At 35.0% G+C, this 434,004-nt stretch overlaps 4 protein-coding genes and 1 long non-coding RNA gene across 14 annotated transcripts; 3 read left to right on the top strand and 2 right to left on the bottom strand.

The window, feature by feature from the left end:
- The first annotated feature begins 11,672 nt into the window (after positions 1–11,672).
- LOC143250795 (Fanconi anemia core complex-associated protein 24-like) lies at positions 11,673–47,213 on the top strand. 2 transcript variants are annotated; one of them, XM_076501798.1, is made up of 5 exons: positions 11,673–11,928; positions 25,924–26,063; positions 33,223–33,375; positions 35,487–35,631; positions 42,952–47,213. In XM_076501798.1, the coding sequence occupies exons 1-5, from the start codon at positions 11,760–11,762 to the stop codon at positions 43,053–43,055; spliced, it is 711 nt and encodes a 236-aa protein (XP_076357913.1). In that variant the 5' UTR covers positions 11,673–11,759; the 3' UTR covers positions 43,056–47,213. The 2 variants fall into 2 exon arrangements, with proteins under 2 accessions (XP_076357913.1, XP_076357914.1); XM_076501799.1 differs by having other exon boundaries at positions 35,487–35,661.
- Positions 47,214–49,056: 1,843 nt separating this feature from the next.
- LOC143250793 (puratrophin-1-like) lies at positions 49,057–257,413 on the bottom strand. Of its 9 annotated transcripts, XM_076501791.1 has the most exons (29): positions 257,264–257,411; positions 250,063–250,166; positions 234,439–235,365; positions 201,273–201,470; positions 154,588–154,644; positions 110,654–111,524; positions 105,221–105,370; positions 97,792–97,909; positions 94,009–94,108; positions 93,759–93,854; positions 93,208–93,324; positions 92,668–92,915; positions 88,946–89,084; positions 69,424–69,546; positions 61,187–61,414; positions 59,587–59,784; positions 58,331–59,088; positions 57,189–57,362; positions 56,406–56,481; positions 55,889–56,062; positions 55,149–55,238; positions 54,453–54,596; positions 54,092–54,169; positions 53,333–53,512; positions 52,949–53,126; positions 52,575–52,691; positions 51,825–52,043; positions 51,282–51,448; positions 49,057–50,890 (listed from the first exon to the last, which is right to left on the bottom strand). In XM_076501791.1, the coding sequence occupies exons 3-29, from the start codon at positions 235,300–235,302 to the stop codon at positions 50,849–50,851; spliced, it is 5,904 nt and encodes a 1,967-aa protein (XP_076357906.1). In that variant the 5' UTR covers positions 235,303–235,365; positions 250,063–250,166; positions 257,264–257,411; the 3' UTR covers positions 49,057–50,848. The 9 variants fall into 9 exon arrangements, with proteins under 9 accessions (XP_076357906.1, XP_076357904.1, XP_076357903.1 ...); XM_076501789.1 differs by lacking the exon at positions 250,063–250,166 and having other exon boundaries at positions 49,057–50,894; positions 257,264–257,413; XM_076501788.1 differs by lacking the exon at positions 250,063–250,166 and having other exon boundaries at positions 257,264–257,413.
- LOC143250796 (uncharacterized) lies at positions 118,552–298,100 on the top strand. The gene is made up of 3 exons (XR_013028362.1): positions 118,552–118,883; positions 140,312–140,408; positions 297,418–298,100. It is a non-coding gene; the product is annotated as an uncharacterized LOC143250796 (long non-coding RNA).
- Positions 298,101–325,122: 27,022 nt separating this feature from the next.
- LOC143250316 (uncharacterized) lies at positions 325,123–326,190 on the top strand. Its single transcript, XM_076500769.1, has one exon. The coding sequence runs from the start codon at positions 325,123–325,125 to the stop codon at positions 326,188–326,190; it is 1,068 nt and encodes a 355-aa protein (XP_076356884.1).
- Positions 326,191–357,831: 31,641 nt separating this feature from the next.
- Positions 357,832–404,591, bottom strand: LOC143250254 (uncharacterized). The gene is made up of 4 exons (XM_076500725.1): positions 403,567–404,591; positions 382,650–382,744; positions 362,232–362,424; positions 357,832–359,236 (listed from the first exon to the last, which is right to left on the bottom strand). Exons 1-4 carry the CDS (start codon positions 404,366–404,368, stop codon positions 358,953–358,955), a joined length of 1,374 nt encoding a protein of 457 aa, XP_076356840.1. The 5' UTR covers positions 404,369–404,591; the 3' UTR covers positions 357,832–358,952.
- Positions 404,592–434,004: the final 29,413 nt, after the last annotated feature.

Genomic DNA, 434,004 nt, shown 5'->3' with positions numbered 1-434,004 from the left:
TCACATTCTCATTTTGCAGAACTTCACTTGCTTTCTGATACTTTTACAAAATCTCATTCCACATGATCAACATTAGAACAAATTCTAGCTCTTGCATCTTATTTGCAATATTGTCTGTTTCTCTTCCAGTTTCTCTTTTGTGACTGGTCTTCAACTAAACATTCTAAAGCTTCCAAAACCTTAAAGAAGTACTTCAAAATTGCTGTTGTTGCCATAACATGTGCCTCTCATCTGGTGTCAGAGAGGAATTTTAACACACTTTCATTTCCAAAACCAGCTTTAAAATTTTTCCACTGGCTTGTTGAGGCTGATAAAAATGTATAGAGCAAATGCATTGTAGAGAAAAATTAACTACCACTTGACAGCAGTCAACAGCACTGGCCTACCAGATTTAGTGAATGGGCTGCACATGGCACATAGGATGACAAACTTCTTTTCTTGTAAAATGTCTTGCTGCATCCCCTTATAATGCCCAGACATGTTAGCAGCACTATTGTAAGACTGGCTCATACATTTTGAAAAATTAAGTTTGCAAACTTCATGTAAGTACAGCAATACCTGGTTTGTCATTTCCTCACTGGTATGGCTTTTCAGTTCCAGAAAGGTTAAAAAGCATTCATTAGGCTGCCCATTTTTTAAGTATCAAAGTACAACACTTAAGAGATCTATATGTGATATACCTGGTGTCGAATCAACTGACAAACTAGAATAACCAGAAGAATTTACTTCATCAATAATTAATGCGTGCACCTTCTGAGCAATTGGTTTAATGAGTTCTTCACAGGTGGTTTTGGACAAGTAAGAAGGATTTCCTTTTCCAGAATTTCCATATTTTGGAATCTGCCCTGTTAAAAATGGATCAAGCAGCACTAAAAAATTCCCATTCTGCAGTGAACCAAATTTTTCATCTGTTTCTCAAAAAGCCAGGCCATGTTCAACTAACATGCAAATAACAGCTATTACATCCTCCAAAACATGTTCCCAGTAATTGTGCTCTTCTTTAATTTGTTTTTCCAACTCTTATTGCAAGCCTAAGCCTTGTCTGCAAGTTAAGTATGTTAGCATAGAGTCTCGGTGAGTAATATTCTTTCATGATTGTCAATTACAATAGTATTTTGCCAGTCACTGAACCCTTCTCTTTCAACAAAATGCAAGGAAATTGTAGGGGCAAAAAGTTTACAAACAAAGGTAATTAAAAACTCTGTTGATGGTGAATACAATAACCACTCTCTCTTCTATTGCTCATCAATGGCTTTTACCCCAAAGAAAAGTTTTGTGAACAGTATCTCATTGTCTTGCTACAATTGAGTCTGACAAGATTTAACAACTGGCCATTATAGTGTTGACAGTCAGTGGGTCCACAAGCAATCCAATAAGCCACATCATTAGCTGACAAATTGAGCCACAACCCTGGATCTTTTGTTTTAGTTTCTTCATCTTTTGTAGACTGAAGCATTTTACTATAGTCCAGTAGAATTTCATTTTCAGCAGTTATTTCAACTTCAGACTGTCTTGTAGAGCAACTTGCATTAACATTAATACTACAGATATCAGAAGAATTTACAGGCAAAGTGAGATCAGTTGTGAGACTTGTGACATTTGAGCCAGCCTGTGAAACCTCAAGTAGTACTTGTAGGTGTGGAGCTTGGTTCAACTTCAATCTTGTCAGAGTCAGATGCAGTACATGTGACTTCTGATGGTGGAGATGGGTTTTGATCTGGAAGATCATGTTGCGTAATTTGAGTGAAACAAATTAGTTTTTCAGTCTTGATCACTAAATCTAAAGCCTTTTGTTGGTTCTTTTTTGCCAGTTTTCTCTTTTGTGCACCACTTAATTAAACATGTTTCATCTTACAGTCTGAAAAATAAAGAAACAAAAAATGAAAACAAAATAATATAGATCATGTATAGTTATAATGATTAGAAAAATACTGAAATTCATAAAGAAAAACATTGGCAAGACAGTCAAACATACTAAACTCTAGGTCTACGTTTAGACATAGATTATCAGAAAGTTATCCTTGGACCTAGGTCCCTCAGCACATAAAAATATGAATTAATGAATACCTTTACTGATATGCTGCATTCTGATTGGTTGAAAATAATTCAAGACCAGTCTCAAATTTATTCGAGACTAGCTTCAATCTATTTTAGGAGAATTAGTTTTCAGTCATTGCAAAAGTTTCATTAAGGCTGTTGCTATGGTAGCTGTATACAAGAAGCAATGTCAATGGTCATATGCAAATCCATTGTGAGCCAAAAGGTATTCCAGAACAATCTGTGATCAACAAAACATACTGTTGTAGCCTATATACACGGTGATCATTTTGTACTGGTACACATACATAACATATAATCAATTGTAAACTGTACTGCACATTGAACTACTAAATACTGGGTTAGGCCTAGACTAGAGTACTTTAATCCTAATCAAATATCTGAAGAATGAGTTGTAACCTCAACTTTTGAGTTCAGTTTTGACCTGGGGTCTTTAGATGATCCAATAAACCATATATCAAAAAATAGGCATATGTCTGAAACTTTGCTTGGATGCGAAGGGAAATTCAAAACGACAGCCTTAAATTGGGAATAGTCCATTTCATTATTCCAGGCTACAGTAGCGTTTTCAGTGTACTTGTACTAAACTAGTTACAATATTTAGGCCTTACGTTATTGCCACTCAGTTCTCAGAAAACACTAACGTTAGGCCTAATGCTAATACATTGCAACTGAGGCCACAAACAAGCCCAGTACTCGTTACCAACCTAGCTCACATGGAACTTGTTCAATTCGTGTACTTTTTCAGACAATCCTAAATTGATTTGTCGGTTCTTTACAGTATCTATGTGTGACCACTGTGCCACAGAACTGTACTACTACTACTAATATAGTATATACACAACAACGTTAAGTATCATGTTATCGTACGTGTAGAAGTCTTATGCAATTTGACCTAAATGGTCAAATTATCGCCTTCAGACTGCTCCGATCAGTCACTTGTTTTCCCAGCTTTTCAGAAATGTAATAGAACACATACTGCTCTGAATTTATAGTCGCAAAATAGTTGAATTACACCTAAAAGTTTGTCGTCGTTGTCTCTCACGTTTCTGTCTCGGATTGTTCCTTCGTCTCATAAAAATATAACCAGATGGTTGGGTCGAGCCATTATGACGTCAAGATAGGATCAAGGAAGAAGTAAGGAAAATGTAATTGTGATTTCCATTTTTGCGTCAAAAAATGGCATATTTGACAACATTTTGTTGGCTATTTATCCTTTAAGTAAAAACAACTTCAAGTACGGCAGGTGTTTAGGCATAAGATTAATATTTCTCACGAAACATTAATCCCCTGAGGTGCTCGAATACTAAACAGTCCTCCTTCAACCCCGCACTTGGTAGGAATTGAGAAAATGACTAAGTGAATAGATAATAAGGATAAACAGATTGATGAGTGTGATTTTATTCGCGTAAATGCTAGTCTTGAAGGCGTGGCAGGCGACAAAGCGAACCCTCAAGTGAAAAGGAAACGAGAAGAGACGACGAGAAACAAGCCGAATAAAATATGAACAATACACAAACGGGCCAATTTAGGGCCGGGCATGGATCGATGGATCAAAGTGCCCTAGCAGGGATCTATAGATCCAATGTCTAAGATTTAGTGTGGGGGAAATGGAAGTACCACGAGAAAACCCACTTTCACTAGACGGAACCGAATGAAGCCTGACTAGTGCCCTTGAGATGAGCTAGCCCTGAAAGGTGAATTGTACCTGAAACGAGAAACAAAATAGGTTAGTAAAATCAAGAGTTACGATGTGTTGGACTGATTGAGGATAAAGTTATATAGAAATAAAGGCCTGGCATGGCCTAGCGCGTTAAGGCGTGCGCTTCGTAATCTGAGGGTCGCGGGTTCGCGCCAAACATGCTCGCCCTCCCAGCAGTGGGGGCGTTATAATGTAACGGTCAATCCCACTATTCGTTGGTAAAAGAGTAGCCCAAGAGTTGGCGGTGGGTGGTGATGACTAGCTGCCTTCCCTCTAGTCTTACACTGCTAAATTAGGGACGGCTAGCACAGATAGCCCTCGAGTAGCTTTGTGCGAAATTCCAAAACAAACAAACAAATATAGAAATAAATATTTACACCAGGATTTGGGAGTGGCTGCTATGTTTCTGAAGTCGGAAGTGAGTTGCGATGAGTAGATTTTTTATAGTATTTTCTGCTAGTTTAATGAATCGTTTAGAGATTGGCAGATTTTTTGTGTGTTCTTGAACATATTCGCTGTATGAGTAACACTTAAGCACATGAAATCGCGGTCTCACCAGCTTCTCGGGTAAGTTTTTTTTGTTGTTGTTGTTTTTAATTTCGCGCAAAGCTACACGAGGGATATCTGCGCTGGCCCTCCCTAATTTAGCAGTGTAAGATAAGAGGGAAGGCAGCTAGTCATCACCACTCACCGCCAACTCTTGGGCTACTCTTTTACCAACGAATAGTGGGATTGATTATAACTTTGTAACGCCTCCATGGCTGAAAGGGCGAGCATGTTTGGTGCGACAGCGAGTCAACGCTTTAACCCACCTGGCCATGCCGGGCCTTCTTGGGTAAGATACACATCCGTTAAATAATGTTAATAACATCGTGACATAAGTCATTTTCATGTATCTCTAGTCTCAGGATAGTTTATGTGTACTTATCGAACATTTCATTTCAGATTTGGGCACTGGGCAAGTATAATATTTTGAAAGGTGTCCAGTGAAAGTGGTTTCTCCACATCAAATTTTCGTTGATAAAAGAGTAGCCGAAGAGTTGGCGGTGTGTGGTGTTGACTAGCTGCCTTTCCTCTAGTCTTGCACTACTAAATTAGGGACGGTTAGCGCAAATAGCCATCGTTCAGCTTTGCGCGAAATTCAAACAATAAACAAACTGTAAATATAGAACAAGATAAACGCATCAAAAACTCAACTCGTGATATTCAAAGTTAACGAAACACCAAAAATCACAACCACAGATTTACATGAATGGAACAGTTCTCCAGACTGCTACATCCGCAAAATTTCTAGGACTAACTTATGATTCTAAAATTACATGGACAAACCATTTAAATAATATGAAAACTAAAGTTTGGCGAAGAACAAACTATGCTGGGAATCTAACTGGCAAAAAGAGTGGAGCAACGCCTGACAAAATCCTAAAAATATACAAAACATATGTAAGACCGGTAATAGACTATGCAGTCTATGCATGGATTAATGTAAGCAAAGAACAATTGAAAACCAAATTACAGATATTACAAAATACACAACTTACGACTGCATATAGAGTACCTAAAACCATCTCTTTTAAAGTGTATGCATAAATCTTCAAACATACACAGCAGATAGACTCCTACATAGTACAATAAAATATTTTGATAAAAATTGGAGGGAAAATGAACTACTATGCGATCTTGATGAAGATATTCCTAAATACCTCTCCCCGATTAACTTATACATTAAATCAGCAACAAATAATAATTAAACAATTAAAAAATAGAAAATAAGAAACAAAAATAATAATAATTAAGTAATAAAATAAAAACAAGCCACCTATGAACTAGACATTAGTGAGGAACTGTTGGTGAAAGATACATGGACATTACTCAGAAAGGGGCCAGAGTAACCCGCATTTGCTCAAGCCCCCATGTAATATTTATCAATGTACGAAACAGTTCACATAAACAAAGAAAAGCGAAGGAGGAAGAGGTCAAGTGAACCTGACCCTCCTTGATATGTATATAAGTACCCAAACAATAAGAGATCTTTAATATTTTAATATTTAACTCCTGATGTCTATTTTATTGCATTTCAATAAAAGTCAAGTTCTTAATTTATTTATTTCATTCGTATATAAAAACCTAAACATTAAAATGCAAGGTATTGTTTCAAAACATCAAACAAGATGTGACACCACCTCCATCGATGTTTGACGTCACCACTGTATGGGTGAAAAAATACACGTGTTCACGATCCTCCAGGGCCCGGCATGGCCAAGCGTGTTAAGGCGTGCGACCCTCAGATTACGAATAATTATGAATTATTTACCAACGAATAGCCCAAGAGTTGGCGGTGGGTGGTGATGACTGCCTTCCCTCTAGTCTTACACTGCTAAATTAGGGACGGCTAGCACAGATAGCCCTCGAGTAGCTTTGTGCGAAATTCAAAAACAAACAAACGATCCTCCACGCTTTGCCAGTGCCGTCGTCGACACAACAAGCTCACGCTGTAATCAAGACAAGTTTTCATTCATTTCTCCAAATTCATGGCTTTTCGTGGATGCTGGTAGTAGTGTTCTACCCAAGTCACTTATAATTCATTAAGTTCTGTTACCTTGCGTGATGCAAAGCATCAGTCATCAGTTTAACTATCAGTATGTATCATAACTTCTGCGCAGCTCTTAATATCTTTCATTCCACAATAGGCATATACCATAATTTCGTATGTGAAGATAAAAAGGAGCAACTATTTCTATGCACCCTGGGTGTTAAAGAAGCCCCGAAGTCGAAATAGATAAATCTGATAACCAAAAGTGTAACGAATGTTAATATATACGTTTGGTATGTTCTAATACATTATTTTAAAACAAATGGACTGTGTGCTGTTCGTGTATTGTTTAAATTTATCGTCTACAGACACCTACTGTGAAGAACGGCTCATACATACATAGAAACATGACAGCATCTCTCATGCTAGAAGCAGCCTTAGGTTTGCTCTTACTGTCTAGCTCAACTTATCTGTAATCAGATGCCAAATCTGATACATTGAACCAATGGGTCCAGACAATCTGTTCATGTTAATATGAGTTACCATGTTAAAACATCTAAAAACAGTGCGAACATGGGCATATCTTCTTTGTTCCTAACAACCATACTAGAGACAACCAAACTGTCTGAAAACCATTTAGTGTCTTCATTTGACATCTACTGAACTTAAATCCTGGCTACGTCACTTGTACTACAGGAACAGCTATGATCACTTACTTGGACGTCCACCACCTGTATCCATGCAATGCTGTGTGACTGATATTTGACTTAGTTGACCATCTGATCTTACATATTTATTTGTTTTTATTCACAGTCGTCCCTGAATTGTTGCTGCTGCTGTGTCAAGTTTATATTGTCTATACAAGCCTCACTTACCAATCTTGGACGAATTGTTACCTCAAATTTACTTCTGTACACATAGTTATTGACACAAACCTAGCATTACCTTTAACATCCGTTACTTCAAATTGTACCAATGACAGTCCCAGTATTCAGCTGAATAAATGATTGCCAGTAAAACAGGCCTGTAATTTTAAATTTCATAAAAGTTGTTTTGGCTATAATAACGGATTTTTCCATAATTACAGAATTCGAAGATAATATGTATATATATTTTCTATCACGGAAGGAGTATTTACAAATCAGGAAAATAACTTATACCAAACGTATGATAAATGTAACAAATATGTCATGTCCTTTACACTGCTAAATTAGGGACGGCTAGCACAGATAGACATCGTGTAGCTTCGCGCAAAATTCAAAAAACAAACAAACCTTTACACAATCTATTGTTGCAATTCTGAAGAATAAATAATATTGAAAAGAACAACATAATGTCAAAGTGCACGCGCAAACAAATACTATTTAGAAATCACGCATCATCTGGCCTATTGATGTTTCGTATACTAGTGGTGTGCTTCTCGTGGGTTCTCAAACGATTGATAAGACTCTCACGTCGCGATTGGTAGAGAGAGATTCACAACCAGAGGCTATAAACACTTTAAGCATAACAAAATGTGACCTAATTTTAATGAAAATAATTCACTTATGAAAAAGTTCATATGATATTTTGTGAAAAATCTGTACGTGATGGAAAAAAATGGATATTTTTCGATTCCGCATCCAGAAATTACTGTAGGAGAAACTGTAAAATTTTCAATGTAACAAAACTGTCACATTCTGTACAATTGCAGAACAAAACTACGATTTCTTCTTTCCAATTTACAAATAATGGCCTAAGTTAGATATGTTTGATTTCTGGACAAGAAATAACCTCTTTCATGTGGGAGTTCTATAACCATATTAATTGGCACACTTTACTTTGTCTGTATTAAACTGTAAAACACAATTTGTGTAGTTAGGGTTACTGTGACATCATCTTTCACGTATGCTCATGCAATCCACTCTTTCAATGGTCAATATGGTGGGCACTATCAAATAAATATACTACAAAACGTAAGTTAAACAGTCGCAAAGTTAAAATTAACCAATAAGCTGTGCAATAAATCTATTACGAGATGTCAATACCAGAAATTAGGTCATCAACAGCTACCTTAATGTCTAGATGATCTGCATTTACCAAAGAATACGTTTGTGTCGACTGGCTCAGGTGATAGTTTTGGTCAGAGCATCTGATGTACTACAATATCCATCAGTATTCTGACTATTCTTGCACTGGCCAGGAATTATGCTGTCGCCTTTTTGCTTGAACAGATATATATACATACCAAGACTCGCCTAGTCCTGAAAGAACTGCAGCAACCACCACACTTAGTGCAATCCATTTTTGTTCTTCTACATGTTGTCCAGACTTAACTTGGGCCCTTTAGAACTGTAGCAACTATATTCATTGACTACTTATGACTCTCCTACACATGCACCATTTACCAAGCTGTTCATCGGGGTAGGAGAGGTTCACATGAAAATAGCTTAACATTCCAAAGCAGACACTTTTTTCCTTTTCTAAGATGATGAGTTGGAAGTGGCATAGGTTGTTGCATATAAACTATGGGATGACTTGAATAGACCTCTTCATTCATTAAATGCCAGTGTAGTTATATTAAAACGCCAGGAGGTGCAGGTGGATGAATGACCCTCAGCTGGTTTTGAGTCTGACATGACTTAAGTGTGTGGGTATGAGTGCCACTGCAGCAGTTGACACAAAGGTTTCTTCTTTTGAAAGTTGTTCAAAGTTACTACTTCATTATGCATCGTGATAGAAATTGCCCCTGTAATGGAAAGAAAACCTCATAAACCCATTTTGCAAAGTTGTGTTTTCATAAACTTGTAACAAGGATGTACTCATGATCTACTGAGGCTATGGTAGGGTAAGGCTTACCATGCAAATGACAGAAATAATTTGCATAAGTGGTCAGTCTTTTCATGATAAACCTCCTATGAGCTTTAAATTTGGATCAATGGATTGCTCTAATATCCACTAGGTTGAATTTCTGGAGCAAATCAGCAATAATTGTCTCATAGTTCCAGAGGTGTTTGTCACTCAGTGGTCAATGGAGTCTTGGATCAGACAATCCTGATTTGAACTAAGCCTTCTTCAAGATATTCGAAAATCCATCCATTCTGGAAAGTTGCTTTCTTTTATGGTTCAGAAAGTAGTTCAAACCCATCTTTTCTAGGGTGGTAGAATGACAAGTTGTGCTTGTTAATTTGTCCAGTGGCTCTAATTGACACCAGGCTCCTCCATGATTCATGGCTATCTCAGCACTATATCTCCTGGCCTCAGGAAAACTCACCACAACCCTATGATCTAATCACTTCATCAATTACTGAGATATCCATAGTTGATGGACGTCATCCACAAATGGCACTTCCATTTTTTCTCTCTCTGATGTTCTAGAGTGGCAATGACTCTAGCTGGGGTTGAGCTACTCTAGCTGACATAATTATGAAAATCCTAAACAGACCATCTCACCCAAATTCAGACTCACCAGATGCTACACCATCCCAGTGATCCTCATTTGCCCATTTTATTAAAAAAATACGTTATTGTTCAGGAGAAGAGCATGGACAGCCATTGTAGATGCATCAAATGTTGTTGGCTCTTCTTTCCCAGTCATTGGCTGTAGTTAGATATAAATCATGGAACTTTACACCAAAATTAAAAAAGTCTTGTATATAAGATATAAATTTATCCAGATTAGGTAACCTTCTCAGACATCTATCTTCCCTCAGTGGCCGAGATTTTATTTAACTTCGTCTAGTTGTAGAAATAGTCTTTCCTTAATTATGAAGCGTTTTAAACTTACATAGCTGTAGAAGTAAAGGCAATGCACATTTAAGCAGGTGTAACAAACTTCTCATTACGAGTAATATCTCCATAGAACAATATCCAGGCTTTGGTTCCCCTACCTCAGCCCCCAATTATTTTTACATGATTTAAAAAAACACGGCAATTTTGTTTATTCAAATAAAATGTCGTTTCAGCAAAGACAGCTCGTGACCCATTTGGCGATTCTCGACCCAACATTTGAACAAAGGATCAAAGACAAACAGAACAAAATGTAATTAATAGCATTCTGGATGATGTCTTATGCAAAAACTTCCCAGAAGCAAAATAAACTAAAATTCTTGGAAAAATCAGCCTTGAAAATGGAAAAGTAGAAAATGCATGGTATGCTAATATACCACACACACCATAAGGTTATAAAGATTTATCTACAATGGTGTACTTAGTCAGCTCGGTAAATTGTGTAGTCTGTAATGTTTGTATGTGTTCTATTTTTGTACAGATTTGTTTGGATTATTTGAATAAGGCCCGGCAAGACCAGGTTGTTAAGGCACTCGGCTTGTAAACCGAGGGTTACTAGTTCAAATTCCCGTCACACCAACCATACTATCCTTTTCAGTCGTGAGGGCGTTATTATGTGACGGTCAATCCCAAGAGGCCCAAGAGGTGGGTGGTGATGACTAGCTGCCTTCCCTCTAGTCTTACACTGCTAAATTAGCAACGGCTAGCGCAGATGGCCACCGTGTAGTTTTGCGCGAAATTCAAAACAAACAAGCAAAAAATGATTTGAATAAAGTAATGTCAGGGTAGTGCAAATGACAATAATGAATTTCTTTATTTCTTCAGTAACATTTGTCATAGTACAGGCTATGCCCATTTCTAACCCTCTCTTCACGACTAAAGATTTTAGTACAAATTCTGAGACTAATTGTACACTTTCCTATTCAAAAACTTACTTGTAAAATGTTATTGCTATTTGCTTGGCAATAAACATATTAAAAACTTCCTGTTTCTCTCTCTAACTGGGCCTGGCATGGCCTAGCGCGTTAAGGCGTGCGCTTCGTAATCTGAAGGGTCGCGGTTTCGCGCCCGAGTCGCGCCAAACATGCTCGCTCTCCCAGCCGTGGGGGCGTTATAATGTGACAGTCAATCCCACTATTCATTGGTAAAAGAGTAGCCCAAGAGTTGGCGGTGGGTGGTGATGACTAGCTGCCTTCCCTCTAGTCTTACATTGCTAAATTAGGGACGGCTAGCACAGATAGCCCTCGAGTAGCTTTGTGCGAAATTCCAAAACAAACAAACAAACTCTTTCTAACTGACTGACTGATAACCGGCATTGATAACTTATTAATATACTGAATATTTCACTGATAAACAATTCACTAACTGGAATTTATATCTGTTTCCCACCTACTTCACTAAATTTCTAGATTTCTGATTTTCATGAAATTTCTAGATGATCACATTATGCTTCCTCCAGCAAAAAACATTTAAATTAAAATAATAGTAGGTTGTGCAGTTCATTGAATAGCGGTAATAAGCCATGTACATAAACGTATTAATAAACTACTAGAAACTACGATTCAGGCAAAATATACATGTAAAAACGGCTCGTTCGGGTTGAGAATTTTTTTTTTTGTGGCAGAGTGCGTAAGAGAAGCAGAAAAATCAGTGTTTGCATTGAATTGTGGTGCGAATGGTCAACATGTGTCCAAGAAAATGGCTGTAAATTCAAATCCATGCAGTAAAACTGATGCTTGTTCGTTTCGAAAGAATGATAGTTCACAAATGACACAAACGCCAGTGAAGAAAGACATCATAGTTCCTTATGGCCATATAATAATTAGTTACAAGTGGAAAGGAACAGAATTGGCTAAGGCTCTTGAAAGTACGTACAATTACAATAAATTGCTTAAGTCGTTGTAACTTGGGAAGTTAGCCTTATGTTATTAATAGTTACACTTAGTATTATTAATTAGTGATTAAAATAGTTCTACTGTTACTAATAGTAAACAGCTTTACAAGTATGACCTCTGCATAAAGGAAAGGAGAAGCTAAAATTTTACAAAAATAAAACATATCAAAACTTATATATTCCAAATATACAGTTGGTAACATTTAAGTGGACAGAATTTTGTGCCAACTAGTTATAGTTCTACAGAGTTACAATAAAGTTACTTCTAAAAGGGTTCTTAATGTTATCTACCATATGAATCTTGTGTTTCAAAACGGGTGTAAATATCATTCATTTCTATATACATCTATGTTTTAGTAGAATTTTTGTCTATTGACAGTTGTCAGTAGCTTCTTTCATAATTATCAAAAAATATCAGAATTTTGAGATGAACTAATATTTTAATATTTACACATCTTGCAGTCTAAGTTTCAAACTTTCATAAATTTACAATGGGTTTGTCAAACTATTTACCAACTATCTTGTCATGTTACTAAACTACAAATTGTGTTTATAAATAGAATGAAATATTTTAACATTTATTACACATAAGATGTTGCAAATGAATGTGACTTAACCATGGATCATTATACAGTCTTTCAAGGCAACTCTTGATAAAAGTAAACATTTAAACATATCCTTTACCTTTATCTTTCAGAAAATCATCAATTCCTTTTCTAAACTTCTTGCCTATATTATTGCTGGTGAAAACACATTTCACAATTTAATCACCCTGTTAGAAAGTTAAGATTATATAATTGGAGTCTAGTTTGTTCTTTCCAAATTTTAAAAATTTGTTCTTGCATTCTGTTATCTTCAGAAATTTGAACTAGTCCTGTATCGTTATCCTTGGAATAAACTTGTACACTTTCTTAATATCACCTTTTGTCATTCTTTCCTCAAGAGAAAATATATTTAGGGATTCTAACCTATCCTGGTAAGATGATTATTACATCTTCAGAATCATTGTAGTACCCTTCTTTTGAACCCTTTCCAATAATTCATCACCCTTTTTTAGGGCCTTGCATGGCCAAGTGGTTGAGGTATTTGACTTGTAATCCGAGAGTCACGGGTTCAAATCCTCATTGCACCAAACATGCTTGCCCTTTCAGCCATGGGGTGGAATGATGTTATAGTCAATCCCACTATTTGTTGGTTAAATAGTAGCCCAAGAGTTGACAGTGGATGGTGATGATTAGCTGCCTTCCCTCTAGTCTTATCACTGCTAAATTAGGGACAGCTAGTGCAGATAGCCCTCGTGTGAATTTGGGCAAGATTCAAAAACAAAACCAAAATAAACAAACCAAAACTATTTTTTAGAATAAGTAGGCTGAAACTTTACACAGTATTGCAGGTAAAGTTAATCTAATGACTTGTAATCAATTTGTCAATAAATACACTCTAAAAGTTCTATAATGCTTTACTGTTAGGAACAGAGTACGTAATGCTTTGATGATTTAAATCTTTAATCACCACAGTATGCTACAATTCTTTTTTTAAGCATGTACTTATGCAGGGGATGACTTCTATGATGTAAGAACATTTAAGTTTATATAGTTATAGCACAGCTGCTTAGGTTTTGACATTTTCTGCATAATCTACATCCTTGTGATGAAGCATTATAATTTTTTGGCTTGAAACACTCATATGGCCACACACCCCCATAGCATTAGCATGTTTCATGGTGATTGTGTTGATCTTTGATCTCACAAATTGAACCCCCCTTCAAATGTTTAAAGTTTAGGGAATTGATAGTGTTAATATTTTTTTTCATACTTAATGCAAGAGCACAAATATACATTTTTGCATTCATCTTCATCTTAGATGGTTTTATTTTTATAAACAGGATAGATAACTTTTTGATGGGAAGCCTTCAGATGTGGTGGCAGCAGTAAATTTAAAGGATACGTTGACTGCTGATTTGCCACATAGGGTATGTTCTGCCTGCAGAAGTTGAATGCATATGTGCTATATATATTTAAAGCAGCCATAGTAAAAGGGCTAAGGAAAGGGTTGATAAATATTTGAATGATGTGGGCTGATTTAGTAAGTGGGACATCCTGTATAAACAAACAGGTCCCTTATTTTTTAATTGTTGTGTTATATTAAACATGTAATCTAAATCATAATAACAAAAAAAAAATAACCTTGCACTTACTGCAATTATGTCATTTTCTGGATATTTGTCCATCTGACTAATTGGTCTAAGTAAGACATCAATATTATCAATACAGTCAGAGATACCAAAGATTTTAATATCATCAACAAGTTGTACTAACAATGCTCATCTTAGTGTCAATAATTTTAATAAAATCAAATGCCTAAGCACTTTTAAGTACTCCACTAGTAACAAAAGTCCAGGTTGACTGGACTTCATTAAAAACAACCTGTTTTTTCCACACTCAGGATGATTGGCTCATGGATGAAGTTGTCATCAGCAGTAATGTAGACAGCTTTTATCCAATGACCTATCCAACTGTCATTTGGGGAGAAGGGGGGAAGGTATCTATCAGAATAAGTCAAAACTTATAGAACTGGATTAGAAGAAGAGCTCAACTATGGGATTAATATTAGTACAACCAACATGTTTGTTTACAACACAGAAATTGGAAATACATGTCTTTAACATTTAATAAACTATTCACTTTCTTCTGTTGTTTACAAACATTTAGTTATTCAGGACTTAGATGCTTCAACATTCACAGTATCATACAGTATTCCAACTATGAGTGAATGAAATAATAACTATAAAGCTGATCTGTGATTAAACTTTGTATCTTGAGTGACCAAGAATTAAAATTTTCAAATAAGAACTTCATCCCTCTCTGATGTCTTCCCCTGATTTTTTTTTTTTTTCATAGATATAACATTTATATTGCATGAAACCTAGGTACAAACTTACTGAGTAGTAAATTTAATCTAGTATTTCAATAATTTTTTTGGTCATGAAATTTTGGAAACTTTCTTCTGATATGGTACTTACCTACTTTTGCAAGTTTAGGTATTTTCATTCACTGTTGCTCTCCACATGTGAACTTTTTTATACCTCAAGCCTTCCGCTCCCCTTTTGTTGGAATTAGTATACTACAACATATCACTCTTACAAACATCATGCATCATCTATTAACCAACAGTAATATAGCATACTGATGTGACACATACCTTTCTCTACACTCATTTACCAAACTTTCATTTTTTGTTTAGTAGCATTTGAGTTTGGATATGCTTATTTATTTATTTATTGCTGCATGTTTGATGTTGATTTCCTCACAGAGTAGTTCATTTCAAACTTCATTTCATTTGCTCAACCATACTTTATTTGTATTTGTCAGTTACTTCATGTTGTTTTATTTCTGCACTTGAGTTTTGTGAAATTTTTCTATGCAATGTATTCTGAAGTTTACCCTACTACATTGGGGGTTAAAACAATGACTAGAACTTTATATGCAAAAACGGCTCGTTTGGGTTGAGAAAATATTTTACATAGAAGAGCGAAGAACGTTTCGACCTTCTATGTAAAATATTTTCTCAACCCAAACGAGTCGTTTTTATATATAAAGTTCTCAACAAGTGCGTTTCTCGACATCACTGAATGACTAGAACTTTTCACATGCCTCAGGTGCAGGCAATCAAATGATGGATTTGTCTGCTGTGATGCATCGAAGAGTTGAATATTACAGCTTTCAACTTTTCTCTCACTCTTTGCCATGACTCCTACAAAAACAGTTGAGCCATTGATGGCTGGTGAAGACTATTTTTTATCGCCTTTCAAGTTGGTTGCTCATTCTGTTTCCAACCAGGGTTTCTCTGAAACCTAATACAGTCTTGAAATTTCTGTCTCAGATTTGTGTCATTTTATTCCTGTCATTTATTTATTTTTCACCTTTCCTTTCTTTTTACATGTAATATTTTCCCACCTTCCTTCTTTCCCTGGATATTTGGGCTATTGCTGTTCTTTTAACCTCACATTTCAATGAGGAGATTAAGTTGTCACACACCCATCCAAAGACTTCTGATCAGTTTGTCTCTTCTTACCATTGGGTAGACAACATGTTTTTGATCAGCAGTTGTTTGTTTTTGGTTATTTTTACCTCTTCAGGAGATGATTCTTGAATTTACTCTTAGTCTTACACATGACCTTTGCTGATATCTTTCTTCCTCAGCTCTCTGAGGATCCCCATAAATATCCTTATGGATTTTTGCCAATACGCTTCACTTTCTTTTCTCCACTTTAGCCCTCACATTGCCCTCCATTCTGGCCTTACATATGTAGTTTCTTTGTTGTTAGGACCTTCTAGTTAGAAACTCAGTTTTGACATGCATCATTTTACTCTCCCTATATCTCAGGGCCTTAGATCTTTCTCCTTTTCTGAGGTTTCATGTATTTGCTGCAGCCCCTGAAGATATTAATCTGTGAGTGAAGTCAGTCCAATGGCAGTTTACTGTTCCAGCTTTTTTTACACTTTTATCTCTGCTAGATCCTCATATGCCACCTATTCCTTGTTTCTTCAGTTCCATGTACTTCTTTTTGTTGATTTCCTTGATGGAGAACCACCTGTCACAACAGGTATTGGTGACTACCATGAGGTTTTGGGTCCTATGGGAGCTTGACTGTTGGTATTTCTTTCTCACTGGCTTCACTTCATCAATGATCAGTGGTTGCTGACAGTTCTTTCAAAAGGTTTTTTCTCCAGTTCCTTCCTCTCTTTCATTTCTCATTTCCATTTATCCTTATTGAGATCCAGTGACATGTCTGCATCTGTCATAGGCAGTTCAGGATTTATGTTGCATCAAGCTATCATACGAGTTCACCATCCCTCCAGAGTTTTTCTTCCAACTTTTTTGTTGTCTCCACAACAACTGAGGATTAAAGGCTGATTACTGATTTCTCATCTCAACTATCTTTTGCACTCTCCGAGTTCACCGTGGAATCTTCTTTACCTAGAGTTGAGCATTCTCATGTAGTAGTAGGTGTCAGTGTTGGATGTCTTCATTGCTTACCTCCATATCCCATTAGCAGTTTGATCTTCTCTTCAGTTTGTTCATCTTGGAGTGCTTTATCTATTTTGGGCACTCCATTTGTTCTTGCTGCAGCTACATAGGTGTTTTATTGCATTGTTTGAGTTTTTTTCTCTTCACATTTGGGCTCTGAGGTTACAATGCCATTATTACATGGATGTATGCCTCTTTTTACCACATTTTAACAGAAGTTGACCACTTGTATTTACCACCACCTTTCTGTAGCAGCTCTAGGAGTTGGTTATTTCATTAGAGAAGTCCTTACTTTTACCCACCAAATCCTTTTGCATTTGGGTCTTCTTTGACCTGAACATCAGTTACATTTTGCCTTCTCCTTTATATCCACACTTTATGGACCTTTTAGTTCATCATGCCCTTTCAGTTTGTCTCTTACTGCTGAGGCTGCATTTTTGCTATCATTTACTTTTCTCCTTTCCTAAGAAACAATCTGCAGTAGAGGCTGTATTAAGCTCATATGTTTGTGGATATGGCACATCCTCTTATGTACCTGAATACACATCTGCTCATAGATGCTTCCCTTCTGGGTTGAAGGGCTTAGATCAAGCACTGCGAAGCCTCAGGCCACTGGTCTGCAGATGACACTGTGTTTTGATTTTCCATACCTTTTCATTATTCATTGTGCATTACATGATGGCAGTTCCTTCAAGCTGCTACACAGCAGTGCCTCTGATCAACTATGAAGGAAGCACCTGGCCCAGATATTTTTGTTTGTAGACTTTGGATCTTCTCTATTGGGCTCAGGCACATGACATTTGTCTTATTGCATGTTGTTTTGGGTGTTTTCAATCTAATTGCAGATCCTTTTTTATGTTTAAGCCAAATCTCTCCGACAGAGTGATCATTTGATCAACTCACTTTCAGGGAACTTTGACTTTGAGGAAGATCTACCCCAATTTATCATGAAACACAATACACAGTTGACTCTCTTTTGGATTACTTGCACTTCATCTACAGGCTCTGGCTGTTGATGTCTTCAGTCAGGATTGGTCTTGCACACTTTTATGTGTACCCTTCCATCTGATTGCTGCATTGTGTGATTTCTTTGGTACTGTCCATTCCTTTGTGAGTTCTACTGATTGAATATCATTTACCAGTACAACCTTGGTTTCTGAGACTCCAGTGTTTACTCTTTTTCCCACTTGTCACTCTTCTTCTGTTTCCTTCTCTTCTGTGTCAATGTCCCCATCCTGTATCTTCATACTTTGTTTTTCTGTGGTCCTTGGTGAGAAGATCTGGCTTCACACATAGAGCTGCCTCTGTGTTAGCTCCTTCCATTTGTTTAATTTCCATGGAAGGATACCAGTGCAGTTGAAAGGCCTTACATTATTGGTCAGCTGGAAGGTAATTTCTTGCCAACAAGTCTTCTGTTACTCCAGTGGCAGAATTTCTCACATGGCTTTTCGAACTGTGGATCATCTGTCTCATTGCTTTCTGGTTTTTAGATGGCTTTTTCACACACTTTCTGTTTTTCAAATTACAGTGGAGTTTTTACTTCCTCCATTTCCACTTTGCTTGGACATTTCTTGTGACTTCAGAAGTCTCTTAGGTGTCCTCCCCTTCCAGATTGGATTATTACTGTATTCCTCTGTGCTCTGATTTTACCTTCATTTAAACCACTTTTTTGTGCTTCTTGTTTCATTTGCCCATTTAGACATATTTCCTTCTTTTCTTGATCTCTGGATGTTGCTGGTTTGATTTGTTTGCTGTTAATGTTTTGTATACCTATTATCACCTTACCTGTTTTTTCCTTTCTCTTCAGATTCATGATGGCTTGAAAGGGCTGTTCCTCCTTTTCTCCAATCTTCTACCAACTGTCTCCCATCTCTACCCTCATCCAGATCTTGTTAGACTGTGTACTGTCAGGGATCTCAGGTGTGATACTGCATGTACTGGTACCCTTTGAGGTACATGCAACCATCTTTTTATTCCTTAGCAATCTTCCTCCCTTCATGATCTTTCCCATTCTTCCCTATAAATTGAGTCAGCTTTATGTTCTATTTGGTTTACTTCTCTCTCCCTTCTTTATCCTGTACCTTTCTTCATGTTTACTCCCATACATTCCATTTTTTCCCATTTTTACTCACTTTTCATCTTCATTATCCAGCATTGAAAATTCTCCCCACTGGTGTGTGGATCATGCTCAGTACATTTATGTCTCACTATCTTCATCTCATTGCACTTTCATCCATGCCAGGGTTTTGTCTTCCACCTGTGGCTATACTCCAGACTTCAACGTGACATTAACAGATAAATTTTATTCATTTTTTCTCCTTTTCAGGGGCCTTTCTTTCTACTCTTTTATCACATAGATGACACTCTGGTAAGTGATGCCTGACCAGATATTTTTTAACATCAAATATGCACAGTATGCATTATAGATTCATGCTCTTTTTCACATGGCTTTCTATGCTTACCATAGGGATGGGTGTTCCATAAGATTGCTAGAAGGTTATCCACCTTGCAATAATTGCTTCATAAACATGCCCATTCCAGACTGTACCATCCATAAAATACTTGGTAAAGTAGAAGGGGATAGCTGCCCATCCTTGCCATGCCTTGAGTGATTAACTCAGTATGATGTTCCTTTCAAAATAGGTCTTTAGTGGTGATGTTCCTCTGGGCTCTCCAATGCATTCTCACCCTTCTTCTCAGAGTGGAATATGGTAACCCTTATCACTTTATAATTTCAAGATTCTGGGGTGATTGATTATGGAAGCACATTACTGAATGGGTTTGACTAAAACGTTGGCTATAACTATTCAGTTGAAAGTAGAGCAATGATGTTCTGATGGCATAGCTGCAGTGTGGCCTTCACATGATTTCATCTGTCTCCTTGCTGGTGGATATGACTTCCTAAAGCTATTTTACACAATAATAGGAGTTTATCTTTCATCTTATTGGATGACATTTGCTCCTTATACTATTTACTTATTATTCAACAGTATCCACAATCAGAGTTGATGTGTTACCTTATAAGATAATGTGGCCTCCTTATACCATTTACAATACCATGGAGTTGATCCCTCACCTTACTGGTTAATGTGGTCTTCTTATACTGTTTACATATTTAACAAAATCCACAACCACTAGAGTTTGTCCATCATTTTTCAAGATGCTGTGGCCTTCTTATACCACTTACTTTACCATGAAGTTGATCTGTCACTGTACTGGTTGACATTGGCCTTGTGATGCACATTCCATACCATTTGAGGTACATCCCTCACAAGTTCCCTTGGTGTGGATTCCTGTATGTGATGAGGGGATCTCCCAGGGAAGGTTCTTGTTCTTTCAGATTACCTTCTCTGGGATCTATACATCCACCCACGTGTTTGTTGTGCATTGTGACCCTTGAAGGGGAGGATAGGATCCTGGTGGTTGAGGGTACCAACCCTAACACACCACTTTGGCCTTGAATTCCTGTAGATGGGCAGCCTTGGAGTGGTCCCCTTATGGTGAGTCAGCTTGTCCACTTGGATCAGGGACAACCAAGTACCAGTGTCAGATGTTCTCAGCAGATGTTGTGAACACTGTATTTGATGCTGATATTTGGGTATAGTGCTCACAAAACTCTGGTATTATTGCAATGTCCTTTGACATTGTAGTGTGTCCCCTTGTAAGGCTTCATGGTGGGTGGGATCAGTGGGCACCAAAATATTGTTTTTTTATTATGGATCCTCCAAATAAAAATATAAATAAAATAGTGAAAAACAGTCCATAGGTAAATGACCACATTTTGAAGATTCTGAGCAGCAATCTTCAACATTTGTAACACCTGTACCTCATTTTCTTATACTATATTCTCTTTAAGACAAACCTTTAGGGCAAATTCCTACCATTTTCATTCAGAAGGGACTAGAGAGACTTGCTGACTCTCCAAAGTCAGTAAAGAAGCTTTGCTCTTGTGACATATTGGTGGGAACATCTACATCTCAACACAGGAAACTTCACTTGCATTCAAAGACAATTGGGGATATACCTTTTGAGGTAATGCCTCATGCTACCTTGAATTTGTCATGAGGAGCCATTGTTGAGAAGGATTTGAAGTTCATCTCCAAGTCAGAGATTCTCACTGGTTTCTCCACCCAAGAAGTTTCTGCAGTGAGGTATATCTCTACTCGCAAAGATGGAATTATGATGCCAACCAGTGTCCTCATTCTGACATTTACATCACTATGGCCATACATTCCAAATCCTCTCAGATGTTTCCAGTGTCAGCAGTTCAGTCACTCGAAGACATCATGTTGTGGTTCCTTGACATGTACTTGTTGTAGTGGCAAGGACCACAATGCCTGGAAGTGTGAAACAGACCCTCATTGCATCAGTTGCAATGACTCTCACCCATACTACTTTCGTTCTTGCCCTAAATGTTTGGAAGAAAAAGAGGTGGAGCATTTGAAAATAATTCAAAATATTACTTACCCTGAGTTTTGAAAGTTTCTGTCCACCACTTCATCTTAGACGTATGCTGCTGCACTTCATTCCACTACTACAGTGGGAGTGCAGATGAATCTCTCTGTGCCTCCAAAAGAATCGTTCTCAAACCAAATGAAAAATCTTTTGACCTCCATGCTTAAAGAAGTTGATGAATCAATGTCAACATCAATCTCTGCCCCTAACATACAATCAGCAGATTCCAAGATCCACTTCCTTTGGTTCTGGGTGAGAGCATTTCTTTGAGTACATCTTCATTTCCCACCCCAAGATGAAAAACAATCATTTGTTCACGTCCTCAGTTGCTGGAATCCTCTTCCAACAACAAAGACCTGCCCAATCAATCTAGGGTAGGATCTATGGAGGTCAACAGACCTCCCTCGAATAAAGACAATAAAGAAAAAAATGTGGTCATAAACAGAAGGGCTTTTCACTTTATTTGCCTACACATAAATAAAAATGGCCACCTTGATACAATGGAACTGTCAAAGTTTATCTTCAAATCTGGATGACATCAAAGTACTGATTGCTTCCTACCATCCTGTGTCTTTTTCTTACAGCAGGAACCATTTCTGAAACTTGCCAATACAGTCACCTTTCTGCAGTTTTCTTTGTACAGAAATGACAGACTGTGTGATGGATGAGTGCATGGAGGGGTTGCACGGTTGTTTGATCAGTGTGTGCCCACCCTGTCTGCCACTTAACACACCCTTGGAGGCCATAGCCATCTCTGTTTCCTTGGGTCATACCATCACTCTTTGTTCTCTCTACCTGTTGCCTAGAGAGACCTATGATCAATCAGACCTTGATGCTCTCATTGAACAGTTGCTGTCTCCCTTTTTGATCCTGGATGGCTTTAATGGATATCATCCCCTCTGGAGAAGTGCTGATATTGATGGGAGGGGTCACTCTGTAGAGTGTATGCTCTCTGATCACAACCTTTCTCTTTTCATTATTGGTTCTTCTACTTATTTTCATGCCTAGTCAGTTCTTTACTCCTATTGATCTCTCAATTTGCTCTTCTTCGTTATTCTCCCACTTTTCACTGAGGGTGGACAGTTATCCACGAGGCAGTGATCATTTTCTTATAACATAGAAAAAGGCTGGCTATGGTCATGCCACCTGACCCATGTGCCCTGGTGGAAACTGGATGAAGCAAACTGACCCCCTTTCACTGTTTTGGCAGAAGTTGATCCTGCCATCGTCTGTAAGCCACCAATAGACGACTGTGTAGCAACAGTGACTGACTGTATTATACAAGCTGCTGCTCAAGATATTCCAAAACCATGACATGTTTTCCATGATATCCTCATCCATGGTGGAATTCTGCCTGCTACATTGCAGGGATACTCAAAAATGAGCCTTGGATACTTTTTGTAGGAACCCCACACTCTTGCACTGCATCGTTTTCCAGCAGGCCTGTGCACATGCTCATTGGTTAAGATGTCAAAGCCAGAAGGACTCTTGGATTAAGTTCAAAACCAGCATATCTTCTACCACCTGTTACAAAATCATATGGAAAAAGATTTGAAAGGTCAATGAACAATATAATTCTGTCCCCCACTTTATCTTGCTTTCTGATGGCCAGGAAATAGCTTATACCCAGAGCATCACTGATACTCTAGGTGAAAGCTTTTTTCTAGTATCTAGCACTTCTGCTTTATCCTCTACCTTCTTAACCATCAAGACTCAGGCAGAGCAATCACCTCTTTCCTTTCAAGCTGATTGTCTGTATGACTATAATCGTCTCTCTACACTGGTGGAACTCAAACTGACCATCAGTCTGACAGTACATCAATTGAACCTAATGATGTACACTATGAAATGCTGCACCATCTATCTCCTTTGTTTTTAACTGGATCTGGTAGGGGAATGTTTTTCCTGTCCTACTTTCCTCTAAGCCTGGGAATGATCCCAGTGTTCTTTCAAACTACTGTCCAATTGCTTTTATGAGCTGTCTCTGTAAGACCTTAGAGAGGATGATTAATGCTCATCTTGTTTGGTTCCTTGAATCAGACGACCTCTTCTCACCCACCCAATGTGGATTCCGATGACAGCGCTCCACCATGGACCATCTGATTTGACTTGAAATGTCAATCAGAGAAGCCTTTCAAACAACAATGTCTTGTATCAGTATCCTTTGACATTGAGAAGGCTTATGATACAACATGGAGGTATGGAATTTTGTGAGATCTCCATTTATATGGGTAACATGGCCATTTGCCCATTTTTATTAAACATTTTTTAATGGACAGGAGATTTCACATTTGTGTGGGTTTAACACTTTCCTGTTCTTTTCTACAGGAACTTGGAGTCATAAGGAACATGTTTTGAATGTTGCACTTTTCAGTATAAAGATTAATGCCATTAGTGAACAACTCCCTCTTACTGTTGCAAATGGGCTCTGTGTCGATGACTTTCACATCTCTTGTCAGTTGTCGAACATGAGGTATATTGAGCAGCAGCTACAGACTGCCCTCAATTGTTTACTGAAGTGAACCATGGCAAATGGCTTTAACTTCTCTCTCTCTAAAACTGTTTGCATGCATTTTTGCCATTAACGAGATATTTACCCTAATCCTGAACTCCATATAGGTGAAGTTTTTGAGGCTACAAGTCTTTTAAAACTTTTATTACTTTCTGAAAATGATAATAACATCAAATAATTTGAAACCAAGACTGGAAAGGCCAACTTCAGGTGACTAACAGTGGTTTTTGAACTTACCTGTTTGTCTTCCTGGCTAGTTATGATAATTAAACTTATGCTACAGAAAGTCCTTTACAACTTATATTACTGTAATTTTTCTCTTACTGCTGTAGACTAGATGTAAAATTTAGATTTAATGCTTTTATGTTTTTAATTCAAAAATTAAATGTTGCATTGTTTTATCTTAATTTCCTTTTATGAATTTTAATAATTTTACTTTAATTTTAACTTTTTACCAGATTTATGGTGCAGATAGCCTAGTTGCTTTAAGCCATAAATTACCAAACCAACCAACCCTTACAAGTGTTTTTTTTCACCCCTTTTGATTGGGAGCCCCCATCCTATCTTTGCATGTGATGTCAGTTCCCAGCATTGAGGTGTTGGAGTTGATTGAACCAATCAATATAAGTTTTTACACAAGTTGAATTCATCCTTAATCCCTGATTACTGGATTGGAGGTGAAGGTGGTACAGTTTTCATCCTATCCTCACAGGATGTTTGTACCTCACAAGGATGTTGGTTTTGGATGTAGTTGACTTGCCAAGTACGTTCCAACAGGCCAAAGCCACTCTACATGTCATGATTTTTTTCCTTGTGTTTTATAAATTATGCATATGGATGAAGATTATACCTGGCTCAGAAGTGGTGCATTTCCACTTCTCTGAGTTTGGATCTCTTTTTTTTTTTCTCTCGTGGTCAGGAGTTCGTACAGACACTTTTGGAAATGCTGCTGTTATTTCCCTTGCAGCAGCCCAACTCCTCCTCATTGTGGGATTGCAACCAATTGTATAAGCTCTTTATTTTTACACTATTATTGGTCAAAACTTTAAAAAAGTGTGTAGAGAACTTTTGCTTAAAGTCAGGTTTGTTTCAAACCCCTCTCCTCTGTTTCAGCAAGCTGGTTTGCTTACCAGGTGGATAGGGTGCTTGACTTGCAATCTGTGAGTTGTGGGTTCGAATTCCCAGCACCAAATGTGCTTGTCCTTTCAGCCATGGGAGTGTTATAAAGTGATGGTGAATCCCACTATTTATTGTTGAAAGAGTAGTCCAAGAATTGTAGGTGATGACTAACTGCCTTTCCTCTAGTGTTTCCCTGCTAAATTAGGGATGGCTTGTGCAGATACTCCTTGTGTAGCTTTGTGCAAAATTCAAAACAAACAAACAGTCCCAAGGAATACTAAGGGTTCTGTATGAGTTTTCCAACAATAAAATGAACCCTCAAAACATAATTTTTTTTTTTTTAATTTCTTGTTTAATGTGACTACAATTTATTTTGGGATTTCTTATTGCAAAATGTCTTTAATTTTTTAGTACTTCCTGCATTTTTTTATAAAATGTTTTTGGTTGTATATGTAATACTAATTTTTGACATCATACAGTATGTTTGGAAATTTTTTTTGTCAGTATAACATTTCTATTTAATCATCTTTATTTCATCAATAATTTTATTTAATGTTCATAGTTTTATTTTACTTATGTTGATTAATATTGATTTGATTTTGTCATAATTGTGATTTTTTCCTTCATATTCTGTTTTATCTTTATAACTTAATCCTCATAAACCGTCTATTTTCTGCTAATCAGTGAAGGAAAACGTGTCTTTTAAAAAAATTTGGAAAAATACAGAAGAGCATGAGAAATTAATATTTAAGTCTTCAAGAGTAAAACTCTTGAGTTAAAAACTGAACAACAGTTAATTTAAGGTACTAGAAAACAAATAGTTTAACATTTCTTGTTTTATCTGTTTCAAGAGGGTGTGAAAGTAATAGTTTCAGAGCAGTTGGGAGTTGTAGACTTTCATCCATCTAGTAATGTAGCAGTGGTCTATGTCTCTGAAGTAGATATTATAGTGGGAACATCTTTCAAAAGGAAACTTGTGAAGATGAGGCAGGTAGGTGTGACACATCTTAAAGGGACTTAAGAAACTATCTTTTTTTCATAATCTGTGATGATGAGAAAACCCACATGTAGAGAAAATTATATATTTAAAAAGGAATGTATAGTCCAGTATGGGTGATTTTTTGGTGAATTCCTGTTTTAAATTGTGTATCTAAGGTTGGATGTACCTAGGTGCTGTTGCAAAGTGGAGTCTTTTGTTAAGTAGATGTATCTCGCCTGTGTTTAATTGTTGGTCAGATCTGTTAATTATGAGGTTAGTCAACATTTTTTCTGTTGTTTACATCTTAGTTTTTTTAGTTTTTTGTTGTAGCAGATCTTTTTGTCCCTGTTGTTTCTAGTGTTGATTTGGTTTATGTTTCGTTGTATAAGTCCATAAATCACTGGTTTAATGCAGCATGCCGGTTGATAGTCTAGGTTCATTTTTTGTTTCTGTAAGTCATGTAGTTCTTTGTATTTCATGTTCAACATGTTTATAAATAGTTTTTTCTGTAAAATTTAGATAATGTTTGTGCATTGATTAAATTTTTTTGATAGTTTTTACCTTTACAAAGTTAGAGGTTAGTTGTTCCTTTCTACATTGTTGAATGAAATAGATGTCATTTCTTCTGTTGATAATTTTTGGTTGAACCAAACTATTTAAAAAGAACTCAACTTTGCAATAGCACCTAGGTACATCCCAGCCTAAGAAGTTAAAGCATGTTTAGAAGACCTAGCCAGGAGACCTAGACTTGTGATAGTTTCCACAGAAAACAAAAAACAACAGAAAACAACTAACAGAAAGAAGACAACTTTGATAGTTCTATTGACATCCAACAGCCAAACTTCCCAGAAAAATTAAAAATTAATATTTTCTAGAAACACCTAAAAACATCTTAAACGATTCTTTGAAAGAATTTTCTCACAAAATCATCAACATAATTTTACAAAACAGAAAACTAGAAAACAACCTTACAAAAAGAGACATTAATTCCATTAAAAACCTAAAACAAGAGAAAAGCATTAAAATTCTAAAAGCAGATAAAGGAAATGCTATAGTCATAATGAACACGAATGAATACATCCAAAATATGAAAAACATTCTATTGGATACAAACCAGTTTAAACCAATACACACAAGTCCAACAAAGACACATGAAATGCAACTAAACAAAATACTACTAAAAATGAAAAAAACCAACACAATTTCACAAACACTTTATTCCTACTTATGACAAAACCGACTCATGCACACCACAAATATACGGCATCCCCAAACCTCATAAACCAGATTGTCCATTATGACCAATAATGTCCACATATGAATTGTTTAATTAGTCTTGGTAAATACATAGCATGGGCATTCTCCAAATATGTAACATCAGCTTCTCATTCATCAGAGACACCTTTAATTTCAAATCTAACCTTAATCAACTTAAGCATAAAGTCTTAATGGCCAGTTTTTCAATTCTATATCCCTCTTTATAGAAGTCCCAACCATTGAAGCCTTCAAGATAGTCATAGAACTCTATATCCAAGACCCTAACTCATCAATAGACATTTCCAGCAACCAATTAGCAACCCTCATAGAATTCACTATGATGAAGACAAACTTCATGTTCAACAACCACAACTATATACAAACAAATGGCATGGCCTTAGCATGGGCAATCCAGTATCACCAGTTCTAGGCAATATTTTTTATGATGCAAGTTGAAACACAAGCAATTAACACAGCATTACATCCACCACTATATTGGTACAGATATGTAGATGACACGATTGCAGGATTCACATCTACAGAACACACTTAATCTTTTTGATCACATTAACTCTATACATCCCAACATTAACTTCACATGTGAACAGGAAGAAAGCAATCAAATATCATTTCTTAACCTCAAAATTACAAGACCCGATACTCAATTTGAAACAGGAATCCATTGAAAAATCATCCATACTGGACTATAAATTCCTTGGGACTCAGCTCATGAAACAAAACAAAAACTCAACATACTAAGAAACCAAATAAACACAGCCATAAAACTATGCTCACCAGATAAAATTAACAATGAATTAGACAAAATAAAACAATACTTCATCAACATCAATAAGTTTCCCCCACAAACCATAGAAAACATTATATGCACACACCTAGACAGAAAGCAAAATCAACCAACTAAAGTAAATATATCTCACGAATCAAAAAATCACGAAACCATATACTGCTGTATACCATATATTCCTGACATCAGCAAACAAATAACCAACATTTGGCAAAAATTAGTAACAAAATATGGCATTCAAGTTAATACAAAATTTATTCAAAAACCAGGCACAAAACTGAGGTCTATACTATGTAAAAACTACACTGACAAACACCACACCAACATTATTTACAAAATACAATGTGATAACTGCCACGACTTCTATATTGGAGAAACAAGTAGAAAAATGGAAACCAGATTCAAAGAACATAAAAAGTCACCTTCACAAGAAAGTCAAAATGTTGTTGTGCTTTCTCTACCCATACCAGCCATTTTTAAATATATCTTGTTTTTTCACATTCCACATATCGTCTCAGGACAAGAATAAAGTTAATGTGTTTTTGGAGGCTCACATTTATACATGTATCAGGAAAATATATGTAACATAGCAGCTTGTCAAAGATAATAGTTTTGTTTAAGATTTTTTAGTGTTTTTCAATCAAGAAGTATTGAAATACTCAGATAAGACTTTCTTGGAGTGTTGTGGCAGTGATGGTTCTTTTTATTATTCTAGAATGATTTGTGGTTTGGTCATTTAAAGTGTCAAATGAAACTTAGAAATTTGGACTTGGTGCATAAAAGGACAGAGAAGACCTTATTTTTTTGTAAAATTGTTAGAGTTTAGACAGACTTCTGTGAGTTTGAATGATAAAAAAATCCAAACACGAAAGCTTGGGAATAATACTTGGTGATGGAAAAGCTGTGCAACATTATACTTTTGAGTTGTTACCTTATAAGATTCAATTTTTCTTCACCACCCCATAGCTTTAAATTTTGTTGGTGAAGTGCTTTATTTAAGGTCAATAAATTTAAATAAATTAGTATGATTTCACTGAGTCTGATAGTGAACTGAATGAGGTTTTACATGTTCCATGTTTTTGTGTTGTAGATCAATTCAAGGAATCCTGGTTCTCTCATCCACTACTGTTTGGCCTGGTTATCTTCATGTAACACGTTTCACCTTAAAAACTATTCCCCAAGTTCAGGTTTTCTTCAAATTGTACATGTGCTTCACTTTACTAAATTATTGTCTTGGTGATAAAACTTGTACAACTTTTAACATGATTATCTAAGATCTTGAAGTGTACTTTTTTAACCAAGTTTTGAAGAAATGGTGCCAAATTACTCTTTTTTTCTCTATTTATGTATATAACACTGGCCAGCCTTTAGCACTACTTTGTGAACACTACACAGTTCATGCAATCAGTATACAATGCAAGGTGATCTACACACTAAAGCAATCATCAGTTTAGGATAGAGTTATTTTTTGTTTACATTGTGTCTTGGTCATTTTGAAGAAGTGTTACGTGTCATCCCATTATTGATTGCAATTTTCATGCCCCTTTGTGGATTTTAGTAAAATTATAATTAAAAAAAAACAACTGAGGATTGATATTGGTGGATATATATTCTTGTAATATTATTGTCAACACTGCAACTAATCTGACCTCCTGTACTCCTCCTTGTTGCCTCACATCTCTATGTGGTAAGGGGGGAGACTTTTGGATGGAGCTGTCCATATTTGGTTTGGAGTGATTACTCCTATGGCTTCTGAAGTTGTTGTTTTTTACTGATCCTGGGGAGAATTCAGATTCTGTTTTCTGGTATTTTAATGTTGGCTTTTCACACCTTCGATTTGGATTGTACTCCTTTTCTTCTATTAATCATTTGGATTTGTGAGATTGTGGGGCTTTTCCATGTTTCCTTTGAGTCTACTCCTTCCTTGGTGGAAGGGGGAACTATTTAGTTGCTCTTTCTTTCTGATTTTTTGGCTGCCTACATATTAATAAGTTAGTTAGTATGTTTATAGGACTTTTTTGTCTCTTCTCAAGTCATAATGTCTTTTTTTTTTCTAAATCTTTGACAACTAGAGAAGGGGATGTGTCCACCTCTGCAATTCTTTTGCCATTTATTTCTCAGCTGTATAATCAATTTTAATCTGATAATTTGTTTTGGCCTGTCATGCCTGGAAGTAACACACATTATCTCCTTTTGTGGAGATTGTTTTAGCTGTTTTTATTGGGATCCTTCAGTTTCCTTTGCTTTTTTCTCCATTTCCTTGTAGGTGAATTTCCAAATATCCATTTTACATGTTTTGGTCTGTACAAGTGAGGTATCTTCTGAGTTGCATCTCAGCAGATTCACCACATTTGATTTTAGCTGACTATTTCATTTGTTTACTGGAAGACATTTTATAGGTTGATATTCAGACTTCTCCCAAATCCTTTTTCTTATTTTTTTTCATGCTCAGGCAGCTTCTTCCTCTGAGTATTTCCCTACCCTATGGCTGTGTTTAACTGGATTATGAGGAGGAGAGGGCAATTTTGTCAGAATCTTGCTTTTATTTACCAGGGCCACTTACATCTTGTTTACAGTGGATCCCACTTTGTGGTGAATGTTGTCCAGCCAAGTGATTTTCTCAATCAAATTCCACACTGACAACCAGATTGATTATTTTTACTACTAGTTGCAACAGACTGTAGAAATGAGATGTTCCATGGGGCCATTTAGGCACTTACTAGATGGTATTATTATATATCTTGGACAGTCACTTATGGACTGTCATGAGTAAAGTTAAAGGGGATTTTGTCTATCCTTGCCAATCATTGGAGTGAATAAATTGGAATTGGTTTGCTTTTAAAAATTTAGGAAACTTGTTTTACCTATTGTACTGTTCCTTAGGACTCCTCAGTGCAAATTACCCTGCAGATTCTATTAGTGGTGCTAGGGGTCCTTACCATACACAGCTTTTAGTCAGTGGGATGGTAGATAGCAACTTTTCCTCTAGAGTGTTAGAATGTGTTCATCCAACCTTGGAGAAGAGGACAAAGTTGAGGGCTCTCCTGTTTAGACCCCTGATATTTTTTCCAGATTTTAGTTAAAGTGGTACCAGCCTCCATGGGATTCTTCTCATAATTTTGGTTCATATTTGACACTGTGCTATCTAGTTGGGGTGCACATGGCTTTTCTCTTTGATTGGTGTTGATTTTGTATTTTTTTATGGAAGGTAGTCCACTATCTTTTCATAATCCTGAGCATGAAATGGTCCCATCCTAGGTCTTTGATTGAACACAGGTCCCATGACTTCTCCATAATTTCAGATGCAAGTGGAATGCTCCTTGCCCACTTGGTTGAGGAGTGAGGATGAAAGTTCATACTTCCAGACCAGATGAGTTCTGTTTCCTTGGTTGAGTATAACATATACCATCTCGTCATTCCGAGCCTGGGATTATGCCTTTTAGATTTCTTTGGGTGGAGGAGAAAGTTTGTCCACTTTGGTGTTGCTTACTTTCTTGTCATAATCCCATGTGCAAAATGCATCACACTATGGCTACGGGTTTGGATCCAAATCAAATTTATGTATATATTTGTAACATTGCAGTCCAATAGCCTTAGCAACCAATGTGGGATATAGAAACAAAGACTCTTTAATTCGAACCCCAAGTTATGGAACCTCGGCTATCTGGTTGGGACTTGCTCATGATGATTACTCCTGTACTGTTTTACCCTTGATACAGGAACTGAGTTCCATGTAAAGAAAATACCTATTTTGAATGTAGTGTGCTTTCCCTGCTTTTGTACCTCTTTTATCTTGGTACACCACTGTTCTCTGATGACAGTGTCTTTGTGGATCGTGCCCACACCAAACTCTCCACCTTCTCAGTGTGGGATTCTAGTTATATTGTCAGCAGATGGTAAACATGTTTTGGAATTTTAACACTTTCTGAAACTGCATATGTATTTCCAATAATAATTTGGGTTTGACAGTTTGGAGGCAAAGGTCTGCTCAAATTAGTTTCAAGTCTTTATTAAACTGAAGATGATCTAGAAAGGTTGGAACAGTGTTGTATTCTTTAATCTAATTAAAGTTTTTAATACCCATACCAGCCATCTTTAGAATACAGTTTTATTTGTTACCCAGTTATATTTAGGTGTTTCTTTATTTGACTTCATTCAAGATATTCTTCTAACTTGTGTTTCTTATAATTTAACCTCGGGCAATCAATTTTTTTAGTAATTAGCATAATAATTTTGAAATTTTGTGGTTAAGACAGCTTATTTTCAGTTTCACATTGAAGACATGTTTCATATCAAAACAGACTTGGACAATTAGTAGTATTTAATAATGATTTAATCATCATACTCATTAATCAAGTATTATCACACAAGACTTCAGTTGTTTGGATAACTGAAAATAGTAACTACTGTAAACACTAATGTAGATTAGCTGATTATTTTACTTATTTTACATATTCTACTGAGTGGAATCTATTGTGCTGAATTAAGGATCCATCTGTAACCAAGTTTGCTGTAGGAACTTAATACACTTTGCATATATATGATGCCCTACATGAGGATGTTATACTGACCATGTGAAATCAAGCAGTCATTTGGGTCAAAGTAGCTGGTATAATAATCTCTAGAAGTTAAGTACTGTAGTAAGATAGAGTTAACTCTCATCACTAATAGACATTAAAAAAAATCAAAATTTTGGGATTAAAAATTTCATATGAATGCCCTCATGAAAATACAAAACAGAAAATGACTTTTATATTTATTACTAATTTTTTGTTGTTATTGTTCTATACATGCTTAAAATAAAATGTGATGTTAAAAACTATTCATGTATTACTCTTTTCTGGTATATTTATTAATAATACCAAATAATTTTGTTCTCGTACTATGCTGTTTTGAGCTAAAACATTTTAATTTTTGTATATATAATTTTGCTTTTCTACTTTCCTATTTTTTCAAGGTGCTGATCTGTTTTGTTATTTGTTATCATTGTGTTTAATTTCATGTTAAATAAGCATCCACAAGGTTTTTTTTGTATTCCAAGTTATTTGATTTTTTCATTTTCTTAAAATGTGTGTTTCATTAGTTTTTCATGTTTGTTTTTTTCTGCAGGCTGACTGCATGCGAGGTGTTGTGATCCTAGAAAAAACACAGTACACCACTCAGCAGTTTTATTCTCTACAAAAATTCACTGTGCTAGAATTAGGGCTAAGTCTCATACCAGTTGCAAACTTATCTGAAGCTGGACAACTTTTGATACAGATGGTGAGGGACAAGGGCTGACTCTTAGAAAAATACACATTTCACGGTTCCATGTTGTACTACTGAAGATCTGGAACCTTTTAGTCATAAATAAGAATACGTTTTATATAATGCTGGATTCTTTGCAGTAGGTGACTGTGATTTGTTGCTGATAAATTTCAAGAACAAATCAAATATATATATAAATGTTTTTTACACTGTTGATTATCATGGTTATATTCAGAGTTTAAATAATTCTTTTTTTCACCAAAGTATACACAGGCTGGATCAGTTAATTTAGAACACACTTTCACATGACAAATTATTCTTCTCTACTATGTTATTAGAATACAATCTGTGATAACTTCACTTTAAAAATCACCACTTTACACTATTTACAAACATTTCACAAACATGCAGTCTGATCTGTTTGATTATATTCTTCACTAACTTAACTTCCTCTAATCTGAACTATATTTTGACATGTATTTATAAATAACTGACTGAGATGTAGAACTCTCCAAACACTAAAAAAATATTATGATGTTATAATACTCAAGAAATTCTTGGAAGGTTCTAGTGACATGATGCAATAATACAACAGTTACCAATTTATGATAGTTGAATGACACAATGTACAGTTTGCACAGTTATCTAAACAAATCTGGAATAAACTATTGATTTTAAAAATATCTTAAATTTAACACTTGTATTATACAAAAGACAGTCATATATTTAACAAGATATTTTAATTTATTGATGAAAACTTCAAAGTATTTATATGAAATGATTGTTATTATGCATTATTTAATGTAATGTTGATCATTACATTTTAATATGCATATTGTACAATTCTGTCATTCTTTATATCTATCAGTACTATTTCTTGTTTTTAAACCTGCTTTAGTAGGAGAAATCTGGAGTGGAAAAAGAACCCTTTCGGTATACTTATAACTAAGATTCTTGGAACAAACTGCATAAAAATGTTTTCTGCTTATTGTGTGTAGGAAATTTCAAAGTTATATATGTATTGAGTACGTAATTCTTTTTTTGAGCATACTTCAATGTTATTATATTTTTATTTTGATAAACAGGTATGTGGCACTGTGTTAGAGTAGAAAATGTGATGAAACATGATTATGATTCAATCCATTGTCTGCCCAAAAGAAGTTAATCTTTTTCAAGATTTAGGGTTTTGTTTCATAGGAAATAGATTATATAATCATGTTTGATGGTTGTTCATAATGTTAGAAAAACACATAGATTCAATACGTCTTGATAGAAGTGATTAAAAACTTATAACCCAGTCACTTTTGAAAGGAGAACCTCTCTTCTTCAGGAGCAAATTATATGATGTTTGGTTAGGCATAATCAGCTGGTTGTCACTTATTGGTAGCAATGTTGTGACTAATTAAATAGTCCTATATGGATAGTTTTTTATTAATATTTTTAAAAAGTTTCCTAAATTAGGAGCATTCTCTTAATTAGATTGGCTTTCTGCTTGGTGGGATTCAGACTCCACTGCAATGATAGTGGGATTTTTATTGGTCTAGTTTCTCTACTGTATTGACATCCCACTCACTAGTGAGATGCAGGGGTGTGTAACAGAGAAGTGTGCTTAATTTAACAACATATATAATCTATACAAGTGAGTGAAGAAGGAACTTCCACTAGAAAGTTTCACTGGGGGAGAAGTTCCCCAGCGTGTTTCATTTCTAATTAAGAAGATATTAAAGATTGTTTCTTTGTTTGTGTGTTGTAACTTGTTGACTGTATATCAAAACGTAAACCAAACAGTTGGTTGAGGTGAAAAACAACTGCTTTATGGTAGAATCAGTGAAGTTCTCACACCACTAATGTATCATGTATTTGAGATGTAACACTGTAGTATGATGAAACTTACCTTCTTAAGTTACACACCCAGCTAAAAGTTTGCTATATCCACATATAAGTGTTTCTTTGGTTTAAAGATTTGTAAGTGCCATGTTTCGTTTAAATTGTTGTGTCTAATATCTTTTCAAGTGACTACATCATTTGGAGATCTATGGTTATGAGTTCCTTAAATAAAATAAATTAGTATCAGTACTATAAAATATCAACTATCTTAACTCATTTCATTCCTACTCCAACTTAAGGTTCATGCAGAGAACAAAGAGAGCTGTAATCCATTTCGACTCAAGAAACAAATTCCCCCTATGGAAGTCCTGTTGGTGAAGACTTTAACTTGTATACCATCCTTAGGAGATGTTAAAGCTCAAGCCCTAGTACAGAAATTCCATTGTAAGTAAGCAGTAGAATGTCACATGATGAGTAAGTGTTAAGTCCATTTCTCTTTTTCCACTTTAAATTTTTGAGTTAAATTCATATGATTCTGTTTCAGATCATCATATATTACTGGCTTCTCTGCAAGATAGACGTCAGTTAATTGCCTGAAAAAAAGCCTCTAGTAGTATGTAGATTTGTGGCATAAGATAGAAAAGAAGATTAGTCCATTGTTCTCTTCAAGTATACCTAGTGTTTTGCAAGTGTTTATTGACTTCTATGTATTAGTTTGTTAAACAGTTAGATTCGTTTATGTTTCACATGTATACTTAAATTAGTTGTGTATTATTTGTGTTTACAAATGCATATTTGAAAATTTTATGATGGCATACATTTAACTTGATGTAGTGTGACTTCTGGAAGTGTTTAAGCAAGATGGCATCATTCACGTGTGCAAATGTCAGTGAAAGAATTTGTGGATAACCTTTACCCTGTAATGAATATATAACACTGTAGGGTCACATTGACAAAAACAGGTTAGCATACCTGCATCAAGAATAAAAGACAGAGTTGGAAATGAAAATTAAAAATAAACTATAAGTGAAAAGATAGAAATATGAAATTTTGTATATGAGAAAAATATTAAAATATTTGGGAATGTGTAAAAGGTATGTAAATATTTTAATTTCTTAAATTTAATCATTTCACTCCACTGATGTTGATGATAATATCTAGAGTTAATGATATAATACAGAAAATGGAAAATAAAGTAATATGAACATTTACATTAAAAACATTTGATATTTATTTAGGAGGTTCTAGAGATTATATAAATGAAATTTGAAAACTATAAGATAATAAATAGCATTTTTATTGTCACAGTGAAAATCATACTGTGTGAACTATTCAGAGTGAGTGCAAATAACTACATCAAATAACAAATATTTTATTATAAACAGTAGAAAAGTTAAATGTTTTATTTTTCTAAAACTACATAATAATTTTAGAATCATTCAAAACACATTTAAATCTATTTTATCAACTTGTACCATTTTTATAGAGAACTTTTATGAGAGTGTTATAAAGAACTTTCATAAGAGTTACATACCTACTTACAATGTAAGCAAGTTGTAGTGAATGGGTTAACTTGTACTTGGGTTATATCTCTTTTAATCTCCAAAGTATCAGCTGGACAGTATTGGCAGGTTTGCATTTTCCTTGGTTGGATGTCTAAATTTACGTATCTTGTATTGTTATTTCCTGGAAATTTGCTAAAGAATGATTTCGATTCTAAAGCTAAGATCATTTTGAGAACATATGATATCTGAAAAGCATTCAAGTAGTTCAACTTTTAAAATATTTACTTCCTCAGATATCTTGTGAAAAGCCTGTATTTTGACATGCTGAACCTTTATTTTTCAGAGTTAAAGAAATCTGTCCACAGGATATACAGACATCTTTGTGTTGCAGATATTCAAATAATATTTATTTGTAGTTTGGAAGTGTGTATTTTATATTTTAATTCCATGTATCACTTTTCCCTGCATGTTGTTTGAAGTTATTTTAAGTTATTTTTTAGCCATCTTTAAACAAGACTTGGCTGTTTTGTCATCCCGTCCATGTAAGAAAAGGAATTACAAAAAAGTGTTTTAGGTGTAGTGGTATAAAAACAACTTCAGAAAAACAGTTGGAAAAATATCTTCAGTTGCAGAAACTGAAGGGGACAACAGTTTAGCGTAATTGCTGGCAGTTTGCCATGCTTTATTAGAAAATTTCTACATGTAGGTCGTAACTACAAAATGTATAGTGAATGAAAGTGCAGTGCACAATATTCAAATAGAATGTATGTGTCTACAAACTTGCAAATAGATATATGCCCTGTTATCTATTTGTGTTATTTGTTTGTTGAAAATATGAAATATGGCAAAAATAGATGAAAAGTATTTTTTATGTAATTCGACCTTTATTTTAAAATGTTTTAACTTTGATTTTAAAGCTCAGAAAGCTATTTGCACTTTGCCCATCTCAGTGATTGAAACTAGAAATTTGGTATTATAAGCTCTAAAACATACTGCAGAGTTTATATAGAATAAAACATTAAAACAAATTTTACGAATCAGCATTAATGATTATTAGACTAGCAGGTTAGTGTGAGATGTAGCACATAAATCAGTACTATTGTTTATTGAACTAGTTAGTTAGAGTGAGACCTAGTATATGAATCAGTAGCATTGTTTGTTTCAATACAATACTTTGTATGTGCTGACATAATTTCTTGTTTAGTGCTGCCCTCTGTTATATGTAAAAATTTTTTCTCTTGTCCTTGAAACTTTCTTCTATTTCATATTCAGTATGGTTCTACTGTATCTTCATAGGCAACTAAGTATGTGGAAATCCTTTACCAACAGGAGAGTAACACTCTCCCAGTGCAGCTGGCTCCCTCTACATGGGTTAACCCAATTTTTGCTCCTTGATTTGGCACAGAAGTGTAAATAGATGATAAATTTTTGCTTGTGTTTTTACTTTAATTTTAGTTTAATATATTTTGCACTGTTTATTGAACAACTTTGTTGCTTTTTGCTTTATTTCTACAGTCGTGTACAACTAAATGTAGTTTATTCCTTTTGATCTTCGCTACAGTTGAACATGAATTTGATTTTCATATCACTATTACTATGTCTATAGTGACAAATATTACAGCAGTTTAACCTGCTGTGTCTCAGGCTACAGACCCTACATTTTTGGCTGAAGAATTTGTAGTTTTTAATGGTAGTTGGAGTCTATCATGCAGTTGACTGCTTTCTTTCAAGCCCAGAAATGACAATTATTTGTCTGCTGAATGTGGGTAAGATTAAGATGACTTAGTTAATTTTTTTTTCACCATATTCCTTGGCTCTGCAATCCTGAATTTCTTCTTGTGAATGTTTCCAGTTCATCTTCAAACTTCGTGGATATGGTGTCCTTACAAGTGTGTTCTATCAAACTTCCTGGATATGGTGTCACAAGTGTGTTCTATCAAACTTCCTGGATATGGTGTCTTTACAAGTGTGTTCTATTTTTTATATATATTCTTGGTTTCACATTATTCTTCTTTTTCCTTCCCACATTTAGCTCTTCCCCTAAGTATGTACTTAGTTTTCCTTTTTCCAGATATCGGTCCATGCTGACCATTTTCTGGACATATTTGTATTTCGGGAGGTGGTGCGCATTAAGCTTTGTCCTCTTTTGGTTTCTTGTCATTTTTTTTCCATTAATGTGGTCTGATTCTATTATTTTCTTTGAGGTTTTTCCAATGTGCAATGGCCCTGACTCAGCTGACCCTTACTACTCTCCTTAGTTACCTTTCTCCAGTCACCTTGTATATGATGTTATCCACTGCTATGCAGCAGAACATGGTATAACTCTGAATGCCTTATATTTTTCAACTTTGACATGCTTATTTATCCTCTTCACTTACAACTTGACCATCGTGTTATTGGGATCCTGGGTTAGAATGCATTATTACCTCATTTGTGCCTGATCATTTCCTACTTACATGCCCAGATGAGTTGTAGTTCCTGACTGTGGAAATGTGTGTATGTGAAATTGAAGTTGAGAATATATAAATATCCCATCAACAATGTATTAATTGTTGTACACCACACAATAAATGGAAAACGTGTACAGTACTATTACACACTAAGTTTGCATGATTTATTTTGAGGCAGCCACATTCTCAGTAGTTCAACTAGTTGTAAATTGGCTTTAAAAACATCTAAATGGTTGCTAAACCTCTCCTCTGTCATTTGACAGTGATCAATGAATGAATATTAAAACCACAAACAGGGTATCAGTTGAAGGAATTAGAATATGTTCTACAATAGTCTGTGATAAAAGTGGTATGAACGATGGCATTCTGATATGTATTATAAATGTTAAATAAGATTATGAAATATTAATGTATGATCAATTATTAATAATCTCAACTGAGAACTACAACTCTAGCTTAGGTGTGATACAGTCAAAAATCTGTATTGAATTGAAATGAACTAGTTAACAAAACTGAATACATTCTATAATTTTGACATAATCTAAGGTTATTCTTGAATAATTATGCAAAAACTTTACTGGAGAACAGACAACAGTCTTGAAAATAGTTCACTTTTGGTTTAAGAATTAATATGATTACTGTTAAAATGACATTCTATAATTGAAATACATCCATTTCACGACAGATGTAATATAGAAAACAAAGCATGAAAAACGTTAATTATATTGAAGGTTAAATAAGACTAACAAAATGTATCATTGAATTTCTAAGAGAAATAATGGAAGATTTGCTACCACAGTTGTATAATAACTGTGTATTATTTTGATAGATAATTTGTTTAATGTTGCAGTCATATCAATGAACATAGTTGAAGGTTTGATTGACATACATGTGATATCCAAAACAAAAAGTTTTATAGTTTTGGTAGTAGATTATTTCAACATAACTATGGGAACTTTGATGTAGAGGAATACAGATTATTTTGTATTTACATTACAACTGTTTCTTTGGGAATTCTATACTTCACACATAAATTCCTTAAGTTGGTGGCTTGTGTGGTCAGCTTGTGACTGACAAACCTGGGTTTAAAATGAATTATTTTGTAATTTGTGTGAAGTAGAACCAGATGTTTAAACTTATGGGCCACCTTTAATACTGCCAGAGGATGATGGCTCATTGTGCTGGCAGGGCATAAACCTTGACTCGTAATGTTTGTTTATTAATACCATAGTATATTAACACTTATTATTAGTAATTTTCATTCATAATTCATAGAAAAATGTTTGGCCCCTCTTTGTATATTGATTTTATATTGAGAAGAGTAATATATTGGTAGAGATCATGTACATGGGCATTAATTTTGTCCATTTTCTAGTTTAGAGAGTCAGTTGTACAGGTCTGTTGTCTTAGAAGTAAATCAGTGTCTGTTGACATCATTATGATAGAGAAGCAAATACAGAGGTCAGTACAATGATTCAAGATATGTACTAGTAAGGTTTGTATGTACATCATTAAAATGGTCATAAGCCATCATTATTTTCATGTTGTTTTAGATTGTTAGTTCCAACATGAAGAATTAAGTATCTTACAGATTGTTAGAGTAAAGTTACAATGTAAGGTGGCTCCACTAATTAATTAAAATATGTTGTTTATAAATGTAAAAAAGGTGTTTGTAGAAGAATTGAATTTCCAGAAATGGCAGTGCAAAGTGAAAGAAGAGGTAGCTTACTTTTAGTAAACTAGGGTCTGCAGTTAGTGGGTTGGATTAAGAAGTTGGCACACAGGATCACGTATAAAATTTGTAGTGGTTTTCAAATGAAACTTAAAACCTGAACACTTCCAAATAGTTTACTGTTCTTCTTCAAGAGAATAAAAGGTTCCCTTTTACCATTTATCCCTCAAAATGTATTCCCTACTCCTTTTTCCACTGTGGTCATCATAGGTTAGATATTTTGCCATCATACATCACATATGCTTTACCAACACCCTTATGTTTTCCTGTATGTAGATCACATTTCTCTGCCAAGGACATTGATGGGTCATGAAGGCAATGTCTCTTTTAAACCACTCTCCCTACATTCCATTTCCCATTTGTTTTGCCATTCAGATCCAGATAGACTTTGTTCTATACAAATTTGCAAATGTTATATTTGCCTGCATGGCTTCCAGTGCTTTTATCTTCCAAGTTTCATCTTATCAGGTAAAGCACTTAACCTTTTTCCCTAGTTTTTCATCTCTGTTATCTTTTGATAGGCATCATCCAGTCTGACATGTGGATCACACTGACCAGATTCATCTCCCATTAACAGTATCATGTGGCTATGTCTTTCTCATGTACATATTATACACTGTCTGTTGCCACACTCCAGATGTTGGTGCAAATGTGAATGTGTAAATATATTGTATTTCTATATTTCTCTTACAGGGTTACAACATTTTCTATATTGGATTCCTCTCTGTGGCAAGTGGTGCCTGCCCAGCCCTTAAAGGTTATATATGCTCATTTGTTCTTTCTGGTGGTTTTTTTTCATCATAAGTATGTCTGTTCATGATCTGTACACTTATGAACTAGCATGAATAAAATAAAAGGGGATTGCCACCCATCCCTGCCATTCTTTTAATTGAATAAATCAGGATCAGCATGTTTTTGAAAATAGGGTTTTGCAGTCACCCACTGCACTTTCTCTGGTGCTGTATTCCTATGGATTTTCAAAATATTTTTTATCTCCCCTTCCTTCAGTTGAGTATGGGAGCCCTTACCACTTATCAGTCCCTATCCACTGGGATGGAATACTATGGTTTTGAATTAGGTTGAACCTCCACTTTGAATTCCACCTTCTTACCATCATTCAGATACTAGTTCCTGGAATGATAGGTGTTGGTCATATTGATATGCACATGTTAAGGCTTGCATTCTTAGAATGGATTTGCTCCTTTCCTTCTGGTTCCTGGCTCCAAGGTGGATGGTAGAGGATCTCCTTCCTACCATGGGCCAAGTGATGTTTATTGAATAAGTTGATCAGTATGAGACTTGAAATATGAATCAGTAGTTGTGTTTACTTGACTAGTTGGTCAATGTGAGCCCTAGAATGTGGATTAGAAAATGTGAGTGAAGATGAGCCATTAAAAAAAGAAATTAATAAATACTGCCACCAGGAGCAAAATTATAGCCATAATTTGCACAATTAATCAAATTAGAATTGTTAAAACTGACTGAAAGTATATGGATGCTGGCTACAAGCACTATCTGTATGGCTTCACAAAAGAAGACAGGTCTCAGTTTAAGTAATTACTGGTCAAGGGTCAAATCAAGACCACACTTTACTAGGTCAGTCACAACCCACACTAAAAGAAGTGATCCAGCATAAAGTTATGCATTCTGTAGAACATGTGTGTCTGTTTTCAGCATTATTTCTCTACTGGATGCTATAGCTGTGATTAAAGGAGGACATATTTAACATTCAGTGTAGAAATATGCAACACACATTAACTTGTTTCATTGGCTTACCTTGTCTTCCATGTATTCATGACCATGTAAAACCCCATTTTCACCTACAATCAACTTACCATTTAACATCTATGATACTGCAAAATGGCCATCTTAGAGTGTGCAATATTTGTTGTAAAGAAAATTAATGTCAAGCAATAGGTCAGATTCAGCTCACCAAGCATCTGCATCATCACACATCAAACATACATATTTTTTCACCTGTTGAATGTGAAAGTTCATGACTATCTCATGTATGAAGTTTGTAGTTTTATTTACTGACCATTATCTTGTTTTAATAACTTTTCCTGTATAATTTCAGCTCTTCAGAATGTTGGTCAAGCTAGTGAGCAGGAACTAGAGATTATAGTTGGAAAAGTTAGTGCTCAGAAGGTTTATCACTTCTTTCATCAGACTTTGACTTAATCTATGACAGCTTATTGAAGAAATTCTTTGAGCATGAGTTTGTGTATATTTCTGTATTTAAAATATGCAATGAAATGACAAGACTAAGCACTTTCAAGATAATTATCTGATTGGATTAAAATTGAGGCAAACATGGGCTTCAGATTGTTTTATTTGTAAACTTTTTCAAAAGTTTTAAATTTTTCGAGTTTATATCTTTTCAAATTTCAAGAGAGCTATGAAAAGTTTTACTTCCTCAGAATGATGATGTACTAACAGTGCTATGATTGGAGTGTAATAATAATATTGATCTATAGCTCTTGTGTCAAGTGCTGTAATGATAAGTGATTGAGCGTAAAGTTATTATAACATTTAAATATTACTATGCAACAAAAGGGAAGAAAATATGCCAGAAACTACATAGATTTTGGTATTTATAAGGTTAATGTTATCAGGATGAGCTACAGTTTATATTTAGTAAACCACATAGTTTTTTGAATACTTACTTGGTTTAAAATTATGATCGAAACATCAAGAGAAATTTTTTTGTTCCAACACCCAGAATTCTAATAATGGAATAAAAATATTTACAAGGAAAGATAGTTAAGGTAGTTAATAATTTTTATGTCAAATGATTTTTTATAAATTAAAATTATTTTTCATGCTTTCTTATCCGTATAGGGAAAGTAGAGACAACCTTGAAATTTTGAGTGTTAAACTAAATAAAATTTTATTTCTGAAGTGCTTATTACCAAAGTTTTATTTTCTTGTATTATACATATATGCTGAGAAGAAATCATTGAAAAATTTGTATATACTGCATTTTCTATTTTCACATATAAAAAATGCACTCATAAATATTTCATTAGAAATAAGTGTTATTTATATAACCAAGTTAAAAAGGCTTATTTATATGTTATTCACTATATTTTCTATGAAATACATTTTTGATATAATATTCATCAGCACAAGGCTATTTTTTTAAATACCAGTTAGTAGATAAATGATTTGGTATTGTTTTTTGGCAGCCTTATGGAACAAAATTTCATTCAATATTCTTTACACATATTGAGAATATGAAAAGGTCAAAGGTTTTATTTATAAGCCAGCTCTGAATAGTATTCTAATTTTTAGAATACTTTTATGTATTTGATGTGTAAATCAGTTACTGCATCAATATATTTTTTTAGAAGACAGGATGTATTTTATAGGTTCATGGTTAAATCTTACTGAGTTAAAACTTTATACATGTGAGATTGTCTATAGTTAGTATTGTGCTTTTTGTGGAAATACTAGTATCAGTGAGTGACTTATTGACATCATATCTTTAAATATCACTTGATTTTGTGAACAGGTTTTAAGTATGAATGATAAATGTTTGGGTATATTTGCCTTTGGTAGTAAGAACTCTTTAAAACTTCACATGTTGGCTACAAATATGTAAAACAAAATTATAAATTAAAATGATCTGTAGATAGTATCCATAAAAAAAATGGATGTCATTAGTTTAAAATGCCTGTACAAAACACTGGTACACCACTGATTTCCTGGCAACTGATGGTCCAGTACCTCTTTTAATTCAGACAAAATTATGAGAGTGCATTTGAAATTCTTGTGACTGCCAGACTAGTTCACTGGGTGGCCACAGATGGCATTGCATGTGGCATGCACTCCTTGGGGACTGGCTACTTACTGACTTTATAGGATTTAATGTATCAAAGTAGTTGTTTGAGTATGCAAAAAGATTTATGGGACTTGCTGCCAAGGGTGTAGCAACTCAGCTTAATGAAGAAAGTCTGGCCTAGTGGTTGAATGTTGACAAAGAAACACCTGTTGTTCATCACTATACTGACTCTGAATCATGATGAAAAACAATGAAACTGATGAAGACGACAGTGGCGGAGATAAAACAGATGTAGCTGAAAGACTTACTATGGACAAGTTGACTGAGTTCATGGATGAATTAATCAGCAGGCTAGAGCAGTATACCTTCAATATAGAACAAGAGCTAATGACTCTTCATTTGCTGTAAGAAGAATTACACAGGGAAAGATCAATGCACATAAAACAACTTCGCTTGACGAAATGTTTAAAAACATAGCCAAGAAGAATGTGTGTCAGAGTAGTAGGACAACATCCGATAATTTTGTGGCTTCAAGTACCCTGGATGTTCCTCCTGCAACATCACAAATTCATGATGAAACAGACAGTAATCCTGAAAGCCCTCAACTTCTAGACCTTTGTGTGATTAGCTCTACAATTCCAGTAAAATTTTAAGGTTTGCCACTTTGGAAGTGGTACTACTGCAACATTCTTTGTAAGTACAGTAATTAATAAATCTTTCACTTAGACTGTACTAATAAACTAATTTATACCTGTACTAAAATGTTTTATTAATCATTTACTTCACATTAAATATTTGTTTTAAGTTTCTAGCAGTCCATGGCACTTTACTGGGGGGTATAATTAGTGGGTCAGAGGTGTATTATTTTAATTATTGTTACTTGACCTCTGTTGGTCCAGCAAAATGGATAATCTGGCAAGCCAGTGGAAACAAAAATGGTGTGCCTGAAGCTATTTTAAAGATATTTCAAGAATTAAAAATAAAGTCAGTATGCATAAACAAATTTGTTGACTTGATAGAATTTTGAAATATTTTAACACTTTGTTAAGCATGTGCTAATGCAGTTCTTGGGTTTTTGTGCTGCTTGTAGGCTGAAAATATTAATTTTTAGTGATTTTGTTAATTTAAACTTGTGTTTTGAGACAAAGCAAATGTGAATTTTAATCAAAGTTGCTTGCTTTTAGGGCAGAATGTGGCTTTGTGGTTAGTTTACTGGTTATGGATCCAGCATTTGTGCTCTGTGGCTTGAAAACATGTTGTAAGAACAACAGATAAGTCCCACCAGTTCGTTAGAGTAACCCACAAGTTGGCAGTTAGTTGTACTGACTTGCTGTCTTCCCTCTGATTTATCAGTGCTAGATTAGTGACAGCTATTGCAGACAGTCATTAAGTAACAAGCTGAAAATAATAATTTGTAATGGTTTTTTTGTATGTTCACCTACATTTATAACACTAAAAAAATTTCATTGAGGAACCTGTTAGCGATATAATGGTTTCTCACAAGTTGCTAGTAAATGATTTTATTTCTTGTAACAGGTTAAGGAACTCCTTAGCATGTGTGATGAAGAATCAAGACTCACAATAGTGTGTCATGCAAACTGTTGGTCTAACATTTTAATTACAACTTCACCTTAGAGTCAAAATGGACCATTTTTAGTGTTTTGTCTCTCAAATTAAAGATAGATGGGCCCAGTATGGCCGGGTGGGTTAAGGCATTCAACTCGTAATCCAGGGGTCTCGTGTTCGAATCCCTGTTGCACCAAACATGCTCACCCTTTCAGCCATGGGGGCATTATAATGTGACGGTCAATCCCACTATTTGTTCATGGGTTGATATTAAGGGTTTAGTGCTTATGTAATAGTAGATATAGTGCATGTTTTCTACTCCATTATTTAGTTCTAAAATTTAAATATTTCAAAGCATATATAGTTTTGACACAAAATTTGTATCAAGGAAATAGTTTAGTTACTGGTTGAATTGGGTTATTCACCAAAAGACATCATTTATGTCTTATGACATCCAGCCATTCAACAATACTCTGAATATCTAATTTCTTGAAAGAAGTGGTGATGGTCTATAAAATCTACTCGCAGTGCTATCATCATTTCTCTTCATAATCTTATGATGATTTACCAAAATTTTTTCTCACCAAAAAATAACCATTTGTTTTTATATTGAACTGATAATGTAATCCAAAATGCTTTGATGAACATTTTATTTTTACATTCGTGTATCTTTATATTTAAATTGTTGTTAATTTGCAAATGAAGATATGATAAATTATTTGCATATTTTGTTAATGCTGTTTGTTTTAGAGCTATCTGCTGGCTCCATCACAGGCTATTAAACTTCAGAGTTTAGCATTGTGTCTGTAAATGTACCACTGGCCTCGTCCCACCCGGTGACTTTCGTAATAAAAGGAAATAACTGAAAATATTTTACATTAACATATATAACATTAAAGGATGTTTTAGTCTATCTAAGCTATCCTATCCCATAAATAAAGAAAAAGAACACCCCAAAGCCAACCTTTATCATTCAAATATTTATGAAGTTTACACTTTAACTCACTACACCTAGACTTTAGGCAACTTGTTTCACATGCCAACCATCCTATTAGAAAAATAAAACTGTCTTCGATGAAGATGACTTGGTTTCTTCCCTACCAAAATTTATATTTGTTTTCAAGTCTTACTATTATGTATGAAAAAATAATAATGCATCAACACTACTGCTTCCCTTAATCAGATGCCCTTTTAATTCCTTTTTTCAGAAGAAAATGGAGATTTTTAACTTATTCTCGTAGCCCTTCTCTGAATGCTTTACAACAATTCAGCGTATTTCCATGTATACAATACTCCAAATGTAACCTAACCTATAAAATTATAACCTCATTAGACTTTTATTCAGTATTTCTATCAATAGAACTTAAAAGTGCTATTTGCTGTACCACTAGCAACAAACTGCTTGGATGGTTTAGCAACAGCTCAGCCATCACAATCCCTTTTCTGTAATGACACCGTTAAGGTCATTCCTATCCCTACAAAACTTTTAGTTCAAATTATGTTAACCAACTCACTAAATGATCTAAATCCTCAAGACCTTTTAATATCTGAAAATTTAGAGGAAAGAATGGCCATTATATTACTTGTGTCACTGATGTAAATAAAAACAACCCAGGTTCTAACATTGGGCCCTTATCCCACCCCATCTTGCCATTAATTCAGTTTGACTGAACTCCATTTCTACTTTCTTCCCTCCAATCAGTTTTCTATCAATTAAGTCACTATTTTTTACTACTATTATTTGACTACTTCTCAAATGTTTTCTGAAAATAAGAGTTAATAAATCAGATGGAATTTGGAATAAAAACCGAAGTATGATTGCACAACTCTAACATGTTCGTTATGAATTAATATAATATGGTTTAACTCTTGTACCAAATTATTTACTTGTTTGTAAATACCTTTAACAAATCATTATCATGGATGATATGTTCTTCTGAAAGTTCCAATGAAATTACATTTTCTAAAGCTGTAAAATGTGTTAAGTGTCAATAATACTTGTGAACATTTCAGGAAGGTTGGTAACTTGAAATTCTCTTCACAAAAAAAGAGCAACATCCAAAAAACAAACTCTAAAGCTTGGGAAAGACCTCTTTTCAGAATAGAAATTTTAACAAACATTTAACGAATCACTTTTCATAATGAGGAAACCACTTTACAAAATATTTTATAGACAGCTTGAGTTGGAAATGAAACTATTACAAAGTTATAACATTTTGACAGATTTATATTTTCATCTGATGATGTATAAACTTATTTTGGTAATAGTTTCTTTACTGCCCATTGAAGCTGGCTCCAAACTTTACAAAACCACTATTTTTCACAAATGATAATTTGTAAGCAAAGTATAAAAGAATGAAGATTTCTATCAAAGTTGCTTTTCCACCTCAATCCAGTAAGAGCTTTTGTATATCCAAATAACAATGTATATATAGTTTTGTTTTCCATGAAATGAAATCTGAAATAATAAAATAACTGACACTAGGACACACACCCTACTGTGGGTGGTTATGTGCCCTGATGCTGTTGAGTTAATCCCAGTGTAATTTGGGTCTTACCTCTGCTGGTACCTCAGGTCAGTATGTAATATGCTTCTTATCTTATGGTGTATGTCCCAATGTCAGATGTTTGTTTTGGGGACTGCCTTTGTATTTATTTATCATTGTATTTCTCGTTTTCTATTAAATTAGATATAATTATATTAAATCTAAGGTTTGGCTATGTTGTGAAGACTGTGTGGTCCTGAAACATTCACTAAAGCTCTGTGTACTTCAGTGTGTAATTTCAAGACTGTAGAAACTCTGTAGGAAACAAAAAAAAACAAAACAAATATCCTTGAAGAGATAATTTTTATTGTAGATTACAGAAGTAGAAAAGTGATTTCATTATAATTAATTATATATTCACAAATATTCACAGATGGACAACAAACTCAATCCATTTTGTTTATATGAACTGATACATGGCACCAATTACTTCTCAAAGCAGTTGCTACCATCTATAACATATTTCTGATTAGAATAGAAATGCATTCTGTACAAAGGTATATACAAAATAAAAAAGTGACTATTTTCATTACTTGACTTTGTTCTTTGTTTTCTTTTACATTCAATTAACCAATGGTGTGCTTTGTCATGGCTGTTGAAATTCACTTAAAATTATTTTATTTCAGTAACTCATTACAGACTTGCCTCATCAAATGTAGTGTATCTTTAATAGTTAAATAAAATAATTTTCTAGATTTATATATACTTTCTTAGAAGAAAATAATGGGACAAAAAGCCATGTACTCCTCAATTCACCACTTTTGGGATACAATCTTCAAGAAATAGTACAAGTTAATTTTGAAAACAGGAGTTTTGTAATGTTTTTCAGTCAGTGTGGAGTTTAGCACCATCAGAAAATTACAAAATCTGTAATTAATAAAGCAATATACTAAATGTGTTTCCAGCTGCTCGTAATAGTTTAATGCAATAAATATTCCATTTAAATTATCCTCCAATTATTTCATTAGAATTAAATATTACATTACAGGTTTATTGATCATGTTAGTGTCAATAACAGTAGCAATTATTAGTAACTAAACTAAATAACAGCTATCATGCCTATCGTTATTTTTGATTTGATTCACATTCAGTGGTTATAAGGTTGGTTAGTTGGAGATGTGTAGCAGAAAATCAATCTATAGTTTCTGCTGTACAACTAAAAATCTTCAAACAACCTTTTAACTAATAAAACCAAATATTTCATAATTTATAAGTGTTACTCAAGATTACAAAAGTTGGTTACTTGAAATGAATTACTAATGCTTCAATATTACCCAGCAGCACATAAATACTATGTACATGTTAAAACATTTCATTTATAATAATAACAACATTTTTTAGAAAAAATGCTTAACCTAAAATAAACTTGATAAACTAGTAAGTTATAAAACAGTTTTATAATATACACAATGCATTTTCTAATATAACTTAAGTGTTAATAAAAATGTAATCCTTTTCTTTCTGTTACTTAATTCTTACACTAGTGTGAAAATAAATGCTAATCCATTTATAAGATAAGAAACAAAATTAGTTATGTCAATTATAAACACTAACTCATTACTAGTTTTACATAAAGGATAAAACTATGTACAGTTTTAATACAGCAGAGTTAACTCATTGTACTATCACACTGTAAATGTTATAAAATGTGGTGAATAACATTTGAGATTACAGGAATGTTTTCTGAAGTTTATGTTTTGAAATAATTAATATGCTTTTCTCAAGTTTATCCTAATATCTGATTGATATAGTGAAGTGAGCAAGTACTTTTAAGTATTCATTTTGAACCAAAATAAGAAAGAAAATACAGCACAAACCATGACGAGCTGATACATGGGCAATCAACAATCTGCTTTAAACAAAGTCAATTTTCACCTCCTAGATCCATACATGATGATCCAAGGGCACTGGAAGTATCTCATCTTATTGATTAGACTGATACGTTGCAACAGCCAGGAATCAGTGTTTAATGATCCAGTATCATATAATGGATTTCCAAATCCTTTTTCTATTTAACTAGAAACTTTCATGCTTCCAGTATAATTTGGCACAGTGGCAACTATCCTTGTAAATTAGTCTCAGATTGTGGTCCACAGGTACTTATTACACCAGTGTGATCTCTGACTGATGAAAAGGAATAATGTTCAGTACACTGTTCATTTACTGAACAATCTAAGGTGAATTAAAACTCTTAAGACACATACGAAAAAAAACATTTGCTATTTTTCTTATACAACTTTTTGTACTTCATGTTTCTGTGCAAATTCTAAAGTATCACATTACACTTAGGATGGCTATGATACATTCTTTTATATGTATTACATGTACATTAAAATATATATGAAGCATAAAAAAATAAACCAAACGTGTACAACATCAACTAAAATATACTTGTTAAAAAATAAACTTCTGTCTACAAACTGTTCTTTCTAAATATGCTCCTTAAACCTTGAATTACAGCTTTGAACACCATCATTTACAAGCATATTTTCAAAAAAAGGGACAACTTACTTCTAGCATCTGCTCTTCAGCAGTGGGGCACTCTGAAATGGGAAGATTGGTAATTACAGAGTCATTGGACAATAAACTGTCACTACGCTCAGCCTTTTTATAGTGAGGTCTCTCAGACTCCCACGATGAGTCACCTGCTGTACTCAAGTCTATTGAAATACCACTCTCTAAAAGAAACAAATTATAGTTATATTCAAAGTCATTAAACTCACTCCTATTTTATCAATTTATTTTAGTTTTCTTTACTTCGTATGACACCTTTACACAGAACACTTGTTTCAGTTAAGGAATGGAACTTGGTAATAAATCCATAGTTTAATTCTTTCTTCAAACTGTTTGAAAATGAAATTATAAATATTCTGAAGGAAATAAACTTGTAGTGTATTTTATAACAACAAATATTAACACATGCCCAAGGGTTAAGAATGATTTCTGTGAAAATATATTCCCAGAGTTAGAAATGATGCTAATGCTACAATTTTAGGATTTAAAAATCAAAGGATTTCCTAATATGCAAACAAAATGAATTTCAACTGTACCAACCTGTAGAGCACTGTGACTGCTGGGTAATAGAACGACAGCCGTGTGAGAATCGTGCATCTCCTTGTTCAAATCCTAGGTTGACAGAACCAGTATGTGGGAATGAAGTGTAACTACTTCCAGAAGATGATGAACTGCTAACCGAAATTGTGGAGTTTGGTCGCTTGTTGTTCCTTAACTGGTCATGTGATGAAACAGCAAATGAATTCTTGAACCGAAGAACTGAAAGACACTCATTATTAATACATTAAAAAATATTTCCAAAAGACTGTGGTTTCCAATATACAGTTAAGATATGCAAGGCAATGAATATTTAAGAAAAATTCTGAAATCCTCTTGTTTACTCAATGAACAGTTTGAAACTGTTTTACAGAGACATGATCTGCTATTAACAGCACTTAAATTATTACTTTACCACAATAACTTGTAAATGATGGCTATTTTAACAGCAGCTTTACTGAAATGTTACTAGCTTCAAAATGTTACCAATTGTAGTATTTATTTGTAAGTATACAAGCTGCCAGAAACAAACGTTTAAAATTTAAAATATATTTTTAAGTGCTAAACAAATTTCCTTTGAGATTAGTATCTATATTTAGAAGTTTCATCAAAAAGTGATAAGTAATTGATTAGATTTCCAAGTTAACATAAGTGTTATATGCTAAGCACAGAAATCTTGTCAGTTACTTCAGTGATGACAAAATAAATAAAATAAATTAATATTCACAAAAAAGTATTTTGGGATTAGCCTACCTCGGCTTAGCTGCTGAAAATTTATAGCTCTATCACTGATCTGATCCTCATTGGGTTTTATGTCTAAACATGGCTTGCTGCCAATCCCCATAGATGACATCTCTGCTAGGCGCATTTCTAAGAAGCACAAAATAAATGTTATCGTTTAAATTGATTGCTACAGGACAGTACATCATCAACATAAGAAAAATTATAACTTTATTATAAAATAAGCCAATGCATAAAGACAACCCAAATATTTAACTTTTACAATGCTTGGACTAAATGCTGTTTCTAAGTTTCATTACAACAAACAACCAATATTTATAATAATAATAAATATATATGATACAATGATTTACTGAAACCTAAAAACAACTTTAAGAGAAGCTCACCTCTATTCCTAAGCGCCTGCTTCCACAAAAGTTTAGATATCTCTAAAACCCATGCTTGTTTGACTTCAGGATTTGGAGCTTGAAGAACATATGTGTCACTTTGCTTCCTCTTTCGGAACCAGATCTCAAATTTATTTGGACTATCACCAACTTGTTCTGTCATACCAATGTCTGTCATCTGTTGCATCATTAAAAACTGGGTTTAATTTAAAAACCAAACTTTTCCTCATGACAAACAAGCTATAAGTATTATTAATAGTTCAACAGTAGCAGTGGTCCTTAAGCAGAATGTCTTACAATATTTACATAGAGTTGTCTTACACAAAGTTCGTCTAAACCCAAAATTTCCAATTATAAAAAATTGACATATAATGGAAGGTTTACCTTGAAACTATGTTTGTATTGGTATATCTCCTGATTTTTACGTTCTGGGTCACGCCGAGCTTTGCTAAACAGAACAAGGTCCTCAAAAAGAAATACATGTCTTAGAGATTTTCGCGACCTTCCCTGCCATACCAAGAATTCATCTTGTCGTAGAAGTCGACCTTGTTCTTTTAAGTTGACCTAAATATTGAAAAACAAGATTAACTTATCTCATGGCCCGTCATACAGAATAAACTATTTAACATCAAAATATTTCACAAGACAGTTTGTTTCAGAAATCTACATTAGACTATATAATGTATTCAAAATAGGGAATTGAATCTTAGGTTTTAGCATTTTAAGTTTATAAACATATTGCCCTTCCACCAGAGAATACATAAGATAACATGTCAAAATGACTGCTGTTGGATACAGCAATCACATTCAAGTACATGGAAGGTGAATGACTTTCTCTTAATGTTTGGATTGTACTGAGCCATAAGGAACCAACACATCTAACAGATCTGAGCAAACCCTTGGTTTAAAAGATTTCCTTGGTAAACATTAAGAAACTGACATATCTAACAGATCGTAGCAAACCTTTAATTTAAAAAACTTCTTTTGTAATATGTTTAAGCCAACCACATCATTTAATTTTAAAGGGGGTGATTTGGTCTAGAAAAATTAACACTTGACTGGTTATTTCTATCACTTTCATCTGGTTGTTTTCCTTACTATGAACTTGCATTATAGACACAAAGGTTCTCTGAATCAACTTACATCACACTCCCTGAGAGCATCCATTGCTAACAGATCATTCCCATGTCGTAGCTGAAACTTCACCATTTCTTCTGCTGCCTGTGTTCAGAAAAAATAAAATAATATTATTCAAGCATTTTTTTTGTCTACTGTGCATGAAGTTTTTCTAAGTCATCTAGTTTGAATGATATAAACTAGGTATTTGTACCACAGTTTCAGGTGCATTATTATACACAAAGATAACTATCAGCCTCAGTGAATTACCAAGAAGGAAATTTTTCTTTATGATTAAATAAATGTTAAAAGGTTAATAATTCTCTATTAACCAAGAATGGACGTGCACAAACAAAAAGCTCTCTTAAACCACAGTGATTACCCATACCTTTAGATCTTCATGCTCAGGTTCACATTCTGGACATTCCTTAAGCAGTTGCTTCAACAGAAGAGCATATTTTCCCATCCTCTGTACTGGCTTCAGCAAGTAGCTTGCTAGATCCATTTTATCACCCAACTCCAGCTGTTTTTTCTATGGAAAAAAATAGCAGTTTGTATAAAAACGTCACAGTTACACAGATTGGCAGATCTTCTGTAAATAAAATAAAATAGTTCCATCACCATAAACAAGGAACAAACTTTAGCAAGATTAGGTATCAAATTTAACTAAGGCAGTGAAAAAAAAACATTTTAAAAATTGATTGACTGATTTAGTGTTTTGTGGCACAAAGCAGCTGGGCTATCTGCACCAAACGTCCGACAACTTAAAAAATTATTTTTCAGTCAATACATTTTTTTTTAAACTCTTACCAGGTAATAATGTTCACAACAACATCTATCTTATCTCTTTCTTTTGAATTTCATATAACATTAAAAAATATTATATTGGTTGTAAGATGATAAACTATAATTATTTTCAATATCTTGTAAAAAAGTCTAAAGTTCTGCACTAATGTTCATACATGTTTCATACTTTTATATTTCAGTTGTTTAAAGAAAATTTTATCTACAAATATGTCATTTCAGAAATGAGAATTTTATCTCAAACTTTCTTGAGGTAAAAACCATTTCAAGAATATCTTACCTTAAAAAATGTGTTTCCATATTCAGCCATCAGGGCTTCTGATTTTGGTTTATTCTTGTTGTACAATGCATAAAGATAAAACTGAGATTCCTGAAAAATTTTAAAATAATGGAAAATGTAACATTTCATCATAAGATTACTAGAGAAGTTTCTTGAGTAAAGAAATCAACAATACTTTTTTTTAAACAATGGTTACTTATGTGCACTTGAGAAACATTAGCCTACTTGACATACATCATGGAAATAATAATCTTGTTTGAAGAAAAGTTTCCATTGGTTTTCCTTGTGTAAATAGAATATGCATTTTAAAACTATGTTCCTTGTACTACAAGAGTATTCTCCCTGTCGGTATGTAATTACAAGTTTAATTTCAAAAACAATACAAACAATGATATAAGCATTTGTGAGCTTCCAAAGTAACAAACTTGAACAACTAGTCATTTTAGATAAATCTTTAAAACAACTTCTCTTTAAAAATGTTGATCTTAAGAGAACTTCATGAAATAACTTCTTTTATAACTATATTTCTGCAATTGGATATGGGGGAAATATTTTAGAAGGCAAAAAAGTCCATAAGCATGAATACAAAATGTTCTAAAAAATGGCACAGACTACAGATGTTGCTTGTCATATCAAAAAAATAATAGATTGCTATCCAATTTCTGCATGACATTCTGAAAAATACTACTAATATTGTATGAGATCTTGTACTTTCTACATCTTAAAAACTAGATACTCACATAAACAAGGAAACACTGGCCAACAAGGAATGGAAGATTCTCACAGTTCTTAAGCTCACTTAGAAAGTACTGGTTGTGAAACTCATGAATCTTCTCAATGTTCCCAAAAATTACATTTCGCTGACCTCGTAAGACTTGTGGAATGTCTTCTCGTAGCAGTTCAGGTATATAATTCTGGTTAACACAAAATTTTACTGCTCATGATAGTTTTAAAAAAAGGTAACAAATACATCTATGCTTGTATTAATAATGAGAAAAGTCGAGTAAACCATTGCATGTTTTTATAATGAAAAATGTAATATATTATTGTGTAAGACGTAATATGAACATATGACAAAATTATTTCTAAAATACAAACACAAATATAATTCTAAAAATTAGTTTTGATATTCAACATTATTATTCAGAGTACAAGTTAAAATGACATAACATGTGTTTCATTTGTGAACTATTCAATGAAGTTTGTTTTTTTTATTTTTACCAGAAATTTAGTAAAATAATGTACTGTTTTACATACCTCAATTATATACTCCAAAGATTTGACATAGTCCTGCTCTGTTTGAATCATTTCTCCCATGATATGCAATAAAGTCCTGCAAAATAATGTTTCTATTGGAATTGAATGTCAACTTATTATTTACTGGAATTTAATTATACTTGCATATATATCTTATGAAAAACAAACAGACAGACTTGGGGATAATAAAAAGTAAAAACTAATGATGAAGCTGATAGAAAATAAGTCTTTTATATCAGTAGGTGTGAAAAAATATTTTGCCAAATTTAACACAATACTCAAGTTTTCCTCTGGTAGCTTTTGATTACCTAAAGTTTATTTTCTTATATGCTAAATTTTAGGCTAAGTTGAAAACAACACAAAGGCACCTTACCTTAAATGATTATAAGCAATCTTGTGGTTAACAGTAGATAATGCAAAGTGTAGTAGGTCAGTGTAGTTGAAAAAAAAATCAGACATTAGCCTGTTAAGTTATTCCAGCAGTTTCTACGCTGGAGACTTGTGATATGTTTTATGACATTTAATTAATCAAAACTGATTACAAGAACAATGAGAAACAAAGGTTTGAAAAGGGCTTGGTTGATTTTTCTTAATAAGATGCTAAAGTAAATAGATTCAAAACATATATTCTTATTAAATAAAAGGATTACCTGGTAATAATAAACTTGTAAAAACAAGTTAAAGCATCTTGTGCTGAAGTCCCATGTACAAATGAGAAATTAAAAGAAGTGACAACATGAAAAAAGAAAAAAAGGATGGTATGATGCTACAAAAATAACTTACGTTTTTCGTTTTACTTCTTGATCAAGTTCTTTCTGTTCTGGCAGGTTAACACTAACAGTTTTTGTTAAATGGCTGTTAACTGGAACAGGCGAGCTCCCTGAATCTGATAAAGATTGGGTCAAAGCACACTTGGGGAAGTAATTTGAACCACTGGATTCCTCAGTTGCTAATACACTGAAAAATTAACTAACATTAAAACTGTATTTAAGTGCATTCAGTGTAAATTTTAAAAAATCCAACAAATCAAGCCAAAGTTATTGTTTTATCATTACTGTAAATGTTAAAGCTAATCTACAGCATAGTGTCAAGAAATCAAACACACAGTTATTAAAATAAAGTAATATGTCCAAATGTAAAGTTTGACAGTTCCTTTTATTTAACTGATGTGGTGTTCAGTGGAGAATAGATGACACAACTAGATAAATTAGGAATGACCTTATAGCAGTAACAAACATCTGTTTTTTATCATTCTGTGTTTCACTACATAATTTCTACAGATATGTAAAGAATTGTAAAATACAAAACAATTTAATGATTAGAGCTCTTTTGCTTCAGAACACAATGTATGAATTAAGAGTAAGATGACGGAAATGCACAATTATCTCATAGATATAGTTGATTGTCATGGTGAGTAAAGTTCAGTTCCTGAATGCCTAATAGTTAACAGAATCTTTAAATAAAATGCATATGTATAGATTAATGTACAAAATGAATACAAGATCTGTGGTAGGAAACAGATTTAGAAACACGTTTGGTATGTTTAGGTGTTTTTACTTTCCCTCATCATGGTATTATGACTTTTTCTTTTGTTATTCTAAAGATACATGCAGCAGTAGTATGTATATTAGTCAGGTTATTACATTATAAAAATACAGTGCATACTTGCTGATTCTTATGTGACTTTACTTGCTAGCCATTACAAGAAAGTATTTTAAATAAAGAACATTATTATACAGATGAGTGCCAAACAACTCTTCTAGCAGGTTAAGTTGATAGTAGGTTAGCAGCTGTTGCTTATAAACGGTAACCAAATTTTATGAAATCAATAGTAATCCTCCACTAATACAAGAAATTTAAACTAGAAAATTATTATTGTAAGTGGCTTATTAAAGAAAATTTTTATAAATACAATATTATGTTACCTAGGGTCACTCTCCTCAGACTGAACATTTTCTGCTTCTATTTGATCAAAAGTTAGTTTCTCATTCTGTTCCCGAACTTCAGATGTAGCTTTCTGAAGAGCTTCTTCACACAGTTGCCATGTCTGACACCGTTTCATTAGCTTCTTCAGAGGACGATGATGAGATAGTCCCTCCTTTGAAGAAATTTGAATGGAAGCAGCTCCAGCAACTATACTGCCAATTATTCTGTCTTTCAGACCAACAAGGCTACTCCCACTTGAGCTTTTAACCATACCATAGGAATTAGTTTCTTTCTGGGCACTGTTACTTCTAGCTTCGAGTTTGCTGAGAGAAATTGATGCTATTGGTCCCTGTGTAGTAAGGTCTTCTGTAATAAATCCTTGACTAACAATTTGGTCTTCTTTATCATCAATGGAGTGGCTTTGATAACCATCCTTTAATCCTGACATTGGGTGATAGCTGCTTGGAAATGAGGTGTAAGAACCAATATGGCAACCATGATTCTGAGGAGATGAAGTAGCTATAGATCTCCTCCTGTAAAAATCTGATGATGAGGATGAAAGTGCACCAGGTGTGCTCATGTACTGAGGAATCCAGTTATGGTGTTGTTGGAAATTAGTAGAAATGGTTGAATCCAAATCCCATAGGTCTGGCTGGTGTTGAAGTACCTCTGTTTCTTGGTGCTGCCTAGCCTTCAACAGAATAGTCTGTCTGGTCCGAATTAATTCCATTGCTTCTTGACAACGAGTATGGGCAACCTGTACAACATAGTTTGTACAAGATCAAAAACCTCTGAGACGTGATGACATGATTTTAAAATACAACCCAGAAATATGTCATATTTAAACATTGAATTATTTTAAGTATTCATGAGTGTACTATGTAGTCAAAAGAAAATGTAGAGTGGTTTCTAAATGATCAAAAGAGAATGTACTTGTGAATTAGGATGACACAAAGGTTGTTTCACACAACTAAAAGAAACAACTGGTACCATAAAAGAATGATAATAAAAAAAACTTAATAATTCAAATGGAACAGCTCAAGTACTATCCAGCACCAGCAATGTTTTTAGTTCCAAACTAAATCTTTGAAAGCTTGTAATTAGTGTTATGTGTGAAATATCAGTTTACAGCTCTGTACCTCAAGTTTAGAATGTTGTCATCCTCTTTCATAAGATTTTGGTTATTAACCAAAGCTGGTAAACAAAAATGTCAGATTCACAATAAAAGATAAAAACATTTGTGATAAATATCCACCTTGCACTGATCAAGTATATTTGTTTCTCCTAATTTGGTTGCCAGTTGTTCCATTTCCTGAAATATTTCATCTGGAATTGGAGGATGATTGTCAAGATAGTCTTGAAGGGACTTTAACATCTTCATTAGATTAGATGTGGGTTCTTCAACTTCCATCTTTGACAAAAACTTCATAGCTTCTAAAGCCCATTCATATGACTGCAGGAAAAAGGAATATACAAATAAAGCTAAGTCTCTAATATTCATAGATATACCAACCACAAACAAAACTTTTAAGTTACTTTCAAAATTTAACATTAAAAACAATGCTTTCATTACAAATGTTCTAAGTTACCTAAATTATTTAGCACCTAAAAACTGAAAGACAACGAAATGTTTATGAACAATAACAGAACAAAAATATACAGATAGTTTTGTTCAGTTTGTTTTTGATACTCACACAAAGTCATTCTTGAGTTTAAAGTCATAAACTAGAGAAACTGACCACTACTTCTAAAATGTACTCATGCCCCAAGGTGCAGAGTATGAGTTTGTGGTAATGATATGCACAAAAGACACTCTTGGGTTTACAGTTCAGTAGATTTATACAAGGACTTGCAATTTACCTTTATAAAATGAGAACCTTGTGAAAGAACAAACATGAACTCAAACCTTTTCTTATATTAGCCATTCAGACAGAAGCTCTTTGGTGCAGCAAACTAAAGCCTATTTCCCAGCTAACTGTTTAGAAATCAATGTGGATACTTTGGGAAACTGAAATTTAAACCTATTCATTTACTAATCAGTTAAGCCTTACACCACTTTGTGTTTTCTGGTAAACTAAAACCTAAACTTATATCCTTGCTAGTCCCTTAGGCTATATTCATGATCATGGGGTTTTCTGGTAGTACTTAGAATTTGTTTGTTTGTTTTGGAATTTCGCACAAAGCTACTCGAGGGCTATCTGTGCTAGCCATCCGTAATTTAGCAGTGTAAGACTAGAGGGAAGGCAGCTAGTCATCACCACCCACCGCCAACTCTTGGGCTACTCTTTTACCAACTAAAAGTGGGATTGACCGTCACATTATAACGCCCCCACGACTGGGAGGGCGAGCATGTTTGGCGCGACTCAGGCGCGAACCCGCGACCCTCGGATTACGAGTCGCACGCCTTACGCGCTTGGCCATGCCAGGCCTCTAGTACTTATAAACAGTGTCTGCTCGGATTACCATAAATTGCTTAAAAGCCATACTTTAAGTTTAATGTTATCATCCTATTCTGTGTGTGTGTAGAGAGAGAGCAGCATACTACTTGAACACTTAGTTTCATTTTAATTTTGTACACAATTTTTATTATAAGCTACTTTGGCATGTTGCATCTGCCACAATAATTAAAAATGTAACAAAGAATTTTTTATCAGTAGTGAGATTTTTGTGAAGAATGATATTTTTAAACAACAATGGATTGGAACACTCACCAAAAATTTATGTAACTAATGTACCTTTAATGAAAACTACAAATGAAAAAAGTTAAGTAAACCTTTATAACAAACACATGCTGTGCAATATAAGAGTTAGGTATGTTTCAGATCATAATATTTTATGATATGTATTGTACATACTCTATCTAGATGACAGTAACACTTGGCAGCATCTTCTAAACGTTCTCGAGTATCTTCCAGGTGCTCTGTAAATGTGTTCATGTGATTTTTCAAAGACACAGTAAGTCGTTCCACATCTCCCTGTCCACTGTCGTCACTTAGAACTGGAGAATTAGTTGAGATGTTGGAAACTTTCTGATTGAGTGTGGTGGCGTCTTCCAGCAGGTCGTTTCCCTTCTCTAGTTGTTGCTGTTAGACAGAAGTTGAAGCTTGTTTTAAATAGTTATCAGATCAAGCAACAGCTAAAGGCAGGTAACTTTCTTCTGTTTAAATATACTGTGTAATTAACTAAAATTTTAGGTGTTTGCAATTTCAGATTCAAGGCTTAAAACCTGAAACTGAGTTTTTGACGGAAACATGAAATCAAACAAAATATCAAAAGTAACCAACTCACTTGATTTTTGCAACAATCTTAATGAATCATAAAATTTAAATCACTAACTCTGGATGAAAATAATATTATAAGGTTTCACCACATTAAATATGTTTGAGCCAGACAAATAAAACCTTCCTGCACACTGTTATGGATCAACCTTTAAAAACTCAGATTTTACCACATCCAACAAAACAAACAAAAACTGCTGGTACTCACAGCAGACTCAAAGCACACACTCCTTACTTCCTAGATGCAGCATCACCACCACTAACACATTATCAACCCACAATGACATAGTCAACAAGAAAGTCAATATATGAAAAGTGAGAATCAACATCAAGTTACTTAAGAACTTCAGTTCCAGGCATGAGAGGATCAGATGCATATCCTCAACAATGAATCAAATAATTTACTCAGACTTGGAGAATCTAAAGTTATTCTTACTAACTTGCTGAATATAGTTGTCAAATTACATACACTACTTCTAATAATACCCTTGAACAAGTACAAAATATTGTATTTAAACTAGACCTAATACTCTCCAGTTTTATTCCTGGAAAGAATTTCCTCCAATAGCTGAACACCTGTTACGCTGAAATTGACAACGGAAAATAAGTAAGCAAATACGTCGTTCAAATTTCGCCGGACTATGAATCGGCCTCTATACTGCAACACAGTTTCTAGGTACTATGCGGATCCATATGCTTTGAAATTAATAACACTAAAATCAAAACCTGTTAAAACAAATTTCAAGAAAAAAGTATATGATATTCTACATTGCACATATATGAATAAAATCTATTTTTCATATAATTGCTTAATAATGTTGCTTTAGTTTGTTTATTTTGACCATAAAGTAACACGAGCACCAGATGTTCAGCAGTAGTAAACGGAGCTGAAAGGGGTGGGGATAAAGTTTTGCATTGTGGGTACGAAACCTATCCTCTAACCGAGTTTTGGTTCAGCTTCAAGACACTCACAACAGCAGATCTGTTACAGGTGTACAGACTGCCGCTGGGTTTTGACTTCTCAACTAAATCTGTGAAAAGAAACAATAGCACGTTTTGAACCATGCTGAGCACGTGCCCGATAAGCACCTAAACAAAGCCGAGCACATCTGGCGGACTGTTACTGGTTGTGTCTTGGATATTAGTGCAGTGGGGTATGTCTCCGCATCTCTCTCACGTATTATAGCGCGGAGATTTTCAAAGCGTGCGTGCGTGTGTGTAATTTGCCCTTACTGACACTATATAAGCGCAACTTTACGTAGTAACACGTGCTCTTAACATCAATTAATTCTTATAAGGCAAGTGGATATTTCGTTACGGTTTCATCAAGAGATTTAATCTAAGTGAAGGTTTTTCATTTCTGCAAGCATCGTATATTTTATACGATTTTATTCAGAGGTTTATATATATTTATATATAAATATATTTCGTGCTATTTTATTTTCATTACTACAATTGCTGGCTACCTCACTGAGTTGTGCACGATATTACTGAACTAGTAATGTTAATACAAACTGATCAACACAAAAGAAACGACTATTCTGTGTCAACACTCAGTTCATTTAATTACTTATGAACGTGACTGTTTAAATGGTTACAGAACCTACTGAAATAAATAAATAATTCACCTGTAAGTAATGAATATTTTTTATATTTTTAACGGTTTAGTTTTAGTACAAAGACACATTTGGCTATCTGTCATGTTCACCACAGAAAACTGAGCCCCAGAATTTAACGTTGTAAGTCCGTAATGTTACCGCTGTCCCTTATTTTATCGGGAAGGAAAGTGCGCTATAATCACTTTAGGCCATTTGAAAAAACACGCACACACAGCACAATGTCCTTCTCTTCCGTTAAAATTAGTAAAAATGGTTGAAAACTTTCTATCACTCGGCAACTGGAAAACAACTATAAAAACGACTGATATCTTAGTAGTGAAAATGTACTTTGTTTGCAGGCTAGTAGAGCAGAGAGAAGTGATGAAATGTGGTCAGATACTGTTGTTACGTTTTGATCTTTGAAAAACATTATTTTGATCCTACTTTCTTGATTTGTATGTACCCTGTGAATTAACTTTCACCTAAATAGTTTCATTAATTGACTTTCTTGTTGAGTGCTACAAATCACGGACAATAGATTAACCATTGGGGAACGAATATCACGCTCCACTGGTTCACAGTTCCCGTCTAAAGCCAAAAGTTTGGTCGACCTGGTTACAGCGCGTCATCAGAAACTTCTGAAACAGGTGTCACAGCGTCTGGTACTCTTTTTTTCTCGTACACAAAGTGCTACCATGTGGATTTAACAATGAATAACTGTTTCAATAATCTAGAATCAAAAACAGGAGGGGGGGAAGAATGCTATCGTTTAAGTCATGTACATTTTTGTTTCATTGTTCGCGAGGGTAAAACACTTTCGGACCTTCCCCGCACTCTTGGTGAATAAAAGAACACCAACTACCGTTACTTTATACAGCACCTATTTATACGCAGAAATCTGTATTCAGATGCAAGTAATTCATCTATAACCAAAAGAACAGAGTTTGCACTAAAACATCTAGTAAGTGAAATACCATGTGAGATACAAGGAACATAGATCACATAAAACGTTATGTTATTAATTGTAGAAGTTATGGCTTCTAAACTTTTAACTTCTTTCTTAAAAATTTCCAACCGCAGTTTCGCGTTTCTGACACGTTTTTTTTTTTGTCCTCTTTGAACGTATCTCTGCAGAATGAAAAGAAACAGCATTCAGTTATATTAATCAATCGAATAAATACTAAACAACATTAAACATACTAGTAATAAAAACACTTTCAGTGGCGAACAACAACAAAATAAGCCTGACACTAAATTCACTTCAAGTCCAACCTTTATGATTAACGTTACCTTGAGTCGCGCTACGTAGAGAGCTTAAAATTACCGCCATTGTCTTCAGAATGAGTAACTGTTTCCTTGACTACCTACGGTTTGGTTAAACTTATCCGGTTTTGTTTTTATGAATCTGCATTTCAAGTGGTGTCTGTTTCTTTTTGCAACTATGTATCATATATATAAATTGTTTTTAACGTAAGCACGAAGCTGCACAAAGGACTATTTGTGTTCTGCCTACAGGGGGGTATAAATAATCTTAAATTAATTTATATACTAAACAATCTAATTATCTTGTTTACTGTCCTGCACCTAGATCTTCATTCCATCTAATGGAATTCTTGTGTTCGAACAACTTCAGTGACATAGACGAAAATAAGATTTTTAAGCTCATGTGCCTGAGCAAGTTTGAGAGGCTCTCAGACTCTCTACAGTGTAAAGTCTACACCAACCCACACTTTTCGTATTTTTAGAACATATATTAATTACCAATCAAAGCAAACTACGTTTTTAAAGACAAATTAACGATTAATTTTAGCAGAACTAATTACATATATAAAGATTATTAATAATCACTTAAAAGCTGATTTATTGGGTAATCTCGGTTGTTCTTCGTAAATATTCGAAATTGAGCCATTTATAGCTTATAAGTAGTGAAACTGAAAAGATACGGAGTTTGCAGTGGTTTATATCTCTGATGAAAATCATCAGCAATGACAGGAGAGGAAACATCTAAAGTTCGTAACTGAAAGAAATGTGGTTCTAAATGACGTCACAAGAACTTAGTCACGACTTTCTGCCACTGTAATTCTGCCACGTTCGGCTTCAGTTTACAAAGTTTTAACATGTTTTGTTCATAGTACAATCCTTGTGCATATTAATGATAGACCATTCAAACTCTTACCGTATTTTGTAATTTCGAATCATCTGGTAAAGTACCTTCTTCACACAACGAAAGACAACGCATTATTTCGAACTTTCTTGTGCTGTTGGACCACGCATACTGTTTCTACGAACTGTATAACTGAACTCCCGTGATCATTGAGACGCGCTTGGGACGGTGGAAAATGCCCGGCCCACTCTGCGGCGGTTTTACAGCTCGGGGGTATTTGAAGCCTTGTTGTCATGACAACCCACGCTTAAATTTCATAAAGTGAGCATACGCACTTAAAAATCCATTTTCTTCGGAAATATAATATCAACTGGTTCAACACTTGACATCTACAGTTTAGTTTGAATTAAACTGGTTCAAGAACATTTACACAATAATGTAGAAAAAACAAAACGCATCAGTTTAAAAAAATTCATCTAACCCCAGAGGTTGCGTTTCACTCACATGAGATTTCAATAAAGAAATGTCGAGGAGCCCAAACTAACCACGTGCGTTATAATAAAACCAGCAGAGTGTGAATTGTTTCTGGACTGAACTTTTATTTTCAACTGAGCTGGTTGGTGTTCGGACATTGAAGTTGTTTTATCCGTCTTTGGCAATGCATTTTTCTTAATTATTAGTTGAGAACTGTCAGAAGCACGTCACATGTAATACTGTTTGAACTTTATGTTAAAAGTAATTAGTATTATATGAAATAGCCAACTTCGTGACTAATCGGAGTACGTTTTGTCTTAAGTTTTAAAAAATAATAAAAATTGAAATATTAATTTATAATTAATACCAAGCTGACGCCTGTTTTCAGCAATAGGGTATTATCAGCAGATGCGCACATTTGTTTTCCAACATACGCAGCATGACACCTACTCGCATAGATTAGTTTTTAAGTTTTGAATACTAGTTATTTATATTGTTCACACCTTTACCTCCATTTAAATACATAGAAAAAAACTTACTCAAACTTAGAGAATGAATATGTAACCATTAATTAGAGGGTATACACACTTTATAATTTTTGCAATAAACTTTATTATCTAACTTTTTTATTTCTCTATAGAATAACAGTACGTTTAATTGTACATAAATATATATATATATATATAACCCCTTGTCTTTAGATTTTCGAAAATAAAAGCAATATCACCCAAAATGTCTCAATAAAACTATAAAAATACAACAAAAATATTTATTGTTATTACTTTTATAGGTATAAATATTTTATGCAAGTATTCGAAGTGACCTCAGATTATATGTTTTTAACATCTCAAAATCCAGGTTTATCAAACTAAGCACTTTTGGAAGCGTAAATGATTACGAATTATGATTCTACATTTGTTAGTAGTGTTTCATTCATGTCTTCACAAAACATATTGAATCGTACATCACTGAGTGAAAATAGATGCTTTTGTTTCTCAAATTATTTTATTTAACAAAAGCTACCTGTCTATCATGTAACAACGTCTCCACCTTAACACGTGGGTCAATTAAGTCTCTACAAACCGTTTTACGATTTGGAAGAATTTTAAAGCTTGAAATTTGTCAAAATTTTAGTTGGAAATAAAATGCCTGTAACGTTTCTCGTTATAAAATGGATTAGTATTCTTTATGGTAATTTTGATATCAGTAAAAATTAAGTGGAATTGTTGTATTTGTGTCGTTGAGAAATTCACAACACCTGTCAGCTGACATTAAGGTAAATAAACATTAATGAAGCTTTACGAATTAACCTGAGAGGATATTTTATTCTGAAGCAGGGAAGTAAGTGTTTAACATCTGAAGTATAGTGAACGGGTAGTAAGTTAATGTAATGTTATAGTAGTTGAAAGACACTAAGACAACTTACACAACATACCATACATCTTAATAAAAGTTGATGATATCGAACAAGGAATCATGGTATTAAGGAAAGGCCTCTTTGGTACTGGATATGGTAAATAAAGTAGCTTACATGTGATAAAATATGATTCTCTACTTTCACTTAATACCTACACAACACCAAGCTATACCTAGTATTGCGGTAGTGTAGGGGCAGACCCTATACAGCTAGTTAAAGCATTGTGGTTTTGATAGGTCTTACACGCATACTGACAGCAAGCGAAGGTAGCAAACAGTTTTGTGCATACTGGTTGATTTAGTAAATACTGTAGCGAATAGGAACGTGTAATATTTTTAGCAGTGTGAACGTCACTAACGTGACCAGAAGTATAGCTTTGTGAATCTCAAGCTTCATTTTTAAACCGACTGTTACCGTTTTCAATAAATATTTAGTAAATACAAAGCCAAGATGGACGTAAACAGTAAATGTATAACAAATTAAATGTTGCACTTTAGTTTAGAGGTTGTCAACCAAACACTGTTGAAGGAATTCACAATTATTCATTTTCAAAATTCGTCCTCAGGTTCGACATAACACAGCGTGATGTAACTACAGAATGCTTATATATCGGTAGTAATAAAAAAAAAAACCACTGACGTTGTCATCCATTAAAACAAACAAATTCACACTGGCTATTAAAACCTGCTTTTGTGGAGATTACACTAGTAATCGCCACTTGTCTAACCCTCTTGACACTTACGTTCTACAACAATACTCTAGGGGTAAGATGTTACGTGTTCCCCGAAATAACAGTTAACCCCCGTAACAAACAATACTGGGTAGGTTAAACGACAAATTGTTCCATTAAACCGGTGATCAAGGTTGCATTAGGTGTTTAAATACGTCACAGGTACACACTTAGCAAATTATACAATTTAGATACCTACACAATGGTTCTCCTTGTCCACTACACAAAACTGTAACTTTCAACATCGCTACTGGCACGAAACTGTTCACCTATTACCTTTATGTTTTTGTCGGCTCACCCTGTACATAGACAGAAGACGTATAATACTCTAGGTTTACATGTTGATATCGTTATGGGCGTGATGTGCGAATTAAAAACAGCACTCAATGTGGGAGCACAGCTTGCTACTTGACTTGTAACCAGTTTTACAAGTAATAAAGAAACCTTGGCCATCATATATTGACACAATTCATTCACACCAAACTGCTAGACGACCACCAGTTCAGCCCACAGTTACAATCATTGTCTCATGATGTGTTCAATGATATACAAAACAGACGCAATCTTAATTCTAGACGCTAAAGAATATTAGTGCTATGTCTTACTTCTGATTTTATAACGGATTTGAAACTAAAATAATCGATTCCGTTTTTTTTCTTTATTTTAATTTGGTTACAGAAATATACTTGATGTTTCCCACAGACACCACTTTCAGAATACCCCTTCCTTCTCCCCATGGTTCACAAGCACGAGTACTTACAATGTTAAATTCAGATTTTAATACCTGCGGTGGACATAGCACTTACAGCCTATCGTACAACCTTTGTGCTTAATAAAAACCACTACAGCAACAAACAGATATAGGACAGAGCAGACGTGTGGGTTCCAACAACAAAACGCTAACAGATTGTAATTATATACCTTTTACATTTAGCTTTACGTGTTTGTTTTTTTATCACAGCGACCTAAAGCTCTGTCACTACTTCGACAAAACGGCTACTCTCATAATTCTACTAAAAAAATGAAGGAGAAACAACGTATTACATATAATTTCTATATTACTGAAATGTATTTTAAAATCTACTGCTTTAATGAAGTAAAACGGACCTGAAACATTCAAACGTATAGTTTAACACAACATCTGCGTTTCGCAAAAACAAAAAAGGAATACACGCACATATTATGTCTAGACTTCTCTAAAAATAAGTAAAATGGTATTTATATTCATATTTCTGAAGTGTGCATTAATTTATTACGTGTAACAGAGTTTGGCTTTGGAAACGTGATGCAATAATAATTTTTTTAAGTTTAAAAGTTAAGTTTTGGAGTTTCTGCGTGAAGTTTTGTCACTTTTTATTTTGGATGTGTATAAAAAGTACTGGAGAACTCTTATAAATGCTCATATCGTACAAAATGTATAGAGTGTAATTTAAAGATATCTACTTTCATTCCTTAATATAATGCTACTAAGATAAACACACCCATACTTACCATCGCTAAAAAATAAAACTTCTCGAACTCTCCTTCTTGTTCTTTAATAGTAAGCAACGAATCTGCAACAACTTGGTGTTTGTCGAGTGTCTCCTGCCCACTTTGGCACAGCCATTCCAACACCTAGCGGAAGAAATGAAAACATTTTAATCAACGTAATTCAACTCTCAATTCATTTCAATACATTAAAGCAAGAAAACGTGCTGTTAAAGGTATTTAATAACGTTCACTGTAAAATGAGAGAGAGCTAACAGATCTACACGACTGATAGAAATTAAACTAAGATACCTATTACTAGATAATTCTGATTACACATAGTTTTAACGATTTGTTTATTTCCCTTTAAAGATTTCACTTGAAGTAACTGATGTCTTTTTATTTTGATATTTTACACTGATCATGACAAAACAGTTGATTTTTTAAATTAAAATGTATTTACATTAGTTTCTTAACAATTAATGAAAGCCGTATTTATTTAGCTTCTTAAGTATGACTGTGCCAAATCAACTGCAAAATATTTGAGCTACGACACATAACTGATTTGGTGGAAATACTTTTTTCTAACTGTATACGGATGTGTTGCTTACGAAACAATTAGGTGAACTCAGCAGATAGCCTGACTTTGCTATAAGAAAAACTCTTAAGAAACAATATTCCATCAAGTTCAACAAAGAAAACCAGTACTAAAACCTTTTTACTTTTGTTTGAAGTTAAGCACAAAGCTAACACAATGTGTTCTACCCACCATGAGTATCGAAACCCGGTTTCTCGTGTTGTAAGTCCACTGGGAGCAATAACTTTTTAAAGCACAAGTAAAAACAATCTGTAACTTGAACTATCACATATAGACTATGACCCGCTTTGTTAACGTTACAAAAAATAAAGTTTCATCATTTTCTGTTAATCAGGGAGTAATTATTCATGTACTCAAGTTTCCGTTGATGTGTCTGTGGTTTTTGAATGATGAGTGATCACACATAACCTAAAAGTTAATTTCATCAAAATTAAATAGCGTTGTAAAACCGAAGACTTGCCACTGTCTCACCAGGTGACCAATACATATACACTACGTGAACTTACATATGGTCTGATAAATAAATACACAAATATAACATGTACTTACGTACGACATGATGAATAAATATACGTACACAACACTTATATACGAGTTGATAAATAAATACACAAACACATCTACTTACATATCGATAAACAAACACACATACGCAACACGTACTTGCATATAAACAAACACACATACGCAACACGTACTTGCATATAAACACACACACGCAACATACGCATATAAATAAACACACATACGCAACACGTACTTGCATATAAATAAACACACATACGCAACACGTACTTGCATATAAATAAACACACATACGCAACACGTACTTACATATAAATAAACACACATACGCAACACGTACTTACATATAAATACACGTACGCAACACGTACTTACATATAAATAAACACACATACGCAACACGTACTTACATATAAATAAACACACATACGCAACACGTACTTACATATAAATAAACACACATACGCAACACGTACTTGCATATAAATAAATACACATACATAACACGTACTTACACATGACTTGGTATATATAATTTATTTTTCAGTTTATTACTTTCAGAAACATTATCGAACATGCATGTACCATTGTCATAGATACCACCATTTTCTTGTTTTCGTTTTCAGTAAAAAAAAAAAAACACTTTGTAAAGAATCAAGTACTCTATCTAAAAATGAGAACATAGTTATATTTGAAAACAACAACGTAACTCTCCGGTAAATTATTATTTTTTTCAAAATGAATTAAAAACCAAATGGACGGTATTTCTCGAATATTTTCACACAACAAAAATGATAATTATGTGAAATAACTGTTTAACAACCACACATAGCTATAGTCAGATCGGTGAAGCATGTAACGAAATCTAAAAGCATATATAAACACGTTCAATTGTAATAAAGTAAAAATGCAGTTTTCACTATACCTAAACAACAGATCCAGTTATAATAAATTCAAAATGCACTGTTTTCAATATGCCTGACTGCAATAATCACTGCTTTTAACAGCAAGATCTTTCATGGCATTTTGTAATGAATAACAAGTTATCACAACTCTGATGTTACTGAGTATGTGAATCAAGAGATCAAACGTTATCAGGTGTCGGACTATCAATGTACGAATGAATATTATCTAATATCTTATATATGGTTAAGGTGACAATTTTTATACGACCTCATGCATGAATATCAAAATAATCTCAAGCAACCTGATTAACAATGAAATAATTTACCAATAAAGCATGATCTCTCTTTCTGTGCGTGTACATATATAACTTTGTTGTTGTTTGAGCAACAACTGTTATATTTCACTTCATCTCGCTTCGTACAGATAGCTTAGTCTCAGACAATACAGGCTAATCGCCGTATAACACTCATCAGAATGTCTTAGAAAGGGAGAAGCCATTTTTTGTTGTTAACCATGCGTAAAGTAATAAGGTTTAGGTAGATCGGGGCTTCAATGGAAAGAAACAAAAGACGCAGATTAATTGACCTGATCTCACGACTTTAGTCTACATTTGAAATCGTGTGAATTTTTAAACGCTGACCCTTGACGTTCTTTTAAGGATGAACAACCTTGCATCAACTCCTTCCTGTCACAGGAAGAACTCAGCTATATTAATTTGCACTGAAAGGTTATCAACTGTCCACCAATAGCAATCGTTTGAAGTTTTTACTGGTCATTGTTCGTGTCATATAACAAGCAGAAACAACGTCTGGCGCGTTAATCTGATTCAAAGCCATTCTTTCATACCAGTATAAAGTTGTCAGATAACATTTTATATTCATTTTTTTAATCTACAATTGACTATCGTGTTTGCTAGTCCTCGCTTCGTCAATTTCTGGTGGGAAAAGGGCTATTAAAATAACTTTTTAACTGTAATGTTTTAAATCTAATTTAAATACACTGGTCAAACGACTAGATCAGAAATTCCAAAGTTCAAATATAGGTGTTCTTAACTCAGCACTGACCAGAAAAAGGACAATGAATCAGCATCACCCGCTACCTACGCGACTACGAACCAAACAAAAAAACTGTTACAGTTATAACTTAAGATGCAGAGCGTACTCAACAAAATTTTGAGACTCGAATCTTGGAATTTCTGACCTGCATCTTGGCTAAGCCTAACCTAAAAATAATTTATAAATCACTTGGTTTAACCTTCTTGTAATGTATTTAACAGAGATAGAAAACTACTTATGTTGTTTTCGAACAGTTCGAGAATTAAACTAATCCAAAAGTTTCTCATGCTATTTTTACAATCCTAAGAAACTCAAATCTGTAGAAATACTTCTCATTTTATATACTCTCATGTTTGATACAAATCCATATTGACTTATAGAACAAATATATAACAAGCTACACCTACATATATTGGGTTGAAGTTTATGCTTCCTTACTAACGTTTCGAGATCACCTTTAAAACAAGCACGAGCAAAACAAAAATTGCTTTATTACAAACCGTGTTTAACTGAAATGGACGAACAAATCCGGCTGAAAGAATTTTCACAGATCTTATCCGCTTATCGTTTGAAGTTCGCACAAAGTGGATGAAAAACTAATCATTTTTAAAGATATAAAAATGTTCCGATTTTATAATCTAGTGTCTTAGAGCAAAACTCTCAAGATGTGTATCGTTAGCTCAGCAAAACTTGAGGAGAAAAAAAAAAAAATAATCTTGACCCAACATTTTACTTCTTGTCTGACAGATAATTCGGCTTTCAGATTATCTCTAACCTTAATAAACAAATAAAATACTTGTTCATCTTACTCTTAGCATTTAGTGAAATTCTTAATGAATAGTTTCCAAGAAATTTTAATTTTCTATGCGATTAATTACGGAATCGCTATATTATCTTCTACAGTTCTGTCCCACCAAAAGACCAGTCTCAATCACAACGAACGTACGTTTAGATCTAAGTAATTTAATAAATATCTCGAGATTAACGGTTGAGTATCTAATGTGACAGCAACATTAAATCCATATTTTACGACCTATATAATATACATAGTACAATGGAGAGATGGATTTTTTTTAACCTGAAGGCATCTTTTGCTCATGTGCGATAAACGGCCAGATCAGAAACTCTTATATTCAAGTCTAGTCGTCTGAACTTTAAAATATTGACCAAAGAGAATGCAGCCAGCAACAGAACCCGCCGCCACTAGGGTTTTGTTATGCTCTTTGAACCCAAAATTGGGATTAATGGTGAATTTTATAACGCAATCGAAGTTTAAAGTGCGAAATTTGTTTTTAAGCGCCACTGCGTTTCGAATCCTAGACCCTTCGATCCACAGTTAGACACGTTAACCGTGCCCTATCGAGCATAATAAGAAAGGAACGTTTTTTGTTTGCTCTTTCATATTCACGTCTTACAATTCCTATAATGAATCATAGCTGAGTATAACATTATAACGCCTCCACGGCTGAAAGGAGAGCATGTTCGATGTGACGGGAATTCGAAACGGCGACTGCGAGTCGAGCGTCCTAAACACCAATAACACAGACGCAACACCAAAAGTATATCTGCATATACTTCTCAGATATAAAACGGAAAAACATGGTAACTTCTCGGTAGTCACTATGTCGTTAGCAGTTTTCGAAAAATAAGGGATTGTTTATAGTGGAAAGAGTTCTGTTTGGAGCTATAAAAAAGTGTTTTGCTATTTGTACAGTTTTATAATTGTTTGTTTGTTTTGGAATTTCGCACAAAGCTACTCGAGGGCTATCTGTGCTAGCCGTCCCTAATTTAGCCGTGTAAGACTAGAGGGAAGGCAGCTAGTCATCACCACCCACCGACAACTCTTGGGCTACTCTTTTACCAACGAATAGTGCGATTGACCGTCACATTATAACGCCCCCACGGCTGGGAGGGCGAGCATGTTTGGCACGACGCGGGCGCCAGTTTTATAATAGCAAAAATTATGTTTAAATTTTTTAACTAGTGGGACTATTTATAGCGTCTCTTTACTTAAATACTAAGTTCCGCCGTTCATCATTCTACTGTCTTCACTTCGGTACTTAGATCAGTCGTTCATTTTTTTAAATTATTGTTAATTTAAAAGAGTTAATTTTAAGTAATGAAATCACTACAATCTTGAAATTTAAATATTTTAAAGAAATGTTTAGAATAAATTTTATGACGTCAGGAACGCAAACGATGCTCATTGCACAATGTTATATCGATACTCAAAGTGCGTGATTGTCTTTTTCTGGGTCCACCGTATACCAACTATATAGATTCTGAAGATAAAGTATATGAAATTCGCCTTGAAAACGAAAACAACATAAAGGAGTAATGATCCGGTTTTCAGTAACATCGAGTTGAAATTGTTATTTAAGAAGTTAATTATTCTTCATGTAAAGCACCTTGTAACAAAAATATAATGCTGTAATTTTGACAACTGGTAACAAAAAGTGTTCGTTGAGCTGCTGTACAAGATCATCTGGTGATGGTTTTTTCTTTTACACTCGTAATGAATCCCGCCTTAAGATAATGTATACAACAAACACGATTATCTGCTGGTTCTGTTTATCACACTGCTGCCTACCTTTCTCGCCCCTGCATCTTAAATCTAAATATATGTAAATAAATATAACCCTTTCTTTTGAATTAATAAGCCTAAATTACTTGTAATAAATGATTAATGAGAGAGGACGCATATTAGTTATCCTATAACTCACTACTTGTATCTCACGATGTGCATTACGTCATTACTGACGCATTCACGTTCATAAATAAAGACAACAGCGAGAAATACTCCTACGTAGGGTAATAAACAGTGTATCAGTCCGGTCGTAACAAACTACCAAGCCATCGTATGTTTTAAAGCAATTCTTTAATTAGTTTTCCTTTTACGGTTTTCAAACGTGCTGTATAATTAGTTTTACATGCAATTCTGCTATCCACTAAGAAAACCACTTAAGGCACGTTAGTTTTGTAGTTTCACACTCAGCTACAAAAAAGGCTATCTGTACACGCAATAACCATCCTTAACTTTGAAAGTGACAGACAACTGGGAAGGCAGTTAACAGAATCCATCACCAACACTTGGATTACTCGTGTTTGGTCGAACTGAGGGATTTGCCCATTCTTATAGCATTACCACAGCTCAGAAGTGCTAAGCATGTTTTTACAACAAACAGACGACCACCATGAAGCATTTGGATTCACAGTGCAGTTCGAACACGCTGTTAATCCTCTAGTATGAACACAATTAACGAACCCTCCTCGCTAAATTCAATACGATTCTTTTTGTGCACAACGCAATACATTCAGATCTCAACGTGTATTTTCTGCTTTAAATACGCATTTTCCATTACACAGACCAATCAAACGAGCCGGATGCAGTTCTCAAACAATTTATATCGCGTCTACCAGTTACAGAACCATTGATCTCTATTAACAGTTACAAACTGAGGGACTTTCAGTTTCTCTGTACAATAGGAACACCTTGTTAGACACACACGACGGGTGATTATGTTAAAACATAGCAACGTAGCCAGTTTAGTATGTTAGTTGAAGTTGTTTTGACAACCTCCATGTTAAACGGAGTTTGTTTTTAACTTCGCAAATACGGTCCAATGCAACGAACTTAGAAGCAGTTTTAGACGTTTAACCTCTTAGCTTCACCAGAAAGACTGAAAAGTTAAACCTTAATTTTCATCATCTGCCACATGAAGAAGCAAAACTTACACACTCAGTCTTCTTTCGTACAAACGGAAATCTGCTTATATACACAACTGATTACCCATCATTAACAGATTTACACCGGAGAAGCTATACTGTAAAAATTTACACATGTATAGCTCGCACATAAGAGAATAAATAATAGGCACAAAACACCTGAAACTATAAAGGATTTAAAATTCTACATATAAAATCCACACGGATATAATGAAACGTTGAAAACAAGTACTAACACAAGGTTTAACATTCTGTCTACCTCATCAGGATCTACACTACTCAATGTCTATCGCTTTTAAGACTTTTTGTTTCTGTTGAAATCAAATTCAAAGTTTAAGTCAAGAAATCTGCGTTGCTTTCCTAATTCTAGTCTTACTAATGGACGTAAAATGATAAATAATTTTGTTTTGAAATTCGCACAAAGCCCCACTCCAGGTCTATCCGCGCTAGCCGTCCCTAATTTAGCGGTGTAAGACTAGAGGGAAACCAGTTAGTCATCCCAACCCACCGCCAACTCTTGGACTATTCTTTTATCAATGAATAATGGGATTGACCGTCACGTTATAACGCCCCCACGGCTGGAAGGGCGAGCATGTTTGGTGGGACGGAGAGTCGAACCCGCTACCCTCAGATTACGAATCGAACGCCTTAACCCACCTGGCCATAAGGAGAAATGAAAAAGATGAAATTTCCAATGCGAAATGAAAGGTCTACAATTCTATGCGACATATATTATTTGGCTTATAAAATTAAATTAAAATGTATTTACTCAAATTTTGCCTTACAGTCATTCATTAGCACGAAACAAAAGTAATATTTTTTGTTATTCTTAACTACAAAAAACAAAAAACGAGGTTAAATTTTCAGAGTTATGTCACGAGATAGTTTCTTCCTTTCACGCACCATATGAAGCCAATTCTACAACAAAATATTGTCATTTGTCTGTCTAATCAAATAAAGCTAAAATTCACTAAAATCTAACACGCTCGCTGAAAAACTATTCGTAATAATTATGTGTAAATTTCTCTAGAACTTACTTTTCCTGGAGGTTCGTGCCCGTATCTTAAGGCGCAGCTCTGGGTGATATTAACATCACTAGGATCTCTCGTTGGCGCAAAATTTAGTCGACACATGTCGTAAAAGTAGTGTAAGAAAACTACACTTTACCACAAACGAGTCTCTAGAACTTCTGCTCTCTTTCGATTGTTGATAGGTTTTAATAAGGACCAAAGATTCCAGGACAGTTCAACTTCATCATCCAATCACAGCGCTTGTGTTGAAAATTTTAATGTTCCCACTTATACATCTATGTTATTGCAAGAGAACGCCTGAATAGATAAACATGACACACTCCTTAATAAATCTCACTAGGGGGTATTTTAAATTATAGATTGATAGCCAATGATATGCAGCGACTGAATAATTCTAAAGACAGCCATGGAGACGCCATTGCGTACGTGCCCCAAGTCACGTACACCAGCAATAGGCTTCGATATATCTCAGTTAGGCCTGTAAATTATAAAGTATGGTTCAATAGTGAACGAACCTTAACCAGTTAGTTTCCTCAAGAGGTCCTGATGAACATCTATAGAATATGTATCGCCAGTAATGAAGCAACCAAAGCTGTCCAAAATCGGGAAGCACTCTCGTTATAAGTTATCGTGGACTCATTAATTATTGTCTTCATTAATTACAGATTCTTGCCAAAGGCAAAGTTAAGAATGAGTCATCGAAGACCAAAGAAATTCGCTAGTCTAACAAGTCAATTTTTACTTTTACACAGATTAGTGTTAAGTTTCTATCTGGATCACTATTCAGTGTAAATGTTTTTTGTTCGAAACAGTCTGGACTCCACATCATATATATTAGTTATCCTACAACCTAACTATGCTTCGTGTACAAAACACTTTCACCGTCTTAAACCTAATAAAAAATGATGTTTTTCTTGTTTTGTTGTTTTTATCAGTATTATAACCTATTTGACTTATATCCAGATAACATTTAAGTTCTGTAATACAAATAAATGTTTTGGCTCCACGTAAAACGAACATGATTGCAGCACTGTTTTATTTTGAAGATTAATATAAAATTGTATACCAATTTAAATATTCAAAAGTAAACCACAGTGAAACTTGTAAAAGGCATGAAGTAGATATATGGGCAGGCTTCCGTATTTACTGTGGAATACATCCTGTTCAAAGGAGTAATCTGTAGCTTGTTTACTACTCTCTTCTCTAGCAGTCAACATAATAAACATGCAAGTAACACCACGCACTGTGATGTAAGCACAAACTCTTATCTAGGTGCTCGACAAGGTTAAGTTAAATCTATTGGAACTTGATATATCTAGTTCAAAAGTGAAGCAGGTTGTTCGCTGTTCAATTAAGGAAATTTTATTATTTGCGAGTTTCCTAGACAAACTTAAAATAAAAACCACGTGTATACACATGAAATCAATGTAAAGGTAAATAAATGCATCATACAAAGGTAATTACTTTATAAATCAAAAACGACAAACCAGCGAAACATTTTAAAACTCTCGAGAACAAACAGAAAAGACGCCTAAAAATTTAAAAGCAAATCTTTCCAACGGATGCATTTAATGAACGGGTGTGTTAATGTCCAAGGCTTTCCAACTCGTGCGTTTAATGAATAGTTTCCACTGCACGCTGGACACTTCTATACAAACTAAGTTACTAAAATTCAATTTTCAAATGTTCACTGCGTACTGATCTCCTGTGATGTAAATAATGGGTCTTTTCTTAAAGATTTCCGTGATGCATAAAAATATACTGATATTCATTACATAAAATCACACAGCCCCTTGTCAAAGGCTTAAGTAAATAGGCTCAAAATCGACGAGTCAAACATTGTAACCTTTAGAAAACTCACTTGCTAAGACAAAAGCCAGTTTTAAAAAGGTTAAATTTTAGACATGGTTCACTCCTTTTAAAGTTAGAGGCAACTCTTCAAGCGAGTAAACTTTCCCAGAGGACCATGTTTACTCAAAGAGAGAGTACTTTGACAGATGAAATTTATCTTTATTTGAGAAACGAATCACTTGGCTAAGATCGTTTGGCGAAGAATCGGTAAAATCCACTGTAGATAGATGTATCCAAGAATGAATTAATCTTTTAAAAATTAGAGGTTCCTATTTTCCGAATTAAAACCCACAACTGGTTTAGGCGATTTTAAATGCTTAATCTAATTTAAAATAGGGTCGTACGATTGGAGATTCCGTGTTCGTGCCCCTTTATAAAGAGAATAAATTACGTTTCACTCACTGGGGTCGTGAGTTCGTTAAAAGATTGATAATTTTTACTACTTCACTAAATTTGGTATAAATGTTTGTTGGGTCAATGCGGAGATGCATGCAAGTTTGTGGTTTACCATTTTGTGTTTTGGAGGTTTTTTGCGTTGTTTTTTTTAGAACTACATACAAGGGAGTAATCTTTTTATATCTTAAGATATCCCTTCATTAATCCTGAATTTACATAACGTACGTCCATGACAGTCCAATGATGCACAGTGGGCTATCTATGGGTATCTAGTCCCGAATTCTGCGTTAGCAGTCTTGAAATTTATACTTTTCGCGCTAAGATATATACGATATATTCGACTGACAGTTCTTGTGCACAGTTTAAATAAAAGCAGCTGACGACTCTAACGTTTTAAAATGACAATTTAAAGATATATACAAAGAGTGTGTGGGGTTGTGTTTTCTTATAGCAAAGCCACATCAAGCTATCTGCTGAGTCCACCGAGGGGAATCGAACCCCCTGATTTTAGCGTTGTACGTTCGTAGACTTACCGCAGTACCAGCGGGGAACTATATACAAGGCAAATCTACACTCAGCCGACACAGTTTGCCCCTGAAGAACAAAGATTCATCATTCGAAAAGCGCTAGGGTTATGGAGTTTTTGTTATTTATATATTAAGACCTTTTGAACATACGCGATTTCCTGATATCGTGAATCTAACTTTGAGCCGATAGACTAAAGAAAAGGCGTTAAGTCAAATCAACTCCATTTCTTGAACTTCTCGTGTGGTTGAATAATGTGATGTTACCATCACTCCTGTAACGAACTCATTAATCCAAAGTGCATAATATGACTGCTGTGGAACGCTACCCATGAATCGTGGAATTAATAGTTCCAGCTCGCATAACCGTGCAAACTTAAAACATTTAGCTCAAACGCTGGAGAGCTAATAGATAAAATAATCAGCATGCAGACAAATATAAGTTCAGTTTAACTTTTATTTCTTGCTGTAAGTAAATAACATAAATGGTAAAAAATGACGAATAAAACACTAAGTGTTTGTGGAAATTCTTCAACAACGTAGATCATTACAGAAACTGGCATTACACAGTGATGGCGCTTCTACGTCCAGGTTGGACTATTTGTTTTTAAATATAATTCGGTATTTCATTGAAACCCTGCACATTTCCCAGTTTTACCTGCATAGATGTTCTCCGACATTAATTCGATGCTTAAAGAAGGCATGAGGTAACACAATAACAATTTATAAATCTCGGAGAAAGAAAATATTAGACTCGGCGACAAATGGAGCTCAATGGATACAACAAATTGAATACCTAGTGTTCGTAGCCAGCTAAAAACTAGCGCCCAAAGTGGTGTTTCTTGTATAATTCTTGTAATGATGTTCTATAAATCCTTGTTAGGATAGATGACACTACTACGTTTACAGGCAAGACTTGTTGAAACTGGAGCTGACATTCTGCTACTTAGACGATTGTAAGCTGTGTACTGGTGTAATATATATTTATTCTGTGTGCGAACAATGTACTAGGGTTTGTAAGCATCCACTATTTGGGTTCGAACATGTAATCTCGTTGCGAACTGGGGATTGAATTTTCACTCTTTGGTTGTGAATATAAATATTCATTCTTTAGTTATTATAATGTGGGATCCACCAGAGGAAGTACGTCCATTCTCCTCACACACACGCACACAAATTGTTTCTAGAGCTGTTTTCGATAGTCTCTTACCACTTAAAGCTGACCTCTCGACCACCAACCGCACTAAGTTATGTTGCCTCTTTCTGAAAATTCTTGATATCTGCCAGTAACAAAATTCACACTGGGTATGATCATTTGACTGCGCAAACATGCGCGCAGTAAAAGGAATTACATGCAAAACTATTTATATTTTTTTGTAAATTAAAAACTAAAATTCTGAGAAAAAAAATAGAAGTATCCTACTTACCCCCCATACAGAAGCACACTTACTACCATCTTGGATAACGCTATTTTCCACTATTTCATCCCACGCTTCACCTTATGTTACATATGGTAAGAAGTGGTTTTATCGAGCGATCTTTCACATGAACCAACAACGTGAAGCGAGTTGTTTACAATAAAAGGCTTTGTGTATAGGGTTTGGTTGGTGACCACGAATGATACTCCCGGAAAGCAACTTTACCTTTTTATATTGATGAAGTCAATTCTTTATTTTTCCTAAACGTTTGTACAGCTTGAGTCAACATTAAACGAGTTTTGTTGTTATATTTGACAGGTTTGAAACCAGTTTCGGTGCAGCTAAGGAGAATCATGTAGAGAAGCTATGAACAACGTTTTACACCACCAACAAAAGTCTGTTACTTTCACCTATAACCTATGAAACCCCGAATTATTCTACAGTCTATATAAGCATTCAATCATCATAAGTGGACAGTATTTAGGAGTTCTTATATTAAAAGCAATGCCCTGAATTACGGACCTGTGTAAGGCACACGAAGATCGTTCTTACAATACATTTCTTCCCATAGTCAACAAAAATCTACTCGAGACAGTTTCAGTCTATCTTTGATCAAAAACACTGTCTCTAATATCAATAAATTCAAGTAGGCGGCTCTTTCTACGTTGAAGATAACTATGTTTTCGAAGGCTCTAATCAAAATTCCTTCTACTTTTTGTCTAAAACTAGATCCTGTAACAAACTATTTACAAATTTCTAGGACTTCAATATACACTACGTGTCCTTACCCAAGTACGTAACACTTATTTCACTATAGTTTAAACTATCTTATATATGTAAAAACGGCTGGTTTGGGTTGAGAAAATTTTTTATGCAGAGAAGCGAACAACGTTTCGACCTTCATCGGTCATCGTCAGGTTCACAAAGAAAGAAAGAGGTAAATGACCGAAGAAAGTCGAAACGTTGTTCGCTCCTCTGCATAAAAAAAAATTTTCTCAACCCAAACTAGCCGTTTTTACATATATACATTTCTCTACAAGTGAGTTTTCTCGTCATCACTAAGTTTAAACTACCAGTTCTGTCCAAGAATATTGAAATCAACTTGTTTAAAGCCAAAGTTCTAAACATCTAAAGTTTGAAGCTTACGTATTTTTTATCAATATTATAAAACTGTAAACAACTGGTTTTCGTTTTATTTTTAGTATTATGTATTTGTATAACTAAAAAGAATTTTGCCACATTTTGCATGCTTTTTGTTTTTGTATCAAATTCAGGGCTGTAGATACTCCAACACTATTCAATAGGTTTAATGGCATTATTTATTTAAATGGCAAATATGAAATATCATCCAAATCCCAACAGTTTGTGAGAATAAAGTTCACACTGTGGCATTTATTTTTAAAAATTCCGTATTTTTAATCACTAATTTATAAGAATTACACAAATATTCAAGGAAGTATAGCAAACGACGTAATCTGTCGAGTTCTTAGAATATTTGTATTTTTATGCTATATTCTAATATTAAATTACTATCTAAATCTTAATATCTGTCATATCTCAGCAGGCCTGATTAGCCTTGATAGTAGGCGAAAGGCCTCGTTGGTGTGACTGACATATCACAACATTCTTCTTCACTTTTGCTCGTGTGTATGTGTTTTCTTACAGCAAAGCCGCATCGGGCTATCTGCTGAGCCCACCGAGGGGAATTGAACCCCTGATTTTAAGGTTGTAAATCCTTAGTCTTACCGTTGTACTAGCGGGGGGGGGGCACTTTTGCTCATAATTTCTAAGACTTTAGCTACAGATGGCACTACTGTTGACTAACAAAGAAGAACAATAAACATCTGATCCCATCCCTCTCTCTACACAGTTACTGGATTTTCTGTTACTGAAGTGCATGACAGAATGTATTTTTGACTCTAACTTTTTACTTTGCATCTTTATTAAAGAGATTAATGAACCAAATAACGCAAGACTATGTGGAGAATTACGGGCTGTATTTAAACAAAGGGATGGTATTTTTTGGGGTAGGGGTGAATCATTTCTCTACTCATAATCTGTTTTGTTTATTTTCTAATTTCACGCAAAGCTGCACAAGGACTATCTGCGCTAGCCATCCTTGATTTAGCAGTGTAAGACAAAAGGGAAGGCAGCTAGTCATCACTACCCATCGCCAACTCTTGGGTTACTCTTTTACCAAAGAATAGTGGGATTGACCGAACATTCTAACGCCCCCACGGCTGAAAGGGAGAGCATGTTTGGTGTGACAAGGATTCGAAACCGTGAATCTCGTACTTCGAATCCAGTGCCTTAACCACCTGGCCATGCTGGACCCTCATAATCTGAAAATAAATATTTTTTACAGTTGATGAAAATATACAATCAAACTTTGAAATTCTTTAAACTTCGGCTATATTTTCCACAACCGATCTGTAAGTTTGCAGAACGTTTTAACATTGTTTTTCAAACTACTTAATAAGCTTTTGTCAATCTGTACTTAACTGTACTAGTTCGTATATTTTTTGCTCTATCTGTTTCTCAAACTCAATTTCAATTATTCTGTTTGTTAATTTATCCATCAAACCGGAACACCTGAATGCATCTGTTAAAACATCCATAAAGACGGAACAACTGAATGAATACGAAGAAAAACAATTAAAACTGCTTTACGAGAATAAATAACACTTGCATAGCCGTAAATGAAACATGATCATGGCCGACAATCCCACGTTCTCTCATCTGGAGAATTCGAAACTCACGAAATGTTGAACACAAATCAGGCTTTACCTACTGCTTATCTTATCTCACCATATCAAGGTACAATAAGGAGTTCTAATTAACAAGGACCTAAGAGGACTTTTAACTTTGACAGAAATGAAGGGTAAAGATCACAAAAATTCCCACTCTTGGTCAGTGTTTTTACGTGTACACACGTACCAGAGGTAGATATATTTTAAGATTTCCCACGACAAATGATGCCTCCCGCCAACTCGTTACCTTATAGGTGGCGTCTTGTGCGTATATTTTCTTTAGGTATTAGATATGCAAGTATAACAAAAGAAAGCATTCATTATATATAAAAACTCGTAGCTTTTCAAGTAATATAGAATTAACTGAAGACAATGTGAATATACATTTCCAAGTTGAGCTGTACATATCTACAGTTATACATGTAATACAAAAAATTATACGTGGACGGGTGCCTAAATTGAAAACAAAGAAAATTCACCACACCACTGTCTTTATAGCATTCACTTATTGTTGTTTTTTAAATAAAATCGGACAACTATATAAAGTTCTATAATGTGATATATCTTTATAAATTACACGTTTTTATCTCGCTAGATACCAGTTCGATAATACAGTCCTGCGAAGCTTCGATTAAATATTTTCGAATTTATATCACGGTCACCCTTAGAATCAAGTGTTTAATTCAGTTATAGACTGGGACCTATTTGTTTTTGTTGTTACACTTTTGCACCAACCTTCTTCCAGATGTTTACGTACATTACATCTTTGTGCCATTCTATATATGCACAGTAGATTCCATTTAAAAAATAAATGTGATTCACAGGGCCCTACTTGATAGCCTTTAGTTACCTTCAGAACCTTCTTGCCTCCTTTAATACGCTCTTCTAAGAAGTAAATGGGTCTGACACACACGTTAACAGTTTTTATACTTACACAGCTGCACAACTGACTTAATCACATACCGTTTCGGATCTCTAGCCGCGTGTGGAAATCGTAAGACAAGCATTTTAACAATAAATAAAGAGACAAAGGAAGAGACTGCATTACAAAGAATTATTCTAAAATAACCAACCAGACAAAGAACAGTGTCGTGAATAACGTGGTTTATAGGTAGACTTAACAGTTTCTGCGGTGAGAAGTCCAGAAATGTTTCTTCTTTTGTGATATAAGGGTATGGGTGTGGTATTCCATAAAAAACAACATAAAAACGCTACAATGTATTGTTCACTACACATTCTTACCTACTCAACTGGTAACCTATGAAACACTTCAGTTTTTCTCTAAAGTTATTTTACTAATATTCATTATCGATATTATTGTCAACTTTTACATCTATATTTACATATTTTAAATTTTTAACTTTGTATAAATATGGATTAAGAACTAGTCTAACTCTCCTAAACAGGCCAAGTATTGTATTTGGATTATGCCTGATAATATCGTTCACTTAATGATTAGATGCATTATAATTAGCAGGGGTGTTAGAGTTTAACCACATATGGACTTGCTATAAAATTATTTTTAGTCTATTTTTAGTTCTGGTTTAAAAAAAACAAACGGAGTTGGGTTACTTCTGGACAGGACTTTCTAATAATTGCAATGTCTGAGTTTAAAGAAATAAAAACAATAACTGATTGTTTTTTTTATTGAGAAATGTTTTGTTAGACAAGTTGCTAGTAATTTCAAACAATCCTACCTCTGTTATAAATGTTATACAACAAGCGTTAATTTCACTATATTAATACGTGCCCGATTCTCTGAATATTTACAATATCGTATATGCCGCCCGATATGCGTGATCAGGAAACGGCCAAGGCTGACGAGGTACAAACAAATCATTTTTTTTTTCTGACTAGAACATTGACTATTATAAGGCAGAAAAACAGTTACATATATTAATTTCCACCTACAAGTAACCCAGAGTTCTAGAATCAGCTTTTAACTAGAAGATACACCTATTGCTCAACCCCATAGAAATATTAAATATGATTTCTTACTTCCATTAGGGTTTATAGATAATGCAGGAGTTTTGACATGCATAAAGAAAAGCGTAAAAAGATAAGACAGGTAGGTCCATGTTTCCACACTTAATGCGCACGAAGTGAGGCTCTGTAACGATAAGACAGGTAGGTCCATGTTTCCACACTTAATGCGCACGAAGCGAGGCTCTGTAACGATAGACAGGTAGGTCCATATTTCCACACTTAATGCGCACGAAGCGAGGCTCTGTAACGATAAGACAGGTAGGTCCATGTTTCCACACTTAATGCGCACGAAGTGAGGCTCTGTAACGATAAGACAGGTAGGTCCATGTTTCCACACTTAATGCGCACGAAGTGAGGCTCTGTAACGATAAGACAGGTAAGTCCATATTTCCACACTTAATGCGCACGAAGCGAGGTTCTGTAACGATAAGACAGGTAGGTCCATGTTTCCACACTTAATGCGCACGAAGTGAGGCTCTGTAATGATAAGACAGGTAGGTCCATGTTTCCACACTTAATGCGCACGAAGCGAGGTTCTCTAACGGTGATTTTTAATAAAATCTACCACCAACCACGCGGTTTCGGTTATCACGATCAGCGCAATTTTTTTATTTTTCGTTCAAATAATTAAGTACAACATGATAATACAACCTAAATTGCATACACGGGTTACGACGTATCCTGAGACAATTTTGTTTTAGCTCAAAGTCTGCACTATGGTCTAGGCGCGCGCTTTCTGTTATAGAACAGGGAGCAATGAGAAACATCTATAAGGAATATTCACGTCACAGGAGAGGAGTCGATTATACTTTTGAAGATGGAAGCTGTGAAAACGACCAATCTGTAGAACAAAACACTTTTGTACAAATAACACATGATTCAATTCTATACACGACTCGTTCGGCGAAAAAAAAAAAATTCCGTTAGGAACAGAAACATTCAGAAATACATTAATGTATATAGATAAGCTATTTGTTGTAACAGAGAAAAATACCTCAAGTTGAGCCTGAAAAATACATTATTATATGCTAAACTAAATATACAAAATGTGTTAAATAGATTCGAAGTACATAATCACATAATACCAATAGTCATGTCTGTAGGTGTGAAAGTACCCTATTCTGAATCCGCAAAATCACGGCGATAGCTATATAAAATGTTAATCAAGTAATATATGTGTACACACAGGGTAGAGAAATTTATACAACGGACTAATTTTTAAAATATGAAATGTATAGTTTAGTAATAAGCATACTGAATAATAACATTTCTAGATCTTGTTACGTAACAGCCACCTCACTCGATCTTAAGTAATAAAACCTTAAAATATCCAAGTAACAATCTTACTGGATCGCACCAAGTAAGAGTAACTTCTCACGTCATGTAAAGTAATAACCTTACTAAATGACATGAAGTGATAACAGCTGTACCAAGAATAGATGAAAAACGCTGTTTTAACACCACTGACTCTCACTGGTGCACTAAACTGTTAGTAAAGAATCTCAACGAATGTTTTTATATACAGTTTGTGGAGGTTTCTTGGTATTTACACATGAAAAAAAAACATATATGCACAGTTTTGTGTTCCTAGTTCTTATTGAAATACACACTAATATGTTAATAAGTTTCAAACTAAGCCTATTTACTTGGTATTTTCGACATTAAGTAGATTTGTATTGTGTTATGAGCGGAATAACATCTGTGGCTTGTGGTATGATTGGTATTGTATGCTTTCATAAATTTTACTTTAAAGAGGCGTACTTCGGGTTAGTGACTTGTTGAACAAGCTATGAAACTTCAGGAAACTAAAAATAAACCTAGCAATCAGTATCATTAATTAAACGCGCCTTTCATATTTGTTTACTTATGAAAACTGGCATTGTTTCACGAGTTCTCAACGATATGTTTGGCCATAATCCTAATAATATCTCGCAACGTTCGGCCAGCTTAAGAGTTTTAGGTTAGTCCTCAATGCATACACTAATCTAACAGTGCAAAATGATATTTTATAATAAAAGTATAATAATAATAATAATAATATAAAATTTAAAGTGTAATGACATAAGATATATTAAATGGCGTGATAAATACTTTTAATAAAAGTAACCGCATAAAAATAATAATAAAATAGAATAGCTTACTTAGAGAACACAGAAATAAGAAGCCTAGTCTCAACAGTCCAATCGTTAATATTCACCTGAAGATTAGCAGTAAAGTCTGTGGAATTTCAATATGAAACAAATTCATCTCGTAGTGTAAAAATATGTTTTTAATAAAGACGTTTGTGTATCTCTTCATTTATCGATAATATAAAACACATTTTTTTCTATAACACCATTTTTAACTGTTTGAAATGCACCATATTTAGAGTTACACTGCATATATTAGAATCTGGGGTAATTCACGCGCTTTCTTACTCACCACTATAAACATACGTTTTCACTACTACTTCAATAAGATTAGCATTAGAACATGCCAAGTATTCAATGGCGTGAATCTACCTGTCTCAATAAGTTTTTGTAAGTTTAACACTATAACTTGGTAAATGTGAAGCATAGTTAACGCGCGTATTTTTTTTCAGCTTCGATTCTTACCAATTTAGAAGCAAATTTACTGAGATTATTATTTACAAATAATTGAAATCATTTTTTCTAAAGAATAAATTAAGAACTGATTTTACTTGGTTAACAAGTACAGAGTTTTGTTTGTCAGTAAACCTGTTAATTAAAGAAAACAACTGCTGTAAAACCACAGAATCCGGTATGATGTATGTTACACACCTGATGGGTTTCTTCTTCGAAAGTTTTAACCTGCAAATATTCTCCCAGTTTTTTCAGTCTTTGGTCTGCTAGTTGGGCTAATTTGACCGCGGTCGTTTTTAACTCGTTGTGTAGGCTTCTTGCTTTTCTGATTGAATCTCTGTAAACATAAATAGATTTGACAGTCAAACTTTTACAGTCAAATAATTTAATGCTTTTCCCTGCTACAAGACTCGGTGTAAAACATTGGGCTAGAATACTCATTTTCTACGTAACTCATGTAAGACACTTCAGTGGTTACTGAATGGACTAACTGTAATATTGATGACAGTTCAAATATTTTGTGTGGGATTTCTATGCTATTACGAAGTCTATAACCAAGTCAGTCATACTTAATATGCTTAAGAAATAGTTGTGTCCACGAAGCCGATAGGAGTCAATATGAATCTATCGATAATTCTAAGATAAAAGTACAATTCGAGGACATTTTTAATGATATATTTCCAAATGCACTTTATAATATATCAAAGCGTCACCTAGTGCAATATTCGCACAATGCTAAAACCGAAGTAAACTTCGATAGAATAAAGTAAAGAGTGGCCCATGTTTTTACAAGTGGTGGTGATATTGTGCCTTAGTTCATACGCACCAAGTATTAGTATTAAGATCCACAAACATCTTTATCGTAGCACCTAAATAAAGCTTGGATTAACAGCGTCACGTTTTTCACCTACTTCTGGCGAATTATTTGTCGAACTGTCGAAACTGTAGCATAAATCATGTTTAATCACAACATTTTGAAAACTTGTTTTTAATAGTAGTGTTTCATTTAAGTTTGTTTCTTTAAATATATTCACAAAAGGATTTTCTGCGCTGGCCGCGCCCCAGTTATGAAGTGGCATCTAGGAGAACTTGTTACCAATTCGTGAGCTAATCTAACAGTTCGATTTGACCTAAACTTTTATAAGACATACACGGTCTCAAAGTGCGAAATACGAATTGTTTGTCGTCAGCTGGACGCGAGCCGTGGACCTTCAGATACAAGTCCGACACATTAATCACTAGGCCACCTTTTTCAGTGACGACCTATTCTGTAAAAAAACAAACGGGAAAAACGTTAGCCCAGTATTTACACAAGTAGTTAGGATTCAGTTTCAATTGCTAAAGCATGCTAAGTTATATCTACCTCATAAAACCATTGTAACATAAAACATAAGAGGTTTAAAATTAACTTGCAGTTAGTTTATCAAGTGAAAAAAACAACAACAAAATATGCAAAATAATGCTGATAGAACACTTGTATACAAGGTTCCAGTTTTAGCAAAAACAGTATTAGAAATCTGAGTATGTTATTTGTAGATTTATCAGCACTAAGCCTTATATTCTACCATATCGTGTTCCTGGAAGAAGCTCGTTTTATCTATCCAGTAAGTTTAAAGTTTACATAACTGTATTAGTAAGATGGTTATATACTTGACTTAAGCTTTCTAAAGGTACAAGTAAATACTTCCACATTTCCTTTGAAGCAACTTTTAATCATTTATAACCAAATAAGGATAACACTGAAATGTTAATTTTACGAATTTAGTCTCTGCTGACCTATTGTCATCTTAATGAGTTTATTCGCTAATCGATAAATGACTATTTATGAGAGAAATCAGCTGCAAAAAATTCTACTAACTCATTGTCATGACCGTTTAGTGTAGCCAGTATTAATTATTTTGTAAGTTAATACTTCATGTTTATTTATTTTTATAATAAGGAAAGTTAAAAGCAGACAGACGACTGTTGGAAGCTGTGTTTACTGATGTTGAGATAATCCAACGTCGTATTCTGTGTTAACTATTGACGAATCCTTAACCCAACACACATATACTTACTGTATATATATTAAACATTTTAGTTTTGTTTTTAGTAAATAAGTAATCAGTAAATAAGCCAGCGTTCAAATACCTAGCATATACTTAAAAAAAAAAGACATTGACGAACGTACATTGTAAAATAACATGGTAGCATTTGCTGAGCGAATAACTATATATGTTGAATACATGGGTAAGGCTGACCACAAGAACCCTTATCTGGATGTAAGAAAGGCATTGTTTATATTTGGTGGTGGTAAGATCGTCATGGAACCCTTGATATCTTGAAGTTGAAAACTAATTATCCCGATTGTATGTTACAACTAGACTGAACGACAAACATTTTTAATCTAACAGCTTGACAATCGATTCTGTCCTAGAAGTCATCATCTTCCCCCCATGCTATACGTGTAATATTTTTAATTCTCAAACAATCAGAGTACTGTGTTTGCTGCTATATGATATATAATTCATTGTATTTTGAAAGACATCTTAACATAACAAGTTAACAAGAATTTTACTTATATAAAGAAATTACTATCTTCCAAACCTTTATTGCTCAACTACCCGAGATAAAAATCAGGAAATCTTTGTTGCTTTCTTATTTCTGATCTAATACTGTTTATTAAAATATAGCGTTATCCAATATCCCATTTACATAAAATACTCAACTGTTATTAGTGAATACATTAAACATAACACCATCCCGATTATAATTCCCGAAATATGACAATGAAAATAAAGTACAAATTATATCTCTAAAATATAGTGTCCCAACTTTGACCCCTGACCTTCAAAAGTTAATCACGTCTAGAATTTTGCATTCAGTACTTGTTTTATAAGTTTGGTAAAAAATTATTATCGAGACGAACGGACATGTGCAAATCAACATACCGTCCTTCTTCGCAGCGAGGACTCCGTCGAAATTTAATAGGGATGTGAGAGGGTCAGGTGCTATTTGTTTTAAATTTAGAGTACAGCTACATAAGATCTATCTGCGTTAACCGTCCCTAACTTAGCAGTGGTAGACTAGAGGGATAGTAGCTAGCCAAAAGCACCCGTCGCTAACTCTTGGGCTATTCACTTACCAATAAACACAGTGAAACTGACCGTGACATCATATCACCCACACACCTGAAAGGATGATCATGCTTGGTGCTGGAGATACGAAACAGCGACCCTGACTAACCACCAGGGCATAAAGTCTTTAGACGAAATATACTCAGTTTGGACGTGGTTGGCTTACTGAACAACAAATCCAAAGGTCTAAAGTTCGAGAAGTGATGGTGCTTAATATTTTCTTATTCCCAATTTCAGTTGTGGGTACATTATACACGTAATAATTAGTACCATTATTCGTTTCAGAAGCATAACAAAGCCCAAGGGGTGCTGATGGCTAGTTTTAAGCCCCCTCTGACAACACTTCAAGATTAAGGACGGCTGTACTTGAATTACAGGGGTGTCTGGAGCAAAACCAACGTGTCGTATAAAGTTTGTTTTGTTTGAAGTTGAGCACAAAACTACACAATGGACTCTCTTGTGCTCTGCCCACTATGGGTATGGAAACCCAGATAATAGCGTTGTAAGTCCACAGACATACCACTGTGTCACGGGGAAGCGTTGTTAAATTGAAAATGTTAATCTGTATGCAAAATTACTAGAATTAGTTTAAAGGGTTTAATCTTTTTTATTTTAATAACTTACTTTAGAATATTCAGTTTTATAATTTTTCCCACTTCAGAAGATTCATTTAGTTGTTTCTTATTTAATGTTCTATTTGTATATTTACTGCATAAAGTAATTTAGAATATTATAATTTTTTCATAAAAACAAATATTTTTAAATAATAATGAGTAACAAGTAATGAAAGATATATATATATACCTATAATCATGATTATCCATCGTTTTATTGCTGTACGATTCCAGTTCTTTTAAAACAGTATCTCCCTCATCTACTAGATGGCGCAGCTGCTCGTCCTGAAAAGCCTGATTAATAATTCTTTTCTCTTGTTCAATTATCTGGCTTGTTAATAAAGCGCTTGGTGGAAGTTTGTTCCCTCGCAGCTCTTGCATGACGGTCACTAGGTGGCGTCCCAGTAACTGACAGCCATTAATGAAGGGCTCCAGGAACTAAAACAAAATAACAGCAGATATATGTCTTCATGGGAATGTTTTACTAAATAAATAAGTAATGTAAGCAAAAACAGAACTTATGATATCGGTTGATTATATATAACTTGAAAAAATTCATATGGTCATTCAGTGCCAAATTGACAATATACAGAATCATTCATTTATAAAACTCACGTAAATATTTAATACACTCGAAGAGGATTATTTAGGCAATATAGATGTTAAAAGATTTGATTAAAATTTTGTGAAGCGTTAAAATTTTGACGCAACAAATACTATTTATTTTTACCATTCTGAAACTAATCCACTCCTGGTGATTATATTTGTAACTACCAGAGTGCTTGGGAAGCAGTTGGTCCTCTTGAACAAAACTGTGTAGTTTTTCCACAGTTACGACAACAAAATACTAGGGGAAAAAAATAAACATTTATATATCTGCAACAACAACAAACAACTAAAAAAACACGTTAAAAACATGGGGAAACACGCCAATTACACCTAGTTGATAATACTGTAATTAAAGTTAATAGCTTTACCCTCTTATGTAGAGCCGAAGATGATGAACAGTTGAAGGTTTAAGAATCTGGTAATTACCAGACTGTGGCCAGTTCTTAACTAACAAAATTCGGGTTGCCCTCTTGTATACAAATGTTATCTTGTACCTTAACTTTTATTGATTGATAGTTTCTCTTTAGTTTAGCACTTTAATAAGAAGTCCAAGGATATGGGAGTTATCGATTACTAGTTCTATCTGTAACTAATTAAGATTGTTTACAGTAATATCATGCGACAGCAAAATTACACCTTCCCCTCCTACTTCGTAAAAATATGAACTTTTACCTTAAATCCACTAGTTGTAAACAAAGGCGTTGCTTCGAGTTTGGGTTCATTTTCAGTGCACACCAAAATAATGCTTATAATATTGGAAACGCTTGCCTGCGGAAAAAAAAAAAAAAAAATCAAACGTGCAATTCGGAATGTTATCCACACAACATGTATTTTTCCACTTCGCGGTGGCTTAATATTCTTCAATAGATAACCTACGAACATTAATGTGGCACTAAGAAAAATAAAGTAATTTTAAACCCACCTTAACCAAACAAAAAGCCTCATCTAAAACTGTCCAATCAGAATCCTCCGAGTTATGATCATCTATCAAAACGCAAAATCCACGCGTAGCTACTTCCTTCCTGTAGAAAACCGATAGAAAAATATATTGTGGATTTAAAATTGTACTAATGACAAAAACTAATGTGGATACTTTTATCAAAGTAACTATGTACTAATAAAACTATGAACAGAATCAGTGCTATGTCTTAAATATCAGTGGTGATTGTTTTATTTCCTCACTTTCTACAAAAAACAATTTTTTCAAGGATATTTTTCTCATTTCAAAACATTAATCAATTGTATAATGTTGTGTAAGCCATGAAAAAAATGCCGTCATATATAAAGAGGCAACGAATCCACAGTATATCCACACAAATTATGCCATTACAAGACATTACATGCGTTATAGCGTAGCGATATGTGGGGTAAGACCCAGGCAGTCATGGACCCCTAATGGGGACCCTTCAAAATAAATATTTAACATAGAAAATGTTTTAATTGGGGGAAGGGGGGTTAATTTTTCTCCAGGGCCTTTGAGATCTATTTACGTCACTGATTTTGCATGACGATCCATTCAACAAACTTGGCTTCTATTCTCATCAGAAATATCCAAAAATTAGTAAGTAGTATCTATAAGGCTATAACAGTTATAACATCAGTATAAAATTTTGAGAAATATTAGTCGAATTGACCTCGATAGGGTCAAATAAAGCTGATGCCACACTTGAAAATATTTAGAAATAAAAATTACTTTCAGTATTCCAACAGTGCTTATTTAATATATATAAAACTGGCTACGTCTATTAAGTAAGCAACAGAGCTATCCTAAATAGCTAAGATTTGAAGAAATGGAGATAATTCATTGCAACAATGTTATTTTATTTGTTGAACACAAATAACTTCATCAAGGTTGTGTATGTTATATTAAAACGATTTTCAATAAGCAAATCAAGTTACGTAACAATTCACGGCTGATAAATTCTCAATGGAACAGAAATGTATCAGAACTACATCTTCACATTGCTTAGCATTTATTTCTTAAATGGTGGGATGCCATGAAAAGTGGCCGGTTTTGGAATGGTGTGTAGCAGCCCCTTTCGACGCACAGTACTCACACAGTCAGGTCATAAAGATATGTTCGAATCGGAACTGAAATTTTCTAAGAAGTTATATCCCTTACATTTAATGGTATTGGAAAACGAAAAAAGAGAGACCAATTAGGGGTACCAGAAACATGCACAAAGAACCTACAACAAATTGTACTCCAGCCGTGATGAACAGAATTCGGCTTCTTGTAACAGGCGTGAAGCCAGGAACACAAATGTCAGTGGTAAAAGTTAGTCTATGTGCCCCATGAAACAGTACGCAACATATAAAATATATTCCAATCTGGAAATCTGGCACGTTTTTAAGACATACTTTCAACCATTGTAGGTCTCAAGCAACTGATGAATAAAACAGGTATTCATAACAAAGATAAATAAGTCAAACTGTGGATTATGTACAACCGGACTCTTCAAACTAGCACTGGGGAAACATCTGTTCGTGCAACAAATGGATTACAGAAAATTTACGAAAAGGAATGGTGTACTTTGGACAACAGCCTCACGTAAAAGACTTTTGCAATGGAAAGAAGACTGCAGGGTTATTTTCAAGATGAACAATCGTCTGATAAGAGTATGGTGGACGTAGCGACATCTAACGGCATGGTGAGGCTCCAAAGTCGTACTAAGATTATGTATTTGACATTTATACGTATTATAATTTATTATGTAAACAGTAGTGCTTGTGGATATTAATAACTATCACAAACCTTTCTGCTTAAACCAAACAGTTTACTGTACAACTGAAGTTTTTCTTGCTGTTCCAAACACTATGACATGGATTAAAATATGTCATACCATCAGAGCCACAATGCAGGATACTTGTAAATGTGACGTAAATTTTGATATAATTCAGGCTCCTAAATTTACAGAAAAATAATAAATGTTTTGTACACTTGCCAGAGAGAGATTGTTCCATCCTAAAAATCATGGGGCAAGTAAAGACGACAATTATTGTACTGTAGTGTAGTTCAGATTTTCTTAGTGCAAAAATACACAATGAACTACCTGCACTCTGTCCACCATAGGGAATTAAATCCTGGACATTAGCGTTGTAAATGTGTAAACTCACCGCCGTATACTGCATTTGCTTGGTTTGTTTTGAATTTCACGCAAAACTACACGAGGACTATTTGCGCTGGCCGTTCGTAATTTCGCAGTCAGACTATAGGGAAAGCAGCTAGTCATCATCATCCATCGAATAGTTGGACTGACAGTCACATTATAAAGCTCCCATGGCTGAAAGGGCGAGCATGTTTGGAAGAACGGGGATTAGAACCCACGATCCTAAGATTTCAAGTGAAGGGTCCTAACCAACGGGCCCTATACTGTATTGAAAACTACTATAAATAGAAATAGTAAAAAACTGTGGGACCATGATTTTTCATTATCTGATATTTCCTAACAAAGGCTGCTCGAAGTACTGGTTGAGCAGTGTGAGCAAATTGTTTTAAAGTAACTGGTATTTATAATACTTGGAAACGAAATACCGCTTAATATCGTATATTATGTATTACAATTTGAAATAGCCTGGAATTCAGTTATGGTGATTTAATGATAATTATAATTAATAATAATAATAATTTATTAATCAGTTAAGATAATTTAAATTTAGAAGTTAATTAAATGTCGATATGTATCCAATTTATGACTCTTTCCAACAAGACTACCAAAGTTTCTTCTTTAATACAAATATATTTTAATATACAAACAATAATGCAATTTACAATAACGGTTATTACAAGTAATGATTATGTACAAAAGTTTTACAAACAATATCAAATCTTGTTTCTGGTCTTAAGCTTTGATATCTTATCGAGGGTTCACGATGAGCAAGTTAAGTTTCGAGTTGATGAAGGTGTAATTAACTTAACGGAGAGCTAACTAGCTCTTGTGTCCTATATGCATTTGCTGAAGTTAAATGGTTTATAATGTTCGAAATCTATAAACGTTTCTGGTCATATGCCCCCCGCTAGTACAGCGGTAAGTCTGCGGATTTACAACACTAAAATCAGGGATTCGATTCCCCTCGGTGGGCTGAGCAGATAGCCCGATGTGGCTTTGCTATAAAGAAACACGACATTATGGTCAGATATCTGAGGTTTTCCGGCAGTTATAGCTTCCGTCGTTTATAGTATATCAACTATAGCAAACCAATATGTACTGTCTCATTCTGCGTCGCACTGGTTACATTTATAGGAGTGAAAAGAATTTCTAGAAATTTCAACTTGCACAACAATACTAACAATACACTAGTGTTTACGTTCACACATACATCGTTGAATTTTGCACACGAGAGTCATCTACAACTTTAGTGTGTGGGTATGAATTTCGCAATGCAGATTTAACAGTATAAGTTACGTATATTTCTAAACATAAACATAACTTTAATATCGATATCAATATAGATATATAACAGTAAATCATCACACATAACAAACTCAAGTTTGAAAGCATCGCCCACCATCAACCAAAACTTGAATGTTGACATACACGAGCCTTACATCTGAACAAGTCTTTAATGTGAATTTCTCAATAAATTATTGTAACACTCCGTAAAAGTCGTGAACAACGTATCAAAAGACACTTATACTGAGAAATACACATACATCCGTTTAGCGAAATACCAAATCAACATTCACTGACGAAAAACATCTTACCTTGGAACACTGTGGAAATACATGAACAACTCGGCTAATCCTGATGGTGTAACTTTAAGGTTTCTGAACACGGAACAGTGTATTATCATAACACTTCTACCGTCGACATCACGAGATCCTACAAAAAATACAGACACAACTTGTTCAGAACTCTGCAATACAACAAGCCTTACTTATGCGTTAAAATTACGAGATGGAACCTATAAATTATAGATATTTAATAACAAATAATCAATAGTTGCATAACCAATATGGACGACACCATTCTACACCAATGTGGGCGATATAATCATAACTAAGAGTGGTGTATAAAATATTAACTTATTTCTTAAATTGAAATAGCTTTCAACCAATCATCTTCAAGCCTATATTGCAATGTGATTTAGATAGTTTCACAGAAAACGGGTACAACAATTCCACAACATTTAATGGTTAGGAATTCTTTATTAAAAATATCAAATGCTAATTGTTTGTTGACACGTTGGATTTGCATTAAGAAGATTGTGGATAAGCTTGTAATCCACAATTTAAATCATTTATAAACAGCTTTCTTTTAATAAGTTAAATAGAGCCGTCGTGAAAACAGAATGTGATAATAAGGAAAGAAAAAAACATGATTATAGATGATCTTATTGAAAGAGAAATCACATGATGTAACTGAACAAGACAATTTAAAAACTTCACATACATCTAAGCAGGCCTGCTTGTCATCTGTTTCAGTCATCAGCAAAGTTTCAACAAATATAAATTAGTTTCCTGTAGCTACTCGGTTCTCTGGAAAGTTTAACCCAGAATAAGATTAATGTGTTCAAGATGTCTTCTTTCGAGTTTTAATTGATCAACACACGGAGACAGCATACGCTCTCAGTTCTTTCTTTCTGTGAAAACCAGTTCTTAAAGTAATAAATACCTTCTTGTTATGAATGTTGTTGTTTTTTCGTTTTGAATTCGCTCAAAGATACACGAGGGGTTTCTGTGCTAGGCGTCTCCAATTCAGCAGTGTAAGACTAGTTTCTACCATTAGTAATCACAAGGCGTTTAGCAATAATTCTAGTTAAACTACGTCACCTGTCTTATCAATTATATAAAATAATTATTTCCATTTTATATTAAATTATGAACGTGTTTTTAAAAGTAAGTGGACTACAATAAACTAGAAATTTGGATTTGACAGTCATTATCCAAACTAGACATATAACACAGATATAAAGCAGTTACGATATATATGTACAGAAGTTTACAGTTACAAAAATGTGTGATTAATAAACTCTCTGTAACACCTGAAAAGATAGACAAGACATTTGTGCTCCCCTCTATACACCAGGTCAAGACTTGGGTCAAGTATTTATATCATTATGTGTACGATGTTTCACATACCTAAGAAACAAAGGGTTATTATATGTTTGACAACAGGGATACGACAGCTGTAAAAAAAAATAATAATCGAAGCTGATATTATACATTACTTCACATACACGCACGAAGATAACGTTTCACAAGTATCACGTTTGTGGATTACTTCTATAAATACCGAACTTTTCTGAGAAGCCATATTTATATGACGTTCATATTTTCTTCAGCAATTAGATCTTCAGCAAATGACCACAAAGTCAGGTCATAAGTACGTCCTAAAGTAAACAAAGATTCACACAAACGATCGCTGTCTTTCCTTTTTCACCAATCAAAAACATACGAGGGCTGTTCAAAAAATACGCGGACTGACGTCATAAAACAAAATGTACTTTATTTAGAAGTTACAGGTCTGGGACCCCTTCAAAGTACTCTCCTCCCCGACGCACACACTTATCCCAACGGTGTTTCCACTTGTTGAAACAGTCCTGGTACGCTTCTTTTGTAATGTCCTCCAGCTCCTTCGTCGCATTTGCCTTAATCTCGGGAATCGTCTCAAATCTTCTTCCTTTCAAGGGTCTTTTGAGTTTGGGGAACAAGAAAAAATCGCAAGGAGCAAGGTCAGGTGATTAGGGGGGGGGGGAAGAACAGTGATCGAGTGTTTGGCCAAAAACTCGCGAGTTCTGAGGCACAAATTTCGCAGCAACGCGGTGCATCTTCAATTTTTCGGTCAAAATCTCGTAACAAGATCCAACTGATATCCCACACTCTTCAGCAAGCTCCCTGACAGTCAGACGTCGATTTGCCCGCACCAGGGTGTTGATTTTGTCGACGTGTGGGTCGTCAGTTGACGTGGAAGGACGTCCAGGACGCTCATCATCTTCAATGGACTGTCGACCATCCTTAAAACGTTCATGCCACTTGAAACATGCCGTACGCTTCATAGCAACATCACCGTAAGCCGTGTTAAGCACAGCAAAAGTTTCAGTCACAGATTTTCCAAGTTTAACACAAAATTTCACAGCAAGTCGTTGCTCCTTCAGGTCATTCATTCTGAAATCCGCCAAACGAAAAAATCGCACTTCACTTAAAACCGCGTAGCTAATACACAAATAAAGATATCTGCAATCGGGAAATGGCGTCGTAATCAGCTGATCTGTGCGAACCTAGCGACACCAAGCGGATTCCCCTGGAATCAACTGGAGCCGCGCAATTCAAACAGTCCGCGTATTTTCTGAACAGACCTCATACAGGGGAATCTTGTTTAATAATCTTTTACCCCTGTTCACAGCTACGAGGACCCGTTACCTTGACAGCTATCGTACATACTGAAACGCTTTATAAAATCTTGTTGATAATGTCCGAATTTTTTTCCAATTCCTTGATAAAGACAGAATGAATACAAGCTACAGATTCGATATCTACGTATAAACGTTAAATTATATGAAATTTACAAAAACTGAGTTAATTTTCTAACAAGATACACGAACGTCACTTTGTACCAGCTGAACGGTAACTAATCGAGAACGTATTATACTCCGTTCCATGAAATTCATTGCTTTGACACATAAATGACCTATATAGGGCGCGCCATCTGGTCTTTACAGATTATGAAAATTCCATATAATACAAATTGATCTAATATGTTTATTCCGTGTTGTTCTAATTCAACTTGTCAAAATTAACTACTTAAAATCTGTAGAACTTTACTTCTATGTAGGCCTAACACTATTCAGTCATGTAACTACCGCAATTGACGTAGAGATAAAAGAACTTTTACAACTTTCTCTCATTCAATTTCTTTATTATTATAATTAATTACAAGTTTAATAGCAATGTAGAATTAATACCATGCTAAAAAATTCCTAATAAAGTAGACGTAGTTTCAAGAAACCTGCCTTCCTGAATAAATTATGTCACAGAGGAATATTTAATTTCTGCAATATCCGTTCTTGTTTCTATAATTAACAACATTTTGGTCAACCGCATGTGACATCAACTATCCTTGTTGTTTAGAAGAAGGCATTTGATGCACAAGGATTGGTTTAGTTTGTTTGGAATTTCGTGCAAAGATACTCAAGGGCTATCTGCGCTAGCCGTCACTAATTTAGCAAGGTAATACTAGGGAGAAAATAACTAGTCATTATCACCCACCGCCGACTCTTGGCCTACTCTTTAACCAACGAATAGTGAGATTGATTGTCACAATATAAAGCCCCCACGGCTGAAAGGGCAGGTATGTTTAGTGTGACGGGAATTTGAACCCGCAACCCTAAGATTACGAGTCGAGTGCCATTAACCACCTGGCACTGTCGGGCCTTGGTCAACAGTACCCACCACTAGCTTTTGTCCGACCAAACACTGAGACCTGGTCGTTACTTTTATAACTTACCCACGATCCCAAAGTGTGACGTGCGTGGTCGCAAATCACGCATCCTGAGATTCACAGTCTGGACACATTCAACCCACATGACAAGTGTATGCGTAACATTTGACAGTAACAGTAGCATCGGAAAATGAACGCCACAACTTCACTGCACGTTCAGCATATGACAACATTACGATACAATTTAATTATTAATTGACTAAAAATTGAGATATAAGAGGGTTTTGAAGATTCTCAAACTCATTGGACCTATGCACTTGAAAAATTAACATCGAAAAGTCGCTCGAAACAATAATCTGAATTCACTTTTCGGAAATTTTTAAGTTGGGAGTCATCCATATGAGGTTTTAGGACTCTCAGAAGCTGATCCATACATGAAAATTTGAATAAGCTTGTAATGGGTAGTTCAAAATAAGAAAATTCGTTTGGATCTTTATGATCCTCATTCGGATACTCCCAAACAAAAGATGGGGACCTGACTGGTTTGTTTTGAATTTCGCGCATAGCTAAATGAGGAATATCTACGCTAACCGTTCCTAATTTAGCAGTGTAAGGCTAGAGGAAAGGCAAGCTAGTAATCACCGCCAATTATGGGCTACTTTTTTACCAACCAACGAATAGTGGAATTGACCGTCATGTTATAACGCTTCTACGGCTGAAAAGACGAAGTTTGGTGTGACGGGGATTCAAACCCGCAACCCTCGGATTAAGGGGGCTTGAAAGCACTCACGACTGGAATCGTGGATTTATATGAATAAATAAGAGACCTTTTCAGACAAAGTATCAATTTCTGGATTGGCAGAACTTAGGTGAACCAAATGTAAACGGTCATTGAACACAATGCATGCAAAATATTGTGTTATTGTTGTTTGTGAATGTTCGCACTAAACTTTCCAGTTTACCTATATAAGTGCATATTATCATAATACGGTTGAAGTTTGCAATTTTCCCTTTTCATTTTTCATATAAACTTAAACTTTTGTTTCTATACATAAACTACATAGTAAACATATTAAACTTATAACTAATAGATTTAGTTTAGTGTGCTGAGGGAGACAAGAGAAATTTAAAAAACAAAGCGGAAGGAAAAAAATGAAACTGAAGAACAATATTATTTTTATCTGTGTAGTTGTTTGGTGAGGTAAAATAATTTAATTTTTTGTATAAAAAACTTCTTATTGAAATCCAGGAGGCGTGGGTTACTTCAATTTGATCTTTATAGAATATACCACGTTACAAGTTACTTCAAAGTTGTGACAACAGTGTTAATTCTGCCGAGATCAAGAAATTTCCTATAACAACACAGTGGCTACTTTTTCAACCGTAAAACTAAAGGATAGAACTAAGAGCTTGACATAGCTATACGCGATAATTCTCTATAAACCAGGCATAGCAAAACATTTTCCGCAGAATTATCATGCAAACAAAAATAAGTAACCAAAACTCTGTTATAATCTTAATATCAATACATACCATCGAGAGGACAGAGATGTAACCAGTTTTGTCCACTTTTAACCCAGCGTGTTTGCCAAGACATGAAACGAACGAATGCACTAAGAAACAAGCGCAAGAGGGAGATGATATCGTGATTTATAGATGGATAACAAGAATCAGATCCACAAATGTAGAGCACAGACGATTAGTACAAGCAAAGATCTGGGCACGTGAAACTAGACAGGGTTAATAATGTTATTGCATTTAACACGATTGTTGTTCCGAATACAAATGACAACAAGAGAAACAGCATGCAGGTATAAATAAATAAAAGGTTTTCGTATGGTCTCTCAATATCGACTGTTAAAAACGGTTATTTTCTAAAATCTAATTTAGGTCAGTTCTATATAACAATGTCTCAAATTAATTTTATAGATGAACAATCAATGCTATTCATTCAAAGTTAATTTACCAACAATTACAGACATCACTACACTGTAATTAGTTAAATATCATTTGATTCTAATGATGAACGTAATAACACTAAACTGAATGTTTGCTAGTAACATGTGCTAATTTGTATAGTTAAACATAAAATGTCCCTCCCATCCACAACAAAACGGCACATCTACCAAATGAATGTAAGGAAAATATAAAAGGAAAGAAAAGTAACACTTAACAAATAAACACTAAAGATAACAGAATTAACATCTTTATCCACGTTAATTGGCCGCGTTGAGCCACTGGTGGACCTTGGACAAAGTATAAACTAGTGGACCCCCCTTGATTACCTGTGCTTTTATGAAAATACCATACATTTTGACAAACTCATTTCATTATTGATATATATTTATTTATTTTGTATTTATTTAGAAATGAGTGTCTTATTGTTTGATATTATACTCGCAATGCCATGGTGGGCTCCTGGCGGCAGTGGTCCTACTTTAACCTGTTGGATAAAACGGCCCAGTCCACGTTGAAATAATTCAAAGATAATTCTGCTTACTTCCGCCTCAAAATAAAACGTTGATGACATTACTATGATATTATCTATAAAATGAACTATATTAGGAAATGCAACTGTATTCAGTGCAATACACGTTAAAAATTCCAGCTTTTCTGTTAATTTTGTTACTTTCAGAGCACAACAATTAAAAAGGTTGGACTTGGACTTCTGACGTCACACTGCTTTTTCTTATGCGTCAAACACTTTTTATATAAAGAACTTTAACATTAAGTCAAAGTGTAGTACAAGATCTCTACAACTGTTTATTTTAAAATACTGTGCGCAAACAATGAATTTTAAGGTAAGAGGGTCTCCGAACTGTCTTGATAAAAAATAAGTATTAGTTTTGTCAATAAACTAATAAACTTCACTTCATGATTTAGAACAGTGAGATTCTGTAGGTTTTGTTGTTTTTTAACACTGCGAAATCTCCCTTCAAATATTTTTAACGGAAGTTTTACTTGTGCCACGTGGAGTTTTAAAAATTATCAGACTACAATCTATTAACTGTGCTCCAATGCCGAATCACGTTAATCATCACTACCACATGTACCGCCTCGTGATTAATGAAGGATTTTTGTTGCACACTTGAAAATGTTCGTCAGACTTGTTTTTCTTTGTATAATGTATGAGCTTATGCAGTAAAACTGCTGTTAAAATTATTTAAATTGTTTTATTCAGAGATACTTTAAGTATAATCCTTTAGTACTTGTAAAAAAGACTGCTGTATAACTGTCACGGTTTTTGTCTGATTATCCAAGTTTTTGTAATTACAATAAAACTAATTATAGTCAAAATTCAGAAATAGGTGTATACTATAAAGAATTATTTGTTCTGAGACAACCAATCAACAGGCTGGACAAACGACTAATTACATATTTTAAGCTTTACCTACAGATTTTAAGTACGGAGTTCAAATTGTGTGTTTCTTAGGGACTAACTTAAATTATTGTTTCATTTTAAATTCAACTAATTCATTGTACACTGAGCAAGATTAAATTATGAGATGATCATTAAGTCTATCACAAATTTTAAACTATAAAGAAATAAGCAAATACAGAAATAAATACTAAACCGATTATGTTGACAATTATCCTGCAATAATTCTGTCTACACGTATATTTATCGTAACAGCCTAATATTACAGAATGTTGCGTTTCATTCCTTGCAGGCCTAATGTAGAAAGAAAAACACTCTTTAAATTCTGTATTGGAACATAATGGCATATTTTGACATTAGATTTATCCACTCACCCGGTACATAGGCTATTTCAGTATGTAGCAAATCAGGATCCACCTGGCTGATGCAACGGGGTTTGAGCAACGTGTTGTTGAGGGTTTCTTTACAAACGTCATTTGTTTCTCCTTCTGGTGACGAACCAGTTGTAACCAAAGAGTGGCCATCTTGTAAAGTACAAGAAAGGCATTAGTGTCTGCAAACACTCAGCTTCTTTATCGACAAATGTTACATTTTAAAAACCGTAAAAGTACGTAGCTAAAAACAACAACTGGATTTAGGGAATTTGTGAGAGGATTATATGTTGTGTTTTACCATATAATTATTTTAAGGGCTTCCATTATGATGAAAAAAAGTAGCTGAAGCTTACGAAATATATACGTGTGACAGCCAGTCACACTAATCGTTGGTAAAAAGAGTAGCCCAACAGTTGGCGGTGGGTGATGTTGACTAGCTACATTTCCTCTAGCTTATTTCCAAATTATGGACGCCTAGTGCAGATATCTATCGAGTTGCAGTGCATCAAATTAAAGAAAAAGACTATTCATGACAAGGTCTGGCTTTAAATTACCATAATATTATCAGGTATGATATTAAGTAAAACAGAGCTACAATCATAAACGAATTGCATACAATCACATGCATTGCATTATCATTATATGAAATTCAAATTATTTTGACGGATAATTTTAGCTTCTTGTGTATATACGTTAAGAAAGAAAGAAACAAAAACATCACTTCTGTTCTAAAACCGGTCCGAGGGAGTTGGTTAGAAAGAGCATTAATTTAGTCTTCATCTACAAATGGGCGAGAAAGGGCAACCCTAACACGAGTTATTGTGGTGAATCACTGAACACCCTATATTTTTTGTTCACATTTCATGAATGAAAACAACAAAAAATGAAAGTTTGGTGTCCAAGAAATTTCATTCAAAAATGGTGATACAAAGTAACCCGTTGAGAGGAAGCTCTGAAATCGGGAATCTACGTAACTCCGCTTCATGGGCGTCCACTCACGATGAGATACGAAGAGGAGGGGGCAATTCTCTTTCTTTGAAATTTTGAATTTTCATTTGAAAAAAGTTTGAAAGTAAAATAAGGAGTCTACAATACAACCAACACTTAGTAATAATATTGTGATGTGTGGTGTTTCGCACTTGAAAACTCGCGCAGTAGTTTCACACGTACATTAAAAAAAAACAACCAATAACAAAAGGACGAAAGGGTCAGAGATAGTGATTTCCATTACGTTCAAGGCCATTATATAAAACTAATATCCAGCCTTGTGCATAAACAATTTCTAAAGATTATATTTACTTCATGTGAAATGTGAATGAACAATAAGTTAATCTGTGTATTTAAAGTGATGGTGAACTATAATGAATAGTGACGAACAAAGCACATTTTTAGAAAAAATACAAAGTAAGATCTTCAAGTTTCTCTTAGTCTTCTCTTTATTTATACAACTGAATACAACAAAATACAGAAGCAAATTAGATCACTTACAAATGTATGCGAGAATATGAAGGCATAAACACACGAGAGAAAAGGTGTTTTTCATCTATTAATCAGATTGCACTCGCAAGAGGGAAATACCAATCAGAAAACAAACCAATAACGCAGAAGTCTTCCAACATGGATGGTTATATTTTGTCTGGACTCCACGGAAAACGGTTGTAAGTCGATTATACTTTGAAGTGCGACTGTTGTGTTAAACAACTTATGATAAGGTTTTTAATGAATACAAAAAAAAAGTGCGTGGTGAACATGAACTGACCTTAAACAATGCGAATAATTTAGAGGATTAAACATGAATTAGCCTAAAAGAGCATCCTTCAATGAACAATGGAGACCTTAAAATACAGAAAACAAAAATGTTGAACTAACCGATGCACAGAACAAACAAAAATGTATTGCTTTTTTTTTGTTTTAAAACCAGTGCACTGAACAAACGAAAGTGAGGTAATATTTTTTGAAAACCGTAACTTCTTTGAAATATACGATTTTTGTCACTTACCTTAAATTATGCAAGAACATTCTACATGTATGAAAAATACTTTATGACACTCATTTTCATCTCTCAGATCGTTCTCAATGACTGGGAAGCCAATATATTAAGTACAAGAGGTTTTGAAGTTAACAGTTACATCCCGTTACAATGCAAGACAAGCTTGCATATGTTTTTGTCCTCCAACTCTTCCTAGGATTTTAGATATATGGTTCAACCAACTGGGAAAGATTTAGGAAGTGTCAATAAGTTGTTTTTCTTTCCAAATCCATATATTTCATAGCTCCAGTGCTAGCTAAATGTAGACCAGCCACAGAGGTCAGTTTATGTACTTTCAATTATTACTGGCATATTTGGAATCAAAACAGAAACATCACTTATATTCATGACCCATCAATCATTGGAGTGAATTTTTTCACATACTTTTAAGATACATACACTTATATTAAGAAGTTTTTAAATTACATGTTAATTTTTTTCAATTTATACAAAAAGTAAAACCCTAAAATAAAATGTTATTTAAATAACCAAGTCCAATGTATAAGAGCAATTCTATTTTTATATATTTTAAACCTTATACTATCACTGGCACATTTAGAAAAAAAAATCAAACTTTCAAAAGCCTTTCTTTGTGCAGGTGCTAGTATTGTAAATTTTGAAGATTATGTTTACAAGATAGAGAAAATTTGCACTATTTCCTCACTGTTCGTTTAGAATCCATAATCGTTAATGGTTACAAGAAGTTTGGGATAGCTTTACAAACAACAAATGCGCTAAAACATGTTGTATTTACTGACAGATTACGGCTTCAGTATCTCCCCCCCCCCACGCCACAAAATCAGAACTTACACGATCTATTATGATTTTCTTTGTCTAGCAACCAGGGTGATTTTGAGTAGGTCTTCTCTGAGGTCATGAGGAGGAGGGTGTTGAAAAGGCATTTTTTAAATATATTTATACACTATGTATCTATATTCACTTGAAACTCGTGATATTCAAATATGGGTTGAAAGTGTAGATATATTTTTTATGAATAAGTTCGTGTTCATCTGTTCTTGGAAAACATTCTTACCGCGATAGTGTATAACTGAAGAGACAGACCCATCTTCAACGTCAGATGTATGATGGTACACAGTTATACACAAATCATGACGAATTTGTTGTTTTTTTTCAGTATCTTTTGTCTTTACGCGTTTTTTTAGAGTTACAATTGAAAGATAGTTTCACTCCATTGTTCTGTAGTTGCTATCAACTTTAGTTCATATTGATGTTATGTTTTTATTTTGTAATCGAATATTGATTATTGTCGCTACATATACACATATAATAATAGATTGTGTTCACATTGACATTAAGGTTCAAACCTGTGATTATTAAACAAACATGTCCTCAGTGAGATAAGAACAATGTTAAGACTGATTGATCTTCTTTATTCCATCGCCCCCAGAGAAACTCTTGAGTAGTAATAACTGGTTCGTACTAGTAGTAAACCATAACACAGGCCCGATTCACGACCAAAACATAGTAGACATAAATAAGCAAGCTTCATTCACCTTTTCACCTGTAAACAGGTTGCCTGCAGTGGTATCTCCCTCCCTAAATTATATACCATGTACTCTTTTAGAAGATGCGTAGCAAGTAATTTTGGCCCTAACACACCTGATTTGCAAGACTACAATACGAAAGAAAAAATATCGAGCTAGCATTACAACAAAAACTAAATAAAATATTTCTTGCATGAATCCATACATCTATTTCCACTAAACGTTGCTGTGAACTATAACCAACATGGTTATCGTGAATAAAGTAAGTTACAAGGTAAAATATTAACAATTGGATTAATTCGTGAAGTGCTTTTATCGCTTGTTTTAAATAATTAGTTTACATTTTTATATTTGACTTGATGAAGCCTGATGTGATTTCATGTTACGAAAGATCAACATAACCGACAATATTATACAAAACAAATGCAATTTCTAATATAACAGTAAAATGATCCCAAGATGACGTAAACAAGCATTGTGAGCCTAAAGCAGGGGTTCCCAACCGGTAGGTCGCGAAGCCTTGGCAGGGGAGTTGCGTAGCCTTGTTAGAAGTAGCTTGAGATAACATTAATTTTATTTCATAAATTACATTTTCATGTCGCGAGTGCCAAAAGGTTGAGAACCCCTGGCCTAAAGGAACAACGACACAAAATGTTCAACAATGATTTTGTTTGGATATTATGAGAAATAAATTGAAAAAACCCATACAAAGAACACTGAAATTAAACATGATAGACAAATTAATCTCCACAACAAGGCAAAACCAGGCGAAGGAGTGATAAAAATAGTTTCATAATTGACCTTAACAGTATCCACACTGGTAATTAGAAGTTATTAGTTTCACTAAACTTTGTATCGATTTTTTATCAAGAGTTGCTTGTGTTACACAACTTGACACTGCATGTGATTTCTTTTCTTTACGGCATAAATGATTTAAAACAAGATTTATACAACTAAAAAATATAAACATCTCTTGCATAGTTCGCAAGGAGCGACTGAACATAATGTAACAGTATGTAGGTCAAGTGCGGTAAAAGCACAGAAAAAAAATTCTCAGGTGGCAGCTAATGATAAAAGCTGTAATAAAACTAATGGTAGTAAAACTTAGAGTAACCTACTGAAGTATTAAAAAGAATTGAGTTTAAATCTTTGCTAGTTTATTTATATATAATTAAAATTAACGAGTTTTGAGAAGAACATTGTGACACAGCGTAATTAAACAAGGCTACTGGTAATCGTTTCAAAACTCATTACCCCCACAAATCAATGGAGTACTTTTCTTAACTTATGAAGCCGCCTAGTAACTAACCAAATGTAGAAAGAAAAGAGAAAAATTGAACAGTTCCACCTGTAGCATTTAGGTAATGAGCATTTTGGTATTCTACAGATCTTATTCGTACATAAGTAAAATTCAGCGTGTCCTAATTGCCTAATACACCCAGACCAATTAAATGAAACGACCCACAATATAACTACTCGAGGATTTCCCAAGTGACACTAAAACCCATGTCAAGTTTTTATACAAGACCTTTTTACACAGCTAAATAGTACTTAGTAGTTTCACATTTCATGCATAAGAAACTTACGATCAACCTCACCAACAGTTAATTTTTTTATAATTTTAGTTTCTTTGTTCTTGGGTTACGTTAGGAAAAAAAGAATGAAACAGGGAGAGAAAATTTGACAGAATTCAACTTTGTTGACTACCAATCATAAGAAGTAGAAAAATAAAAGTCATACTTAGCGAGTTAGAGTGGATATCGATGGTCCTGCAACATATATGAAGAAATTGTCCACTTTGTAACTCTGCGATAAATGAGAAACACTGACACCATTACAAGAAGTAACGAACAAGGGAATTTTACTGTCTTCAAATATATGATACAAACACTGTCTTACCTGAAGCCGGTATTGGTTTCTCTATGGACAACGATTCTTTGACTGCTTCACTAGACAATGCTGTCTCAGGATGAACTGAATAGTCACCAACAGGCTCTGAAATATCCACATGGTTTCCTCTGTTCTCAGTACTGCAAGAAGAATGGGAAAGACCTACAGGACAACGTTCTTGATTTTCAAAATTTTGAGAAAATTTGGAAGAGTTTTCTTCACTGTCAGAATGTGTTGAAAGATCTGCTGGACAGTCAACAACTGGGGAGTCTCTTAAACAATTTCCTTGTCCATCTAAAGACGAGGAGGTACAAGATTCATGATTACAAGAGTTCTCGGTCGTATCGTCCACTGTGACGTTTAAAAGTCTAGTTTGAACAGAAATGTCTTTAGTCTCCGCTACAGGGTTGTTAAGGGCGGTTGAAGGATCTGAACATACGTGCTTATAAATTCTAGGGTTACGTAAACTTTCACATTCAATTCTTTCTATGCCTCTCTCAACTGTCACCAGAAGGTGCTGCAGTAGGGTGGGGAGATATTCATCCGATTCAGGGTTCGAGAGTAGACCTATTCTTGGATTCGACGTTCCAGGATCGTGTATCCAGTCCATCGTGAAGAGTTTATCGAAGCATTTCTCGTTTATTACTCGTTCTTTAATGTCATCATAATCCCTGTACACACAGGTGAGGAGCAGGGAATATTGAGGCTCCCCTGCTAGCTCGCGGGTCCTCTCGCTACGTAGACAGAAGTAATGATCTCCGACCCTCAGAAACGCCCTATCTATTTCACTTAACTGAACGACCACCCGTTGCTGGAAACACAACGGCCAAGCCTTCCAAGACTGCTCGCCACAGAAAGGATACGAACCGGTGACGAATGTCTAGAAAAAGATGAAAACTGTTTTTTAAAAAACATCAGAGGAAAAGGTGTTATTACTTTAATAAGATATACAAATAAAAATTCATTGACATTTAGGAGCGTGCGTGTAACGTTCCATTCCAATGTATCACAACAAAAGTCTAATTGATACTAGTTATTTCGTGCGTTTATTCACTGAAAAGGACTTGGTAGTTTTAAAGGTGCCTTCACAATTAATCTTAGTTGGATATCAGACTATACAGAGAAATATGTAATTAAATATGCACACTGATGATGATTCATTTGTCTACTTCCTCCAAAATATTCAGTATTAGCATTTATAATACTAATTATACTATTAACTGACTCCAGTGTAAGTGATGTATTATAAAAATAACGGAATGAAAGTAGTCAAAAATAAACACAATGTGCCAAGAAAGCGTACAAATGGTAGTAGAATCAACTGTACTTAGTTCTAGTTCAATATTAGGTCGGTGTGTTTCTTATAGCGAAGGCACAACGTGCTATCTGCTGTATCCATCGATGGGGATTGAACCACCTGACTTTAGTGTTGTAAAGTCGAAGACATACCGCTTCCCCAACGAGGGGTCTTCAATATTATGATCATAATCATGATTATTTACATAAAGTTAACACCCGTAGCAATAAACTTTAACTTATCTTACGTGGATATGGATGACTACTGTTCATTCGTAATAAGCCACAGAAAAGTTGGAGAGATATTTCGGGAAATATAATTACATAGTTTAAAAAGTGAAATTAACGGGATAGATTGCACACACATATCACGAACGAAAAATGTATTAAAAACTTGGTTGGCAAAATAATGTCACAATAAAAACTATCAACTAATTTAAATACTCACATGATAAGTAAATTTATGAAAACAACATTAAATTTCTTCAGTACCCTCTGAACTCCAAACTTGCTCGTTACGAGTTTTTTAAGGGAAACAAAGCATGGATTATTTCACTGCAAAGGTACCGTCACACAGCGAGCTATATCAACCGTGTGTACTAAACTTCGATTTTTGTGATATAACCTTAAGTTTACTGATGATAACATCACAGTTCAAATGCCGAAGCGTGGATATTGCAGCTCTGAAAACATACTGATTGAGGGTCGCGAGTTCGAATCCCCGTAACATCGAACAACCGGCGTTATAATATGAAGGTCAATTTAACTATTCGTTAGTAAAAAAAGAGTAGCCCAAAAGTTGATGGTGGGTGGTGTTTGCTAATTGTCTTTTCTAAAATATCACTGCTAAAGTAGGGAGGGCTTGTGCAGATAGCCTTCGTGGAGCTTTGCGCGAAATTCAAAAACAAACCGAAACAATAATAAATTAAATTAGAAGACTTCAAGATTGTAGAGAGACTTAAAAAAATAAATTACAAAAACCGAACTGAATACTGATGATATTCGATAAAATAAACAAAACTGAAAAAGAAGAATATAAGAAATATACGTTAAACAAGATAAACAGAAGGTTCGGGAACCTCCAAAACTTTGTATATTAGAATTGTACTTAAAAAAAAATTACTTAATAATGAGATTGAACAACAGCATATATTTGTTCAGTTCGTTTTCCTTACACACCTCTAACGAAATATTAAATCTAACCCAGTTCACGAGCTGCAGGAATAAACAAGAATACAATAACTTACTAAAATCCGAACCAGTTTCCAAGGTGTGGGAGGGAATAAACTAAACAATACAATAACTTACTAACATTAGAACCAGTTGATGTGTTGTGTTACGGGGGAAGGAACTAGAATAACGCAGTAACTTACTAAAAGTGTAGTCTATACTATAAAACAGCTTTTGTCTGGTTATTTGTAATAGAAATTTTCCAACTTCCCGACGTCCGATTATCATGTAATTTTCAGTTCTAGGGTATGTCCCTATTTATTTTCCGTACTTACACAATTAAACAGCCATTTCACTTTCCCTTCTTGCTGCCAACCCCATGACGCCTGGCACTCGTATCTTTTTTGGCATAATTTAAAAGGCTTATTATGTGAGCCTCTAGAATTTCAGAAAGTGTCGAGTTTGGAAATCTGAGTAGTGAACAACACTAATTATTATCACGTGTTGCTATCTCTTATGTGAAAGTGCATAACAAATTGTAATCATCCCTTTAACCTTGCGAGATTGAGCATGTTAACATAAGCCTTACTATTAGCAAGATCCTTTGTATGCATGGGACGAAAGTGTTTTCGAATTTCTACTAGGGCTGAACTTTATTAAAATGAGCTCGCTCTTAAACTGCACACAGATGGCACCATTTTTTTACAGCCTAACTTAAATTTTTGGAATTAAAATCCGCGTGTTTTTTGTTGTTTTCTTATTTGCCGATGACGTCATTATGATTAACTTTCGAACTCGAGTAAGCAGAAGCTCATGTAGAATTAGAAGTTGACGTAAGTACAGTGTTTTGAAACTTATAAAAACGCACTGATTACATTGTAATGCCACATCATAATGACTTCTGTAACTTTGTTGTTGAAGCTTTTGCTCATAATCCTAATATCTCACGAGACCCGTCTAACTTATAGAAACCATACGACAAATCTTAATTAATATATATTAGCAACAGCGAAAACAGCCAGAATAACACATTAACAAACGACTATTTCTTAACTTCCGTGAATTCGAACCCATAAACATATAATTCATAGCAGCGAATCGAGCAAAATATTAATATGAACAATAATTCTGACTGATTTAATTCTAAAGTAAATGATTCATATTTTAGAGTATTACGTTCGATAACACGTGTTTACCAAAGTATTATTAATCTCCCGTGGTGAACTTTTGTTTTCTGAAAATTTCCACAAAGCTACTCGAGGATTTAGCTGTCCTTAATCTTGTAATGATAGATTACAGGGGTTCCCAACCGGGGAGTCGCGAAGCCTTGTAAGAAGTAGCTTGGGATAACATTAATTTTATTTCATCAATTACATTTTCATGCTCTTACTTTTTTTTTTTTTTTTTTTTGTTTCGGTGCAAAGCAAAACGTGTGCTACGTTAGTTCAATGTCATTAGGTGATATTATGGATGTATGTATGCGTGCCTGTGAGTGAATGTGCCTGTGTGAATGTGTATGTGTCTGCAACTGTATGTATGTGTGTACTAGTGAGTATGTGAGTGCAAGCGCATGTACGTATGCTTGTGTGTCTGTTTAGCTGTGATTAAGTGTGTGTGTGCTCGCTGTCGACACGTGAGTCACATGTCCGTTGCTGATTGGTGGATGACGAATCGCGGGACTGGCCACGCTCCCTTCCCTCCCAATACTTACCCCATCATTACTCTACCTGCACCCCCACAAGTAGTAAGTGTAAGATCTACAGTTGCCAAAGCGTTCATTATTCAACATTTTTATTTTATTTTAACAATGAGATAAGTAAGCAGTAGAGGTGAGTTGTGTCCATGACTAAACGGCGCAGATACTCAGAATGCTACCTCAACATTGGCTTCACCACTGTGCTCGCCAACGACGGCATTGAGAAACCACAGTGTGTTTTGTGCCATGCTGTCCTGAGTGCAGAGTCAATAAAACCATCAAAACTCAAGCGTCATCTCGAGACGAAACATCCAGAACACGCAAAGAAGGGTTTGGATTTCTTCAAACGGCATGAACGGTGTCTTAAAAGCCAAATAATCGATAGAAGTGGGTCGTTTCAGCAGCAGAGAGCAGCCGTAGTGGAAGCTTCATATGAGATTGCATTCGAAATTGCTAAACAAAAAAAGCCTCACACGATTGGAGAAACACTTCTTAAACCCTGCATGATGAAAGCAATAAATCGTATTCTTGGAGAAGCCAGTGCAAAGAAGATGCAGCAAGTATCCCTGTCAAATAATACTATACAGAGGCGCATTTCTAAAATGTCTATGGATGTGAAGGAACAAGTTCCCCTTTGTTCTCCTTTCAGCTCGACAAGTCAACAGATGTAAGTTCATGTTCTCAGTTGCTTGTCTTCGTGAGATACATTAATTCAGGTGACATCAAAGACGAATTCTTATTCTGCAGTGCACTTGAAACCACAACAAAAGCTGATGATGCCATGGAAAAAAAGTTAACTTTTTTTCAAGACGAAGATCTTCAATGGGAAAACGTGTGTGGGGTTTGTACGGATGGGGCACTGGCTATGCTGGGATCGAAATCAGGATTCCAGTCGAGAGTGAAGAAGCTAGCACCTCAAGCAAAGGGCATCCACTGCATGATTCACCGATATGCTCTCGCCAGTAAGACTCTTTCTGCCTCTCTGCAGGAAGTGCTTGAATCTGTAACCAAAATTGTAAATTATGTGAAGACTCAAGCACTCAACACTCGCCTATTCAAAGAACTATGCAAAGGCATGAATGCTGACCACGAAGTCCTTCTCTTCTACACAGCAGTACGTTGGTTCTCGAAAGGAAACGTTATTAATCGTGTCTTTGAAATGAAAGATGAAATAAAGCTATTCCTGGAGACTCAAGAAAGGAAAGATCTTGTAGCTCACTTCGAAGATGAAGCATGGAATAAAAGGGTTGCGTACCTAGCCGACATTTTTGACCAGCTGAACAAGCTCAATTTGAAGCTTCAAGGAAGGGAAACACATGCTCTCCTTTTTCAAGATAGTCTTCGCGCCTTTGTTTCCAAACTGCAGAACTGGCGTCGGAAAACCAATATTGGAAACATCGCTATGTTTGAAAAACTTTGTGGAGTGACGGATGAGTCTCAGATCCAACTGGATCAATTCCTCAAGGATGAGATTACCGAACATCTTCAGTCTCTAGAAAAGGAAGTCGAGCGTTACTTCCCTGAGCTATCACAAGAACAGGAGGCCCTGGTAAGGAACCCATTTTGTACTGAACTTGTATCCAGCATCCCAGATGATATCCAAGATGAATTTCTGGATCTAAGGAACAACTCTTCAGCTCGTGATCTCTTCAAGGTGAAATCCGTGACTCAGTTCTGGTGCGCTATGTATCAGTCATACTCCAAAGTCAGCATGATAGCTTTACGTGTCCTTGTTCCATTTGCTTCTACCTACTTGTGTGAGGCAGGATTTTCCACTCTTGTCAATATAAAAACAAAGAATAGGAACAGATTGGATGTTGGAGATGACATGAGACTGGCTCTAACAAACGCTCGGCCACGAATTTCAAAGCTTGCTGCTGAAATGCAACATCAGTCATCTCACCAGCTGGGTTGTATAGCTGTTCAAACCTATGTTAATATTATTTTAAGAAATATATGTTCTTTTTTGTGAATTCAGGTTGGACCAATGTGATTTAATTTGCTAATAAATAATTACAGAATTTTTAAATATTTTTTTTAGATGTTTCTTTCCCTCTCCTTCACAGAAAATAAAAGAAAAATTAAGCTGCTGATAGTAAGCCCTAAGTAGGGCGTCACATGGGTTTCAAACTTTTAGGTAAGGGTCGCGAGTGTCAAAAGGTTGGGAACCCCTGTGATAGAAAGACACATCACCCACCGTCGGCTTTTGACCGCATAGTGGGATTTGACCATCGTCGTTAACATAACAAAGTGTGGAGCAGGTTTTGGGTGTAAGGGAACATATAATGCTCTCAACATGGTATCTTGTGGTGAACTGAAGTACAATCCATGTTTTCAAATCGTAAGTTTTACAATTTCGCTAACTTTCTGGCATTTTGAAACATCTTTTAAATACATAGCACCTACTGATGTGAATTACATATATAGCTTCTATAAACCATCAACACAATGCACGAGCTCCGAGATAGTTTTATTCGCGTTAGCTTCGTCGGTTAACGAATTAAGAAACTACCTCAGTCACGAAAGTTTCAAAAGTACGTGCAACTTTAACAAAAATTCAAAACTGTGGACTCGCAAAAGCTACAAACAAGAAGTAAATATACGATTATACAAACAACGCTAGATCTATCTATCTATCTATTTTAAAACCTTAAAACAGTTGCACATGATGAAATGATCAGATCCGAGATAAACAGATTCAAGCATAGCTACATTTGATTTAGAAGTGCTAACCATTCAGCTTTATTGGCTGAAGCACCGAGTACGTCCAGTTGCAGATCACGAAACTGAACCTTGGACCTTCCGATATATATCACGGCAAGTTAACCACTAGGCCCGGTATAGCAAACATACAAGAAACAGATATAAAACAAAGTATTCTTTTTTTAAAATTTCCATTTGATATTTTTTTTGCTCAGGTTTTACTATTTTCATTTTATTAGACACGGATCTACTGGTTGCGTAGTTACAGCACCTTTCAGTCATCCGATCAAGGGACGATTTTTCTATATTAACCCTATTGACCCAGAATTCACACAACAATTTCGAAAACACGTTTTAACCCTAACATCATCCTTCGAACTATTCAACTCCAAAATAATCTGTAGCCCATATGAAGAAAATAAATAAAAAATTGTCACGGTATTCACGATCATAAACTGTAGAATTACAAACATTTTGTTTGGACAACGTTTAAAAATGCCAGTACCATTTCACTAACTTTCATCAGAAAGAAGGGCTGAAATCCTTAGTTTTTATTTGGTCAAACGACATATATATAAGAGAACTTATAGTTCTGTGATTTGAATACTTGTTTTAAAATTAATCAGAAGCTACGTCTTATTTTAGTAACAACGAGTGTTATTCAATTTAACAATGCCAGCGTAATCTTAATAACAATACACCCCTTTCCACAGGTCATTTAAGTAGAACGTGCTACAGTTTCGACGGTAACTGGTAAATGACGTTATCCATACACTAAACATTACACATTTTCATAGGTTTTATATCACATATTTCACATTGTTATTGTGACAAGGACATAAGTATGAATCATTTTCGTTGTATTTAACACATGATTAACCGGTTTGAAGTCGGAAACTATCGTCCTGTCTAGCGCCTGAATTCTAATAATAATTAAGATATATGTGCACTGAAGTGACATAAACCAACTTTCGTTTTCCTTTCGCTAAAAAAAAACACGTTATACAATACAGGTATGACAGAATTACGTTGTAGCGTTAGACCGTTGTTTTGATTTCAACGGGGCCTGAATTCCGTCAGACAAACGACTGAGCTATCCCAGGTAAGGATGACGAATTACGCTCGTTTAATTGCGTATTAGTTCTGCTAAGAAAACCAATTACTTGCAACAATCACATAAGACAGGATAAACAAATAGGTTTCTCTTATCTTCTATGAAGCGCCCTCTGTGCATGAATGGATAACATGAGAAACTCGAGAAAATAGCCTTAATACGTTTTGCGTTAGAAGGATGTAGGGAGCCGTACCATTCATCGCTTCTGTAGTTGTATACAAGTTGCTGACTTGACGTTTCATGGCCAGGCCTAGAACAGGGTATTGTGCAATTTAATGTGAAATATATCTCTCCTGTTACTGATTTACTATCAAGTCTAAAAAAGTGTTTTTCGAAATACTTCTGAACCAAATCTTGAATTGTGAATGTGTGGATTTTAATGTTCGTAGTCAGTGCATGGTCATTTATGTTCTGTAAACTGAATATTTATGTTTCCTGCTACACTGTTTAGTAAATTAACTGAAAGATCATCTCAACTGATTTGTGTAACATATATTTATAATATTTAGTTACATTGACTCAGTGAGCTCTCAAGTACAATGTGTTGCTTAAATGATAGACCACATTAACTATAACTTAAAAATATTATTTTAGAAGGGCACACATATTGAGATAAAGATATCTAACTCAATGCAGTAAAAAGACAGATACGTTTAAATACCACATTAATAATTATGTAAACACTTAATTTGGATTGGAAAGAGAATACAAAGGTTAAAGATGATCTATGATCCGAGGACCTACAATACGCTTTTAAAGACGAGAAACAAGTTGAAAAGACCAAACTTAAGGAAGAAACGCGTCTTATACTCATTGTTTCGAGTCGCGATATATACAAATATACAAACACAATAATACAGTATATGAAAGGAATAAGCAGGAGTTAATCCTAAGCATATGCATAATATTTTATTTGAAAATCACAACAGAAATTGAACAATAACATAATCTTAAAATACGGCAATAACATACAACATGTTAAAATGATATGGCAAATACTATCAACTCGCTCTTGTTTGTTTGTTGCAAAACTACAGCATGCGTCATCTGTGCTGTGCTCACCATGGGTATCAAAACCCGACTGTTAGCGTTATAAATCTTCAGACTTGCCACTGAGCTACTCACTACAAGTCGTCCTTTTATAGCAAGGTTACGATAAATTCAGGGTTTATTTGTTACTTTAACTTTATTACTTGATAGTTTATAACAAATTAAAGATGGATACCACATTTTCCACAAGGGATCTAAACTAAACAGTACATTATTCATTTGTTTCAGAAGGTGGACGTGAGTATTGTTTGCTAGCTTCCTTCTCTTTGTAATTTATCAGTTCACAACAGGAATGACTAACGAACAGACTTTGCGTAGTGTTATGCTAATATCTGGAAGAAAAAAAAACTGCTTTAAGATTTCTAATATCAGAATTTGAAATTGTATTATATCCTGTGCATTCCGGAGTTATAATTAATTAGTAATGAAGACTTGAATCTTTAATCATTTTTATTCTGAACCTAAATGCTTAGTGATCACTAAACAATATGGCAGACAAATATTACGTGTTTTTTTTTTAATTTCGCGCAAAACTACTCGAGGGCTATCTGCACTAGCCGTTCCTAATTTTGCAGTGTAAGACTAGAGGGAAGGCAGCTAGTCATCACCACCCACCGCCAACTCTTGGGCTACTCTTTTACCAAGGAATAGTGAGATTGACCATAACATTGTAACGCCCCCACATATGAAAGGACGAGCATATTTGGTGCGAAGGAGATTCGAACCCGCGACCCTCAGATTACGAGTCGAACGCTTTACTCATCTGGCCATGCCAGACCCCATTATGCGTTTTAATTAAATGCGAAATAATGTCCACAAATTACAGGACCATTTTTTTCCACTTGAAGAATAATTTACTGTTCGAAAGCGGCTGAGTTCCAGTTTTTGTATTTTGTGATCCTTTGTGTTAAGTTCACCACAGCTGATTGGCCTCGTTAACTATCATCGACCTTAAAACATCATAACGATAAAAGATGCCCCAAGATGGCTCACCAGTAAGCTTGAACGCTTATCACGCTAAAAGTCGTGATTCGAACCCAATGAATAGCAAAAACAAAAAGCCCATTGTTTAACTTTGCATTAAAAAATAATTTTCCCAACCACTGCAAGAAGTACAATATGCTAGTGCGCAACGATAGAAAATGAGAAAAGAAAATAAAGAAATCAGATTTTGTATAATGATTCCAATAATAAAGATATAAAGTGTAAATAATTTTATAATGTTGTAATATAAAGTATTATTTGTTTTGATTTGAATTTCGCGCAAAGCTACACGAGGGTTATCTGTGCTAGTCGTTTCTAATTTAGACTAACAGGAAAAGGCAGCTAGACATCAACACCTACTACAAACTGTTACGATACCCTTTAAGCAACGAATAGTGGGACTGACCTCAAATATAACGCCCTCACGGCTTAAAGGGCGAGAATATTCGGTGACGATGGATCGAACCCGCGACCCTCTGATTGGGAGTTGGAACGCCCTGATTACCATACAAAGTAAAGTATTAGAAACAAACAATTGTGTCTAATTCCTAGCTTTATAAAACAGTTACTGATCTAGTGGTTCGCGCCCCGTTGCTGTAAAAGTGCGTTTCACAGTTTCGAGCCGTTGCGCTTATAAAAGTAATGATCTAATCTCATTATAATTGATTACAATAGCCCGAAAGTGAGCATTGTTCACTAGCTGCCTTCATTTTGGTCTGTCAGCTCAAAATTATACATGGCTATCGCTCATGGCTTTTCAGTAGTTGTGTACTGATACCTGAAATGTAAAACAAAAACTTATTAGCAATTCAATGTCACTCGTTACTAAATATTGTTAATAGTACGGTAAAACCTACAGAAAAATAATTATATACAACTTGTGAGTCTATAAACGTGAAGTAAAAATAAACATAGCGGTACAAGAATAAAACAAGCCTTAAAAAGGGCAAGTCCAAATGACATGAATCATGATAGGAAACGTAAACTGGCAATTCACAGAACTTTAAAAGAAAATAACACCCTTTCCGATGTGATTCATACCAGTTCAGTTACAACTCTGATAACACAAAGCTTTAAAATACATACATTGTTTTGGTGTCAATAGTTAAAGGTGTATGACGTCATTTCCTGCCAAAATAACATCACCTCCCGTTGAATTTCAGAGATTTATATTCATTAAAACCATTATATGCCATGTTTTGAGAACCATATGGCACAACTTAGATGGAATAAAATGGCAATTAACTGATATAATCACACACAATAGTTTAACGGTCTTTAATACAAAAAACATAACTCCTTACATCCAAGTTTGTTTCTTTTGAATTTCTCGCAAAGCTACTCGAGGGCTATTTGAGCTAGCCGTCCTTAATTTAGCAGTGTAAGATTAGAGAGAAGGCAGCTAGTCATCACCACCCATCGCCCACTCTTGGGCTACTCTTTTACTAACGAATAGTAGGATTGGCCGTCATATTGTTAACCGTGGGAGCGTTAAAGGGCGAGCATGTGTGGTGCGACCGAAATTCGAACCCGCGGCCCTCGGATTACGAGTCGAACGCCTTAACACGCTTGGCCATGCCAGACCTACATCCAAGTACTTTCTAGTTTAGTGGAGACTGAGGTACGGGAGGAAAAATTAAAAAAAAAAAACTTTGAAGCAAACTTAAATGCTCAAAAAGCACATTTTATAACCGTCTTTTATCGCTAGTTTTAAATATTTACCGAGCTGTTCCACCCATTTTTAACAGATTTTTAGAATAATAGAATAATTTTTGAGATACCCTTTGGTGTATGAAAGTTTTAATGCGAGTCCACCACAAGATGGCACTCTACAAGTAAAATTAATAGTAATGTAGCAATCCGTTGAAGCTCACAACTTTACTTCGGTAAGTACAGTTGAAGATAAAGCAACGACTTCACATGGTATGGCTTGGTAGTTATCACCCAAGACCAAAAATCTAACAGTCGTTGGTTCGAAACCCGTTACCGAACACGTTCGGCTTTTCATTTGAGGAGGGGTTATAACGTGATGGTCAATCCCATTTTTCGTTAGTAAGTAGTCGTCCAAGAATTGGAGGTGGGTGGTGTCGACTAGCTGCGTTCCACCTAGTCTGTCATTTTTAAATGAGAGGAAGACTTAACGCATCTGATCGTCGAATAGCTTAGTACAAAATTCAACAAAAAGATGAAGTGATGACGAGAATTCGAAAATGCGCCTTTAACCCGGGAAGCATTACGATATACACTTATCAGGGATCAAACCAAAACACAGAGTTGTTCATAATAAGAGGCATGCATGACAACATTCAAGCAAAACAAAAACAGAGAGGTAGGTAGGTATTTCATGTTTATTGGCACAAAACTACTAGGCTATTTGTGCCAAACAAGATGTAGTATACTCAAATGTTATATGGAAATGAAGGTAAAAAATACGTAAAATATGTAGAATTAAGACCTGCCAGGAAGACTGAAGCATGAAAATAATTGTAAAAGCCAGTACTGAAGAGAGAGGTTGTGATTCAGGAGCATATGCTCTACAGCACGACCCTTCACATCAAGACTAGAACCATCCCAGAGGGGATTATGCACATTAAGATCCCCCAAAATTAAAATGGGAGTTGGCAGTTGCTCAATGATGGTATGAAGGTCTGACGGATTATTTTTTCCAGGGGTAAGGTACAGAGAGCAAACAGTGATGGTACAACCCAATGAGATACGGATGGCTACAGCTTCCGAGGGCGTATTCAATGACAAGGACCGGGCGGGTACATGTTGATCAACCAACAGTGCCTCTCCTCCATGTCCTTGTCCTACACACGACCTATAATTTTGGTATAAGGAGTATTGTCGAATTGTGACTGTATTAGTTGGTTTTAAAAATGTTTCCTGTAAAGAAAGACACTTGGGATGATGAAAGTCAATCAACTCCTTGATGTCATTCACAATTGACTGAAAACCTCGACAGTTCCATTGGATTAGCCCGGCCATTTTTCTTTATTTTGGAAGAAAATATGGCACGGAGACCTTCTACTTGCAACCGCGCCTTTTTTTTCTTTACTGGATGTGGGTTGGTCACTCTCTAGTGATCCTGCTCTAAATCGAGTAGGCAGGTCGGAGTTTGTAGACATACGTTCCGGTGACTAGGGACGTGAACGAATGGATTGTTTAATTTTTGGGGTGTCGTCAAGAGGGGAAGACCCTATGGAAACACCTGGGCTTGAACAAGGTGAAGTTGGACAATGACTGGAAGATGTGGTAGGAACAGAGATAGAAGTAGATGAGGGTACGACTTAACGCATGTGGTCATCGAATAGCAAAGTTCGTTAACTTTGTTGATTTTGGAGGGTATTAGATTACGATGTGCTGTTAATCTAGTATTTTGTAGGAGGCACAGAAAGGTCTATCTGAACTCCTACTGTAGTAGTGGAATGAATTACAGCAGCGTAAGTCCGAGATGGAATTGGAAATAGTAATTTCCGAGCCTCTGGGTAAGTAGTATTATGAACTGTCTTGAAACGTTGTACTTCTTTCTCTTCCACCAATTTAGGGCAAGAAGTAAAGTAGAAAGGATGTGGACAATTACATTTAACACAATGAGGTTCCAGTTGGCATTCAAAAGCATCATGGTCATTACCAGCACAACGGGCACATGTCAAGGAACCACGACAAGATGTTTTCGAGAGACCAAATCGTTGACAATGAAAACATCTAACAGGGTTAAAAATATAAGGCTGTACTTCAGAGTCAGATCCTCGCAGGTTTCACCAGCCAAGGTGTTACAGCCGTGCGCCGAATATTTACTTGTAGAGATGTGATTATGGAGCCGACAAATGTTCTAATATTAACATTTACAACATCATGTTCTCCTACCACAATTAAAGGCAGGATATCTGAAGTCGAAGGCCATTGGGGATATACCCATTAAGGTTACTCCTCATTCTACTTTGAATTCTTCCAGAGAAGTTTTGAATATTGTGATGAAGCTGTTTCCGCTAAAATGTCCCCAGACTGTAATACTTTTTACCAATTTAGATGAGCCAGCAAGCCCTTCTAAACCCTTCGGAATAAAAAATGGAGACATCTGCCCTAAGAGTTTTTCAATTAAATAATGTATAATTACAAATTGCGGGGCAGATTCAAATTGTGAGTTTGACCGTACAGAGTCATCAATGCGCGGTCGTTTGCCAGTAGTCGGATTTTTCTCAATGCTGTCATGTTTGTTTATTTTTTTATTTGAGGGGAATCTATAATAAAAAAGAATATTTCGGTGCCCACTGACCCCACTCCCTATGGAGCCCTACGAGGGGACGCACTACAGTGCCATATAAGGTCACTGCAGCGACACCAGGGTTTTGTGAGCACTATACCCAAAACACCAGTATCAGACAATGCCCACTACACCTGTTGAGAACGTCCTACGCTGGTACTCAGTTGACCCTGACCCAAATGGACTAGCCGATTGATCTTGGGGAGGGCACCCCATAACCGTCCGTCTACATGAATTCAAGACTAAAGTGGTGTGTTGGAGTTGGATCCCTCAACCACCAGGATCATCATCTCCCCTTCACGGGTCACCACTCATGGCAAACACGCAGGTGAATGTTTATATCTCAGAGGAGGTAAATTGAAAGTACAGAACCTTTTCTGGGAGGTCCCCTCACCACGTACAGGAATCCACATCAAGGGGAAAAAACAGGAAGAAGCAAAACAAGACATCACATCAACAAAACCAAAGAAACATTATCAACGTACATGCAGATAACACAAAATATCCAGAGCCTAATATCATATGGTATTACACTCTGGTATCAGAGATTCCAGTTTGTAAAAAACAAACTTCCGTCTTAGTTGTGACACAATGTTACAACTGCCAACGTTTTTAGACACGTGGCTGTAGCATGTAGATTTCTCCCAAGTTTGACGAGTTGTTGTGGTGATAATCCCATTACACATTGCCTGAAAAAACGTGAAAACCATCTTTGATGTAACTGTATATAAAATAATAAAGGCAAAAATCTATAGCATAACCAGAATTACCTCACACACACACACACATACGTGAGCTAAACACAACAAACTGGTACTAAAACACCACCTCTCCCACTCACACACACACACACACACACACACACACACGTGAGCTAAATACAACAAACTAGTATTAAAACACCACCTCTCCCACTCACACACACACATACGTGAGCTAAACACAACAAACTAGTATTAAAACACCACCTCTCCCACTCACACACATACGTGAGCTAAACACAACAAACTAGTATTAAAACACCTCTCCCACTCACACACATACGTGAGCTAAATACAACAAACTAGTATTAAAACACCACCTCTCCCACTCACACACATACGTGAGCTAAACACAACAAACTAGTATTAAAACACCACCTCTCCCACTCACACACATACGTGAGCTAAACACAACAAACTAGTATTAAAACACCACCTCTCCCACTCACACACACATACGTGAGCTAAACACAACAAACTAGTATTAAAACACCACCTCTCCCACTCACACACACACATACGTGAGCTAAATACAACAAACTAGTATTAAAACACCACCTCTCCCACTCACACACACGTGAGCTAAACACAACAAACTAGTATTAAAACACCACCTCTCCCACTCACACACATACGTGAGCTAAATACAACAAACTAGTATTAAAACACCACCTCTCCCACTCACACACATACGTGAGCTAAACACAACAAACTAGTATTAAAACACCACCTCTCCCACTCACACACACACACGTGAGCTAAACACAACAAACTAGTATTAAAACACCACCTCTCCCACTCACACACACACACATACGTGAGCTAAACACAACAAACTAGTATTAAAACACCACCTCTCCCACTCACACACACATACGTGAGCTAAACACAACAAACTAGTATTAAAACACCACCTCTCCCACTCACACACACACACACGTGAGCTAAACACAACAAACTAGTATTAAAACACCACCTCTCCCACTCACACACACATACGTGAGCTAAACACAACAAACTAGTATTAAAACACCACCTCTCCCACTCACACACATACGTGAGCTAAACACAACAAACTAGTATTAAAACACCACCTCTCCCACTCACACACACACATACGTGAGCTAAATACAACAAACTAGTATTAAAACACCACCTCTCCCACTCACACACATACGTGAGCTAAACACAACAAACTAGTATTAAAACACCACCTCTCCCACTCACACACACACATACGTGAGCTAAACACAACAAACTAGTATTAAAACACCACCTCTCCCACTCACACACACACACACGTGAGCTAAACACAACAAACTAGTATTAAAACACCACCTCTCCCACTCACACACATACGTGAGCTAAACACAACAAACTAGTATTAAAACACCACCTCTCCCACTCACACACATACGTGAGCTAAACACAACAAACTAGTATTAAAACACCACCTCTCCCACTCACACACACACATACGTGAGCTAAATACAACAAACTAGTATTAAAACACCACCTCTCCCACTCACACACATACGTGAGCTAAACACAACAAACTAGTATTAAAACACCACCTCTCCCACTCACACACACATACGTGAGCTAAATACAACAAACTAGTATTAAAACACCACCTCTCCCACTCACACACACACACACGTGAGCTAAACACAACAAACTAGTATTAAAACACCACCTCTCCCACACACACACATACGTGAGCTAAATACAACAAACTAGTATTAAAACACCACCTCTCCCACTCACACACACACATACGTGAGCTAAACACAACAAACTAGTATTAAAACACCACCTCTCCCACTCACACACACGTGAGCTAAACACAACAAACTAGTATTAAAACACCACCTCTCCCACTCACACACACACATACGTGAGCTAAACACAACAAACTAGTATTAAAACACCACCTCTCCCACTCACACACACACATACGTGAGCTAAACACAACAAACTAGTATTAAAACACCACCTCTCCCACTCACACACATACGTGAGCTAAACACAACAAACTAGTATTAAAACACCACCTCTCCCACTCACACACATACGTGAACTAAATACAACAAACTAGTATTAAAACACCACCTCTCCCACTCACACACATACGTGAGCTAAACACAACAAACTAGTATTAAAACACCACCTCTCCCACTCACACACATACGTGAGCTAAACACAACAAACTAGTATTAAAACACCACCTCTCCCACTCACACACATACGTGAGCTAAACACAACAAACTAGTATTAAAACACCACCTCTCCCACTCACACACATACGTGAGCTAAACACAACAAACTAGTATTAAAACACCACCTCTCCCACTCACACACACACATACGTGAGCTAAACACAACAAACTAGTATTAAAACACCACCTCTCCCACTCACACACACATATTACGTGAGCTAAACACAACAAACTAGTATTAAAACACCACCTCTCCCACTCACACACACATACGTGAGCTAAACACAACAAACTAGTATTAAAACACCACCTCTCCCACTCACACACACACACACGTGAGCTAAACACAACAAACTAGTATTAAAAACACCACCTCTCCCACTCACACACATACGTGAGCTAAACACAACAAACTAGTATTAAACACCACCTCTCCCACTCACACACATACGTGAGCTAAATACAACAAACTAGTGATTAAAACACCACCTCCCACTCCACACTCACACACACACACATCTCCCACGTGAGCTAAACACAACAAACTAGTATTAAAACACCACCTCTCCCACTCACACACACATACGTGAGCTAAACACAACAAACTAGTATTAAAACACCACCTCTCCCACTCACGCACACACATGCGTGAGCTAAACACAACAAACTAGTATTAAAACACCACCTCTCCCACTCACACATGCGTGAGCTAAACACAACAAACTAGTATTAAAACACCACCTCTCCCACTCACGCACACACATACGTGAGCTAAACACAACAAACTAGTATTAAAACACCACCTCTCCCACTCACACACACACACGTGAGCTAAACACAACAAACTAGTATTAAAACACCACCTCTCCAACACACCACCACTCCCACACACACACACGTGAGCTAAACACAACAAACTAGTATTAAAACACCACCTCTCCCACACACACACACATACGTGAGCTAAACACAACAAACTAGTATTAAAACACCACCTCTCCCACTCACACACACACATACGTGAGCTAAACACAACAAACTAGTATTAAAACACCACCTCTCCCACACACACACACGTGAGCTAAACACAACAAACTAGTATTAAAACACCACCTCTCCCACTCACACACACACATGCGTGAGCTAAACACAACAAACTAGTATTAAAACACCACCTCTCCCACACACACACATACGTGAGCTAAACACAACAAACTAGTATTAAAAACACCACTCTCCCACTCACACACACGTGAGCTAAACACAACAAACTAGTATTAAAACACCACCTCTCCCACTCACACACACACATACGTGAGCTAAACACAACAAACTAGTATTAAAACACCACCTCTCCCACTCACACACATACGTGAGCTAAACACAACAAACTAGTATTAAAACACCACCTCCTCCCACTCACTCACACACATGCGTGAGCTAAACACAACAAACTAGTATTAAAACACCACCTCTCCCCTCACACACACATACGTGAGCTAAACACAACAAACTAGTATTAAAACACCACCTCTCCCACTCACTCACACACATACGTGAGCTAAACACAACAAACTAGTATTAAAACACCACCTCTCCCACTCACACACATACGTGAGCTAAACACAACAAACTAGTATTAAAACACCACCTCTCCCACTCACACACACACACGTGAGCTAAACACAACAAACTAGTATTAAAACACCACCTCTCCCAACACTAACTATATAACAAGCACCAACATAAAAGATAAGCTGCTGTCACATAAACAATTCTGACAATCAGTCACAAACCAACAAATGGAACAAACAAAAGTATCTTTCAAGCGAGCACAAGACAATAATACCAACAGTTCGTAGATATACAAGAACCTCCAAATACCAACAATGTGAATAAAAAAACACGAACAAACACACGAATCCAAAGAAAACTGGAACACACCTGAAACGATTCACTATTAATCAAAACCAGTACAAAACTTAATCAACTTTATATCACGAAAATAAAACAGCAGAGACAAATATATAAAAAGCAGAAAATTTCAAAGATCAGCTAAGAAAAATATTTAAAACGCATAATGAACCAGATAAGAATACACTTGCATACTATTTTAACACAGTTAAAGGATACAAACAAAATAAACATATCTATACCAAATGTTTTCAGCTGTTCCAACTTAATCATTACAATTCACAAATAAGTAATAATGATCGGGTGAGTAAGATCACACACTCAGTAATAAATATAGAGGTAATTACATTTATAAACAGATAAGAACCAAAGCTCTGGGTAAGCCACTTTCCTTAAATAGGTTTGTTTTAAACTTCGCGCAAAGCTACATGAGGGCTATCTGCGCTTCCTCAAATCGAGAATTGTTTGACCATCTGACAGCATTATTCAATTTATCCCCTTATATCTGTTCCTGGAAGCAATCAAGTGTTAAGTTCTTACAGAAAGGAAAACCAGTAAGTAAACCAGGAAGCTATCGACTAATTAGTCTAACTAGTTGTACAGGTAAAATTCTAGGAAGAATAATAAGAAATAAGCTCTCCACTTTTCTGGATATTTTATTAAAATTACCTGAAGTTCAAGACGGTTTCAGAAAAGTTCGACAAACAACTACTCGTATAGTTAGACTAACTGAAATCATAAGATATTGTTTTAATCAAACGAAATGCACTCTCTTCTGCTCTATCGATATAAAGAAACTATTTGACATCGTATGGCAAAATGGCTGAAGATGCAAAATGGTGCAAATGGATTACCGATAGGTGTTATTTACTGTTCGTATAACTTTTTAGGTAATTGAAAATGAATGTGGAACGTTCTCTGAGTATTCTGCTGCAGAATATGTATAGAAGCAGTATGCCATTAAAATATAATTTTTGCCTAACCTCCCAATCCACGGACAACGTGACGATATGATTCGTTTTTGTTTTGAATTTGGCCTAAAGCTACACGAGAGCTATCCGCTCCAGCCGTCCCTAATTTTGCAGTGTAAAACTACAGGGAAAGCAACAAGTCATCACCACCCACCGCCAATTCTTGGACTACTCTTTTACCAACGAATAGTTGGATTGACTGTCACATTAAAACGTCCACACGGCTGAAGGAGCGAGCACGTTTGGTGCAACGGGGATTCGAACTCGCGACCCTCAGATTACGAGTCCAACGCCTTAACCCACCTGACCATGCCGGGTCACGATTCCTTCGATTGCACATACAAAGTTACAGCCAATTATAAATCAAATAGTCAAGTATCGTCAAAAAACACAGAATAAAAAAAATGTATCTCAAACTATATTAGTATTATTTTTAAAATCAACAAAAGTTTAGAAACCCTCTGGAAATATACTTGCACGAAACTTTTTGGAATATATTCGCACCCGGAAAATTTCTTCTTGTAACGTATGTTTCAAATTTAACTTTGACATATTATATTACTATAATGAAAAACAAAATAACAAATACTACACAAGAAAATTGATTGGTAAAAACACATCATTAAAATTTATAAACAACCTGCAAAGTACCCGGATTTGCTTGAGGTATTAGGTTGATAGGTGTGTATTCTGAACCAATTTTTAAAATAAAAGTGTAATTATATACTTTTGTTGCTTAGCAACATGACATAAAAGCCATTGTTGAAATGCATTGTTACCAAAAGGCATTACCTTTTTTATATATTAGAAGTTGTCGTTAATTTAGGAACCACTTCTTTTCTATATGATTTTTGCAAGCTTCCCTCAATGAAAAGATAAGCATGCACCAGGACAGGTAAAACACCCAGGCGCACACCCTCAGGATCCATTTGGTATGGATGTAAATTTCAGATTTCTTGAATTTTTCCTTTTGAAGCTATGGCAGTCGTCTTTTCTATGCGAGTTTTGTATTGAAAATGGCTGCTTTCATCCGCGAAAGCACCTAGATAAGTAATAATACCCAGGTGCATATCCTAAGGGGCCACTTAGTATAGGTACAAAATTTCAGGTTTCTATATGCTATGGTGGTTATATACAACTTTTCTCACAAAAAATGCTCAGGCGCAAGCAAATGGATAAGTAATAATAATAATATATAGGTGCAAACCCTCAGGGTCCAGTTAGCATGTGAGAAAAATTATGTTTCTAGGTTCTATCCACTTGGAGTTATGGCGGCCACACACAGACACACCCTTTTACCATTATCGAATAATGAAGCATTCTAGAACCAAGTATCTTGAAATTTTAGAAGCCATTGATTGAAAACAAAAAATATTTTATGTAAACCAAGATACAGTGCCATCACTGGGATATAATTTGTAGCCAGTAACTGTCTCCATGTTTACATAATGCACAACTGTTAGTCTATGGTAAGGTTCAGTGGACATAATAGAGCACTGTAATTATACTTTACACGAGTACTTTATAAACATACTATATAAAGTATACTATCGTTTACAATAGCGTATATAAACTCAACTTCATGATCGACTGTTACGGTCGAATTACATTAAGCTAGTGAATTGTAACTATTTTGAACTTTAAGTTATTATCAGGTCAAATGTTATGAGTAAGGACTACTATCACATTATTTAAACTATTTGTCACGATGTTTCTGAAACCAGACCTACTGAACAATATTCAAACCTTTAATTTTGCCTATAACCCAAAGGATTAGGTTGTACTTTTCTCCCTTTCAAACTCACTGTTATGGGAATGGCATGAAAGAGGTGGCAGAAACTGCCTTTAGAACTTTTGTTTACAAACGTTATACACTAATCGTTTTTGTATACAGATTAGCCTCTGCACAGTTTCCTCGATGTTATGGAAACACAGTAAACACTTCGTTACGTACGGAAAGCAACAAAGAACAAATTGGTTATGTACACATACCTTTGTTCCCGGTACAATGAATAACCAGGAACACAACTTAAAGAGGGTTTTCTGTGCTTAAAAAGCAAAGAGCACAACTTTCCAAATCGTGAAGATCTCTTACGGACATCGGTACGTTTCCAAGGTCATCCTGGTCCACTCAACTCTCACAAAACTACAAGTAAACCGTGCCTGTACTGTTCCTGGTCCACTCAACTCTCACAAAACTACAAGTAAACCGTGCCTGTACTGTTCCTGGTCCACTCAACTCTCACAAAACTACAAGTAAACCGTGCCTGTACTGTTCCTGGTCCACTCAACTCTCACAAAACTACAAGTAAACCGTGCCTGTACTGTTCCTGGTCCACTCAACTCTCACAAAACTACAAGTAAACCGTGCCTGTACTGTTCCTGGTCCACTCAACTCTCACAAAACTACAAGTAAACCGTGCCTGTACTGTTCCTGGTCCACTCAACTCTCACAAAACTACAAGTAAACCGTGCCTGTACTGTTCCTGGTCCACTCAACTCTCACAAAACTACAAGTAAACTGTTATTTTTGCGCTCTTCTTCAACCAGCGAGAACAAAAGGCCATCAATCAGAAAAACGACAATAAACTTTTTTCACACTCAAACCATATCACACCAGTACGACATTATCACGAACTGAAGTGCAACTGTGGCAACTAGCGAAAGTACCGTCTCGCTCATAGACTGAAGCTAATATTAATGACAGCTAGCACAAGGCCACCGAACTCAGACTCTCCCTAGCGGTAAAAACACACCAATCAGAATACATACAGTACAATAAGCCCTCATTCTAGTTTTAATCTAAAGATTTGGTTTTTCATTAGACAATCTCAGAAGTGTTACTGTATAACGTCTGTGAAACTTCATTAATAAATCACAAACGGTATATCACCCATTCACCTTTTGCTCATTCATACGTTTTACTATCTCTTTAAAGTATTATGTGAAATGCAATAGTATGATCACCTGTTGAACATACTATCAGTACCGTGATGCACTACTGACTGTCCTGTCATCAGTACGGTAGGTACCATGATGCCTTTCTGACCATGATTTTATCAGTTCAGTAAGTATCGGTGTTGTGAAGCGAACCAGTGTAATTCTCTGTTCACAAAGCAAACAAGAAACGTGAAGTAATACAATATTTCTAGTAAAGTGCTGTTAATTACTATACATAGATGATATCGAAAATGACATTGAGTTCCAAGCCAGATCTTATTTCTTCTTACGATTTCAGACAATGACTCAAACGAATATTTTACTTTCATCTCTCATCTGTTTGTTTTCCAACAAAACGATATTTATGATAGACAGCTTTATACGGTCACGTGGTTAGCGTCTCATTGTCTGCTTGGTCGTTTTTTCTACAAAAACTTCACTGAACAGTAAAACAGATGTAATATTTTCGTATGTTATTGAAAAATAAGTGCTGCGGAATCAGTTGTTTTTTCTGGCTAGTGCTCTCTTTTTAAGCCTATTAAACAAACATATTAACAAAGGTAACAGAATTCAGGAGGTCAAATCCTTTCGATCGATGTATTTCATTGCGCCCAAGTTCTCGGAGATTAATTTACCCTAAAATAGTTTAAATTTGAGGGTAAGCTGGTAGAGCCTGACATATTAATTTATTCTAATCCTACCTAAAACCATTTCATGTGCTGTGATATTGAGGATTCCCTCTTGTTTTCTAACAACGTTTTGTAGGCTTGGTAAACCCTATTGCATACGAATCTTATGCTTGTACTCTGCTTCGGGTATTCGTAAAAATTTGTAATGAACTACCTTCGCTAGCTATCGCTAACGGTGAACTTCGACTTAGGGAAAGACTACCAGTCAGCACTATCCGCCGCCAACTGTTGGGAGAGTAATCGAATAGTAGGATTTGACCGTCACTTTTACAATTCACCCATGACTCCAAAGCAATTTTTACGGCAACGGAATGCGAACCATGGATTCAGAATCCGACATACTAATTACTGGTCCATAAGTGATGTTAGTCCATTTTGGCTACAAGTTTTTAGTTACTTTCAATATTAATCTTGTGGATATTTAACCCAGTCAGCGTAACTACAAGCAATGAAGTTTGTTTACAGTTTGAAGAAAGCGAGTATAATGAAAATAATGTCTACGGGAACGTTACGTACAGCCCTTCTACGAGTAAGCCACTACACAAGTACCGCGTTTATCAGTGTCGTTGTGCTGATTCTGATTACATTAGGATATAAACAATCCATTGGCAGACACTACAAATGAAAGTGACGTCACCTTTATGAGTCATAGGATTAAATTAAGTTAAAAAAAAAGAAAAGTAAAACGTCACTGGACTTGTTCTTCCCGTCTTTAAGCAGACTGAAAAAGTATTCTAGTAAAACGTTTCGTTAAAACGTCACTGGGCTTGTTGTTCCGGTCTTTAAGCAGACTGAAAAAGTATTCTAGTAAAACGTTTCGTTAAAACGTCACTGGGCTTGTTGTTCCGGTCTTTAAGCACACTGAAAAAGTATTCTAGTAAAACGTTTCGTTAAAACGTCACTGGGCTTGTTCTTCCGGTCTTTAAGCACACTGAAAAAGTATTCTAGTAAAACGTTTCGTTAAAACGTCACTGAGCTTGTTCTTCCGGTCTTTAAGCAGACTGAAAAAGTATTCTAGTAAAACATTAAAACGTCACTGGGCTTGTTCTTCCGGTCTTTAAGCAGACTGAAAAAGTATTCTAGTAAAATGTTTCGTTAAAACGTCACTGGGCTTGTTCTTCCGGTCTTTAAGCACACTGAAAAAGTATTCTAGTAAAACACGACGCTTTTTGATTTTCAATTGTTTTTCTTTCTTTACTTTCCATTAGGATAATACAGGCCAAATTTCAATTGTTATGTACACATTTCTTATGTAAGCCAGGTTTCGGTTCGTTGCTGACACAAGGTTGTTTCTTTTGATTAAATTACATAGATAGCTGTCATTATCTCAAACTGTTGTTGTTAAGGCTAAACCTACACGATATATAACCTATCGTGGTGTGCTTTCCGCAGGTATCAAACCAGATTTTCAGCATTATAATCTGTCAGACAAACCAATTATCCATCGGAGAACTATGGGGTCAAAATAATACGTTTCGTTTATTTCCAGGAAATCCCTTCATATAAAACTTGACAGTGGGACCACCGCTAATATACTTGATTGCAGGGTTGGTTAGGCTAAGATATTTTCTCTCTAATTTACACAAAGTACATTATTGTTTCAATATGAAAACGTTTGAAACTTTTTGAACAGTATTCCATAAGACACTGCATCTGATAATCAGTATTTATTATTTTTCTTTAGATCGCACATTACAGTGCCAGATGTGAAAATACTAGAACGTTTAATTATGAGTTTCTTACACTACTTTCTTTGTCGGACTTATAAAGTACAATAATTCCTTTGTCCAATCCACCTAGTGCAATAATATTTTTATTGAATTTCACCCACTAACATTTCTTTGCATACTGAAAGTCTAGAGTATTAAATTTTCTTTCTCTTCTTAACACACTAAATTTTATTTGAAGGTACTATCTGTAACTTACAAAATGTGTATTTTACAAGTTGAACAGCAATATAATACCCACTCCCTGATTTATCCAATATCTCTCTTAACGTAAAGAAAACTTAATTATTTTAAAAGTTCATAAGTTATATTAATATGCATGGAGATTATGAATCAAACTTTCTGCAGGTACTTGGTATAAGCACGTGTTACTGCATACAGATGGCGAACTAGTGAAATATTCTATTTTGTTGTGTTGATACAGGCTAGCTTATTATTCTTCAGATTGAAAACAACAACAACACCAAAATAGTATCTGTATCTACACGTTAAGGGTAATAGTTTTTAATCTATACTGTGAGTTATAACTTGTAGCCAGTAGTCACTATCCACATGGTTACACAGTGTACAGCAGGTAGTCAGTGGCAGGGTTCAGTGATCACAGAGTAGTGGAATTAGACTGTACATACAATTACAACACGTAACGCACATCAGTTTACAATGGTGTAGCTTTCACACTTGGTTCAAATATAAAACAAGGAAAAGTAATGGTGTTCTGCTCGCACGCAGTCAACACGGAGACAAGTAGAACCAAGAAATAAATGTGTATATATTTCACACTCCTTTTTAACAAAATACAAAAGAAACATTAAATAAAGCCCATTTTTATACATAGCTGTTTGGAGATCAGCACCTACAGTGTACAAAAGGTTGTGGAACACTGTACTGTTATAACAAGAAATACATTTATTTTTGTGCTGAAGCACGTGTTTATCAGAATCATGAGAACTAAGCTGGCTATCTGGAGGAAAGGAAGACCTTTTATTTTTCAAGCTATTCTCTGAAATGGTGATAGTTTCATAAAATGAATTCACACAACAATTAGGGTCCGGCAAGGCCAAGCGTGTTAAGGCGTGCGACCCATAATCTGAGGGTCGCGGGTTCGCATCCCCGTCGCGCCAAACATGCTCGCCCTTTCAGCCGTAGGGGCGTTATAATTCGACGGTCAATCCCACTATTCGTTGGTAAAAGAGTAGCCCAAGAGTTGGCGGTGGGTGGTGATGACTAGCTGTCTTACACTGCTAAATTAGGGACGGCTAGCACAGATAGCCCTTGAGTAGCTTTGTGCGAAATTCAAAACAAACAAACAACGATTAACTTTGTGTAAGATCGATAGGTTACCATTTATTCACAAACAAAGTACAATCAAAATTCGCGTTTCTCAACGTTTCTGGTTTGTAAAAAAACTTGATTTTTCTCTTAAATACATATAGGTTTCTAATTCAATAGTGTTCAGCAAGTCCAAATTAAATGACCTATAATTTTTTCGAATTTTTCACTACCATTACTACCACCAAACCACAATTTTCCTAATCAATTAACATATTTCTTTACAGTGATCTAAGATTAAAAACAAATTTCTTCTTCATAGATACAAAAACGAAACAAATATCAAACTAACAACACGTATTTTCAAAGTTTTAAGAAAAATGACATGACACTTTTTTCGTTAATGTATCAGTCAGCCCAATCCTTATAATTATAAAAGGAAAACGATTGTTATAATTTTGCGTCTCTACCGACAGATACACTTGGTAATTATTTCGATCCAACACTTACAATTTAACTTCAAAATATTATCAACCTTTACTTCTCGTCGCCACAATTCTGATTTCTGTACTAGACTAATATTAATTTTATTGGAAAAACGTTTAGTATATCGTTGCCAGTGCGAAAGATGGGACTCGCTGATTGGTTAAAAACATTTTCTTCACATGTTACGACATGGCATCGTTAAACTTTCTTGAAAATGAGTGACCGATTAAAGACACTACATTCATAACAGACAATTTAGGTTACTCTTATTTGCGAGTGCGAGAAATGGTCATGGCTCTGATCAGAAAGGTAAATTATGACAAACGTCGCCGATATGATAATAAAGAGCGGGGATTCCCGTCTTTTGTCCCGTTCAGTAAGCCTTACTAACATGCTTTACATCTATACACAATGAAAGTCGACTCCTTACGAAGTTCGTTGTATTGAATGTTTTTTTCTATATATACTTTTCCTCCAACATGGTCATTACGATATATTTTTATACGCACATGTATGTACTCAACAAATGTTAAATCTTGGACAAATTTAGATAAATATATTTAAAGTTATACGCTAATGTAAATCAAGGCAATGGCATCACACAAAACCATAAACTGTTCTTAAATAAACTGAGATAACAAAGTTCAGTGAATACAGCGAATAAAAATATTCATAAGCTAAACATTTACGTTGAGTCAAAGATGTTAAAAAAAGAAGTGTTAGTGAGTGAGAAGGGGTATCTTAAGCGTTGCTCACATATTTGTGTGAATAAAACAAGTACAAAAGATAAGGTTTATTAGTAACTACAACATATTCCTTCACTCTACTTAACGCTTCTAAACATCATTAAAAGTGATCACCACAAACACCTCGGATTTCGGCTGCTGCTGAAACACTGCCTTACACCGAGAAAAAATAGCGCCAATCTATCACGCGGAGGTTATTTTTAAAACCTTTAGTTTAGGGTTATGGCTACCCTGTTAAAACAAAACGCCTGTTTCAAAGTTCCTTTTTTTTTTTAACTCTCTCTCGCTCTCATAAGAAGGTCTGGAACGTTTAACAATAATACACATTTGAAGTTGAACGTGCGAGAAACTTTCTAGTAACGCGTTAGCCCATGTTCGGCTTCAAGAACTTCATGGAAACAAACAGAAAAACAGAATGGTAACGTTCTGGCAATAAGGTCGCATACTAATCCTATGTTTATTTTATTCTGGGCGATTGGCATGTTTTGTAATACTAAACTTTGTATTTGATACATTTAATGTTTAAGCATTAACTACACTTTCTTTAAAAGAAACGTCATCTTTTTACTGTATTTACCAAAGCTAACGTATACCTGAGCAACAGATGTTACAGAGTAAGGCTTACACCAACCTGTGGTTTAAATGTTAATTAAGTTTACCCTAACAGATTTTTTTTTTTGTCATGAAAGTTAACTATCTACATAGAAACAAAATTACTTAGTCCCTTTAGGTGTTCCACGTGGTTTGATTCAAGGTGAACATCCTTCAGTTAGAGTAGCACACTATCATTTTAATAAGAAAAGCATGTTCATGTTCACTGGAAGCCACCGCCATGGCGCCAAGCAATCACTTTGTCCTACTTACGTTCATACGATTCTATTTGCGTACCATCTAATTCACCTTTGGTCAACTTAAATGGCCAGGTTGTTGTTTACCTTGATGAAGGTAACTGTTAAAAGTTCTTCTAAGAGAAACGGAAAATCTCGGTCGTAACTATTTAAATTGAATAGTTCTATATCACTTCACTTTCGCTCTTTGACCTACAGCCTAAAGAAAACTACACAGTCTGATGATATACAGAACCACATGACACTCTGCTACCATGTGACCCTTATCTTTCTAGAACAATCAGAACAACAACACTGATAATTTAAGTTCGCCTGCACTTTCTATCCTGTGTATGTACGGCTTGGCGTGGCCAGGTGATTTCCTGTATATGTACGGCTTGGCGTGGCCAGGTGATTTCGTATTTGAATCCCGTCCCATTAAATATGCTCGCCCCTTTTTAGCTGTGAGGGCATTATGATGTGACAGTATATTCCACTATTCGTTAATAAAAGAGTAGCGCAAGAGTTGGCGGTTGATGATGATAATCAGTTGTCCTCCCTAATTTAGGGAGAGCGAATAGCCCTCGTGTAGTTTTATGCGAAAACTAAAAGAAACTATATATGCCTAAAGGGTTTTCACACACACACACACACACACACAATTCAAATAAAGCTAGAGTACAAACTACAACGTGAGAGGTGTAAAATCCTTAATAAGAAGTATTTGCACAAGTAGAATCGACACGAGGGGGGTACAACTCTATCAACTGGAGCCTCTATGAAATATATAGCTGTTAGAAGCTTAAAGCAATAAGACCACCCTTTAACCTTTATTCAGGTACAAGGAGAAATGTTGCCATTACGGGTGTCTGTTGAATTAGAACAGCGTGTTTCTCTATCCGAAGCTGCTCCCGACTTCTTGCAACTACATTCTGGTGAGTAAATTCATTACTTCTGTATTGTGCGTTTGTTTGTTCCTGACCTCAGAACTTGGTAAACAAGCCTACCTCTTTCTTTTTCTAACTTACATCTTGACGTTTCGTTTTCTTTACAGACTTTCTCCGTAATAATTTACTTTTCCATTTGGCAATTCGTTGATAATAATAAATGTAAATTATTAATGGAGAAATGTTATAAGGTCCTGGCATTTTTTTTAAATTTTCACAGGATCTGTTTTATATTTTGGTACGATATAAAGCTATTATTGATTTGTTTCTTTAAAAATGGATGGATGCATTAAATAAACTTTTTATAAGAGGCACAGTTTTAATGAAATTTTCTTATGAACTTCACTCTATAAAACTGAAAAATCATGCGAAGTTTCATTCAAAACCGTGGTAGGTATTTTGAGGACACACCGACACTATTCTCTTATATTTACGTGTGTTTAACTCTCAGGGATGTGTTTTACTAGCTCTGTGCAAACCCTGACTGCGTAGCCCACCTCCATCAATACTCTTCCGTTATTATGGGATTTCCACACAACCACGTCCCCAAGAACCTACAGCCCAGTATAAAATGGGCGTAATGCACTCTCTGTCGCACCGGTCCCGATAACTTTGCGTATCACATGCTATTTCTATACCTTTAAAAACGTCACGGATTAATGAACAACTAACTACCAACATCAAGAGCATAAGAAGAATTACTGAATTTTAATATAAAGAATTCGGAGCTACTGTTATAAAATAACCTAAGAATTTATCATAAAATAACAGAAGACTAAACGAGAGGAAATGGCTTTCGATTATCGTGGCGCCATCTAGGGATAGAAATTGCATACAAGTCCATGTACGATAACGCGTTACTTTACACAATGCAATCTACTGGCAACTACGAAATGTGCAAGTTTAAAATAATATACGTTCAAATCCTGTTTTCATATTCATTACCGAACTGGTATAAGTAGCACTGTGTGTATATATACTCGTATATTAAGATACTCGTGTAACATCTTTCTGCTGACTGATAAGTCATTGTAAGAGATACAAGTTCTCGAATGAAAAAATATATAAATAAACATTTAAAATTACAAAGTCATTGGGCCACACAATAAACGCATGTTTATTTTCATGAGACTTGGTTAAAGTTTCATTCTAAAGTAGGGCTTACTGCGGCCTATACATTTAATGGCATTTGTACTAAAGTTCAAATGGTTAGTAATATTTATTTTCTACAAAAAGCTACATTAAAGCTATACTGGTATGTTCGTCTTAATTTTGAATTGACAGACTAGAGGAAAGACAGCTCGAAAGGTGAAATTTAATCTTCGTTCTTTATGAATCGTCCATGGTATCGTTTTTGCAAAAACGGGACGCAAGCCACGAGCCTTCACTAACAGAGCACATCAGGTCGGCATAGGTCATTATAATACGAATATACATACAAAATTGCTAATCATAATATGAAACAGTTCAAATGCGATATTTTGTAGTGTATCGGGAAAATAAAAGTAACAATAATCAAATTTATAAACGTGAAAAAAGATAATTTGGATGTCAATTACAGATCATCAAGTATACTGAACTACACCTTTCCCTAGATAACCAACAGTTGCGTCACGCTCTGATCCCATTACAAAACACACCTTTGACACATAATTCAATATCTCAGAATTCTACAAACTTCAGGGCATATCGAATGATTAATACATAGTTATGATATATTTTCCCTTTACAAACACACATGAAAGGATAAATCACAGGCACAAGTTTTAAAAAAAAATCTGTTATCGAATAGAGTAACTTGAGTTTTCGACCAATAATACTCTGCATCGTCTACTTGGGCTTCGAGCCGTTTGTGTAGCACTCACGAGCTGCACTAGCCTTCTGGTTGAGCACGTGGATTGACCACGAAGCAAGCACGTGTGATTACTTTGTTTTTTTGCAACTGATACCTGATACATAAAGGTGTGACGCGACACTTTTAGCACCTTACATTTCATGTAAACTGAGTGCCTCGTGAAAACACCTCTTATATAAAAATAACTGTGGTCTATATAATCACAATTTAAGCGATTAATCCATTACACGAGACTTACAAATGGCACTGGTTTAAATTTATTAGTATACAATAAAGAGAAAATGAGAAATATTACACGAAAGAGAGAAAATATAAAATTTCATTTAGTTCTTCGCGTCGCACGGACGTCCTCTAAAGATTATTTAACCAATAACAACATACAGAGCGAGCCAAAAATCAGTGGTAACTCTTGTGAATTAGACGTGAAACATAGAAAATCTTTTGACATTGGGTGTTCAGGCATATAGAAGGCCCTTTGTTACCTTATATGATGTCGTGATATAAAGGTCAAATCAAGGTTACCCACATGCATAAATTTTCACAAATCTATTATTACTCCAGTAACAAAGTTTCTGGGATGATATAATTTTACCTCAGAATGATACTTTCAGAAGCAGCATTTGATTGACCTTGACCTGACCTTTATATCACGACATTATGTCGGGTAACAAAATGCTCTACAATGTACTGTATAAACACTCTTTGTCAGCAAATTTTCAATATTCCAAACATACTTTACAACAATAGCCAAAAGAAGGACTTTACGCGATATATACGTATGTACATTTGAATATCTTATTTCGTTGAAGATGTTTAGGAACAATACCAAGTTTTGAGCTATAATTAATTTCATCAAGCGTGCAATATTTTATTTTCTTCAGCTTGTTCTAAACACGTGTTGACTAAATGTATGTGTTATTGGCTTGGTGTTTCGTTGGGTGCAGTGCAACACAATGATCTATCCGAGCTCTGCACGATACAGGTACTAAAACTAGATTTTTGGGTCGTAAGCCTGCCGAAGAGTCACTGGAAACATACAATATTATACGGTTGGAGATTCATGGTACTATCTTCCCTTAAAACAAGTTACACTTTTAATATTAATCATGTGAAACGAATAACAAATAAACATATACAAGTTTATACGGATAAGACGCAAGCATTCTGTGTAGGTTTTATTTTGCGATTTATCGAATCTACGTTGATTCCTCGTATAAGCAAAATCATAACTAAAGAAAAAACATTTTTTGAAAAGCGCTAAATCAGTTTGTCTAAAGCGTTTTTCTGGTGAGCAATCAGGATTCGAATGCTGCTTGGTCTAAAATTTTGATTCTTATGGATAAAACAAAACAAAACCTATATTTTACATCGCTAGTATAATCTCCTGCGACTTACCTTTCTCAGTTGTATTGTATTGTATTTAGGGTTTTTACACGTTTGTTAAATATTACAAAAGTAAACAACGAACTTGTCAAAGCTTACATTTTATCGTGTCTTGCAAGTGCAAGTTCTGTTTCAGAACTCGTTTTTGTTCATTTGATTGATTGTCGAATTTTGTGCAAAACTATTCGAGGGTCCCCGTCACACCAAACGTGTTCGCCCCTTTCAGCCGTAGGGACGTTATAAAGTTACGGTAAATCCCACTATTCGTTGGTAAAAGAGTAGCTCAAAAGTTGGCAGTGGGTGGTGATCACTAGCTGCCTTCCCTCTAGTCTTACACTGCTAAATTAGGGACAGTTAGCGCAGATAGCTTTTGTGTAGCTTGCGCGAAAATTGAAACACAAACTATTTGAGGGTTATCTGCGTTAACCGTTCCTACCTAAGTTAGAAGTAACACACTAGATAGGAAGGCGGTTAGCCAACATCAACCATCGCCAAATTTGGACTTTTTTTTGTTGTTTTTAAACCGATGACTAGTGGAATTGACTGTTACATTAAAAGCTTCTACGGCTGAAAGGGCAAACATGTTAAGCGACAGGGCTCTAACTATACAGCTAGTCTCGAACAACGTTATGAGGAGCAAAGTTATTTATAACGATACAAAAATGCAAGTTTTTACTTAAGTTTCTATCATAAAAACGCCACATTTGGAACACTACCTCCTCCCTCTCTTTCATCCTCGCGCATCTGACTCACCTTCACATTTCTTTATACTTCAAGTCACGATCGAGTCAAGTCTACGCTTTAGTCAAACTATCATTTTGTTAATGGCTTCATGGAATTGGATACCGATTTATTTATTTTTTTTGACCCGCGCTTATAAAACACAAGTTAGCAGATAACAGATGTACTTGTTAAGTTCACTGCGAGTAAGTAGCTTGGTCATGCTGTATTGCAGATTAAGCTGAGAATCTATGACCGAACAGACCTTCATCTCGTATCTTGGATTTTTACATCATCGTGTACTAATACATGACAATTGTTTTTTCAGTTTTCTTTTAACCTCTATACCTACCGTTAAATCATTTTCTAAGAACACATATTTAACAATAATTGTCATGAATACATAAAATATGAAAATAAAATCAATTTTATAAGTCATATGGAGTTCGAAATAAACTATACTAAATAATACGCTTCATGTATGGAGAAAACAAACACGTATATATATAAATTTAAGTCTATATAAGAACCTATGCTTGGTTTGAGAAGCGTGTCAGTAGAGTATATATACAAAATGAATAACGACAACAGTATGTATTTTAACAAAGCGGTCAGCCTTACAATGGGAGTTTAACAACTATTAAGGAAGGGTTATTAGTTCTGTTTAACATCACTTTGTAAATAAAAGAGTGGAGGTTGGGAGTTTTGCCTTGTAGAATTTTTTATAGGGTTGTTTAGTTTCTGCTGTGAGGTTGTACCTAAGTATTACAGGTAGCTGCCTTCCCACAAGTGGCTGCAGACAGTGAAAGGCAGCAAGAGTTGAGACGTTGTGGATGTAAACACTCAACTCTTAACTGATTTTCAATAGCTGTTGGCCAGTTTAACATCGACGTCTGAATATTGTCTCATACACAGAACACCCCCAATGCTACAATCACAGACATAATCCTTTACGATTTTCAGTTTACAAGTAGGTCTAATAATGGAACTTGTTTAATTTTTAGTTCTGTTGTAATGTTTGTTTTATATCAAGTTCATTATTGTTTTATAGTCCTGATTTAATCGGGACCGGCATGGCCAGGTGGCTAAGGCACTCGACTTGTAATCTAAGAGTCACGGTTTCGAGTCCCCGTCACACAAAACATGCTCGCCCTTTCAGCCGTGGGAGCATGATAATATTACGGTCAATTTCACTATTCCTTGATAAAAAGAATAGCGTAAGAGTTAGTTTTGGGTAGTGATGACTAGCTGCCTTCCCTCTCGCCTTACACTGCTAAAATCAGGGGTTCGCAATAGATGGCTTGGTGTGGCTTTTTCTATAACAACACACACACCATACTATCTGGAATATCCAGAGCATGCGAGACCTTTCGCCAAGTATTAGAGTTTATAAGGCCAGCTGGGATACCACAAACATACTAATAGTCTTCGCGTTATCCGTATCATCAATTTCATTAACAATAATAATGGCTAAGGCATGAAACAGATTGAGTGAATTACTTGTAATTATTTTCAATTTTATGTCAGTTATTTATTTATTAATCCTTACTTTAATTCTGATATTACATTATTTATATATTATCTGAAATAATGCTACTAGTATTTAAAACTGACAAATTAGTAAACTATTCTAAATTAATGATTATTTGTTATTAAAAAAAACAAACTTGTGCTAAATGTTATTAGTGTAATAGACCTACAACTAACGTCAAAGTGAACGCAGCCTGTATCAAATATTACAGAAGAAATAACGTAATTCATTAGGTGGACAGAACATTGCATTATTTTTTACAAAATAATCCAAAAAGGACGCGCCATAGATAAAGTACGTTACAACAGGTATAAAAAAATTGTAGTTAAGAAGTGCATTTATCATACGTTTTTCAAACGAATCACACACGCACACAAAACAATATTGCAAATATGTATTGCATACTTTACACACGAAATAAACAAAAAGCAAAAAAACTGCGTAAACATGAAACGTTTTCTTTCTTTTTTTTGTTACAAAATGAACAAAAAAAACCAGTTACTCATTATATGAACATATATATAGACAGGACTGGCTACAATTTCGAATATTATTCTTCACGCATCTCGGTTAAAAACAGTTATCTTAAATCAAGAGTTCTGCTTTTACAAAACAAAAGAATTTTAGGTTATATTAAAGGGATCTGGGAAATGGCAATCTCCCTATTTATAAATATTTACCCTACACACAAAGTAACACATGAACAAGAAACTAATAACATATATTAGAGATAATGATATATATTAACCACAGACACATCAGTTACTATATCATGATACAGAACACAGGAACAGCCTGGCCTAAATTCTTTGGATATGGCTGACCTCTAAAACTAAAAAGGAATAACGTTGTTGACTTTTAAAACAATGGCTCGGTGAGAAGACGTTTATCACTTCGAACAGTTTAGTTGTGGTCTGCTAGATCTGACGACAGCTTAATAAACGATCTTATTTGATTAAGAAAATAGCCACCTAAATAGCTTTTATTATGAATATAAAGAGTAGAAAGTAAAATTACATCAGCAATAGCGGCCCTTAATGGCAGGCAGCGTTGGTTTTAGCAATAAGCTCCACGATAGGTTATTTAGCTATGCTCACCGCGGAGAACTGAGCACCGGTTTTTAGCTTTTTTTTAAATTTCGCGCAAAGCTACAGGAGGGCTATCTGCGCTAGCCGTCCTTAATTTAGTAGTGTAAGACTAAAGGGAAAGCAGCTAGCCATCACCACCCATCACCAAGTCTTGAGCGACTCTTTTACCAACGAATAGTAGGTAAAAGAAAGGGCGAGCATGTTTGGTGTGACGGAAATTCGAAACAGTGACCTTCCGAATACGAGTCTAGCGCCTTAACCACCTGGCCATGCCGAGCACTTTCTGTCAGGTTCAAGTAATAACAACTTGCGATCGAAGTGAATTATATACTTAGCGCAAAACTCAGATTCAACCTAACCATGAGTATAGTTAAGTACTATTAAGTTCTAATCGTAAAGATTAGAATTCACCGTGATATTTTCGACAATAATATTCACGAGATTTGACCGACTTAAAAGATTTGTTACTTCTACATATATATTTGAAACTAACAATTGAAAACAACCTTATAAATAGTGTAAAATAATAAATAAGATATGAAACAAAAATTAATGACGTTTGATACACTAACTAGTATAACCAATACTGTTCATAAAAAATGTACGTTCAGCAGTGTCACAGTAGTAAGTCTGAAAGCTTACAAAGTTAATAATCGAGTTGCGATACCCGTGGACAGCACAACACAGATATCCTATTGTGTAGCTTTGAGTTTAACAAGCAAATACAAGTAATAACCAATAAGTAATATAGTATATTTAAACAATGTCGAGGTAGTAGGAGTAATTTCCCTTAATTGAAAATGCGACTTTAGAAAAAGTGGATATTAATAAGTAAGACTGTCATTGAGATACTGCAAACAAATAAGCAGGAAAAAACTTCAAAAGTTAGTGCAACAGTAGAAATATACCGCAATGAGAATGAAATCCTTGCTGTTATATACAGACCCATTAGTTACTCAGCCAGCACCAGGCGACGCTGTTCTGCAAAATTCATAAGAATATTTGTTTAAAACAAATGGTGCATTTTCTTTGATATACATACATTTCTAAAATTATTATTGTCGTGGTTCTGTTTTGCGTCTTGCTTTATACATTTCAAAATATGTTTAAAGCTCATCCGCAGTCTTTATGTCATATACAAAAGTTTTGTACCTGAAAGAGATGTCAACCACGTGAACGATAAAGTCCTCATCTTGTCACTATAAAGATGAAGAACGAAAGAACCAAAGCAGTGTTAAGAGTCCTCACAGAAATTTGTTCAGATCCGTTTTCAGCCCACAGAAAAGTCGAACGAAAAGAATATTACGAATCACGCGGAAAAGTCAAATAAGATAAAAATGTGGAGAACCAGGAAGGCACGACATAATTCAGGCAGACGAAAACATGAAACGAAGAGCGGCCCAGTAACAGTAGGATGAAGGAAGGATTTCCACTAAAGACAACTTGTAAGAATTACATATACAGTATAATATGGAATTAGATACGAATAACTGACTTTAAAAGACAACATGAATGAGTCTATAGATATCACTAAAGGAAGTAATGGGTTCGGGCAATGAAGCTATAAAGCAATTGGAATGTTTGCCACACACACACAGCCGGTGGCATCCAGGAGAACACTGGGTGCGCGTTTCTTTCCAGAGAACGAGTTAGGAGCTTGTAGGTCTGAACTGAAGAGCCTAGGTGTGGTAAACACCTTTCTGTTTGAGAACTGAAGTGCTGATGAATCTTAAGAGGTTGAATGTTCTCTATGAACTCATTAAGTTGACAGATCACGTATATAAGCACAACGTGTTAATGAACAGTGTTAAGAAAATGTGATGGGTTTTTCTCGTGGATTACACTTGGAATTATCTAGGCAAGAAATGTAGACGATAATATTGTTCTGTGGCTTATCAAAGTATAGTGTTTTTCACGGGGAAATAAGTAACAATCAAATATAGATATCTTAATAGAAGTTTTTCTGCGAGAGGTCAAGAAGACACAGCAAATAAATGAAATGATGGTTTGCCTGAACTTAGACATTGTAGATACCGTGAATAGAACTCGATTCAGTTTAAAAATCGTCTCATTAATGGATACAGACAGACCTACTTGTCACTAGGAAACACTGTGAAGATCACTCTGACTTGAAAGGGAAACAAATAATATGGTGGTTTCTGAGCCATCAAGGAGGCATCATAAGTAGCTATTCATAGTGATATGTCACATAGACAAATAATATAACATTCTTTGTCTTTCAAGTTTTAAAGTGATCAATCATTACAGCTGGTTTGGCTTGGTAGATAAGATTGTAAACTTTCAAGAAAGAAAGGGCAACAAAGTATTTCAAGAAAGATCCTGAAAGGTGCTAATGTACAATAGAACAATGAAAATTCTAAAACTGTTAAATTTGTGTGACCTCTTAAAAGTGGGGGGAAAAAACACCGTTGTACGTGTATCACAACTAAAAAAAAAATGACTGATTAACATGAACGAAAATCTTGATGCTCGAAAAAATAAACTTCAATATGTGTCAGAAAAAAATCACAAGCAAATAAAAATATTATGAAATAAGAAACTTATTTGTTTGTTGTTAAGCAAAAAGCTATACATCAGGCTATTTACGCTTTATCCACTGCGGATATTACGACACAAAATATCAACTAAGTGGCCAGAAATATTTCACACACAATTACTTTCGCTTAAACAAATGTAGCGCGAACCTATTACTAAGCTTTTGTTTGCATTCCTCAATTTGATGGTGGTGTTTGGAGGGCGTGGATGTCTGTTAGGTGACTGTAGAGTAACGTTATGATTTTGAAAGTGTAGTATGTAGATTTCATACAGTTCATTCTCTTATAACTTGTATCTATATTTAGTGACATGTTTTATTCTAAAGTTCAAGCTCAGAACTTGATAAAGACTATCTAAGGCAAGTTTGAAATTACGTCTACATATTTCTTTCTATAGCATGACTCAGTCAAATACACAGTTGCACTGTGTGGAAGCAAGCATTGGGTAAGACTGTTTTATGACTGTCACATGAGGTATGAAATACCTTGTAATTCCAAAAAGTACATCATATAATTGACCAAGCATATCTCTGGGCATTGGCAGGACAAAATACACGTCTCAAACTTTTATAGTTATATTAAAAAATCAATTTAATTAATTTATTATTAAGGTATATCAATAAACGTGGTATGAAATCGTACTTCAAATGTTAATATCATACAAGTTTTGATTTCTTATTTTCAAAACGAAGTGCCTAAATATATTCTCAATCTTCATATGTATGTATCACCGATACTTTTGTTCTGAAACTGACCTCCTTCCTTCTTTAAATTACTATACTTTGTAGCTTTTCCCTTATACCACATACATCTCTTGGCTGATCTGTTTATTTGTAGTGACTTTTTGATACAAGTGAAGGACACTTGCTGCTGTCCTAGAACATTCTGCTTTAGAAAATTGTCATAAATTCTCTCCCATATTTGCTGTTGTTTGTAATCAACAGAAGGTCATGATTTCACTTTACTGACAGCTAGAGAGTTCCACGTTCTTCCAACAAGAATAGCTCAAAATTTTGACTTCGTTTTCTTTACTTGCCCACTACTGGAGCTCTGCTTGATCAAGCATAGGAATGAATTATTTATAGAAAGAATGTGGATGGTGAAAGCGCTTTGGAAAGATCTTGTTCATGCCTGTAAAAGCCACGAGTTGTTGTCGAAGTCTTGTTTTTCTGTTAGTTCCTTGTTCTCTCCATTATCACTGATACTGCTGATCATGTGAATTAAAATCAGTTCAACCAGATCCAGTCTTCAAAAATGTGACTATTATCTTTAAATATAGAATTAACTTTCAGTATCACAGCTTTGTTTATGGTGTACTATTGCTTTAGCTTAATCAACTGTTGTGTACGCACTGAAACCTTTTCTTTCTTATATTCAATGCGATAAAAATCATTACTTAAGAACCGGCATGGTCAGGTGGCTAGGGCGCTCGACTCATAATCTGGGGGTCGCGGGTTCGCAAGCCCGTCACACCAAACATGCTCTCCCTTTCAGCCGTGGGGGCGTCGTAACGTAACGACCAATAACACTACTCGTTGGTAAAAAAGTAGCCCTAGAATCGGCAGTAGGTGGTGATGACTAGCCGTTTTTCCTCTGCTAAATTAAAGATAGATAGTCGTCATGTAGCTTTGTCCCAAAACAAACACTGGTTATATCCTTCCACGTTAACAAATCTCTTCTTTTTTATTATTATATTTTTGTCCTGGGTTTTAGAACACTACAAAAGAATCATCTGGATACAACGATGGTTCGTAATTGATTTCTAGTACTTCCAACCCAAACACCCCACCCCAAGAAGGTATAGGAGTTATTCAAATGTAAATTCTGCAGTATTTTTGGGTATTCATAACACGTAACAAGATACTACTGTGAATCTCGAGCGTGACACGTGCAGTGTTAATCCCGAATCGGTAAGCAGTTAATAGACTTCACATATGAAATTACAGGTCGGTGAATGCATAAGTTACCAAAGCTATACGATCCCCGTAGAGAACGTATAGAAGAACGCTCTTGTTAGCATTTCCAAGTCAGACTCGTGTGCATCATATTAGTGTATTCTGCATAGCAGGATGTATGTGAAGCAGAACCCCTGTGATGAAAAGTGCAGGTTTAATGAGATATCAACATGAAAGGTATGAACACGAGAGTTCAAAGTCCGTTATCATTCTCTTCTTACATGAGTTACTTACTCTCTACCTTTCAAAGATCGACACATAATAACTTCCCACATCTTCTGTAGAATAACAATATTTAACTTTTACCGTCTGCATGTATCTACTCCCCTACCTTTTTGTTTCCCAACCAAAGTCAAAACTTTAAACACGCATGGTCATTTTTCTTTGATAGGTGAATATTACTGGACGGACTTTAAAAACGCGGAACAGATCAGCAAGGAAAAATATCAATGTGCCGAGACGAAGCAACATGCCCACTAGTAGTTTCGTAATATATGCGAGGTTATAAATTTGAACCATACCGACTGCCTGCTTCCAACTCCTACATCAAAGCGGTCTGTAATTTGATTTAGGTATGTTATTAGATGTACGTATCACATTACACGTTAAGACGAAGGTTAAAGTGCTAGCTCTTATCATTTGAGAAAGGTATTTAGCATAATTCCTTAAATATCAACTGTCTGGCAGGTTTGGATAATTAAAATATGAAATATCACACAACGATTTGAAAGGGAAAGAAAAACGAAACAGCCTATAAAAGTTAATGAAAGTTTCAGAACCGTTAATCACGTACCTGCCATGAAAGTTCTACAGCTGTCAATCACGCGCCCGCCATGAAAGTTTGAACTGTTAACCACGTGAAGAAAATATAACAGAACTCCATTATTTACAGCTATATGTGAATTAATAATTTAATGTTAAACTCTAACAAGCATATTACTTGAACAGCATCCATATTATTTCTCGAGTGTTTATGTTGAATATCAAATGCAGTACCCGGAGTACAATAGTACACGAGAAGTATCAGCAAGTGCAGCACCCAGAGTATAAGACTAAAGAAGGTAAAGAAAAGTCAGTGCCCGAAATACATAAAGACGTGAGAAAGTGCAGCAAAAAACGTTTTGGTAAGCGCATTACTATCGAACATTTTATTCTTAAAACAATGTTATACTGTTTTGTGAAATGCCATGTTTGGGTCAAGAGCGACAGCACAATTTATTCCAGGTGGGAACAAGCCAAAAAACCTTCGAACATGCAGAGTACAGGTCAAGGTCTTGAACTTTGCGATGCTCTAACTAATTTTGTCTTGCCTTTTTTTAATGTACACTGAATTTCATCATTTACATTTAAATAGGATTATTTTCTAATGCATTTTTAAATAATGTATTTAAATAACTTTTTCTTCCGAAATTTCGGGGGTAACACCCTCCTTGCTCTATCCTATGGACGTCCCATATTTTGGGCCTTACTATGCACATGGTTTAATTCAATTACTGGTCTATCAAAAAAAAAAAGAAAAAAAAGAGTAGCTAAATGGATCCCGGTGGCTCAGCGGTAACTCTAAAAATTTATAGCGCAAAAAAAATCGGGTTTGAATACCTGCGAATAGGTAGAGCAAAGACAGCCCGTTGTTGAAGGTTTGCGATTAACAACAAGCAAGCTAAATGGTTCACATAAAAGTAAAGCTGGTTTTTATCGCCACCATGTAAAACTCGGTCTACAGCTCCGACTTCCTGACTCAATTACAGTGACGAACAACCTGCCCGAGATCTTTATCACTTCGTAAACAACAAATGGTTGGAGTGGTGTAAGTGATTACATCACATGATAATTTCATTTTCTTTTACAGGTTTCTCCAGTTACATATTACTCGATTTTCACAGTTGTAATCATGAACTATATTTCCAAACAAGAACTGAATAGTTCCAATCAGTAACGATAAACAACTGTAAACAACACAAAACACCGACTACGGCTCTGACGATACTGCTTCAAATTTGGAAAGCAACTGATAAAATAAACGTAATGACAAATAAAAATCATTAGCTTTAAGAATAGAAACTTTAGAATGTTTGTCTTCTTGTTTTGCATTTATTTTCTAATGATTCTGTGCGTTCAGAACCAGTAATAAAAGTGTAGATGATATTACTTGTAATCAGTGATTCAAGAGAATTGAATTTTTCTTAAAAACTTTTGTTCATCTACTTTGAATGGTTTAATTTTACAAAAAAATACCTTTATAACAAAAATAGCTGAGAAATTTTCCCCCAAATCTGGAATCAGTGCTTTTAGAGGCAAATATTCTACAAGTACGGACAAAAGACCTGATGTTCAGCATCAATATATTAAGTTTATCTTCGACTAACCAGACTTCGAATACAGTAAAACTGTTAATTCACCACCTCAGGCTGATTCACAGAAGCCATAATAGAGTATATATAATTTCAAGTAAAGTCGGTTTAAAGATGCTTTAGATAAAGTTACCGAACTAAACCTAACAAGCTTATTTAAGGCAATCATTACAGGATGGATGCACACAAACAGTTTTCGAAACGAATAATGAAGTAACGAACTGGCTCGTTCAGTTAAGATACCTATACACCCAAAACGACTAAACAGATCAGGAAAGTCTCTTGTTGATAATGAACTAACGAAATGAATCGAATGATTAAAATAACTACACACCCGAAGTGATTAAACTCCTTAACAGAATATGTCACTGACGATAATAATTAAAAAACAACAAATCGACTTGGTAGGCTTATGATGTCTACTCGGAAATGACAGACAATTTGATACAGATATTGGAGTAAACAGCTGACACAACCGCTTAGTTTATTATTGTTACGAACTGGTCGATAAGATGTCTTAAATGCCCCCCCCCGACACATCCGTATGTCTGCGAAGTTATACTGGTTGAAACCGGGTTTCGATGCCTGTATTTGGCAAAGTACAAATAGTACTTTGTGTAACTTTGTGCTTAATAACAAAATGCGTGTTAATTAGCAGTGATAAAAAATAAAGTATTGTATTACACATTATTTATGTATACAAATGTATATGTGAAAATGTTAGCTTACCTTGTGTGAACCGTAATGGGGGCGCTTCAAGTTCTGGAGCTTTAGGGTTTCTTGATACTAAATATAAAAAGAAAATAATCCCCATGTCACACAGTTGTAAATAGCGCCCAACCTGTGCTGCCATGAAAAAATAACAGACACACTACGACATTCAATTAATAATCATCTAAAGAATCTATAATACAAAATAGTTTGAGTTTTATTTTTATTTATTTTTTAATAATGATAAAATAACTAAATAAAAGCATGTACAAACATGCGGGAGTAGACCACTATGAAAATCAATGATTACTGAAGAATTTTATATTAAGTAATTAATAATAATAACAAACACTGATGTTTTCTATGAAAGAACGGCTAATGAATGATAGAAGCAATAACAACATTAGAGTCAAGGGGTAATATGAACTTTCGGTTCATGGTTGTTGAGAAACCATGACATTCTTATCATAAGACATCGTGTTAAGTCGTGGTTGATCGTGACTTCGCCCGGAAATCACGGATTCTAATAAACTTTGTGTATGTGTGTTTCTGTAGACGTAACTAATTTACAAAAGTTACTACTCGTAACCAATGAAACAGTACAGAAAAAAAATTAAATATAATATTTTTTCCATTGTCCAAAGCGGTGTTTCTGTGTCATACGTGCCCAATCATCCAGTGTGGTACTGTCCTTGCTGTACCGGTTTCGTAGCTAGACTGTAATAACCTTAAATTTTTCACTCAAACAAACGTTGTAGAGCTCTAAGCAAATGCAAATACCAGAAATCTCACCTAAAATACACTTCGTTTACACTTTACATAGTAATACACACACTAATTTGCCAAAAAGTACAACAGTATAACCCTGAAAAAGAGTCTTGTTTAGGTATTAACCACAGAATGTTATAAACGCTTGCCACAAACCGCTGATACACATCTGATACCACTATTCCTCTTGCAAAGATTTCAGAAACTTTCCACTGGCCATTGTTCGAAAACTTTCTAGAACGGTTCAGATGGATTTAGTGTGAAGTTCTAAGCAATACAAAACGGATTAATAACATTTATTTAGTTCAAAGGCTTAGTGCTTCACCATGCTGGCAAAAAAAGAAGAAAACAATGACACATCATTGTCCAGAATGCTACAACACTAAATATTTATGGCTCTCCTAACTTTTTGTAAAACACAAAGCTTAGACCAGAAAAAATTATAATATCGCTCCCATTATTCTTCATCTTTGGAGCAACTCAGTAATTATCCAAAGTATTTTTCGGGATGTCGTCAAACCCAGACCAAACTATTTGAAAAAGTGAGCAATGGAAACCATAGCTCCATATATGCCTTCGCCGTTATAGTAATACAACATATATTGAGAGTTAAAATAATCTATTAAAAGCTGTGATTGGTAGCTGTGAGCTGCCTGCATATCAAGAAGTATGAAATTATTGGATGTTTTAGTTTGTGGTTCTAACTTATTACTAGTCTGGGCATATCTTGTTTCAATAAACGTTTTAAAGGTTAATGAAGACAGAAGACTTCCACAACGTTGTTCTTTACACTTGTGCTTTTTATACAACAAGAAATTACTGTTTATTCTTGTTTCTTGTGTATTCATCATGAATACTCTGCCAAGAAAAATCTATCAAACAATAAGTTACTAATTTGGGTGACAAGGCTGATATTTCACACCATATTGCCCTGTGGCCTTCCACTTCTTTGTCAGCTTATTCATGGTACTTTTAGTTATAATTAGATGTCCTGAAATATCTTTGACACTGATACTACCAATGCTATATCTAATAATCATCCCCTTTTGAAAGTCCATGATATTCCAGTCTTGCAAAATCTTGATTCCCACGAAACTTATGTGGCAGTTATTGACCTTTTTATAACCTACAGAGGTGTGCACCCTAAAGTTCGAATGAAATTTCTATAGTGATAAGTTATCCAACAGCTGTCAAGGTACTGTAGTGGACAAAAATAATGCTTATGAGTTTTGACTATTCAACAATGTCTAAAGAATTTAAACATCACATATATTACGCTGCCACGTCAATAACTAGATAACTGAGGCTTCATTAAAACGATACTGTTTCTTCTAAATACATATATTTGATACATCTTTAATGCCACATTTACAACACTGTTAATACCATGCATGTGAACGAAAGTATTGTAATTACTGACTTTCAACAAGCTAACGTGGTCCTGCTCTGAAATACTTAGAACGAAAAAAGAAAAACAAAACAGAAGCTCTCATTACCAGATCCATAGTAAACAGATTTAGTCTGTGTTAATATTTGGATAACTGCTTGTCACGACGAAAACAAAATGAAAAAAAAGGGTTCGCGAAGTTCAACGATCTTCAACAGTAAAATATAGTCGAGAGCAGGAAAACTACTAGTACACGGGTCAAGCTTTTTAGGTATTTCTCTCATCACAAAACAGTTCTCTTAAAATACCAACTAATTATAGTTGAAACAAATAATGCATTTAAAAAGGTACAAAATATAAATGATAAATATATCACAAAATACGTAAACTTCTGAAGGCTTTTTCAGGATGTCATGAACACATTGGAATAGGAATTGAGACGATATTCAGTTATTTCTGTTATTGGTAGTAGGCACAAAAAGTCAGTGACACGAAGCGAGCATTACCAGCAAAAGCTGACATTTATGTAAAGATTAAGGTAGATATATTCAAGGATTCTATGAAACAAATATATCTAATTAACTGTTATTCATATTGAAACCGAAATACATATTATACACAAGTGTGCATGAAACAAAACAAAAGCAATAGCGCAAAACATGATTAAATTCACCTTTTCTTCCCCCCGACTTCGAGTGAGGCCTTGTAGTGATGAATACTAATATTCGTACCTGCTTGGTAGCCATCGACTCTTTTTTATTTTTTAAGTTCACAATGAAGCTCGTGAGATCTTTGACCTCGTGACCAGCTCTAAACAGAGGGTGTTATGAATATAACAATCACGTGTGGTGTAAACTTTAACAATTTCGCCGCCCAAACCTTACCCGTAATAATTTTCTTGATCGCTTTCGCAATTATGGTACATTTCTGGTTAGAGATAAAGGGAAAACAATAACATGAAACCAAGAAGCAAATCAGAACAAAGTCTTTTGCCGTTGTTCTTTTCATCTTTAATAAACAAGTACTGGTTAATGTAGCTTTTTCAGTGTGCGAAACTGTGAAGCAAGACGAGCCAGTCACTAGAGTTTTAAACGCTTGTTCTCTTTTCTAGGTTACACAAAGTTGAAAGATCCGGGTATTTAGGTTTCTTCCATTCGACAAGACATTCTGTCAATAGCACCAAACACTCCTGTTTCTACCATTCGGCATTAAAGTAATTTGAATTTCTTTTGCATACAAACAATTGGTAGATAATATATACGTGTGGGCGCGCACATATTATACACAAACTACTTATTTTAAAAAATTGCTCATCTTCTTGTTAAAAGAAAACCCTACAGTTTCAATGAACCAACATAACACATTTTATATGGCTCCGTTTCACGCCACCACTATGCATTATATACTCTTCAAAAAAAGAAACGCAAAAGGCAACATTTGAGACATATTGTTAACAAGTTTATTCCGGGTAGTTCTGTATGACATGTGTGAAACTTTGCACATTCACTGCTGAACATCCAAAGTCTGCAAAGGCGAAGTCCACGCTCACTAGTTGACGTTTAACGTCACTCAACGTCAATAACGAGTATGCCCCCCGTGAGCATCAATAACTGCTTGGCATCTCCTGCCCATGGAAGCGATGAGATGACGAATCACATCCTGTGGAATGGCTGTCCACTCAGCCTGCAAAGCTGAGGTAGAGTCTGCGGTTGAGGTTGTCGCCGTCGCAGACGTCGGTCCAACTCGTCCCAAAGATGTTCGATGGGGTTTAAATCTGGTGATCTGGAGGGTCAGGAAAGAACGTTGATGTTGTGGTGTCTCAAGAAGACAATGGTGAGTCGGGCTGTGTGAGGACGGGCGTTGTCATGTTGAAAAACGTCGTTGACGTTCACCATGATGGGTTGCACATGGGGCCTAAGAATCTCGTCGATGGTTGCGTACGGTCTGATCGGAAATCCTACGCTGCCCTGGTGTGGTTGAGGCAGTAGACGTCACAGTGGTGGTCCTATCTTGAAGGTGACGTAACCGGATGTTGCGATCTTGTGCGGGCGTGGTCACACGAGTTCTGCCAGATCGTGGACGGTCACAAGTTGGTCCATGTTGTTGGTGACGATTCCATAGCCTTGTGATGGTGCTTGTGTGGACATTCACAGCTCTGGCAACATCTGATCGAGATTCGCCTGCTTCCATCGACCAATGGCGTTGGTACGTTGTGCTTCAGTCAGTCTTGGCGTAACTGTATTGCGTGTCGGTGGCTTAACACTGAGCTATGGAAACCGAGAACCCGTCACTTTTATAGGGATTTTGCACATGTTGCACTTGAACATGCAGATCTCTCACACACATTTATTGGACATGAATGCGTTTTGGCGAAAAATCCGATGTTTTCCTCCGTTTTCAAAGTGCACAGCTTTTATTGTCATTTTGGTCTGACAATCAGTGCCTTAACACGTGTAACATCACATACTCTGAGCTTGTAACGTTATTACATATATTTCTCTTTAAGATAACAAAAATATCCCTTTTGAGTTTCTTTTTTTGAAGAGTATATTTAGGTAATAAATGACATTTGATATGCTCCCTTCATAATCTTACAACGCTAAAATCAGGGGTTCGATTCCCCTCGGGACTCAGCAGATAACCGATGTGGCTTTGCTATACGAAAACATACATACGCCCTTCATAATTCATTAATGAATTACCTGACAAAGTAAACTTATTACAACGAGTTTCATTTGTGTATTCTCTTTTGATTGGGAGAATTTACTGACTTAAGTTCAAATCTGTAGACGACGTAATATCGCGTATAAGAAAATAAATAGTTCACGAGTTTGATGAACCAATAATTATACAATATTTCTCTGCTTTCACTGATTTTGATTTTTCTCTTTATAACTTTGTTTAATGGCGAATGTTTTGGAAATTAAAAATATTTGATATATTTAAGGTTGTTGACACATTGTAAGAAAGATGTTTCAGGTCCCGTACTGTCCTCGGAAACTTCTTCCTCCATTGTCAATTACGTTGAAATCGACGGGCAAGATTGCGCAACTATTTATTACTTGCACAATTTTCTATGTAAAAGGTTTTTCATATCGATCCCCAGATGCAGCTCTTGTATACTTCTATGTATTTGTTCTGCTTAAATACGATCTTAGAAGTTCGCGTTCAGTGAACAGTTTCTGTATCCAAAGGATAGCTGTTTCTACTTGCTTCAGCCATTTTTCTCATGAAACCAACCGTTTGTTTAAGATAAGCTGGTAAGCCTTCTTCTGCTTTAAACTGTTGTTTATTATTTCATTATTTGTACCAGAATATGTTTTCAGCTCTTTCGTAACCTTAGCTTTCACTTTGTGAATAAGGGCGTTGCTCTAGGTTAGCTTTGGAGTAATTTCGATACCCATCTCTACCCTCAATTCTCAGTTTTTCTGCTTTCTCGGAGAACATTGAACGACTATGTTTTTCTTTGTCTTTTAATAATCATGCTATTTTAATATTTTAAATTGACAAGGCCTGTAATATATTGTTATGAGCATAAGTCTATCTTTAACCAAACTATGATGTAAACAAGACTAAACTTTCAACGTCCTTGAAGTCCTACAACAATTCTGAAGAAACGTGTAATCGCTTTTTTTATTTTCATTGGTTGACGAGTAATATAACAGCTTAATGACGTAGATTTGACATAATAATGGTACCGAAAAGTCGAACACTTGGGACCAAATACTTAGACGGTAAACATGTCGCATGTGTTGCCACAGCTCATGTTTGCACGCATGTGCAAACTCTGATTTGATATGTACCAATCATGCTTTTATGAAGTACGATTAACCCTTAGGTGCTGTATATACGATATCTACGTTTTACCAGTGTGAAGCTTTAGTGTCAGTGAGCTTCCGTTAAACTCTATTTCACGCCACCAAGCGAATTGCCGAAGAACTGAATATTTGATATACTGTACTTATAGATCACACACTATTTGTTAACCGAAAAATACTGTTTTAGTAGTATTCTGTGCTATAAACTCAAGTTCATTATTATTACATGCATGTTTGCAATTCGATTATTAGACTCCAGATATTTTACAAACGTAAATCATAAGCTCATCAATACTACTGAGTGCTTGAAAGTCTTGATAAACTATGCTGTTTGTTTTCTCAGTACTCTTGTGAGGATTAGTATTGTCTTTTCTTTGGTATCGTTACTAAAATACACATCAATTTTTTATAAGAACCTGCTTAAATACTGAAGAAGTTCGTTGACCTAAATCACAACTTTGTCAGTTGTTTTTTGTTAAACGCTTGCGCCCACCGTTTAACAAGAAAGTGACCGCACCCTATACCCTCCCACGTCCAATCTGTATAAAAAAAAGTTACGTTTTTAAGTTGAGAAGAAAATGAGCCAAGTTTCAACATTAATCCTCGTATCAGTTATGTATGTGTATAACTTGAAAAACAGGATTTTAAATTATTTTTAAAAGGATACGCGGTGTTTTTAAATAGCCACTAGACACCTACTCACAGATTATTAGATGATGAAAAAACACAGTAACTTTACGATGGAATAGCAAAACATTTTCAACTGCTCCTCAGTTATAAACATATAAAGGTGTGCATATAAAAACGTTTAGTAAATGATTTAGGTCTTAAAACAAGTCACACACACACACACACACACACACACTGCAATAAACCTTGAATAAAACTTCGATTACACTGCATTAAAAGATGGCAATACGCATTTCGAACTATGTTTTCCTAAATAAACCCAAATGCAGGTAAAGAAAAATCACGCAGAAAGTTTCATTTTGTACAACACTAATCCAAGGGGGAGGATCAAAGGTAAATTCAGTAGTTTAGAGATTCAGCGCAAGCGCAGAATGCTTCCCGAGAACAATTTTGATTATCATAATTTTATTCCTGTGTTAAACTCTGTCCTGTTCCAAACGGGATCGAATATCAGTGAGTTAAAGGGTTTTCTACAGATAAGACATGACTATTGATATACAATAATTACAAAATCAGCAATGTTTTTCGGTCCCATTATATAATGTTTTTCATTGTAGTGATAATATCTCGACCTTTGGCCCACTCAAGATCGTTTGATCGATTATTTGATGGTGGACCAAAGGTCAAGGTCAAAGATGATACAATTACTGGGCAAATGTAGTTGGAAAAGACGGTTTCAAAGGAATAAACAGCTGTAACACAAATATGATATGAAGTATTCCACACAGAGGAAACCATGTTTTTGAAACCTTTCAAATAACAGAATATTTTAAAACCTTTATATAAGTTGACTAATTTAAATAAAAGTAAAGGACATCCAGTCAAACAAAACATTAGTTAACTCTTTTTAGCTGAGTGATAATACGAAACGTACTAGCTAGATTCCATTGAAAACAAATCGAAACTGCTACTTAGTAAAATAGCGAACAAAATGTGTTGGAACGAAACAACGCCAACCCTAACTAATAGATGGTTAACAGAATGATTTTTATAAGTATACTGTTCGGGAAATATTGACTTATCTTACCCGGATATCAGGTTTTAAGGCTAAAATGTAAATGTATTTGAAAGACACCTTACGCTTTAATTAATGAGTAAAGATGATGTGTACTCACAGTTGCTTTTCTTACAACAATGGCGGGCTTCCTTGCTGCTCCTGTGAAAAATATCTAGTTAAAGGTTTATAGTTATGAAAACAAACCCCTAATTTCAAGTAGAATCGCGATGGATAGGAAGTGGACTACGGAAAAACAAAACCACGTGCGTTGACTTCTTTACGTGATGAATACTCTTACAGCAACGAGGTATCGTTTAGCAGTAGCGTATCCAGCAATCTCATGTTCGCAATTTGACTCGTGCAGTAATAGACGTTTGTAGCAAGCTTCTCGCTCAGTGCTGCCCTCTTTCACTGGAACAATGTAGAGCACCTGCCGTACCTATACCCGTTGGTCAGCTATTTAACTAAAACGACGACCAGGTACGCTATTATATACACACACACACTCGTCACATACGGTCTTGACATGTTTTCCCTGCTGTTAGGCTAAACAAGGTAGTTTGTCAGTCCCACTTAGACAATAAAAACTAAGCACAATAAAAACTTGCTCATGTAGTTTCAGGAGTCAACAAGATTAGTCATGAACGCTTAGGCAGAAGAAACACCTACAATTAAACATGTGAACATAACATGCGTTTTCATGGCCAGCAGCACAACCCTATTAAACAACTATTATGTTGTTTTTAAGTATGCATACAACGTAGATACTTTTAACTTAGAAGTACATGTAAAAACGTATTCAGATGTTTAAAAAAAAACTGATAAATTCACAATCTGAATACGTATGCATATATTTAATCAAACAGTGACCTTACCATAAACAGTAAAGTTGCTCAAGTTGCTAGATACAGCTATGGATTTTGCGATCGGACAGCTGTAACAGGTGCTGATAAACTGTTATTTTTGTCTACAAATTAAATACAAAATTTATATTAAGCTACAATACAGCAGTTTTAACACAAAATCTACACTGCCAGCGTCACATTTCAAGGGATTTCTCGGATGAAAAAGGTACCACGATATTTCCCTCACACGAACATCCCTTTTGACTTCTCTAATAACAGCATTTTTATTAAAATATTAAAACTCGTATTCAGTGTATAACATTTTTATAATAAAACGTCTTTTCCACGTTTGACATGGCATTGTTATTAAAATATAAAAACTCGTATTTAGTGTATAACATTCTTATAATAAAACCTCTTTTCCACGTTTGACATGACATTGTTATTAAAATATAAAAACTCGTATTTAGTGTATGACATTTTTATAATAAAACGTCTTTTCCACGTTTGACATGACATTGTTATTAAAATATAAAAACTCGTATTTAGTGTATAACATTTTTATAATAAAACGTCTTTTCCACGTTTGACATGACATTGTTATTAAAATATAAAAACTCGTATTTAGTGTACGACATTTTTATAATAAAACGTCTTTTCCACGTTTGACATGACATTGTTATTAAAATATAAAAACTCGTATTTAGTGTATAACATTTTTATAATAAAACGTCTTTTCCACGTTTGACATGACATTGTTATTAAAATATAAAACTCGTATTTAGTGTATAACATTTTATAATAAAACGTCTTTTCCACGTTTGACATGACATTGTTATTAAAATATAAAAACTCGTATTTAGTGTATAACATTTTTATAATAAAACGTCTTTTCCACGTTTGACATGACATTGTTATTAAAATATAAAAACTCGTATTTAGTGTATAACATTTTTATAATAAAACGTCTTTACCACGTTTGACATGACATTGTTATTAAAATATAAAAACTCGTATTTAGTGTATAACATTCTTATAATAAAACGTCTTTTCCACGTTTGACATGACATTGTTATTAAAATATAAAAACTCGTATTTAGTGTATAACATTTTTATAATAAAACGTCTTTTCCACGTTTGACATGACATTGTTATTAAAATATAAAAACTCGTATTTAGTGTATAACATTTTTATAATAAAACGTCTTTTCCACGTTTGACATGACATTGTTATTAAAATATAAAAACTCGTATTTAGTGTATAACATTTTTATAATAAAACGTCTTTTCCACGTTTGACATGACATTGTTATTAAAATATAAAAACTCGTATTTAGTGTACGACATTTTTATAATAAAACGTCTTTTCCACGTTTGACATGACATTGTTATTAAAATATAAAAACTCGTATTTAGTGTATAACATTCTTATAATAAAACGTCTTTTCCACGTTTGACATGACATTGTTATTAAAATATAAAACTCGTATTTAGTGTATAACATTTTTATAATAAAACGTCTTTCCACGTTTGACATGACATTGTTATTAAAATATAAAAACTCGTATTTAGTGTATAACATTTTTATAATAAAACGTCTTTTCCACGTTTGACATGACATTGTTATTAAAATATAAAAACTCGTATTTAGTGTATAACATTTTTATAATAAAACGTCTTTTCCACGTTTGACATGACATTGTTATTAAAATATAAAAACTCGTATTTAGTGTACGACATTTTTATAATAAAACGTCTTTTCCACGTTTGACATGACATTGTTATTAAAATATAAAACTCGTATTTAGTGTATAACATTTTTATAATAAAACGTCTTTTCCACGTTTGACATGACATTGTTATTAAAATATAAAAAACTCGTATTTAGTGTATAACATTTTTAGAATAAAACGTCTTTTCCACGTTTGACATGACATTGTTATTAAAATATAAAACTCGTATTTAGTGTATAACATTTTTATAATAAAACGTCTTTACCACGTTTGACATGACATTGTTATTAAAATATAAAACTCGTATTTAGTGTATAACATTCTTATAATAAAACGTCTTTTCCACGTTTGACATGACATTGTTATTAAAATATAAAAACTCGTATTTAGTGTATAACATTTTTATAATAAAACGTCTTTTCCACGTTTGACATGACATTGTTATTAAAATATAAAAACTCGTATTTAGTGTATAACATTTTTATAATAAAACGTCTTTTCCACGTTTGACATGACATTGTTATTAAAATATAAAAACTCGTATTTAGTGTACGACATTTTTATAATAAAACGTCTTTTCCACGTTTGACATGACATTGTTATTAAAATATAAAAACTCGTATTTAGTGTATAACATTTTTATAATAAAACGTCTTTTCCACGTTTGACATGACATTGGTATGATTATATTCCAAACATTCACTATATTCCGTGATGAGTGTTATATAGTAGTATGAATGGTATACTTCACAGCAACCAACATGTTTATACAAAAAGAGTAAGATCTGTATGACCTGTTGTTACCCTATTTAAAAAACATAGATCACTTCCCTGATTCTAATGGTAAGACAATATCTAATACCGAGATTGCCTAAATATTAATGTTCAATGTACTTAGAAGTTTAACATTTATGTGACCACTTGTTACTCGAATATTTACAATATTATCAAACAAAACAAACCACTCGTATAATTCTAACAGAGGTTCGAGAATGAAAGGCAATTGTTACAAATGTTATTAGTACTTGAGTAAGGAAGTACATTATGTTAACATAAAAACAGGTAGACAAACAACGATTTATGGGAACAAGGAATAGTATAAAGCTCATTACTGATCATACCTGAACAAGATACCTTGTGCTTATAAATTGTTGTTTGCTTACCTGTAATTAAAATGTTATCAGTTTATTATTTTTCATGAACAGACTTTTAGCTCGTAGCAATGTCATCTCTTGACCAATTTGAGGTCTAATTACAATTTTGGACTCAGATAGTCAAACTCTTTAGATTGGTATATTTGACCAGGCCTAAGGCCTCACATCTTAATTTATTCTATTCCCGTCTAAAAGAAATTCAATTTGAGGGAATTGTTCTTGTGATTCTCGTGTTCTTACCAATCGAATTACATAATTAGGCCTAGATGAAAGCTTTTTCAGTAGCCGAAATGTTTGCTTGTTTTTGAATTTCGCACAAAGCTACTCGAGGGCTATCTGTGCTAGCCGTCCCTAATTTAGCAGTGTAAGACTAGAGGAAAGGCAGCTAGTCATCATCACCAACCGCTAACTCTTGGGCTACTCTTTTATCAACGAATAGTGGGACTGACCGTAATATTATAACGTTCCCACGGTTGAAAGGGCGTGTTTGGTGTGACAGGGATTCGAACCCGCGACCTGCAAATTACGAGTCGAATGCCTTAACCACCTGTCCATGGGGGGCCTAATATAATAATAATTATTATTTTATTCTAAATATTTACATGTGGTTTTTACGTGTTAACTTGAGTACTTTTTGCTACGATATTGTAATACCGTCATTTGAATGATAGACTCACTATTAAGGAAGACAAAAAACCAATGTTAGAAATGATAATTTATAACCGGCTGCTGGAACGCAACTTCGTCTCTTGTTAGTGTTGTTTGCACATCGTTCTTGCAATTAACACGTTAAAGAAGAAAAAAAATGATGTGTTTAAGAGAAAAACAACACTGATCACAACTAAAAATACCAGAACTAATATTGATTAAACAGATAGACAGCCAGACAGAAATTCTGGCTTTTAATATATTGTAGAAAAGTACTGGGTTAATATTTTAATCGTGTGGTCAGATTTTTATGACGTAAATGTTTCCGAGGCAACTCGTGTTGTCCACAAATCCATACGTTTACTCGCGAGTGTACGATGCAACAGAATTTCAAGAATCCTGATGTTTGTTTTATTCATCACATGTTTGAGCACGAGAGCTAATATCGATATTTTATTCAGAGGTCAATCAAGTTTATTTTCAGCTACAGGAACGCTACTTCCAACTGTCTTTATTGTGTTACTTGTATATATTAACGTTACATTCTTGACTGTTGCTTTTGGCCCGGCATGGCCAAGCGTGTTAAGGCGTGCGACTCGTAATCTGAGGGCCGCGGGTTCGCAACCCGGTCGCGCCAAACATGTTCGCCCTTTCAGCCGTGGGGGCGTTATAATGTGACGGTCAATCCCACTATTCGTTGGTAAAAGAGTAGCCCAAGAGTTGGCGGTGGGTGGTGATGACTAGCTGCCTTCCCTCTAGTCTTACACTGCTAAATTAGGGACGGCTAGCACAGATAGCCCTCGAGTAGCTTTGTGCGAAATTCCAGAAACAGACTGTTGCTTTTATTTAGAAGAAAAAATATTTAAAAAGTCACTATCCCAACAACAATATAGTTCGTACTTTGTCTCTTCTACTAAATCTGTTTGTTATATAGCAAAGCCACATTAGGCTATTTGCGGTGTCCACAGCGTGGAATCGCACCCCAGCTTTTAGCGTTGTTAATTAACAGACTTATCCCTGTCCCAACATGGGTCATTTTAAAAGGATTAGCTTTACTTTTACCAGCCTTATGAAGCCCACTGTTTACGTTAAATATGCTCGTAAAAAACAAGTCTTTCAAACGTAAATATGAAATTCATAGTCCAATTAAAAACAACACATTATTTGGACTAAGTGACACATGCTTCGAGTTTCCTGGGTTTCTTTTACGATATTTTAGGCTTTATAACTTCTTTAACAAAATGTATTCCAATACAACAATTATTTGGATTGGATGTAGTCCGGTGTTGGGCTGCTAGCCGCACTTTCAGCCATGGTCGAGCAATGAAATAAGACAATGTAACCCGTTATTCAGTTCAAAGAAAATTAGAAAGCCACTGTGGTGGTGGGGTGTTCCCGGCTGTCTTCCTTCTCTCTTTTATCCGGAGTTTGAAATAGAGAAGGATAAAACTAAATCCTAGGGTTTTCTAAGTGGCCACTTAGCTTTAACATTTCAATTCTAGCCAATATTTTGAAGTCACAGCTTCGAAGACATAAGTATTAAATCTTAAGTGAAATGGCTGGCTTAAGTCGATAGAAAATACATTCATAGGTGTTTTGTCTGACGCATTGCGAATTTCTGCTTTGTTTTTCATAAAAACTTAAAGGGTTTAGAGTTCACTGTGTTCCTCGTTAACTTGCTTTTGAAAATATTTCAAAATTTGATTTTAAGTAACAAAGATAGTAAGTATTGTCAGCTTACTCATATTTAGCCGCTTTATAGTAACAGTACAGTAATATGATGAAGTAATCAGTTTTGTTCAATACACTGCTGTCCTGTGAAACACACCTGTTCACGGCTGAATTACGTTTTCCGTGATCACATGCTTAGTTATCACAGTATATATTTTTATATTTAGTACTGATGAACTGGACAGAAACACTTTTCTCGTGGACCCTAAAGATTGATAATGGTCCTGTTTGTGTCACGTCATTAAATCCCAGTATGTACTAAATAAAGCAACTACGAAGGACTAGACGTCACTTTCAGAAACGTAAACATTTTCAGAGCCTAGAGTTTGTACTACTTGTAGAAAACACTTTTTTCAGACTGTAATAAGTAATACGTTCACGTACGGTTTATAGTTTTCAAAGAATGTAGGTACTTCGAAACAAAACAAGTCTTCTACCCAAGGTCGTTTTACAGTAAACTGTAAATACAGATATGATATTAACAGTGTTGACTTCGTTAGTTCGTAAACGCTAAACCAAAATAAACGTTAACACTCTAAGAGGTGACCTAGTTGCGCATGATGGAACAATTTTTTTCTATTAAATTTTACTTTCTATTGAACAAATTTACGGCTTATCGGTGGCAGAAGTGTAAAAATACGAAGACGTTTTAGACCATGAGTTATGTGGGTGTATGTATGCCACTAATGGAAATAAGTCGAAACCAATAAATAGCATATGACTGTACCTGCCTAATGCTCGAGTTTTAAATTACTTAATACAACAGTATAACAACGATAAACCGCTCCAACAAATAACGCGAGTAACATGTTTTAAAATACTACAGATGATAAAAATGTATCTCAGAACGACTGGTATGGGTATTAACACTTTTATTGGTAAGCAGAGAATAAATAACGTTTCGATTTTTCTATGTCATCCTCAAGTTAAAAAAGAGTTGTCAGTTTATCATGAACAAATTGAATTTAAAACAACAAAAAACTTTGTAATATATTAATAGAAAAACTTGATACTATAACATAATTTATTTAACATCTGAATTCAGTCAACTGAGCTGTTACAGAATTTGCTAGACACGCAACAAGAAAATCTGATACGCATACCGAATAGTTCATTTTCTTGGAATCATCAAAACAATGCACAATTTGGGTACCAGAGGTTGATCAACGGTAAATTTGCTGATTTACAAAGCTTAGTTCCAGGGTTCGATTCCTCGCGATAAACATGGCGTAGATAGTCCATTGTGTAGTTTTGCGCTGAAACAATCAAACTGATAAACCCCACCGAGGGGGCATCAACTTCTTGATCTACCACAAACAACTGGCTTGTTTTTATGCAGTTCACCCCTCACACTTCATGTACCATATTTTTATGTTTTTGCTTTTATATATTACAACAGTCAGTGTAATATCTGACAAAAAACAAATGGGTGAGAAAGCAGTAATTAGTGGATTAATTGCAATAATGATGACACTTCTATTTATAACTAAACAAAACATATCAGTCTATCACATGTTCTTAAGCTAACACTTTGAAAAAATTACATAAACCTTTTTTATTACTCACTAAACTGTTATCAAATCCAAACTGATACCTTATTTACAATTTCTTAATATTACTTAATACATTGATACAGGAATAAAAAGACTGATATTTACAAAGCCAGTAATATTCTTAAAAGGATATAAATTCAAATCTTTCAAGGAATAAGTTAGAAGATCCTCCATACTTCTGCCCTACTTAAGTCCAGTTGTTTGGGTCATTTACATTATTCACTTTCCTAATGAAAATACAACATATTCAGTTTTCCTGTTTCGGTTGTAATTAAAGACGCATTTAGGTTGTGTGTGTGTGTGAACTGTTTGAAACCAACTACATAATCTCATCAGGCAAGGTTTTCAGGAAATGAAAAGTCTTCGTGTTCAAACCCTGAGAATTACTGTAATATTCTGTTTATCAGTACCATCTTTCTTTACCCACTCACGATTCTTCTGGGTTAGTGGCATGAAAATCTCAAAATTGGAAGTAAAGAGAAATAATAGAAGGTAGGGTTAACCCTGTAGGAGATAAACCTATACAGTTATAATATCTGTACAGTAAAGTAATGAGTTCAAAAGGCCTTGGCCAGGTTCTCCCTGCTGATGAACGATAAGAAGGGTCAGAAAAGCAGCCTGAATGGATGTCCAATTATAACTAGTTTAATGAAAACCTAAAGCGGCTCAGCTTGCTACAGAAAGGGAAGAAATGCTATGTATTATATTAAAAAAACTCCTTAAAAGAATCAATATTTTTTATCCAAATTTCAGAACAGTTAGGTTTTTATTAAATACACGTGATGCTCTATTTCTTATATACAGGTTCTTCATTAACTTCTAGCCCTGCTATTGTTTACAAAACTGAGTGTGGGTGATTTTTATAGCAAAGCCACATCGGGCTATCTGCCGAGTCTACCGAGAGGAATCGAACCCCTGACTTTAGCGTTGTAAATCCGTAGACTTACCGCTGTACTAGGGGGGGGGGAACTTGCAAAACACTCCGAACACAAATTACACAAGTTACCCGACAACATATCTCCCTCTGTCATTCTATACTTAAAAATTTGTTTGTTTAAAATAAAGCACAAAGCTACACAATGGGCTATCTGTGCTTTGTTCATCACGGGTATCGAAACCTGAGCCAGCAGACATGACATACCGCTGTACCATTGGAGAGTACAGTTAAAAGTAAGACAATAATTAATTTTTGCACACTTCACTCTAACACCCTATAAAGTTAGTCCTAAATATCTCTCCCCAGTCAATTTATATTCTAAACATAAAAAATTAATTAAGTAATACACATAAATAAATAGATAAAAATAATAAAAATTAATTTTAAAAAAGTTCCACCAACAAACTTGACATTCTGCTGACAGAGCACAATAACAACTATACATGTACCATAATACATGGACATTGCCCTGAAAAGGATCAAAATAATATTCAGTTCTACAATTACAATTCCATTACGGCAAGACCATAAGAACGGGGAGGAAGAAGAGGTCATAGTGAACCTGACTCTCCAGGGTATGAACATTTCTTACCCAAACACCGAGAGAGAGAAAGAGAGAAAATAATCGTTAGGTGACGCTTGGCACACACTTGAGGTGAAATATTTTTATTTTTACAACGTTTCTTTCCGCTATGCTTGAAGTGAAATAACTAACACTGTAAAACTCTCTCCAACATGCTAAGAATAAACTAAATTATTAATTAATGTATGCATAATCCTATTGAGTGCAATAGTAATCATTTAACTAAAACTTTTAAAAAGCACGTAGCTTTTGTCCTTATCATGAATCGATCTTAACTGAATTGAAATAAAATGTTCATTGACCTATTATTATTATTAATTTGAAAGAAAAACTTAAAAATCCACAAGTTAAATCGTTTTTTTTTCTAAAACGTATTTTAACAGATATAATACAACCCTGAAAAAAAAAAAACGTTTTTAATCCAGGACTTTGTTGTTGAGCATATAGCTCAGTGATTGTCTGTGCTCAACCCAACGCGGGTATATAAATCCAGGCCCGGCATGGCCAGATGGTTTGGGCGTTCAACTCGCAACCCCATCACATCAAACATATTCGCCCTTTCAGCGTTGGGGCGTTATGATGTCACAGTCAATTTCATTATTCGTTGGTAAAAGAGTAGCCCAAGAATTGACGGTAGGTGGTGATAAGTAGCTACCTTCCCTTTAGTCTTTCACTGTTAAATTAGGTAAGGCTGGCGCAGATGGCCCCCATGTAGCTTTGTGCGAAATTCTAAATAAACTATCTAATTCCGATTATTAGCGTTATAAACACTCAGATGTACAGCTGAGCTACTAGACGTGGTGAAGTTTAATCGAGAAAGATAGCTTTTACCTTATAGGGTACCACGTTTAGGTGAACTATAAATTTGTCAGGTTTTGAATATGGACTAAGATTCTTTTACAGTAGGTGTCTGTAATGTGTTAGCGATAAATGTCAACAATGAACGAACAGCACACAATCCACTTGTTTTAAAATATATTCAAAACAAGTCAAACCCATGTTCAAAAATTGGTTTCACTATTAATTATCAACATTTTTATCTAAAACTTTAAATAATTCTCCTTCTTATCAAAAGCCCATACAGGCCAATTTAGTTACTTTAGAACTCAACTGAAAAAACGATTTATTTTTCTATAGTTTGTTTCTCATTATACAATCTGTAACAGATTTACTTACGTTACTCAGTCGGTTACCAAAGTTGTATCCAGAACTTAAAATAATCGTCTTCTCATCAAAGGCCACACAGGCGGATTCAATTACTTTAAAACGCTCTTTGACAAGACAAATTATTCTCTTTTTATCTCTGTCATTACAAGGTTACCGTGAAACTCACTTTAAATATTGCCCGTTACGGCTAAACATACAATTACGCAGTGTAACTTCTTCACTTTCATTAACTTAATGTTTTCTGATTTGACATAACTTGCGCTCACTTAGTCTCCTATACATACAGACCTAGAACTTTCTAAAAACTACGAGGCAACGAGAAAAATACACAAGGTTCGAGTAATGAGACCTTTTAACAACTGTGCTGCACACACACAACATACGACTCTTACAGAGTTACGTAACGAGATATGTGATTACTATGGCCTTTTAAAATAATTACTTTTATTAGATCACTAAATGAACTAAATAACAACTCTCATACTAAACAATTCTATACATTCAAACTTTTTCCCCCCAGAGAAACAAGTTATAAATACTGTTGTACCATGGCTCCGAAGGGCTAGTCTAGAATGCGAAATTAAGATGGTTATAACAAACTGTTATTGTCTTAACTAGTGGGGAGACAAAAGAATAAAATTATGCGATATTTTGTTCACCTGACACTTTGGCTTGTCAAAGACAGTTTTAATACAAATATTTGAAAATAATTACGAACACAGGGAAATGGAGATTGGCGGTATACAAAATATAAAGAGTACTCGTTATGATAAAGTTAACCATGTTATTGTTAACACGTGGCATCTGGTTGTATTAAACATATATATTTTGTTTTGTATTATATAACCAAATATCTGTGTATGCATCATGGTCTTTAGCTCTTGAACAGGTTAATCACAGAGAAACAACTGTTTCCTTATGTACTGTAGAGGAAATATATGACCAGGTGATTAGGACGCTCGACTCGTACTCTGAAGGTCGCAGGTTCGAATCTCTATCACCCGAAACCTAATCGTCCTTTCAGCCATGAGTTATAATGTGACGGTCAATCCAATTGTCTGTGGATAAAAGAGTAGCCCAAGAGTTGGCGCTGAGTGGTAATGGCTACTTACTTTTCTCCTCTTTCCTTACACTGCTAAATTAGGGGCGACTAGCGCAGATAACCCTCGTGTAGCTTTGCGCGAAATTAAAAAAACAACAACAAATAAACCATACAGGATTTTTTTAAACAAATTCCGAAACTCTCATGTCAGTATCAGCACCAATCCATCACTGTTCGTACGTGCTGTACTGTCACTCTGAAAAAAAACGTTCAAGTCCTTCTAGTCTATCACTTCAAAATTAGTACGGCTAACATGGGTGATCCTCGAGTAGTTTTAAGGACCCAAAATACAATGCAACAACTTACACGACTTCTATATTGGAGAAACATGCAGAAAAATGGAACAAAAAACAACCACCAGAAAGAAGATAACTTCGATAACAGTTTCACCGACAACCAATCTTTCCAGGTAGAACTGAAAACATCCATTTCCCTGAAACACCTCAAAACAGTATCTCAAACATTTTTTTCAAAGGATTTTCACAAAACACTGTCAACAAAATTTCACAGAAACAAAATCTAAAAAACAACCTCACATAAAAAGATATTAATTCTATAAACAACTTAAAACAAGACAACATCAAAATTCTAAAAGCAGATAAAGGCAACGCTACAGTTGTAACGAACACAAATGAATACATTCAAAAAATTAACATCTTGTCAGATACAAACAAATTTAAACTAATAAACACAAATCCAACAAAAACATATGAAAAACAGTTAAACAAAATACTGCTACAAATGGGAAAAAAAAACAATCTCAGAAAACATTTATTCTCACCCACGAAAAACCGATTCACGCACACCACAACTATACGGAACCCCCAAACCTCACAAACCTGACTGTCCACCACGACCCACAACGTCGACCTACGAATCATTTAACTACAACCTCGGTAAATATAAAGCGTGGGCATTTTCTAAATGTGTAACATCAGCCAGCTCTTTTTTCAAAGACTCTTTTAACTTTAAATATATTCTTAATCAACTAAACCATAAAGCCTTAATGGCCAGTTTTGATGTAATCTCCGTCTTCACAGAAGTCCTCACAACTGCAGCCTACAAGATAGGTTTAGAACTATATATCCAAGACCCCAACCCATTGATACATACCCCCAGCAACCAATTAGTAACCCTTATAAAATTCATTACCACCAAAACTAACTTCATGTTCAATAACTAAAACTACCTCCAAATAAATGGCCTAAGAATGTGGAATCCCGTGTCACCAGTTTTTATGATACACATTGAATCACAAGCGATCAATTCAGCCTTACACTCACCACTATACTGGTATAGGTATGTTGATGATACAATTGCAGGATTCACATTTACAGAGCACACACTTAGTCTTTTCAATCATGTTAACTCAATACACCCCAACATTAAGCTCACCTGTGAACAGGAAAAAACTGATCAAATAGTATTTCTTAACCTCAAAATCACTAGAACTGATACATACACACTTCAAAACCGAAATCCACAAAAAAAAATCAGCCATACTGGATTATACATTCCCTGAGACTCAGCACATGAAACAAAACAAAAACTCAAGAAACCAAATAAACACAGCCACAAAACTATGTCCACCAGATAAAATTAACGATGAAATCAATAAAATAAAACACTTCATCAACATCAACAAATTTCCTCAAAAACCGTGTAAAAAATTATACGCACACACTTAGACCAACAACAAACAAACAATAAATCCTAAGATACAACAAACTACAAAGCCTTATACTGCTGCATACCATATATTTGACTTCAGCGAAAAAATAACCAACATTTGAAAAAACTTACAACAAAACACAGCATTCCAATGAACATTAAATTTATTCAAAACCCAGGTACAAAACTAAAGTCCATACTATGTGAAAGCTACACTGACAAACACTACACCAACATAATTTATAAAATACAATGCAACAACTTACACGACTTCTATATTGGAGAAACATGCAGAAAAATGGAACCTAGATGCAAAAAACACAAAAACACCTTCACACGTTTTTGAACACTGCAAATCAAATAAACATAACATAACCATAAAAAACACCCAGATATTGAGTAGGAAAACAAATATAAACAGACGTAAAATCAAAGATGCCTACTTACACAGCAACTAAAACCAAAATTAAACCAATATAAAGGAACACCTTTATACTTGTAACCTAACATCCACCTGCAACGTCCCCTACAGTCCGGTACCTGCTTGTACTCTCGTCCTTAAGATGTCTGACAACAGTCACATTCAAACTCTTTCTTAACCTAAAAATAATCTAGAAAGGTCGAAACATTGTTCTATCTTTATCAATAAAAGTATTAATACCCATACCAACCGTTCTGAGATACATAATTACATGACTTGTTAATTTCTGCAAAGGTATATATGTCGGGATCGTTATTTATATCTTTTGACAAGCAATGAAACAGATAAATATCGTAATGACTGAAACATCTATCTGATTGGGTTGCTTGTTACTGAGCACAAAGCTACACAAAGGCCTATCTGTATTCTTCCCACCACGAGTGTCGGAACTCGGTTTTTAGCAGTAAAAGTCCGCAGACATACCACAGTATGACTGGGGTTCAGAGCACTCTCTAAAGAATGTGTAATAAATAAGTTTATTTTTCCGCTGTATAAATGAGATTAAATTATGAAACAATCAATTGAGGATGTATGTTTTTACTCTTTCTTACGTCAGTACTTAAAATGCGATTATGTATTCACATATTATTATATCCATACTAACGGCTGTGGTAATAAAATAACTAGTTCATTCCTTACAGTTGAAGAGAGAACACGTACAGGATGTTGCTCCATAAATGCATCAATGGCTACTTTTAGCTATAAGCCACAAAAGTTTTGTTGTTGTTACACACAAACTGCACAATAGGCTATCTATGCTGTGCCCACTCTGCAGGAGCTGGACCTCTAATTTTAGCGTTATAACTCCACAAGTTAACCACAGGGTGGAAAGAGCACGCCAGCAGGAAATATACATAAAACACAATCAAGAACTGTAGTTAAGCAATTTTTCCGTACAAGGTATAATACAACATTCAATTCACAAAAATCATAAGCAAAAGAAAGACGAATTGATGGCGCATTACCTACACGATGCACGTGATCTAAAAAGTAATTTATCTTTATCAATGCTTCTTGCTAATAATGTGTTACACTTGTCAAGATATATTCTTACGATAAAACCCAAGAGTGCCAATTACTGTTCTTCTTTACTTAACAACAAATTGTCTATTATTATTTTCTGTTACATAGAGGACTGTGAACGTTATATCAAAACGATTTTAAGTATGCAAACCGGCAAGTCACGTCCCAACCACAGTCGATATAAAATTGCGGTGAAATGGAATGTATCAGAACTACATTTCGGCACTGGTTGAAATTAAATAATTTTCAGTGGATCACACTAACTTCTTTTTTAATGGTTTGTAACAGATTTTTCCGGTGAAAATTATTCATAGGTTCAGGTCATAAAGGTGTAGTCAGATTATGGATTTAGAATTTCTGACACGATAATAACCCTTATACTGAATAGCAATGAAAAATAGCTGAATATAGATAAACCTGGGGCACAATAACTACCTGGAAGAAGACCTATAAGTTACACCCCAGTCGTAGCTAAAAATGTGCAGTCTTTTAACAGTTGAGCATATACGAATATAAAGGTCGATAGCAAAAGCTGTCCAAGCATGTAACAGTCATAAATGATTTTCAAATGGAAAAGTGACCTATCTATTCATCTGTAGCATACCTCAATCAGCTGGTTTTCTGTGAATACAGATTGCTAAAAGGAAAGCTTAGAAATCTTCGTCTTCGAGCATTAGATGGAGTATGAAAAATATAGAAAGAATAGAGGTGTGCTTTGGACACTACAATGTTATGACGGACTTTTACAATAAAATGTACACTGAAGGGTTATTATCTAGATGCATGATCATCATTTAAGACATGACCGAACGTTCGTCATGGACTTCTAACAATGTGATGGGGCTCCAAAATAGTTTTAATACAATATATTCAACCCCTGAACTATTTTATTTCTCGATAGACATTTCAAAAACGTATTTCTCAATTCACATATCTAAGTATGTTTGTAAACATCATGTTACAAATTACAGTATATTCTTTACAGACGAGTCTACTCCAGTGGTTAGCAGATCAAAAGTTCCAAGGTTTGAGCCTTGATGCTGTTGAATATACTCTGTACCTTCAGCTGTGAGCGCATTATAAAGTTGTCACTCAATTCTTGTATTTGGTTCAAACTGACTGAAGAAATCCTAGTTGCGGTGGGTACGGCTGGTTGGTTAACTGCCCTTTCTCTGGTCAGTAGCTCAGCATTATGAACAGATATACTTAGATCTCTGACCTAACCGCTGAGCTCATTCTGTATGATATAACATTTGATTAATACTTCCACTTCTTATCCTAAAGGTGAAAATATCGTGTTAACTTCAAGTTCGACACAAAGTTGGAAAGTTTTAATATTTATCTGGTGTGACAAATATGTAGTTCTTCATGGCATCAAACAGTGTTGTCCGAAAAACAAAACGTAGCATTAAAATCGTTCTCTTAAACCACACACAATTCCGAACAAGCTGCGAGTAGCTGACCTCAAGGAATTCTTGATGACGAAAAACCCACTCTTTCTTAACCTGAAGACGACCTAGAAAGGTCGAAACGTTGTTCTCTCCAAATCAATAACAGTGTTAATACCTATAACAGCCGTTTTGAGACTTCAAAGAAGTTCGATTAGAATATCAAAAGTCCTAGAGGTACAATAAGCAAAAATCGACCAAAATCTGAAGTTAAACAGAAACATTATTAATATGGTCTGGCAATATTTATAAAAGCGAGTATAGTTTGTATATGAGAAACCTTGTCAACGAGTTAACACAGACGATATCACTCTGCAATATAATGCACGCACAAAACTAACAAGAAACTGACCCATCAGTAACTGTGCCTTTGCAAAAAAGCATGAAAAAACATGTTTTAAAGGGTTCATGTTTAATACAGTTATGTATATATCACAGGCAAGGAAGCATTATGGGTACTTCGGGCAACACTAGTGGTTTCATATTCATGTATACAGGGCACTATGATCTAGATAGGAGAAGGGGTACTGAAAGTATGAAGACGGAAAAGTGGATATGAAGTTGTGATACAAAACAATGGTAAATTATATCAGATAGCTACAAATGAATTAATGAAAAATTACTTAGCTGATAATGTTATACCAAATGCAAGTAAAACTATACAAATATAATAGTACTATCTGTTATCTGTGGTGTGTCTATGTAAATACTTTGCAGGGTTCGAGCGGATGGTCACCAAAATTGGTATGGAGGTTCATTAGGCCCGTGTGTGAGTGCAAGCAAATTTTGCATTTTGCGGTTTTTATGGGATTTGGGTTTGGTTATTTTTAAATCAGTACTTCGCTTCCTATTGGTGGATCTTTACTCGATATGAAGGTTTGTTGGGTTCGTGCGAAGATATAAGAAATTTTGTGGTTTCACATTTTGTTTTAGAGTTATTATGAGCGTTTTTTGTGTGTGCTTTATCAATACAATTACCTATAAGGGAAGCAGGTTTTCATGTCCTAAGATAGCGTTTCATTAATCATGAATTTAAATAACTTCCGTCCAGTAACCGGTACTCCAGCTAGTGTTTAAATAAATCAGTTTTCTTGTAACACTGCATTTGTGAAACATTAAAAAGCTAATAAAACTGAATCGTGGAAAACAATATTAAAATACCTAACAACAAACTTGTAATTTTCTTATTATGCCTAAGCTACAAAGGATCTATGCTGCCGTCTGTGATGTTAAACTATCAACTAGAGCAGTGGTTCTTAGCCTTTTTCATCGTCTTACCCACTGAGACTCTCCAGGGTATTACCGTGACCTCTATAATAATTTTTGTAATGGTGAACTTTGCGTAAAGGTAGAATAAAACAAAACTATATAAAGATCCTAATTTATTTAAAATACTACAAATAAATAACCTTGAGAAATGCTACAAGTTCTAAACAAATGCAAAATCCATGGAATTACTGAACATCATACAACACCTACTTATTCTCTCAGTGTGAGGGTTGATATTATATACGAGAAAATGAGAAACATATGAGCAACATGAAAAAATATACTAAATACGATGGAAACTTTGATATTTAAATTTTAAGTTCGATGTATTAATAATATATAGTTAAAAATTTAGGCAATTCAAAACGTTGTAATATATGAAAAATTTTACTCAAAATTAGACAGGTGGTTGCGCAACAAGCATCTCGACGCAGTTCAACTGCCGCACTTTTGCGTGTTTCTCATTGGTGGGCAGTTACAGGCACTTGCCACAAGAACTATAAACTGCTCCCACTTGTAGAGAAATATGTAAAAACGGCTCGTTTGGGTTGAAAAAAATATTTTACGTAGAGGAGCGAACAACGTTTCGAAGGTCGAAACGTTGTTCGCTTCTCTACGTAAAATATTTTCTCAATTTGTGAACCTGACGATGACCGAAGAAGATCGAAACATTGTTCGCTCCTCTACGTAAAATATTTTCTCAACCCAAACGAGCCGTTTTTACATATATATAAATTGCTCCGTGATTTCCCCAATAATTCCTAAACCTTCCGTGACCCCGGAGAAACTTCAAACGACCCCCAAGGGGTCACAACACCCAGGTTAAGAACCACTGAACTAGAGGGTATTCAGCTAGACAGCAACACCCCACCACCCACATTAAGGGATTAACGAGTGCAGGAACATCTAGTATCACAAAACCCAGCGTTCTACCACAGGGTCAACACGTCCTCTTATCAAACAGGTGAGGAAAGGATTAGCAACAGGCTGTATTTCCTGTATTAGCCAGTCTTAAAACAACACTATTTTTACTTATGTGTAATTAATTAATCATATTTTTATTATTCTTAATACTTCTGTGTTATCTTGTAATCTCAAGGCTATTATTTAAAAAATGTTGATATTTGTTTCTCGCATCGCAAATTTCAGCGTATAAAAATAACTAATACACGCCTCTGACTTTAGGTTTACACATACCAGGTCTTGTTACTTCTCAAGTGTTTACAACAGAATCGAGAGTTGAGAGAAACACTGTCGGATACGAGGTCACAACTAACTTCTGCTTTGAGATAATTAAACACTTGGTAAATCACTTCACAGATCTCGATTTTACGTAACATGATTTTATATATTAATTCCATCGTTTGCATTACACAGTTATATTGTATCAAACACTAAACCTCTAAAAACGATTTCATGTAAGTAAAATACTTGCATGGTTAAAATAACGTAACGCATTGAAATATTACATATTTTGACGGTGTTAAACAAAACAGCTTTAATGTTTTCAAACTGGTAATCTCAAGGTTATGCGAAACAGCGGGTTATAATATTAATTCACAGCTATCGTAAGTTAAAGTATGAAACATCAATATGACCCAGATAGATTATACAAAACATTTATGACGTTTTGCATACAGTGTACAAAAGTCATTAAGCTTTATTCTTTACTATATACAAATACACTAGTATGTACGTATATATAGTTCTGCTAAGAGTGCGTTGTCCAGTAACTCAAGAAAGAAACAAGTTCTTTATAAATCAGTTACTTTTTGCCCTTTTGAACAAATGAAAGACTTATTCTCGCAAAGAAAGAAAGAATAGTGGTAAGATTAATTTATGTATTACTTATCAGTAATCGCTCCAAAAGCATGACGTAACAAATAAATAATAAAAAGTAGGAAACTTCGAAAATGAGAACGTACCGAAAATTAACTTATTTTTATTGTTTAATGACTCATCAGATGGTAATAACCCATGGATAACAAAGTCGTGGGAACAAGGGGCCCATAAAGTCAATAACCTTTTTTTTACCTCGGAGCACCAAATCCCGTTATTAAGCTGTTCCGTTCGATCACACCCTATAGTCCTATATTAATGTAACATAAACCCGGTTCACACGAGGCAATACAGTTAAGTCAAAAGTAAAATACATTGTGTAGGAACGTCTTAAAACAATAAAGAGGAAAACTAAGGAACATCAAAACCAAACAAGTTAAAGAGAGATCAAACCAAGCTAGATCTTTTAACATTAAGATGAACTATTATAACTGTATTATAGGGTATATATGTAAAATACACTCCTAGTACGTTAAACTAATGAAAAGTGCACGAGGCAATATGGAACAATTAGTATGTAGGACAATCAAACAGACTTCGCGACTGTGAAGTCTTAACAGTATATTATTCATGGACATGATCTCATGAAAAATGTCGGATGAAGCACCCTAATGCAAATTCAGACCTTTGTGTTAATACGAAATTAACGTTTACCGGAATGAGACAAGCAACGCTACAGGAGGGGGGAAGGTCATAAATGAGCTTGACCCCCTCCCCAAGGGTTGAGACCGAAATACCGATTCCATTTGTCTGTTTTAAATTTCGCGCAAAGCTACACGAGGGTTATCTGCCCTTCTTAATTTAGCAGTGTAAGACCTAGAGAGAAGGCACCTAGTCATCACCACCCACCATCAACTCTCAGGCTTTTTATTTTTTTACCAACGAATAGTAGGATTTAATAAAGCATACTAACATCTCCACGGCTTAAAGGGCGAGCATGTTTAATTCGATGGAGATTCAAACCCATGACCCTCTGATTACAAGTCGAGCACTTGAACCACCTGGCTATGCTATGCCTGCTAAAGCAGTCATTTAATTTTGATCAAACTAACTAATATAAAGAGCAGTTATGTATCATACCGAAACCTCTATTTACTTAAATAATATATATGTGAAGATACATAAATCTTTTTCTTTGTTTCTTTAAAATTAAGCACAAAGCTACATTTTGGGCTATCTGTGCTCTGACCACCATAGTTTGTTTGTTCTGGAATTTCGCACAAAGCTACTCAAGGACTATCTGTGCTAGCCGTCCCTAATTTAGCAGTGTAAGACTAGAGGGAAGGCAGCTAGTCATCAGCACCCACCACCAACTCTTGGGCTACTCTTTTACCAACGAACAGTGGGATTGACCGTCACATTATAACGCCCCCAGGGCTGAAAGGGCGAGCATGTTTGGCGCGACCAGGATGCGAACCCGCGACCCTCAGATTACGAGTCGCACGCCTTAACACGCTTGGCCATGCCGGGCCCCTGACGACCATGGATATCGAAACCCGGTTTTTAGCGGTATGAGCCCGTAGACATACCGCTGTGCCACTGGGGGACTTATACCTATCCAAATATGAAATTCTCAATAGTCAAATTACTGTGTACGTATACATACACAATACACTAATAAAATGCTAGAAACAACTGCTTAAACTTTAAATGTTGAGAGAGACGTTAGTGAATAACAAATTTCCAACTACCAAATATGTGTTAAAACAAATTGTTTTGAAAATATAGGGGTTCAGAGTCACGTGATAGACGAACTAACTGTCAAACTGGCAATGATCTGGATTTTTTAATCAGTAACTTTTAACGAGGCACTGATCGTTGAACTTTGGTTTTCTCCTTGTTTCAGTTTGTTGTTTGACTTAGTAATTTTGTTAGATATTTTGTTTTATTTTCTATTATGCCACATTTTACATTACTACAAAGTCGCCTTATATATTTACACTACGTCACACCTATCATAAAGCTATAATTTCGTTAAACTAAACACTTATTTTCTTCCTCGTGGCCCGGCATGGCCTGGTGGTTAAGGCACTCGATGCCGAGTGTAGTGGGTTTGAATCCCGTCACACCAAACATGCTGCCCTTTCAGCCGTGGGGGCGTTATAATGTGACGGTCAGTCCCACTATTCGTTGGTAAAAAGAGTAGCCCAAGAGTTGGCGGTGGGTGGTGATGACTAGCTGCCTCTCCTCTAGTCTTACACTGCTAAATTAGGAAAGGCTAGCGCAGATATCTTTCGTGCAGCTTTGCGCGACATTGAAAAAACACGCCTTCCTCGTTCAGAAGAATCGGTAACCTTGGATCTCGTCTCCGACGCTGCCATTACGCCATTTCTCAATGTGTAGGCGAACAAGTAGGGTATGAGAGTACACTGACAGGTGATAATACATTCATTAAAAACCACACAAGTTTATTCAGACTGATGACAAGGAAAACTCTTATTAAATCATAATAACTAAACAAGTCGATGGACATCGTTTCCGTACAGTAATTATACGCTGAACAGATGAAGTTTTCACAGTAAGAATTAAAATCCAATCGAGACAAGCCAAATATTTTCAACATCTAGTGAAATAGTATCGTAGCATCTGGTGAACTCGCAACCTTAATATATAATACAAGTTTCATTTACCACTAGCAAAGTTTACGAGAATACATTTGTGAATCACAACACGAAAGGTGTCACATCTACCTGGTACTAATCAGCCAGCCTAAAATATAGACAGAATTTGTTTTGGTTTGGTTTGGTTGTCATTTGCAATAGCCCTGACATTATTTTATTCAAATTATTTTTTCCTTGTTTGTTTTGAATTTCGCGCAAAGCTGCACGAGGGCTATCTGCACTCGCCGTCCCTAATTTAGCAGTGTAAGACTCGAGGGAAGGCAGCTGGTCATCACCACCCACTGCCAACTCTTGGGCTACTCTTACCAACGAATAGTGAGACTGACCGTAACATTATAACGCCCCCACGGCTGAAAGGACGAGCATGTAGAGATTTAGTCTTTATATTCTTAATTCCACATGGTGCATTCAAGATTCGAGATTAATTTCGTCTGTTCTTTTTACCTGCTGTCACATTGTTCAAAAGCATTATAAGACCATAGTTCTTGATAAATTTAACACCATGCCACATGTAAAGGCCGTTGAATTATTTGTATTATCGCATTACAATAAAACGAAAACCACATGGTTGCTCGCTCTGCTTATTCGCAATGAAACCATCCCGCTTAACATGTCTTAAGGAACACATGAAGCTATTTTAAGAAATACGCCAATTGATAATGTATGATAAGACGTTGACTAGGTACATGTTTCCATAGTTTTAGTTCCTGTGTTACTAATCATGAGTTATTCTTTTCCAAATTCAAAATAGACAATTTTGTACTTACCTTAAAACAGTGTCTGTATAACATAAATGTCCAAAATTTACAATAAAAAGTTTGTATAATATATCGAAAACCTACGTGAAGAATGTGCCAATATAATGTAAAATATCAAACACTTACGTTAGTATAGTGTGTATATAACAAAAAACATCCTAAACTTGCATTCATAGTTTCCACGACTTAAAATACTAAAACTTACATTAACATATTGTCTATAACATAAAATATCAAACCTTACATTAATATAGTGTGTATAATAAAATATGAAAAATTTGTGTTAACATGGTATATGTATAGAATATCAAAAACTTAAGTTAACAAAGAGTCAGTTTAACATAAAATATCAAAAACTTACGTGATATTTGCGTTAACATACTGTCTGTATACATAGAATTAAATAAAATATCAAAAACCTATATTGAGCTCTTGACATAGAAGAAGAAATTTATGAGTCTATTCTGTTTTTCACAAACTTTCAGAGCATGTGTTGATATTTACTTAAGATACTTATGAAAGTATAGATTATGAAACACTGTCTTATTAGCTGATTTCTGACGATTAATCACAAATCATTTAATCATTCCTAGTTAAGTAAAGGCTGCTACTGCAGGAAGCGGGCAGGTCTATTATAATATATAGTGTTCGATTAATTTGAACTGTCAACACTAGAGGCTTTCTCTGACCAACACTACGACTTTTACAAATGTCTTCTACATCATGTACATCTGCACATCACACAACTAGTCCTCGTCCGAGTTAAAAGTGATACTAGAGAGATGACTGCTTATACGTATTTCTATTATTTATAACTACCTTGCCGTTCTTGGTTTACCGTATGCACAAACAAAACACCTGTAATAAAACAAAGGTAGAATAGTTTGTTTGTTTGGGAATTTCGCACAAAGCTACTCGAGGGCTATCTGTGCTAGCCGTCCCTAATTTAGCAGTGTAAGACTAGAGGGAAGGCAGCTAGTCATCACCACCCACCGCCAACTCTTGGGCTATTCTTTTACCAACGAATAGTGGGATTGACCGTCACATTATACACCCCCACGGCTGGGAGGGCGAGCATGTTTAGCGCGACGCGGGCTCGAACCCGCGACCCTCGGATTACCAGTCGCACGCCTTACGCGCTAGGCCATGCCGGGCCAGGTAGAATAGTCTTGACCAAACGCGAAATCAAACATTTAAGTCAAATGTTTATACGTTAATTTTCTAATAGAACCATAAATAAAAAGAATTAGACGTACATCTTTGGTAACTGTTGAACATAACTTACTTTGTCGTCAATATATGTTGTTTGTATCTTCATTTTTTATCATAAGCAGACAAAAACATAATCTAATAAACGATTACTTATAACAACTATTGCCTTTTAACCAATCTACCGACTCAGTTGTAAAGTTAATAGCGTAAAATGCTTAAAATGAGTGCATTATACCCGAGATAAACACAGCGTATACAATAAAATGCTTGATTTAATGCTTAAAACAAGCAACTGCAAATAGGTAAAACACGTGTCACACGAACATAAGTTCGCATAACTAACTTAAACCACACTATTTAGAACAAAGTCCTAACATTAACTGATATGTCACGAAACAATAGTTCTGACACTGATTAACAGAAGAAAGTGCAACAATAGTTATGAAATAAAAGTTCTACCACTGACAGAATAGTGTAATTACACATTAGTTGACATTTTATGAAACAATAGTTCTAAGATTTATTGCCAAAATATTAGTTTCTACCAAATTTAGTGTAAAGCTACACGAGGGCTATCTGCGCTAGCCGTCCCTAATTTAATAATGTAAGACTAGACAGAAGGAAGCTAGTCATCACCACCCACCGCCAACTCCTGGGCTACTCTTTTACCAACGAATAGTGGGATTAACCGTCACTTTATAACGCCCCCACGGCTAGGAGGGCGAGCATGTTTGGTGCGACGCGGATGCGAACCCGCGACCCTCAAATTACGAGTCGCACGCCTTAACGCGCTTGGCCATGCCGGGCCTTTCAGAAAGCAGACAGTAAAAAAAAGATAAGATTGAAAAACACTAACAGACTTTGGCACTAACTGAAATGTTGACACGTTCAAAACAAAGTTATTAACAGCTCTGGTTTGGGGCGAGAGGTGTCGTAAACATTGGACACGGAGATAAGGCGTTGTTTAAATATTATATACCCTTCTTTAGATTCACTATTATACTAATCACTAATGAATCTACCCTCCTGTATGCTGGGATCGCTGGATCCGCTCCGAGATAAAGCAGAAGAGCTTACACGGTTTGTCAGTTCTGAACACTGAACAGGTTTATTGAAGAGAGAATATTCACAGAATAATATTTATATGTGGTGTTAAAATAAACAATAGAGCCTGAATAATCTCTACTCTAATTCTGATGTGTTGTGATATTAACAAAAGAGAGAGAAATGAGAGTTCACTAGCTTAATTCAGTCCACATTGTAACAGTTATAAATATCGTCTCAAACGTTATCGTGTCTGTACCATCCCAGCCTGCCTGACAAATCTTGGTATTAACGAAAAGCCTCGTCAGTTCTGAATATGGCAGATATGGTGTGGTTGGCAAGCCATTATACACTATTCTTTATAAATCATTCAGAAACTCTTATACTAAATGAAGGACAAGTTTGAAGTATTCTACACGTAATGTGACCCTAAGAAGTAAGCGATTGATCACACAGGTTTTAGTACTGTTCGTTTTTTCAAGCGGTTTTAAGCAAGTAACAACAGTCAGCTCTTGTACGATCACAAGCTCATATAATACTGTTAAAATTAATGTCATTCGTGAACTCTTATTTCTGAAGTTATCTGTAAGAAAAAAAATGTTAGCCCTGAAATCAATTTAAAAAATCCAGCCAACGATCAAATAAAGACGCACTAGTTCATTTCAGAGTTATTACTTTACATCAAACCTTGTTCTGCGAAAAGCAGTCATTATAACGCATGGAGTTCTTCTATTGTTGACTTCACATTATAACAAATCGGGTTCAAGAAAACAGCTGAAAGAACGCTTGGAATTCTATTGTTGATTTCACATTACACCAAACCTTGCTTTATGAAAAAGCAGCCAAAGGAGCGCTTGGCGTTCTTCTATTATTAATGTAATCCTAACTACTATTTTTTTTTATAGCAGTGCTAATTTTTTCCAGCCCTGAGAAGAAAACATCTATTACAAAGTACTAAATACAATATTAAACTCGGCTAGCCGGGATAAAGATCGAACTATGCATTTCCAACGTATCCCTCAACAAACAAGTCGTGTATAAAGCAAATAAATGTTCATAAATAGAAAAACTAAAATAAAGTTGGATCTTCACGTTGCACTGATCGTTTACACAAGTTTTATGGAAGGTTGTTCCATGAACAAATCTGGCAACTTGATAAGGTGTTACTAATGGTGTTTGTGCACTTCACAGACAATAAATGAATGACTCCTGTAGTAGATCTGTTGTGGAAAATTTATACCTACGAAAACATTTGAATCATCTAACTTGCTCAACTACACTTCAAATTGAGTTCCATATTCACGAGAAATGTCACTTCATACAACCGAACATTTGAAAATATATCCATATATACATGTAAAAGGGTGAGTGATGATCGCATAGAAATATTTTAAGACGAAGTGAAAAAAATCAGTGTTGTTAATGTGAATTATCGTAACAACAATTGTCATGGCAAAAAGAAATCAACATTGGCAATAAAAACTAATCAGTTACAAAGTTCTGCACAATCTATGTTTGTTTTGGAATTTCGCGCAAAACTATGCAAGAGTACGAAAGCTACCTGCGCTAGCCGTCCCTGATTTAGCAGTATCGCGGAATAACGCCTCCACGGTTAAAAGTGCGAGCACATTTGGTGTGACGGGGATTCGAACCCGTAACCTTGAGATTACTAACAGTTGAGTTGGAGAAAAGATTTAATAATCTAACAACAGCAGACTTGGGGAAAATATTTAATCCGAAGGTAACAGACTTACAGAAACAAAAGCTGAAGAAAACAGACAGGGAAACGCAAGTTAATAACGTCGCAAGTTTGACTGTGTGGGTATTTGGGTATTGATGTTGTTAAATACCCAGGAGGGTCAGGTACATTTGACCTCTTCCTCCCTCCCGAACGATTATAGCGTCTGTCTTTAGGGTTTTTTTTGTTGTTGTTGTTTTTTTAAAGCTTTGGGCCAGAGTAAAAGTATAACATCATACTCAGGTCCATTTCAGGGCTCAGTCCATGCATGGACGAACAAGAAGTTTTGTTGTTTTTTTTTTTTTTTTTTGTATTTTCATATATATATATATATATATATTTTTTTTTTTTTTCTCCTTTTTCTCGATTGAGAGAATGCTACTACTACTTGTAGTAACACAAACACTCACACAGAAAAGAAAGGAATAATAATTATTATTATTCAATACTTGAATAATAATTCAAAAAGAGAAATAAAAAAAAAATAATGATTAAAAAAGAAAATAATAATTATAAAAATAAAAAGTAAACAAGGACTAAGTGTCTAGTGCATAGTGGCCAGCTTGTGTTACATTTCTTAAATATATGTTAAAGGGGAGAGGTATTTAGGACCATTTACATCATGTACGTGATATCTGTCGAGATCACACATTAAGTCATTTTTATGCCAATTCTTATTGAAATATTTTAGAGAATTATGCAAGAGTCTTTCAGCTATTGTATCTATGTTTGTATACTTGTGCATGAATATGGTTGAGGTGCTACGTGGTACTTTGTATGCTGAAGTTAGTACAGAATTTTGTATACGTTGAAGTTTCTGTACATGTGTGGGTGCTATGTTAATCCAGGCAGGTGATGCATATTCTATTGTTGGTCTAATGTACGTTTTGTAGATTTTAAGTATGTTGTCTGGTGATGTTCCTTGGATTTTACCTGAAAGACTTCTTGCATAGTTTGCTCTTTTCCAGATTCGTATCAGTACATTTTTAATATGTGGTAGCCACGTTAATTTTGAGTCATAGGTTAAACCTAGAAATTTAGCAGAAGTAGCAGTCAGTAAAAGTGATCCATTCATAGAGTTTTGGTGGATCTTTTTTCAGCTTATTCTAATAACGTCGCAATAAAAGATTAGAAATTTGTTTTGAATTTCGCGCAAAGCTACTTGAGGGTAACGAGAAGAGAAAGTGAACTGATGACCTTATAATGCACTTAAGAAAATGGGTTAATAATATCAAAGCAACAGACACAAGGAAAATAATTCGACATTAATAGAATCACTGAAAAAGATTTAATAATCCGACGGTAACAGACTTAGGAAAATGAATATGAAACTACAAAATTACAGACAGGAGAAAAGCAAGTTAAGATCACAATGACAAACTAGAAGAATAAAAAACTGATGGTCTTATAATAATATAGTAGAGAAATAATATGATGAACTACTAATATAACAATTTGGGAAATACGACACACAACAGTTTGTTTGTTTTTGAAATTCGCACAAAGCTACTCGAGGGCTATCTGTGCTAGCCGTCCCTAATTTAGCAGTGTAAGACTAGAGAGAAGACAGCTAGTCATCACCACCCACCGCCAACTCTTGGGCTACTCTTTTACCAACGAATAGTGGGATTGGCCGTCACATTATACAACCCCACGGCTGGGAGGGCGAGCATGTTTAGCGCGACGCGGGCTCGAACCCGCGACCCTCGGATTACCAGTCGCACGCCTTACGCGCTCGGCGACACACAACAGAAAAAATGTTTCGAGCCTGAATAAGGGTCATGACACATGGCAACGAAACATTTCAGTACAAGTAATTGATTACGAGATAAAATACAATAATCAATAAAGCTGATAATGGGGATAAATCCACTGATAATGCCAAATTTAAAACAACGGTACATAATCCATGAGAGTCCGTGATAGTAAAAACAAGAAACAGCAGCAAAACACACGAGGGATAAAAAAAAAGGTTCGGAAAGTCACATTAATAAATTAAAGAAAAAACGGTGAAAACCCAGCGCTCTAGACAGGTGAACCTGCGTTCGTCAGGGGTTGAAAGGAAGAAAGTACCAAGTTTTATTGGGTTTTTAATGTAAGTAAAAATGGCGAATATCATATACGTCGTAACGAAACAATGTCAACATTTAGATTTCTCCGTAACAAGAAAAAAGGAAGTTAATAAAATTACTCCAAGGTAAATTCGCATTATAGATAGTTAATCAAGGCATTACCAAAAATGTTACCTTTATATGATTTAGTAAGTTACCAAATTCAGAGTGAAGCACAGATTGTTTTGAAAGAAGATAAACTTTTACAGCTTATGAAAGATGTTTGTAATGTCCCTCACTCACCCAGAGTACCCAACGTACGTGTACGAGTTTAATATTCAGTCCACGAGACATGTTTGTTTCCCAAATAAAACTTTCTGGTTCTGACTGCCCTTTGTTTAAAAAATTCTGAATAGAGATTAGAACTTCATGTGACTGATATCTAAAACCTGAATTGCTCAGCAGCGCGCCCGAATTCGCATCAGGTTCCAAGCTAATACAGGCGTAATACATATATCCAAAGCTCTACAAAAAGCACGATGGTTATCACACATGTCACGTAGTACATATTCTGGTTTCTCAGTTCAATAAAATTGTTTTTCCGCGGTTTTCACGCGTTCTGGCGACAGAGTTAGCAAGAAAGGCTCAACTAGACTCAGTTGTAACTAGCTGTAAGGTTGATAAGTTTGTCACCTGTTTGAAAACGAACACTTCTACAATTTCATGCCAAAGGAACATTGTTTAACCCTTGAGTTTCCACATCTTTCTGGCCAAACACTATTGAGCTAGAAGAGAGTTATTTTGCCAATCAAGTGCTTATGTTACTGATTTTTATATTAACATATCGAAGTTGTTGTTTTTTTATGGCGATAACTCAAGTATGGAAAACTGTGATATCCCTCTGTATCTCCAATTCAGTTTTCATCGACTGGCAGATGGGACGTTAAAAACAGATAGCATTAATGCTACCATGTTCTCTTTTCATACTGTTCAGTGGTTAGTTATGTAAAAACACACATTTTAAATGCCATACGAAGACTGTAGGTTAACATTAGAAGAGGCCTGGTCTCACCGAGTGGTTTGTCCTTGTCCAAGTTACCAATGAGATGTGGGAATCCTGAAACCGGTCCAACTCAATGATTCGTTGCATTTTAAGAACAGACTGAGGCTAACGCTTTCTTCTGTCTAAATTCGCAGCTCCGATTATAACAACATATAACATTAATTACGTGTACAAGTTCATCAGCGCTGTCGCTAAAAGTAGTTATAGTACGTATAAAAAATAGAGAGAATACAAAACTCCGTCACTGCCTTTCCCTCACTACTGTGCCATTCAGGTCAGGGAGAGGCGATTCATAACGTTGGATATTTAACACGTAATCCAAGAAAGCGGTTAAAAGGCACACTCTTTCCATAAACAAAGAATGTAACTTCAAACTAAATCACTGTTCAGTTTACGTTTTCTGTTCATGATCTCGAAGAAACGAGACAGTAATGATCAAACATCTCTGAACTTATGGAGTATAAAAATAAATAAAGCTGAACGATGAATTAACTGACAAATGAGGGAAGAATCCGACTCTAATATCGAAATTAATTATTACATCAGAGTGCTGCATATGAAATAGGCATTTACCTCAACAACATTCATCCCAGTTTTATTATACAATCTCAACATCTCAGTAAAACTAGAACAGCTTTCATTGTTCCAAGCATACAACCACACAATACATAAGATTATTCAAATGTCTTTCTTAGAAGCTCTAAAACAAGTACCATACACGTTTCATTACTCATCATGAGCTGAGTTACATCATATAAAATTTTGTATAACCTTAATAGCTGCACATACTATAGATATGCGTAAATGATTAAGTTGTGTCTATAGCTAGATCAGGCCCAGCATGGCCAAGTAGTTAAGGTGTTCGACACTTAATCTGAGGATAGCGGGTTCGAATCCCCGTCGCAAACATTCTCGCCCTTTCAGCCATGGGGTCGTTATAAGTGACAATCAATCCCACTATTCGTTGGTAAAAGAGTAGCCCAAGAGTTGGCGATGGGTGGTGATGACTAGCTGTCTTCCCTCTAGTCTTACACTACTAAATTATGGACGGCTAGAGCAGATAGCTCTCGTGTAGCTTTGCGCAAAATTTCAAAACAAACAAACAAATAACTGGAGTATTCTATAACCGATGATGCTTTTGTTTGTGTTCTGGTTCTACAACTAACTGGAGTTTAAAACCTCAAACAAATTATGTAGAATTTCAACATAATATTGTGACTGAATATATATTAAACTACTGAGTGTTCCTTTTACTTTAACAGAGAACTCACAAAAAATTAATAGCATTTAAATAATAATAATTCAAAGTTGTTTTGTACTATATCAAACAATACACGTACAGGTTTTAATAAAGTAGCGTAGATTAACAACGTTGTATCTCATACGAAACCCAGTACTGTTAAAAGATACAGTGCAAACTGGAATAATACATAAACCTAGAGTTTCTAAATGGTTTTTTGCTCCTATGGAAAAACTTTTATTTTTGTTATTTAACCTTGATCCACTTACTCTCGTTGTAAGTGTACCGTCCAACAAGTGTTGTTGATTCTTCTATCTTTATCAAGGTTTCTTAACAACGAAGGTGAATCGGTTACTGCTCGTTGTATGCTCACAAGCGGACAGCTGCTATCTCGTTTTCAACTTAAATGCCAATAAATGAGATATTTGTTTCGTCTCTGACTCTCAGGAGTTTTCTTAGACATCAAAATGCAACTTGACTAATGGTTATAGATTTGATGAAAGTAGTGTGTAAGGAAATCTAATAAATACAGCATGTTATTGTAGTCAAGGCCATCTTCCCACTGCCTCCATCCTCTATTAATTCAACTTGTAACTTTGTTTGTCCAGTTGACTCCTACAGTTCTGGAGCTAACAGGACCATACTTAAAAGATGCATTCGGAGTGGCCATATTTATACGGTTCAACTACAATTTTTTTTAAACACCCCTGTAAGGTCAAGTCATTACGAGGGTGTAAAAGTAGATTTTCAGGGTCACTAAACCCGAATCTGGCATTGAATTGTTTTGTTTCTAGTTCTCATCGGAGTTCCATGGACGCCATTTTAAATATATGTTCATATTCTCATTCAGAAGATAGCGAGAATAAGCTTGCCACACGTGCTGAAGTACTACGAGCACGTGTCCTGACGATTTTTCTTTCGGATACGGATCCTCCTTTGGTGGTTTAAATATTTACTCTGGATAATGGAGGAACTTGATTTGTATGTTCAGGCTTCTGAGATTCATTATGGGACATCCGAGTCATAAATAACGCGGGTATTTTATGCTAGTCACATTAAACATGCCTATCCGCCTCTGAAGAAAAAAAATTTCATTTTTTCCCACAATGGAAATACTTTCTAAAACTAGAAATCGGTTTCCTTTTTTTAAGTTTAGAAGAAAACTCGGATCAAATGTATGGAAATACTTAAGCTAGCAAAATAAATCTATCTTGAGATTTAACTCATGAAGAAAAACTTTTATTTAAATCGTTGAGATAAATCATCAACACGCCATCTATCGTTTGAGTTATTGTTTTTTTTAACAAGTCTAAATCAATATATTTATCTTTGTTTTTTTTATATCTGCAGACATTGTAAATATCATCAGGCTCCATTAATACAATAACTATCTTAATTACTCGTATTACATGGGTTTGTGTACTGTTTCTCTTTTAACGGGTGTTTCTCACTTAGAAAAAAGAAATTTCTAGTAGTTAGATGCTGTAATCATTATTTTCAAACTTGCCCACACTAGTTTACATTAACTTACAGCACGGCGTTCTTGTACAGGTGGATTCAATTCCACTAATTAAATAGCACCCATAAACAAAAGTTATAATGCTATATGGAGGACAAAGTATCAGCAGTGTAGCTTGACCTTTCTTGGGTCACCGACTCCTATGTGAAGCTGATTCAAAAGCTAGACTCGCCACTACCCAGAAAAATGCACATTAACATATAAGCACAAAAGAGTGAACAAAAAAAAAAAAAAAATTTTTACCTCCGGCTCACGAACTCTCGAAGGGCAGAGTGTGTTTGGCTATAACGAGTAGCGTTAATTAATACTGAAATTTAAAACAGTTAAGTATTTTAATATAAATTTCTAGTCTTGACAGCTTTAGTGAAAATCTTTAAGAAACAAAACTGTTTCATCAGATGTTACTACGAGAACTCAGATATTTCATTTAGATATTAAAAATATTTTTAAACGTGATCTTTCAAATACTCAGAATAAAAATCTTACCTTTATATTATTTAATCTTTGACATTTCTAGATGTCGAAAAATAATAAGTTTTAATTAGGCACAGAGCATTTTCAAGCGATTTTAAGATGTAAAACAAGACACGAGTTCGGTTAATGGAGTTAGTAGCCGATATTAAGGATATTTATTTGTTCCCATACGGCGGTATGATACAAAGAAAGAACACCACAGTCACATATTGTCTACAGTTGCTAGTGTAATACAAGAGATTCGTATTCACATGGTTCTCAGTGGCTTCTTCAGTTCATACAAACCAGCTCACTCTGTACACAAGAAAGCGCATATTGTAACCATATGAAGATAAAGGATAATACGTTCACATAGTTTTTTTCTGTATCTTTTATTACAGTTTTTTAACTGATTTTTTTAGTTCAACTTCGAGCAAAGCTACAGGAGGGCTATCTGCGTTAGTCGTCCCTCATTTGGCAGTGTAAGACTAGATGAAATACAGCGAGTCAACACCATCCACTGCAGATTCTTTGGTTATTCTTTGCCAACAAAAAGTGGGATTTATAGAAACTAATAACACACCCCATGGCTGAAATAATGAGCGTGTTAGATGACCGGATACGAACCCACAGCGCGCAGATTGCGAGCCTAGCACCCCAAACCATTAGGTCATACCAGGCTCTGTTTATTTTAGAAACACATACGAGTTAACTTTTCTAAACTGTTATACTTGCTACACACTTTTCGTCGTTCGGTACAATCTTAGCGATGATGTCAACTGACCATCTTAAAAGCCAAAAGACAATCCGGTTAGAAAGCAAAACAGTTGATCGTTAAAAGCGCAAGTGTTTTCGTATGTAACCAAATGCTATGGAAAAACCAGCGGGTGCCAACACTACATGAGCACACAGCAGATGACGTAATGACGGACACACTTAACCCTGAATCACCTTTTTTGTTTTGTTTAAGATGGTTATGTTAATAGGCCGTATGTAGGCACGCCCTTATATACAACAAAAATTGTGATTAAAATACTTCAAATTGACTAGCAGATGGTGATGACTAAACATAAGAAACATTTAATGTGTTACATCCAGTTGTTATTATGCTTGTCTCGTTGGCAACAAAAAAATCTCTTACGCCGACTTTGACGTCACCTACTCTGACACGACGAAGTCATCACGTGGTTCTAGTTAAACAAAAAAATTTACAACACCAAATGGAAAACAGACTTTCTAAAGCTTAAAGGTTATATATAGAAGCATGTAATTTACGAGTGACTTCAAAAGTATTAGAAGCCTAATATATTCATATACACACGTATACACATAATAAACAAATGTTTAAATATTATTAACTCTATACTGTTCAAACATAATCAAATGATTGTTACTTCACTGGCATCAAGAATTTTAAATATATAATTAGTATTTCAGCAAATATAACAAGTAGAAATAGGCACTTATGTGTAACTGCGCTGCATCTTCAATTTGTTGCTATAATAAAGTCCTGAATGCGGATGAAAATAAGAACAATAGCATACGTTTCTCAATTATGATGATTTAATTTCTCGTTACTTGAAAGCAAATACCACACACCATTTGTAAGGGTTGTTTACAAATTTGCAAAGAAATACAAATAAGGCATGTAAGTTACGAAAACAAAAACTCAAATTGAGATTCAAACCTAAGAAAACTAGAAGAGGCTTACAGAATAGTGCAAGAAACAAACGACCAAACTGTCTGAGCAGGATAAAGTATCAAAATCTACAAAAGTCCGTATGTATCGTACCAGTACATATTATACTGGAATCAATGAATTTGCTATAAACATGCAAGCCAATAACAGTTTCAGAATAGCTCCTAGGTCATATTAACACAAGATGACGTCACATAATAAAATTTTAAATATCTTGTACAGGAAACACAAGATTGTAATGTTTAAGAAAATGCCCAATAAAAAACAAGGCTGTATTGTAAAAAAGGGTTCAATCTGGTTCAGCAAAACTGCATATCTCATAATCTTTTATAGCGAGTTTGTTTTTTAATTTCGCGCAAAGCTACACGAGAGTTATCTGCGCTAGCCGTCCCTAATTTAACAGTGTAAGATTAGAGGGACAGCAGATATGCATCACCACTCACCGCCACCTCTTGGGCTACTCTTTTACCAACGAATAGTTAGAAAGACCGTCACATTACAATGCCCTCACAGCTGAAAGGGCGAGCATGCTTGATGTGATGGGTATTCGAACCCGTGACCATCCGATTATGGATCAAGCACCCTAATTTCGTCATATGAAATTATACCGCTTGTTTTAAAAGTTGAGTTGGTTTTCTATTGTGTACTTCTTTCACTTACATAAATAATAATGACTTAAGTTTTATGAAAACTGTTACATAAAGAAACCTCATATTTAATATAAACATCTTATAATAATATTGTAAAACCCTCAGTTTAACCACATTTAATGTGATCCTACTTGTCAAAGCAAGTTACCTACAATGGTCACAATTACAAATCAACCCACTACTGCACATAGCAGATTTAATACACCGTTTCTGGCTTCTAATGATTAGAATACATTAATTCCTCAATTGGCTATCTTCACTGTTAGTGATGTATCGGTCATTTATCACTCACTGACACTAATAAATACATGCTCATATTATAAATATATATATATATATATATATACACACACGCCCGCGCGCGTTTGCGAAACATGAGATTTTGTGGAACTAATCATGTGTTACACACAAAGATGTACCGTATTTAATGGTTGCAACCTAAATAGCGTCTTATACCAAACTTAGGCTAAACGGTTAGATCAGAAACCTCCAGGTTCAGGCTTAGTTGTTCTTAATATTTAGTTCCGCTAACCAGAAACAGAGAAATCAGTTAACAGTACAAGGCGCTTACAGGACTAATATTAACCGATTAATGGAATTGATTATCACTTCTATAATGCATCAAGAGTTGAAAGTTCGAGGCATATTAATCAGCATATCGGAGGCTTGGACCTTAAAATCAGCCGCCCGACTTACCACTCAGTGACCATGCCTGGACCACGTAGATTTAACAATTAACAGTATCTAAAGTAACATGACACATCTAGCATTCTTTTGCCCCTCGCTAGTACAACGACAAGTCTACCTATTTACAACGCTAAAATCAGGGGTTTGATTCCCATAGGTGAGATCAGCAGATAGCCTGCGATGTGGCTTTGCTATAAGAAAACAAACAATAGTATTCCTTCATACTATTAATGTATCTTTGAATAAATCTAAATTGTAATGTACACATTCTAATGCCATATAAGGAAATAAAAGAAAGTAATAGAACTTGTTACGATACCTGTACATTTCAAACATTACTGTTGCGTTTTCTAAAGGTCACGTTTGTCAAAAGCTATGTATTCCCTGTTTTCATCCTTCAAGCCAAGTCGTTCAGTACTCTTCATGTAAATAAACTTCAGTGGTGGATAAACAAGAAAATTGTCCTGTATTGTAAACGGCGAGGGGTATTATTTTTCATGGTAATGAAACTGTGTTTGGAAGATACCGACTACAGCCCCTGTAGGTAGACCGTGAAAGTCTATAAATTACCTTCAACAAGTGCTTTCTTGAACCATCTATTCTTTGTTTCTTAATATGCCTGACTTCAGTAAGGTTGCCTGACTAAATAAGATAACTCAACCACAGCTAAGAGAAATACTGAAAAAAACTTTAGTAGTTTCCCAACTTGTTGTTGTGTTGATCTTCTTGTTTACGGAGAACAATAATTTGACGAGACCTCACCGATATTCAATGTTGTCGTAGTAGTAATAACCTGCCGAGACATCACCGATATTCAATGTTGTCGTTGTTGTAATAACCTGGCGACACGACAAAGGTACTGATGATACTTCCCCGATATTCAGTATTAGCGTGACAGTAATTTGACAATAATTCAGCGGTATTAGAGAGAAAGAAGGAACTCTACGTAAAGCAAATTCTTAATTGTAATAAACCTTGGACTGTTTCAAGTTACCTTCCTTTCCATGGACGTTACACAGTTTATCTGTTAACAACTAAAACTGATAATATTAAAAACACCCGAAAAACGCTTAATCATATCCTGCTGTTTAAAGCATTTTGTCTTTTTCTGCTGCTGCCAATGGTCGGAGACCCTAAGGTGTTTTTGTTGTTGATCCAATCTACAGATCGAGGGTTGTTAATACTGCACTTCATTACTCATTGATTGCCTCGATAAAACTACTGGTATTTCAGTCATTTTTTTAAGATTAGTAGCATGACTAGCCCATCAATTATCCTGTCCTGACCTAGATTGATGACCTTCATAACCTGTCCCATCCCTCTGTCCGAGGCTTATTCTAACGCGGACATCCACAATATGAATATCAAACTGCAGAGTGGGAAGTTGGCTTCATTTACCCAACCAAACAACTAAAACAAGCATGAATTAATTACACGAAAAGTTAAACATAGTAATCCAAGATCCATATAACATATGTGTTAGATATCTTCCAGTTTTTGTTTACTTGATGTAACAACTAGGCGGAAAGTTATAGGTGTATTTTAAGTGATATCAAAGAGCCGTTGTATAAACAGTATCAACATTATATCGTTATTATGCATTGTTTGAAAACAAAATAATGAACTCTAACTTTACAAAAATATTAATTATATGATAGATATGTCACTGTAAACTATATACTTCCTAGCTTCTTTCATATATTCGAGTGCACACATAGTAACAATAAAAGAAAACGAATCAAAGGAATATCTTAGAACAAGAAACATTCCGTTAATGTATTCCTTCAACAGTAATGCGACTATCACACAAATTGTTTATTTATTGTACAGAGTAAAACATTTATTCTGTTCACAACTTTCGCCAGATTTAATTACCATTATTAGGCGAGACACAAGAACTGAGGATAACAAATTAATTTAAAAAACAAACGTTGTGAACAAAAACAGTTTTACTACGTACAACCGATTAAAAACTTTCAAAAATTTAATTAACCCAGTTTTTCTAACATTTAATTAATGTTGCTTTTTATTGGTTGGTTGTGTTTGAGGTCATCGCAAACAATTATCTTGTGAAATTGTCAGATAGAGTACGAGCTAACGACAACAAATGTCACCTTGGCGCAGTTTTTGTACCTTTTTTGCGAAACTCAAAGCTTAGCTTCTAATACACAAAAAATGCTGTTAACATTGAAATGCTCTTCATTATATATTAAATTTTTAGTTTTCTTAACAAACACCGTTAGCTTTAATTTTACAGGAAGACAATTTAGCTTCACTGTAGCATGAATCCAAAATAATAAGCTTCCACCCACCCATTCTTTGTCCCATTAAAATAGAATCGATCCTGGCTTCTATTTTTCGAAATATTGGTTCAATTCCCTAATTCACAACATAATTACTAACTCCTAGTGTACGAAATAAGTTCAGTTCCCTATTTGTCTAAACAAATATGTGTCAAAAGACCGTTCCTTTTTTCAAACCATTGGTTTTGTTTGTCTTTGCCAAAAGGTACATCTCCGCTTGTTTTACCAAAACCAAGTGCTCGTTAAATAAATACTTTTACTTTATTAACGACTATATATACAGACTAGACGCCATATTTATAACTGACCACATTTCACCAGGTTAACCTGACGTTATCAAGTGCAGGTTATATAAAATGTTTTATTTCATGAGAAGTAAAAACTGTCAATATTTAAACACAGTGAAGTGAACACGAATACGCGATCGAAGTGACGTCATGATTCTACTTCAGAAGTAAGAAATAACAAAGCTTCTTTTTTTATCTTTGCAAAATATTATTTTAAAATTTATGACTAATATATCAAATTTAACTACAGGCAATATTGATTTATCTTATGTTGAATAGCAATATAAGAGCAAAAATACTAGTTTACTTTTTGTAAAGATAACGATATTATTGCAATGTTAAAACTACAACAATTAATCTCTTCCATCGAAAGTCCAGTCAGTTTACAGTTAACAAAATCACAACAGCAAAAAAAATCCAGAATTGAAAATAATTTAATGCACGTAATTCAACAAGAAGAGACTGAGAACATATAAAGATTAATTCATTCATCAACAAAACAAACTTTCAGCCACATGTACTAAATGACCTTACCTTGAACTGGATTCTCTGTAGCAGTGATCCGGCTGGAAGTAAAAACTCTTCACAGAATTTCCTGAAGTCCCCCAAAAACTGGCACAGAAGTATGTCACGCGCTTGTCTCACCAACTGAGTCCTTACAAAATGGAAAGGGTGATAGAGGGCGCCAAGAGTTGACTCGGTTAGTGCAGCCACTTTGCTTGGAGTTGGACTCTGTTTCACATGCATAAAATAGAACTGATCAGTCACACCGTCCTGATTCTACAACAGTTGCATCTGCTTAAGATAGATACCTTATGAATATCATGAACTAAATTCGAAAATATAAAAAAATAAAATAAAACGTTTTCATGTTACTCGGAATGCGATTTCCTTTGAAGACGAGAATATATTTCGTAATAAATCACAAGACAGAACGTCAGTGGGTGTGCATGGGGAAAATTGGAACAATCAAACTACAAACTCGAGACTCTTAACTATTATCTGAAACCAAAAAGAAACCCTGGTAAAGAGAATTAAAAACTAATTTCTTAACATTTAATTATTTTTTAACTAAGACGAAAATTTCGACATGTGATCTTCTCGAGTGTAATAACTATTTTAAACAATAATCCCATCACCATCAGGTTCAAAGTATCGTATTTTTTTTCATTTAGTTATTTTTTGTTTCGGTAAGTATAGGTAGCGCTTTCACAGCCTTAGCACTAATCTTCAGCCATCCTAATAAAATACGATACTTGGTACGTTAAACACAATGTTTTAAAAAATCAAAACATATATAAAACACATAAGTTACAGTACATGTATTTTAAAAGTTAATATAAATAATGATTATATATTATAAATTCAAGAAACAATAAAATATTGCAAGTAAAACATAACTAAAAATATAAGAAATCCACAAGTTATTTAAACAAAATTCAAATTACTCTCAACTGATTTAAACAAAATAACTTTCATAAAATAACCCTTTTTTTATTGCTTATTGCAAAATGGATAAAAAACGTTCTTCTTGGAGGTTAGAAGTACTTGAGATGTAGTTGTGAAAGTGTTCTAAACATCTTAATGAACTTTGACTTCGGTTTCTAACATGACACCTATGTTGATTCATTTTAAACCTTAAATTTTCAGTTTGGCCAACTCAACTTTCATCAGAAATTGTACATTCTTCGGAATGCAAGAAAAATATCTTTTGATTTTAAACATAAAGGTTCCACCTGTAATTGTATTTCTAATAATGTCAGTATGGATAAAAAATAACCACGATTACAGAGATTACATCCTAAGTTTTAATCTGAGATTATTATCAGTATTGTATATATAACACACACACGCACGCGCGCGCATAATCTAACACTTCAAGATTTAGGTTATTCGCTACAATAATATTAGTATTACTCACAGCTCTTCTTATAGTGCTAGATGCACAGATTATTTTATGAAAATTATTTTACAAGAAAATCATTTAGAAGTAATTTAAATCTTATTTAAACAACTTGTGGATATTTTCCGTTTTTAGTTATGTCTTCTTTACAAGTTTTTTTTTATTATGTATGGATTTTAGATAATATATGATTATTATTTATATTGATTTTTCGAATATATTTAGTGAGGTGTATGTATTTATACATTGTAATGGATTCACTGTGATACGTTTATTTTAATATCTACATTTGTTTCAGTATAGGTTGCTTTTTTATTATGAATGTGACGTATATCGTTGGTTGTGTATTGCGCAAGTCTCGCCTGTTCTCTAAACTTGTAGAAGATTCTTGAGAGCAAGAATCAACAACGTGATTTACGTGTTTTCGAGCATTGTATATTTTATGAGATGTATATGTTTACGTACGTATGTAATTACGGTTTTCTTAAATTTTATATATTTACTTAGGTTGGTTGAACAGTATTCGTACAGCTGCGAGAGCGTTACAAATATACTGAAATAAAAATTAATAAATAGATACTATTCTGAACCTAGTGGTGCTACATGGGCAAATTTAAATATTTAGGCTAAACATAATGTCCAGTCCCCCTGCGGCTCAGCGTTAAGTTTGAACGCTTATAACGTTAAAATTCAAAGTTCGTTCCTTATATAGCGTATATATCCTGGTTGCAACGAAGATTATTTAGATTTCAAAACTTTATACCTACTTAGTACTTGTTACATGAACAAAAGTGACCACACCCCAACAAATTCAAGTCTCACGAACTTGAAGAGATATAATGTTAATTTCAATTCTTTTTCTAACCAAACAAAAATAAATTGGCGTATCGCCTAGAGACTGAACGGTGCGGTAACCCAAGAACCCGCATGTAGCCGCCGTAGTCTTTAAAAGCCTGAAGCACACACGCTGTATATTTAGCTGTATAAAAGGCAAACAATAGCTTCTCTGTGCAGATCTTTATCGGCAAAGGCCAGTTATTAATTAAGATAAATAGTCAGTACTACAGGTTCGGTAAACAACACTGATGGATAACTAAGACTGTGAGACAAAGAATGTGAAGTTCTATTATATGTGCTTCAGCAGTTTAACAAAGGTGCTATTTGTGGGTTTTATTACACGTGAATTTTTGTGTGTATATGTGTGTGCGTGCGTGTGCACACACACAAAGAATTCGTTTGTTTGTTTTTTGAATTTCGCGCAAAGTTACTTGAGGGCTATCTGCGCTAGCCACCCCTAATTTAGCAGTGTAAGACTAGAGAGAAGGCAGCTAGTCATCACCACCCACTGCAAACTCTTGGGCTAACGAATAGGGGGATTGAACGTCATATAATAATGCCCCCACGGCTGAAAGGGCGAGCATGTTTGGCGCGACGGGAATGCGAACCCGCGACCCTCAGATTATGGGTCGCACGCCTTAACCCACCTGGCCATGCCGGGCCCAAAGAAATCGTAGATCCTGTGTTGTATATTACGTTTCAATGCCTTGTGACGCACCTTTCTTCCTAATTGCAAAGCAACAGACACAGAATACTGTTCTCCACGAATGTGTAATAACTATAAAACTCTTTACGAAATTCTATCCCTAGTTTTGATCTGTCCCTTTGCTTTCCTTGCGATGTTTCGAATTGAAAGGTCCAAGGTATGAAGCCCCGATATGCCGCTGATTACTTCTGCATTTTCAGCTGAGGAAGCTGTATGATCATACGTTAATCCAGCTTGTTATTTGAGTAAGAACAGCCCTATAAATAGTGAACGCTACTAACCGGTTATCACCTCTCTCTGGTTGCTAGTTATTAAGCCCAAAGTTATAAAAAGGGCTGTCCGTACTCTGTTCAGCACGGGTATCGAAACCTAGATTCTAGTAATACAAGTCATACCGCTGTGCCACAGGGGGAAGGGGGCTCTCTCTTGTTTTCAGTTCTAAGTCACGGAGGTTAATGTCTGAACCTTGGGTGTCTCTGACCTGGTCGTTCTTGTAAAATGTACCAACTTAATTAAGTACGTTTATTTAACAAGTGAAAAGCACACGTTAGTATTTAGAGACATTAAACCTTAGATGATATTCCAGTTTTAACAACTCAGCAGGTTCTCCGATAAACAACTTCCCCAACTGACAGCTTTTTATAAAGTCAATATACAGATGATTTTATCTAGAAACTTCGCAATAAATACTCGTGCTGTGTACGTGCACACACCGTTCACCATACGTATATAACTTTATTTATATGAATATCTGAAAAACAAACAAACAGACCAGTGCTACACACATTTGCAGCATGTAAAAGAAAAAAAAATATGAAATACATACGTTTCTTAAAAACTGTGACACTGTTATCTAGCAGTGGGGGATTTTGCAAAATAAATAAAGCACAGCCTGATGAATCCAGATTTTGTTTACAGTCCGGTGAATAGGTAAAAATATTTATCCAAAAAAGCTAGAGGTTGTGCTATTAAATATTTTATTTCCTTATACAACACTCCACAATAAATACGCGTGATCCAGCTTGTTGAACTATGAACCTTTAAGTGAAATATTCACGTCCAATTACAGCTAAAGAAGAAAATCGTGCTTCGCAGTTTGGGGCCGTGAATGTACCATGAAAGTGACAGTCAAATCCTATTACTTCATCAGACAAGAGCAGTCCAAGAGTTGGCGGTGGATGCTGTTGACTAGCTATCTTCTCCGTAGTTTATCAATTCAAAATTAGGGACGGCTAACACAGATATTTCTTGAGTAGCTTCAGTGAATAACCGAAATCAAGCAAGCAAACAAAACAAATATAATATGCCCAAGGGAAGATGGTACGTATGACACACGTAAAATGATTTTACACCATTCAAATATGTCAAACCTTTGATAAAAGAATATGGAGAGTTTAGAAATTATTTATTAAAATTATTTAACTCTCTTTCAGTGACAAAAGTCTTTGTTACAGGATTGTGGACTTAAAGACACTCGAAACGGACTTTCCATATCCGTACTAGGTCGAGTACAGGTAGACACTGTGTAACTTAATTCCAAACAAACAATACAGAGGATATCACAATTTTATGGAATTGGTGGATAGCGGGTGCATTACATAAAGCTTCACAGGTTCATTAAGAAATGTTAATACTTTTAAAAAATAATTTCCAGGCAGTTTTCATAAAGGATATTTATTTGGTTGTTTATTTTTATTTACAGTAATGCTATTACGGCTATCTACCACCGTTCTTAATTTTGAACAATTGATCATAGGGAAGGCAGTCAGCCGTCACCGCCAACTCTTAGGCTACTTTTTACCAACGAATAGTGGGATTGACCGTAACTTGTAATATCACCACGACTGAAAGTGCGATCATGTTCATGCTGTATTTTAATCCTATAACCCGAAAATCGCAAGCCAAGGGCCCTAACCACTAAATGATTTGTACAGCTACACGGTTTACGATGATTTGAATATGAAATTAACGATAAGTTCCATTCAAACTTCCAATGGATTCGTTTGTTACTTGTACAAACACAATACATTTTGTTTATTCTGTTATAGGTAGAAACACAACATTGATTCATAAACAACTCCTTAAAATTGGTAGGTTAGAAACATGCTATACAATATAATTATCCAATACTACTTCACCAAATTCATCAATGTGTGATTTAACAAAAAAGTTTTAATGAGCAGTGAAAAGCCAAAGTTGTGTTCTAATTTCAGCTTTTGATAGTAGTGCCCTCTAATGGTATTTTGTGAGATATATGTAAAACATTGTGTTAAAGATTCAAGTAAGCAAAATCTCTCAGCAAATTTCGATACATTTCCACGCTAAAAGCACAAGACGATAGAAAATTTCAAGTAGTTTATATTTTTATAGAAACTTAGCTAATTTATGTCCACTTAAGTTCCCAGTGAGCCAACATCTGTGCTAGGTCCCTATTTATGTAAGTATTTCTACGGTGTTGACCGTCACATTATACGCCCCACGGCTGGGAGGCGAGCATGTAAGCGACTGGGCGCGAACCCGCGACCCTCGGATTACAGCTTGGCCAGTACAGACATCCCATTGTATATCTTTGCAAGTCACGCTTAAACAAGAGAACAGATACTTTTGAATTTCAATTAGTGGCGCCTTCTAGTTTTTAACTTAAATTAAAAAACAAACAAACATTAAGGACGTTAGGGTAACGTTTTAGAGACAAAACAGAAACATTACAATAGTGTTATATTTAATTAGTGACCCAGGAGCGCTTTTGTTATAATAACAGTCTAAAAACTATATACGATTCAGGTGTTACAGCTCACGCCGTTTTCATTGTTTTAAATAATTTTCTTATGCCTGTTTTTTGCCTAAGTCGTTAAATTCGATACTTGCGTATTTCGATAAAAGATTTACTTGTACTTTTACGTGTACAATTACCCATATACGTAATCACCTCGAAAATTGTATTTATGGTTTTAGTGTCCATTTTCTACTCAGTATTGTAGGTTTGTCGATAATTTTGTGTTAGATGAACATGAAAGCTCCACGAGCTTCCTTTCTTCATACGTTATTATCACTATTATTCTAGCACTTTCACATCCTGTTCCTGTCTCTTCTAGCTTATAATGTATTGTATGTCATTATTACAGAGGCTCGCACAGAGTTAATGTTCCTGGATCCCAGCCTGAGGACGAAGGTGTTAGTTGTCTCATTGCTAGATTTGCATGAAATGAAGTTGGATGTATTCTTTAATAGATTATTTAGGTAGAACATTCATGATCAGTTACGGGAAAGTTTCAAATAGTAAGACGTTTGCAGCATTCGTTGGAACAAAAAAATATCTATTACACTTCGTCTAGTACAATGCACTGGACGGCAACTACCTAATACAGAAAAAAAAAAAAAAATGTTTCGAAATTCTTCCTTCAAGATCCCCACACTGGAGCAGCGGTAAGTCTATGAATTTACAACGCTAAAATCAGGGGTTCAGTTCCCCTCGATAGACACAGCAGATGTAGCTTTGCTATAAGAAAAACAACATTTTTAAATGTTCTAACTGTGTACCTACCGAAGTTTAATTCCCCCCCCCAGCAATGTTGTAATCATTTTACTAGTTCGAATCTGAGGTCGTTATATTATTCCTAACTTTTCTTGTCTACAGTCTCTCAGAATGCATTCGAAGTTAACTAGTGTGTGGTATGATTTAGTTATTTCACTTTAATTTCCCTCCCTCTCATCATAATATATCTTATTCCCCTGGATACGAACGAGGGGCGTAACCTGATGTTTTGGTGATATTACTTTGCTTGAGAGCTTAAAACACACATAGCAGGTAGTTCATTGTTTAATCCTGTGCTTAAACTAATCAAACTAGGAAATGGATAAAGAAGACGATAACATTCAAGTGGATCAGAAGTTATGGTTATAGTATAGCCCATATCACTAAATTATCATGTACAAACATCAGTCATGTTCTGAGAACTTCTGATAGGGTTTGACTTCCTTTATCAGCCCCTTTTTTCTGTTGGTACATTAATGCTTCATGCTGGAAAAACACCCGCATGAGATGCGATTTGTTGTTTCACTTGTTCGTTATTTAGTTACGTTACCTGGGAGGATCAGGTATGTCTGGACCTCTTCCTCCCTTATTGACTGTTGGATGAAGTCCATATTAATTCTTTAGTAGAATACAGTCCGGTGGCTTGTATTATTGTTCATTGTAAACAGTTGTTTTTTTTCACATAAACAGTTCCATAAATATCAGTTGAAAACATATAGCACTAATTCTCACATAAATAAATAATTTAAGAATAAAATTACCACTATATCTTGCTACTGCTTTGCCGAGAAGTAGATGCCATAAATTACATAAGGACTTTTACCAGATTTAGTGATAAAAAGGTTTAGATTTGTTATTATCGCGTATGATAAAGTTTTTCAGTGTTCGTAATGATTCATTTTTAAGATTTTTAAAAGATGTAATCTATTAATCTATTATGAAGTCTGCCTGACAACATGGGTATATTTGTGTAATTATGTGGCAGTGCAGTGTTTATGTTTCTAGGACCTCTGTCTTTTAGTGATTATTAAATAGACGTGATTTAACTGTGGTTTGGTTTCTTTTGAATTTCGCGGAGCGCTAGAGGGAAGCTATCCATGATAGCCGTCTCTAATTTAGTAGTGACAGACTAGATGGAAGGCAGCTAGTCAACACTACCCACACCGCAAACTCTTGGGCTACTCTTTACCAACAAATAGCGGGATTGACCATCACATCAGTCTCCCCCACAGCTGAAAGGGCACAGCATCTTTGGGGTGATGGTTATTCCAACTCACGACCCGCAAATTGCAAGTCGAGCGGCCTAACCACTAGGCCATGCCATTCAAAGGTGAGTTAATACTGACGGCTGCGTGCATTTTGATGCGTTGTGGTTTGTGTCTACATTGAAGCGCAACAATTTTATTTCTACTGTTTATAAATTATGTTGCAGCAAGAATATTAAGAATGTTAAAACGTCGAGCCTTCTGAGGTTGCATTTAACACAAGCATTACTAACAATATGTTACCATAATTACTGGGACATCATGGCTGAATACTGGACAACATTCTCATGTAATTATGTAAATTCTATTTTCACAAGAAATATTTTTTTAAAGTGTCACATTCCAAATCTGTCTTATTCATGAATCATTAGTATGTTTTTTATCACGACCGGCAGGTTACAATACAGACTTTAAGATAATCTACCAACATCTTCAATTGTCTTAATTTGACCACTAGGAAATAACGTCATAGCGAAGGGATTGTTGCGTTTTCTTGCCAGAAGTAAAGATTCCAGGGAAAGGGGGAGCATTGCATGTTAGCAGCGTTAGTAAAGGTTTGTAATTTGATGGCATGCGGCACTTACCATTATAGCTCGTGTTCCTTAGCTTTATACAGTTAGAAACAGTCTTTTTCTAAACAAATACAAATCTGTATGTTTGTATTTAAAAGGTTCTTTGAGTAATGACGGTAAGGAATAGAAAAAACATCATCATCATTAGTAATACTTCATACGTGTTCGACAGGTTTTGTCGACCATAAAAACAACACTACGGTTATTTCCAACTACTGACCTTAATTCAGACGGCCGAATCAACAAGCAAGACTATTTAACTTTTCCCTTGGAGGCGACTGAGATGCCTTTGCGGAAAACGGAAGTATTTTTTATTCTAGACTTTTTTCTTCAACGACTCTTGTGATGAATCATGAGAATAGAGACAATGCCCCTTTTGTAACGATTCGTTTAAATCATCCAATCAACAAATTATGCAACAAGAGAAGTAACCACTTTGATAATACAAGCTCATGAAGTGATTCAGAAACTCTCGAACCTGGTACGATCATCAATTTGAAATTTCCAATTTAAATATACACGCAAAATTCGCAATAACAATAACAATAAGTGCTATTACTACCATAATTTATTACTATTAATATTACTACTACTATTGTTACCTTGCTGAGACAAATACACACGACTGTTGTGATGTTTAGATGGTTTACTTTATTTATTATTAATGTTAACTATTTCTAGCCGATACGTTTATAGCTACTGACTAAGCTATTTTAAATACTATATATTCTAGTGTTTATTCCAGGATCTTTACTAATATGTAACATTTTGTCAGCCCATACTTCACGTGCATTACAGCTATGGAAACAAAACTTTAGACTTGCATATCTAATCACTTTCATTTCAATTTAGATGCATTAATTTTGTTTTAGTGAATCAAACATGGGATCTTTTTAATCAACTCCTAAGCTTCATTGAATCAAATCAATAAAATAAATTGAACTGCCCATCACTATTTTGAATTTTAAATCAATGCAACAAATTTAGCAGTAGTAGGAACACTACTTATATAAGCTATTTGTTAGAATTACAATTGTTATGGTGTGACATCTTTCACTGTCAAAGCGTAATTATGATCAAACATACTTTGTTTAATGAAGGAATAACAAGAGAAGTAATTTCTTTTGAACTGGCAAAAATCTTACAAGGGAAACAGTATTTGGTGGGATTTTTCTGCACGACCTGTTAGAAATAAGTTACTGGTCACTTGACCGTAAAGTGAGGCTGGTAAAACACGATAATTTATTATTTTATGTATAATTACTTAAAAGCTTGACAGAGTATATGTGTTTTATATTTCATGATGTTGTTGTTAAATGAGAAACAAGGAATTAGAGAATGAATATTTGCTTTAACTGACATACGACAAGCTATAACAGTGTATTCAGTAGAAGCCATGCGCTGCGAACAATAAATGTTTTATAGTTCATGTTATTGTTGACCATGAATTGTAGGATTCTTGCCATAAGGCACTAGTATAATACTTATTGTATTTTTAATACCTATATTCTCATTTGATCCCTTAGGGTTTCAAGACATACAAAGCAAATATAATTGATTACTGAATCTGTTACCAATAAACTTTCTAATCAAACATGTTAGTATAAGAGGAAAGCGATTAGTGTTATACCAAAAGTTAAACAATTATTTTTAGTTTGCACTGCCAAGGTTCCCGTTTCTTATGACAATCAATGCCAGAGCCAAGAGGAAATGGGAGAATGAAACTAGTAATACAGGTTTTAAAGCCTTTAACAAAATACACTTTGTTTTGTTTAACTGAAACAAAAATACACTTTGCAAGTAAATTTATTGCCATCATGTACAAAACAGGTTGATCAACCAAAGCTACACACACATCTTAAGCCATTAGTTATTTTTTAACATTTAATCATATACTTTTCTGTTTTTGTTTCGCTCAGAGTATGTTATACTTTTCAGTTCTAGCGTCTATAAAATAATATTTAAAACAAGCACACAGTGGTGTCGTTATTTAAAGAATATCAACGTATCTCGGCCATGAGTAACAAGAACCTGTGAAGGTTAGAAAATCATCAAGAAGAGTAAATATAAATTTATGCTGTTTATTTCAAAAGTTGGGTAAACGCTTTAAAAGCACGTTTACCAACATAAAGCTCTGGACAGAGCTCAAATATATAGCACGTGCACAACTTTTCTGAAATGTAACTGTACGGCATCTACAGTCCCCCCCCCCGCTGGTAGAGCAGTAAGTCTACGGATTTACAACGCTAAAAATCAGGGGTTCGATTCCCCTCAGTAAACTAAGCAGATAGCTCGATGTGACTTTGTTATAACAAAACACACAGCATCTACAGACACGTACGTACGTTTATACTACAGTAGATCATTTGTTGCCTTTCTCACAAACACACACACACACACAGAGTGCAATATATATATATATATATCTATTGGAGATAAAGGGTGAAAATTGAATTTTCACGTACTTCTTTAAAGTTAAATGACAGTCTAAAATCGAACCTAAAAGATGGAGTGCTTTTAAAGTTGTAGAAACGTCCTTTCCAAAAAGAGACCCAAGAGAAACATTTAGTACCTAACACAAGACAATGTATCTAGTCTAATCCTCACTACATAAATTTATTGTTTCTGTCAACACCACAAACTTATAGGGCATAATTTTAGTTATGTAATTTTTAAAAGTTGAACATAAGCAAAAGTTGTTAGTGACATCGTATGCAGCTGTACATAAAAGATTCTCCCTCTTTTCGAGTTTGATCAATAAAATTCTCTCTTTTTCTCTACACTGTTGATGTTTGCTTGTTATACAGAGATTGGGGTTTCTTGAATCTACCATTAGTCCTGGATAAGCCAAAAAACGTGATAATTATGGAATGGTTTTAAAACTCAGAATATTTAGACACCGAAAAGGCTAAAATAAACCGTATCAACCTACAAAATCCATCAAAGTTACCCCCTGCCCCAATTTTTTTTTCAAGTCCCAGTGAAAATGTAGCTACGAGTAACAAAGATTAATCGAATCGCGCGTTTCCCTTGATTAACGACCTTTAGGAAATAGCTAAAGCACAATCACAGAATTTAAAGCAGCCACCAAGCTCTATTCACATAAGTACCACAAGTGCTCACAAATATTTTGTGGGGAAGGGGGAACATGTATGTAGAGGATAAGCTTTTTCAGTGCAAGTCAACAGAATGTATGTTGCGTGTGCTCAGACTCAAACACAAATTTATTGTTTTAATAAAAATTAGTTTATCTACAATATTAAGGTTATTTCACAATACAATGTTTTGTGAAATGTAAGGAGGAAAAGGCCCACTTCCTACTGGCATCAATGCCATGTACGTATTCTGTTAACGTATCTAATATGAAGCTGAGCAGTAAAGGACAATCGTCTTTATTCATAATTTTCTTTCTATTTAAAATTATTCAAAATACGGTACGTAATACAGTACTTTGTTACGAAAGTCTGGTTTCTTTTTCAACTTTTCTGTTAATCGAACCGTATATCCAGCGTTCGTGATGTTCTTAGACTACATATCGCCCGGTCTTTACTTTTCAGCACACTTTAGGGTTAAACACCCAGAGTGCAATATAACATCACAAGCTATTGACACAAACAAGAATAAAAGATTCAAACACCCAGTTTCTAACTTTCTATTACTGTATAAAACAAAAAGCTATGCCACCAGAAGACTAGGTCAAAACCAAACTTGACTGATCGATTAGTCGGTTTTCTAATGTACCTTATAATTACTATTTTCTATTAGCCAAACCCGGATTCAACTGACAAGTTAGTCAAGCTCCTTTAACTCAGTATACCTTAGAATCGCTATTTTCTAGTTAGTCCAAACCAATTTGGACGGACTAATTAACCAGGTTCCTTTAACATAATCTAACTTAGAACTATTATTCTCTAATTAGGCCAAACCAAATTGAACTGACCAATCAGTCAGGTTCCTTTAATAAAATATACCTTAGAATTACTATTTTCTAGTAAGCCAAAACTATGTTGTGCTGACTAGTTTTATAGTTTATTTCACTTAGTGCACCTCAGAATTACCATTTTCTACAAAGCCAAACAATTCCGACTGATTATGATTGGCATTACAGTGCTCACTTTGTTTTCTGCATTTTTTTTTTTTTTTTGTAAATATCAATTTTCAAACCTATTTTTATTTCCAAAGATTGGCATAAGTCCGTTATTACCAACACATTCTCCCCACTTAAAAAACAGTTTTCATAGATATAGAGGGGTAGTTAAATGCACAATGTTTTCAATTATTTACTGATATAATTCATTATATATATCATATGTAAAAAAAAAAGTAAGTAATGCACCAATTCTCCACGTTTCTTATACGAAATGTGATGTCAACAACGCAATGTTGGGCTGGAAGTATTTCGTTTTGTATTATTCCGCCTTTGTTTAACTTTCATATATTAATTATGAACATATTTCGAGACATAACAGCTGTGAACAGTTGACTAACCAAAGGAAGCCGATGCTTGAGAGTACGAAAGGAGAGCAGTCAAAAGGTACAGGAGGTTACTGAATGTTATAGCTGTACAAAGTACCGCTAGAGGGCGGATAGTTACAATATGTGCCACTAAGGACTGAGAATTTCAATTTATGCTCGTAGGGAAGTATATTACCAAAATGTACCGCTAAAGATTAAAAATGTGCTGCTAGGGGGACGAATAGATAGATCCACAGAGCGTCATTGGTGAAATGGGTAAGCATATAATAATTGAACTTATAATCTACGTTTAGCACAGAGCAATCAAAACTCTTAGACATATCGTAAGCACCATATTATCAGAAAAAGAAATCATGCCATTTTACTCTATAGTTCTAAACACAATATTAGTTTACACATTACCGTTAGGGTCCATCTTATAGTAAGGTGTCAGTAACAATAATAAACGAAGCGTTTTTATGATCCGTGATGACGAGGAAACCCACTTGTAGAGAAAAATATGTAAAAACGGCTGGTATGGGTTGAGAAAATTCTGTGTAGAGGAGCAAACAACGTTTCGACCTTCATCGGTCATCGTCAGATTCACAAAGAAACAAAGAGGTAACTGACCGATAGCTGACCACATGTTTGAAGGGAGTTGTGTAATTGAGTGTGAGAATGTATAGGGCGTGCTTAGACGTATGATTATGTTTATTAATATAGGTATAAAGGTGGTCCTTTGTATTGGTTTAAATTCAGTTACCTCTTTCTTTCTTTGTGAACCTGACGAGGCGTTTTTCTGAATATGTAAAACTAATATTTCATTTATTACAGTTTAACTGCTTGTATAACGTAGTTCATATTTTCCATATACGAATATTCACATATTATCACAATGTACATGAAAGCTTGTCTCCCATACAAGCATAAATCTATCAAATTCTAGATATTTATCGTACGAATCACACTAATATCCATTCGCTATTTTGACTTACAATCTATATAGTTCTGAAGAGAACTGTTTTGTGTTGCTTTACGCGTAAAAATGGTCGATATACATATATTTTAGTCTGAATCATGTAAACAAATTATGCAGATACTGAAAATAGACACTACGACTGAACTCAATAACTGATCAGTATAATACGCGCCCGCAGGATACAGACGTCTAGAGGGTGAATGAGAAAGAAGATGAAAGAGTGCGAGAAGGTCACGTGACGTTAGTTTCATAAAGTAGCGTCAGAGAGGTGGTAATCACATTGCCTATCCCCTAGTGATACATTTTGGCACAATTTGTCCCTTTCAACACATTTTGGAACCATCCATCCTTTATTAATAGACTCTGGAAATATCCACCCACTCGTAGCACATTCTGGGACTGTCCATCTTTTATTAATACAGTTTGGAAATACCCTCGCACTAATAGCGTATTTTGGGACTATTCGCCTTCTGGTGCCACTCTGCGGAACTAAAACGTCAGGTAACTTTTTCCACCCTTTGATCTCCACTCTTCTTCACACCCTCAGGCATCGGAATTATTTGTGTACAAATTTAGCTAGTCAACTACGGTAGAGTTAAGTACAGCTTTATAAACGTAAAAAAAATCAAATAAGTTTCGATTCTAGATCGTTTATTTTATCAACACTTATTAATTTACTGTTATTTAAACGATTGTTATTCTTCCAGTTTTCTTATTTATGTATGTTGGTAGATAAAAGCTGTTTTGTTATTTTTGTTAAATCCAACGTTTGTCAGTTTGTTTCACCTTCTCGCACACGTTACACAACTAACCCCTCTTCCCACTCAGCCAAATCCCAAACCTCTAGTTACTGTGCAGAAATATTACTAATTCCTGCCAGTTTATATTCCTAACACTATCTAGGAATAGCACAATTCTGGTACTAGTAAATTACTTAGTATTACAAAATATAAGAAAGTGTATTCAATAACCCATTTCTACATAGACTTCGTTGAAAAATAAAAGTAATAAAGTATTTCAAGCTTAATATCCTCAGTCAAATCACATTCGTACGGAACAGAAAGCTTTGTTCTATTTTTAGAGTAATATCTACTCCTGAAAGATTGAATTAATATTACAAACACGAATTAACATGTTGCAGTTTATAGCTTCATGACAAGTCATAAGTGAGTAAAAATTTTAAGTAACACAGCTGTATATACATTCACCGTGCAAGTTTCTTAAAACGTGGCAGCAATAACTTCAAAGAAAAGACCGAAATGGAATTTACGAGATCCCTAAAAAGCCTTCAAGAAAAACTAGTGCTTTTTATTCATTATATTTTGTTATGCTAACTGACCTAATTAAAGTACAATTATACTTTGTTCCGAGACAAGGTTACTTAACTATTACCAATATGTTCACCTAACGAATACGGTTTTAAATGAAGCGGTATTACTAAAGCGTAAAGATTTTTCAGTGTCATATAAATTTGACATATTAAGTCATGCTGGATAATCATGAACTGAAAGTTAGCATTCGTGTTTTCTTAACAATTCTTTTGGGCTGAAATGACCGGACTGTAAGTTCGAAAATGTATAATAAGATGCTGCAAAACCACACTCCGCAATTGGTTTGTTACTCATATGATGATCTAATCCACTATTTAAGATTGTGTGTTTTCTTATAGCAAAACCACATCAAGCTATCTGCTGAGTCCACCGAGGGAAATCGAACCCCTGATTTTAGCGTTGTAAATCCGTAGACTTACCGCTGTCCCAGAATGCAGGTTTTGATGCCCGATGTGGCAGAGCACAGATAGCCTCTTGTGTAACTTTGTGCTTAACTTCAAAACAGTTATAGTTCTGTAGATGCTTTAACTAGAGTTCTCGCTCTCGCTTTCTCGAACAACTGCGCTCTAAACACGTTTTACACTGATTTTTTTTTTTATCAACTCCCTTAATTCTTTTACAACAGGTTAAATCACCCATTTTCTCTACATAGAAACCCCAACGCTAATGAGCTGAATTAACTACAATACTGCCACTATTTCTGTTTGAATATTATTAACGACTTCGTAGCCAACATCTTTTTGGTGTTATCACAAGTAATTCGATAATTAAATAATTCTGAAAAACGTGTTACCCAAGCAGATTGGTTCCAAATCGGTAATTTTAGGGCTGAACACGGTTGAAGAAGAAATAAGTGTTAGTCCCTATAGTGTACGTTACATGCATTTTTTCCAGTGTTCGTGTTTCTTTCTTGTTTGTCATATTGTGTATAAAAAGGTCTATACCGACTGGGCCCAATCGTTTTTGTCAATATAAGGTTTGCTGTCAGGTTTGTAGCGCAAGTTATGGTTAGGCAGCGCTATTTAATTGATGCTGTTTTACTATTCTAATTTTGTAGAAATTGTACTAAGTTTATTTTAAAGAGAGAGAAAAAAGCGCATATCGATTATACAAGTTTATCCTGGCTATTATTAACAGAGACACAGTTTTTGCATAACTTAAACATCCATGTTTAAATACCATACTACACTATTTAATTTATTAAACTACGCCCCCCGCTAGTACAGCGGTAAGTCTACGGGTTTACAACGCTAAAATCAGGGGTTCGATTCCCCTCGGTGGGCTCAGCAGATAGCCCGATGTGGCTTTGCTATAAGAAAACACACACTCTATTAAACTTTGCGTTTGTTAATTTTCACAAAAAGCTATTTAGTGATAGTTAATCCTAAGGTAACTAATCAAAATTACCCACCGCTAACTCGTGAGCTACTGTGATCAAATACTGGGATTTGACCATCACTGGCACAATGCACCTGAGGCCCCAGAATGTGGAATGCGATAACGGGATATACAGTACATTTGTTTTTGTATTTCATATTTTGTTAGAACAAAGATAAGAAGCGTAATGCTATGCTTTAATATAATCGGCTTTACACTGAAATAGATATTTCAGTTTTGAGTTGAAATACAAACTGTTACAATCATCAACTCAGAACTGTGCCTCAGTTTTGTACCTCACTTAGATCAGTGACATTAAATACAGTGCTGTAAATAAAATAAAAATAGAGAATAAATACATAAATAAACGAAATTAAAAAAAACTGGGTGGCTTACAAAATAATAAGCAAATAAGCAAAATAACAAAGCTAAATAAAATGCTCTTCTTTGAAATTTCATGGGTAGGTTGAAATATTGGTAATTCTTCCCCGGGTTACGATTATGAAGAAATCTGTATGTTGCCAACATAGGAGTAAAAGAGTAAAGCATTCATACGAGTAACAATAACAAGAGAAATCAATAAAGGTAAGGAAGGTGGAACAGTCCACTTGACATCTCAAAGAGGAATCCTTACATGTGGAATGAACTCAAGAGCTGGCCCCACCCAGCTGCACACACCATGGGTTAGTCTCAACGGCAAACATGGGAAGACGGAGTCTCCCTGCCTGATTTCTTCATCATGAACAAATCAGCTGTGGTAGTAAATTAACAAATAATGCCCTCTCAAAGATAACGGTATTTACTGTGGTAAACATACATGGTTAGAAAGCACAAGTCCCTCCCCGGGTGTAATAGCAGTAAGTTTAATGATTTACAGCGCCAAAATTTGAGTTCGATTCCCGAAGGTGAACACTCAGTGTGACTCTACTCTAAACAGAAATAATTTGAGAACATCTTGGTCTGCTTCTTCACACCCGTTAAATAGATATTGTGTTCCACGATAATTGTCACTGTACTTACAAATCGTTGTTTGTTAATTTGCTACTGTAATAGCATAATATGCAAGCTATCTTTGACCAAGCCATACATATGAAGATGCTAGACCAACCTCAGGTGACTAATTTATAGATATATACAGCGAGTAACGGCCTACATGTTTATAACTAATACAGCGTCTGCTTTGAGGGACGTTAAAATGCGTTTTAGGTATTAAAACTTAAATAAGTTTCGTTTGTTTTAAATTTCGCACAAAGCTACACGAGGGCTATTTGCGCTCGTCGTCCCTAATTTAGCAGTGTAAGACTAAAGAAAAGACAGCTAGTCATTACAACCCACCGCCAACTCTTGGGCTACTCTTTTACCAACGAATAAGGACGAGCATGTTTGGTGTGACAGGGATTCGAACCCGCGATCCTCGGATTACGAGTCGAGTGCCTTAACCACCTGGTGAAGTTACATAAGAACAATCTGCACTAGCTGTCTTTAAATTTGAGCTGATAAGCCAGAAGGAAGGCAACTAATCAATGGCACATAAGGCCAAATCTTAGATTACTCTTGTCTGAGAACTGATAGTGGAGTATGATCGTCATCCCAAATAATGAACTCAGGGCCCTAAAGTAGAGCGAGATTTTTGGCAACGGGACGCAAACCGTAGAACGCTGGAGGAGGCCAGGCTGGGCTCAGAAAGTAAAGTTACCAAATCTTTACACATGTAGGCGCTAATTAAAAGAAACTATTTTCAAGTTTTGTTTGTTTGCAGTTAAGCACAAAGATACACAATGGGCTACCTATGCTCTCCCCATCACAGGTATCGAAACCCGGTTTATAGTATTATATGTCTGAAGACATGCTGCTGTGCCACTGTGGGAGGGCTATTTTAAGAAAAACAATGTAATTTTTAAGAAATGTAAATGAACATAATATAAGAGACATATCCATGAGCTAATTATGAAAGTTAAACAGTAATTTTCAGTTACCACACGTTTCTTGTTTGTTCAAATTTTTAATCGAATATATTGTTTGAAAATAAAATAAAAAATGCTTTTAATATGGCGCTATTCGAAAGAACCTATAATGAACTAGGCTTTAGTTTTTATATGAGGTTAACAAAGTATTTGGACAATAAAGACTCATCAATTCCTCTATCATGAAATATACTTCGCTGAAGCTATATCCATAATAATTCAGTTACTAGATCCACAAAAACGATGAATGCTTGAAAGTGTCGTGATATGACAGTTATCCTTAAGTTTGTGGCTTCAAAGATATCCACGGGAGCGGAGAGATAAGCAGAACTAACCCAAGATGTGTCAGAGTGGCAATGCACCTGGAATTCTATAATTCTCCAATTCACGGTTGATAACTGAACAATTAAGTTATGGCACGTACATCACTCACGAGGATAAACGGCATTTTAATCATGAGACACTTAGTGCGAAGTGGTCTTCTGCGAATTACCTCCACGAGTCATCATTCAGGCATTTGTTTCTGTAGGAGATCATGTGGAAGATCTGTGTATTTTCACTCGAACACAACCATAAGCGGTTCGTAAATTCACTCTCCAATGAAATGTTAATAACCTATATGATCATCTAAATCTACTTATTTCTCCCACCCCAAAGGAAGTAAAAAGCCGTTCGGAGGGGTCCTCTGTTTTAAAAACTCACGCAACAATACAGTAGTGTGTCGTCTATCAGTCAGTACACTAAAATGAAATTGCATAAGAGACGCTTAACACTGCAACTTGTACTTTCGTGAAGTCAGTAAAACATGCGCATGTCATGAATCACGAAAAGAACTATGCACTCTGCAGGTTACAACACACCATGACATATGAACTTCAAACACAAGAAATAAAAAGTGCTACTCTCACTCTTGAAACAGAACTCTTGCGGGAAACGTGCAAAAGTACATCTAGTCAACTAATTACTATTCATTTTGCGTTATAAAGAAAATCTAGATTCGAACTACGGACACTATAATCCAAAGACATAACCATTCTTAGGACTTCACTGATGACGAGAGTAGATCATTAGGCGAATCAAATAATAAAATTAACTAGTAAGTAATAAAGCAAACAGTAACCTAATAAACAGACTTATCTTAACGACGACTCATATACGATCACCAAAAATTGACCATAAATACTTAATGCCAAAATAAAAATGTAGCTTGATATCGTGATCGCCTTTACAACGAAATATTTTATGCAATTAAGACTGTTACGTTTCAACACATAGTTGTTAATTATACGTTACCGAAGATGGATCGCTCAGATAGGCTGAAACGTCACAGTTCTGATTGCCTAAGGATAACAAGACACTGAACAGCGAGCTGACGGTGATATTAAACTCAAACACATCCGCACGTCTTAATACTTAAAAATATAATTTATTTCCATTTTTCATGTTCGAAGCAGTATATTGTCAAAATTTGTATACATGGCTTTACCAAGAGTAATCAGTGCGAAAAGTGCGCCTTCACAGAGCGCAAACGCGCAGGGAGTGAGTGTGAGCTTGCATCTTTGAAGGCAAAGGTAGATTCGATTGTTTTTGAGGGCGAAGAATTAATATAATGCACAGGGCGCCATCAAAGCTCTGGTTATGTACTCTCGATATTCTTATAACTTGTTTAACGAGTAGCCTAAAAGAATTGAGCAATTATGAATTAAAATTTGTCTTCAACTGTTTTCAACATTTATTTTGTGCTACATGTCGTTGTTTGTAATTAAGCACAAAGCTACACTGTGGGCTATCTGTGCTACACCTACCACGGGTTAAGAAACCTAGTTACTAGCGTTGTAAATCCGCAGATATACCGCTGTGTCAATAAGGGGCTGTGTGTGTTATTTTGAAAGATTGAAAAAAAGAGCCATACCTGCACACCAAACTGTCTTGAACAGGGTTAGCCATGGGCAAACAAGAGTTATTTTTAAAGTGTGGTCTAAGTGGGTTAATATTTTATTAGGATTTATTCTCATTTGTTGTAGTCACGATCAAATTAAACAACTATTCGTTTAGTGTTTCCAAATAAAATTGAATCCTCCTAGTAGTTTCTTCTGATAGTTTAAACAAAGGTGAATAAGAAACCAACATCGTCATTTCTCAATAACATGAATAAAGAGTATAACACGCCATAGTTTTACTGTGCAAATAATTCACGCCCTCGAACATATTTTCTAGTATCCATCATTCTTTAAAATTGGCATTTCCGTTTTTTTAAGCCACCTTTTATATAAAAAATGCCCATCCTGGAAGATACTTCGTATCACAACAGAAGATTCTTTCATCTACAAGGAATTTCCGCAGATATGAAAGACTTCCGAATTAGATGACGTACGTGATAACTTGTTAAAATATTTCTCAGGTTACACTGTTTCCATTAATGCGGAAAGTTTCACATTAGAAGAATGTAATTTCCGGAAGTTTCACCGGGTTTTAGACCAAAAGGTAGCGACAATAGTCTATCACAATTAAAACGGGTATAACCGAGTAGAATGTATATGTTCCGACATGGGCGTAAGGTAATCCCTAATATTTTATCCGGATCAAACAGTCTAACGTAAACTGCTATGATTCACAACTTACTATAAAAAAAAAACAATCTTAATAGAGAGCCCAGGCGTGATTCCGAGGAAGAAACTATGCGATGATGATAAAATTCACTAAGCCTAAATTATGTGGTGGAAGAAGTTTTTCCTGATATCAGATCAAACATCACAACTGTGTAAAACAGGGTCTTCAAATCCTTTTTGTGTGTTAAAGTTCGTTATTCAGAGGGTTTTCGATTAATATCATAAGTTCTCAGATTACCAGAATACTATTTATTAGTAGATAAAATCAAAACAAACAAAATTTTACTGTCAAAAGACCTAATATAGCAAGGAGATTAACACACAAAGGTTTTTTTTTTATTCGTCATAAGTGCTACAAATACAATATTTTAGTATAATTGTACGGGAGAACAACGCATGATATTTAGACTGATCGCTACTGTGTTTGTGTCATAACCTGGAAAAGCCTAATTCACTTTGATCAATCTCTAACTTGGTTTGATGTTTGATATGATACTGTAATAGTGTAAATTTAATATAGTGCTGTATTAATTATTCTATCAGTACAATGTATACTACTGCCGTGCACATAACTGTCCATGGACGGTAAGCGTTATTATGCCTTAAGACGATGCTACTTTAATTTCCTCTCACCACCCCGGGTTTTGTAGATAATGTGGAGTTTGTTTGTTTTGAATTTCGCACAAGCCGTCCCTAATTTAGCAGTGTAAGACTAGAGGGAAGGCAGCTAGTCATCACCACCTACCGCCAATGAATAGTGGGATTTTCCGTCACTTTATAATGCCCCATGGCTGAAAGGTGAGCCCACGGCGAGCATGTTTGGTGCGACGGGGATTCGAACCCGCGACCCTGGCATTACGAGTCGAACGCCTTTACCCACATACACGTTTGACAGTTCAATATCCTGTTTACCTTGCTTTTTCTGTTAATGTTGATATGTTTCTACACAACGAAAAAAATTAAAAACAGTTTTACTGCAGAGGTCAAATACCGAATCTCGGTGCGATCAGCCCTGAAGTTTACTGTTTATGCTACACATAGAATATTCTAACATACATCTCCCACGAATGGGGCAAACTTATATTTGGATTAAACGTACAGAAAATTGATTTGAAAACATCATTCCCACACCTTCAACCTGAGATCTTACTTTTTGTTTCGCGCAAACCTACTCGAGAACAATTTATCTTCGGCTATACTTTCACTAACGAAAGGTAAGATTGTTATCACTTTAAAAAACCTTTCCCCTTGTTGGAAGTTCGAATATATTTGTGACAAGGTTTGAGCCCGTGACCCTCAGATTGGTGAGCCTGGTTGAGACTATGCCACGCCCAAATAAATCTTAAGTAAAAATAAAACGTATAATTGGATACATCTGAAACGAGCCAGATTAAGGAATGAGGATTTGTAAAAACAAATCAACTGTTCAAACAAACTATTTTATTATTTGTAATCAGAACAAATATAAATCTCAAACTGAATCATCCGAGTTAGAATTGTTCTTCGATACGTTTTTTGCGAAGATAAAAAAATCTACATTGTTCAAAGTTTTACGTTAAAATATATAACATAGGTTGATAAAAGGTTAGGCAATAAAAGAGATTATATTTCCTAACTCAGGCCGGGAGTTTTTGGTGATATATATGCATAAGTCGATTATACGTGGCGCTAGTGCTCACTTGGAGATACCAACAATTGGTTGGGATGACAGTGCATGGTGGCTATGAACGACCTTGTTTAGTAATCTCTGTTGAATTATTTTTTACTTTTTTTTACTTGTCCAAAGGCAAAAGACATTTACTTAGCTATTGGTGAGCAACGTGCAAATTAACGGTAATTCTAACCCAGAGCCATAACAGCTTGCACCTTACCGTATCATACACCATTCATTTAGTGGCGTTCACTTTTAGTTTTCTTTTGTAAAGCTCTGAAAAATACTTTTTCCAGAATAGATTTTTCTCAAGAAAGGATACAAGTTGGAAAGGTATGATAACTCACAAAACTTAAGATAATATAAACTCAATACATAAAGTATATAATATCACGAATGGCAGTTTTTCGCTTAAAAAATGGGTGGATACTTGAAAAACTGATAATGTAGAACTATTTCTGACGTTATTCACCGATTTATAACTCTACAATTCATGAAAAACAATTAAATCCGCGTGTGACGTATTCAGGACGTCATATATGCACCCTAACTGTTTGAAACAAATAGTACCGCTTCGAGAACATTTTTCCAAGTTTTTCTCAATGTTTTGCTACAAATGACAGGTTTAAGCTTGAATACTCGGGTAGATACCCGAAAAACTAATAATACTGAAATGTTTCTTGCACTATTCATCACTTTATAATTCAGTAAACTTTGAATCTGATGTGACCTCTTCACCTTCGTTTTGCTCCACTAAACGCAGCAAATTCAGCTGCCTAATTTTTTCTGTACATTCGAATGGATAAAAATAAAGTTTCCGTGACGGACAATTGAGGCAAAAACGGGAAAATCGTGATCACTATTGCAAATATACATGCACGTAGGATAAAAATTTCGTAAAGTTGTGGACAGCATATCGCATAATAAAAGATGTTTTCCAGTATCATATAAGCAAGAGTTTCATTACTGCATGATGATAGTGTTTTGAATGGCTTTTACTCATTACAGATAACATATTTATGTAGGGTTTGAACTGTTTTACTGATTAATGACTGAATAGTTGAGCAGATAAACTGTTTAAACACTAAATATAAACATTAAGCCAAATTGTAAGCATGAATATTACCTACCATTCATGAAAATATATTTTCATAATCAGGTCCCGACTTTTTCGGAGATAATTTGTATATTAAACTAATGAAAATACTATCTATGTGAGGATCTTAAGCGCTTGTTGGTAATGTGATTTTCGAATGGCTTCAGATATTCGAGAAAAAACACACACTGGGTACTTAAACTAATTTGAGCTAATATTTGCTTGTTTTAAAAATTAGCATAACGCTGCATAAGCGATATCTCAGCTAGACGTCCCTATGTTTTGAATTGATAGAAATGATTGCCAGCTTTTAGGCTAGTTTAATCTAGTAGTGGAATTTGAGTATCTTACTCACGACCACGAATAGAAATCTTCTTTTTTTCACAGCAACAAGGCCCGAGTGATGAACCCTCGGATTCACTGCCAGACATATTAACTAATAGGCTATGCCTTTTTTTTTTTTTTTTGATGAAAAGACAAGCTTGGATTAGTTTGAATTTCGTGCAAAGTTATTTGAGGCTATCTGCGCTAGCCGTCCCTAATTTAACAGTGAACTAACTCTTGGACTACTCTTACTAAACGAACAGTACCGCACGAGGATGTTGCCCCGAAACACTTTTTCCTTGTTGGTTTCGCATAAAGTTCTCTAAGTGTTTAACTCGAAAACAATTTGCTTTCATTCAGGAGAGTTTAAAATGATGCAAATTTATACATATGTATTAGGATATTATGTTAGATGATATACGACCCCTAAAATGCCTAAACATCCTAAGTCAACAGTTTTTCGATATTCCACACTCACCTCCCAACAAGAAGGAAAATCTGGATTCTCTCTGTTTACATAGATGTGTACATGTACAAAGCGTGATATTTACACAAGATATCAAAAAGTGGGACAATATTCACAAAATTTTGATAAATGAAATAGGAACTCAACATTTCACTGAGTATACCTGAAATTATAATGCTATTTTATCATAACTAGTTTAAGTATGTCTGATGATACTTTAGTTACTTAGTACAATACGGAAATATGATTTGATTTTCCCGAACGTGATCAACAATGGTTTTACAGACTAAAGGTTTCGTCTAACAGATGGCAGCACGTGACAGAAATGTTTATTGTTTTTTTTATACACTGCTAGCCAAAATCTTAAGAAAAAATATGCATTTTGCGTTGTTAGACCCAACCACTTATTTGAGTAGAGCTTCGAAAGTCGAAAATAAGAAAAGGGAAAATAAAAATAATTTTTTTTAGCGTTTAATAGGGAAAATGTGAACACTATGAAATTAGCCTAAATACCAGCTGGTCAAAAGTTTAAGACCATACCCAAAAGAAGTCCTAAACAGGGTCGGAAATGCCCAAAAAGAGGTCTCAGTAGTGAATTGCACGGCCGTCATTGCGAATAACTTCAAACATTCGTTTTGGCATGGTCGATATAAGTGTTTGCAGAAGGCTATCTGGAATGTTATTCCAAGTGATGAAGATGGCTTCACGAAGATCATGCACTGTTTGGAATTGACGTCCATTTCTACAGACTTCCCTTGCCATCCACCCCCAAACATTTTCAATGGGGTTCAGTTCGGGCGAACACGCTGGATGGTCCAAAAGAATCACGTTATGCGTCATGAAAAGTCCTTTATCCTGCAGGCATTATGGATTGCAGCATTGTCCTACTGAGAGATCCAGTAATTTCCACACAAGCGATTTCAGTCAATAAGGATGCTCTCTCCGACATGCCAATGTAGTCAGCTGCTGTTGACGCCCCTGTATAACCTGAAGCTCCATTGTTCCATGGAAGTAGAAAGCACCCCAGATCATGATGGAACCTCCTCCACTGTATCGTGTAGAAAGTCTCCGGTGGGATATCCTTATCGTGCCAGAAACGTTGGAAGCCATCTGGACAATCCAGGTTAATTTTTTTCTCATCAGAGAACAGAACCTTCGTCCACTTTTCTACGTCCCATGTTTGGTGCTTCTCAGCAAAGTTTAACCGAGCTGTTTCGTGGTGTGGAAGGAGGCGTGGCCTTTGAAGACGTTTGCGGTTTTTAAAGCCTTTCTCTCGTAGATGTCGTCTTATTGTTCTTGAGCTGCGTTCTGCGTCCGTAAGGGCCTTGATCTGGTTCGACGATCGGCTGGTGTCTTGCCGGACAACCAATTGAATCCTCTTGCTCAATGGGTCGACCACTTGAAATTCTCGTTCCGTATACCTCAGGGTCTTTTAAGAAATTTGCAACAGCAGTTTTACTACCCCCAATCTCACCAGCAATGGAACGTCGATAGAGACCTTGCTTTTGCAGCTCGACAATTCTGCCACGTTCAAACTGTCAACTTTTTAGCCTTGCCATGTTTTTACCCAATGTAACACAGGAGATGTCAGTGGGAGATGTTGGCAATGCTAATGCTTGAACACAAATGACGAAATTTCGTTAAGTGTTTACCGATTAACGCTTCGTTTCAGTATGGTCTTAAATTTTTAACCAGCTAGTATTTAGGCTAATGTCATAGTGTTCACATTTTCCCTATTAAATGCTATTTTTTTCCCCCTTTCCTTATTTTCATCTTTCGAAGCTCTACTCAAATAAGTGGTTGAGTCTAACAATACAAAATGCATTTTTTCTTTATGTTCATTGGCCTTAAGATTTTGGTCAGCAGTGTGTGTATATATATTCATTTCTTTAACAGTTGGTTTTGTAAATATAGATTTAAGTGTGTTATATACACACGCTTGAATTCAGTAGACGCATACTTCATTTCTGGGTGGTTATTTTACAGACTAGATTTTAAGCATCTAAACATTTACACGCACTAATGTTAATTATAACTCCTCAAACTTAGGATATCTTTTCATTTTTGTCTCGTTTTCTTCGAGTTCGTGGCAAACCAAATAGCGGTAGAAAAAGTTTATGTGAGGTAAAATATTTTATAATTATTTTGCTGTTATGTCAGTTTTTGTTTTGTTTTTAAATTCATGTATGATAACGTCAATTACCTTTAATAAGAAACTCAATTTTCTCATTGAAGGTAATAGACGTTACAATAAAGTCCTCAGGCTAAGCTGCTTATACATAACACACTAGTGAGGGTCAGTATAACATTTAAGCAACTTAGCTTGAGGATTTTAGCTATCGTCTGTCCATGTGACTACTTCGTAGGATGTTTCTTTTGAATATTGCGCAAAGCTTCATGAGGGCTATCTGCGCTAGTCGTCTCTAATTTGCCAATGTAAGACTGAAGGGAAGGCAGCTAGTCATCACTACCCACCGCCAACTCTTGGGCTACTCTTTTACCAGCGAATAGTGGAACTGAACATCATGTTATATCGCCCTCACGGTTAAAAGAATGAGCATGTTTGGTTTGGTAGAGATTCGAACTCACAACCCTCAGATTACGAGTCGAGAACGAGTCATGCCGGGCCTTGCAAGGTGTGAATGAATCTTCACTAAAATTGGTATGAAAGTTCATTAGAGGGTACATGCAAATTTTCAGTTTTGTATTTTTCTGTTTTTATGAGCGTTTCTGTGGTGTTTTTTTAACCAGTACTTTTCCCTCCTTGTAGATTGGTCTTCATTAATTTAGTATACAATTTAATTGAGTCAATGGAGATGTTCATCCAAATTTTCAGTTTGCGTTTTGTGGTTTCTAAGGGCGTGTTTGCGTCTTTTCCACTACTTCGCCTCTTGTTGATGAGTATTTACCCAATTTGGTATGAAGATTGTTGGGTGCATGCGGAGATGCACGCACTTTTGAACTCTGCATTTTGCGGTGTTATGGGTGTTTAATTTTTTTTTTTATTACTATATCACCCCTTTTTTATGAGTTTTTACTAAGTGTAGCATGAATGATTACTGGGTCCATGCAGAGATATATGCAAATTTGCGGTTTCATATTTTGTGTTTTGCAGTTTTTATGGGCATTTTGTGTTATGCACAATTACACACAAGATAAATAATTTCTCACGCGCTAAGATAACCTTTTATTAATCTTGAATTTACATAATTTCCGTTCAGGGGACTGGTACTCCAACTAGTAATACAATATCTAAATACTTTCATTTAACAACAAAAATCTGATAGTACGACGAGAGAATGACTTGCGCTTAACAAAGGTAAGAACGAGAACAAAATCGTTTAAAAGAGAAAATCTGAAATCAGGATAAGTTTCACACTTAACAAAGGCAGTCTAATGGTAAAGTGAGAAAATCCTCATGTTTAAACAGAGAAAATCTGATGTTAAGATGAGTAAAAGTATCACGCTCAACAAAGGTAATCTAATGACAGGATGAGAAAACCACTCCGTTTAAAATAGGAAATTTGATCAGAATGATAAAACGTTTCACGTTTAACAAAAACACTTATGGATTAGAAAAAGATTTCTGCTTAATGAGAAAATATAATGTTAGAGGAAAAGTCACAAACTTCACAGGTCATGTGTATGTGATGCTAGAACGAGAGAAGAAAACACTTTACAGGAAAAAAATTATCATAATGGTTGGAAGAAAGATAACAAATAAACAGTATATTTTAGTGAAAATAGAAACAGAAGATTAATAAAATAACTACCGAGTTCGATGGTTTGGTTTGTTTTGAATGTCGCGCAAAGCTACACGAGAGCTGTCTTCGTTAGCCGTCCCTAATTTTGCAGTGTAAGACTAGTCATCACCATCCAACGCCAACTCTTGAGCTACTCTTTTACCAACGAATAGTGGGATTGATCGTCACATTATAACGTCCCCACGGCTGAGAAGGCGAGCATGTTTGGTGTGATGGGGATTCGAACCCGCGATCCACGGATTACGAGTGAAGCGCCTTAATTACCTAGCCATGACAGGCCCAAAGTTTGATGTTCATTATAATGTGAATAAACCATCTCATTAATACGTACTTAAATGAATCTTCGTGTCTCGTATTGATTTCAAATGTAAATTAAAGATAAAATTCACTCGCCCTTCGAATGTCACACATATATCAATGATGTTACCGAAATAGGAGTGATATGTACTTATTTTGATATTTTCAGTATGTCTTTATTTGACATTTTAAGTGATATGTCCTTATTTTCTTAAGTGTGATATATCCTTGTAACAATACTTTGGTATTTGGTATTCTCAGTGTAATATGTCATTAGTTTAAAATTCACAGTTTGATACGTCTTTGGTATAATATTCACAGTGATATTTCTTTAACTTGAATTATTATTAGCATGAGACATGAACAATGAATTTTCGGATTCAGAGTCTGATCATGCTAACCACTAAACGACAAAAGGTAGGCTATACGAGTTGATATTATAAAATAAGAACATCTTTCTATCCACCAGGTAGCGTGTCAGATTTAAGGTTTTAAACACTCGCTCCCCACCTTCTTTTTGTTTGTTTTTTTTAGCCACAGTTATACAGAGAAGAGTAACAATTACTTGATCCGCCAGAAATGTTCATATTTCATTCCTCCAATTTAGACTATAATTGGCAGTGTTCAGAGAAATAAGTACAGGTAGTGCTTAATGTATTTCGTACCCTAGGTTCCCTACTTTGTATGACCTCGAAAACCAAACAGGAACAATTAATTCATATATAATTACACTTCCTAAAATTTATAGTTGTCTCCCATCTTCTAATGTACCAGCACAAGGCTATCTTGGATATGATCCTGGCAGTAATTGTCCCGTTTACTAATTTCCACCCACTTAAATATGGGCCAACTACCCTAAAACGTTGTTGTAATATTCATTATATAAGCGATGTATACCAGTCAGTAAATATAGCTTTTATTGCGTGCGTAATTTCTGCGTACTTTAACAACAAGAATGTTCTTTTTATCATGTCATCCGTTTAAAGAAGCGACTCGTAGCAGTGTAGCGGGTTAGACAAAGGACAGGGTTGAATTCACAATTCAGGACATGGTTTATATCGGAGAAAAACTTGTGGAATGTGACAAACATTAATATATTAAGACTCGTTTTCGTATGCAATATCTTAAGTTATTATATATACATTAATATTTAATGTCACAAACAATAAAAAAGTTTATTTTTTAAAAATAATGAATCTATGCTTGTTGTCAGGGGAACAGACTACTAAATGGACTAAAGGGGTTTTATGAAAAGATAATTTATTGGTTTATAAAAAGTCAAATTAACGTGAATTAAATTTTAGTAGCGTTAACTGAACAAAATGTAGTTACACTATGGAAAACGATTTAGAAAAGTACCTGTGCAGAGGTCGGAATATTTCAACGAATGTTTTATTCACCACGCTGATTATGCAGTGTGTTCTGACGTACACAAAATGTCATGATAAGGCACTGGGTAATGAGGGGTGACATTTGTTATAAAAGAGGGGTCAAATCAGTGTACTACATCCATCAATACTGTATGCAAAGACTGGGGTTCGGCATGGCCAAGAGGTTAGGGCGCTCGACTCGTCATCTAAGGGTCGCGGGTTCGAGTCCCTGTCACACCAATCGTGGAGATCTTGTAATGTGTCGAGCAATCCCACTATTCGTTGGTAAAAGAGTAGCCAAAGAATTGGCGGGGGGTGATGATGACCAGCTGCCTTCTCTCTAGTCTTATACTGCTAAGGTAGCGACAGCGAGCGCAGATAGCCCTCGTGCAGTTTTGCGTGAAATTCAAAAACAAACAAAACAAACATGCAAAGTCTGGGTTGTTAGAAAACAGTCAAAACAAAAAATATGTACCAGTGTAACACTCTAACCCGAAGCTGGGTATCGTTGCTAACCAAATTTTATTAGAAGCACGATATTATACGTAATATAGTAACCATAACAACATGCATTTCGTATAGGCGATACCTTCTTCTAAAATTACAGGTTTTATTTAATGGAAGCAATACCGAAAGGACGATGAATCATCACTAAAAACAAAGAAGAAGAAGAAGAAACAAAGATGTAATGATAGGGTATTCGTCACGACTCGTGCGTGAGCGCGGACAATATATCAGGCTTAAGAAAATCTAAAAGAAGCTTCAAATTGTCAATATTTCGTGAAATACGAATACATTCTAAGTTTTATCACTTTTCGTGACTAATATTTTCAAAGGCTAACTAAATCTATAGAATGCCTTCAAAATAAAACAAAACAAAACAAAAGTTGGGAACGATCTCAAATAACGCTTCTTATTATGGTTTATTGTTGACTGCAAACGATATTTTTTAAAATAAACTCGCTATAATATATTTAAGTATAAATATATTATGAAGACGTTTCGGATATTTAACACGTGGATAAAAGAACAATACTCTAACGCACTAATGAAAACGACACGAATATCTTTGTAAAAAGAATGGCAATCTATATTACGACATTTAATAAGACATTTTGAATTAGTTAAGTACATGGTGGAGCCGGCATGGCCAAGTGGGTTAAGGCTTGTAATTTGAGAGTCGCGGGTTCGAATCCCTATCACACCAAACATGCTTGCCCTTTCAGTCGTGGGGGCGTTATAATGTTACAATCAATCCCCTATTCCTTGGTAAAAAAGAGTAGGCTAAGAGTTGGCGCTGGTTGGTGATGATTACCTGCCTTCCGGTCTTGCACAGCTAAATTAGGGACGGCTACCGCTAATAGCTATTGAGTAGCTATGCGCAAATTTCAAAACAAATAAACACATAAAATACATGGTGAAAGTTACTGGCTAGGTGAGGCTCGGGTTTAGAAAAAGAAAAACTATTCTAGGGAAGAAATAAAGGCGGCTAAAAAAATGGCTATTCACTTTAAAATTATGAATTCACTGAAAAGAAATGTTTGGGAACAAAAAAATAAAACTAACTGTCCCCATTTTGCAGCCTTCAGGCAAACAAGATAGTTGAACTGAAAAACTATAAAAATACCTTTTCGATTCATCATGTAAGAAAAGGTTCAAATGCCAATTTACTTAATTATGAAAAAACTACAAAAATTATATCGTAACCGAAAAGACGATACAATTAAAATTTTAAAAAATAATATAAATAAATCCTTTTTATATAGATTAAATTATTGTATTTTGAGTATTGTCATGATTTATCAAGTTTATTTCCATTATTACATTTTTATTTATTTATTTACTTTTTTTTTAAAAGTGCAATACTTTAAATACACAAAATATTCGAAACAGAAAGATAAAGGTGTGCCTTACACACCTCCGGTATATTAACCACAAACGACGGAGGTGTACCTTAAACAAATTCAGTAAATATAAAAAAGGCGGAAGTTTGTCTTACAACTTCAGTTTCAGAAAATTGTCTTCAATCCCCACTCCCCCAAAAAAGGCGGAGATGTGCCTTTCATATAATCGATAAAATGACCACAAACAACCGAAGCACGTCTTAAATAATTTTAGTAAATTAACAAAAGTAATAAAATACAATGCCATAGTACATAAATCACTTCTTAGCAGCTTCTTTGCTAACGTTTCTCTATTTAGATTGTAAGTTTGTAAATTCATTTTTGAAGTACTGCTGCAGTATGGATTTGAAAAGATCAACATGACAGAAACGTTAAAACAAAAATCCATTGGTCAGTGATATGCAACCTTCGGCCTCACAACGAGTGAGCCAATGGTGGGCAATTTTCAGCCCTACTAAGGATAAGTTATTGATGAACTAGGCGTCACTAGGAATCAACCTGAGGTTCCCAGTATTCTAAAAAAACAACTTACTACAACACAAGTGATTTGTAAGCGTTAATGTTATCGATAAGTGATGAAAACGAGCAATGTCCAGATGCATTAATGATAAAATATTAAAACGTAAGCCCTCATTATTTTTAAACGATACTTTAACAATCGTCAGAAGAGAAAATTATAAATTTAACACATTTATATGTTGAAAAATTTTAATTATGTGTACAATTTTTGGCTTATGACTGGTAAAGAAGATCCTGCGGTTTTCGAGAGTGTTTAAAAGGCCACTAGTGCGGCCTGTAGATCAGTGTCAGCTGCCCACCTCTGTTATAAGTTCATCAGATACTGAATAATGACAAGATGACCCCACAAATGTTTGTCGTAAAAACTAAGTTTATGATAGTAATGAAGCATACATGGTCAAAACGGTTGAAAAACATAAAAAACGATATAATCCTAGATATCTGCCTTTTATTCCTGAAAATGGCAGGTCCATCTCTCGTTATCACGGAGGTTTTATCGTGGATGGATGGGTGTCACAATAATTACTGTTCTCTTGCAAAGGTATTTTCGACCAAAGTAAAAGTTTATCGGTTCATTAAGACATAAAAGGAACTTATTAGTTCCTATGAGTAGATATTCCCAAACACCTTTTGCAGATACATTATCAAATGATTTGGTTATGATAACTAAGCGAATTTATAACGTTAAAAACCCTCAGGTGAGCCTTGAAAGCTCGAAACGATCTTACACCAATAACCATCACAAATGCCAGTGAAAATAAAGAGTAAATACTTACCTTAATCGGTCTCAGAGAGTAGTGGACTGAACTGCGTAGTGCTTCTCTTCGTTTAATCTTCACTTTCGTACCAGTGCAATGTTTAACACCCACCAATCTTTCTGTATTGTTTTTACTGAAGATATTCTGAACATAATCGTTCTGCGGTATACTTTTCCCTATGTCGTCCTTGACGTCATTTAGCCCCTGATTCTTGAAAAGGGTGAGTTGTTCATCTGGAAAACTGGACTTAATACGAAAAAAGTCTACAGGTACTTGTTTCACGCATTCACCAGTGACGTTCCAGTAACTATTACCACACATATGGCTCAATATTCTCTCTGAGTTTTCAATCGAATTTTGTAAACAAACAACATCAGGTGTTTCCCTTGTTGGATTTGGATCTGGTGTTTCTGAATAGAGTTTACGTGACTCTTGTGAGTCTACTAAGAAATTCCAAATAGGAGGCTTACATTTATCATGGTGGTTTAACTTGAGCTTAGCCAGTTCGATGTTATTTACAGCTTGTAAATTTGCAGGTTGATGTAAATTGCAGCTTTTAATATCAGTAATATCATTTTGTGACAGCGGCTCTTCTGGGGAAAAAACTTTTCCTTTAACAAAGTACGAACTGGTTTTTGATACATCTAAAGCAACAGAAGACTTTCCAGTTTCTGTAAGTCGTCCACTGTTGACCTTATTTTCCCCAGAATCCGTATCTGAGCAACTGTCATCACCATCAATCCATAAGATGTCTTCAATGTGTTCACAAGTGAGAGGAGAATTTGGATTGCTGCCAAATTTCTTTTGAGTCTCACAAATGGACGACGAAGTTATCATTGTTTGATTTAGTCTATCGTTTGGAAATACAATACGTTCTTCCATCACGGAATAACTTACCGGTGACTGGCTCTCTGATTGATCAATTTTGTCGTCTTTAGCAAAAGTCTAAAAAGCAGAAGGAAACAGGATGTTAGAAAAACACTATAGTAATTTACATTAAATATTAATAACTGTTCAAAATAAACCGATATAATTTTTAAACTTAAAAGTAAATATTGTATTATTATTATTATTGCGACGAAGATGCTAAAATGTATTACGACAAACTATTCTCTGAGTTACAACTGTTCAAATTGAAGTTAATAACTTAGCAATGTCTATGCTATTGAATTCTAGTTTTTTAAATTTAATTTTAGTGTGACGTTAAAGAGTAACCATGTTTATATTAATTAAAATCATGTTCACAAGCAATGCTTAGCTTCTTTCAAATCATCTTTCAATTTCGTTTACATCTATTTCTTTATTTTGTCTCTTATTTATTTTTCCCATATCCCTTGTTTCTGTCTAAGTTCCAGTGCATTCTTCTGGCTTCCCTTTCTCCATCTGCAAGTTATTTCGTCTTCCCTTCAGATATATGTATATCCTAGTTACATGTATTTGATTTAGCGTTCTGCTCTACTGCTTCCTGTCTTTTTTTAATTATTTCACTTATTTAAATTTATTTTTCCTGCTTTTGTGATTTGTTTTACGTTTTCCTGCGAGCAAACATGTCTTTTTTTATTTAACTTTCTACTTCTTGGCTATTTTTATCTCCTATCTCCCCCTCACGCTTGATTTTACATTTCTTCCTTTAATTAGCATTCCTTTTTTATTCAAATTCTATTTCCCCCTATGATCCTTGCACCTACTGCAACTTTATCTAAAACGTCCACACAGTACATCTATACTATGCACAAATTTATAGGAACAACGGCTCAGCGGTAAGTTTAAGAGCTTATATCGTTAGATTCAATCCCTAATGTGGACACGCCCATTATGAACATTTGCAAAGAGAAATAAACATACATACACGTAAGAGAACATAAATACATACTCTGTTTATTTAACAGCAAAAACATATACCAAATGAGGCTTCGTTACATAACATATTTATGTCAAAGATTGGTTAGCATTCTACTACAGATACCCGATTCTATCACGTAAAAATAATATTATTACTACACGATTCGGGTTATTACAAAATGATATTATCTTAAAAACTACAGAATCATTGAAGGTACACGATAAGAGTTGGTAAGGGAGTAAAGGCACAGTCTTCTTGATACAAACCAAAAGTGAAATCTAAAATTATATGTTGTGGATACAAAGCAAGAAGTATGGATTTTCGTGATGAATAGATGGAGCTGATCAGCTCATGGTTCGGTGTTAGAAACACAGGTCATGAAGTAAATATATATACTGGAGACAAGTTAAAGAAGTAAAATTCAGTTTGTGTTGAGACAAGAGACAACTGCCTTTCTGGAAACAAATCAGAGGAGTTATGTATGATCTTTCGCTAGGGATAATTAACAACGAAATAGTTTCTGTGTAGATAAAAATAGTTCAGGACAAGTGACTAGTGCCCTCATAAAAACAAATCAGATAAACGAGAATGGAAATAACGTTCTAGAGATAGAAGAAAGCTGTCTTGTTCGAAACACACATGTAAAAGCATAAAAGGCACTGGAGTAAAGATGTTTTGGTTAAAATAAAAGAAGAACATTTTGCAGAACTGGAACAATGACGTTTAGAATTAAAAACGATGGAAAAAATTAACGAAGGTTAATAATGACTATTTCATGTATAAACGATTGTACTTTACACAGTCTGTTTAATAGCCACAATCAAATGTATAGGTTGCACTCGCACACAATTATTATTAAACTACATACTATATACATAACTTGAATGATTTCTGCCCTTCAAATATGTCAGCAGGAATGAAAAACAAGACGAGTGATATTTCTGTAGTTATATGTTATGCTTTAACTGTCATAATTGAAGAGTCGGAAAAAAAAAAAAAAAGGTTCAGCCAACAATAAGCCACAACGTATTTCAATGTGTCAATAATAGTTTGTGGACTATATTCTATTCCGGATACTAATTCAAAAGAATAACTAAACCACACTACCTTTCCCATACCCTAACTATAAAACATTACATTTGAAAATAAGAAACTAATCTTAACCATAATACTATTATCAGAAATAAATTATGAACAAAGACATTATACTGATTAGGTTCAAAAACTAACTTAAATAATGTAGATTGCAGCTACGTTTTTTTAACATACAGCTTAGGGGTAGACGAGGCATGGCCAGGTGGTTAAAGCACTCGATTCGTAATCTCAAGGTCACGGGTTTGAATCTCCGTCACACCCAGCATGCTCACCCTTTCAGCCGTTAAATCATTATAATGTTATGATAAATCCCACTATTCGTTAGTAAAAGCATACCCAAAGTTGACGATGAATGATGACTAGCTGCCTTCCCTCTAGTCTTACACTGCTAAATTAGGGACGGCTAGCGCAGATAGCCCTCGTGTAGCTTTGCGCGAAATTCAAAACCAAATAAGACTGAGAATACAGAAAGATCAGGATGTTATACTAAAACAATTTAGATTATGTTGATGAACGAACAAGTCACGTGAGAAACACAGCTAATTAAGTCGCAGTATCATAACTAACTTTTAACACTGTTTTGCCTTCGTAGGTAGTGCGTTGCCACCTAAAATTGACCACTTTTGCGAAAAATATGTAACAGCTCTTTCCGACGAAAAATATGCATATATTTAGTTAATAAAAACATGTTCAGATCTGATATTTATTATATATATTTCCAAAGAGAAGATAACCATTGTGCTTAATGATAGTGGAGAACAAAGGAATGTGTGTTATTTGGGGCACCAAGGCCATCTAGAAAGAAACCTGTAGAAAGGTGTCAAAGTGAGACGTCTTTTATCAGTCGAGAATCTACGAACACTAAGGTCAATGTCAAAAGCCGGCCACGTGTCACAGCCAACAGTACATAACATAATCAAGAATCTCTGCCTGGAAAAGCGATACAAATCACGTTTACACAAGCTGTTTCTACGACGTATCCATTCAACACTGCGAGAAGAACGAAACGGGTGTTCGTGCTATTGCAAATAAAGAAATATCGATCAAACCGTCGGAAAGAGTGCCTATGGATTTCCGTGCGTTAAGAAACCGTAGTTCTCAAAAACACCATGGAAGAATGATAACTTTGGACATGACAAGTTTACGACGGAGTCTGTTATAATGGAAACTATGCTACACGGTAGATACCAGATTGTGGCGAGGCTCCAACATCGTTTTAATAGAATAATATACTCAATGTTTGATTTTTTACAGTACCATGCAACAATTAACAATAGAACAAAAATGTTATCCAAATCACTAACTTATCAGGTGGATATTCTTGAGATTGTATTTATTTTAGGTCGTTTGTTTGTTTTAAAGTACAAAGCTACAAAATGGGCTATCTTTCACCTGCCCACTATATCGCAGTTCCACTGGTAGACAGACATTTATTTGGTTGGTTGAATGTTTATTGTTAAGAGAAAAAGGACACCTATGCTCTTCCCACCATGGATATTAAACACCACATTTAACATAAATCCCTCAGACCTGTTGCTGAAGTACTTTGGGCCAGGTTCGATCGCAAATCCAGTGATATTTCACAAGGCTCGGCCATTTTAATGACAAATTAGTCCTAACAATGCAAAACAATCTTTATATGGGTGTTTATATTATGAAGTATTTTAATGTACAACATTAATGTAGAAGACAAAAAGACACAGACCTAAGAAGCAGTAAAAGCTACGAAACCGGTCTCTGAAAGAGCGAACAATATTAAAAGTTGAAAAAAAGAGAAACATGTTGCATTAAATATAATATTCACAGGAAGTGAAATCTCGTTTAAATTACTATTATTAAATTACTATTATTTAATGTATGTGTATGGGACAGTCGCTAATAAATCAGTGATCTTATTTACTATCGTTAAATTTTTCCTTTCCATGGTTTTGTGTTTGATATTACACGATAAACGTACATCATATAACTGATAGATGCATACATCAGCTTAAGAAAACATTCCGCAAAAATACGTGACGAACTTTTTACAGTTGTCTCACTACGTCAATACACGAATGATTGGCCAGGTGGCAAAAAACACCTGCGTCATCATGGTGGAGACAACACATTTCTTATCATACAGAAGAAACTGGCTACAGTACCATCATTCATACTTTCGATCCTCTGTTTCCAAATAGTAAAAGGAAAAATAAGGACTTTTTTTCGTGATGTATAATTAGATCCCAGTCACGAAGATTTCACGTTCCTAATCTCTTTCACAGTTAAAAGAATGATAGCAAACAGGTCATGATTTTAACAAAAATGACATAACACGGTGCGCGTTTCTAAAGTTAGCGCCTGTGTATTGTACACTCTTCCCGTAAAACTACACACTCGCATAAACCCTTCTGACACTTCGGATTTCCTTGTTGGTCTGCACTGTAATAGATTTTTATCCTAATATATTGTTTTATTTAAATACAAGGACTTGAACTGCTTTTTATTCATTTGCTGAACCAAGTTCGTTGCTTATGTTTTTATTAATACTTATGTTATTTGTTTATTATTAATTAATTGAATATGTAACAACCGTGCTGCGTTGACTACAGTACGAAAATTATCATTTACGGTGACCAGTAATACCAAACGTTTTGCATACCAGTCTATAACTGAATAGAGTAATAATAACAGTCTATAATACTCTGTATATTAGGCCCGGCATGGCTAAGCGTGTTAAGGCGTTCGACTGGTAATCCGAGGGTCGCCGGCGCGAATCCCGGTTGCACCAAACATGCTCGCCCTTTCACCCATGGGGGCATTATAATGTTACGGTCAATCCCACTATTTGTTGGTAAAAGAGTAGCCTAAGAGTTGGCGGTGGGTGGTGATGACTAGCTGCTTTCCCTCTAGTCTTACACTGCTAAATTAGGGACGGCTAGCGCAGCTAGCCCTCGAGTAGCTTTGCGCGAAATTCAAAAAACAAACATACTCTGTATAACTAATTATTCGCAGTCGCTAGAGGTCTCTACTTTCTTCTTTCCTTGTCAAAACTCTCTAGGGGTAAATGGCTTAAAAGATGTAGCCACAGCTGTAAAAAAACAATAAAATCCATTTGTCCTGGTTTAGAATGTGTGCATAGTTTTAATAAATTTTGCGTCTTAGTTTTAAAGTCCTGTACGAAATTTAATATAATGATAATGCAACTGCCAAACGTCCATTTATTTCATACTTGATATAAATCAAACTGTTAATATTATATATGTAGCTTGCTTTAAATGGTAATCTAACTTCATTAAAATCTCGTAACAGTTTCACTTAAAAGCTAAAGTTTATACTACAAATTCTGGTAAATTACCTTGTTTCAAAATAATCTGACACATTTAAACGCTATTTAAGAAAAAACATCTTCTAAAAAGCAAAAGCTTATATAGGCCATGAAAACAATGCTTTAAATCTTGCTACAATGTACCATGAATGTTATATTAGTGTGAATCTGTACAAGATAAATATATGACAATATTATCTACATTATGTAGAATTTTATAAACTTAAAAATTCATCACTGCTACTTGGCAAACATTTGCCAGTTCTTTGCTTTCATATATTTTATCTACATATGTGCTGAAATACTCTGAACTGGATATTAATGTCTACAAAAGATATGATATTTTCTTAACTACTTTTTGATGAAAACAAAACAACAACAACAACAAAAACAAAGATGTACGAGACTTGGTCTATCTCTTGTTGTGACCTACTCTTAAGATTTCACAGAATACCACCGTTTTGTAAAGGAATTATAACTTAAAACGAAACTGAAACAAAAGACAAAAATATGCCTAGTTCGATGAAATTTAAGAAATAAGGAAATGTTTTGTTCATGTGTAGAAGTTCCATATCATTGTCTTATTTTATGGTTGTTTAGCACACTTGTAGAATTAAGTTTTATTTACCTTCGTTTTAAATTATGTTTATATTCCTGTTTACAGTGTGAACCAAAACAGCGAAACCTACACAATAGTTGCTATTATTGTGCTTCAAAACTTTACGTTTCCTCGTAAACTACTTGGTAATTTATTTCTTACTAGCCGGGACCTGCATAATATTTGCGTTAGATTTCATGCCCTTCGCTTGAATATTTCCTTCTTCTATCATTTCAAGCATGGCATAAATTCTAGTCTATCTGACAAAAATGTACGAGGTCAGATAAACAAAGTAACGTCGATGTAGCTTTATTTAATAAAATTACACGTAAAGTAAACAATAGAGTAATGGTGTTTATAATATTGTACAAAGTATGAAACAGTTATATGTTCAGTGTAAGAAACAAAAAACGATGAAAAAACTAAATAGACAAATAAAATAGAAAACAGATGGTTATAATAAGCTTACGAAACAGATCAAAGATAAATCGTTGCAAAGTAAATGCTAATTGTAATGAAGGTAAACTTGGTCTTATATGCAGAAATGTTTAAATGTGTGTTCACAAAGTGAAAAGCATGTTTTTGAGCTGCGCATGCGTATTTTAAATCTTAACGAGTCGAGAAAGCCTACAGCAATTGTGGTTAGCGTAATTTTCCTTTTTTAAGAAAATTACTCGAGGGTTACGTGTTGTTTGTGTGAAGTACTTTAAAATTTAAAATACATATATACGATATATATGTATGTACAAAAGTAAAACTATTAACAACAGAACAATCTGGCCTACGGAAACATTCTATTACAAATGTTTAGCATGCCACAACTCTATAGGAAAATATACGTCTTAAGTATATTTATTGCCCTCTGTGAACTTCTGGAGTTAATCATATGTCAGTTTGAAATAATTTTCTTTATTTATTCAAAAAATTTCAGGTCTTTGCGTTCATCTGACACTAATTACTGTAAAACATTTAAAACAGGCTTCAATTTACTATTATATGTGAAAGGTCCATTAAGATGTCGATCAATAAATTGATATAAAAATAATCTAATGAAGAACTCACAGAAATGATTGTAGCTTTGAAATGAAAGCTTGTTTTGCTTAATTGCACCAGGATTGGGTTACTGTATGTAGTGCATACGAAAGAATAATGAAGCAGCAGTCTGTGTTGAAACGATATATATATTCTGAGACATAATTGCACATATGGGTAGACAGAAATGCAAAGAGTTTACCAGAAGCAAGGCCAGAATTAAAGGATGGAGAGAACATTTCTTCAAATAAAAGGGGTTTTCATGAAAGTCAAGTGTTTATTTATAATAATAAAATCAGAAGATAATGGATTTTTAGACTTCTTTTAGAATATTGGGGTAATCATAACTAACACACACTGTTTTTCGTAATTTTTGTGAAAGGTAATATTTTATGCATCCCTACAAAGAAAGAAAATAACTTTATGCGAGTTTTCTAGAGGAGGCGTGGTATAATGATTAACATACCTTTACTATGAATCCTTGTCGTTAAAACGTTACTATATACTCTGAGCCAAAGGCCTTCTATAAGAATGATGGTCAAACTCGTACTGTTCGATCAAGGAAGAGTTGGTGCCTTCCCTCTAATTTGTAAGTTCAAAATTAAGGACAGCTATCCGAAAATAGCCCCCATGTTACTTTGTGCGAAAATTTGAAACTGCCAATTTTAAAAGATTCCATAGTCACAATGTTTATAGACTACAATAGGATAAGAAGCTAACGATTTCAATTTTTTTCCTTCCGAGAGAGATCCAAAACAATTTGCTTATATAGAAGACCCATTTCATGATTATAAACAAGAATCAACGATATATCAAACTATAGGACATAGGGTCGTTAAATTCGTTCAGAAATGTCAATGTATTTCGTAACTAATAGCAAAAAGCGTTAACACGCTTCAGAGTGAAGCTGCATTACATTCTCAGACCAGGACATGGTCAACTAGATGACTGGTCACGATAAGGAAAAAGAAAGGGGCATACAGTATCTAATTTTTGTTCTCTACACAAATGACTACTCAGAAACAAGACGAAAGTACATAAGCTACATCACATTTAAGATGATGTGGGTTCGAATCCTATTTCTGGCACAGGTATTACTTCTTTAGAAAAGTCTGAATTTTAAAAATTATCCGATATTTTAGACTTTTTGCAAAGCGAAACACAAGAAACCACACAATGAGGCAGCAAGAGTAAATATTGACCAACTTCTTACCTAAAGTTTGAAAACGTATAGCAATGTTCCGAGAATGCCAAGATGGACGAAACAGACTCATGCTACTCGATCGCGTGATTTGACACGAAAGAATAATAACAATGCACAAAAACGAACAATAAACAAATTACGAGCGATCACCGCTAAATGTTTACATTCAACATTGTGAAGCGTCACTCATACTGATAGGCAAACGACGTCACCATGCGTGTCACCTATTGACATTTCTAATTATTAACTGCCCTGCGTAGTTTTCATGGCTGTTTGAATATGCGAGGCTCCATTATGGAGTAAGCCAGATGTAATTATGAAAAAAATCTTGATCCGACTTTTACAATGAAATTACCTTAATTTTACAGACACTGTAGACAGATGGATTCCAGTTCGTTACCCTTTTGCTATGACCGAAAGTTGTAACAATCTCAAGAAGAGATCAAATACTATATTAGGGGCATTAATTATTTATCCAAAAGCCCTGATCTTGAAACATTATCTGCATCTTACAGCTGTTTTATAAGTTGTCACGTACAACTGGTACAGTATATAACAGGACAAGGCCGTCCAGTGATTCTGAATAAGACACCATCTGCCGCCTTGCCTGTTGTGCAAAGTTGTTTTTAATATTTTAAAAGCTAATTGGAGTGTCAAAAATATTTTCAAAACTGAGTAGAAAACGCCTAATATTTCCATATATTAACTTCTTTTTTTAAATAATGTTAGGCTTAACATTTTTTCACGACGGCTTCTTCAGAGGCTCGTTTCACTTTTCCCCCTACTTTTAGGCTTATAGATAAAACTTAAATAGATAAAAACAGACCTTCTATAAATCACATAAGAACTAATCGCTATGAAGTTTAGTGAATTAGTATAAACAAGTTAGTAAAATGAAGTATGAATAACACATTAAAGACAGCTATAAATATTGCTTTCTATTTACAAATTCTATTGCCTTTAATTTCTCCGATCTTCTGCAACTTTGGAAGACGAGTATTACGCATGCGCCATAAGAAATTCACGCTCATTGGTGCAAGGAACTAGTCGCTTTGCCACACTCCTTATCTGCTGAGGAGTTAGATTTGCTACTGCATATTATGAAAGCCAATGCTATACCTGTTTACAAATGACCGATAAACCCTATAAGGCCTGGATATTCATGAGTGTGTATGCTTTTTTCTTATAGTAAAGCCACATCGGCCTATTTGCTGTGTCCACCAAGAAGATATTCATGAAAAAAGGGGAGAGGCACTGAACACTCTGTCAGAGTAAATATTTTATATACATACACAGTTTACTTCAAAGCTTCATCAACTGATAAATATTACACACACCAGAGATAAGTATGCCGAAATATTTTTAACTGTCAGTTTCAAAATATTTTATGTTTCATATACTGGCATAATACAATTTATACAATATAAATACCCAATGGTATTATTACAACGGCAAGTTAGGTTTATTTCATTACGTTCATTAGTTAAATTACACAGAAGACGGACACTTACAAGCCAGTAACTCCCGAGAATACTAGTTATTTCCAGCTTCTACTTGCTAGTTTTTCAATTGAAGCACGGTGATTTCTCATATAAGCCTAAGAAAGGTATTTGTTTAAGGTCTTTGTAGACCGTTAAGAAGCTTATACCAACTTTTTAACTTGTAAGACTTAAATTGTTGGCGCTAGCTTCAGTATAATTGGGCTTTAAAAATTTAAATTGGGTATATTGTACAACCTAAGTTCAAACGTACATTATTTAGGCTTATATATGATAAAAGTTATCTATGCCTAAAACTCAAAGAGGTACAACGTTTGTAAATGACAGACTTAGTATTTAACAGTTATCACATTAAGGGTATTTTTAGGAGATTTAAGCAACAAAGAAAACGAATATAAAATATCAAAAGTATGCCAGGATACAAAAGTATTGTATTAATATAGTTATTTTATCATTACTAAAGCCTAAAAAGTGAGCAATTAATAACAATACATGGAACATGGTACGAATAAGTATTTTAGTCATTTATCATTAGAATTTGTAGTAGTAGGTAATTCACGATATTTTTACTAAGATCAGCTTGGGTTCCATACTTACATTTTCAGGCTTATTATTGCTGTAAATAAAGTAAGCCTAAAATGGTACCATTAAGCTCAGCGGTGAACATTTTTTTATTTTAGCTTCTCAGAGCGGTAGTTAAGTTTACGAAATAGACCTACTGAACAACAGGCGTTATTCATGATCTGTGCTACTAGCTCAAAACTAGGCCACACCTGCTTTAGTGTTACCGCAAACACAACCATCAAGTTTGTACCTGCATTTCTCGCAGGTGTTACCAAAGACTTAATCACCAAACAAAAGGCCGTTATAAAGGAAGTTTAAGGTAAATTTCATAGCCGTCATTACAGGATGGTCCGATAATCACTAACACAATGTTGAAACAAGATACATGTTAATATATAGAATTATACACGGAGTTTACGTTAACGTTAAAAGTTTACGTTAAAATACTTCTATTTGCGAGCCTTTGGCAACAATGCTCTTAGTATTAAAACACTGCTATAAAATAAGTATCTAGGCAACAACTGCAACAATAACCGACATCTGGTGTTAAACATATAGAATTAGGATTAATTTAGAATATAAATTTGATTGCTTCAATAAAATAAAGTAAATAAGATAATACATAATACACTGTAAAATTAAAGAAACCACGACAAATAATATGTTTATATTTTACGGTAAGTCCTGTTCCTCCAGTATTAAGTATTCTTGGCCAATGTTTTGATTAATACTCAACGGTAATCCACAGTACTGTACTTGGATGGCAATAACTTGGATTTTTCGTTATAATATATAACACAGGTTAAAAACAAATTATCAGAAACAAAAAACGCTGCAACCCTACCATTTTGTAAAAATATTTCTTCAACAATTTGTCCCTAATGATGAAGTCTACTTTTCGAAAGTACTCGGATTATATAGTTTCATAATTTTGTCTAAAATAAATACTTTATGTATTTGAATTTTATTTGAAACATGAAAATTTATAATTTCTCTGTGTAATACCTATAATTCTGTTTTCCTTATGTTTATTACATTGAAGTAATCGATTTACTTTCTATATACATCCTAATTCTATATATTTAATGACGTTATTACCAGATGTCAGATATTGCTACGCTATTGCCTAGATACTTGTTTTTAGAGCAGTATTCTAGAGTTAAACGAAAATTTAGCACTCAGTACATTGTCGTCCGATGAATGGTTCGGTAAGGTGCGCGAAAACTCGCAAATAAAAGTACTTTAACGTAGAGAAAAGTTTATGTATAACCTATCTAATCAGTGTGTGACGTCATGCTTGATTTCTCGAAATAAAAGTCATAAAAGCCAAAATGCATTTATCCCGATATACTTCAATTAGTGTCTATCCATTACAATTTTTGTTTGTTTGAAAATAAGGAAAAGGCTACACAATGGACTAACTGTGCTTTTCCCACCACAGGTAACGAAACCTATGAAGGGGCGCAATGGGACCATAAGGGTGTGTGTGTGTGTGTGTGTGTGTGTGTGAGAGAGACTTAAAACCACGTATGTAGTAATTGATGGTATAATAAAGTAAAAACGTAGTGTGGGATCACCTAGTATATAAAGCCAAGTGCACGAAGTTTATCATGAAAGTAAAAATATCGATTCAATGTTAAACGTAAAACGTTTCTGAATTAAGTCACTTTATATCCCCAGTTTTTAAAAAAAAGGCGACTCGGAAGTAAGAAATCAAATACTTTTACATTTTTTATGTCTACAGATTTCATTTTACTCTTTCAGTACACAGACTAACAATATTACGTTATACTTTAGTTGCCAAGCGACGTCATCACAAATCCCATTGTTGGAATTTACTTTTCCCGAAACACCACGAATTTATATCATAATCTTAATCTGGATTGGCTCAAAGAAATTTACTGACGTTTGACTGCCTCAAGTGCCTTTTTTATTGGATAAGCTAAATTTCACAAAATTTATTTCCGTTAGTCATGAAATGTGAGTTTAGGATATACTGTGGGGTTGGGGTGGGTAGTACTTACCCATGCATATTTGACGGACTATACGCTAGATTTTCGTAAAAACTTGTCACGTTAGGTTGAAGAACTTTTCTAGGCTTGTAGCCTAACACGTACCAGTAACATCAAAAGCAAATCTTATACATCTAGAAATTCTAAATTAAATAGGCTCCCCAGTGCCACAGCGGTATGCCTACGGATTTACAACGGTTTCTTTAATCGATACAGGCCAGGCCTACTATTATTCAAGCAATAAATGTGGAAGTGGATTATAACATAGGACTTTATGGCTGGTTTTCAAATATTTTGAAGTGTTTAAACCAGTTCAATAGTATTTTAAAAACGCTATAGATCTAACTTTAATGCGCATATTATAAAGGCAGCATGCGATGTAGGCCTATATGTTTGTATTTAAACCAAAGCTACATATTTGGCTATCTATTCTCTGCGCATTAAAGTTAGATCTATAGCGTTTTTAAAATACTATTGAACTGGTTTAAACACTTCAAAATATTTGAAAACCAGCCATAAAGTTCTATGTTATAATCCACTTCTACATTTATTGCTTAAATAATAGTAGGCCTGTCCTTTATCTATTAAGGTAACAGTATAACATTTAAATCTAACTTGCAAAGGCAAAATAGATCTATACAATTACAATTTTTCAAGCCCAATGTTACAAAAGCACAAATCAAATAAGTACATCTGGGAAAACAAAGTTAATTGCATATATATCTATTTATAAAGCCACACTTTGCCATTGTCCCAGAATTAATACATAGGGAGAGACCTATCGATCATTTATTATAGATCTACTCAAATAGGCTTAGTTTAATACATGTGTGGTGCTAATAATAGTCCGTCAAGCATACAATTAATGAATAATTTCAAAGAAGTATAAATTAAAAACTAAATATATTTTTATTTTGTATTATACCTATGTAAAAACTGAAAATCACTGACATCACAAGCCCCACTGACGATTACTTTACCTTCATCTCGCTTAATACCCACAATTCATTTCTTCCTTAAGTCTTTACCTGAAGGGAATCAGCAGAAAGATAAGTTACATGTCGTTTGACACTTGTTTTTCTTGATAACACTAAACACTGCCTCAATTCTGTACCGCATAACAGATTATGTCGTTGTTACCACTAGCAGTGATAGGGTCGCTTTGAAGTCTTAATAGCAAAAGCGTGATTTACGTCCACTAATATATTTTTAAATATTTAATGTATATTTCATGTAATATTTAGCGCATAATATTATTAATATTTAATGTGTAATTTACAAAATTTAATATGTATTATAACATATGAATTTGGAAAGCTCGGAATTTTGTTAGCAGGCTTTGATTTAAAGTCTTTTTAAGTATCAATGAGGGTGCTCAAAAATGTTAGGAAAACACGCAGGTCAAAGGAGTCGCCACATGCTTACACGATTCGGAACTCGGGATCGCATACGCGGGATTTTTCGGCGTTTCAGTATGTTATTGATCACGGTTTTCTATCTTGACTTTTGGAGACATCAATTTGAAATTCGGGGCACTGTCAAAAACAATCGGACCACAAGCCCCGTGTTCGAATGCCTAGTGACGCTTTTCATGAAGGATATGAACAAAATCATTTAAAACTTTGAAATAACAAACTTGATCATTTTCGAAAAGTAAACCTCTATTAAAGAGATTACACCGAATAAAGAGGTTATTTTTTGAAAGCACTCGGATTACAGTTTCATATTTTTGCCTGAAATACTTTAGGTTTGAATAATGTGCGACTGTTCTTTTCACAAATAATTATTTATAACTGTTCAACGTACTCTGTTACAACGGTTGTGAGGTTTTCCTCATAAAATGTGTAGTTTCAGTGAAGAAAATTTATAAATAACACTACAGTTTAATGTATTCTTTTTTGCTTTAAAAAAGCTATACATTTTGTTGTGGGAAAAAATACAAGGAATTTTGTTGTTGTTGGACAAAGCTGTTCCCCGCTGGTACAGCGGTAAGTCTACGGATTTACAACGCTAAAATTAGGGGTTCGATTCCCCTCGGCGGACACAGATAACCTAATGGTGCTTTGCTAAAAGAAAACGCATGTATAAAGCTACACAATATATTTTTTTTGTATTTCTCCAACGTCGGAATAAATCTTGGATTTTGCATCGAAAGCAAACTTTGCTCTTACCCACCGACGGACGCAACAATACTGGTTTGGTAATTTTCTTTGCTATTTAAAATGAAGAAAGTGTAGATGCTACTTAATTTTTTACGTATTATAATTTATTCTAACGAGCCTCCAATTTAGTATGTTATGTATTACGACACTGAGTTAAACTGTAATTTGGATTTAGAACTTAATTAAATGCCGGTAAGTATCAAATTTATGATATTTGCCAACAAGATTGATACACAGTTTTCTTTCTTAACCCAAATATATTTTAACACACATGTTATAATAATGGTGATTCAAATAGAGATTTATACAGAAATGTTTTGCAAACTTACAAAATATTGAGTCTTCTAACTGATCCGGAACTGCTGTGATATCTTCTCGAAGAATAACAGGGAGCTAGCTCGTTCTTCGGTGATAACATGCGAGTTTTTCACCGCTGAAATTGTATGTATTCATAAAAATGTTAACTTGCTGAAATTAAACGGTCTGTAATGTTCGAATGTATAAAGATTCCTGGTCAATATATCTAAAGTTCCCGATTAATAAGCGTTAATCACACTACTGTTTCCGATGTTTATACTATACCAACTGTAGCAAACCACCAATATATATTGTCTCTTCGCGCATCACATCTGTTTACAAGTTAGGTGAGATTCTAAAAATTTCAGCTAAAAAATCCACATCGCTATACGCTAATACTTTTGTACAACATATATTGTTGATTCTTACACTTGAGCACCTACATATTTAATGAACAAACGAGATTTCGTATTACATATTTAACAGCAGAAGTTACATGCATTTCTAAATATGTATTTAACTGAAACAAACGTCGATATTGAAATAAATATACAACACTAGCTCCGGCACAAAATCAATTTGGATTATACATTCTTTTAGGTAGGATTACAGTAATGTATGGAACCTTTTCACCATTTTTGTCAGCTATATTTTTGCGCGACAATAATAACAAGTGTGTAACTTCCGTATATCAGATTCGATTTTATTACTCATCACGATCTATACCAACCTACCCTCAAACTGAAATTCTTTTAGGCCGGATTAGAGTAAATTAAAATACGAGACCATGGACAGCCAGACACATCAATTGAAAAGTTTGAATTCTTGAGCCCAAATCTATAATTAGATCTCAAGTCGTTCAAAAAATGACAGAGTTACAGGTTAAAAGTTTGTACTTTCAAAAACTCTAATAAGAGTGGTTTACGAGTCGCTGTGCTGTGGCTAAAAGCCTTGAGCATATTACTAAGAGAGGAGGGCTTGAACTACAGACTTCAGGCTGGGCTCCAATTTGCTATGAATAGAGCCAAGCGGGTTTTTTTTTTCTTAGCTGACTAGGCATCTAGGCTTAAATCCGCCCCTAGCTACAGTGACGTTTCTAGTTTGTTTTTTTAAGGGGAGGCAGAAGGGGCTCAAATGGTATTAAATGCAAAAGAAATAAGCATGTTGTGTTTATTTACTTTTTTTTAATTATGAAAAATCCAAATTGCACCAAGTTCTCTTTGTAGTTTTGTGGGCGGTCTGAGCTTTTACAGTCTACCATTACACTCATCCCAAGGTCTCATGTAGTTGAAAATATTTCTTTAGATTAAGTTATAGTATGATTACTCTGCACATCCAAAAAACTAATTTTCACATAACTTGGAGTCGCAGTAGAGAGAGAATTTAAGTCTTGAAATGAAATTACGATATTCCATAAAAGGTCTGCCCTCTTCCCAACCACTCAGCTGGGCATGGACCGCTGTGCCTTACTCCTTCAGCGTATAACAGGCGTAGAAGTAATACTTTTTAAAATCCTGTTGTTTAATTTAGGTACTTCTATTCAGTAAATTTGAATTTTTCTTGAAGATACGTAATAATTAATAATGATAAAATAAAAATTAAAATGGTTACTTTTGGCCGATTGCCTCCCTGTTGTCGCTACGCCACCTAGACAGTGCACTATTGTTTGTTTGTTTGTTTTTTGAATTTCGCACAAAGCTACTCGAGGGCTATCTGTGCTAGCCGTCCCTAATTTAGTAGTGTAAGACTAGAGATGGCAGCTTAGTCATCATCACCCACCGCCAACTCTTGGGCTACTCTTTTACCAAATAATAGTGGGATTGAACGTCACATTATAACGCCCTCACGACTGAAAGGGCAAGCATGTTTGGCGTGAAGGGGATGCGAACCCGCGATTACGAGTCGCACGCCTTAACACGCTTGGCCATGCCGGGCCGACAGCGCACTAACAAGTGTGCGGTGATGGAAATTTATAGCTGGATAAGGCAAAACCAGTGGATTGATAAATGTTAAAACTCCTTTAACGTAATAGGAAAAAAAAAACAAAAAAAAAACGTTCTTATAAAGAACCAGAATAATGTTTGGTGACTAAGGTAAGTTAATGACACGGTTATATTTAAACGATTCTGGTATAAAACCTTCATAGTCATTATAAAAACACTTATATATCTTTGATTATGAAAGTAATTAACATTAAAGTATCAAGCAGTTTGCTGAACTTATAATAACCGAGTATGAAATTATTCTCCAAATAAACGGTGAACCTAATACTAGGATGTTTGTCTTATAGTAAAATAATACAAACGTTATCAATATATTTTGTGTGAATATAAAAATTTGATTTAGTTTATACAACTGGTCAACCATTCCTTTCTCGCCAGTAAGTTTGCTGGTTTTGTGAAAAGTCAAGATCTAATAGCTCCACCATCTGTATTATTAAGGAAATGGGAAGCCTTTGTACACAATTCTTACAGTTTTTAATGATATTATGAAATACTTTAGGCAATACAAAAGTATAGAAGGTTTATTTATAGGCCAGTTGTTTCTTCTACAGTGATATTTATGAATAAAAAAGTATTACACAACAAAGCTTGCCATGAAAACAGTCAGGAGAGATTGTTTCCCTGATATGTTTTGAAAAAAAAACAACATTAAAACTGTCATGAACTGCAGATCGTGAAGAAGAGATTCATTAAAGAGTTCAAGTAGTTGTTTTGTAATTGACAGCACCAGTGGTGGACACAAGTCTTATGAGTATATTTGCTTTAGGGGTTTTTCGCTAATCTATAAAGAACACCAAGATGAGCCCGTAGAACGTACACCATTATAAATAATACATAAAAACAATGTTATCCTTTTTTAATTTCAGTAAGAACTGCTGTAAGTTGACCTCCCGAGCGGAAATGGGATCTTTTAGTTTCTTTAATTTACTGGGATCACTGAGCACGTGTTCTACTTTATGTTTATAGTTAATCCTGTAAACATTATTACCTTTGTCAGGATTCGTAACGACTGTAACCTTATTACATTTTACTGACTGAGTAGATTTCTGTTTATGTTGATTGTAGTTATGGGCAGCAGTAAGAACAATGCTGATGATATGGGTTCTAATTTGGCTAAAATTTGTTCATCTTTTGTCTGATGTAAAACAATCTCAAAAAGAGATACAACAAACAATTCAACAGATGTAGTTTTGTAGGTTCCAATGTAAAGGATATAAGGTAAAACTTTCTTTGCTATTTAAGTGAATTGATAATTGGTAATGTTATCCTGATTATCTAAGCAGCTAGCACTGTAGTGTAGTTTACTAATTTAATGAATATTTTTAGCTGTTTGAAAATTATCCTACTGAGAATTACGTTCTTAAAGAATTTTTAAATGTGCAAATAATTAAATCATTAAACAACACTGACTAAGCCTCGAAATCTGAATCAGGTTTTGTTGAAAAAAAATATTTCCTACAACCAGCCAGTTTAAAAGCATAGATTCTACGACCCTCAACAGGCCAATGCCTTCAGTTTTACACCGAAACAATGGTGTCTATTCTGTAACATTTTAATTTATATTTTATATAACTTTCTGGTATTTTTCTCAAAAACATAAGAGATAAATAAATGGGGCAACGTTATGCCCTTTTTATATAACTTTGCATTATTTGAAACAATGTTGGCAACTCTGAGCTTTGCAAACAACATTATTTTGTTAAATAGGAAGTAGTCTCACGTGAATCCACTTTCCCGCGTTTTACTGAACCCGTCACTCTTCCTTCAACAATACTTTCTCGTCTACTACCAATTTTATGTCTAAGATCACAGGAGAACGAGTAACTTCAATAAGGCAAATAATTTGCAAACGAGTTTTAGTCTTTTAAGTTCATACAAGTGATGCTATTTACATTAACACTTTACCAGTTTTATTAAGCACTTCCAGACCTACAATGTTTTCAGGAGGCAGACGAAAAACAATAAAGAAAACTATCAAATAAGAGCTTTTGAATGGGTATCGAAAACATCAATATGACACAAAGTACATGAAAAAAAGCATTGCTCTTGGGTATGTTGCTAACGGTTATTTTATTTTCAAATATGTACTTTTGTTATAAGCATTATATATCACACCTTTAAGTTATTCCATGGATACTGACCCGGCATAGCCAGGTGGTTAAGACACTCGACTCGTAATCCGAGGATCGCGGGTTCGAATCTCCGTCACACCAAACATGCTAGCCCTTTCAGCCGTGAGAGCGTTATAATGTGATGGTCAATTCTACTATCCGTTGGTAAAAGATTAACCCAAGAGTTGGCGTTGAGTGGTGATGGCTAGCTACCTTCCCACTAGTCTTACACTGGTAAATTAGGGAAGGCTAACGCAGTTAGCCCTCGTGTAGCTTTGTGCGTAATTCAAAACAAACAAACAAACCAAACCATGAATACTGCTCGAATACTATACATTTGGGCAAAATCGGTTCTCATTAGATAAATGTCACAGAATGCCCTGATGGTACTTTATACAGCTTTGGTGTGAGAGTAAGCTTGGTGTTTTTGTGTATGTGTGTAAATATACACTTTATGATACAATATTTTATATTAATAAGTTCACTTGTGTTTTGAATTTTAAGAGTCATTGATTCAAAATTATTTGTTTTCAATTCGAAAAAAATTAACTTTAATTTCTTAGAGTTAATTTACCCAAAATGAATTATTTTACACCTGCTAAGTAAAACTTAAATTAAAAACTGTAGCACTGAAATAAACCTAATAAGAAAGAAATATTTTAGCAAGAAACCTTATATTCTAGTTCACTCACACACACAACATAACTGGAAACAACAACATGGAAGTAAATAGATATTTGTGTTAGATTCCAATCAAATTTCAACCAATGGATCACTATTTTATATTTTTAATAGAAATATTAAACAGCGACACTGTAAGAAAACGTTTAAAATAAAACCAATAATACTGTTGTATAGTCATTGTTTTATAGATAAAACTTTAAACTAGCGTATATGAATATTCTTAGAAAAACTCTTCTCACCAAAATTACATACTGTCTTAAATCACCACGATATTACAAAGCCACAATCAGATTAATCTTTATAAGCAAGCAACTGTTGATGTTAAACAACACACACTTAATTCTGAAATACGTTTTCCTAATTTAATCCATAACTAGTTACGTTTGGACGATAAATTCATTATAACTGCAACTTTTAAGCATTTGCAAAATTTTATTACATTATCCTAATTAAAGGACATTTGGCGTCACATGACATTAACATAAGCAATGATCTTAAATAATGATACTTGATACGGCTGTACCGAGTGTATGCGGGCGATGACAAGAACCTGTCAACCTAGATTCCATGGTGTTACTATGAATAAAGTTATTAACAGTGGTTTAGAGAAAAAGTACTGCCGATATTATAAATAATTTGGTTAGTTCTGTAAAGTATATGCCTGTTACAAATAAAAGAGTTGTGAACCTAAACTAATGTTGGTTACTATCGAGTATCACTTCATTACTTCATGGTTTGCTAGTATGTATAAACAAAAAAATCATGAAATCTAATAAAAAACACATTTGTTGTGAAAAAAAGGATTGAGCATGCGACTTAAAGGAATGAAATCAAAATTGGCAGCCAAATTGGTAGCCATACATATAGTATTGATAGTAATTTTGCAGCAAATATTCATTAATTAGATTGCCAGGTTGTGTATTTTGTTTTATCAACCACCAAGCCACAAGTTAACCAAGGGTGATGCCAGATAAAACTACGAATTATATTTGTATTTTTTTGTGAATAATACTAATTTTATATATATATTTACACAAATCACTATTATAAGAGGCTCAACTGTATTTCTGTAAGTTGCTAGCCAAAGCTGTGATGATGAACCTTCAACAGGTGAAACTGCAGTCACAGCAAAAGGAAAGGGCGTTTTGCGTCACAGAATCTCCTTTCAGTTTTACCTTTGGTGAAACAGAAAACAAATTCCTAACACGCGTACGTAAATACATATACTGTTAAAATAGAGAGCATTGTTGAACGTATTTTGAAGCTAGGCTGCCTACAAAATAAAAGAGTTTCTAAGACGTCCGCCATTTTCATTTTGGTTTTAAAACTAGGCACATGAAATGGTTTCTCGAAATCAGTAATGTATTAGTATCTAAAATAAGAGAGACATTAATGAACATAATACTGTCATGTTTTCCTGTTGTCATGACAGTGGTGCTGAAAGTAATTTTTAGTATGTCAACAACAACAACGACCTATCGGGATCTGTTTTTACAACAAAAGACCAGGTGGTTAAGGCACTCGACTAGTAATCTGAGAGTCGCAGATTCGAATTTCATCAAACATGCTCGCACTTTCAGCAATGGGGGCGTTATAACGTAATGGTCAATCCCACTTTTCGTTGGTAAAAGTGTAGCCCAACAGTGGGCAGTGATGACTAGCTGCCTTCGCTCTAGTTTAACACTATAAAATTTGAATCCAGAAATTGTTCGACAAGTTTTACCATTGACACATTTTGAATACAACGCTGTGCGCATATAAACGTCTTAGTGTATTTTGATGTAGATTGCCATATTTTTATAAACAGTTAGGCTAATACATATATTACACAAAACAACTGAATCTTAGATTCAAAATAAACATACAATAACATAAATGCGTAAACCGATTCTAAACAACTCATGATTATTACAGCTATAGAATAAAACATTTTAAATACGACAGAAAATTTTACTTTATAGTTGTAACAATATTGCGACAAAAATATTAAAATATTTATATGTTTCACGTGTATTAAACAACATTTTGCACGAAACTTCCGAAAAACTTCATAACTTTATTAACAAATCTACAACGTATTTCCTATTTACAAAAGTTAGCCGTGATTAAAAACAATGATCCAGTATACGAATGTCCCTCTTATGAATATTACTTTTTGGTTATTTTAGTCATTCGCATAATATTTTATCCAATTATTTTCAATAAAATTTTATTTTATGGGAAAATATAATATCTCGTTAAAATGAAGCATTCTTAAATTTTCCTAAAGAGACTTGGAAGGTTGAAATATTCATTTCATTTAAAAAATCAGAAATACTATAAATATTCCATTTGATACTATATTAATACTAATATAATTTCTACTATCAGTGTAGCAATGGGAAAGTTTATCTTCGAATCACTTTTTATAATTTATAAAACTCGCAAGATCTTACCTTCAGACTCAAATACATCACGAAAATATAATAAGTCTACGCAGGCATTCAACTAGGCTTAATTCTTAACTGCTTATTGGTATTTTTAGCCGCAAGAACCGCCAACATTTTCAGGATGATCGAACATCTGCTTAACACATCTTAATGAACATAAAATGCGTGCTTGATGGTCCACGAGCTCCAAACCGCAGCACGATACGCGGCCCTCGAGCTGCTGGACTAGGTCTATTTTGTTAGTGAGGGTGGGAAGGGTTAACAAAAAAGAAATGTATAAAAAAAGGGTTTTACTTTTTGAGCTAGCTTAAAAGTCACATTGTGTGGCTGCTCTCTACCAAATGCGCAATGTTGTGCAAGGTCCAGAAACATGTGTTTTACCAGAACTGTGATGAAAAGATAACCAGGTGTAACATAAACTATCGTATGATACGTATCTGCGATGAAACTCTTATCACAATCTCTCGTTTTCTTGCTTAACGTAACAATGTGGTGAATAGCTATCACGGCTTTTTCCAGACAATCATTACTATTATTTTGAAAAGGGTTAAGTAATACACTATATATATATATGTACACACAGACACTAATATATAGTGTAATAAATTAAGTATAAAAAACAAACAAATGAAGTTTATGTTGTCAAATGTAATCAGGAAGGCTATCAGTACGAGTTTGCAAATATAATTTATGTAGAATTAACTCAGCATATAATTAACATAAATAAAAATTAATAATTCGTAGTATTGCAAATAAAGTTAAACCTTCAAGTTAAGAGTAATAGATTGTGTTTGTAAACAGAATAAATATATGAAACAAACCTAATTTCACTGCATACCTTCACTGTATTTAATTTAGATATACGTATTGGGTTCTTGTTTGATTTTTTGTGATAGATGAGACAGGTGAAAATAAATAATGGATAAATATATTAGGTTTGCATACTGTATAAATGCTATAATATTAATAGATTTGTTTCTTCGAGCATTTATTAACTGATTTATTGGTCACAGTAATTTGTGTTCATGCTACGTCTTCAGACAATGTACGATTGTATTAGACATTACCATTTTAAGTTTCGCAATAAACCAATAATAAAAAATATATGTATGTATTTTAGTGCTACTATACTCTTTGCAACATAATTAACTTTGACTTCAATTGGTCAGTGCCGGGCTTGACCGAAATAACGGTTAGCATACCTGCAATATGAATCCGATAATTCATGGTTTGAGACCTGCTGCAGGATAAGATCCTGGAACCGCTCACAATTACTCCCATATTGTGATTTAGTGGAATCTTCAAGAACTTATATGTTAAAAAAGAGATATCATTACCCGCTGTAGGCAGATGACAGATAACTTATTGTGTAGCTTTATGTTGAACATCAAATAAACTGCATTTCTTATGAGACACTTTTTAACAATTAAAACTATAACATCGATCTTTAAGTTCAGAAAAATACAAAAAACATTATGCGAAAAGTTTTTATTTAGTTGAGTCAATGAATAAATGTGTTCATTATCGCAGAGATCTCATAAGTTACGATCTAAGCCATTATATCCATTTGATTCTTTGCGGAGGACAGACAGTAGAAAGCCAATTAATTGTAAGTTACCTAGCATGGCCAGGTGGTTAGGGCGCTTGACTCACAATCTTAGAGTCATGGGCGTAGATTGTTTACACCCGATAAGGGGGATGATTTTTGCAACCACTTATGTGGACTCCTCAATTTGCAAATTGGTAATCTCTGATTACGTGGAGGCCCGGCATGGCCAAGCGCGTTAAGGCGTGCGACTCGTAATCTGAGGGTCGCGGGTTCGACTCTCCGTCCCACCAAACATGCTTGCCCTTCCAGACGTGGTGGCGTTATAATGTTACGGTCAATCCTACTATTCGTTGGTAAAAGAGTAGTCCAATAGTTGGCGGTGGGTGGTGATGACTAGCTGCTTTCCCTCTAGTCTTACACTGCTAAATTAGGGACGGTTAGCACAGATAGCCCTCGAGTAGCTTTGTGCGAAATTCAAAAACAAACAAACAAAAACTGATTAAGTGAACCTAAAAGCTGTAAACATGCAGTCACAGAGTAATCTTGTTGCCACGATACTTGCATGTATACTTAGACCTACTGACTGATACTTACGAACTATCGCTAAGATCGAAAAGCTTAGAAGCACGCCTATATTAAAGATGTACATTTCGGATACTGAAAAAAAGCCTACATCTAGGCCTAATTATGTAATTCGATTGGTAAGAACACGAGAATCACAAAAACAAACACACAATATGTAGGCCTGTGATGCAATAAAACAATTCAACCAACCAAACTGTAGGGGGGGATGATTGTATGCACTAAACCCCCACCTAAAATGAAGGGGTATGTATCCCACCCATCCCCCCAGGATCTATGCCCCTGCTTAAAGTCGAGGGTTCAAATCCCTGTCCCACCAAACATGCTCGACCTTCCACTCGTGGGAGCGTCATGAAGTTAGGTCAATCCCACTATTCTTTGGTAAAAGGGTAACCCAAGAGTTAGCAGTGATGATTAGCTGCCTTCCCACTGGGCTTTCACTGCTAAATAAGGCACTAGTAGCGCAGATAACCATCGTGTAGCTTTGTGCGAAATTCCAAAAACAAACAAGTAATGTTGTATGCTATCATTTATTTGAAGTTTCAACACATTAATCATTTATATTAGTGAGTTGTTACTGATGTATTTACATATCCATCAGCAGAGGGGCAATGACTGTGTGAGCATACCGATAAAGTGTCCTTTAACACTGATTATGTGTGTCCTGTTTCTTACGACTAACAGAAACCAAAGTTTCAAGTTACTTAACTTGAAATTTCTGCATTGGTTTGTTTTGCTTATCAAACAGTTAAATAGAATGATTTAGTTTATGATATTTTGTTTGGAAGATTGACTACAAGTTAAATATCTGTGCGACTATATACAAAGTGTGTGAAAAAGTTAAGTTTCCAAGAAAACAAATCGCTTTTCAAAAAAAGATATATTCTGAACGTTTTCAAGGGCCCCATGTACGTGGAATTAATTACACATATTCACTCAGTGCCATCTCATGCTGACTAACCAATTTCCACCCCCACCTCCCCACCAACCTGCATGCACCTTTTGACTGTTATATGTTTGAATGTCATGACTTGGTTTATGTTTATACGTGCAAAGGTATACTAACTGATAAACAAGTATACGTGCGATTTTAATATTAGTAGTTCTAAGCCTAATATCTCTATAATTGGTCTGTAAGCCGATAGTCGTTAAAAGTCGTAGTATTTGACAATTTAATTAAATATTACATAAAATAACACTTTACAGAAACAAAACTAAAAACCGTTTTTTAATTTTTCTGCTTTTTTTTTGCTAAAATTTCAAAATATAATTTGGCATACGTCGCTCTCTCTCCTGGAAGCGATAAATTTGGGGGTTTGTAAAGCATAAAGTCGGATTTCAATATCCGAGATGGGAAAGCACATTCTGTCTGCAGCTTTGCGCTTAACAACAAACAAACAAAAATTATTTCTACAAACATACCTGGACACGCTAAGAAAAAGTAAAAAAAAACAAAAACGGCACCAAGTTCTTTAGTCCTAGTAAATATTTAAGTGAGTGTAGAACGTGCAGGAAATTTATTTATTTTGTATATTTACGCGTCTATTGAAAAGCAATCAGAATGAGAAATGCATTTCACATTATAATTCAGCAACAATTTTCAGCCATTCTCCGTTTGTACATACTTTTGTGTTTTTATTCATTATATCGATAAATATATCCAACAGCTACTAAACATAAAATGGTAAATTAAACCATAAAATGTTGTACGGAGAAGCTAAAGGAAGAAAAACAAAACACTAAACACATGTGGTGTGTATATTTGCGTGTGTGTGTACTGTTTTTTTAGTTTTTCTTACCGTTTCTTCCTGTGATTATGTTGAAATTCAACTTGGTTTTTAGGTTATTATTCTGCACCTTAAGAACAATTTATGACTTTAACATACGATTTGTTAACCGAAGATAAAACACCACATAACACTAAATGGACTGTTTTTCATTCTCTTACATACCACAGGGCGAATTTGGCCTAGTGGTAAGCGTGTCCAAGCTGCGAATCGAAGGATTCGTGGTTCATGTTCCATTGATGCCGTAATAAAAAGTACTCAGCACTCTGGGACCATATATTCTTGTACGAGTGAGGGTTAAATACCACAATTCATTCATTAAAAGAAAATCAAGGTTTGGCGGTAAGTGTTTTGACTAACTGCCTTCTATCTTGTGTATCAGTTCGAAATTAAAAACAGCCATGCACAGATAGCCCGTTTTATAGCTTTGCGCGACAATTCTGAAACAAACTTATCTTAAAATTTTATCAAATTCGACGTCGTTCACATAGTTATGTCTCGTAGCTGTATTTAAGTTCAGAAGACTAAAAGGAGCATAATAAGAAAATCTTGACTTCCTTTAGTTGTAACTGATTAGGAAATTTATTACCAGAGAGATGGGAAAGTTCCAGTCTTAGCTCGCACATCCGTTTATTTAATCAGTTTAGAACTAAATAAACCAGAGGGGATACAGCGACTCAACAACTCTCACAGACAATTCTTAGTTTAATTCATGTCTTATGGAACAGTGGAATTTGTACGCGACCCCAAAGTGTAGAAAGCTTCTGTGACACGAACAGTCAGATTCACAGTTCGGGCACTCTATTATACCATGACTGACGCCACTAGTAAATATATTTTTTCTGAACATACACGTGACATTCTTAGGTTAATTACAGACAGGGTAAATCGATAACTCTAATTTTACTCCATACCAGGGGCCAGCAATCTAAGACACGCGACGATATTTTGTATGACACGCTAATTCACAGAAAATATATATGTATAATTGTGATAAAAAAATAATTTCACAAAGACAAGTAGGGATAGACGTATATATATATGCTTAACCTTGCAAGCTATAATATTTTAGAAAGTTTTTTAAAGCTACAAAAGGTATTCAAACAAGAAAAGTTAAAACCATGATATCTGAGTTAATTAATTTTGAAATATTTTATTCCTACTTGACCCGGCAAGTGGTTAAGGCGCTCGATTCGTAATCCGTGGTTCGCGGGTTCGAATCTCTATTACACCAAACATGTTCGCCCTTTCAGCCGTGGGAGCGTTATAATGGAACGATCAATCCCACTATTCATTGCTAAAAAAATAGCCCAACAGTTGGCGGTAGGTGGTGATGACTAGCTGCTTTCCCTCTAGTTTTATACTGATAAATTAGGGACGGCTAACACGAAAATTCAAAACACCCCTACTTTGGCAAATCACTGTACTTATTTTAGTTTCAGGCAAAGTAGAGATAAAAAATGTGAACTTTAAGTAACACTTTTTGTAGCATTAAAACTTTGTATATAACTATAGCTAGCTAAGTTATTTATATATTCCTACTTGTCTTTATTAAAAAAATTCTATTATACATGTTTGTTTACTTTTTTACTAGCTATAATGTTTGGCTACGAATAGCAAGTGTGTGGGGCCCGGCATAGCCAAGCGTGTTAAGACGTGCGACTCGTAATCTGAGGGTCGCGGGTTCGCATCCCCGTCGCGCCAAACATGCTCGCCCTTTCAGCCATGGGGGCGTTATAATGTAACGGTCAATCCCACTATTCGTTGGTAAAAGTAGCCCAAGAGTTGGCGGTGGGTGGCGATGACTAACTGCCTTCCCTCTAATCTTACGCTACTAAATTAGGGACGGCTAGCACAGATAGCCCTCGAGTAGCTTTGTGCGAAATTAAAAAACAAACAAACAAGCAAGTGTGTGATGCGCGTATTGGCCGATTCTCGCGGGACCTCAGACGGAAGAATTCTGTGAAATAAAGAGAGGGACGAGTTTTTATTTTTTTTTATTTTTTGAATGTTTGTCTGGAAAAGTTATTTACTTATTTACTTAGATGAAAATTCGTGAAATAGTGAAATTATGATTCATTCCGCAAACATATATGAAGCGATTTAAGTGGCTTTATAAGTACAATGAGGTTTACGTTTTCTTAGCCCAAACTGTGAAACAGTTGTTGTTAATATTCAGACGTTTTAAAGGTTGTTTTAAATGAACGATATTTATGTCCGCCATTTTGTTTCATCATGACCCTTATTTTTAAGTACTTCCTTAGATATTTCACAAAAAGTTAAATTTGTTAATTTACGGCCACTGCTTTATTACAACGTTAATATACCATATTTACATATTCTTATAAACTACTAACTAGGTACTCATCCTACACACATATAAAATTGTAATATAGATTGAAAACAACAACAATATCGTGGCACGTGTTTTAAGTCTTGAGCAGTGATAAGTGGTACCTAATAGAGAAATATTGCCGACCTTTGCCTTATGCTAAAAATAGCATATATATTGTCAGAAGCTTTGAACACAAAAGAATAAACAATACATTCAAATTATCGTTAGAACCAGGGGCGGAGATCCTGGGGGGATGGGGTGATACATACCCCCTTCATTTTAAGTGGGAGTATGGTGCATACAATCATCCCCCCCTACAGTTTGGTATGTTGAATTGTTTTATTGCATCACAGGCCTACAAATTGTGTGTTTGTTCTTGTGATTCTCGTGTTTTTATCAATCAAATTACATAATTAGGTCTAGATGTAGGCTTTTTCAGTAGCCGAAATGTACATCTTTAATATAGACGTGCTTCTAAGCTTTTCGATCTAAGCCAGTGGTTCCCAACCTTTTTTATGCTCCGCACCCCTAAAATTTTTATTATGTTCTCGCACCCTTCACAGTAATTATTTATTTAAGAATAAAGATAAAGGTGGTTAAAACAAGATCTCGGTCTGCGCCGGTGACGGTAGAAACGATAGTTTATCGTAACAAGGTGAAAAGCTACGTCTGTGACAAGAAAAAAAGAAATAAAAATCGAACGTAATTTTTGAATATATAGGACAGTACCCTTAATATAAACAAAAAAACTGAAATGTTATCTCGCACACCCTGGAACGCTATCTCATACCCCTGGTTGAAAACCACTGATCTAAGCGATAGTTCGTAAGTATCAGTCAGTAGGCCTAAGTATACATGCAAGGCTTGCAAGCACTATCACAGAATCTACCTACATCTTGTACGTAGTATAAGATTAAGTAAAATTTTCATCACAACAGATTGAACAGAGCATGAAATTCGAAAATATTACTCCCAAGCGTAAACTCCTGTGATCTAGATCTGTCAGGCTATTTGTAGCTTGTAGCTGCATCAATCTTGTGTATATATTGTGCGGTTTTCCTACGCCATTTGTTCTTATGCATGTCTAGCCGGTTTTATTGTCGAACGCCTTACTCTTCTTAGCTGCCGAAGACGCTGACCATAATGTACGTTTAGTGTAGAGTTAACGACAGGTTCGGGCCGCTCGGATCCAGACGCGCCCTACATCCCCCCCCCCTCCGCTCCCTTTAGTCTGAGCCACGATTTTACAACAGGGCTCATTAGACCTGTGTTTATTAGCCCTCATTAATCCATGAAATTTCAGATTATCACCGCCCTCTAACAAAGTGCTGGTGCTTTATGATAAAAGAACAATATATTCTCTTATCATAGATAATAAAAATATTGTATTTTCTTGTATAATTAAAACACAAAAGGAGCGATTTTAACGGCCTGAAGCCTCTACTCGAATTGTATTGATAGTTTTTGTTTAGGTGTTTTTATTTAATAGACGTTCTTATAGACATTATATCACAACGTGTTTGATGAGCTTTAACAGGAATATAATATATTTGTGATTGTTTAAGTATTTTTCGAGAAACTTGCAATTACTTGTGTTGTAACTAGCACACATTATTGTCCCAGCGATGCCCAGGCGATCAGTCGGCTCAGTAGTCACTGTGAGGTTCGCGCGTTCGACTTAAATACATTGTACAGTTTAGTCCTACACCCTGATGGGTCGTGTTTAATGCAACTAAAACACTGGCTATAATCCTTAAACGCAAAATATCGAGGAAAAAAAAACTATCCCTAAAGTTAAATTGAAAATGATGAACACTGAGTTTAAATTTTCTTCAATTATATAATTTCTTGGCATTACGTTCAACAAGAAACTAACTTGGACTGATCACTTTAAAACCATTCTCTCAAAAGTCTATAAACGAATCTACTACCTCAGAAGAATCAGTAGTATTGTCAAGGGCTGAAGATCAAAAACGATTCTCACCATATAGAAGATTTACATTCGGCCAATCATTGAATACGACAACATGATTACTGCAAACGCACCCCTATTCCACCTTAAGAAATTACAACAGGCCCAGAATCTTGCCATTCGACTGGCATATCGACTCCCCAGGTATACACCGACAGCATACCTTGATAAAGCAAGCACCATCTCGCCTCTCAAGAAAAGACTTACCTATGTAGCATCTAAATATTATAGAAAAGCAAGCAACCGCACACAATTAACAAGAAATATCCACAACTAGCAGCCACCCCACGAACTTGGCAGCGATACCTCTCTCCATATAATTACATACATGCCCTGAATGTAAACTCGAATGTCTAATCATATATGCCTTCATACTTTCAGTGTTGGGCACTAGTGGGGTTGTTTTCTTTCGGCGCCCCACCAGTGAAAGTGGGTTTTCTCGGGGTATTCCCGTCTCCCCCACATCAAAATTCTTTTCCTTGGAATTTATAGATCCCAGTCCTGAGAAGAGGCCAGTTAGAACGCATCTTAATCATCACCAAATTTTTAGTATCAAAATTCTGAATAATTTATATCATGAGTTTTAACTAGGCTGACGTATTGTTTGCATCTCTCTGCTCGTCTCGTCTCTCTTCGCACATTTACGTCAATTTTACAATATTTTCAGCATGGCGGCCGGTGTAGGCTCGCTGAACCCGCTGATTTCCATTAATAGTCATTTTTTCACACAGACGGCGTCATTAGCTGTGTTTTGCAGTACGGTCGATCTATTTTTGGGATATATGATGAAATTTTGAGGAATATTACGTCATTCGAAACTGCGTTAGAAGGACAAGGAGACCACTCAAAAAACAACTTCTTACCAACCAAATGAAGAAAAAACGGTATTAATGGGGTCTGAAATACAAGAAACGGACTCAAGAACAATGGAGGAAGGTGTTATTCAGTGACGAGACTCATTTCTTTGTACAGGGTCAAAGAAGTCTGTATGTTTGCATATCTCCAGATGAGAAACTTCGAGAATCTCACATCAATTAGCTTGTAAAACATCCCTTGAAGGAAATGTTTTGGGGCTTTTTCAGCTATTATGGCGTCGGAGGCTTACATATCGTAGAAGGTATGATGCGAGGACCACAGTACATCGAAGTTTTGCAGAGAAGAGATTTCTAGATGGATCTGGCATTTTTCAGTAAGATCTGGCTCCGCGCCACACACCGAAACTTGTGAAGAATGTTATGACTACAACGTGAATAAAGGTGCTGGACTGGCCTGGAAACTCTCCGGATTTAAATCCTATTGAAAATCTTTGGGCGATTTGTAAAGAAAGACTTCGGTGGAAAAAACTGTACTACGAAAGATAAGCTAATTAAGGCCATAATTGAGGTGTGGTACCGCGATCCAAAAATTAGTAAAGATTGCAGTCAACTCGTGGACTCAATGCCAAAGGGGATTAATGATCCTTTGAAAAATAAAGATGGTTATATCATGTATTAATTTGTGAGTAATTTTTGGTTTCTCAGAAATAAAACGTAAAAAATTGAAAAAATAGTCATTTTCCCTCTTGTTTCAATTAATTTGCACAAGGGTGCACTTCCATTCTGTTCTATCTTCGTTCGTTGTCCGTTAGAGTTTTTCAATAAAGACTGTATTTTAGCCTGTTGAGTCATCTAGGAAACAGATTCCAATTATGACAAGCAAGCGTCTGAAAATTTCCGATATTAGACAGTTCTGCAAGCCAGTTACTACTACTACAAGTGACAATGCAGATGCAGATAATCCAACAACCTCAAGCAAAGGAATAGAAACTTGCCATACAGAGGAAATACCATGTTCATCAGATACAGTGTGGAGAGCCATATCATTCACACGCACAACTAATACCACGAAAGAAAGCAAAATCTCAAAATATCAACTTTCAGGGCAAGTGGTTTGATGAGTTCCCATGGCTGCACTTCGACAATCAGACTCAAAAAGTCATATGCTTTCATTGTGCCAAAGCGGAAAATAGAGGACTTTTTACAGGAAAATTGGAGAGGCCAGTGGAGTATACCTTCATATCCACCAGTTTTTGCAACTGCAAAAAGGCAAAACAGAAATTCAACGAACACCAATCCTCCTCTCAGCACAGATTCGCTATATCTCCAGAAGGTTCACTTGATGTAACTCCAGTGACTGTCCAGCTGCATGATGGAAAAAAGAAGCAGCAGGAATAATGCAAAATAAGTCTAGCTAAAATATTGAAAAGTGTACGTTTCTTACTGCGTCAAGGTTTAGAATTACGTGGACATACTAATACGGAGAGGAACTTTCTGCAGTTAATGAAGCTCCTGGAAGAGGAAGAACCTGAGTTGACGCCCTACTTGTCAAAGAAAACTACATTCACACCACCCCAGGCTCAGAATGAAATAATGGAGATGTTCAGCCATCAAATACTGAGAAACATAGCACACGAAGTGCAGCAAAGTAAAATCTTTGCATTAATGGTTGATGGCACTCAAGATGTTACAGGTGCCGAACAGGAAGCAATATATGTACGATACGTAGGTGAGAACCTTGACGTCCATGAGACATTTCTTGGTTTGTACAGTGTTTCCAATACAACTGGTAAAACAATGTCCTCGACTATACTCGATGTACTGGCTAGACTTAATTTACCACTGTCAGGATTAAGAGCACAAACTTAGGATGGAGCCGCTAACATGAATGGTGCGTACAGTGGATGCCAGGCAAAAATAAAAGAGAAGCAACCGTCAGCTTTGTTTTTTCACTGCAGAACACACAAGGTTAATTTAATAATGCAACATGCAGTTGAAGCTTGTGAATGTGTTCGAGATTCTATCCAGTGGGTACATTAACTTGGTGTCTTGCTTCAGAGGTGAGGCAAATACAAGACGATCTTTGAAAATATTGTATCGTCAGACAGCCACAATGGTCCAGTTAAATACATCCGCCCACTGTGTCCAACACGCTGGTTGTGCCGCCTATCTGCAATTACATGTGCTAATAATCACTACAATGACATTGTTGATTCTTTGTCTGAATTAGCAAATGAAAAATCAGATGTAGCAGTGAAAGAACGAGGTCTGCTGAACATATTTGACAAAGGAAAGACAGTTTTAGGATTGTTGATGGCTCAGCATCCATTAGCTGCATTAGAGGAACTAAACCGTGCATTCCAAGCAAAATCAGCGACAGTATCTGGCATGATTGAAGCATCTGCAATGACAGTTGAGCAATTGCGGGTGTTGCGAACAGAGGAAAATTACAACAAGATATTTGATGAAACTGAGAAAAAGGTAACTTCCCTAGATCTGGTGCCTATTGAACTACCACGCATTCGCAGACCCCCCAGAAGGATCACAGGTGATGGCTCAGCACACCATTCTGCAACAGCTAGAGATTACTACAGAAGCCAATATTTTGAATTTGTGGACACAGTTATAGAACATCTGACCACCAGATTCAATGTAGACAAACAATGACTTGAGGTAATATCTGACACTTGAGAACACGATCAAATCTGGCAAGATTGACAACTCGGTTATAAACTTCTATCCAGAAATCTCTGCACAACGGTTCGAGTTTCAGTTGCCCATGTTTAAAGGAACAACAAAAGCAGTATCTCTGAAAGTTGCGAAGGATGTTTACTGTAAAATGCATGAAACAAGCCAGCAGATGTTTAGTGAAGTGTTTCTTCTCATGAAAATTTTGCTTGTATGTCCAGTGTCCAGCTGTGAATGTGAACACAGCTTTTCTACATTAAGACGGTTGAAGACGCGGTTAAGGTCAACTATGTCTCAGTGCCGCCTCAACCATGTGGCAGTTTGTCACACTCACAAAGATGAGGTCGACAAGATAAATATAGAAGAGCTTATGAAAGAATTCATAAACAGATCATCACAAAGGAGATCTACGTTTGGGAACATGTAGACTAGAGGACTAAATGAATCTTACTTCAATGAAAAATATGAATAATTATGTGCTACGTTGTATTGATGTGTAATTTTCAAGAGTTCGCAAAGACATTTTAATTATTTTTATCAAACAATATGAACACTTTTTCAATAGATATAAACTTATTAAGGGTAATTACTAATTTTATTAATATTTGAAAACGTAATTCATGCAATGAAAGTTATTAGTAACCTTGTCAAGTATAATGGCCATCTTTTATGCTGTGCAGTGTGCAGGAATAAATTCATGTGGCAGTTAATTTGTGACACATTTGTCTTTATTCTATTAACATTTTGAAAACTGTTCACAAAACATCACTTAGACACACCTACATGGAAACCTTGAAGTATCGGGGCAACAAGTTAACAAGTTTACTCTGTGGCTGCATGTTTACAGTTTTCAGGTTCACGTAATCAGAGATTACCAATTTGCAAATTGAACAGTCCACATAAGTGGTTGCAAAAATCATCCCCCCCATTGGGTGTAAAAAATTTACGCCCCTGGTTAGAACGAATAATAAAGTGAACAGAACAGTGCAATGACTGGAGCTAATATTGTGTTAGGTTAGACATTTCAAAGTATATACCCGTTTCATTCGTAGATGCTTAATTATTGATAAAAATGTTGCAAATTGGCTGCTTCATTATTTGATATTGCGTTTCATGTTTATAAATTTTTGTTATAAATACAAGAAAACAAGTACACCCTTGTGCAAATTAATTGAAACAAGAGGGAAAATTACGATATTTTCAATTTTTTACGTTTTATTTCTGAGAATTTAGAAATTACTTACAAATTAATACATATATGACCGCCTTTATTTTTCAGAAAATCACTAAACCGCTTTGGCATCGAGTCCACAAGTTGACTGCAATCTTTACTAATTTTTGGATCGCGGTACCACACCTCAATTATGGCCTCAATTAGCTTATCTTTCGTAGTACAGTTTTTTTCCACAAAGTCTTTCTTTACAAATCGCCCAAAGATTTTCAATAGGATTTAAGTCCGGAGAGTTTCCAGGGCAGTCCAGCACCTTTATTCGCGTTGTAGTCATAAAATTCTTCACAAGTATCAATGTGTGGCACGGAGCCAGATCTTACTGAAAAATGCCATATTCATCTGGAAATCTATTTTTCAATTCTGGAACGACTCTTCTCTGTAAAACTTCGATGTACTGTGGTCCTCGCATCATACCTTCTACGATATGTAAGCTTCCGACGCCATATTAGCTGATAAAGCCCCAAAACATCTCCTTCAAGGGATGTTTTACAAGCTAATTGATGTGAGATTCTCGAAGTTTCTCATCTGGAGATCTGCGAACATGCAGACTTCTTTGACCCTGTACAAAAAAATGAGTTTCGTCACTGAATAACACCTTCCTCCATTGTTTTTGCGTCCAGTTCTTGTATTTCAGAACCCATTGATACCGTTTTTTCTTCATTGAGTTGGTAAGGAGTTTTTTTTTGACTGATCTCCTTGTCCTTCTAACGCAATTTCGAATGACGTAATATTCCTCAAAATTTCATCATATATCCCAAAAATAGATCGACCGTACTGCAAAACACAGCTAATGACACCGTCTGTGTAAAAAAATGACTAATAAAGGAAATTAGCGGGTGCAGCGAGCCTACACCTGCCGCCATGCTGAAAATATTGTAAAATGACCATTTGTTTCAATTAATTTTCACAAGGGTGTACATATAGTCTGTTCATATTCTTATTTTAAACCTGAAAGCCATGCAGTTGACAAGTGGCAACTGTTTTAATAATCAATTTACGACATACAATATGTTTACTGAGTTAAATGTGTGAAAGTAGCATACTGCTGAGTTTTAAATTATTTAATTAACGATATATAATAACGTAATAGTTCTGTCTGTTGCTTATTATATGTCCGTGTAACTAATTCGTAGAGTGTGGATGGGTCTTCACCTAAATCGGTATGTAGAATCATTAGATCCATGCGGGGGTACTGAAAAAATTTCAGTTTTGAGGTTTGTGGTTTTTATGGCTGTGTTTACATTTATTTCAACTACCTCAACTCCTGTGAACGGATGTTCGCTAAATTTGGTATGGATGTTGATTGGGACCATGGAAAGATACATACAATTTTGAAATTTACGTTTTGAGGTTTTTATGGGCGTTTTTTGAATATTTTACCACTATATCACCTCTTGTTGATGGATCTTCACCAAAATGAACATGACTGTTTAATGGTTCTGTGCGGAGATATAGACAAAATTGTGGTTTCACATTTTGTGTTTTGCAATTTTTATGCGTGTTTACGCGTTTACAATTACATATGAAGGAAGCAACTTTTCATGTACTAAGATAACCTTTCAATAATCATGCATTTACATAATTTCCGACCAGAAGACGTATACTCCAACTATTAACAATTATAATTCTTAACTGAAGTTTGTAATGAGATATTTATATTAAAGCAAATAAAATAACGACCTATATTCCAGAATGTATCTGTATTACAGCTTCGTTAATATCCTCCATGTTCTAATTCAAGTTTAATAATTATACTTCTGAGGCAACGAAATTGACATAACAGTTTATCAATTACTCTCTCTCTCTCTGGTGTTTGGTATTTGTATACCCAAGAGGGTCAGGTACACTAGACCTCTTCCTCCTTCCATAACTTTGTTGGAGTGGCCTGATTAATATATTACGAGCAAATACTAAATGGCTGGAATAATATGATAACTTTAGTCTGGTCCTTTTCAGGACAATGCCCATTTATATTGTTCTTTCATTTTTTAAATAAGTCTAGAACGTAGGTGGCCTGTTTTATTTTAGTTCTATTTTATTATTAGTTTAAATGATTTTATCTTTATGATCTGAAGTACAAGTTTAACGGGGAGAGGTGTTTAGGTCTCTCTTCATCATATATGCAATATATGTCTAGTTCGCATAACAACAATTTTTTCGCCAATTTTTATCAAAATATTTTATTGCACTATGTAGAAGTCTATCTGTTATTGTTTGTGTATTTGTGTAATTGTGCATGAACTTTGATGAAGTTGGTTTAGGTACTCTGTATGCTGATGTAATTAGTGTATTCTGTAATGTTTGGAGTTTGGTTTGTATTTGTTTTACACTTACATTGATCCATGCAGGAGCTGCATAGTCTATTACAGGTCTAATGTATGTCTTGTATATTTTAATGATGTTTTCTGGTGTTGTTCCGTGGTTTTTACCTGTTAGACTCCTAGCATAGTTTATTCTTCGCCAAATTTTAGTTTTTATATTATTTACATGTTTTATCCATGTAAGTTTAGAATCATATGTTAACCCTAAACATTTTGCAGATGTAGCGGTCTGGAGAAGCTTTCCGTTTATGTAGATCTGGGGTTGAACTTTTTGATGTTTCGTTGATTTTGAAAATATTACTAATTGTGTCTTCGCAGTGTTTATTTTAATTCTATATTTTTCACAATATTCACATAATCTATTTAGTTGTAGTTGTAAGTTAGTGGCTGCTATTTCTGGTGTAGGGGCACTTTTCCAAATTGCTACATCATCAGCGAACTGTGACGCGTATCCATAGTTTGGGTCTTTGAGTGGCATATTATTTACATACATAATGAAGAGAATAGAACTAACCACCCCTCCTTGAAGGACGCCAGCTTCTGGAGTGAAGAATTCCGAGAAAGTTCCCTCTACGTTTATTCTACATTTTCTATTTTTCAAAAAGTTTGATAACCAGCGAATAATTCCACGCGGTAGTCCCATTTCATACATACGGAACCGAAGACCATTGTGCCATACAGTGTCAAATGCTTTCTCGATATCAAGGAAGCAGGCGATAGTGCATTCTTTTTTATTAAAGCTGTTTATTATTGTTTCAGTTAACCTAATTAAGTGATCTGTTGTTTGTCTATATTTTCTAAATCCGTTTTGCTCTTCTGGTAATTTTGAATTAATCTCCAAAAATGTGGAGAGTCTATTGCTTATTATTCTTTTAAGAATTTTGCCTACACAGTTGGTCAGGCTGATCGGTCGATAATTGTTTGGTTTATTTGCTGGACTTCTTTCTTTGTGGAACATTAAAATATTAGCTTGCTTCCAAGAAACTGGGATGTATCCAGAGTATAGAGATAAATTAAATATTACTAATAGGTGGTCAAATAATTTTGGAGTGCCTTTTTTGAGAAGTATTGTTTGTATTCCATCATATCCTGGCGCTTTGTTTTTTGAATTTTTGATTGCTTGTTGAAGTTCATTTAGTTTGATTTTTTTGGTGAGTAGTTGGTATTGTAGTCATGTGTATTATTAGTGTTGCTGTTTATAATGTTGACTGGAAAGTGTAGTTTATATAATTCTATGTTATTTGTTACGTGGTTGTTTATTTTATTGTAGTAATAGTTGTTCATGTCCGTGTCATTAAGTGTTTAATCACTTTGGCGTTGTGCTTGATTGTTTTGAATTTCGCGTAAAGCTACTCGAAGACTATCTGCGCTAGCCGTCCCTAATTTAGCAGTGTAAGACTAGAGGGAAGGCATTTAGTGATCACCACCCACCTCCATGTTTTGGGCTACTCTTTTACCAACGAATAGTGAGATTGAGCATCACATTATAACGCACCCACAGTTGAAAGGGCGAGCATGTTTGGTGCCTTGCGTTGTGAAGCGATAGGAAAGGCCGGCTGAGCTTCAAGGACAAAGATAATCTTAAACTGTATAAGGTACAACTTTCAACACAATTACACTATATTTGTATGGAAAAGATATGTGATTTAATATATTTCTCTTAAAATAGCAAATTAAAAAAACGAAGTGCAATAACTCGCAAAACACCACAATATAATCTGCTTCTGTGATGTCGAAAAAACCCACTTGTTGAGAAATTTATATGTAAAAACGGCTCGTTTGGGTTGAGAAAATATTTTACATAGAAGAGCGAACAACGTTTCGGCCTTCTTTGGTCATCGTCAGGTTCACAAAGAAGGAGGTAACTGACCGGAAGCTGACCACATGTTTGAAAGGGGTTGTGTAACTGTGTGTCGAAATGTAGAGGGCGGTATTAGATGTTTGAATATATAATTTTATTTATTTTATTATATTAATATAGGTATAAAGGCGTTCCTTTATATTGGTTTATTTTGGGCTTAAGTTGTTGTATAAGTAAGGCTTCTTTAATTTTGCGTTTGTTTATGTTTGTTTGTTTATTTAGTATTTGAGTGTTTTCTATAGTTATGTTGTGTTTATTTGACTTGCAGTGTTCGAAAACGTGTGAAGGTGACTTTTTATGTTCTTTGAATCTGGTTTCCATTTTTCTACTTGTTTCTCCAATATAGAAGTCGTGGCAGTTATCACATTGTATTTTATAAATAATGTTGGTGTGGTGTTTGTCAGTGTAGTTTTTACATAGTATAGACCTCAGTTTTGTGCCTGGTTTTTGAATAAATTTGGTATTAACTGGAATGTCATATTTTGTTACTAATTTTTGCCAAATGTTGGTTATTTGTTTGCTGATGTCAGGAATATATGGTATACAGCAGTATATGGTTTCGTGGTTTTTTTATTCGTGAGCTGTATTTACTTTAGTTGGTTGATTTTGCTTTCTGTCTAGGTGTGTGCGTATAATGTTTTCTACGGTTTGTGGAGGAAACTTATTGATGTTGATGAATTATTGTTTTATTTTGTCTAATTCATCGTTAATTTTATCTGGTGAGCATAGTTTTATGGCTGTGTATATTTGGTTTCTTAGTATGTTGAGTTTTTGTTTTGTTTCATGTGCTGAGTCCCAAGGAATGTATAGTCCAGTATGGGTGATTTTTCGATGGATTTCTGTTTTGAATTGTGTGTCAGTTCTTGTAATTTTGAGGTTAAGAAATGATATTTGATTGCTTTCTTCCTGTTCATATGTGAAGTTAATGTTGGGATGTATAGAGTTAACGTGATTGAAAAAATTAAGTATGTGTTCTGTAGATTTGAATCCCGCAACCGTGTCATCTACATATCTGTACCAGTATAGTGGTGGATGTAATGCTGTGTTAATTGCTTGTGTTTCAACTTGTGTCATAAAAATTTTGCCTAGAACTGGTGATACTGGGTTGCCCATGCTTAGGCCATTTGTTTGTATATAGTTTTGGTTGTTGAACATGAAGTTTGTCTTTATCGTGGTGAATTCTATGAGGGTTGCTAACTGGTTACTGGGAATTTCTATAGTTAGGTTAGGGTCTCGGATATAGAGTTCTAAGGCTATCTTGCAGGCTTCAGTGGTTGGAACTTCTGTAAAGAGGGATATTACATCGAAACTGGCCATTAAGGCTTTATGATTAAGTTGATTTAGATTAGACTTGAAATTAAAAGAGTCTTTGATGAATGAGCTGGCTGATGTTACATATTTGGAGAATGCCCATGCTATGTATTTCCCAAGATTGTAATTAAACGATTCATATGTGGACATTATTGGTCGTAATGGTCAATCTGGTTTATGAGGTTTGGGGATGCCGTATATTTGCGGTGTGCGTGAGTCGGTTTTACGTAGGTAGGAATAAAGTGTTTGTGAAATTGTGTTGGCTTTTTTCATTTGTAGTAGTAATTTGTTCAGTTGCGTCTCGTGTGTCTTTGTTGGATTTGTGTGTATTGGTTTAAATTTGTTCGTGTCTGATAGGATGTTATTCATTTTTTGGATGTATTCATTCGTGTTCATTATGACTATAGCGTTACCTTTATCTGCTTTTAGAATTTTTATGTTTTTGTCTTGTTTTAGGTTTTTAATGGAATTAATGTCTCTTTTTGTAAGGTTGTTTTTTAGTTTTCTGTTTTGTGAAATTATCTTGATGGTTTTGTGAGAAAATTGTTTGAAAAAATCGTTTAAGATGTTGTTTTTTAGGTGTTTCTGGAAAATATAAATTTGTAATTTTACCTGGGAAGTTTGGCTGTTGGATGTCAATAAAATTATTTGAGTTGTCTTCTTTCTGTTGGTTGTGTTTGGTTGTTTCCTTGTTTTTCTTCTCTGTAGAAAGTATCACAAGTCTCCTGGCTAGGTCTTCTAAACATGTTTTGATTTCTATGGTTGGAATGTACCTAGGTGCTATTGCGAAGTTGAGTCCTTTGTTAAGTAGTTGTTTTTCGTCTGTGTTTAATTGACGGTCGGATCTGTTAATTATGAGGTTAGTCAACGGTTTGTCGTTTTGGTGTCTTTTTTTTTTTTCCACCGAAAAATCACCCATACTGGACTATACATTCCTTGGGACTCAGCACATGAAACAAAACAAAAACTCAACATACTAAGAAACCAAATAAACACAGCCATAAAACTATGCTCACCAGATAAAATTAACGATGAATTAGACAAAATAAAACAATAATTCATCAACATCAATAAGTTTCCTCCACAAACCGTAGAAAACATTATACGCACACACCTAGACAGAAAGCAAAATCAACCAACTAAAGTAAATACAGCTCACGAATCAAAAAACCACGAAACCATATACTGCTGTATACCATATATTCCTGACATCAGCAAACAAATAACCAACATTTGGCAAAAATTAGTAACAAAATATGACATTCCAGTTAATACCAAATTTATTCAAAAACCAGGCACAAAACTGAGGTCTATACTATGTAAAACTACACTGACAAACACCACACCAACATTATTTATAAAATACAATGTGATAACTGCCACGACTTCTATATTGAGAAACAAGTAGAAAATGGAAACCAGATTCAAAGAACATAAAAAGTCACCTTCACACGTTTTCGAACACTGCAAGTCAAATAAACACAACATAACTATAGAAAACACTCAAATACTAAATAAACAAACAAACATAAACAAACGCAAAATTAAAGAAGCCTTACTTATACAACAACTTAAACCCAAAATAAACCAATATAAAGGAACGCCTTTATACCTATATTAATATAATAAAATAAATAAAATTATATATTCAAACATCTAATACCGCCCTCTACATTTCGACACACAGTTACACAACCCCTTTCAAACATGTGGTCAGCTTCCGGTCAGTTACCTCCTTCTTTGTGAACCTGACGATGACCAAAGAAGGCCGAAACGTTGTTCGCTCTTCTATGTAAAATATTTTCTCAACCCAAACGAGCCGTTTTTGCATATAAACCCTAGTGGTAGGATCTGTATAAACTAAATGACATTTAGGGTACTTATATTGATATAGTACAGAGATTTGATAGATCTTTATGTATAACAACAACAAAAAAGACATTATTTTATGTACACTAGTTTAAATACACATCTCAGTTCTACTTGCGAGTAATTTCGATGGATTATTATTTTTTAACCAATTTATTATCTCTATTGCCCACTTTCCAGTATTATATGGCAAAACTACAATAAACTTTTGTTTCGTTATTTCCCATGTGGACGATATTAGAGGAACCTTTTGTTTAAGTAATTACGACTAGATTGACTTATGATGTTTGTTACAAAAGCTTTTGTGTTTTTCTATTAGGAGCTCCTTCAAGTTTTCTATCTCTATATGAAAAAAATCATAAATTACCGGTTAACACACATTCTCGATGAACGAGTATTTAATCAAATTTTCCTTAAAATGGTATAAAACTTTCAAAGTTAGAATATAATTGACCCAGGGGTCTTTCTGCTGATAATTTCACATTCAATTTTTGCATCATTGTTATGAAGAGTAGACCTGAAAACGAAAAGAAGTTTGTGATTATTTTGGTGCAATAGTGAATTTGATGTTTACTGTTGAGGAAGATTAGACACACTTAACCTTTCGATAATGATAAAGGTATCATCTACATCGGCTTTAAGACAGTCCTCAAGCCACTCTTTTGTTGTTGTTGTTGCTTTTTCTCATGTCAACAAACAAACGCATTCGCACGAGATGGGAGTGACATCGACCACATAGTGACGCCATCCGTTTTATCCTATACTTCCTTATTAAACCAGTAATAAGATTCATGGTACCATAACTCATGAACTCTTGAAACACAAGTTTAGGAAATCTCATCGGCTTATTATCATTATGGTACACTAGTTATGTGTACAAAGTTATAGTCTCATGTACATCTTGAAAATTTGCAGTAAACTTGTTACTTTAAACGTTACGTTTCGTTGAAAAAAAAAGGCACACAATGTTACAGATTGTAAAACTTACACCCTTATGGATTCAAAATATGTAAAAATCTTTTGACATTTAAAAGTATATGCTACCTTAAGTAACTGAAACGTTGTATCAAACCCGTAATAAGCAGTACCGTTTTCTGAAACGTGTAAAACTAAATTTATAAGTTATAGTTGTTTGTAAATAGATTAACAGATAGATACTCTTGAAAAACAAAAACTTTGTTTGTTGTTAGATGCAAAATTGGTCCATAGAGTAACTCTCCATTGCCTATCACAGCAATGGATGGCAGTCACATGTAGAACAATCTGCGCTAGCCGTTCCTAATTTAACAGTGTAAGACTAGAGAGAAGGCAGCTAGTCATCACCACCCACCGCCAATATTGGGCTACTCTTTTAGCAACGAACAGTGAGATTAACCGTCACATTATAACGCCCCACGGCTAAAAGGTCAAGCATTTTTGTTGCTACCTTCATATTACGAGTCGAGTGCTTTAACCACCAGACCATGCTAGGCTTGAATGGTTGTGTTTAACGACACCTCATTCGATATTTTCTCCGTAAAAGAATAATATTTCTTCGACTGTTTCTGTTTCTCTGTTTCTTCGATGCCATTATCTTTTAAAACTTTTCTTCCTATTCTTATGCTGTTCAATGTTAACCCATTGTGAAGAATACCAACTTTATTTTTCATTTTAATACATGCAGGTATGTTTTGAAAAAAAAGTTATTTAAAAAAATGTTCACCATCTGTCCAACAGAACGTTGTGAACCATAAAATATCATTCATTTTACTTTTTATGGCAGCATATATCTAAAGGATCTTGTAATTGGCCCCCTGCATGGCCAAGTGTGTTAAGGCTTCGACTCGTAATCCGAGGGTCGCAGATTCGAATCCCGGTTGCACCAAACATGCTCGCCCTTTCAGCCGTAGGGGCGTTATAATGTGACGTTCAATCCCACTATTCGTTGGTAAAAGAGTAGCCCAAGAGTTGGCGGTGGGTGGTGATGACTAGCTGCCTTCATCTAGCCTTACACTGCTAAATTAGGGACGGCTAGCGCAGATACCCCTTGAGTAGCTTTGCGCGAAATTCAAAAAACAAACAAAACAAACACATAATTGGCCCCACAGTGGCACGTCTGCGGACTTACACACTAAAAACCGGGTTTCGATCCCCGTGGTGGGCAGAGCACAGATAGCCCATTGTGTAGCTTTCTACTTAATTCTAAACAAACAAACAAACCAAACAAAAAAAATCTTGTAATTGTATTTATTACTTCTGGAAAACACATGTTGCTGTCTCAAACTTTCAATTATTGACCAAAGAGAAGGGTCCCCTCATGGCCAGATGGTTAAGGCACTCGACTCGTAATCCGAAGATCGCGGGTTCGAATACCCGTCACACTAAACATGTTCGCTCTTTTAGCCGTGTAGGCGTTATAATGTGACGGTCAATCCCACTATTCGTTGGTAAAAGAGTAGCCCAAGGGTTGGCGGTGGGTGGTGATGACGAGCTGCTTTCTTCCTGGTCTTATACTGATAAATTAGGAACGGATAGCGCAGATAGCCCTCGTGTAGCTTTGCGCGAAATTCAAAACAAATCAACCAAATAAAAAGAAAACACAAAATTACAACTTAAATTAACCAATCCCTATAAACTAATTGCCCTCATAAATATTTTTAAAAAATGTTAATAAAATGTACAAGATTTATTAGATTTAATGTGCAATGAACCCCATAGTATACTTCATTATTATCTTTTAAAAATAATTAATACTGTTTATCAAAGGCTTTCAATTTTCCGTTAGTTATCCTAATCCGGATAAGTTATTTGAAAGATAAAATAATTATACATAATTGTATTCATAGCACTATAATCAGTCAAAAAATAGACACCATTTGTCAAACGAAAAATACTTATTTTTCCATCGTCCACATTTTCAGAAGAGAAAGATAAGATTCTTTTCGCATTGCCTTGTGCCCACGCATTACAAAGATAAATATTTCAAACTACTCTGAGCTAGCTGCCTCAAATAAGATACACGAAAAACATTATCATGTAAATTGAATAAACCATCGTTTTCAGTCACTTCCTTATTGCCGTCCGAATGTGGGAGTATATCCAAACTAGCGCTTGTTGGCAAAACACAGTATGTTGCTGAACACATTTGGACAATTATAACTAGCAAATGATAAAATATAATTTAACTATCCCTAAGATAATTCATGAATAATTTATTTTTTACTCTCGTTAAGTGCTATCAGAAATAAGTAGCCAAGTATTTACTATTTAACGCTTTTTGACAACAGCAGCTTACGAAATGGAAACTATTAGTTTACATTGATCTGAAACAAGTTTGTAATATTTTCTTAATCTAATGTTAAATAACATTTTGAATTAATAATAACTTCTGTTCAGAACAACCTACCTATTTAGAGCAAAGCTAAAATTCAACTTTGCAATAATAGCGTGTGTGTGTTTTTCTTTTAGCAAAGCCACATCGGGCTATCTGCTCAGCCCACCGAGGGGAATCGAACGCCTGATTTTAGCGTTGTAAATCCGGAGACATACCGCTGTACTAGCGGGGGGCACAATAATAGCTAATTGAGTAAAATTTTATTTCGTTTTAATCATAGAGATTAAAATGAATTGTACCATCAGTTCGCTGTTATCAATATTTTCGGCCATAATCCCAAAACACCACGAGGTTCGACCAGCTTACGAAATTTTGGCTAGTCCAAAATACATATATGCTAATCTAATAATGCAAAACAAACACTGTAATCAAACTAAAATATTAAAAAATTGAAACTGAAAATTAATGAAATTAGATATATAAAGTGTTCTAACTAATACTGTTATTGAAAGTACCATTAAAACAATAACGGGGTATACTTTACCTACGGAACCCAAAAACACTAGCTGTAGGCTTCAAGTATTTTGGCGCAGATAGCCCTCGAGTAGCTTTGTGCAAAATTTAAAGAAACGCAAAAAACAATTCAAGTATTTTGCGCCACATGTGGGTGAAAAAAATCGTTAGTTTACAGTGATACGTAACGATCCTGTAATATTCTTTTAATCTAATGTTAAAATCTTGAATGACTTGTTACTGTAATTTTCTTTCAGTCTAATGTTAAAATCCTTAGAGATTTAGCATCACATGCTTGGGAGACTTTTTAATGGCTAGCGGGTCCACAAACCACTTGCTGGAGAAAAGTATTTTACAAGCCGACTGATGTTTCACCATAGTACTAAATGATCTTTATATCATTCTTACAACAGACGTACGAAGCATATAATGTAAATAATCAAGTAGCATTGGCAAAAGTAAGCCTTTATCGCTAGGAAAAATATTTGTTCGTTTCGAAATTCCACGCAAAGCTACACAACGTTACCTGCTTATAGCCACCCCTAATTTTAAATTAATAAACTAAATGGGAGGAAAAATATTTGTGAGCGCATTTCAAACGATTGACTTACAGTAATATAATCCACGCACACATGACACGATGCACAATTTTAAACTAACAAACAAAAACCGGATTTCCAGGTAATATCTTCAAGAGGGCTAGATTGATGTGTTCTTGTACAACGAGTGTGTGTGTTTCTTTGTCGTTGTTGTTTTTTTCCTACAGCACAGCCACTTAGGGTTGTCTGTTGTGTCCACCGAGAGGGTCTTACCTCATATTTTAACATTATGTCCCATCTATTATTAAATGAAGATACAACGTATAAACCTATACTCTTGGAAACGAGCCAACGTTACGACATCTCATAAATAATCAAACGAGTAAATAAATCAGGCAGCAACAGATCAATAACCTTTACAAACTGTTTAGGTAAGTAAACCTACAGAAGAAAAGTTGCAAATGTTCTAAAGATATTGTTGAAGCTGAACAATAAATTACTTGAAGTAAAAAAACGGATCCACAAAACTTGGTCATACTAATTGTCTTATGTGTCGGGCTTATAGAAATAATAATACAAAGCTTTAGTCAAAATACTTGTGTAGTAGCCTTTTCTTGGCCTTGAAAAGGCCTTGATTGCAGCCTACAGCACAACTGACTTTGGTTTTATATGGAACTACTATGGGGTATTGCCCTCTAGCTTTCCAACTTCTTGCACAACAGGAAAGCTAATATCTATATAGATGATCAGTGATGTCGAGAAAACCCACTTGTAGAGAAATATATATGCAAAAACGGTTTGTTTGTTTTTTGAAATTTCGCACAAAGCTACTCGAGGGCTATCTGTGCTAGCCGTCCCTAATTTAGCAGTGTAAGACTAGAGGGAAGGCAGCTAGTCATCACCACCCACCGCCAACTCTTGGGCTACTCTTTTACCAACGAATAGTGGGATTGACCGTCACATTATAAAGCCCCCACGGCTGGGAGGGCGAGCATGTTTAGCGCGACGCGGGCGCGAACCCGCGACCCTCGGATTACGAGTCGCACGCCTTACGCGCTATGCAAAAACGGCTCGTTTGGGTTGAGAAAATATTTTACGTAGAAGAGCGAACAACGAGCCGTTTTTGCATATATATCTATATAGATGGTGTTCCTCAGGGATTTGTAGCAAGCCATAGTTTACTTACAATCTATGTATCCAGGATACCAGGCATAAACCATTGTATTTCATCACAATTCACAGATGGCGTTTGTCTGAAAAAGTTCCTAAGGCACAATTTTGTTACGTCCACCAACCTCTAATTCTAACTTCCCTCAAACCAATAAGAAAAATGGCATAACAAACTGTGCATCAAAAATAATACACAAAATCTGTTTCACTAAATTACAAAAGTAAGAAATAAACGTATAGTAATATGGAACCCTGCTTCAGGTAATATGGAACCCTGCTTCAGGTTGTCATGTCAGCCAACTTCCTTGAACTCGCATAAGATGCGAGATTAACAAGGATAAAACATTTCAAGTACACCTAAAATACAATTTGGAAAAAAAAAGAAAACGAATAAATTGCCTAAGAATTTTAGCAGTCAAAAACAACTGATAAAAAAGTCATAATTTATGAAACATTCACAGAACAGTAACGAATATACTGGTTCTACCTAGCTATATTTCGCTTAACTTAACAAACCCATCAGAATTAGAAACCATTTGCAATTCAATCGTAAGCCAAATGCGGAATGTCCAAGTTATCCAAAAATATCCAGGAATTTTTAACATGACTATGTAAGACTCCTTTGAAGTAGAAATATGTACGCTATCAGTGTGGCGCCAAAAGGATAAATTCCCTGGAGAGTTTGTTTGTTTTGAATTTCACGCAAAGCTATTCGAGGGATATCTGCGCTAGCCGTCCCTAATTTATCAGTTTAAGACTAGAGGGAAGGCAGCTAGTCATCACCACCCACAGCCAACTCTTGGGCTACTCTTTTACCAAAGAATAATGGAATTTGACTGTCACATTATAACGCCCTTACGGCTGAAAGGGCGAGCATGTTTGGTGTGATAAGGATTCGAACCCACGACCCTCAGATTACGAGTCGAGTGCCTTAAACACCTAGCCATGCCGGGCGTGCCTGGAGAGAGATAGTTTCGTATACATGACATACACAAATATTTTGTCACACAAGAAAATATAAGGATAAAGTATTATTGAAAACATTTATCAACGTGTGTCACTAAGCACGTTGCTTTGAACAAGACCATTAAAATGGAAAACAAGATATGAAATTTGTTGGAGAATTAATTATTTTCTTTCAATCATAAAACGTTTGATCGTACTCACTTATTTACTTTCATTTGTTGTTGTAAGTTTTCCTTTTAGGTAAGAAAGGCAATGAAAAAATATGTTGAATAGAGCTGATAAAAACCCGATGGTGAATTATTCATTGTTTGATTTTGTTATGCGCAACGGTGAATATTGGGCAATCTGCGCTCTGTCCGCTGGAATATTTGAACTTCGAATTGTAGGCTTCTGTGGTTTATGATTTATGAAGCGATACACTTGTTTTGTTGCTGAAGTAGACAAAAAATATGTATTCACATATCCCCCCTGGATGGACAGCAGTAAGTCTACGAATTTAAAATACTAGAACAGGGGTTCAATTCCTTTCGATGGATGCATCGGATAACCTAATATGGGTCACCATGTAACTGACACACGCGTAATCACAAAATATCCGTGGCTGGTGAAAGGGTATTAGTAAATAAATATTTACGAGATATGTTAAGAATCGGCGCAGATAGCCTAGTTGCTTTGCGCCATAAAACGCCAACCCAATCAACCAATGTTAAGAATCGTAAAAATTACAAAAGTATTTTTGAACGATACGAAAATCTTTTCTGTACATCAATATAAGAAAAATGTGTCCACCTTTTAATGAGTTATTTTTTTCATAATATTTTTTCTATAGATGCTTACTTAACACTCAACTTTACATAATTATACGTCTATGAATATTGTATGGGTATACATGAAATCACAACGTTTTATAAACATATAATTATACACGTCTATGAATATTGTACGGGTATACATGAAATCACAACGTTTTATAAACATATAATTATACACGTCTATGAATATTGTACGGGTATACATGAAATCACAACGTTTTATAAACATATAATTATACACGTCTATGAATATTGTACGGGTATACATGAAATCACAACGTTTTATAAACATATAATTATACACGTCTATGAATATTGTACCGGTATACATGAAATCACAACGTTTTCTAAACATATAATTTTACACGTCTATGAATATTGTACGGGTATACATGAAATCACAACGTTTTATAAACATATAATTATACACGTCTATGAATATTGTACGGGTATACGTGAAATCACAACGTTTTATAAACATATAATATTTCACATCTTTGAATATTGTCAGAAGCGTAGCAAGGATTTTCAGCGCCCGGGGACAAAGTCAGTTTTCGAGCCCCCTCGTGACAAAATGTAAGCCATAAGGGGGTCTGTCATGTTTTCCTGGAAATTTATGATTTTAGAACATGAAAACCTGCATTTCGTGGCCTATTTTTATGGTATAAAGGAGATGGAAAAAGTGAAATAATTGAGTCAACATTGATACTTTGAAGATGTAATTGAATAACAGAGAAGGACAGAATGAGAAACAAGAATGTGTATAAACATTAATGCAGAATTATTTTATACTAAAATAATAATCAAATATAACATTGCGAAAACTTAAAACATTACTTTGGATATAGTAACCTAAAAAGTTAACATAAAATAAAATAAATTGTTTGATATAATGCTTTGGATGTAATTATGTAACTTGAAAGAGAAATTTTTCTTGCCTTTGCTGCTGCAAAGGTATCGATTAGTTCCTCAAAATGTATGCTATCGGTAATCTCTCGCTCCACACTCAGCAAAGCCAAGGCTGATAATCTTTCCTGTCCCATGGATGATCTCAGGTAAGACAGGATAAGTTTTAACTTACTAAAAGACCTTTCACAACTGGCAATAGATCTTGCAACAGTCAGTATGATCTGCAGACCGACTCTCAGATTTGGAAATACATCATCCCCATACTGCACAATGAAGCGAAGCAGGTCCTCTGGTGTCGAAAGCTTAACATCATCCCTTGTCTTGAGTAGCACTCGGCAGTCCATTATTTCACTAAACATCTCCAAGCCATCCAAGTCTGTATCATAAGAGCTTCCCATAAAAATGCATATCTGTTTCAAGCCATTCTCATTAGTTGTGGATATCAGATGTCTAAAAGAAAGCCAAAACTAAAGTCCAGTTTCTTCAAGCTAATGAATCTGTCTCCCATTTCTGTGTGTATTTTATCAATCATACTCTTCATCAGTCGCAGCATTTCATTTTCTGCTGTGGGTCCTACATCCTCTGCTGTTTTACCGGGCATTTTTTTCTTCTTCCTTTGCCGTCTCTCAATTTGAACATCACAAGAACTGCACAGTTCCTTTGCTTCTTTAAGAGAATTCTTGCATATGGAATCACTGTTTTCTAGGAAATATCCTTGTAAAGCCTGAATATCTTGAGCAGCATTATGAAAATTCATGGTGTGGTCCCTGAAGCCTTTTCTGAACCCAGTCAATCTTGGCAAGTACAGTATTCCAGAACCGAAGAAGAACCAAAAACTGAAATGTTAGAATCCGATGTAACAACTGAACTGCATCACTTCTTGTATCTGAATTTTCCTCCTGATCTTTCTAGTAGTTCTGCCAATAGTTCTAGTTGATCATGTATTGGTTTAACAGCTTCTACTCTGGCACTCCAACGAGTTTCTGTCTCCGACTTCACTGATACACCAAGAGCAGTTTTCAGCCTCTCACATCAAAGAGTTGATTTCAATTCATTCCTAATTATGTAACATCAATTTGGGGCCCCCAACCCCCGATGCTGCACCTGGGGACAGGTGTACCCCTTGCCCCTCCTAGCTACGCCACTGAATATTGAAATCACAATGTTTTATAAACATTATTATTTTGAATTGTTCTGTGTTTCAAAAACAAAACTTTTCTTTACACCATTTTCAGGGTTACAAATCACAGGAGGACAATGATTTTGTCGAGTTTTGATTATTAAATATATCAAACTGTTGCAGTTTTATGCTGTTCAACTTTTATGCTTTGCTTCTTGCAGTGCGCTAAACTTACGCAGCAGTTCTGATATTTATTGATTTAACCTCTCGAAACCGATGCAGACTTCGCAAGTTGATACTTGCATATTAATGTTTGTGCCTGGCATGGCCAAGCGCGTAAGGCGTGCGACTCGTAATCCGAGGGTCGCGGGTTCGCGTCCGTGTCGCGCCAAACATGCTCGCCCTCCCAGCCGTGGGGGCGTTATAATGTGACGGTCAATCCCACTATTCGTTGGTAAAAGAGTAGCCCAAGAGTTGGCGGTGGGTGGTGATGACTAGTTGCCTTCCCTCTAGTCTTACACTGCTAAATTAGGGACGGGTCGGTGCAGTGGGCTAACAACCTACTCACTTAAATACTTGTTGAAGAATCCGCAAGAGATTGCGGCCCTATGTTCCTAGATGGAATCTAATGGTGATAACTAACTAACTATTAATGTTTGTAACTCGTCCAGTTTCTAATACTCTAGTGTTCTATACCCTACATACAAGCAAATGCTCATACTAACTAGTATCAGAATACAAAATGGCAATGAATGTATATATTAAACAGTCACGGGCGAATACATGACGTAAATGCACGAGGTTAGGTATATTATATAATAAGCTAATTTATACGCGAAAAAAAATAGTGCAGAAGCTCGGTCCATGTTATAAAATTAATCACTTCATTTCTTAATGCAAAATATAATATACTGATGTTTGATTATTTTATTAACACTTTTGATAAGTTTCTAATCAGCGTGTATTTTTTTTTACTTATTGTACTTCGATCAACTTCCATGAAATCCACCTGCTTCGCAATTTTCAACTACGATTTCAAACATTAAAGATAGACCCGTATTTTGTGTTTTTATTAGATTTCTAAGTTAGCCGAGACATTCAGGAATTGAAGTGCCACCCAGTGGCACAGCGGGGTCCGGCATGGCCATGTGGGTTAAGGCGTTCGATTCATAATCTGAGGGTCGCGGGTTCAAATCCCCGTCGCACCAAACATGCTCGCCCTTTTAGCCGTGGGGGCGTTATAATGTGACAGTCAGTCCCACTGTTCGTTGCTAAAAGAGTAGCCTAAGAGTTGGCAGCGGGTGGTGATGACTAGCTGTCTTCCCCAGTTTTACACTGCTAAATTAGGAACGGCTAGCGCAGATAGCCCTCTCGTAGCTATGCGCAAAATTAAAAAACAACAACAAACAAACAAACAGTGGCACAGCGAAATGAATGTCTGGTTTCGATATCCATGGTGGGCAAATTACGCATAACCCATTGCGTAGCTTTGTGCTTAACTATAAAGAAACGCGGATTTATGTGAAGAAAAAAACCCGACAACAACAGAAAGACAAGTAAAACAACGGAACACACAATTGAAGAAATCGGAGAAAGAGAATCGGTCATTTAACAACTTTTCTAACTTCGTACACAAATTTGCCATCGTTTGAGGCAAAAATAACTGGTGGGCGCCATTTCAAACTTTTATTATATTCACATTCGATAAGACTGAATAACAATAAGTCATTTTACCTCGTCTTGTATACCAACCGTATTTGAATTTCCTGAAACTGGGTGCTGAATGCACAGTAATCTTAAAAACAAATATTATCCGCTTCTTTAAAATAGCAATGTGTAACTCACGAACCGTGAACTAATTAAACATGCAGTACGAGGTACAGGGCGAGTTATTGACAATTAAAGAAATAATCACGGGCTTGGTCACTCATATATGAGAACCGTCGAAAAGTAAGCACTGACCCAGAACCCTAGTGAGAAATGTGTCAGTAAGGTCAAGGGAAATGTGTATTATGGTTCAGGAAACTAACGAATACGTGTGTAATTTAAATGTGTCGATAATTAGAAAGCATTTATAAAGTTACATGAGCAGCATTTCTCAGAAGAGAAATAATATACTTATTACATGGGCACAAATAAGCGATGTCGTCAACCGCTTAATTATAGAAACGTAATTAAACATATAGATGAAGGTTTGTGAGCCGGACAATTACATCTGTGCGAGTGCATCTATTCTTTTAATAATTTTCTGTAGTACGTCGTTATTGAAACTTTTGTTTATGGTTTTAATGTAATAGTTACACTTTTTTTTTAAGTTCTCTTGGTAAAACAGTTAGTCATTGCAATATCAAAAACATATTACATTTTCTACAAGAGTTTTGACGGTTATGACCATGTCCGAATATTAGAAGTCTTTTTACCTGATTGTCTAACTTAGACAAATGTCACTCAGGTTGAAAATATCATATTTCCATCTCGTATGATGGAATGGTAAATGGAGTTTTTTAAATATTTTTCCACAGTCTCCTCTCGCCTTGTACATTCAATGTTGAAGGAAAAAAGATAGAAACAAGATATGCGATTTTGAAACCGTTTTACGCGTCATGATTGAAAAAGAAACGTTGTATGGAACACTCATCTTTTGCACGGTGTGTGGTTACTGATAACTTCCTGCACATTCAAAAGGTGAACTTTACACTTCGTGATAATTAATTAAAACTAAAACCTTTGGGTGTGTTACACACACACACATATATGTATGTTTGTCCTACTGGTTCTTCTCTTTATAATTTTATTATGAGTAGTTTTTCCAGAACGCTTGCTTATTAATTCCTTCTGTCATGTAAGTTTCTTGTGTTTGAGTCGTTGGTGGCCTCTAGTGACCTTGAAATACAGAGTTTGATTTTTTTTTTTGGTGGATAGAGTGCAACTAGTCTGCTGTGTAGCTTTGCGCTTAAAACAAAGATATTCCTTGGTTGAAACAGAAAAACAAGTTACTGGATTATCACGATCTCTTTCTACCTTAAGATATGTCGTTGTGGCTGTATATATAAACAGCGGTTAGTTTGACTGACAAACGGCCGAATGAAGATAAACTAAATAATTAACTTAATGTAAAGTACGAAAAAAATTGTTTCAAGACCAATAAAGAAGACACCAGTTCAGAAAGTTTCAGTGTGTGGCTGGATATCTTTTGTCTTTCGCAAAATTTCAAAAGGTTACAAAAGTTTGATGTGGTGATGCTATTAAGTACTAGAAAAATATTTGAAATGAAACTGGACGTAGTAAACGATTTTAAGTTTACCATGTCAGCGTTGGATAAGGGTTAATCTGTTTGTTGTAGAATTTTTGTGCAAAGCCACCCCTAATATCAAACTGATGGACTGTACAGTCAACAATGTCTACTGCGACGACTCATGGCTGACCAAATAAGAGAAGTTTGTCGTCATTGTTATAGGCCCAAAGCGCGGATTTTTTTTTTTTTTTTTTACAACGGATCCCAAATCACGAATCTTCAGGTTCTTTGGGGTAAGGTTTAACTTGTAAAACCGTGCAGTAAGAAACACTGTTGCGCAACTGACGTAAAATATTGATCCATAAATTCATGTTTACGTTTTCGTATAATTACGATCATTCAAAGGTGGTTTGCACTGATGATTTTTATAATGATATATTCTGTAAACTGGTGTATTAAACTATTAATATTCATCATTTAAATAATTTTCATTTAATAGGTTGAAAAATTATGAACAGAAAATTTGTTTGAAAAAGTAAAAAAAAAAAAAAAATACTGTCTCGAAATAGTATATCTATGTAAATTAAATCTCTTTAGTACTAATTAAGCCAAGCTGGAAATCCCCCACATTTCGTCATTCGAGACGAAACAGGACAACAAGCATATTATTACCTCGACTGGAAATAAGACAATGTACAATTCTGTTACACAAATAATATCCTTACGCCATTCCGGAAACCTCTCGACTTTCTTAGTTTTCGTGCACCCCTATAAACTTTAACTGACAAGAAGTTGGTTCCCAGTATAATAGGTACTGGCTACTACATTACCCTGAAGGGCCTCAGGATAATCTTAAAGTTAACTCAATAGTAAATTAGAATTATTGTGTGTTCATGTCTCTCACTACATTTAACGCTTCTTGAGATTCAACTTAAAAGCCCGGAAGGAAGTTGCTGTTACGTGTGAAAATTTGATCAGAATTAGGCCTGCAGATGAAATACTGGGCTAATCGTATGTTGCTCGCTTTGATACACTCATCGCTCGCGTTTCACATTGTATTAAGTTTGCAAAATGTATAAAGTGTATAAATGTAATGTTCTAGGAGTCCCTATAAAGGCTAGCAAGTGGAAGCGGAATATATACCTGTACTTAGTTTTATATCAAGCTAGGATGTACTGTACAACGAAGCCTAACATTGGCGAGAACACGCTATGCTTCAATCAATAAGCAGGATCAGCATTGCGCACCCTATGAATTTTTTTTGTCGATTTTAAGGAGAATTAAATATAAAATAAATGTTTAACAAGCTAATTCGATCAACAGACTACATTGATTCATGAAAGATTATGATGTTATATTCTTGTGGAATACAAATAAAACTAAACAAATCTTATTTATTTTCACTTCGCCCGGAATAGCCAATTGGTTAGAGCGCTTGCTTCCTAACCTGAGGGTTATGGGGTCGAATCCCCGTCACATCAAATATGCTCCTCCTTGCAGTCGTGGGAGTGTTATAAAGTGACGGTTGGTAAAATAGTAGCTCAAGAGTTGGCGGTGTGTGTGATGACTAGCTGCTTTCTCTCTAAACTTGTCCTGCTAAATTAGGAACGGCTAAAGCAGATAGCCATCGCGTAGCTTTGTGTAACATTAAAAACCAAACATTTTCCCTAATGTACTAGCTTCATTTACTAAGAAGCAGCGAACGTTTGCAAAAAGAAAAGTCCTTTGGAGTGTGTGGTTTTATTTTTTTGTCCAGAAAATTAAGATTTATTGATGAAAGTAAAAGTGTTTTTGGTTAGTCAGGGACAGAATTAATATTGCCACTCTGGAAACAAATTCACGACTACACGGAGACCGCGTTCGACACTGACTTTAAAGTTTGGGCACTCTCATAGAAAATTCATGTTACAAAACTGCTTGAAATTTACCATAAAGCTAAACGATAAACTCGAGAGCTTATAACGCTAAAACTCGGATTTCGATCATTGTTGTGGACGCAACGCAGATAGCCCTTTTAGTAGTTCTGCACGTGAAAAACGAATAAAACAAAATGCAACCGTCACACGATATCGCTGACTCTGTGTTAGAATACCCTGTCGCGGTGTTGGAAGATTACTCGTTGTTTGTGCCAAGGCTATTTTATAGTTTATAAATTAAAGACACGAGTATCATACCAATGATATTATCAGTGTCGAGAATTAAAGTGAGTTAACACACAGATGATGACAAGCCCTTCATTAATTTTCTTTTGAGATGTTATAACATTTAAACAATGTAAAACATATTCAAGTTGAAATAAATATAAAACAAGTATTATTGTAATTATAATCACAAGAACTTTGAGATATCTATGTATAAATACATCTATGGCTTACCTTAACGTCATTCATACGATACAACTTCTTCACAAGACTCCAGACAAAAAGGGCCATGACAGGATCAAAGTTAAAATCAACGTTTAGTCTTAAGTTCTGTACAAAGTTTGTAACGTCAAATAGCCTTCATTTTTCCAAAGCAAAATTCGTAATATGTAGTAATGCAATTCGTGTTCCTTCGAGCGTTTGACAACAACATTCTTTTTAGTTCGAAAAAAATATAGAAAGTCATTTAGAAAAAAAAGGCCTAAGGTGGCTGCTACTAAATACCCTCTCCTTCACACGAAGTTAGAACAGATAGCATTCTAGTTCAGCAAAAGTTTGATGTAAAATCTTCTACATACACCTACGATGGAGAATGTGATGAATCGTTTTATGATCGACCAATGAGCTTCTATTCTCATCACATAACGTGTCGTGCTTTTCACATCCGGATTTTGGACAAGTAAACGATAGCTGTGTCACTTGTTTTCAGGAAACTAACGATTTCCTTAGACCATTCCGGTTTTCGTTCAGAACTAGGGCAACTAATAGAGAAGCGCGTAATTAAATATTAAAGAAACTCTAAATAATAGTACATAAAAAACAGCACTTAGACTACAGTTGAAAATTTCAAATCATTATTTTATCGCGCAATAATTGCTACAATTTTTACATAGATGTAGTTAACATTTTGAACTGTACTAGAACGTTTTCTGTTAATAAAGAATATTAATTATTTTTTCACATAAATAAAACCTCGAAAACTTGTAGAAGAAACTTAAATACATTTATGATAAGATTTCTAAGCCAGGAATCAAATGACCGAAGCTTCTCGAAGCTGCAGGCATGTGAACCATCAATTGCCCATACCTGCTCTACAGCCGTTCTACCACATTACGGTCCTGCCTTGGGCTAATTTAGTTTTACATTAGCAGGTAGAGGATAGAACATTTTTTGACTGCTTGAGGAAATTACGATAAATCGGTCGTTGTTAGGACTAAATCAAGAATTGGCAGGAAACAATGAAGCAATTGAAAATTATACACGTAAAGCTAACAAGTTATTTCACTTAAGACTTTCTGGCAAACTATTTGACGGTGAATCATCTAACTGGTAATCATTGGCAATTGGTTGGTGCTATTGTTTATAGAAAAATGTTAAATAAACAAAATGCATATTGTAACCCTGAAACACATGTTAAAAGCATGCTTCTCTCATGGACACATTTGGGATTTTTCTAAAGAATAATTCTAATAGGAACGTCACTGGACAACCAGTGTTGCTGAAAGCATATTGTTATACTTATTAGGTAAGTTTGACTCCCGCAAGATGTGTTTGCAGGTATATTTTTAAGTAATGATTTTGACATGAAGACCTTTTAAAGAACTCTACAAGTAGTTCACTAGGTGTGACGTATTTTTTTATGCATACTTAAGAAGTGCCTGATTTTTTTCTGGGAAAGCACAAGACAATATAGGGACTATACTCAGTACAATCTTTATTTTTAATTATAAATCTGAAGGTATTCAGGAAATACGGTTGTGTTGTGTGCCCAAAACAACCTGTTACAGGACACACCGTGTGTTATTAACAGAAGTATTAGTTTGCGTAAAATTCTTATCAATCCTATATCAATCGCAAATTCAATCTTTTTTTTTTTTGGCTTCAGATTTTTTTTTACACTTAAGATGATTTTGATTAGATTAATTGTCAGGTGTAAATAATATTTTAAAAGTGTTTGTGTTATTTCACACTCCATAAAATACAACTTTAAGAGCTTATTCCTGACTATCCTCAAGATATAAACGTTTTTGGCTGTGTATTGACATGATTGCATCATGTTTTCAGGCGTAGGGTACTACACTCGCAATCTGCGGGTCGCAGGATCAAAACCCGCCGCTGAATAAGCTCGCTCTTTCAGCCGTTATAATGTAACGACAAATCCCAATATTCATTGGTAAATAGTAGCCTAATATTTTGTGTTGACTAGCTGTCTTCTCCTTCGCCTATCACTTTAAATTTGGGATAGCTAGCAGAGGTAGCCATCGCGTAGCTTTGCGCGAAATTAAGTATACAAAGATTGTTTGTTTGTTTTTTGAATTTCGCACAAAGCTACTCGAGGGCTATCTATGCTATCCGTCCTTAATTTAGCAGTGTAAGACTAGAGGGAAGACAGCTAGTCATCACCACCCGCCGCCAACTCTTAGACTACTCTTTTACCATCGAATAGTGGGATTGACGGTCACATTATAACGCCCCCACGGCTGAAAGGGCGGGCATGTTTGGCGCGACGGGGATGCGAACCCGCGACCCTCAGATTACGAGTCGCACGCCTTAACACGCTTGGCCATGCCGGGCCAGTATACAAAGAAACGAATACTTTTCAAGCCTGGCATAATATGGTGGTCAGGACATTCAGCTCGCAATGTGCATGATGCGGGATCACTATTCGCCGCTGCACATGCTTTCCTATTTAGTCGTTTGGAAGGGGGTTATAATGCGACGATTAATCTCACTGTTCGTTTGTTGCTTTTTTTTTTTTTTTTTTAACGGGAAGTTAGAAATTACGACTTGCACCAGATGGCCTTAATAAATTTTCTAAGAGAGAACAAACAAACGTATTAAGATTTATATTGGAAATATATGTCATCTATATGTCTTTGAGGCGTATATATATACATCTAGTTGATTCATATGTAACAAACTAGGCCCTACTTCTCTCAGTGATTTTCTTTTTTTTTAGAAAATTAATATCAGGTACATTTGAATAGCTTTTATAAAAATTTAAAGCATACCTTTTTAATTTTATGGTATGTTAGGTTTCATTACACGAGGGCTATCTGCGCTAGCCATTCCTACTTCAGCAGTTATCATCACCCACCGCCAACACTTGGGTTACTCTTTTACCACCGAATAGGGGGATTGAACGTCATATAATAATGCCCCCACGGCTGAAAGGACAAGCATGTTCAGTGCGACGGGGACTCGACCCCGCGACCCTCAGATTACGAGCCTAACGCCTTAACCCATCTGGCCATGCCGAGCCACTGATGTTGTAGAACTTCTTGTAACTCGTATTTTCTGCTGTACCACTCATGTGTGAGATAAAAACGACAGACCAATTTAGTTTGGACTAATATAGCCCATTATGTTCGGGTCCAACCTATTTTATATTATAAAATGAGATGGCATTACAGTTACTAGGTTTAATTAACTTTCTGATTCACGTGGTTACATTACCTTGTAAGACAGACAGTAACACTAAACCATACAACATAATGTCTCCATTTTATCATTGCTGGCATATGCTAACAAGATCAAATTTCGCGAAATAAACACCACTAATTTAAGAAGGCCCCTTTCTCTGGGCCTGGCATGGCCATGGTCACTCAACTCGCAACGGGTGTGTTGAGGCATCAAAACTCGGCTTCGAACATGCTACATTTTTTGTTGTATACTTTGATGGTCAATACAACTATTCGTTGGTAAAGAGTAGTTTTACCCCCCAAGGGCACAGAAGTATGTCGGGGGACTCACACCACTAGCAACCGGGTTTCGATAAGCGTGGTGATCAGAGTACAGATAGCCCATTGTGTAGATTTGTGCTTAAATAAAAAACAAAAACAAAAAAGAGTAGTCCAAGAGGTGGCCGTGGGTGATAGTGATTAGCTGCCTTCCCTTTAGTCTTTCACTACCAAACTTCGAATGGCTAGAGTGAACAGTAGCGTGAAATTCACATCAAAGCAAATCATTCTTATCGGGCAAAAAGAAACAAACATATAACCAGTTCCAGCTCTAGCTTTTATTAACTAGAACGACCAAAGAGACAAATAATGGGGTCAACTCTAAAATTATATTAATGGAGGCACTAGTTTAGGGGAAAAACGCTAGTCCTGCAGATAAATTAACAAATCTTAAATTAACGAAAAAAAAATTCTTGTGGTACAAAGACTTTAAACATATTACGTACAATACGTGTCTTAAAATTATTGATGTACATAAAAAGGAATAATCGTTTATCAGGTAAAAAATAAAATAGATAATCCAGCAGTTCAGGTAAGTTTATGTGCAATAATATTTTATATTTGCTAAAATAAAAAAAAAACAATCCCTTGTCTTTCAATCCATTCTATGAGATAATTTTTAAAAGATACGAGAAGAGGCGGTAATGCCAACGTTTATTAAAAAACTGTTAAACAAAATTGGAGTATCATGTGCAAATGTGAAAATTCATTCTCGGTTAAAACATTTTCTTTACTTAATGTATGGTGATAATCTTTTTTGTTTGTTTATTTCCCAGTAAAATAAATAAGAGAACTTAGAGGAAATAGTTTTTTTTCCATTCTCATTTCATTTTACCTAGTGCTTGATAAAGAAGAACAAGACAAAAATTATATCATTCACTTTTATGGACATTAGTTATAGACTCTGCTTATGTAAATATCAAATAAATAAAACCAATAGAAACATTACCAGCAAACAAAGAGACTTTCTTCTTGTTATTCATGCGCATAGGTAATAGGTTATGGGAAATGTTGTACACATTATTAAATACCTTCCCACGATCATTTCATAAGCTATACATTATCTTATACATTATCCTGTTTCCGGGGTATTTACACTATCGAAATTTTTAAGCACGTAACATGCTTAGGCAAAGAAATGAGGTAGTTGAACCCCACAGGCAAGTATTTAAGCCTCGTGCCAAAAGGTGTATTGCCTGCTCTTCTGTAATCACTGTCACACAACGCATCAAAAGCGCGGTAAAAACTGATTAACGTGCACTCGTGAATTTACCGTTTTTCAGTCTGTTACTGTATATGTAGTATGGACGATTGTATATATTGATTTTACGTACATATAAATTTTTAAAGTATGAACAAATTATTATTTTTTCCCTTACAGAATTCCACAGTCACTCTTGGGTGTAACAGGAGGTGAACAATATTACTAAGTAATCTACACTGACTTCAGCTGATAGGATCTAACACTCATCAGATGGCGTGAGAAGAAATGAATAAAATATTTATTTCGTTTTTTATTTATTTCTTGTTAAACGAAACTTCACACTGGGCTTTCCCAAACGCAGGTTTAACGACACGTGAAAGTATAATATTCATTTAACCTTGACATAAGGCATTCAAGAAATGATTAGATTAATATCAAGAAGAAAAAACGTTTAAAATGCTCATGGAAAATTTAAGAATCGTGTTGTTGATTTACCTCTGTAAATCGGTGGACTCAGCAAATAGTCCGAGGTGGCTTTGCTAAATTAAAACATACGCACCTCTGTAAAATTCGTTAATTAGGCAGGAGTTTCTTTCATTTTGACAACTCACCTTCTCCATTGATTACATTTCCTGGCCTTTGTTCTTTTTCGTTCAAAGTGGCTCTTCTTCTGTTGATACAGCATATAGTCTGACGAGCGTTTGATGTAGGAAAAACATATATTAACATATGAAAAAAAAGCTTTTATCGCCATCTGCCGACTAAGTAGATAAATATTTAACAATCACCGTGCAAACTTGACACTTTAGAATAGTAACTTTAACATTTTGTATTTATGACAAAGATACTAAGGCCGTTTGATGACGTTTCTAATTTTGAACCACTGACCAGAAGGAAGGTAGCCAGTGAGCAGTACCCTACTAACAAACATCCAAGCTAATTGCTACTCTTATAATGCATTCACCAGTAAAGTGCTAGAAATATTTTGTGGTATTACACGGGCTCAATTCTGGGTCACCAGCTTCTAAATCACAGAGCTATGACACAGGACGAACCCACTTTTTTTTTAAAAGAAGCAGTACGTTAAATCGTAGACAATGGATCTGAATAATGTCTAATTAGGACACTGTATAATCTGTAACAAGAATCTACAGAGGAAAATATAATAATAACAAAACAACCAATCAAAGAGAAATGACAATTTATTGAGAGTTTGTTTGATACATTGGACAAGAGCAATACACTCCAGAAAAAGTCTCTGGTTCCAAGTGTAAGAGGCAAAAGTAGACACTTTAGCTTTGATAGATGAAACTTGGTAGATTGTGCATGTTCTGGGAAGGGAGAGTATTAACCCTTAAATTACTCGTATATGATATGTTTTCACTATCACTAAAGCCCACCTGTTACATCACATAATCAAGTACTTTTACTTTTGAATGATACATCATTCGGTGTAAAGAAATCTCTGGGAAATGATGAAATTATTCATTTTCTGTGTAAAATGTACAGTAAACCCAATAGTAACTAGAGTGCTTGATTGAGATATTGATAGTGTGATATATTTTGTGGGAGTCACAGAAATCCTATAACCAACTAAATCATGGACATAAAAGCAAGTTGGTACATGAGTAATTTAAAAAAATGTGTTTACAGAGCAGGTGGAATATGGATCATATCAGTAATTACAGAATTCAACACCGAAGATGCTTGTTATAATGCATTCACCATTAAAGTGCTAGAAATATTTTATGGTATTACACGGGCTCAATTCTGGGTCACCAGCTCCCAAATTCAGAGACACAGGGCAAACCCACGTCTTTTATAGAAGCAGTACTTTAAATTCATACTCTTTACGCCTTGTTGTATAACTACAGGCAAGTTTATCACTTTTGGGGTTGGTACTTCACACAAAATGATGCAATGTTGAGTCTACCAGGAGAGATTCAGGAACCAATCCGAGAAGAACATTTAAACTGAAATAAATTGGGAAAAACATAATTGGTCAAATAATTTTTCTTTGATAACAGATGGCTGTTTTTTATAACATAATGCAAGAAAAAAAAAGAGTTACTGTTGATTTTTAATGAAGTACTGTCAACCAGTGACGTAAGTTGAATTTTAAAATGACACGAATATCCTCTGAGAAAAATCGTAATCTTATACTCGTAAGAATTAGAATAAGGGATCAATATATATATATATATATATTATGAATCTGCATAACTTTCAAATTAAAAGCAATATAGATTTTAAACATTTCAAGATTCACCCTTTTACCTAAACTAACACCTCCAAAACCTAGGGTACATTTTGCATCCTACATCATAGTTTGTACCCTGGGATTTTTAATTATTACAACGTTTTTTGTTTATTATTTTTAGATTTATTTTTGTTTCGTGTTGTTTTTGGGTTATAACAAACAAATAATATATATATATATATATACTACCTCCTTAAATGAGGTAGAAATAGGTCTAATGAAAAACAAATTAGAGACTTATAGATACTTGAACAAATATTACAACACCTTATTTTAACTCATATTTTTTTTTTACGTTTAAGTTTCACTGTTTGCTTCACTGTGATAAATAGTACACTAAGGAAAGAAGATCGCACTTTGATAACCAAGCACCATGAAGCAGCATATGAACATTTTGATAACCAAGCACCACGAAGCAACATATGAGCATTTTGATAACCAGGCACCACGAAACAAGATATGAACATTTTGATAACCAAGCAACACGAAGCAACATATGAACATTTTGATAACCAAGCACCACGAAGCAACATATGAACATTTTGATAACCAAGCACCACGAAACAACATATGAACATTTTGATAACCAAGCACCACGAAGGAACATATGAACATTTTGATAACCAAGCACCACGAAGCAACATATGAACATTTTGATAACCAAGCACCACGAAGCAACATATGAACATTTTGATAACCAAGCACCACGAAGCAACATATGAACATTTTGATAACCAAGCACCACGAAACAACATGTGAACATTTTGAATATTAAATTAGTTTGGACTAAATTTAAATATTTTTTCAAGCCAAAATTCTTGTTTCAGGTGAGTAAACTCACCTAGTAATAGCAAGTAACACTTACTAAGAACTTCTCTAATTGTTGAAATCTTGCTAATAAGGCATGATTTATAAGTGCAACGACATTTAAATAAATAAACAACATGTCAGCTAAATCATTAGACTAAGGAAACAATCGTGTAGTTCATAGCATATATGTATCTTCACTGGTTTAATATTTTATTTTGGTTCCATGTAAGTTCGAAAGTAATTTATACTTGAATAAAGAAATACAACTGTTTACTCTGTAATTTGATTTTGCTATCCTTTGTTTAAGCCACATTATTCAGTAAAGTAGGCTACACTAATAACTTAATAGTGATTAATTTCGTTCCACACATTCTATAAATATCTTATGCTTGAACATCTATGCCCAACAGATAATACTCTGTCGGAATGAGTCAAGTGTTACATGTTTAGAAGCGAATCTCTCAGAAAATTATTTTTGATTAAATGTAATGGAGTAAATGAAAAACCAATTTAAACAATGCTAATATTAACCTCGTTATCAGGTTCACATCTAATTAGGCTAAACGTGCATTATGTGCACCATACGTTTTGGACAGTTGCAAAATGCGAATCGTCACGAATTGGTGTTGTTTAATTAAGATGGCACTAACTCAACTCTTACTGATGCCTGTTGTTTAGTGATTATGTGTATGGGGTCATGTATCAAATTTAGGTTGACATCCGTGTACAAAGACAAACTGTGTAATAAGAATTTAAAGCTGATATTAATCATACTGAGTTCTTGGACAACTGATTATTATACCAACAGTAGAATTAGCGCTAAATCACCATAATACTTCATAAGACTTGATAAAATTTCCAAGCTTCATTTCTTTTATTGGAGAGTATATAAAAGAGATTGGGCGTGCGATTCAAGATTCACGAAATTATATACGCATTACACGTGACTTAATATAACCAAGGTAATACAGTATACTTTTCATTTCTAAAAATTATACTCCATATTTCTTATTTTAAAGCAATACAATTCTTTTTTTACACTCTTTACAGCTGCTTATTTTTACTACAATGCTACACATTGGGCTATCTTACATTCCGTCCACCGCGAGGAATTGAACCTGGGATTTTACAGTTCTTACGCCGTAAAGTTACAGCTGATCCACCGGCGGAACACTATATAGCTATAAAGAAAATTGATATAGACCCTCAATGTATATAGTGTAAAAAGATACTCTAACAGAAGTTAATGTTTCGAAAAGCATATTCCAAAATAACAGAATAAACCTTCTATGACACTAGATTTTAGAGGTACGTGGGATATAAGCCTAATATAACTTTGTGGCCAGGCTGTGGAATTGAGGGTCCGAGGTTCGAAACTTTGATATTTTGCAGAACGTGCACCGCACTTTCATCTGTGGGTACATTTTGAAAATAACGGTCAATCCGGTTATTGAGGTCAAGAATAGCAGTGTGTGTAACAATTACTTAGAATGTTGTGTTTGAGCCTTGGCATCTCTCTCACCTGATCACCTTTATAATCTCTGTATTCCACAATGCACCTTTCTTTAAGGCGTTATATGGGTTATAAATGAAGTTAAATCTTAAAGTCATGGTGGTTTAGAACGAAATTAATATTTACAGTGTAATGGAATGTGTAAGTATTGTTGAAATCTGGAGACATAGAACAAAAAATGAAATCACCACGAGGAAATGTTCCAGTTTAATTAGGGGAAGGTTTCGTTATAGGTGTTGATAAAGTATCTCTGAGTTTATTGGTCCTCTTTGTTTCTATAACAGTAAACTAAGCCCCAAAGTCATGTTTTGGGATGACTTTAGGATTTGCATTTTAAATCACGTAGCAGAATATTTTCATTTGAAGTCATAATTTAAATCTTGTAGCAGAGACATGTAGCAATTTTTTTTTAGCTGCGGCATAACCGCTCATTGAATAACTTTGAGTTTTCTTGTTGTTGTGTTTTTTTTTCAAGTACAAACGTTTAGCTCATAGCTCCATCTCTTAACCCATTTCATATCTAATTACAGCCGTGGCTATTGAGGATTCCCTCTTGTTTTCTTTGGAGTTAAATTCAGATGACATTTTTATTTTATTTTATGTCATCTAAATCCTCTTGTAAAGGTTTGAGATGATGTTGGTATTTTAATTACAAAACAGAGAACAAATTCCTGGTTTGTGGTTACAAGATAAATTGGAACAGACACATACACCTAAAATATTGTTTTTTTAGATTTTAAAATGGATGATGGCTATTTAATTTCTTTCTGAATGAAGCACTGAATAGTGACCCGGCATGACCAGTGGGTAGGGCGCTCGATTTGTAACCTGAGGGTTGAAAGTTCAAATTTCTGTCACACCAAACATGCTTGCCCTTTCAGTCTTGGAGGCGTTATAATATCATGGTCAATCCTACTATTCGTTGGTAAAATAGTGGTCTAAGAGTTTCTAATGGGTGATAATGCTTAGCTGCCTTTCCTCTGGTCTTACACTATTAAATTAGAGACAACTTGCGCAGATAACCCTGATGTAGCTTTTCTCGAAAATCAAAAACAAACAAGCATTGAACAATAAGAGTGTTTCATATTTCCTTCAGATTCTTTCAACTTGTTAGATAAAGCCTTTGAAAATACTTTGTTTTGTGATATGGAATTTGTCTTTTTTTTTCGATTACCCAAAACTTAATATTTCCTAAAATGATTGTCTTGGCTTCGATGTTCGTAGATAGTAATGCTGGTAACACTTGTATCATGAAACAGAAAACGAATCATATTCTAGTCTTTTACGTATTGTTCGTTGGGACTGGTCTCTATTTTTCTTCGCCACAAGTATTTGTTCATAACTCTATTTGACTTCTATTTTTGTAAAATATTCCACTGATATAAATTTATCATGGACGAAAGTTTGTGTTATTGTTATTATTCTGTCTGTTCAGAGAACTCAAAGTTTAAAAATACTATTCATAGTCAATCAGCAGCATTCGCCCTCAACACGGCCAACCAAATAGCAGAAATGAACGATGAGCATGTTTAAACTAAAAGTGTGTATCGTACTTAATATCATTTCGCGGCTCGCTCCTTGGACCTTTACATTCGTATCTCGAAAACTAACCACTAGGCCTCACTAGACCTTTCAGTTTTTAATGCTGTGACATAATAAACATTCACATAAAAACTGCTGTTGGTTAAGTAGACGTGTTTTACGTTCTAAAAGTTGTTGAATATGTGATCGTTGTTAATGTAGGCAGTTGCAATTCATTTTATAAGTCCCCCCCACCTATGGGTCATGGTAAGTTTATAGACTTACAACGTCTGGATTCGATCCCAGTGAGGGACAGAGCATGCACTACCCATATGTAGCTTTGCGTTTACCCAACTCTACCTCCTAGTGGTACAGCAGTATGTCTGCAGACTCACATTGCTAGAAACCGGGTTTTGATGCCCATGGTGGGCAAAGCACAGAAAGCTCGTTTTGTAGCATTCTGCTTAATTCCAAACAAATAAAAACTTTGCGTTTAAAAATAAGACAACAATAATATCATATTGAAATATTTAGTTTTCTTAAAGCTGAGACTTGATTCAATTAATTGAGGTTCTCACCATTTGTTTCATAAGTGTTTTCGATATTTTAATATTATTACAGATTTAGGAATGTTATGTAATACATACGCCATTTTGTTCAAGATATATCCACAATAGACTAAAAATGAACAGTCTTTACTTTTATTCAATTATAAATGGCGTTTTTTTGTAGTTTTTTCTTTATTTTACGCTCTTTAAAAAAGTTTCCAACTTGATAACTCTATTTAAAGCTTTTGCTGCTAGAGAAAGTTAACCACGCAATAGGAAATGTGTATATACCGAACTTCCTACACATCAGTAGTTTATTGGCATAACATGAGTCAACGTATGGAGCAGTTCAGTGTGGTGCTATTACCAAACAGAACTAACCTCAAGTTCCACACTGAGAAATTTGTTTTTCAATTTTTATTAAAATCACTCGTTCTCCTGTGGAACTCTAAAATCAATGGTTCTATTTCCTTTGGTTGACAGAGCACTGATACTACACTGTGTAACTTTGCTCTGAAACGGCAAACAAACAAATCAAATCAAATCAAATTATATTATATATTTTATTGAGCTTTTAAATGTTATCAAAATAAATAATAAGTTTTAAATTCATACGTCGTTTTAAAGTTACAAGTGCCCCCCCCCCCCAGTGTCTTAGTAGTTACAGGCTAAAAATCGGTTTTCAATATCCTTGGTGGGCACAGCACAAACAACTCATAATACAAAAAACAAAATATATCAGTTCAAGGTCTTTAAAAGGTGTAAAAGATGAAACTTTAACAGTTGCTTGTCTCGGTTATGTTTAAGATTCGCGCATTAGTACAAACATTTAGATTTGAACACTGATTTTTCTACCATGTGCTTGGATATTCCCAAGATTCATATTAATTGAGAAGAAAGAAACTTTTACAACGGAGGTTCTTGACGTAACTGTGGAATGTTTAAAATAGTATGTGAGTTAGCGGAATTTATGAGAATATGAAATAACTGTTTCAAACATCAACTGCAAGAGATGTGACTCCTTCATGCAAGAGACATCAGAGGGACAGAAAGCATCTTGAAGTTTCCAACAGGGAATTTCTTTACAACGAGTTTTAACGTTGTAGGATCTTGACATATATGAACGAGGTTCTTTAATTTACATGTCACAGGTCTGTAATAACTTAACTGATGCAACAGTTAATTTGTTTAAAGGAGTGTAATTACACCTTAATTTAGGTTTACTAATGCGTGGAAAAGAATGGTATTGGACAGTTCCATTTTACATCTGACTTGGTATTTAGACAGAATAATATATCATTAAAATATTTTGTGTATAAAATATGTAAAAGATTTATATTATAGAAAACACAAAACATACACTAATAGGTGTAGTGGTGTTTTGCAGTGATGAATGATTAGGGCGATTTAAGGTATCGCTTTTGGTGTATCGATAAGATTTTATTTTGGGTTTTAATTTCGCGCAAAACCACATGAGGGCTATCTATGCTAGCCGTTCTTAATATTGCAGTAAAAGACTAGAGGGAAGGCAGCCAATCATCACTACTCATCACCAGCTCTTGGGCTACTCTTTTAACAACGAATAGCGAGACTGACCGTCACATTATAACTCTCTCACGGCTGAAAGGGCGAGAATATTTGGTGCAACGGAGATTTAAATCAACGATCCTCAGATTGGGAATCGAGTACCATAACCACCTGGCCATGATGGGCCGGATGAATAGAATAAGCTTAGTGGTATATACTGAAAAATTCACATATTGTAAAAACGTAGGTAGTTGAGAAAGGGAGTTGACCGTTGTTATTAAACTACATTGACGGCTTCAACATGTGGAGTACATTTTTGCAGCAAAAAGAAGAATATCATTAACCCGTGGGTTCGAAATATGGGCACGTTAACCTCTGGGTCACACAGATAGGTCACACACATCCTTCTAGTGTCACTCAATTCATGACATTCACCACTGGTGATAATTAAGTGATTGACATTAATAATAACTTTTATTTCGCTCTATTGTTAGTTGAGTGCTTGTCATTAATAGTGAATTTAATTCCCTCTGGTGTTCATTTAACACCCGTCATTAATAGTAAAATTTATCTTCTTGCTTGATGGCCATAATTCCACTTATGTCACCTCCAGGTCTCAGGTCAAGTGAATGCCATTTTTTCTTCTAAATGTTTTCTTTTTGTGTGTGTAAAAGTGGCAGTAATGTTAGTCCGAGTTGTGTGAAAAATTATTTTCTGTCAAAAGATGGCAGCACAATCAATAGAATATTATGAAAAAAAGTTCTTTGGGAATGTATTAAATAAATTAGAACATCTACCACCATCAATGAAAGGTATTAGTACTGAAATTCACGGTTGAATTCCTGTTGTTGATCTCACGCAGATGTTTTATTTTTACAGTTATGCTCATAGGCAAACAGTTTATGATTTTGTATTATTATTCAAGAAATAGAAAATGACAGTAAAATATAGTCTCATATTTTGATATTATAAATTGATTTTACAATAAATTACAATTTCGCGCAAAGCTAGACGACGAAACTAAACTGAGAGATGAAAAGGTTTGTTTTGTTTTGAATTTCGCGTAAAGCTACTCAAGGGCTATCTGCGCCAGCCGTCTCTAACTTCGCCGTGAAAGACTAGAGGGAAGGCAGATAGTCATCACCACCCACCGCCAACTCTTTGGCTACTCTTTTACCAATGAATAGTTGTACTGACAGTCACATTATAACGCCCCCACAGCGGAAAGAGCTACAATGTTTGGTGGGACTCAAACCAGTGACCCTCAGAATGCAATTCGAACGTCCTGGTCACCTGGCCACGCTTTGCTTCATTTGTTTTTCAATATACCACTCTCACACTGATCACTACTAATACTAAATGTATGTTATATTTCACAAGACGTTGAGCAATATGTACACCCTTTTAAAGAAAATCCAGTGTGTTCTTATTTTTTCAAGGAGTTAAGTGTGTATGTGAGTGTCTTTCATAGCAGAGCCACGTTGGACCATCTGCTGTGTTAAGGGAATCTAATCCCTAAAATAAGCGTTGTAATTCCGTGAACTTACCACTTTAAGAGTAATCTTGTTATTCGAGTTTTACTATTAACGTTTAAAAGATATGCTTTATAACCTGACTGAGACCAAGAGTTGTAACATTTGTCAATATTTTGGTCTTGGTCGGTTAGGTTTTTTTTGTTTAGTTTTATATGCTGATAGCATATAGAAGACATACTGAAGTTTTCGTTATTTTAATTTTTTATAACTGTTGGTTAATCTTGCTAGTCCATTTAATGTTACTTTGAATGTTTCGTACCTGCTGACTATCTTTGCCAACTCATTTCATGTTATTTTGAATGTTTGATACTAGTTGGTTAACGTTGATTGTCCATTTAATGTTATTTTGGATGTTTGATATCTGTTGGTTTCTTTATTTGTTTATAGTTAAACACAGAGCTACACAATGAGATATCTGTACTTTGCCCACTGTGAGTATCGAAACCCAGTTTTTAGCGTTGTAAATTCACAGATATGACGTTGTGCTAATAGGGGCGCTACCTGTTGATTAACTTTGCTTGTCCAATTTGTGTCATCATGTGTGAACAACTTAATATTTGTAACAGTTCGAAGGTGTAGATCTAAACTGGTCTTGGTACAGATTTCGTTCAGTAATTGACTGCCACTGACGAGGGCTTATAACGCTAAGTTTAGGGCTTAGATCCCTGCGGCACAACATAGACAACTCACTCTGCAGCTTTAAACTTAAAAATAAACAAAACGTGATAAAAAAGAAAGCGAAAGCGCTTGTTCCTGATTATTGATTGCTGGTTTTCTTAGTTTCATAGCTATGGTTTCAAAAGTCTCACTTCCCTCTCATTCTGTGCTTTGAGGAAGATCTTGAAATATTGGTTGCTAAGGGGCTATCGCGAATTTAGTGTATGTTTGCTACTGGTGTGTAGTTCACAAAACTGAAGTTGAGAAGCTCGTTGATTCGTGACTCTAGCCTTCTGGTTGTCGATAATATTTAATCTTTTAGGCAAGGTATTCGAACTACGAATACGGTTTAGTAAAAAAACAACAACTCAACATTGGAAGGCATGGTAGGCCCGGCATGGCCAAGTGGGTTAAGGCGTTCGACTCGTCATCTGAGGGTCGCGGGTTCAAATCCTCGTCGCATCAAATATACCCGCCCTTTCAGCAGTGGGGGCGTTATAATGTTAATCCCACTATTCGTTGGTAAAAGAGTAGTCAAAGAGTTGGCGGTGGGTGGTGATGACTAGCTCTCTTTCCTCTAGTCTTACGCTGCTAAATTAGGGACGGTTAGCGCAGAAAGCTTTCGCGTAGCTTTGCGCGAAGTTCAAAAAAAAAAAATGGTAAGCAAGACGTTCGAATTTCTGAGGCATTTCAGTAACAGACCTCAACACTAGTAGGCAAGGTGTTGGGACTACCAAAACAGTACAGTAAAAAGGAGTGAACACTGGTATGCAAGGTGTTCGGACTACCGAGGCAGTATTAATATTGGTTTATCATATCTGTCTGTGTCCTATATGCAATTATAACTCTATATAACGGCTACCAAACCTATGTCTTAGCATAAAGTTTATTTGTTATTCTTCATTTTATCAGTTCAAAACTAAGGAGGGTAGCGCAGATAATTGTTGTGTAGTTTTGCGCTAAATTTTGAAATAAACAAACAAATTACTGACAAAGCAAGCAAGACAATTTTTATACAGATGTTCTGAGTAATACGAATTAGCAACAATAGGGAGATTAAAATCTTGTGACTTATAGAACTATTAACTACGTAAAACAAACTCGTATTAGAAAAAATCAACAAAAACACTACAGTTTAGTAATTATTATATTATAATTTCAAATTTTCCTAAATTACTTTCTTCTTAAATATTTTTTCTAGTTTTTCGCTTTTTTTTCCAATCCATTTGTTCAAACCTTGAAAGTCAACACGAGGTTCATGAAGTATGGGTTATCTGGATATAGCTTCAACCCTTGTGGACTCGTTTTAATCGTACACAGTTAGAACCATTTGTATACGTATTAACATAATATACAACATAACATAATGTTTAACAACAACAAGGGATCATTCTCTAACTTACACTAAAACTATTAAATAAATTAGTAAAAATATAAATAAAATTATTACAGCCAGATTTTATAATTCACATAGTTACTAAGCTTTTTCTTAAACTCACTTAAATTTATTGCCTCCACAACATATCAAAGCAACCTATTTCAGAGGCCATCCACCCTCTTAGAAAATTATAACTTTCTTAAATAAAGATGGACCCTACCCTGAAAAAATTTATATTTTTGTTCCTTAGTTTTACTATTCTTGCTGTTAAACATGAAAAATATGATGCTTCAACATTATCAATTCGCTTCACAGTCTTATACACCTCATTGAGATCTTGCCCTAACTGTTCCTTTTTCATAAGCAAACAATTTCAAAGATCTTAATCTCTCCTTATATGACAACCCTCCATCTCATGCTCCATTACAGTAATCCTGAAGCTTTTCCAACAACTGAATGCCCTTCCTAGGACAAGGAGCCAAAGACTAAACACAATACTCTAAATGGCCTAACCAGTGACCTATACAATGAAATCATAAATTTGTTTTTAATATTTCTGTAGAACAACTTAAAATCCTATTTGCTTTACCATTAGCAACAGCATATTGCTTGGGTGGCTAATCAACTATTACACTACGATCCGTTTCTTAACATTGTTAAAGTTATTTCCGTCTAAATTATACTTTTAATAAAATTATGATAACCCGCATTATTTTGCATTTGTTATAATTAAAATCCATCTGTTATTTATTCGCCGAACTCACTAAATGATGTAAATACCTCTGTGAATCTTCATCATTCTCTTCACATCCAACAACAACCAATACCTTAATATCATCACTACAGTTAAGTAATTTATTGACTTTTCCTTCATCTATGTCATTATTGTAAATCAAAGAGAGCGTAGGTCCTAAGACTGAGCTCAAAGGTACCCCATTTGTGACATTAATCCAGTTTATAACAACCCTCTGCTTTCTTCCATCCAGCAACTCTTCTATCCAATTAGCTGACTTATTTCCCACATCAACAGAAATAAACTGTCTTATTTATTATTATAAGTATTGTGTGTATTTTCTTATAGTAAAGCCACGTTGGGCTATCTGCTGAGCTCACCGAGGGTAATCGAAACCATGATTTTGCGTTGTAAATCCGAAGACATACCGCTGTACTAGCGGGGGGCGATTATTATAAGTATTATACGAGCTACCTTCTCAAACGCTTTCTGAAAATTCAGAAGATACACCAAAATACATCCTTATCCTCATCTAAATAAGTAGAAACCTTTTCAATGGATGCTAAAAAACTTGTAAGACAAATTTTTTTCTTAGCAAAACCATACTGACAATTCAATAAAATTCTAATTTTTTAAAAAATAACTTTGCAAATCATCCTTTATCAAACTTTCCAAAGCTTTTCTCACAATAGATGTAAGAATACTGGATCTCTAGTTACCGGGACACATTTTACTACTTCTTTTGAAAAGATGAGTGAAATTAGCTTCCAACTATTCATGGACTTACAGAAAATAGTAGCAATTGGCTCACATATATAACACTTAACTTGCTTTAAGACCCTTGGGAAGAGCCTCATCCTTCTTCAAACTTCCCAATTTTGATCTCAATAAACTCAGAATTAATACGTTTTTCTTGTTCGATCTTGTTTCCATTTATCTACTGTTCAAAATTAGGTATACTGCTTAAATTTTTATTAGCCAAAACTGATGAAAAAGCAAAATTCAGAAACCTACCCATTTCATAATAATCACATACAAGCTTTTTGTTCAACCAACCATTTCTTCATACTTCCTTTTCGATGTTCTAATTTCATGTTTGACGAACTTTCTTGATCTTTTAAACACACCGTCATACAAATGAATTTAAATATCTTAAATTTGTAATGCTTTTCTTTAATTTTTATTCCTTATACCTTTTGTAAACCAATCTGTTGTTTCTATACTTGTTGCCACCCTTTTCTTTCTATAAGGAATGTATTTATCTTGAATATTTAAATAAATTCCATATTTCATCAGTGTCTTCAAATAACTCAGATGCCCAATTTATAATGGATAATCGCATCCCTATAAAACTTGCTTTTTTGAAATTCATAAACAACGCATCATTATTCTTGATTTCCATATGCATCAAAACATCGAACCTAATAGAGCAATGATTACTTGAACTCAGATGTTCCTCCGTTTCTACCTCTCTCTACTAGTTATATATTAGAAGTCAACAAAAAACCTAAAATATTGTTATTTCTAGTAGGTTCCTTGATCATTTGGTGAAAAACATCCATTTTGAACTGTTTTCATCAACCTTATCCCCTCATGGTATGACTCTAACATTTCCCATTCAATATGTCTGAAATTGAAATCACCCATAATTAAGACTTAATTAGCAGCTGAACTTTTAATCTCACAAGGCTCGGCATAGCCAGGTGGTTAGGGTGCTTGACTCGTAATCTGAAGGTCGCGGGTTTGAATTCCCGTCACACCAAACATGCTCACCCTTTCAGCCGTGGGATCATTATAATGTTATAATAAATCCCACTATTCGTTAGTAAAAGCGTAGCCAAAGAGCTGACGATGAGTGATGACTAGCTGGCTTCCTTCTAGTCTTACAGTACTAAATTAGGGACGGCTGCGCAGAGAGCTCCTCGTGTAGCTTTGTGCGAAATTCGAAAAAAAACAAAATATCTTAATTTCACTCTAAAGTTTCTCACTACTTTCACCAGTTTAATCTGGTGGTTTGTAAAAAAATTCTATTACGAGCTTTTTCTCTGGATATCCACTAACAGAAACCCAAATGGACCGAGTATTCTTGCTATTATCCTTAATATTCTCAACTTCAACAGGATGTAACTTACAGTTTACATACAGAATTAACCCTCTCCACTCTCTTTACTATTTTGTCCCTATTAAATAACCTAAAACCATGTATTTTAAATAAACATCTGTCATCAAAATCGTCAACGTTTAATAATGTTTCAGTTATTCCCATTATTTCAATATTTTCCATTTCTACCAGTGCCGTAAAGTAATCTATTTTATTTCTATACTTCTAAATTACAATATTCATTAGTATAGTAACAATTAAGCCTATTCTTAGAACTATTTCTATACTCATATCCCATACTAAACGTTTTTCCGCACCTTATTTTTTGCATTTCAATTATTCTAACCCTCACCACTGTGTAGTCCTAGTTTAAAAGTTCCCTTATAAATGAGTTAGTAGCCTTTGCAATTAAGCCAGATCCTACTTTATTTAAATTATCAATTTCCAAAAGCCCGGCATGGCCAAGCGTGTTAAGGCGTGCGACTCGCAATCTGAGAGTCGCGGGTTCGCATCCTCGTCGCGCCAAACGTGCCCCCCTTTCAGCCGTGGTGGCGTTATAAGTGACGGCCAATCCCACTATTCGTTGGTAAAAGAGTAGCCTAAGAATTGGCGGTGGGTGGTGATGACTAGCTGCCTTCCCTTTAGTCTTACACTGCTAAATTAAGGACGGCTAGCACAGATAGCCCGCTAGTAGCTTTGTGCGAAATTCAAAAAAATAAACAAACAAACAATTTCCAAAATCTCTCTTCTTCCATTAAACGGATCCCACAAGTCCAACCAGCCAATCTGTTAATCCTCATATATTAACCCAAGTTTGAGCTCTAATTACTTACTCGTATATCATCCCCACAATTAATTATCGGCAGTATCCCTGACAAAACTAAGATATGGCCTTTTTCTTTAAATGCTTTTATTAACCTCTTGTATTTGTTAATTAGCTCCTCTGATTCACCTTTCCCTACATCATTAGCTCCTCCATGCACCACAAAAACTTCATCTCTGCTAGCCCTCTTTACTATATTTCCTGCTCGGTCAGTTATATCCTTCACCTGTTCCCCTGCGCAGTACAATCTAATTCTTTCTCCCTATTTACCCCATATACCTTGTCAAGGAATCATCTATAATTATTCTCTTCTTACCATCCACATCCTCATCTGATCCTTTTCTTTTCCTTATCTTCAATCCACACAAACCATAGGCTGAAATACATTGTTCAATACAAATGGCTACTTACAATTAAATCGAATACTTTTAACCCTAATACAGAGGTTCTTAACCTGGGTTTAATCGAACCCCAAGGGTTCGGTGAGTCACTCTCAGGGGTTCGGTGGAGGTCAAGACACACACACTGTGTGTGTGTCCGTTCCGTTCACTCCACTCGTATGATTCGTGACGTCATGCTCCACTTGGCCATCATTGGGTGCGGCTGATCACGTCACATCACTTGGCTTTAATATCTGTGCTTGTAGGGAACTTCGTGCGCTTAGCAATTGACTTGTGACTGTAGTAATCGTGCGTCATTTGTGATTTTTTCCTAATCTTTCAATCCCTTCATACTAACTATGTCGAGAAAAAACAGAAAGTGGTCGGACGAATACATACAATATAGGTTCACGTGTATAACGGAACATGATGGGAGTCAGCATCCTCAATGCATGATTTGCAATGCCAAGTTGAGGAATTCTAGTCTAGCACCGGCAAAACTAAGAGAACACTCTCTAAAGCTGCATGGAGATGGGAAATACAAGAATACAACGCTTGTTGAATTCTAGGTAAAGAGAGCCAGGTTCGATGAAAAGGCTACTTTGCCTGTTCTCGGCTTTGTACCCATCGACAAACCAATCATCACAGCATCGTACGAAGTTGCGTACTTGATCGCGAAGCAGGGCAAACAACACACCATTGGTGAAGCACTTGTAAAACCAACTGCGTTGAAGATGGCGAATATCATGCTGGGAAAAGCTGCTGAAAATAAGTTATCCCAAATTCCTCTTTAAAATGACACCACGAGCAGCAGAATAGATGACATAAGCGATGACATCTTGGCCCAGCAAAATTCAACCTTCAATTCGACGTTTCCAATCTAAGCCAGCTTGTTGTATTCGTGCGTTATGTGAAGAACGACGAGATAAAATTTTTTATTTTGTAAGCCTCTTACAACAACAACTAAGGCAGCCGACGTGAAGAAACTTGTGGATGACTTCTTCAGAGACAACGATCTTTCGCGGGATATGGTTTCTGCAGTTTGTTCAAACGAAGCTCCAGTCATGCTGGGACGAAACTCTGGTTTTGGTGCGCTTGCGAAAGCCGATGCACCACACATCATTGCAACGTACTATGTTCTGCACAGGCATGCGTTGGCAACAAAACCTTGCCTTCAAAACTAGCAGAAGTATTAAAAATTGTAGTGGAATGTGTGAACTTTGTGCGAAATAGTGCCCTGAAGCACCGCATCTTAAAAAAGAGCTGTGTAATGAAATGGGCTCTGAATTCGAGGTACTTCTGTACCATACTAACGTTCGGTGGTTATCCCGGGGAAAGGTGCTGAATTGTGTTTTTGCCATGCGTGTGAAATTAGCCCTGTTTTTGCGAGAGCACCAACTGAAAAATCTGAGTTCATTCTCATTTTGGCGTACACTGACGATATCTTCAATGCTCTCAATCATCTCAATCAAAAGATGCAGGGCGGTGGAGTCAACATCATCGAAGCGGAAGAAAACCTGAAGTCTTTTCAAAAAAGCTATCGTTATGGAAACAACGAACAGAGAATAAAAACTTCGCAAACTTTTCCCTGCTGGACGACTGTGTAAGTAAGATCGAAGATGTGTCTGAAATCGGAGACATTTCTGTACCCGGGGAACTGAAGCAAGCAATTGCCATGCACTTAGATGAACTCTTAGATGGGTGAGACAGCCGTTCACGTTTAGTGTTGCAACAGCAGATGTCAATGATGAATACCTCGACGAAATCATTAAATTTCAGCAGATCCAGGTTCAACAGAAACTTTTCAGAACAACAACGCTCTCAACGTTTAGGCGTCACCAAATTGTAGCGTACCCTCTTATTGCTGAGAAAGCCCTTGAGATACTCATACCGTTTGTTACAACGTATCTTTGCGAGCAATCCTTTTCGAGGATGGTAGACATAAAAACGAAGAAAAGGAGTGTGTTTTGTGTGTGTTTTTCTTATAGCAAAGCCACAAAGGGCTATCTGCTCAGCCCACCGAGGGGAATCGAACCCCTGATCGAAGAAAAGGAACAGACTTCGTTGCGAAAATGATATGAGAGTGGCACTTGCCAAGAAGAATCCGCGCATTTCTGAACTTGTCTCTGAAAGGCAACAGTATAAGTCACATTGATTTGCAGTAAATATTCATTGAGTTATGTTTTTGTTTTTGTGTGAAATTCATGTTTTGTTGGTTTTGTTCTTTGAACACAGTGATTTTGTGTGCAACTGATGCATGGTTTATTTTGTGCACTAATAAAATATCTATTTATGTTTTGAATTTGAAAAAATCATATTTTATTTTTCCAATTACGAACGGTTCAGTGAATGCAAGTACGAAACTCCCCCGGGTTCAGTACCTCCAACAAGGTTAAGAACCACTGCCCTAATATGACACTTTCTAACTTCCTGAAAGCCATTGTTAGCTAATTTATTTCTTGCATGTAAAAGCTTAAGGTCCTCCTGAAGTCTTGTTGCTGTTTACAAAAGCTTACCTTTCTCTTTATCAACTGCTTCTACTTTAATTATAATAGACTCCAACTTTTCCTCCAACCTACAAAGTACATACAAGTTGCACATCTGCACTACTAGCTTCCTTAAGAGTACATAGCAGTCCCAAGTTCCCAAATAAAACCCACTCATTGCATCGAGCAATCTGATGAGTCCACCGAGGGGAATCGAACCCCTGAATTTAGTGTTGTAAATCCGTAGACTTGCCGCTGTACCAGCGTGGGACCCACTCATTGCATCCATCACACTTGACAAACTCAGAATGCTTGATCCCTACACTTGCATTTGTAGTCTGGAAATAAATACTCAAAACTAAATACCATTAGTCTATTGCCAACATTGTTAAGACTAACGTTTGATAATAAAATAAATTAGTTTTTTTCATTACTTTATGTTCACACTAAAGTAATTAAATTTATCTTTAGTTTCATAGAAATGACAAACAACTATTAAACTAATCTTTTCTTTATTTGATTTTTACGTAATATTAATAATACAATTATTTTACTGAAAATAATTTAGTTTGATATGTAGCCTACGTATATAATTATAAACTGAATTTAAATTAATGGAAGATCAAGTAAACAAGTTATCTTTTTTTTTTTTTTTTTTTTAAGATTTACCAGAAAGTTAAATATAACTAAGCCTAACATACCGTTACACTTCCTAAGCCTAATCGAACGTTTTCAGTTTGAACTGTCAAAATGACATTCTGATAACGTAATATCAAGAACGTCTGATAACCTAATTTATTGCAATCAATCAACTGGAATGAAGAGAAGAACAAGAAGAAGAAACTTCCGGACGTTTAGTGCATTAAACTGATTTCCCATATTTGAGATATCAGTCTCACCTTTAGTGTTATAACTTCTAACATTAACGGATGACTACGGGAGCTGTCACTATATTTCACTGTCTTGTAACTGCTAACAGTAACATGAGCGCGATAACTATAGAAACTGTTTCCCTGTTTCACTATGTTAAAACTGAGAACGCTGACATGAAGGAACTAGTAACGATCTATGTACAAAAGTTTAACAACTTACAAACACTATCAAGTCTTGTTTCTGGTCTGGAAATTTCTTGATGTCTTATCGAGGGTTCACGATGAGCGAATTAATTTCGAGTTGATGAAAATATAATTCACTTAACAGGAAGATAGCTAGCTCGCTCTGTATCCAATATGAATCCACTAATGTTAAACAGTTTGTAATGTTCGAAATCTATAACAGTTCTTGGTCAGATATCTGAGGTTTTCGATTTCAGAAGTCTATAGTATGCCAACTATAGCAAACCAATAATAATATGTACCGTCTCTTGTTGAGTCGCGTTGGTTACATTTATAGGCTTGAGGAGAGTTTTTAAAAATTTTAGTCTGCACAACAATACTGACAATACACAAGTATTTTCGTACACAAATGCATTGTTGATTTTTACAGTCGAGAATCTTCTACAACACCAGTAAATAGGCGGGAACTTCGCAATATATTAATAGTTTTAACAGCATAAGTTATGTACGTTTCTAAATATAAATTTAACTTACACAAACATCGATATTAATAGATATATAATAGTAAATCCGTCACATCTGTAACACGACTGTCGTTTAATGACCATTTATTTTACAACGTTTCAAACTGGTAATTACAATTTAACTCTTCATAACAAACAAAATTTAAAGGGCGATATTCTTTTTTCCAGAAGTAACAATAATAATAAGGTACATAGAACTTCCAGTACAATTTTGCGTTTTTATTTTGATTGCAGTTTGTTTTGAATTTCGCGCAAAGCTACACGAGATCTGTCTGCGCTAAGCGTTCGTAATTTATCAGTGTAAGAATGGAGGGTTGTTGTTGTTGTTTTTGAATTTCGCACAAAGCTACTCGAGGGCTATCTGTGCTAGCCGTCCCTAATTTAGCAGTGTAAGACTATAGGGAAGGCAGCTAGTCATCACCACCCACCGGCAACTCTTGGGCTACTCTTTTACCAACGAATAGTGGGATTGACCGTCACATTAGAACGCCCCCACGGCTGAAAGGGCGAGCATGCTTAGCGCGACGGGGATGCGAACCCGCGACCCTCAGATTACGAGTCGCACGCCTTAACACGATTGGCCATGTCGGGCCTAAGAATGGAGAGAACGAAGACAGTCATCACCACCCACCAGTCACGAGCTACTATTTTATCAACGAATAGTGAGAGTGACCGTTTCGTTATAGCGTCCTCACGGCTGTTTGGTTAGACGGGATTCGAACCCGCGACCCTCAGATTACCAGTATCACCTAACTACCTTTTATTGTGATAAAAAACTAACTAGCTCTTGACATAAATGTTAAAAATCATGCTCGAATAAAACATAGTAACGATACTGTGTCAAAGAACAAATGGATTCCTTTTTTTTTCTTTTTACAACAAACAACAGTTTATTTGCCACGAGAGTCAACCGTGGTTATATAGTGTTACACCTGCACATCGTGTCAACTTTCACCTAGAGTAAAAATAAAAGCTATCATGTATTTCATGTTTATTTTTATTCTTATAGGTGTTTATTCTTCTCTGATACAATTTCCACACTACAGTGATAGCTGACGAGCAAATGTTGACAAACATTGTGTGTTTGTTTTATCAGAAACTGTGTTTTTTAACTTTCGAACAATACTATATGCACAGAGTAATCTCGCGATACTCGGCATGGTGACCATCGGTCCAGTAGCTCATCAGTTATACGTTGATGTACACAGAGAAACAAGTAGTATGATTTATATTTTGTTTATTTGTTTTGAATTTCGCGCAAAGCTGCACGAGGGTTATCTGCGCTAGCCGTCCATAATTTAGCAGTATAAGACTAGAGGAAAGGCAACCAGTCATCACCACCCACCGCCAACTCTCGGGCTGCTCTTTTACCAACGAATAGTGGGAATGACCATCCTTTTCCTACCTTTTAACAGATTTTTATACTGATTCTATTTATGAAAAAAAACGTATTATTCTTAGATTTTTGAACTGTTTTCTTTCCGTACCTGCAAGACCCTCGCAAGTACAGCGAGTAAGTCTACGGATTTACAACGCTAAAATCAGGGGTTTGATTCACCTCAGTGGGCTTAGCACATAGCCAGATGTGGTTTTGCTATAAGAAAACACACACACACACATTTCAGCAATAAGCTTTTTATTGATGACACACAGATAATAAGGGATTAAACTAAGATATTAACAGATTGATTGTTCCTGTTTTAAATAAAACTTTCCTTTTGCTTTATTCATTTATTTATGTTTATCAATTTAGCAAACGAGAATTACCTTACAGACGTTTTATAAAACAGTCGCTACTCAGACAGTAACACAAACACGGCATGGTCAGGTGGTGAAGGCGCTTGATCCGTAATCTGAGGTTTGCGGGTTCGAGTCATCCTCACACCAAACATGCTCGTCTTTTCAGCCGTGGGGGTGTTATAATGTTACGATCAATCCCATTATTCGTTGGTAAAAAAGTAACTCAAGAGTTGACGGTGAGTGGTGGTGACTAAATGCCTTCCCTCTCCTATTCATACACGACTAAATTAGAGACGGCTAGCGCAGATAACCCTAGTGTAGCTTTGCTCGAAATTCGGAAAAGAAAAAAAAACAAACAAGCTACTGGAGTAAAAAATATTTGAACATCTTTTTTCTGTTCATAGTTGTCACTGCAGTAAACAAGAGACTCGTATGGTGTATTTACCGTTCGTTACACCTGTGAAGAAATAAACACAGAAAACAAAGAACTCTGGTCAGGATACGGTTCGTTTCCAAGTGAAGAATATTAAATGCTTTTTTTTTTTGAATATCGCTCAAAGCTACTCGAGGGCTATCTGCGCCAGCCGTCCCTAATTTAGCAGTGTAAGATTAGAGGGAAGGCAGCTAATCATCACCATCCACCGCCAACTCTTTTACCAACGATATAAACATATCGTTGATTGTCACATTTTAACGCTCCCGCCGTTGAAAGAGCGAGCATGTTTGGTGCGACGGGGATTCGAACCCGCAACCCTCAGATTACGAGTTGAACGCCTTAACCTACCTGGCCATGCTGGGTATTAAAAACTCTCTCTAATACTAATAAAAACTAGTACTTATAACTTACCTTTTCTACTACTTGACAACAGTAATTTTTTTTCACAAAATAAATATGTTTTTGAGAATTCTCTGTTTATTAAATAATTCCGACGAATTCCGTTGATCACGGATTTGGAAATTCTTTATCGGTTATTTCACAGCCAAAATTCGCTAAGCAACATGGCCGAGTGCAAGGCGTACGGTTGAACTAAAAACGACCATTATAACCATGGTTACGTTTTCATCGATTCCAGTTTTTTTTTTTTTCATAAACCACTGTATTTGTTAACCCATATTTTAATGAGAAAATACCTTTCAGTGCGGGCGATCTTAAGTCAGGTTTTTGAAGTAGTATTTGTTTTACTTTTTATTGTTCAATATTCATCTCTACACGGTGGGTGAACAATGATACCGAGATTATAAAATGCTAGCGTTTAAGGTTCGCACCTAACGGTAGATATAGTTTCAATAGACCAGGGGTCACCAAACTATGGCCCGCGGGCCGGATACGGCCCTCGAGGTTATTTTGTCCGGCCCGCCAGCAGCTAGCCGCTTGGAAATAAAAAGTGACATTTCATCAAATGTCCGACTGTCATAACAAAATAAATCACACCGATGGTCGCTTTAAGCTGTCAACACAAGACGTTATGATAAATAGAAACCAGGCTGTCACGCGTATTTTTAACCAATAGGAAAATTCTTCAGCAAGGAGCTGCCCGTTTATTCATATTGAGGCACGTATCTGTGAAAGCATTAGGATTTTGAAAACAAGTACTGACTTAACCCTCGTTCTATCGACTCGTCTTGCAAATTCAGCGGCCTAGGGTTACTACTTCAGCAAGCTCATTTCTCTTAGTAGTCGAGTTATGCGCTTTTCGTAACTCGTTCTTAGGTAAGTGTTGTGGCAAACGTATGTTTCAGTATATTTTGTTTGTGCGTTTTTAGACCAGTACAATACTTTTCTCACAGCGTTCTGTGTTTTTCATTTTCAGATCCTGTTTTTTTTTTCACCCATCATTATGGCTGCTTTTAAAAGAAGAAAGGTGGACTCTGAGTGTCGTGCTTTCAATAAAAAATGGGGAGGAAAGTACTTCTTTGTGGAAACAAAAAACCAGAAAGATACTTGTGTGATATGCACCGAAAGTGTTGCCATATTGAAAGAGTACAATCTTCGGCGTCACTATGAAACAAAACATCTATCAACATATTTGAAATTTTCAGGAAAGTTCCGTTCTGAGAAATTTGAATCCATGAAACGTGTTTTTGAATCTCAAAAGAATCTTTTCACGAGAAAATTTGCTGAAAATGAATCTGCCAGTCGTACAAGTTACAAAATAGTGCATAGGATGGCAAAGCAAGGAAAACCTTTTACTGATGGCAACTTCATCAAAGAGTGTATGATGGAAGCAGCAAATGAGCTGTGCCCTGAAAAAGCCAATTTCTTTGAAAGTATCAGCCTTTCAGCAATTTCAGTTGTATGGAGAGCAGAATAACTTGGAGAGAACATTGCATTACAGATACGCCAAAAAGCTAGAAATTTTCCATGGTATTTTCTGTCACTGGATGAGTCTCAAGTACGTCACAACTTCTCTTGTTCATTCGTGGAGTTAATTTGGACTTTCAGATCACGGAAGAGTTGGCATCAGTTTACAGCATGCACGGAAGAACAACTGGAAGACATTTTCATGGAAGTGCATAAAACTTTGCAAGACTATAACCTTCAGTGGAATCAGCTTAGAGGTATAACAGTTGATGGAGGAAGAAACATGGCTGGAGTAAAGAAGGGTCTGGTGGGGCTGATCAGGAAATAGTTGGAAGATCTTCAACTCCCAAAAGCTCTGTTCATACACTGCATCATACATCAGCAAGCACTCTGTGGAAAAGACTTAGATATTTCTTGAGTACTGAAACCAGTCATTTCTGCAGTGAATTTCATTAGGGGTCATGCACTTAAACATCGCCAGTTCAAGGTGTTTCTTGAAGAAATTGATTCGGATTTCTGTGACTTGCCTTATCACACGGCGGAGAGGTGGCTCAGCTACGGCAAAGTCTTGTCTCGTTTTTATAAGCTGAGAAGAGAAATAGATATATTTCTTATCGAGAAATATAGAGCCGATCCACTTCTGTCGGATCTAACCTGGTTGTCAAAGTTGTCATTTTTGGTTGACATCACATCCCACATGAATGAATTGAACTTGAAACTTCAGGGAAAGAATAACCTTGTCTGTAATCTCTATAGAATCATTAAAAGGTTTCGGAGAAAGCTGTCATTGTTTGAAGCACATTTGGAAAGAGGAAACCTCTTTCATTTTCAGTGTTTCAATGAGTTTCATGCTGGAATCACAGAAGATGGCAACTTGGAGTTTCAGAAAAAAGATTATTGGTGATTTAAATAAGCATTTTTAGAGAGATTTTCGGATCTTGACAGAATCGAAAGTGACATTTTCCTTTTTCAGAATCCTTTTGATTGTGTCATTGATGCCAGTGGGACTTCAGCGGTAGGTCATCGATTTGCAAAGAAATGACTTGTTGAAAGCAAAAAACAGAGAGGGGCAACTTATTGAATTTTAAAGCTGCATACCTGAATATGATTTTCCAAAGCTGAAGCAGTTCGCATCTGGTATGACATCAGTGTTCGGAACAACTTATGTCTGTGAACAAGCATTTTCAAAAATGAAGTATGTGAAGTGGATACATTGATTAAGGTTGACTGATGAACATTTGAAAGCAATTCTAATGATTGGATGCAGCAATTCAAAACCGAACATTGAAGATATTTTGAAAGCCAAACGCCAATTTCATAAATCTCACTAACTTTTTTGCGGCTTAGTAAAATTCAGATATGTACTCACTGTGTGCGATGTGACAATTGTTTTTGCTGATGTCACCTTTTTTGATAACCTTTTGGTAAATAAAAATGTTGGTTGTATTTCTGTTTGTTTTTTTATTATATGTGTGTATTGCATGCTACTCCCACATGAGTAATGTGGTAACCTAAACTTAGTGTTAAGTCTTTTACAGAGAGCTTTCGTTCTAGTTTATGAGTATTGAACGTAATGATTATGCGGTCCGCGCTCTCATTTCCCAAGTAATCTGGGCCCCTGTGAAAAAAGTTTGGTGACCCCTGCAATAGATCATTGCACAGCTATGCATTCCTAGAAACATTATTGCAAATAATAAATTAACTTGTCGACTATCATATTTTTTGTGCAGCTAAATTTTTCTTCCCACTATATTTTTCTAAATATTATACAACTTCAGAAAGTGGGCACTAATGACCTTTCTAGATGTATATCTCAACCATGTTAATAGAACAGTTATTTGCAAGATGTATTTTGGTATTTCGTCACTAGCTTTTAGTGAGTCGAAACCAAACGTAAAAAAAGTTTTGAAAATACATTATTTCTCACCAGAGGTCGCTGAATACAATACAACAAGCTTCAGTTCACTACTAATTAGCAGATTTGGTTTCATCCCTGTAATATACCTGTTAAGAATTAACTGTAAGAAGGCCTTTATATGTCCACTGATAAGCCACACTCTTGTATAAAATGACAGAAAAAAAAACAGTAAGATAAAGTAGAAGCAAGTTACATATTTCGTAAAATAGCCAGTTTTGAGACACTAAAAGAAACTAGATATGCTGTTATAGCATGTTACCAACTTACTTGTATGTTTGTTGTTGTTCTTGTAAGCGAAAAGCTACACGATGCACTATTTTATCCACCATGAATATCGAAATCCGGTTTTTTAACGTTATAAGCCTTCAAACTTATTGTTCAGCCAGTGAAGGACATATTACTTGTATTTCGTTTCACATGTGGAAATAAGGTTTCGTTACTCTTTGCATTTGATACAATAGCTTGTTATGTAATGTACTTACACACATTTGCTTTACGCCTCAATGGGAAATTTCATGGGACATAATCTCCTATTGTGGTATACACGAATGATTACATATAGTTTTTGGTTTGTTTTGAATTTCATGCAAAGCTACACGATAGCTATCTGCGCTAGCCGTCCCTAATTTAACAGTGTAAAGCTAAAGTGGAGACACCCACTCTTGGACTACTCTTTTATCATCGAATAGTGAGATTGACCATCACATTATAGCGCCTCCGAGGCTGTTTGGCGTGACCGCGATTCGAACCCGCGACCTTCGGATTACGAGTCGAGTGCCTTAACCACCTGGTCATGCCGGGCCGATTACATATCGTATTTGTTTTTGTTTTGTATGTGGAAGTAAAGTTGTGTGACTTTTTGCGTCCATCTATTTGGTTTCTTTTGGTTTCTCCCAACGCTAGAAATCAGGTTTCAATGCCATTGATGAGCAGAGTACAGATAGTTCATTATGTAGCTTTGTGCTTAACTAAAAACAAATAAATCTTCTGACATTTACAGATAGTGTAAACAAACTGTGTTTTTTTATAAATTTCTAAATTTTTTAAATGAACTGTTGCGACTTCAACAATATTACGATATTCGTAATGTAGAGCAGATGAAACCTGTTTCTAGCTTTCAGTCTTGTAGTCATTGATCTGTATGCTGTTTTCTGACGTATGTATCGAGTTTCAAAACCATATGCAGTATGTTCATTCGTACAGTCCAACGGGTTAAAACTCTCGGTCAGTAGAAAGATGCGACCCACAATGTATATAACACAAAAAGTTCAGTTGCAAGAACTTATTTTAGAGGTTCAGGTCTCAAGTGAAATGTGATTAAAAATGATTCATAAATATCTAGTTTTATAATCAGTCAAATTCCAGATCTAGTCAATTGAACTGACAACAAATTGCCTTTAAGCATTAAACTTTGGATTTTTTTTAGTCAAAGACAAAACAATTTTTAATAATTTGTCTAGTAATCTTTTTTGTATTAAACGTGTTTTTCCTGACACAATACAGCTTTATGAAATGTTACAGAGTTGATCTAACGTAAGTGTGGTGGCAATTGGAACAGCTGGTGTATTGTAGCGACATAGAAATATTCCTGTTTGGAACTGATCTATTTCAAAGACGTTTTACGAACCGCAAAAAAAAAAAATGTTGATGTTAGTACACTCAAATGGTTGAATAGACAAAGAAACCTAGAGGTTACGTCAGTTGTCTTTGCCCTTCAAAATGAAGGTGGGCTAACACAGCTGTGTTTGTCAAATATTTGCTGGAAATAATAATCGATCTTGCACTTCTACTGTTTCAGATGTCTGATAAACTACAAAACTAAGCCAATGACTTCTGTCAGAATGGAGTAATGGAGTTATTGCGTGTTATCTCTAATATAACTTTGTATAAAAAATATGTCCTCTGCAGATGTGAAAAGAGTGAGTCACTCGGTTAAAATTAAGTATTTATAGTGGGAAATTTTCTTATTTTTACACAGTTTTTTTAAGGTTGAAGCCACTGAAGTGTTAAACTGTGTTTCATTAAGTGGCTCCTCATGTATAACCTTGTCTTACTTTACCCTCTGTTATCAATGGTTTCTGGGTATGTTGTGGACAAATACACTAATGATGTAGATAAACCCGGGGCTCATCTGATTGTTATTGCTGCACCAACATCACAGGACAATTATTATAAAAGTAAGTACGACGACATAATAAATTTCGACATCAATTATGCAAAAAGCGTTATTGGAAAAGATAATATCGTTGTTCTTGGAGACAGTGCAGCTATAGAGAAGTTTAAGCCCCATCTTCCTGATGATATCTTGTTTGAGAAAGGCATGTGGGACATTTGGATGAGAGATCCTACAACGGTGAATCCTTACAACCCAGTCCAATTTCGCTTGACCCCTGCTTCCTATAAGAAAGATCAAACTTTAGCTGACAATGTTCAAGATTTTTTCACAAAATGTTTCAAATCTTTGGGCGTAACATTTGACGAGACACCTAAGGCAAAAGGTCTCTTTATGGACGGTGGTAACGTAGTTGATAACTACGCAGATAAGATCGTTGTTACCGAGCGATTTATGCAAGACAATGCACTAACTAAGGACGAAGCCAAACAGGAGTTAAAAAGATTTTATGAGGGAGTTGATAAAGTAGCTATTGTACCAGTAGATGATCCGAATGGCTTGGCTCATTCTGATGGCATGGTTATGTTTATTAACAAAAACATTGCTCTGGTCACTAATTACACATATAATAGTACTTTGAGAAATATGGTATTGTCCGAACTAAAAAACGCATTTCCTGGTATCGAGTTAATTGAAGATGCTGACACGTGGACTCCCAAAGACACGTCGAAATGCAGCGAAGGGAGTGCGGCATGCGACAGTACCGTCCCTTCTGCATGTGGGCTAATGGTCAACGGAGTACTGACAGAGAAATATCTTTATATTCCTACATTTAAAAAACCAACAGACCAGTCGATGTTAAACACCATACAAAGTAAAGCAACCCAAACTGTTGTACCAATTGAAGCTCTTGGAGTTTGTGAGATGGGAGGTAACGTTCGATGCTTGTCTTGGCAACTGACAGGCGAAAATGCAAAAAAAGTTATTCAAGCTGCAAGAAATAAGGTTTATACTCAGTACTGCTGAAGCTAAAGTTTCTATGTATCCAGATCTTATGTGTTTTATTACTTTATTTTTGTCAGATGATTAATATAATTGGGAGTATGGTATCTAATTTAAAGGTTAATATTATGACTTTTGTGGAATGAAAACTAAGCCATTTTAATAACCATTTTACATGAAATTATTAGAAGTGGCAGGTTTATAAGGTAGTTTAATTAGCTTATCTTAAATGTATAAATTAATAACTTTACTCAGACGTGAAAATACTCTCCATTGTTGTAACATTCAAAATGTTATATCACGTGAGCGATTGCATAATAGTTCTAGCGAGAGCTAAGCCTACTAAAGATTGCACTTCCTTATGGATGTGTATTTTCATGACGATGATTTCTTTCAGCTCAAATGACTGCACGATTTGTTCATATGTATAAAGAACTAATTGCGGTAAAATTATGCAAAGAAAGAGAGAAAATAGTTTTTATGAAAGATTTATTCCATAAACCTACAACAACAAATTGTTTTGGTTCTGTCATCGTACGAACGTTGTAAAACAAAAGCAACCGTATACTAATGAGAATTTTACTGATTTTGTGTAATGTGCCTTTAATGACATAATTCTAAAAGGGCGGTCAACTTAGTAACTTTATGTTACCAATTGTAAAATATAATTAAAACGCGTTTGATTATCAATTTTTTTTAATCAAAAAAAGCTAGTGACAGAGATTGGAAGTACAAAAACAAATATCTGAATACATAATGAAGTAATTGTAACTGCTAAGTAATAATTCAATATCTGAGAAAAATAACAATTAATATTAGTAATTATTATAGACCAGTCACTAATTCTTTCCAACTCAATAACATTTTGGTTAAATTTTCATGTTCAAAGCCATACAGTAAAAGTTATGTCAAAACTGTCTCGCTTCTCGATTGCAGAAATTATGGTTAATGTGATTTCATATAACGACCAAATCAAAGATGCATTTCTCGGTTCTAATATGCACGAGCTGAGGGTTATTAATGTATGTCTATTAGCTTTTACGCAATTTGTTTCATGTGTATGCATTTCAACGAACCAATAAAAATAAGCTGGTTTCATTGATTTCAATAAAGACCAGTCATATTAAACCATAAGTATAATATGCTAAAATTAAAAAGTCAAAACTTTAAAATAGTTTTCATAATCTAAATACTTCTAAAATACACCTACTTCACAATCTAAAATCTTCTACAAAGCACGAATACCTGATAGCCTTGAAAACTTCTAGGTTTGTAGTTTGTCATAAGTAGATAACATAAGTCAATGCTACACAATTGCTCATTCAAAAATCAAACAAGGAAATAAAGCATCACTGTGGTTACGTGTGTAAACAACGGCCATTAGACCACACCCTCGCATCGGGATGAGTTGAGTACAAGCAGAACTCATGTGAATAATGCCATGTGGTATTGTTTCTGCGAGTTCAGTTGATATGTATCTTTTTTTTTGTTTTAGTTGTGAATTTCGCGCAAAACTACACGAGGGCTATCTACGCTACTCGTCCCTAATTTAGCAGCGTAAGACTAGAGGGAAAGCAGCTAGTCATCACCACTCACCGCCAACGCTTGGGCTACTCTTTTACCAACGAATAATGGGATTGACCGTCACATTATAACGACCCCATGGCTGAAAGGGCGAGTATGTTTGGTGCGACCGGGATTCGAACCCGTGGGCTCTCAGATTACGAGTCGAACGCCTTAACCCACCTGGCCATGCCGGGCCAGATACGTATCTATACGACGTTGCTTGAATTATGACAATGTTACTACAACTATAGCTGTAGTCCATAATTTTGAATTGTTGACCAGAGGTAAAGGCAAAACCGACCTAATTACTGGCCTTTCTGCCTCATAGCTGAACAAACTAGAATTAATCGAAAATAATAATTACAAATCACAATAGTAGGAATAATTGATAATCAGAACCATTAATTTCGATTAGTTAATAATCTTAATTTCGATTAATTGACAGTTTTAGACGGGACAATAGTAAATCTAATCGATACTCAGAGGTAACTCGTCTCTATGTAGCGTGACATTTTAAAGAAATCATTTTATATAAAGAAATGTTTTAACAGTTAGAATAATTATTCTAATATCAGATCAACTAAAACTGACTTACATCAGGTTGTAACTTAATTTTATGTCACTTCAATTTATATTTTAAACGTGCATTTTAAATTTGTTTGATATTATTACATGCTAATTACATCTTTACCGGCATTCTTTGGTATTTTTATTCATTTAGAGGCTCCCCAGTAGCCCATCCATAAGTCTGAAGGCTTATAACGTTTTAATACACGTGATGGGCACAGTATAGATAGCCTATGATGTAGCTTTGCACTTAATAATAAACAAACAAGTTTTCTTAGAGTGTTATAAATTGAGACTTCTCATGTCTAAGGCATCGATCTATATTTGATGTGTCTAATTTATTACAATTACGTTATGAAACCAGCTTCACTGTTTGCTTGTTTTGAACTTTGTGCAACACTACACAAGGGCTAGCTACACTAGTTGTCCCTAATTTATCAGTGTAAGACTAGAGAGGAGGCAGCTAATCATCACCATCAGCCGCCGACTCTTGGGCTACTCTTTTACCAACGAATAGTGGGACTGACCGTCACATTATAACGCCTCCGCGGCTGTTTGGTGTGACGGGGATTCGAACCCGCGACCCTCAGATTAAGAGTCGAGTACCTTAATCACCTGGTCATGCCGGGCCGATTAATATAGTACACGTTTTCGTTTAACATGTGGAAGTAAAGTTGTGTCACTTTTTGCGTCCATCTATTTGACACGTGACATTTTATGTTTTATTATTAGAATTTGAGAATTCCAAGTTGAAGTTTCGTTAGCAATAATAATTCTTAAAAGTTTAGTTTCTGTAGTTGTAAGTTACAGTCCGCTAGTACGTGCTGCTTTTGTCCTTCGTGGTTTAATTTTTTATATTAATTTTATCTCAAATTTACGTCAGTCTATTTGAAGCTAATAATGAATTCAGATTGAATAATTTGACGATATTTGATTTCAGGTCAAACAAGCCTTTATATCACGGTTACACACCTTTATCAAAGGGATCGCAGTGTGAAAACAAACACATAAAGACTTTTGAACGTATTAGAAGTGATATAATAAGTTTAGTAATAAAAGGCATATTAAACACCGCCTATTCGCACTGTTGGAAGTAAAATTATATATATATATATATTCATCATCGCAAAGAATGTTACGCTTACGAATTTATTAAGAAAACAGCGATTTATTCCATGAATCTCGAGAAATTGTTTTTATTCTTTGGGTTGAGAATACAGCCGGTAAACTTTCAAAGTCATAATAGGTTATGTACAAAGATCACTTAGAATAAAGATATATAGCTTACCAACAAATAAAGTAGTGTTTCTAGTAGTGATTTCTATTAACAGAGATAGTAAATTAAGACTACAGAACTGATGAGAAGGAAATTATCATAGGACATGACGTAATATTACATCAGAGATAGTTTGTTTTCTAGCCTAAAGTCCACAGTTTTCTTTACCTGTTAAAATCATAGATTGAATCCTTATACAGATAAAAATTACTACATACTAGAAAAAAAAAAACATGAAAAAATATTTTATTACACCTATTTCAAAATAGTTCAGGGCACAACTACATTATATCATCACGATCCAGTAGAACATATTTTGAAACAACTGTAAACATTGTGACTATCAAAGTACGAGGAGACCTCCATGAAACAATTACTTCCCTGAGATCCATAAAACTATATATTTACCCAGTATACAGCGTGACCTATTTGGTCGAACCCATCTGCAACTGAGGAACAGAGTTATTACCACGATTACCAAACGAGATACCTAAACCATGGTTGAATTATTAATCTTCCCATTTGAACAATAAGTATAATTTTATTGGGAAACCCAAGACCAATGAAATAACTTAAAATTATACTTCTACCCCATTCAGTCTGGACGAAATCTGTCTATACCTATTTACCCCTATATCTGGAGACAATATGATTAATTTTATTTTACCCCAGAGAACAACATGAAACTCTATGATATTTCTTATACCACCGTTAGTAAAATATTTACGTTTATCATTCTCAAGAGTTATTTTAACTCCGAAAATAAACTATATCGATAGTCTAAGGGAGTACACATGAGCAATAGAACACAAGTAGTTTTATAATAAAACACAGACAGTTTTACAATGGAACACAGGTAGTTTTACAATAGAATACATGTAGTTTTATTATAGAACACAGGTAGTTTTACAATAGAACACAAGTAGTTTTCACGGTAAACTTTATATACTATCTTAGAAACAAAATGTTTAAAAATTTTCAGAGACATGCAACATTTTGTTTGAAATGTGGTTCGGATATTATTTTTGATATGTGGAACCATAACCTAAATAACTTAGTGAAATTTTACCCTTTCAATTAATTCCCATCTCAACGTCTCGATCACCGGAGAACACTCAAAACAAGATAAAAACTTGTCAGTATTATACATTCGGGACAAAACAATAACTTTGAACTCTTAAACCTGAATCTGAAGAAAATCTAGAAAATAAAAACAACTTAGCGTAAGTATGTAGAGGGCGTGCTTAGATGTTTGATTATATTTATTAATATAAAAGTGTTCCTTTGTATTGGTTTTATTTTGGGCTTGAGTTGTTGTATAAGTAAGGCTTCTTTAATTTTGCGTTTGTTTATGTTTGTTTCTTTATTTAGTATTTGAGTGTTTTCTATGGTTATGTTGTGTTTATTTGACTTGCAGTGTTTGAAAACGTGTGAAGCTGACTTTTTGTGTTCTTTGAATCTGGTTTCCAGAATTCTACTTGTTTGTTTCTCCAATATAGAAGTCGTGGCAGTTATCACATTGTATTTTATAAATAATGTTGGTGCGGTGTTTGTTAGTGTAGTTTTTACTTAGTATAGACCTTAGTTTTGTGCCTGGTTTTTGAATAAATTTGATATTAACTGGAATGCCATATTTTGTAATAAATATAATCAAACATCTAAGCACGCCCTCTACATTCTTACACTAAATTACACAACCCCCTTCAAAGATGTGGTCAGCTATCGATCAAAACAACTTAGCAATCTAAACGTCTACAAAACGGAAAAAGTTGGAAAGGGATGAACCTTAGACATAAGGAATATTTTAATTAACATGTTTCTTAACATTTCAAAACGAAACATAAGATAATTGAAAAAAGTATTGAAAACATTCGAAGAGAAACAGCAATAGTAAATAAATATGCAGACCTCCCATCCTTATCTGTACAAATACTGCAGTCACCTAAGTTTACTAAAAAAAGCTAATCTAATGTACAAACGTTACGAGTCTGTAATGTTTTCTAGAATTGAACTGCCTTTCTGAATTCAGCACTTACCTGATGATGACCCAGTATTATTGTCTCAAACACGTTGTAACCATTAAAATTAAAACTTGCCAACTGAAAATCTACTGTTGTTTTATATTTGAAATAATATATTTTTTTGTTCGTTGAAGTGCGAAACTACACAATGTTCTCTGTCCACCGAATGTTATAGTTGTAAATCCATAAACTTACTACTGACCCCATGCAGTACTGATTAGGTAGAAGGCAGGATTAGTCGGTAGCACCTTTCCACTTACCATATATCATATGTCATATATCAAATTCATCAAATTAAATAATCTTCGCAGGTAATCCGATGTATATCTTTGTGCTTAATTCTAAAGAAAGATACCGGGTTACCTGTGCTCTGCTCATCACAGCTTGGATCACCAAACTAAACAAATACCATTAGGACTCTAATAATGGTGAAGTGTATGTAATAACTATGAGGTTTTGAGTTCGTTTTAAATCATCATATAGTTTGTTTAGAATTAAGTACAAAGCTACACAATGTGCAATCTATGGGTCGCGAGTTCGAATCCCCGTCCTACCAAACATGTTCGCTCTTTCAGCCATGTGCGCGTTATAATCTGACAGTAAATTCCACTATTCGCCGGTAAAAGAGTAGTCCAAGAGTTGGCGGTGGAGGGTAATTAATAAATGCTTTTCCTCTAGTCTTACACTGCTATATTAGGAACGGCTAGTGCAGATAGGCCTCGTGTAGCTTTGCGCTAAATGCAAAACAAACATACCAACCACATATTTACAAATTAAGATGCAATTAGCATTAGTAATTTTAAAATATTATGCAGTGAGAATAACATTAATATAAGAAAAATAAAAAATTAATTATTCGTGAACAAAAACCCTAATTTATATTAAAACACAGGTGTCACTCTACATGCTTCCTAAATGGAAATAAAATACTTGCGCACTATTTCATACAATAGGTGACAGTTATCTGATTATGGCCACACGAATGGTAGGAACATTGTAATAAAGTTAAAAAATATAAAAATAAATAATCCACTCAAAAGCCGTACCCATAGAAGTTTTTTGTAATTAGTGGATCTATTGAAACTACTAACCTCATGACCCATATTGGGATAGCGGTAAGTCTTCGGATTTACAACGCGAAAATTAGGGATTCGATATCCTTCCATATGGCTTTGCTATAAGAAAAACACACACATCAACATCATCTGGATAATAACTCATTTAACATCTAGAAGAATTTTCATTAAATTAAGGTCCAAGCTGATATTAGTCCTAACCGATCTACGTTTCCTGGTGAAAGGTAAACAAAGTCATGCCAACCCGAAGTTAATTAGTGTTAGTTGCAACATACAACAACTAACATTATTGAAGTAATCAGAATTATGGAAATCTCCATCTAGGAAACTGCTGTGTATCTCATACACTTACTGGTAAGTAAGTATTTAATTACAGATCATTGGGAAGTTACGGCTTAAGTCAGATGGTCATGGATGTCTGGACTATTAAACGAAAACAGTTATAACCACTATACAAACATACATGTGCAATAAATCGTAAAAAAACAACGTGATATACTAATTGACAGCACATACAAACAACAGGTCTTACCCAACCTAATCATCAATTTGTCAGGTTTTCATTTAACGATAATGCAGAAAAAGTTCTGAAACTTGGTCTGAATGTTTCCATCTCTAACCCCACTGTTTCAAGTGAGGAAACTGTAACAAATTTGAAGCTAAACTAACAGAACGAAATTCAGTTGAACGTGGTTTACTTATATTAAATCAATAAGACATTTTAAATAACAATTAAAAGCACAAGTGTAATCCTAAACACGCAGAAATAACATGTCTTGAAGAAGCTACAAAAACAGCAAAGAATTGGTCTTAACAAAAGTAAACAAAGAATACAAAAAAACGTCTAAACAAACAGCAGTACACAGAAGTTAATTCATTATTAAGAGATTGTTCATATGATACTTTAAATTCCGATACAAGCTAAATAATTACAACAGGTAAAAGAATAAATTCGAAAATGGCTACACTTATTGACAAACGTACTAAACGTTGGTTGAATGCAACCAATTGTTATTTATTCACTAAGATTCTATGATCTTTCTGAGATACTCAGGAAGGGTTGTCGCTTTGGACCAGAAGTAGTTAAGATGGGAAAGCCTGAGTGAAAGCTTGCAAAGTTCCGAGCTAACAAGTTGTACGATTTGTCAGAATTGGTTCAGAAAATCAACCATAACAGCTGCGTAGAATGGTATCTTTTGATGTGACGTATATGTTCACCAGAGTATCCCGGGTAACTGGAACCCGGGATAGTTTAAGGAATGAATTGTACAAATTAAATTAATTAACTGAATTATATTAGTGAATAAATCAATCTAGTAAAAAACTTGCGTAATAAATATGTACTTCCAGCTCAATAACAGACTTTACAAATAGGAGAAGGTCCCTTGTCCTTTCCTTTTTGTTGTGAACATTTTGCGGTTTATTGGGGGGAAAAATGTCAGAAAACACTTCGATCACGTCCATTTTTCATATATGATGCAAGTAACTCTTTCCTGCATAACACGGACAGTCATACAGACAAAACAATGCGCTGTCTTACCTAGACTTTAATTACAAATAGGAACTTTAAAAGGAGTATGTATTGGAAACTTTATAGTGTCAGTGTATTCCCACGTGATAGATCAAATCATTTTTATTCTGAAAGCACTTGTATACTCAAACTATGGTTTGAGGTGCCTTAAAAATATGTTCAGATGATGACAGTGTAAACAAAGAAATAAATATCTGAAAGATGCAGCAGTCTCACATAAATACCCAAAAAATTATAACTTTTAACAACAAAATCAAATCCATTTCAACACTAACCAACGATTTGAACGAAAGGGTCGAAAACAAACAAGTTATAGTACTATCATATACAAGTTATAGTACTATCATATACAAGTTATAGTACTATCATATACAAGTTATAGCACTATCATATACAAGTTATAGCACTATCATACACAAGTTATAGTACTGTCATATACAAGTTATAGTACTATCATATACAAGTTATAGTACTATCATATACAAGTTATAGTACTATCATATACAAGTTATAGTACTGTCATATATAAGTTATAATACTATCATATACAATTTATAGTACTGTCATATAGAAATTATAGTACTATCATATACAAGTTATAGCACTATCATATACAAGTTATAGCACTATCATATACAAGTTATAGTACTGTCATATACAAGTTATAGTACTATCACATACAAATTATAGTACTGTCATATACAAGTTACGGTACTATCATATACAAGTTATAGCACTATCATATACAAGTTATAGTACTGTCATATACAAGTTATTGTAGAACCATATAGAAATTATAGTACTATCATATACAAGTCATAGTACTGTCATATACAAGTTATAGTACTATCATATACAAATTATAGTACTGTCATATACAAGTTATGGTACTATCATATACAAGCTATAGCACTATCATATACAAGTTATAGTACTGTCATATACAAGTTATAGTACTATCATATACAAGTAATAGCACTATCATGTACAAGTTATAGTACTATCATATACAAGTTATAGCACTATCATATACAAGTTATAGTACTGTCATATACAAGTTATAGTACTATCATATACAAGTCATAGTACTGTCATATACAAGTTATAGTACTATCACATACAAATTATAGTACTGTCATATACAAGTTATGGTACTATCATATACAAGTTATAGCACTATCATATACAAGTTATAGTACTGTCATATACAAGTTATTGTAGAACCATATAGAAATTATAGTACTATCATATACAAGTCATAGTACGGTCATATACAAGTTATAGTACTATCATATACAAATTATAGTACTGTCATATACAAGTTATGGTACTATCATATACAAGTTATAGCACTATCATATACAAGTTATAGTACTGTCATATACAAGTTATAGTACTATCATATACAAGTAATAGCACTATCATGTACAAGTTATAGTACTGTCATATACAAGTTATTGTAGAACCATATACAAATTATAGTACTATCATATACAGGTCATAGTACTGTCATATACAAGTTATAGTACTATCACATACAAATTATAGTACTGTCATATACAAGTTATGGTACTGTCATATACAAGTTATAGTACTATCACATACAAATTATAGTACTGTCATATACAAGTTATGGTACTATCATATACAAGTTATAGTACTATCATATACAAAGTATAGTACTGTCATATACAAGTTATAGTACTATCATATACAAATTATAGTACTGTCACATACAAGTCATAGTACTGTCATATACAAGTTATAGCACTATCACATACAAATTATAGTACTATCATATACAAGTCGTAGTACTATCATATACAAGTTATAATACTATCATATACAAATTATAGTACTACCATATACAAATTATAGTACTATCATATACAAGTTATAGTACTATCATATACTCCACAAGTCATAGCAAAAGAACATTAAAATCAACTTCTGACCAACTGACCGAATGTGTAATAAGTTCAATAAAGCAAAAGACGAAGTTGATAGATTTTTAAAACGAGGCACTTATACCTGTTGCAACTCATATTGATATGGGGAAATAAAACCAGAAAAACAATTCATGTCAAAATAAATCTTATAAAACAATGGAGAAGAAAACATATTTATTTAGAATCACATTTAATGCCACTACAATGTTAGATTTATTCAATATGAACAACGAGAAATAAATGGTTTTACATAAAATTTCAGTCGTGTAAAAGCAATACAAAGACACTGCAGTATATTTCAATACGCTAGTAATTATTGTTTCCTAAGCCACGCCAGCAATTTACTATTGTCGTAGTAATTTCTATTCCCTGAGGCAGTCGACAGTAAGCAATAGAGAAATGAGGTTGAATTCAGTTTCTTCACGTTTCGGTTATTACTTGTGAGAAGATTTAATTGGTCTATTTATCTTTTAATCACAGCAAATGCCAAACGCTCGACACTGTCTGTCTAACGTTAAGGAAAGGCAATAACGGAAAAATTAGAAAAGAAAAACTAAAATTCCACTAACAAAATAGTAAGGAAGGATTTGAAAAGAGTGAGCATGTGAAAAAAAATACAATACAAATACATGGACAAATGTCTTCGCTACTCCAGGTAATACAATCAGATGTAGGTATTGTAAACGTTCTCATGGTACATAATACAAAGCCTTAAGATTTGATTATTTTTCTCGCTTATGTTGTCAGTGATGTTTCCAATGAAAGTGAAAGAATTTTGTTTAATATAGAACGTGACGTAAGGAATAGCTGTAAAAGTTTTACGAGTATCCAAGCACAGTATAAGTTATGTGGGCCTTCTCAAATTAAAAACCCTTTTTCACCAGGAAGAATTATAACTAAGACATTTAAATAATATTTTTAAAGATTTCATACAACATTTGTAATAATATTCGAAAATTTACATTCATTATATATATTTTTAAAGTACTGTTTCAGGAAACGTATTTTGATAAGTTTCTCTGTTGTGTAGTTTGTATAAGCTTAGCAATACCAAATTTACCAAACTTAAACTTATCTTCAGAGTATATAAAAATTACTTTTATCAGTAAAGACTAACTCCATTCCCAGGCTACTAAATTTGAGCTGTTAATAATCAATAATCATTGGTGAACTCCCTGTTTCTTCTCGGTTAGTCTAGAATAAAGAAATACATATATAATTAGATTACAGGTAAGCAATGTTTTTATTTCAAAATTCCTGTAACAACGCAAAGAATTCCACGAATTTCGCGAAACAATAATTCGTTTCAGTTAGAATACTATAAACATATATTATTCACTCTTAGTAACATTGTAGATTAACAGTCTAAAGCTTAATACACGATCTGGTGGCTCAAAGCTAGCTTCAGGCCAATATCTGCATTATCTTGTTATTTCTGTCACATCATCTTAAACACTAACAATCGATTCATTGTCGTGTTTACGTACATAAAACGTCTTAAGAACTAGTCTCCTGTTTAATTAGTTTGTACAGAATTTTGTTCACTTGCAGAGGTGATTTGATAAAATAGAGCACTTTTAACTCAACAGTATGTAAACTATAGACAAATTTGTGTTTAATGTAGCATATGTGCAACCTAACGAATTGTTTGTTTTTTAATTTTGCGCAAAGCTACACGAGAGTAACTTGCGCTAGCCGTCTCTAATTTAGCAGTGTAAGACTAGAGGGAAGACAGCTAGTCATCACCCCCACCATGATTGTCACCTAATAACGCCCCCACAGTTGAAAGGGCGAGCATGTTTGGTGCAACTGAGATTCGAACCCGCGACCCTCAAATTATGAGTTAAGCGCCCTAACCTATCTGGCCATGCTGGGCCTATAACCTAACGAAGACGGAAAATTTTCTCAATGATACATGCTGAAAAGTAAAAGGCCTTGTTAACATTCACATTATGATTTAAAGTGAATTATATGTGTGTACATATATGTAGTTCCATAAATTACAAAATAAGTAAATTTAATAAATTAAGCAAAAATTCTTCCAATTATTACGTACTTTATTATTTTATTTAATATTGAAAAAAAAAGTTGACCAAATAATATATTAAGAGACGTTTTTAAACACATGCCAAACAGGGCAGTTCAGAGAAGCCAAAACAAGATGCTTTCCTTGCCAACGTGATCATAACACTGAAATGTATGGTTTCACAGATTGGTTCAGACGCCCAAGAGTCAATTACATAAATGCCTGGAAAAATATGTCACAAGGAAAATACATATTTTCTTTAAATATTTTTTTGCTTTGGCACCTACAAATGCACGTGAAGATATTTCAAAGCACTAAAGATATAACAGAGTACAGACAGAGTGGTAAATGTTGACTACAATATACACCAATATAAGAAACTAAGCTCGTTGGTATTAAATGTAATGTCACGAACGCTAGCGAGCGCATTTAGTTATAATGTAGTAAGCTCGACGAATATAAAATGCCCTCATTAGTACAGCGGTATGTGTCTGGATTTACAATGTTAAACTCAGGGGTTCGATTCCCCTCGGTAGGCTCAGCAAATAGGCCGATGTGGCTTTGCTATAAGAAAACACACACTCGACTTATATAAAAATTGATAAATTTGTTACAAATATAAGTAAGCAATTAGTATCAGAGTGCCAGTTTGTCAGTAAAGTACTTATTTGAGTAATGAATGAGAATTCATGAGATTTCGTGAGTGACCAAGCGTATTTAGTGTTCGTAATCTATTAACGTAATCGGTCGGTTAGCAAAGAAAATCTTTTATTTGGTTATTCAATAGATTATGTATTTGCTTACTTATGAAAGCTAATTAGCTTAAGCATACGACGCATAGCTTATATACGTTGTATCTGAAGTTAGGCCTACATTTAGTTAACAGTGTTTATGGTGAAAAGTTAATATTTGAACCTCAGCCTACAATTTGTGTCAACATAAACGTAGCATGTTGAAATATTATATAAGAAAAAATTAATTTATTATTGTTATTTTGGTTAGATCTCGCATAAGTTTTACCAATTAATGCAAAAGAGTCCCTCTGACTATAGAACACGTTATAATACCAACCTCCACCAACATCATTATGTAACTATCACAATTGGCAGGTATGGTTAAAATAATTTTCATACCTTAAGTAGTTACATCTTTTTTATATTGAGTGGAGTGTAATATGAATATATCCTATGAAAATCACAAGTAACAATTTATCTATATATACCGTTATATTGGTTAATTTGGTGAAAATCCATCTACAGGAGACGAAGTTGTGGTACAAAATGCAAAACTGATAAAAACCGCAAAACAAAGATATAAAACTGGAAATGTTCTAGGCAATAAATTAAAATATAGTTCTATGCTAATTTTTGAACTTAGTCATTGTGCTCCTTATCATATTTTGTTAAGTGTATATTATGCTCTCTTTCAATCTTTCTTACAATATTGTATTTCAATTTGGGGGTGGCACATATAAGACTTTTTTAATTCCTATTCACAAGTTGCAAAAAAGTGTTTTCTCTCTTATTTTTACCCATAGGCTTGATACCGATTTCAGTAAATTTGACTCCCCTTTTTCATATGATAAACTTTATTTATATTTTTTAGCTTTATCTACAATGCATGTTTCTTTTAATAGGCCTTTTAAAGTCACTTCATATTTTACACGACTTCAATCTTTTTTTCCAATTAATGCACCCACACCACGTAAAACAGTTACACTTCATCAATATCTTTATTTGGCACCTCGTATTCATAATTTTATTCCTTATAGTATAAGATCTTCTATTAATCGTGTTAATCAAAATAAATACTTAAAACAATGGATCTTAAATACTGATGATAATATTCTGGGAATTTTATTTTGATTTTGTAAGTTTTGATTTTACTTTATTATGTGTTTAACCATCACAGGACGAGTTAACTCTTTGTTGATGGTTTTATATTGTTATTTGATTTTTTGTGTCTAATTTATTGCTTAATAAATTTATTATTATTATATTATTATTATTTCCGCATAAACGCAAAAAGTCTTCATGCTAAATTTGTGAAGGTTTGTCGCCAGCAGTCGAAGTTGTGGTAAGAAACACAATAACGTCCACAAAATGTGAAACTGCATGGATAAAACAAATCTTCATGTAGAATTTGGAGAAAATTCAACAATAAGGACAAAGTAGAGGTAAAACACGCAAAAAATGAACACAAAATTCACGAAACTTAAAGTTGAAAATCTGCGCATGAATACAAAAAAACTAGATGCCAATTTTGATAAAGATCCTGCAACAACAGATGAAGTAGTGAGTGGTGAGCAACGCGAAAACGCCCAAATAAAGTGCAAAAAGTAAAACTGAAATTTTCTACGTAACTCCCACGGACTGACAAAATGTTTATTGAAAATTTGATGATAATCCACCAACAGCGTGCGAAGTAGTGGTAGAAAACGCATAATTGCCTATAATAAATCTCACAGCGCAAAATGAAAATTTGCGTGCAACTCCATATAAACACAAAGAAAAAAACCTTCATGCTGAATTCGGTCAAGATCCATCAACAGGGAGTAGAGTAGTGGTAATAAACGCAAAAACGCCATTAAAAGCCGTAAAATGCAAAACTGAAGATTTGTATGTTTACCTTTACCTCCAATGTTCTAGAAAAAAAATCCATCATGCCTAATTTGGTGAAGATCTACAAACCACAAAGCGGAAAAAAGAAAACGAAAAATTATGTGTGTCTTTACAATCATGAAATGAACTTTCTAACCAAATTTGGTATGGATTCATTTAAGTATGTGTGTTTTCTTAAAGCAAAGCTACATCGGGCTCTAACGAAAACGGTTACTTTGGACAAAACATCAAAGATCTATAAGTTTTTGAAAAATAAAAGGAAAACGAACATAAAGTTTCTACTCTTGGTTCTTGGTAGGGCTGGGCGATTTAATAATTTGTTCATATAGGACAAAAGAAAAAAAAACATTTTCTAAAATTAAACAACCTACTAAGTCGCTATGTTGTAAAATATTCTTAGACTCTTGCATTGTTATCCTTCGAATGACAATGTTGCTGTTGTAACTGCTCTTCTGGCATGTTACATACCTAATTATTGTCACTTAAAGAAATTTACAAAAAGGTGGCATTTTTAGAAATGTAAAGAATAGATGGCAAAGGAGCTCATGAGCTCTATGCAGTGTATTAAAGAAATATTATCAATTTAATGTACGTAATCCATAGAAACCCTCATTATCATTGGATTTGTGAAGCAAAACTTGTTCTTGCGACCCTCCTCAGACCATAAAAAATGTAATAGAATTACTGTTGCACATTTATTTTAATTCCTACGTTTGTTTTTGTATAGTTTTCTTTTTTTTTGCATGTGATGTATATTCTTGACAATATTGCGCAAGTCCGACCTGTTCTCGAAATTTGTAGAACATTCTTGAATGTAAAACTCAACAATACTTGTTTGATGAAAGTTCGCTAGAATATTGTTAAAATTTCTACAGACTCTCGTGATTCCAATAAAAAGTGTCCTAGAGACAGAGGAGAATATTATTGGACAACTACAGCTAATATGCTACAGGCCTAGAAAGTTATAATTATGATTAACATCTGTTATTTGCAAAATAATTTGACATGGAACGTTATAGATTCCAAACATTACAAACCGTTCAACTTCAATGAGCTACTTCGGGCGTTATTGTTTCTACGAGGATATTAAATATCTTCTTCGTTAAGAAGTGAACTTCTAACTTGGTGTGAACATCCAAGAAAGATGTCGTTAGCTTAAGCGAGATGCAACAGTATCAACTCAGAATTAATCTGCTTGTCGTGGACTTGGATCATCGATAAAATATTCATTTTGGTCTAGAACTCAGTATTGTCTGTAAGTTTTTAAAACTGTTGTATATAAAACATCATATGTAATAACTATTAGTAGTAATCGTTATTATTAATTGTATTGTTTTTATGTTTATATATTAAAATATATTTGTGTTACAAAAAGGAAATTGTGTGTATCAGTTTTCTTGGCAATTAATATAAAGTTAATACATATTAACATTTAAATAACTAACTAAGCTCAAATTTCCAATTGCTTGAGATAGTAATCCACAACATACATAATGGAATAAAACTGGAGACTCGTCCGAAATAAATAACAATATGTAACATGTGGGTATGAGGAAGGGTTACTTTTAGGTTATAAACTTGTTCAGGGAGGAACTTTACATATGCGAATGTTTAAAGACAAAACACGTATATTTGTCAAACAGATATCCTGCTGTCAAACGATGTCCTTATCATTACGTTTTATTTTCCACGCTGACGTTTAGTCCAATGTGAATACGAGCAAGGAAGCTTCGCTGTTCTACGAAGAAGAACAGAAGAAGTCCAGTCGGTTCAAGACAGCGGAGAGGAGGCAATCCGGACTTGACCGCAGAATAACGAAAAGAAGCAAATCAATGATATATCAAATATCCCTTGTTTAGGGCCACATGGTGGCTGGGATCTGAATATCCAAATGCCTTAGAGTTTGGTATAATCGAACTAGTGATATACATATATATATAGAGGGAGTTTAGTAGCATCTTGAAGGTTGTCTGGTTTTCCAGGAAATGATTTTTTCACTATGTGCTGTTGTAAGCGTCTCATTTCTGGTACAATGTACCCGATAGCGAGAGTGTACGTGAAAAGGTGTTAGGGATATTTTAATTTAGAAATGGCTAAATACTCTTATATTTAAAACTATGTATTTAAAATATTTAATATGTATTTATCTATGTATTGAATATTTAAAAGTATTGGTGTTTAAGTGAAATAAAGATGACACCTGGAGACTGATTGAAAAAAGATATGTTATACAAACCAATTTATAAAAACAAGTATGAAAAATTACCTTAAACAAATAGTAAGTTTCAAGAACTTTCATGTTACGTGGAAAAAATAAGCAAAAAATAAAATTATTTTTCTCTTTCTGACAGAGATGAAACCAATGAACAGAAACCACTGATTCTTGGATCTAGATTAACACTGAAAAGTTGAACAGTGTTTAGGTTAGCGATCCAAGAGGCTTCTTTTATTTCTCTATATGATTTAGCTTTCAATCCTGTTTCAATGTTAAAGGCCCGGCATGGCCAAGCGTGTTAAGGCGAGCGACTCGTAACCTGAGGGTCGCGGGTTCGCATCCCCGTCGCGCCAAACATGCTCGCCCTTTCAGACGTGGGGGTGTTATAATGTGACGGTCAATTCCACTATTCGTTGGTAAAAGAGTAGCCCAAGAGTTGGCGGTGGGTGGTGATGACTAGCTGCCTCCCCTCTGGTACTACACTGCTAAATTAGGGACGGCTAGCACAGATAGGCCTCGAGTAGCTTTGTGCGAAATTCAAAAATAACTAAAACAACCAACTTTCAATGTTAATGAGAGTTGCATCGTTCATGGAATGATTTGGTTGGTTAAAGTGTTGAGCAACAGGTAGATCTTTTTCGATGTTAACAGAAGATTTATGGTTGTTGAAACTTTCTCTAAGAGTTGTTTGTGTATGCTCTAAGTACTAATTATTCTACTTTTTACACTGTGTAATATAAATGGTGTTTTTTGTTTCAGAAGTGATTTCTTTAGATATTTTAAAGTTTCTTTGACTGTGCTTGTCGACAATATTATCATTATAAATAAACTATGGAGGGCTTAGCTGCCAACAAAATCCCTAACGACATTGTGAACGTGGACACGCATTTCAGCAACAAGACATGTTGTCTATAGTCATCAGTATATGTTGACGTTTTGAACTAATAATCATACGTAGAGAAAAACACTCGCAATGACAACCTGAAATATTATTTAGACAAATTCACGGACTTTTTAAAAAATATTTTCTCTTTTGTTTACCACAACTGCACGTTTTAAGTTTTAATAAAAGATTAAACAAACAAATGTCTAACAAGGTTTTGTGACAGGTCTTCCTAACACTAAATCAATACATGGTTTGTCGAAGAGAAAAATCTATATAACAATGTAGCAGCTAGTAGACATAGGATTCAATGTGGTAATGTTATATCTTTAAAAGAGACTAACAAGTACCCCCCCTCTCAGTGTCAAAGGGGTACATCTTCGGACACACACACCGCTAGAAACTGGGTTTCGATACCCATGGTGAGAAGAGCACAGATAGCCCATTGCGTAGCTTTCTGTTTACTCCCAAACAAACAGACTAAAATGTTTTTCATACAAGTACTAAGCGAGTTATAATTTATTATTTCTAAAACAACAATTATTTCTGAAAAATAAGAAAGGAAAATGAACATTTATATGAAGCGTACATGAAGATGTTGTTGTTGCGTACAGATAATAAAGCATGAAGATGTTGTTGTTGCGTACAGATAATAAAGACACCACATCACTTTTTTATTTTTATTTCAGTGTTGTAATTCTCGATTTGTCTGAAAATAGTTTCTGTTATATAAATTGTATGGAGTTAAATAACGCTGTATAAGTGAATTTCACATACAATCTAAGATGGCAGGATTTTTCGTTATCCTCTGAAAAATACATGACTTATTATTAAATAAGGTTTCCTTATTTTTTAAGCTTTTAACCGCAATCTACTTCACGGAAGATATATCTATACATGATGTAGAAATTGAAAAATTAAGGAAAATAGTGTACATTGCTTTTCTAGTGAAATATAGGATACGCAGGATTATATATTACTAACACTTTTTATCTATATTATGAACTTAATTCTAACCACAATAGTAATAAAGTAATATTTATTTTATTTTGAAGATTATAAAATATTATGGTAAGATAAATAATGTTCTAAGGATTCTGGGATAACCTCATATCACAATTACACTTTCTGGAAGATTTTTCTATTGAAACAAAGATGCCAGTGACTTATTTCTGGCCTGGCATGGCGGAAGGCGTTAAGGCGTGCGACTCGTAATCTGAGGGTCGCGGGTTCGCATCCCCGTCGCGCCAAACATGCTCGCCCTTTCAGCCGTGGGAGCGTTATAATGTGACGGTCAATCCCACTATTCGATGGTAAAAGAGTAGCCCAAGAGTTGGCGGTGGGTGGTGATGACTAGCTGCCTTCCCTCTAGTCTTACACTGCTAAATTAGGGACGGCTAGCACAGATAGCCCTCGAGTAGCTTTGTGCGAAATTCAAAAACAAACAAACATACAAGACTTATTTCTTTTTATCTCTTGTGTCATAAACAGAATGACCAGTAATATAATTTGATTTTTTGTAGTGTTATAACAGTGTTGGACTCCGCTAGGACAACGGTAAGTTTTTGAATTTACAACCCTAAAATCAGGGGGTTCATTTCCTCTCGGGGGACTTGCTATAAGAATAATACACATTAACGGTGTTATATTTCCTTCATTAAATTAAAATGTTTTCGAATTTCAAATGGTAATATATCATAGTTTGAAAACAAAACAGTATTTTCTGTTACAGATATAAATTATAAATAAAGTTCGCTATTTATCTTAATTTTAAAAATATTTTTCATTTTAAAAAACATATAAAATAATTTATTTTGAATGAAAATGCACGATCCAAGAATACGTGCTACAATACAACAGAATCATGTTACATCTGACAAGTATTTTTGCATCATATATTGTACAACAGTATATGCATCAAGTCCCCAAGTGGCTAGATAGGTTATTATACCTTCTCGGTATCCTCTTAGTATTGACCAGGTGAGTTAAGGCGTTTGACTTGTAATCTGAGGGTCGCGGGTTCGAAGCCATATCGCACTAAACATGCTTGCCCTTTCAGCCGTGGAGGCGTTATAATGTGACGGCCAACCCCACTATTCATTGGTAAAAGAATAGTTGTCAGTGGGTGGTGCTGACTAGCTGCCTTCCCTCTAGTCTTACACTGCTAAATTAGGGACGGCTAGCGCAGACAGCCTTCGTGTAGCTTTACGCGAAATTCAAAAACAAAATAATCCCTTTAGTATAAGCATATGCTCTTCCAAATGTAGAGCAAGAGTCTCTCTACATCAGTGTTTTGGTCGGGCTTTTCCTTGTATGGTTTCATGCAATTAAGTACATGTACACTTTGACTAATGTTTTGAGCGGCAAGTTGCATACCAAGTTCCGCCCTCGGGAAAGCCTGACAGATCCGGTGACGGTCTATAAGTAAAATTGAACTACCAGCCAATATAGTAGGATTGCTTTTCGAAGCTCTTGTAATGTGCTTTAAACAACTCACCTTAAAAAAATTATAGGGTATTTTAAGAAGACTGCACTCTTCTATCTCTTCTCTATTGATTACGTGTAAAACACCCACAAACTGGTTGAAAATGAGAAGAATCACTGCAGCTGTTTTCAGTAGCATTCATTCTCCACGAAAATTATTGTAAGCCAGGGAAAGTGGATCGGAATTGAGGACATGTAGAAGTCGAGCCGAGAAACTTGGCACAAGTGGCATAGAAGTTGCATCTCTTCTTGTTTAAAGCAATCCATTTAACAGTAGAGATGTGGTTAAGATTTCTACTGTCTGAATCTGGTACATTTAATGTATGAAATTTAAAATTCATCTTGAATTTTACTTTTACAGAAAACTATTTTCTATGGCAAGAGGTAAGAAATATCCTAAAAATATTTTAATTATGGAATATTTCTATAATTCGTACTGAAACGCTTATTCTAAGCGTAGTATAAACTGAATTTTAAGTGGCGTGAATCAGAAAACAGCGGGAAACCTTTATCTTCCCTGATATAGTTGGATATTTTGTTGTTATATACTAGCTGCGAACTGCAAAACATTTGCAGTAGTTTTCATGCCCTTGTTTCAATTTTCCTTGTTCATAATTTTAAATAATTCTACTATCCTTCGATAGAGTACATTTATAAGAACACTCAGTGTAATTCGTCTCACTGAGATGTTACATTGATAACCGAAATTTTATGAAATTAAACAAGTTTCTTTTACGCCCTCTGTTTTTACATAACAATAAAATTTAATAATCTCTATGTTCAGGCAAAAAGATGTTGTTGTTGTTGTTTTGAATTAAGCACAAAGCTACTCAATGGGCTATCTATGCTCTGCCCACCATTTTGTTTTGAATAAACAACTGAAATTCAAATATTTTAAGCTGGAAAACCAAGGGATAAAAGTTTAGGCTTTTAGAAAGCTTGACAGTGTATCATTTAACTTTATTCTGTATTTACATTTTTTATTCTTATCGTACCAAGATAACTAATTGGGTTTTTCACGGTATGTAACTAATAGAAAACAGCTGTTGGCTCAGGGTACAACGTTTATTCGCTTTATTTTACGTAGATGTAACTTTATTTAATAAAACTGCACGTAGTAAAGTAAAAAAAAGTAATGATTTGTTCTGAATTTCGCGTAAAGCTACACGAGAGCCGTCTCTGCTAGCCGTCCCTAATTTAGCAGTGTAAGACTAGAGGGAAGGCTGCTAGTCATCACAACTCACCTCCAACTCTTGGGATACTCTTTTACCAACGAATAGTGGGATTGATCGTCACATTATAACGCCCCCACGGTTGAAATGGCGAGCATATGTGGTATGACAGGGATTCGAACCATTGACCCTCGGATTACGAGTTCCTTAAACAATTTAGCCATGCCGAGCCTAAAGTAATGGTGTTTATCATGGTGTACAGAGTATAAAATAATTACAAATGTTCAGTGTATGATATGATTTTAGGAGTTGAAACAAAGAAATTTATGAAAACGAAAAATAAAACTCACACTAAAAAAAATCTTATTTGAAAGGAGTTTTAAACAGTCCATGAAACGAACAAAAACTAAAATATTTCAAAGCAAATTTAGCTGTGTATGCAGAAACATCTGAATGTATGTTTTCAAAGTGATAAGTATAAGGTTTTCAACTAAATGCACACGCGTATTTTAGATCTAAATAAGTGGAGAAAACCTACAGAAATTGTATTACGTGTAATGTTCATTTTTAAAGGAAGTTTCACGTGGGTTAAGTGTTGTATGTGTGAAATACTTTATAAATGAAAATATAAAGTTAAAATCAAAGTTAACTGTCTCGTGATAACACCAACATTTCCCATCATGTACCATACTCGTTACATTGAAAAGTTTGGTATGCAAAAAAAGAAAAGAAAGACTTATTCTGAACGGTAAGTCAATATGCAATCCAGAATCCTTGAGACATGAAGCGTTTGACCGTGAAATTTGCGAGAAAGGTTCCGGATTGACAACCGACAAACGCTTGTTTTGAATTTCACGCAAAGCTACACGAGGGCTATCGTCACTAGCCATCCCTAATTTAGCAGTGTAAGACTAGAGTGAAGGCAGCTAGCTAGTCATCACCGCCCATCGCCAACTCTTGGACTACTCTTTTACCAACAAATAGTGGGACTGACCATCACATAATAACGCCCCCACGGCTGAAAGGGCGAGTATGTTGGTGTGATGGGGACTCGAGCCCACGACCAAGAGATTTCGAGTCGAGTGCCTTATCCATCTGGCCATGCTGGGTCACGCAAATATAAAGAGCGCTTGTATACTCAGATCTGTCACGCTTTGATTAGGAGAGCTGGATGAATTTGATAATGTTTGATATATTTACAAAGTGGGATATCATATGATATCAATCCATGGTGTTTAAACCTTCCATTGATTAATATAATTATCTGAAAACAATATATCATATTGTACACAATCTTTGATCAACTTTAACATTGTTCTCAACATTACTGTAATAAACACTGGCTAGCCACCTTATTGGGAATTATTTCTAATAAGGTGTTAAGCCATCTTGAGCCCAGATAACAACCATGAAATAGCATCACATAGAATCCATAAGGTGCGGAAAGATGTTTTAGGAGGCTCGGCATGGCCTGGTGGTTAAGACACTCGACTTGTAATCTGAGGGTCGCGGGTTCGAATCCACATTATCCTAAACATGCTCGACCTTTCAGTTGTGGGGGCGTTACAAGGTGACCATCGATCTCTCTATTTCTTGGTAAAAGAGTAGCCCAAGAGTTGGCGATGGGTGGTGATGACTAGCTGCCTTTCCTCTAGTCTTACACTGCTAAATTAGGGATGGCTAGCGCAGATGGTCCTGGTGTAGCTTTGCGCGAAATTAAAAACAAACCGAATCTATGGAATGAAACGTCACAGTTTTAATTACTTGAAAACAATATTTGCACCTTAAAGCTGATGACGCTATTAAAATTAATAACTGGTTATATCAAGTGCACGTTTCGTCATAAATTTGTGGTTATGTCAAATATCATTCATGAAAAAATATCAGTTTTTGTATTATACGCATCTTTTTTTCTATGTGAATTTTTTGTATAGAGATATTAATCAGAAATAAACTACTTAATAAATAGTATAGAAATATAACCGCTAGACAAAGAAAATATTTTATTGTAGGATATAACTCAAACGTTATTAGTACGAGACATTACTGTTCACTTTTACATAAAAATACAATTTCCAAGTTTAAAGAGTTAAGCATATACAACAGATTAAGCAGTGAAGTGGGATGTAGGTCACTGAAACTCTTCATAGAGAATGACAAATGTTAACACAGGAAACTTAAGAAGATTATGAAATTTCAATAAGAATATCAAGGGCTTCAAACTGACAATTCATAATAATTGGTTTTCGAGGAACAATTCATTTTCACTCCTTTTTAAAAATAATTCTACAACCTTTCGACTGAGTGCAAATTTATAAGACCGAGTGGTCTTATAACTGTAATTTATTACACTTAGTTGTATCACTGACAACCGAAATTTTATGAAATTAAACAAACTTCTTTTGCGCCCTCTGTTTTCTGCAACAACAGAAATTAATGACTTCCAAGTTTAGACAACAAGAAAACAAAAGGACACAACATTAGAAACAAAACGTCGCTACCTATAGGTTAAAACATGACGTATACTTAATTTTTAGTTAATTTTGAATAAACAATTGTTATTCAAATACTTTAAGCTGGAAAACCCGAGGGATGAAAATTTTGGCTCATCAAAATCTTCCGACAAGCTTGACAGTAGTTAAAACAGCATCACAACATGTATATTAGCTAGCTTTGGTATATATTTACCTTTTATATTTTTATTATACCAAGATGATTAACTAAATATTTCACGGCATATATTTGATAGAAAACATTTCTGACTTAGGGTACAAAGTTTATTCGTTTTATTTTGTTGGATGGTTTATAAATGTAGCAAAACTGGCCTTTACCCTAACAAAATTTCAGCTATTGAAATATACTAAATTATTATAATTGTTAGGATAAAAGGTCTCGATAGATAACCAACTCTAACGTGTTGAAAATCAATAAACAGTTTTTGTTAATTCTTGTTCGAATTATGTTATAATTTTTAAGGCACGTGGTGCTATGAGTATCTTCTATAAAAGTCATTGTTTAAAAAGTGGATTTTAATAACCTATTATCTCTCTATATTCACATTTTACAGTTATACTTGAAATAGGATATATTCTGATATTCGACCTAAGCTGTAAACAAAACACTTTATTAACAATAAATGCCGTCTATTCACCATTTTTGGTGAGAACTTCGTTTTATTGTACTTGTATCTGCAATGTTATTCGTCTCGAATAGTAATTCTGACAGTTTTTAACTTTTCTGTTTTATCTCCGCATTTAGTAACCTTATACACTTGCAGAGATGCCAACCATTACGATTTGAGCATAATCATTACGACTATATGCTCATACAGACAAATATTACTTGTTCCAACTCCCAAATTATTATATATTATATAGGCCTATACAATAAAGTGATAAATTGTTCCCCAGGGCTTGAAAGGGGTAAAAAAAATTTCTAGCGAGATACAAATAAATTTTGATAATAAATAAAAGACATAGTCCAAATGGCTACTTGCGATAATCATTTTTGTGCTTGAAATAATAAAGAATATTTGTATCTCCGACGTCTACCAATAGTTTGAGTGTGGTGCTTCTTCATACTGGGTACGTGGGGGAATCCATAGTTACGTCAACAGTGCTTGTCAGCTAATCAGCGCTCGCGTAGTTGGGTATTTCTCGTTTTCTAAGCGGCATAGAAACACCAATGTGATCATTCATAAGATGAAAAAAAAGAGGCCTCGTTCACCAGATTGTCTTGTTTCTCGCAAAACTAAAAGGACTAAAACTGTGAATCAAAAATTTAGGAAAGAGTATAGTGCAAAATATCCGGTCATTGCATCAAAAGTCAGTGACAGTCATGCGTTTTGTACAGCTTGTCACATTGATTTTTTTGTGGCGCATGGCGGGATAAACGATTGTTCCAGACACACAAAATCGGCATCTCATCAACAAAAGGCTGAGGCGAAGGTAAAAACGATGCAAATAACGACATTTATGAGTAAGAATTCAGAATATGAAACCATAAATGCAGAAGTGATATTCACGCAATTCGTCCTTGCTCATAATTTATCCCTAGCTGTAGCCGATCATGCAGGACATCTATTCACAAAAATGTTCCCAGACTCTGATATAGCGAAAAAATATGGCTGTGCTAGAACCAAAACTACAGCCATTGTACAAATGTTGGGTTGTGAAGATGACAAAATGATTTCAAGCATATTTACTAACAGTGTTTACAGTTTAGCCACAGATGGATCCACAGACATGGATGACTGAAAACTGTATCCAGTGGTTGAACGATATCTGTACGGGCTCTGTCTACAATCATTACGCTCAGTCATTTAAAATAGTTGGCATTTCTGCACTTGTCGTTTTATGTAAGTGTCTTAATTTGCTTGTGTTCTTTAATAGTACATATTTTGTATTCCTTTACATTTTATATACAGTAGTAAGGTTTGCTAATAATATTAATGTGAAATTGAATATAATTAGAACAAATTGTTGTGATCATTCGTGCATTAGTTTACAAAGGCTGAATATATGTTTTCAACTTTAAACTTTAATGATATTTAACTTTTTCCTTTGATCAATTTTAATTTTTCAAACTCAATAAAAGGAAAATATGTAAAAACATACACATCACCTTACCAATGATTCAGAGTAACTTGTGTTTTTATTTCTTACAACTGGCGAGCTGAGAATATTTTAAAACCCGAATTTAGTATTATAATCCTTAAGTTAAAGCTCAAGTAAAGTCTGAATATGAAAAAGACTTCGTGTTTTTTATGGTACACAAAAACATCTCTTTTTCAACGAAAGGAGTGGCTGTTAAACATAACAATAAAATTAAATTTAGTCGAGGAAAAAAATTTATGACGTCATTATGTCAAAAATGGGTTCGGTCTTGCAGCTTACCTTAAAAAACGAAATAAACGAACAGAGCTTTCAATAACGTCTCTACTTTAATCTGTGAAACTATTTTAGTAGGAAGCCTCTTCGAAATGAATACAGTCTTTCACGTTACGTGTTTTAATATTGTACACACATTACTTCTATTTTAAGCCTCTTCCAACAAACCTTTCTTTCAATACCAAAGCTAATCAGACGCGCGTACAAGATGCTCACAGACACAATAAGAAGATATTTACCACAATGCATTATGGGATGCTGGGAGAGTGAGATTCAGGCTGAACACGTCGAACAGAAATCACACGATATTTCCTCTTACTTCTTGTTTTTTGTACCACAGTAAGAAATAGACTAATCTGCCTTTTTTTCGTCCTTTTCAGAACTCTGATAAGGAACACATTTAGTGACTTGGATGAATGAGTTTGAAGAAAATTAGTAATTTGTCGTCATGGGCAGACTAGTTTGGTTCAACCAAGATTTGATGATAACAACTGGGTACTCATAGATAAGTAAAAAGTTGACTTCTATTGTATGTTAACAAGTTTATTTACGGATAGCTGATTGGACAAACCAGGATATTAAGGGTGGGTATAGAAAAGAATAGGAAGCGAGAAAAAATACAGAAAAACTGTATATTTCAAGTTTATATATTTTGTAAAATTTAAATAATGCTCTTAGTAATAAGTTATAGATAAATTTGAACATACACATAATGTCAGGAACCACAACATAGAATTCAAGTCAAATCATATGCTCGGTGGACTCCGTTGATAGCCCGATGTGGCTTTCCTTCAAGGAAAAACACTCACACACACACATACAAATCATATGCTGTTAACCTTGTATTTCCTACAACATTTGTGCATATATCTCACTGTTAGAACACACGTTTTTCTTGTACTGATTAATAACGTAATATTTTCGTAGATTATTTGTAATGTGTAATTAATATTAAAAAAAACTCATTAAGACTCTCATCAACATTGGTGCAACTTCAAATAAAATTAACTTGTTTGTAGCCATTGAACCAATAGCACATACAACAATAAAAAGTATTTCATTATAAATCTGACCCAACCAGTACCAACATCCTCTCTATATACCAGGTGGATTGCTTCCATCAAAGTTGAGAATATGATAATAATTACAATTAATTTAATAAACATACGCTTAAAAACACAAATTATTAAAAGTTGATTTCCAGACGTTCCGTAGTTGAATTACTAACTTTTTTCTCCAGGTTCGTGTAAGTAGTATGAAAGAAACTCAAACAATTACGTCATCTTTAGATAATGAACTATTTACATTATGGTAACGTAATTCTGTAATATGTTATTTGGTGTTGCACGTACAGTAACCTGCCATTGTGGGCCCGTCATGGCTATGTGGTTAGGGCTCTTGAGTCGTAATCTGAGGGTTACAAATCCATATCTCCTTTACACTAAACAGGTTTGTCTTTTCAGCAGTGGGGGCGTTTTAAAGTGCCAGTCAATTGCACTATTCGATAGAGTAGCCCAGGAGTTGGCAGTGGTTGGTGATGACTAGCTTCCCTTCATATAGTCTTACGCTGCAATGTTAATAACCGCTAGCGCAGATAGTTCTCGTGTAGTTTTGCACGAAATTCTAAAAAAAATAAACAAACTCTTCAATTGACAGATAGCGCTAGTGTAATTTTTTTTTCCATATTGAGTCTCAGCTAGTAATTTTGTTAGTATGAATGTTTTTACATTTCTTAATTTGTTGTTAAACATAAATCCACGCAATGATCTATCTGTGCTGTGCGCATTACGAGTGTCGAACCCAGTTTTTAGCGTTATTAGTCTTCAGACTTATTGCAGAGAGAGGAACAGTAACTTTGGATTTAATAAATAAAGCTCCATTCTACAAGAATAATACGAAATATCAAGTTATGCGGTGATTTAGCTAAATATTTGGATCTCATGATTATTTTCTTGTTAAACGCAAAACTATACAATGGGCTATTTACGCTGTGCTAAACGTAGGTATCAAAACCCGATTTTAACATTAAAAACACTTGGCTTTCCCGTTGAGCTACATGGGAATTTTATGACTCAGTTAGTCTGATAAACCCTGAAAATAAGCTAAAAGTTTCATTAGCACTTGCCAAATCTTCGGATTTTATGAATTAGCCTCCATGGTGCTGAGTCAAACACTTTGGATGTTATGGCTGGTGTTGATCCGAAGTCTTTGAATGTTACGATTTATCCATAGTGGTGTTTAACCAAAGTTTTCGAATGTTATAACTTAGCCAACGTGGGATTTAACCAAAGTCTTTCAATGTCATGACTTAGCTAGCATGGTGCTAAAGTGAAGTCTTCGCGGGCAAAGGTCTATGACAGACAAAGTTTGTTCGTAATTTTTCTACTTTTTACGGTAAACTGGCATAGACTGAAATATCTGGAACGTTAATCGACACATCCGTTAAATTCGCTTTGATATGCAACAAAACAAACCAGTTGAAAAGTAACTCGAGCTGAATGAATTAAAAGCGTTCACATTACTATCAGTCGTACGTCACTTCACAATATCCTCTAAAAGCATTAAAACTACACAAGATACTCGTGTACTTGAGACTGTGGATGTTTAATTTCGGTATGGTTTTAAAATAAGTTTTCAACAGTTTGCTGTGTATTATATTTGGACAAAGTATTGGAGACGTAGGAATGAACTCGTGAATGAAATATTTTCTACTAAACTAATTCTTATAAGTAGTCCCCCTGATTCAGCAGTCAGTCAGTGGGCTTATAACACTAAAAAGTAAGTTTCAATACCCGCAGTAAACAGAGCACAGCTATTTCATTGCGTGGCTTTGTGCTTTAAAAAACAAACAAACAAATACGTTTTATTAGTAAACTGAAAAGTATTATTAAAGATAACTGAATTAAACTATGGATAATAAACTCGGGTGGAAATTTTCCCTAACTACCAGTTATATTTTTAGAATCACTATTGTTTAATGTTTTTTGTTAAACTTTTAAACATCACCTTAAAATGAAAGTGAAACTTTTTGATTTTGCTTATTAAAAAGTACACGTATACTACATGTCGTAATATTGTAAATTGTGACAGTCAAGTAAACTATGAAAATGGTAATTATGTATAAGGTATTTCCGAACATAATAATTATTATTATGTGTAGTTATTCGGAACTCCCTAAAGTTAAAAGCAAAACCAATTCCAGTTTGAAAACCCAAACCTTAGTATTATATAAGTTATCTTTCTATATAGACCCCATGTAAGTTTGAAGTTGTGTTTACTAAATAGTTATATTTGTTTTTGACTCCTTTTATTTTTTCTTCTTTCTACACATCAGAGGAATTTAGCACCGACTAAAACATTGGACCCCACCGTCAGGAGAGGCCCATGTAGCACGTTTAACAGTGCGCAGTCTTTAATACCAAACTACGGATATCAAACTAAAACGTGTTTATGGGTATAGTTTGTTTTTTTTAGAATTAAGCACGAAGCTATGCAGTGAGCTATCTGTGATCTGCCTACTATGGTTTCGAAACCCGATTTCTAGCAGACACATCCCCATGCCAGTAGAGAACTTGTTAGTCTCATATCAAATTGAAATACGTCTATGAGCATAGTTTATTTGTTTTTACTTAAGCACAAAGCTACACAAAGTTTATCTGTGTTCTGCTCACCATGGATATGGAAATCCGGTTTATAACATTATAAGTCTGCAGACATACCGTTATGGGCATAGCCAGATACGTCTTTGCATCTTGACTTCATGTGATTAGTATGGAATCTAATCTAATATTACATGATCCAAAGACTAACTCTTAATAAGTTGTAATCAATGTATCTGTAAGTTGACAAACTGAATCGTAATTTCTAGGTTTCTCAACAGTAATACGAACTTTATTGTAAACTAAATAATTTCTAAAAAGCGATCCGTGATTTTGCACATTTTAAAGTTTAATTTGCCTGAAAACGTTTAAAACTCGCGTTCATGCAGAGCTACATCACTTACATTCAATGAAGCCCGGCATGGCCAAGTGGTTAGAGCACTAGACTCGTAATATGAAGGTTTCGGGTTCGGATCCCCGTCTCACCAAACATGGTCGCCATCTCGGCCGTGAGGACGTTATAACGTGACGGTCAATTCAACTATTTGTTGGTAAAAGAGTGACCCAACAGTTGGCAGTGGGTGGTGATGACTAGCTGCTTTCCATCTAGTCTTACACTGCTAAATTAGGGACGGCTAGTGCAGATAGCCCTCGTGTTGCTTTGCACGAAATTCAAAACAAACCAAATACATTTAATGAATAGGTTATGATAACTTATTCAAATATTTGAGTAGACATATCCGTTAATATTTCTATCCACTGTATGAAATCGTGGTTCATATCAACTAAAAATTCAAATGCTATATTTGATTGATTAAAGTACATAAAGTACAAAACACAACCTTCGAATCTTAATGTTTACATAATTTATTTAAGTTAAAACTAGGATATTTTTTACTCCTAATTTAGTGACAGTATTTTTCCGAGTTTTATAGAATGTTGCTATAAGATCTGACGTAACGTATTTCCCACATTTTATTAGATTACAAATTTTGCTTATTCGCTTCGGCAAAAAATGTAAACTCGATTGTGTAAAACTTAAAAAGCACAGAATATCCACGCTCCACTGAATGGTTTAATGAACCAGTCATGAAACACAGTGGCTCCAATGTACCAATTAAATCCCCTCCATTACCACCAATCACTTCTACAGTAATTCGGGGAAGGTCCGTACGTCAGCCTATCCGCTCATAGTATCCAAACATGAGTGTAAAATTTGGTCCTGCTAGTTTGTGAATGGATAAAGAGCTTTGTTTAATCAAGAAAAAATCATTTAGAGAAAAAATGAAACTTTGCCAGTAGTAATAATACTATAAGTATGAACTTTCCAGAGTTTACCATCAGATTCAAATTTCAACCATTTCACCCCCTAAGATTCTGTGGTGGCCATAAACACAAATTTTGATGCCACATTCAAGTTTAACGACTCTGTAAGTCTACTATTAGACTCACGTTATGGCTGAGTAATTTTACCGGCAAGTTTTAAGTCCCTTTGATAAGAAAGCTGAGTTATACAGATAAGGACACCAGATGCACCTGTCACTCTGGTTCCACCTGCCAAGTTTGGTCCTCCTAACTCCACAAGTATGGGAACAGTTCACGAACAACTAACTAAATTCACAAACACACAACATGAAAACATGAATTAATCTAGGATTAATGTAATGGTTACAACACATTACAATATAATAAAGATATACCAAAGTAAGTTACTACTTCCAATAATATATTCACATAACTGTAATATTTAATCTTGTAACTTTTGTTATTTCCAATAATGTTTACAGGTTACTTTGGGAAGTGGTGTTTACCTGTACTGGCCTAATTACTTGTTTTATATCAAACTTTTGTTTTTCGCAACAATCCACAAACAGTTTACAAAAATACTTATCATAAATAGTTTGATACGTAATAGAATCAGCGGTTATCCATGGAAAATACGATAGATATTCGTCAGGTTTACGATAACTTACATATAATATAATAAAGACGTCAAATAAAATTCGAGATGCACTTTTTGGCCTTTACTCTGTCGGTAGACACGCATTTCTTTCAGTAGAGGATAAAAATAAAAACATCAGTAAGGTGAGGAAAACTGTGATAGCTCGATTTGACGACAGTTATCAATTGGTAGGCCTAAACGCTTTTATGAGTGTACAAACGTTGAAATTATTTCTTCCAATCTGATAATGCTCTCGATCGTTACTGATATAAGGTAAGCTGTAAAGATCAGTACTCAACTGCAAACAAGTTAATACTTTATTAAGAAATATAAACGGTATTGTACTTTCAGTACATGCAGATATGTAATCGGAAAGTCACCATTTTTCTTCTATTTCTTCCGTCTTAAGCTAGATACCCACTAGTGGTTTTCGAGAGGGTCCTTCAGGTGGTCTAAGAGCTGGTCCAAAATGCATGTCGCATAAAAAGTAACGCTATATTTTCAATTAATTCTGTATTTAGTAAGTTTTTAATGTGCCCAGCAAAAGTGAGTAAGGTAGGATCGGTAAGTGGTCTGTTGACAAAAAAGTTTGAGAACCATTGAGGTCAAACATGCTGGTAGAAGAAAGGGTCAATAGAACATGGGATAAACTTCTGATGCAGAGGCTAAAATAAAAAACAACAACAACAGAGACTTACAAATGTCAATACGCCAGTAAAATCATATAAATTATATTTTACTACCAAAGGCAGTATTTAAGTTAAATTTGTTGGGTTGTAAATTCATGATCAAGAAAGGTTTGATATGTTTTCTAAGGAGTTCTAATATTGGTTATTATTTTCCAACAAATTTACTTAAACGGTCCACTTAATAACATTAGAAAACTATTGATGCGATAGGTCGAATTGCTAGAAACCCCACACCAAATTTGCACACAATTCAATATTAAAAAGCAAAATAAGCAAAGAACTATAACACGTGGAGATTATCGCAAGATTTTGACTTGTATCTCTCTTTTCCTAAGAACTTGTACAACATATCCCGAGCTCGTCTGCTGGCTCCATATAAGGAACTCTTGCTATGATACCTATGACCTCTACCGGTTGGAGAGAAATGGTTGAATTCCTTCTTCTGCTGGTTTTTAAGACGTATCTGGGTAACAATTCCAACAAGTAAATCATCAGTCTTATGGCTGATGACTGCTGATGTCTCCATGAATTTACTTTCGTATGATATGGCGACAGACTTGCCTTCTGAAAGACAGAGAATGAAACGTTAAAATCTAAATAAAATTATGTAAATTTCAATGAATAATCTCTTAAAAAGTGACGTGAAACAGAAGGTTATCTCGATGTTCTCTCAACTTTTTATCCAATTTAAGAAATTAAGAAACTTCTAACTCAATGTTTTTTTTATAACAATCATTGTGTATAACCAGAAATGATAATTTATTTTCGTATAGACTAACAGCTGAGGCACAGAAACTTTGTTCTATCAGTACCGTGGACACATCCTTCCACTTTAGGAAGTTATCAGAAAGAAAGGGTTTTCACTCTTCAAAGTTTCCAAAGTTTACTATCAGTTTCATATTTCAACCATGTAATGAAATACAGAAATATGCGTTTTCTTTTTAAATTGTGTATCTAAAAATGTTGTTACTGGTTTTAGCACAAAGTCACACGATGGGCGAGCTGCACTTTGTCCACAACATGGATCGAGGCCCCAGAGGTTTGAGTCTGGAAGCTTACCACTGGCCTATCAGAGGACATATCTAAACCTAAACCTGCCACTAGGAGAGTTGCTATCTATAGATGTATGACAAGTGAAGGAGTTAAGAAATTTTATTAAGTGTTGATTTATTGGCTGCAAAAAAGCATTTTTTACAGCTAAGCTGCGATATAATTTTCAAAATACCCTGTTTGTACAGATTTTTACACGGGTATATAGCAGCTGAAAGGTTCTCAAGGTATCCTGTTTACATATAATATTTAAACTGGTTTATAGCAGTTGTAGAAGATTCAAAGTGTGCTTCTCTCTTCGTGGGTTAATTATAATCACGCTCTTAATCTAAGGTGATTTTCTTCAAGTCCGTAATTTATTCTGAATGAATAAACTTAATTACTTCTAAAACGTAGTTTTAATTTTTCGCAGTTTGAGATAAGTGTGAATTTAATTAGTTAATCAGCTGACGCTATAAATATGTTAAAATACATTAGATATAAAATAATTACTGGTGTTTTTATTGTTGTATAAAATATATATTCAAAAATCTGTAATTTATAAATTTAATCGAAATGAATGGAACGATCGCCAGGTAATCATCCTTTTGTAAGTAAAGTGAAATAGACGAAACAGCACGAAATCTGAAGTTTCAATGTAAAAATGTATTAAAAACATTATTTTTTGGGTTGTAACAGGGGCGGCCGCCTCCCAAGTCCTAGTGTGGGTTCAAAATATTTCTGCAACCCTTATTTTATTATGTGTTTCATACCAAACATATTTTGACCTATTAACCTTAATGAAACCGTAAGTACAAAACTTATTTTGAACTATTAACTCTAATGTAACGGTAAGTACAAAACCTATTTTTTAACATATTAATTCTAATGAAGCCGTAAGTGCAAAAAACCTATTTTCGAACTACTAATCTAACCGTAAGTACAAGATCTATTTTTTGACATATTACCTCTAATGAATATGTAAGTACAAATCTTATTTTTTGGCATATTAACTCTGATGATCCGTAAGTACAAAATCTGATTTTGAACTATTAACTTTTATGTAGCTCTACGTACAAACCTATTTTTTGACATATCAATTCTAATGAAGTCGTAAATACAAAACTTGGCTGAAATAAAAAGGTCTTTTGCTATTAACTGCTGATTAAAAGTAGTTTTTTTTCTCTCTCTCATTTTGTTACAAAAATGTGTATCTTTTTTACGCTATACTTGAACATGTTTTTCATATCCAGAAGTAGGCTCCAAGTCTGTTCTTTTCCTGTTGTTTTTGTGTCTGAATAACTTTGTCTGGACCAATGATAGAAGAGCTAAGGCTCTCTCACCGTTTTTTTACACCATACAAATAAGCCTAGACAACAGCTAGGTGTGCATATCCAAGCGAGCCTGATGAGCCAGTAAGTGACAGAAGAAGATAGGCCTCTCCTTATTTTACTTGGCGCTCGCGCTTGAATGAAAATTCCCAGGTAGTTAAAAGTTATTTATTTATTTTTACGTCTAATAAAATGTAGAAAAAGTTTAATTCTTATTGAAATAATATGAAACCGTTCGTTTGTGTCCCCAGTTGCTTTGTGTCCCTATTATTCCAACACTGTCCATTGAAACAAGGAAGCTAAAAGGTGTTTCATCAAGAAAACTGGCTGAAGAGGGAGCCATTTTGAGACAATAAAGTTTAAAAGAGGGTTTAAATTGTTTTAGAGAACTAGGTGAAGAAAAACTAATTTTGAAACAATAAAGTTTAAAGACGTTTTGAGTTGTTTCAGAGAACTAGGTGAAGAGGAACCAATTTTGAAACAATAAGTTTAAAGACGGTTTGAATTATTTTAGAGAATTGGGTGAAGAGAAACCAATTTTGAAACAATAAATTTTAAAGACGTTTTGAGTTGCTTCAGAGAACTAGGTGAAGAGGAACCAATTTTGAGACAATAAAGTTTAAAGACGTTTTGAGTTGTTTCAGAGAACTAGGTGAAGAGGAACCAATTTTGAGACAATAAATTTTAAAGACGTTTTGAGTTGTTTCAGAGAACTAGGTGAAGAGGAACCAATTTTGAGACAATAAAGTTTAGAGACGATTTGAATAGGTAATAAAAATGTTATTACAAGTTTATCATGAATAGCAATGCTTGTCATCATTTGGAACAAGTAATTTACGTAGACACAGTATGGAAGAAAGTGGTAATACAACCGGAGATTAATTAATAGCTAAGTAAGGATATCTTGACTTCCCCGGGGGTGTTGGTTGAGGCGAGGGTTGTTTTGGTCAATTAAGACTGCTTCTCTCGAAAGTGTCTTCGAACATGTTTGTTTTCACTTTGGATTACAGCTCTAATTCTCACGATGTCTGGGCTTAGGCAGTCAGAGAGAAAGTTTATAAACAAAGTAATTAATTGCTGTCGAAACTGTATTTGAACTAACAACATCAAACGTATTTTCGACCAGGATCACTGACTTTTTGTCGTGTTGCCTCGTTAGTAGAGTACAAACAGAAATTTATAAATAGTCAAGTACTTACCGACTATAGAAACTGTTCTCGAACGTACAAGATCAGATTTATTTCCTACCAGGATAACTGCCCTTATTGACGTGTAACCTCGTTCCCGGAGACCGAAAAGAATATCCACGGCAATTTCAAAAGTTTCTCTTTCCGTTACAGAATACACTACAACGTAAGCATCAGCTGAACCAGCAGTGTCTTCTCTAAGATCCTTGTTGCCATGAAAAAAATACACGTACAATATTCCTAAGGTCATAATTAAATACAAAATAATGATGAAAAAATAAGATATCAACAAGAAACTTAAAAGACTTGGGGAAAAGTACAGAGGGCAGGCCTTTCCAAAATATTTTTCGCGTTTTCCTAAAGATTATTTGTTTGTGTAGTATTTAAGCACAAAGCTACACAAAGAGCTATCTGTGATCTGCCGACCACAGGGAGCGAAACCCGATTTCTAACAGTATTAATTCGCAGACATACCGATGTGTCACTGGGGGGAGAAGGCTTTCAAAAAATGACGTATATCGTACTTACCATTAGTGCTAACAGTACTGTTTATATTACTGTTTTTTTATTATCTGTTAAGTTACGCCAGAACGACGATCGGATAATTATACCAATATATTACAATTACATTCCTAAAATATATAAATCGCAACGTCCACGACAGTTTGTTCTGTACAATTTTTTTTTGCGTGGATTTACGTTCGTTTACTTTTTTTTTATCATAAAACACGCTACTTTAACGAAATCCAATTTATAGAAGTTAGAGTTTATTCACATTATGATTGACTTAAAATAACACTTTATTACTCCAAGTATTTAAAGTATCTCCCCAGTACAAAATATCGTGGATGGAGTTTGAATATTTGGTAACCAGAATATTAAAGTAAAACAAAACAGTATTTATGTAATTTATTTAAAAAAAAAGAAAATATTGTAATATAAAACAACGAACCATGAAAGTGCTTCTTGTTTTTTGTTTTTCTTTTTAGCCTGACGTTATTAAATTTGTGAACATGTTTTATGGTGATTTGAATATTTTCTAAAATCTTTTAATTAATTAATTTCTATACCAATACAACATTGACAATAATTGTATATTACCTATCACGGCATGTAAATAAAAAATTTTATATGTGAACTTGTTGAAATTCCTCAATGACAATTTGGCTGGCCCTCCTCACACACAAACAAACAGTTTCCTGCGATTCCATTTACTTGGATATATAAAATAAGACATGTGATCGTTCAAATTACTACTCGAGTCCTATAAATGCAGAGTTAAATTCGGGTCATGGTTTGTCAACGAGACAATTTGTAGGAGAAAAGGTCTCTGACTTTCAATGGAATGTTGTTGAATGTAAAGACGTAACAGTAACGTTGTCATGAATGATCATTTATTCTCCGGGGTATTCGAGGACATCCCTTATTAAGTTCTACTAGTAAGGGCAGTTAAAATACGATACTCATTAAAACAATAATCGTCAACTGTTGTCAACAGACTGAGAGAAAAACACGTAATAAAATACACTTCTAAATGCCACAAATTTGAAGCCATTTCCCAGGTTACCAGGCCATTTCATAATGATCAGTCAGTACGATGAGAGGAACATCACACTAGCATTTATATCGCAGCCAACGATCAGTCTAAACCTTTCAATGTTATTTGCGAACAATAAAGCACAGTTTCATGTTTCCTTGTTATGAATTTTGCGCTTTTATGAAGTTACATGAGGGCTATTTGTGCTAGTTGTCTCTAATTTAGCAGTGAAAGACTAAAGGGAAAACAGCTAGTCATCACCACCCACCGCCAACGCTTAATCTACTCTTTAACCAACAAATAGTGGGATTGACCTTAACATTATAACGCCCCCACGGCTGAAAGAGCGAGCATGTTTGATGCGACCGGGATTCGAACCCGCGACCCTCGGATTACGAGTCGAACGCCCCTAACGCGCTTGGCCATGCCGGGCCCTGAATATTACTAATAGAAATCACACACAGAAGACACTCACCTACGTCATGCACCTGGGTATTACTTCTTATCCACGTGCATGTGCGCATCTTTTTAATGAGGAAAATTAACAAAAAACACATAGAAAGGAATATATGACTATCTTAGCTCCAAGGGAAAAGAACACAGAAACCTGAAATTTTGCACTCCTACTAAATGAACCCTAATGGTGTGCAACTGGGAATTATTATTTATCTTATGCACGTGCGTGCGCGACCGCACCTTTTTAATGAGGTAAACTGGCGAAAAATCGCATTGAAAAGAAATGGTTGCTGAAATAATAATATCTAATATATTGAAAAGCCAGTAGGTTTAGTAACAGTGCGTTCCAATAAGTCATAACATTATGTAACAAAATGTTTACTTTTGTTAGTAGGTTTAGTAACAGTGCGTTCCAATAAGTCATAACATTATGTAACAAAATGTTTACTTTTTGTTAGTAGGTTTAGTACCAGTGCGTTCCAATAAGTCATAACATTATGTAACAATGTTTACTTTTTGTTAGTAGGTTTAGTAACAGTGCGTTCCAATAAGTCATAACATTATGTAACAAAATGTTTACTTTTTGTTAGTAGGTTTAGTAACTGTGCGTTCCAATAAGTCATAACATTATGTAACAATGTTTACTTTTTGTTAGTAGGTTTAGTACCAGTGCGTTCCAATAAGTCATAACATTATGTAACAAAATGTTTACTTTTGTTAGTAGGTTTAGTACCAGTGCGTTCCAATAAGTCATAACATTATGTAACAAAATGTTTACTTTTGTTAGTAGGTTTAGTGACAGTGCGTTCCAATAAGTCATAACATTATGTAACAAAATGTTTACTTTTTGTTAGTAGGTTTAGTACCAGTGCGTTCCAATAAGTCATAACATTATGTAACAAAATGTTTACTTTTTGTTAGTAGGTTTAGTAACAGTGCGTTCCAATAAGTCATAACATTATGTAACAAAATGTTTACTTTTTGTTAGTAGGTTTAGTACCAGTGCGTTCCAATAAGTCATAACATTATGTAACAATGTTTACTTTTTGTTAGTAGGTTTAGTACCAGTGCGTTCCAATAAGTCATAACATTATGTAACAAAATGTTTACTTTTGTTAGTAGGTTTAGTAACAGTGCGTTCCAATAAGTCATAACATTATGTAACAAAATGTTTACTTTTTGTTAGTAGGTTTAGTACCAGTGCGTTCCAATAAGTCATAACATTATGTAACAATGTTTACTTTTTGTTAGTAGGTTTAGTACCAGTGCGTTCCAATAAGTCATAACATTATGTAACAAAATGTTTACTTTTTGTTAGTAGGTTTAGTAACAGTGCGTTCCAATAAGTCATAACATTATGTAACAATGTTTACTTTTTTGTTAGTAGGTTTAGTACCAGTGCGTTCCAATAAGTCATAACATTATGTAACAAAATGTTTACTTTTTGTTAGTAGGTTTAGTAACAGTGCGTTCCAATAAGTCATAACATTATGTAACAATGTTTACTTTTTTTGTTAGTAGGTTTAGTACCAGTGCGTTCCTATAAGTCATAACATTATGTAACAAAATGTTTACTTTTTGTTAGTAGGTTTAGTAACAGTGCGTTCCAATAAGTCATAACATTATGTAACAAAATGTTTACTTTTTGTTAGTAGGTTTAGTAACTGTGCGTTCCAATAAGTCATAACATTATGTAACAAAATGTTTACTTTTTGTTAGTAGGTTTAGTACCAGTGCGTTCCAATAAGTCATAACATTATGTAACAAAATGTTTACTTTTTGTTAGTAGGTTTAGTACCAGTGCGTTCCAATAAGTCATAACATTATGTAACAATGTTTACTTTTTGTTAGTAGGTTTAGTACCAGTGCGTTCCAATAAGTCATAACATTATATAACAATGTTTACTTTTTGTTAGTAGGTTTAGTACCAGTGCGTTCCAATAAGTCATAACATTATGTAACAAAATGTTTACTTTTTGTTAGTAGGTTTAGTAACAGTGCGTTCCAATAAGTCATAACATTATGTAACAAAATGTTTACTTTTTGTTAGTAGGTTTAGTAACAGTGCGTTCCAATAAGTCATAACATTATGTAACAAAATGTTTACTTTTTGTTAGTAGGTTTAGTAACTGTGCGTTCCAATAAGTCATAACATTATGTAACAAAATGTTTACTTTTTGTTAGTAGGTTTAGTACCAGTGCGTTCCAATAAGTCATAACATTATGTAACAAAATGTTTACTTTTTGTTAGTAGGTTTAGTACCAGTGCGTTCCAATAAGTCATAACATTATGTAACAATGTTTACTTTTTGTTAGTAGGTTTAGTACCAGTGCGTTCCAATAAGTCATAACATTATGTAACAATGTTTACTTTTTGTTAGTAGGTTTAGTACCAGTGCGTTCCAATAAGTCATAACATTATGTAACAAAATGTTTACTTTTGTTAGTAGGTTTAGTAACAGTGCGTTCCAATAAGTCATAACATTATGTAACAAAATGTTTACTTTTTGTTAGTAGGTTTAGTACCAGTGCGTTCCAATAAGTCATAACATTATGTAACAAAATGTTTACTTTTTGTTAGTAGGTTTAGTAACTGTGCGTTCCAATAAGTCATAACATTATGTAACAAAATGTTTACATTTTGTTAGTAGGTTTAGTACCAGTGCGTTCCAATAAGTCATAACATTATGTAACAAAATGTTTACTTTTTGTTAGTAGGTTTAGTAACAGTGCGTTCCAATAAGTCATAACATTATGTAACAAAATGTTTACTTGTTGTTAGTAGGTTTAGTACCAGTGCGTTCCAATAAGTCATAACATTATGTAACAAAATGTTTACTTTTTGTTGTTCCTATTTTCCTCTTCAAACTTTGCTTCTGTAACCTGGAGCGTATAACGAAAACATGATGGGAGACTATATTTGGGGGTTGATACCTGCAAGTTATTTATAGTACAGTCGCAAATCTCGATAAACTATTCACTTCTAAACATTGTTGTTCATTTTTGTATAACTTTAGTGTAAATACATGTAAATCTTGATTCATACGTTGTTTTATTCAGATCTTATGTAAATGAAAATGTACAAATTTGTCCTTTTTTACATAGAAAATAGATTAATTTCTAAATTTCATTATCCAGGTCACAAAAGCAAAGTTTGAAGGGAATGATGGCCTTTTTCTGTACTTTTACAACATAAGCAATTAAGAAATAACACATACTATCCAGAAACAAAATTTGTGTTACATAGTCTTATTGTAACGCATTGTTAGCAACAAAAGTATAGCCTAATAACGTTGTTACTCTATGTACTGAAAGTATAAAACGAAATGTCTAGACTACAAAACTGGAAAAATATTTTTTGATTTCTTAATTTAGTCTCCGTTTATTACTTTTTTTGTTTTTTATTAGTAATATAACAGAAAACACCCCAATTCAGAAACGATTCACGTTTAAAATCATGCGTGACGTGATACAGACTGACGTTTACATAGGTTAGATAATTTGACTATAGTGCCATCTATAATTATCTACAGCATAATTATCTAGAATATGTCAACCAAATAATCCTGGAAAAGCCGGGTTCTTTTGCTAATACATACATATTTATAATGACGTGTGTTCTTGTTATTTGTTTTAAAAATTCTTTTCATGTTTTAAGTATATCTTGGGATTAGTTGTCTTGTTTGTTTTTTATACTTCGTGTTAGACTCTCGTTACGAAAACTTAATCAGCAGTTTGATCAAACAATAGTGCAATAAACGAACTAGTTAATCTAATTCTTTCTTCAGATTTATCAATTTCCATAAGCCACGCTTCCTTGGTTGAGAGAAACTAATCAATCATCCACATACATAGCGGAGACCAGCTACGAACAAACTGTTAGAAGTTGTTCCTATAAGATTCGCCATTAAGACTTTCATTAATCTATTTAACGCAAATATCTTGAGAAAAAAACACAACAACCAACAACACTTGTTTTGTTGTTTCTTCCAGGCTCTAATTATTGTCAGGAACTTTGTTTTCTCTTCGATTTCATTAGTCCAGAAGGATAATCTGATGACATATGTTCATATAGTGATGAGCGAGAAACATCCATGTTTAAAGATAAAAGTTATAATGGCTGTGACTAAACGTAGACAAATAATTAAAATAAATGTGAAAATTTAAAATTCTAAACTCTGACCTTTGTCGAACTGACCTTTTGTCTCCGTGTGTTTTGAATATTAAAATATGGCTTGTATGCTTATCGCTTGTTGTTTTATTTTTCTAAAATCACAAACAGAATGATTCGAATGTTAATACATAAAAACGTAAAGAAGGTTAATAACTAAAAATGTCCTTAAATTAATACTTGCTTACGACTAACTTCTTTTAAAGTAACATCGGTCTTATATGAGTAGACGAAACTCCGAGGACTTGGAATTCTAATAGAAGTTAATCTTGCCATGAAACGTTTGTGCGATTTGTCTTAAACATAGGTCTGATCCCACTACAGAGAGTCTATATGCTTTATCTTGAATATAGGCCTAATTTCACCATAGAGAGTTTGTACGTGTTGTCTTAAACCTAAGCTAATCTCACCATGGAGAGTTTGTACATTTTTGTTTCTACAATGGCTAATAAGTATTAGAATGTTTAAACAAATATTCATGCTCTACTGTTTCAAAGTCCAGTAAGCTAATACAATAAGTGTAAGCTACCCAATGCAACCCTATTCTTATTATATTTTTCGATATTACATGAATGAAGTAATTGTGATTATATTTCTGTTGGTATTTTCAACCTAACTGTAACCTTATGTAATGCATGGATTAAACGGCGAAGTCAGGGGAGAACAGAACTGTCTCAGCCTCCCCTGATTCTATGGGTAGTTTTCACTGTACAGCAGGAATAGCTGTCACAGTTATGAAGACTTCCCAGCTGAAAGTATTCAGCAGTACATCGCAACTTGGATCTTGGACCTTCCGATTTGTAATTCTGCATCCTAAAATATAGATCACGACCAGTCTTTGACGATACACATGGCATTCCTAAAACTTCTATCCATTTATTGATCGTGTATTTACTGGATAAAAAGCAATTACAATGGTCTTGTGTTAAAAAATATGGTCAATAGAAATGTTAATATATAAAGTAGTTCCGACAGTTTTGTTTATTAAAATGGAGCTATCTGATATAAGGCAGCTATAGCGTCAGTGGCATATGTCCGACGAAATTGAAGCGTTTAAAGACAAAATTCACCAACACTATCTATCAATATCCAGGAATTTGTGGAGAAAACTCACTAACACTTTCCATAAATGATAAAAGTAATGTGGACAATATCCCATAATTATATGGTTTTTTCCGATGTGTACCTAAAAATTAGTGGTTCGACCCTCTATCAGAAGGTCCTAAGATACCTAGTATCAGTACTCAGAATTACGCTCCACAAGGAAAGAAACAAAAGGCAAATACACAAATCAGAAATATTTGACGAGACGGAGAAAGAAGTTTGCGATTATGTATGGATGAGAAGTTGTAAGTAAGTCACTTGTTTCAGTGTAATCCCCCTTGTAAGCTAAATCAAAATAGTCCCTGCTTGTTAAATAAGACAAAATAAAATGTGAAATCGAAGTTAGGCTTAAATTTCACAACACAATTTATTTATATGCCTAACTCTACTTTCCTCATAACTCAGAATCCGCAAAATCCAGGAGAAAGTAAATCAAGGCTAAACAATAAGTTCGATTAAGGTGAACTTCAAATATACGTAAGAGTTTCAACTCTTTCGCTCCTTAAAATCAAAATCACAACATAAACCTTCACTTATTCTGTTGTGTAATCTGATACTCTGATACTCAAGAGGCAGACCTGCCCATAAATGTGTCAATAAAGTTTAATGTTGATAAAGTGTAGATTGAATTGGACCTCCTTTGGACTATGACTAAATAATAATTTTCGAAATACTAAGTTTATTTATTAAGCCTTAGCCCACCCAATAGAGAATCCATACATACTGTATAAACAATGAAACTTTAACCCTATGTATAAATACAAATAGGAAAGTGTACAAATACACATTCACTCACTCAAACACACACACACATGTATATATACACTACATGGCCAAAAGTATGTAGACACCCGACCATCACACCCATATGTGCTTGTTAAACATCTCATCCCAAAACCATGGGCATTAATATGAAGTTGGTTCGCCCTTTGCCGCAATAATAGCCTCCACTCTTCTGGGAAGACTTTTCACTATATTTTTGAACATGGCTGCGGGGATTCACTCTTGTTCAGCCACAAGAGCATTAGTGAGGTCGGGCAATGATGTCGGACGAGAAGGCCTGGCTCACAGTCGGAGTTCCAGTTTATCCCAAAGGTGTTCGATGGGGTTGAAGTCTGGGCTCTATGCAGGCCAGTCATGTTCTTCCACACCAACCTCGGCAAACCATGTCTTATGGACCTCGCTTTGTGTACGGGGGCATTTTCATGATGAAACAAAAAAGGGCCTTCCCCAAACTGTTGCCATGAAGTTTGAAGCAGATAATTCTCTAGAATGTCATTGTATGCTGTAGCATTAAGATTTCCCTTCACTGTAGCTAAAGAGCCTAGCCCAAACCATGAAAACTAGACCCAGACCGTTATTTCTCCACAAACATTTACAGTTGGCACTATACATTCAGGCAGGTAGTGTTCTCCTGGAATCCACCAAACTCAGAGTCGTCTCTCAGACTGTCAGACAGTGAAGCGTGATTCATCACTTCAGAGAACGCGTTTCCACTGCTCCAGAGTCCAAATGGCTTTACACTACTCCAGCTGACGCTTGGTATTGCGGATGGTGATCTTAGTCTTGTGTGCGGCTCCTTGGCCATGGAAACCCATTTCATGAAGTTCCTGACGAAGAGTTTTTGTGCTGCCGTTGCTCTATAAGGTAATTTGGAACTCGTTAGTGAATGTTGCAATTGTGAACAGACGATTTTTACGCGTTACGGAGGTTCCGTTCTGTGAGCTTATGTGGTCTATCGTTTCGTGGCTGAGCTGTTTTGTGGCTAGACATTTCCATTTCACAGTAACAGCACTTAAAGTGGACCAGGGCAGCTTTATCAGGGCAAAAATTTGACGAACTGACTTGTTGGAAAGGTGGCATCCTATGACAGTGCCACGTTGAAAGTCATTGAGCTCTTCAGTACGACTCATTCTACTGCCAACGTTTGTTTTTAGAGATTGCATGGCTGTATGCTTTATTTTATGCACCTGTTAGTAACGGGTGTGGTTGAAATAGCCGAACCCACTAATTAAAAGATGTGTCCACATATTTTTGACCATGCGGTGTGTGTATATATATGTACATAATTCAGTAAAACATACAACTTGATGGGAAGATGCCCATCTAAGAAATCCGTAAAGGTAAATTCTTCAAGATTTTTAAGGTGTTACGATGGTCTGTGAGACGATCATCAAGGAGAGTAGACACTTACTGTGTTACCTGGTTAACGATACAGTTTACTCTGGTTTAGCCACTAACAATATTCCACTCCGTATTAGAGGGGTAGTTGAGTGCTTCTCTTTTTATAAATGAGCCCTTCTAGCCCATCCATCACTGTCATTGATGGCGAGTTTTTTGTGTCTCGTCACAAAACGACACTGCTTTTCTGGGTGTCTTTCTCCAAGCACTAATCTCTTTCCCCTAATGTTTGGCACAGTAACTAGATGCCTCTTTTTTTTCAAGGATCTTCTTCATTCTTAATCTGAACTTGGTCTTCATACTTAAGTTTCCCTGCTAGTGAGGTAATTGATATTGCTGGAACTCATCTACGAACTTTATCTCAGTTACAACTCTTGACATAGCTTGGTATTACCCTTCTAAGACAAGTTTTCTTGTGCTCCACCAATAACTTGCATGATGATATGCCATTTAATCTGCTGGCAAAATGACTTCTTGGTAAAGATTACTCACCAGTGATACATCTTGGTTTATTCTTAGCTCAGGTATGGATCTCTTATCACAGAGTGTTTCTTGATTATCCCATTAAGTTCGATATTAAATGGCCAGATCCTGTTCTCTTATTAATCAAAAACATAGTTAATGGTGATGGATCTCGTCATTATTGCGGGTTTCCTGTTTCTTCCATGCAGGCTAGAATGTCTGAGATCAAGTGAGGCAGTCTCTGCAGGTTCTATAGACATACGGTGATCTTCATCAATTCCCCCATCTTGACAGCCATCATAGATAAAGAAGAAGAGTTTCCTAAGACCTCCAGAAGGCTTTGCAAAATGAAAAAGTCCAAGATTCATAAAAAGATTCCTCCTAGATCTGCCCACACTACCTTCCAACTGCCCTGCCTCAGCACCGTCTAATCATTTCTCAGATTTTACTACATTTGTAGCACATGTAATGATTTTACTATTAAGTATTTTAATATCGATGTTTGTTTTGGTTGAATATATATTTGGAAATGCATGTGACGTATACTGTTCAATACGTGTTGCGAAATTCCCGACTATTTTCTAAATTTGTAGAAGATTCTCGAGTGTAAGAATCAACTATGTACGTTTTACGAAAGAACTAGCGTTTCTTCTATTATTGTTGTAAACTGAACTTTCGAGAACCTCGCCCTAAAGCATATAAAAGGTAACTAACGCAATGCGGAGAAACACTTTTATATAGTGTTAGTTTATTACAGTTAGCATACTGCAAACCTCGGAAGCTATAACTTTGATAAACGCTTACTAACCGGGAAACTATAGATATTTGACCAGAAACGTTTATAGATTTCGAACATTATAAACCGTATACTTCAGTGAATTAACTTCTGGCGTTAGTATTTCTACAAAGGCATCAGTGAAAAAAGCTCACGTGTGAAGAAGCTAGCGTTAAGTGGAGCGTACCTGTCTGTCAACATAGAATTAATTCGTTCATCGTGAACCGTTCAATAAAATATTCAGTTCCAAACCAGTTAGAAAGCTCAGCATTGTTTGTAAGTTTGTAAAACTTTGCATATAATAATTATTTTTAATAACCGTTATTATAAACTGTATTGTTTTGTAAAGCTCAGCATTGTTTGTAAGTTTGTAAAACTTTGCATATAATAATTATTTTTAATAACCGTTATTATAAACTGTATTGTTTTTGTATATTAAAATATATTTTTGTTAAAAAGGAAAATAGTGTGTATCAATCCTGTTGACAAATATCATAAATATGATACATATTGACATCCAGTTAATTCATAAACTAAAATTTCAGGCTATTTGAGCTCATAATATAAAACGCAATGAATCGGAGGATCGTGAGATATAATTTATAATATGTAACACACAGAAAATAACATTTTTAGTTTAGCAGTTAGTCAAAGGTATTCATTAAGTTGTAAATGAGTCATTCATCCTTTTTTAGGGTAATACTAAGAATTCCACAATCATGATATCCTTTGGTCATGACACTATCATTTCAGTTTCCTTTACTTTCAGTGGTATTTATAACTCGTGAATCTACTTCATAGTAGGTAAATAGGCCTACTAACAATAGTTTCTAAGGTATTGAATAATAGTACTTGTTTCTACCTGACGTATGCCACACGAGGAATAAGACAAAGGGTAAATACATAAATACTTAATGAAACAAAACAATATAAGATATAGAGAAAATATATTTTGTGTACGCAGAAATGTGGTGAGACGCCTTTAGTAAGAAGCTCACTAAGTTTGATGTAATGAAAACAACACCTGTCAAATAACACTTAGGTTGAATTTTGTAAAATACGCACTTTTTTAATACTGGGATTCCAATCCTTGCAATGAGAATACCACAAATTCCAAGATAAAGTAAAATCGCAATCAGAAAATAAGCTCACTTAAGGTGAATTTCCATTTCCAAGGGAGGGCCTTAATACTTTTGCTTGTGGGCTTGGATTTTGTCTCTGAAAGTCACTTTACATAACTGGATACATTTCTAATGAATATTACAGAGTACTAAGTTCGTACAATTCTTTCTATTGTACCCAAGCATAGCATTTGTTTTATATTTTTTCATGTTTATGTTGAATGTTTGTGTTTATTCTGCATATATATAACTTTTGCATAAGGTGCAGATAGCCCTCATGTAGTTTTGCGCGAAATTCATAAAACAAACAAACTTTTGCATAAGACATGATCCAGAAAACTGTTGAGTTGACACTATTCTAGCTATATTTGTTTCTTGGTTTTTAAATACATATATATATATATATATATAGTACCTCCTTTTCCCAACGAAAATATTAATGTAATGGTGTATTTCATTTTTTTCAAGAATGTAGACAACATCTGCGTCGAGGCCCAGCATGGCCAGGTGTGTTAAGGCGTTCGACTCGTAATCCGAGGGTCGCGGGTTAGAATCCCCGTCGCACCAAACATGTTCTTCCTTTCAGCCGTAGGGGTGTTATAATGAAACGGTTTTGTTTGTTTTTGAATTTCGCACAAAGCTACTGGAGGGCTATCTGTGCTAGCCGTCTCTAATTTAGCAGTGTAAGACTAGAGGGAAGGTAGCTAGTCATCACCAACCACCGCCAACTTTGGGCTACTCTTTTACCAACGAATAGTGGGATTGACCGTCACATTATAACGCCTCCACGGTTGAAAGGGCGAGTATGTTTGGCGCGACGGGGATGCGAACCCGCAACCCTTATATTATGAGTCGTACGCCTTAACGCGCTTGGCCATGCCGGGCCGATGATACGGTCAATCCCACTATTCGTTGGTAAAAGAGTTGGCGGTGGGTGGTGATGAGTAGCTGCCTTCCACCTAGTCTTGCACTACTAAATTAGGGACGGCTAGCACAGATAGCCCTCGAGTAGCTTTGTGCGAAATTCAAAACACAACAAAAGATCTACGTCCTTCACTGGTCGGGCAATCTTGTTGTAGCGCTTTCACCAAGAGTAAACCTGACGTTTCCTTTTAAGCATAAATACATCATATCTAAATACAACTGTAACTAAATTTCAAGAAGATGGTTGACAGAAAACATCATAAGTGAAAAATTTGATTAATAAATTCGCTGTTCCATTAGAAGGTGATGATCCACTGTTCGGAAAACAAATACGCACACTGTGCTTGTCCATTGACTGAAACAAAGATTGCTTTAATTTACTATAACATATTGGATCCACTCCATTTATTTTACTGTTTAAACTCAGTTAGTTTAGATAAAATCAATATTTCTTCATAAGTCGTCTCTCTGATAAGTAAACTTATACAATACTCTTTTTCGGGTGTTGCTTTAACTTGAGAAACCGCATAACTATTGAACTTTACTGCAACTTATTTGCATTGAGATATGCTTTTTTTAAATTAAGAATAGGCAGGATTAGGACCCTCAATTCTACTGATCAAACAGATGCTCCAAGTTTCCGCACTTGAACGTCGCAGTTTTCGGCTTTAACTCTGTTGTTGTTAAGAACGAAACGAATAAGAACCAGGTAATACGAGTTCTAAAAACACTTAACTTGAGCTTTTAGGCCTAGGAGACAATTACAGGAATCAATCAAGAAAGTATAACAAAGGATAAACTAATGATTTGTTTTCGTTGACTTATAGACGTGAAGAAGTTTTTCAACCAACCACCTGACATACTTAAATCATCGTCAATCCAGTTTATTCAACCAATATGTTTTAAAACACACAACGTTGTCGTTGCTGCTTGCTACTGTGGAATATAATTTAACGATATATACTTCTTAGTTTTATCGATTAGTAAGAATCTCCATTTTGTGTCAAAGTAAAACGCTATTTAAGAAAAGTTTTGTAGTATTTGTTTGTTTCAAAAATTTCGTCAAAAACTGTACTTTCGAAATAATAAACTGGAGACAAGGCAGCATCCCCCGCCAACACTTGAGTAGCTTTCATGTGCTGACCATAAAGTGGAATTTAACCATTTTGTATAGCACAGTTATGGTCTCAAACCATCAAAGGAGTTTTTGTGGAAAGGGGAGGCGAGCCACAAACACTTAGGTTTCAGTCCGAGAACGCTATTCACTAGGTCACCCTCAACCTTCTGAGAAGTCAGTAGGTAAACTTTTCATAAAGAACTATATTCCAGTAAAGACGTTTTCTCACGGTTCACTTACGTGACATATATATCAGTTTTTCTGAATTTTCATCAATTATTTCCTGTGAGTCAGTGGTAAGTAAACAGACTTAAAATGCTAAAATCCGGGGTTCGATTCCCAGAGTGGAATGAAGGATATAACTTATTGTATAGCTTTACGCTAAAACAATAATGCATTTGCTAAGAAACATTAAACTTGTCACTCGCAAATAAATAAATTTATAATGTTACAACATAAGATTTACAATTGAGCGTTGAGGGTCTCGAGTTGGTTTTGTTTCTAAATATTATTACCGTTACTCGTATTTGCTGTGCAATCGTTGGCTATACGGCGAATCAGAAGTGAATTGGTTATGTATGAGGAAATGTTTCTTATTCAAAGGCCACACGTAAATTGCAATTACTGAATATGAGAAATATTAACGTTCGATACAACAATAGTTTAACATTATTTATTGTTAATCACAAAGCTACACAATAAGCTACGTGAGAAATATTAACGTGTGGCACTGTAATAGTTTAACTTTGCTACACAATGGGCTGTCTGTGCTCTGCCTACCGCGGGTATCGAAAGCCTATTTTTTTGAAACATATAAGCCTTCCTATTTCACGCTGAGAGCGAATATATATTTTCTAACACACTTTCTAGGCATGCAAGTAATTAATGAAGGAAAGTAAACATTCACTATTTTAAATAACTCTTTGCGGTATGCAAAAACCTCGTTCGTGACACTAAATCTGTTTAGTTACAATAAAAATAAAATTCGTAAAATTGTTTGTTGAAGCTACTCGAGGGTTATTTGCGCTAGCTGTCCCTAATTTAGCAGTGTAAGACTAGAGGGAAGGCAGCTAGTTATCACCACCCACAGCCAACTCTTGGGCTACTCTTTTACCAACGAATAGAGTGATTGACCGTAATACTGTAACGCGTCCACGGCTGAAACGGCGAGAATGTTCGGTGTGACGGGGATTCAAACCCGCGTCCCTCACATTACGAGTCGAACGCCTTAACCCACCCGGCCATGCCGGGCCAATATTGTATTTTATGAACGAACCTATAACTTTAATTTCAGGTTCGGCCAAACTTCAAATACTGAACTACTGTCTTCTCTTTTATGTTTTTCGAGTGCCACAATAAAAAGACACGATCAAAAGTTAAGTTGAAAGACGTACAGCATTAATAATGTTTATGAAACACTGGGTGCCACGCTAATACAGTGGTAAGTCTGCGGATTTACAACGCTAAAATCAGGGGTTTGATTCCCATCTGTGGCTCAGCAGACAGCTCAATATGGCTTTGCTTTAATAACACACACACACACACACAAGCACTGGCGTTGCATCTTGAATTGAGCTGTTAAGAGACAAAACATTTTCGTGTTTTCTATCGTGAAGCAACCATTGAATGCACTGACGTATATAGTTTACCAATCACAAGGTGCCATGTATGAACAAATTCCTTTTTGAAGGAGAAACCCTCTCTTCCATGAAAGAAATCCAATTTTCCAAGGTAAAACAGAAAACCGAAGATCAAATTTCGAAGAGAAACCTTGTTTCATGACAACAACTTGACATTTTTTGTCGTGTTTTTTTTTAGCTTCGCCAGCTTTTCTGTGTATGCTATAGGTATGGAGCCTGAAGTGTAATTTATTGTGTCACATCCTCAAGACACTTAGCTAACGAAAAACATAACATCGAACTCAGATGTGGTCTTATTTAATCCTAAACGCTCCTTAAGATGGGAGTACAATAAAAGGTGATAACAGCATAGGATGTAAACATGAACGTGTCAAAGATAAAAACAGGTCTGCCGTTAGGTAGTACGGTAGATAATCACAAGGGGGTGTATTTCCTTGTTTACTCTCATCTCTGTAGTGTTAGTAGCTGTTGATTATATAACCTTGTAACATGACAAAGCTTTTTTTCATCTTTCTCATTCCTCATCTCATTTTTCATCCTTGATTATCTTAGAAGTGTTTTTTAGCTCTTTCAGAGTCACTACTTTTGTTTATTTTCCTTTGTTTTTCTCGCTAGAGCTAATTTCGTCTCACTAAATGTCATGTTATAACAAGTATAAACATTTTTCCCATATGAGTTTTAAGTACAGTTATTTCATATTCATTAAAATGTCTTCAACGGTTGCATTAAAAATTATTATAAGTATGAAGGAATTTGATACAATTAATACGTGAAGCTGTCGGTACTAGGTGTGTATTTGTTTGGAATTAAGTACAAAGCTCTACAACGGGTATCAAAACCTGGTTTTTTGTGTTGTAAGTCCACAAGCACACCCTCTGCCACTAGGGTGCTCAGTACTAGGAAATTGTTCAGTTTGTTTGGAATTTTGCGCAAAGTTACCCGAGGGCTATCTGCGCTAGCCGTCGCTAATTTAACCGTGCAAGACAAGAGGGAAGGCATCTAGTCCTCACCGTCTACTGCCAACTCTTAGGTTACTCTTTTACCAACGAATAGTGTAATTGACCGTAACATTATAATGTCCCCACGGCTCTGAAAGGGCAAGCACGTTTAGTGTGACGAGTATTCGAACCCTCGACCCTCAAATTACGAGTCGAGTGCCTATGCCGGAGCAGTACTAGGAAAAAAATCGATAATTATAAAATTACAACCATCGTTTCGCCAGTAACGACATCAATGCCTTTAGTTGGTAAATCATGGTTGTAATAAAGGAAATATTTGAAAAACGAACAACTAATTTTATTTATTTTCCTCAAACTTTTTGTTGGAAAAAACCCAGTAATTAATAGTTTTAGAACACCTCATGCTACGTTATAACTTACATCAACCTTGTTTTGTATCATGTCGATTGAACAGTTTCTTTGTTTGAGTTAACGTTTATAAAATTAGCCAGTACATTGCTTTTCAAAACAATTTCGTGAAAATAATAATATTCAACTTCCTTACCGATTGACTCATCGCTAAAATCCAGGCTTATTACGCTAATATTCCGGTTTCGATATTTGCGATTGACGTAACAGACCTTATTGTGTAGATTTGTTGTTAACATGCATCGGATATGCTACTTTCTTCAAGTAGTCTAAATAGCAAAAATATATTTGAATTTTTTACAGATTAATTTATGATAAAGATAAGTGATTGAAAATATGATGTAGCTTGATATTTCTCTCACACCTAAAGCCCTCTTTTAGTGATTTCTGAAAATTTTGTTTGTTTGTAAATTTCGCCCAAAGTTATACGAGGGCTATCTGCACTAGTCATTCCTAATTTAGCACTGACAGTCTGGATGGAAAGCAGCTAGTCATGACCAGCCAAAGCCAACTCTTGTGCTACTCTTTCAGCAACGAAATAGTAGGATTAACCTTACATTGTAACGTCCCTACGGCTGAAAGAACGAGCACCTTTGGTAAGACGAGGATTCGAACCCGCGAGCCTCAGATAACGATTCAAGCCCCCTACTCATAGAGCCAAGCTGACAAGAAATTTCGAAGAACTAAGGTGCAGATCGCGTTTATAGTGACAGGAGGGACATGAAAATGAAATTCTCGGGTTCATTCCATGTACGATAACTGTTAGGGTCCAAGCGTGATTCACAAAATTGTCATTTTCTTACTGTTGTTGAGTGATTCTTACGATTGAAATAACAAATAACGTAAACTTTTCACTGGAATTCCAAGTCGAAAATCATTTGAGTAATTTTAATGTGTGCGTGTAAAAATAAATGTATCTTAACATTCAAATTAGTGCATATAAGTTTTTGTTTTCGTTTTTTTAGGCCGTAAAAGAAGTGACATTTAACAAGTATAAATATATATATACACAATCTCACAGCATAGAGATAAATTTTGTAGTTCCATCTTCCGGTGCTGATTTTGGAAGTTATTTTGTGTACACACTTCATTTGTTTACTTTTTTTCTGGACATTCTCTTTACAATTTTATGACTTTCGAGTAAAATATTTCATAGTTCTAAAAGCAACTCTTTGATCCCAAGATTACACAGTGAGTGTGCTTAAATGATCATGTTTTAAAACATGTTTTAACATACTGAGATAACTGAAAGACTGTGACTTTATCGGTTAAAAAGTCCCAAATAACATTCGAGTCGCATTTTAATGAAATAAAAATATTGTCTATATTGTAATTAATCCTGCAACTTATTCCTGAGGGTACACTAAAAATTGTCACAGTGAAAACATAAAACTACTAAAACGATTAAAGATATATATATATATATAATCCAACAATTGTGAATGATTTGTAAAAAATGCTATTTATTTAAATGTTAAGCCTTTTTTGTTCTTTAGATACTCAATGAAATTATGCTATATGGTTTGTTTTTTTGCCTTTCTAAAGAAGTTTGTTTGAATAATATGTTATATTATAATGCTTCCTATCTTAATCTATTTTATTTGTATAAAATTTTTTTTTCTGACACATTAAGTATATTTTGTTACATATAGAAACTATCTTAAGTTTAGAGTACAGTTTTATAATACAGTCCGTTTCAGTTGTTCATTTTGCCAAGTTTCTCTTGTTAATAGTGCAAGATTAAAAATGCACAAAGTATCTAATCTATATAAAAGTTATTGTGTGTCATGTCATATATCTCAATATGGGGGGAGTCATAAATGCCAAAATGCATTTATCCAGATCGAATAGTTCGACTAATGTCTATCCATTATGACTTTAGTGAGGGATGTGCGAGGAGGTCATGAGTGGGGATGCCGTAAAACCTTTTAAGTGTAGTGAGTGTTAGTATAATAAGCGTAAAGTAAAGGCGTAGTGTGGGATCAACTAGCCTAGGGCAAAGTGCATAAACTTTATCATGAAAGTGAAAATATCGATTCAACTTTAAATTTAAATCGTTTCTGAAGTAAACTATTTTCTGTTATGTCACCAACGTTTTTAATAAAAAAAAACAACAACTACCCTGTTTAACTGACGCTCCAAGTTAAGAAACCAACAAATATTTTTCCAATTTTGCTATCTGTATATACCATTTTATACATTCAAAGTTTTTGCAAAAATTATTTATTTCTATTAGCTACGAAATGTGTATACAATGGGTTTGTGGTGGTTATACTTGTCCCCCGGAACATAATCTATGCAAATTCATGATTAATGAAAGGATATCTTAGGACATAAGAACTTGCTTCCCTCACATGTAATTGAAAAAAACGTAAAAACGCCCATAAAAATGGCAAAACATCAAATGTGTTACCATAAATTTGATGTATCTCTTCATGTACTCAATAAACCTACATAACGAATTTGGTGAAGATCCACCAACAGGGGGCAAAGTAGTAGTAAAAATCGCAAAACGTAAATAAAATGCGTAAAATGTAAAACTGAACATTTGTATGTATTTCTTTACGGATCCAATGCACCTTCATATCAAATTTAATAAATATCCATCCATAAGGGCAAAGTAGTGGTAAAAAACACAGCTAGTAACCGCAAATTGCAAAACTGAAAACTTGTATATGCCCCACATGGACTTAATGAACCTTTATTCCAATGTTGATGAAGATCCTTTCACATCCTGCGAAGTAGTTACATGAATAACTAACAGAGAGTTGTTTATATAGATTACGGTGGTAGATTAGTTACAACAGTATTTAATTATATAACATAATCCTTCTGTCGTATTACTTGAAAAGTCACAACATTAATACAGAAAACGTAATTTAGAGTTTAGTGCACATTAGGACGAACAAATAAGCTCTTTATAAATTGTGTTTTGATAAATACAAATGACAAATTTACCAGTTTATCACAAAAGTCCCAAGAAATACGTGTTAAATGTTTGGTCATAGGTTTGTAGCAGTTAAGTAATGTGACTGTTATACAAGAGTAGACAAATTCTAGAGTTCAACTATACTGCAGGGAAATTAGTTCTGTCGCCAGATGAAATTATTTTTGTTATTAACTGTACAAAGGGAGATTAATTATGTTGATCCACAGAAGATTACTTTCGTTGTCTTCTGATCTACAGAAAATTATTAGTTTTGTTGCAAACTGACCCAGAAAAAATTAGTTTTGTTGTAAGCTGATCCACAAAAGATTACTTTTATTGTAAACTGATCCATAAAAGATTAGTTTTGTTCTAAACTGACTCACAAAAGGTTAGTTTTGTTGTAAACTGTACCCGTGAAAATTAGTTCTATCGTAAACTATGGCAGAATGATATAATGTCTGTCGGAAACTTGTACCATACGGTTATCAGTTACACCGATAAACTGTACGCATGAAATGTCAGTTTTTATGGTAAAACTGTAAACATATATCAGTAGATAATGAAAAAGTGACGTGTCTATTGTCATACTACACGTTTGTGTATGTTCTCTAAGCCGATCTAATAAAGTGTAATAAAAGTGACTTACCTTTGGGCTGGTAAGGCTCTGCTGATTAATCAACGTTAGTTCGTATTCTTCTCCGTCCAGAAGTAGGAAGACTGTCTTCTCAGGTTCTTCATCTGCTGTAAGGTAGGAGCGAAACACAAATTTAAACGATACACGTGTCTGAAGATTAACACGTATACACATGCGAATCAGACCTTTCCTCATGTTTCTAAGATAACTGGCTCAAGTACAACTCAGTAGTTCTGGTTTTGAAATAATCAGCATAATGTTACATTTACTTATTTAAGTGGTTCTTGTTATAATTGCATTACATTTCACTAGCTGATAAGCTCCTGGCGACGAGGTTTATTTCCATCAATACTGAAGATCAATCAAGTTGAACTTCAAACATAGAGTATCGTGGCTTAACAAGACGCCCCCACCACCATGGTTCAGCGATAAATTTGCAGACGTATAACACTAGAACAAGAGTTTCGATCCTCTAAGTGGACACAACACAGATACCACACCATGCATAGCTACAAACAAACTAAATACGATTAATGATATTTTGATTATGTCCCTTATTGTTTTTTGTTTTTCGGTACACATTTATGTACTCATAATAGAGTTGTCTCCCTGTTGTCACAAGTTGTTGCGATAAATAGGCTGAATCGATTTCGATTAGAACTGAAAAAGATCGAGTTTAGATAGTTAGAAGATGGGACTAAGACCCCGAGCTCAGCAGCACTTTCAATCTTTTGTTTGTTTGTTTTGAATTTCGCTAAAAGCTACTCGAGGGCTATCTGCACTAGCCGTCCCTAATTTAGCAGTGTAAGACTAGAGGAAAGGCAGCTACTCATCAGCACCCACCGCCAACTCTTGGGCTACTCTTTTAAGAACGAATAATGGGATTAACCGTCACTTTATAACGCCCCCACGGCTGAAAGGGTGAGCATGTTTTTGGTGCGACCAGGATACGAACCCGCGACCCTCAGATTCGAGTCGAGCGCCTTAACACGCTTGGCCATGCTGGGCCTTCTTTCAATCTTACTGCCTTTATACTAGTTTCTGATAGTTTTTAAACGTTAACTCAAATAACCGTCAGTGACACAAGTAAAGTATTTCACATAAAACGTATCGTTTTAATGTCATTATGACTTCAGGGGCCAAGTAAAATTTTAAATTGCATTAGTAAAGGAAACCTAGAAGGCTTGATATTATTATAAAAGCTAAATTTATGTTGGAAGTGATTGTGGAGATAAAACGTAACGTATGTTTATTTTAGGTGGAATAGAATAATACCTCTGGTGCAAAAAGTGTGAACTAATTCTCCACAAGCTTACAAGTGTTTTCATGGTTTTTCCAACACTATGCTATAAGAGTGAAGACTGAATATTTATAATCAAAACTTAAATGCTTCATAAAATACAAAGTTGTATTGTTTCGAAAAGAACAGGGTAACATAAAAACAAAATGATTTGTTGCTCCCACAGATCTTTAATCTAATTGAACTACCAGACCTTTATGTTTCATAAGTGTCAAACGCAGAATGCCAGGAGTTTATGTCTTCTACAAATAGGATCGTAAACGGAATTAGAGAGGCACTTAAAAGATCACATACTTCAGTCACGCAGTGTTGATCATGTATGTTCCCTTCTGAAAATGTGTCCGTATTTTCATCTTTATCAACAAACACGGTCCATTTTTTGCAAGAAAATGAATGATAGTATTTTACTTATATCTACCAAACTTTCATCGAAATCCCATTATATCTGCGCTATCCGTCCCTAACTTAGCAGTGTAACACTAGAGGGAAGGTAGCTAGTCATCATCACCCATCGCCAAATCTTGTACTTCTCTTTTACCAACGAATAATGGGATTGACCGTAACAGTATAACACCCCCATGGCTGAAAGGGAGAGCATGTTTGGTGTGACGGGAATTCGAACCCGCGACCCTCAGATTAGGAGTCGGGTGCCTTAACCACCTGGCCATGCCGGGCCTTGACTGAGTTATAGAGCAAACATAGTGTTAACAATCTGTCCCAGTGTTAACAGATAGGGATTTGTTTGTTTTTCGTGACCTTTCTCTGATGTTGACCTCCAAAACTATTTCCTTCTGGGTTGAGTCATAGTCAAATTGTATATAAGCTTTATTCCAAATGTATTCAGCCGTCTTCGATAAATCACACGTGGGTGAAAACAAACTATGTCCGTCATCGGTCGCGGAAATAACTAGGAAATGTTTTGTAAAAAAAGTTTAAAGACACGTAACATTAATTGTATGCTAAATATAATTATAAATAATTAGTTAGTGGTGATTAAATATGCAATAAAAACATTCTAATTATTTGATTCTGTACTAAATGAAACATTGTAGAATCATTCTAATGGTTATTTCTTACAAGTAGGAAAGAGTGTATTCCTGTTCCTCGCGCCTTTCTACTAGTTTATATATAAATTATTTCAAATTATACTTTGAGAAAAACATGTGAAGTCGGCAATTAAAAATGGATCAAAACCTCAAATTATCTTATTTTGGAATAATAAACCAAAGCAGCAATAAACACAACTACAATCGATGAGGACAAAGGAGTTTGAAAAAAGTATGTATATTTTACGGATCTAACAGCTAGCCCTACACCTATAGAGACTTAAAGAACAAATTATATAACACTACAAATATATAGCAGTATGATATATATATAACAGTATATTTCTATTAAACAGTTACCTTTCGTGTTTTATATTGTGTGAATGAATAGACATTTTTACTTCCCTCATAGGCCTGGCATGGCCAAGTGTGTTAAGGCTTTCGACTCGTAATCCGAAGGTCGCAGGTTCGAATCCAGGTTGCACCAAACATGCTCGCCCTTTCAGCCGTGGGGGCGTTATAATATAACGGTCAATCTCACTATTCGTTAGTAAAAGAGTAGCCCAAGAGTTGGCGGTGGGTGGTGATGACTAGTTGCCTTCCATCTAGTCTTACACTGCAGATAGCCCTCTTGTAGCTTTGCACGAAATTCAACACAAACCAAACCACAGACAATGGGTAGATAAATACTAATTCTAATCTATATAACAACATTCTGTGTCTGTGTTCAGTAACTCCTCCTAACGGATTGCCTCGGGCCTGAAGTTTGCGAGCATAAGATATTCAATACTTTTCTTTTAACTCGAAGGGCCTCTTCGATCTGAAAGCCTGAAGCAATTTTACCCATTTACACCCTTCGCTCCCCATTCCGATCCTACGTGGGAGGTTACGTTAAAATTTAATTATAACATTTTATAAAGTATGTTTGAACAACGCACTCTATCGCTTGTTTCAAACAGATGTAAAACTCATTATTTCTTTGGTAAATTAGTAATTTCAGTTGCTTCATACAGGAAAGTTAACTGGCTCTACATAATACATGCTACATGCTATTGTAACGATATCCTCTTTACTTGACATTTTACTCATTACCTGGACAGACAAACGACAAAGGTTCATAGTTCTAAAGAATATTGTTTTTCGTTTTGCTTTACGCCAGGCATTTAACATACTAAACGTTATAGCATACGTAACAGAATACAAAGAGATAATGTAAGATATTTCGTCACGTGAATTACGTCTATTGGCCAAACGGACATCAGGGCTCTTCGTTGAATCAGTAACTGCCACCAAATTGCAATATTAATAAATACATCGATAATCACTTAAGCGTGGTTTCAGATATAATCGTAAATATTTCTGGGAACGCAAGTTTAGTCTTGTATTATTGGTCCCCGTTTTATGTCTACGTAAGGCTTACTCTCTTATGCTGTTTATTTCAATACTGATTGGTTCTTGCGTATTTCACACTTTTATTACTTATTTAAGTTTGAAACCTGTAAAAAGTAATGAAAAATGGTGGCCAACAAGATGGTTTAATATTCTCTTCTTGTTTCTTTGTAAAATTTCTCGTCTTAAAAAGATAAGTTACAGACAGCCTCGTTGTTAAAGTGTGAGCACTTGAACATTTCAATAACTTCAGAATACGATACGCGTAAACAATGCATTATAAATAGATTTTACAGTGGAATTAATGAAGGAAGGTTCATATATATTTGAAAATGAAAGAAATCAAGCCACATATTAATAAAGATAATAACTCATCAACAAACAATCACAATTTACTTGAAAAAGGTGCTTCCACCAATCAGGAGGTCTAGAATCACAGCAATGTCAATCATACGTTAACACACATTCATATTATCATCTTAATGAGTTAAACTTAGAGCCCAGTGATAAGAATAAAAAAATCCTACTTGTTTTTCACAAACACTGGCATGCCGAATTAAAATTGACGCGGTCTCGAATGAACAGCACTGGTGAAGAAAAACGGCGTGCTTGCGAAACTTGACATCAATCAAGCAGCCATCTTTGTAGCTTCAGGGGTAGCGTTCATATTACACTTCGTGTTAGTAGGAACGAAATACTAAACAAAATCTGAAGGAGACGCATGCCGGCGTGTCGACAATGCACCCGATTTGAGATATCCTATTTATTTCAAGCGAGATTTAGGTGATACTTCCAGCCACGAGGTTCATTTCGCTGCTGCCACACAAGTCTGGAAACGTCGTTTCTGAAGGCACAGAAGTAAAATCTTTAAGACAGCATGGAATTACATCAATCACGCAATCTGTCTCACGACCCACCAAGTTTTCTTGCCAGCGTATTATAAGATTGAGAGTATTAGTAAAATCTATAAGATATCTTATATACATGGGTATAAGTATATAATACATGTTTATAAGTCTAGAAGAAGTACAAAGAGGTTGTGGTGAAGAAAATCTGTACACGTAGTTGAATTAATGACGGTCTAAACCAAGTGAAAGTGACTAGAACTATCATCCATGTGACGGTCGTTCTCTTCACACGCGAAGATTTACTGTTTTTGTGGGTTTTTTTTTTCATTTTAAGCACATTCAATTTCTTATTTTTGTTACCTTTCTGTGTAACATTATAAGTATACGAACGATAAGCAATGCTCTGTATTTCGGTGATTATAGCTGAATTAAGAAACCATTTGTCTAACACTCTGTGAAAGTGTTGTAATATGATATTTAACAGTTATTTGAGTAGCATTATATAGGCGCGGCATGGCCAGGTGGATTCAAGCATTCGACTTGTAGTTTGAGGGTCGTGGATTCGAATCCCAGTCGCACCAAACATGCTCGCCATTTCAGCCGTAAGGGCGTTATAATGTGACGGTTAATACCACTATTCGTTGGTAAAAGAGTAGCCCAAGAGTTGGCGTTGATGACTAGCTACCTATGCCTCTAGTCTTACACTGCTAAATTAGGGACGGCAAGAGCAGATAACCCTCGTGTAGCTTCGCGTGAAATTCAAAAAAGAAACAAACATTAAATATATATGAACGATAAGTAATGCTTTGTATTCCTGTGATTATAGCTGAATTAGAAATCCATCTGTCTAACATTCTGTGAGTGTTGTAATATGACAGTTAACTCCACTATTTGTCGTTAAAGAGTAGCCCACGAGTTAGCGGTGGGTTGTGTTGACTAACTGGATTGACCGTCACATTATTACGCCCCCACGGCTGAAAGAGCGAGCATGTTTGGTGCGACCGGGATTCGATTACTAGTAGAACGCCTTAACACGCTTGGCCATGCTGGCTCCAGGTGAATGGTTCCAAAAATTGTTTTCAAGCAATGTTTCAGCCTGTAGGATTCACTTATGGCCAGTATGTGTTTCTTTACTGTTAAAGTCACATGAAAATCTCAATTTCCCACGAGCCAATAAAAATTTTACTTATCTTATTTCGTTATTGCGAAGACAAAAATTACCATTTCCAAACTGTGCATAAGCTAGAAGTGCACATAATCCTAGTGGAATATTTGTTAAATTACTCAGTAACATAAGTCTTTATTTCAGTTTAATATATTCGTATATCTGGTCGGAGTTTGTAGACACTTTATTCGGTGCATTGATATTTGTTTATACCATGGTAAAACTGTTATCATGTTTTTGTTATTTATTGCGTTGTTAACAGCTCGAAACGCAAGTTTCTAATGGTAGTTCATTCTGGAAAATATAAATCGACTCAATATTAAGATAAATAGCTGGCACCAGATGGCGGCAAACAGAAAAATATATTGCTGAAAAAAACAAAATCTCGTTTGTTTGCTCTGACATTTATGACAGCTATTTGGTTCTGTCCGGTGTCTTCTCTGACATTCATGACAGGTATTTGGTTCTGTCCGGTGTTTTCTCTGACATTCAAGACAGGTGTTTGTCTTTTTGAATCTAACAGTAGTATCTGAGGAACAGTAATAATGTTACAACAACAAAAATTCAAAGTTTAAACCACATGCGGGAACATTTCAATATTTCATAAGTTGATTGAAATTCGAAGAACCCAAGATAAATCTCTGAGCTTCCCAAAACACACACGCGTTAACACAATGGATGACAAAAGTATTCATCATATATTCTGAGTTATTAATTAGTCTTAAAATTTATAAGACTTTCATTGAAATCGATCGAAAATCTCGAGGCTTTTGAAAATAGGATTTTTTTCAGGAGTTGGTAGCGTCATTAGTTCACACAATTAGTTCTAACAAGGATCTGTTTTTGATTTTTTTTTTGCTTTCTATAGCTCTGAGCCTCTGTATTCAATTTATGCATAGCATTTCTTAGGTCATCTTGTCTATTTACAGTTGCTTTAACAAAATGACTATTAAAGCTTTTTCAAGTCCCAACTGCTCAAGAATCTTATTCCTATATTGTTAAAAGCAACGAAAGCTGAAGCGATAACTCGTCCATAAAAGAAAGCTCTTAGATGTAATGCTGTTATGTGTAATAGCCATTGTTTTATGTCTTACATTATTGAGTATCTTGGAAAATGTTGTTAGAGTAAAAAGGAAATGGTACATTTCCAGCTAAATATTTATGTTAATTTATTCACAACACAGTACTTTAAAAACATAGCTAAGAGATTCTTCAGCTGCAATTTTAAAAATTTTTGAATTTGTAATGAATAATGAGACAAACTAACGATATCGGTAAGAATTTCAAAATGCTGTATACGTCACGTATGCAGTTGTAACCTAAAAGTGTAGATTTTTCAGTTTCGTGTGTGTTTTATAGCAAAGCCACATAGAGCTATCTTCTGAGTCCACTGATGGGAATCGAACCCCCTGATTTTAGCGTTGTAAGTGCGTTGACTTACCGCTGTACCACTGGGGGGACTTTCAGTTTCGAACCGTTTCAAATTTCTCGTATCTGTTTAAGGTTTACTGATTTAGTTATTCACATTTCTGTTATGTATACTAATTTATATAACATCGTTTGGCTTATTTTTATGAATAACATAAAACTCATAAAAATAGAACTCCATTGAGAAAGACCAAACCATGATACTTTATGATATTAATGCGATCATGTATAACAGTTAGGTTTAGTACATTGCATAAAATAATTAAAGGTCAATCAATATTTGCAATTTTACATTTATGATGAAATAATTTTAATCACATACATATATCAGTTCATTGTTAATCTGATGATCGGTCATGTGATACGTAACACAAACAGTTGTCATTCATCGATGTTACATACACTGGGTTTACACAGTTTTTATTCACTTGTCACTCACAAGTAGATTATAAACGTTTTAAAGTGTTACCAATTAGTTATACCACAGTTAGGTCACACAGAAGATATTAATATTTGGATATTTCACTCTGATGGAAAACCATTGATGTTCAGATGTGACTGAATCAGAGCAAGCTGTTGTAAATTGTCTTTATAAGAGTCGTTACTAGTGTGTGGAACTGCTTACACACCAATGATATAGTATTCTGACACTTGGATAAGCCGGACCTATATCTACACCAGAGGGAAGGCAGCTAGTCATCACCATTCACTACCAACTTTTGGGATTATCTTTCACCAAATAATGATGAGATTAGCCGCTGTATAATAATTTCCCAAAGGCTGAAAGGGTGAGCATGTTTGCATGCTTGATTTGTACGTGGATCGAACCCACGATCCTCAGGTTGCTAGTCAAACGTCATAACCATCTGACTATGCTAGGCCTCGTATGTTATTAATGGGTACTAGCGCAAACATTAAATGTTTTGAAATTTTCTGATTTTCTTGAAGGTTTTATACATTTTTTTACACATGAGATACTTAAGTTACTGTTACAAGAAATAACTGCATAAAAATTTTCAACAAATACATTTTTAACTACAATATTCTGTCAGGTGGCTGTTTTCAATAATAACCTTTAATTTTAACATGGAATTGTTTCATTTTAATAAAAAAGCGACAAAAATACACTTATAAGTAAAAACATTTCAAATGACTCTTAGAGAAACTATAATTCTTAATACTTCTCTGTAGGTAAAATGGAACATAAAATAACTATTAGTTTATCTCTGTTGCTGGACTCTATACATATAGAATACTGGAACATATAAAGTAACTATTAATACACTTTCTACTGCTAGACTATGGTTCAACTAATTCATCGCCAGAAAATTAACTTAATTAACTCATAAAAACCAGTGTGATAAATTCAGGACTAATCTATGAAATTAATTAAATATAAAACCCATTAACTTATGAATACATGCTCTGTTCAGTCGAAACAAAATAATAATCTTAAAAGATTTATTAAATAACTGGAAGATAATTAAAAGCGAAAGTTTTAAATGCTACCATTATTCGGATCGTAACATGATTTCTATTTAATTGTTATTGATACCATTACACACTTCGATTAAAATAAGAATAGACTAATATGTACTCACAAATAATCAAACCACTCGTGTAATTTGAGAAGATATTGTCACAGAGATAGTTTATACAATCAGTGAAAGAATTAGTGAGTAATTTGATGAATGAGAAATTTCGCTTTCTCGAAATTAAACGCAATTTTCTTTCCAATAGTGATGTTTGTTATTACGATATCAAAACTATTTATTTTTACACCTAAAATTGTCCAGACTTAAAAAAGAAGTTTAATAACGCGAACGTGTTTATTGTTTATAATAATGTTAAATTAAAACTAGAAAAAATATTATTTTCTTCCAATATTTTTTCTTGGTTGAAAGTTCAGTGACGTCTTTTATTACTTGTGTCCTCCGTGGGAATGTCTCTTGGTCATGAGGCAAACTAATGAAATACATAATGCAACATCATTCTTCACTCCACGTAAAAGTTGCTTTGCAGCAGTGAAAAAAAGATGTTTTAGTTAGAGAAGCTAACAATGACGTGTTTTTACTTCTCTCTCTCTCTTATTCTGGGTTATCTTGCCACGAACGCAAAAACGTGCTGCTAATGTCATAATAGAGTAGGAGATGACGTTCTCATCTGGCATATGAAGTCAAAAGACCTGCTTTGAGAGTAAGTTAACAAGAAGAGTTGTTTGTTTGGTTTGTTTTTGAATTTCGCTCAAAGCTACTCGAGGGCTATCTGTGCTAGCCGTCCCTAATTTAGCGGTGTAAGACTAGAGGGAAGGCAGCTAGTTATCACCACCCACCGCCAACTCGTGGGCTAATCTTTTACCAACGAAAAGTGGGATTGACCGTCACATTATAACGCCCCCACGGCTGGGAGGGCGAGCATGTTTAGCGCGACGCGGGCGCGAACCCGCGACCCTCGGATTACGAGTCGCGCGCCTTACGCGCTTGGCCATGCCGGGCCTAACAAGAAGAGAAAAGAAGGAAAAGAGAAAAGTATTGGCTTTGTAACCACTTGAAATTCCTAAACAGTGAAAAAATGTTGAAAAAGTTAAAACACGCGTTTATAACAAAACCTTTTTTATTATTACTTGCAATGTTTCGTGAAATATAAACTGTGTCACATGAAAAAAAAAGGCTTAGGAAATCGATAGGGTTGAAGAGAGCTTATGTAACGTTCGTATTAAATGTAAACAGCTTTCGTTTCATAAATATGTACATTAATTTCAAGTAAACTAAAGTAGCCTTAAACAAACTGCGCCAAACAACTACTAACCGTTGGGCGTTCAAATGTTATTAAGACCTTTATGATGTTAGCTATTTGAAATTAGGGTTAAGATAATCAAAATATTCATTATAAAATGGGGTCCCCATGAATTTTACGTACGATGATCCAGACAATTTTATCCTTCCCTCAGAGAAAACGTTTTGTTTTAAAAAAAACAACAAAAAACTTTAAGAATAGTACCCATAAACAAATATCTTGGAAGGCTGAAAAGAAACTGCATTAAATTTCAGTTTTAAAAATATGTTTAAAAAGTTGAATAATAACTTGACTCTACCTGGCGGCATAAATAGGAAAATATTGACAATTATTGGGACAAACTTCATGTACTAACTTTATTAAGATTCGTAATTTGTATTACTCTTAATTTATACAAGAAAGTTATCACCAAATTTTAGTAGTTAACTATATATAGCGTATACTCAGTTGATATTATACGAAGATAACAGTAGAAAATTGGGTGAAGCTTAATCTCAACCATTGAACGAGTTCTTATAAATGATTCATTACATTGTCCTAATCTTGATTTTGGACCAATCTAGGGGAAATTTATTTAGCGTAGCGAACAATTTCGAAAGTAAATAATTATAATGTTTAAGTTTGCATCAAAACAAAATTAAGCGAGAGGAACAGAAATGAATGCACCTGGTAAAATAAAATGTAAATAATTATCTAACAAGTATATTTTCGCTAAAATATACACTTATGAAGAACAAAATCATCTACCAAGCAGGCCTTTTTCTAAAATATACTCGAATTACTTGAGTTTTATTATTGTAATTTATATTGTTAAAGTAAAACAGCATGGAAGTACTCAGTAATAAGATTTAAAGATTCATATGTAAGAATTATTCTTCTGCAATTTTTTATTTTTTACATTCTTAACTTGTCCATCGCAAATTCACTGATTAATGTAATAGCAAAATAATAATGCTGATAAAATACAACATGTACTTTGAAAGTAATGTAATATTTAAGTAATTATACACATTTTTCGTAATATAAAAAAGTGGACCTGTTTGTCTTTAAAGTTCGGTTGCTTTCAGCGTTTAAACCGTAATTGTTAAAATGTTATTCTTACATTTACTCATTTTCATTTCAGCTTCAAAACAAATATTGTTTTGTTTCTTGTTTCCAGTTGCCACGAATCTCCCTTTTAGATTTCTAAATTTTTCTGTTGCAAACTGTATATTTTTTTCATTGCTTTAATTTATTTCTTTGCTAGAGGGCGCGATCTATATTGGTATATTGGTTACTAATACAAGTGAGCAGTTAGTTGGTTCAGGAATGTGAAAGGGAAGTATTACGTTATTGAGCATTTAGGAAGATTTATTATGTTTATCCTGCTGTTAGTTGCTTGGTGAATCACGTGTCTGTTTATCGACCAAAACTAAATTAAGCCCACGTCTGTCTGTCAATTTGTATTGAAACGTTATATCTGAAGTCGCGCCTGTATTTAGTTGCGGAGTTCATGTTAGATATTTTTCAATTTCGACCAAGAAACTTAGTCAGTATAAACTTAGCTTGTACTGCTGTATAAAGGTTTTAAAAATAAACTAATACGTTATAATCACGTCGACTAGACATTGTATTTTCATTAAGTAGTGTAAAAGGATCTGCTGAACAATGAAAATGATAGCAAACTTTACAAAATGTTTTCACAATTTTCAAAATGGAACTCCGGGTGTGCCATTTTAGTCCTAGTGGTTATAGATGCACGTCACTTAGACATTATTATCATACAGATTTTCTAGAAAAGGTAATCTTTTAAAGAAGTTGCTAGCACAGTTAAGTCTAATAAACCATTTACAATCTGTCCCCTAAATTGGGGAGACCATTACAATAAAACTGTGTTTCCCGCTCTGAGAATTCAGACTCAGGTGGTAACATACCTTATTCAGGGAAACGAGATATCCTTCCTTCCAGAAATTTCCTCCATTTCGTTATTTTCAGAAATGTGATCCGAATAAATCTTGTTTATACATTCTTTTAAGGCTTTTCATATTTTCCTTTCGTTGACGTAATTTAAGTTGTACTTTATTTACATGTAGTCGCTTTAGTGCACAGAAAATGTCTATCTTGTGCTAAATATGATTTGTTTAGTCAACTAATGGACAGGCCACGTCAATACGATAATAACATTGTAACTGAGAGCGTATTTAAGGTTTGAATAATAACAATACACGCAGTTTCTGATGATACTGAAAGAGTCATACAGATCAAACGCAAAAGCTATTAATAGTCTATCCAATGAGTAAAACTGTTTTTCGTTTGTCACGTGCTAAACACAAAGCTCTGTAAGTGGTGTAACCACTTGTACTGTTATGAGCTTCCATGGATACTTCAAACAGTCCTACACCACCAGGAGGCGTGAATAAAGCCATACAATTTTATTGTTAATAATGTGAATCCTAAAAGCAAAATGCAACAATTATTTTGAAAACACTAGACAATGATAATTTAAAACATATGCTACATGAACATTTTCTATTATCTTCACGAGGTTACTGTTAGGGAAAACACAATAACTTGACACTTGAAAAGAAACATTTTAAAGCAGTCATTCGTATGCAGAAAAGAAACACGAAAAATCAAAGTATTCCACACCACCAAGAAACTGCATAAATAAGCAGCATTACCTGAAGCAAGTTTTTGTATCTTTAACATGAACTTTAATTTTTCAAAAAGGAATTGTTTGATGATGTTATTGTTCCCCGCTAGTACAGCGGTAAGTTTACGGATTTACAACGCTAGAGTCAGAGGTTCGATTCCTCTCAGTGGGCCAAGCAGATAGCCCAATGTGGCTTTGCTATAAGAAAACATACACATAATGCAATTATTCTAGTGCAAGTCATATATAAGATTAAAAAATCATTAATCGCATACAAACAGCTGGCATGACTGTTCGATGTAAAATAAAGTTAGTTGAAACTTTTCATTCAAACTGAAAGAAGTTTGACAGATGTATTTTCTAATGTCGTGGTTATTTGATCTTTTTAAACATGGACGGAGTCTTATGCGCTCATAAAATTTTAAAAGGCTAGGATAGAGACTCCGAGGTTTCACGAAAAGATGATTCTTATTTTGAATTACTGGCCAAAATTAAGAAAGCCAGCAGTACCAGCTACCATAAGAACTTTATCTGGCTATTTGAACCAAATAACGATATTGACTATCACTCTTATTACCACCAAGCTGAAAGGGCGGGACAAAACATGTTTAATGGCATCGCAACATGAACCTTGGACCCGCACTAAAACACACCTGGCTCCGAAATAAAGAGATAAACTACTTTTCTTTAGCTATGACACTAAGTTTATAAAGCTATAATTTTGTGTTTAATTCCTGCATGTCCAGAAGTAAGTTTAAGAACTTACAATGCTGGGATAAGGGTTCGATTACCCAGGGTGGGCAGAGAACATATAGTCCATTACGAAGCTCCGCGCTAAAAAAACAAACAAACAAACAAACAAACAAACAAACAATTCATTATTGCAATTTCTAAAATAAAGTTAGCTGTAGTTTAGCTTTCTTAGATATTCTATTAATAACACCATAATGTTCACATGCCTGACAACAGTTTTTACACCGTATTGGGATTTCTTTATACTTGTTAACGACCTTTGACTTAAATAGGTTGTGTAGCATACAGAAATTTTAATTTCAAAATGTTTGAAAGCTAGAATTATTCAAGCCTTAATGAGTTATGAAAAATTATTTGGGCTTTAAAGGCAGTTTTTAAACATATGATATAATGTTTGTAATTAAGGCTTCCTGGTAAACAAGGTCACAGTAATGATAGACTAAAAATAATAAATATAGTACATAAATAGAAATCGGTTGCCACGAGAAATTAAGCGCCGTTGAAGTTGCTACAAAGTGTAAAAAAAAAAAAAGTGTTTATTATAGCATCAGATAATACTGAGTAAACAACAACTGATTCTCGAGGGTTTGGTGAAGACGGTACAAAACAAGCTGAATTCGGCTTATCAGCTCCTACTTTTTCCTTTTTCTTCAGTATAACAAGTGCTGCAAACAACTGAGTAACGAGTCGCGCGACCTGGTGACGTTCTATTTTAGTAATACGCGGCTTAATAAGATGCTACGATATACAAGTAAGAAATTCGATGGTTTATCACGGCTTATTTGTCGAATGTTTGTACGTTTCTATTGTCATTGTTCATAGCATGACGTGATTCTTTATTACGTTTTTCCAAGTAAATGTGGAGATTCTGTAAAACATGAATGTTGTGTTTACATCTCTAAAGATCTTGTTTGACTGTAACATAAGCTTCAAATGGTTGATGCTTTTTTGTTTCTGGTTTTAATTTAAAATACGCCTGTCATGTTTTATCACATACCGTAACTACATTAGCCAATAATTCGCATACCTGTTTTCAGTTTCCTCGTAAGGTCATACCATTTTCAGCTTTTCGGTAATAAAAGCCAATTCAGTAGGGATGACGCACGTGCTTGTAACAATGATTTCGAAAAATAAAGATAGATACATTTAACATGTTATGTTGATGTTTGATATGGTAAGTTTTTAGTTAATGTAACATTTCAAAGCTTTACCATAGAATAACGAGTAATTATATAAATTTTGAAACAGATTCCCCATACATGCTTGTGGACCTTTTTCAGATTATGAGGTCATGAAAAGTTTCTTTTGTTTGTTTGTTTTTGAATTTCGCACAAAGCTACACGAAGGCTATCTGCATTAGCCGTCACTAATTTAGCAGTGTAAGACTAAAGGGAAGGCAGCTAATCATCACCACCCACCGCCAACTCTTGGGCTACTCTTACCAACAAATAGCGGGATTAGCCGTAACATTATAACGCCCCCACGGCTGAAAGGACGAGCATATTTGGTACGACGAGGATTCGAACCTGCGACCCTCATATTACGAGTCACCCACCTGGACATGCCGGACCGAAGTGATGAAAAAACTACCAGGATGGGGAAAGGGTCTCAGTTTCAATTAGGTCTAGTAATCAGTTAAAGTTGTATATATTTAGATCCTAGTTCTATAACTCTTCAGAAAATCATACGTAAATGCAAAGGACACGTCTTTAGCTCTAGGAATCGTGGTTTTTTATGTGTCTTTCGAATTTGTGCACACATAGATATAGTTTAGAAACAGGCTTATTTTATATCAGAAAGTATCATATACTGGATATCACTCTGTGCAAGTGATCTTATGCTTACCACACCTATCATAACCAATAGATTAGCCGTGTCAAAACATGTTTGATAATTGTTTCTATTTATATAATGATTGGGCATGCAAACTAAATTATGTCCTAACTATTAGGCGCAGTTAACCCTCGTGTAGCTTTGCGCGAAATTCAAAACAAACAAACCAAACCTAAGCATTATTCCAACTTTTGTTCTGAAGGTGCATCATAAAGCCGACAGGTTGATTAGATCTATTTTGTTTATTTCCTGGCTGTGTATTGAAAACATACATAACTAACTCTTGCGTGAAATAACGTGCTATTTAGAATCGTGCTTTTTCTGTGTTTATTCTCTGTTATTAGCATGATCTCGTAGAACTAGCCAGAAAATTTCTCATGTATAAACTTTTGTTATTTTCTTGAACGAGGAATAAATTCCTTTGGCTTCTCACAATCTTCCTATTGGTGGATGTTAATGACGTCACAAACATTTCCTTGGTGAAGCAGTGTAATGGTTTTACAGTTCAAAAATAAAAAACATTTCCGTTGGTATAGAAACAAGTAAAAACAAGAACCACATAGCCCTCTACGTAAAATTTAACAGCTGACCATACTTCAACGTGAACTTTAAATATATTCCTTAGGAAGTGTTCATTATAGTCAAAATTATTTTTAACAGCTGTCAATAACTATCTAGATCAGAGGGCGCTTAAATCTTAAATCATCGTTCTGCAGTACCTATATAAACACAGAAATGACTTTGTACAAAATACATACGAGAATTTGTAGATCCCTAGTGTCAAGTAGAATATTCATGCTGTTATCATTAATAACAAAACGTAGTGGCTCTAAAATTAAATAGGTTTTAAAATAATGTATAGGTTAAACACAGAATTCCACTTTCAACAACACCAATTATAAATCTAATATACTTATAATTTAATTAATATGTCTATGTTCGATTGCACAGAGGAGAGAAATCTCAGGTTGGTTTCTGTGAATTTCGTTTTACGCTGTGCTGTTCGTCGTTGCCAAGCGAATACGCTTGCAAACAAGGAGTTGTAGCACACAAAATTGAAGATGATGTTTGTTTATGTCTTTAAAGATTGAGTAAAAGAATTAAGGTGTGGGTTGTAAGATAGACTGCCCATCACGTTTTATTTATTTAACAATCGATAGTCACACAAAATAAAAAAGTTAGGTGTAAACTAAAAAAAAGCAAGAAATAGAACTTCGAAAAATAATCCATTTAAAATAAGTTTTCTTCTTAGAAAATGAAGATGCTAGAGTACGTCATTATATCGGCTTGCTTCAAAACTAAATCAACATAATCTGAAAACATTAACGGTATGTTGCGAGATTCGCCTACCATTTTAACTGTACACAGACATTCTTATGTTTACACTAATCTAAAACTACCACTAACATGAACCAAACAACTACTTATTAAAACACTCTAACTCAGAAAAACAAGGTTCGAATCCCCGTCACACCAAACATGCTTGTCATTTCAGCCGTGGGGGCATTATAATGTGACGATCAATCCCACTATTCGTTGGTAAAAGAGTAGCCCAAGGATTGGAGATGAGTGATAACTAGCTGCCTTCCTTCTAGTCTTACATTACTAAACCAAACCAGAAAAACAAACAAAAAACGAATCAGTACAACGAATGAGTACAGAAAAGAGAACACAAGTTACTGAACATAAAATAGTTAAGTAAAAAATTAGGGATTCTTGAAATAAAGAAGATTAATCTCTGTTGTTGTTTTTCTGTCAACTTTTCAGCGGTGAACAAATGTGCACCGACAGTAACACATCTACACAAAAACGGAGTAAATAACGTGCTACATAAAACATCCTCCATAATCACAGCACTCGAAATCTTTCAGGCAGGATTAGAGTAAATTAATCTGTGAGATTTTTGTTTTCCTTTTTATTAGCTATAATTCTGTGCACCAACCATACAAAGTGTGGGGCGCGCGTGTACTCTATGTAATTTTATTACTCATAAGAATCTCTACCTGCCTATCCTCAAATTGAAATGGTTTTATTCAGGAGTAAAATAAATTGAGCAAAAACCTTGGGCGTGATCAAATTAACCAATCAAAAAGTTTTGACCTCCTGAGTCCAAAGCTGTTCATATGTCACTACCCTCGTTTCATAATTGTTTGTTTCTATGTTGCTGAGCACAAAGCTACACAAAAGGCTCTCGAAACAAGCGTTTTTAATGCGTAACTCGTCAGACTTTCCACTGAAACACTGAGGGCTCTCGTTCAGAATTATTCCTGCCTTAGATATAACCCCCTTTGAGATCCCCAGTATAATTTGAAAGCCAACGTTAAAACAGAAACAGAACAGTATCATTATAATTTTTGTTTAAAAAGAAACTTAAGAATAAAAAATTCGAAACAATTATTTTCTTTCTTAATACTCATAACACACTATTAGAACCAATATTAATTTAACGATGTATACCATAACACTCATGGTTGTTGTTGTTAGATATCTCACGTGAGAAAAGGGTTTCTAATTTACTTACGTTACTTATTTGAAGTTTTAAGTTGTTGCCGACCTTATTTCAATTACATTTTATTATTTTAAAATGCCATGTTTGTTTATTACTCAATAACTTACAACTAATTATATGTATAAAACCAAAACACTGAATTTACTCTTGTTTATTACGTTCTACCAGTTTCACAACCTTTATGGTAAATTTACAGATAATTTACAATAAAAATAGTTTTCAACTAAAGTAAGCAACCTCATCTGAACGTATATTTTTCAAAACGTACAAACAAAATACAACTCTTATATAAATTAAATATATGAAAAATAAATTACTTTATGGTTACCAGATATGCCTTCCTTTCTTTTTTAGTCCTTTATCATTTCTCTTTGGATGAAAATGTTGTCTTAGTTTTTATCCAGTTGGTAGAGAAAAGCAGTTTATTTTAATAATGTTTAACATTTTAATAGAAATTAGCTTCTGACATGCTTGGGAAACTGACCAAGCAAATGCCCCTGTGAAATGGTTTTATCTGCTGAGCAAACGTCGTACGGACATGAACTTATTTCACCACAGTTCTTTTGTTTTAAAATTTTATTGCTAAATGTTGAGAAAACACGTTAAGAGAATAATATATTTACTAATGTTGAAACTAACACACGACAACAGTCACTACACACAAAGAAGTATTAGGTTCGAGAACTGTCATTTCAGTGTGTTATTTGTAAGGACATGAGCTAATTATACATAAGAAACAATTACGTTTACTGCCTTCTTCTACAGATTTCACGGATTTTAGACAGTTAAAAACAACTCTTTCATGTGCAAAACGAAATGTCTCAGTTGTCATAACTCCGAGTTTTAAAATAAAGAAAAATCTTGGGGTGATAACATTTTAATATGAAAAATATTGTTAGCACATTCGAAAATATTGTTAGCACATTCGATTGGTTGAAGTCACAGAAATTTTCTGTTACCGTAAAAAAATGTTTTAAACCCCAAATGTCTACTTTATATTATGTTTATTACGCATAATATACTTCTAACATAAAGCTTTTTCTACTGCCACACAAAAAGATTAACTAATTTAGAAAATGTTTTCCACACATGTAAAAAAAACCCACAAAAAAACGTCGAAGACTGAATGGAAGCAATTTTCAGGGATAAGTTTGATATTTACTAATATTCTTGCTATCTTGCTGTTGTTAGAGAGGAACTAGTACTAGACTGACTCGTTTATATAAAATCAGGGGTTCGATTCCTCTCGGTGGATTCAGCAGACAGCCCGATGTGGCTTTGCTGCAAGAAACACACACACACTTGTTTATAGAAACATACCTTTAACTAAATTTTGTACGACAAAACAAACATTATTCTAATGAAATGTGTTTTAAAGTAATTATAAAATCATAAAAGAGCCAATTAGTTATCAATATTGGATAAAACTTATTTGGTTGTTGCTGGAGCACAGTTACACTGTAAATTATATGTTATGTACCTGCTGCAAATATCGAACCTTGAAGCTGTTACTATGAGTGTTTAAGCTCACTGTTGATCTACTTTATACACATTAAAAAAGAAAACGTTACATACACTATCATAATAGTGTTAGTAAACAAAGGGTACGCGCAACGCAATATAAAAAACTTAAATTAATCTTATCCTACATTAGTTTTATTAGACATTTTAACAAGACGGAAATTATAACAACCATTAAAAATCTAGTGTGTTTTATCGCATTAGAGGCGAGGGTCACGGGTTCGAATCTCCGTCACACCAAACATGCTTGCTCTTTCAGCCGTGGGGCGTTATAATGTGACAGCTAATCTCACTGTTCGTTGGTAAAAGAGTAGCCCAAGGGTTGCCTGTGGGTGGTGATGACTAGCTGTCTTCCCTCTATTCTTACACCGCAAAATTAGTGACGGCTAACGCAGATAGCCCTCGAGTAGCTTTGCGCGAAATTCAAAATAAACCCATCAGAAGTTTGTGTATCTTATTATAAGGAAGGCGTTATTTCAGTCTTTCTGAACTTATAGTAACTAAGCGAACAGACTATATCAGAAAAGCTTTGATTAGCAAACACCCACTGTTTGTTTATGGGGCAGGTTGTATTTTTTGAAAATAAAAGTAAATCTAGAATGTTCTAGCCATACCCCATAAAAAACAAAACAAAAAAGAGGAGATTGGATTACATTGTAGACTCCTGAATTGTTAATATGTTAAACATTTTTTTAAAACTAATTGTTCCAATGCTGTGCATTAGAAACGATTTCATATAAATGACTCGAGTATCTAATTTTGTTCAAATTCCAAAATCGAGCCAATGGGAGACCAACTGAAGATAGAAAACAGTAGCAGCAGTTACGTCATAAAACCAGTTACATACTCAAGAAATCTATGAACCTGTTTTAACCATTTCGCTGAGTGGAGTACCTTTTCTTTATTATTTTGGTTGTATAATTAAACCTGAAAGTTTGAGAAAGTAATGGTATTGCAGAGGAATTTGTAAGCCTAATGCTGTGCGGAAGATATGAAAATATCTTATTATTTGGCAGAACATTTTACAATAGTAACGAACTCCTTCGCATACCTATTTTACAATAGTAACGAACACCTTTGCATACCTATTTTACAATAGTAACGAACACCTATTTTCTAACTGCGAAAAAACATTATTCTTAAAGCGTTTATTTTGAGATGCATTTTAATATCTTTAATCTTTCCATTGTAAGTACTATCATTTTATAACCGTTTTAGTTTGTTTTTCTTTCAGTAAGTGAATAATAGTATCCTAGTTAGTTACAAGATTTAAAAAGGATATTATAATAAGACACGGATATTTCTCTACACTGAACCAATAAATTATCATGTTTTTGTGAAAACCTGTTACTTATCGAGAATATTCTAAAGTAGGCTAAACGAACAAATCAGAGACCCCTAGAGTTCAAACCTAGCAGTCCCCAGTTTTATGCTTCAGAGTGAAAGGACTTAGCCGACTGTATCCGCTACCATTTCTGAATTGAATGATGAGTTAACAAAGTTAAGTGCAGATCTCTTAAGTATCATCGTGTCTCGAACCTGAAACCCTTTAATTTGCAGCCCTACTTTAGGACCACTTCTAGTCTTAGTGTTTTTATTTTGAATATTAGTCATTTTAAAAAGTTGGAAATTTGTGCATTTTTAAAATGAAAGTATTTCAGATACTACTGCTACTGACGTCACAAAGATAGAAAAAAACAGATACTAACTTTGAGATGTGTCGTAGGTATTCATGTACTCTGAAGACATAAACTGTGAAACGATGGATCTTTTACCAACTCCCGTGGCTCCAAGCATTAGAACCTTGAGGTGGGTACATCGAGTTCCTGGTCCGGAGGAACAGGACGTTGCTGTGGAAGGACATGACGGGTAAGTGTAACTCGAGGCCATGCTATTACTGCTTCGGGACCGCTGACGGACCCTGTCGCCTCGGTTGATGACCCCTCCCTTTGGTGTGATACTGAAGCTGCGGATCCTGTAAAGGGTGTCGTATTCGCTCTCAGTGTGATCTGGAGATGACAGATTAGGACTCCGTTCTCGTAATCGTTGTTTTCTTTTTTCCCGGAGATAGCTCGTGCTGTCAGATGGCATGGTAGCTCCTCGCGGTCGGAACTGCTCCTCCTCCGCCAACTGTTGGGGTGTTGGACGCCGCATGTTTCGAAAAGAATAAGAACGCCCGTGACTGGAACTGAATGTTTTACTTTGAAGCCACAACTTAGGGCTGCGTGGCTCATTTATTGCAACGACTTCTGGTCGCTGGCCCAAACTGTCAGGTGAAACTTGGCTGCAAGAAGTCAAGATGCTATCTCTATGGTCAGTTATTCTGAGAGTAGGGTGATCGTTGCTGCGAAGATGCGGAAGAGGCGAAGGGGATCTGTGGAGGGGATTTTCCACTGGACATGGTAACCCCTTCCTTCTTTGTAGCAGCGATGAGGAGGTGCTCAAGGAATTTGTAGGAATAGATGCTGATCGATTCCTTCTTTGGGATTGAGGACTAGTTTTCTTCGACATTGTTTTAACGTCAGACGTCTTGCTGATAAGTCTATCAGAACCAAACTTGTACAAGTAAATGAGATGAGTAATATAAAGAAAAAATTCGAACTTATGCTCGAAAATATATATATACTATATTCCCAAAACTACTCACTTCCAAGTAAATTCATATGAAATATACAAATTACAACTTTAGCAGCTCATTTAGAGACCTTTTGCAGGTTTTGGAGAACGAGAAACAGACCATCTTTTCCAATTAAAAAGCTCCGAAACAACCTTACTCTTCAAAGCTGAAAGTTTAAGAAAAAAGAACTTAAGATAAATATTTTACAAATATAGAAAATAAAAAAGTGTTTACTTATTAGCTCTTCTCGTTTGCTAACTGCTGTGTTTATAATTGATAAGCCTATGGTTTTTTAACGGGAGTCTTTTGTTGACCAAAAAAAGTTTCAATCTTTAATATTCAATGGAATTGCATCACATTGAATATCACCTACTGGCCAAATTTCGAAGCTTTAACGGTTGCGAAAACCTTGGTGACTGTTTTAAAACAAAACTTTCTTATGGTGTGTAATGCAATACAATCTAACCAAAAGAAATGCATTAAGTGTTCAGAAACACCTACTCGAGTGATTACAAACTTTGAAGCCTGTCCAAAGAGAGTTAGCTACCTTCTCCAATAAACACAGAAATAACGAAAACCTTAGCACTGACGCTGGTTTTATGAAACGTCTGGACTAGCGTTTTACTTCGCATGTCTCGCAAAATAATGGGCTTACCTATATTGGTATAGGGGTAGAAACGAAGATATTCGGATGGGAATGGTATTTCCTGACTGAATGAATGCTGTGACATGTCAAAATTTAATTCTAGTAAAATGTACCTAATTTAATTTTATAGGAAGAAGTAAAGTAGCTTTGATATTAGTCCTAAGCTTATGTTCCAAACATTTTCATTATTTTAAAAGGAAAAACAAATTATTCACAAATTCAGAATTTATGCTATGTAAATGAAATGCTGTAAGTAATCTAGAATTAATTGCCTGTGTATCCTTATGACTAATCCTCATTATGTTTCGGTGTGGCTAATGAAATGCTAAATCATAAAAACGTTTTCAAGTTAGTTTTGTGCAAGATTTTTTAATGTCACGGAAATGGTTTTATGTCAGATCTTACCAAGTTTTGAAATAGTTTTATGTTCTGAAGTTGGACAAGTAGTTTTATATGATATTCTATATCTTATCTGTAGAATTTTACAGTAATTTTAGGTTACTTGTACATTTTGATACCCTTCGAAATTAATTACAAAAATAAGTACAATATTGCTCGGTTTTGATTGTCACATACTGCCACGTATTGGAACTGGCGAAGTCTTGAGTGAACGAAAAGAGCATAAGAGTAAATAGTATCACGTCATTGATATGTTTGGAGAGTGAGGAAGAGTATCATTTGCTCTTTTTTACAAATGAAATATTAATCTTACAAATACGTTCTAATTATACATTCAGACCTGTGTTTCAGATTTGGTATTGAAAGAATACATGTTTAACGCTGATAACAATATCACAAGAACCAAGCAGCTGCGGAGATGAAAAGACGCGGTTTTCTCCTGCCTTAACGTGCCAAGTGTTCTTTAGCAAGAAGACAAAAAAAAGTAAATGTAAAGAAGATCAGAAAAAAAAAATCGCAAAAATGGTCGAACATTTACGTAACTCACACCAAATTTGGTTACGTATATATTTATATAACGTATTTCTAAAATGACATAAATTAAGAAAAGATATTACACATAAATACACTTTTGATTCTCTAAAGTAAGACAAACGAGGTGCCATCTTTGGTTGTTTGCTTTTAAATTTCGCGCAAAACTACACGAGGGCTATCTGCGCTAGCCGTCCCTAATTTAGCAGTCCAAGACCAGAGGGAAGGCTGTTAGTCATCACCACTCACCGCTAACTCTTGAGCTACTCTTTTACCAACGAATAGTGGGATTGACCGTAACATTATAAAGCTCCCACGGCTGAAAGGGCAAGCGTGTTTGATGCGACGGGGGATTCGAACCCGCAACCCTCAGATTACGAGTCGAACGCTTTAACCCACCTGGCCATGTCGGGCTGCGTCATCTTTTAAAAGGGTACTTGCTGCTGTGAAGTTCTTAAAGAAACCAAAGGCTTTAATTGGTGATTACTTTATTAGAAAGGTAACATGTTTTTAAAATATGCTCGCACAACTATTCAAACGAATAGCTTAAATTTGCATAGACATAAAAGTTGTTGATTTATTCTACTCCATGTCCATAGTTATTAGTGTTCAAAGATCTGTACAGATAAAACTATAATGTTTGGTTCAGGAAAACAACAACTTCAATAAACAACTTCACAAACACTTTAAACAACATAATTTCAAATATCAGTACAAAAAGGAAAGCTTCAATAACTACATGAATTTTTATGATAAAATTATAATATTCTGAAATGTGACTCTATAGAATTTTGTCACAGTGCCAGTTTCAAATGTCACATATTAATACTAGAAATAAAAAGTTTTGGTTTGTGTTTTGGTGAACGCTCCTGAAGAAGCTATAAAGCGAACGTTGACTATCTAATGAATTATATCAATATACAGTACAGAAATTAAATGGTGAGAAATCCAGTTTTACGTGCTTCAAAAGTGTAAACATGTTAAAAGGCTTAAGGGTTAGATTTTTGTCAAAAGTATCTATAAGCAAAAGTAGTGTAATATATTCAACAATTAAAATGATCAGATGGTGATGGATAATATTTCAATGAAGTTACGATTATAACTTGTCTAACAAAAACACTTGATAAAAGAGGAACAAGAACCAACATTACTGCTAAAATATAACAAATTACCAACTCAACGTACAAAGATGAAACGTTTTAGTTGCCTCCTAACTTGTCACTTGGCAAACAACAACCAAGCAACAGTTGTATGTAGCCAAGGTAACAGTAATAGACCCATGGTAACAGTAATAGATTCGTGTAGAACTGCATAAAAATTTAATTAAATTATACGTAGAAACGCAGTCCAGAAGAAATAACAAACAGTTTATTCCTGAGGCCACTAGCCTGACTTGTTACATCTATTATTAACAATACTATTTGATTAAATTACTCTTATGAAAGGTTTTATCTGCTTCAAGCCTTTTAAAGTATCGATATATCGCTACTAACTATAGTGTAGGTTTGAAATAATATATATAAACCAACATATCAATTGAAACTAATACAACATGAAAAACAAAGTGCTCTGTAGTTCATTATTCTTTGATTTTACTGCTATGAAGGAGACAGAACAAATAATAAAGAATTGTCTTTCTACTCATTAAAAAAAGCTAAATTATATTTTATAATCCTGTCTTTGTACACATTAAACAAAGTTAAACAATATCATAATCCTGTCTTTCTACTCATTAAGTCAACAAAGTTAAACAATATCATAATCCTGTCTTTCTACTCATTAAGTCAACAAAGTTAAACAATATCATCATTCTGTCTTTCTACTCATTAAGTCAACAAAGTTAAACAATATCATAATCATCCTGTCTTTCTATTCATTAAAAAAAGCTAAATTATATTTTATAATCCTGTCTTTGTACACATTAAACAAAGTTAGACAGTATCATAATCTTGTCTTTCTAGTTATTAAAAAATGCTAAATTATATTTTATAATCCTGTCTTTCTACTCATTTAGAAACTAAGCTAAACAATTTCATAATATTGTCTTTCTACTCGTGAAATAAACGAAGTGAAACAATATTATAATCCTTTATTTCTATACAAATGCCTATCAGATTTTTCTGGCAAAAGTTAACAAAACTTTATATCTTGTAATTATTTCGTGTATAAAAAATGCTAAACTTATTTTTAAAAGTTATTTAAAACATGTCAAGTTTGTCGAGGCTTTATCAGAGCCGTTGTTTACGAGTAAAAGTGATATTTTTGAAGTTATAAATGTGTATTCCTCTTGGGAAGTTATCATCTCTTTTGAAACAAGTAAATAGTAGTTGGATGTTCTATATCATGATAGAGTTACTATACAATGTTATTTTTTTGCGTAAGCCTACAGCCCACACTCAAAATAGTTTTATCATCTACTTTCAAACCACTTCACTCATAGGAAAAATATCCAATGTGCTTTGGTGTAAATAAACTGATAGAGTTATTGAACCATAAATCTCGAATATCAAGAACTTAAACACCACATGACACATAACCTGACTGTTATTGATGCTGTTCTGCTTATAAAAATTTCACCAAAGATGACAGAGACTATGCTTGTAAATAAAACATTTTCATTTCATGTTGTAGAAATAATATTTAAGGACCAGCTAACGCTTTTTTGAAGTTAGAATGAAATATCAACACGTTTACTGACGCGTATATCAGATTTGAGGAAATTCTTTCTTCCCTAATTAGTTATTGCGTCACATGTGTGTGTGTGTGTGTAAGAAAGCAAAAAGAAAAGTGTGAATTTGTTTGTTTGTTTTTTGAATTTCGCACAAAGCTACTCGAGGGCTATCTGTGTTAGCCGTCCCTAATTTAGCAAGGTAAGACTAGAGGGAAGGCAGCTAGTCATCACCACCCACCGCCAACTCTTGGGCTACTCTTTTACCAACGAATAGTGGGATTGACCGTCACATTATAACGCCCCCACGGCTGGAAGGGCGAGCATGTTTGGCGCGACTCGGGGAAAAGTGTGAAAGATATTCTAGTTTAAGAATTTTCGTATAAAGGAATAAAAAATGAATAGAAATGAAGATCTCAGTAACTTTTATTACAAAATCCGCAGTTCATTTAATTTTAACAAAAATCAGTTATGTATATAAAAGTAAGTACATATAATTTGCGTATTTTCTTATAGCAAAGCCACGTCGGATTATCTGTTGTGTCATAAAGAGGAGTCGAACCTATGATTTCGGCGTTATAAATCCGATGACTTACCTCTGTACCAGCGGTGACTCGTCTTATTTTGTCGCCTCAACCGTCAGTCATGTGTTTCCTTCGATGGTGACATGTTAAAAGACTTCCAGCTTGTTCGAAATGACTTAATGACATTATTGGCGTCACTTAACTGTCATATTTTCTTTGAAGACTACGTTCTGAACGACGTCGAAACCAGCATTTAATATTCACTAGGTAGAAAAATTCAGTTTTCGCGTACGAAACGTTTTTCGTGGTTGCGGGATTTTATATTTGAGTGTGCAAAACGTATAAAATATAAAAACAGTGATGTGTATGTAAGGTAACTAAAGTAATTAATTAACTTGTCTAGACTAATCACGTGTGAATCTGATGGCCGTGAGGCGTCTCAGTGAATTCGAGATTAAACTTCAGTTTTCTAAACCTATTCCACAGCACGTGCTTCTTATCAAACATCTTTAGCACTAAAGACACGGCCCGACATTGCGAGGTAGTTCAGGCACTTGACACGTAATCCGAGGGTCGCGGGTTTGAATTCAAGTCGCACCAAACATGCTCGCCCTTTTAGCCGTGGGGGCGTTATAATGAGACAGTCAATCCCACTATTCGTTGGTTAAAGAGTAGCCAAAGAGTTGGCGGTGGGTAGTGATGACTAGCTGTCTTCCCTCTAATCTTACACTTATAAATCAGGAACGGTTAGCGCAGACAGTCCTCGTTTAGTTTTTGGCAAAATGCAAAACAAAACAAAAGGCATTTTGATTAAAAATGATAAATCGGTCAACTTATTAGTAAGAGACACCAGATATAGGATCCATTCAAACCCTCTGTGATAATTTAAAAAAAACAAAAAAAAATCGGTGGTAATTCTTACAGATCCCTACTTAACTGTGTAGGAGTGTCGTAACTCTAAATATTTATGAAGAAATTTACACAAAATATTTAACGTTTAAACACTGATGTCTGAAATGAGTCTTTCAGAGAAGGCAGATCCATTCCCCAAACACTTTGTTCTTCACAATAAATTGTACTATTTACAGCCACCTTTCTCTTACATGTGTGATGACGTCATCAGTAATTTTCCTGTTACTAATTTAATTTCTGCATAGATTAATGAAGTTTAAAACGTTTTCCATACACGCATACACGTTATCCTATTAATGATACTGATACCCAGTTCGAACAATAACTGATATCCCAAATAGAACAACATAAACGATGATGGCAAAAAAATTGAAATTACTTCAAAAAACAAACAAATGAATTATTTGTTTCATTTTATCAAGCTTCAAGTTGAAAGGTGTAAATCAGTTTTATCCATGTAAGAATAAGTTATATGTATAGTACTCATCTTTAACACGATGGATGTTTAGTTCTATACTCACTTTTAACTTGTTTTCGTAAACAAGGTGTATGTTTAGGTCTGTATTCACAGTTCACAAAATGAAGTTTCTGGTATGTATTCACATTTAACACGATGTGTGTTCATGTCTACATTCTCCTTTAACAAAATGAAGTTTCTGGTATATATTCCCATTTAACAAAATGTGTGTTCAGGTCTACATTCTCCTTTAACAAAATGTTTTTTCAGATCTGTATTCACATTTAATAATATGTGTGTTCAGGACTAAATATTCCTTTAACAATATGAATTTTCAGGTATGTATTCACATTTAATAATATGTGTGTTCAGGACTAAATATTCCTTTAACAATATGAATTTTCCGGTATGTATTCACATTTAATAATATGTATGTTCAGGACTAAATATTCCTTTAACAATATGGATTTGTTTGTTTGTTTGTTTTTTGGAATTTCGCACAAAGCTACTCGAGGGCTATCTGTGCTAGCCGTCCCTAATTTAGCAGTGTAAGACTAGAGGGAAGGCAGCTAGTCATCACCACCCACCGCCAACTCTTGGGCTACTCTTTTACCAACGAATAGTGGGATTGACCGTCACATTATAACGCCCCCACGGCTGGGAGGGCGAGCATGTTTGCGCGAATCGGGCGCGAACCCGCGACCCTCAGATTACGAAGCGCACGCCTTAACGCGCTAGGCCATGCCAGGCCGAATATGGATTTTCCGGTATGTATTCACATTTAATAATATGTGTGTTCAGGACTAAATATTCATTTAACAATATGAATTTTCAGGTATGTATTCACATTTAATAAGATGTGTGTTCGAGTTTATATGCACCTTTAATAAGATGTGTGCCCAGATCTACGTTAAATGTTAACAAGATATATTTAGAGGCTTACGTTCACCTTTAGCGAGACGTATGTTCAGGCATACCTTGCACTTTTCTTGTGTTTGGTTCTAAATTCACCTTTAGCAATTTTTATAAGTATCGTTTGATTTCGTTTTAAGTCACTTAAGTAAGTAGATTTAAATCACGGTTATTCTCTGGTTTTCTTAAAAAGAAAGACTTCAGCATCTGTACATATTTCTGATAAAAGTCCGATTATAAAAATAATTACGTTTTTGCATGTAAAGCATAGCCCAATAGTTGGCGGTTGGTGGTGATGTCTAGCTGCCGCCCCTCTAGTCTTACGAAACAAAATACTAAGATCTGCATTCAGACTACCATCATACACTCCCGTAAATTATATACATTAAATCAGTAACTTACCAACGCTAAGAAACAGACTAACAAAAATGTCACACAAATACTATTTAAAAGCAGAACACAGAAACAAAGTAACTGCATCACTCTGTAAATTAACCAGTGCACCAACCAAATTTATTTCACCATACAACATATTTCAGGAATTACAAATCACACAACAAAGTACATAAAGAGCAAACCTCACGCAAATATTATGTATTTTCTTTTCCAGGTCTCGGGCACAGGACAGGTAAATCTTTCGGCGCCTGTCCTGTGAAAGTGGGTTTTCTCGGGGCACCACCGTTTCCCCTCACAGCCAAATCTCAGGCATTGGATCTTTAGATCCCAGCCAAGGTAACTTTATTGCCATGACCTGAATCGGATCGTTTCGCGTTTATGTTCAAATTTACTTTAACATCTGCCTTTCTGGACGAGTTCTGGCTCTCCGGTGCTACCTTTGCCTCGCTCATGAATATTAATTATGACCAACTTTACTCCTTCACCCAAAAAGAGTTAAAATAAAAACAAAAAAAAACCCAGCTAAATTCAATAACCTTCCACGAAAGGGGACGAAGAGGAACCACAACGTTCCTGAACACCCCAGTTGGAGAGAGAATTCTTCAGACTTCTCTCTCTCTAAACTAAACCCCTGCCACGTTAGTTTGCGTTTTGCGTTGCATGTAAAGCTGGCTCTCTGGCTATTTTATATTTATCTATAATTACATAAAATCATCAGTTTACTTTTTTTTAATTTTTTCTTTTCCTATTATTGCTAAATTTATATTTTCTATCTTTTGTCTAAGTGTAACACATAACGCAATGTATGTGTAACTGAGCTATTAACAATCATCGTAAATACGTTGAGCCACGTTTACCTAATGTTTAAAGACCTTAACTACCAAGGAATCAACGCGGCAGTGCAATCGATTTAAAGATAGTTGTACTTAATCCTTTCTTTAGATTATTGTTAATAATAATTTACGCACATTATATATACATTGTTAGGTATTATAATTTATTTTGGACGACGAGTCTCCGGATTTATTATGTTACGTACGTTACCTATTACTATTTCGAATAACCGGAAATTTGATTTTGAATTTATAAGCTAGTTAAGTGTTAACATGCATCAAATTTATAATATTTGCCAACAAGATACATAATTTTCTTTTTTTTTACACAAATATATTTTAATATACAAACAACAATACAATTTATAATAACAATTATTTCTAATAGTTATTACAACTATTGGTTCATATACAATAGTTTTACAAACTTACAGACACTACTGAGTGGCCCGACATGGCCTAGCGCGTTAAGGCGTGTACTTCGTAATCTGAGGGTCGCGGGTTCGCGCCAGAGTCGAGCCAAACATGCTCGCCCTCCCAGCCGTGAGGGCGTTATAATGTGACGGTCAATCCTACTATTCGTTGGTAAAAGAGTAGCCCAAGAGTTGGTGGTGGGTGGTGATGACTAGCTGCCTTCCCTCTAGTCTTACACTGCTAAATTAGGGACGGCTAGCACAGATAGCCCTCGAGTAGCTTTGTGCGAAATTTCAAAACAAACAAACAAACAAACAAACAAAACACTACTGAGTCTTCTATTTGGTCCAAAACTGAATATTTTATCGACGAGCCAGATCCACGATGAGCAAATGAATTCTCAATTGATGTTGTCACACTTAGATTAAGGTAGCCGGTTCGGTTGGCTTAACGCCGTTTATACGAGGGCTGTTCAAAAAATACGTGGACTGACGTCATAAAACAAAATGTACTTTATTTAGAAGTTACAGGTCTGGGACCCCTTCAAAGTACTCTCCTCCCCAACGCACACACTTATCCCAACGGTGTTTCCACGTGTTGAAACAGTCCTGGTACGCTTCTTTTGTAATGTCCTCCAGCTCCTTCGTCGCATTTGCCTTAATCTCGGGAATCGTCTCAAATCTTCTTCTTTTCAAGGGTCTTTTGAGTTTGGGGAACAAGAAAAATCGCAAGAAGCAAGGTCAGGTGAGTAGGGGGGTGGGAAAGAACAATGATCGAGTGTTTGGCCAAAAACTCACGAGTTCTGAGGCACAAATTTCGCAGCAACGCGATGCATCTTCAATTTTTCGGTCAAAATCTCGTAACAAGATCCAACTGATATCCCACACTCTTCAGCAAGCTCCCTGACAGTCAGACGTCGATTTGCCCGCACCAGTGTGTTGATTTTGTCGACGTGTGGGTCGTCAGTTGACGTGGAAGGACGTCCAGGACGCTCATCATCTTCAATGGACTGTCGACCATCCTTAAAACGTTCATGCCACTTGAAACATGCCGTACGCTTCATAGCAACATCACCGTAAGCCGTGTTAAGCATAGCAAAAGTTTCAGTCGCAGATTTTCCAAGTTTAACACAAAATTTCACAGCAAGTCGTTGCTCCTTCAGGTCATTCATTCTGAAATCCGCCAAACGAAAAAAATCGCACTTCACTTAAAACCACGTAGCTAATACACAAATAAAGATATCTGCAATCGGAAAATGGCGTCGTAATCAGCTGATCTGTGCAAACCTAACGACACCAAGCGGATTCCCCTGGAACAAACTGGAGCCGCGCAATTCAAACAGTTCGCGTATTTTTTTAACAGACCTCGTAAGTTGAGTTTTACCGAAAGAAATAGTTAATATCTATTCTCCTAGAAATACTGCTGTCCAAAGCTAATTCAGTTATGTTGAACGGATTTTAATATTCGAAATCAGTAAACGTTCCTTGTCCATTCTGCAGTCTTCCGATTAATAGGCGTTAACTACAATTATAGCTTCTGTAGCCTAGAGCACATTGACTGTAACTGTCCAGTAATACTATCTTCTCCTGTCTCTCGCAAGCTGCTTTTTATATGAATCATAAGAGACTCTAAAACTTTCAACAATGTTCTAGCGCATTTTCGTAAACAAATGTTATAGATTCTCACTTTCATGAATCCTCTACAAATTCCAAGAACAGGTTAGACTTGCGTAACATACACCCAACAATATACGTCACATTAGATGTTTTGATCCGTTTAGTCGCGTAAACAAGGCTTTTTACATCAATCTGTATCATACAGTTTTGTAGTCATAACTTTATTCTAAAAGCTTGAATATCCACGGTTTCAATCTTGAGCCATAGTAATTAACTTGTTAAATTGTCCCCCCTACCTACTAGCTAACTGATAAATCTAAGGACTTATAACAATAATAATCAAGTTTCGATCTCCCCGTTAGTTAGAACAGAGATAGTCCATAGCGAAGCTTTAGGCTTAACTATTAAGCTGTTGTATTCTGTTTCATCTCCTATGAGGTCATTTAACAGCTTGGAGAAAAAAAAGCATTTAGAGCAATTTTTCATTCATATATACATACCGTATAAAGAGATTGGTCTTGTATTGGAAACTTTACCAGCTGGAGCGAACATTTTCAAAACTAAATTGTTAAATGTGCAGATACAGACGTATTTACTAAAATAGGCGGAGATACCGACTAATTCTCGTGATGCCCCTGGTGGCAGCAATATGACTGCAAATAGAATTTTCTCTTATTTTACTGAACAGCAGTCTAAGTGTATAATTTGATAATAATTGAACCCACGTCCAATAGGTTAATTTCTGAGAGTTCAAATGTAAAAGAGAATCAGCAAACGTATAAACAAATTACAATTTATAAACCCTGATTTCTGAAGCCTAACTGATGTAAGAATATCATTATTTTAAAGTAATAAGGTTATGTTTCGGTTTGATGTAATTTAAAGACAAAGTAAATCGTTTATAAAGGTTTATATACAAGTTACACGTATATATGTATATATACTCATTTCGGCAAAGCTAATCGACTTCTGGAATTATATTCACGATTTTATCGTTCTCTGAGACATCAAATGATGTCGTAAATTTTACAAATGACCACATAACAGCATTGTAATGTCTGCCAATTTAATAGCCTGTTAAACTGCTTTTCTTCCGTTTGCCGACTACAAGTTATGTGGGAACATTATGGACGTTTTAATTTTTCTTTTCTTTTTTTACATCCTGTTTATGCACAGTTTACGTTTGTACAAATTTAATCTTTTTCCATTTCTAAAAACGTGAGACCAGCAGTCATCTTTTCATCGTAAAAGCACTCTGAGACCAGCTGTAATCTTTTTGTCGTAAAATCACTCTGAGACCAGTAGTCATTGTTTCATTGTAAAAGCACTGTGAGACCGGCAGCCATTTTTTCGTTGTAAAAGCACTGTGAGACCGGAGACCGGAGGCTATCTTTTCGTTGTAAAAGCACTGTGAGACCGGCAGTCATCTTTTCTTTGTAAAAGCACTGTGAGACCGGCAGCCATTTTTTCGTTGTAAAAGCACTGTGAGACCGGCAACCATCTTTTCGTTGTAAAAGCACTGTGAGACCAGCAGCCATCTTTTCGTTGTAAAAGCACTGTGATACCGGCAGCCATTTTTCCGTTGTAAAAGCACTGTCTGGAGATGATTAGATGTTCTTGACAAAATAAGTCTATTGAAAAATAGAAAATAAAGTTTACGTAGACCTGCTGTGATGGAACAATGGACTATTTGTGTTTTGTCCATTGCGGGTGCTGAAACCCGAGTTTTAGCGTTGAGGGTTGTGAGACTAACCACTAAGCCACCAGAAAAGCTTGATGAAAACAAAAAAAAAAAATCATTTTTCAGACATAAAGTACCTAGTGTTGTGAGAAATATATGAGCTCGTTTCAGCTGGGGTCCTTCTAAATTATATTAAACATATTAAGAATATTTACTTAATAGATTATTAGTCAATAACAGGCATGTTTCTTTTCTTGTTTCACGTTCCTTCCTTCCAAAAGCAATCAATATCCGCTGAAAACAAAGAAACATTTTCGGGTTTGAATTTATTTACAGTAAGACTTATATTGTTTTATTTCACTGCAATAAAAACAAGTAAAGAAAAATCACTGTTAAAACGTACTATTGAAGCAATAAATTATTGTAATAAATTTTATAAAATCTTTATAATTATTTTAAATCGATCATATTAAAATTACTTGTTCATACCCCACTCATAAAACACTGTACAGTGTTTCGGTGATACACTACTTTCATTACGTGACGTTACAGCGTTTCACTCATGTATATATTTCATTAGGTGTCATTACAGCATCTCGGGAATACATATCGTTTACTAGGTGTCATTACAGCATCTCGAGAATATATATCTTTTACTATTCAATATCTCGGGAATATAAATATTTCATTAGATGTCATTACAGCGTCTCTGGGACATAGTTTAACACTTGTTATTACAGCGTCTAGAGGATATATACAACTTTTAACAGGTACCATTTCGTTACAGCGTCACGGGATACATATTTATCATTAGGTTACATTACAGAGTTTCGGAAATATATATCTTCCATTAGGTAAAATTACAGCGTTTCGGGGATGCATATTTTGCATTAGACAATTTACAACATTTTGGGTGTATATATATCTTTCATTATATGTCATCGAAACACACCCATACGATGGTTATAATAAGAAAAATAGTTGTAACTAGAAGAAATGTATAATACTCCGTGTATAGACATCTAATGATTAGAAATAATTATATGGTTAGCTTCAACAGAGGTTGGTATTACATTATAAACTGTTACTGTCAATTCGTATGGAGTTTTAGGTTTAGAACTGAGATATATTATCACTACATACTGTTAATCAAACTGTATAAGAACAACTTCTAAATACTAATACAGTCTTGTGTCTCTATAGGTACGAGTTATGGCGACAATGGTGGCATGGTAAGCATCTACACATTTAACTTACATCACATTTGCGAGTAATCGACATTGCGCTGCAACCAGACTTATGGCTGGATGACTATGTGGTTGCTAGTTCCAAAGACAATTATCCAAACAGCGAGACTGAGCCAAAGGACACTTCATGTCAAAGGAAGAAACCTTTACTATTCCCCATGGATGAAACACTCGTACAACAGTGTGTTTATGAAAGGAAATGGCTCTGATTTGTTTTGTTTATGGTATCGCAAAAAGCTACACGACGGCCAACTGCGCTAGTAGCCTCACTAATTGAGCAGTGTAAGATTAGAAGGTAGATAGATAGTCATCGTCACTACCTCCAACTCTTAAACTACTCTTTTATCAATAAATATTGGGATTGCCCATCAGATTATAACGACCTCGCGGTTGAAAGAGCGAGCATGTTTGGAGGAATTGCGAGTCATGTGCCCTAATTACTTGTCCTCAGCGGCCTCTGAAACTATACATTAAGAGAACGTGGAGCAATGCCCTCATTCATAGAGTGAGGGCTACAGTTATGAAAAATACGTTCCTAACAAACTAATAGTAAAGGTGTTAAGGTTCACGAGTGATCACGAGCTTTCAGCCACATCTCGATGTTCATGGTCACTTTCATGAAAAAGATGATCGAAGAGGCTGGAATCACGGTAATTGCATTTGACCACATAATTGTCAGGTCTCCCCCTAAGTGTAATTCCAATGTCCATGAACACGTTTATGGTATGCAAAAAAAATCTAAATATTTGGTCTAAGACTAACCTCTCCGTTCTTTTTGTAAAAACTTGTTCTGATGGAATTTGCAGTGTTGGACAATAGTGAGTAAACGTGACTTTCAGCGAGTAGGATCGGTGACAGAGAAAGAAATTCCAAAGGTAGCATGAAATTAACCTTAATTCTGAGATGGGAGTTTTATAATTTGTGTAATAGCTCTGAAGTAACACTCATTTCAAGGACGAGCAGTAAATCAGTCGAACATAAATTACAAGACCATGGAATGAAGTAATTGATGTTATTAAGAGACATAATAATTACACCTATATATAATTATATATTAGTTCCGATCGTTTTAACACCATTTTGTTAAGATCGTGCTCTTCTTGCACATCGCTTTCCCTTCTTATGTTCATTCATTTATTTAGGTTGTGTTCATTCCTATTCAGAATTACCTCACATGAATTGCTATTTACTATTATTATCAATAACACATGAATTAAAACTAGGATTTTTTCTTTTTGGGCTGCATATTATTTTTATTTTTCATCTCGGCCCGACATGGCCTGGTGGTTAAGGCACTTGACTTGTAATCCAAGGGTCGCGGGTTCGAATCTCCGTCACACCAAACATGCTTGCTCTTTCAGCCGTGGGGCGTTATAATATGACAGCTAATCTCACTGTTCGTTGGTAAAAGAGTAGCCCAAGGGTTGGCTGTGGGTGGTGATGACTAGCTGTCTTCCCTCTAGCCATACACTGCTAAATTAGGGACGGCTAGCGCAGATAGCTCTTGAGTAGCTTTGCGCGAAATTCAAAGCAAACCAAACCAAACCTTTTTATCTCTCAGTTTATTCATTCTTTCCCTCACATCCGGGTTCTCTTGTCATTTTTAATTAAACATTTTATATTCCTTTCTCAAACACATGCAGAGAGTTCCTTTCTTTAAAAATTTGCACATCTGTTTGGATTAAAACGTTTCATAATTATAGGGCATATTGTAATATCCACATTAGCTGAACAAGAAAGGTGACCGCTCTCTCCAATAATTTTCTACTGATTTAAGGGGACTGTATCCCCCTAATCTCTTAGAGACTGACCATAAACCGGCCAATTTCGTACCTTTCGAAACTCCAACAATGATTTTTACATCTAATTTCACAACAATGTTAAAAGAGTAATTGCGATAATTCCATTTATCTAATGCAGCTAATTTAACATTTTAAAATGATGATTTAAGATGCATTAAAACATTCATGTTATTTACAAATAAAGCCTATACATTTCTCTTGGACATGTAACAAAAATTATTGTCATTCATCAGTATTTCATTCTGACATTGTATGTAGGTGGTATGATATCGCGGAACAATTATCACTTTTATTTGGGGGGGGGGGTAAAGGATGTGTAACAGTTCTTCCTAACAAAATATTCACATACTCAGATTGTTAAGATGTATTCTCATCGAAGATTTAGGATTTAGAAAATGAATATATCTTGTGTACCTATTAGAACTATAAAACAAAAGAACACGGATCATGTTGAGGCACCAGGATCTTCCAGAAAGAGACCTACAACAAGACCTACTTCGGTTGTGTAACCAAAGTGCGTTTTCTTGTAACAGAAGAGGATTCACAAAGGTAAAGATTTGTAGATAAAAATATTCACGTACAACAGACAACAGTACGTCAGGTAATTAAGACGGTTAACCACTTGGAAAAGTGACACATGTCACACGTACTCCAGCTGATTTCTTAACATCTCCAGTTAAATGTTGCATACCTAGAGTAGCTGAAAAAAGAAATAGATTTTAAAACAATTTCGTAGAAACGCATAAGCCTTTGTCAATTTACAGGACGCAGGGCCTATAGAATTCTGTTTAATCGTACCGTTGATACAGGTTTTAAAAAACCATTGTTCCCACACATTAGATTATGGAAAGCACGTAAGTGGTGTGACTTGGACAAAAGGGATCCTTTTGCATTTGAAACTACGTCTTACTGTCGTCAGACAAACAGATTTGGACTGCAACAACGTGATGAGGTTCGAAAATCGTTTCAATATAACGTACTTGACCTCTGTGTGTAAATAAAACTTTACTTTTCGAATTATGTTCACAGGTGTAGTGAGTAAATTAGTAACTGAAGTTTTTATAAAAGTTTTAATGATAATTATGTTGATAAAGTAGTTAAAAATTAAAGAAAAAGAATACATTTATACACTTCGTGTCATAATTTATCTACAAAGAAACAACTCACTAAATTATCGATTTTCAAATAATCTCTTTCATTTAATGTGATTCAATGGGTCAAGAAAGACTAAAAATATTTTGTTATGATTTGTGACGTGTTTTTAGATGAATTTCTTTTGTTTTGTTTTCTCTGTTGTTCTCGAACTTTGAGCTAAGAAAAATCTGTTCTCACACTCGTTTGCTTTCCACTTTAATATAGCTGAATAGCTATCTCCGACTTCTTGAATAGTTTGTGAGAAAGACATTTCGAAGGCATGCAGTTCCTCTAAATTACGCTGTGCTGATTAAGGCTATGAAAGTTATGCACAGAATAGAGGCTTTCATCTTCTTCGCGTACATTTCACTGCTGAGAGTCGTATGGGAAAATATTGATTAGTTTGAATTTCATCCAACCTGGTTTGGTTTGTTTTGAATGTTCGCGCAAAGCCACCCGAGGGCTATCTGCGCTAGCCGTCCCTAATTTAGCAGTGTAAGGCTAGAGGGAAAGCAGCTAGTCATCACCACCTTCCGCCAACTCATGGGCTACTCTTTTACCAACGAATAGTGGGATTGACCGTAAAATTATAACGTCCCACGGCTAAAAGGGCGAGCATGTTTGGTGTGACGGGGATTCGAACCCGCGATTCTCAGCTTTACAAGTCGAGTGCTTTAACCACCTGGCCATACCGGGCCCCAGCCAGTCTCCCTAACCTAAACTATAATAAGCAAAGAATTTATTTTAACACACTTTTACTATATTTGCTCTTGCGAAAAAATATCAACATTCATATTTAAATTTGTAATAAAGATATTTAGAAAGTATAAATTTGTTACGCTTTTTAACTCACAATTTTCATAAGTTTGGAAGCATGCGCAAAAGGTCGATTTCAACAAAAGGTTGTTTTTGTTATTTTTTAAAATTAAAATTAAACCTAAATTCGTTACATTATTTCACTATTTATTAGTAAAACAGTAGTTTAAGAGTTGAGTGTAGGTGGTGTTAACTAGCTGCATTATCTCTAGCCTATCGTTTCACAATTATGGACAGCTAGCGCAGATAGCCTTCGTGTAGTTTTGCACGAAATTCAACAAACAAACAAACAATCATAGTAATTGTTTGCTCTGTATTTAAATGTAAACAACTTTACCTCTTCAGAACACCATAATAGAGTTTATATCAGTTGTAATAAATTGCCTGATTGAAAAACATGGCCGTTCTCAGCTGGTCGATACAGTTTCTGACTAAACTAACAACTAGTCATTACTGTTCCTGTAATTAGTGTTACAATAAGTCATTACTGTTCCTGTAATTAGTGGTACAATAAGTCATTACTATTTCTGTAATTAGTGGTACAATAAATCCTTACGGTTTCCAGCTAAAGTAACAATAAATTGACGTTTCTATTAGCTTATTTAACAGCCCAGTGCAGTTACTTGGTAAGAATAACAATCTAAACGAGTTTCTGGTAACAAAATAAATACAAAGAAGACGGTTTTGCTAAAAGAAGCATTTCCTTTTGAAGTTGAATAAATAATAAAATATTTAAGATTATTTCAGATCATGTTAAACATCGAAAATGAGTTAAAAGCACGATCTCAAAAATTAAATTTCTTCATTCTCTGACATCGTGATATTGTATTAAAAAGAGTTGCATCCACAGAACATCAACGTCATTTACACGCGTTTCGAAACAAACAGAATAATGTGGTTTTATGATTAGTATTTCACTGTTAAATTTTCTTATGAAGTTACTTACTTTCAGTTGATCGCCGGTTTGATTCTCCTGAACTTTGCGTTTACTGGTAAACCAACGTTACCGGATTCTCTGTTAATTCAGAGTTATAAGTATGAATTTCAACACTGATATAGATTAAACATATTTATAACTTTTGTTAGGTAAACATGAGGGTATTATACTGAACTTTGTATCCTCTGAACAATCCATACATAAACCTTCGTTGTTATCTCTTTTCCAAAAAAGTAACACTTACTCCACTCAGTTTGATTAACACTGAGATGGATCCATAACGGTGAGAACGACTTCATTTATTTAACACTGACAGTGTATTAATGACGAAGATAAACAACTCAGTTCACTCAACACTGTATTTTTTCCATCAGTTCACTCAACACTGTACTTTTTCCGTGTCTTTTAAAGTACCTGCTGTCGTGGAAAAGATCCACAGACAACGCTTTCGTCACGTTTCTGTACTGTATCCTATCTTTTCTAAGATACGTTATTGGTGTACAAAGAACGTTCTGGTCATTTCCCTATATTATGATTGGTATCACCTGAACTGCGGTCGTTGAAAAAATTTACAAGCAACGCTTCTGTCACTTCTCTATGTTGTTTTCAAACACCAGGAGAGCTATTATTCTTACAAGACTGTCTTACAAGTGTGTACCTGAGGGTAGTGGTAGGGTGATGAAGGAACTTTCGGTTTTCGTCGCGGGTTCTTCAAAACGGTTCAATTGAGTTTTTCACTCGATGAACATTGTTAATGTTAATTTCGCTTCAATCGTTCTCTGTGATGTTTCTATTTATACTGAATAAAGGTAAGTGACACCTCTTCAACCCATATCTTATCATTATCTATTAACATGCGGTTCTAAGCTATATTTCAACCTAACTGCTTATAGGTCCATAACTCTACTAGTTTTCCTAACAACATACGTAAAATGTAAATAATAGTTCCACCCATCGTGCAATTATCACTCTAATTACTGATGGGGTCCTTACCGTATTTTGCACATGAAAGGAGTAATAAAATCAAGGGTTCGATTCCCTCGGTAGATAGTCCGATGTGGCTTTGTTATAAGAAAACACACACAAACAAACACAATTCTATGAGATTCAAATGCATCATACGATTCGGTTGTGCATCCGTTCAAATATCTTAGATAATTGTATCACATAGCTTAGATATCTTACGATAATTGTATCACATAGCTTAGATATCTTACGATAATTGTATCGTATGGTTTAGATATCTGACGATGATTGTATCATAAGGCTTTGCAGTATATATGTCTAGATACTAACATAAAACTAAAACATTAAAACATAAATGACCACATACCCTCTTCGTTCTGAGCAGAGAATTCAAGAAGTGACCTTCTCTGGGTCGTTGTTACGTAACGTTTCATCTTTTTATTGGTTACAATTTAGTTCAACATAAAGTACAATTGGCATCAGCTTCAGATACATGATTTACAATACTTTTTTTTTATCAGAAATCTAGTTGTATTTCGGTTGTGTTTCTTTTCTTTACAATATGGTTTGTTAATTTCCTTTTATAATGGGAGCAGATGGTTAGGGCATTTGAATTGCAATCTGAGGGTCTCGGGATCGAATCCACGTCTCACCAAACATGCTTGCCCTTTTAGTCGTGGGAGCGCAATACGCTACGGTGTAGCCCAGGAGTTGGCGGTGGGTGGTGATTACTACTTATCTTCCCTCTAGTCTTTCACTTCTAAAGTAGGGACTATCAGGGGAGATATTCTTCATGTAGCTTTGCGCGAATTTCCAAAAACAAACAGCCGGCCCGGCATGGCCAGGTGGTTAAGGCACGCGACTCGTAATCCGAGGTTTGCGGGTTCGAATCCCCGTCACATCAAACATGCTCACCCTTTCAGCCGTGAGGTCGTTATAATGTGACAGTCAATACCACTATTCGTTGGTAAAAGAGTAGCGCAAGAGTCAACGGTGGGTAGTGATGACTAGCTGTCTTCCCTCTCGTTTTACACTGCTAAATTAGGGATGGCTAGCGCATATAGCCCTTGTGTAGCTTTGTGCGAAATTCAAAACAAACAAACAAACGCTTCAAATTTAAGGACGGTTAGCGCAGATATCCCTCGAGTAGCTTTGCGCGGCCCCCCAGAAGCACAGCAACATGTGTGCGGACTTATAACGCTAGAAACGTGGTTTCGATATCCGCGGTTTGCGGGTTCGAATCCCTGTCACACCAAACATGCTCGCCTTCTCAAACGTGGGGGTGTTATAATGTGGCAGTCAATCCCACTATTCGTTGGTAAAAGAGTAGCCCAATAGTTGGCGGTTGGTGGTGATGCATAGCTGCCTTTCCTCTTGCCTTACGCTGCTAAATTAGGGACGGCTAACGGAGATAGCCCTCATGTAACTTTGCGTGAAATTAAAAAACAAACCAGACCAAAAACGAACAAACAATCTTTGGTAATGTTGTTTTTTTCTAACACAAAACATGCCAAACTGACTGTTTGTACTATGTCCGTCGAGAAGGTTAAACACTCAAATCTATCGCCATCCACTAACATGTCGTGTCCTGGTTTCTAAAGAATCATTTAGATGACAGACGTTTCAGTTTCAGGCCAGAAGAAATATTTAAACTTCAAAGTAACATGAACATTGAAAGATGAAGTAAGGGTACATGTTATAAACAGTTGGTTCTCAAAATCTACTTTCGTTAAGTAAAAATGATTAAAATCTTAAGCAAACACAAAAAATTAATTATAAGGCACACCTTGAAGTTTATTGATTTTGTAAACAGCATAAAGTGGGTTTGATTATGAAGGGTTTCATTTCTTAGTGATCTACGTTGCCGGAAAAGCTCTTTCCGAACGTCATTTGAATTGTTTACCCTTTTACCAATCAGATTCACAGCGTGTGGCATTACAGGTTATAAGGCAACAAGCACAAGTGCCTAACGGCTAGCATATCTTTCACTGGAATATTACAATATTACTAAGTTACAAAATTAACCGCAGTTAAAAATGCAATATTTATTTGTTCCAGCAAGTTTTACTACTCGTCGCCTCCATTTTAAATTTTGACAAACGTATACGTAATGCAATATTTAACAATTACCATATGGGTCTCGCTATAATTGTTTTTTCCTGCTCGATTTAGAACGTACGGATCGTGTAAATAAAGCTGGTGGGGAAAAAACATCGTGCACACTAGCTGCTAAGAGATACCAGGCAGATAAATAAACTGTGGTGTTAACCAGGCACCCTGGCAGATAAATAAACTGTGGTGCAAACCAGATACTCTTGCAGATAAATAAACTTTGGTGTTAACCAGGTACCCTTGCAGATAAATAAACTGTGGTGCAAACCAGGTACCCTTGCAGATAAATAAAATGTAGTGCTAAACAAGCACCCGTGCAGATAAATAAACTGGGGTGCTAACCACGTACCCTCGAGCATTGTGCAGAAGGTACAATATCTTCCAATTACTGTAAACTCTATGTACTTATTACTTTATTATATATATTTACAAGTATGAAGGTTATATGCTCCCACTTGTCGCACGAAGTGGACCATATAGGATTTATGTTGCACATATGATCTGTATGTTTATTGTATTTGGACAATATATGAGTTTCATGGTCCATCGGAAGAACTAAGGGGTTGTAATATTTCTACAAACGTTTAATGGTTGTGTGCCAGTCTATTGTGGGGGAGAGGTCATATTTCAAGTAATTTTATATTACAGTTTAAACATATAATTTAATATGTATGACAATTTAAAATATATATTTATGCAGTACTCGTAACAGTGAATATTTTTACTCTACTTATCTGTACCATAAATGTTTTAATTTTAGTCAACATATGGTAATGTAATATTGCTGGTAATGTGGTAAATAAAATGTATGTCATGCTGTTATTTGATCTTTGAAATGATATTTTTATATATAGTTTATTTATAAGTGCTTCTTTCTCTGTCCAGAAAGCCACAGAGGAATGATTATTTGTTAGATCCCTGTAGTAATCCCAGTCAACCGGAGCTCCACCTCTACAAACTAACGTGTATCTACCATCACCAGTGTGTACAAACTTAGGAAAAACAGTTTATTTGTTGTGTATTCAACTGTGACAGATGCCAAGTGTCGTTGTATCAATGTATTCAAACTAACATATGTATCACGATCAACAACAAATCAAGATGTTGGTCAACATGGGTGAATTCTTTATAAAAGCTGCCGCTTATAGCTATATCCAAATACATCTTTCATAGTTTGGACGTTACCCACAAATGTGTACGTGAGGTGCCGTGGTTAAACAATAATCAAAAGGGGCCTTTTTCTTTTTGTTACGTATAGTAAAAAAATAAATCAGAAACCCATTTCTTCAAAATGCTCGAGCATCTACAAGTTTCTTATTTCTGTACGAGATAAAGAAATAAAGTTTAGAAAATTATCTTATGGGACTAACGTTACGATATTTGTCTCAAAATTCATCTGGACTATAAGCACGTGATTTGTCGCAAAGTTCCTTTGAACTATACGAACTAATATGGTTTCGCAGGATTGAAGATTTTGTTTGTTTTGAATTTCGCGCAAAGCTACTCGAGAGCTATCTGCGCTAGCCGTCCCTAATTTAGCAGCGTAAGACTAGTCAGTTAGTCATCACCACCCACCGCCAGCTCTTGGGATACTCTTTTACCGACGAACAGTGGGTTGACTATCACAGTACAATGCCACCACAGCTGAAAGGGCGAGCATGTTTGTTGTGACGGGGATTCGAACCTGCGACCCTCAGATTACAAGTCGAGTGTCTTAACCACCAGGCCATGCCGAGCCTCTTAAAACATCTTTCCGCACCTTTTGGATTCTATGCGATGCTATTTCATGGTTGTTATCTGGGCTCAAGATGGGGAGCCAGTGCCCCGGGGCCCAGTTGTCTATGGGGAGCGGGAGGAGAGTCTATATATGTAATGCCTTGCCACTTGGTGTGTGTGGAGGGCCCTTAATTCTTGCTGCCCTGAAGCCTGTAATGGTTCTCGACGGCCCTAAACTCGCGATTAAAATGCATTCCAAATTTCAATATTAATAAGATTACTGAAATGTAAACCACATCTAACTCTTTTGGTTGTTTTGTGTATGTCTGGCGTTGGGTGTCACTTCATTTATAAGTTATCTGTGTATATGCAGGCTGGAATTTCTAGAAGCTCTCCTTGTACCTATAAATAGAACCAACACGACACGCAAAAACATGTTATATATTATTCGTTTGCTGTAGTAGGTTTACTATAAATCTCAGGAGCTATAAATCTGATTAACGCTTATTGATCGGGGTTTCAGGTATTTGTTGAGGAACGTTTATAAATTTCGAACATTACAAACTGTTTACTTCAGTGGATTCACACAGGACATTAGCATTATTACGAAGACCTTATATAACTTCAGCGGTGAAAAACAAGACGTGTAATCAACGAAAAACGCAGAAGTATCTGGCTCTCTATAAAGTGAATTACACCTACATCGTTTCAAGACGAATTTGTTCATCCAGAGCCCTTGATAAGATAACAAGAAATTTGCAGGCAATATAGAGAACCCAATACTGTTTGTAGGTTTGTAAAACTCTTGTGCATATGTAATTGTTTGTAATCACAGTTATTGTAAACCGTGTTATTGTTTTTTACTAAAATACGTTTCTATTAAAAAGCAGTGTGCATCAGTCTTGTTAGCAAGTATCATAAACTAGACACATATCAACATTTATTTAATCTGGTTAAATAAATTAAATCAAAACAGTATTCTGTTGTAATATGTTTCTATTAAAAAGCAGTGTGCATCAGTCTTGTTGGCAAGTATCATAAACTAGATGCATATCAACATTTATTTGACTTCTTTCCTTTAACTCACTTTTGGATTATTTTGTTTGTTTGTTTGTTTTGGAATTTCGCGCAAAGCTACACGAAGGCTATCTGTGCTAGCCGTTCCTAATTTAGGAGTGTAAGACTAGAGGGAAGGCAGCTAGTCATCTCCACCCACCGCCAACTCTTGGGCTACTCTTTTACCAACGAATAGTGGGATTGACTGTCACATTATAACGCCCTCACGGCTGAAAGGACGAGTATGTTTGATGTGACGGGTATTCGAACCCGCGACCCTTGGATTACGAGTCGAACACCTTAACCCACCTGATTTTTGGGTTATTTGAAACTGTAATACGTAACACAGTTCAATATAAAAAGTTATCGTGGACAAAAACGCTGAATTTAGAACAATTAATATCTTAAGACAAATCAATTGAAATTTTAACTTAAACGATTAAGTCTGACTCACAACAAATTTAATCTGTTTTTTTTTATGTTTGGGAAAACCATGTAAAAAGTTTATCAAAACAGTAGTTATTGTGTGAGAAAACTGTGCTTAATTAACCTTCTGTTTGCTACATAAGAAAACTAAAAAACGCTATTCTTACCTTAATAAGAATCTCATTTTATCTACAGCTAAACATTTAATAATACTCCTGTTAATAAATATTCAACAGTATCACGTGACAACGTAAATAGCTTCGTGTTAGTTTCTTCAGTAATCTTCTCTTAGTTTTTAGGTTAATGATCATTCTCATGTCGCGAAACCCAACAGCAGAATCTGCTTCAACCCATAAGATTAGGTTTAATGACTACATCCACAAGAGTACTATAATAATAATGTTGCGTTTTGTACTTTTTTTTTATCTCGGGTACTTCTTAGGCATATTTTTGTTTGTTTTAGAGCAGAGCTACATTGGGTTATCTGCTGTGTCCATCACGGAGAAACGAATCCTGTATTTTAGAGTCGTAAGTCCGTAAACTAACCGGTGTCTCACTGTGGGACTTATCGCTACAACAAAACAAATTATTTTGGGCTAAAGGATAACTTATTAAAGGATAACCGATGAAAAGGTAACTTATTATGTTCCTATTTTCAATTTCACCACTCTTGTTTTCACAGTTCAATAAAACAATGACGCCATTAAAGAGTTTACTGAAACACATAAAATATTTTACTGGCGTAACAAACTAAAATCGGCCTGGTACAGCCAGGAGGTTAAGGCACTCGACTCGCAATCTGAGGGTCGCGGGTTAAAATCCCCGTCACACCAAACACACTCGCCTTTTTAGCCTCGGGGGCGTTATAACGTGACGGTTAATCCCACTTTTCGCTGGTAAAAGAGTAGCCCAAGAGTTGGCGGTTAGTGGTGATGACTAGCAGATAGCGCTCGTGTAGCTTTACACAAAATTCAAAACAAATCAAACTAAAATCAGCAGCATTTGCCGTTCTTCTTAATGGGTATTAGAGTATGTTGACAATTATATATCCAGGAGGAGCAGGTGCAAAAAGACCTCTGTCGCCATCCATAACGTCAGCTCTCAGCTACTACTATGATGAAGTTGTACTGCTTGAGGTCTAGAGTAACCCACACTTACTCAGGGGTCGTCAGAGCAATGTTTATATATTGTCTACAATGGCCTTCTTTTTCTTAACGAATTTTTTTATTCTTCTCTAATTATATAAAATATTTATAAAATTGTATATAGAACTAAATATAAAAGTCTAGTGTTCGGTGGCCTGCGTAATTTCTATTTCTTAAATATATATTCACAGGAGAGAGGTACTTAGGAGTAAGTTAGCATTTGTATTTATGGTAGATGGTTTGAATTTCGCGCAAAGCTACAAAAAGGCCATCTTTGCTAGCCGTCCTTAATTACTTGTAATCTGAGGGTCGTGGGTTCGCATCCCCGTCGCACCAAACATGCTCACCCTTTCAGCCGTGAGGTCGTTGTAATGATAGGTCAATCCCACTATTCGTTGGTAAAAGAGTAGCCCAAGAGTTGGCGGTGGGTGGTGATGACTAGCTGCCTTCCCTCTAGTCTTACACTGCTAAATTAGGGACGGCTAGCACAGATAGCCCTCGAGTAGCTTTGTGCGAAATTCAAAACAAACGTCCTTAATTTAGCAATGAAAGACGAGAGGTGGAAGCAAATAGTCACCACTCACCGCCAACTCTTGGGCTACTCTTATCAACGAATAGTTGGAATGACCGACACATTATAATGCCCCCACGGCTAAAAGGGCGAGTACGTTTGATGTGACGGGGACTCGAACCCGCGACCCACAGATTATGACCAAGTGATTTAATCACCTGGTCATGCCGAGCCTATATTTCTCTCTTATATTTTACGTAACATTCTCTTTCAGAGGAAGTATTTGTGTGTTATCGTGTTTTCGGTATTCTCTCAAGAGGAAAATATTTTTCTGTTATCTTCAGTATTCTCTCAGAGGAAGTATTTCTGTGTTATCTTCTTTTCAGCGTTCTCTCAGGGGAAGTATTTCTCTTTTACTTTTGTCATTCTCGTTTAGACTTAAATGAATTATTGTGTTAGCAGTACTTACGTGTTATTTATACAAGTAGTTCTGATGTTATATGAACTAATGTTTATTAAAAGTAATATAGAATAGGAGAATTTTCATCAAAAATAATGTAACGAACGTACTGTTGGTCATGGTTTCGAGATAACATTTCGACGTACATTTGGAAAATAATTCGTTACAACTGTTTTACGTGAAACATTTCCGGTCTCTAGAACTTTTATAGCGCTTAAAATTAAGTTTTGATACTTCCGGTAGGCAAAGTACAGCTTATTTTACATACTTGTGTTTAATGACAAACTGAGAAACCTAAAGAAATTCACAGATTTGTGACTCTTGCTTTTTATAGTCTTCTTGAAATGAGGCAAAAGTTTACAGCTATTTACTAAAACCATGGCCTCCAGTGGCACGTTAGAAGCCGAGTTTCGACACCTGTTGTGAGCAGCGCACAGGAAACACATTTTGTTGTAAGCTTGACTTAAATAAAATAAAACAATGAAAAATAAATTATCCTTAGTTAAATGCTTGTTGCGCCATCTGGTAAGGATGAGTGTAATTATAAAATATACAACGAGATAATTTATCAGTTTATCTAACAACTTTCTCTTCCTCATTATACTCGTTTAAAAATCATATTTTGTAAATTTCACTCGGAAACGTCATCTAGTACATTTTATCGTTTCGCAACGTGTTAATGATAAATGATTTTTAACTATTGCTTTAAGGAAGTTACCACCTATTTACAGGATAATTATTAGATTAAATCAGTACAAAGTTTAATCGGGAATAATAATGAGTTAATTTAACAACATTAACATCAAATTTTTGTTTTACCGACGAAAGTTATGAAATCCTTATTGGTCCATGATATTGTATACCGCTGTCTTTTTAAACAGTTGACACTTAAAAGAGGCTTATGTGTTGACGATGGACAATTTGTTTTATCTTATGAAATTAAAAAACAAACATTTGGTGGTAATCAGAAGTTAATAATAAAGGCCTTAGTCCATATGCCCCTAAAAGGTTAAAGGTCCATATATGAGTGAGTAAAGACCTCCAGCCTCAAAAGAAATTTATCTTTACTAAGTCGAGGATTTGGCGAGATTTCTATAAATGATTCAGTGCTAACAGGATAATAATTGATTTATCTTTTGTATATAGATCCTGGACTTTTATCCCTGACAACGAACTTCGTGATTTTTTAAAAAATTATCATAGTACAACAAAATTGCATATTTTCACAAGTAGGGATGACCTTCACTTGACTTGTGGCTGAGATATTGCGATGACTACGTCCCAGTTATGATGAATGTAAGAAATATGTTCTATTTTAGCAACTTACTATTTGCTCCCTCTTCTCAGCGACTTAGCAAGAAGTTTTCAGGCTTATAACGATATATATATATATATATATAAAAGAGTTTAGATATTTTGAATGTTTATGAATTTCGCGCAAAACTAAACGAGAGCCCTCTGCGCTTGCTGTTCCTAATTTAGCAGTGTAAGATTAGGTGGAAGGCAGATAGTCATCACCACCGACCGTCAACTTTTGGACTACTGTTTTAGCAACGAATAGTGGGATTAACCGTAACATTATAACGCACCAATGGCTGAAATGGCGAGCATCTATGGTGTGACGGGAATTCGAACCTGCGACCGTCAAATTACGAGTCGAGCGCCCTGCTCATCTGATCATGTCGGGCCGTTTAGATATTCATAGTGGACACAACATATATACTTTATTGTGTAATTTTGTGCTTAACATAAAAGAATCTGATATTTGGTTTCACCAGAGTCAAACCAGTGTCAAAAATGAAGTTAAAGAAACAACGTGATTAACTCCAATGATAAGATTATGGTACGTTAGAACGTTTGTTAAAACTAAAATTTCATACTTTAGCGACTAGTTTTTTATTGAATTCTGAGGGGCTTTATACAAATTACACCAAACTCATACATTATTACATCCTGCAGATTAACTTTCAGAGCAAAATATAACTGATTTTCTTTTTTTGGAGGGTAGAAAAAAATCTGCACATCCTCCTTGTTGGTAAGGGTCTTAGGTTCTGAAACACACACTAAATGATAATATAGCAAACTAAAGTTATTGACAAAATGGCTAAGGCTAATATAAAATGTAACATAGAAGACAAGCCAAGATGTAACAAGTTTCATCAGATATAATTATCGACATCAATAAAAAGTTGAGAATGAGGTAAAAGATTTCCTTGTTTAAAGTTGTTGTTTTACAGTTTTAAAGAAGCATTAATTGTTCATCTTGGGAACTAATACACTTTACCTAAGCTTTGTTGTGCATCAATTTTATTTTAATTAAAAGTATTCTGATACCACGGCTTTGCTCTTAAGTAGCTTTTATTTCTGAAACGTTTTCAGTTTTTATGTTTAGTAACTACTTGTAATGTATTTTCACCATGGACAACACCACGTGCTACCTACAGGCTAAGCGGTCAACTCAGATACCACTAAAGTTCAAGTACTTTTGAACTAATTTGCAGTCTTCACCGACATAAAGGGATCTGTATGGCTGAACTGATTATTAGGATTGAATGTTACTCTTATAACGCACCAAAACCAAAAGTACATAGCATGTTCAAGGGCATGGGAAATGAAAGTGTGGCTTCTAGTCTGCAGCCAATCTGTGAGGCCATGTCCTTGTAATAAATAAGTCTATAAATTTTACATGGGTATTAGGTGTCTGTTTGCTTTAGAGCAAATTGCGTTGGACTATCTGCTCTGTCTACCGGAGAGGCATAGTGGTTAGTACGCTGGATTGTAAATCTGAGGAACTGTGGTTCGATTCCTCTTGTCTCAAAATCTCGTTTTGTTTATACTATTTATGGATAAATTCTTCTATTTAACTAGAGTAGCCCGAGAGTTAGAATATGCTTTTTTGTAGAATTACATTTACAGAGGATCTTGAATAGTCTTTTCTTCAGTTTTCATTGTTTAGTTATATTCCTATAACCTCTCAGTGTTGTTAAAATTGAGATTAAGTATCTATATATCCAAAAATGTTACAAAAATACACAGACTTTCATAGGGTGTTCTAACTTTTTCACATGACTGTATATTGAATTTACTCCCAGTAGGTAGACTTTAGTACTAGCTAGTATGGAGACTTGAACATGCTATATTCCACTTAAAACTTTATCATTATAACAAACGACAAATTGTCAGGAAAGATGCGTCCAAAACAACAACTCTTTT

This window comes from Tachypleus tridentatus, chromosome 5 (assembly GCF_004210375.1).
Source record: "Tachypleus tridentatus isolate NWPU-2018 chromosome 5, ASM421037v1, whole genome shotgun sequence".
NCBI lineage: Eukaryota > Metazoa > Arthropoda > Merostomata > Xiphosura > Limulidae > Tachypleus > Tachypleus tridentatus.
Note: the sequence above shows the minus strand (reverse complement) of the source record. Positions and strands in the feature narration are given on the sequence as shown.

Bases quoted from the DNA above. Each gene is read 5' to 3' on its own strand.
- LOC143250795 (XM_076501798.1), top strand. From the start codon at position 11,760: ATGGCTGTAAATTCAAATCCATGCAGTAAAACTGATGCTTGTTCGTTT. The intron at 11,929-25,923 runs GTACGTACAATT...ATCTGTTTCAAG, and splicing joins ATTGGCTAAGGCTCTTGAAA to AGGGTGTGAAAGTAATAGTT. The intron at 33,376-35,486 runs GTGAGGGACAAG...CTCCAACTTAAG, and splicing joins GACAACTTTTGATACAGATG to GTTCATGCAGAGAACAAAGA.
- LOC143250793 (XM_076501788.1), bottom strand. The intron at 59,089-59,586 runs GTGGATATTTAT...TATGTTGTACAG, and splicing joins ATATACTTGATCAGTGCAAG to GTTGCCCATACTCGTTGTCA. The intron at 53,513-54,091 runs GTAAGTTGATTC...TTCAATATTTAG, and splicing joins ATGCTCTCAGGGAGTGTGAT to GTCAACTTAAAAGAACAAGG.
- LOC143250316 (XM_076500769.1), top strand. From the start codon at position 325,123: ATGGTTTCTGGGTATGTTGTGGACAAATACACTAATGATGTAGATAAA.
- LOC143250254 (XM_076500725.1), bottom strand. From the start codon at position 404,368: ATGTCGAAGAAAACTAGTCCTCAATCCCAAAGAAGGAATCGATCAGCA. The intron at 382,745-403,566 runs GTTAGTATCTGT...CCTACCTTACAG, and splicing joins TACCTACGACACATCTCAAA to CAGATGAAGAACCTGAGAAG. The intron at 362,425-382,649 runs GTAAGTCACTTT...CATGGCAACAAG, and splicing joins AGAGCCTTACCAGCCCAAAG to GATCTTAGAGAAGACACTGC.